This window comes from Styela clava, chromosome 8 (genome assembly GCF_964204865.1).
Source record: "Styela clava chromosome 8, kaStyClav1.hap1.2, whole genome shotgun sequence".
NCBI classification, from domain to species: domain Eukaryota; kingdom Metazoa; phylum Chordata; class Ascidiacea; order Stolidobranchia; family Styelidae; genus Styela; species Styela clava.
In genome coordinates this window covers 20,813,780-21,325,378 of record NC_135257.1, presented here as the reverse complement: position 1 = coordinate 21,325,378, position 511,599 = coordinate 20,813,780, and the positions used below count along the sequence as shown (strand labels likewise).

The following is a 511,599-nucleotide window of genomic DNA, read 5'->3' as shown; positions in this document are numbered from 1 at the left end:
TAACATAGAATTTTATCCAAATTCAACTATAAGAGAATCTGTAGTGCAACAGTTTGTTTTAAATTTAAAAATCGATTGAAAAAGTGTTCATTTATGATTGAGTCAAATTATGTTTTAGTATGAAAATCGTTTTAGCGTGGAATTTCAAATTTGAATCAGTCAAGCGACAAATCTTAGGTCACAATGGTCACATGGTTGTTGCGTTGCATCTTGATTGCGGTTAGTCTCAGTCCCGCACTGCATTGTCCAGTCTTCAAAAACTCACAGATAGAATGGAAACACGCAAGTCAAGTACTTTAGATATGTCATCGCAATAAATACTTTGTGATTTTATTTATTGTTATTAGACGTTTGGGTAAATTCTCTGTTCAAGGTGTTCTAATATTAATAATTTTAAAATTATGCGGCTCTCACATATTTCTGTCTTGCTGCATGCGGCTCTTATACTGTAAATTTTTGCCCTACACCTGTAATTGCTAAATTTTGTGCGTTTTGTTCCGTACATTAAAAACTACCATTCAATCGAAAAAATCGCTAATCGTAAACAAAGGCTCGCACCAATAAATCATTTAAGACAATTGCCAATAACCACAATAAAATATATCAGTCAGAATCCACCGAATTGTATAGAAATTTTCTTACAGTTTAAACTTTTGTAATTTATTTTTTCGTTAAAGAAAAGATGTTGATAAAATACACCTTTTTGAAATGTCAGTGCAGGAAATTCTGTTCATAAAATCCTCTTGTATATAAGCAGTGGGTTTATTTGTAATTTTTGTGAATTCGAAAACATTTATCTCAATTTAACTTGATTTCGCTTATATATTCGTTAAATATTGAAAATATCAAATCCGAATTGAAGAAACTTGAATTAAACCTCGATTTAGCCGAAGTTTGGAAAGACTCTTAATGACAATATAAAAACATTCACAGTTATGGGAAGCAGAGTGAGAATCAGTAATAATTCAAAAGATAACATTCGTGATTTAATAAAACTAGCAAGATGATTTTATTTTCAAACAGGAAATCCCGAGTCTGGCAACCAAATTGAGGAACATTCAAATAAATTAAACAATCTATTGAGAAAAAACACGAAACAGTCTGTTGAGATCAGAGAGTTGAAAAAAGGTTGGTGTATCAGAGTGATGCTTGTGACACTGCAATTGCTGATGTTAAAATAAATGATTGACGAATACTTGAAGTCTGCACGTAACTTCAAATTCCCGCTGCCATCGTCATCAACACCAACTTTAAATACTACTCAAGCTTTCAAAGTGCAAAGTTATCTTGAATCTTTTTTCGATTTTCAATTCCCAAAGGTTTTATTAAAATAATATAAACAAACCGAGTTAATGTCTTCTCGTCTTATTTTCATGTCTCAATAACATTGTTAATACTGCAACGAACTTGCATCATGATTTACTGGATATTTTTATCTTTAGACTTGGTTGAAATGCAAGAAATGAATGAAAAGTTGGTAGAAGACAACAATAAGATGAAGAAAGGTGAAAGATATCAAATATGTCTCAATACTGTGGTTCTAGTATTCTCGAAATGTTTTAAACATTTCCTGAACTTGTTTCCCGAAACAGATCTAAAACGGAGAACAATAAAATATTCCATAATGAGCTACAAAGTATAGTAATCAATATAATTTCAACTCTTACGCTTAACAATTAAAAACGAAAAAGATTAAAAAAGATTGAAGAAACTTGGCTACAGATTTGTTGTTTTGAAAAGTGGAAAACCATGCTCTTTAACACTTATATCAACATTTAGCGATATCCCGGATTGAACAAAAACTTGCTGTTTCGGAGGAGCAGCTCTCGAATAAAACCGATAAAGAAACAAGATTAAAACCAACTCCATCTCAAGGTAAAGTTTAATGTAAATATCATCCAATATGTTGTAGGTTTTGGATATTTAACGAATAATTCGCAATAAAATGAAGCGGAATGTATTTCGCTATTCGATGGAGCCGAGTGATGCCGGTGACTGAATGTTGGTTGCAGGATATTGCATAACTGAATCTAAAAGGAGAAAGTGTTATAGGATTCAATGCATTTTATTAATTAAGTCGGCTAGTTTTATTCGGAAATACTAAAGCACAACATTGTTACTAGTGCTACTTGCCTAAAATTAGGATTTATTAAAATTTATTAACTCAATATACTTTTAAATACTGTATGCAACTGTTACATTTCAGAAAACTGTAAATTGAAGGTTGGACAGATCTGTTATTCTGCTGTGATACAAGTTGGCTCTGATGTCAACTACAACGAAGCAGATGATATTTGTAAAAAACGCAACGCAGATATTGGTTTGATTCGAGATGAAAAATCATACAATGCAATTGTGAATTACTTGAGAAGGAATATTCCAAAAGGGGAGGTGTTGATTAGAATATGGACTGGAATCCACTTTGATTCAATGGTTAGTATCTCATAGTTAAGTCAATTATATTCTTGTGTTAAAATTCAAAATAAATTTCAAAATGGGAGTTTGGGGTGGGACACGGCCAAAGATGTTTGACACAACTTGAGTTAGTCTTTTATATACAACTGTGCAGGCCATAATGACAACAATCTTTTTTCGTAGTTTAGCTGAATGTCTTGGCGTTGATGTCCACCGATATTTGAAAATGATATCAATACTCATTTTCCCTCAGGTTTACAACTTGAGCCGCAAATCCAGCGTGGTAACAAGAATCTGAAAATGGTACATGAGCAATAACAAAACGCAAAATAATGATGTGGTCATATATTTTAAGTAATATGCGTTGCCAGACTTGTCTGTGGGACGTATTTTCTGTCTAATTCCATCCAATAGTAACTTATGCCTGTGCCATTCTATGGGATGTTTTTCATGGAGTTTTCATTTGCGTGGGCAAGCCTGGGGGTATAATCACGAATTAAAAATAGATACAAACATATGAAGAAAAGAAAGTAAAATATTTTGAAGGTAAAAAATGACGTAATTTGGTTGCTATGACTTGGCTACTGTTCTATGAAAAATACAAATGTGCTGTTCTCTCCCATTTTTATGGACAATCCTGTATATTACCACTAGGCAAAACTATTGACCTGCGTTGCTTGAACTTTTCTTTGAGGTTGACATTATTTTTACACTTGCTTTGTCTGACTTGCTGCTTAGTCGGTTACTGTTATGTCGTCAAGTTCTTTGATCTTTATAATACTGCAGTGCTGTAATGGAAACTGCAGCGCCTTCGAAAACTATACTTAAATACGTAGGCAAATGAAGTTACGATTTCGCTATTTTTTGGTGTTCTATTGTTCATCAGAACGGGTTGCATTTCTACCAAATTTGACACTTTCAATTCCATGCTTTCAGAACGTCCATGCATCTTCTCAAAGTTTTAAAGAATATTGGCAATGCGTTTTTTCAATTCATGTGCATCAGAGCGCTAGCGAGATTTAAACTTGTGTCTTAAAATTACATTGGAGGTTGTTTATAGTCGTTTTACAACAACCTAACAATCTAATTCGATCCGAAGACTTGTCTTGCACCGAACTGCGTAGAGTTAAGTTATATAGGAATTGTGTAGTGCAATATACTCGTACAAATATTTGTCCAGCGCATGAAGTTTTACCTGATAACACATGAGACACAATAAATACTTGTGTTTACATTTGACCAAGCATGGATCAACAATAATATATGATATTTTGAATAATGGAACTAGATAATTGTTGATATTAAATTGAATGCCAAGCATAATGGACTCTATCTAACGACATTTTTCTTTGAAGACTCGTGACGTCACACCTGCGAATTCCTTCACCAAATGGCATCCGGATTTCTTACCATCGGGAACTAAGTATGAAGATCGCACAAATGTTTACCTTTTTGTTGATTCCGACCCGAATTATCGTTATCAAGGGATGGCGAATGCTCCTCCTACCTGGGAGTATAACGGTGTTATTTGTGAGATTCTGATCTAATGAAACGTTTGATTGGTTGTATTTCGTCACTCTGGATCTATCATCAATAAAATATAAATAATTGAATCCTAACCTGAAATTTATACAATTAGTCTTTCTATATATCAATGCAGATAATCACAGCTAAAATAGAATTTATTAAAAATGGGTGAATTTTTAAACTGAATTTCACATTATCCAAGTTAAAAATGATTCTTCATTTTTCAGTTCTGCTGACATACTATTTAAAATCATATTTTATCGAATAAAAGTCGTTTAAAATTTTCAGAAGCTTGATTTGTCAAATTTTATCGTTTCGCTGATCTAAAATTTTAGAAATGAATCAGGTTTCAAGAGTTGAATGTTTTATTTGCGTAATTTGATAGATAAAAATATTACAAACACTTTAATTCGAAATAAATTCAGTTTCCGTGTAATTTCTTCGTTGTTTCCAAGTTTCTCAAAGGGATCAGGTTGATTGGGCAGAAAGCTGAAAACGTTGCAAATCGCAAATTGTTTCAACAATGAGTGGATACATAATATAGATTGGCTCATTGCTTGGTGCGGTAATTACGTTAAAAGACAAACAGTTTCGAAATGTATAGGTGGATTGTTGTATCAGAAAATAATTTCGTCTATGGTGTCAGATCGTCTATCTAAGATTCCAGGTTAATTCAAAACGCATTGCCACTTTTACAGCAAAAATTTACCAATATTTATACTGACCCAAAAACGATGAAACCCTTTACTGGAAGTGGAAAGACTGCTGATAGGTGAGTTGCAAATTTGCTCAAAGCAAGGTCCTGGACCGTCGAATAAAAGTGAAAAGAGTACTAATATGAGAGTTGCGAGCTTGCTCAATGCAAGGTGCCCAACTCTAATTTAAAATTGGAAAGAGTTCTGATAGGAGAGTTGCAAGTTTGCTCAAAGCAAGTACTCGAGCCCTCAACTAAAAGTGGAAAGAGTATAGATGAAAGGAAAGTTGCAAACTTGATCAAAGCAAGGACCTATGCTCTCAACTAAAATTGTGAAGAGTACTGATAGAAGAGTTGCAAATTTGCTCGAATCAATATCTCGAGTCCTCAACAGCAAGTGGAGTAAGTACTGACAGAAGAATTGCAAACGACCAATAATGTGATAAAACATGTATTTAATCATAAAAATTTGATAAAGGCAAATCTGTCGAAATATGTAAAATTAGCATTCACGAATATAGTGTGAATCTAATAAATTTTAATCTTTTCACACAAAAGAATTAATTCAATATATATAGCAGATTTAAAAATATTTACTAATGTGCTGAGAAAAAATTTATTTGGTTATGCGTATTTGTTGTTTAGGAATAAGGAAGCGTCTGCTTCCTTAAATATCCAAATGCTGTAAATTTTTAGCATAAAAGCAACGCAATTTAGGGTTTTCGCCTGAAACGACGGTTTCCTAGGAAAATGTCGGGCCGAACTGGTTACCTGTCAATCAAGACAAGCTCGAGTGATATTGGCGTTTAGAGGCCATTTAGCTCGGTTTCCAGAACGCGAAATCGTTTGCCCGAGTATTGGAAATTTTTCCAAGATGTATTGGGGGTTGGGGCAGAGCCTTCTCCCCCTAAGTGGTGAGAAAACGTGTGTAAAGCCACGCCCACTTGGGTATTATTGATTTTGGACGGTTCTGAGAACATGGAATGTGATATCGGGAAAAGTGATGCTCGGTTGTTGAAGAGAATAATTAAACAAATATTTCACCATCGGCAGCTGGATAATTCCCTCTCCTCTCTGAGAGGTGTTATCAATAATCGGAGAACATGGCCATGGCTAAAAATGATTTAAAACCTTTGTAAGTGGAATTTCTTCCTCTCACCCCACAGTCACGCTCCATTGGCTTATTTTAGATCTCTGAGAGGTTTTGTTAGGAATCTGAAAAGATGAGTATGACTTAAAATATAGTTTAAATGATTTTTAAACATAGATTTTTCTTTCTTTTTCCCCCAGTCACGCTCTAGTAATTTTATAATATATCTCGAGAACTTTAATAAGTAGAGATGCCATATTTGGGTGATACAAGGTAATTGAGGTAAAGTTTTCGACAAAAACTTGTCGTCAAGGTTGAGTGATCACAGACACCAAAATTGATAAAACTCAACTTCCGTTAGAAGTGACCGGTTTATGATGTGTTATTGAAACAACTCAACGGTCAAAGGAACTCGGGGGTAGGGCGCCGTACAAATTTCCGCTATTTGTCCAGCGCAACGACCATTGTTCTTCCATCGAACACCAAATGAGCGTTCGCTTTTTACCTTGTCCAAAATTTTTTCTTACAATTCCCCTCGCTGGCAGCGACGAAGGAGCGACCACCGCTGGATAGTACCAGGTGACTGCAATATAGGCTGTTAGATTATGGCTAATACCAATACGCCCATACTCGAAAATTTTCAGATATTACCAGGAATACTCTGTATAATAGTGCGAGGTGCGAGGTAAGCAGGGAGAGTTGCGAATACTTATGAATATACTTTATATGCCAGTTAAACAAAGCTACGCTTTATCTATATAGGCTCAGTGCTACTATAAGGATATGCTGTTATAATGTTGAATAAAGATATGCTGTTAAAAAAATGTTATACCTTTCTAATGAGGCCATATTTCGAGTGGATAAGCTATGCCCTGTATAAAAAGCCTAACCCGATTCTGAAATGATTGTTTTTCAGATTTTCTTCGCCCGATTCAAAAGAATATGCCTTAACCTTGAATCGACTACACTTATTAAGATTGAACGCCTTTACAAAGCGTCAATATCTCTTATAAATTTGCAATGTTGCCTCTAAATAAGCTTTTTTTGTGTTATAAATACTACGCCCATTCTGAATTGTTACTATCGTGGCTACAAATAGCGTTGTCTTATGTAAGGTTTTTTCAAAATAGATCAAACATGCTTTGTGCCCGTTTGCCAAAACCACAATTCCTTGTAAAATACTCTTAAATTGTATTTTACATTGACATAACGGAATGAACTTTTTAATTCCAACTTGAACTTTTCTCATCCAGTTTTGACTTAACTACACTGAAACCTCGAGATGAAAATCTCAATCGTTTTCATATTAATCTTCGTCATCGCGTCATTCTGGCGTCAAGATGAAACAGTGTTTTACTGTTCACCAAGCCTGATTGTCTGATTGCACAATGTAATTCGGACAGACTAACCTTTGACATTGATGGACATACCAAAAAATATTCGATTTTATGCTAGTCCAATAGTACTGCCCTTAGCTAGCTTGATTTGGCATCTTGAAATTTTGGTATGGTTACTGTATTTACTTATTTGATTAATTTTTGTTTGAAAGTGAATTTTGCGTAGTTACCTACCGAGAAATAATTTATTTTGCTACTTCGTATGATGCAATCGAATCTAAAAAAATCTTTCATTTTTATTCTGATATCACAAATATTAGAATAGAATTGGAAAAGTTGGAAAATAAATTGGATGAAATAACGAAGAGTTTCGGGTCAGTGTACAGTATGTCGTAATCTCAATAAAATGCTAAACACAGGCCCTGTTACGTGTTATTACGCTTCATTACATTTTCTCAATCCGGCTAGTTTGATTTGAAACAAATGAAGTATTGTTTGATGGTACCGGGTGCTCCTTGCCCAAAACAAGGATTGGTCAATATTTATTACTCGATAAATTTCTACATATACAGTTATTTCATTTTAGAAAACTGCAAGTTAAACTTGGGTTAGTTCTTTAGCTACAACTTCGCAAGAGATATTTGAAATATTTTTTTTACGTTTCACCTGTTTTTGACTCCGAATCAATTTACTTAGAGGTTTTTTGGAAAATATTATGAGCCATGGTGACATTAATCTTTTTTGATACAAAGGTATAATTAGTCATTCTTACGTTCCTAGTCTCTGATCCATGTGATATATTTTACATACCGTAACAATTCATGTGTAACAAAGCGCTAGCAAGATTTGAACTTGTGTCTTAAGATTATACTAGATTTATAGTCGTTTTTCAACAACTTAACAATCTATTTCGATCCGAAGAATCGTCTTGCGTAATTGTAGTTGTGCATTGCAAGTAAGTAATTGTGCATTGTACTATATTTGGACAAATCTTTGTCCAGCGTATGAACATGAAGTTTTACATGATAACACATGTAAGACTGGAATAAACTTGCGTTTACATTTGACCAAGGATTGATGAAATAGGTAACTGTTGATATTAAATTAAATGCGTGATCCTGCACGATCCCCTGATAAACGTTATGTGATGCTTTTCTTCTTAGAATCGAGATGTCAAACCGGCAGATTCTCTTTATTAAATGGTGTCTGGTACAAAGAACGTACAAATGTTTTCCTCGACGTTATTTCCAACCCAAAGGGATGAAGAATGATGATCCTACCTGGGAGCAGCATGGAGTTATTTGTGAGATCCTGATCTAATTAAACATCTACGTGGCTGTATTTTTTCTTTATTATAATAAAAATATAAGTCATTGAATCTTAAATGAAGTTTATACGATCGGCTATCACAGATATAAAAATATATAATAAAATGGGTAACTTTTTAAACTGCATCTCGCATTATCCAAACGTAGAAATGATTAATACTTTTTTTTGAAATTTTTCAGTTCTTCAAACATTTTATTTAAAATCATATTTTGTCGAATATCAGTTGATTGAGATTTTCATAGCGTTAATTAAAAAAATTACTCCTTGTTGTTGATATTACTATACCGTGTGGCTTCTGCATAATATCTCTGTTTTTGCTTCTAATGTTCTCATAGAGATCAGGTTGATCACTGATAGGGTCGTGAAATAAGGATTATTTATCCCATGAGAACACAAGGCCTGAAATTAATTGAACAAGTAGAAAGCTGAAAACGTTTCCCGAATTGTTTAAACAATGAGTGGACACATAGGTTGTTAACATTTTTTTAAGACAAAAGTGTAAAAATGCATCATTTCGTTGGACTCGTAAATTGTTACGGTCGTGGTGTCAGATTGGCTATCCAAGTTAATTGGAAACGCGTCACCAATTTTACTGCTTGGCAAATATTCACCAAAATTTGTACTGACCTAAAAACGCTGAAACCTGTGACTCAGCTTTATTTTGAATTCCGTTTTATTCATTTACATAAAACCAGATAATATTGCATGCGACATAGTATACATAAAAGGTGATATAATAGATATCGGCAGTGCGGAAGCATCGCAGACAAAGTTAGAACCTTAAATAGCGCATGATTGCCACCAGGTATATTTATATCGATTATCGTTGATGAATAAAGCACAGCCGGTGTCAGCAAAACGATTTCATTTACCGACGTTTCGAATTTCTGATTAGAGAACTTCGTCATGGCATGATATAGAAAGGTCATGAACACCAAACCGATCACGCGCTGTACTTTCACCTGCTATCTTCAAACCACCACAATCCCGAGGAAGAAATGGAAGCGTGTGTGTTGTCTTGTGTAGACAGGGCCCGGCCGTTGAGCTGAGTCGCGCTTTTTATTTCAACTGCGCACCGTAAACTCGCGTCAAGTAACTTTTCATCTGGAGAGAAGTTCGGTACCTTTATTTCAGTACGAACACACCCCTATTTTCAAGCGTGAACCATGGGGCAGTTGTGATCGAAAGCAGTAACCAGTAGCAAGAAACAATTGTTGATTCGTTTGTGCTGTATATAACTTTCTTAAAATACAAAGAATAAAAACGCCACAGATGCATCATAACCATAGGTTCATTGGAAAGCAAAAACTATCATTCTTCAATGCATTTAAAGTAACTGAACTTGCAGAACTTTGATAAGTTTCAGGTTTCTTCGACTGCGAGGCCTTCTCGAAAATTTTGCGGTTTTTGAATCTCGCAACCTTGGACTAGGGCTGGGCATTTCGAATCGAATATTCGAATCGAATCGAATAGTGAATTATTCGAATCGGTTCATTGCTAAATTTCGAATAGCCGCCATCTTGTTTTCATCTTTCCGCTAATTGTCGAGGTGAATTCCCCAATTTTTTTTATTGGAGTCATATTTTTTCAACGAAATTCTAACATATGACTATTTTCTGTAGTGAGTTATTGATAAAACGTGTTTGTTATTCTGTGTGAACGCTCAGTAATCTATCTGGGTGATTTATTCTATGTCTTCGGTAATTCATTTGTTGAGAGGACCAATTACTATAATAAAGTCGCTTACAATTATATATTTTCAAGTATTCGAGATTCGATTCGATTCGAAAAATATTATTCGATTCGATTCTGAAATCACAAGATATTCGAAAATGCCCAGCCCTACCTTGGACCACCCTGAATTATACAATAGGTATGCAGATATATTCATAGAATAAATAGTGGATTAAATTAATTTCATGATACATCGCTATGAAAGAACATTTCCCAATCGCATTTTTGAACAACCAATGTAGGTTTTAAGAATGTGACACGATAAACTAGTTCCATACTCGCATTCAACTATGAAAGAAAGTTAGTTAGATTTTCGTTATTTAATAAAACTTAATAGATATCCAGCGACAAAAACAAAACCTCTACCACTTATACAAAAAAAGTGAGATTTAAAAAAAGACGCACACGCCATATTTTAAACTTCGAATATTAGTAATTGTATAGTTAAAGTTAATGTTGGGGTCAGAAATGATTTGAAAACTTGAATTCACAGCGGAGTATGCATTCCCGAATCTAACTGGATAATAATTATTTTTCTCATTTGAATGCTGGCGGCGGTGTTTTATTTTTTGGCGGGTGATTAGTACAAAATATCCCCCAAAACAAAATATTTTCTTTTTTGTTGTAGTTGAATAATATATGTCTGAGGAAGTATGACCAAGTTCAGACGAAACGCTACAGGAACATAATTGTGTGGTTTCATTATTTTTGCACCAACATACATTTGTACTCGGGACAATTACACGTGCATAATTTCGCATCCACGGGCAACAAGCCAAGCTTGCATTACTTTTTTTACGATGAATTTAATTACATATGTAAGTTTAAATTTTGAAGTTATTGTCAATTTGTTAAAAATAAAATATTGCAATACACTAAAATTAATTCCGTGATGTCATTGTTTATCAAATATTGAACGCAACGCTTAACCGCCAATCCGATTAAGATCTGAAACTACGTCGCGACATTTACTACTCGTATGATTCTATATATATCCGATTGCGGTAAATTTTTAGGCACATAAGCGAGGCGACGAATGCATATCAGTATAGTTTGATATCGATTGTATAAAGGCAAGTAGTTAGCTAAGTTTTCGAATTTTTTTGAAGAAAGGGTCTGAACTTCGTAATTTCTAGGCTTGGTTTAATACGCTAAGACATTTCTGAAAGTAGAATTGTTGCTGTTAATGTCATTCGGCTACTTTCGAATCTTGGAAGACTAAAATATAAGTATACGTATATTCACTATAAATAAATATATATATATATATATATATATATATATTCCTGCGTGCTTCGGTTGTACGTAGTAACGCGCACAGTTTTGCGCACTTGATTATTGAGCTATATGTTTTTGACGAGCTCTTGTGTATGATTTCATTCCATAGAATTTGTATGCTGTTCTAAAGAATACTAGTTTAAAGCTTTTTCATTCATTCAAACCGCGTGTTGAAAGTAAGTTTTGTAATATTGCGTGTTTTGTAATATTTGCGTAGTCGATATATATATATATATATATATGCTATAGCAAGAATTGTTGCTGTTCATCAACGCGATGAAACTACATCAGTTAAATTAAATGTCGTTTTTAGGAAGGAAACAGGCAAATAGAGTTTCCAAGTGTAAAAGAAAGAATCCGTCAAAGAAGTGCTTCAATATTAGTTAATAAATTTTGAAGCAGAAATCAGAAATTTTTTTTATTGAGCTAACAATGATTTAGTTTGTAATAAAGGTTCAATAACACTATAATACAATAGTAAAATTCGACGCATAGTCGAAGATAAAAGTTGACAACAGGACAATGTGTTCTTTATTTTAGTGTGCATTTAGAAACGAAAGCAGTGATTGCAAATACTTTTAAAAATGTTTTACCGGTTTTATACGCCACGTTTTTTCTAAAACTTTGCGCCATGGTAATAATGGTCATAGCCGGAATATAAAAACTGTAATTTTTTTCGAAAATGTTATATGCAAAGGATATATCACTTTTGTAAAATGCCGAGCGCTTTCTTCAATTACTATCAGGCTTCAGATTTGAATTACTAACTACTGTATATGTCCATCAAACCGGTTTAATGGGATGGATCGATTTAGAAAAGCCAAAGAAAGGGCCAGATTTAGACGATAAGGGGCTCTATTCTATGACTTTTAGGAGGCCCTGTTTAACAAGGACTTGATAGATGACTATTATGACGCCATAATAAATTTTTCTCGTTTCTGTAAACAGTATAATGAGGTCACAAATAATTGAAAATTACCTGAAATACGAAATTTCAGTTTCAGTCACGGCGTCAGTAAATGTTAGGACACAGGTTCTCAACTAGTAGGTCATGGCCCATTGCTGGGCCAAAGAAACACCTCCAGGTGGGCCACAAACCGATAAAATACTGAGTTATTGATAAATTTGTGTTATTTGTGTTGCTACAGTTAAGTTTTGATTTTAGCAGCGATGAATGATGGTGCTGTTTTCTACTTTCCATTCTAATTACCGCATTTCTCCGCGTATAATACGCACTCGTAGATAATAGGTACCCAAGTTTTATTACATTTTTAACGAGAATTTTCTCTATGCATAATACGCATATCAAAGTCCCTTCCTCTCTTGCCTTGTAGGTGTTTTTTTCTGGACGTTTCAGGCATTCTGTCTGCTTGCCTTTTGTTAACTATATATATCTAGTAATATGTTTTATGTATTTTCCTGTGAAACATCTGCCAATAATGATGTGATGTAATTTGACATTTAAGTATCTTGTACAGTTATTTGTCCCTCCCCTTTAAAAGCTGACAAGGCCCGATATCAGAACGTGTTTTCAGACGCCGCACTTCAAAGAGAAGCTGTAGGTCACTCATATGATGATTTATCAGAGTAAAGTCTTGCCGATTCGGCGACACGAGAGAAACACACCAGACATGACAGCAGTAAACGGATGTACAAGCGTGATTTTATCACTTTTATTTCACCGTTTTTTCTGCGCCTTTATCAACACTAAATTGTTGTTGAACTGCTTCTACCAAATCAAGCATGATTCGACTCTAACAGACTTTGCCACATAAAATTAGGAACTTAAGATTAATAAATGTGACAATTTTTAGCCAGTTAAAGCATAAAATGGGAATCAATATTTTTTGATATTTTCTAGACCAATGTATAATACGCACCCCCATATTTGTGTAAAAAAGTAAATGACCCACGGAATATTTGCGCAAAGAAAACGGGCCATGAAAGGAAAAAGGTTGAGAACCTCTGTGTTAGGAAGACGATATTTGGCGAACTTAGTAACAGATGACCAAGTAAATTCTGTCAATCACAATTGGGCAAATTGAGCACATATTCTTATATGAAAACAAAAACCAATTATTATCATTCTTCGTCATTATCATTCTACTGCTACACCGTCAGTTACGTTTAATATAGAGCACAGATGCTCGCTAGAATGAGATTATGGATCGTATACCGATACTATTCCAGTAGCGTACGTAAGCAATCAAATTTAACTGGACTTTGTGTGTTATTATTATAAAACAAGACCACCAATGCTCTACTAGTATTCTACAAAATTCTGCCTTATTGATTTTGTATTTAGTAACTTAAGGAAGATTAAGGCGAATTAGCGCTAAAATGAAATAGCATTTGTCTAGCGAAACCTAATTTTATGAAAGTGACAACTTCGCTTACCGTAAAAGAAGACAACGTCCGTTCTTTTCGAGCGGGCAAGGTCATCTACCTCTATAGGTAGTCCAGCAAAGATCGAGGTTAGTAGATTGAAAGATACCGTATTTCGAAAACCATAAGCATATGGCCATGAAGACCATTATCATCTATACACAAGACGCATCGGACGCAACAAGTTTATTTTACCTCTACGTGACGTCGCGTGACCATGCTTCGATTTAAACATTCAGATAAAAAATCAGCATGGCCTCTTCAGCTTGCGATTCAGTCGTAATTAGATCTCCGATGAAATTTACCTGAAATTGGAGTGTTTATGCAAAAGTCGTTACATATATATATGCAGGCATTTGCAAGATTCACTTGAAATCTAGGAATTCATTTTACATCAGCATAACCACATAAAAAACTTTAAACAATTTTCATTTAGTTACTACTTAACTACACTGAAACCTCGAGATGAAAATCTCAATCATTTTATTCTATTTAATCTACGGTGTCACTTTATCATGGTGTCAAGATGAAACAGTGTTTCACTGCTCTCCCAAGCCCGGTTGCCAGATTGCACAATGTGATCCGGTTGCTGTAGGATGGGACAGACCAGGTTTCGACATTGATGAACATCTGCATGACAAGAAATTCCCGATTACATGCAAATCTAAGAATGCCGCACAAACTCAGAACACGGTGAACCTGTTTCCGTTAGTGTCAAGAAATATTTTAGGCAAGTGATTTGTTTACTGTTCAAAATACTTAAAGACAAAGTCATCTCACTATATTAAAAACATTGTTTGTCACAGATTGAATACATGGTACTCCCGTAGCGGTACCAGGTTACGGTTAGGCCATAATTTTGTATATAATTTTGTTCCGATTTTCATTATTTTAGATTTATTATGAGTTCGGGACTGTCTGTGTTAGCCAAGTTAATATACCCCTTGTCCATAGGTTTCAGCCCCTTTACCCAACTGAATGTAAAGTAGGCGAACAAAATATGCGATAAATCAGTGGCGGCGCGTGGTCATTTTGACAACCGGGGCAAGCTACTGCGGGACCAAGTCACCCCCATCTACGGGGAAAGGATGAACGCTGTAATTTCTCCCTTCATTTTATGAGTATAAAAACCATTCCATCGGTAACAACCAATCGGCAAAAGCGACAATTTTTAACGATAAGAAAGTGTCTTTAAAATCGGTCCAAGTCAAGGGATTAATAAATATAGACATAGTTTATTTTGAAACCTCTTTTAAAAGGAAAGGCAATATTTAACCAAATAAATACAATGACATATTAACAGAAACTTCGGGAAAGCAGACAAAACCTAAAATAAGTTTTAAAACGTTACTATGAAGAAAAGAAAGGTAATGCAAAGATAAGGACATGCGTCGCTCACTCATAGATATATATGCTGCTAGACTTCGGTTCCATTACATTTGAACCCACGTACATTTGAACCCATGACAATTGCACCTGTATGCTATTGCACCTATGGATTTTTTTTTGTTTCACGGATAGTTAAACCATACTAACCTAACCCATGGGTTTTAGCACCCGAATATAGATTGAACCCGTGGATATACGCATGGGTTCAAATGTACATGGGTTTAAATGTACGGTCACCCTAGACTTCTACTGCTTGAACATATATGTAACACGCCGCGGTTTCTTGGAAGCAAAATGCTCAATAACGCGCTGATTAAAGTCATGCATCCCAGAAATAACGTCTCTGTGAATGGATAAAACAGCCAAGGAATTTAATCTATCTTGCTTCATTGTGTTTCTGAGATGCGTTTTAATACGCTTCAGCGTGCTGAATGTTCGCTCTGCGTCGGCGGAAGAAATAGGCGTCGTCAAAATGATGTCCAGAAATTTTGCAGACGCCGCAAAGGTAGTTACTAGAGTGTTATCTATGAGGAACCCATAGAGCGCGAAAGTTGATGTGATGTTCAAAAAAGTTTGATTGGTGTATATACATCGCAATTCATTTTCCAATTTACCCACGTTTATCATGGGGTAAAATTTGGAGACAGTAGCCAACAAATGGATGGGAAATTGACGTGCAAATTTTGAAAAATTTTTGGGGTTCATCAAAGAGAACGCGGCAAGGTGTTCAGTGTGCAGACGATCCCCTATTTGATTCACCAGAATGTCACAGCATTCCTTTGCAGACAAAATCAAACGCTGCGTTGTTTGCCCGCGGCGTAAAGAAGCACTCCATGTGTCGTCGTATTTTATTGTTTCCCGGATACGAGATACACCAAATATCTTGGTGTTTTCCTATCCAGTGATCTTAGAGATGATCCTGACTTGAAAAGTCAGTATAAATCAATTTATTTTATAGCCCATACAATTTTGAAAAAATTTGTCAATTTTTCCACTACTGTGAAAAAACTTTTATTTAGGACGTATTGTTGTAGCATTTATAACTGCCAGCTCTGGTTGTTTTTCAATAATTATGATTATAAAAAAGTTAAAATTTCATATAATAATGCTTATCGCGTAATTCACTGTGTCTCTAGATCTGAAAGTGTCCGTCACAAAATGGTACCTGGGAACATTCCCTCTTTTGAAGCACTCCATAGACAAAATCTGTGGTTGTTTATGACGAGATGCAGGAACTCCAATAACATTCTATTACAATCATTATTTGATTCCCAGATACTGTTTGTTACGGGGTATCTTAGATTCTATACCTCACTTTTGGTCTCTTAAATTGCTATATTATAACTCTTTTTTGAGACTTACTGTGAATCTGATTGTCATATTAGTTATTTTATGTATTTATTGCGTTATATTTGTTTTGTTTATGTTTATTTGTTATGTTGTTTTTATATGGACCACAGCGGTCTGGAGTAATAAACGAATTGAATTGAATTATAGCATTGTTAGTTATGTCTGCTCCTTATTACTCACCAGATCCAATTTAGACTGCTGCAACTCAACGTCAAATTCAGATATGATGCACGACTTGTTCTGTATTGATAACTGATATTTTTTCATAGACAGTTACGGCTTAATTTTGCTGATTTCACATTAAAGCCAATTCTGTTTTTCCTACGCCAAAGCTTCAGTTGTGTGAAATTTAGTACTTACTAACGCGTAATTCTATATGATTTTAATAGATTCGGATATTTCAATGCTCTCTCAATCATTTTTTATCGGTGATGTAATATTTTACTCAATTATTCGTGTATTTAAAACACTTGCACCGTTTCTCATTATCCGCAAGATGAATATAATAAAAGATCTTTCATATTTTTCAGATATTGGAACTTTAAAGACAAAAGTAAACAAATTGGAAGAAAACATCGATGAAAACATGAAAAATTTTGAAGAATTTAATAAGAGTATTTTAGGTCGGATCTGACTGCACCTATCCTTTTCTTACTCAGTTTATTAAACGTATTTAGATCTTATACCAAGCGAAAATCTGGCATCTGCATTTAAATATGATCTTCACCAGAGTGTAAAAGAGATTACTCTGAATTCATTTTACATTAAAGTTTTTTTTTGGAAAAATTGAACTTGACGGCTTATGAATTAATTTAAACCTAATATTTTCCACCAGCAATTCAAAACACTAACAACAAAATCAAGAAAAAGTCTGCTGAATACACCAATCTTCGTGACAAGGGACTTCAGCAATCCGAACAAATTAGTGATTTACTGATAAAGTATGCAAAGCAATCTGCTGAAATAAATGAACTTCAGAAGAAAAATGCAGGAAAATCTTCCGAGATTAAAGAGTTAAAAGAAGGTTGGTGAATAGCATAACATGATGAAGTTGTTTTATATGAAAATATCGCTGTTGATGAGAAATAAACATTTTCATCAATCAATTTACACTTTTAATGGAAGTTAAAAGGAATATTTTGAAGTCTGAACAGTGTTTAATACTCAGAAATGCCACCACCGTATTTTCTCTTCTCTTGTCGCCAACTATCACGTGTCGTGTTTTTAACTATCTTGTGCAGCGGTTCTCAACCGGGAGCCAATGTCCCATCAAGGGGCCACAAAGCAGTTGGTGGGGCAACAATGCTAGGCGCAATATTGACTTTACTTTTCACGGAAAAACATCCGTTCTTCCTAGTTTCATTGCTTGATACGGTTATTTCACGGGGTGTTTTCACTTTGTTAAGCATGATTTGTTTGAACTTAATGGCATTTTGAAATTACCAATTAAAATTACACTATACATACCACTGGAATGATAAACGGGGCCATGAGGTTTAAAAACCTCCGGAAAGGTGGCACAAAATTATTTAACTGAAGTCAGAATCTGAATTGTTTAGAAATCGGATGAAAAATGCAGTTTTCTGAGAGTCGGTTGCTGCAGTTGTAAAAACTAAAACCCACTCGACTCTGAATTGTTTGTAACTTTCAACTTTCTATTTAGAATAAAACTACATTGGCCCATGCTTCCTCCTACATAATAATTTCTTTTTTAGATTTGATTAAAGTTCAACAGACTAATATTAATTTGGCCGAAGAATTGTATGAGCGAAAGAAAACTAACGATGAAATGAAGAAAGGTAAAGTAAATTAATTAAAATTTGATTTATATAAGCCGTTTTAGCAAAATAAATAATGAAACATTTTATGTCCTCGAGTAACTACAGTGAAAATCACGATTTTAATCTGCTGTTTTAAGAAGTATTATACAAATTTTATCAAAGAAAATGATTGTTCATTTTATTTTGAGTGTCTAAATGTTATTTCTTATTAGATTTGGCCGAAGTACAAAACATAAACACTAAGTTGACAGAGGACAACCAAAATATGAAGCAAGGTAAAACATAATATATATCTACCAACAAACTTCAGAATTTTGGCTTTCGTGTTCGCCAGTAGAAAATCATTCTAATTAATGAAATTGAGAGCAATTTTCATTCATTCAAGAAATATTTTGTGCCTAAGTGGGTGGACAATATGTGCAGCTAAAAACTCGGCTCTCCAAATGTATGTGTATCAATATGAAGATAACTCATTTTGTTCGTCTATTTTACATCAAGTTGTGTAAAGGGTCTGAAACCTGTGGGCAAGGATTATATTCACTTGGCTAACACAGATAGTACCCGAACTCGTAATGGAACTAAAATAAGGAAAATCGGAATAAAATTATGGCCTAACTTGGTACACATACTACGGGAGTACGAAAAATTTTGCCAATCACTTTTATTGGGAAAATTAATGTGCCCATTATATCAAAGTAAAGTTACTGTGGTGAGACACAAGTACGCTGGAATGTGTGTTTTCGTTTCCCGAATATGCAGAAAACAGGTCAACATGTCGTTACCTTCGCGAAGCATTGTTAGAATTCTCAGGATTTTAAAATTTATGAGCTTGTCCAAAATTAATGCATGTGGCCAATAAATTTTAAAAATATCAATGAAGAACTAAAAAAGCTAAAGAATTGTAAAGAATGAAATGCGCGCTTAATCTTGTAATTTTGGCAAATAGGAGGTGACTTAAATATATATTAACATTTAGCAATATCCAAGATGGAACAAAGACTTACTGTAGTAGAGAAATCCCGGCAGCATCAAGATAGTTCCAGACAAACATCAAAGACAACAACAACACAAACAACAAAGACTCGAACAACAATGAAACCAACTATTTCTTCAGGTAAATATTACTATTTTCTCATCTAATTTGTAGATTAGGAATATTTGCCGGATAGTTCACATAAGAGTGAGTACTAAATAAAACGATAGGTATTCGATGGAAGTCATGAGTAGATGTTGTTTACGTTGCGTGGGGTCATAGCCTATTTCCCACAATTTCCATCGTCTCTATAACTCCATTTCTTAATTAATACTAAACTGATATTTCTACATCAATAGGATGCCAATGAAGAACCTTACCAAGACATCCGACCTTCTGTCGTTTCAGATTCTAGATAGTGGGTAAGCCATCCCCTTTTGCAGTGCATTCGTACTCTGATGGATATGTCGAGGATCTTGCGTGTTCGACTTAATAGGCGCGTTCATAAGATGTCATTACTACCTATATAACATCTTATTTAGGCTAAAAATATGAAATTGACACGAGAAATTAGAATGCGCGGTGAAATCTGAAGTAACTCACGTTATCAAACATTCAGAGGCCACGACAGAAAAACAACTGTCGACCACGCCCACAACAGCCAGACCTCGAAACTGTCCACAGAATCCAGATCTTTCGAAGTTCCCAAATATCGAGACACCTGCTTGCGATGTAACTGCTCCAGGCCGAAGCTGCACCTTACAATGTAAATATGGATACATTATTGAGAGTAAAACAAACACTCAAAATCTACATTGTAATTCTGATGGAGAATGGAATTTAGAACTAATCGAGGACTGCAAAGGTATAGCCAATATTATCTCTTGAAAACATACTTACATTGTCATAATGCCTTAGTCCTGAATATCGTGTTATTGGACACGTAGTGGACATAGCGATCGTTTCAATATTATGTTGTTGTTGTTCTTATTGTTGTCCTTAGTGTCCTTGTTCTTTGACACGTTTTGAAGAAATCGCTTTTCTCTTCGAATACTGGACCAGTTGCTTTGAAATTTTCAGTGATTGAAGATAAAATTTTTCTCCAGAAGGCTATTACTTTTTTTGTTGCTATGACGTCATCAAAATTATTCCCACTGGGTGGCGCTACATGTCCATATATTTGAGCATAGCTCTCTTGTATATTATAATTGTGGAATGCAAACGTAATAGAAGTTGATCAATATGAACTGTGAACCATGCGCCTATTGATTGACCATCTCACTGAAACTTGCTACACAAGTAGTACTCGCAATGATAAAACATATTTTGCAGAAATAATTTGCGAGTCTCTATCATCGTTGGATTTGAGTTATCACAACTTGTTACCAGATCAAGATTGTCAAAATTCGAGACAAGGTACCTTCTGCCAAGTAGAATGCAAACCTAATTTTATTGTGGACGCCAAAACTGAATATTATCAAATATCTTGTCAATTAAGCGACAATGGTCTGAATGCAATCTGGACTGGATACGAAATGTGCAAAGGTATGATACAAGCTAATTGCTTTATTATTATCCTCACAAATAATTAAGTTGAAAGTTGAACTACTCCCAAGAGACGATGGAAAAACCAGGATTTTATTTTGGAGGATGGTTTCGTATTTTCTGTTTCTTAAATTACCTACTAAACTTGATTAACAAAAATAGAACCGAATAAGATAATGAAAAAAGATAAAAACATATTTTCATTTTATTATGTTTTGTTTTATAAAAAATTCTTCTGATATCATTTCGTTCCTAAACAATATGATAGCCTAATATCATTATTGTAAGTGTTTTTTCATTACTTACAGAAATTACATGTCCTAGTTTACTATTTAACGGCGGATCCCGCTTTCTTGAACTTTGCGCCAACAAACCACTGAATTCGACATGTACATTGAGTTGCGCAAAAGGACATGTGCTTAGAGGAACAACAAAAACAGCAATATGTCAAAAAAATATCACGAATTCCGCTACATGGTCATCAATCGGGAATACAACATGCGTCCGTAAGTCTTCCAAAAAGAACACTGAAACGCTGAAATTAAATTATTTATATTTGCAATATAAAAGCAAATTATATTTTCCAAGAATTAACGTAAATAAAAGCTTTTAGTTTAGAAACAGCTCGTATTATATAAATTACCAAACATGTGATTAACGTTTCAGGATTTTGGCGACGTTTTATCCATAGTTGTCAGCATGCCCACGTCTTAGACATTAACGATTCAAAAAAATTCAAACAGTAATTTGTAATATTTTTATATGTATTTCTAGAGTAAAGTCAAAGACTTAAATACCCAGTAAAATAGCGATCATTTTATTAGGTTGACTCCTAATAATGCCACATTACCAAACATTTATATATTAAATACTCTAATTTGAATTTATCCGAATATAATAATTCACTAATTACGTTTCACTTTTAATTAAATAAGCTGCCTAAGTTAAAATTAAACAGCATTTTCTGAAATATAAAAAAGATAAATATAATTTTTATAAGTTCGTGTCGCACCGAGATTAGTACTTCAAATGTTAGACAAATGCAATCTTAAATTGTGAATGTAATGTACAATTACTTTTGTACATGTAAATGTAATTCACATGTACAAATGTAATTTTAATGAAAGCATCACTACTATTAAAAATCGTATTGACAATATCAAAATGTATTTTAAAATACTGTAATATTTTTTTCCAGCAGAAATAACTTGTGGGAAATATTTGTTTAATAATGGCGAGACAATGAGTTACCAATGCACACGCAAAAACGCCCTCGGATCAGTATGCACGTTACAGTGTGCGAGTGGATATAAATTTGAAGGAGATACAAACCAGGTGACATGTGAAAAGCCCGGATCAGCTTATCCAGCTCGATGGACGAGACTAAACTATGCAAGATGTGTCCGTAAGTATTTATTGTATATATTTATATAGTGATTTAATTGATCGATTTTAAATTTGTACACACGAAACAAGCTACCACAAAATATTGAGTGGTGTTTTTTAATTTTATCTGCATAGCAAACACGTTGCAAATGTGATAATGACACACTAAAATTTAGTTTAATTTTTGATGATTTATATTTATCAGAACATGAAAACTATTTTTCTTGTGATATTGTAAACAAATATTGTTTATGTCAAAACCGTATATAACTAAATTCACTTATTTTTCTTTTCTAGGTCCCATTTGTGAGCCGCTCATAATACCAGAACCACGATATGCATATTCGAAGAAACCTACATATTCGACAAGAACATGCTCAGGAAATGCTGGAACGTCGTGCGACCTTGAATGCAGTGATGGATTTGAGTTTCAAAGTGGAAAAACTTCCAAAACTATCAGATGCCGACAAGACGGAGAAAGTGCAAGTTGGAATCCAGATATATCATCAGTTGGAAGTTGTCAAGGCAAGTCTTTATTTCTATTTTATCGTGCTTTGTTTCATTTGAATTTTGTTTTTAAATGTGCCATTTCTTTCTTAAAAATATGATAGAAGTTCCTATAATATTATAAGTGTTTCTTCATTACTTACAGAAATTACATGTCCGAGTTTGCTATTTAACGACGGATTCCGCCCTGTTGAACTTTGTGCCCACAAACCACTGAATTCGACATGTACATTGAGTTGCGCAAAAGGACATGTGCTTAGAGGAACAACAAAAACAGCAATATGCCAAAAAAATACCACGAATTCCGCTACATGGTCATCAATCGGGAATACAAAATGCGTACGTAAGTCTTCCAAAAAGAACTGAAACGCTGAAATCAAATTATTTATGTTTGCAATATAAAAGCAAATTATATTTTTCAAGAATTAACGTAAATAATAGCTTTCAGTTTGGAAACAGCTCGTATTATATAAATTACCAAACATGTGATTAACGTTTCAGGATTTTGGCGACGTTTTATCCATAGTTGTCAGCATGCCCATGTCTTAGACATTAATGAATTCAAAAATTCAGTCAACAGTATTTTGTGATATTTTTATATGTATTTCTAGAGTAAAGTCAAAGACTTAAATACCCAGTAAAATAGCGATCATGTTATTAGGTTGACTTCTAATAATGCCACATTACCAAATATTTATATATTAATACTCTTATTTGAATATATCCGAATTTAATAATTCACTAATTACGTTAAAAAAATACTTTGTACTTCAAATGTTAGACAAATGTAATCTTAAATTGTGAATGTAATGTAATTATTATGTAACAAATGTAAATGTAATTTACATGTACAAATGGAATTTTAATGAAAGCATCACTAATATTGAAAATCGTATTGACAAAATCAAAATGTATTATGAAATACTGTAATATTTTTTTCCCGCAGAAATAACTTGTGGGAAATATTTGTTTTATGATGGCGAGACAAGGAGGTACCAATGCACAAGCAACAACGCCCTCGGATCAGTATGCAAGTTACAGTGTGCGAGTGGATATAAATTTGAAGGATATAGAAACCAGGTGACATGTGAAAAGCTCGGACCAGCTTATCCAGCTCGATGGACGAGACCAATCTATGGAAGATGTGTCCGTAAGTATTTTTAATATATATTTATATGGTGATTTAATCGACCAATATTAAATCTGTAGACACAAAACAACCTAACACAAAATATTGAGTGGTATTTTAAAATTTTATCTGCATACCGTACAAGTTGCAAAAGTGATAATGACACACTAATATTTTGTTTTGCTTTTTGATGATTTATATTTTTTATAACATGAAAACTGATTTTCTAGTGATATTGTTAATAAAAACTATCGTCTGTGTCAAAACCGTATATAAACAAATTCAGGTATTTCCCTTTTCTAGGTATCCTTTGTGAGCCGCTCATAAGCGGACATATCCGAATATAATAATTCACTAATTACGTTTAAAAAAATACATTTTCAATTAAATAAGCTGCCTAAGTTAAAATTAAACAGCATTTTCTGAAATATAAACGAGAATATCGGTTGGAAACCGAAAACTTATCGATCGATAAATAGGGGATCCCCCAAAACAGAAACTACAGTTTCGATTCATCCGCTCTTGTAACTTGCGCACCGGGCATCGCACACACACACTCGGCGGGTCTCAAAATTCTCTCGCTTTACTAAAATCTAGATCACTTTATCAATAATTGATTGATAACTCGCTAATTATACGACATAATTCGCCCAAAATTAAGATGAATGCACATGCAAAACCTGGAGCAGATTCAATCTCGTATTCGTGAGATATCGCGTGCATTCAACAGACACACAGACAGACAAATACCTATCAACATACTTACCGATTAAAGTCGATAAGTAATAAGATAAATATAATTTTTATATTTTCTTGTCGCACCGAGATTTGTACTTCAAATGTTAGACAAATGTAATCTTAAATTGTAAGTGTAATGTAAATTTAATGTAACAAATGTAAATGTAATATACATGTACAAATGTAATTTTATTGAAAGCATCACTAATATTATAAATCATCAAAAGTGATAATGACACACTAAAATTTCGTTTTGATTTTTGATGATTTATATGTATCATAACATTAAAACTAATTTTCAAGTGATATTGTTAATAAAAACTATTGTCTATGTCAAAACCGTATATAAACGAATTCAGGTATTTCTCTTTTCTAGCTATCACTTGTGAGCCGCTCATAATACCAGACCCACAATATAAATATTTGAAGAAACCTACATATTCGACAAGAACATGCTCAGGAAATGCTGGAACGTCGTGCGACCTTGAATGCAGTGATGGATTTGAGTTTCAAAGTGGAAAAACTTCCAAAACTATCAGATGCCGACAAGACGGAGAAAGTGCAAGTTGGAATCCAGATATATCATCAGTTGGAAGTTGTCAAGGCAAGTCTTTATTTCTATTTTATCGTGCTTTGTTTCATTTGAATTTTGTTTTTAAATGTGCCATTTCTTTCTTAAAAATATGATAGAAGTTCCTATATTATTATAAGTGTTTTTTCATTACTTACAGAAATTACATGTTCTAGTTTGCTATTTAACGACGGATTCCGCCTTCTTGAACTTTGTGCCCACAAACCACTGAATTCGACATGTACATTGAGTTGCGCAAAAGGACATGTGCTTAGAGGAACAACAAAAACAGCAATATGCCAAAAAAATACCACGAATTCCGCTACATGGTCATCAATCGGGAATACAAAATGCGTCCGTAAGTCTTCCAAATAGAACTGAAACGCTGAAATCAAATTATTTATATTTGCAATATAAAAGCAAATTATATTTTTTCAAGAATTAACGTAAATAATAGCTTTCACTTTGGAAACAGCTCGTATTATGAAAATTATCAAACATATAATTACCGTTACATGATTTTGGCGACGTTTTATCCATAGTTGTCAGCATGCCCATGTCTTAGACATTAATGAATTCAAAAATTCAGTCAACAGTATTTTGTGATATTTTTATATGTATTTCTAGAGTAAAGTCAAAGACTTAAATACCCAGTAAAATAGCGATCATTTTATTAGGTTGACTTCTAATAATGCCACATTACCAAACATTTATATATTAAATACTCTAACTTGAATTTATCCGAATATAATAATTCACTAATTACGTTTCACTTTTAATTAAATAAGCTGCCTAAGTTAAAATTAAACGGCATTTTCTGAAATATAAAAAAGATAAATATAATTTTTATAATTTCTTGTCGCACCGAGATTTGTACTTCAAATGTTAGACAAATGCAATCTTAAATTGTGAATGTAATGTACAATTACTTTTGTACATGTAAATGTAATTCACATGTACAAATGTAATTTTAATGAAAGCATCTCTAATATTAAAAGTCGTTTTGACAATATCAAAATGTATTATTAAATACTGTAATATTTTTTTTCAGCAGAAATAACTTGTGGGAAATATTTGTTTAATAATGGCGAGACAATGAGTTACCAATGCACACGCAACAACGCCCTCGGATCAGTATGCACGTTACAGTGTGCGAGTGGATATAAATTTGAAGGAGATACAAACCAGGTGACATGTGAAAAGCCCGGATCAGCTTATCCAGCTCGATGGACGAGACTAAACTATGCAAGATGTGTCCGTAAGTATTTATTGTATATATTTATATAGTGATTTAATTGATCAATTTTAAATTTGTACACACGAAACAAGCTACCACAAAATATTGAGTGGTGTTTTTAAATTTTATCTGCATAGCAAACACGTTGCAAAAGTGATAATGACACACTAAAATTTTGTTTAATTTTTGATGATTTATATTTATCAGAACATGAAAACTATTCTTCTTGTGATATTGTTAACAAATATTGTTTATGTCAAAACCGTATATAACTGAATTCAATTATTTTTCTTTTCTAGGTATCATTTGTGAGCCGCTCATAATACCAGACCCACAATATGCATATACGAAGAAACCTACATATTCGAAAAGTAAATGCTCAAGAAATGCTGGAACGTCGTGCGACCTTGAATGCAGTGATGGATTTGAGTTTCAAAGTGGAAGAACTTCCAAAACTATCAGATGCCGACAAGACGGAGAAAATGCAAGTTGGAGTCCTGATATTTCATCAGTTGGAAGTTGTCAACGCAAGTCTTTTATTCTGTTTTAGCATGCTTTTTTCATATCATTTTTTTAAAAATATGCTATTTCTTGCTTAAAAATATGATAGAAGTTCCTATATTATTATAAGTGTTTTTTCATTGCTAACAGAAATTACATGTCCTAGTTTGCTATTTAACGACGGATCCCGCCCTGTTGAACTTTGTGCCAACAAACCACTGAATTCGAAATGTACATTGAGTTGCGCAGAAGGATATGAACTCAAAGGAACAACAAAAGTAGCAACATGCCGAAAAACTACCACGAATTCCGCTACATGGTCATCAATCGGAAATACAAAATGCGTTCGTAAGTCTTCCAAAACGAAGTGAAAGATATACCTTGCCGACAACGCTCGAATCAAAATAATCATATTTGAAGTATATATATTTACCTATAAACATTAAAAGCAAATTACATTTGCAAAAAACTAACGTAAATAAAATCTATATTTCAAACTGCGTTACCCTAAGGTTGTATCGCGCTAAAAAAGCCCGAGATGTAGGATCAGGACAGCTCCACAGTGAATGAAGGGGAATTGTGGGCAATTGCGGGGAATTATGGGAAATGAGTTATGACGTCACGCAGCCTAAACAACATGATTTACTACTATCATTTTGGACATTTGACATTTTTTCTGGATAAATCAAGGCAGATAGTTATGAGCATTGCATGATAGGCCTCGTTGCATGTCTCAACACCGTGAGAGTATATTGAAATGTTTGGGAAGGTTTGTTGCCTAAAGCAATGATTTATTGAAAGTTATTACTCGATATTTTTTAAAATATGCAGGTATTACATTTCAGAAAATTGCAAATTGAAAATTGGTAACATCTGTTATTTTTCTGTGATCGGAGTTGTGAACTACAATAAAGCTGTTGATATTTGTAAGATACTCAACGCAGATGTTGGTTTGATTCGAGATGAAGAATCTTACATTGTGATTATGAATTACTTGGAAAGCAATATTCCAAAGGGAGAGTCGTGGATTGAAATATGGACAGGAATCCACTTCAATCCGATGGTCAGTGTCCTATGGCTACATTATTTATACTAATGTGAAAAAGTAAATATAATGGGTAGAGTGTGTGGTCAGACATGGCCAAATATTGCCGAGGACGTAGGGATGTAAGTTCCAGAATTTCTATTCAAGCGATAAAAAAAAAAATAACTTGACTCTATTTAAAATAATATCAATTCAGACAACACGAGGCGATTGCACGACGCGGCGTCGTTGTCTCGGCATCGACCAAAAGCGTTTATTTCACTTACGTTTGCAGTGATTTATTTTCGTTTAACAACAACCAAATCAACTATTTTAATTTGAATGTAGTATAATAGTACTTAGCGCATGAATGTGAAGTTTTACTTGATATCACATGAGACTAGAAAGTCTTGCGTTTACAATTGGCCAAGCATTGATGATCTGTTGAAATATCTATCGAATTATGGAGATTAATTAAAAAAACTTAAATATAAATTACATGCTTGATCATGCATGATTCAATAATAAAACCACATAATCATTCTTTTTTTCCCAGACTCATGACGTTACACCTGCAAATTCATTCATTAAATGGCGTTCAGGTTATCCTCACACGGGAATTGATTACAAAGTTTTTACAAATGTTTACCTTGTTGCTGATTCCAGCCCGAATTATCAACGGATGGCGCATACTTATCCGAGCGATAATCTCGATGGAGTTCTTTGTGAGATCCTGATCTAATGAAATGTCTGCCTAGTTGTATCTTGTTCCTCTGGATTCCTTTACCATATATTATAAGCTATCGATTCCTAATTTGAAATTGCTGTCGAAAATTTACTGAGAGTTTGAATAAAATTAGCAAACATTCTATAACAGTATAGTTCACCTGTTTACATGATTGTATATGTGAGATTGTTTCGTTTCACCAGGCTGATTACTTTGCTTTATTAAAATATGGTTGTGAAATTCAGAGATTTTGATGTTATATTTACAAACTATTAATTATTAAGAACTTTTCCCATCAATTCGAAATAAATTTAGCTTTCAAGTGATATTTTTTACTGATGGGATGGGGAATTCTCAACCTATCCGGAAGTTTAGTGGAGTTATTTGTGAAATCCTGATCTAATGAAACGTCTGCTTGGTTACATTTCGTTCCTCTAGATCAGGGTGGTCCAAAGATGTCGGTCTCGCGGGCCACAATCGTGCCGAGTATAGGTGAACAGTGCAATAAAAAACGAACACTTTTATTGTCCAAACACATTCATCATCATTGGTCATTTATCAAGCTATAACTTGCCAAAACCACCAAAAACTCACTAAAGCGTGAAAAAATCTTCATAACGGAGAAAGTGCCATGAGAAGAAAGTTCCGTTTTAGAATGTCCCCGACACAACTTACAGACATATTAAGCAAGCATTGTGGTATTTCCCCTCCCATATCCAGTCAAACATCTGTTTGAATTCGTCAGCTTTCTTTTCAAACTCATGTGTACAAAATAACTGCAGATTGATTGATTATCAAATTTGAGATAGAGGAGGATAATTACTAAATTTTCTGACATATAGGCAGCAATTTTTGTAGTACTGCTTAGGCTAGCAGGAATTATATTGCTTGACCCTTGCAATAATATTTAGTTAGCATAGGCTAATAGATGATTCCTCTAATTTTTAGTTTTTTATGAAGCCCATTTTATTATGAATATATTCGTGATGAAAAAATAGAAAACCAGTTAACAATTTAGACTAGCCAAACACATTATTCAACTTCGCTAGTTGCCTAGCCTTAACACTAGCCGATTCAGTGACGTTTATTAGTTATGTAAAGATATGTCAAAAGACTTTTCTGGTTATTTATACAACGGAACAACACCAAATGCGATTTTTTATACCCTTGCTCAAATGCGACGCGGGCCATAGATAATGAAGCGGCGGGCCACATGTGGTCCGCGGGCCTGGGTTTGGACCACCCTGCTCTAGATCTATCATCAGTAAAATATAAATCAATAAGTCTTAATTCGAAATTTGTACAATTGGCAATTTCTTCTAATTACATTATACAGCACTAGTCGTGACTAATCCTTTCAATACAGCAATAATTTGAGTTTAATTAAAATAGAGAGAATTCCCAAACTTGCGTATAACATTAATCAAAATCAAAAATGATTCTCAATTTTATCCTGATTTTTTGGTTTCGATTTGCTGATTTAACTATTCCGAGTGGTTAAATGTTTAAATTTTATTTAAGCTTGATGGTTAAAGTACTTGATTTACGTAATTTTAGAATTTAATAGATGAAAATCTTCAACTAGAAATAAATTAGGTTCTGTGTAATATCTTTTTTGTTACTGACACTGTTTCTCAGAGGGATCAGGTTGATCACAAAATAGTTTTATGAAAGTAAGACGATTTTATTTTGAGCGTACGACCGGAAATAGTTTGATAGGAACAAAGCTGAAAACGTTCCCTAAACTGTATCAACAACGAATAAGTGAATAAAATGGGTTAAAACATCTTCAGTGGGTTCGTCGATGCTTGATATAAATCCGTGACTAATCAAAACGTTGTACTGCCATACGATTGCTCTATCTTTTTGGTTAGGTATAGGCCATAGGGTGACACAAGGAATACTTCTTTTGGAATAGTTAACCAGATGGGACGTTTTTGTTGGTACAAGGATAACAACCCCAATATGTAAATCTTTAATGTGAATAAAGTTTAGATATTTATCCCACCCTGCGTCGGCTAAAACAGGGGTATTCAACCTTTATTACAGAAGGGTCTGGTACAAATAACAGTATCAAACCGCGGGCCGCACCTTTATTCAACATAGGCTTTCTAGTAGTTGCAGTCACAAAATGTTTGGTTATTGTTCCCATGATATACGTTGTTCGCATCACACAAGCTAGGTGTTATGCGTCAGTAGCATAGATTGTGAATTGGACTCGGGTGTATAGGCTTTGTAACGCAAAGGGATTGGAATTACTCGCACGTACCATACTATATATACTAAATTAAAAACTACACACACTATTTAAAATTGGCGCTTCTCCGCGGGCCGCAGGTTGCACACTCCTGGACTAAAGCCTTCAGCAGTATCCTATCTCAAAATCGCTCCCAATGGGATTCAAACAGGCAAACACACGCAGAATAGTTAGAGGTTGTATGGGTAATTAAAGGTTGTATTTCAAAGCCAACTGTTGGCAGCATTTCTAAAATTGCATACTGTGTATACTTTAATAATTCATAATAGAACAAAGGATCTTAATTGAATGCGTTGGTAAAAATGCATTGGTTCAGTTCCTACTTTTGTTTCTTTAACAACACCTTGCGATTTGGTGTCCATAGAAATGTGTAACCACATCGCCTCTTGGAATTTGTGCTTGACAAAACAGAAATTTTTTGCTCAAGTTCTCAACTACAAATGCGTTGGACAAGTTTATAACGAAATTTTGTGTTGTTAGCGATTCCGATTTTCGAGGATTTTGATTCCTATTTTTTGATTGGTCCATTTTGGCGACAATTGGTTTATGGATGTTGGTATTTTTGTTGTACAGCGATGCGTTACTGAGATGTCAAATAGTTTTGTGTCCACTTGAATCATATTTCTAATTTTCATTATTAGTTTAACAGTGTCCTTGTTGGAGCAATGTCATGAAAATCCAAGTTGTCCGGGGTATATTATGTATATTTTTCCGATTGGAAAGTTTGCGATTCTCTAATTAGTCTATTAGAGCGTTTCTGAAACTGTGTTTCGCGGAACACTGCTACTCCGGGGGCTTCTTCAGAGTGTTACGCAGAATAGGGATCGAAATGGCGATCTCGGCCGCCCTGAGATTCGGTTGAAAAGTTATATTGAAAGAAGACATGTCGTTGTTGTTGTTTGGCATTTATACTGAAGTTAGTATTAGAATATAGTCCTTGATTGACTTGATGATGGAGAAAGCCGTAACCGACCAGCGGCTAAGTGAACCACTCTTCGGATTGAGGAGTTTAGAAATCTTCTCGCACATGGCAGTCATATCGACTTTGTCTCCGCGTATAAATGTGAAATTCTAACCATATGATAATTATATATGAATACCAATATTGTTTCTAAAAAATATGTTCTTGTTGATCTTGTTAAATCATCAAGTTGGTAAAAAACTTACATGAGTGACATACAGAAATCGGTACTCCCGAAGTATGTGAACCAAGATGACGGACACCGAAATGTAGTATGTGTACCAGGTTAGGGTTAGGCCCTAATTTTATTCCAATATTCCTTATTTTGGTTTTATTACGAGTTCGGGGACTAGCTAAGTGACTCTTATAGTATTTGTACCTGAAATTATGGTCTAACCCCCAACCTGGTACACATACTACGTTCCGGCGTCCGCCATCTTGGTTCACATACTTCGGGAGTACCCAAAAATCTGTATCAATCTGTTGTTTTATCTTTTTTGCTTAATTACCTAGTAATATGCCCAACTCACACTCTTGCTTAGCATGAATATTTAATAGTGACGTTTAGCTCGTTCTATACTTGTTTTGGTATTCGTTTTAGTATCCAAGGTTACGTTCCATTGCTATTTTATGAACCATGACCTTGTTTTTGTAAATCTGTCTTCCAAAAAGTTTACAGTTACATTACTGTATATTGTAATATTTCTACCCTTGATTTCTATACCGGCGTGTAGAATATTATCCAGAATAAACTCGAAATAAACTCGATATTTCAGAGTACTGTGTTTACTTCATGAACCAGAAAACAATATACATTGTATACACTAGGGGCAGGCCAGAGCAAGATAATAACTGCATGAAAGGTCATGAACTCAGACACTGAATTAAATCAACATAAAATATGCAATATCACTACATATATGTGCTGTAGTTGTCATGGTTATCTACCAGTCGGCGTTCGGAGTCGTTTGGTCTTAGTGAGTCCGGAACTCTTTAAATATATATTATGCCACTGGTGATAAGAGTATTTTGCTGGTCGACTTTAGTATTAAATGTTAGATTTTTCCCTTTGATATTTTACTTTTGTATGACCTAAAGTTAGACTTTTTGTAGGTGTCGCTACTCGATAGCCAATACTGGTTTATCGCGTCCCCTTTCACCCTGAAATGCATTTTTTCTCTTTTTACCTTATTTAATATGTACGAATGTGTATTTTTAAGATGGCGATAAAATAAACTGCTGATTACAAAGTTATCGAGATTCGAAACATTTTCAAGCAAAATGTTATTATTAATTACATTTATGCGCGTTCACCCACGTTTTAATCACTCAGTCGCCTGTGGTTTCGGACGTTAAGCTACGTCGAAGTTTAATAAAACAATGAGGGTCACCGACCAGAGTTACCCAGTGACACATAGTTCACTAATATTTTATAAATAATAGTTTTGGTTCACAATATCCTAAATTCGGATTCCAAGATTATTACAAATGAATGTAAGATTCTACAGACTTTCAAATACAAAGCAAAAAATTTTTAGACTTCCCGACCTTTTTTTTCTCACATCAGATATTGTATACAAGCTGAATTTATTTTAAGTCAACAAGTTTGTGTAATTTTCTCCGAATTCGCGAACCTATGGTTATGTTCACAAATCAAACAAAATATAAAACCAACAATCAAATCTTCAGATTTCACATCTATACATTTTTCTAATAAACAGTGGTGCGAAACGAATGAAAAATATATTTCGTTGAAATCTTAATTAATCATTAACTTGTGATAAAATACCTAAAAGACACATAATACTTAAATCTCGAAACTTCAGGTAAATTTATATATTTTACGAATCAAAATATGAGCATGAGTCTGAAAATGTGTTACAAATACAAAGCAAAAATTTTTTAGACTTCCCGACCTTTTTTTTCTCACATCAGATATTGTATACAAGCTGAATTTATTTTAAGTCAACAAGTTTGTGTAATTTTCTCCGAATTCGCGAACCTATGGTTATGTTCACAAATCAAACACAATATAAAACCAACAATCAAATCTTCAGATTTCACATCTATACATTTTTCTAATAAACAGTGGTGCGAAACGAATGAAAAATATATTTCGTTGAAATCTTAATTAATCATTAACTTGTGATAAAATACCTAAAAGACACATAATACTTAAATCTCGAAACTTCAGGTAAATTTATATATTTTACGAATCAAAATATGAGCATGAGTCTGAAAATGTGTTACAAACTGTTTGCAGAAATAAAAAATTCAGATGAATTGAGAATTCTTCTGAGTTTGAATAATATTAGAAACAAGTTTTAATAGAACCTAAATTAATTTAGCCGTTTGTGAGTATTCATTGCAGCCTTATCTACTGATATTAATCGTAGAAAATTTGAATTAGGAGTCTATGATTTATACTTTATCACTGATAAATCCAGTAGCACAAAATACAAATGACAGACGTTTAATATATCTATATTTCACAAATAACTCCATGACGCTTCCAGATTGAAAACGCATTTAACATTCCTTGGTCACGATCATTCGGGTCGGAACGAACATCGAGGTAAATTTTTTTGCGATGTTTATTCACAATTCCAGTAACTGGATTGCCTGGAACCCATTTAATGAAGGAACCTTTAGGTATGACGTCAAAAGTCTAAAATTAAACGAATGAAAGAAATGATTATGTGAATATCATTTGGTCATCATTGATACGTATCCCATCTACTAACATTCTTGACTAGATTTCATAAAAAGATTCATGATTGGTATATCCTGTGTTAATAAAGCCCAACGCTTATACGCTAGGGCGGCTTGGCAACAACTTGCACTGCACCATTACTATATCACTAAACTTTTATATCATATACTTGAATTCGATTGTTGTGGAACAAATTTAATCCACCATAACATCAAAGTTTCACTTTGATCCGTGTAATTCAACTGACTGGCATACTTTCTTTGTCAGTTACACTGCATTCATATTCACATATGTCTGATAATACTTCCATTTTAGTTTAAAATTTCCCGTGCACCATTTTTGAACTCCGTTTACATAGATTGAGCCTTCGTTTGTCGCAAAATACAAACAATCAATTTGCAATTATTGAACAAACCTTTCTTGCCTCAAAACAAACACCTTTAGCCCACTCCAGTATCGATATCTATCTTTTCATAAAGCACAAATAATCATAATATACCAACCAATGGATCAAATCGATTTCCTATCCATATTTGAATCGCATTCTTTGACTTTGGTATATTCTTTATTAAGTAATTCATAATCGCATTGTAAGATTCTTCATCTCGAATCGAACCAACATCTGCGTTACGTTCCTTACATATATCAACTGCTTTGGCGTAGTTTACAACCCATTCATCTTGCATCACAGCAAAATAACAGCTACTTCCAATCCTTAAGTTGCAGTTGTTTTCTGAAATTTAACGACTGTTTATTTCAAAAGGATATCACAGCATTGTTTGAAAAGCACATGTCTGTGCTGAGATATGCAACGAAGTCCACAATATAGTGCTTATGTTATTTATAGTTTTAATTACATAAAAGAATATCTCATGGCCAACACTTGCTAACAATAATCGGTTTCTTCGAATGCAGAAATGTCTGTCGTTTTATTTTATAATTACGGCCATGAGAGTTATTCATCATATTTTTGATAATCACGCTTCGGATTTAAAATTATTTAAAAATTTACCTGGAGACGGATTTGCTGTTTGGGTAGTGTTCCGTTTTGATCTAATTTGAAGAAGTTTCTCTGTGGCAGTAAGTCTTTGTTCAATCTGAGATATCGCTAAATATAATAATATGAATGGTGAACAGTTTTTGTCTAATTGCATGAACAAACTTTAGCAAACACATTTACGATGGGGTAGGATTTACATATTTATCCCAGGAGAGAGGAAAGCCGATAATACGGCTTAATCATATGACGAACCACGGCCTCTCATCCGGTTACTAGTCTAGGTCGGGTATGAAATTAGTTATCCAGTTATTTTTTGTCGAAAGCATGAAATTGATGATACAGGAAGCCTTAATCAACCAGCGGTTACGTGAACTATCCGGCGGCGGCGAGGAGTCCAGCAATGCCCTCGCAAACAACTATCTCCAAATGGGGTTCAAACCTGCGAACCCACGCAGGTTGGTTAATCGTAATTTTTTAATTTCAAAAAATATATTGTATCCATGGAAACCCCATGGAGATGATGAGAGATTTATAAAATTCGAAGGAAAGATAATTCATTTTGAGCAACATTCCATTCGAATTTCAGAAACAACAATTCCATAAGCATTCAGTGTTATCACAAAATAGAAGATAAACAATACGTTTGTTACGTCGTTTTTGACTTGTCTTATAAGACAAGATATAAGAATGGGTATACAATGTAAAAAAAACAAAAAAAAAAAAAAAATGCGTAGAGTCTACAGATTTTTATACCTACGAAGGGGCTTCAGAAACGAATTAATTTCGTAGGTAGAGTTTCTACTGTATTTTTGTTGATGTTGCGGGGTCGCGAATATCTGTAAATGTCTCACTGGCGTAGACGACTACTTGGCATGTTTAGATTTTTACCTTTATTAATCCCATCGTTTGTTTTCTTTTGTTCTTCCAGTTCTTCTACCAACTTGTCATTCATTGCTTGCACTTTAACCAAATCTAATAAAAAAAATTATCATTTGGTTTATCCAAAGAGAATTGCTTTTGAGTTTTTTTTTTCAGTTTGTAATTTTACAAATACCTATTTCATACCTTTCTTTAGTTCATTATTTGTTTTCTTTTGTTCATTCAATTCTTCTACAAATGTTTTATTTATTTCTTGTATTTCAGCCAAATCTGAAAACAAAAAATTGTGTAAAAGAGTTCATAGTATCAGCGTGACTATCGATGTTTTTTGTTGTAATAAATTCCGAAGAGAGGGCGCTAACGATTTTGATAATATTAAAATAAATAAAATATTCGGCAAATAAGAATTCAAGCAGAATCAATTTGCATGTAGAGAGCTCCAGTATGCTTTTATTATAAAATGTTTGAAACTACTGAAACGTCGTAGAATAAACCACGTGCCACGGACCATAATGCTGTGTTTATGTTTTGTATATATTTTTCATGTTTATATGCTTACGCCTTATTCAATTCTGTTCAGTCGGATCTGAGTATTGTGGTACCATCCGAATATGCATTATTATTAGACTCCGATCACTTATTGCACGTTCGAGCGACAATGTATCTCTTGCTCTCTTCTCCAGCCGCTGGGCTGGAGGTCGGCTGCTTTTTGGGTATGTGTGCCTTTTCGTTTTAAGTGTAAATTAGCCGTATCATTAAATGACCAATCAGGAATCTTGATTCTTCTGAACTCATTATCGCAGTGAACAAAATCTATCTATGACACATGATACGCATGTGTTTTGTGTGGTAGCGTATTCAGAATTCAGTTTGGCTTATTTGTAAATCAATATTGGGTTGACATAAATTGAAAAAACGCTCACCAAAATATTGACGGTATAGTACTGTTTATTTTTCTAAAGTATAATGTGCCAGGGTTTTACTTTGATCGGCTCATGTAATAATCGTCTTCTGACATTGAAATTGAGTAAATATTGTTCATTTGAATTTTTGCATATATATATATGTATATAGGGTGTCCATGAAGTCTTAAAATTTTTTTAAAATGCAAAGGAAATATATCGATACCATATATTGTTATGGCCCTCACAGATGTATTAAATGAAGTAAAAATACTTGAACAATTACTGATTTAAAACAACGAACCTGATCAAGATATATTGAGGAACTGACTTCCCAACGAAATTGAAATTGTAAAGGGACTTCTTGGATTATATGTATTATATATATGTAAATTACGGGTTGATTAACTGCAGGTGTTCAGCTGCTTTTTTCTGCGTTAGGCGGCTGTTGGATTTGATCATGAGAAAATCATTTCATATTATTCAACCTACTTTTATTCAAATCTCTGATCTCAGTGAACTGCTGAGCAGCTTTCTTCTGCTCTTCCATTAGCTTGGTATTCATTATTCGGAGATGGTCAAAATCTGATAAATAAGATAAGCTTATTTCATTCAGACGAATCTTATCTCAAACCATGAGTAACAAAAGCGTCCATTTTATTTACACCTTTTTTCTTCATTCTGATTTGTTTACATTTTACAAGGACTAAATATTTTCTACACCTTTGACCTGTTTTCTAAAAATTTAAACTAAAAATGTATCCTTCTATGTTCTACATATTGTTTACAAAGAATTTCGGAAAATACACAATTATACACACGTCGTAATATATAGGCGAATACATCACCAACCTTTCTTCAATTTCTTTATTTCGTTCGAGTGTTCTATTGCATTCTTCTGGAGTATGCTGATTTTTTTCGATTGGTCTGGTGAAATAAAGAAATCGGTTTTTATACCACAAAATCTTTTGCCGATTGAGAAATAGTAATCTACTTTAAACAAAGTGTACATATAGAAGATTTGTAAGTACATTGCTCCCTATTAAAAAGGGAACTTAAATATACAAAATAAATGTTTTCATTTTATTATCAAAGTTCTCTTCTTGTTCTATTTGCTTTGCACAAGAATATTTTTCACGTTTCTATGTATTTTAAAAAATTAATTAGTACAACATCCTATTTGATGTTTTCGATATATCACTCAACACATAAAAGTAATTTGACTATATGCATTGTGCATTTTTAGCAATATAATCATCAGAGAATTCCAGTCATTCGCAAAACCAGAAAACTTAAATTGAAACTGACTTTAGAAATAGTGCTCAGTAACATGGACATTAATAAAACTGTCATTGAATTTGTACCGTCTACAGGCAGAAATGTTTCGAATAAGTTAACTATTGTAATTGATTTAATTGTATAATTATTTATTTGTAAATAATGTATAATATGTTAGAATAGGATCTTTAATTCGAATTGATCAATGGCGCAAAAGACCACTAACGTTATGAGCGCCATAAAACATATAACACAACACACGAGGTATGAATGGTATCGCCGGTTTAAATCAGAGATAACTCCACGGCGCCATAGTCTGTGAAAAAGGTCGATTTGAACAACTTATCCAAAACTGATTGCTCCAATTTCCCCTTCCCCAGGGTGTTAAAAGTTTCAAGTGAATAATGGATAAAAAAAAGGCACTCCCGTAGTATGTGTACCAGGTTAGGGTTAGGGCATAATTTTATTCCGTTTTCTTTATTTTAGTCCCATTACGAGTTCGGGAACTGTCTGTGTTAGACAAGTGAATATACTCCCTGCCCGTAGGTTTCAGTCCTTTTACACAACTTTGTGTAAAGTATATTTACACCCTACAGCAGGGGTGGCCAACCTTTCACATACCATGCGCCACGTTTTAAACATAATGTTTCAGATGCGCCGTAAATCTCTTGTATACCCACGCCTAACGTCCGCTTCTTGTTGAAATTATAAAATTTATAATACACACACATATATACACACGTATATGTAGTTTTTACAGTTTACAACTTCAAATGAATAGAAATTAAGCAAGGAAGTATAATAAATAAAACTGATCAATTTTTATTAAGTACCGCCTTTATGAGACTTTTCTGCTGTTTTACTTTCGCCAGTTTTTTTATTCTTGGAGTTAAGTTTGTTACTGAGAGGAGCAGTGCATTATTCAAATTTAAATCTGTAAGTCTTGACCTCGCTTTGCTTTTAATTAGTTTCATGGCAGAAAATGTTTGTTCACATCTATATGTCGTTCCGAAACGACATATAAAACCCTGGGCAAATTTTCTCAGTTATGAGCATTGCGCAATAAAGCTGTTTTTAACAACGAAGAGGAAAGGTACGATTAAGAAGTAAAGTTAGGCGGAATATTGTGACAACAGGCCTTTAGTATCAATATCTACTCTACTCTACCCTCGATTCTAATTGGCCTTTGCTAATCAGCTGTTTGGCCTAGCGTCGCGTGATTTTACTCCAGGCTTCTTCGAAATTAGTACTTGCGTCACAGCAAGCGATTTTACGCTTCGCTTTTGTTGACAACGGTCATTTGAAGTTTGGATGAAAAAGGTGGTATTTAGGGTCATTTTCAGCATGTTGTGGGTTGATTTATATTAAATTTTTTAGGCTTGGGGCAATTTAACTGGTTGTTCAATGGTTATTGGGAGATATTTGGGAAGTCTGGGCAATGGAAAATCCATGTTTCAAGCTGATAAATGACGATTTTCTATTTTTCCAGAAGTTCTGAACTTTTTACTCCAGTAGGGAAAAAATAGTAAATTTTACTAATTTTTGCTAAAAGTCTAGAATGAATGTCATAAAGTCCGTCCAAAAGCTAACGTCGATAATCGCCTGTTGTTTCTAATTCCAACAAGCCGTACCGTAAGTGGGCGACGTGGACTAAGAAGAATAGATTTTAGGTACAATCAAAAGTCACCATGTAATTCGCAAAAAACGGCTTGGCGTGGGGAAGCCAAGTGCAATTAACAATTTTGGCATAAAAAGGGTTAAAGATGCAATGCGCCACCTCTAATCATGCAATGCGCCACGTTTGGCGCATGCGCCATAGGTTGGCCACCCCTGCCCTACAGCCTACTTTACACCAACTTTGTGTAAAGTAGGCGAACAAAATTAGTTACCTTCATGTTGGTACACATACTTCAGAAACGCCAAAAAATAATGATGGAAGAATCAAAATAAAAAACTGATGTTCCGAGGGTCATCGTTTTCAGATCATTCTTAATCGATGTCAATGCCTTAGCAATCATGATTGCGTGTAATGAAAAACTGCTTGGGAAATTTCGTTTCCAAATACTAAGAATTATTAAATGAAGCAGATACTTGCCATTCATTGATACTGAATGGAGCAAGTTGGCAGATTTCTGAGATTGCGCCGCATTCTTAGATTTGCACGTAATCGGAAACACTTTGTCATGCAGATGTTGATCTATGTTGAAACCTGGTCTGTCCCAACCTACAGCAACCGGATCACATTGTGCAATCTTGCAACCAGGCTTGGATGAGCAGTGAAACACTGTTTCATCTTGACACCAAGATGAAGTGATGACGTAAAATAAGATGAAAATTATTGATATTCTCATCTCAAGGTTTTAGTTTAGTTGAGTAGTAACTATAGTAAGCTTTTGCGAGTTGGAGCCTGTAAAATGGGGTATGTATTTCAAACCGTCATTATTAATCGCATACAACAATCTGTTTTTTTAAAAGTACCGGTAAAGAGTTTTAGCCTAGTCTATCACAGTTATTTCCACACTAATTTTTGTTTAGTGCAATTAAAGTAAAACTTCCAGAAAGACCGAGTGATCATTGAAATATCTGATCTATATTTAAGTTTCGGGAAACACAACTGAAAACTAACGAATAGAGTTCAAAAGCGCGAAAACGAGGTAATGTTTACGACCACGCTTGAAAATTTGTCTGAGTGAGAAATGTGTCTGAGCGGATGCGAAAAGGTAACATTGTTACGTCACTTTTTGCATCTTGCTGATTGGCCAATGTCCCGAAGTAAACAAGGAAGTCGACACTCCGGGAAAACCATTGTCTGTCTATTGTCACTGTTACTGTTAATGCTGAATAACTTAACTGAACGAATCCAATGTACCTGAGTACTCTAACACTCCTACCAATTACTGTGACTTTTGGCAGAGTAATCTTTCAGTTTCCCTTTTTTGTATTATTTGTACGTTTGTCTCAGTTTTATTTCATGACCATCCACAGTAAGTACGGTAATGGCGCTAATCCTCGAAATATACTTCGTCTGCCTATTAAGCACCGAGTTTGTTAGCTATTAATTAAATTATATTAACATATGTTTGTATTAATTTCTTCAAGGTTTCTTACATATAACACAAGAAAAAAATCTCGGAAATAACAAAACTAAAGACTAAAGAATAAACACTAAAGAATATCACCAGACTATGTTGTATTTAAAGTTTTATGCTTTTTCCATTTTGCGGAAATACCCTCATTTTCGAAAAACCCAAATTTAAAAAGAAATAAGGTTACAGAAATACAGAAATTCTTTGCTTGTAACTAAATTATTTCCGATGGCTTCGAATTTTATTATCCTGTTATATTGTGATATAGACCTATATTTCAGACTGGTTCACTTCTTAGATGAACAAATAGCTTTAGCTACTCATATTTCTGACTTCAAATGTTATTTACAAATATTAGGCTACTTTGAGGATTTACCTACATCAACACCTTTCATCGCATATTAAATAACTTTTAGAATTTACCGATATCAAGAAATTTTAGCGCTTTGCTCTAAATATTAATAGCTTCGTAAACGTATTTTTTCTATCAAACTTGAAAACATAACAGACTGTTCTATCAACCAGTTGTCTTCATATATACCTTTTAAAATTACCTGATATATTTCAATCTCGTCCCTTATCTGCATGAAAATTTACCGCAATCGAATATATATATAGAAGCATAGGCGCAGTTATGTCGTGACGTAATTTCAGATCTTAATCGGATTAGCGGTTACGCGTGATGTTCATTATGAGATAAACAATGACATCGCCGAATTAATTTTAGTTTTTTGTAATAGTTCATTTTTAAAGAAATGACAATGAATTTCAAAATATAAGTTTGCATATGCTATTACCAATTATCAGCAAAATTACCTGTAATTCAAAATTAAACATAATCTCCCTCAGATTATATATAACTTTTGTACGAGCTGATGATGGGTACTGGAAATTGCCCAAAATTGATCAATGATGATCAATGACAATATCTACTACTTTAAAACTAGATATGTTGTCTCAATGTAGTCCAGTCGAGAATCCAACTTTTCTATTCTCGCGGACTAGAAAAACTCTTTCGTGTATTTTGGACACTTTAGGTTTTCAAGACGATTCACGGCGAATCGGAACTTGGGAAGTGTAAATGTTTGTCGGCCAAGACACCGTCTGACAATCAACACCATGATACTTGTTAAACGCCAGATTCAATAGCAGAAAACAAATCTGAAAAGCAACATAGCTTCGTTTGTTCGGTAACCAAGTGCATACGCTGGCGGAAGAAAAAATTCTCTGTGGACTGGCCAAAATACTTAATTAATGGTCCGCAAGACCAGCGGTTCCATCAAAAACCATATTTGTGGATTTAGACTAACGTTTCCCAACAGGGGGAGAACTTTGTCATTCCAGGGGAAGCTTTTCATTTGGTATTTGCTGCAGTACAATTGTTACAATAATGCTTATTTATTCATACATAAACTACCTAAACTGTAGAAAAGCGCAAGTGTGACTCGCGCATTATACTAAAATCAACAAGAGTTAATTTAAATAAAAACGCAGTTCTCATTTCAGGATTTGCCAAATTGTGTATTTTATTTGCACGACGGACTAACAAGAACGCTCAGCATTGATAAAAGTTAGCAAGCTTCATAGCATTTTATCAAAGGTACATTTAATACCGAATCTGGCTGGGATCTCCGAGCCTATTTTTAAGTCAGTTTCTATGTTTTTTTCGAATCCTTAACCATTGGGCCCTAAAGTTCATACACGACTCTTTGGAAGCGTATGCTAAAATTATATTCCGCGAGATGTCGCTGAACAAGAGTTACCTAAAAATATTAAACGCATGCGACCTAATGCGAAATTTGCCACATCAATGTGTGTCTAGTGAATGCTAATTAAACACATCTACATTCAGTCTTATTGTTTTCTTCTGTAATTTCCCAACAAAACACCACCCCAACTATTATTATAACTAAAATCCTTACCGAGAAATTCACAATTATGGTTGTAAAATTCAACACTGCACATGATATTTCGATGACGTCACTCCCTATTTATTTCTACATAAAAGCTTCTGAAAACGGCGAATGTATTAATTGTCGGCACAGTAAGTCGTAAACAACTTAATGTGTGCTGTTACAACGAATGTGACCATTACGCCATCATTACCATTATTCTTGTTTATAATATGCCTTGGTAGAGTAAAATGTTTACCATTTTGTGGTTGAATTTTCAATATGTGTAGTGAGTGTAATAAAAAATTTGTGCAAGAAGATGGGGCTTTACTATAAAAATAAATAATAAAAAAGACTTGTGGTGCCCCTGGATTTATTTATTTTTTAAAATGATATCTATAGGAATGAAAGATATTATACAGAAGCTGAATTCATTCAAAGTTGATAAGACAAATTTTCATCAACAAATTTATCAAATTAAAATTATTATATTCAAAATACTCAGATCAGAGAGACGAGATAATTTGAAAAATAAGTTGCGGTAAAAGTTTTTCCATGGGGCTTACATTTTTCTATAGAATCTTTATAAATTCACTTTCCATGCTTAACTAATGTAAGGTGCACTTTCAAAAATTATCGATATTTGATTTTTCGACACTACACAGCAAGATTGCTGCGAAATCTATTTTAATAAAAAGAAATACCAATAAATCAGGGGTGTGCAATATTTTTCGCAGGCGGGCCAAATATCAATAACTGGGTAAACCGCGGGCCGCATTTTCATCATAGACTTTCTATTAGTTGCAGGCACAAAATAGTGTATTTTTGATATTGATCTCATGTCGTCATCCTCAGGGGTCCTTGCAGAAAACGCATAAGTTTCATAAAATTGTAATTTAAATATATTGTCACACCCAATTTAAACGAATTCAGAGAGAAATTTGCTGCTGGATTCTTTTCCCGACTACTTTTATCCGAATTTGCTTAAATGGAAGTGCTAGCAATTCGATATGACGCCCATTTTAGAAAAAAATATGTAACTGAAAAGTGCCATATTTGAAGCCATGACTTTTTTCAAATGTGGAAAGTTATCTTTGTTGAGATGTTTTCAGTACAATACGACAAGATTCATTTCCAAACATATTGCTGTCAAATTTTATTCTAGATTAGATTTAAACAAAATCAACTGATAGGCTGGAACCAAAACTCATTTAGCTTTTGTATCTTTAAATATTCAATTTTTTCAAATTGCTTTCCAGTAGCCTAATCCCCAATTGCCCGTTCTTACAAATTCATTAGCGTCTGCTCCGCATTTTCCTTTCAATTGTTCGCTGCTCAGCAAGTGACAGCTTTGTGAATCGCGTTGTTCGCTTCGCTGTTATGGCGTTATGACGTCATAGGCATAGATAATAAATTGGACTCGAATATAAGCTTTGCAACGCAACGGGAACCAGATCAAACTAAATTAAAAACTAGCTTAACTGGTCGCACACCATTCAAAATTGGCACTTTTCCGCGAGCTGCACAATTTCCCCCTCACGGGCCGCATTTGGCCTGCGGGCCGCACTTTGCCCACCCCTGGTATAAATTCAAATTAGGTAATGATTTTAAATTACAAATCAATGATTTATATTATACTGCCCATTGTTAGAAATACTAATTTTACTGATGATAGATCCGGAGGAGCAAATTGTAACCAGGTAGACGTTTCATTAGTTCTGGATCTCACAAAGAACTCCATGAACCTTCCTGCTAGGAGGATTATTGAACATCGCTTGATACCCTCTATTCGACTTGGGAGTGACATAAAGATGAACATTTGTATAAGATTTATAATCACTTCCAGTCAATGGATAATATTGAAACCATTTAATAAAGGAATCTGCAGGTGTGACGACACGAGTCTGAAAAAAAGAAGAACTTTATTGGTAAATGGCGTTTATCACTGAAGTCTTGTGATATCTGAAGAATATTAGTATCTCAATTTTTCTTTCGAGGATTAACATTTTAAATTTGGTCCGATAAAAACGTTTTCAAAGCAGTTGATTTCTAGGACATCAATTTGAGTGAGAAAATAGTTTTTCTTTCCTTACACGTGTATTTAAGTTTGTTGTTATGTATTTTACGGGATTTTGTCTACGTTGCAAATTTCATAATACAAACTATTGTCTGTTTGCGATGTGGTACGCGACAAGACTTTTGAAAATTTTTGCAAGTATCCTATTAGGTTGTGCCTTACAGCAAGGCTTCCTAAACTGGGGGTCGCGACCACGCTGGCGCAACAACTTCTAGGGGCCGCAAGAATTGCGCCAAAACATTTTTTGCGATCCCTGTTACGTTGGCATTGGTAGGCAAGCGCGCCTGATTCTATTTATTTTTTCGAAATCGTGAGATTCATGTTTTTCTTTAGTGTTGAATTGTGTTTCGAATCAGAAGTCTAAAAATTTAAATTAGATATAACTTCGAGAAGCCTTTGGGTTTCTCTGTCGCGCCTGACCAGACATTCTACCCCGATATCAGATTTCTATATTCCCCATCCAAGTATAAATAGCATACCCATACGACACTAACCGTTGGATCAAAGTGTAACTTTGTCCATATTCTGATCTCTGACTTTCCCTTGGGAATATTTTTTCTCAAATAATTCACAATTACATTGTAAGATGCTTCATTTTGTATCAAAGCAACATCTGCGTTACGTTCCTTACAAAATTCAACTGCATTTTCATAGTCGACATCAGGTTGACCCAGTATCAAAGCAAAATAACATATAATTCCCATCTTTAATTTGCAGTTTTCTGAAAAGTAACGACCACCCGTGGTGATATAGATAAATTCGTCAAGCACTTTTTTTTAAAAATCTTTGATTTAGACAAAAAGCACCAAGTAACTTGGAAAAAAATTGAACTTCAATATTTTATAATCAAATTATACGGTTTAACACGCAGTGGTAGAATTGGGACGTACAACAAGTCAGGTTTATTATATAATGCCTAACGTTTATTTTGACCCTAATTTACCACAAGGAAATACTATAATCAAGTAAATAATCATATGGAATCTATCAATTTATTTCAACTTTTATGCGAAACATTTGTCAAATACTCGCAGTTTACAAATTGAATGATTCTAAATTAAATTTTACCTGGGGCAGGAGTCGGTTTCATTGTTGTCTGAGTCTTTGTTGTTGGTTTGGTGATCTGTCTTGATCTATTTAGAAGCATCTGAGGCTTCTCCGTTACAGCAAGTTTTTGTTCAATACGGGATATTGCTAAATGTTAATATAAATGCTAGAAACTACATAATTGTCTAAACAACAATCAATCTTTACAAATTTCTATTTTTTTAATTATTCCGTATTATAGTTGGAAATTTATTTGAAACGCTCTCACTAATATTAGACAAGGCAATAAATATCCACAACCATTTGAGAAGTTTGAATTTCCATTGACCATGAAATACATTTCAATTCGAAAAATACAATTTCTTAATTATTGTTACTTTTCCTTTCTAAATTTACACAGATTGTTGGAAAATCTATTCATTTGTCATTATGAAAAAGCAGTTTTTGGTTTCTAATTTTTTCATATCTTCCTAGAGTAGTTCAATGACCTACGAGGAATGTTTTTAGCCAAATATATTTATATATTGTTAACAAGAATATTATTCGAAAGATTTTATCTTTTTTCATTTTTTCGTTGTGTTCTGTCAACCTGCTAATCATGTCTTGAACTGTAGTAGAAGAATCCCATTCAGTAGCTCAGTACAGAATATTATATTTTTTCCAAATTTAATTTATATATTCTAAGTGATTCAAGAGTCTTGCTGCACACTAACACAAATATATTTCTGTAACGTTTCGTCTGACCAAGGTCAGACTTCTTCAGACATACATAGTTCAACTACTGTTTAATTTATATATATATTGTTTTTCAATAAGCAAAGAAAAGAGTCATGTTAGTTGTTACCCACGACCATAAAGAAAGGTTAAAACATTTTAATAAAATAGCATATAAGCGTTAAGGCCCAGCAGTTTAATCTCACCTCTTTTCAGTTCATTGTTGTCTTCTATCAAATTTTTATTGATTTCCTCAACTTGAGCCAATTCTAAAATTAATAATATCCGCTCATTAATCGTTCGTTCTATATCATGTTATGGACGTTATGAGTTTAAAAAATAAGCCTCATTTATTCCTTATTTAATGTTATCACAAAAAATGTTTCAGCCATAAGAAAACAATGTTACTGATCGATAACTTGAAAATGATTTAAATATAATGTTGATAGCAAAAACAGAAGGCCTTTCAAGTTACGTACAGTTCCTACCACTCTTCAAACAAGTAAATCTAAAATCAAGTTGTTACAAACCTTTCTTCAACTGTTTGATCTCAGTGAATTGTTTCATAGCTTTCTTCGATAGATTGTTTATTGCAGTTGATTGCTGGTTAATTTGTTTGCAACACTTGTCATTTTCTGTTTGGAAATGAAATGAATTTTCCCAAATAGTTTTACTAAATCACGACCAACGTTATAATCTAAATCAGGGGGGTCCAAGGTTGCGAGGTTGAAGGGCCGCAAAATCTTTTGAGGAGATCTCGCGGGCCGTGGTCGGAGAAAACCCAAAGGTTATCAAAACATTGAGAGTTTATTCTTCTCAAATATATTTAAAAATGAGACTTTATCGTTCTAATCTGTTTTTCAAGGAAACTATATAAAGTATTTAAAAAAAAACGTGGAATTTTTGGTATCATTTCTCGTGTTTGATTTTGTAATGTCGCTTGAAATTATATTCTTTCGTGACGGATATTCGTGGAAACACACCAGACGCTGTGGTTTAATGTTTTTGTGGTTAAGGAAATACGTTTCCTCTCAGTTTACTTCGGCCACTTTTTTCTACACACATTGTATGATGAATTGTTATATTTGAAAACATTTATTATTTGTAGCGTGAGCAGGCCTAGTGCTACCGTCAAAAAACAACCAAGTCCGCCTAAGTTGGGACCTCGGATCTAGATACAAAAAATGGATCGCGCGGCACTAAGTCAGCTCTGCTATTCGTCACTGCTGTCACATGGCCAACGTTTGAAAATAGAAGAGTGTTTCGAATAAAATAAAGGCACAAAACGCCTCTTCAAATGAGGAGCTCATCTCATCGGCTTGGTCCTGTCTACACAAGACAATTCATTCTCCTTTTACCGATCACAGGACGTCATTCCCATTTAGACGTTTATAGATACAATAATGAAATTCTGTGATTTTCCAAACATCAGGATTTGGAAAAGGACTATTCCCAGTTGGAATAGTTTTAAAATAAATCGAAACTGTTCTGCTAATAAATACAAATATCTGCCAATGGTTTATTAGCGTGCGATAAAACTTACTTAAAACGCATAAATTTATAAATAAAGCTGCTATTCAAATTTTCTGACTCCAGTGAGAAACAGGTTTTTTTAACATTGTTATTTTGCAACAGGATTTTGATAATTTTTGGTAATATGAAAGTGCCACTTAGGTAATGGTATAGGCTTTGACACGCAAAAAGATTGGAATAGCTCGCTCGACCAGATTAACTAAACTAAAAATTCGTTTCACGGACACACCATTGAAAATTGGCATTTCCTCGCGGGCTGCACAATTTTTCTTTGCGGACCGCATTTTGCCCGCGGGCCGCAGTTTTCACACCCGTTAATCTATTAAACCATTCGTGGACAATAGAGTCGAATTGAGATATTTTCTTACCAAATTTTAGGAATTGACAAATTCAGCGTTGCATTTTATACAAGAGTTTAATTTTCTGACAATGACGTTTCAAATTTTTCCTAAAAAAATATATCTAATTAAAAAATCAAATTATATAATCAAACCGTACGAAAAATCATTTACATTTATAAGGTTTTAATCGACAGTTCGGTTTGTTTGATTTCAATATGGCTTTTAGTCTTTTGTCATAAACGTAGATTTGGTGCATAGACCTTAGCAAACAGTCGGCTGTACGTTGTACGGAATTTTTAGGATAGAATGAAAGTTTAAAATACAATTAACAGAAATCACATTAAGCCAGAAAGTTTATTGTCACCAGCAAGTATCAACTATATTTTGAACACTGACCAACATTTTTTTTTCCAAATATGCCGATTTTTTCGTCAAACTTGTTTTCCAATTTGTTCAATCCCATTCTGATATTTGTTATATCTGAATGCAAATATTAAAGATTGGTCTTGATTAATTAGTCTGCATCATGCCAATCGCAAACACAGAATGATGGGCGCGTCAGAGGTATGTGTACGAATATGGAGGTGACTAATTTTGTTCGGCTACTTTACATCAAGTTGTGTGAAGGAACAAAACTTATGGGTATATTCACTCGGCCAACACAGACACAACACTTGCTAAGTGATCACCCACAATAAACAAGAAACGATAATTTGTTAATTGATAAATCAAATAAATTACCACTTACCCAAATTTCTGGATGCTAAATCAAGCCAGCTGAGAACAGTACTATTGGATTTGCATGAAATCGGAAATTCCATGTCACGAAGATGTTCATCAATGTTGAAACCTGGTCTGTCCCATCCTACAGCAACCGGATCACATCGTGCTATGTCACAACCAGGTTTGGGAGAGCAGTGAAACACTTTTTCATCTTGACACCATGATGTAGTGATGGCGTAGATTAGGATAATAACGACAGCGATTTTCATCTCAGCTTAGTTAAGTGCGACTGAGTAAAAAGCGTAATTTTATCTATTTTCTTATGTCGATGTAAATGAAAATTGTAAATGATCTGCAACAAATAACGGTGTTTGCGAACAGACACAAGGTGTATTTTTGATCCATTTATAAAAACTTTTACATGAATTAACATCATTTATAGTTACCGCTAATGTTGAATATTTGATTAAGACTTCTTATCTACTCGAATACTCTAAACCAGGGGTTCCCGAACCGCGGCCCGCGGGCCAAATCCGATTTAAAATGACCCGCCGAGCTTAAGTGAAATGGTGTTGTTTCTACCTGTTTGCGATCTAGATACCGCTAGTTGCAATGTCACTACCACAGTTTAAAAACGTGTTTATCGTAACAGTCACGTTAGAAAGCTTAGAGATACCAAGAAGCAAACCAAAACTAGACGCTGAAAACAGACGTTCCTTGAATAAATGTGAGCGTTTGTATTTCTGCATTCAAAGAAATCAAACTTCGGCGATTTGTCTTCTTTGCCAACGAACTATTCCATATATGAGGAAATAAGACAATAAGCGCCATTATGAGTCAAACAAACATGTTTCAAAAAAATGTCAAATGAAAGTGAATCGACAGAACCCCAGCGAAACCGTCGCAAACTTAAGGTCGCTACACTCTTCTGGCCCGCGAACTTTCTTCCGATTCTGATTTTGGCCCGCGCCCAATAAAGTTTGGGAATCGTAAACCCACCAAATTCAAATGAATTTTGACATATATATAGTTTTGTATGAATTGCAAGCTTAGGACGCAAATTCGCAGATTTCGATCTCTTTTTACCTATTGGGCTTTTGTAAGGTATTTGTTTTGACCACAGAATCAAGACAAGCATAATTAAAGTGTTGAATTTGGACAGGCGTCTCCAACTCAAAATATGTCATGGTTTTAACTAGAGCTCGACCGATATCACTTTTTGGCACCGATACCGATAACGATATATCGGCCAACTAGTGGCCGATAACCGATATCGACATACCGACATCTACAACCTGAACCCGCAGTAAATACAACTAGTAAGAAAAATTCAGTTTCAGTCAATCAAAAGTTTATGTTGAAAAGTAAAGCAGTCCTACACAGTGCTTGCATCATTGATAAAAGTTTCACAGCAAATAATAAGAACACACATTAATGCACAAAACAGAAGGCAATGTTTGAAAAAACCAAGCACAAAAGAAAAAAGGCAGTCAGTAAAGAGCTTATAGAAGTCCGTTTTGATCCATACAGTAGTAGGTGGGGAGTAGGCTTGCACGTAATTTACGGAATTACGTAATTATTTCGAGTTACAAATTACGTAAAGTCGTAATTATTGGTCGAGCGCTTTCGCGTTTGAAACGTGCTCCTTCAAAGCAGTCAATTCCGTCGATTGTAAAAATGAAAGTTTAACAAGTAGAAGGGGTTACAGTTACGGTATTCGCTTCGTTTTTCTCTCTCTTGTTACGCAGGTGGGGGAAGGCATGACGCGTTGCCACCCCGTTCGAGCGTTTGGTTTCATGGTCAAAACGATTTTATTATGAGCGTTATCACCGTAACGCAATTAACACCGACAGGCTTTTTTGTCACGATTTGGTATCTTTTTTATTCGGCGCTGATGATGATAAATAGGAATGTGTGATAGTTGATTGTAATTCCGGAAGGCGTATTTTTCTTTCTCTCCGTGAAACAGACATGAAACGAATTTTACCGCCGCTATGGGCCCTCAAATGGAGAGAAGGCTACTTTCTTTTCCCGACTCAATCACTTTTATTAATACAAATCATGGCGCATTAAAAAACAAAATAGAATTTATTAGCATTAATTTACAACGAGTTACGGGTAAGAATTCATCGCCGGCTAAATAATTAATATTTGATCTAAATTTATCGCAAATAATGTTATAACATTTAGGCCGCGAAATGATTTGATATAAAATGAAGCTTGGTAATCGGAATATCGTCAATAATTCAGCATCAATAATTATTATGAAATGCTAACTAGGTAGCAAAGTCGGACAATGTAAAAAACGTAGCAATAACAAGGCAAGCGCAGGTATAATCAAACGAGAGAATACGCTTGTCGTTGATTAATAACTTAGAAACCCGAAATTTTTATTCAATACGAAAGTCCATTTTAAAAAAGGCAACTATCGTTTAATAAATATCCGTATACCAGTGTCGGTAATGATAAAATTGATCGCGTAAAATTGGGACGGTTAATTTGCGAAGGTGATAAAGGAAAATCACAGCCAACACAAAAGATAAAAATCAGAATAAATTTAATTTGAATTCACTCCTTGGTATTTGTCTTTAACATCTGTCGCCGGCGTGTAGTACTGTCGGTAATATGAAAACCAATTTCGATGTCCCGTTCGGAAAAGAAGTGGATTCAAATGGTTTTTATGATAAGTTTAAATGTATGAAAAAATATCGCAATTACGTAATCAATTTTGCCGTAATTACAGAATTGATTTTTGTCAATTACGTGCAAGCCTAGTGGGGACGCAAGATATTCGAAGGCGAGGATTTTGCGCCGCACGAAGAGATAAAAGAGACCGAGAAATATAGAAGAGAACTCTAAAGGCAAAATGAGAGAAGCGAAAAAAAGAAAACGCTCGACCGCAGATATTTCCCGGGGAAAAATACTCATTTTTTAGAACGTGGAAAAGCGACTAACACTGATATATATCGGCCAGATATATCGGCCGATTGGGCCGATATGATATATCGGCAAACACGCAATATCGGCCCGATATATCGGTTGGCCGATATATCGGTCGAGCTCTAGTTTTAACTTTATTGACGACGCATGCCACAAATCAACAAATTAGGTACAAAAGTAAAGATAACAAAATGAATCTGAATTTATTTGTAGAAATTACACTTGAATCTTACACCAAGCTAGACATGAAACTTATTCTTCAACGTATGCCGGATGATTGGCACTGTAAGAAAGTTGATGTTTGACTTTATGCTGTGTTGGTTTGCTAGTCTTAACAGCATGCAAATGCTCGTACGTTAGTCGTGTGCCTCTGGCCACATGTTGGAGACCCTTGCATTGGAAGCTCTTGGTCGATAGGCACATTGATTCCGATTTTGTGGATGAATAAAAAAATGACTCTCAATTGCGGATTGTCTGAACCAAAATAGACAAAGTCAAATACTTGACATTGACTATTTTTGCTGACTTAATCTCAAGTTTTTTTCCTTTTTTCAATATTTTTGAGCGTTATTCTTAGCTTTGCCTTACGCTTAACCGCACCGAGTAGCATGATGTCTTTCTGCGGCGCTAGTGTTCCTTTTTTTTTAGCTCCATAAAGGCTATATCTAGGTTCAGTTACCCTTATGCCTTATAGGACGTAGGGTTTTAGAATTGAATTGAATTACTTTTCGCCAACACCTAATTCTTCTAAAGGGGGAACAACATTTTATTTTTAAAAGCGTCATGGCCTTTTGGAGGGTATATAAAACATGAATGGTTAATTTATTATGTAAAGATTCTACTCTCGTTGGCTAATGTACATCGAATACTGTACATATTTTCTTGCAATTATCAAACTTTTTCTGAATGTGTCCTGCTATATAATGAACCAAATATTCCGGTTTGGTTGCATTACTGGAATTGTCATATAACTTTATTTACGACAATTTATGATCACAAAATAGACGAACTTATAGAAAACCTAATCTACGGTATAAGAATTCCTAATATCAATAGTTATGTACGTCTATCAAATCACTATAAATAATAAAATACAAGCATTATTAAATAAACTAACTTTGAGTTGGATTTCCCGAGACTAACTCCCTATCTTTCCTCTATGCCTTTATGCTAGTGATTCCGTATACGTATAATACAAGAATGCTGTAGCTGGACTAAACATGACTATTCTAACCAATTAATGAGTCCAGCTGTACACTAACACAAATGTATATCTGTGTTAGTTTCATTTGTGTTAGTGTGCAACTGGACTCTTTTATTGGATGGAATTATCAATTACTTCTCACTTTCAAAATATGAGCATACAATCGACATTAAATTTAACTGAGGAAGTTCATCTTATGCTCAAAAATTTACCGCAATCGGATATATATAGAAGCATACGCGCAGGTATGTCATGACGCAGTTCAGATTTCAATCGGATTTGCGGTTGAGCGTGACGTTCATTATTTGATAAACAATGACATCGAAGAATTAATTTTAGTTTCTCGCAATATTCTATTTTTAGGAACTCGCAATAAATTTAAAATATAAGATTACATATGCGATTAACATCTTTCTAAATATACCAGTAATTTGATAGTAAAATATTCTGTTGAAGATTGCAACTTCGCATATGCTACTAAAAGTTAGTCGTATAATACCCCTGAAATTCCCAGTAATTCAGCTATAAGCTTGTCATTTTGCATAATTAAACCTTCTTCTGGGAATAAATAAAAAAAAGGGCGGCGCTCCAGAAATGTGTGTACCAATATGGAGGTAATTAATTTCGTTCGCCTACTTTACATCAAATTGTCTAAAGGGACTGATTACTATGGGTGGGGGTATATTCACTTGGGTAACACAAACAGTCCCCTAACTCGTAATAGAACTAAACTAAAAATAATTGAAATAAAATTATGCCCTAACCTTAATCTGGTACAATACTAGGGCAGTACCGAAAAAACATTCCCATTCCCATATGCCAACACTCTCATACTATAAGTTACTGATTACTAGACGTATATATAATCATCAAAGCGAATCCCAGCTGATTCGCAATGACTGTCATAATGTTAGATAATAATTTAGGGGTGTGCGATCTTTGATACAAGAAGGCCAGATACAACTAAATGAATGAATCCACGGGTCGCACCTTTACTTAAGCGCTTTCTAGTAATTGCAGATACAAAATTTGGTTATTGATCTTGTGACAAGCGTTGTTCGCTTTGCACAAGCAGATAAAGACATTGCAACACACAGGAATTAGAATTACTTGCACATACTAAATTAAAAACTCGTTTCGCGGGACGTACATCATTCAAATATGGCGCTTCTTCGTGGGCCGCATAAGTTTTAGTTGCGGGCCGCATATAGCCCGCTGGCCGCAGGTTGCACACCCCTGCATTTCATAAATGTTCAAACACAAGCTCAACATGCGAAATGGCTATTATAATTGATATCGAATGAATCAAAGTTAGCCTACCTATGCAAAAATAAGCCACGCCTCATAAGGCAGATAAAGTTGGTCATGATAATAGTTAACACCTACTTCAAACTGTGAATAAAAGCACCTTTACTTGAATGCGTCAATATCGCTGCTACAATCGCAATATTACGTCAAATGCTCTATCATTGATGTAACTCAGGCAGTACTCCCGTTGTGTTGGTTAGGCCATAATTTTATCATAATTTTCTTTATTTTAGTTTTATTACGAGTTCGAGGACTGTCTGTGTTAGCCAAGTGAATATACCCCCTGCCCATAGGTTTCAGACCCTTTACACAACTTGATGTAAAGTAGGCGAACAGAATTAGTTACCTCCATAATAGTACATACACTCCTGTAGTGCCGTTGAATTATATGTAATTGTATGAGGAAAACTGGTCGATAGAATAGTTCGATAGAATCTCAAGTTTAAAAGATAGAAACCGCTTATGATACTGGTAATATTGAAACGTATTTTTTATGCGCTGAAAATTCTTGATATTGTTCAAACGATATCGTTAAACAGTTTGGTGGATCCTGAAAGAAACCTGCGGTTGGCAACAGACAACAATACCAGTCAACGAAAAGCATGAACACATTCGTAAAAAAGGTCTATACCTATTTCGATATGTCTCCTTAACAGGGCCAAGGTATTTTTATATAATCTTTGTCCCTTTAAAAAATTTCTTTATAAGGAAAAAACCCTTGAAATTGACCGCTCTTTAAAAAACGTTTGTGTCTTTTCTAAAAATGTAATGTCGTCTGTGAATGGGTTTTGTCCGTGCGAAAGTGTAAGTAAGCGGAACTTTGCTATTCCTTTTAAATGCTTTCAGAAAGTTAAATAATATAATTTATTGCGATTTACTTAAAAATAGAATATTGCAAATAACTAATTATTCTGGGTTGCCAATGTTTATCCAGTAATAATGTTAGGCGATTCTTCTTATCTGATTGAGATGCGAAACTGCGTGATATAATTATTCATTATACGCTGTAAAGTCTTGATATCTTGAAATTGCCTCATCATCAGTCAATAAATTTCGTGGAAGTAGAAATCAGAGAATAAAACCTATTTGTTCACCTGAGAATTGTGGACTGAAATCATGGATCATATTACATTATACAGCAGGGGTTGACGAGGTTTTTGCAACAGGTGTCAGGTTTGTGAACAATATTTAGAGTGTTACAAAAGCAAAAGTGGAAAACAGTGAGCCTCGTGGCAAAACTAAATTTAATCGCAATCTCAATGAATTCCTTGAACTATAGTTTAGATAAACATCAAAATTTGCTTTCAGTTTGGTTGTGGCAGCATCAGGCGGGCCAGATTGAATTACCCAGCGGGCCGTATTTGGCCCACGGGCCGTAGTTTGCCCATGTCAGGTACGCAGCATTAAAGTTTGAAGTACTTGAGAAATATTTTGCAATAATCAAAATAAATCTATGTACTTACTTATTTCAATGTACTTTACCTTGCGAGAGTAGTGATGGACCCTTCTAGAAAATGTTGTGCCCACTATACGCCCGCTATCTCGCTTTAAATAATTCTACTTTACATTTATAAAGATCGAGCCCAATTTTGGAAGACCATGATTCTTTTTAAAAAAATGCTTGGCCTTTTGTTTTGTCTCTTTTGAATGGGCCATGCATCTGTTATAAAGGCTAAAGCAATGATTCTCATCCATTTTTCTGTCGTGGCCCATTTTGTTGCACAAAAATTCCGTGTCCTATTAGCACTTAGCTGAAAAAACAGTGGCATGGCCATTGCCAACTTATTAATAACAGGGGGACTAAGTCTTTTTAAAAAGCTACGTAATTGACTCTATTCACAGATTTATCGTGCTTGTCGGTAATTGTATCGTGGATCATATTTCACTTTTTAAGTCACTCCAGCATCAGCATTTGAAAGGGATTTTTTCTACAATTGACCATTCGCACATAAACTTTTTATTTTTTAATGCTGGTAGAAAGCTGATGTCGAACGCCATACAGTCCGCTCTGGATGATTAGAGAAGTGGTTTTGAAAGTTATATCGCCAAATAGAACTCTAGCATACGTTCGTAAATAGCCATGAGTGAATCTCCAGGGCCTAACAGTTACTGAAAAAAAAATTGAAATTAAGCAACCAAAATAAAAAAAAATATTTTAGTTAAAAACTGCCTTCTTTATAACTGCAAACTCTTTACAGTTATTAACGTGTTGTATCGTTGTGGTTAATTAATTTATAGATACTGTCATAATTCGCGATAATATGACGGATTGTGTGGGGATCATATTTCACTTTTTGAATCGGGACACATCCGCCAACCACGCACGTTAAAAAGAAGTGAAAAATTGCCTCCTTTATAACTGCAAACTCTTTACAATTAAGTACGTGTTGTCTCGTTGTGGTTAATTTATAGATAAAGTGACATATTCGTGATAGAATGACGTATAATATTATATTCAGCATTAGTCGTAACCATTGTAAGATCTTTGGCTATAGAATTTTTTTTTCATAGAATAGTCTTTATACATATTTGCAAGATACATCTTTTTTATCACGCTACTCTTGGAGTAACATAATAACATTTGCATACTGCAGAAGTTATTTTAGGATTGTTTGTCCGTCAAGACACACAATAATCGCACGTCTGAACCTTGGCAACGGCAAAAGTCAGGTAACAATATGCTCTATTGGGCTTGCCCAGACTCGAATAGGCGCATATAGAGTAAAGTGTGCTTCCTGTTTTCAAACACACAGCAGGCATAAAACTGATTCAAGGTAAATTTTTGAGGTATGTTATTAAATTCACTTGTCACCCCTATTGCAAACCATTGATAATTCTAATAATTTATTTGATTTCAACACAACCAAGGCATCTCAAACGCAAACCTTTTTTTCAGATTGAACTTAAATATACTGAAACCTCGAGATGAAAACATCAGTCATTTTTATCTTAATCTGTGTCATCGCTTCATCCTGGTGTCAAGGGGAAACGGTGTTTCACTGCTCCCCCAAACCGGGTTGCCAGATTGCACAATATGATCCGGTTGCTGTAGGATGAGACAGACCAGGTTTTAACATTGATGAACATCTGCATGACAAAGAGTTTCCGATTACCTGCAGATCTAAGAATGAAGCACAATTTCAAAATACTGGCAACATGTTTTCGCTAATAGCCAGAAATATTTCGGGCAAGCATTAATTTTATTATTTAATACCTCGATTCGGTCTCATTTACCCATAATCTTAATATATACAAGTTGAGTTTTCTACAATTATTGTACAATCAAACAGATTCAAAATCTGATATTATAAATTTTGATTTTATCTGCGTTGCTTTCACTCAATGGTTTCGGGCTCCGTGAAAGTGATCAGTACTGCACTGGATCACAGTGTATTGTAACTTTATGCTGATTATAAAGTGTCGAATCGTAGAATAAATATTTGACGACTCATTTTCTGTCTTTTTATTTTATTTTCACATTATGAAATCTAGATAACAGTGTAAACAAAATGTCGGGGCTTGCGAAGGTATTGACTTGCCAACACAATTCGAAGCTTAAATTATTCACTCACTGCATTTTATTCCTACAAAAATCTGGAATATTGTCTTTTCTTAAACATTGTTTTGCTGAAATAAATCTCGCTCAATGAACATGAACCTTATCTAGTGGTTCTCAAACTTTTTAAGCCGCGCCCCCTTTTAGAAGTTGTCTCGGGCATAACTACTAATAAGCTAAAATAACATATATTAAGGCAAAAGTATCTTTCATTTATCCGCAGTGAGAGAGGAATAAAGAGTAGGCCAAGTCAGGAATGCTTCAAAAAAATATTTGGAACCACTGCTTTATATTAAGATGTGCATCGTCTGTATACCACAGATATTCAAGTGGCAAATATAATACGATTTAATATGAACGCTAAGGAGCAATTTTGCATTCCACGGCAATCAAATACAACTTCAGGCACATCGAAATATAACCATGCGCACAAATCCTTCATTCTTCCGATAGACAGATAAATTGGTAATTACTGTCACTTGGCCATTAATTGTGATGTGACAATAATACGTTATTTACAGATTTTTGGGGATGTCCCAGGTTTTTAAATGTTGTCTGCACTAAAACAAAATTATTTTAAACACACAACAGTAATCAGATCTGAGGGTCCGCGATCGAGTCTGTGATCGATTTACTTACGATTTTGGTTGTCTATTTTAAAATTAAATAGCGAGTACAACTGGTGTGTAGAAAAAAGAACAGGGCATGGTTTGAAGCTAAATGTGATATTACTTGTATTGAATTTTGGGTGCTCCGGCAGTATGTGAATCAAGATGGCGGACACCGGAACGTAGTATGTGTACCAGGTTCGGGTTAGGCCATAATTTGATTCAAATTGTTCTTATTTTAGTTCTATTACGAATTCGGGGACTAGCCAAGTGACTTCCGTAGTATTTGCACCAGGAATTGGTGCTACGTTCCAGTGTTCGCCATCTTGTTTCACATACTACGGGAGTACCAAGTTTCGTCGATTATGTTACAACCAATGCTGCAGCTTAAACACCTAAGTAGAGATAATCGACATGAAAAACAACTTTAAATCATATAAAATCATGCCTTATTTTATAGAATATTAATATGTCTGTCTTGAACACTCTGTGATAATTTACATCAATTTTATCTCATTAAATCCATTACTAGTCGAACATCAGCAATAAATGTTATAAAACAGAAAATAACTTTTGCTTTGAATAATTTGATTTTCTCATTCATATATCTGATGCAATTCACAAAGTTGGGATTTGTTGGAATCCGTGAGGTTATTTTATCTGGATTATGCAGCTGTTTATTGATTTTATAGTCGAGTGTTATTTAAACTTTTTTCATCACGACCCACTTTGGTAGGGCCAATTTTTTTTGCGATTTCAGGAACTGAGATAAAAAAAAAAAGTAAAATTTAATAATACCGAAAGTATTAAATAAATAATAAAGTTGACAATACATTTAATGAGACCGATGTGCTTGCGCATTCTCACACAAAAGATAGAATCTTAGCTTTATTTCCGTGATGGGTCTCAGTACTGCTTCCACATTAAAATTGATCGATATTGCCTTTTTTTATAGAATAGTTATATTTCTGTCTTGAACACTCTGTGATAATTTACATCAATTTTATGTCATTAAATCCATTACTAGTCGAACATTAGCAACACGTTATATAAAACCGAAAATAACTTTCGCTTTGCATTATTTGATATCCTATTCATATCTGAATGCACATCACAAAGTCGTTTATTTGTTGGAATCCGAGGGTACGAAACAGAAGTTATTTATACCTGGTTTATGCATTTTTTTGTTAATTGAACACTGAGTGGACATAGAGATTGTTTAGTTATTATGTTGTTGTTGTTGTTCCTAATAATATTGCTATTTTTTCTCTTCGTATAGTTTTGAAAAAATCTATGAATCTTTATTTGAGCATCGTTCTTATGTTATATAGTACATTATTCACGATGATCATTTCATTCCAGGTTAATCTGTGGCACTAGTGAGATTTTCCTTAAAATAAGGCGACAAGCTAAATAAACTGAATAAATGATGATAACTCAATATACTACGGATACACATAAAATAAAACTATGCTATAAATTTATTTTCAAATTAGAAAGACTGGCCATCAGAGTTTTTCTCAGCGATTACTGAGGCAGTTGGAAATAGAATAGAAATATTTGAATATGCTAATAAAAAAAATCTTGGTTAGATACGAAAGATACAAAATGAGATTTAAGCCCTAAGCCGATTTGAGAGAAAGAAAGAAAATAGAATTTAAGAAGCTTCAGCTAAGAAAATAGAAATAAATAATCAACCTATACTAGAGTAAAAATAGCTACGTCCAGGAACTCCGAGGTCGAGGTCGGAACTCGGTTGATTGGTCGGAGTCTTGCCAGTGGCCAAAATATCTGGTACAGTTCATATAATGATTTAAAATATTTTTCCATTTGAACAAAAATGTTGTTTTGAATTATACGTTTAATACTGAGATTGGAAAATGGACAACGCTGTGCGAGAAGACAGAGGGGGAACAGGTATTCTTTTTTTTCTTTTTGCAATTATATGTTCGGAAACATAGTCATTCTCAAATTGACGCTCTAGTAGTATGTGAACCAAGATCGCGAACACCGGAACGTAGTATGTGTACCTTGTTGGGGTTAGAACATAATTTTATTCCAATCTGCTTTATTTTAGTTCTATTAAGAGTTCGGGGACTAGCCAAGTGACTCTCGTAGTATTTGTACCTGAAAATATGGCCTAATCCTAACCTGGCGCACATACTGCGTTCCGGTGTCCGACATCTTGGTTCACGTACTACATGACTATCCCCAAATCTTCTTAATTTCTATATCCAGAAAGTAATAGGCGTAGAAATTGGCATGTATACGTCAAACATATTTGTATGGCGGCATAAATACCCTAAAACGATAGTTGACATAGGCCTACAGGAAATCGATTGTCTATCCTCGACTTGCTTCACCTTTTCATATAATATTTTCTTACTTGAAACTGTTTTTGCAACTATAAAAATCGTTAAGTGTTCGTTATATATTTCAAGAATTCATTTGAAGTCCACTTCAAATTTGTTATATTTCACAGTATTGAGAAACAGTTGTAGGAAACATTCTATGTTGATCGTTTTACTACTTCTCATCCTTCTTGGATTGATGTTGGGATTAGTTATTCGTAAGTTGAACATTTTGAATTAAAGTAACTATACTTTCTACAATAAGTAGAAAATGATCAAATATATAGGCTATATAACTATATATAGGCTATACAAAACCGTTTTAGGTATGGGTATACCCCCCCCCCCTCCCGTCCAAAAAAAAACCGGAACCCAGTTCATTTGGAGCATATTATATGGGTTCAGTTTTTTGGGTCCCCCTGTAATATACAAGCGTTTACTTGAATAAAAATGAAACGGCAAAATTTGGGTGAAGTGGGTGGCGAATAGTATCGGGACAAAATTCCAAAAACATGAGTGAAATCAACCATCTTCAAATACTGAGAATTGGGATTTGATTGGCCCATCAGTTACAAAAAAAAAATTAGTTACAATTTCTCACAACAAAGGCAATTTTGACTTTATAAACTGTTATTATGAAGTTGGTACACTCGCCTTTAGACTGCCCTCCCCCACACAGTAAGACAATAAGAGTATTCGTGCAACTAAAAACAGGGAAGGTTTCAATATAAAGAAAATAAATAAATTAACACGTCAATATGCAGAATTCACCAAACCTACATACATGTAAAGTATGTGTCCGATACATCATTAGAGTCGCATTTGAACTGGTGATGTTGAAACCTATTTGAACATCTGGAGTTTGATGTCAAACATAGTGACAAATAGGGGAGTCTTTTCGCTCACAAAAGTTTCGACAATTTTTCCTTGGCAAAGTGTTGCTTTGTTTGTGGCTCTTCTATATGGTATACTGTGTTTATAAATAAACCAACTTCGTTTGGAGATGCACAACCGATAAGCATATATACGCAGAAAATTTTTAAGCGCAAAGGAAAGTGGGTACTCCCGAAGTATGAGAACCAATATGGCCGACCCCAGAACGTAATATGTGTACCAGGTTATGGTTAGGCCATAATTTCAAATACAAATACTATAGGAGTCACTTGGCTAGCCCCCGAACTCATAATAGAACGAAAATAAGGATAATTGGGATAAAATTATGGCCTAACCCCAACCTGGTACACATACTTCGTTCCGGTGTCCATCATTTTGATTCACATACTTCGGGAGTACCGGAAGTTGTATGTCACAAACTATGAATCAATCATATTTGTTGCTCTAGTTTCAATTAACTAATGTTCACAGCACTTGCAAGAGCTTTGTCTTTGTTAATATTTCCACAAGCTCATAGTCATTGTCACTAAACAGCAGAAAAGAAATCGATACTTATATCGATAAGTTTATTTCTTCATATTGAATAAAAGATAACTGTTAGTAGACGCCAACCGTTGGTACATACGCGAACGCGCAAAGTCAGTAAAAAACCGTCAAAAACTACTAGCTACCTTGCCAAAATTAGCAAAAACACTGTAAACCCGTTAAAAGGCATTAGAAACCTTTATAAAACGTTCAAAAACAGTGAAAAATCGTCAAAAAGCACTGGAAACCTTGTCAAAATTTGCGAAAACAGTGAAAAATCGTCAAAAACCACTAGAAAGTTTGCCAAAACGTGCAAAAACAGTAAAAAATCGTCAAAAACCACTAGAAAGAAACCTTGCCAAACGTGCAAAAACAGTGAAAATCCGACAAAAACCACTACCTCCATGTCAAAACGTGCAAAACCGTCAAAAAGCACTATAAACCTTGCCAAACGTGCAAAAACGGTGAAAACCGCCAAAAAACCATTAGAAACCTCGCCAAAACTCGCAAAAACAGTGAAAAACCGCCAAAAATCACTAGAAACTTTGCCCAAAACTTCAAAACGGTGAAAAACCGTCAAAAAGCACTAGAAACCTTTCCAAAACGTGAAAAAAAAGCGCAAAAACAGTGAAAACCCGTCAAAAACCACTAGAAACCTTGTCAAAACCTGGAAAAACCGTAATAAAACGCTAGAAACCTTGTCGAAACCTGCAAAAACAGTGAAAAACCGTCAAAAAACACTAGAAAGTTTGCCAAAACGTGCAAAGACAGTGAAAAGTCGTCAAAAACCACTAGAACCCTTGCCACCAGAACGCGAAACGAAAAATACATATGAATGGTTTTGTTATTAGGCTGTTGTTAGAATTACTCTTTTTATTGTCGTGAAAGCATTGCTTTTCTTGTTAAATACTGGACCAACTGTTTGAAATTTCCATTAGTTGTTGAAAATTGCATTTTTTGCTGGAAGGCTATTTCTTTATCTATTTCTAAAATTCCTGTGATCTCTAAGTTTTTTTGTGTTTGATGACGTCATCAAAATTAAATATTGCGCAACTTGTGTCTGTTCCGCGGGCAAAGTCGTTAAGCTGCGGTAAAAGTATTCTACTATGACATATTGCATACCGTACTACCGTTCCGTTCTCTATATAGCTTTACAGGTTCTCAACACATGACTCGACATCACCAACTTATATTATCGGTAAACATAAAAAGCACCGTTCGGTAAAACATTGAAAAAAATGTGACTACCACGTTTTACCAGGACAACCAAGGACAGATAAACTCAGGTGGCGCAATAGGGTATATTAAGTCATATCATAACAACTACTTCGTTTTGGCTTTCGTGTCCAAATAATTGAGCATTGCTCTCATGTTGGATAGTTTTGTTATTATTTAATTAATATTTTTAATTTGGTAGTACTGATATAAAATTATTTTAGTTTATTTCAGTTCACCAGACGAACACGCAAGCGATGAACAACATTCAGAGTGCATTTGATAAGGGGCAAACAAAGTTGGATGTGTTGAAAACTACTATAAATCGTATGAAATCTGTTGTGAATTCTTTTTCCACAGGTAAACTAACTTATACACGTTTGATGTTTTTGAATTAGCTTATCGTGCAGTATAATGCGTCAGCGTGCCACGGTTTGAAATTTAGATTGAACTGATTCAGAAATAGATTTTCATCATGCAATAATCGGTAGGACTCCAGAAGTGTGTGAATCAAGATGGCGGACACCGGAACGTAGTATGTGTACCCGGTTACGATTAGGCCATAATTTCGAGTACAAATACTACGGGAGTCACTTGGCTAGTCCCCTAACTCGTACTAGAACTGAAATAGGGAAAATTGAAAAAAAATTATGGCCTAAACCTAACCTGGTACACATACTACTTTCCGGTGTACGCCATCTTGGTTCACATACTTCGGGAGTAACTAATCATCAATGTAATTGTAAAGTATATAATAAAACTAACCTCATAGCAATTCATGAAAGGGTCGCGTAAAAGTCATCCAGTCAGAGACACCTTGTTTGCTTAATTCAAGTAGCAAAAATAGGGAAGAAACAATTTTATGAGAAATTAACTTAAAATACACAATTATGAGAAGAACGAAAGAATTCTTGAAAACCTAATTATTGTGTTCAACTGCTTGGTAGCGTTAAAGTTAACCTTCAAAATTGCGATGCAATGTTATTTGTTTCAAACTTATTTCTTACCTTAAGAATCATAATATGCATTATCAGGTATAAACTTAGTATGCTATATTCAAAGTTACAGAACCCAGTTTGATTCTGATCTCATATCCTCGAAAACGAAGAATTTTGTCTAAAGCAGCGTTTCCAAATCTTTTTTGTTCGCGGATTATTTTCTCACCGGCAAACCAGAAAGTACAACTTGATTTAGTACTTATTAAAAATATATTTAAATTTTAATAGTAAATTAAAACTACAATCATCGCCTTGCTTTATCACTAATTTAATTGTTATCATTTTAATCTGCGGTTGTGTTGACGAAGTAAAAGCAATACTACTCAGAAAATATCGTGACAATCCATGGACACAATCCGATTACATTTTGTTTTAATTCGTCGTTTTTGTGAATTCGACAAATCTGAGTTGTTCGTACAACACTTACGGCGCTCCAGCACTGTACGTACCAATGTGAACGCGGTAATGCAAAGAATCCTAAGGGAAAATGCCCTGGTACGTATACGTATTTCAGCACCCAAAATTTTGCGATTCGCAATGTCAAAAAAGGCGTTTTCAATCGGTCGCGTACAATCATAAAACAAAACTTATGCTATTCTCCGTTTTATGTTCCGGGTCGACCCCCCCCCCCCCCCCTTTTTGAAATGTGTAAAAATGACGACTAATAGACGCGACTTGCCACGCGCCGAATAAGCGCATAAAACGTCATGGCTCCGGATGCCGTCAAGTAGAAGCGACGTGATTGTGACTGAATAAGGCGATTTATGGACCTTTCCTCGACCTTTGACCCCCGTAAATTTCTTCCTATACTTTACCATCGCAAAATTTTCGGTGCTTATTTAAAGAGTGGTTTTGCGAGTTGGCGCCTGTAAAATGGGGTATTTTGCTTCAAGCCATTATTCTGATTCATAGCATTCAACAATCTGTTTTTCAAAAGTACCGGTGAAGAATTTTAGCCTAGTCTATTGCAGCTATTTCTACACTATTTTTTTTATTACCGCAGTTAAACTGAAACTTCTAAGAAGACAAAGTGATCATTGAATTATTTGATTTATATTTAAATATCCGAAACAGAACTAGAAATTAACGAATAGATTTCAAAAACGCGCAAAACGAGGTAATGTTTACGACGACGCCTGAAAATCAGTCTGAGCGAGGAAAGTGTCTGAGCGGATGCGAAACCACGTCACTCTTTGCATCTTGCTGATTGGCCAATGTCCCGAAGTAAACAAGGAAGTCGATGCTCGGGGAAACATCCATTCAGTCCGCAATTTACATTTGATGCCCATAGCAATTTTTAGAACATCAGTTCTCTTAGAAACTTGCGTTTTGCGGCCTCCGGCCAGACCACCTGTTGCTGTCGAACTTGGCAATCACAAATTTCGGCGCTTCGAAAGTATTCGTACCAAGATGACGCACAACCTGAACCCTAACCGGGGACACATACTATTTTCAGGTTGTGCGACATTTCGTACACACCTAAATTTCGGACACCTCCCTTTGAAAATTCCTGGCTACGCCCCTGCTGTGCAGGCTCGTGTTTTCGTCGAAAATCCGCCAAGCTGAAATCCGATCGTTTGATTAAGCGACGCGCGAGTGACCTGTCCGCCACTTGTTACCAATTTTCGAATAGTAATTTCTATTCTAATAGTAGAATATTCGAATATTTGCCCAGCACTACTCAGTAACCATTAATTATTGACTCAATTAATGATATGTGAATAAACTTGCTCTTTATGTTTTGTGTAAATTCTAACGTGAATCGTAACTTGGCTGATAGTTAAGTTTCGCAAAAACGTTTGCGGCCCGCAGTGAATTTCTGGCTCGTTGCGGACTCATTCAACCGCTCCGCGGACTCATTTGAGACCGCGGACTCGGGTTGGGAAACACTGGTCTAAAGTAATTTCAAACTATGATTACATGATTATCCATGTTTTGTATGTGCTTTATATTTTCATATTACGGGAGTGCTACATATACTGAAAGTTGTCAAATGGCATCTCGGGTTCAATACTATTGTCGACAACCTCATCTGGCCTATAATAAAAAAAATGATCTGAAAATAATATATTTTTACGTTTCTGAGTCTGCGTATGTCGAACCTTGGATCTCTTGTACAAAGCACCCGCCAAAAAAACACCCGCGCCAACGCTCAGAATAAAAAAATTTAGTAATTACTCAGTCAGGTTTTGTACATGGCCTAGTGATGGATGCATATTGCGCTGAAAATTAAAATTTTACAACCATTACTAACCCAAACACCTACTAGATATTTGCTAGTTTTTATTTTATTTTGAAGCGTTTTAATGTTTTTCTCAAATCTCACATTTTTGCATTAGTAGCGGGTGATTTTTACGTTTCTGCATCTGCGTATGTCGATTCTTTTTCAGAATGAAAGTACCATATTAACTTATTTTATTTTGTATAGAAATATACATTGCCGATGATGGAAGTATATTTGGGATTGAGATAAGTCCTGGTAGAACGATGATGTTTAACGCAACTGATGCTAAGTGTACAAAACATAATATGGTCGTTGCTAATATAAAAAACGAACAAGAATATGATGTAATTGTAAAGACTTTACGAGCAAGGATACCGAAAGGAAAGTTCAATGTATATATTTGGATTGAAACGACTATCGATTTAACGGTGTGAAATATTATTTTTTGTCATTGAGAAATTTATTTAGGTATGATTTTGGCTTCTATATGTTTGTCTATAAATCGTTCATTAAGAATGGAGGAAAATTCAGTATTACTCGGAGATGACCCTATTTAAAAAAATATTATTACATTCCTTTATTGCAGCGGTTCTCAACCGGGGGCCCTCGGCCCCCTAAGGGGGCCACAGAGGAGTTGGAGGGGGGCCACAAGGATGGGCTGAAATCTGAATTTACTTTTCACTTTAAAAGAAATCTTACAGTTTTTCCAAGTTTGCTGCTCAACAAGGTTATTTCGCAGGGTGTTTTCGCTCTCTTTTGTGCAAATTGTTTTAACATAATGGGATTTGGAATCTATCAATGAAAATAACCCTATTAATACCTCTGGAATATTAAAGTGGGGGCCATGAGTGCTAAAAGTCTCCGAAAGGGGGCCACGAGTCATAAAAGGTTGAGAACCACTGCTTTATTGGAACTCAAGTTTATATTAGAAGATTTTAATTAAATTTCAAGTGCGGCAGAATTTTCCACATTTTGTTTTGTTGTCAATTACAGTTTTTATATTGATTGACATGAAACGAACATTCAAACATCTTTGAATTTCATACGGGGTATAAAATGGACGAAACTGATTTTCATCCATAATTAATAAATATTTTTAACTCGATAACTGGCTCATAGTAGTACCATCTTGTTTCTGGGAAACTTTAAACCAGTGATCGGCAAACTTCATTTTTTAGTGGGTCTAATATACACATTTCCGAAAGCGTGCGGGCTGCTCCAGAAGTATGCGCGCCAAGATGTCGCACAACCTGAATCCTAACCGGTACACACATACTATGTTCAGGTTGTGCGCCATCTTGGTGCGCATACTTCTGGAGGTCCAATTTTCGCTTACAAACAATCGCCACATATTAACTTCAAATTGCGGCGCACTCGCTACTTCTATTCCTGCAGGAAGCATGCCACATGATGTGTTGACAACATAAATCAGTGTGCAGACGATCAATCCCTGTTTTGTGCATTAAAAGTAAAGTCGTTCGGGGGCCACAAAATATTGTTTGCAACGGGCCATAGTTTGCCGACCACTGCTGTAAACATTGAAAATTTTACAACTTAAATTTGTTCTCCTGCTACAGCGTCCTTGCATTACACGCTACGACCCCACTTCCACAAAGGCATAGAGCAAAGAAGGCAGTTAGTTAGTCTTGTGTAACCTCAACTGATAGTTATATGCTTATAGTTTTCGTTATTATTTTGCAGACAGGCGAAACTACACCAGAATACGTATTTACAAAATGGTTTGCAGATTATCCTAGAGAGTCACTGAATTCTTTTCCGTGGTCCGTCGGTAATATAGTTCTTGTTGTTGATCTTTATTCAGTAATACTGACAGGAATGCGAAATATGCCTCGTGATTCTCCGTCTGACGGCGTCTTATGCCGAAGTGGAATTACTTCTAACAATGCCTCGTAGAATTCGGATGTTTTGTACAAAGACCCCGCCAACCCTCAAAATAAGAAAATTAGTAATTATCTATTTAGGTTTTGGAATGCAGATTGCACTGGAAGTTCCAATTTTCAAATCATTTTTAACCCTAACTGAATAAATACTAATATTTATTTCGAAACGTGGCGGGTGTTAGTTTTAACATTTTTGCATTAGTGGTTGGGGCTTTGTATACGCCTATATAAAAACTGCAATGCAACTGTGCATTTTTTTAAAATTTGTATTCTCGCCTTCTTGTGGTCCTGCGCACTTTATTTTGCGTATGTTTGACTTGTATATATATATATGGCTGTATGCTCCCCAGCTTTTTATTCTCGGGGGCGGGATGTTTCCAAATTTAGGGGGTGGTGAATATTTTTCTATAATTAATAAAACTATTTGTAATCCATAAAAATGTGTCATTCGAATACAATTATATTAAAGTTTGAAATTTCATTTAAAGTGTGTTGTTACACCTCGAAATTAGGAAGATTGAAATTTTAGACGGGTTTCCTACCCCTTGGGGTGTAGTTATATCACAGATGTATGGATTCCGTCCGAGACTTTCATCTGTTGGTTTTATATATATCTACTTATATAACCTAAAATGGATGTTATTGGTGGTTTCGCTGTTAAAACCATACTGACCAATGATAACGGTGTTATAAAAACGTAATTCGAATCCATATAAATTTATTAGATATTGAATCTTGGGTGTCGCTGTGCACGATAACCAGTTTCGGTTCCTGGTGACTTCTTATCCCCAGTAAAACGTATGTTGAATTTTATTCGTTTTTTTTTTTTAATACGAACGTTATATTATTTTACTGGATGGAAAAATAAACTTGGCTATGTATATATATATATTTGCTTTTTTCATTTTTGACCGCAAAATGGCAATTCAGAGATTTCATTTTCACTTATAATTTAGAAACGTGGCCAAAGATCGCAAATTAAAAAAAAAACTACAAACGGGCGTTAAAGTTTCAAACGATGCTTGGAAATCTTTCTGTAAAATTATTGAATATCCAAGGTGATTTTAAATGCGCCGACACTGTTAACTTATCGGAACCCTTCTATTTGAAATGTGAACAATTTTTTTTTCTGTATCGTACATGCCAGTTTTCCTTTGCTTCTTAAACCATCAAGACTTGAAAACGAGCGAAAGACTTGTAAATATCGCCTTCATAAGCATTTTTGAATTATTTAGATTGCGAAATGCACCAAAGTAGCGTAGTTAAGCCTGATTTAAAAACGCATTCAGTTATAAATTCAAAGCTGTTGTTTTATTGGAAAATAGCAATGTTCTGGGATCTATTTCCGTCGCAGTTACGTACAATTAAAGTAAAGCATCTACCAGTCGGGGTTGCGTATGGCTAACTACCTTTCATTACTTATTGCCTTTGTGCAAGTGAATCCGTATGCATAGAATGCAAGAATGCTGTGGTAAGAATTATGATGTTCTATTTGATTTGAAATTACCGGAAATGCGGAAATTAATTTTACAACCAACTTTTAGTAGCGTATGCACATCCGAGCAAACTATGTTTCTTTTTAAATTACTGAATTCAGAGCACTTTGGTGTATATAACTTTAAATTGTATAATTATTAAAAAGCAACGCGAAGAAATTATATCAGAATTTTAGGTGTCAATTGTATGAAGGCGAGTCGCTGATAAAATATACCGATAGTAGTTTCAAAGTAAGAACTCCTATATAATGTTCTACAGTTTCTTTACAATTTCAATTTTGTTGTGAAGTCAATTCTCAATATATCTTAACCAGGTTTGTTATTTTTAATCAGTAATTGTTCAAGTATTTTCACTTCATCCAATACATTTGCGAGGAACAAAACAATTTTGAAATTGAATTTTTTTTAAGACTTTATGGGAACCCAATATATTCATTTATGCGCAATTGATTTATTATGCGCAAATAAGTCTCGATATTAGGAAGTCGTATACTTTAGTTATAGAAGTTGATCAGTTTTAAAATAAGGAATTATTGGAGGTAACGTTATCCAGAGTCCAGAAGTGTAAGCCAACTGAAATATAGGAACAAGAGATGAACAAGAACACAATTGTCAACAAGAGCCATGTCAGAGTGAGCTATGTTAATAGCTCATAATGTAATAATCTTATGAATGCTTGTTTTAGTTCTGGTCCAAGCAAATGTAATACAAAATTCGAATGGGGTAAGCCGAATTTGAAATCTACTTTTGCAGTGTGCAAATAACTCATAATTTTATCTTCACTTTGAACATGTTTCGTTAAAGCAGGGGTCACCAAACTTTTTTGACCGCGGGCCAGGTGTGACTCAAACTGTGTTGAAACGGGCCGGACAAATATTTTGGTCAATGTAATTCAGTTACACAACCAGTTATAATAAGATGTCGTTGACGAAAGTAATTAGCTTTAAACCTCAAGGTTTGTCATAAATATCTAAGATATTTCGTGCTCACAAGCAGAAAGCATCTGAAAGGCTATCACTAAGAAGTACACCCCAGCGTACAACATATGTGGCGATGTACTGGAATCTAATGTGTAACAGTCTTTGACAGATCCCCTAAAACAGGGGTTCGCGAACCCCCAGGGTATTTTTTAATATAATAGATGTGTCTACCAGTAGGGGTTGCGCGAGACTAACTCCCAATCATTTCTCAATGCCATTGCGCTAGTGGATCTGTATGCGTATAACATACCATAATATGCAATTCAAGAGTCCCGTTGCACACTAACACAAATACATTTCTGTCTTTTCGTTTGACCAAAATCAGATTTCTCCGGACAAGCAGTTTACAACCAATGGTCTGCAGCAGGACTCTTGAATTGCATATTATAATAAATGTGTGATTGCTTTTTATGACATTTTATTGTGTACATCAGTTATTACTCAGCAGAGAATACTTAAAAATAAGTTATCTTGTTTAGTCGCTTGTTTGAGATGGAAACAGGTTGAAGAAGGTGGAACGATAGAATGCTGACGCCCCAAAATTAGCGCTTGATTATCAATTTTAGGTGAAAAATATGTTGCAGAGTCTGAAAAATTGAATAGGATATTTATTCATAATTAGGGTTGCTCAAAGCAAGATTTCAATTTCTAACTAAAAGTGGAAATATGCTAATTTGAGAGTTTAAAACAACCCATGACGTGTGGGAATTAAATAGGTTCAAGTTAACAATGTAATGGAAACAACTGAGTGAAATAATTTAATACTTTGTCATGCGAGGAACGACCGAAATATTTCTCTCGTTTCTCATGCCGAAGTCTATTTTATTTTTAGCGGGATTTGAGTAAGCTTTTGGGCGGTTCCCAAAGGGTTTCCTATTCAATGGTAAATGCTGAAAATTTACATTAAACTAATACACTTAATTCAAGTATTGACTGCATAGACTATTAACAAGGGTTCGGAAATACCAACTCAAAGATTTACTCAATGCTTGTTACTTTAATTATCATTTGAGTGGGCCAAGGCAGTATCTAATAAATAAAACACAGATTGGAAATAAATATAAGCAAGAACAATATTTAAATCGAAAAAATGTCAAATTAAACGCTTGGTTATTAACTCAACCTGAAACTAAAACTTCAGATCGTCGGGATACGACTGATAACAAGCAAACAGCCACATTAAAACACATATATGATTTGCTCTGCCAGGTATGTCGGAGGGCCAGAGGCCTTTACAAATTATTACACATTTAGTGTTCATGTTTAATTCAAACATGGAAAATTTATTTCACCTATCTCAGAATGTTTCTAGTCCAGCACGATAACGGCTTTGCTTCAAATTTACAATTCTTATGAATTTCACTTGTTGTTCTAAAAATGTTTAGAAAGTTTGCGCGAGGGATCCTCGCCGCCCATATCAATCACATAAATAATATCAGCGCGCTTTAGCTTCAGGTACTCTATCTCAAGTTGCCAAGTATATTGAAGTGTTTTCCAATTTGGGCACACAAATTGTAGTGTCTCGCCTCTATCTGCAAGTTACTTATTTATCTCTTAAGATTTTTCCAAAGCAACACACGATATTCGCATACAATCAAACAGGTAATAACAATATATTAGAACCAGCACCATGTAGCCACACAGTCAAAGATCGGTAATGTTCTTCTGCTCCCCTTGACATGCATCCATGCGCATATATATCACTCAGGACTGAATCATCCATGCAATACATGACCATCGAATCATGAACACTACCCAAATTTTATCAAAGGAAGAAAATTTGTCTCCCAATTCAAATATTTGAAATCTTTTTGTAAAATCTGGGCTTTTTCTCTTTCGAAGCATTTATTTAAAATCTTGAAAATGTATCTCACGAAAATGTATGTGGCGTATTTAATCGTTTACCAGAATACGTGATACGCAGCGTGTAGCGGTCGTGTATGACATCGAATACACAATCTAAATATTTGCAACAGTAGGGACGAGAAAACTACGCACGCCAAAGTATTTTCTGCACTCCCCGGCACAAAATTATCTGCTGGGATAAAGTAGTGAAAATTTCTTACATCTTCAATTATCTCTGAACGTTAGTTAGGATATCTAATATGAAATGTGTAAATAATATTATTACTATTTTTCATCATCGGTTCAATAATATCAGCCACTATTGAATTCGACTTTATCATAGTAAATGGAAGAAGAAATTGCGCGTCCTCGCAAATAAAATCTCGCCCATCCTTGGTCACAGTGGCGTGCCTAGAGGGGGTATAACAACATCTATAAATTTGTTATCCACGTCATTTTTTTGAAGTTATGCATAAGGGGCATCATTATCAGAAACTCGCCCCCGGGAGCAGAAAAGTTTAACACGCCTCTGCGTCGTCACACCCATGTTTCGTAGGAAATATAAATCGAAGAGCGGGAATACATGTCTCTGGTGACAGCACATTTGAACCTACGTACATTTGAACCCGTACATCTGAACCCGTAATTTGAACCCAGGACAATTGCACCTGTATACTATTGCACCTATGGACATTTGCACCTACAGACATTTAAACCCATACATTTCCACCCATGGATTTTAGCACCCGCATATAGATTGAACCCGCGTACATTTGAACCCGTGTACGTTTGCACCCGCGTACATTTGAACCCATGTACATTTGCACCCGCGGACATTTGAACCCGTGTACGTTTGCACCCGCGTACATTTGAACCCTGGACATTTGCACCCGCGGACATTTGAACCCATGTACATTTGAACCCACGAACATTTGCACCCGCGAACATTTGAACCCATGTACATTTGCACCAGCGGACATTTGCACCCGTGTACGTTTGCACCCGCGTACATTTGAATCCATGTACATTTGCACCCGCGGACATTTGAACCCATGTACATTTGAACCCACGAACATTTGCACCCGCGGACATTTGAACCCATGTACATTTGCACCCGCGGACATTTGAACCTACATACATTTACACCCGCGTACTTTTACACCCGCGTACAATTGTACCCACAGACATTTGCACCCATGAACATCTACACCCATGGGCATTTGCATTTACGGATATTAGCGTCTTTACATATACACCCTTATCCTTCCATGCTATATACTATAGTATATAGGATTGGAAGGTACACTTAGGATTCTTTCTCCAAATGCATACGTTGCGAAAACAATCAATATTACCATGGAATTCTCGATTATATACTCGAAGGCTTTATTACAACTATTTTCTATATATTTAAATTATATTATATATTTATATTATACTCCGTCTGTCATTGTCATCGCAATTGTCGATATCATAAGACTCAATGGACAAAATGTTCCGCTGTAGAATGCGAGCCAAAATTGGGGAGTATGATTTGCGCTTTGAACGGTCGACGACTCTTGAAGAGCGCGAGCAAGGATTTTAATTGATGTGTTAGTTCGATCCCGCGCAAAGTTTTTCCTCGCATCAATGCCCTTTTTCCCTCGCAGATAGTTCGATCCCGCGCAAAGTTTTTCCTCGCACCAATGCCCTTTTTCCCTCGCAGACAATTCCAAACTGTTTCTTCAGGACATTGCAGCAGCGAAGATGACAAGTCCCTTTGCGAAAATAAGTTGGAAACATGGCGCCTACATTTTCCAAGACCACAAGTGGAAGACGAAACGACTTACTGATTTACAAAGGCCACGAATATTGTAAGCGAAATGATCGGGTTTCAGATGCTACGCATTGGCGCTGCCGTCAGTTTAGGAAATTTCGATGTAAATCGACTGTTGTTACGATCGGTGCAAATGTAATAAAAGAACTAGGATATCACAGTCATTCTGGCGACAGCATTAAGACTGAAGTTGGGATCATCCGTGCAACATTAAAAGAAGCAGCGTCAACACCATCAAATACATCGACAAGATATATTTTAGGTGAAGTATTGAATAATAGATCAACAGATGTACTAATGCGCTTGCCAGGCATGTCGACTCTGGAGGCCAATATACGCAGAGTAAGGCGATAGGCGACAGAAAAATTGTTCACGTACGAATCCTACAAGTGCAAGCTTTGATATTCCGAGCGAATATTTAGATATCATTTTGCATGACACTGGCCCGAAGGATCGTCATCGGATAATGGCCATTGGAGATCGATCACTACTTGCACATCTAGATAGTGACACATATCTGGGCGACGGTACATTTGATGTGGTGCCCGATATTTTCTTCCAGTTGTATACAATTCACTGTAAAGTGGGCGCATCCTATCCACCGTGCGTATATTTCCTATTACGAGACAAGCGACAAGAAACATACGTTCAGATGTGGGAAGTGTTGAAAATCATTTTCCCAAATGCTAACCCCACCAAAATCATTGTTGATTTTGAAATAGCAGCTATCAATGCATTGCATGCACAATTTCCTCTGGCCGATATTAAAGGATGTTATTTTCACCTGTCACAAGCTATAATTCGAAAAGTTGGTTCTATCGGATTAAAAGAGAAGTTTGAATGTTTACCCTCTTTCAATCTGAAAATTAGAAGTTTGGCAGCTCTGGCTTTTGTTCCCATTAACGAGGTTGAAAATCATTTTCCCAAATGCTAACCCCACCAAAATCATTGTTGATTTTGAAATAGCAGCTATCAATGCATTCCATGCACAATTTCCTCTGGCCGATATTAAAGGATGTTATTTTCACCTGTCACAAGCTATAATTCGAAAAGTTGGTTCTATCGGATTAAAAGAGAAGTTTGAATGTTTACCCTCTTTCAATCTGAAAATTAGAAGTTTGGCAGCTCTGGCTTTTGTTCCCATTAACGAGGTTGCCGAAGTCTTCACCTTGCTTTGCGACACCTTCGAAGATTCGCCCGAATGCAATCAACTTTTGCAATATTTTGAATCTACCTACATTCGTGAACCTCAAGTGGGTTCACGTCCAAGAGAAGCAAGATTTCCCCCTCGATTGTGGAACTATGCCAAAGAGATTGAAATGATGCCTTCGGCCCCAAGAACAACAAACGCTGTAGAAGGATTTCACAACGCCTTACAAGGAATGTTCCGATGCAAACATCCGAGTATATGGGGTTTGCTGAATGGCCTACGAAAAGACATTGCGGTCCACAAACTGACTGCGGCAAATGCTCATGTAGGAGTTACGACCCACCAAAGATCAAAGTATGTACAACTTGCTGTTAGGTTGTCAGTTAAAGTTTTTTCATATGGAACTGAAACCGACAAGCTGAGGTATCTCCATTCAATAGATCAAATGCAGTCTATTTGATTTTGACTTTGATCGTGATATCGTAAAATTTCGTTTATCGTCATTATTTTGATTTGTTGTTTAACTATTGTATCATAATTGATAAATTCCTATTTTGTAAAACGTCCTTAGCTACTCTAACTCAAAATTGATCGCCCATTCGACACAAATTTGTGAGTGATAACTTTATTGAGATATTAAAATAAATGTAATCCGTAACCTATGACGTCGTTTGTAAATTGCAATATCATATTTAACAGACCCTATATGCTGAATATGTTCGATTTACTCTAAATAGTGTAAACAGCAAAAACCATTTTTGGCCACGATAATGATTTTAAAACTTCTTCACTTTCGAATATTCAACATATTTACATGACTTACGATTTCTATGTATAGTTTTGTTCTGACATTCTAATGAAACAATACTTCAATAAAACTGGCATTTGGCTATGAACATGTTGTTACAAAAATGGCATAGTTTCATTATCTTAATTTCATATTTTCTTAGAAACGAAGAATCTGTGCGTTTATTTATTTATATACAGACAATAGTATTCAATTTATAGATTGATTTTAGGAAAAATGGCAAAACCTGATTTGAGACAACACTCATTTTCAACAGTAAAGCGTGGTCGTGTATGCATATATATAACAATTTTGTAAGCATGCTAGCAAGAAAACATGAAGTGGCCACAGAGCTCCCAAATCTCATGCTGGGCGGGATATTATAGTAGGCGTTTTCGGTGCAATAATTTCAGAACAAATTTATAAGAGTTGACCACTAAAAATATTACTGTAAAGCTAGTTTTAGTAAGACCCTCATTTGAGACTTCATTGGTCTGTGAGATATTTGTTCCGTATTAGCCCTGGTTTCAGGTATTTCAACGAAATACCGCTTTCTAGGTCATCGTCTGTTTTGGAGATCGCGGCTAACGAATGAGAAAAGGATTTACAAATGTCAATGTAAAGAAAACAGCAAAAGAAAAGACCTTGGCAGAACAATGTTGTTTATATCGTTAAGAGACGTTTATCCCTCGGACTACAATGACACTCAAAAATGCTCGCTTCGTAGAAGCGGGTAAATGCATATACACCAAAACTAACTACAAGTGAAACAGTGTTGAAATTTAGAATATTGAGCTTGCGCCTGTAACATGAAAATTATTTGCGACTGGAAATTGCCGTTGGGGCAAACATTTTTTGTGCAAATGTGCGTGGGTTCAAATGTACGCGAGTTCAAATATAATATATGTTGGTTCAAATATACGCGGGTTCAAATGTCCGTGGGTTCAAATGTACGCGGGTTCAAATATACGTGGGTTCAAATGTCTGTGAGTGGAAATATACATGGGTTCAAATGTCCGCGGGTGCAAATGTTCGTGGGTTCAAATGTACATGGGTTCAAATGTCCGCGGGTGCAAATGTCCAGGGTGCGAATGTTCGTGGGTTCAAATGTACATGGGTTCAAATGTCCGCAGGTGCAAATGTACATGGGTTCAAATGTACGCGGGTTCAAATGTCTGTGGGTGGAAATATACAAGGGTTCAAATGTCCGCGGGTGCAAATGTTCGTGGGTTCAAATGTACATGGGTTCAAATGTCCGCGGGTGCAAATGTCCAGGGTTCAAATGTACGCGGGTGCAAACGTACACGGGTTCAAATGTCCGCGGGTGCAAATGTACATGGGTTCAAATGTACGCGGGTGCAAACGTACACGGGTTCAAATGTCCGCGGGTTCAATCTATATGCGGGTGCTAAAATCCATGGGTGGAAATGTATGGGTTCAAGTGTCCGTAGGTGCAAATGTTCATAGGTGCAATAGTATACAGGTGCAATTGTTCTGGGTTCAAATTACGGGTTCAGATGTACGGGTTCAAATGTACGCGGGTTCAAAGATAATGGAACCCATGTCTCTATTTGAATGCATGTGTAATGTAATACGTATGTCTTACGTTTGTTCCTAATGCGTATACGTTAGTTCGCTCCTTCTGTCGTATGACGCTCCTTCCTACGTTGGTACGTCATTGTCCCGTATTTTCAATTGTTTGTTTATTCATTATATTCACTTCGTATATTATCTATCTGAACACTTGCAATACACAAGTGCACCGTTGGATCAATGTTAATATTTGTGATCGCTTCATTTTGTATACAGGGACTACAAAAAAGCTGAGTATTATGACAGTACAATATTCCAAAGTCAGTTCAATGGTCGTTTGTATGTTTATTTGCCTCAAATATGTAACGGTATCTGCATAATAAATAAACGGTATAAGAGAGACGGGATACATGTTCATGACCTTACTGGCCTAGGACACAGATGTGCGACATGCACCCCAACAAGTATAACTGCAGTTTAGGACTGCTGTGTTTTAGCAGGACAACAGACATGAAATATACAAATAAAACTTTTGTACAATACACAAGGCAAAGAGGTACGGCGCAACGATGATATGTACAATTGTCAGTTTATGTTTCAGCGAGGAAGACGATATTTTCTATATGTCGATCGCCGTCGCCTTTAAACCCGCTACGTTACACATGGAGTGCATTGATTTTTGCTCCCCTATATTGGAATACCTTTTTTTTCACTTGTAAATAATAAATATGATGACCGTACATTTGAACCGGTATATCCGCGGGTTTAATCTATATGCGTGTGCTAAAATCCGTGGGTTAGGGTAAGTAGGGGTTCAAATATCCGTAAAAAATAAAATTTCCACATAGTATGCAGGTGCAATTGTCGTGGGTTCAAATGTAATGGAACCCTTCAATATACAGCCCATAAGTAACTAAAAAAACGAAATACTTTCCGTAAATTGCTGGTAGACGTCTCGTGCGAGGTTGTACACTTCCATGTTATTGCGCCCCACTAATTTTGTTTGATTCAGTATATTTTTGGTCAGGCAGGTTAAAACTAACAACAAGAGTTAGATAATATTTGACAAATAAACATATGTTAGCATTGCGGGTTAGAGTAAAAGGCAACACTGCCACTTCAGAGATAAAAATAAATAGAAAACCTACGACTTACCCAATTGCAAGGACTGCATGGATGATCGATGTTGCACACTGCGTTCCTGCTGAAACTTTTTGTGCAACAGAATAATCTAATTCTACGCATTGTGCGGAGTTACATTACATCCATATTCCTTGTTTAAACGTCATCACAACGCCCAGTAGGCGGGAACCATGGTATATTCCCAACAGGTATCGCCATTAGCCCTTTTCTGGTGACTGTTATCAGAACAAGGACCAACACGGCAACACGCTTCGCCGAACAATGATTTTGATGTCATAATCGCGACATTCAAGGTTGCCACATTTATCAACCAAAATTTTTAATTCCAGAATGCGAATTTTGTGTCTATTGTTCATCAAGTCAGGGGATATCAGAGTGTAGTAGTACAGGTCACAAAAAGTTACCGAGACATCGTATCGTTCTCTGTTTATATGCGGTCCTATTTTACACTTCATCTTCTTATGCTTTTTTCGAAGCAAGTCGAGGGTGGGTGTTGTAAAAATGGCATTTTTCTGTATCATGCATATCAATTTTTGCGTAGCTTTTCAGACCCCTCAGAATCTTGAAAACCCACCAGCACCTGCTAGCTTTTACAGTTATATGGCATTTTTTTTTCACTGGAACGAGGGTCGCGTTTTCAACTCCCTGGACCCGAAAGTAGGAATTTCAATATTGATGAACGAATCAGGCTTTCTTCTAAAAAGAATTAGGTATCACCAAAAGTTCTTTCCAGTATATTAGAAGGACAGCGCTTTAGAAGTATGGCGCACAACCTGATAACCCTAACCGGGTACACATACTACGTTCAGGCTGTGCGCCATCTTGGTACACGCACTTCTGAAGCACCAGAAGGACTAGTGTACGCCACAGCTTTTGATCCTGTGCTTGGAGTCAAATTTTTACAAATGAATTTTGTTTGAGAAATCCTTTAAATTGCTGCGAATAATCAATCTACCCACAACCAAATATGAATTGAGAAGTCATGGGCATTTCATCACTTGACTGGCAAGCATACATGAAGGCTTACCAAGTGAACATTTAGTTTCTAAAATTATCTTTTTCCTGAAAAGAACTTAATTTCCTTTTAGAGGGTGATCAAGGATTTCCCGCCACATTCATAAGAAACACAGAAAGCAATAATGAACGCTCATTTCTTTTTAAAAACACAGTGTACAAATAAAAACAATTTCGAATTAAGGACAAAAGTCTGGCAGTGTCAGAGTTCCATATCATGCATTAAAAAATGTCAAAGTCACAGTAAGGGACAAATCCAGCACAAGGACTGGAAAAGATCTCAGCGCACCGATGGTGGTAAAACGAAATTAAACTAATTGAAACAACGCCAAAAAAAACAATTTAAAAACCTCGCAATAAATCATAAGTGGATTTAAAGGAGGAATACTTTAATCCAAAAACAGAAAAAAACTCTAGTTTTAGTGGACAACTTCAAAAGAATCCACCTGCTTTTCACCGGGAAAGATAACAGTATGTGGTAATTCACACTTTTATTAAAGCCTTAAAAGATATATTGAGTAGGGGATGGCTTTCCGTGGTAGCGGTGAAAGGCTAAGTTAGAATTCCGGGCCACAGTGCCATTTTGGTAATATCGCTTCAAGGCGGTTCCATCAGGTACCAATCAATTGGGTCAAGTTAACGACCAACGCAGCCATAGGCATTGGCTCATTCAGATCTTTGAGTTGAGTGAGTAGAAATATGGAGTTACCAACAAGTAAATGAAGTCTTGTACTCATCGTCTATAAACCGCCTGGTATTGCTTCCCCACCAGATTCAGAATCATTATCTGGGCTGAGATTAGAATTAGTTTTAACCGAACACTCAGCATCAGATTCATAGTTTTGATCTAATTCCTTTGGTATATCCAATGTTTCACCAGATGCTTGTTGAGACTTTGGTGGCAGTCTTTGATCAATGTCCTTATTGTCATCAAAGTTTTGCCCAGGGTTTGAAACTGAAGGGTCTAATTCCTTTGGCATATCAACCTTTTCATCCAATGCTTGCTGTGATTCTGGAAACCCTTCTGATTCGATGTCCTTGTTTTCATCTAGGTTCAGTTCTGGGTCCAGAATTGGAGGGTTGTTTTCATCGCTTGGCTCTGATTTTTCATCCTAGGAAGGAAATATATATATATTTACATTTACTTTTCCTTACTGTCAGTTATTTTCATGAGTGTTTTAACATGTTCACCAGGGGCATAGCCAAGAATTTTAAAAAAGGGTTCTAAAATGTATAATTGCAAAGTTAGATCATACCTAGCGGCCAGCAGAACCAAATTAGCTTTTGTCACATTTTTGTAACGGTTTAGTTCTGACAGCCGAACCTGAAAATGGGAATAAGACCTAAAGTCAAACCCACAACAGATAAAGCTTTGAAAAACAGACCAAAAGATATAGCTTTGAAACCAGTACCAATAGACGGCCCCTCGTCAAGAATAACAGAATACCAGGAAAGCTCATTTCTAAACTGCAAAACTTGACATAAAATATTTTAGTTTTACTATGGTGACATGTATAAAATGGAAAAATTCAGAAAGATTAGCACCCACTTCTTTGTCAGCATCATCACTTTGTGTAGGATATGAAACTGAAATATCTTTTTCATCAAAAACTTCATTTTCTTCGTCAGTCTCATCGTCTGAGCTTTCGTCCTAAAATAAAATTATAAACTTCATTGTGAAAAAGTTTTGGTAATCACTAAAATGTGATAGCTTATGTTGAATGAGGCCTGGGGTGAATTACAAAGACTTGGGGAGTACAAAGACACAATCTGTGACTCGACTATAGAGTAGGATACCATAACTTTGGACACGACAGGACCCTGAGTTGAATGACACTCGACATTCGACTCTCAAGTTGGGAGTGCAAAAAATCAACTTTTGACTTGGGTCGAAGAGTACAATAACACAACTTGGGAATTACAAGTTGCGACGCAGTATGACTCATCGGTGACTCTACTCGATCGGGAGCGCAGTCACTCGACCTGTGAGTGTAATGAATCGACTTGGGACCTGTGACATGACACTCTGGGGAGTGCAATGACTCGACTCTATCAGGAGTACAGTGCGTCAGTGACTACTTGATTGGGAGGGCAGTCACTAGACTTGTGAGTGCCATGACTAGACTTATGACTCGAGAGTACAATGGCACAAATCAGGACCCCTGACTAGACTTGGGGTGTACAATACCTTGACCTGCAACAGGACACTCTGGAGTGCAGTGACTCGACTCAAGACCCCTGGACTGCAGTGACTCGACTTGGGAGTCTAACTCTAGGATTTAATGAGACTCTGATTTGACTGGTGAACCAGTGTTTCAGAAACTTGTACCGATCACTGTTATTTATTAGTGCAGCGGTTCCCAAAATATGCGCCAGGTTGTCAAGTACGTCGCGATAATTAACAGAATTGTGCTACACATAACTAAAATATAATTGGATACTTTACATATTGTATTCGCTATAAATGTTTTATTGTTTCTTATTTTAAATGCTGTGTATATAAATCAATAAATTTATTTAACCTTTTTATGTCGTCTACTTTCTGTTACGCAGGGTCTACCTCTATTGTTACGTAAGTAACAACAGAGATAGACACTACTTGCTGCAATTCATGAGCTGCAGTTTATTCATCTGCTGAATCGAGTTTAGTGAACATGAGTGATTTTTTTAGCATTTCAAAGAGAAATGAGGAAGAAAAGTTGACTTTTTGCATTTATCTCTTAAGCTACATGTTCAAAAACTTCAAAAGTACACACATTAACGATCACAAAATTGAGTTTTACTTGAAAGCAGAATTTTTTCTGTGTAAATGCGCCGTGAGTTTTTCCCCATGATAATTTGGTGCCGCATGAACAAAAAGTTTGGAAACCGCTGCCCTGCATTAGTTCATTTCTGAAATTCTTCAGACACACCTATTAGTTACACCATACAATATTACCGAAAATTTCTGGAAAACCGTCTTAATCTTCTAAAACGCCACAAAGAAAGCATAGGATGCTAACATCTAACCATTCCAATGCCCTCGTTCTACATTAGCCCAAATATACTGAAATTACCGTTTCAAAACAAAAATGGAAGGCAAGAAACAAATATAGAATAAGTTATACCTCACTCACAGCAACATTGCAATCTTTTCCTAATTCTTCGAGTACTGTTGCCAGATATTCAGCATGTTTTGCAGTCTCCTTCAGTTCTGAAACTTCTGTTCGTAATTCCAGGATTGTTTCATCTTTTGCCCTGATTTCATCTGCAAGCTGTGAAAAAAGAGATTATCATCACTAGGAAATCCTTGAAAAAAAAATTGAATTTTTCTCATTTAATTTGTGATATATCAGAAATAGTAAACTAATCACAACCTTATTCTCTACTATATATTCTTTAAACCAAGGGTGTGCAACCTATGGCTCGCAGGAAAAAACGACACACAAGGGAAAATTGTGCGGTCCATGGACAAGTGCCAATTTTGAATTGTTTGCTGCGCACGAAAAGAGTTTTAAATGTAGTTCAATCAGGTACATGCAAATATTTCCAATCCCTTAGTGTTGCAAATCTTTTACTGGATGCTTTTACCAGATAACGTTACAATGCCCTAACCGCTGGCTTGAAAACTTTTGTGTCTGCAACTATTAGAAAGTCTATGTTAAATGGAGGTACGGCCCGCGGTTTCGCCCAGTTATTTGCATCTATCCTGCATGTATTAAAGGTTGTCTACCTCTGCTTTAAACTAATACACATTTACTACGGATACATATAATTTGTGAAATCTATATTTATAAAAAAAATATTTTTTTTCAGTATATATATACGGAATAGAGAATCATTGTTTTTCATTGTTTATGCCTATATTCAGGCACAGCGACACCTCACCAATATACATATCTGCTGAATCTTCTGACACAGTAGTACTGAGTTTACAAGTACATGAATGACCATGCAGAAATCAGAGTTAGCTTTCCCCTTATTCACTATTTTAATTATGTATAACTAATACCAAGCCTGACATGGGACTGGTAACCGGAAGAGATGCCATGGTTCGCCATATTATGCTCCTTTAGTATGCAAACCAGGATGGCGGACACCGGAACGTAGTATGTGTACCAAGTTACAGCATAATTTTATTCCAATTTTTTTCGTTTTAGTTCTATTACGAGTTCGGGAACTAGCCAAGTTGACTCCTGTAGTACTTGTACCTGAAATTATGGCCTAACCATAACGTGGTACACACACTACTTTTCAGTGTCCGCCATCTTGATTCGCATACTACCATTAATGTCAAACCTCTTTATTTTCTTTCAAAGCAGATTCCAGTCCTTTCCTTCTTTCTTCAGCTAATAATTCCCAATATTTTTCAGGAGCTTCTTCTGAACACATCATACTGAATGCATCATCTTCATTGTTAGATGTTTTCTTAAATAATGAAAAATATAAAAACTTGAAATAGCTTTCAAAATATTTCAAGCCTAATTAGAATTATTCTAAAACAGTTATTAGACATGCATTCACATGAATAAATTAAACAAAAACCTAAACTTGGAAGATTTATGCTATTTGACATTTTCTATTCGTTGGGTCTAGGGAAGTAGTTCTCAAACGGGGAAGCGTAGACAACTTTTTGAGAAATGTGAAGCAAATTAAAAATATTTGTTCGATTTGATCTTGCCCGCCTTATTTTGGATATTTAAGTTCCATTCAGTATTTCCAATGTGTTTTCTGGATAAAACATACTTTCGCCTTACTTTGTGTTATTTGTAGTTTATTGTTAGCTAGTTATTTTTGAGGTGGGATACGAGACTTGACAAATTCTAAAAATGGGGCGCGGCTTAAAAAGTTTGAGAACCACTGGTCTAGGGCAGGGGTACTCAACTGGCGGACCGCGGTGCAAATCCGGACCTTTCGAGTATTGGATTTGGACCGCACCTAATTATTTATTTTGGATCATTAGCCCCACTTTTTGAATTTCCTATTATAAAATGACTTTCATAGTTTTGAATATATACGAAAAGAACTATACCGCCATAATAAACAATTTTAATTTGCTACTAATCATTAGTCGGTCGAGGAAGTGCTCGTTTAAGGATGCTGAAATATCAGTTCTGGAAAGACCGGACCCAAATAATTTTGAAGTTTTGTTTGTGGACCTTCGATAAAAATAGTTGAGTAGCCCTGGTCTAGGGCATTGGTTCTTGAACCTGTATTTTCAGAATTCAACGATGTTTCCAAGATAATCAATTACAAATAATTTCTAAAAATCATTTTTAATCATTATAATTCATCCAGGACTTATGTTGATGCAGCGCTGCTGTTTTACCCATGCTTCGTTAGAACAATAGATTTTACCTTTTTGGTATTCTTATTATTTTCATCGAAAATGGTCATCACATTTTTAGATTTTTCTTTTAAACCTTCTTTATAATAGGTTTTTATAGATGTTTGTCTAAAAATAAAAATCATATTAACATATACCGTATTTTAAAAATAAGAATGGATTTGGGCAAAGTTTTTTAAATGAGGGAAGTCGAAAATGAATAGAACAAATTCAAAAATATTTGGTATTGAAATTATTGAATCTAATACCTCCATATGAATCTGCAAAAATCTGAAAATCAATTTATCCACTGTTTAGTTCACTCACTTTTTTGCACAACAAAATTTATATTTATTGAATATACACAGATTTCTACATGTTCCTTGTTACTTGACACCCCATATGAAAATATTTACTTAGAATATGTTTAGTATAATGGGAAAACATAAAATTCAAAAACTCTATTAAGTTTGTTGCATGAGACTTGTTATTTATCTAAGAGTTGTCTAAGTCTATGTTTTGGGTGCCGCTGCTAGATAACCAACTTTGGTTCCCCACTGCTTCCCTTCTCCAGTAAAATTATGTTCTTGAATTTTTGCTTATTTTTTGCATCATTCATTATTTTACTGGTTGGAAAAAATAAACTTGACTATGAGAGTAGTGAGTGACCAAATACCTAGATGAAAATGACATTTAGCATTTGGTTCATTGAATTCTGGGATCTGTTTGTTTTAGTATCATCCGGATCCCCAAGAGACTGAAAACCAATTCTTGGTAGATATCATTGACTGCTTGTACAGGGTCGTAGCGAACAGCATAAATGAGCGTTGTAAAATAATGGTACTAAATCATACTTTTTTATTGCTCCCTTATTGGTTGACTTTGATGAAAATAAAGATTTTGTTTTTGGCAGCATGAAGGAATCAACGGTTCGCCGTTTTGATGCATTCTCTGGGTTAGTAGATGAAAACGCTTCTTCTGAAGATCTCTAAATAGTTAGAAATTTTTGGTTATATAACTGAAAAAGGGAATAAAAATAGGGTATAGCTAAGTAAACGACGAAATGATTAAATAATGCCAAACAAAAAGGTGAAATTAAAAATAAAGCCTATATTTTTAATAGGTTTTTTGAATAAAAGTTTGTCTGGCGCGGAACAATATATTTTGCTCGGCATGAGACATATTGCACCTGATTAGTTCAATATATATGTTCATTTTAACTAAAAGTGTCTGTCAAGAATTTTATTCAGAGAAAACATAAAAATTTCATATCACAATTTTGTTTGGCGCTATTTCAGTATTTTGGTAGTTATATTGTATACTTCGCTAGACCCTAAAAATATATGAAAAAATATATATATAATAGAATATCAAACAGTACCCTGGTAATATTATAGCAGAAATGACAATATCATGATATTAGGGTTTCTACTGGCAACTGGTAGGGTATATATTATTCTGTATTCATCGATCATACGATAGATAATAAAAGTTAAGTTGATTTCGACTTGATTTCCATAATCAGCATAAAAGGCAATAAAATGATTGATGAAAACAAATAAATAAAAACGAATTATGAAATCAGGAGAGCAAACAAAACCTTGAATAAGGTTCGAAACGTACAGAATATAGGATGGAAGGTTTTGTCAAAAAGAAAAAGAAGTGGTATGAATTAGTACCAGTGTCAACCAACTCCGTAACAGTCCGACAGTCTGGCACACTATCCAAATTCCAAGAATGTTCCGTCATTTGGTTCAAAAAAACAAACACTCCATGTGTCTCACAAACGAGGGATGCCTGGCACAACGGCAGATGCGTCATGCTTGTCTCGATAATAATCTAAATTTATCCCGGCTAACCATGACCACAGCACATGACCAAAATTGCTGTTTTTTGCTAGAAACTCTCAAATGCCAGAATGCCACAGTGAAAAATTTTTCCTTTGGTAAATCGGATTATTTTTTTCCAGAGAAATTCAATGATGACGTTTTTAGATTGTGCTTCTTTGTAGTTTTTTGCGCAACTCCATTTTACTGTATTTTTACCAATATTGAGAGACAACAATTTCCAGACGTCCTCGAAAGGAGGGGCATTTGTTCAGCGGCGAAACAGGATTCTTTAAAACGAGACAATGTCTCTCGATCTGTACAGTGTGTCGTACTCACACAGTACCGGTACCGCAGTGGTATTGGACTGCAGTCTGTGCCATACCTGCATACGGTACAGGTACTGCTATACACGTACGTGCTCATGCGTTGGCACTGTAAATTTAGATCAAACTAGTCTACAACTAACTTAACTTACAGAACCCACCTTTCTCCGAGGTGACATGTTTTCTTTGGAACTCAAATTGGCAAGAATTCTTGAATGTGACGACATCATTTTGAGGCTTCAACTTCACAATAAATAAAACGTTTGTAAATAAAAATGCAACTGGCAATATTTGGAAACTAATACGTAAAAGGCAGCCAACAATAAGAGCGCAGGCCACTGAAATGAAAATCTAAAAAGAAAGGGCATATAACAAATTGAAAAGTCCGGGAAAAAGGATTGCTACAGCGAATTTTTTCTTATGGTTGAATGATTTTTATCTTTGAAGATGGGATTTGGATATTTATCCCGGGGGAGAGAAAAACCAATAAGACGGCTAACGGAATGGCGAATCACGGCTCTCGTCCGGTTACCAGTGCTGGTCGGGTATGGGATTAGTTAGTAATTTGTTTCGGAAGCATGGACTTGATGGTGGACCACCAGCGATTACGTGAACCACCTTACGGCGGCGAGGAGTCCAGCAATCCACAAGGCTGCGCCAAGAAGATCAGATAGACGAATTACATTTTTGATTCATTTACAAAAAAAGAAACAATAAACAAAAAAGAGAAAGGCGAAGAACCTTGAAAGTGAACAAAACCTAAAAAATAAGTTTATAACGTAATAAACGCGTTCACGTTCAAGGTTAAAGGTCTTTTTCTATTTTTTTCCTTGGTATTAAAAATTGCTTTTCTTATTAACTACTGGATCAATTGCTTTGAAACTTTCAGTGGTGAAAGATTGAATTTTTCGTTCGAAGGTTATTACTTTTATCTATTTAAAAACTATGTGTCCTCTTTGTGATACACTTCAAAATTGTGTGTGGCGATCTCTTCGTAATTTATAGAAATTGCTGTACTTTGATCGAAGCAATGGCTGCAATGTATTCTTTTACTGTCGTTTTGTTCTTTATTATTAAACTTAGCGCAAAAATATCCTAACAGAAACGCGATTAAAGCAAAACTCTCAAATTGTCAAATAACTTTACATCTGACAATTTCTCAATCTACAGCAGATTAGCTTATGGATTACCGATATCAAAACTAATAAACTATCATCAGCATCACATTAAATCGGTTTTAACCTCTTTTATATATGTAGAACGATTGATGCAATTATATCCTGTTTACAGATGTCGCTGTTGGGCCATCTAATACGCCATAATCATTGTTGTATCTCGCGGTTTATTCCGAATTTCATGATGTTCTTACTTTGTATGACTGACTTTAATTAGGTAAATGTCTAATATCTTATGATTATGATTATTATGGCATCCTGTATTTTTTTTTTAAACTTTGTTGTTCTTTTTTGTATGACTGAGTCTAATTAAATATAAGTATATTTTGATTTTCTCACAAAAAAATCGTACACAAAACACAAACAATGAACACACAGAAGATTGGGAAAATCGGGGAAACTAGCAAAACCTATAAAGTTTTACATGGAAATATACATGCGCCAGTTTACCCACATTCAACACACAAACATATATATATTCAAAATAAAAAATACACGAACGGGTATCGTTCGGGCGTCAAACACAAATACTCGTGGGTCCCAATTATTAAATACACTTTGATAGGATGGAATGCATGGCTATGGTATGTGTATCAAAACAGTGCTTTTCCTACAAAAATATGGAAGAAAAACACTCGTTGAAGTAAAATGGTGATGCCTTAGTTCAATTTCATTGCAAAAATAACACAGTGACAAAAAATTGTTACTAAAAAAACTTTTTTGTCACTGTGTTAAAAAAAATTGAACTACATTAAGTGAATGTTTAGGTAATGTTCCAAAGTCATTGTGGCATCTGCAGTTGGTATTCTTTTTGTTGTCCTTTTTTATATGATTGTGTAAAGTTAAGTAAATGTTTAATATTGAGTTGTTCGGTTGCTAGGCCTATTTCTGCTGCTTCAATGCAGCTACAAGGTGTCGTTGACTGGATGACTCTTCAAGTCTTTCGCGACCCCTCGTCTATTGCAACATGCCGATATTCGTTTTTGTACTCTGTTATATATGTACTTTTGATTTATTTCATATCGTATATTGGTTTTGCATGGCGAAAATGAATATATGAATCTGAATCTGCAATAGGCTATTATTATTCGTCTCCTGTTTACACGTGACATTCTATCGATTTACAATAGGTTCAAAGACTCCAGAGAACAACAATAATATTACACAGAAGCTGAATTTATTTCGATTTAATATGGCAAGTTTGTATTTATAACACTGAATGTTTCAAACTCAATTTGAATCAATTATTTAAATCTTCGAATTTAATATATTTATATTGTGCATAATTCTACACAGTTTAGTCAGCAATAGAAAACAATCTGACAAATAAAATTTGTGAAAATTAGTGTTTAATAAATTTTTGACCAGTATTGACAAGCCCATGACAAGTCATTAATTTAAATACAAATTGTATAAATTTTAAATTTAAAACCGATGATTTACATTTTACTGATTATAGATCCAGAAAAGAAAATACAAACAAGAAGATGCTTCTTTAAATCTGGATCTCACAGATAACTCCATCAAGCTTCCAGTCAGGTTCACCATTTCTCATCCCTTGATATTGATCATTTGCTCTCGCATTAACACCCAGAAAAACATTTGTGTATTCAATTGTTGGAAAACCTGGATGCCATTTTTGAAAGGAATTTGCAGGTGTGACGCGTAGAGTCTGAGAAAAAAGAGATTTGTTGAAGAATATTAGTGTAAGCTCAAGCCTGACCAATGAAATGGCCACCAAATAAAACACCATGCCCATGCTACTGACCTACTGGGAGTTGTTTGTAAAACAATGACCATAAAGTCCCTTTACAATTTCAATTTTGGTATGAAGTCAGTTCTCAATATATCTTAATCAGGTTTGTTGTTTTTTAATCAGTAATTGTTTAAGTGTTTTTACTTCATTTACTACATCTGTGAGGGCCAGAGACTTTATGGACACCCTATAAATTAAACATTCTGTTGCTCTAAAATTAAAGTAGTCACAAGTGGATTAGATATGTGAATGGTATTGAAATGACTTCCAACGTACTCGAATTCAAAAAAGGGTATAAACGTTCGTTATCATTTTGTACAAAATATGGGAAATAATTTCTACAGTTTCTTCTTGTGTATAATGTGCAAAAAAACGTAAATTACATAAATAAAAAATAAATTATGAAATAACTACTTCGTAGCTCAGAATGAAAACGATATGAAACATCAAAGCAGTGTGGAATAAAGCGGAGGTGACTTTGTAAGAAATCCACTGGCTGTTTGGAAATTGGAAGTTGATGCAGATAGGCCACTGCATCTAAGACCACGTAAGACCTAAAACTAAAAATATCGATACTCCCGCTAGTGTGTGTACTGTGTACCAGTTTAGGATTAGACCATAAATTTTCTTTATTTTAGTTCTATTATGAGTTTGGGGACTGTCTATGTTGAGTATCCCCCTACCCATAGACTTCTGTCCCTTTACACAACTGGATGTAAAATAGGCGAACAAAATTAGTTACCTCCATTTTGGTACACACACTTCTGAAGCGCCAAAATATCCTAGTCATATAAAAAGAGAAGCCATAAGTTACTACCTTTGGATTGACAAAAAGTCTTATCCATATATAAATCTCACGGCTTCCAGCTGGAACTTTCTTTCTAAAGAAATTCACAATTGCATTGTACGATTCTTCATCTTTAGGCAAACCCACGTTTGCATTACGATACTTGCAAATATCCACCGCTTCTCTGTAGGTGATTTCCAATTTATCTTGCATCCAAGCGAAATAACACATATTTCCAAACTTCACAGTGCAGTATCCTGAAAATTAACAATTGCAGATTTGAAAATGAAATTTTGGCAATGGTAGTAATTCCAATAAATGGTTAAAATCTTTGAATGTGCAAAAAACTGTGAGACTCAGAAACTGTAAAAACAACCAAAAATCTTGCAAACACGTGGGAAAACACTGAAAATCATCAAAAAAAAAAACTAATGACAACCGCAAAAAAAACACACAAAAAAAAAACAACCCACCGAAGACCTTGCGATAACGTACAAAAACACTAAAAATAGCGTGAAATACAAGATAACGCCTAAAAAAAAACGCTGAAATATTTTGAAATCAAACAAGCCGACGTAAACTTACTTAAACAATTACTGATTAAAAGACAACAAACCGGGTTAAAATATATTTAGAACGAACTTCATACCAAAATTCAACTTGTAAAGGGAATTTATGGACACAATTTTAATGTCATTAATCGTATTAATGTCGGTAACATAGAAATGAAAGATGAATGGAAATTTAGGAAAAAAATTACCTGGGGAAGGAGTTGGTCTCAATGTTGTTGGATACGTTGTCGCTGCCCTGGTGATCGGCCTTGTTGTAGGTCCAAGACGCTGGAACCTCTCCATTGCAGCATATTTTTGTTCAATTCGTGATATTGCTGAATATAATATTATTCGAATGATTTATTAGATACAACTCTATAACTACAACATAGTACAATGAATGGACTCTTCTAGAGCAGTTTGGAAGCCGCGCCTTTTTATAGAATTTGTCAAGTCTCGCGTCCCGACGCAATAATAACTAGCTATCAATAAACTACAAATAACAGAAAGTAAGGCAAAGTATGTTTTATTCAAAAAAACAAAAACAAAAAAAAAACGGGCGGTCAAGATTAAATCTAACAACTATTTTCTATTTAATTATGGTTACGCTCCTTCAAAAAATTGTCTACGCCCCCATTGTGGGGCGCGCCTCACTGTTCTAGAGCATTTCAATTCCTACGAAGATAGTAGAAAATATTATTTATGCGATGCTCTAAATTGAACTTGTCTTGCTTCGGGTGCAGAAAACTATCGATTGATTTTACCTTCGGTCATCTCATTGTTTGTTTTCATTTGTTCATCCATTTCTTTTTCCAACTGTTTATTTTTTTCTTGTATTTCAACCAAATCTAAAAATATGAATAGCATTCAGTAGTAGCTTGGAATAAAAATATTAATATCGATAGTTATTTTTCGCTTTGTACTTTAATAATGTTGTTACTGGAATACCTCAAACAAAGCATATAATTACATAGGCATGGCCAGGGGTGAGTCGAGGGGGCTGAACCATGCCTTCCTCTCCCGCAACAAAATTTTCAACATTTTTCAATGCAAATTGCGGCATTTGTATTGATACATAAATTCTTACGCCTTTTCAAACATTATTTTTCTATATTCCTAAACGATATACTGACTTTCTTTGACTTGCTAGCAATAATCCTTTTACCAAATGAACCAACTGAAATAGATAAAAATGCGCGCTTGTATACCCTGTATAACTTTGAGAGCGAAGAAAGTCTGGGAAGAGATATTGTTTAAATGTCAGTGGCTGCTTTTATCCAGCTTCGTTCGAAAGAAAAAAGAACGAGTAAACTTATTTACGTCATTATGCGAAAAATTGGGCGCATGTTCACTAAACGACATAAGTACTGCTATTTGTCGTGGCACGTATGCGTCAGTACGACCTCATAATCACATCAAAGAGCTTGTCAGAGTATCGCCCAAAATGACGTAGATGTGATGACGTAGTCGTGTGGGGTTAGGAATAACATAATATAAAAGTAGAATGGGACTAGAAGTACTTACGTCGTTTTGTAAACATGGCCCCCAAAATGTGCCCTTTCCCCAATTTGGAGCTGGCTACACACGATCATATAAAATAGCAGCAGCTAAAATTATTTGGTCTATTTTACCTATCTTTGTCTGAAAATTTATTTTCTTCTGTCCGTTCAATTCTGCTACCAACACTTTATTCATTTCTTGAACTCCGACCAAATCTAACAAAACAAATATTCAGAATGCTGAAAAAAATGCTTAAAAAACAATTCTGGCAAACTGAAATTGCAGGTTTCATCTATATAACGTTGCTTTCATAGTTTTTGTTGTATATATAGGGTGTCCATAAAGTCTTAAAATTTCTTAAAATGGCAAAGGGAATTTATCGATATGCTATATTGTTTTGGCCCTCACAGATGTATTAAATGAAGTAAAAATACTTGAACAGTTACTGAATAAAAAGCAACAAACCTGGTTAAGATGTATTGAGAACTGGTTTCATGACAAAATTGAAATTGTAAAGGGACATTACGGGCGCACTTTATATATTCATAATGTAATTTTGCAATTAAAATTAGGGAAAACAAAAACGAGAAAAATAAAATTGAACGTAGAACGTTCGGGATAATTTCAATATAAAAAGTTTCAACCCCTTCAATGACGTCGGGTTATTGTTGGTGGTGAACACCATTAAAGGTAATAATTTTACTTTCTCTATTTTAATATGTTTCAAGTTTTCACAAGATACACCATTGTCGTAATATGTCGACCAACCTTTCTTCAGTTTTTTCATTTCTTCAGACTGCTCTATCGCTTTTGTTTGAAGATTGCTAATTTCCTTTGCTTGTTCTTCAATTTTGTTGTTAGAGTTGCGACTTTCTGGTGAAAAGTTCAAGTACTTTAGTTTTTTAGATGAAATAACTCAAAATCGGGATCGGGAGATTTCCGGTCAGTTTTTTCTGTCAATAAACTCCAGTATATTTAAAAAATGTACACAAAGAATATTTACGAAGAAATTTATTACCAAGAAAATCTTGACTATATAAAAAGTCTGATTCTAACCGTCCTTTCCAAAACCGTCAATGTTTTTCATTTTATCATCGATGTTTTCTTCCAGTTCTTTCAAGTCTGATTTGATACTTCCGATATCTGAGAATGTATATAATGATTGAAGAGAGCTGTGACTAAGTCAATTCCTTTCTAGCTTTCACAAATGTTGGGCAACTCAAATCAACTGGGTAAAAAAAGGCTGAAGCCAAGGACCTCAAAGTCTTTAGTAAATATTTTAACATTTTGAAGACATTTTGAGGTCAAAATTCATTCAGCTTAGAATTATACAAAATTGAAATTAGTTATTTATATTATCAGCTAAATCCTTTTTTTCACAAATATTCTTAGTTTAAAATATTTAAAATCAAATTCGTTTAAACTAGGCAAAATTAAAACAAAATTGCCATCAACTCAATCAATTCCATTATGGTTCTTATTTTTCAAGACTGTGTGTAGAGTCTAAATTTTCTGAATTGGGATATTTCGTTTTCAAGTGTTTAGAATTATTGAATGAAGAAAATACTTGCCTAAAATATTTCTCGATACTAAAGGAAAGAGATTGACAGTATTCTGAGTTGATACCGCATTCTTAGATTTGCATGTAATCGGAAACTCTTTGTCATGCAGATGTTCATCAATGTTGAAACCTGGACTGCCCCACTCTACAGCAACCGGATCACATTGTGCAATCTCACAACCAGGCTTGGGTGAGCAGTGAAACACTGTTTCATCTTGACACCAGGATGAAGTGATGACGTAGATCAAGATAAAAATGATTGTTGTTTCCATCTCGAGGTTTCAGTGTAGTTAAGTATTAACTGAATCAAAAAAAGTTTGTTCCTATTTATTTCTATATACAAAATGCACAAATTTAAATAATTTGCAAAATATTTCTTCAAACTAATAATGGTATTGATTTTTCAAGAAAATTCCAATTTGAATTTGAGTTTATTGATTATGTTGATTTAAAATAAAATCCTAAAAATTTAAAATGGCCTGCAATAAATACGAAGCTAAATTTATATTTATTAGATTTCTAAGATCACTAAATAACTTAACGCCTAAGAACTTCTTATTATAAGGCTGATCAGCTCATATGCAATGACTTCTGTCTAAATTATCTAGCGCTATTTTCTATCAACCAGAAATCTACATACAACAAACTATACTGTTATAATTCCATCGCGTCGCTTTTACGCCTAAAAATTTACCGCAGTCGAATATTTATTTATAGAAGCGTACGCGCAGTCGCGGCGTTTATCTTTATCTGATTATTGGTTTTGCCCGACAGTAAGACGTTAATTATAGGATAATCAGTGACATCGCAGATTTAATGTTTGTTTTTGCAATATTATAGTTTTAAAAATTGGCAATTAGTTTTAGAATACAAACTTAATATCTGCTATATGTAACCTATGGTAGTAATTCTCAAACTTTTTGAGACCCCCCATCTTTTTAGAATTCGTCAAGCCTCGCGATCTCCTCAAAATAACTAACAATAAGATACAAACAAAAAATAGTTAAAGCGAAAGTATGTTTGTTCAAAAACACGTTGAAAATACGTGGATAAAACGTAAATATCCAAAAAAAAAGGAAATGTAAATATCCAAAAGAAGACGAACAAGATCAAATCTAACCAATTATTTTCAATTTTAATTGCTTCACGCCCCTTCAAAAATTGTCTACGCCCCTATTGTGTTGCGCGACCCACTGTTTGAGAACCAATGCTCTCTTTCTCTCACTCTCTCTCTCTCTCACTCTCTCTCTCTCTCTCTCTCTCTCTCTCTCTCTTACTATATATATATATATATATATGCTTAATGTGTTCGGCAAGACAACACATGCTAGTGAGGCAAGCAAATTGGAGATGATGAATCAGTAGACAAGGAGAATCTGCCAAAATAGTTTTTGCTTTTTGTGGTGTCAATCGACAAAACTTATATCGAACTTACTTATCATTTTATTCTAATTATTGGTAATTTTATATTTGGTATTGAAATGTTGCTTGATAGTAATTTTAAACGTTGAAAGTAACACAGCAAAAAGCTTGACAGCATTTGTTTTGCATAGAGCCACGCCACTATTCTAAGAACTCGTTGATGACAAACCAGAGCAGATTTCTTCTTTTAAAGTGAGAAAATAATGTTTTATGTAAAAGTTGTTTTATAGAGTTAGTACCTGATTAGTGAGTTAGTGAAATTAAACAACATTTATTATTTCTGATTTGGGTCGCTTAAAAAAAGGTTGCGCGCCCACCGTTTGAAAAACACTGCATTAGATTCAAGCTTACGGCGAGTTCATTATTGCTGTGACGGCATGCTATCTTTGCGACTTGTGTGAACAACGATGGCTAAGTGTACATCAATTTTTGTCGCTCCAGAAGTATGTGTACCAATATGGCAATATTAACTTTGTTAAGGGACTAAAATCTATGGGCAGGGGGTATATTCATTTGGCTAACACAGACAGTCCCAAACTCGTAATAGAACTAAAATAAAAAAAAATCCGAACAAAATTATGGTCTAACCTTAACCTGGTACACGTACTACGACAGTACCCAACCTTCTAATACGAGGTCGTTTCGTTAACAATATTATCAATATTCGTTAACAAACGTTATAAACTAACGTTTACAATAAATATGTGTGTCATCCACAGTTTTTTGTCATGTTCTCCCAATGCTTCATGTTTGTTTGCTGATGAAACTTTTTTTGCATTGCGTTGGGGGAAAAATCGAAGTGTAGATGTATTGCAAGTGAAATAAGACAACAGCAATCATTTATGTGGCCATGAAAGTTGTATCGCACGGTCATACGACGTTCGTACGGCGAAACACATGTCGGATAGTCCAACAAAGAGAATAATTGGTGAACCCATGGACCCATTGTGTGCAGAGGAAAACTTGAAATTAAATATATGTTGTTTTCCAAAGTTTCTGAAAAAATCACGAAATAAGAAAACGTAGAATACATAGAAGCTGAATAGCTGATAGCTGAAGCTGATAGAAGCTGAATTTATTTCAAGTCATTGGAACTCTATAATAACGCAAATGTAGCACACAGATCTCTGAATTTCACACAAAGTAATACTTTAAGAAATCAAAGTAATTAGATCAGTTATACAAAACAACATCACAAATAATTTTCACTGGTATACACCGTGTTTCCCCGAACACAAGACAGAGTCTTATTTCAATTTTCTTCCTAAAAACAACACTTGGGCCTATTTTGAGGGGATGTCTTTTATTTTCATTTATCGAAAACATAATTACAAAGTAGAGAATTAGGAGATTTCGAAAATATATAAAATATGAAAATCGATATCCATTTACTTATGAATAACACGTTTTTATTTAAAATAAGTGCTAAACATAAATTATCAATAATTTGAAACGCGTAGAAGAGATTCCTTGCCATCGACCAGGTCAAAAAAATAATGCACTGTCAATTGAGTCTTATTTTAAGAGGAGGGCTTATGATGATATCATTTCAAAATTCAGGCTAGATCTTATTTTCAGGGACACGCGGTAGTTATAAGGATGTGTCAGAATTTTTGTATTTTCAATCAATTTCTAAGAGAGTTTTTGACATCGGATAATTTATCCATTATTGCTCTTTTATTTATTTAAAGTTAGAATTCAATGATATTAGTCAATATAGAAGTCAATATTGTACTTCAGAACAGCTTGAGAGAGACCAAATGCAACAGTGAGACGTTACGTCTGGCTCTCACAAAGAACTCCATTATTCTCCCAGTCAGGCTGAACATTCCACATCCCTTGGTAAACATCATTCGGGTTGGATTGAACACTAATCAGTAATCAGTAATCAGTAATTTATTTTATCACCAAGAAATACACACTGTACATACAGAACGAGATAAGAAAAGAGAGGAAAATAATGCATTTCAGGGTGAAAGGGGACGCGATAAACCAGCATTGGTTATCGAGCAACGACACCTATGAATAGTCTAACATTGGGTTATACAAGAACAAAAATCGAACTAAATACAGTACTAAAGTGAGGAGTCGGACGCCAAAATACTAACATTGGCAGAAATATGTTCAAAAAGACCGGATATTTCCGGACTCACTAAGCAAACGACTCCGAACGCCGACTGGCAGATAACCATGACAACTACGGCACAAATACGGTAACGTCTAAGTGACTGGAGCACCATATTGCAAGCTGAGTTGGACGGTACCGGCACTGTGCTGATGCATGGTTCATAAAGGCTGGGGACGAATTTGTACACGAGGATAATATGAAGAGAGAAAAAAGAATAAAATGTATCTACAGGTTTGGGCAACGGATTAAGGGATCACTAAACCAGGTAATTGCATTGAGTTACATTACTTACAAATAGTCATTTTGTGTGGCATAAATATAACTAATTTCAGAATTTTAAATCACAACGGTTCTGAAGGACGGTTCTAAGATGAACATTTGTCCTTTCTTTATATTTATTTCCTGTAGATGGTAAATCTGGATACCATTTAATGAATGAATCCCCGGGTGTGACGTCACGGGTCTGAAAAAAGAATGAATATATGGCGTTCATCACGAGATCATGTATGGAAATCGATATAGAGAATAACCGTTCATTTTTCATTTTAATTCTAAATATATAATATTTGAGGCTTCATGCCTGGTAAATCGCATGGCAACTTTCATTCAGTCTTTCATTCGTTAGTAATTAAACTACAACTACCCATGCGGCTAGACCACGGGAGAGCCATGTTTTTACAGCGAGGGCCAAAAATTTGGCCCACCTAGATTGGCGGGCCATGTGAGTGTGATGTAAATGTTATATTTTATGAACAATATTTACAGTGTTACAAAAGCAAAGGTGAAAAACAATAAGCCTCGTGCTAAAACTAAGTTTATCAAATTCCTTGAGCTAATATTTGGCTGAAACACCAAAATTTGGTTTCACTCTGGCTGTGGCAGAATCAGGCGGGCCAAATTGAAGGACCCAACGGGTCAGATTTGGCCCGCGGGCCGTAGTTTGCCCCCTCCCCCCTGGGCTAGACCATTTGTTCGATACTATCACACTCTTCACTTACTATTTTTAAAATTTCTATTTAGTTCAGTGCTACTCTGGTATTATAATTCAAATTGACTTTTACAAAAGGACCTGCACCTTTTCTGGAGAATTCTGACACTTATTTATAACTGTTTATTATTCCAGTGTTATTTATAGTGTTATTTTATTGGTAAATTTAAAATACCATTGTGTTTAATCAATTCATGTTGAACAAAGTAAAAACAGTACACCTAGAGTAAATGTAACCAATTTAGGGTTAGGCCATAATTTCATTCCGATTTGTCCATTATTGTAGTTCTATTACCAGTCGGGGACTGTCTGTGTTAGCCAAGTGAATATACCCCCTGCCCGCAGGCTCAGTCTCTCCACACAACTTGATGTAAAGTAAGCGAACAAAATTAGTTACCTCAATATTGATACGAATACTTCTGGAGCACCGTAAAAATACCCTGTGTCCACCCGGGACTTTTCTTGTTCGGTGGAAGGTTTGTGGTCATTTTTGTGTCTAGCATTGTGGCCCACCCCCAACTGTTCGGTGGCCCTCTTGAATGGCAATGCCCCTGGTTTGGAATCGCTGATTTACAAGACACTAACCATTGGATCAAAGTGCATTCCTGTCCATATCCGAATCCATGGATCTCCCTTTGGGATTTTCGTCTTCAAAAACTTCATAATCTCATTGTAAGATTCTTCATCTCGAATCCAACCAACATCTGCGTTACGTTTTTTACAGAGCTCTACTGCTTTGTAGTAATTGACACCATTTTTACCAGGGCTCACAGCAAAATAACAAACATTTCCAATTTTCAATTCGCAGTTATCTGGAGGATAATATATGCATATTTAGGAATCAATTAATTTAAGCAGTTTATTTCTTCAATAATCACCAGGTACTTTGTAGCAATATTTCAATATTTTCAAATCAAATTATCCGACTTAACTGTCGTGTTTGGACAAAGTCTAACATATGAAGCCTATGTTGTTCCTAGTTTCAGTAATGCAGATGACTATCTTAAAACATTTATCACTCACTAACATTACTCAAATCCATCGAATGCAGAAATTGAGGCCTAAACCTAACCTGGTACACATACTACGGAAGTGCCGAAATACCTATAATCACTCTCTCGTGTCAATCATTTACAAATAGGATGATATTAAAATACAAATTCACCTTGAGAACGAGTTGGTTTCAATGTTGTTTTGGTATTTATTGTTGGTCGGGTGATCTGTCTCGATCCGGGTTGGCGTTTCTGAGGCTTCTTTGTTACAGCGAGTTTTCGTTCAATCCGTGATATTGCTTAATGAATCAAAATCGTTAGATATCATTAACACATGAAAGCTAAACGCATTTCGATGTTTGTAATATGGTAGATGTTCCTCTTTCTTTCTAATTTTAGAAATATATTGTGGATGTATAATTTGTATAAACGAACGTATAAATATGACAAGCAATTATAATTTTTAGGAAGGATAATGTCTGTTTGATGAGTTTTCTGAAATAAATCCATTCCTTCAATTTAGAGAAAATGACATGCTTATCTGAGCACTGTACATCATCATATTCGAAAAGCATGAATTAACTTAGGAATGATTTGAGCGCGGCATTGATTCATCATTCATTTTTACTTATTTCGCAAACAATAAAATAGCATGTAAGTCACGCTTCTCGTTTTCCACTTTCTCGAACTATCAAAATGTTTATACGCATTTATAAAACTGCCTTAAATCAAATTAAATAACGTAAAATACTACCCAACAGCCATTACCTTTTTTCATTTCGTCGTTGGTTTTCTTTTGTTTATCCAATTCTTCTAACAACTTGCTATTAATTTCTTGTACTTCAACCAAATCTAAATAAAAGGAATATATTTCAAATCGCCGACAGCAACACTTGAAACAAAATATAGACCGGTACACTGAAATAGCAGGTTACCTACCATAGACGTTGCTTTAAGCCTTATTTATTTAGATTTTAGATCACAAATAAAAAATTGCTCTTGAAACTAATCAGACTCTCGTTCTAATTCTGCACATGCAAACATTATAATTTTATTCATGGGCGCAGTTGTTCTTGATTGCAATTTATATGCGGGTGCTAAAATCTGCGGGTGCAAATGTATGGGTGCAATTGCTCGGGGGTGCAAATGTCCCGAGGGTGCAAAAGAGTATGCATGTACAAATGTTTATGGGTACAAATGTTTCTTGATTACAATCTGTACGTGGGAGCCACAATCTGCAGGTTCAATTGTTCTGTGTGCAAACATACTGGAACCTTTTTTTATTCACTTACCTTTCTCCAGCTTTTTGATCTCAGTAGACTGTTCTTTCGTTTCTCCCAATAGATAGGTAATTTTAGTAGATTGCTCTTTAATTTTTTGGCGAGATTCACGATTTTCTGAAAAAGGGAACAAAAAAAAATTAATTTTCACTATCTCTGAGAACACTTAAAGCTTTCGTAAAACACGGTCTAATTATAACGTACTGTAATTATAAATTTGAATTTTTATGATTTTATTATTATATAATATCGTAATATATAATACATGATGGCTTAACGAAGAAAAGTTTATAACGACATGTCCATTCACAGGACAACAATTCGAAAGTATGAAACATATGCTTGCCTAAGATATTCCCGGAAACAAGAGAATGCAGGATGGCAGTATTAGGAGTTTGCAACGCATTTTTAGGTTTGCATGTAATCGGAAATTCTTTGTTGTTCATAAGTTCATTAATATGGAAACATGGCCTGCCCTATCGTTCATCAACCGGGTCACATTGTGCAACCTGGTCTGAGAGAGCAGTGAAACACTGATTTATCTTGACCCAGGATAAAGTTATGACGTAGAATAAGATAAAAACTATCGAAATTTTCATCTCGATGTTTCAGGGTATTTGAGTAAAAATTGAATGAATGTCGGCTGTTTTTTGCCACAGGATAAAAGTTTGTAATGCAATGAACATTGCCACCAGCAAGTATCTGAAATATTGTAAACACTTGCCAAAATTTCCTTTTCCAGATAGGCCTATGTTTTCATCAAACTTGTTTTCTAATTTGTTCAGTCTCGTTCTGATATTTGTTATATCTGCATGAAAATAATAAATGCTGGTTTAAATATAGTCTGCATCATACACATATGAGATTGAAAACCGCAAACGAAGAATAATTACGGAAATACTTCATTTTTTGCTGAGCGATCACTCACAATATGCTAAAAATCTGGTTCGTAGACAGAAATTTTCAAAAGGGGGGTTCTGAAAATTTCTATTTGCCATGTTATATTGAAACAGCCAGCGGGTCCGGACCGGAAAACGCTTGTTTTCGTGACTCTTGAGGGTCCAAAAAAAGCTTCCAAGCTGCGAAAAATTGCTATGTATGATACATAAAGATGCGTTTATTTTTTTACATTTTGAAAAGGGGGTTTCGACCTCTGAAAACCATCTACTGGCTATGCCCCTGCTTGAAATAATAATTTGGTAAACAGTGAATCAAATAAAGTAACCACCCACCCAAATTTCGGGATGCCAAATCAAGCCAGCTGAGAACTGTACTATTAGACTTGCATGTAATCGGATATTCTTTGCTATGTTCATCAATGTTGAACTTTAGTCTTTCGGGTTTGGCTGAGCAGTGAAACACAGTTTCATCTTGACACCATGATGAAGTGATGACGTAGAATATGATAAAAATGGCTTTCATCTCGAAGTTCTAGTTAGTAAAGTTGGAAATAAAAGCAGAAAAATTTGGGCTTTAGTTTGTTTATTTCGTTAATTTAGTGTTTAATTTCTAAAAATCGCTTCAACCAATTGTTAATTTTATTTAAAAGGAAGTCAATATCCAAAAAACTTTTACAGTCCATGAATTAGGCAATTTGTTATCAAAAAACAAAATCTTGCTCTTGATACCGCTAATGCGGACTAAGCCATCGAACAAGTTCTCTATGCCAGGATAACACTCCAAGGTTGAAATGATATCACCGATAATCGAATTTTATAATGTATTTTTATAGAACAATGATTCAAATTAAAATGGCTAAAATGTTGCATCAGATGACACAGCTATGATCGATAGACAGACAAGAATGCATGGTAACTGTACTGTTTATTAATAATGCATAAATAAAGCATGGTTTCAAGTTATTCAAGTTATCTGTAAAGTCTATTAGAGTATATCAAGCGACAGAAATGTTAGCGATACCAGCTTTACTATTCGACTGCCTTTCAAGAGTGTCCGCGACGCAACGTGCTTGAAAATGACGTCTTAGCTCTTGATCAAGATATAGCGGTAGTTCCCCAACACAACAGTAACACACCGATGCCATTCGACTCTCATTGGCAGGTTGTTTGAGGCAGCCACAATAACACAAAAAAATCTTTTTATCACACTTCGCAGATTAAAATTATATCTAGCGTAGTTTATGCCTTTCTGTCCGCCTTTCTGTCCGCTTTGACGGCCATCTGCGTCGTGTAGAATACGGCTTGTATCTAGTTCGTTAAAGTAGCCCCAGGTTATATATGGATCGTGGTCTGCCTTATCCGTCTTCTGAATTTGTTTCTGAATAAATCAATCGACAAACCACCAAACCACGCAAGTGATAAAAGAAGCTTTATAAATTAAATATAAAGATTATGTATGGTAGGGTGCAACGTGCCTAGAAATGCTTATTTAAGCGAAACTTGGAGAATTTGAAAGAAATGTGACTGAGAAAAACTGCCATGTTCCGCATAGCTGACATTTTTCTCTGTCGGGTACACTGACATTAATTAAAGGAATGAGTTCCTACAGCTAGGGGCGGGCCCAACTTTTCTGCGGTCCGGGACGAGTTACTGATAATGGTGCCCCTTCTTCCTAACTTCAAAAATAGTTCGAGGCATAAACAAATCATAGATGTTATTGCACACGTGAATAAATGAATTGAAAGCCGAGCAAGAGTGAAATATTTGTAATATTATTCATTAAATCGTTAAACTAAGCAATAAGTTCACCCTATAACGTGCTGGCCGGGACAGCTGCCCTTGTGCTCTTTCCCTAGGCACGCCTATATTAGCCGAGTATGACAGATGGAAAATTGTTTGTGAGGCCGTCGGGTCCAGCTGAACTCAGTACGATATTTACGGGCGACAAGATATCCAAGGATAATGTAACTTTATAGAAATATGGTCAATACGCGCCAGAAATTGCCATAACATTTAAGAGCAACGCTACCAATAAAACATTCATGAGGTAGTTTAGCCATAGTTTTCCGACTTTAAATTTAAATATATATCAGTGGTAATGTATCAATTGATCGACAAGACTTTGGTTTTATATTATACTTTTGTTTTACAGAACGTATTTTTAAAATCAAGGAAGATATTTCAAACAAAGAAAAATTGCGTGAAAAATATTATTTTTGAAAGTATACACAATCACTACACTCGCTTGTTATTGCTTTAATTTCAGGCTGTTTCACTCCTCATATAAACAATTGCCTTACACTTTTTCTAATTTCATTATTAACAAACTCTTATTAATGAACCTATATCAATAATGATATGTCACCTTGAATATCACTACCTTGAGAATATAGCAAGCTGTTTCATTAATCAGTTGTCTTCATACTGTTATTATTAAACAATAATGTAATATGATAGTTCTATCGCGTCGCCTTTATCAGACATCACGTGACGTTTATTAAACACAGACAATGACTGGATAAACAATGACATCGCAGAATTAATTTTAATTGTTTTTGCAATATTCTATTTCTAGAGATTTCTAGATAATTTTTATATACAACTGTACAACCTTTACTAAAAATTAGCCGCAAAGCAAAGTTACTAGAACTTAGCAGTAACTTAAAAATATATGGCGATCTGTTTCATACTACTTTTCACTTGCTATGCTACTTGTACTTGTTTGTAAAATTAACCAAAATTTCGCGTAATATATCAATTCTAATCTGCCATTTCTAAACCACACATCTTTTGCGCGATGTAGGCTCAACAATAGGAGTGAATATATAAATTTTAAATGTAACAGAAGAGTCACTTAAAATGCTAGCCACATTTTTATCCCAGTTCGAAAGTAAATGTTGTTGGCATCGTCACCAGGACCGGTATTATTCTTTGGCTAGGCAGGCTGAAACATAGAGCTTCAAAATCCATAAGGCCTCGACATTGAATCTTGAACTTTCATTTTCAAATTATGAGGTCGAAACACAACTTATTTTTCTGGTGCCAGCACGTTTTCTTATAGGTTATCTTATTACGCAATATCCTTGCGTGGTGGGATTAGGCGGCTTGTCTGTCAAGCAAACCTCTTGAACATATTTAAACTCTTCTTGATTCAAACATACAGGGTGTTCATCATCCTTGCGATGTCAAGCGATCTTTTAGTGTAGTATGAATATAAATATAGGGATCGTGTGCTGAAAAAATTGAAGGGAATCGACAAATATCATAGGATAGGATTTACATATTTATCCCGGGGCGAGAAAAGCCGATGAGACAGTCTAACCATAGGGCGGCCTTTTGTGCGGTTATCAGTTCAATTAAATTTTGTCTTAGGAATCTGAACTTGGTTGCGGTTCATCATAATAGGCATAAATCAGGCGAAAGTTATATTTTGTAATCAATCGATACCGCGTAAGAGCGGTCCAATTATCCAATGCCAATCCTGGGCCCTGGCTGTTGATTTTCAAACTCCTTAGAGTTAGGCAGTGGTTCTCAAAGTGGGCGTCGTTTCACTTTTTCTAGGGCGTCGAAAAAACTTTTTCTTTTTTGCGGAATTATACCTGAGAGTAGACAAAGTCAAACTTCTCGTTATTATTGTTTGAATCACACTTGAAAACTGGAGAAGATTATCGATTTAAAAGTTGTAACGATCAACGTTATTTATATGAGACCTCTCTAATGTCATGGATCAATACAGTTAATACTGTTCCCATTATTACATCACATACACACTAGGTAGGCTTGAGTCTTGCATGTCATTTATTTTTAATCCTTTTATGAACATGGACGTATAGAGCGTTGTTGAGCAACGTTCAGCACTTCGCCTGCGTGTGAACTCGAACGGATATTAATATTGACACCGCGGCAGTTTTCTTCGGCACAACTTAAATAAAACTCATTGCAAAAGAGGTCTTTTATTGAAAGATATCAAGACGTTTTTCACGGGGAGTCGCAACTTGAACATATTTTTTAAAGGGCGTCGCAATACCAAGAAGTTTGAGAACCACTGGGGTTAGGAGTCAAAGTTTTTGTAATTATCCATAGTGACGAGTTTGCAGTTAATGCTGAATGAACTGTATGAACTGATGAATTTAACATAGTGTATTGTGGTTTAGTTGAAATTGATATTTTGTACAAATGCTTCGGGATTGTCAGACACTAGATTCATAGTTTTCTAATCCGTGTGAGTTCGGAATGATTTACCTATTTTTACTTTTAAATTACTGCTAAATTCAAGTAACTTTGATGTCGGTTCCTAATAGCAGTCGTAAACTGATATTTTATAATTTATTGCGATTTCTTTAAAAATAGAATTCTGCAAAAAAATAAGATTAATTCTGCGACGTCATTGTTTATCATATAACCAACACCACGCGCGGCCGCGAATCTGATAAAGATTTGAACTCGTCTTGTATAAACTTAATACGCGTATGTCTTTGTATATTAAAGCGCGATAAATTTGTAAATTTAAAAACGACGCGATTAATTAAACCATATCAGTTATATTCAATGTTGATAGCATGTAGGCAACTAGTTGATACAATAAGTTGATATATTCTCCGAGTTTGAATGAAAAAAAAAAGTTTATATTTATAATCAGAGTGACTTATTACTAAGTCTATATATTACTTTTAAGTCTAAGTCTTAATATTATGGTTTTATTAATTTTTTTTACTTATCGTACTATAGCTTTATTATTATTCATAGATGTGTATCTTTTTATAAATGTTGCATACCCTCTTGCTTAACAAATCTCTCAAAACTTTGCTATTCATTTATAATTAACTTTTTATAACAGCAGTGTTACGCCAATAACAAATATTAATTTCAAGTTAAGCTATAAATGAAAATTATTGTCTTGTTTGCGCGAAATTGTGTATTATTGTTGTTGAACAACTTAAAATAAAAAACTCAAAATGCAGTCAACGAGTGTTTTAAAACGCAATAGTTCTATGACCATTTTTTCCAATACTTCGAATGTTTCCATAGTGGCAAAGAAAATGCTTCTGGCAATCTCAACAGATAATATGAACACTGAGCATTAGAGTTACTACAATGTGACAAAAATATACATCACCCAAACTACGTATAAAGATAAATTCTTCAAGGCATATAAGACAAAATCTATTTGATTTAGGGTGATCAGACTTGCTTGAGATTTAGACTTATTATAATTTCTTTTTATTTAACTTAATGTGTTGGATTTCTGCACTCTCTTGAAACTACAATTACCGAATATTTATGGACTAAAAAATTAAGATTCTCAGGTGTTTAATCTTCTTGTTTAATCTAGTTGACTTTGCAAAAGGTTCAATTATTTTAAATGATTAGATTGAGTTCCATGTTACTTTTTTCAACTCTTCATTAAATTATTACTCAAATACCCTGAAACCTCGAGATGAAAATTTCGATAGTTTTTATCTCAATCTTCGTCATCTCTTCATCCTGGTTTCATTATGGTGTCCAGATGAAACAGTGTTTCACTGCTATCTTTAACTGAGAATGCGCCACTGACGCAGAATACCGTCAACCTGTTTCCTTCAGTAGCTTCAAAAATATGAATTTTGTTGTCAAGTTATTTTTCATTATCAGGTAGATGTTTCCTCGCATTGAAAAAACTTATCAGCCTCAAGAGAAAAGCTACACAACACTCTAATGAAAAGAAGATATTGAAGGAAGGTCGGTGGTATATTCGTCTACATGTAACGATACAAATATCGTATTGCCCTTCTGTGCGGGGGAGGCCAGGTTTACTGGCAAATGTACCAATGATAATCTAATAAAAGCACATGTCGTACATGTTATTTTTTTATGTCGATTAAAATGCATGATCTCGTAATGAACGACACATATTCAATCTTTTTTTCAGATCCGTGGCGTGACATCAGCGGATTTATTCATTAAATGGTATCCAGGTTATCCATTCACAAGAAATAATTATAAAAAACGGACAAATGTTTATCAACCCGAATGATCTTCATCAAGGAATGCTGAATGTTCATACTGCCTGAGAGTATAACGGAGTTCTTTGTGAGATCCTGACATAACGTCTTAGTCGTTGCATTTGCTCTCTCTCGAACCGCCATAAGTAAAATATAAATCATCGATTCTTAAATTAATTTGATGTCAAAAATTCACTTATAAGTGAATAAAAATACCGGAAATTCACGCCGCCCTATACCTATATAGCCATGAAAGATATGCGATGTTGTTTCGTTCAGCTGGTCTAATTACTTTGATTTCCTAAAGTTGTACTTTATGTGGTAATATACGGAGATTTGAATACTTCAACATCGTTATGCAAATTCCAAGATGAAAAATTCTTAACTTGAAATAAATTCAGCTACTTTCTTTATGTTTCTTATGTCGTAGTGTTTTAGAATCTCCAGAAAATAACTTAAATTTGATTTCAAATTATTTTCTTGACACACTGTTCCCATTGTTTTACCAATTGAAACCTATAAGGGACTGTCCGACATGCAGTTCCGTCGTACGAGCGCCGTATGGCAAATCAAAAGTGTCGGAACGTCGAAAAATTAGCAAAACCGACAAAAAGTTCCCTTTCAAGATAGTTGTCAACAATTGTGCCCACTTACCCAAAATCCCATTTTCGTCAAAGCGTGGCAAACAAGCAGACTCAAAGATAGCTTTCAACCACAGCAATGAATCGAATGAATATAGAGCAGTGGTTCTCGAACGGTAGATTGAATCTATTTGTATTATGTACGAGAATTATGTATGATGGATTGTCGCAATTACAAGTCGGTTCGCCAATTTAGTGGTTCCCAACCTCATTTCAAGCGACCCAAGGTAAAAAAATGATTTTGTATGGTCTCGCAACACAAGAATAATTTCGACTAAACGTTCTGTAGTGTTTTATGGTCGCAAAATCAAGTACTAACTACAAAAAATCACTTTTACATAAAACATTACTTTCCCACTTCAAAAGAAATAAGCTGCGCTTGTTTGCCATTAACGAGTTTTAAGAATAGTGGCGTGTCTTCAAGCGGATTAGATACTGCCAAAGGTATACAATGTAGTACTTTCATTGTATACAATTATTATAAAGCAGCACTTCAATACTAAATATAAATAAACAATAAAATTTACTAAAAAGGAAAATCAATAACTGTTAGGTTTTTGTTGAAAGAACGCGTGACGCAAGAAGATTTTAAGGCGACCCAGTTTTCGTGCCACAACCTATAGGCTTGGAAACACTGCGCTAATCCATAGCTCGATGGTGTTAAAAATGTTGAGTTCTCTTCCGACTCAAATTCATTATATCCTTGCTAATATATTAATGTTAAGTCCGATAAGTTAATTCGATTGATACCAAAAAAAAAAATCTATTTGGCAGAATTTTCTTGTCACGAAGGGTATCGCTGATTCATCATTTGATTGACTCACAAACTTTACAGTTTTATACAGCTTGGGATTTCACTAGGATAAATCAGTGGTGAGTACATTTTGATCGCTGTGGTCAAAATAGTGCGACAAGGTAATAGGTATATTCATGAGATCAACCAATTTTCCAAGCAAAATTGCGACAACTGTCTCAAAATAAGTATAGGAATATCCAACGACAAAAGACGAATAGAATTATTCTGGGACCAACGTCTTGAAATTGTCCCCGTTTTAGAATTTGTCAAGTCTCACGCCCCACCTCAAAATAACTAGCTAACAATAACCTGCAAATAACAGGTAGTAAGGGGAATGTATTTTTATTATAAAAACACGTTGAAAAATACGTGTACATAATAAAGATATGTCAACAATAAAAAAAAGTAAATATCGGAAGAAAGCGAGCAAGATCAAATGTAAACAAATATTTTTTATTTTCAACTAGCTTCACGTTTACACTAAAAATTTTCCACGACCCCTTGTAAAACGCGCTCCATCGTTTGATAACCACTGCTATAGAAGATTTGAATAAATCAAATATATTATTTAATAAAATAAAAGCTGTGTTTCAGGCTGTGTCTTGTTGTAAAGATAACATTTAGCCGATCGTCCACGCTATGGGGACCAGTTGCACAGTGTCACAATAAGAAGAGGATTTTGCGCTCAGATCCGGGGCAATTTATTTTGCAAAGCGCCTCCTTGCGAAGGTATTCTTGTTGCCCAAACTGTCTAATAATTGAAAAGCTGTGTGGTTTTTTTATAGAGTTAAAATGGCGTCTTTGCAATCTTAGAAACAAAATTATTTATTAAAACGCATTTCATTTTTAAATATTTTAAACGGAGAATGAAAAAAGAATTAAGCTGATAAGAAATATAACTAATTTCAGTATGGAATATTGAATAATTTTAAAACGGTTAAATTCTGGTCTCAAAAAGTATTAAAAAAGTGTGAAAAATTTGACTTTACTTGAATGTTGGGGCGTTACCAAACTTTGAGGTCCGAAGCTTCAGCCTGATTTGCCCGAACCTGATGACGATACTAGTAAACATTTACTCCATAACGGGCTAAATTTTTGCAAGATTTTCCAGTGATCTCTCCATGAAAATGTTAATATCGCTTTGCATATCACAAATATTGTTAAACTGGCAAGTTAGTTTTATAGCAGTGGATTTACATAAATGAATTGCGGGAAATTTTGGGTAAATTTACGAACGTTTTTAATTAATAATTTTACAGTCAATTTTTAGTAGCATTTTCAACGTTTAAATATGAAACAGATTACGTTTATTTTTAAAGTACTGATAAAATTATTTACTTTTTTGTCAATTTTTATTTGGAATTATAACGTTGCATGTAAAAATTAGTTTCGATTTCTCTAGAAATAGAAAATTGCAAATAACTAAAATTAATTCTGAATTGTCATTGTTTATTTCAATATAAAGGTCACGCGATGTCGGATTAAGTCAACAGCGCAGCGCATAAACAAAATATCCTATCCCATTATAGTTTAGTTACAGTAGTATGAAGGCAACTGGTCGATAAAATAGTTTGTTTTGCTCTGAGTACCTGTTTACAAAGCTAGCAATATTTAGAGTAATTTAACACTATGGATATCGGTTAATTAATAACAGTTAGTTAACTATGAAATCAGCAGTTAGATAAGTTTAATTGTATATCTAAATTACTTTTGAAGTTAGACATACTCAGAAACTCGCCCCGGGCAGCAGAAAAGTTAAGCTTTTCATTCGTTTAATGTCAGTATTCTCAACAGACAAAATTGCCATATACACGAAACAAACTACCACATGGCGGTTTTCTTAGTGGAATTGCTTTCAATTTTTTCAAGTTTGGTATAAATGGGCATTTTTCGGCGCGTAGTACCCTCCCACCATATTTATTATACCCTCAGTATCTTTTATCACTTGCTTGGTTCGGCGGTTGAATTATTCAATAACAAATTCAGAAGAAGCATATAGCAGTCTAAAGGGCTTGTGGTTACTTTGGCGTGGTAGATAGATATAAGTCTTATTCTACACAGCACAGATGGTCGTGAAGCAAAGCTGGCAGAAAGGTATAGACTATAATAGATAGAATATTGGTACCCCCTACCAGTTTAAGGTTGGGGCATAGTTTTATTTCGATTTTCCTTATTTTAGTTCTATTACGAATTCTGAGACTGTCTGTGTTAGCCGAGTGAATACACCCTTTGCCCATAGGCATCTGTCCATTTACACAACGTGATATAAAGTAGGCGAATACAATTATTTAATTCCGTATTGGTACACATACTTTTGGAGAATGCCAGAATTTTAGCTGCAAGTGTGATTAAAAAGATTTTTTTGTTGTGTTTGTGTTTTTTGTGGTTGCCTCATAGAGTCGAATGGCCTTATTTGTGGTTGCCTCAGAGAGTCGAATGGCCTTGGCGTGTTACTGTTGTGTTGGCGAATTGCCGCTATATGTTGATCAAGCGGACCTTGCGGACATTCTTGAGGGGCATTCGGATAGTGTAGCTGGTCGCGCTTGCATGTTTTTCTCTAGATATACTCTAATATACTTTTCAAGTAACTTGTATAATTTGCGAGCTTGCTTTATTTATGTATTATAAATAAACAGTACAGTTACCATGCATTTGCACACTGTCTATCGATCATAGCTAATAATGCAACATTTTAGCTATTTTATTTGAATCATTGTATAATCATTGTATAAAAATATATTATAGAATTCGATGTCCGGTGATCTCACTTCAACCTTGGAGTGTTATCCTGGCATGGAGCACTCGCTCGGTGAGCCAGTCCGCATTAGCGGTATCAAAAGCAAAATTTTATGTTTCTTTGATAACAAATAGCGTAATTCATACATTATAAAAGTTTTTGTAAATATATTGGAATATTCACTGCTAATTGAAATTCACGATTGATTAAAACAATTTAAAAAAAAATCCTAAACATTAAATTAAAGAAATAAACAAACTAAGGCCTAAACTTTTCTGCAGTCAGTTATTACTTTACAACCTAGAACCTCGAGATGAAAACCATTTTTATCTTTTTCTACGTTATCGCTTCATCCTGGTGTCAAGATGAAACAGTGTTTCACTGCTCACCCAAGCGCGGTTGCCGGATTGCACAATGTGATCCGGTTGCTGTAAGTTGGGATAGACCAGGGTTTAACATTGATGAACATCTGCATGACAAAGAATTTCCGATTACATGCAAATCTAAAAATACGGCGCAAACTCCTAATACTGCCATGTTACATTCTCTTGTTTCCGGGAATATCTTAGGCAAGCATATTTTTTTCATCTTTAGATTAGAATTATTGCCCTCTGTTTGTAACATGGCGTTCTAGAGTTTTCCTAATGAAACCAATGAGATATATTATATATATTGTAATCATAAGAATTTGAATTTATAATTAAAAGTAAATTTTCTTTTATTTTGCAGAAAATCGTGAATCTCGCCAAAAAATTAAAGATCAATCTACTAAAATTACCTATCTATTGGGAAAAGCGACAGAACAGTCTGCTGAGATTGAAGAGCTGAGAAAAGGTTGGTGAATCCAATAAAGCGTCTCTTATTTTTACACCATCGGACATTTGCACCCCCCCCCCCCCCCAAAAAAAACAAAACAAAACAATTGCACCCACATACATATTGCAATTAGAAACATTTGCACCCATGAACTGTTGAACTCATGAATAAAATGATAACGTTTGCGTGTCTCGAATCAAATAATTAGATAGGGATCCAAATACTCAGTCAGAGATTATTTTCATTTCAAAGTAATTAGAAAAGCAATTTATTTAAAAAAAAAGGGACCAAACATATTCTGAATGCCGCAACAAACGTATATTACATTTTCTGTATTTCTAGATATGAATGAAGTACAAGAATTGAACAAAAACTTGAAAGAAAAAAACAAAGAGATGAAAAGGGGTGAGAGCAATCAAAAAGCGTTTACAAAAGTATATTTTGTTTAAATAATTTATTGGACGTTAGATAAGTGATCCAACAACATGAATATTTAATTGTGAGTGAAAAAAACGAGGAACAAGATTTTATCCTCCGCTTTGAATACTAAGCAATTTTTAAATGTTCTTGGCGTGTCTAGAGTTGCCATAAAGGGTTCTCATTTTTGTTAAGAAGTTTTATTGATCATGTTAAGCGCCGTTTATTATTAATATATTACAACAAAAACACTGGAAGAAATGCTAATAGTATGGTAACGGTTGGTAGTGTTATAAATTTATTAACATTTTAAGCGTCGAGTTGAATACATAAGACTAAATGCAACGTCAATTAGAGGTAACCTGATATTTCAGTTTACCGGTCCACATTTTTTTTTTCAAGTTTTTCTGTCGGTGATTTGAAATATATTTCTTTTTTTTCAGATTTGGTCAAAGTTCAGGGAATGAATGAAAAGTTGTTGAAAGAATTGAATGAACAAAAGAAAGCTAACGATGAGATGAAAGAAGGTGATAGCTAATGAGTAGTCTTCTACATCATTTAGTTTGATTTGGTTCATTATTTATGAATGGGCATGAATATTCTGAAAGGTCAAATTAAACACTCGATTAGAATATTTTCTTGCATCGGTAATTGGTTTTAAATATTCACTAATTGACTGATACAATCATAGTATCGTATTGTACCTGATCCTTGCGTGGGCCTACTAATGTACCGTGATTGTAAATTGAGAGCAGATAAACAAAAACATTGTCTTGTTAGAGTGTTTGGCAAAGACGTGGGGAAATGAGCAGTGCAGGCGCTGCTGTTGCTGTTCGTCGTTGTCCAACGACAGAGAAAACCTTCTCTCCACAAACCAACAAACAACATGTCATTGTATACTTTCTTACCTCTGAAATCTAACATTCATAAAAATGTTGTTATATTAAGCAATATCTCGGATTGAACAAAAACTTGCTATAACAGAGAAGACTCAGCAGCGTCAACCTAAATCTAGACAGATCGCCCGCCCAACAATCAATACCCAAACAACATTGAAGCCAACAAGTTCTCAAGGTAAATTTTGATTTAAATATCATTCTATTTGTAGGTTAGGATATTTGACAAATAATTCGCAAGAGAGTGACTATAGTTATTTCTGCATTCAATAGAGTTGAGTACACAGCTATCGCCATGGTTATTTATAATTTTGGCGCACGGAGTCGTTTTGGGCATACCAGGTTGACTTGACGTATTTATTGTTTTTTTCCAAACAACATATATATAGTTCTAATTTTTATTATTATTTACAGCTAAAGTCTTTTTTATGGGTGTCGCTGCTCTATAACCAATGTTGCTTCCCTCACTCTAGAATGCATTTTTAATAATTTTTTGTAATTTGAATATCTAGTGTTCTTTCAATATGATGAAAAAGATAAATTGCTGATTACTGTTAGTGAGCGTTAGATGTTTAAGGTTAATCTCCTGGATAATTGAAACCAGCAACAACATAAGCTTTAAATGTCAGGCTCTATTGCTTGTCCCAACTCGACATTTCAGTCAGATAATTTGATTTGAAAACATTGAAGTGTTGGTGCGTCTTACAAGAAACAAACTACTTAAATTAGTTGATTCTTAAACATACAGATATTACCTTACAGAAAACTGCAAATTGAAGATTGGAAATGTTTGTTATTTTGTGATCCTTGATGAAGATCATCTCATCAATTACTACAAAGCAGTTGAGCACTGTAAGAAACGTAACGCAGATGTTGATTTGATTCGAGATGAAGAATCTTACGATGCGATTATGAAGTTTTTGAAGAGAAATCTTCCAAAGAAAGAGTCATGGATTGATATATGGACGGGAAACCACTTTGATCCAATCGTTAGTATCTTATGGTTAGGCTATTTATACTCGTGTAGACAAATACAGTTTGTGTCAGTTTGGTAAACTCTAAAATGCGCAGGCAGTATCAAATAGTGGTATATAAGCCACCACAGTCGCAAAATACCCTAAACTTGCAATTTTGGGTGGGAACAATCAAAAAGCTTTTTGTGCTGTCGTTTTAGTTCATCAATGGAATTAAATAGTCTTTTTTGCTCTTATTCGTTCACCGGAGTATTTACCAGGCATGAATCCTCAATAATATTTAGAATTATTAACGATGAATGAACGTTTATTTTTTATATAGAATAACAAGCATGATCTCGTGATGAACGCCATATATTCAATCTTTTTTCAGACGCCTGACGTCACACCTGCGAATTCATTCTTCAAAGAAAATCTGGTTACGGGAATTGAATTTAAAAATTGGACAAATATTTATCTTAGTGTTCGAACCAACACGAATGATCGTTATGAAGGGTTGTGGAATAATGCTGAACCTTCCTGGTGGTTTCATGGAGTTCTTTGTGAGATCCTGACCTAACGTCTGACTCGTTGCATATGGTCTCACTCAAACTGTCAATAGTAAAATATAAGTCATTGATTCCTGGCTGGAAATAAATAACACAGCATTATGTGGATAAATTAATTTGATGTCAAGGGCTTACTTAGAAACTAAATAATAATCCTGAAAACCGTTCTATACCTACCGGGTTTTTAGAAAACAAAACCTAGTCTGAATTTTAAAAATGATTTTAAAATAAGCCCACCCCTTAAAATAGGATCTAGATCGGCGCATAGTACCTCACCAACATATTTTATATAAATTCAGTATCTTTTATCCTTTGAGGGGTTAGTCAGTTGACTTATTTAATAAAAAATTCAGAAGAAGCATGAGACATTCCATAACTCATTGTAGGCTAAAAAGCCTGGGGCTATTTCGGCGAACTAGATATAAGGCCTTTTCTACACGCCGCAGACGGTCGTGGAACAAAGCTGACAGAAATTCATAAACATTACCAGATAGAAAGGCATAAACTACAACAGATAGAAAGTCAAAATGTACACCAGATAGAAAGGCATAAACTACACCAGATAGAAAGGCATAAATCATACCAGATAGAATTTTTGTCTGCGGAGTGTGAATATAAGGTATCGTTTTTTGTGTGTGTTTTTATGATTTCATCAGACAATCTGCCAATGTGTATTACCATGCCTGTGAATGGCAACCTATATCAATCAGGGCTTATAATGCAGCATTTTAGCTTTTTTTTTCATCTGGATCTATTGTTAATGAAAATATATTATAAAATTCGATTTCCGATGATCTCACTCCGATCTTGTGTTATCATGGTATAGAAAACTCGCTCGGTGAGTTAGTCCGCATTAGCGGTATCAGAAGCAAGGTTTTTTTTATGACAAATAGCGTAATCGTGCACTGTGAAAATTGTTGAAAATAAATTTGATTATTCATTTCCTTCTAAATAAAATTCAAGTTATTTTGAATAACTAGGCATTAAATTATCGAAATAAACAAAATAAAGCTATCTGCTTTCAGCTATTATTTTACAAGCTAGAATCTCAAGATGAAAATCATCTTTATCTTGTTCTACGCCATCACTTCAACCTGTTGTCAAGATGAAACAGTGTTCCACTGCTCTCCTAGACCTGGTTGTGAGATAGCAAGATGTGACCCGGTTGCTATAGGATGGGACAAACCAGGTCTCAACATTGATGAACATCTTCGTGACAAAGAATTTCCAATAACATGCAAATCTAAGAAACCGGCACAAACCCAGAATACTGTCAACCTGTTTCATTTGGTATCAAGGAATATTTTAGGTAAGTGACTGATATTTTCAATAATTCTGATCACCTAAAAACAAAATATACTGATCCCCCCTTCTTTATGCATAATCTTATTAATGCGAGTCGTATCGATATTGCGCTGTACACAATTCTTGTTCGTTCGGAATGAAAAGCAAAATAAGAACTAATAAACGACTAGTTTTGAATTTTTGTTTCTCGTTTAGTTTCTTATCTTATTATCACTATTTTCCCCAGTAACTTGAATCCGCAAATACGTAGGTAAACACATAGGATCAATAAATATATTTTATCTTTGAATCAATCGCCTTCGAGAATTTTTTTTTTGCCAAATTTTTCCATAACGATTAGACATGACGTTATAATGAAACCAGTAACATCACTTGTAATTCATTGAATTAAGAATCAATCAATAAGTTGAATTCTCATTCAGATATCGAGAATGTTAAGTTAGATTTAAAAGAACTGGAAGAGGATCTCAATGATAAAATGAAAGACATTAACGGTTTTGGAAAGGAAATATCTGGTAAAATATGAATTTTGTTGTCAAGGTATTTTTCCTTATCAGGTTGATGTTTCCTCGCTAATATTCTATGCGTACATTTTGTTTAAAATAAAATGAAAAACATTGCCGGTTTTGGAAAGCAAATATCTGGTAAAAATATGAATTTAGTTGTCATGATACTTTTCATTATCCGGTAGAGGTTTCTTCGCAAATATTCTATGCGTACATTTTGTTTAGAATGTTTACGGAAGAAATTGAAATCATTCATATGATTTTGTGTTGTTCCAAAAAATGAAAACTAGAGTCCTTCAATTTTTAACCAGAAAATCGCAAGTATCGGAACAAAATTGAAGAACAATCGAAAGAATTTAACAATCTCAAAAGAAAAGACACACAACAATCTGATGAAATGAAGAAATTGAAGGAAGGTTGGTGATATATTCGCCTACATATAACGATAAGAGTGTAACAGCTGAACCCTTGAAACTAACTATGACGTAGAAAATAGAAAGTAGGATGATAACCACACATATTACTGCTAACAAAAGTTATAACTTCTCACGAATTGTTGGAGGTTCGGAATATTTCTATATTAAAGCATTCTTGAAGTTTCCACCTTCAATTTTATTTTTTCGATTGATTTTGCTGAATATTTTCATTGCAACATTGTTAATATATTAAAAGCCGTTTATTTTGAATATATTATGAAAAAACACTGAAAAAACGATTACCTGAATATGTTTTGTTTGGAGCTTTTCTTTCACTATTTTTAATGATGTTTCTTTCATTAGATTTGGTTGAACTACAAGAAATTAATAGCAAGTTGGTAAAAGAATTGAATAAACAAAAGAAAACTAACGATGAGATGAAAGAAGGTAATGGCTGTTGGGTAGTATTCTACGTTATTTAATTTGATTTTGTGCAGTTTTATAAATGCGTATAAATATTCGGGAAGCCCTAATTATACAGTCGCAAACGAGAAACGACGTGAAAGCTATTTCATTGTTTGCAAAATAATTAAAAGTGAATGATGAATTAATGCAGCGCTCAATTCATTACTAAGTCAATTAATGCTTCTCTAATATTTTTGAATAACCTTTTCACTAATTTGAAGAAAGGGAATTATTTCAGAAAACTGATCGAAAAGACATTATCTTGCCCCAGAAAATTATAATTTCTTGTTCTACGTTTACATATTTATAGATTTATTTACATAAATTAAATAGGCATAATATATTTTTAAAACCAAAAAGAAAGAGATTAACCGTCTTTGCAAGCACTGAAATGCGTTTGCCAAAGCTTTCTTGTGTTGGTGATATCTGGCGTTTTTGTTATATTAAAGCAATTTTTCGGATTGAACGAAAACTTGCTGTAACAGAGGATCCTCAGCAACGTCAACCTAGATCTAGACAGATCACCCGCCCAACAATAAATACTCAAACAACATTGAAACCAACTATTTCTCAAGGTGAAGATTTATTCAAATATCATCTTATTTGTAGGTTAGGATATTTGACGAGTAGTTCACAAGAGCTATAGTTATTTCTGTTAGAATTTTTTTAGGGGATTTTTCTTTACCAATGTTGCTTCCCTCACCCTGAAATGCATGTTTTATAAATTTATGTAATTTGTATATCTAGTGTTCTCTCAGAATGGTAGAAAAAAATAAACTTCTGATTAATTTTAGTGAGCGATAGACGTTTTAAGATTGAAGTATTGGTGCTTCTTGCAAGAAACGAACTACTTATATTGTTTGATTCTTAAACATACAGATATTATCTTCCAGAAATCTGCAAGTTGAAGATTGGAAATGTTTGTTATTTTGCTGTGATCTCTGGTAAAGATGGTGTCAATTACTACAAAGCAGTTGAGCTCTGCAAGGAACGTAACGCAGATGTTGGTTCGATCCGAGATGAAGAATCCTACAATACGATTATGAAATTTTTGAAGAGTAACATTCCATTGGGAGATTCATGGGTTTGGATATGGACAGGAATCCACTTTGATCCGATAGTTAGTATCTTATAGTTATGCTATTAATACTCGTGTGAACAAATATGAATGTGACAGTTTTGTTAAAGCCAGAATACGCAGACAGTATCAGTATTCTTACGATTACATTGAAGATTGTTTTTAGTCGTTAAGGCTAAATTGAACAGTGTAATAGTTTTGGACAAATCGTCTCATCGCGTGAACTTGAAGTTTTTTTCTAACACATGAAATACTAAAAAAACTACCCTACAATTTACCAGACATCCTGTATAATATTTCGAATTATGGACGATAAATATAGGGTTATTTTTGATATCGATTAGAATGCACGATAATATGATGAATGCCATATATTCAATATTTTTTCAGACTAGTGACGTCACACCTGTGGATTCATTTATTAAATGGTATCCAGGTAATCCATCCACGGGAATTGATTATAAGGATCGTACAAATGTTTATCTTAGTGTTCAATCCAATCCGAATGATCTTTATCAAGGGATGTGGAATGTTCATCCTACCTGGGAGTATCATGGAGTTATTTGTGAGATCCTGATCTAAAGTCTTACTCGTTGCATTTGCTCTCTCTTGAATCGTCATAAGTAAAATATAAATCATAGATCCAACAATTTAAATAGCTACCACAGCAATTATTCGATAACTTGATTTGATGTTAAAAACTCATTATTTGCTTGATTGAAATTTTGAAATATACTCACGCCACGTAAGCCAATGAATGATTCCCGATTTTTGTTTTAAAAATTCCAACATTGCAAATTTTTTTTTTAGAATACAGATATATTTCACTAATTACCCATGATCCAGATTTCGGTGAAAGATAATGTTGCTTATCTAACTACTTTGAGTTCATAAAATATAAGTTTATGTGAAATTTGGAGATGTGAATGCTTAATTTACGTAATTGTGAAAATTCTAGGATAAAAACATTATAAGGTTGCTCCATTCATTTGAAATAAATTCAACTTCTGTGTGTTATGTTTCTTTTTTACTAAACTGATTAGAAACTCATGTTTAAAGTAAAAACTCTCGATTTCCCTCACATCGAATGATAAATAGAAAGATTGAAACATGTTCAGAGTAAATCAGTGTTCATTTTATTATCAGAGCTGAATTATTCAGAACAATTTGAACTCTCCAATAGGCTTAAGGCCAAGCTTGAATATTTCGTATTGATAGCAAACTGGTGGCTCAATTCGAATGACTTATGTACAAGAGGGAGAACAGTACATTTTGTTGAAGGTTACTTTGCACAATTTATCATCAACACACGAATTTTCAGCATGTTTGCTCGAGCAAACAGTACAGGAGTAGTCAATGGAAATAATTTTATTCTGATTTTTGAAACAATTTTATTACTATACTTTATTACTAAATTGATGTATCTTGTTGAAGACGTCAGAATAAAAGCCAATTGCCATCCCACAAGAAAGAAACCAATTGTGTGATATATTCATCTTTTGCGTTTATTTCTAATGGTGGAGTTTAAAGCCTTATTTTCGTGAATGGATGAAATGCACGAAAATTATAACAAATAATCTGGTTTCTTCATGCGAACAAAATATTTTGTTACACGAAACGTGGAATAAGCGAGGAATTTTGTCTTTCTACTTCTCGTTCAATTTAATATTTGATTCTATCTTTCCCTAACATGTTTCTGAGTTCGAGCACCACCGAAAAGCATTGACTTGCTGGATCATTAATGCGTGGTGCTTCAGATAAACTTTCCAGTTAATAAAACTCAATCTGCAAGACTTGAATTAATTGAATACAAATTGAAACTTTTCCTAATTTATGTCTATATATATTACCGACGTACCGCAACCAAGTTTAAATTCGTTCCAACTTTTCCAGTACACGATGAAGATGGAAGTGTTTCTTGGGCGGCTAATTCTTATATTTTTATATACATACTACACTCAAAGATCGCTTGCCATGGCAAGGCTGATAAACACCCTGTATGTTTGAATCAAGAAGAGTTTTATTATGTTCAAGAGGTTTGCTTGACAACTGACCATAACTGGGTTATTCGCTAGCCCATGGCTGGTCTGTGGTTCATGTGTATCAAAATATTATCCCAGAGATGGGCAAATATACTGCCCGCGGGCTAGATCCAGCCAGTGTTCCCTCTAAGGTGTGCGCGTGTGCGCGCGCACACAGCTTCCAGAGGCTGCGCACACGCATAGATTTACTGCGCACAGACGTATTTCGATGTAATGTAACAATGTTCTTTTTTCACCCTTTATTTGAATTCAAATAAAACCATCTGTTACAATCAATTTCATTTATTATTTCCCATGTATGTTCATTGTTATCTACTGATAACATATAGTCTTCACTAAAGCATTTATAATCTATAGAAAAACTTAATAAATACCCAAAATTTTCTTAATAAGCCCACTTATTACCCGGTTAGAACGCCAAAATTTCTTCATTGGTTTTTGCACAAATATTAGTCATTTCCAAAAAAGTGCGCACACACCAAAATTTCTGCGCACACATACTACAAAAATTAGAGGGAACATTGGATCCAGCCCACCGAAGTATTTCATTCAGCCCACTTGTGTCTGCTCAAATCACGACTATAGTTCTTATGAATATAAAATTCAGTTGGAACAACGTCATAATGACCCCAATTGTTACATTGTGCTTTCTAATATTATATAAACGTTTGCCTAGCTGTTGGATAAAATGTTGTAAATAAACTGTATTTTACTAATTTTTTTTTGTATCGAGTTCCAAGCCTCCGGCCCATTAACAAGTCTATTATCTGCAACTGGCCCACTCAGGAAAGTAAATGCCCACCCCTAGAATAGCAGCTATCCTAACAGAATATAAAGATTTATATTCTCAGATTCGGACTCATACAAAGCTAAAAGCGGTCGTAAGACATTGAAGAGATCAACCAACACAAGCGTAAACGCGGAAACTGTCCCGACACAAGTGTAAAAATAGGCAACATAGAAGACGAATCAATTTTTCTGTGATATATAAGGCTGGGAAATATATAGATTATCAAAATCATTTCAAAATGATTCACAGTGGCCGGCAACAGATGAATACCTCATATATATCAGTATAGGAGCTTGAAAAAAAAAATAGAATTTATTAATTCAATTATTATAAACTGGTTACAGGTTGTGCCATGTTGTTTCATGAAGTTTTTCATTTCGGTAGCAAAGAATGGCTCAATTCAAACGTACGTCCATTAATCCCGTCAAAGGGACCAATTGGAGTGTATCACGATGAGATCCGGGACTATTCTATTGGTGGGGTCCCATCCCACTGTGGCGTACTCAGGAATACATATCATTTAATAATGATATCATATTTTGAACAACAAAAAAATACATATTGTTGTCACAGAGGATTTTCACGAATTTCATTATTCTGTCATTCTACTTGATTCTATATCTTGTAAAAAGTTTTTTTTTTCATGTCATAATAAAATTCTTAAAACCAAGCAGAATACGTACAATACCTAACGCAGGTATATTGAATGATTTACCTAAAACTTAAATAATTTGAAAGTTGCAATACAACGTCATGACATTAGATAAAGTGACGTCCTAATACTAGTTTTTGGTCGCGAAGGAGGTTATCCCAGTCCGAATTCACTGATGAATAAAATTCTTTCCATTCCAAATCCTTTCTTTAAAATAAACAGGTGGAATACAAAATATATCCTTCAATAGTAAAAAATATCCCCTAATTCATGGATTAGTTGATTTCTTCATTGACATCATGTTATCGTTTTAAAAAAATATACAGGCATTATTTGATTTTATAATCTGTTTTTATCATATTTGTAGTTTTTTGAATTTAAAACAATTCAACCAAATTCAATTTTTGAACAGAAAATTTTTGGAACAAGAGTAATTAAGTCGACTGAAATAAGTTAAACTAGTTAAATTCTAGCCTTGAAAAGTCTTTATAAATTAAAAACGATTTTGAAAAATTGATCATTCAAAATTGAAGGTTGAGGCCACTATTGAATTTGAGGCTCTGGGCTTTAGCCTGTTATGAGTAAATTTAGCCTTGGTCACACAGATATTAAACAATTACTTTAAAACTGGGATAAAAATGAAGCAGTTGTGGACATAGAATTGATTGAGAACAACAGAATATGGAAACATCAAGTGGGCCGAGTTAAAATATACAAAGGGACAGTAGTTTTTCAATGTATAGATCAGAAGGCAGGGCCTAATTTTGCAGTCTTTGTCCAAATTCCTTTTTTCGATAATATCTTTGTTTTTGAGTTGTCCCGTGACCTATTAATTGTCAAGTAATTTTTGATTTTGAAATTATTCCATTTATAGATTTAAATTGATGCCATAATAATTTTTTTTATATCTTAGGTAAAATAGTTTATGATGTCACGGAGGAATATTTGAAACAAGAGAGCTATGATCAAATATATGGACACTTAGAATGAAACGAAATGTATTATCATCACTTCACCGAAAACCATAGGGTACCCAAGGCCTTCGGTACGGTATCCTGCACAAATCTGAACAGCGAAACAGCTACATGGCTATGGTAACTGACTTACAAGTACTTGGGTACAAATAACGGTACAGGGACTGACATAGCTCTTCCATGTCCTGTGATAAAGTAAATGTTGTTTACATCAGAACTGTAACAAGAAGATGAGAGCGTAATTCACAGAGGTACCGTGCGGTACCTTACCAGTACCTGTTGCTGTACTGTAGGCCTGTTATTCGATCGTGGAACGGTTCTTCTCTGGCATATAAAAAACTCAATTCAATTTGCTTTTATCAAATTTAACATATACGGTAAGCTAGATTTGCTAGAAAACCTACATTTGACATTACTGAAATAGTAAGATCGCGAAAGGAATAAGTCAATTTCACTGTGGTACGGTAACTGAGCAGTACGTATCTGCAGGCTCGTTCACGCAACCGCTTGAAATAAGTTTAAAACAGTGTTCTGATGAGTAAAACAGCAAAATTTTGAACAAAATATCAGATCTCATAGGATTCATAAGAAATTCAGGATTAAATAAAAGTAATAGCCTTCTGAAAAAAAAAAAAATTAACCACTGAAATTTCGAAGCAATTGGTCCAGTATTCGAAGAGAAAAGCGATTTTATAATGATGATGATGTCGAAGAAAAATAACAACAACATAATATTGAAACGATCGTTATTTCCACTAAATTGTCCAATAAAACACAAAATTTTAATTACAAGGTAGCCACGTAATCCCATCACGCAAGAATAATGCGTAATAAAATGACCTGTTATATAATGTGCTGAAACCAGAAAAATAAGTTATACTAACTGTTTCGTACATAAAATTGGAAATAAAATTGAAAAAGGAAAGTTCAAGATTGAATGTCAAGGCTGTATGGATTTTGAGGCTCTATAATTCAGCCTGCCTAGCTAAAAGATAATACCGGTCCTGGTGACAGTGCCAACAACATTTACTTTCGAACTGGGCTTCAAGTGTCTCTTCTATTACATTTGAAACTTATATATTCACTCCTATTGTTGAGCCTACATTACGCAAAACGGTGTGTAGTTTAAAAATGCAAATTTAAATTAATAAATAAGTTTGGTTACATTTACAAAAAAGTACATAGCAAGTAGCAAGTAGTACATTACAAGTAGCATAGCAAGTGCCACGTAGTATGAAACAGATCACGTTTATTTTTAAATCACTGATGAGTTCAAGTAGGTTGGCTGCTGATTTTAATGAAAGTTGTTACCTTGTATATAACAATTATTCGCGATTACTCTAGAAATGGAATTTTGCAAAAAAACTAAAATTAATTCTACGATGTCATTGTTTATCCGATAACAAACGTCACGCAATGTCCGATTATGCTAACACCGCATAAACAAGTTATATATATGTGTGTCTTTCCGAATGCGTGAAATTTGTTTGCATGAAGACGACGCGACAGAATTATTCTATCGCATTATAGTTTAATAATAATAATGGTAAGAAGAGAAATCTCTGATGTGATTGAAATTCAAATAAGATTGTAATTACCGATAATTAGACATTTCAGGATCTGGCAAAGTAACCAAAAAGTTCAATTTTTTCAAAATAAAAGCGTGTTTAACATTGCTAAAATATGTCAGGAGAAAACTCTGAAGTAATTGAAATTCAAACAACATTGTAATTACCGACAATTAGACATGGGATCTGACGAAGTAACCAAAAAGTTCCCTTGTCTCTGCTCACATCGGTTACTATTCAAACTTTGATTACATGCCACGAGATGATTTCGGTTCAATCGAAATTTGTCCAGATTTAAATCTTCGACACCTAATTTGGTGCACGTGTGACGAAGTGATCTGCGCGGGCAATGCCCAACAGATTTCGAGTCTGCCGCCTTAACCACTCGGCCACGACAACGGTGACCTGAGACTAAATTCAAATCAGATTGTAATAATCAACAATTAGACATCTCAGGATCTGACGAAGTAACCAAAAAGTCCAAGAATTTGCATAGTATAAGAAAATTTTCTTCGGGGTCAAAGGTCTTTCGAATATCATGCTTACAGGTACGGTACCAGTAGTTACCAGTAGGTACCAGTAGGTTACCGTACCGCATATTCCTTTCGGGGGATAGATTATAAAATATTTTGTTTCGCTCTATTTGTCCTGATCATATATTAAATGCATCAATCATTCTAACTAAGCTGAGTGACTTACGGGCCGCACAAACATTAAACTTTCATACCAAGGCGGGGGGCCGCAAACTATTGTCCTACGGGCCGCAATTGTCCCGTGGGCCGCGAGTTTGAGACCCCTGTTTTAACGAATACAAGATTGGGCTATTTATTGTATTGGTTTGAAGTAGGCGCAATTGGTCTCAATCCGTTCCAAGCCATCAATGTGCCTCCAAAAACAAAACGGTATAATAATTCCAAAACCAGCCAGCTCCAATAAAAATATCTGATAATCGTTATGGCAAGTTTCATCTAATCTTTGCTCGATGTTGTTAATCCTGATAAATGAAATCTCAAATAACGTTGTCGGCAGGATTCGAACCTGCGCGGGCAACGCCCAAGAGATTTCGAGTCTGTCGCCTTAACCACTCGGCCACGACAACGGTGACCGGAGACTGAATTCAAATCAAAATGAAATCACCAACAAATAGACATCTCGGGATCTGGCGAAGCAACAAAAAAGTTCAATTTTCTCTGCTCACGTCGGTTACTATTCAAACTTTGATTACATTCCACGAGATGATTTCGGTATAATCGAAATTAGGTCAAGATTCAAATCATCAACACCTAATCTGGCGCACATGTGACGAGGTGGCCGAGTGGTTAAGGCGATGGACTGCTAATCCATTGTGCTCTGCACGAGTGGGTTCGAATCCCATCCTCGTCGTCCTGGGGATGTAGCTCAGTGGTAGAGCGCACGCTTCGCATGTATGAGGCCCCGGGTTCAATCTCCGGCGCCTCCATTTGAAAATTGATAATTTTTTCGAAATAAAATCGTGTTAGCATTGCTGAAATATGTCGAGAGAAAACTCTGAAGTAATTGAAATTCAAATCAGATTGTAATTACCAACAATTAGACATTTTAGGATCTGACGAAGGAACCAAAAAGTTCACTAATCAGATAAAAGTTTGTTAATTCATTGTGCTCTGCACACGTGAGTTCGAATCACATCCTCGTCGTGGTGCTAGAATGCCTATTCGATAACTTATTCTCTTATCTTTGATTTGAAATCATTATAGCTCAGTAAAAACACAGTAATTGCTACTATCCGTATAGTGTATAAGAAATTTTATTCTTTCGTTTAGCGAGGCTAAGTCATAATATTTATCGATTGACTGCGTTTCAGTCATAAACTGCGACTTACATTATAGACAAAGGTCGATATTCACCGTTTTAGGCAAGACAATGATTCGAGATCTCAGCTATATAAAGCGTTCGCATGCTGCCACGTATTGTGAATGAGCGTTACAGCAGACCATTGATTGGGATGAGAAATGGATTATGTTTTTTGTAAATGACAAACAACAATTATCTAGCTAATCTCGTAATCGGTAACGAATACAAAATTGGGCTTTTTATTGTATTTGTTTGAGCTAGGCGCAATTGGTCTCAATCCGTTCCAAGCCATCAATGTGCCTCCAAAAACAAAACGGTATAATAATTCCAAAACCAGGCAGCTCCAATAAAAATATCTGATAATCGTTTGGGCAAGTTTCATCTAATCTTTGCTCGATGTTATTAATCCTGCTAAATGAAATCTCAAATAACGTTGTCGGCTGGATTCGAACCTGCGCGGGCAACGCCCGACAGATTTCGAGTCTGTCGCCTCAACCACTCGGCCACGACAACGGTGACCGGAGACTGAATTCAAATCAAATTGAAATCACCAACAATTAGACATCTCAGGATCTGGCAAAGCAGCAAAAAAGTTCAATTTTCTCTGCTCACGTCGGTTACTATTCAAACTTTGATTACATTCCACGAGATGATTTCGGTATAATCGAAATTAGGTCAAGATTCAAATCATCAACACCTAATCTGGTGCACATGTGACGAGGTGGCCGAGTGGTTAGGGCGAGGGACTGCTAATCCATTGTACTCTGCACGCGTGGGTTCGAATCCCATCCTCGTCGTCCTGGGGATGAAGCTCAGTGGTAGAGCGCACGCTTTGCATGTGTGAGGCCCCGGGTTCAATCCCGGAATCTCCACTTCAGAATGGATAATTTTTTCGAAATAAAATCGTGTTAGCATTGCTGGAATATGTCGAGAGAAAACTCTGAAGTAATTGAAATTCAAATCAGATTGTAATTACCAACAATTAGACATTTTAGGATCGGACGAAGGAACCAAAAAGTTCACTAATCAGATAAAAGTTTGTTAATTCATTGTGCTCTGCACACGTGAGTTCGAATCACATCCTCTTCGTGGTGCTAGAATGCCTATTCGATAACTTATTCTCTTATCTTTGATTTGAAATCATTATAGCTCAGTAAAAACACAGTAATTGCTACTATCCGTATAGTGTATCAGAAATTTCTTTTTTTTGTTTAGCGAGGCTAAGTCATAAGTATTTATCGATTGACTGCGTTTCAGTCATAAACTGCGACTTACATTATAGACAAAGGTCGATATTCACCGTTATAGGCAAGACAATGATTCGAGATCTCAGCTATATAAAGCGTTCGCATGCTGCCACGTATTGTGAATGAGCGTTACAGCAGACCATTGATTGGGATGAGAAATGGATTAAGTGTTTTGCAAACAATAAACAACAATTATCTAGCTAATCTCGTTATCAGTAACGAATACAAGATTGGGCTATTTAATGTATTCGTTTGAGCTAGGCGCAATAGGTATCAATCCGTCCCAAGCCATCAATAATTCTTCAAAAACAAAACGGTAATATAATTCCAAAACCTGGCAGCTCCAATAAAAATATCTGATAATCGTTTGGGCAAGTTTCATCTAATCTTTGCTCGATGTTGTTAATCCTGCTAAATGAAATCTCAAATAACGTTGTCGGCAGGATTCGAACCTGCGCAGGCAACGCCCAACAGACTTCGAGTCTGTCGCCTTAACCACTCGGCCACGACAACGGTGACCGGAGACTGAATTCAAATCAAATTGAAATCACCAACAATTAGACATCTCAGGATCTGGCAAAGCCGCAAAAAAGTTCAATTTTCTCTGCTCACGTCGGTTACTATTCAAACTTTGATTACATTCCACGAGATGATTTCGGTATAATCGAAGTTAGGTCAAGATTCAAACCATCAACACCTAATCTGGTGCACATGTGACGAGGTGGCCGAGTGGTTAAGGCGATGGACTGCTAATCCATTGTGCTCTGCACGCGTGGGTTCGAATCCCATCCTCGTCGGCGTGGGGATGTAGCTCAGTGGTAGAGCGCACGCTTCGCATGTGTGAGGCCCCGGGTTCAATCCCCGGCATCTCCATTTTAGAATTAATAATTTTTTCGAAATAAAATCGTGTTAGCATTGCTGAAATATGTCGAGAGAAAACTCTGAAGTGATTGAAATTCAAATCAGATTGTAATTACCAACAATTAGACATTTTAGGATCTGACGAAGGAACCAAAAAGTTCACTAATCAGATAAAAGTTTGTTAATTCATTGTGCTCTGCACACGTGAGTTCGAATCACATCCTCGTCGTGGTGCTAGAATGCCTATCAGATAACTTATTCTCTTATCTTTGATTTGAAATCATTATAGCTCGGTGAAAACACAGTAATTGTTACTATCCGTATAGTGTATAAGAAATTTTATTCTTTCGTTTAGCGAGGCTAAGTCATAAGTATTTATCGATTGACTGCGTTTCAGTCATAAACTGCGACTTACATTATAGACAAAGGTCATTATTCACCGTTATAGGCAAGACATTGATTCGAGATCTCAGCTGGGTGGGTTCGAATCCCATCCTCGTCGTCCTGGGGATGTAGCTCAGTGGTAGAGCGCACGCTTTGCATGTGTGTGGCCCCGGGTTCAATCCCCGGCATCTCCATTTGAGAGTTGATAATTTTTTCGAAATAAAATCGTGTTAGCATTGCTGAAATATGTCGAGAGAAAACTCTGAAGTAATTGAAATTCAAATCAGATTGCAATTACCAACAATTAGACATTGCAGGATCTGACGAAGGAACAAAAAAGTTCACTAATCTGATAAAAGTTCGCTAATTCATTGTGCTCTGCACACGTGGGTTCGAATCACATTCTCGTCGTGGTGCTAGAATGCCTATTCGATAACTTATTCTCTTATCTTTGATTTGAAATCATTATAGCTCAGTAAAAACACAGTAATTGCTACTATACGTATAGTGTATAAGAAATTTTATTTTTTCGTTTAGCGAGGCTGAGTCATAAGTATTTATCGATTGACTGCGTTTCAGTCATAAACTGCGACTTACATTATAGACGAAGGTCGATATTCACCGTTATAGGCAAGACAATGATTCGAGATCTCAGCTATATAAAGCGTTCGCATGCTGCCACGTATTGTGAATGACCGTTACAGCAGACCATTGATTGGGATGAGAAATGGATTAAGTGTTTTGTAAACAATAAACAACAATTATCTAGCTAATCTCGTAATCAGTAACGAATACAAGATTGGGCTATTTAATGTATTCGTTTGAGCTAGGCGCAATAGGTATCAATCCGTCCCAAGCCATCAATAATTCTTCAAAAACAAAACGGTAATATAATTACAAAACCAGGCAGCTCCAATAAAAATATCTGATAATCGTTTGGGCAAGTTTCATCTAATCTTTGCTCGATGTTGTTCATCCTGCTAAATGAAATCTCAAATAACGTTGTCGGCAGGATTCGAACCTGCGCAGGCAACGCCCAACAGACTTCGAGTCTGTCGCCTTAACCACTCGGCCACGACAACGGTGACCGGAGACTGAATTCAAATCAAATTGAAATCACCAACAATTAGACATCTCAGGATCTGGCAAAGCCGCCAAAAAGTTCAATTTTCTCTGCTCACGTCGGTTACTATTCAAACTTTGATTACATTCCACGAGATGATTTCGGTATAATCGAAATTAGGTCAAGATTCAAACCATCAACACCTAATCTGGTGCACATGTGACGAGGTGGCCGAGTGGTTAAGGCGATGGACTGCTAATCCATTGTGCTCTGCACGCGTGGGTTCGAATCCCATCCTCGTCGTCCTGGGGATGTAGCTCAGTGGTAGAGCGCACGCTTTGCATGTGTGAGGCCCCGGGTTCAATCCCCGGCATCTCCATTTGAGAGTTGATGATTTTTTCGAAATAAAATCGTGTTAGCATTGCTGAAATATGTCGAGAGAAAACTCTGAAGTAATTGAAATTCAAATCAGATTGTAAATACCAACAATTAGACATTTCAGGATCTCACGAAGGAACCAAATAGTTCACTAATCTGATAAAAGTTTGCTAATTCATTGTGCTCTGCACACGTGGGTTCGAATCACATTCTCGTCGTGGTGCTAGAATGCCTATCCGATAACTTATTCTCTTATCTTTGATTTGAAATCATTATAGCTCAGTAAAATCACAGTAATTGCTACTATCTTTGTATAGTGTATAGGAAATTTTATTCTTTCGTTTAGCGAGGCTAAGTCATAAGGATTTATCGATTGACTACGTTATAGTCATCAACTGCCACTTACATTCCACGAGATGATTTCGTTATAATCGAAATTAGGTCAAGATTCAAACCATCAACACCTAATCTGGTGCACATGTGACGAGGTGGCCGAGTGGTTAAGGCGATGGACTGGTAATCCATTGTGCTCTGCAAGCGTGGGTTCGAATCCCATCCTTGTCGTCCTGGGGATGTAGCTCAGTGGTAGAGCGCACGCTTCGCATGTGTGAGGCCCCGTGTTCAATCCCCGGCATCTCTATTTTAGAATTAATAATTTTTTCGAAATGAAATCGTGTTAGCATTGCTGAAATATGTCGAGAGAAAACTCTGAAGTAATTGAAATTCAAATCAGATTGTAATTACCAACAATTAGACATTTTAGGATCTGACGAAGGAACCAAAAAGTTCACTAATCAGATAAAAGTTTGTAAATTCATTGTGCTCTGCACACGTGAGTTCGAATCACATCCTCGTCGTGGTGCTAGAATGCCTATTCGATAACTTATTCTCTTATCTTTGATTTGAAATCATTATAGCTCTGTAAAAACACAGTAATTGCTACTATCCGTATAGTGTATAAGAAATTTTATTCTTTCGTTTAGCGAGGCTAAGTCATAAGTATTTATCGATTGACTGCGTTTCAGTCATAAACTGCGACTTACATTATAGACAAAGGTCGATATTCACCTTTATAGGCAAGACAATGATTCGAGATCTCAGCTATATAAAGCGTTCGCATGCTGCCACGTATTGTGAATGAGCGTTACAGCAGACCATTGATCGGGATGAGAAATGGATTAAGTGTTTTGTAAACAATAAACAACAATTATCTAGCTAATCTCGTAATCAGTAACAAATACAAGATTGGGCTATTTAATGTATTCGTTTGAGCTAGGCGCAATAGGTATCAATCCGTCCCAATCCATCAATAATTCTTCAAAAACAAAACGGTAATATGATTCCAAAACCAGGCAGCTCCAATAAAAATATCTGATAATCGTTTGGGCAAGTTTCATCTAATCTTTGCTCGATGTTGTTAATCCTGCTAAATGAAATCTCAAATAACGTTGTCGGCAGGATTCGAACCTGCGCGGGCAACGCCCAACAGATTTCGAGTCTGTCGCCTTAACCACTCGGCCACGACAACGGTGACCGGAGACTGAATTCAAATCAAATTGAAATCATCAACAATTAGACATCTCAGGATCTGACGAAGCAGCAAAAAAGTTCAATTTTCTCTGCTCACGTCGGTTACTATTCAAACATTGATTACATTCCACGAGATGTTTTCGGTATAATCGGAATTAGGTCAAGATTCAAACCATCAACACCTAATTTGGCGCACATGTGATGAGGTGGCCGAGTGGTTAAGGCGATGGACTGCTAATCCATTGTGCTCTGCACGCGTGGGTTCGAATCCCATCCTCGTCGTCCTGGGGATGTAGCTCAGTGGTAGAGCGCACGCTTTGCATGTGCGAGGCCCCGGGTTCAATCTCCGGCATCTTCATTTGAGAGTTGATAATTTTTTCGAAATAAAATCGTGTTAGCATTGCTAAAATATGTCGAGAGAAAACTCTGAAATAATTGAAATTCAAATCAGATTGTAATTACCAACAATTAGACATTTTAGGATCTGACGAAGGAACCAAAAAGTTCACTAATCTGATAAAAGTTCGCTAATTCATTGTGCTCTGCACACGTGGGTTCGAATCCCATTCTCGTCGTGGTGCTAGAATGCCTATCCGATAACTTATTCTCTTATCTTTGATTTGAAATCATTATAGCTCAGTAAAATCACAGTAATTGCTACTATACGTATAGTGTATAAGAAATTTTATTCCTTCGTTTAGCGAGGCTAAGTCATAAGGATTTATCGATTGACTACGTTTTAGTCATAAACTGCCACTTACATTATAGACAAAGGTCGATATTCACCGTTATAGGCAAGACAATGATTCGAGATCTCAGCTATATAAAGCGTTCGCATGCTGCCACGTATTGTGAATGAGCGTTACAGCAGACCATTGATTGGGGTGAGAAATGGATTAAGTGTTTTGTAAACAATAAACAACAATTATCTATCTAATCTCGTAATCAGTAACGAATACAAGATTGGGCTATTTAATGTATTCGTTTGAGCTAGGCGCAATAGTTATCAATCCGTCCCAAGCCATCAATAAGTCTTCAAAAACAAAACGGTATGATATTTCCAAAATCAGGCAGCTTCAATAAAAATATCCGATAATCGTTTGGGCAAGTTTTATCTAATCTTTGCTCAATGTTGTAATCCTGCTAAATGAAATCTCAAATAACGTTGTCGGCAGGATTCGAACCTGCGCGGGCAACGCCCAACAGATTTCGAGTCTGTCGCCTTAACCACTCGGCCACGACAACGGTGACCGGAGACTAAATTCAAATCAAATTGAATCCACTAACAAATAGACATCTCAGGATCTGGCGAAGCAGCAAAAAAGTTCAATTTTCTCTGCTCACGTCGGTTACTATTCAAACTTTGATTACATTCCACGAGATGATTTCGGTATAATCGAAATTAGGTCAAGATTCAAACCATCAACACCTAATCTGGTGCGCATGTGACGAGGTGGCCGAGTGGTTAAGGCGATGGACTGCTAATTCATTGTGCTCTGCACGCGTGGGTTCGAATCCCATCCTCGTCGGCGTGGGGATGTAGCTCAGTGGTAGAGCGCACGCTTCGCATGTGTGAGGCCCCGGGTTCAATCCCCGGCATCTCCATTTGAGAATTAATAATTTTTTCGAAATAAAATCGTGTTAGCATTGCTGAAATATGTCGAGAGAAAACTCTGAAGTAATTGAAATTCAAATCAGATTGTAATTACCAACAATTAGACATAGCAGGATCTGACGAAGGAACTAAAAAGTTCACTAATCTGATAAAAGTTCGCTAATTCATTGTGCTCTGCACACGTGGGTTCGAATCACATTCTCGTCGTGGTGCTAGAATGCCTATCCGATAACTTATTCTCTTATCTTTGATTTGAAATCATTATAGCTCAGTAAAAACACAGTAATTGCTACTATCCGTATAGTGTATATGAAATTTTATTTTTTCGTTTAGCGAGGCTAAGTCATAAGGCTTTATCGATTGACGGCGTTTCAGTCATAAACTGCCATTTACATTATAGAAAAAGGTCGATATTCACCGTTATAGGCAAGACAATGATTCGAGATCTCAGCTATATAAAGCGTTCGCATGCTGCCAGATATTGTGAATGAGCGTTACAGCAGACCATTGATTGGGATGCGAAATGGATTAGGTGTTTTGTAAACAATGAACAACAATTATCTAGCTACTCTCGTAATCGGTAATGAATACAAGATTGGGCTTTTTATTGTATTTGTTTGAGCTAGGCGCAATTGGTCTCAATCCGTTCCAAGCCATCAATGTGCCTCCAAAACAAAACGGTATAATAATTCCAAAACCAGGCAGCTCCAATAAAAATATCTGACAATCGTTTGGGCAAGTTTTATCTAATCTTTGCTCGATGTTGTTAATCCTGCTAAATTAAATCTCAAATAACGTTTTCGGCAGGATTCGAACCTGCGCGGGCAACGCCCAAAACATTTCGAGTCTGTCGCCTTAACCACTCGGCCACGACAACGGTGACCGGAGACTGAATTCAAATCAAATTGAAATCACCAACAATTAGACATATCAGGATCTGGCGAAGCAGCAAAAAAGTTCAATTTTCTCTGCTCGCGTCGGTTACTGTTCAAACTTTGATTACATTCCACGAGATGATTTCGGTATAATCGAAATTAGGTCAAGATTCAAATCATCAACACCTAATCTGGTGCACATGTTACGAGGTGGCCGAGTGGTTAAGGCGATGGACTGCTAATCCATTGTGCTCTGCACGCGTGGGTTCGAATCCCATCCTTGTCGTCCTGGGGATGTAGCTCAGTGGTAGAGCGCATGCTTCGCATGTGTGAGGCCCCGGGTTCAATCCCCGGCATCTCCATTTGAGAATTAATAATTTTTTCGAAATAAAATCGTGTTAGCATTGCTGAAATATGTCGAGAGAAAACTCTGAAGTAATTGAAATTCAAATCAGATTGTAATTACCAACAATTAGAGACATTTTAGGATCTGACGAAGGAACCAAAAAGTTCACTAATCAGATAAAAGTTCGCTAATTCATTGTGCTCTGCACACGTGGGTTCGAATCACATTCTCGTCGTGGTGCTAGAATGCCTATCCGATAACTTATTCTCTTATCTTTGATTTGAAATCATTATAGCTCAGTAAAAACACAGTAATTGCTACTATCCGTATAGTGTATAAGAAATTTTATTCCTTCGTTTAGCGAGGCTAAGTCATAAGGATTTATCGATTGACTACGTTTTAGTCATAAACTGCCACTTACATTATAGACAAAGGTCGATATTCACCTTTATAGGCAAGACAATGATTCGAGATCTCAGCTATATAAAGCGTTCGCATGCTGCCACGTATTGTGAATGAGCGTTACAGCAGACCATTGATCGGGATGAGAAATGGATTAAGTGTTTTGTAAACAATAAACAACAATTATCTAGCTAATCTCGTAATCAGTAACAAATACAAGATTGGGCTATTTAATGTATTCGTTTGAGCTAGGCGCAATAGGTATCAATCCGTCCCAATCCATCAATAATTCTTCAAAAACAAAACGGTAATATGATTCCAAAACCAGGCAGCTCCAATAAAAATATCTGATAATCGTTTGGGCAAGTTTCATCTAATCTTTGCTCGATGTTGTTAATCCTGCTAAATGAAATCTCAAATAACGTTGTCGGCAGGATTCGAACCTGCGCGGGCAACGCCCAACAGATTTCGAGTCTGTCGCCTTAACCACTCGGCCACGACAACGGTGACCGGAGACTGAATTCAAATCAAATTGAAATCACCAACAATTAGACATCTCAGAATCTGACGAAGCAGCAAAAAAGTTCAATTTTCTCTGCTCACGTCGGTTACTATTCAAACATTGATTACATTCCACGAGATGTTTTCGGTATAATCGGAATTAGGTCAAGATTCAAACCATCAACACCTAATTTGGCGCACATGTGATGAGGTGGCCGAGTGGTTAAGGCGATGGACTGCTAATCCATTGTGCTCTGCACGCGTGGGTTCGAATCCCATCCTCGTCGTCCTGGGGATGTAGCTCAGTGGTAGAGCGCACGCTTTGCATGTGCGAGGCCCCGGGTTCAATCTCCGGCATCTTCATTTGAGAGTTGATAATTTTTTCGAAATAAAATCGTGTTAGCATTGCTAAAATATGTCGAGAGAAAACTCTGAAATAATTGAAATTCAAATCAGATTGTAATTACCAACAATTAGACATTTTAGGATCTGACGAAGGAACCAAAAAGTTCACTAATCTGATAAAAGTTCGCTAATTCATTGTGCTCTGCACACGTGGGTTCGAATCCCATTCTCGTCGTGGTGCTAGAATGCCTATCCGATAACTTATTCTCTTATCTTTGATTTGAAATCATTATAGCTCAGTAAAATCACAGTAATTGCTACTATTCGTATAGTGTATAAGAAATTTTATTCCTTCGTTTAGCGAGGCTAAGTCATAAGGATTTATCGATTGACTACGTTTTAGTCATAAACTGCCACTTACATTATAGACAAAGGTCGATATTCACCGTTATAGGCAAGGCAATGATTCGAGATCTCAGCTATATAAAGCGTTCGCATGCTGCCACGTATTGTGAATGAGCGTTACAGCAGACCATTGATTGGGGTGAGAAATGGATTAAGTGTTTTGTAAACAATAAACAACAATTATCTATCTAATCTCGTAATCAGTAACGAATACAAGATTGGGCTATTTAATGTATTCGTTTGAGCTAGGCGCAATAGTTATCAATCCGTCCCAAGCCATCAATAAGTCTTCAAAAACAAAACGGTATGATATTTCCAAAATCAGGCAGCTTCAATAAAAATATCCGATAATCGTTTGGGCATGTTTTATCTAATCTTTGCTCAATGTTGTAATCCTGCTAAATGAAATCTCAAATAACGTTGTCGGCAGGATTCGAACCTGCGCGGGCAACGCCCAACAGATTTCGAGTCTGTCGCCTTAACCACTCGGCCACGACAACGGTGACCGGAGACTAAATTCAAATCAAATTGAATCCACTAACAAATAGACATCTCAGGATCTGGCGAAGCAGCAAAAAAGTTCAATTTTCTCTGCTCACGTCGGTTACTATTCAAACTTTGATTACATTCCACGAGATGATTTCGGTATAATCGAAATTAGGTCAAGATTCAAACCATCAACACCTAATCTGGTGCACATGTGACGAGGTGGCCGAGTGGTTAAGGCGATGGACTGCTAATCCATTGTGCTCTGCACGCGTGGGTTCGAATCCCATCCTCGTCGGCGTGGGGATGTAGCTCAGTGGTAGAGCGCAGGCTTCGCATGTGTGAGGCCCCGGGTTCAATCCCCGGCATCTCCATTTGAGAATTAATAATTTTTTCGAAATAAAATCGTGTTAGCATTGCTGAAATATGTCGAGAGAAAACTCTGAAGTAATTGAAATTCAAATCAGATTGTAATTACCAACAATTAGACATAGCAGGATCTGACGAAGGAACTAAAAAGTTCACTAATCTGATAAAAGTTCGCTAATTCATTGTGCTCTGCACACGTGGGTTCGAATCACATTCTCGTCGTGGTGCTAGAATGCCTATCCGATAACTTATTCTCTTATCTTTGATTTGAAATCATTATAGCTCAGTAAAAACACAGTAATTGCTACTATCCGTATAGTGTATATGAAATTTTATTTTTTCGTTTAGCGAGGCTAAGTCATAAGGCTTTATCGATTGACGGCGTTTCAGTCATAAACTGCCATTTACATTATAGAAAAAGGTCGATATTCACCGTTATAGGCAAGACAATGATTCGAGATCTCAGCTATATAAAGCGTTCGCATGCTGCCAGATATTGTGAATGAGCGTTACAGCAGACCATTGATTGAGATGCGAAATGGATTAGGTGTTTTGTAAACAATGAACAACAATTATCTAGCTACTCTCGTAATCGGTAATGAATACAAGATTGGGCTTTTTATTGTATTTGTTTGAGCTAGGCGCAATTGGTCTCAATCCGTTCCAAGCCATCAATGTGCCTCCAAAACAAAACGGTATAATAATTCCAAAACCAGGCAGCTCCAATAAAAATATCTGACAATCGTTTGGGCAAGTTTTATCTAATCTTTGCTCGATGTTGTTAATCCTGCTAAATTAAATCTCAAATAACGTTTTCGGCAGGATTCGAACCTGCGCGGGCAACGCCCAAAACATTTCGAGTCTGTCGCCTTAACCACTCGGCCACGACAACGGTGACCGGAGACTGAATTCAAATCAAATTGAAATCACCAACAATTAGACATATCAGGATCTGGCGAAGCAGCAAAAAAGTTCAATTTTCTCTGCTCGCGTCGGTTACTGTTCAAACTTTGATTACATTCCACGAGATGATTTCGGTATAATCGAAATTAGGTCAAGATTCAAATCATCAACACCTAATCTGGTGCACATGTTACGAGGTGGCCGAGTGGTTAAGGCGATGGACTGCTAATCCATTGTGCTCTGCACGCGTGGGTTCGAATCCCATCCTTGTCGTCCTGGGGATGTAGCTCAGTGGTAGAGCGCATGCTTCGCATGTGTGAGGCCCCGGGTTCAATCCCCGGCATCTCCATTTGAGAATTAATAATTTTTTCGAAATAAAATCGTGTTAGCATTGCTGAAATATGTCGAGAGAAAACTCTGAAGTAATTGAAATTCAAATCAGATTGTAATTACCAACAATTAGAGACATTTTAGGATCTGACGAAGGAACCAAAAAGTTCACTAATCAGATAAAAGTTCGCTAATTCATTGTGCTCTGCACACGTGGGTTCGAATCACATTCTCGTCGTGGTGCTAGAATGCCTATCCGATAACTTATTCTCTTATCTTTGATTTGAAATCATTATAGCTCAGTAAAAACACAGTAATTGCTACTATCCGTATAGTGTATAAGAAATTTTATTCCTTCGTTTAGCGAGGCTAAGTCATAAGGATTTATCGATTGACTACGTTTTAGTCATAAACTGCCACTTACATTATAGACAAAGGTCGATATTCACCGTTATAGGCAAGACAATGATTCGAGATCTCAGCTATATAAAGCGTTCGCATGCTGCCACGTATTGTGAATGAGCGTTACAGCAGACCATTGATTGGGGTGAGAAATGGAGTAAGTGTTTTGTAAACAATAAACAACAATTATCTATCTAATCTCGTAATCAGTAACGAATACAAGATTGGGCTATTTAATGTATTCGTTTGAGCTAGGCGCAATAGTTATCAATCCGTCCCAAGCCATCAATAAGTCTTCAAAAACAAAACGGTATGATATTTCCAAAATCAGGCAGCTTCAATAAAAATATCCGATAATCGTTTGGGCAAGTTTTATCTAATCTTTGCTCAATGTTGTAATCCTGCTAAATGAAATCTCAAATAACGTTGTCGGCAGGATTCGAACCTGCGCGGGCAACGCCCAACAGATTTCGAGTCTGTCGCCTTAACCACTCGGCCACGACAACGGTGACCGGAGACTAAATTCAAATCAAATTGAATCCACCAACAAATAGACATCTCAGGATCTGGCGAAGCAGCAAAAAAGTTCAATTTTCTCTGCTCACGTCGGTTACTATTCAAACTTTGATTACATTCCACGAGATGATTTCGGTATAATCGAAATTAGGTCAAGATTCAAACCATCAACACCTAATCTGGTGCACATGTGACGAGGTGGCCGAGTGGTTAAGGCGATGGACTGCTAATCCATTGTGCTCTGCACGCGTGGGTTCGAATCCCATCCTCGTCGGCGTGGGGATGTAGCTCAGTGGTAGAGCGCACGCTTCGCATGTGTGAGGCCCCGGGTTCAATCCCCGGCATCTCCATTTGAGAATTAATAATTTTTTCGAAATAAAATCGTGTTAGCATTGCTGAAATATGTCGAGAGAAAACTCTGAAGTAATTGAAATTCAAATCAGATTGTAATTACCAACAATTAGACATAGCAGGATTTGACGAAGGAACTAAAAAGTTCACTAATCAGATAAAAGTTCGCTAATTCATTGTGCTCTGCACGTGTGGGTTCGAATCACATTCTCGTCGTGGTGCTAGAATGCCTATCCGATAACTTATTCTCTTATCTTTGATTTGAAATCATTATAGCTCAGTAAAAACACAGTAATTGCTACTATCCGTATAGTGTATAAGAAATTTTATTCCTTCGTTTAGCGAGGCTAAGTCATAAGGATTTATCGATTGACTACGTTTTAGTCATAAACTGCCACTTACATTATAGACAAAGGTCGATATTCACCGTTATAGGCAAGACAATGATTCGAGATCTCAGCTATATAAAGCGTTCGCATGCTGCCACGTATTGTGAATGAGCGTTACAGCAGACCATTGATTGGGGTGAGAAATGGAGTAAGTGTTTTGTAAACAATAAACAACAATTATCTATCTAATCTCGTAATCAGTAACGAATACAAGATTGGGCTATTTAATGTATTCGTTTGAGCTAGGCGCAATAGTTATCAATCCGTCCCAAGCCATCAATAAGTCTTCAAAAACAAAACGGTATGATATTTCCAAAATCAGGCAGCTTCAATAAAAATATCCGATAATCGTTTGGGCAAGTTTTATCTAATCTTTGCTCAATGTTGTAATCCTGCTAAATGAAATCTCAAATAACGTTGTCGGCAGGATTCGAACCTGCGCGGGCAACGCCCAACAGTATTCGAGTCTGTCGCCTTAACCACTCGGCCACGACAACGGTGACCGGAGACTAAATTCAAATCAAATTGAATCCACCAACAAATAGACATCTCAGGATCTGGCGAAGCAGCAAAAAAGTTCAATTTTCTCTGCTCACGTCGGTTACTATTCAAACTTTGATTACATTCCACGAGATGATTTCGGTATAATCGAAATTAGGTCAAGATTCAAACCATCAACACCTAATCTGGTGCACATGTGACGAGGTGGCCGAGTGGTTAAGGCGATGGACTGCTAATCCATTGTGCTCTGCACGCGTGGGTTCGAATCCCATCCTCGTCGGCGTGGGGATGTAGCTCAGTGGTAGAGCGCACGCTTCGCATGTGTGAGGCCCCGGGTTCAATCCCCGGCATCTCCATTTGAGAATTAATAATTTTTTCGAAATAAAATCGTGTTAGCATTGCTGAAATATGTCGAGAGAAAACTCTGAAGTAATTGAAATTCAAATCAGATTGTAATTACCAACAATTAGACATAGCAGGATTTGACGAAGGAACTAAAAAGTTCACTAATCAGATAAAAGTTCGCTAATTCATTGTGCTCTGCACGTGTGGGTTCGAATCACATTCTCGTCGTGGTGCTAGAATGCCTATTCGATAACTTATTTTCTTATCTTTGATTTGAAATCATTATAGCTCAGTAAAAACACAGTAATTGCTACTATCCGTATAGTGTATAAGAAATTTTATTCTTTCGTTTAGCGAGGCTAAGTCATAAGTATTTATCGATTGACTGCGTTTCAGTCATAAACTGCGACTTACATTATAGACAAAGGTCGATATTCACCGTTATAGGCAAGACAATGATTTGAGATCTCAGCTATATAAAGCGTTCGCATGCTGCCACATATTGTGAATGAGCGTTACAGCAGACCATTGATTGGGGTGCGAAATGGATTAGGTGTTTTGTAAACAATGAACAACAATTATCTAGCTACTCTCGTAATCGGTAATGAATACAAGATTGGGCTTTTTATTGTATTTGTTTGAGCTAGGCGCAATTGGTCTCAATCCGTTCCAAGCCATCAATGTGCCTCCAAAACAAAACGGTATAATAATTCCAAAACCAGGCAGCTCCAATAAAAATATCTGACAATCGTTTGGGCAACTTTTATCTAATCTTTGCTCGATGTTGTTAATCCTGCTAAATTAAATCTCAAATAACGTTTTCGGCAGGATTCGAACCTGCGCGGGCAACGCCCAAAACATTTCGAGTCTGTCGCCTTAACCACTCGGCCACGACAACGGTGACCGGAGACTGAATTCAAATCAAATTGAAATCACCAACAATTAGACATATCAGGATCTGGCGAAGCAGCAAAAAAGTTCAATTTTCTCTGCTCGCGTCGGTTACTGTTCAAACTTTGATTACATTCCACGAGATGATTTCGGTATAATCGAAATTAGGTCAAGATTCAAATCATCAACACCTAATCTGGTGCACATGTGACGAGGTGGCCGAGTGGTTAAGGCGATGGACTGCTAATCCATTGTGCTCTGCACGCGTGGGTTCGAATCCCATCCTTGTCGTCCTGGGGATGTAGCTCAGTGGTAGAGCGCATGCTTCGCATGTGTGAGGCCCTGGGTTCAATCCCCGGCATCTCCATTTGAGAATTAATAATTTTTTCGAAATAAAATCGTGTTAGCATTGCTGAAATATGACGAGAGAAAACTCTGAAGTAATTGAAATTCAAATCAGATTGTAATTACCAACAATTAGAGACATTTTAGGATCTGACGAAGGAACCAAAAAGTTCACTAATCTGATAAAAGTTCGCTAATTCATTGTGCTCTGCACACGTGGGTTCGAATCACATTCTCGTCGTGGTGCTAGAATGCCTATCCGATAACTTATTCTCTTATCTTTGATTTGAAATCATTATAGCTCAGTAAAAACACAGTAATTGCTACTATCCGTATAGTGTATAAGAAATTTTATTTTTTCGTTTAGCGAGGCTGAGTCATAAGTATTTATCGATTGACTGCGTTTCAGTCATAAACTGCGACTTACATTATAGACAAAGGTCGATATTCACCGTTATAGGCAAGACAATGATTCGAGATCTCAGCTATATAAAGCGTTCGCATGCTGCCACGTATTGTGAATGAGCGTTACAGCAGACCATTGATTGGGATGAGAAATGGATTAAGTGTTTTGTAAACAATAAACAACAATTATCTAGCTAATCTCGTAATCAGTAACGAATACAAGATTGGGCTATTTAATGTATTCGTTTGAGCTAGGCGCAATAGGTATCAATCCGTCCCAATCCATCAATAATTCTTCAAAAACAAAACGGTAATATGATTCCAAAACCAGGCAGCTCCAATAAAAATATCTGATAATCGTTTGAAGTTTTATCTAATCTTTGCTCGATGTTGTTAATCCTGCTAAATGAAATCTCAAATAATGTTGTCGGCAGGATTCGAACCTGCGCGGGCAACGCCAAACAGATTTCGAGTCTGTCGCCTTAACCACTCGGCCACAACAACGGTGACCGGAGACTGAATTCAAATCAAATTGAAATCACCAACAATTAGACATCTCAGGATCTGACGAAGCAGCAAAAAAGTTCAATTTTCTCTGCTCACGTCGGTTACTATTCAAACATTGATTACATTCCACGAGATGATTTCGGTATAATCGGAATTAGGTCAAGATTCAAACCATCAACACCTAATCTGGCGCACATGTGACGAGGTGGCCGAGTGGTTAAGGCGATGGACTGCTAATCCATTGTGCTCTGCACGCGTGGGTTCGAATCCCATCCTCGTCGTCCTGGGGATGTAGCTCAGTGGTAGAGCGCACGCTTTGCATGTGCGAGGCCCCGGGTTCAATCTCCGGCATCTTCATTTGAGAGTTGATAATTTTTTCGAAATAAAATCGTGTTAGCATTGCTAAAATATGTCGAGAGAAAACTCTGAAGTAATTGAAATTCAAATCAGATTGTAATTACCAACAATTAGACATTTTAGGATCTGACGAAGGAACCAAAAAGTTCACTAATCTGATAAAAGTTCGCTAATTCATTGTGCTCTGCACACGTGGGTTCGAATCCCATTCTCGTCGTGGTGCTAGAATGCCTATCCGATAACTTATTCTCTTATCTTTGATTTGAAATCATTATAGCTCAGTAAAATCACAGTAATTGCTACTATACGTATAGTGTATAAGAAATTTTATTCCTTCGTTTAGCGAGGCTAAGTCATAAGGATTTATCGATTGACTACGTTTCAGTCATAAACTGCGACTTACATTATAGACAAAGGTCGATATTCACCGTTATAGACAAGACAATGATTCGAGATCTCAGCTATATAAAGCGTTCGCATGCTGCCACGTATTGTGAATGAGCGTTACAGCAGACCATTGATTGGGATGAGAAATGGATTAAGTGTTTTGTAAACAATAAACAACAATTATCTATCTAATCTCGTAATCAGTAACGAATACAAGATTGGGCTATTTAATGTATTCGTTTGAGCTAGGCGCAATAGTTATCAATCCGTCCCAAGCCATCAATAAGTCTTCAAAAACAAAACGGTAATATAATTCCAAAATCAGGCAGCTTCAATAAAAATATCCGATAATCGTTTGGGCAAGTTTTATCTAATCTTTGCTCAATGATGTAATCCTGCTAAATGAAATCTCAAATAACGCTGTCGGCAGGATTCGAACCTGCGCGGACAACGCCAAACAGATTTCGAGTCTGTCGCCTTAACCACTCGGCCACGACAACGGTGACCGGAGACTAAATTCAAATCAAATTGAATCCACCAACAAATAGACATCTCAGGATCTGGCGAAGCAGCAAAAAAGATCAATTTTCTCTGCTCACGTCGGTTACTATTCAAACTTTGATTACATTCCCCGAGATGATTTCGGTATAATCGAAATTAGGTCAAGATTCAAATCATCAACATCTAATCTGGTGCACATGTGACGAGGTGGCCGAGTGGTTAAGGCGATGGACTGCTAATCCATTGTGCTCTGATCGCGTGGGTTCGAATCCCATCCTCGTCGTCCTGGGGATGTAGCTCAGTGGTAGAGCGCACGCTTTGCATGTGTGAGGCCCCGGGTTCAATCCCCGGCATCTCCATTTGAGAGTTGATAATTTTTTCGAAATAAAATCGTGTTAGCATTGCTGAAATAAGTCGAGAGAAAACACTGAAGTAATTGAAATTCAAATCAGATTGTAATTACCAACAATTAGACATTGCAGGATCTGACGAAGGAACCAAAAAGATCACTAATCTGATAAAAGTTCGCTAATTCATTGTGCTCTGCACACGTGGGTTCGAATCACATTCTCGTCGTGGTGCTAGAATGCCTATCCGATAACTTATTTCTTATCTTTGATTTGAAATCATTATAGCTCAGTAAAATCACAGTAATTGCTAATATCTTTGTATAGTGTTTAAGAAATTTTATTCTTTCGTTTAGCGAGGCTAAGTCATAAGGATTTATCGATTGACTACGTTTTAGTCATAAACTGCCACTTACATTATAGACAAAGGTCGATATTCACCGTTATAGGCAAGACAATGATTCGAGATTTCAGCTATATAAAGCGTTCGCATGCTGCCACGTATTATGAATGAGCGTTACAGCAGACCATTGATTGGGATGAGAAATGGATTAGGTGTTTTGTAAACAATAAACAACAATTATCTAGCTAATCTCGTAATCAGTAACGAATACAAGATTGGGCAGGCAGCTTCAATAAAAATATCCGATAATCGTTTGGGCAAGTTTTATCTAATCTTTGCTCAATGTTGTAATCCTGCTAAATGAAATCTCAAATAACGTTGTCGGCAGGATTCGAACCTGCGCGGGCAACGCCCAACAGATTTCGAGTCTGTCGCCTTAACCACTCGGCCACGACAACGGTGACCGGAGACTAAATTCAAATCAAATTGAAATCACCAACAAATAGACATCTCAGGATCTGGCGAAGCAGCAAAAAAGTTCAATTTTCTCTGTTCACGTCGGTTACTATTCAAACTTTGATTACATTCCACGAGATGATTTCGGTATAATCGAAATTAGGTCAAGATTCAAACTATCAACACCTAATCTGGTGCACATGTGACGAGGTGGCGGAGTGGTTAAGGCGATGGACTGCTAATCCATTGTGCTCTGATCGCGTGGGTTCGAATCCCATCCTCGTCGTCCTGGGGATGTAGCTCAGTGGTAGAGCGCACGCTTTGCATGTGTGAGGCCCCGGGTTCAATCCCCGGCATCTCCATTTGAGATTTGATAATTTTTTCGAAATAAAATCGTGTTAGCATTGCTGAAATATGTCGAGAGAAAACACTGAAGTAATTGAAATTCAAATCAGATTGTAATTACCAACAATTAGACATTTTAGGATCTGACGAAGGAACCAAAAAGTTCACTAATCTGATAAAAGTTCGCTAATTCATTGTGCTCTGCACACGTGGGTTCGAATCACATTCTCGTCGTGGTGCTAGAATGCCTATCCGATAACTTATTCTCTTATCTTTGATTTGAAATCATTATAGCTCAGTAAAAACACAGTAATTGCTACTATCCGTATAGTGTATATGAAATTTTATTTTTTCGTTTAGCGAGGCTAAGTCATAAGGCTTTATCGATTGACGGCGTTTCAGTCATAAACTGCCATTTACATTATAGACAAAGGTCGATATTCACCGTTATAGGCAAGACAATGATTCGAGATCTCAGCTATATAAAGCGTTCGCATGCTGCCACATATTGTGAATGAGCGTTACAGCAGACCATTGATTGGGATGCGAAATGGATTAGGTGTTTTGTAAACAATGAACAACAATTATCTAGCTACTCTCGTAATCGGTAACGAATACAAGATTGGGCTTTTTATTGTATTTGTTTGAGCTAGGCGCAATTGGTCTCAATCCGTTCCAAGCCATCAATGTGCCTCCAAAACAAAACGGTATAATAATTCCAAAACCAGGCAGCTCCAATAAAAATATCTGACAATCGTTTGGGCAAGTTTTATCTAATCTTTGCTCGATGTTGTTAATCCTGCTAAATTAAATCTCAAATAACGTTTTCGGCAGGATTCGAACCTGCGCGGGCAACGCCCAACAGATTTTGAGTCTGTCGCCTTAACCACTCGGCCACGACAACGGTGACCGGAGACTGAATTCAAATCAAATTGAAATCACCAACAATTAGACATATCAGGATCTGGCGAAGCAGCAAAAAAGTTCAATTTTCTCTGCTCGCGTCGGTTACTGTTCAAACTTTGATTACATTCCACGAGATGATTTCGGTATAATCGAAATTAGGTCAAGATTCAAATCATCAACACCTAATCTGGTGCACATGTGACGAGGTGGCCGAGTGGTTAAGGCGATGGACTGCTAATCCATTGTGCTCTGCACGCGTGGGTTCGAATCCCATCCTCGTCGTCCTGGGGATGTAGCTCAGTGGTAGAGCGCATGCTTCGCATGTGTGAGGCCCCGGGTTCAATCCCCGGCATCTCCATTTGAGAATTAATATGTTTTTCGAAATAAAATCGTGTTAGCATTGCTGAAATATGTCGAGAGAAAACTCTGAAGTAATTGAAATTCAAATCAGATTGTAATTACCAACAATTAGAGACATTTTAGGATCTGACGAAGGAACCAAAAAGTTCACTAATCAGATAAAAGTTCGCTAATTCATTGTGCTCTGCACGTGTGGGTTCGAATCACATTCTCGTCGTGGTGCTAGAATGCCTATTCGATAACTTATTTTCTTATCTTTGATTTGAAATCATTATAGCTCAGTAAAAACACAGTAATTGCTACTATCCGTATAGTGTATAAGAAATTTTATTCTTTCGTTTAGCGAGGCTAAGTCATAAGTATTTATCGATTCACTGCGTTTCAGTCATAAACTGCGACTTACATTATAGACAAAGGTCGATATTCACCGTTATAGGCAAGACAATGATTCGAGATCTCAGCTATATAAAGCGTTCGCATGCTGCCACGTATTGTGAATGAGCGTTACAGCAGACCATTGATTGGGATGCGAAATGGATTAGGTGTTTTGTAAACAATAAACAACAATTATCTAGCTAATCTCGTAATCAGTAACGAATACAAGATTGGGCTATTTAATGTATTCGTTTGAGCTAGGCGCAATAGGTATCAATCCGTCCCAAGCCATCAATAAGTCTTCAAAAACAAAACGGTATGATATTTCCAAAATCAGGCAGCTTCAATAAAAATATCCGATAATCGTTTGGGCATGTTTTATCTAATCTTTGCTCAATGTTGTAATCCTGCTAAATAAAATCTCAAATAACGTTGTCGGCAGGATTCGAACCTGCGCGGGCAACGCCCAACAGATTTCGAGCCTGTCGCCTTAACCACTCGGCCACGACAACGGTGACCGGAGACTGAATTCAAATCAAATTGAAATCACCAACAAATAGACATATCAGGATCTGACGAAGCAGCAAAAAAGTTCAATTTTCTCTGCTCACGTCGGTTACTATTCAAACATTGATTACATTCCACGAGATGATTTCGGTATAATTGGAATTAGGTCAAGATTCAAACCATCAACACCTAATCTGGCGCACATGTGACGAGGTGGCCGAGTGGTTAAGGCGATGGACTGCTAATCCATTGTGCTCTGCACGCGTGGGTTCGAATCCCATCCTCGTCGTCCTGGGGATGTAGCTCAGTGGTAGAGCGCACACTTTGCATGTGCGAGGCCCCGGGTTCAATCTCCGGAATCTTCATTTGAGAGTTGATAATTTTTTCAAAATAAAATCGTGTTAGCATTGCTAAAATATGTCGAGAGAAAACTCTGAAGTAATTGAAATTCAAATCAGATTGTAATTACCAACAATTAGACATTTTAGGATCTGACGAAGGAACCAAAAAGTTCACTAATCTGATAAAAGTTCGCTAATTCATTGTGCTCTGCACACGTGGGTTCGAATCCCATTCTCGTCGTGGTGCTAGAATGCCTATCCGATAACTTATTCTCTTATCTTTGATTTGAAATCATTATAGCTCAGTAAAATCACAGTAATTGCTACTATACGTATAGTGTATAAGAAATTTTATTCCTTCGTTTAGCGAGGCTACGTCATAAGGATTTATCGATTGACTACGTTTTAGTCATAAACTGCCACTTACATTATAGACAAAGGTCGATATTCACCGTTATAGGCAAGACAATGATTCGAGATCTCAGCTATATAAAGCGTTCGCATGCTGCCACGTATTGTGAATGAGCGTTACAGCAGACCATTGATTGGGATGAGAAATGGATTAAGTGTTTTGTAAACAATAAACAACAATTATCTATCTAATCTCGTAATCAGTAACGAATACAAGATTGGGCTATTTAATGTATTCGTTTGAGCTAGGCGCAATAGTTATCAATCCGTCCCAAGCCATCAATAAGTCTTCAAAAACAAAACGGTATGATATTTCCAAAATCAGGCAGCTTCAATAAAAATATCCGATAATCGTTTGGGCAAGTTTTATCTAATCTTTGCTCAATGTTGTAATCCTGCTAAATGAAATCTCAAATAACGTTGTCGGCAGGATTCGAACCTGCGCGGACAACGCCAAACAGATTTCGAGTCTGTCGCCTTAACCACTCGGCCACGACAACGGTGACCGGAGACTAAATTCAAATCAAATTGAATCCACCAACAAATAGACATCTCAGGATCTGGCGAAGCAGCAAAAAAGTTCAATTTTCTCTGCTCACGTCGGTTACTATTCAAACTTTGATTACATTCCACGAGATGATTTCGGTATAATCGAAATTAGGTCAAGATTCAAATCATCAACATCTAATCTGGTGCACATGTGACGAGGTGGCCGAGTGGTTAAGGTGATGGACTGCTAATCCATTGTGCTCTGATCGCGTGGGTTCGAATCCCATCCTCGTCGTCCTGGGGATGTAGCTCAGTGGTAGAGCGCACGCTTTGCATGTGTGAGGCCCCGGGTTCAATCCCCGGCATCTCCATTTGAGAGTTGATAATTTTTTCGAAATAAAATCGTGTTAGCATTGCTGAAATAAGTCGAGAGAAAACACTGAAGTAATTGAAATTCAAATCAGATTGTAATTACCAACAATTAGACATTGCAGGATCTGACGAAGGAACCAAAAAGATCACTAATCTGATAAAAGTTCGCTAATTCATTGTGCTCTGCACACGTGGGTTCGAATCACATTCTCGTCGTTGTGCTAGAATGCCTATCCGATAACTTATTCTCTTATCTTTGATTTGAAATCATTATAGCTCAGTAAAATCACAGTAATTGCTAATATCTTTGTATAGTGTTTAAGAAATTTTATTCTTTCGTTTAGCGAGGCTAAGTCATAAGGATTTATCGATTGACTACGTTTTAGTCATAAACTGCCACTTACATTATAGACAAAGGTCGATATTCACCGTTATAGGCAAGACAATGATTCGAGATTTCAGCTATATAAAGCGTTCGCATGCTGCCACGTATTATGAATGAGCGTTACAGCAGACCATTGATTGGGATGAGAAATGGATTAAGTGTTTTGTAAACAATAAACAACAATTATCTAGCTAATCTCGTAATCAGTAACGAATACAAGATTGGGCAGGCAGCTTCAATAAAAATATCCGATAATCGTTTGGGCAAGTTTTATCTAATCTTTGCTCAATGTTGTAATCCTGCTAAATGAAATCTCAAATAACGTTGTCGGCAGGATTCGAACCTGCGCGGGCAACGCCCAACAGATTTCGAGTCTGTCGCCTTAACCACTCGGCCACGACAACGGTGACCGGAGACTAAATTCAAATCAAATTGAAATCACCAACAAATAGACATCTCAGGATCTGGCGAAGCAGCAAAAAAGTTCAATTTTCTCTGTTCACGTCGGTTACTATTCAAACTTTGATTACATTCCACGAGATGATTTCGGTATAATCGAAATTAGGTCAAGATTCAAACTATCAACACCTAATCTGGTGCACATGTGACGAGGTGGCGGAGTGGTTAAGGCGATGGACTGCTAATCCATTGTGCTCTGATCGCGTGGGTTCGAATCCCATCCTCGTCGTCCTGGGGATGTAGCTCAGTGGTAGAGCGCACGCTTTGCATGTGTGAGGCCCCGGGTTCAATCCCCGGCATCTCCATTTGAGATTTGATATTTTTTTCGAAATAAAATCGTGTTAGCATTGCTGAAATATGTCGAGAGAAAACACTGAAGTAATTGAAATTCAAATCAGATTGTAATTACCAACAATTAGACATTTTAGGATCTGACGAAGGAACCAAAAAGTTCACTAATCTGATAAAAGTTCGCTAATTCATTGTGCTCTGCACACGTGGGTTCGAATCACATTCTCGTCGTGGTGCTAGAATGCCTATCCGATAACTTATTCTCTTATCTTTGATTTGAAATCATTATAGCTCAGTAAAAACACAGTAATTGCTACTATCCGTATAGTGTATATGAAATTTTATTTTTTCGTTTAGCGAGGCTAAGTCATAAGGCTTTATCGATTGACGGCGTTTCAGTCATAAACTGCCATTTACATTATAGACAAAGGTCGATATTCACCGTTATAGGCAAGACAATGATTCGAGATCTCAGCTATATAAAGCGTTCGCATGCTGCCACATATTGTGAATGAGCGTTACAGCAGACCATTGATTGGGATGCGAAATGGATTAGGTGTTTTGTAAACAATGAACAACAATTATCTAGCTACTCTCGTAATCGGTAACGAATACAAGATTGGGCTTTTTATTGTATTTGTTTGAGCTAGGCGCAATTGGTCTCAATCCGTTCCAAGCCATCAATGTGCCTCCAAAACAAAACGGTATAATAATTCCAAAACCAGACAGCTCCAATAAAAATATCTGACAATCGTTTGGGCAAGTTTTATCTAATCTTTGCTCGATTTTGTTAATCCTGCTAAATTAAATCTCAAATAACGTTTTCGGCAGGATTCGAACCTGCGCGGGCTACGCCCAACAGATTTTGAGTCTGTCGCCTTAACCACTCGGCCACGACAACGGTGACCGGAGACTGAATTCAAATCAAATTGAAATCACCAACAATTAGACATATCAGAATCTGGCGAAGCAGCAAAAAAGTTCAATTTTCTCTGCTCGCGTCGGTTACTGTTCAAACTTTGATTACATTCCACGAGATGATTTCGGTATAATCGAAATTAGGTCAAGATTCAAATCATCAACACCTAATCTGGTGCACATGTGACGAGGTGGCCGAGTGGTTAAGGCGATGGACTGCTAATCCATTGTGCTCTGCACGCGTGGGTTCGAATCCCATCCTCGTCGTCCTGGGGATGTAGCTCAGTGGTAGAGCGCATGCTTCGCATGTGTGAGGCCCCGGGTTTAATCCCCGGCATCTCCATTTGAGAATTAATATGTTTTTCGAAATAAAATCGTGTTAGCATTGCTGAAATATGTCGAGAGAAAACTCTGAAATAATTGAAATTCAAATCAGATTGTAATTACCAACAATTAGAGACATTTTAGGATCTGACGAAGGAACCAAAAAGTTCACTAATCTGATAAAAGTTCGCTAATTCATTGTGCTCTGCACGTGTGGGTTCGAATCACATTCTCGTCGTGGTGCTAGAATGCCTATTCGATAACTTATTTTCTTATCTTTGATTTGAAATCATTATAGCTCAGTAAAAACACAGTAATTGCTACTATCCGTATAGTGTATAAGAAATTTTATTCTTTCGCTTAGCGAGGCTAAGTCATAAGTATTTATCGATTGACTGCGTTTCAGTCATAAACTGCGACTTACATTATAGACAAAGGTCGATATTCACCGTTATAGGCAAGACAATGATTCGAGATCTCAGCTATATAAAGCGTTCGCATGCTGCCACGTATTGTGAATGAGCGTTACAGCAGACCATTGATTGGGATGCGAAATGGATTAGGTGTTTTGTAAACAATAAACAACAATTATCTAGCTAATCTCGTAATCAGTAACGAATACAAGATTGGGCTATTTAATGTATTCGTTTGAGCTAGGCGCAATAGGTATCAATCCGTCCCAAGCCATCAATAAGTCTTCAAAAACAAAACGGTATGATATTTCCAAAATCAGGCAGCTTCAATAAAAATATCCGATAATCGTTTGGGCATGTTTTATCTAATCTTTGCTCAATGTTGTAATCCTGCTAAATGAAATCTCAATTAACGTTGTCGGCAGGATTCGAACCTGCGCGGGCAACGCCCAACAGATTTCGAGCCTGTCGCCTTAACCACTCGGCCACGACAACGGTGACCGGAGACTAAATTCAAATCAAATTGAAATCACCAACAAATAGACATATCAGGATCTGGCGAAGCAGCAAAAAAGTTCAATTTTCTCTGCTCGCGTCGGTTACTGTTCAAACTTTGATTACATTCCACGAGATGATTTCGGTATAATCGAAATTAGGTCAAGATTCAAATCATCAACACCTAATCTGGTGCACATGTGACGAGGTGGCCGAGTGGTTAAGGCGATGGACTGCTAATCCTAAACCTTACTATCTGTTAGTTGTGGTAGAGCGTTGGTTAAAGCGCCTGTCTGTCAAACAGTATGGATTACGCGAAAGCAGGCAGTGCAACAACAGGGAGAGAAGCAACAACCCGGGACTATTCTGCGGCTGTCGCATCGAACCCACCAGTAGAAACATCACCAGGAGAAGCAAGACCAAGAACGGTTTTCCTCAAAACGGACACGGAATTCACCTTCGCCTCAATAATGGAATTACTGAAAAACAATGAAAAAACTAAGGAATATACAAACGAAATTAAGGGGTTATATGAGACCCGCAAGGGCCAATGGATTTTAACGTTTGCACCTACGGACGGTCCAAATAACAGCTGCAGGGAAAGTTTCCTGGAAGCTACACAAGGACAAATTAAAACAGCAGAAGCACAAATCGCTGTACAAATGCCGAGCGATGCACCCGTAAGGATTTCAGTGAAGGATATACCTCACGAAATATCCTATGACAAAGCCGTTCATACGATCAACCAGCTGGGTTGTGGGACAGTAAAGAGTGCTATTAAGAATTGGCACAGAGGGACTGATGTATATAACGGCTACATAGCTTTCATAATAGAGGGTTTTAAAAAGGAACGATTACCAGACTATGTAGTGTTCAAAGGCCTCAAATGTAAAACATATCTTCCGAAAGAACTATACGTTCCAAAATGTGGAAGATGTCTACAATCTGGACACACATTCATAGACTGTAATAACGAGCCTGTCTGCAGATATTGTAGACAGGCTGGACATTTACAAAAGGACTGCCAAACAAAAGCTAGAGACTTTCCAGCCATAGGAAATTACACAAAAACCTGGACTTTTCCCAAACAAAGGAGGACGCAACCGATAATTCCTACAAATTCACCTAGCAAAACAAAACAAAACAATGGAAACACCAAGCAAAACCGACCGGTAATTACACCTAATCAGGTTAATTGCCAATCAACCGAAGAAATTACACCTACCAAGAACAAACAGGAAACAACGCAAGGTGGCAAGGATAAATCCATCTCCGAATTTTCTCCGTCGGCCTCTGAACTACGTGAAATAAGTGACTGGTCGGAATGTGAAGATGTCGGAAACACAACAAGTCCGAGTCAAACCCCCCAAAAAGACGCGCAACTTGGAGAATCGCCCAAAGACGCACAACCTGGAAATACCCATCAAACACCTAAACAACCGGAACCGAGCAGAAAACTGAAACAAACTTCGACCATCGGCAATACGCCTTTCCACCCTCCACCGAAAGGGAAGGCCTATGTTAAAGTCATGGTCCATAAATATGAAGCGCACGACACAACAACGTCTTTATTTAGCGACGTTCCGGATGAAATTCTCTCTGCCCCAGCAGTTCTAGGAAATAACGAACACATAGTAGATCTGACGGACGCAAACCTGGACAACTCCGACCTGAACAATAAAAGAAATAGAGAATCGTCATCGGAATCATCCTTTTCGGCTATAACAGAAACAAAATTGACTGGAAAAAATAAAAAAGGAAAGCGTAAGTGAATGAAACTTTTAAAATTTTCAGAAACTGCTTCTTATACGTCTACTGACGTACAAACTTATAAACTATAATTCGGGATATTATTTGCTTATACCATAAATAGTAGCATACACCTTTTTACTAGGTATATATGGCTAAGGTGAAGATTGTTTCCATGAACGTAAATGGTCTACAACACCATAGATATGAATTGGACAAATTTATAGAAACGGATAAGCCGAATGTCCTTTGTATACAAGAGGCCCATAAGGTCGACAAGGCCCTCATGACCCAGTGGGCGAATGATAAAAAATATAATATATATTATAATACTCTGGATAGGAATGAAGGTTTCCATACCTCTTACAGGCAAGGCACGTTGATAATGGTTAAAGTTTGTGATACCCTATTGCCACCAACTTACACCACACATATCACACATCGGTGCGATAGTATAGAAATAGAAATGGACAAGCGGATCATCAAGATATTCAATGTTTACGCCCCGGCGAAAAACGGCCCTCATAAAACGGAGTTCTACCAAAATCTCGCCAACATTCTAAGTAATTACTGCGAATCAAATTACTTAATAATAGTCGGAGATTTCAATGCCGTCCTGGACATTCGTGACGTCACAAATGCCAACAACTTCAAAATGCGACCCCCTGAGAAAATCTTCCGAAAATTCGTCCTACAGAACAATATATTCGATACCTACCGTGCAAAATATTCAAACAAACAAATCTATACCTTCCACTTCAAATCGCAGGGACGGAGAATAGACCGGATATATAACTCGGCCAATGTAAATAGCATCATTTCGGACATAACCCATATACCCAACACTGTTTCGGATCACATACTATGCCCACAAATTACACTAGAACAAACCAAAAAGGTTCGATGGGGCAAAGGAACGTGGCGCAATAACACCGCGCTATATAAGGACCCCACGTATATCACCATCATCCAAAATACATATAAAGACGCACTCACGGATATCGAAAACTTTGATTACTTGTCGGACTGGTGGGACTATGTGAAAAAGAGGGTTAAAAAACAAACCATTGCCTACTCGAAATTCCGGACACGTGACCACAATAATAGCTTAATGCAAATTCGAAAAAGATTTGATATACTAATCAATGAGGGGAAAGCGGAAAACATGATCGAAATCAAAAGGCTAAAATCGCAGATCGAGATAATTCAAGATGAACGAAACAAAAGGGACATACTAATGGCAAAAATGAAAAACCTTGAAGAAGGGGAAAGGCCCACCAAAACCTTTTATGAAAAAATCCGGCGCAGATCTAGGCAAACAACAATAGAAGAGCTGGTGACAAATGACCAAAATGTACAGACAAATCCCGGGGAGATCATATCAATAGTAGAAAGTTTCTATAAGAACCTATGGGGCAAAGAGAATATAACGCAAGAACAATACCAAAATCGTTATCTAAACTTAATGGGCTCTTCTAAAATTGCAGATGAGGATAATATTATACTAGAAAGCTATATCTCACAAGAAGAGGTATATAGGGCAATAAAATTTATGGGAAACGATAAATCCCCAGGATTTGATGGTCTATCCAAAGAATTCTACCTGACCTTCTGGAACTCTATTAAAAAGCAATTTACTCAACTTATGAATAACATATTATATTTCGGCCAAATACCAAAATCTGCTACCATAGCGAAAGTTAAATTAGTATACAAGAAGGGAGACAAAACAAATTTAAAAAATTGGAGGCCAATCACAACGCTCAATGCAGATTATAAAATCCTATCAAGAATCCTTGTTAAACGATTAGAACCAGTACTAAACAAAATCATAAGTCCATCCCAGAAATGCGCACTCAAGCAAAGATGTATGGAAGATGTTCATTATAATATAGACGCTATAATTAGACACTGCAAAATGAAAAATATCCCCGGATCACTAATAATAATAGACAATCTTAAAGCTTTTGATAGAGTGAATCATGACTTCTTATTTAAAATTTTACATCAAATTGGACTTGGAAATAGAATCTCAAAAGCAATTAAAAGCATGTATTACGGAATTAAAAGTCAGGTAGATGTAAACGGTAGACTCACGCAGGAAATCGATATAGGGCAAGGAATTAGGCAAGGATGCCCGTTAAGTATGCTTCTCTACGCCATCAATATAGAGCCCCTAGCAAGATCGGTACAATTAAATGCCAATATACATGGTATCCAACTGGGGAGATACGAGCATAAACTCGATCAGTTTGCTGATGATATCACGTTCGCAGTTAGAGATCAATTATCTATTACAGAAATCTTTCACGAGCTAGACAATTTCCATTTAGCAACAGGACAAAAAATAAATAAAGATAAGACCGAAATTCTCTGTATTACAAAAGAATCGCATAATTTAGTGAACAATTCGCCACATGGGAACTACATAAAACGAAACACCATAATACTTGGAATACAATTTGGAAATATGGACTTAAACAATATGTGGCAGGTAATCGAAAATAAGATGATACGAACCCTAAATTACGTTAAGCTGCGAAACCTCACCTGGTATGGTAAACTGATATCAATCAACTCCATGATTATGTCTGTCATAATCTTCCATACGAGAGTAAAGAGAATCCCGAAAACGTATATAAAGAAAATCGAGAGTGCGCTGTTTAAGTTCCTCTGGCACCCGCAAAAGATAGAGGCCATTAGCAGAAAATCGCTACAAAGAATGTGGAACGATGGTGGGATCAATATGATTGATGTTGATGCAAAAATAAAGGCATGTGCAGTGGAAAAAATGAGATACATCGTGGGTAACGAACCCCTAACTCAATTTTGGCAAATAGAGGCATTATACTCTTTGGGATCCAGAGTCAAGCAAATCAACAAGGATAGATACACCAACTCAATGCCCCACAGCAATACTATTCCAGAGCAATGGGCATACATCCTCGACATCTATAAAGAATTGAATTTCTCGCAATCCACCTGGGAGGTTGCAAGACATAAAGACCTGTACATGAAATTGAAGAACAACAGAACAGCCAAAGAAAAACAACAGCTGCTGAATGTGAATTGGGAAGAAGCTCACCTATTTAACCATGATTATAAAAATAAGTTTACTAACGCGGAACGAATAATCTCGTATCGCATTATAAGAGAGGGGTACATATTCGGCGATCGCTTGAGGGGAATGTCCCTCAGGTATGATGCTCTCGGAAACTTAAAAATATTAGGCTGCAAATTTTGCAAAGGGCCTGTAGACAATACAGGACATATAATTATAAACTGTAAATCAACGAGGAAATATGCGGTAAAACTTTTAAAAATTCTTAACAGCGTACTAAGCAACTCCATCAAAATAACTCTAAAGGAAATATTCTACAATAGTTACAGGGGGCATAACCGAATAGTAGTCACCAAATGTTATGTAATATGGAAAAAGAACTTAATTGGCACCAAAATAAGACTGGATATCCAAAATAAATATTTGACCCCTATGGACGATGATATAATTTCAAAAACAATATCTCACTTTACGCAATTTTTAAACACAATGGAGAACACTTTTACTAACCTTAATTTTCTCGGAATAGTAAATAACTGGAAGGAGATCCTAAATGGATATTCAGCTACATAACGCAATCCACCATAAACAAAAGCATATCTGCCCAAGTGGACTCTGCAATTTTATCCATTTTTTATGTCGGAAATACCATCACATATTAAGCGGACGTGATGAATCGGAAGCTTCACGGTGGATGTCATGCTGTGTGCGTGTTAAGCGTCACGCAGTATGTACGGAAGCCGGGGGGCGGAAGTTGAGCTATGCTATGCATGGTGCAGACGGAAGCCCTGGGCGAAAGTTATGCTGTGACATACAGTGTATACCGAACCCCGGGGTGGAAGTTTGTGCTGTGCAATGGCGCGGCAGATACTGAAGCCTCCATAAGTTTATGACTGCTGCTTATGCAGTGGCATGCTTATGAAGCGTTATACCGATATGACACGGATATGACGTGGCATTAGACACTGATCTGTGCCTTGGAAAATTCTGATCCGCAAAATAAAAAAAAAAAAAAAAAAAAAAAAAAAAAAAAAAATAATCCATTGTGCTCTGCACGCGTGGGTTCGAATCCCATCCTCGTCGTCCTGGGGATGTAGCTCAGTGGTAGAGCGCATGCTTCGCATGTGTGAGGCCCCGGGTTCAATCCCCGGCATCTCCATTTGAGAATTAATATGTTTTTCGAAATAAAATCGTGTTAGCATTGCTGAAATATGTCGAGAGAAAACTCTGAAGTAATTGCAATTCAAATCAGATTGTAATTACCAACAATTAGACATTGCAGGATCTGACGAAGGAACCAAAAAGATCACTAATCTGATAAAAGTTCGCTAATTCATTGTGCTCTGCACACGTGGGTTCGAATCACATTTTCGTCGTGGTGCTAGAATGCCTATCCGATAACTTATTCTCTTATCTTTGATTTGAAATCATTATAGCTCAGTAAAATCACAGTAATTGCTAATATCTTTGTATAGTGTTTAAGAAATTTTATTCTTTCGTTTAGCGAGGCTAAGTCATAAGGATTTATCGATTGACTACGTTTTAGTCATAAACTGCCACTTACATTATAGACAAAGGTCGATATTCACCGTTATAGGCAAGACAATGATTCGAGATTTCAGCTATATAAAGCGTTCGCATGCTGCCACGTATTATGAATGAGCGTTACAGCAGACCATTGATTGGGATGAGAAATGGATTAAGTGTTTTGTAAACAATAAACAACAATTATCTAGCTAATCTCGTAATCAGTAACGAATACAAGATTGGGCAGGCAGCTTCAATAAAAATATCCGATAATCGTTTGGGCAAGTTTTATCTAATCTTTGCTCAATGTTGTAATCCTGCTAAATGAAATCTCAAATAACGTTGTCGGCAGGATTCGAACCTGCGCGGGCAACGCCCAACAGATTTCGAGTCTGTCGCCTTAACCACTCGGCCACGACAACGGTGACCGGAGACTAAATTCAAATCAAATTGAAATCACCAACAAATAGACATCTCAGGATCTGGCGAAGCAGCAAAAAAGTTCAATTTTCTCTGATCACGTCGGTTACTATTCAAACTTTGATTACATTCTACGAGATGATTTCGGTATAATCGAAATTAGGTCAAGATTCAAACTATCAACACCTAATCTGGTGCACATGTGACGAGGTGGCGGAGTGGTTAAGGCGATGGACTGCTAATCCATTGTGCTCTGATCGCGTGGGTTCGAATCCCATCCTCGTCGTCCTGGGGATGTAGCTCAGTGGTAGAGCGCACGCTTTGCATGTGTGAGGCCCCGGGTTCAATCCCCGGCATCTCCATTTGAGATTTGATAATTTTTTCGAAATAAAATCGTGTTAGCATTGCTGAAATATGTCGAGAGAAAACACTGAAGTAATTGAAATTCAAATCAGATTGTAATTACCAACAATTAGACATTTTAGGATCTGACGAAGGAACCAAAAAGTTCACTAATCTGATAAAAGTTCGCTAATTCATTGTGCTCTGCACACGTGGGTTCGAATCACATTCTCGTCGTGGTGCTAGCATGCCTATCCGATAACTTATTCTCTTATCTTTGATTTGAAATCATTATAGCTCAGTAAAAACACAGTAATTGCTACTATCCGTATAGTGTATATGAAATTTTATTTTTTCGTTTAGCGAGGCTAAGTCATAAGGCTTTATCGATTGACGGCGTTTCAGTCATAAACTGCCATTTACATTATAGACAAAGGTCGATATTCACCGTTATAGGCAAGACAATGATTCGAGATCTCAGCTATATAAAGCGTTCGCATGCTGCCACATATTGTGAATGAGCGTTACAGCAGACCATTGATTGGGATGCGAAATGGATTAGGTGTTTTGTAAACAATGAACAACAATTATCTAGCTACTCTCGTAATCGGTAACGAATACAAGATTGGGCTTTTTATTGTATTTGTTTGAGCTAGGCGCAATTGGTCTCAATCCGTTCCAAGCCATCAATGTGCCTCCAAAACAAAACGGTATAATAATTCCAAAACCAGGCAGCTCCAATAAAAATATCTGACAATCGTTTGGGCAAGTTTTATCTAATCTTTGCTCGATGTTGTTAATCCTGCTAAATTAAATCTCAAATAACGTTTTCGGCAGGATTCGAACCTGCGCGGGCAACGCCCAACAGATTTTGAGTCTGTCGCCTTAACCACTCGGCCACGACAACGGTGACCGGAGACTGAATTCAAATCAAATTGAAATCACCAACAATTAGACATATCAGGATCTGGCGAAGCAGCAAAAAAGTTCAATTTTCTCTGCTCGCGTCGGTTACTGTTCAAACTTTGATTACATTCCACGAGATGATTTCGGTATAATCGAAATTAGGTCAAGATTCAAATCATCAACACCTAATCTGGTGCACATGTGACGAGGTGGCCGAGTGGTTAAGGCGATGGACTGCTAATCCATTGTGCTCTGCACGCGTGGGTTCGAATCCCATCCTCGTCGTCCTGGGGATGTAGCTCAGTGGTAGAGCGCATGCTTCGCATGTGTGAGGCCCCGGGTTCAATCCCCGGCATCTCCATTTGAGAATTTAATATGTTTTTCGAAATAAAATCGTGTTAGCATTGCTGAAATATGTCGAGAGAAAACTCTGAAGTAATTGAAATTCAAATCAGATTGTAATTACCAACAATTAGAGACATTTTAGGATCTGACGAAGGAACCAAAAAGTTCACTAATCAGATAAAAGTTCGCTAATTCATTGTGCTCTGCACGTGTGGGTTCGAATCACATTCTCGTCGTGGTGCTAGAATGCCTATTCGATAACTTATTTTCTTATCTTTGATTTGAAATCATTATAGCTCAGTAAAAACACAGTAATTGCTACAATCCGTATAGTGTATAAGAAATTTTATTCTTTCGTTTAGCGAGGCTAAGTCATAAGTATTTATCGATTGACTGCGTTTCAGTCATAAACTGCGACTTACATTATAGACAAAGGTCGATATTCACCGTTATAGGCAAGACAATGATTCGAGATCTCAGCTATATAAAGCGTTCGCATGCTGCCACGTATTGTGAATGAGCGTTACAGCAGACCATTGATTGGGATGCGAAATGGATTAGGTGTTTTGTAAACAATAAACAACAATTATCTAGCTAATCTCGTAATCAGTAACGAATACAAGATTGGGCTATTTAATGTATTCGTTTGAGCTAGGCGCAATAGGTATCAATCCGTCCCAAGCCATCAATAAGTCTTCAAAAACAAAACGGTATGATATTTCCAAAATCAGGCAGCTTCAATAAAAACATCCGATAATCGTTTGGGCATGTTTTATCTAATCTTTGCTCAATGTTGTAATCCTGCTAAATGAAATCTCAAATAACGTTGTCGGCATGATTCGAACCTGCGCGGGCAACGCCCAACAGATTTCGAGTCTGTCGCCTTAACCACTCGGCCACGACAACGGTGACCGGAGACTAAATTCAAATCAAATTGAAATCACCAACAAATAGACATCTCAGGATCTGGCGAAGCAGCAAAAAAGTTCAATTTTCTCTGCTCACGTCGGTTACTATTCAAACTTTGATTACATCCCACGAGATGATTTCGGTATAATCGAAATTAGGTCAAGATTCAAGCCATCAACACCTAATCTGGTGCACATGTGACGAGGTGGCCGAGTGGTTAAGGCGATGGACTGCTAATCCATTGTGCTCTGCACGCGTGGGTTCGAATCCCATCCTCGTCGTCCTGGGGATATAGCTCAGTGGTAGAGCGCACGCTTCGCATGTGTGAGGCCCCGGGTTCAATCCCCGGCATCTCCATTTGAGAGTTGATAATTTTTTCGAAATAAAATCGTGTTAGCATTGCTGAAATATGTCGAGAGAAAACTCTGAAGTAATTGAAATTCAAATCAGATTGTAATTACCAACAATTAAACATAGCAGGATCTGACGAAGGAACCAAAAAGTTCACTAATCTGATAAAAGTTCGCTAATTCAATGTGCTCTGCACACGTGGGTTCGAATCACATTCTCGTCGTGGTGCTAGAATGCCTATCCGATAACTTATTCTCTTATCTTTGATTTGAAATCATTATAGCTCAGTAAAATCACAGTAATTGCTACTATATTTGTATAGTGTATAAGAAATTTTATTCCTTCGTTTAGCGAGGCTAAGTCATAAGGATTTATCGATTGACTACGTTTTAGTCATAAACTGCCACTTACATTATAGACAAAGGTCGATATTCACCGTTATAGGCAAGACAATGATTCGAGATCTCAGCTATATAAAGCGTTTGCATGCTGCCACGTATTGTGAATGAGCGTTACAGCAGACCATTGATTGGGATAAGAAATGGATTAAGTGTTTTGTAAACAATAAACAACAATTATCTAGCTAATCTCGTAATCAGTAACGAATACAAGATTGGGCTATTTAATGTATTCGTTTGATCTAGGCGCAATAGGTATCAATCCGTCCCAAGCCATCAATAAGTCTTCAAAAACAAAACGGTATGATATTTCCAAAATCAGGTAGCTTCAATAAAAATATCCGATAATCGTTTGGGCAAGTTTTATCTAATCTTTGCTCAATGTTGTAATCCTGCTAAATGAAATCTCAAATAACGTTGTCGGCAAGATTCGAACCTGCGCGGGCAACGCCCAACAGATTTCGAGTTTGTCGCCTTAACCACTCGGCCACGACAACGATGACCGGAGACTTAATTCAAATCAAATTGAAATCACCAACAAATAGACATCTCAGGATCTGGCGAAGCAGCAAAAAAGTTCAATTTTCTCTGCTCACGTCGGTTACTATTCAAACTTTGATTACATTCCACGAGATGATTTCGGTATAATCGAAATTAGGTCAAGAATCAAACTATCAACACCTAATCTGGTGCACATGTGACGAGGTGGCCGAGTGGTTAAGGCGATGGACTGCTGGTCCATTGTGCTCTGATCGCGTGGGTTCGAATCCCATCCTCGTCGACCTGGGGATGTAGCTCAGTGGTAGAGCGCACGCTTTGCATGTGTGAGGCCCCGGGTTCAATCCCCGGCATCTCCATTTGAGAGTTGATAATTTTTTCGAAATAAAATCCTGTTAGCATTGCTGAAATAAGTCGAGAGAAAACACTGAAATAATTGAAATTCAAATCAGATTGTAATTACCAACAATTAGACATTGCAGGATCTGACGAAGGAACCAAAAAGTTCACTAATCTGATAAAAGTTCGCTAATTCATTGTGCTCTGCACACGTGGGTTCGAATCACATTCTCGTCGTGATGCTAGAATGCCTATTCGATAACTTATTCTCTTATCTTTGATTTGAAATCATTATAGCTCAGTAAAATCACAGTAATTGCTACTATCTTTGTATAGTGTATAAGAAATTTTATTCTTTCGTTTAGCGAGGCTAAGTCATAAGGATTTATCGATTGACTACGTTTTAGTCATAAACTGCCACTTACATTATAGACAAAGGTCGATATTGACCGTTTTAGGCAAGACAATGATTCGAGATCTCAGCTATATAAAGCGTTCGCATGCTGCCACGTATTGTGAATGAGCGTTACAGCAGACCATTGATTGGGATGCGAAATGGATTAGGTGTTTTGTAAACAATAAACAACAATTATCTAGCTAATCTCGTAATCAGTAACGAATACAAGATTGGGCTATTTAATGTATTCGTTTGAGCTAGGCGCAATAGGTATCAATCCGTCCCAAGCCATCAATAAGTCTTCAAAAACAAAACGGTATGATATTTCCAAAATCAGGCAGCTCCAATAAAAATATCCGATAATCGTTTGGGCAAGTTTTATCTAATCTTTGCTCAATGTTGTAATCCTGCTAAATGAAATCTCAAATAACGTTGTCGGCAGGATTCGAACCTGCGCGGGCACCGCCCAACAGATTTCGAGTCTGTCGCCTTAACCACTCGGCCACGACAACGGCGACCGGAGACTAAATTCAAATCAAATTGAAATCACCAACAAATAGACATCTCAGGATCTGGCGAAGCAGCAAAAAAGTTCAATTTTCTCTGTTCACGTCGGTTACTATTCAAACTTTGATTACATTCCACGAGATGATTTCGGTATAATCGAAATTAGGTCAAGATTCAAACCATCAACACCTAATCTGGTGCACATGTGACGAGGTGGCCGAGTGGTTAAGGCGATGGACTGCTAATCCATTGTGCTCTGATTGCGTGGGTTCGAATCCCATCCTCGTCGTCCTGGGGATGTAGCTCAGTGGTAGAGCGCACGCTTTGCATGTGTGAGGCCCCGGGTTCAATCCCCGGCATCTCCATTTGAGAGTTGATAATTTTTTCAAAATAAAATCGTGTTAGCATTGCTGAAATATGTCGAGAGAAAACCCTGAAGTAATTGAAATTCAAATCAGATTGTAATTACCAACAATTAGACATTTTAGGATCTGACGAAGGAACCAAAAAGTTCACTAATCTGATAAAAGTTCGCTAATTCATTGTGCTCTGCAGACGTGGGTTCGAATCACATTCTCGTCGTGGTGCTAGAATGCCTATCCGATAACTTATTCTCTTATCTTTGATTTGAAATCATTATAGCTCAGTAAAAACACATCAATTGCTACTATCCGTATAGTGTATATGAAATTTTATTTTTTCGTTTAGCGAGGCTAAGTCATAAGGCTTTATCGATTGACGGCGTTTCAGTCATAAAGTGCCACTTACATTATAGACAAAGGTCGATATTCACCGTTATAGGCAAGACAATGATTCGAGATCTCAGCTATATAAAGCGTTCGCATGCTGCCACGTATTGTGAATGAGCGTTACAGCAGACCATTGATTGGGATGAGAAATGGATTATGTTTTTTGTAAACGACAAACAACAATTATCTAGCTAATCTCGTAATCGGTAACGAATACAAGATTGGGCTTTTTATTGTATTTGTTTGAGCTAGGCGCAATTGGTCTCAATCCGTTCCAAGCCATCAATGTGCCTCCAAAACAAAACGGTATAATAATTTCAAAACCAGGCAGCTCCAATAAAAGTATCTGACAGTCGTTTGGGCAAGTTTTATCTAATCTTTGCTCGATGTTGTTAATCCTGCTAAATGAAATCTCAAATAACGTTGTCGGCAGGATTCGAACCTGCGCGGGCAACGCCCAACAGATTTCGAGCCTGTCGCCTTAACCACTCGGCCACGACAACGGTGACCGGAGACTGAATTCAAATCAAATTGAAATCACCAACAATTAGACATCTCAGGATCTGGCGAAGCAGCAAAAAAGTTCAATTTTCTCTGCTCGCGTCGGTTACTATTCAAACTTTGATTACATTCCATGAGATGATTTCGGTATAATCGAAATTAGGTCAAGATTCAAATCATCAACACCTAATCTGGTGCACATGTGACGAGGTGGCCGAGTGGTTAAGGCGATGGACTGCTAATCCATTGTGCTCTGCACGCGTGGCTTCGAATCCCATCCTCGTCGTCCTGGGGATGTAGCTCAGTGGTAGAGCGCATGCTTCGCATGTGTGAGGCCCCGGGTTAAATCCCCGGCATCTCCATTTGAGAATTAATAATTTTTTCGAAATAAAATCGTGTTAGAATTGCTGAAATATGTCGAGAGAAAACTCTGAAGTAATTGAAATTCAAATCAGATTGTAATTACCAACAATTAGACATTTTAGGATCTGACGAAGGAACCAAAAAGTTCACTAATCAGATAAAAGTTTGCTAATTCATTGTGCTCTGCACGCGTGGGTTCGAATCACATTCTCGTCGTGGTGCTAGAATGCCTATTCGATAACTTATTCTCTTATCTTTGATTTGAAATCATTATAGCTCAGTAAAAACACAGTAATTGCAACTATCCGTATAGTGTATACGAAATTTTATTCTTTCGTTTAGCGAGGCTAAGTCGTAAGTATTTATCGATTGACTGCGTTTCAGTCATAAACTGCGACTTACATTATAGACAAAGGTCGATATTCACCGTTATAGGCAAGACAATTATTCGAGATCTCAGCTATATAAAGCGTTCGCATGCTGCCACGTATTGTGAATGAGCGTTACAGCAGACCATTGATTGGGATGAGAAATGGATTAAGTGTTTTGTAAACAATAAACAACAATTATCTAGCTAATCTCGTAATCAGTAACGAATACAAGATTGGGCTATTTATTGTATTCGTTTCAGCTAGGCGCAATAGGTATCAATCCGTCCCAAGCCATCAATATTTCTTCAAAAACAAAACGGTAATATAATTCCAAAACCAGGCAGCTCCAATAAAAATATCTAATAATCGTTTGGGCAAGTTTCATCTAATCTTTGCTCGATGTTGTTAATCCTGCTAAATGAAATCTCAAATAGCGTTGTCGGCAGGATTCGAACTTGCGCGGGCAACGCCCAACAGATTTCGAGTCTGTCGCCTTAACCACTCGGCCACGACAACGGTGACCGGAGGCTGAATTCAAATCAAATTGAAATCACCAACAATTAGACATCTCAGGATCTGGCGAAGCAGCAAAAAAGTTCAATTTTCTCTGCTCACGTCGGTTACTATTCAAACTTTGATTACATTCCACGAGATGATTTCGGTATAATCGAAATTAGGTCAAGATTCAAATCATCAACACCTAATCTGGTGCACATGTGACGAGGTGGCCGAGTGGTTAAGGCGATGGACTGCTAATCCATTGTGCTCTGATTGCGTGGGTTCGAATCCCATCCTCGTCGTCCTGGGGATGTAGCTCAGTGGTAGAGCGCACGCTTTGCATGTGTGAGGCCCCGGGTTCAATCTCCGGCATCTCCATTTGAGAGTTGATAATTTTTTCAAAATAAAATCGTGTTAGCATTGCTGAAATATGTCGAGAGAAAACCCTGAAGTAATTGAAATTCAAATCAGATTGTAATTACCAACAATTAGACATTTTAGGATCTGACGAAGGAACCAAAAAGTTCACTAATCTGATAAAAGTTCGCTAATTCATTGTGCTCTGCAGACGTGGGTTCGAATCACATTCTCGTCGTGGTGCTAGAATGCCTATCCGATAACTTATTCTCTTATCTTTGATTTGAAATCATTATAGCTCAATAAAAACACATCAATTGCTACTATCCGTATAGTGTATATGAAATTTTATTTTTTCGTTTAGCGAGGCTAAGTCATAAGGCTTTATCGATTGACGGCGTTTCAGTCATAAAGTGCCACTTACATTATAGAAAAAGGTCGATATTCACCGTTATAGGCAAGACAATGATTCGAGATCTTAGCTATATAAAGCGTTCGCATGCTGCCACGTATTGTGAATGAGCGTTACAGCAGACCATTGATTGGGATGAGAAATGGATTATGTTTTTTGTAAACGACAAACAACAATTATCTAGCTAATCTCGTAATCGGTAACGAATACAAGATTGGGCTTTTTATTGTATTTGTTTGAGCTAGGCGCAATTGGTCTCAATCCGTTCCAAGCCATCAATGTGCCTCCAAAACAAAACGGTATAATAATTTCAAAACCAGGCAGCTCCAATAAAAATATCTGACAGTCGTTTGGGCAAGTTTTATCTAATCTTTGCTCGATGTTGTTAATCCTGCTAAATGAAATCTCAAATAACGTTGTCGGCAGGATTCGAACCTGCGCGGGCAACGCCCAACAGATTTCGAGCCTGTCGCCTTAACCACTCGGCCACGACAACGGTGACCGGGGACTGAATTCAAATCAAATTGAAATCACCAACAATTAGACATCTCAGGATCTGGCGAAGCAGCAAAAAAGTTCAATTTTCTCTGCTCGCGTCGGTTACTATTCAAACTTTGATTACATTCCATGAGATGATTTCGGTATAATCGAAATTAGGTCAAGATTCAAATCATCAACACCTAATCTGGTGCACATGTGACGAGGTGGCCGAGTGGTTAAGGCGATGGACTGCTAATCCATTGTGCTCTGCACGCGTGGCTTCGAATCCCATCCTCGTCGTCCTGGGGATGTAGCTCAGTGGTAGAGCGCATGCTTCGCATGTGTGAGGCCCCGGGTTAAATCCCCGGCATCTCCATTTGAGAATTAATAATTTTTTCGAAATAAAATCGTGTTAGAATTGCTGAAATATGTCGAGAGAAAACTCTGAAGTAATTGAAATTCAAATCAGATTGTAATTACCAACAATTAGACATTTTAGGATCTGACGAAGGAACCAAAAAGTTCACTAATCAGATAAAAGTTTGCTAATTCATTGTGCTCTGCACGCGTGGGTTCGAATCACATTCTCGTCGTGGTGCTAGAATGCCTATTCGATAACTTATTCTCTTATCTTTGATTTGAAATCATTATAGCTCAGTAAAAACACAGTAATTGCAACTATCCGTATAGTGTATACGAAATTTTATTCTTTCGTTTAGCGAGGCTAAGTCGTAAGTATTTATCGATTGACTGCGTTTCAGTCATAAACTGCGACTTACATTATAGACAAAGGTCGATATTCACCGTTATAGGCAAGACAATTATTCGAGATCTCAGCTATATAAAGCGTTCGCATGCTGCCACGTATTGTGAATGAGCGTTACAGCAGACCATTGATTGGGATGAGAAATGGATTAAGTGTTTTGTAAACAATAAACAACAATTATCTAGCTAATCTCGTAATCAGTAACGAATACAAGATTGGGCTATTTATTGTATTCGTTTCAGCTAGGCGCAATAGGTATCAATCCGTCCCAAGCCATCAATATTTCTTCAAAAACAAAACGGTAATATAATTCCAAAACCAGGCAGCTCCAATAAAAATATCTAATAATCGTTTGGGCAAGTTTCATCTAATCTTTGCTCGATGTTGTTAATCCTGCTAAATGAAATCTCAAATAGCGTTGTCGGCAGGATTCGAACTTGCGCGGGCAACGCCCAACAGATTTCGAGTCTGTCGCCTTAACCACTCGGCCACGACAACGGTGACCAGAGGCTGAATTCAAATCAAATTGAAATCACCAACAATTAGACATCTCAGGATCTGGCGAAGCAGCAAAAAAGTTCAATTTTCTCTGCTCACGTCGGTTACTATTCAAACTTTGATTACATTCCACGAGATGATTTCGGTATAATCGAAATTAGGTCAAGATTCAAATCATCAACACCTAATCTGGTGCACATGTGACGAGGTTGCCGAGTGGTTAAGGCGATGGACTGCTAATCCATTGGGCTCTGCGCGCGTGGGTTCGAATCCCATCCTTGTCGTCCTGGGGATGTAGCTCAGTGGTAGAGCGCACGCTTCGCATGTGTGAGGCCCCGGGTTCAATCCCCGGCATCTCCATTTGAGAATTAATAATTTTTCGAAATAAAATCGTGTTAGCATTGCTGAAATATGTCGAGAGAAAACTCTGAAGTAATTGAAATTCAAATCAGATTGTAATTACCAACAATTAGACATTTTAGGATCTGACGAAGGAACCAAAAAGTTCACTAATCTGATAAAAGTTCGCTAATTCATTGTGCTCTGCAGACGTGGGTTCGAATCACATTCTCGTCGTGGTGCTAGAATGCCTATCCGATAACTTATTCTCTTATCTTTGATTTGAAATCATTATAGCTCAGTAAAAACACATCAATTGCTACTATCCGTATAGTGTATATGAAATTTTATTTTTTCGTTTAGCGAGGCTAAGTCATAAGGCTTTATCGATTGACGGCGTTTCAGTCATAAAGTGCCACTTACATTATAGACAAAGGTCGATATTCACCGTTATAGGCAAGACAATGATTCGAGATCTCAGCTATATAAAGCGTTCGCATGCTGCCACGTATTGTGAATGAGCGTTACAGCAGACCATTGATTGGGATGAGAAATGGATTATGTTTTTTGTAAACGACAAACAACAATTATCTAGCTAATCTCGTATTCGGTAACGAATACAAGATTGGGCTTTTTATTGTATTTGTTTGAGCTAGGCGCAATTGGTCTCAATCCGTTCCAAGCCATCAATGTGCCTCCAAAACAAAACGGTATAATAATTTCAAAACCAGGCAGCTCCAATAAAAATATCTGACAGTCGTTTGGGCAAGTTTTATCTAATCTTTGCTCGATGTTGTTAATCCTGCTAAATGAAATCTCAAATAACGTTGTCGGCAGGATTCGAACCTGCGCGGGCAACGCCCAACAGATTTCGAGCCTGTCGCCTTAACCACTCGGCCACGACAACGGTGACCGGAGACTGAATTCAAATCAAATTGAAATCACCAACAATTAGACATCTCAGGATCTGGCGAAGCAGCAAAAAAGTTCAATTTTCTCTGCTCGCGTCGGTTACTATTCAAACTTTGATTACATTCCATGAGATGATTTCGGTATAATCGAAATTAGGTCAAGATTCAAATCATCAACACCTAATCTGGTGCACATGTGACGAGGTGGCCGAGTGGTTAAGGCGATGGACTGCTAATCCATTGTGCTCTGCACGCGTGGCTTCGAATCCCATCCTCGTCGTCCTGGGGATGTAGCTCAGTGGTAGAGCGCATGCTTCGCATGTGTGAGGCCCCGGGTTAAATCCCCGGCATCTCCATTTGAGAATTAATAATTTTTTCGAAATAAAATCGTGTTAGAATTGCTGAAATATGTCGAGAGAAAACTCTGAAGTAATTGAAATTCAAATCAGATTGTAATTACCAACAATTAGACATTTTAGGATCTGACGAAGGAACCAAAAAGTTCACTAATCAGATAAAAGTTTGCTAATTCATTGTGCTCTGCACGCGTGGGTTCGAATCACATTCTCGTCGTGGTGCTAGAATGCCTATTCGATAACTTATTCTCTTATCTTTGATTTGAAATCATTATAGCTCAGTAAAAACACAGTAATTGCAACTATCCGTATAGTGTATACGAAATTTTATTCTTTCGTTTAGCGAGGCTAAGTCGTAAGTATTTATCGATTGACTGCGTTTCAGTCATAAACTGCGACTTACATTATAGACAAAGGTCGATATTCACCGTTATAGGCAAGACAATTATTCGAGATCTCAGCTATATAAAGCGTTCGCATGCTGCCACGTATTGTGAATGAGCGTTACAGCAGACCATTGATTGGGATGAGAAATGGATTAAGTGTTTTGTAAACAATAAACAACAATTATCTAGCTAATCTCGTAATCAGTAACGAATACAAGATTGGGCTATTTATTGTATTCGTTTCAGCTAGGCGCAATAGGTATCAATCCGTCCCAAGCCATCAATATTTCTTCAAAAACAAAACGGTAATATAATTCCAAAACCAGGCAGCTCCAATAAAAATATCTAATAATCGTTTGGGCAAGTTTCATCTAATCTTTGCTCGATGTTGTTAATCCTGCTAAATGAAATCTCAAATAGCGTTGTCGGCAGGATTCGAACTTGCGCGGGCAACGCCCAACAGATTTCGAGTCTGTCGCCTTAACCACTCGGCCACGACAACGGTGACCGGAGGCTGAATTCAAATCAAATTGAAATCACCAACAATTAGACATCTCAGGATCTGGCGAAGCAGCAAAAAAGTTCAATTTTCTCTGCTCACGTCGGTTACTATTCAAACTTTGATTACATTCCACGAGATGATTTCGGTATAATCGAAATTAGGTCAAGATTCAAATCATCAACACCTAATCTGGTGCACATGTGACGAGGTTGCCGAGTGGTTAAGGCGATGGACTGCTAATCCATTGGGCTCTGCGCGCGTGGGTTCGAATCCCATCCTCGTCGTCCTGGGGATGTAGCTCAGTGGTAGAGCGCACGCTTCGCATGTGTGAGGCCCCGGGTTCAATCCCCGGCATCTCCATTTGAGAATTAATAATTTTTCGAAATAAAATCGTGTTAGCATTGCTGAAATATGTCGAGAGAAAACTCTGAAGTAATTGAAATTCAAATCAGATTGTAATTACCAACAATTAGACATTTTAGGATCTGACGTAGGAACCAAAAAGTTCACTAATCAGATAAAAGTTTGGTAATTCATTGTGCTCTGCACACGTGAGTTCGAATCACATCCTCGTCGTGGTGCTAGAATGCCTATTCGATAACTTATTCTCTTATCTTTGATTTGAAATCATTATAGCTCAGTAAAAACACAGTAATTGCTACTATCCGTATAGTGTATAAGAAATTTTATTCTTTCGTTTAGCGAGGCTAAGTCATAAGTATTTATCGATTGACTGCGTTTCAGTCATAAACTGCGACTTAAATTATAGACAAAGGTCGATATTCACCGTTATAGGCAAGACAATGATTCGAGATCTCAGCTATATAAAGCGTTCGCATGCTGCCACGTATTGTGAATGAGCGTTACAGCAGACCATTGATTGGGATGAGAAATGGATTAAGTGTTTTGTAAACAATAAACAACAATTATCTAGCTAATCTCGTAATCAGTAACGAAGACAAAATTGGGCTATTTAATGTATTCGTTGAGCTAGGCGCAATAGCTATCAATCCGTCCCAAGCCATCAATAATTCTTCCAAAACAAAACGGTAATATAATTCCAAAACCAGGCAGCTCCAATAAAAACAGCTAATAATCGATTGGGCAAGTTTCATCTAATCTTTGCTCGATGTTGTTAATCCTTCTAAATGAAATCTCACATAACGTTGTCGGCAGGATTCGAACCTGCGCGGGCAACACCCAACAGCTTTCGAGTCTGTCGCCTTAACCACTCGGCCACGACAACGGTGACCGGAGACTGAATTCAAATCAAATTGAAATCACCAACATGTATACATCTCAGGATCTGGCGAAGCAGCAAAAAAGTTCAATTTTCTCTGCTCACGTCGGTTACTATTCAAACTTTGATTACATTCCACGAGATGATTTCGGTATAATCGAAATTAGGTCAAGATTCAAACCATCAACACCTAATCTGGTGCACATGTGACGAGGTGGCCGAGTGGTTAAGGCGATTGACTGCTAATCCATTGTGCTCTGCACGCGTGGGTTCGAATCCCATCCTCGTCGTCCTGGGGATGTAGCTCAGTGGTAGAGCGCACGGTTTGCATGTGTGAGGCCCCGGGTTCAATCCCCGGCATCTCCCTTTGAGAGTTGATAATTTTTTCAAAATAAAATCGTGTTAGCATTGCTGAAATATGTCGAGAGAAAACACTGAAGTAATTGAAATTCAAATCAGATTGTAATTACCAACAATTAGACATTTTAGGATCTGACGAAGGAACCAAAAAGTTCACTAATCTGATAAAAGTTCGCTAATTCATTGTGCTCCGCACACGTGGGTTCGAATCACATTCTCGTCGTTTGTGCTAGAATGCCTATCCGATAACTTATTCTCTTATCTTTGATTTGAAATCATTATAGCTCAGTAAAATCACAGTAATTGCTACTATCTTTGTATAGTGTATAAGAAATTTTATTCTTTCGTTTAGCGAGGCTAAGTCATAAGGATTTATCGATTGACTACGTTTTAGTCATAAACTGCCACTTACATTATAGACAAAGGTCGATATTCACCGTTATAGGCAAGACAATGATTCGAGATCTCAGCTATATAAAGCGTTCGCATGCTGCCACGTATTGTGAATGAGCGTTACAGCAGACCATTGATTGGGATGAGAAATGGATTATGTTTTTTGTAAACGTCAAACAACAATTATCTAGCTAATCTCGTAATCGGTAACGAATACAAGATTGGGCTTTTTATTGTATTTGTTTGAGCTAGGCGCAATTGGTCTCAATCCGTTCCAAGCCATCAATTTGCCTCCAAAAACAAAACGGTATAATAATTCCAAAACCAGGCAGCTCCAATAAAAATATCTGATAATCGTTTGGGCAAGTTTTATCTAATCTTTGCTCGATGTTGTTAATCCTGCTAAATGAAATCTCAAATAACGTTGTCGGCAGGATTCGAACCTGCGCGGGCAACGCCCAACAGATTTCGAGTCTGTCGCCTTAACCACTCGGCCACGACAACGGTGACCGGAGACTGAATTCAAATCAAATTGAAATCACCAACATGTAGACATCTCAGGATCTGGCGAAGCAGCAAAAAAGTTCAATTTTCTCTGCTCACGTCGGTTACTATTCAAACTTTGATTACATTCCACGAGATGATTTCGGTATAATCGAAATTAGGTCAAGATTCAAACCATCAACACCTAATCTGGTGCACATGTGACGAGGTGGCCGAGTGGTTAAGGCGATGGACTGCTAATCCATTGTGCTCTGCACGCGTGGGTTCGAATCCCATCCTCGTCGTCCTGGGGATGTAGCTCAGTGGTAGAGCGCACGCTTTGCATGTGTGAGGCCCCGGGTTCAATCCCCGGCATCTCCATTTGAAAGTTGATAATTTTTTCGAAAAAAAATCGTGTTAGCATTGCTGAAATATGTCGAGAGAAAACTCTGAAGTAATTGAAATTCAAATCAGATTGTAATTACCAACAATTAGACATTTTAGGATCTGACGTAGGAACCAAAAAGTTCACTAATCAGATAAAAGTTTGGTAATTCATTGTGCTCTGCACACGTGAGTTCGAATCACATCCTCGTCGTGGTGCTAGAATGCCTATTCGATAACTTATTCTCTTATCTTTGATTTGAAATCATTATAGCTCAGTAAAAACACAGTAATTGCTACTATCCGTATAGTGTATAAGAAATTTTATTCTTTCGTTTAGCGAGGCTAAGTCATAAGTATTTATCGATTGACTGCGTTTCAGTCATAAACTGCGACTTAAATTATAGACAAAGGTCGATATTCACCGTTATAGGCAAGACAATGATTCGAGATCTCAGCTATATAAAGCGTTCGCATGCTGCCACGTATTGTGAATGAGCGTTACAGCAGACCATTGATTGGGATGAGAAATGGATTAAGTGTTTTGTAAACAATAAACAACAATTATCTAGCTAATCTCGTAATCAGTAACGAAGACAAAATTGGGCTATTTAATGTATTCGTTGAGCTAGGCGCAATAGCTATCAATCCGTCCCAAGCCATCAATAATTCTTCCAAAACAAAACGGTAATATAATTCCAAAACCAGGCAGCTCCAATAAAAACAGCTAATAATCGATTGGGCAAGTTTCATCTAATCTTTGCTCGATGTTGTTAATCCTTCTAAATGAAATCTCACATAACGTTGTCGGCAGGATTCGAACCTGCGCGGGCAACACCCAACAGCTTTCGAGTCTGTCGCCTTAACCACTCGGCCACGACAACGGTGACCGGAGACTGAATTCAAATCAAATTGAAATCACCAACATGTATACATCTCAGGATCTGGCGAAGCAGCAAAAAAGTTCAATTTTCTCTGCTCACGTCGGTTACTATTCAAACTTTGATTACATTCCACGAGATGATTTCGGTATAATCGAAATTAGGTCAAGATTCAAACCATCAACACCTAATCTGGTGCACATGTGACGAGGTGGCCGAGTGGTTAAGGCGATTGACTGCTAATCCATTGTGCTCTGCACGCGTGGGTTCGAATCCCATCCTCGTCGTCCTGGGGATGTAGCTCAGTGGTAGAGCGCACGGTTTGCATGTGTGAGGCCCCGGGTTCAATCCCCGGCATCTCCCTTTGAGAGTTGATAATTTTTTCAAAATAAAATCGTGTTAGCATTGCTGAAATATGTCGAGAGAAAACACTGAAGTAATTGAAATTCAAATCAGATTGTAATTACCAACAATTAGACATTTTAGGATCTGACGAAGGAACCAAAAAGTTCACTAATCTGATAAAAGTTCGCTAATTCATTGTGCTCCGCACACGTGGGTTCGAATCACATTCTCGTCGTTTGTGCTAGAATGCCTATCCGATAACTTATTCTCTTATCTTTGATTTGAAATCATTATAGCTCAGTAAAATCACAGTAATTGCTACTATCTTTGTATAGTGTATAAGAAATTTTATTCTTTCGTTTAGCGAGGCTAAGTCATAAGGATTTATCGATTGACTACGTTTTAGTCATAAACTGCCACTTACATTATAGACAAAGGTCGATATTCACCGTTATAGGCAAGACAATGATTCGAGATCTCAGCTATATAAAGCGTTCGCATGCTGCCACGTATTGTGAATGAGCGTTACAGCAGACCATTGATTGGGATGAGAAATGGATTATGTTTTTTGTAAACGTCAAACAACAATTATCTAGCTAATCTCGTAATCGGTAACGAATACAAGATTGGGCTTTTTATTGTATTTGTTTGAGCTAGGCGCAACTGGTCTCAATCCGTTCCAAGCCATCAATTTGCCTCCAAAAACAAAACGGTATAATAATTCCAAAACCAGGCAGCTCCAATAAAAATATCTGATAATCGTTTGGGCAAGTTTTATCTAATCTTTGCTCGATGTTGTTAATCCTGCTAAATGAAATCTCAAATAACGTTGTCGGCAGGATTCGAACCTGCGCGGGCAACGCCCAACAGATTTCGAGTCTGTCGCCTTAACCACTCGGCCACGACAACGGTGACCGGAGACTGAATTCAAATCAAATTGAAATCACCAACATGTAGACATCTCAGGATCTGGCGAAGCAGCAAAAAAGTTCAATTTTCTCTGCTCACGTCGGTTACTATTCAAACTTTGATTACATTCCACGAGATGATTTCGGTATAATCGAAATTAGGTCAAGATTCAAACCATCAACACCTAATCTGGTGCACATGTGACGAGGTGGCCGAGTGGTTAAGGCGATGGACTGCTAATCCATTGTGCTCTGCACGCGTGGGTTCGAATCCCATCCTCGTCGTCCTGGGGATGTAGCTCAGTGGTAGAGCGCACGCTTTGCATGTGTGAGGCCCCGGGTTCAATCCCCGGCATCTCCATTTGAAAGTTGATAATTTTTTCGAAAAAAAATCGTGTTAGCATTGCTGAAATATGTCGAGAGAAAACACTGAAGTAATTGAAATTCAAATCAGATTGTAATTACCAACAATTAGACATTTTAGGATCTGACGAAGGAACCAAAAAGTTCACTAATCAGATAAAAGTTTATTAATTCATTGTGCTCTGCACACGTGAGTTCGAATCACATCCTCGTCGTGGTGCTAGAATGTCTATTCGATAACTTATTCTCTTATCTTTGATTTGAAATCATTATAGCTCAGTAAAAACACAGTAATTGCTACTATCCGTATAGTGTATAAGAAATTTTATTCTTTCGTTTAGCGAGGCTAAGTCATAAGTATTTATCGATTGACTGCGTTTCAGTCATAAACTGCGACTTAAATTATAGACAAAGGTCGATATTCACCGTTATAGGCAAGACAATGATTCGAGATCTCAGCTACTAAAAGCGTTCGCATGCTGCCACGTATTGTGAATGAGCGTTACAGCAGACCATTGATTGGGATGAGAAATGGGTTAAGTGTTTTGTAAACAATAAACAACAATTATCTAGCTAATCTCGTAATCAGTAACGAATACAAGATTGGGCTATTTAATGTATTCGTTGAGCTAGGCGCAATAGCTATCAATCCGTCCCAAGCCATCAATAATTCTTCAAAAACAAAACGGTAATATAATTCCAAAACCAGGCAGCTCCAATAAAAATATCTGATAATCGATTGGGCAAGTTTCATCTAATCTTTGCTCGATGTTGTTAATCCTTCTAAATGAAATCTCACATAACGTTGTCGGCAGGATTCGAACCTGCGCGGGCAACGCCCAACAGCTTTCGAGTCTGTCGCCTTAACCACTCGGCCACGACAACGGTGACCGGAGACTGAATTCAAATCAAATTGAAATCACCAACATGTAGACATCTCAGGATCTGGCGAAGCAGCAAAAAAGTTCAATTTTCTCTGCTCACGTCGGTTACTATTCAAACTTTGATTACATTCCACGAGATGATTTCGGTATAATCGAAATTAGGTCAAGATTCAAACCATCAACACCTAATCTGGTGCACACGTGACGAGGTGGCCGAGTGGTTAAGGCGATTGACTGCTAATCCATTGTGCTCTGCACGCGTGGGTTCGAATCCCATCCTCGTCGTCCTGGGGATGTAGCTCAGTGGTAGAGCGCACGGTTTGCATGTGTGAGGCCCCGGGTTCAATCCCCGGCATCTCCATTTGAGAGTTGATAATTTTTTCAAAATAAAATCGTGTTAGCATTGCTGAAATATGTCGAGAGAAAACACTGAAGTAATTGAAATTCAAATCAGATTGTAATTACCAACAATTAGACATTTTAGGATCTGACGAAGGAACCAAAAAGTTCACTAATCTGATAAAAGTTCGCTAATTCATTGTGCTCCGCACACGTGGGTTCGAATCACATTCTCGTCGTGGTGCTAGAATGCCTATCCGATAACTTATTCTCTTATCTTTGATTTGAAATCATTATAGCTCAGTAAAATCACAGTAATTGCTACTATCTTTGTATAGTGTATAAGAAATTTTATTCTTTCGTTTAGCGAGGCTAAGTCATAAGGATTTATCGATTGACTACGTTTTAGTCATAAACTGCCACTTACATTATAGACAAAGGTCGATATTCACCGTTATAGGCAAGACAATGATTCGAGATCTCAGCTATATAAAGCGTTCGCATGCTGCCACGTATTGTGAATGAGCGTTACAGCAGACCATTGATTGGGATGAGAAATGGATTATGTTTTTTGTAAACGTCAAACAACAATTATCTAGCTAATCTCGTAATCGGTAACGAATACAAGATTGGGCCTTTTATTGTATTTGTTTGAGCTAGGCGCAATTGGTCTCAATCTGTTCCAAGCCATCAATTTGCCTCCAAAAACAAAACGGTATAATAATTCCAAAACCAGGCAGCTCCAATAAAAATATCTGATAATCGTTTGGGCAAGTTTTATCTAATCTTTGCTCGATGTTGTTAATCCTGCTAAATGAAATCTCAAATAACGTTGTCGGCAGGATTCGAACCTGCGCGGGCAACGCCCAACAGATTTCGAGTCTGTCGCCTTAACCACTCGGCCACGACAACGGTGACCGGAGACTGAATTCAAATCAAATTGAAATCACCAACATGTAGACATCTCAGGATCTGGCGAAGCAGCAAAAAAGTTCAATTTTCTCTGCTCACGTCGGTTACTATTCAAACTTTGATTACATTCCACGAGATGATTTCGGTATAATCGAAATTAGGTCAAGATTCAAACCATCAACACCTAATCTGGTGCACATGTGACGAGGTGGCCGAGTGGTTAAGGCGATGGACTGCTAATCCATTGTGCTCTGTACGCGTGGGTTCGAATCCCATCCTCGTCGTCCTGGGGATGTAGCTCAGTGGTAGAGCGCACGCTTTGCATGTGTGAGGCCCCGGGTTCAATCCCCGGCATCTCCATTTGAGAGTTGATAATTTTTTCGGAAAAAAATCGTGTTAGCATTGCTGAAATATGTCGAGAGAAAACACTGAAGTAATTGAAATTCAAATCAGATTGTAATTACCAACAATTAGACATTTTAGGATCTGACGAAGGAACCAAAAAGTTCACTAATCAGATAAAAGTTCATTAATTCATTGTGCTCTGCACACGTGAGTTCGAATCACATCCTCGTCGTGGTGCTAGAATGTCTATTCGATAACTTATTCTCTTATCTTTGATTTGAAATCATTATAGCTCAGTAAAACACAGTAATTGCTACTATCCGTATAGTGTATAAGAAATTTTATTCTTTCGTTTAGCGAGGCTAAGTCATAAGTATTTATCGATTGACTGCGTTTCAGTCATAAACTGCGACTTAAATTATAGACAAAGGTCGATATTCACCGTTATAGGCAAGACAATGATTCGAGATCTCAGCTATATAAAGCGTTCGCATGCTGCCACGTATTGTGAATGAGCGTTACAGCAGACCATTGATTGGGATGAGAAATGGATTAAGTGTTTTGTAAACAATAAACAACAATTATCTAGCTAATCTCGTAATCAGTAACGAATACAAGATTGGGCTATTTAATGTATTCGTTGAGCTAGGCGCAATAGCTATCAATCCGTCCCAAGCCATCAATAATTCTTCAAAAACAAAACGGTAATATAATTCCAAAACCAGGCAGCTCCAATAAAAATATCTAATAATCGATTGGGCAAGTTTCATCTAATCTTTGCTCGATGTTGTTAATCCTTCTAAATGAAATCTCACATAACGTTGTCGGCAGGATTCGAACCTGCGCGGGCAACGCCCAACAGCTTTCGAGTCTGTCGCCTTAACCACTCGGCCACGACAACGGTGACCGGAGACTGAATTCAAATCAAATTGAAATCACCAACATGTATACATCTCAGGATCTGGCGAAGCAGCAAAAAAGTTCAATTTTCTCTGCTCACGTCGGTTACTATTCAAACTTTGATTACATTCCACGAGATGATTTCGGTATAATCGAAATTAGGTCAAGATTCAAACCATCAACACCTAATCTGGTGCACATGTGACGAGGTGGCCGAGTGGTTAAGGCGATTGACTGCTAATCCATTGTGCTCTGCACGCGTGGGTTCGAATCCCATCCTCGTCGTCCTGGGGATGTAGCTCAGTGGTAGAGCGCACGGTTTGCATGTGTGAGGCCCCGGGTTCAATCCCCGGCATCTCCCTTTGAGAGTTGATAATTTTTTCAAAATAAAATCGTGTTAGCATTGCTGAAATATGTCGAGAGAAAACACTGAAGTAATTGAAATTCAAATCAGATTGTAATTACCAACAATTAGACATTTTAGGATCTGACGAAGGAACCAAAAAGTTCACTAATCTGATAAAAGTTCGCTAATTCATTGTGCTCCGCACACGTGGGTTCGAATCACATTCTCGTCGTTTGTGCTAGAATGCCTATCCGATAACTTATTCTCTTATCTTTGATTTGAAATCATTATAGCTCAGTAAAATCACAGTAATTGTTACTATCTTTGTATAGTGTATAAGAAATTTTATTCTTTCGTTTAGCGAGGCTAAGTCATAAGGATTTATCGATTGACTACGTTTTAGTCATAAACTGCCACTTACATTATAGACAAAGGTCGATATTCACCGTTATAGGCAAGACAATGATTCGAGATCTCAGCTATATAAAGCGTTCGCATGCTGCCACGTATTGTGAATGAGCGTTACAGCAGACCATTGATTGGGATGAGAAATGGATTATGTTTTTTGTAAACGTCAAACAACAATTATCTAGCTAATCTCGTAATCGGTAACGAATACAAGATTGGGCTTTTTATTGTATTTGTTTGAGCTAGGCGCAATTGGTCTCAATCCGTTCCAAGCCATCAATTTGCCTCCAAAAACAAAACGGTATAATAATTCCAAAACCAGGCAGCTCCAATAAAAATATCTGATAATCGTTTGGGCAAGTTTTATCTAATCTTTGCTCGATGTTGTTAATCCTGCTAAATGAAATCTCAAATAACGTTGTCGGCAGGATTCGAACCTGCGCGGGCAACGCCCAACAGATTTCGAGTCTGTCGCCTTAACCACTCGGCCACGACAACGGTGACCGGAGACTGAATTCAAATCAAATTGAAATCACCAACATGTAGACATCTCAGGATCTGGCGAAGCAGCAAAAAAGTTCAATTTTCTCTGCTCACGTCGGTTACTATTCAAACTTTGATTACATTCCACGAGATGATTTCGGTATAATCGAAATTAGGTCAAGATTCAAACCATCAACACCTAATCTGGTGCACATGTGACGAGGTGGCCGAGTGGTTAAGGCGATGGACTGCTAATCCATTGTGCTCTGCACGCGTGGGTTCGAATCCCATCCTCGTCGTCCTGGGGATGTAGCTCAGTGGTAGAGCGCACGCTTTGCATGTGTGAGGCCCCGGGTTCAATCCCCGGCATCTCCATTTGAAAGTTGATAATTTTTTCGAAAAAAAATCGTGTTAGCATTGCTGAAATATGTCGAGAGAAAACACTGAAGTAATTGAAATTCAAATCAGATTGTAATTACCAACAATTAGACATTTTAGGATCTGACGAAGGAACCAAAAAGTTCACTAATCAGATAAAAGTTTATTAATTCATTGTGCTCTGCACACGTGAGTTCGAATCACATCCTCGTCGTGGTGCTAGAATGTCTATTCGATAACTTATTCTCTTATCTTTGATTTGAAATCATTATAGCTCAGTAAAAACACAGTAATTGCTACTATCCGTATAGTGTATAAGAAATTTTATTCTTTCGTTTAGCGAGGCTAAGTCATAAGTATTTATCGATTGACTGCGTTTCAGTCATAAACTGCGACTTAAATTATAGACAAAGGTCGATATTCACCGTTATAGGCAAGACAATGATTCGAGATCTCAGCTACTAAAAGCGTTCGCATGCTGCCACGTATTGTGAATGAGCGTTACAGCAGACCATTGATTGGGATGAGAAATGGATTAAGTGTTTTGTAAACAATAAACAACAATTATCTAGCTAATCTCGTAATCAGTAACGAATACAAGATTGGGCTATTTAATGTATTCGTTGAGCTAGGCGCAATAGCTATCAATCCGTCCCAAGCCATCAATAATTCTTCAAAAACAAAACGGTAATATAATTCCAAAACCAGGCAGCTCCAATAAAAATATCTGATAATCGATTGGGCAAGTTTCATCTAATCTTTGCTCGATGTTGTTAATCCTTCTAAATGAAATCTCACATAACGTTGTCGGCAGGATTCGAACCTGCGCGGGCAACGCCCAACAGCTTTCGAGTCTGTCGCCTTAACCACTCGGCCACGACAACGGTGACCGGAGACTGAATTCAAATCAAATTGAAATCACCAACATGTAGACATCTCAGGATCTGGCGAAGCAGCAAAAAAGTTCAATTTTCTCTGCTCACGTCGGTTACTATTCAAACTTTGATTACATTCCACGAGATGATTTCGGTATAATCGAAATTAGGTCAAGATTCAAACCATCAACACCTAATCTGGTGCACACGTGACGAGGTGGCCGAGTGGTTAAGGCGATTGACTGCTAATCCATTGTGCTCTGCACGCGTGGGTTCGAATCCCATCCTCGTCGTCCTGGGGATGTAGCTCAGTGGTAGAGCGCACGGTTTGCATGTGTGAGGCCCCGGGTTCAATCCCCGGCATCTCCATTTGAGAGTTGATAATTTTTTCAAAATAAAATCGTGTTAGCATTGCTGAAATATGTCGAGAGAAAACACTGAAGTAATTGAAATTCAAATCAGATTGTAATTACCAACAATTAGACATTTTAGGATCTGACGAAGGAACCAAAAAGTTCACTAATCTGATAAAAGTTCGCTAATTCATTGTGCTCCGCACACGTGGGTTCGAATCACATTCTCGTCGTGGTGCTAGAATGCCTATCCGATAACTTATTCTCTTATCTTTGATTTGAAATCATTATAGCTCAGTAAAATCACAGTAATTGCTACTATCTTTGTATAGTGTATAAGAAATTTTATTCTTTCGTTTAGCGAGGCTAAGTCATAAGGATTTATCGATTGACTACGTTTTAGTCATAAACTGCCACTTACATTATAGACAAAGGTCGATATTCACCGTTATAGGCAAGACAATGATTCGAGATCTCAGCTATATAAAGCGTTCGCATGCTGCCACGTATTGTGAATGAGCGTTACAGCAGACCATTGATTGGGATGAGAAATGGATTATGTTTTTTGTAAACGTCAAACAACAATTATCTAGCTAATCTCGTAATCGGTAACGAATACAAGATTGGGCCTTTTATTGTATTTGTTTGAGCTAGGCGCAATTGGTCTCAATCTGTTCCAAGCCATCAATTTGCCTCCAAAAACAAAACGGTATAATAATTCCAAAACCAGGCAGCTCCAATAAAAATATCTGATAATCGTTTGGGCAAGTTTTATCTAATCTTTGCTCGATGTTGTTAATCCTGCTAAATGAAATCTCAAATAACGTTGTCGGCAGGATTCGAACCTGCGCGGGCAACGCCCAACAGATTTCGAGTCTGTCGCCTTAACCACTCGGCCACGACAACGGTGACCGGAGACTGAATTCAAATCAAATTGAAATCACCAACATGTAGACATCTCAGGATCTGGCGAAGCAGCAAAAAAGTTCAATTTTCTCTGCTCACGTCGGTTACTATTCAAACTTTGATTACATTCCACGAGATGATTTCGGTATAATCGAAATTAGGTCAAGATTCAAACCATCAACACCTAATCTGGTGCACATGTGACGAGGTGGCCGAGTGGTTAAGGCGATGGACTGCTAATCCATTGTGCTCTGCACGCGTGGGTTCGAATCCCATCCTCGTCGTCCTGGGGATGTAGCTCAGTGGTAGAGCGCACGCTTTGCATGTGTGAGGCCCCGGGTTCAATCCCCGGCATCTCCATTTGAGAGTTGATAATTTTTTCGGAAAAAAATCGTGTTAGCATTGCTGAAATATGTCGAGAGAAAACACTGAAGTAATTGAAATTCAAATCAGATTGTAATTACCAACAATTAGACATTTTAGGATCTGACGAAGGAACCAAAAAGTTCACTAATCAGATAAAAGTTCATTAATTCATTGTGCTCTGCACACGTGAGTTCGAATCACATCCTCGTCGTGGTGCTAGAATGTCTATTCGATAACTTATTCTCTTATCTTTGATTTGAAATCATTATAGCTCAGTAAAACACAGTAATTGCTACTATCCGTATAGTGTATAAGAAATTTTATTCTTTCGTTTAGCGAGGCTAAGTCATAAGTATTTATCGATTGACTGCGTTTCAGTCATAAACTGCGACTTAAATTATAGACAAAGGTCGATATTCACCGTTATAGGCAAGACAATGATTCGAGATCTCAGCTATATAAAGCGTTCGCATGCTGCCACGTATTGTGAATGAGCGTTACAGCAGACCATTGATTGGGATGAGAAATGGATTAAGTGTTTTGTAAACAATAAACAACAATTATCTAGCTAATCTCGTAATCAGTAACGAATACAAGATTGGGCTATTTAATGTATTCGTTGAGCTAGGCGCAATAGCTATCAATCCGTCCCAAGCCATCAATAATTCTTCAAAAACAAAACGGTAATATAATTCCAAAACCAGGCAGCTCCAATAAAAATATCTAATAATCGATTGGGCAAGTTTCATCTAATCTTTGCTCGATGTTGTTAATCCTTCTAAATGAAATCTCACATAACGTTGTCGGCAGGATTCGAACCTGCGCGGGCAACGCCCAACAGCTTTCGAGTCTGTCGCCTTAACCACTCGGCCACGACAACGGTGACCGGAGACTGAATTCAAATCAAATTGAAATCACCAACATGTAGACATCTCAGGATCTGGCGAAGCAGCAAAAAAGTTCAATTTTCTCTGCTCACGTCGGTTACTATTCAAACTTTGATTACATTCCACGAGATGATTTCGGTATAATCGAAATTAGGTCAAGATTCAAACCATCAACACCTAATCTGGTGCACATGTGACGAGGTGGCCGAGTGGTTAAGGCGATTGACTGCTAATCCATTGTGCTCTGCACGCGTGGGTTCGAATCCTATCCTCGTCGTCCTGGGGGTGTAGCTCAGTGGTAGAGCGCACGGTTTGCATGTGTGAGGCCCCGGGTTCAATCCCCGGCATCTCCATTTATAAAATATATATAGTGTATAAGAAATTTTATTCTTTCGTTTAGCGAGGCTAAGTCATAAGGATTTATCGATTGACTACGTTTTAGTCATAAACTGCCACTTACATTATAGACAAAGGTCGATATTCAACGTTATAGGCAAGACAATGATTCGAGATCTCAGCTATATAAAGCGTTCGCATGCTGCCACGTATTGTGAATGAGCGTTACAGCAGACCATTGATTGGGATGAGAAATGGATTATGTTTTTTGTAAACGTCAAACAACAATTATCTAGCTAATCTCGTAATCGGTAACGAATACAAGATTGGGCTTTTTATTGTATTTGTTTGAGCTAGGCGCAATTGGTCTCAATCCGTTCCAAGCCATCAATTTGCCTCCAAAAACAAAACGGTATAATAATTCCAAAACCAGGCAGCTCCAATAAAAATATCTGATAATCGTTTGGGCAAGTTTTATCTAATCTTTGCTCGATGTTGTTAATCCTGCTAAATGAAATCTCAAATAACGTTGTCGGCAGGATTCGAACCTGCGCGGGCAACGCCCAACAGATTTCGAGTCTGTCGCCTTAACCACTCGGCCACGACAACGGTGACCGGAGACTGAATTCAAATCAAATTGAAATCACCAACATGTAGACATCTCAGGATCTGGCGAAGCAGCAAAAAAGTTCAATTTTGTCTGCTCACGTCGGTTACTATTCAAACTTTGATTACATTCCACGAGATGATTTCGGTATAATCGAAATTAGGTCAAGATTCAAATAATCAACACCTAATCTGGTGCACATGTGACGAGGTGGCCGAGTGGTTAAGGCGATGGACTGCTAATCCATTGTGCTCTGCACGCGTGGGTTCGAATCCCATCCTCGTCGTCCTGGGGATGTAGCTCAGTGGTGTAGCGCACGCTTTGCATGTGTGAGGCCCCGGGTTCAATCCCCGGCATCTCCATTTGAGAGTTGATAATTTTTTCGAAAAAAAATCGTGTTAGCATTGCTGAAATATGTCGAGAGAAAACACTGAAGTAATTGAAATTCAAATCAGATTGTAATTACCAACAATTAGACATTTTAGGATCTGACGAAGGAACCAAAAAGTTCACTAATCAGATAAAAGTTTGTTAATTCATTGTGCTCTGCACACGTGAGTTCGAATCACATCCTCGTCGTGGTGCTAGAATGTCTATTCGATAACTTATTCTCTTATCTTTGATTTGAAATCATTATAGCTCAGTAAAAACACAGTAATTGCTACTATCCGTATAGTGTATAAGAAATTTTATTCTTTCGTTTAGCGAGGCTAAGTCATAAGTATTTATCGATTGACTGCGTTTCAGTCATAAACTGCGACTTAAATTATAGACAAAGGTCGATATTCACCGTTATAGGCAAGACAATGATTCGAGATCTCAGCTATATAAAGCGTTCGCATGCTGCCACGTATTGTGAATGAGCGTTACAGCAGACCATTGATTGGGATGAGAAATGGATTAAGTGTTTTGTAAACAATAAACAACAATTATCTAGCTAATCTCGTAATCAGTAACGAATACAAGATTGGGCTATTTAATGTATTCGTTGAGCTAGGCACAATAGCTATCAATCCGTCCCAAGCCATCAATAATTCTTCAAAAACAAAACGGTAATATAATTCCAAAACCAGGCAGCTCCAATAAAAATATCTAATAATCGATTGGGCAAGTTTCATCTAATCTTTGCTCGATGTTGTTAATCCTTCTAAATGAAATCTCAAATAACGTTGTCGGCAGGATTCGAACCTGCGCGGGCAACGCCCAACAGATTTCGAGTCTGTCGCCTTAACCACTCGGCCACGACAACGGTGACCGGAGACTGAATTCAAATCAAATTGAAATCACCAACATGTAGACATCTCAGGATCTGGCGAAGCAGCAAAAAAGTTCAATTTTCTCTGCTCACGTCGGTTACTATTCAAACTTTGATTACATTCCACGAGATGATTTCGGTATAATCGAAATTAGGTCAAGATTCAAACCATCAACACCTAATCTGGTGCACATGTAACGAGGTGGCCGAGTGGTTAAGGCGATGGACTGCTAATCCATTGTGGTCTGCACGCGTGGGTTCGAATCCCATCCTCGTCGTCCTGGGGATGTAGCTCAGTGGTAGAGCGCACGCTTTGCATGTGTGAGGCTCCGGGTTCAATCCCCGGCATCTCCATTTGAGAGTTGATAATTTTTTCAAAAAAAAATCGTGTTAGCATTGCTGAAATATGTCGAGAGAAAACTCTGAAGTAATTGAAATTCAAATCAGATTGTAATTACCAAAAATTAGACATTTCAGGATCTGACGAAGGAACCAAAAAATTCACTAATCAGATAAAAGTTCGCTAATTCATTGTGCTTTGCACGCGTGGGTTCGAATCACATTCTCGTCGTGGTGCTAGAATGCCTATCCGATAACTTATTCTCTTATCTTTGATTTGAAATCATTATAGCTCAGTAAAAACACAGTAATTGCTACTATCCATATAGTGTATATGAAATTTTATTTTTTCGTTTAGCGAGGCTAAGTCATATGGCTTTATCGATTGACTGCGTTTCAGTCATAAAGTGCCACTTACATTATAGACAAAGGTCGATATTCACCGTTATAGGCAAGACAATGATTCGAGATCTCAGCTATATAAAGCATTCGCATGCTGCCACGTATTGTGAATGAGCGTTACAGCAGACCATTGATTGGGATGAGAAATGGATTATGTTTTTTTGTAAACGACAAACAACAATTATCTAGCTAATCTCGTAATCGGTAACGAATACAAGATTGGCCTTTTTATTGTATTTGTTTGAGCTAAGCGCAATTGGTCTCAATCCGTTCCAAGCCATCAATGTGCCTCCAAAACAAAACGGTATAATAATTCCAAAACCAGGCAGCTCCAATAAAAATATCTGATAATCGTTTGGGCAAGTTTTATCTAATCTTTGCTCGATGTTGTTAATCCTGCTAAATGAAATCTCAAATAACGTTGTCGGCAGGATTTAAACCTGCGCGGGCAACGCCCAACAGATTTCGAGCCTGTCGCCTTAACCACTCGGCCACGACAACGGTGACCGGAGACTGAATTCAAATCAAATTGTAATCACCAACAATTAGACATCTCAGGATCTGGCGAAGCAGCAAAAAAGTTCAATTTTCTCTGCTCGCGTCGGTTACTATTCAAACTTTGATTACATTCCATGAGATGATTTCGGTATAATCGAAATTAGGTCAAGATTCAAATCATCAACACCTAATCTGGTGCACATGTGACGAGGTGGCCGAGTGGTTAAGGCGATGGACTGCTAATCCATTGTGCTCTGCACGCGTGGCTTCGAATCTCATCCTCGTCGTCCTGGGAATGTAGCTCAGTGGTAGAGCGCATGCTTCGCATGTGTGAGGCCCCGGGTTAAATCTCCGGCATCTCCATTTGAGAATTAATAATTTTTTCGAAATAAAATCGTGTTAGCATTGCTGAAATATGTCGAGAGAAAACTCTGAAGTAATTGAAATTCAAATCAGATTGTAATTACCAACAATTAGACATTTTAGGATCTGACGAAGGAACCAAAAAGTTCACTAATCAGATAAAAGTTCGCTAATTCATTGTGCTCTGCACGCGTGGGTTCGAATCACATTCTCGTCGTGGTGCTAGAATGCCTATTCGATAACTTATTCTCTTATCTTTGATTTGAAATCATTATAGCTCAGTAAAAACACAGTAATTGCAACTATCCGTATAGTGTGTAAGGGATTTTATTCTTTCGTTTAGCGAGGCTAAGTCATAAGTATTTATCGATTGACTGCGTTTCAGTCATAAACTGCGACTTACATTATAGACAAAGGTCGATATTCACCGTTATAGGCAAGACAATGATTCGAGATCTCAGCTATATAAAGCGTTCGCATGCTGCCACGTATTGTGAATGAGCGTTACAGCAGACCATTGATTGGGATGAGAAATGGATTAAGTGTTTTGTAAACAATAAACAACAATTACCTAGCTAATCTCGTAATCAGTAACGAAGACAAGATTGGGCTATTTAATGTATTCGTTTGAGCTAGGCGCAATAGGTATCAATACGTCCCAAGCCATCAATAATTCTTCAAAAACAAAACGGTAATATAGTTCCAAAACCAGGCAGCTCCAATAAAAATATTTAATAATCGTTTGGGCAAGTTTCATCTAATCTTTGCTCGATGTTGTTAATCCTGCTAAATGAAATCTCAAATAACGTTGTCGGCAGGATTCGAACCTGCGCGGGCAACGCCCAACAGATTTCGAGTCTGTCGCCTTAACCACTCGGCCACGACAACGGTGACCGGAGACTGAATTCAAATCAAATTGAAATCACCAACAATTAGACATCTCAGGATCTGGCGAAGCAGCAAAAAAGTTCAATTTTCTCTGCTCACGTCGGTTACTATTCAAACTTTGATTACATTCCACGAGATGATTTCGGTATAATCGAAATTAGGTCAAGATTCAAACCATCAACACCTAATCTCGTGCACATGTGACGAGGTGGCCGAGTGGTTAAGGCGATGGACTGCTAATCCATTGTGCTCTGCTCGCGTGGGTTCGAATCCCATCCTCGTCGTCCTGGGGATGTAGCTCAGTGGTAGAGCGCACGCTTCGCATGTGTGAGGCCCCGGGTTCAATCCCCGGCATCTCCATTTGAGAATTAATAATTTTTCGAAATAAAATCGTGTTAACATTGCTAAAATATGTTGAGAGAAAACTCTGAAGTAATTGAAATTCAAATCAGATTGTAATTACCAACAATTAGACATTTTAGGATCTGACGTAGGAACCAAAAAGTTCACTAATCAGATAAAAGTTTGGTAATTCATTGTGCTCTTCACACGTGAGTTCGAATCACATCCTCGTCGTGGTGCTAGAATGCCTATTCGATTACTTATTCTCTTATCTTTGATTTGAAATCATTATAGCTCAGTAAAAACACAGTAATTGCTACTATCCGTATAGTGTATAAGAAATTTTATTCTTTCGTTTAGCGAGGCTAAGTCATAAGTATTTATCGATTGACTGCGTTTCAGTCATAAACTGCGACTTAAATTATAGACAAAGGTCGATATTCACCGTTATAGGCAAGACAATGATTCGAGATCTCAGCTATATAAAGCGTTCGCATGCTGCCACGTATTGTGAATGAGCGTTACAGCAGACCATTGATTGGGATGAGAAATGGATTAAGTGTTTTGTAAACAATAAACAACAATTATCTAGCTAATCTCGTAATCAGTAACGAATACAAAATTGGGCTATTTAATGTATTCGTTGAGCTAGGCGCAATAGCTATCAATCCGTCCCAAGCCATCAATAATTCTTCAAAAACAAAACGGTAATATAATTTCAAAACCAGGCAGCTCCAATAAAAATATCTAATAATCGATTGGGAAAGTTTCATCTAATCTTTGCTCGATGTTGTTAATCCTTCTAAATGAAATCTCAAATAACGTTGTCGGCAGGATTCGAACCTGCGCGGGCAACGCCCAACAGCTTTCGAGTCTGTCGCCTTAACCACTCGGCCACGACAACGGTGACCGGAGACTGAATTCAAATCAAATTGAAATCACCAACATGTAGACATCTCAGGATCTGGCGAAGCAGCAAAAAAGTTCAATTTTCTCTGCTCACGTCGGTTACTATTCAAACTTTGATTACATTCCACGAGATGATTTCGGTATAATCGAAATTAGGTCAAGATTCAAACCATCAACACCTAATCTGGTGCACATGTGATGAGGTGGCCGAGTGGTTAAGGCGATTGACTGCTAATCCATTGTGCTCTGCTCGCGTGGGTTCGAATCCCATCCTCGTCGTCCTGGGGATGTAGCTCAGTGGTAGAGCGCACGCTTTGCATGTGTGAGGCCCTGGGTTCAATCCCCGGCATCTCCATTTGAGAGTTGATAATTTTTTCAAAATAAAATCGTGTTAGCATTGCTGAAATATGTCCAGAAAAAACACTGAAGTAATTGAAATTCAAATCAGATTGTAATTACCAACAATTAGACATTTTAGGATCTGACGAAGGAACCAAAAAGTTCACTAATCTGATAAAAGTTTGCTAATTCATTCAGCTCTGCACACGTGGGTTCGAATCACATTCTCGTCGTGGTGCTAGAATGCCTATCCGATAACTTATTCTCTTATCTTTGATTTGAAATCATTATAGCTCAGTAAAATCACAGTAATTGCTACTATCTTTGTATAGTGTATAAGAAATTTTATTCTTTCGTTTAGCGAGGCTAAGTCATAAGGATTTATCGATTGACTACGTTTTAGTCATAAACTGCCACTTACATTATAGACAAAGGTCGATATTCAACGTTATAGGCAAGACAATGATTCGAGATCTCAGCTATATAAAGCGTTCGCATGCTGCCACGTATTGTGAATGAGCGTTACAGCAGACCATTGATTGGGATGAGAAATGGATTATGTTTTTTGTAAACGTCAAACAACAATTATCTAGCTAATCTCGTAATCGGTAACGAATACAAGATTGGGCTTTTTATTGTATTTGTTTGAGCTAGGCGCAATTGGTCTCAATCCGTTCCAAGCCATCAATTTGCCTCCAAAAACAAAACGGTATAATAATTCCAAAACCAGGCAGCTCCAATAAAAATATCTGATAATCGTTTGGGCAAGTTTTATCTAATCTTTGCTCGATGTTGTTAATCCTGCTAAATGAAATCTCAAATACCGTTGTCGGCAGGATTCGAACCTGCGCGGGCAACGCCCAACAGATTTCGAGTCTGTCGCCTTAACCACTCGACCACGACAACGGTGACCGGAGACTGAATTCAAATCAAATTGACATCACCAACAATTAGACATCTCAGGATCTGGCGAAGCAGCAAAAAAGTTCAATTTTCTCTGCTCGCGTCGGTTACTATTCAAATTTTGATTACATTCCACGAGATGATTTCGGTATAATCGAAATTAGGTCAAGATTCAAATCATCAACACCTAATCTGGTGCACATGTGACGAGGTGGCCGAGTGGTTAAGGCGATGGACTGCTAATCCATTGTGCTCTGCACGCGTGGGTTCGAATCCCATCCTCGTCGTCCTGGGGATGTAGCTCAGTGGTAGAGCGCACGCTTCGCATGTGTGAGGCCCCGGGTTCAATCCCCGGCATCTCCATTTGAGAATTAATAATTTTTCGAAATAAAATCGTGTTAGCATTGCTGAAATATGTCGAGAGAAAACTCTGAAGTAATTGAAATTCAAATCAGATTGTAATTACCAACAATTAGACATTTTAGGATCTGACGAAGGAACCATAAAGTTCACTAATCAGATAAAAGTTTGTTAATTCATTGTGCTCTGCACACGTGAGTTCGAATCACATCCTCGTCATGGTGCTAGAATGTCTATTCGATAACTTATTCTCTTATCTTTGATTTGAAATCATTATAGCTCAGTAAAAACACAGTAATTGCTACTATCCGTATAGTGTATAAGAAATTTTATTCTTTCGTTTAGCGAGGCTAAGTCATAAGTATTTATCGATTGACTGCGTTTCAGTCATAAACTGCGACTTAAATTATAGACAAAGGTCGATATTCACCGTTATAGGCAAGACAATGATTCGAGATCTCAGCTATATAAAGCGTTCGCATGCTGCCACGTATTGTGAATGAGCGTTACAGCAGACCATTGATTGGGATGAGAAATGGATTAAGTGTTTTGTAAACAATAAACAACAATTATCTAGCTAATCTCGTAATCAGTAACGAATACAAGATTGGGCTATTTAATGTATTCGTTGAGCTAGGCGCAATAGCTATCAATCCGTCCCAAGCCATCAATAATTCTTCAAAAACAAAACGGTAATATAATTCCAAAACCAGGCAGCTCCAATAAAAATATCTAATATTCGATTGGGCAAGTTTCATCTAATCTTTGCTCGATGTTGTTAATCCTTCTAAATGAAATCTCAAATAACGTTGTCGGCAGGATTCGAACCTGCGCGGGCAACGCCCAACAGATTTCGAGTCTGTCGCCTTAACCACTCGGCCACGACAACGGTGACCGGAGACTGAATTCAAATCAAATTGAAATCACCAACATGTAGACATCTCAGGATCTGGCGAAGCAGCAAAAAAGTTCAATTTTCTCTGCTCACGTCGGTTACTATTCAAACTTTGATTACATTCCACGAGATGATTTCGGTATAATCGAAATTAGGTCAAGATTCAAACCATCAACACCTAATCTGGTGCACATGTGACGAGGTGGCCGAGTGGTTAAGGCGATGGACTGCTAATCCATTGTGCTCTGCACGCGTGGGTTCGAATCCCATCCTCGTCGTCCTGGGGATGTAGCTCAGTGGTAGAGCGCACGCTTCGCATGTGTGAGGCCCCGGGTTCAATCCCCGGCATCTCCATTTGAGAGTTGATAATTTTTTCGAAATAAAATCGTGTTAGCATTGCTGAAATATGTCGAGAGAAAACTCTGAAGTAATTGAAATTCAAATCAGATTGTAATTACCAACAATTAGACATTTTAGGATCTGACGAAGGAACCAAAAAGTTCACTAATCAGATAAAAGTTTGTTAATTCATTGTGCTCTGCACACGTGAGTTCGAATCACATCCTCGTCGTGGTGCTAGAATGTCTATTCGATAACTTATTCTCTTATCTTTGATTTGAAATCATTATAGCTCAGTAAAAACACAGTAATTGCTACTATCCGTATAGTGTATAAGAAATTTTATTCTTTCGTTTAGCGAGGCTAAGTCATAAGTATTTATCGATTGACTGCGTTTCAGTCATAAACTGCGACTTAAATTATAGACAAAGGTCGATATTCACCGTTATAGGCAAGACAATGATTCGAGATCTCAGCTATATAAAGCGTTCGCATGCTGCCACGTATTGTGAATGAGCGTTACAGCAGACCATTGATTGGAATGAGAAATGGATTAAGTGTTTTGTAAACAATAAACAACAATTATCTAGCTAATCTCGTAATCAGTAACGAATACAAGATTGGGCTATTTAATGTATTCGTTGAGCTAGGCGCAATAGCTATCAATCCGTCCCAAGCCATCAATAATTCTTCAAAAACAAAACGGTAATATAATTCCAAAACCAGGCAGCTCCAATAAAAATATCTAATAATCGATTGGGCAAGTTTCATCTAATCTTTGCTCGATGTTGTTAATCCTTCTAAATGAAATCTCAAATAACGTTGTCGGCAGGATTCGAACCTGCGCGGGCAACGCCCAACAGATTTCGAGTCTGTCGCCTTAACCACTCGGCCACGACAACGGTGACCGGAGACTGAATTCAAATCAAATTGAAATCACCTACATGTAGACATCTCAGGATCTGGCGAAGCAGCAAAAAAGTTCAATTTTCTCTGCTCACGTCGGTTACTATTCAAACTTTGATTACATTCCACGAGATGATTTCGGTATAATCGAAATTAGGTCAAGATTCAAACCATCAACACCTAATCTGGTGCACATGTGACGAGGTGGCCGAGTGGTTAAGGCGATGGACTGCTAATCCATTGTGCTCTGCACGCGTGGGTTCGAATCCCATCCTCGTCGTCCTGGGGATGTAGCTCAGTGGTAGAGCGCACGCTTTGCATGTGTGAGGCCCCGGGTTCAATCCCCGGAATCTCCATTTGAGAGTTGATAATTTTTTCGAAATAAAATCGTGTTAGCATTGCTGAAATATGTCGAGAGAAAACTCTGAAGTAATTGAAATTCAAATCAGATTGTAATTACCAACAATTAGACATTTCTGGATCTGACGAAGGAACCAAAAAGTTCACTAATCAGATAAAAGTTCGCTAATTCATTGTGCTTTGCACGCGTGGGTTCGAATCACATTCTCGTCGTGGTGCTAGAATGCCTATCCGATAACTTATTCTCTTATCTTTGATTTGGAATCATTATAGCTCAGTAAAAACACAGTAATTGCTACTATCCATATAGTGTATATGAAATTTTATTTTTTCGTTTAGCGAGGCTAAGTCATAAGGCTTTATTGATTGACGGCGTTTCAGTCATAAAGTGCCACTTACATTATAGACAAAGGTCGATATTCACCGTTATAGGCAAGACAATGATTCGAGATCTCAGCTATATAAAGCGTTCGCATGCTGCCACATATTGTGAATGAGCGTTACAGCAGACCATTGATTGGGATGAGAAATGGATTATGTTTTTTTGTAAACGACAAACAACAATTATCTAGCTAATCTCGTAATCGGTAACGAATACAAGATTGGCCTTTTTATTGTATTTGTTTGAGCTAGGCGCAATTGGTCTCAATCCGTTCCAAGCCATCAATGTGCCTCCAAAACAAAACGGTATAATATTTCCAAAACCAGGCAGCTCCAATAAAAATATCTGATAATCGTTTGGGCAAGTTTTATCTAATCTTTGCTCGATGTTGTTAATCCTGCTAAATGAAATCTCAAATAACATTGTCGGCAGGATTCGAACCTGCGCGGGCAACGCCCAACAGATTTCGTGTCTGTCGCCTCAACCACTCGACCACGACAACGGTGACCGGAGACTGAATTCAAATCAAATTGAAATCACCAACAATTAGACATCTCAGGATCTGGCGAAGCAGCAAAAAAGTTCAATTTTTTCTGCTCGTGTCGGTTACTATTCAAACTTTGATTACATTCCACGAGATGATTTCGGTATAATCGAAATTAGGTCAAGATTCAAATCATCAACACCTAATCTGGTGCACATGTGACGAGGTGGCCGAGTGGTTAAGGCAATGGACTGCTAATCCATTGTGCTCTGCACGCGTGGGTTCGAATCCCATCCTCGTCGTCCTGGGGGGTAGCTCAGTGGTAGAGCGCACGCTTCGCATGTGTGAGGCCCCGGGTTCAAACCCCGGCATCTCCATTTGAGAATTAATAATTTTTTCGAAATAAAATCGTGTTAGCATTGCTGAAATATGTCGAGAGAAAACTCTGAAGTAATTGAAATTCAAATCAGATTGTAATTACCAACAATTAAACATTTTAGGATCTGACGAAGGAACCAAAAAGTTCACTAATCAGATAAAAGTTCGCTAATTCATTGTGCTCTGCACGCGTGGGTTCGAATCACATTCTCGTCGGGGTGCTGGAATGCCTATTCGATAACTTATTCTCTTATCTTTGATTTGAAATCATTATAGCTCAGTAAAAACACAGTAATTGCTACTATCCGTATAGTGTATAAGAAATTTTATTCTTTCGTTTAGCGAGGCTAAGTCATAAGTATTTATCGATTGACTGCGTTTCAGTCATAAACTGCGACTTACATTATAGACAAAGGTCGATATTCACCGTTATAGGCAAGACAATGATTCGAGATATCAGCTATATAAAGCGTTCGCATGCTGCCACGTATTGTGAATGAGCGTTACAGCAGACCATTGAATGGAATGAGAAATGGATTAAGTGTTTTGTAAACAATAAACAACAATTATCTAGCTAATCTCGTAATCAGTAACGAATACAAGATTGGGCTATTTAATGTATTCGTTTGAGCTAGGCGCAATAGGTATCAATCCGTCCCAAGCCATCAATAATTCTTCAAAAACAAAACGGTAATGTAATTCCAAAACCAGGCAGCTCCAATAAAAATATCTAATAATCGTTTGGGCAAGTTTCATCTAATCTTTGCTCGATGTTGTTAATCCTGCTAAATGAAATCTCAAATAACGTTGTCGGCAGGATTCGAACCTGCACGATCAACGCCCAACAGATTTCGAGTCTGTCGCCTTAACCACTCGGCCACGACAACGGTGACCGGAGACTGAATTCAAATCAAATTGAAATCACCAACAATTAGACATCTCAGGATCTGGCGAAGCAGCAAAAAAGTTCAATTTTCTCTGCTCACGTCGGTTACTATTCAAAATTTGATTACATTCCCCGAGATGATTTCGGTATAATCGAAATTAGGTCAAGATTCAAATCATCAACACCTAATCTGGTGCACATGTGACGAGGTGGCCGAGTGGTTAAGGCGTTGGACTGCTAATCCATTGTGCTCTGCACGCGTGGGTTCGAATCCCATCCTCGTCGTCCTGGGGATGTAGCTCAGTGGTAGAGCGCACGCTTCGCATGTGTGAGGCCCCGGGTTCAATCCCCGGCATCTCCATTTGAGAATTAATAATTTTTTCGAAATAAAATCGTGTTAGCATTGCTGAAATATGTCGAGAGAAAACTCTGAAGTAATTGAAATTCAAATCAGATTGTAATTACCAACAATTAGACATTTTAGGATCGGACGAAGGAACCAAAAAGTTCACTAATCAGATAAAAGTTCGCTAATTCATTGTGCTCTGCACGCGTGGGTTCGAATCACATTCTCGTCGTGGTGCTAGAATGCCTATTCGATAACTTATTCTCTTATCTTTGATTTGAAATCATTATAGCTCAGTAAAAACACAGTAATTGCTACTATCCATATAGTGTATATGAAATTTTATTCTTTCGTTTAGCGAGGCTAAGTCATAAGGCTTTATCGATTGACGGCGTTTTAGTCATAAAGTGCCACTTACATTATAGACAAAGGTCGATATTCACCGTTATAGGCAAGACAATGATTCGAGATATCAGCTATATAAAGCGTTCGCATGCTGCCACGTATTGTGAATGAGCGTTACAGCAGACCATTGATTGGAATGAGAAATGGATTAAGTGTTTTGTAAACAATAAACAACAATTATCTAGCTAATCTCGTAATCAGTAACGAATACAAGATTGGGCTATTTAATGTATTCGTTTGAGCTAGGCGCAATAGGTATCAATCCGTCCCAAGCCATCAATAATTCTTCAAAAACAAAACGGTAATATAATTCCAAAACCAGGCAGCTCCAATAAAAATAGCTAATAATCGTTTGGGCAAGTTTCATCTAATCTTTGCTCGATGTTGTTAATCCTGCTAAATGAAATCTCAAATAACGTTGTCGGCAGGATTCGAACCTGCACGGGCAACGCCCAACAGATTTCGAGTCTGTCGCCTTAACCACTCGGCCACGACAACGGTGACCGGAGACTGAATTCAAATCAAATTGAAATCACCAACAATTAGACATCTCAGGATCTGGTTCAATTTTCTCTGCTCACGTCGGTTACTATTCAAAATTTGATTACATTCCACGAGATGATTTCGGTATAATCGAAATTAGGTCAAGATTCAAATCATCAACACCTAATCTGGTGCACATGTGACGAGGTGGCCGAGTGGTTAAGGCGATGGACTGCTAATCCATTGTGCTCTGCACGCGTGGGTTCGAATCCCATCCTCGTCGTCCTGGGGATGTAGCTCAGTGGTAGAGCGCACGCTTCGCATGTGTGAGGCCCCGGGTTCAATCCCCGGCATCTCCATTTGAGAATTAATAATTTTTTCGAAATAAAATCGTGTTAGCATTGCTGAAATATGTCGAGAGAAAACTCTGAAGTAATTGAAATTCAAATCAGATTGTAATTACCAACAATTAGACATTTTAGGATCGGACGAAGGAACCAAAAAGTTCACTAATCAGATAAAAGTTCGCTAATTCATTGTGCTCTGCACGCGTGGGTTCGAATCACATTCTCGTCGTGGTGCTAGAATGCCTATTCGATAACTTATTCTCTTATCTTTGATTTGAAATCATTATAGCTCAGTAAAAACACAGTAATTGCTACTATCCATATAGTGTATATGAAATTTTATTTTTTCGTTTAGCGAGGCTAAGTCATAAGGCTTTATCGATTGACGGCGTTTTAGTCATAAAGTGCCACTTACATTATAGACAAAGGTCGATATTCACCGTTATAGGCAAGACAATGATTCGAGATCTCAGCTATATAAAGCGTTCGCATGCTGCCACGTATTGTGAATGAGCGTTACAGCAGACCATTGATTGGGATGAGAAATGGATTATGTTTTTTTGTAAACGACAAACAACGATTATCTAGCTAATCTCGTAATCGGTAACGAATACAAGATTGGGCTTTTTATTGTATTTGTTTGAGCTAGGCGCAAATTGGTCTCAATCCGTTCCAAGCCATCAATGTGCCTCCAAAACAAAACGGTATAATAATTCCAAAACCAGGCAGCTCCAATAAAAATATCTGATAATCGTTTGGGCAAGTTTTATCTAATCTTTGCTCGATGTTGTTAATCCTGCTAAATGAAATCTCAAATAACATTGTCGGCAGGATTCGAACCTGCGCGGGCAACGCCCAACAGATTTCGTGTCTGTCGCCTCAACCACTCGGCCACGACAACGGTGACCGGAGACTGAATTCAAATCAAATTGAAATCACCAACAATTAGACATCTCAGGATCTGGCGAAGCAGCAAAAAAGTTCAATTTTCTCTGCTCGCGTCGGTTACTATTCAAACTTTGATTACATTCCACGAGATGATTTCGGTATAATCGAAATTAGGTCAAGATTCAAATCATCAACACCTAATCTGGTGCACATGTGACGAGGTGGCCGAGTAGTTAAGGCGATGGACTGCTAATCCATTGTGCTCTGCACGCGTGGGTTCGAATCCCATCCTCGTCGTCCTGGGGATGTAGCTCAGTGGTAGAGCGCACGCTTCGCATGTGTGAGGCCCCGGGTTCAATCCCCGGCATCTCCATTTGAGAATTAATAATTTTTTCGAAATAAAATCGTGTTAGCATTGCTGAAATATGTCGAGAGAAAACTCTGAAATAATTGAAATTCAAATCAGATTGTAATTACCAACAATTAGACATTTTAGGATCTGACGAAGGAACCAAAAAGTTCACTAATCTGATAGAAGTTCGCTAATTCATTGTGCTCTGCACACGTGGGTTCGAATCACATTCTCGTCGTGGTGCTAGAATGCCTATCCGATAACTTATTCTCTTATCTTTGATTTGAAATCATTATAGCTCAGTAAAATCACAGTAATTGCTACTATCTTTGTATACTGTATAAGAAATTTTATTCTTTTGTTTAGCGAGGCTAAGTCATAAGGATTTATCGATTGACTACGTTTTAGTCATAAACTGCCACTTACATTATAGACAAAGGTCGATATTCACCGTTATAGGCAAGCCAATGATTCGAGATCTCAGCTATATAAAGCGTTCGCATGCTGCCACGTATTGTGAATGAGCGTTACAGCAGACCATTAATTGGGATGAGAAATGGATTATGTTTTTTGTAAACGACAAACAACAATTATCTAGCTAATCTCGTAATCGGTCACGAATACAAGATTGGTTTTTTTATTGTATTTGTTTTAGCTAGGCGCAATTGGTCTCAATCCGTTCCAAGCCATCAAAGTGCCTCCAAAAACAAAACAGTATGATATTTCCAAAATCAGGCAGCTTCTATAAAAATATCCGATAATCGTTTGGGCAAGTTTTATCTAATCTTTGCTCAATGTTGTAATGCTGCTAAATGAAATCTCAAATAACGTTGTCGGCAGGGTTCGAACCTGCGCGGGCAACGCCCAACAGATTTCGAGTCTGTCGCCTTAACCACTCGGCCACGACAACGGTGTCCTGAGAGAAAATTCAAATCAAATTGAAATCACCAACAAATAGACATCTCAGGATCTGGCGAAGCAGCAAAAAAGTTCAATTTTCTCTGCTCACGTCGGTTACTATTCAAACTTTGATTACATTCCACAAGATGATTTTGGTATAATCGAAATTAGGTCAAGATTCAAATCATCAACACCTAATCTGGTGCACATGTGACGAGGTGGCCGAGGGGTTAAGGAGATGGACTGCTAATCCATTCTGCTCTGCAGGCGTGGGTTCGAATCCCATCTTCGTCGTCCTGGGGATGTAGCTCAGTGGTAGAGCGCACGCTTCGCCTGTGTGAGGCTCCGGGTTCAATCCCCGGCATCTCCATTTGAGAAGCTCAGTGGTAGAGCGCACGCTTCGCATGTGTGAGGCCCCGGGTTCAATCCCCGGCACCTCCATTTGAGAATTAATAAATTTTTCGAAATAAAATCGTGTTAGCATTGCTGGAATATGTCGAGAGAGAACTCTGAAGTAATTGAAATTCAAATCAGATTGTAATTACCAACAATTAGACATTTTAGGATCTGACGAAGGAACCAAAAAGTTCACTAATCAGATAAAAGTTTGTTAATTCATTGTGCTCTGCACACGTGAGTTCGAATCACATCCTCGTCGTGGTGTTAGAATGCCTATTCGATAACTTATTCTCTTATCTTTGATTTGAAATCATTATAGCTCAGTAAAAACACAGTAATTGCTACTATCCGTATAGTGTATAAGAAATTTTATTCTTTCGTTTAGCGAGGCTAAGTCATAAGTATTTATCGATTGACTGCGTTTCAGTCATAAACTGCGACTTAAATTATAGACAAAGGTCGATATTCACCGTTATAGGCAAGACAATGATTCGAGATCTCAGCTATATAAAGCGTTCGCATGCTGCCACGTATTGTGAATGAGCGTTACAGCAGACCATTGATTGGGATGAGAAATGGATTAAGTGTTTTGTAAACGACAAACAACAATTATCTAGCTAATCTCGTAATCGGTCACGAATACAAGATTGGTTTTTTTATTGTATTTGTTTTAGCTAGGCGCAATTGGTCTCAATCCGTTCCAAGCCATCAATGTGCCTCCAAAAACAAAACAGTATGATATTTCCAAAATCAGGCAGCTTCTATAAAAATATCCGATAATCGTTTGGGCAAGTTTTATCTAATCTTTGCTCAATGTTGTAATGCTGCTAAATGAAATCTTAAATAACGTTGTCGGCAGGGTTCGAACCTGCGCGGGCAACGCCCAACAGATTTCGAGTCTGTCGCCTTAACCACTCGGCCACGACAACGGTGTCCGGAGAGAAAATTCAAATCAAATTGAAATCACCAACAAATAGACATCTCAGGATCTGGCGAAGCAGCAAAAAAGTTCAATTTTCTCTGCTCACGTCGGTTACTATTCAAACTTTGATTACATTCCACAAGATGATTTTGGTATAATCGAAATTAGGTCAAGATTCAAATCATCAACACCTAATCTGGTGCACATGTGACGAGGTGGCCGAGGGGTTAAGGAGATGGACTGCTAATCCATTCTGCTCTGCAGGCGTGGGTTCGAATCCCATCTTCGTCGTCCTGGGGATGTAGCTCAGTGGTAGAGCGCACGCTTCGCCTGTGTGAGGCTCCGGGTTCAATCCCCGGCATCTCTCTCCATTTGAGAAGCTCAGTGGTAGAGCGCACGCTTCGCATGTGTGAGGCCCCGGGTTCAATCCCCGGCATCTCCATTTGAGAATTAATAAATTTTTCGAAATAAAATCGTGTTAGCATTGCTGGAATATGTCGAGAGAGAACTCTGAAGTAATTGAAATTCAAATCAGATTGTAATTACCAACAATTAGACATTTTAGGATCTGACGAAGGAACCAAAAAGTTCACTAATCAGATAAAAGTTTGTTAATTCATTGTGCTCTGCACACGTGAGTTCGAATCACATCCTCGTCGTGGTGTTAGAATGCCTATTCGATAACTTATTCTCTTATCTTTGATTTGAAATCATTATAGCTCAGTAAAAACACAGTAATTGCTACTATCCGTATAGTGTATAAGAAATTTTATTCTTTCGTTTAGCGAGGCTAAGTCATAAGTATTTATCGATTGACTGCGTTTCAGTCATAAACTGCGACTTAAATTATAGACAAAGGTCGATATTCACCGTTATAGGCAAGACAATGATTCGAGATCTCAGCTATATAAAGCGTTCGCATGCTGCCACGTATTGTGAATGAGCGTTACAGCAGACCATTGATTGGGATGAGAAATGGATTAAGTGTTTTGTAAACAATAAACAACATTTATCTAGCTAATCTAGTAATCAGTAACGAATACAAGATTGGGCTATTTAATGTATTCGTTGAGCTAGGCGCAATAGCTATCAATCCGTCCCAAGCCATCAATAATTCTTCAAAAACAAAACGGTAATATAATTCCAAAACCAGGCAGCTCCAATAAAAATATCTAATAATCGATTGGGCAAGTTTCATTTAATCTTTGCCCGATGTTGTTAATCCTTCTAAATGAAATCTCAAATAACGTTGTCGGCAGGATTCGAACCTGCGCGGGCAACGCCCAACAGATTTCGAGTCTGTCGCCTTAACCACTCGGCCACGACAACGGCGACCGGAGACTGAATTCAAATCAAATTGAAATCACCAACAAGTAGACATCTCAGGATCTGGCGAAGCAGCAAAAAAGTTCAATTTTCTCTGCTCACGTCGGTTACTATTCAAACTTTGATTACATTCCACGAGATGATTTCGGTATAATCGAAATTAGGTCAAGATTCAAACCATCAACACCTAATCTGGTGCACATGTGACGAGGTGGCCGAGTGGTTAAGGCGATGGACTGCTAATCCATTGTGCTCTGCACGCGTGGGTTCGAATCCCATCCTCGTCGTCCTGGGGATGTAGCTCAGTGGTAGAGCGCACGCTTTGCGTGTGTGAGGCCCCGGGTTCAATCCCCGGCATCTCCATTTGAGAGTTGATAATTTTTTCGAAATAAAATCGTGTTAGCATTGCTGAAATATGTCGAGAGAAAACACTGAAGTAATTGAAATTCAAATCAGATTGTAATTACCAACAATTAGACATTTTAGGATCTGACGAAGGAACCAAAAAGTTCACTAATCTGATAAAAGTTCGCTAATTCATTGTGCTCTGCACACGTGGGTTCGAATCACATTCTCGTCGTGGTGCTAGAATGCCTATCCGATAACTTATTCTCTTATCTTCGATTTGAAATCATTATAGCTCAGTAAAATCACAGTAATTGCTACTATCTTTGAATACTGTATAAGAAATTTTATTCTTTCGTTTAGCGAGGCTAAGTCATAAGGATTTATCGATTGACTACGTTTTAGTCATAAACTGCCACTTACATTATAGACAAAGGTCGATATTCACCGTTATAGGCAAGCCAATGATTCGAGATCTCAGCTATATAAAGCGTTCGCATGCTGCCACGTATTGTGAATGAGCGTTACAGCAGACCATTGATTGGGATGAGAAATGAATTATGTTTTTTGTAAACGACAAACAACAATTATCTAGCTAATCTCGTAATCGGTAACGAATACAAGATTGGTTTTTTTATTGTATTTGTTTTAGCTAGGCGCAATTGGTCTCAATCCGTTCCAAGCCATCAATGTGCCTCCAAAAACAAAACGGTCTATTAATTCCAAAACCAGGCAGCTCCAATAAAAATATCTAATAATCGATTGGGCAAGTTTCATCTAATCTTTGCTCGATGTGGTTAATCCTTCTAAATAAAATCTCAAATAACGTTGTCGGCAGGATTCGAACCTGCGCGGGCAACGCCCAAGAGATTTCGAGTCTGTCGCCTCAACCACTCGGCCACGACAACGGTGACCGGAGACTGAATTCAAATCAAATTGAAATCACCAACAAGTAGACATCTGAGGATCTGGCGAAGAAGCAAAAAAGTTTAATTTTCTCTGCTCACGTCGGTTACTATTCAAACTTTGATTACATTCCACGAGATGATTTCGGTATAATCGAAATTAGGTCAAGATTCAAATCATCAACACCTAATCTGGTGCACATGTGACGAGGTGGCCGAGTGGTTAAGGCGATGGACTGCTAATCCATTGTGCTCTGCACGCGTGGGTTCGAATCCCATCCTCGTCGTCCTGGGGATGTAGCTCAGTGGTAGAGCGCACGCTTTGCATGTGTGAGGCCCCGGGTTCAATCCCCGGCATCTCCATTTGAGAGTTGATAACTTTTTCGAAACAAAATCGTGTTAGCATTGCTGAAATATGTCGAGAGAAAACACTGAAGTAATTGAAATTCAAATCAGATTGTAATAACCAACAATTAGACATTTTAGGATCTGACGAAGGAACCAAAAAGTTCACTAATCTGATAAAAGTTCGCTAATTCATTGTGCTCTGCACACGTGGGTTCGAATCACATTCTCGTCGTGGTGCTAGAATGCCTATCCGATAACTTATTCTCTTATCTTTGATTTGAAATCATTATAGCTCAGTAAAATCACAGTAATTGCTACTATCTTTGTATAGTGTATAAGAAATTTTATCATTTCGTTTAGCGAGGCTAAGTCATAAGGATTTATCGATTGACTACGTTTTAGTCATAAACTGCCACTTACATTATAGACAAAGGTCGATATTCACCGTTATAGGCAAGACAATGATTCGAGATCTCAGCTATATAAAGCGTTCGCATGCTGCCACGTATTGTGAATGAGCGTTACAGCAGACCATTGATTGGGATGAGAAATGGATTATGTTATTTGTAAACGACAAACAACAATTATCTAGCTAATCTCGTAATCGGTAATGAATACAAGATTGGGCTTTTTATTGTATTTGTTTGAGCTAGGCGCAATTGGTCTCAATCCGTTCCAAGCCATCAATGTGCCTCCAAAAACAAAACGGTATAATAATTCCAAAACCAGGCAGCTCCAATAAAAATATCTGATAATCGTTTGGGCAAGTTTCATCTAATCTTTGCTCGATGTTGTTAATCCTGCTAAATGAAATCTCAAATAACGTTGTCGGCAGGATTCGAACCTGCGCGGGCAACGCCCAACAGAGTTCGAGTCTTTCGCCTTAACCACTCGGCCACGACAACGGTGACCGGAGACTGAATTCAAATCAAATTGAAATCACCAACAATTAGACATCTCAGGATCTGGCGAAGCAGCAAAAAAGTTCAAATTTCTCTGCTCGCGTCGGTTACTATTCAAACTTTGATTACATTCCACGAGATGATTTCGGTATAATCGAAATTTGGTCAAGATTCAAATCATCAACATCTAATCTGGTGCACATGTGACGAGGTGGCCGAGTGGTTAAGGCGATGGACTGCTAATCCATTGTGCTCTGCACGCGTGGGTTCGAATCCCATCCTCGTCGTCCTGGGGATGTAGCTCAGTGGTAGAGCGCACGCTTCGCATGTGTGAGGCCCCAGGTTCAATCCCCGGCATCTCCATTTGAGAATTAATAATTTTTTCGAAATAAAATCGTGTTAGCATTGCTGAAATATGTCGAGAGAAAACTCTGAAGTAATTGAAATTCAAATCAGATTGTAATTACAAACAATTAGACATTTTAGGATCTGACGAAGGAACCAAAAAGTTCACTAATCAGATAAAAGTTCGCTAATTCATTGTGCTCTGCACGCGTGGGTTCGAATCACATTCTCGTCGTGGTGCTAGAATGCCTATTCGATAACTTATTCTCTTATCTTTGATTTGAAATCATTATAGCTCAGTAAAAACACAGTAATTGCTACTATCCGTATAGTGTATCAGAAATTTTATTCTTTCGTTTAGCGAGGCTAAGTCCTAAGTATTTATCGATTGACTGCGTTTCAGTCATAAACTGCGACTTACATTATAGACAAAGGTCGATATTCACCGTTATAGGCAAGACAATGTTTCGAGATCTCAGCTATATAAAGCATTCGCATGCTGCCACGTATTGTGAATGAGCGTTACAGCAGACCATTGATTGGGATGAGAAATGGATTAAGTGTTTTGTAAACAATAAACAACAATTATCTAGCTAATCTCGTAATCAGTAACGAATACAAGATTGGGCTATTTAATGTATTCGTTGAGCTAGACGCAATAGCTATCAATCCGTCCCAAGCCATCAATAATTCTTCAAAAACAAAACGGTAATATAATTCCAAAACCAGGCAGCTCCAATAAAAATATCTAATAATCGATTGGGCAAGTTTCATCTAATCTTTGCTCGATGTTGTTAATCCTTCTAAATAAAATCTCAAATAACGTTGTCGGCAGGATTCGAACCTGCGCGGGCAATGCCCAAGAGATTTCGAGTCTGTCGCCTCAACCACTCGGCCACGACAACGGTGACCGGAGACTGAATTCAAATCAAATTAAAATAACCAACAAGTAGACATCTGAGGATCTGGCGAAGCAGCAAAAAAGTTTAATTTTCTCTGCTCACGTCGGTTACTATTCAAACTTTGATTACATTCCACGAGATGATTTCGGTATAATCGAAATTAGGTCAAGATTCAAATCATCAACACCTAATCTGGTGCACATGTGACGAGGTGGCCGAGTGGTTAAGGCGATGGACTGCTAATCCATTGTGCTCTGCACGCGTGGGTTCGAATCCCATCCTCGTCGTCCTGGGGGTGTAGCTCAGTGGTAGAGCGCACGCTTCGCATGTGTTAGTCCCCGGGTTCAATCCCCGGCATCTCCATTTGAGAATTAATAATTTTTCGAAATAAAATCGTGTTAGCATTGCTGAAATATGTCGAGAGAAAACTCTGAAGTAATTGAAATTCAAATCAGATTGTAATTACCAACAATTAGACATTTTAGGATCTGACGAAGGAACCAAAAAGTTCACTAATCAGATAAAAGTTTGTTAATTCATTGTGCTCTGCACACGTGAGTTTGAATCACATCCTCGTCGTGGTGCTAGAATGCCTATTCGATAACTTATTCTCTTATCTTTGATTTGAAATCATTATAGCTCAGTAAAAACACAGTAATTGCTACTATCCGTATAGTGTATAAGAAATTTTATTCTTTCGTTTAGCGAGGCTAAGTCATAAGTATTTATCGATTGACTGCGTTTCAGTCATAAACTGCGACTTAAATTATAGACAAAGGTCGATATTCACCGTTATAGGCAAGACAATGATTCGAGATCTCAGCTATATAAAGCGTTCGCATGCTGCCACGTATTGTGAATGAGCGTTACAGCAGACCATTGATTGGGATGAGAAATGGATTAAGTGTTTTGTAAACAATAAACAACATTTATCTAGCTAATCTCGTAATCAGTAACGAATACAAGATTGGGCTATTTAATGTATTCGTTGAGCTAGGCACAATAGCTATCAATCCGTCCCAAGCCATTAATAATTCTTCAAAAACAAAACGGTAATATAATTCCAAAACCAGGCAGCTCCATAAAAATATCTAATAATCGATTGGGCAAGTTTCATTTAATCTTTGCTCGATGTTGTTAATCCTTCTAAGTGAAATCTCAAATAACGTTGTCGGCAGGATTCGAACCTGCGCGGGCAACGCCCAACAGATTTCGAGTCTGTCGCTTTAACCACCCGGCCACGACAACGGCGACCGGAGACTGAATTCAAATCAAATTGAAATCACCAACAAGTAGACATCTCAGGATCTGGCGAAGCAGCAAAAAAGTTCAATTTTCTCTGCTCACGTCGGTTACTATTCAAACTTTGATTACATTCCACGAGATGATTTCGGTATAATCGAAATTAGGTCAAGATTCAAACCATCAACACCTAATCTGGTGCACATGTGACGAGGTGGCCGAGTGGTTAAGGCGATGGACTGCTAATCCGTTGTGCTCTGCACGCGTGGGTTCGAATCCCATCCTCGTCGTCCTGGGGATGTAGCTCAGTGGTAGAGCGCACGCTTTGCATGTGTGAGGCCCCGGGTTCAATCCCCGGCATCTCCATTTGAGAGTTGATAATTTTTTCGAAATAAAATCGTGTTAGCATTGCTGAAATATGTCGAGAGAAAACACTGAAGTAATTGAAATTCAAATCAGATTGTAATTACCAACAATTAGACATTTTAGGATCTGACGAAGGAACCAAAAAGTTCACTAATCTGATAAAAGTTCTCTAATTCATTGTGCTCTGCACACGTGGGTTCGAATCACATTCTCGTCGTGGTGCTAGAATGCCTATCCGATAACTTATTCTCTTATCTTTGATTTGAAATCATTATAGCTCAGTAAAATCACAGTAATTGCTACTATCTTTGTATAGTGTATAAGAAATTTTATCATTTCGTTTAGCGAGGCTAAGTCATAAGGATTTATCAATTGACTACGTTTTAGTCATAAACTGCCACTTACATTATAGACAAAGGTCGATATTCACCGTTATAGGCAAGACAATGATTCGAGATCTCAGCTATATAAAGCGTTCGCATGCTGCCACGTATTGTGAATGAGCGTTACAGCAGACCATTGATTGGGATGAGAAATGGATTATGTTATTTGTAAACGACAAACAACAATTATCTAGCTAATCTCGTAATCGGTAATGAATACAAGATTGGGCTTTTTATTGTATTTGTTTGAGCTAGGCGCAATTGGTCTCAATCCGTTCCAAGCCATCAATGTGCCTCCAAAAACAAAACGGTATAATAATTCCAAAACCAGGCAGCTCCAATAAAAATATCGGATAATCGTTTGGGCAAGTTTTATCTAATCTTTGCTCGATGTTGTTAATCCTGCTAAATGAAATCTCAAATAACGTTGTCGGCGGGATTCGAACCTGCGCGGGCAACGCCCAACAGATTTCGAGTCTGTCGCCTTAACCACTCGGCCACGACAACGGTGACCGGAGACTGAATTCAAATCAAATTGAAATCACCAACAATTAGACATCTCAGGATCTGGCGAAGCAGCAAAAAAGTTCAATTTTCTCTGCTCGCGTCGGTTACTATTCAAACTTTGATTACATTCCACGAGATGATTTCGGTATAATCGAAATTTGGTCAAGATTCAAATCATCAACATCTAATCTGGTGCACATGTGACGAGGTGGCCGAGTGGTTAAGGCGATGGACTGCTAATCCATTGTGCTCTGCACGCGTGGGTTCGAATCCCATCCTCGTCGTCCTGGGGATGTAGCTCAGTGGTAGAGCGCACGCTTCGCATGTGTGAGGCCCCGGGTTCAATCCCCGGCATCTCCATTTGAGAATTAATAATTTTTTCGAAATAAAATCGTGTTAGCATTGCTGAAATATGTCGAGAGAAAACTCTGAAGTAATTGAAATTCAAATCAGATTGTAATTACAAACAATTAGACATTTTAGGATCTGACGAAGGAACCAAAAAGTTCACTAATCAGATAAAAGTTCGCTAATTCATTGTGCTCTGCACGCGTGGGTTCGAATCACATTCTCGTCGTGGTGCTAGAATGCCTATTCGATAACTTATTCTCTTATCTTTGATTTGAAATCATTATAGCTCAGTAAAAACACAGTAATTGCTACTATCCGTATAGTGTATCAGAAATTTTATTCTTTCGTTTAGCGAGGCTAAGTCCTAAGTATTTATCGATTGACTGCGTTTCAGTCATAAACTGCGACTTACATTATAGACAAAGGTCGATATTCACCGTTATAGGCAAGACAATGTTTCGAGATCTCAGCTATATAAAGCATTCGCATGCTGCCACGTATTGTGAATGAGCGTTACAGCAGACCATTGATTGGGATGAGAAATGGATTAAGTGTTTTGTAAACAATAAACAACAATTATCTAGCTAATCTCGTAATCAGTAACGAATACAAGATTGGGCTATTTAATGTATTCGTTTGAGCTAGGCGCAATAGGTATCAATCCGTCCCAAGCCATCAATAATTCTTCAAAAACAAAACGGTAATATAATTCCAAAACCAGGCAGCTCCAATAAAAATGTCTAATAATCGTTTGGGGAAGTTTCATCTAATCTTTGCTCGATGTTGTTAATCCTGCTAAATGAAATCTCAAATAACGTTGTCGGCAGGATTCGAACCTGCGCGGGCAACGCCCAACAGATTTCGAGTCTGTCGCCTTAACCACTCGGCCACGACAACGGTGACCGGAGACTGAATTCAAATCAAATTGAAATCACCAACAAGTAGACATCTGAGGATCTGGCGAAGCAGCAAAAAAGTTTAATTTTCTCTGCTCACGTCGGTTACTATTCAAACTTTGATTACATTCCACGAGATGATTTCGGTATAATCGAAATTAGGTCAAGATTCAAATCATCAACACCTAATCTGGTGCACATGTGACGAGGTGGCCGAGTGGTTAAGGCGATGGACTGCTAATCCATTGTGCTCTGCACGCGTGGGTTCGAATCCCATCCTCGTCGTCCTGGGGATGTAGCTCAGTGGTAGAGCGCACGCTTTGCATGTGTGAGGCCCCGGGTTCAATCCCCGGCATCTCCATTTGAGAGTTGATAATTTTTTCGAAATAAAATCGTGTTAGCATTGCTGAAATATGTCGAGAGAAAACACTGAAGTAATTGAAATTCAAATCAGATTGTAATTACCAACAATTAGACATTTCAGGATCTGACGAAGGAACCAAAAAGTTCACTAATCTGATAAAAGTTCGCTAATTCATTGTGCTCTGCACACGTGGGTTCGAATCACATTCTCGTCGTGGTGCTAGAATGCCTATCCGATAACTTATTCTCTTATCTTTGATTTGAAATCATTATAGCTCAGTAAAATCACAGTAATTGCTACTATCTTTGTATAGTTCATAAGAAATTTTATCATTTCGTTTAGCGAGGCTAAGTCATAAGGATTTATCGATTGACTACGTTTTAGTCATAAACTGCCACTTACATTATAGACAAAGGTCGATATTCACCGTTATAGGCAAGACAATGATTCGAGATCTCAGCTATATAAAGCGTTCGCATGCTGCCACGTATTGTGAATGAGCGCTACAGCAGACCATTGATTGGGTTGAGAAATGGATTATGTTATTTGTAAACGACAATCAACAATTATCTAGCTAATCTCGTAATTGGTAATGAATACAAGATTGGGCTTTTCATTGTATTTGTTTGAGCTAGGCGCAATTGGTCTCAATCCGTTCCAAGCCATCAATGTGCCTCCAAAAACAAAACGGTATAATAATTCCAAAACCAGGCAGCTCCAATAAAAATATCTGATAATCGTTTGGGCAAGTTTTATCTAATCTTTGCTCGATGTTGTTAATCCTGCTAAATGAAATCTCAAATAACGTTGTCGGCAGGATTCGAACCTGCGCGGGCAACGCCCAACAGATTTCGAGTCTGTCGCCTTAACCACTCGGCCACGACAACGGTGACCGGAGACTGAATTCAAATCAAATTGAAATCACCAACAATTAGACATCTCAGGATCTGGCGAAGCAGCAAAAAAAGTTCAATTTTCTCTGCTCGCGTCGGTTACTATTCAAACTTTGATTACATTCCACGAGATGATTTCGGTATAATCGAAATTTGGTCAAGATTCAAATCATCAACATCTAATCTGGTGCACATGTGACAAGGTGGCCGAGTGGTTAAGGCGATGGACTGCTAATCCATTGTGCTCTGCACGCGTGGGTTCGAATCCCATCCTCGTCGTCCTGGGGATGTAGCTCAGTGGTAGAGCGCACGCTTCGCATGTGTGAGGCCCCGGGTTCAATCCCCGGCATCTCCATTTGAGAATTAATAATTTTTTCGAAATAAAATCGTGTTAGCATTGCTGAAATATGTCGAGAAAAAACTCTGAAGTAATTGAAATTCAAATCAGATTGTAATTACAAACAATTAGACATTTTAGGATCTGACGAAGGAACCAAAAAGTTCACTAATCAGATAAAGTTCGCTAATTCATTGTGCTCTGCACACGTGGGTTCGAATCACATTCTCGTCGTGGTGCTAGAATGCCTATCCGATAACTTATTCGCTTATCTTTGATTTGAAATCATTATAGCTCAGTAAAATCACAGTAATTGCTACTATCTTTGTATAGTGTATAAGAAATTTTATTCTTTCGTTTAGCGAGGCTAAGTCATAAGGATTTATCGATTGACTACGTTTTAGTCATAAACTGCCACTTACATTATAGACAAAGGTCGATATTCACCGTTGTAGGCAAGACAATGATTCGAGATCTCAGCTATATAAAGCGTTCGCATGCTGCCAAGTATTATGAATGAGCGTTACAGCAGACCCTTGATTGGGATGAGAAATGGATTAAGTGTTTTGTAAACAATAAACAACAATTATCTAGCTAATCTCGTAATCAGTAACGAATACAAGATTGGGCAGGCAGCTTCAATAAAAATATCCGATAATCGTTTGGGCAAGTTTTATCTAATCTTTGCTCAGATTTCGAGTCTGTCGCCTTAACCACTCGGCCACGACAACGGTGACCGGAGACTGAATTCAAATCAAATTGAAATCACCAACAAATAGACATCTCAGGATCTGGCGAAGCAGCAAAAAAGTTCAATTTTCTCTGCTCACGTCGGTTACTATTCAAACTTTGATTACATTCCACGAGATGATTTCGGTATAATCGAAATTAGGTCAAGATTCAAATCATCAACACCTAATCTGGTGCACATGTGACGAGGTGGCCGAGTGGTTAAGGCGATGGACTGCTAATCCATTGTGCTCTGCACGCGTGGGTTCGAATCCCATCCTCGTCGTCCTGGTGATGTTGCTCAGTGGTAGAGCGCACGCTTCGCGTGTGTGAGTCCCCGGGTTCAATCCCCGACATCTCCATTTGAGAATTAGTAATTTTTCGAAATAAAATCGTGTTAGCATTGCTGAAATATGTCGAGAGAAAACTCTGAAGTAATTGAAATTCAAATCAGATTGTAATTACCAACAATTAGACATTTTAGGATCTGACGAAGGAACCAAAAAATTCACTAATCTGATAAAAGTTTGTTAATTCATTGTGCTCTGCACACGTGAGTTCGAATCACATCCTAGTCGTGGTGCTAGAATGCCTATTCGATAACTTATTCTCTTATCTTTGATTTGAAATCATTATAGCTCAGTAAAAACACAGTAATTGCTACTATCCGTATAGTGTATAAGAAATTTTATTCTTTCGTTTAGCGAGGCTAAGTCATAAGTATTTATCGATTGACTGCGTTTCAGTCATAAACTGCGACTTAAATTATAGACAAAGGTCGATATTCACCGTTATAGGCAAGACAATGATTCGAGATCTCAGCTATATAAAGCGTTCGCATGCTGCCACGTATTGTGAATGAGCGTTACAGCAGACCATTGATTGGGATGAGAAATGGATTAAGTGTTTTGTAAACAATAAACAACAATTATCTAGCTAATCTCGTAATCAGTAACGAATACAAGATTGGGCTTTTTAATGTATTCGTTGAGCTAGACGCAATAGCTATCAATCCGTCCCAAGCCATCAATAATTCTTCAAAAACAAAACGGTAATATAATTCCAAAACCAGGCAGCTCCAATAAAAATATCTAATAATCGATTGGGCAAGTTTCATTTAATCTTTGCCCGATGTTGTTAATCCTTCTAAGTGAAATCTCAAATAACGTTGTCGGCAGGATTCGAACCTGCGCGGGCAACGCCCAACAGATTTCGAGTCTGTCGCCTCAACCACTCGGCCACGACAACGGTGACCGGAGACTGAATTCAAATCAAATTGAAATCACCAACAAGTAGACATCTGAGGATCTGGCGAAGCAGCAAAAAAGTTCAATTTTCTCTGCTCACGTCGGTTACTATTCAAACTTTGATTACATTCCACGAGATGATTTCGGTATAATCGAAATTAGGTCAAGATTCAAATCATCAACACCTAATCTGGTGCGCATGTGACGAGGTGGCCGAGTGGTTAAGGCGATGGACTGCTAATCCATTGTGCTCTGCACGCGTGGGTTCGAATCCCATCCTCGTCGTCCTGGGGATGTAGCTCAGTGGTAGAGCGCACGCTTTGCGTGTGTGAGGCCCCGGGTTCAATCCCCGGCATCTCCATTTGAGAATTAATAATTTTTCGAAATAAAATCGTGTTAGCATTGCTGAAATATGTCGAGAGAAAACTCTGAAGTAATTGAAATTCAAATCAGATTGTAATTACCAACAATTAGACATTTTAGGATCTGACGAAGGAACCAAAAAGTTCACTAATCTGATAAAAGTTCGCTAATTCATTGTGCTCTGCACACGTGGGTTCGAATCACATTCTCGTCGTGGTGCTAGAATGCCTATTCGATAACTTATTCTCTTATCTTTGATTTGAAATCATTATAGCTCAGTAAAAACACAGTAATTGCTACTATCCGTATAGTGTATAAGAAATTTTATTCTTTCGTTTAGCGAGGCTAAGTCATAAGTATTTATCGATTGACAGCGTTTTAGTCATAAACTGCCACTTACATTATAGACAAAGGTCGATATTCACCGTTATAGGCAAGCCAATGATTCGAGATCTCAGCTATATAAAGCGTTCGCATGCTGCCACGTATTGTGAATGAGCGTTACAGCAGACCATTGATTGGGATGAGAAATGGATTATGTTTTTTGTAAACGACAAACAACAATTATCTAGCTAATCTCGTAATCGGTAACGAATACAAGATTGGTTTTTTTATTGTATTTGTTTTAGCTAGGCGCAATTGGTCTCAATCCGTTCCAAGCCATCAATGTGCCTCCAAAAACAAAACAGTATGATATTTCCAAAATCAGGCAGCTTCAATAAAAATATCCGATAATCGTTTGGGCAAGTTTTATCTAAACTTTGCTCAATGTTGTAATGCTGCTAAATGAAATCTCAAATAACGTTGTCGGCAGGGTTCAAACCTGCGCGGGCAACGCCCAACAGATTTCGAGTCTGTCGCCTTAACCACTCGGCCACGACAACGGTGTCCGGAGAGTAAATTCAAATCAAATTGAAATCACCAACAAATAGACATCTCAGGATCTGGCGAAGCAGCAAAAAAGTTCAATTTTCTCTGCTCACGTCGGTTACTATTCAAACTTTGATTACATTCCACGAGATGATTTCGGTATAATCGAAATTAGGTCAAGATTCAAATCATCAACACCTAATCTGGTGCACATGTGACGAGGTGGCCGAGTGGTTAAGGCGACGGACTGCTGATCCATTGTGCTCTGCACGCGTGGGTTCGAATTCCGTCCTCGTCGTCCTGGGGATGTAGCTCAGTGGTAGAGCGCATGCTTTGTATGTGTGAGGCCTCGGGTTCAATCCCCGGCATCTCCACTTCAGAATTGATAATTTTTTCAAAATAAAATCGTGTTAGCATTGCTGAAATATGTCGAGAGAAAACTCTGAAGTAATTGAAATTCAAATCAGATTGTAATTACCAACAATTAGACATTTTAGGATCTGACGAAGGAACCAAAAAGTTCACTAATCTGATAAAAGTTCGCTAATTCATTGTGCTCTGCACACGTGGGTTCGAATCCCATTCTCGTCGTGGTGCTAGAATGCCTATCCGATAACTTATTCTCTTATCTTTGATTTGAAATCATTATAGCTCAGTAAAAACACAGTAATTGCTACTACTCGTACAGTGTATATGAAATTTTATTTTTTCGTTTAGCGAGGCTAAGTCATAAGGCTTTATCGATTGACGGCGTTTCAGTCATAAAGTGCCACTTACATTATAGACAAAGGTCGATATTCACCGTTATAGGCAAGACAATGATTCGAGATCTCAGCTATATAAAGCGTTCGCATGCTGCCTCGTATTGTGAATGAGCGTTACAGCAGACAATTGATTGGGATGAGAAATGGATTATGTTTTTTTGTAAACGACAAACAACAATTATCTAGCTAATCTCGTAATTTGTAACGAATACAAGAATGGGCTTTTCATTGTATTTGTTTGAGCTAGGCGCAATTGGTCTCAATCCGTTCCAAGCCATAAATGTGCCTCCAAAAACAAAACGGTATAATAATTCCAAAACCAGGCAGCTCCAATAAAAATATCTGATAATCGTTTGGACAAGTTTTATCTAATCTTTGCTCGATGTTGTTAATCCTGCTAAATGAAATCACAAATACCGTTGTCGGCAGGATTCGAACCTGCGCGGGCAACGCCCAACTGATTTCGAGTCTGTCGCCTTAACCACTCGGCCACGACAACGGTGACCTGAGACTGAATTCAAATCAAATTGAAATCACCAACAATTAGACATCTCAGGATCTGGCGAAGCAGCAAAAAATTTCAATTTTCTCTGCTCACGTCGGTTACTATTCAAACTTTGATTACATTCCACGAGATGATTTCGGTATAATCGAAATTAGGTCAAGATTCAAATCATCAACACCTAATGTGGTGCACATGTGACGAGGTGGCCGAGTGGTTAAGGCAATGGACTGCTAATCCATTGTGCTCTGCACGCGTGGTTTCGAATCCCATCCTCGTCGTCCTGGGGATGTAGCTCAGTGGTAGAGCGCATGCTTCGCATGTGTGAGGCCTCGGGTTCAATCCCCGCCATCTCCACTTCAGAGTTGATAATTTTTTCGAAATAAAATCGTGTTAGCATTGCTGAAATATGTCGAGAGAAAACTCTGAAGTAATTGAAATTCAAATCAGATTGTAATTACCAACAATTAGACATTTTAGGATCTGACGAAGGAACCAAAAAGTTCACTAATCAGATAAAAGTTTGTTAATTCATTGTGCTCTGCACACGTGAGTTCGAATCACATCCTCGTCGTGGTGCTAGAATGCCTATCCGATAACTTATTCTCTTATCTTTGATTTGAAATCATTATAGCTCAGTAAAATCACAGTAATTGCTACTATCTTTGTATAGTGTATAAGAAATTTTATTCTTTCGTTTAGCGAGGCTAAGTCATAAGGATTTATCGATTGACTACGTTTTAGTCATAAACTGCCACTTACATTATAGACAAAGGTCGATATTCACCGTTATAGGCGAGACAATGATTCGAGATTTCAGCTATATAAAGCGTTCGCATGCTGCCACGTATTGTGAATGAGCATTACAGCAGACCATTGATTGGGATGAGAAATGGATTAAGTGTTTTGTAAACAATAAACAACAATTATCTAGCTAATCTCGTAATCAGTAACAAATACAAGATTGGGCTATTTAATGTATTCGTTTGAGCTTAGCGCAATATGTATCAATCCGTCCCAAGCCATCAATAAGTCTTCAAAAACAAAACGGTATGATATTTCCAAAATCAGGCAGCTTCAATAAAAATATCCGATAATCGTTTGGGCAAGTTTTATCTAATCTTTGCTCGATGTTGTTAATCCTGCTAAATGAAATCTCAAATACCGTTGTCGGCAGGATTCGAACCTGCGCGGGCAACGCCCAACAGATTTCGAGTCTGTCGCCTTAAATCTTTGAACTCTGACGGCTCTGAGCGAAGTTACTCGCTCACCCTGAAGGTTCGCGGCGCCGTATTGGTAGAACAATAAAATAAGTCTAAATACTGGCTATTTGGCATGCTTGTAACTTTTTACCAATTATAGGTAGCACGTTGTGAGACATTTCAATCGAAAGGAAATTTTATCGTGCATTCAGAATGTATTTTCCATTTTAAAATACATTTTGTCAAAATTAATAAAATTGACCTCAATCTAACAGTCATTTTTCCGCATGTATGTGAGTTTTGGATTGAAATTTTGTTAGTTTGGTACAAAATATACTGCCAATATTTGATGTTCATAAAGAGTTTTTTATAAGCTTTTTGTTGATATTCGAATTACTATTGTGGCTGCCATATAACCAATTTTATATTTAAATATTTAATTGTGTAACATTGTATCGGGTGAACAACATCGATAAGCGGCCATGACGCACTGATTACGCAGCTACGCAAACGCCGATCACGTGACTACCGTCATGAAGATGTTGATAAGTACTTTCGAAACGTATTGCGTGGCAAAATGCGCAAGATAACTTTCACGACGACGACTTAAGTTTTATCTAATCTTTGCTCGATGTTGTTAATCCTGCTAAATGAAATCTCAAATACCGTTGTCGGCAGGATTCGAACCTGCGCGGGCAACGCCCAACAGATTTCGAGTCTGTCGCCTTAAATCTTTGAACTCTGACGGCTCTGAGCGAAGTTACTCGCTCACCCTGAAGGTTCGCGGCGCCGTATTGGTAGAACAATAAAATAAGTCTAAATACTGGCTATTTGGCATGCTTGTAACTTTTTACCAATTATAGGTAGCACGTTGTGAGACATTTCAATCGAAAGGAAATTTTATCGTGCATTCAGAATGTATTTTCCATTTTAAAATACATTTTGTCAAAATTAATAAAATTGACCTCAATCTAACAGTCATTTTTCCGCATGTATGTGAGTTTTGGATTGAAATTTTGTTAGTTTGGTACAAAATATACTGCCAATATTTGATGTTCATAAAGAGTTTTTTATAAGCTTTTTGTTGATATTCGAATTACTATTGTGGCTGCCATATAACCAATTTTATATTTAAATATTTAATTGTGTAACATTGTATCGGGTGAACAACATCGATAAGCGGCCATGACGCACTGATTACGCAGCTACGCAAACGCCGATCACGTGACTACCGTCATGAAGATGTTGATAAGTACTTTCGAAACGTATTGCGTGGCAAAATGCGCAAGATAACTTTCACGACGACGTTCTCAGCGGGACATCGGTCGCCGAGTTTCGATATGATATTAACCCTGTATGGATTGAAGTACCGACGTCGAGTAATGCGTGCAGTATTAGCGAAGTGAAGTTAATATCGTCATATAAAATTTCACGTGGAAAATCATTTATTCGCCCATGAGTATTTGTTCAAATATCAACCAAAATAAGTACTTGCCTGCTCTGCAGATCAAAATATCTGATTTTAAGAATGTTAGGCGAAGCAAGTGGATGGAATAATATCTGAGAGCACTAATAATGCAGAAAGAGCAACTCTTATTCCAACAAGATCATATGCGTCGCCAGAACTAGATACCCCACCGCAAAACGCCAGTTCTAATAATAGATGCGTCGTATGCAGCAAAATTTACATTATTGCCAAAAAAACAATCCAGCTGCTAAAGACAAAGCGTTGCTGAAACGATGCGAGACAGTATATAAGTACAAATACTGTAATGAGTACCTATGTATAGGTAACGAAACCAACAACCATTGGTATAACTGGCACAACAAAGTGCAATATTGGATTTAGTCTGCCTAATATTTTCATGTTCTTCATTGTTCCGGGCACAACAAAGTGCAATATTCAATTTAAAATTTTTAGCAAGCAGTCTTTTATGTACATACATTTTTCATGGTCTTTATTGTTCCGTTATCCGCTAATAAAATCACAATCTTGTTCATATTGCGTATACGTAACCACAACTTAATGGGGCTTGAGCGGGCAGTCAAAGTCAAAGCGTAGTGCGAATTTTGAATGCGTAGCATCGGGTTAATTAATTACTTCCTGCGGACATTTAAATAATAACATCTCGACGTAACATTATTGCGGATATCGTCACGTTTAGTTGCATTTGCGTAATATGCGTAAAGTTGTGCGTGACGAGACGTTGCCTCTCTTCAAAGAGAACATCAATTTGACGCAGCGTCGCTGTTAAATCTACAGATAATCGAATATATTTGGTCATAAAATTTGAATGGCTCATCGTAAAATCGTTTTGGATACGTATATAAAAAGCTATTCAAATTCTCCACATATATTGCCGATTGAATATGTGGCTATTTAGGCAAGAAGTCGAAATTCTTTATATTAAATATTTGTTATCATACAATAATTTCATACGCACTTTCAAATTGCCAATTTTACTGAAACATCGTATATTAGAGCACCGATCATCACAATATAATTAGTCCCAATAACAAGCTTTCATGCAATATAAAATTTATTTAAATACTCATTGTGGTTCTTGAGATACGAGATCATAAAGTTGATTCCCTCCGACACGAAAAACAAGCCGGTAAACCGGCTTGCCGGGGCACAGAGCGTACTCAAACAAGCCGGTAAACCGGCTTGCCGGGTTCAAGCGGTTAACCACTCGGCCACGACAACGGTGACCGGAGACTGAATTCAAATCAAATTGAAATCACCAACAATTAGACATCTCAGGATCTGGCGAAGCAGCAAAGCAGCAAAAAAGTTCAATTTTCTCTGCTCGCGTCGATTACTATTCAAACTTTGATTACATTCCACGAGATGATTTCGGTATAATCGAAATTAGGTCAAGATTCAAATCATCAACACCTAATCTGGTGCACATGTGACGAGGTGGCCGAGTGGTTAAGGCGATGGACTGCTAATACATTGTGCTCTGCACGCGTGGGTACGAATCCCATCCTCGTCGTCCTGGGGATGTAGCTCAGTGGTAGAGCGCACGCTTTGCATGTGTGAGGCTCCGGGTTTAATCCCCGGCATCTCCATTTGAGAGTTGATAATTTTTTCGAAATGAAATCGTGTTAGCCTTGCTGAAATATGTCGAGAGAAAACACTGAAGTAATTGAAATTCAAATCAGATTGTAATTACCAACAATTAGACATTGCAGGATCTGACGAAGGAACCAAAAAGTTCACTAATCAGATAAAAGTTCGCTAATTCATTGTGCTCTGCACACGTGGGTTCGAATCACATCCTCGTCGTGGTGCTAGAATGCCTATCCGATAACTTATTCTCTTATCTTTGATTTGAAATCATTATAGCTCAGTAAAATCACAGTAATTGCTACTATCTTTGTATAGAGTATAAGAAATTTTATTCTTTCGTTTAGCGAGGATAAGTCATAAGGATTTATCGATTGACTACGTTTTAGTCATAAACTGCCACTTACATTATAGACAAAGGTCGATATTCACCGTTATAGGCAAGACAATGATTCGAGATCTCAGCTATATAAAGCGTTCGCATGCTGCCACGTATTGTGAATGAGTGTTACAGCAGACCATTGATTGGGATGAGAAATGGATTAAGTGTTTTGTAAACAATAAACAACAATTATCTAGCTAATCTCGTAATCAGTAACGAATACAAGATTGGGCTATTTAATGTATTCGTTTGAGCTTGGCGTAATAGGTATCAATCCGTTCCAAGCCATCAATGTGCCTCCAAAAACAAAACGGTATATTAATTCCAAAACAAGGCAGCTCCAATAAAAATATCTGATAATCGTTTGGGCAAGTTTTATCTAATCTTTGCTCGATGTTGTTAATCCTGCTAAATGAAATCTCAAATACCGTTGTCGGCAGGATTCGAACCTGCGCGGGCAACGCCCAACAGATTTCGAGTCTGTCGCCTTAACCACTCGGCCACGACAACGGTGACCGGAGACTGAATTCAAATCAAATTGAAATCACCAACAATTAGCCATCTCAGGATCTGGCGAAGCAGCAAAAAAGTTCAATTTTCTCTGCTCGCGTCGGTTACTATTCAAACTTTGATTACATTCAACGAGATGATTTCGGTATAATCGAAATTAGGTCAAGATTCAAATCATCAACACCTAATCTGGTGCACATGTGACGAGGTGGCCGAGTGGTTAAGGCGATGGACTGCTAATCCATTGTGGCGCCGGGTTCAATCCCCGGCATCTCCATTTGAGAATTAATAATTTTTTCGAAATAAAATCATGTTAGCATTGCTGAAATATGTCAAGAGAAAACTCTGAAGTAATTGAAATTCAAATCAGATTGTAATTACCAACAATTAGACATTTTAGGATCTGACGAAGGAACCAAAAAGTTCACTAATCAGATAAAAGTTTGTTAATTCATTGTGCTCTGCACACGTGAGTTCGAATCACATCCTCGTCGTGGTGCTAGAATGCCTATTCGATAACTTATTCTCTTATCTTTGATTTGAAATCATTATAGCTCAGTAAAAACACAGTAATTGCTACTACCCGTATAGTGTATAAGAAATTTTATTCTTTCGTTCAGCGAGGCTAAGTCATAAGTATTTATCGATTGACTGCGTTTCAGTCATAAACTGCGACTTACATTAAAGACAAAGGTCGATATTCACCGTTATAGGAAAGACAATGATTCGAGATCTCAGCTATATAAAGCGTTCGCATGCTGCCACGTATTGTGAATGAGCGTTACAGCAGACCATTGATTGGGATGAGAAATGGATTAAGTGTTTTGTAAACAATAAACAACAATTATCTAGCTAATCTCGTAATCAGTAACGAATACAAGATTGGGCTTTTTATTGTATTTGTTTGAGCTAGGCGCAATTGGTCTCAATCCGTTCCAAGCCATCAATGTGCCTCCAAAAACAAAACGGTATATTAATTCCAAAACAAGGCAGCTCCAATAAAAATATCTGATAATCGTTTGGGCAAGTTTTATCTAATCTTTGCTCGATGTTGTTAATCCTGCTAAATGAAATCTCAAATACCGTTGTCGGCAGGATTCGAACCTGCGCGGGCAACGCCCAACAGATTTCGAGTCTGTCGCCTTAACCACTCGGCCACGACAACGGTGACCGGAGACTGAATTCAAATCAAATTGAAATCACCAACAATTAGACATCTCAGGATCTGGCGAAGCAGAAAAAAAGTTCAATTTTCTCTGCTTGCGTCGGTTACTATTCAAACTTTGATTACATTCCACGAGATGATTTCGGTATAATCGAAATTAGGTCAAGATTCAAATCATCAACACCTAATCTGGTGCACATGTGACGAGGTGGCCGAGTGGTTAAGGCGATGGACTGCTAATCCATTGTGCTCTGCTCGCGTGGGTTCGAATCCCATCCTCGTCGTCCTGGGGATGTAGCTCAGTGGTAGGGCGCACGCTTTGCATGTGTGAGGCCCTGGGTTCAATCCCCGGCATCTCCATTTGAGAGTTGATAATTTTTTCGAAATAAAATCGTGTTAGCATTGCTGAAATATGTCGAGAGAAAACACTGAAGTAATTGAAATTCAAATCAGATTGTAATTACCAACAATTAGACATTGCAGGATCTGACAAAGGAACCAAAAAGTTCACTAATCAGATAAAAGTTCGCTAATTCATTGTGCTCTGCACACGTGGGTTCGAATCACATTCTCGTCGTGGTGCTAGAATGCCTATCCGATAACTTATTCTCTTATCTTTGATTTGAAATCATTATAGCTCAGTAAAATCACAGTAATTGCTACTATCTTTGTATAGTGTATAAGAAATTTTATTCTTTCGTTTAGCGAGGATAAGTCATAAGGATTTATCGATTGACTACGTTTTAGTCATAAACTGCCACTTACATTATAGACAAAGGTCGATATTCACCGTTATAGGCAAGACAATGATTCGAGATCTCAGCTATATAAAGCGTTCGCATGTTGCCACGTATTGTGAATGAGCGTTACAGCAGACCATTGATTGGGATGAGAAATGGATTAAGTGTTTTGTAAACAATAAACAACAATTATCTAGCTAATCTCGTAATCAGTAACGAATACAAGATTGGGCTATTTAATGTATTCGTTTGAGCTTGGCGCAATAGGTATCAATCCGTCCCAAGCCATCAATAAGTCTTCAAAAACAAAACGGTATGATATTTCCAAAATCAGGCAGCTTCAATAAAAATATCCGATAATCGTTTGGGCAAGTTTTATCTAATCTTTGCTCAATGTTGTAATGCTGCTAAGTTAAATCTCAAATAACGTTGTCGGCAGGATTCGAACCTGCGCGGGCAACGCCCAACAGATTTCTAGTCTGTCGCCTCAACCAATCGGCCACGACAACGGTGATCGGAGACTAAATTCAAATCAAATTGAAATCACCAACAAATAGACATCTCAGGATCTGGCGAAGCAGCAAAAAAGTTCAATTTTCTCTGCTCACGTCGGTTACTATTCAAACTTTGATTACATTCCACGAGATGATTTCGGTATAATCGAAATTAGGTCAAGATTCAAATCATCAACACCTAATCTGGTGCACATGTGACGAGGTGGCCGAGTGGTTAAGGCGATGGACTGCTAATCCATTGTGCTCTGCATGCGTGGGTTCGAATCCCATCCTCGTCGTCCTGGGGATGTAGCTCAGTGGTAGAGCGCATGCTTCGCATGTGTTCGATCCCTTCGCATCGGGTTCAATCCCCGGCATCTCCACTTCAGAATTGATAATTTTTTCGAAATAAAATCGTGTTAGCATTGCTGAAATATGTCGAGAGAAAACTCTGAAGTAATTGAAATTCAAATCAGATTGTAATTACCAACAATTAGACATTTCAGGATCTGACGAAGGAACCAAAAAGTTCACTAATCAGATAAAAGTTCGCAAATTCATTGTGCTCTGCACGCGTGGGTTCGAATCACATTCTCGTCGTGGTGCTAGAATGCCTATTCGATAACTTATTCTCTTATCTTTGATTTGAAATCATTATAGCTCAGTAAAAACACAGTAATTGCTCCTATCGGTATAGTGTATATAAAATTTTATTTTTTCGTTTAGCGAGGCTAAGTCATAAGGCTTTATCGATTGACGGCGTTTCAGTCATAAAGTGCCACTTACATTATAGACAAAGGTCGATATTCACCGTTATAGGCAAGACAATGATTCGAGATCTCAGCTATATAAAGCGTTCGCATGCTGCCACGTCTTGTGAATGAGCGTTACAGCAGACCATTGATTGGGATGAGAAATGGATTATGTTTTTTGTAAACGACAAACAACAATTATCTAGCTAATCTCGTAATCGGTAACGAATACAAGATTGGGCTTTTTATTGTATTTGTTTGAGCTAGGCGCAATTGGTCTCAATCCGTTCCAAGCCATCAATGTGCCTCCAAAAACAAAACGGTATATTAATTCCAAAACAAGGCAGCTCCAATAAAAATATCTGATAATCGTTTGGGCAAGTTTTATCTAATCTTTGCTCGATGTTGTTAATCCTGCTAAATGAAATCTCAAATAACGTTGTCGGCAGGATTCGAACCTGCGCGGGCAACGCCCAACAGATTTCGAGTCTGTCGCCTTAACCACTCGGCCACGACAACGGTGACCGGAGACTGAATTCAAATCAAATTGAAATCACCAACAATTAGACATCTCAGGATCTGGCGAAGCAGCAAAAAAGTTCAATTTTCTCTGCTCGCGTCGGTTACTATTCAAACTTTGATTACATTCCACGAGATGATTTCGGTATAATCGAAATTAGGTCAAGATTCAAATCATCAACACCTAATCTGGTGCACATGTGACGAGGTGGCCGAGTGGTTAAGGCGATGGACTGCTAATCCATTGTGCTCTGCTCGCGTGGGTTCGAATCCCATCCTCGTCGTCCTGGGGATGTAGCTCAGTGGTAGAGCGCACGCTTTGCATGTGTGAGGCCCCGGGTTCAATCCCCGGCATCTCCATTTGAGAGTTGATAATTTTTTCGAAATAAAATCGTGTTAGCATTGCTGAAATATGTCGAGAAAAAACACTGAAGTAATTGAAATTCAAATCAGATTGTAATTACCAACAATTAGACATTGCAGGATCTGACGAAGGAACCAAAAAGTTCACTAATCAGATAAAAGTTCGCTAATTCATTGTGCTCTGCACACGTGGGTTCGAATCACATTCTCGTCGTGGTGCTAGAATGCCTATCCGATAACTTATTCTCTTATCTTTGATTTGAAATCATTATAGCTCAGTAAAATCACAGTAATTGCTACTATCTTTGTATAGTGTATAAGAAATTTTATTCTTTCGTTTAGCGAGGATAAGTCATAAGGATTTATCGATTGACTACGTTTTAGTCATAAACTGCCACTTACATTATAGACAAAGGTCGATATTCACCGTTATAGGCAAGACAATGATTCGAGATCTCAGCTATATAAAGCGTTCGCATGTTGCCACGTATTGTGAATGAGCGTTACAGCAGACCATTGATTGGGATGAGAAATGGATTAAGTGTTTTGTAAACAATAAACAACAATTATCTAGCTAATCTCGTAATCAGTAACGAATACAAGATTGGGCTTTTTAATGTATTCGTTTGAGCTTGGCGCAATAGGTATCAATTCGTCCCAAGCCATCAATAAGTCTTCAAAAACAAAACGGTGTGATATTTCCAAAATCAGGCAGCTTCAATAAAAATATCCGATAATCGTTTGGGCAAGTTTTATCTAATCTTTGCTCAATGTTGTAATGCTGCTAAATAAAATCTCAAATAACGTTGTCGGCAGGATTCGAACCTGCGCGGGCAACGCCCAACAGATTTCTAGTCTGTCGCCTTAACCACTCGGCCACGACAACGGTGACCGGAGACTAAATTCAAATCAAATTGAAATCACCAACAAATAGACATCTCAGGATCTGGCGAAGCAGCAAAAAAGTTCAATTTTCTCTGCTCACGTCGATTACTATTCAAACTTTGATTACATTCCACGAGATGATTTCGGTATAATCGAAATTAGGTCAAGATTCAAATCATCAACACCTAATCTGGTGCACATGTGACGAGGTGGCCGAGTGGTTAAGGCGATGGACTGCTAATCCATTGTGCTCTGCACGCGTGGCTTCGAATCCCATCCTCGTCGTCCTGGGGATGTAGCTCAGTGGTAGAGCGCATGCTTCGCATGTGTTCGATCCCATCGCATCGGGTTCAATCCCCGGCATCTCCACTTCAGAATTGATAATTTTTTCGAAATAAAATCGTGTTAGCATTGCTGAAATATGTCGAGAGAAAACTCTGAAGTAATTGAAATTCAAATCAGATTGTAATTACCAACAATTAGACATTTCAGGATCTGACGAAGGAACTAAAAAGTTCACTAATCAGATAAAAGTTCGCTAATTCATTGTGCTCTGCACGCGTGGGTTCGAATCCCATTCTCGTCGTCCTGGGGATGTAGCTCAGTGGTAGAGCGCACGCTTTGCATGTGTGAGGCCCCGGGTTCAATCCCCGGCATCTCCATTTGAGAGTTGATAATTTTTTAGAAATAAAATCGTGTTAGCATTGCTGAAATATGTCGAGAGAAAACACTGAAGTAATTGAAATTCAAATAAGATTGTAATTACCAACAATTAGACATTGCAGGATCTGACGAAGGAACCAAAAAGTTCACTAATCAGATAAAAGTTCGTTAATTCATTGTGCTCTGCACACGTGGGTTCGAATCACATCCTCGTCGTGGTGCTAGAATGCCTATCCAATAACTTATTCTCTTATCTTTGATTTGAAATCATTATAGCTCAGTAAAATCACAGTAATTGCTACTGTCTTTGTATAGTGTATAAGAAATTTTATTCTTTCGTTTAGCGAGGATAAGTCATAAGGATTTATCGATTGACTACGTTTTAGTCATAAACTGCCCCTTACATTATAGACAAAGGTCGATATTCACCGTTATAGGCAAGACAATGATTCGAGATCTCAGCTATATAAAGCGTTCGCATGCTGCCACGTATTGTGAATGAGCGTTACAGCAGACCATTGATTGGGATGAGAAATGGATTAAGTGTTTTGTAAACAATAAACAACAATTATCTAGCTAATCTCGTAATCAGTAACGAATACAAGATTGGGCTATTTAATGTATTCGTTTGAGCTTGGCGCAATAGTTATCAATCCGTCCCAAGCCATCAATAAGTCTTCAAAAACAAAACGGTATGATATTTCCAAAATCAGGCAGCTCCAATAAAAATATCCGATAATCGTTTGGGCAAGTTTTATCTAATCTTTGCTCAATGTTGTAATGCTGCTAAATGAAATCTCAAATAACGTTGTCGGCAGGATTCGAACCTGCGCGGGCAACGCCCAACAGATTTCTAGTCTGTCGCCTTAACCACTCGGCCACGACAACGGTGACCGGAGACTAAATTCAAATCAAATTGAAATCACCAACAAATAGACATCTCAGGATCTGGCGAAGCAGCAAAAAAGTTCAATTTTCTCTGCTCACGTCGGTTACTATTCAAACTTTGATTACATTCCACGAGATGATTCCGGTATAATCGAAATTAGGTCAAGATTCAAACCATCAACACCTAATCTGGTGCACATGTGACGAGGTGGCCGAGTGGTTAAGGCGATGGACTGCTAATCCATTGTGCTCTGCACGCGTGGGTTCGAATCCCATCCTCGTCGTCCTGGGGATGTAGCTCAGTGGTAGAGCGCATGCTTCGCATGTGTGAGGCCTCGGGTTCAATCCCCGGCATCTCCACTTCAGAATTGATAATTTTTTCGAAATAAAATCGTGTTAGCATTGCTGAAATATGTCGAGAGAAAACTCTGAAGTAATTGAAATTCAAATCAGATTGTAATTACCAACAATTAGACATTTCAGGATCTGACGAAGGAACCAAAAAGTTCACTAATCAGATAAAAGTTCGCTAATTCATTGTGCTCTGCACGCGTGGGTTCGAATCCCATTCTCGTCGTCCTGGGGATGTAGCTCAGTGGTAGAGCGCACGCTTTGCATGTGTGAGGCCCCGGGTTCAATCCCCGGCATCTCCATTTGAGAGTTGATAATTTTTTCGAAATAAAATCGTGTTAGCATTGCTGAAATATGTCGAGAGAAAACACTGAAGTAATTGAAATTCAAATCAGATTGTAATTACCAACAATTAGACATTTTAGGATCTGACGAAGGAACCAAAAAGTTCACTAATCAGATAAAAGTTCGCTAATTCATTGTGCTCTGCACACGTGGGTTCGAATCACATCCTCGTCGTGGTGCTAGAATGCCTATCCGATAACTTATTCTCTTATCTTTGATTTGAAATCATTATAGCTCAGTAAAATCACAGTAATTGCTACTGTCTTTGTATAGTGTATAAGAAATTTTATTCTTTCGTTTAGCGAGGATAAGTCATAAGGATTTATCGATTGACTACGTTTTAGTCATAAACTGCCACTTACATTATAGACAAAGGTCGATATTCACCTTTATAGGCAAGACAATGATTCGAGATCTCAGCTATATAAAGCGTTCGCATGCTGCCACGTATTGTGAATGAGCGTTACAGCAGACCATTGATTGGGATGAGAAATGGATTAAGTGTTTTGTAAACAATAAACAACAATTATCTAACTAATCTCGTAATCAGTAACGAATACAAGATTGGGCTATTTAATGTATTCGTTTGAGCTAGGCGCAATAGGTATCAATCCGTCTCAAGCCATCAATAAGTCTTCAAAAACAAAACGGTATGATATTTCCAAAATCAGGCAGCTTCAATAAAAATATCCGATAATCGTTTGGGCAATTTTTATCTAATCTTTGCTCAATGTTGTAATGATGCTAAATGAAATCTCAAATAACGTTGTCGGCAGGATTCGAACCTGCGCGGGCAACGCCCAACAGATTTCGAGTCTGTCGACTTGACCACTCGGCCACGACAACGGTGACCAGAGACTGAATTCAATTCAAATTGAAATCACCAACAATTAGACATCTCAGGATCTGACGAAGCAGCAAAAAAGTTCAATTTTCTCTGCTCACGTCGGTTACTATTCAAACTTTGATTACATTCCACGAGATGATTTCGGTATAATCGAAATTAGGTCAAGATTCAAATCATCAACACCTAATCTGGTGCACATGTGACGAGGTGGCCGAGTGGTTAAGGCGATGGACTGCTAATCCATTGTGCTCTGCACGCGTGGGTTCGAATCCCATCCTCGTCGTCCTGGGGATGTAGCTCAGTGGTAGAGCGCACGCTTCGCATGTGTGAAGCCCCGGGTTCATTCCCCGGCATCTCCATTTGAGAATTAATAATTTTTTCAAAAAAAAATCTTGTTAGCATTGCTGAAATATGTCGAGAGAAAACTCTGAAGTAATTGAAATTCAAATCAGATTGTAATTACCAACAATTAGACATTTTAGGATCTGACAAAGGAACCAAAAAGTTCACTAATCAGATAGAAGTTTGTTAATTCATTGTGCTCTGCACACGTGAGTTCGAATCACATCCTCGTCGTGGTGCTAGAATGCCTATTCGATAACTTATTCTCTTATCTTTGATTTGAAATCATTATAGCTCAGTAAAAACACAGTAATTGCCACTATCCGTACAGTGTATATGAAATTTTATTTTTTCGTTTAGCGAGGCTAAGTCATAAGTATTTATCGATTGACTGCGTTTCAGTCATAAACTGCGACTTACATTATAGACAAAGGTCGATATTCACCGTTATAGGCAAGACAATGATTCGAGATCTCAGCTATATAAAGCGTTCGCATGCTGCCACGGATTGTGAATGAGCGTTACAGCAGACCATTGATTGGGATGAGAAAGGATTAAGTGTTTTGTAAACAATAAACAACAATTATCTAGCTAATCTCGTAATCAGTAACGAATACAAGATTGGGCTATTTAATGTATTCGTTTGAGCTAGGCGCAATAGGTATCAATCCGTCCCAAGCCATCAATAATTCTTCAAAAACAAAACGGTAATATAATTCCAAAACCAGGCAGCTCCAATAAAAATATCTGATAATCCTTTGGGCAAGTTTCATCTAATCTTTGCTCGATGTTGTTAATCCTGCTAAATTAAATCTCAAATAACGTTGTCGGCAGGATTCGAACCTGCGCGGGCAACGCCCAACAGATTTCGAGTCTGTCGCCTTAACCACTCGGCCACGACAACGGTGACCGGAGACTGAATTCAAATCAAATTGAAATCACCAACAATTAGACATCTCAGGATCTGGCGAAGCAGCAAAAAAGTTCAATTTTCTCACGTCGGTTACTATTCAAACTTTGATTACATTCCACGAGATGATTTCGGTATAATCGAAATTAGGTCAAGATTCAAACCATCAACACCTAATCTGGTGCACGTGTGACGAGGTGGCCGAGTGGTTAAGGCGATGGACCGCTAATCCATTGTGCTCTGCACGCGTGGGTTCGAATCCCATCCTCGTCGTCCTGGGGATGTAGCTCAGTGGTAGAGCGCACGCTTCGCATGTGTGAGCCCCCGGGTTCAATCCCCGGCATCTCCATTTGAGAATTAATAATTTTTTCGAAATAAAATCGTGTAAGCATTGCTGAAATATGTCGAGAGAAAACTCTGAAGTAATTGAAATTCAAATCAGATTGTAATTACCAACAATTAGACATTTTAGGATTTGACGAAGGATCCAAAAAGTTCACTAATCAGATAAAAGTTTGGTAATTCATTGTGCTCTGCACACGTGAGTTCGAATCACATCCTTGTCGTGGTGCTAGAATGCCTATTCGATAACTTATTCTCTTATTTTTGATTCGAAATCATTATAGCTCAGTAAAAACACAGTAATTGTTACTATCCGTAAAGTGTATAAGAAATTTTATTCTTTCGTTTAGCGAGGCTAAGTCATAAGTATTTATCGATTGACTGCGTTTCAGTCATAAACTGCAACTTACATTATAGACAAAGGTCGATATTAACCGTTATAGGCAAGACAGCTATATAAAGCGTTCGCATGCTGCCACGCATTGTGAATGAGCGTTACAGCAGACCATTGATTGGGATGAGAAATGGATTAAATGTTTGGTAAACAATAAACAACAATTATCTAGCTAATCTCGTAATCAGTAACGAATACAAGATTGGGCTATTTAATGTATTCGTTTGAGCTAGGCGCAATAGGTATCAATCCGTCCCAAGCCATCAATAATTCTTCAAAAACAAAACGGTAATATAATTCCAAATCCAGGCAGCTCCAATAAAAATATCTGATAATCGTTTGGGCAAGTTTCATCTAATCTTTGCTCGATGTTGTTAATCCTGCTAAATGAAATCTCAAATAACGTTGTCGGCAGGATTCGAACCTGCGCGGGCAACGCCCAACAGATTTCGAGTCTGTCGCCTTAACCACTCGGCCACGACAACGGTGACCGGAGACTGAATTCAAATCAAATTGAAATCACCAACAATTAGAAATCTCAGGATCTGGCGAAGCAGCAAAAAAGTTCAATTTTCTCTGCTCACGTCGGTTACTATTCAAACTTTGATTACATTCCACGAGATGATTTCGGTATAATCGAAATTAGGTCAAGATTCAAACCATCAACACCTAATCTGGTGCACATGTGACGAGGTGGCCGAGTGGTTAAGGCGATGGACTGCTAATCCATTGTGCTCTGCACGCGTGGGTTCGAATCCCATCCTCGTCGTCCTGGGGATGTAGCTCAGGCCCCGGGTTCAATCCCCGGCATCTCTATTTGAGAGTTGATAATTTTTTCGAAATAAAATCGTGTTAGCATTGCTGAAATATGTCGAGAGAAAACTCTGAAGTAATTGAAATTCAAATCAGATTGTAATTACCAACAATTAGACATTTCAGGATCTGACGAAGGAACCAAAAAGTTCACTAATCAGATAAAAGTTCGCTAATTCATTGTGCTCTGCACGCGTGGGTTCGAATCCCATTCTCGTCGTCCTGGGGATGTAGCTCAGTGGTAGAGCGCACGCTTTGCATGTGTGAGGCCCCGGGTTCAATCCCCGGCATCTCCATTTGAGAGTTGATAATTTTTTCGAAATAAAATCGTGTTAGCATTGCTGAAATATGTCGAGAGAAAACACTGAAGTAATTGAAATTCAAATCAGATTGTAATTACCAACAATTAGACATTTTAGGATCTGACGAAGGAACCAAAAAGTTCACTAATCAGATAAAAGTTCGCTAATTCATTGTGCTCTGCACACGTGGGTTCGAATCACATCCTCGTCGTGGTGCTAGAATGCCTATCCGATAACTTATTCTCTTATCTTTGATTTGAAATCATTATAGCTCAGTAAAATCACAGTAATTGCTACTGTCTTTGTATAGTGTATAAGAAATTTTATTCTTTCGTTTAGCGAGGATAAGTCATAAGGATTTATCGATTGACTACGTTTTAGTCATAAACTGCCACTTACATTATAGACAAAGGTCGATATTCACCTTTATAGGCAAGACAATGATTCGAGATCTCAGCTATATAAAGCGTTCGCATGCTGCCACGTATTGTGAATGAGCGTTACAGCAGACCATTGATTGGGATGAGAAATGGATTAAGTGTTTTGTAAACAATAAACAACAATTATCTAACTAATCTCGTAATCAGTAACGAATACAAGATTGGGCTATTTAATGTATTCGTTTGAGCTAGGCGCAATAGGTATCAATCCGTCTCAAGCCATCAATAAGTCTTCAAAAACAAAACGGTATGATATTTCCAAAATCAGGCAGCTTCAATAAAAATATCCGATAATCGTTTGGGCAATTTTTATCTAATCTTTGCTCAATGTTGTAATGATGCTAAATGAAATCTCAAATAACGTTGTCGGCAGGATTCGAACCTGCGCGGGCAACGCCCAACAGATTTCGAGTCTGTCGACTTGACCACTCGGCCACGACAACGGTGACCAGAGACTGAATTCAATTCAAATTGAAATCACCAACAATTAGACATCTCAGGATCTGACGAAGCAGCAAAAAAGTTCAATTTTCTCTGCTCACGTCGGTTACTATTCAAACTTTGATTACATTCCACGAGATGATTTCGGTATAATCGAAATTAGGTCAAGATTCAAATCATCAACACCTAATCTGGTGCACATGTGACGAGGTGGCCGAGTGGTTAAGGCGATGGACTGCTAATCCATTGTGCTCTGCACGCGTGGGTTCGAATCCCATCCTCGTCGTCCTGGGGATGTAGCTCAGTGGTAGAGCGCACGCTTCGCATGTGTGAAGCCCCGGGTTCATTCCCCGGCATCTCCATTTGAGAATTAATAATTTTTTCAAAAAAAAATCTTGTTAGCATTGCTGAAATATGTCGAGAGAAAACTCTGAAGTAATTGAAATTCAAATCAGATTGTAATTACCAACAATTAGACATTTTAGGATCTGACAAAGGAACCAAAAAGTTCACTAATCAGATAGAAGTTTGTTAATTCATTGTGCTCTGCACACGTGAGTTCGAATCACATCCTCGTCGTGGTGCTAGAATGCCTATTCGATAACTTATTCTCTTATCTTTGATTTGAAATCATTATAGCTCAGTAAAAACACAGTAATTGCCACTATCCGTACAGTGTATATGAAATTTTATTTTTTCGTTTAGCGAGGCTAAGTCATAAGTATTTATCGATTGACTGCGTTTCAGTCATAAACTGCGACTTACATTATAGACAAAGGTCGATATTCACCGTTATAGGCAAGACAATGATTCGAGATCTCAGCTATATAAAGCGTTCGCATGCTGCCACGGATTGTGAATGAGCGTTACAGCAGACCATTGATTGGGATGAGAAAGGATTAAGTGTTTTGTAAACAATAAACAACAATTATCTAGCTAATCTCGTAATCAGTAACGAATACAAGATTGGGCTATTTAATGTATTCGTTTGAGCTAGGCGCAATAGGTATCAATCCGTCCCAAGCCATCAATAATTCTTCAAAAACAAAACGGTAATATAATTCCAAAACCAGGCAGCTCCAATAAAAATATCTGATAATCCTTTGGGCAAGTTTCATCTAATCTTTGCTCGATGTTGTTAATCCTGCTAAATTAAATCTCAAATAACGTTGTCGGCAGGATTCGAACCTGCGCGGGCAACGCCCAACAGATTTCGAGTCTGTCGCCTTAACCACTCGGCCACGACAACGGTGACCGGAGACTGAATTCAAATCAAATTGAAATCACCAACAATTAGACATCTCAGGATCTGGCGAAGCAGCAAAAAAGTTCAATTTTCTCACGTCGGTTACTATTCAAACTTTGATTACATTCCACGAGATGATTTCGGTATAATCGAAATTAGGTCAAGATTCAAACCATCAACACCTAATCTGGTGCACGTGTGACGAGGTGGCCGAGTGGTTAAGGCGATGGACCGCTAATCCATTGTGCTCTGCACGCGTGGGTTCGAATCCCATCCTCGTCGTCCTGGGGATGTAGCTCAGTGGTAGAGCGCACGCTTCGCATGTGTGAGCCCCCGGGTTCAATCCCCGGCATCTCCATTTGAGAATTAATAATTTTTTCGAAATAAAATCGTGTAAGCATTGCTGAAATATGTCGAGAGAAAACTCTGAAGTAATTGAAATTCAAATCAGATTGTAATTACCAACAATTAGACATTTTAGGATTTGACGAAGGATCCAAAAAGTTCACTAATCAGATAAAAGTTTGGTAATTCATTGTGCTCTGCACACGTGAGTTCGAATCACATCCTTGTCGTGGTGCTAGAATGCCTATTCGATAACTTATTCTCTTATTTTTGATTCGAAATCATTATAGCTCAGTAAAAACACAGTAATTGTTACTATCCGTAAAGTGTATAAAAAATTTTATTCTTTCGTTTAGCGAGGCTAAGTCATAAGTATTTATCGATTGACTGCGTTTCAGTCATAAACTGCAACTTACATTATAGACAAAGGTCGATATTAACCGTTATAGGCAAGACAGCTATATAAAGCGTTCGCATGCTGCCACGCATTGTGAATGAGCGTTACAGCAGACCATTGATTGGGATGAGAAATGGATTAAATGTTTGGTAAACAATAAACAACAATTATCTAGCTAATCTCGTAATCAGTAACGAATACAAGATTGGGCTATTTAATGTATTCGTTTGAGCTAGGCGCAATAGGTATCAATCCGTCCCAAGCCATCAATAATTCTTCAAAAACAAAACGGTAATATAATTCCAAATCCAGGCAGCTCCAATAAAAATATCTGATAATCGTTTGGGCAAGTTTCATCTAATCTTTGCTCGATGTTGTTAATCCTGCTAAATGAAATCTCAAATAACGTTGTCGGCAGGATTCGAACCTGCGCGGGCAACGCCCAACAGATTTCGAGTCTGTCGCCTTAACCACTCGGCCACGACAACGGTGACCGGAGACTGAATTCAAATCAAATTGAAATCACCAACAATTAGAAATCTCAGGATCTGGCGAAGCAGCAAAAAAGTTCAATTTTCTCTGCTCACGTCGGTTACTATTCAAACTTTGATTACATTCCACGAGATGATTTCGGTATAATCGAAATTAGGTCAAGATTCAAACCATCAACACCTAATCTGGTGCACATGTGACGAGGTGGCCGAGTGGTTAAGGCGATGGACTGCTAATCCATTGTGCTCTGCACGCGTGGGTTCGAATCCCATCCTCGTCGTCCTGGGGATGTAGCTCAGGCCCCGGGTTCAATCCCCGGCATCTCTATTTGAGAGTTGATAATTTTTTCGAAATAAAATCGTGTTAGCATTGCTGAAATATGTCGAGAGAAAACTCTGAAGTAATTGAAATTCAAATCAGATTGTAATTATCAACAATTAGACATTTTAGGATCTGACGAAGGAACCAAAAAGTTAACTAATCTGATAAAAGTTCGCTAATTCATTGTGCTCTGCACACGTGGGTTCAAATCCCATTCTCGTCGTGGTGCTAGAATGCCTATCCGATAACTTATTCTCTTATCTTTGATTTGAAATCATTATAGCTCAGTAATAAAACAGTAATTGCTACTATCCGTACAGTGTATATGAAATTTTATTTTTTCGTTCAGCGAGGCTAAGTCATAAGGCTTTATCGATTGACGGCGTTTCAGTCATAAAGTCATAAAGTGCAACTTACATTATAGACAAAGGTCGATATCCACCGTTATAGGCAAGAAAATGATTCGAGATCTCAGCTATATAAAGCGTTCGCATGCTGCCACGTATTGTGAATGAGCGTTACAGCAGACCATTGATTGGGATGAGAAATGAATTATGTTTTTTGTAAACGACAAACAACAATTATCTAGCTAATCTCGTAATCGGTAACGAATACAAGATTGAGCTATTTAATGTATTCGTTTGAGCTAGGCGCAATAGGTATCAATTTGTCCCAAGCCATCAATAATTCTTCAAAAACAAAACGGTAATATAATTCCAAAACCAGGCAGCTCCAATAAAAATATCTGATAATCGTTTGGGCAAGTTCCATCTAATCTTTGCTCGATGTTGTTAATCCTGCTAAATGAAATCTCAAATAACGTTGTCGGCAGGATTCGAACCTGCGCAGGCAACGCCCAACAGGCTTCGAGTCTGTCGCCTTAACCACTCGGCCACGACAACGGTGACCGGAGACTGAATTCAAATCAAATTGAAATCACCAACAATTAGACATCTCAGGATCTGGCGAAGCAGCAAAAAAGTTCAATTTTCTCTGCTCACGTCGGTTACTATTCAAACTTTGATTACATTCCACGAGATGATTTCGGAATAATCGAAATTAGGTCAAGATTCAAACCATCAACACCTAATCTGGTGCACATGTGACGAGGTGGCCGAGTGGTTAAGGCGATGGACTGCTAATCCATTGTGCTCTGCACACGTGAGTTCGCATCACGTCCTCGTCGTGGTGCTAGAATGCCTATTCGATAACTCATTCTCTTATCTTTGATTTGAAATCATTATAGCTCAGTAAAAACACAGTAATTGCTACTATCCGTATAGTGTATAAGAAATTTTATTCTTTCGTTTAGCGAGGCTAAGTCATAAGTATTTATGACTGCGTTTCAGTCATAAAGTGCCACTTACATTATAGACAAAGGTCGATATTCACCGTTATAGGCAAGACAATGATTCGAGATCTCAGCTATATAAAGCGTTCGCATGCTGCCACGTATTGTGAATGAGCGTTACAGCAGACCATTGATTGGGATGAGAAATGGATTAAGTGTTTTGTAAACAATAAACAACAATTATATAACTAATCTCGTAATCAGTAACGAATACAAGATTGGGCTATTTAATGTTTTCGTTTGAGCTAGGCGCAATAGGTATCAATCCGTCTCAAGCCATCAATAAGTCTTCAAAAACAAAACGGTATGATATTTCCAAAATCAGGCAGCTTCAATAAAAATATCCGATAATCGTTTGGGCAATTTTTATCTAATCTTTGCTCAATGTTGTAATGATGCTAAATGAAATCTCAAATAACGTTGTCGGCAGGATTCGAACCTGCGCGGGCAACGCCCAACAGATTTCGAGTCTGTCGACTTGACCACTCGGCCACGACAACGGTGACCGGAGACTGAATTCAAATCAAATTGAAATCACCAACAATTAGACATCTCAGGATCTGACGAAGCAGCAAAAAAGTTCAATTTTCTCTGCTCACGTCGGTTACTATTCAAACTTTGATTACATTCCACGAGATGATTTCGGTATAATCGAAATTAGGTCAAGATTCAAATCATCAACACCTAATCTGGTGCACATGTGACGAGGTGGCCGAGTGGTTAAGTCGATGGACTGCTAATCCATTGTGCACGCGTGGGTTCGAATCCCATCCTCGTCGTCCTGGGGATGTAGCTCAGTGGTAGAGCGCACGCTTCGCATGTGTGAGGCCCCGGGTTAAATCCCCGGCATCTCCATTTGTGAATTAATAATTTTTTCGAAATAAAATCGTGTTAGTATTGCTGAAATATGTCGAGAGAAAACTCTGAAGTAATTGAAATTCAAATCATATTGTAATTACCAACAATTAGACATTTTAGGATCTGACGAAGGAACCAAAAAGTTCACAAATCAGATAAAAATTTGTTAATTCATTGTGCTCTGCACACGTGAGTTCGAATCACATCCTCGTCGTGGTGCTAGAATGCCTATTCGATAACTTATTCTCTTATCTTTGATTTGAAGTCATTATAGCTCAGTAAAAACACAGTAATTGTTACTATCCGTATAGTTTATAAGAAATTTTATTCTTTCGTTTAGCGAGGCTAAGTCGTAAGTATTTATCGATTGACTGCGTTTCAGTCATAAACTGCGACTTACATTATAGACAAAGGTCGATATTCACCGTTATAGGCAAGACAATGATTCGAGATCTCAGCTATATAAAGCGTTCGCATGCTGCCACGTATTGTGAATGAGCTTTACAGCAGACCATTGATTGGGATGAAAAATGGATTAAGTGTTTTGTAAACAATAAACAACAATTATCTAGCTAATCTCGTAATCAGTAACGAATACAAGATTGGGCTATTTAATGTATTCGTTTGAGCTAGGCGCAATAGGTATCAATCCGTCCCAAGCCATCAATAATTCTTCAAAAACAAAACGGTTATATAATTCCAAAAACAAGGCAGCTCCAATAAAAATATCTGATAATCGTTTGGGCAAGTTTCATCTAATCTTTGCTCGATGTTGGTAATCCTGCTAAATGAAATCTCAAATAACGTTGTCGGCAGGATTCGAACCTGCGCGGGCAACGCCCAACAGATTTCGAGTCTGTCGCCTTAACCACTCGGCCACGACAACGGTTACCGGAGACTGAATTCAAATCAAATTGAAATCACCAACAATTAGACATCTCAGGATCTGGCGAAGCAGCAAAAAAGTTCAATTTTCTCTGCTCACGTCGGTTACTATTCAAACTTTGATTACATTCCACGAGATGATTTTGGTATAATCGAAATTAGGTCAAGATTCAAACCATCAACACCTAATCTGGTGCACATGTGACGAGGTGGCCGAGTGGTTAAGGCGATGGACTGCTAATCCATTGTGCACGCGTGGGTTCGAATCCCATCCTCGTCGTCCTGGGGATGTAGCTCAGTGGTAGAGTGCACGCTTTGCATGTGTGAGGCCCCGGGTTCAATCCCCGGCATCTCCATTTCAGAGTTGATAATTTTTGCGAAATAAAATCGTGTTAGCATTGCTGAAATATGTCGAGAGAAAACACTGAAGTAATTGAAATTCAAATCAGATTGTATTTACCAACAATTAGACATTGCAGGATCTGACGAAGGAACCAAAAAGTTCACTAATCAGATAAAAGTTCGCTAATTCATTGTGCTCTGCACACGTGGGTTCGAATCACATCCTCGTCGTGGTGCTAGAATGCCTATCCGATAACTTATTCTCTTATCTTTGATTTGAAATCATTATAGCTCAGTAAAATCACAGTAATTGCTACTGTCTTTGTATAGTGTATAAGAAATTTTATTCTTTCGTTTAGCGAGGATAAGTCATAAGGATTTATCGATTGACTACGTTTTAGTCATAAACTGCCACTTACATTATAGACAAAGGTCGATATTCACCGTTATAGGCAAGACAATGATTCGAGATCTCAGCTATATAAAGCGTTCGCATGCTGCCACGTATTGTGAATGAGCGTTACAGCAGACCATTGATTGGGATGAGAAATGGATTAAGTGTTTTGTAAACAATAAACAACAATTATCTAGCTAATCTCGTAATCAGTAACGAATACAAGATTGGGCTATTTAATGTATTCGTTTGAGCTAGGCGCAATAGGTATCAATCCGTCCCAAGCCATCAATAATTCTTCAAAAACAAAACGGTAATATAATTCCAAAACCAGGCAGCTCCAATAAAAATATCTGATAATCGTTTGGGCAAGTTCCATCTAATCTTTGCTCGATGTTGTTAATCCTGCTAAATGAAATCTCAAATAACGTTGTCGGCAGGATTCGAACCTGCGCAGGCAACGCCCAACAGACTTCGAGTCTGTCGCCTTAACCACTCGGCCACGACAACGGTGACCGGAGACTGAATTCAAATCAAATTGAAATCACCAACAATTAGACATCTCAGGATCTGGCGAAGCAGCAAAAAAGTTCAATTTTCTCTGCTCACGTCGGTTACTATTCAAACTTTGATTACATTCCACGAGATGATTTCGGAATAATCGAAATAAGGTCAAGATTCAAACCATCAACACCTAATCTGGCGCACATGTGACGAGGTGGCCGAGTGGTTAAGGCGATGGACTGCTAATCCATTGTGCTCTGCACACGTGAGTTCGCATCACGTCCTCGTCGTGGTGCTAGAATGCCTATTCGATAACTCATTCTCTTATCTTTGATTTGAAATCATTATAGCTCAGTAAAAACACAGTAATTGCTACTATCCGTATAGTGTATAAGAAATTTTATTCTTTCGTTTAGCGAGGCTAAGTCATAAGTATTTATGACTGCGTTTCAGTCATAAAGTGCCACTTACATTATAGACAAAGGTCGATATTCACCGTTATAGGCAAGACAATGATTCGAGATCTCAGCTATATAAAGCGTTCGCATGCTGCCACGTATTGTGAATGAGCGTTACAGCAGACCATTGATTGGGATGAGAAATGGATTAAGTGTTTTGTAAACAATAAACAACAATTATCTAACTAATCTCGTAATCAGTAATGTATTCGTTTGAGCTAGGCGCAATAGGTATCAATCCGTCTCAAGCCATCAATAAGTCTTCAAGAACAAAACGGTATGATATTTCCAAAATCAGGCAGCTTCAATAAAAATATCCGATAATCGTTTGGGCAATTTTTATCTAATCTTTGCTCAATGTTGTAATGATGCTAAATGAAATCTCAAATAACGTTGTCGGCAGGATTCGAACCTGCGCGGGCAACGCCCAACAGATTTCGAGTCTGTCGACTTGACCACTCGGCCACGACAACGGTGACCGGAGACTGAATTCAATTCAAATTGAAATCACCAACAATTAGACATCTCAGGATCTGACGAAGCAGCAAAAAAGTTCAATTTTCTCTGCTCACGTCGGTTACTATTCAAACTTTGATTACATTCCACGAGATGATTTCGGTATAATCGAAATTAGGTCAAGATTCAAATCATCAACACCTAATCTGGTGCACATGTGACGAGGTGGCCGAGTGGTTAAGGCGATGGACTGCTAATCCATTGTGCTCTGCACGCGTGGGTTCGAATCCCATCCTCGTCGTCCTGGGGATGTAGCTCAGTGGTAGAGCGCACGCTTCGCATGTGTGAAGCCCCGGGTTCATTCCCCGGCATCTCCATTTGAGAATTAATAATTTTTTCAAAATAAAATCTTGTTAGCATTGCTGAAATATGTCGAGAGAAAACTCTGAAGTAATTGAAATTCAAATCAGATTGTAATTACCAACAATTAGACATTTTAGGATCTGACAAAGGAACCAAAAAGTTCACTAATCAGATAGAAGTTTTTTAATTCATTGTGCTCTGCACACGTGAGTTCGAATCACATCCTCGTCGTGGTGCTAGAATGCCTATTCGATAACTTATTCTCTTATCTTTGATTTGAAATCATTATAGCTTAGTAAAAACACAGTAATTGCTACTATCCGTACAGTGTATATGAAATTTAATTTTTTCGTTTAGCGAGGCTAAGTCATAAGTATTTATCGATTGACTGCGTTTCAGTCATAAACTGCGACTTACATTATAGACAAAGGTCGATATTCACCGTTATAGGCAAGACAATGATTCGAGATCTCAGCTATATAAAGCGTTCGCATGCTGCCACGTATTGTGAATGAGCGTTACAGCAGACCATTGATTGGGATGAGAAAGGATTAAGTGTTTTGTAAACAATAAACAACAATTATCTAGCTAATCTCGTAATCAGTAACGAATACAAGATTGGGCTATTTAATGTATTCGTTTGAGCTAGGCGCAATAGGTATCAATCCGTCCCAAGCCATCAATAATTCTTCAAAAACAAAACGGTAATATAATTCCAAAACCAGGCAGCTCCAATAAAAATATCTGATAATCCTTTGGGCAAGTTTCATCTAATCTTTGCTCGATGTTGTTAATCCTGCTAAATTAAATCTCAAATAACGTTGTCGGCAGGATTCGAACCTGCGCGGGCAACGCCCAACAGATTTCGAGTCTGTCGCTTTAACCACTCGGCCACGACAACGGTGACCGGAGACTGAATTCAAATCAAATTGAAATCACCAACAATTAGACATCTCAGGATCTGGCGAAGCAGCAAAAAAGTTCAATTTTCTCACGTCGGTTACTATTCAAACTTTGATTACATTCCACGAGATGATTTCGGTATAATCGAAATTAGGTCAAGATTCAAACCATCAACACCTAATCTGGTGCACATGTGACGAGGTGGCCGAGTGGTTAAGGCGATGGACTGCTAATCCATTGTGCTCTGCACGCGTGGGTTCGAATCCCATCCTCGTCGTCCTGGGGATGTAGCTCAGTGGTAGAGCGCACGCTTTGCATGTGTGAGGCCCCGGGTTCAATCCCCGGCATCTCCATTTGAGAGTTGATAATTTTTTCGAAATAAAATCGTGTTAGCATTGCTGAAATATGTCGAGAGAAAACTCTGAAGTAATTGAAATTCAAATCAGATTGTAATTACCAACAATTAGACATTTTAGGATCTGACGAAGGAACCAAAAAGTTAACTAATCTGATAAAAGTTCGCTAATTCATTGTGCTCTGCACACGTGGGTTCAAATCCCATTCTCGTCGTGGTGCTAGAATGCCTATCCGATAACTTATTCTCTTATCTTTGATTTGAAATCATTATAGCTCAGTAATAAAACAGTAATTGCTACTGTCCGTACAGTGTATATGAAATTTTATTTTTTCGTTTAGCGAGGCTAAGTCATAAGGCTTTATCGATTGACGGCGTTTCAGTCATAAAGTCATAAAGTGCCACTTACATTATAGACAAAGGTCGATATCCACCGTTATAGGCAAGATAATGATTCGAGATCTCAGCTATATAAAGCGTTCGCATGCTGCCACGTATTGTGAATGAGCGTTACAGCAGACCTTTGATTGGGATGAGAAATGAATTATGTTTTTTGTAAACGACAAACAACAATTATCTAGCTAATCTCGTAATCGGTAACGAATACAAGATTGGGCTATTTAATGTATTCGTTTGAGCTAGGCGCAATAGGTATCAATCCGTCCCAAGCCATCAATAATTCTTCAAAAACAAAACGGTAATATAATTCCAAAACCAGGCAGCTCCAATAAAAATATCTGATAATCGTTTGGGCAAGTTCCATCTAATCTTTGCTCGATGTTGTTAATCCTGCTAAATGAAATCTCAAATAACGTTGTCGGCAGGATTCGAACCTGCGCAGGCAACGCCCAACAGACTTCGAGTCTGTCGCCTTAACCACTCGGCCACGACAACGGTGACCGGAGACTGAATTCAAATCAAATTGAAATCACCAACAATTAGACATCTCAGGATCTGGCGAAGCAGCAAAAAAGTTCAATTTTCTCTGCTCACGTCGGTTACTATTCAAACTTTGATTACATTCCACGAGATGATTTCGGAATAATCGAAATTAGGTCAAGATTCAAACCATCAACACCTAATCTGGTGCACATGTGACGAGGTGGCCGAGTGGTTAAGGCAATGGACTGCTAATCAATTGTGCTCTGCACACGTGAGTTCGCATCACGTCCTCGTCGTGGTGCTAGAATGCCTATTCGATAACTCATTCTCTTATCTTTGATTTGAAATCATTATAGCTCAGTAAAAACACAGTAATTGCTACTATCCGTATAGTGTATAAGAAATTTTATTCTTTCGTTTAGCGAGGCTAAGTCATAAGTATTTATGACTGCGTTTCAGTCATAAAGTGCCACTTACATTATAGACAAAGGTCGATATTCACCGTTATAGGCAAGACAATGATTCGAGATCTCAGCTATATAAAGCGTTCGCATGCTGCCACGTATTGTGAATGAGCGTTACAGCAGACCATTGATTGGGATGAGAAATGGATTAAGTGTTTTGTAAACAATAAACAACAATTATCTAACTAATCTCGTAATCAGTAACGAATACAAGATTGGGCTATTTATGTATTCGTTTGAGCTAGGCGCAATAGGTATCAATCCGTCTCAAGCCATCAATAAGTCTTCAAAAACAAAACGGTATGAAATTTCCAAAATCAGGCAGCTTCAATAAAAATATCCGATAATCGTTTGGGCAATTTTTATCTAATCTTTGCTCAATGTTGTAATGATGCTAAATGAAATCTCAAATAACGTTGTCGGCAGGATTCGAACCTGCGCGGGCAACGCCCAACAGATTTCGAGTCTGTCGACTTGACCACTCGGCCACGACAACGGTGACCGGAGACTGAATTCAAATCAAATTGAAATCACCAACAATTAGACATCTCAGGATCTGACGAAGCAGCAAAAAAGTTCAATTTTCTCTGCTCCCGTCGGTTACTATTCAAACTTTGATTACATTCCACGAGATGATTTCGGTATAATCGAAATTAGGTCAAGATTCAAATCATCAACACCTAATCTGGTGCACATGTGACGAGGTGGCCGAGTGGTTAGGGCGATGGACTGCTAATCCATTGTGCTCTGCACGCGTGGGTTCGAATCCCATCCTCGTCGTCCTGGGGATGTAGCTCAGTGGTAGAGCGCACGCTTCGCATGTGTGAAGCCCCGGGTTCATTCCCCGGCATCTCCATTTGAGAATTAATAATTTTTTCAAAATAAAATCTTGTTAGCATTGCTGAAATATGTCGAGAGAAAACTCTGAAGTAATTGAAATTCAAATCAGATTGTAATTACCAACAATTAGACATTTCAGGATCTGACAAAGGAACCAAAAAGTTCACTAATCAGATAGAAGTTTGGTAATTCATTGTGCTCTGCACACGTGAGTTCGAATCACATCCTCGTCGTGGTGCTAGAATGCCTATTCGATAACTTATTCTCTTATCTTTGATTTGAAATCATTATAGCTCAGTAAAAACACAGTAATTGCTACTATCCGTACAGTGTATATGAAATTTTATTTTTTCGTTTAGCGAGGCTAAGTCATAAGTATTTATCGATTGACTGCGTTTCAGTCATAAACTGCGACTTACATTATAGACAAAGGTCGATATTCACCGTTATAGGCAAGACAATGATTCGAGATCTCAGCTATATAAAGCGTTCGCATGCTGCCACGTATTGTGAATGAGCGTTACAGCAGACCATTGATTGGGATGAGAAAGGATTAAGTGTTTTGTAAACAATAAACAACAATTATCTAGCTAATCTCGTAATCAGTAACGAATACAAGATTGGTCTATTTAATGTATTCGTTTGGGCTAGGCGCAATAGGTATCAATCCGTCCCAAGCCATCAATAATTCTTCAAAAACAAAACGGTAATATAATTCCAAAACCAGGCAGCTCCAATAAAAATATCTGATAATCCTTTGGGCAAGTTTCATCTAATCTTTGCTCGATGTTGTTAATCCTGCTAAATTAAATCTCAAATAACGTTGTCGGCAGGATTCGAACCTGCGCGGGCAACGCCCAACAGATTTCGAGTCTGTCGCCTTAACCACTCGGCCACGACAACGGTGACCGGAGACTGAATTCAAATCAAATTGAAATCACCAACAATTAGACATCTCAGGATCTGGCGAAGCAGCAAAAAAGTTCAATTTTCTCACGTCGGTTACTATTCAAACTTTGATTACATTCCACGAGATGATTTCGGTATAATCGAAATTAGGTCAAGATTCAAACCATCAACACCTAATCTGGTGCACGTGTGACGAGGTGGCCGAGTGGTTAAGGCGATGGACCGCTAATCCATTGTGCTCTGCACGCGTGGGTTCGAATCCCATCCTCGTCGTCCTGGGGATGTAGCTCAGTGGTAGAGCGCACGCTTCGCATGTGTGAGGCCCCGGGTTCAATACCCGGCATCTCCATTTGAGAATTAATAATTTTTTCGAAATAAAATCGTGTAAGCATTGCTGAAATATGTCGAGAGAAAACTCTGAAGTAATTGAAATTCAAATCAGATTGTAATTACCAACAATTAGACATTTTAGGATTTGACGAAGGATCCAAAAAGTTCACTAATCAGATAAAAGTTTGGTAATTCATTGTGCTCTGCACACGTGAGTTCGAATCACATCCTCGTCGTGGTGCTAGAATGCCTATTCGATAACTTATTCTCTTATCTTTGATTTGAAATCATTATAGCTCAGTAAAAACACAGTAATTGCTACTATCCGTATAGTGTATAAGAAATTTTATTCTTTCGTTTAGCGAGGCTAAGCCATAAGGATTTATCGATTGACTGCGTTTCAGTCATAAACTGCGACTTACATTATAGACAAAGGTCGATATTCACCGTTATAGGTAAGACAAGATTCTAGATCTCAGCTATATAAAGCGTTCGCATGCTGGCACGTATTGTGAATGAGCGTTACAGCAGACCATTGATTGGGATGAGAAATGGATTGAGTGTTTTGTGAACAATAAACAACAATTATCTAGCTCATCTCGTAATCATCGAAATTAGGTCAAGATTCAAATCATCAAAACCTAATCTGATGCACATGTGACGAGGTGGCCGAGTGGTTAAGGCGATGGACTGCTAATCCATTGTGCTCTGCACGCGTGGGTTCGAATCCCATCCTCGTCGTCCTGGGGATGTAGCTCAGTGGTAGAGCGCACGCTTCGCATGTGTGAGTCACCGGGTTCAATCCCCGGCATCTCTATTTCAGAATTGATAATTTTTTTGAAATGAAATCATGTTAGCATTGCTGAAATATGTCAAGAGAAAGCTCTGAAGTAATTGAAATTCAAATCAGATTGTTATTACCAACAATTAGACATTTCAGCACCTGGCGAATGAACCAAAAAGTTCACTAATCTGATAAAAGTTCGCTATTCCATTGTGCTCTGTACGTGTTGGTTCGAATCCCATCCTCGTCGTGGTGCTAGAATGCCTATCCGATAACTTATTCTCTTATGTTTGATTTGAAATCATTATAGCTCAGTAAAAACACAGTAATTGCTACTATCCGTATAGTGTATAAGGAATTTTATTCATCTGTTTAGCGAGGCTAAGTCATAAGTAATTATCGATTGATGGCGTTTCAGGCATAAAGTGCCACTTGCATTATAGACAAAGGTCGATATTCACCGTTATAGGCAAGACAATGATTCGAGATCTCAGCTATATAAAGCGTTCGCATGCTGCCACGTATTGTGAATGAGCGTTACAGCAGACCATTGATTGGGATGAGAAATGGATTAAGTGTTTTGTAAACGACATACAACAGTTATCTAGCTAATCTTGTAATCAGTAACGAATACAAGATTGGGCTAATTCATGTATTTATTTGAGCTAGGCGCAATTGGTCTCAATCCGTTCCAAGCCATCAATGTTCCTCCAAAAACAAAACATTATAATAATTCCAAAACCAGGCAGCTCCAATAAGAATATATGATAATCGTTTCGGCAAGTTTCATCTAATCTTTGCTCGATGTTGTTAATCCTGCTAATTGAAATCTCAAAAAACGTTGTCGGCAGGATTCGAACCTGCGCGGGCAACGCCCAACAGATTTCGAGTCTGTCGCCTTAACCACTCGGCCACGACAACGATGACCGGAGACGGATGAAATCTCAAATAACGTTGTCGGCAGGATTCGAACCTGCGCGGGCAACGCCCAACAGATTTCGAGTCTGTCGACTTGACCACTCGGCCACGACAACGGTGACCGGAGACTGAATTCAAATCAAATTGAAATCACCAACAATTAGACAACTCAGGATCTGACGAAGCAGCAAAAAAGTTCAATTTTCTCTGCTCACGTCGGTTACTATTCAAACTTTGATTACATTCCACGAGATGATTTCGGTATAATCGAAATTAGGTCAAGATTCAAATCATCAACACCTAATCTGGTGCACATGTGACGAGGTGGCCGAGTGGTTAGGGCGATGGACTGCTAATCCATTGTGCTCTGCACGCGTGGGTTCGAATCCCATCCTCGTCGTCCTGGGGATGTAGCTCAGTGGTAGAGCGCACGCTTCGCATGTGTGAAGCCCCGGGTTCATTCCCTGGCATCTCCATTTGAGAATTAATAATTTTTTCAAAATAAAATCTTGTTAGCATTGCTGAAATATGTCGAGAGAAAACTCTGAAGTAATTGAAATTCAAATCAGATTGTAATTACCAACAATTAGACATTTTAGGATCTGACAAAGGAACCAAAAAGTTCACTAATCAGATAGAAGTTTGGTAATTCATTGTGCTCTGCACACGTGAGTTCGAATCACATCCTCGTCGTGGTGCTAGAATGCCTATTCGATAACTTATTCTCTTATCTTTGATTTGAAATCATTATAGCTCAGTAAAAACACAGTAATTGCTACTATCCGTACAGTGTATATGAAATTTTATTTTTTCGTTTAGCGAGGCTAAGTCATAAGTATTTATCGATTGACTGCGTTTCAGTCATAAACTGCGACTTACATTATAGACAAAGGTCGATATTCACCGTTATAGGCAAGACAATGATTCGAGATCTCAGCTATATAAAGCGTTCGCATGCTGCCACGTATTGTGAATGAGCGTTACAGCAGACCATTGATTGGGATGGGAAAGGATTAAGTGTTTTGTAAACAATAAACAACAATTATCTAGCTAATCTCGTAATCAGTAACGAATACAAGATTGGGCTATTTAATGTATTCGTTTGGGCTAGGCGCAATAGGTATCAATCCGTCCCAAGCCATCAATAATTCTTCAAAAACAAAACGGTAATATAATTCCAAAACCAGGCAGCTCCAATAAAAATATCTGATAATCCTTTGGGCAAGTTTCATCTAATCTTTGCTCGATGTTGTTAATCCTGCTAAATGAAATCTCAAATAACGTTGTCGGCAGGATTCGAACCTGCGCGGGCAACGCCCAACAGATTTCGAGTCTGTCGCCTTAACCACTCGGCCACGACAACGGTGACCGGAGACTGAATTCAAATCAAATTGAAATCACCAACAATTAGAAATCTCAGGATCTGGCGAAGCAGCAAAAAAGTTCAATTTTCTCTGCTCACGTCGGTTACTATTCAAACTTTGATTACATTCCACGAGATGATTTCGGTATAATCGAAATTAGGTCAAGATTCAAACCATCAACACCTAATTTGGTGCACATGTGACGAGGTGGCCGAGTGGTTAAGGCGATGGACTGCTAATCCATTGTGCTCTGCACGCGTGGGTTCGAATCCCATCCTCGTCGTCCTGGGGATGTAGCTCAGTGGTAGAGCGCACGCTTTGCATGTGTGAGGCCCCGGGTTCAATCCCCGGCATCTCCATTTGAGAGTTGATAATTTTTTCGAAATAAAATCGTGTTAGCATTGCTGAAATATGTCGAGAGAAAACTCTGAAGTAATTGAAATTCAAATCAGATTGTAATTACCAACAATTAGACATTTTAGGATCTGACGAAGGAACCAAAAAGTTAACTAATCTGATAAAAGTTCGCTAATTCATTGTGCTCTGCACACGTGGGTTCAAATCCCATTCTCGTCGTGGTGCTAGAATGCCTATCCGATAACTTATTCTCTTATCTTTGATTTGAAATCATTATAGCTCAGTAATAAAACAGTAATTGCTACTGTCCGTACAGTGTATATGAAATTTTATTTTTTCGTTTAGCGAGGCTAAGTCATAAGGCTTTATCGATTGACAGCGTTTCAGTCATAAAGTCATAAAGTGCCACTTACATTATAGACAAAGGTCGATATCCACCGTTATAGGCAAGATAATGATTCGAGATCTCAGCTATATAAAGCGTTCGCATGCTGCCACGTATTGTGAATGAGCGTTACAGCAGACCATTGATTGGGATGAGAAATGAATTATGTTTTTTGTAAACGACAAACAACAATTATCTAGCTAATCTCGTAATCGGTAACGAATACAAGATTGGGCTATTTAATGTATTCGTTTGAGCTAGGCGCAATAGGTATCAATCCGTCCCAAGCCATCAATAATTCTTCAAAAACAAAACGGTAATATAATTCCAAAACCAGGCAGCTCCAATAAAAATATCTGATAATCGTTTGGGCAAGTTCCATCTAATCTTTGCTCGATGTTGTTAATCCTGCTAAATGAAATCTCAAATAACGTTGTCGGCAGGATTCGAACCTGCGCAGGCAACGCCCAACAGACTTCGAGTCTGTCGCCTTAACCACTCGGCCACGACAACGGTGACCGGAGACTGAATTCAAATCAAATTGAAATCACCAACAATTAGACATCTCAGGATCTGGCGAAGCAGCAAAAAAGTTCAATTTTCTCTGCTCACGTCGGTTACTATTCAAACTTTGATTACATTCCACGAGATGATTTCGGAATAATCGAAATTAGGTCAAGATTCAAACCATCAACACCTAATCTGGTGCACATGTGACGAGGTGGCCGAGTGGTTAAGGCAATGGACTGCTAATCAATTGTGCTCTGCACACGTGAGTTCGCATCACGTCCTCGTCGTGGTGCTAGAATGCCTATTCGATAACTCATTCTCTTATCTTTGATTTGAAATCATTATAGCTCAGTAAAAACACAGTAATTGCTACTATCCGTATAGTGTATAAGAAATTTTATTCTTTCGTTTAGCGAGGCTAAGTCATAAGTATTTATGACTGCGTTTCAGTCATAAAGTGCCACTTACATTATAGACAAAGGTCGATATTCACCGTTATAGGCAAGACAATGATTCGAGATCTCAGCTATATAAAGCGTTCGCATGCTGCCACGTATTGTGAATGAGCGTTACAGCAGACCATTGATTGGGATGAGAAATGGATTAAGTGTTTTGTAAACAATAAACAACAATTATCTAACTAATCTCGTAATCAGTAACGAATACAAGATTGGGCTATTTAATGTATTCGTTTGAGCTAGGCGCAATAGGTATCAATCCGTCTCAAGCCATCAATAAGTCTTCAAAAACAAAACGGTATGATATTTCCAAAATCAGGCAGCTTCAATAAAAATATCCGATAATCGTTTGGGCAATTTTTATCTAATCTTTGCTCAATGTTGTAATGATGCTAAATGAAATCTCAAATAACGTTGTCGGCAGGATTCGAACCTGCGCGGGCAACGCCCAACAGATTTCGAGTCTGTCGACTTGACCACTCGGCCACGACAACGGTGACCGGAGACTGAATTCAAATCAAATTGAAATCACCAACAATTAGACATCTCAGGATCTGACGAAGCAGCAAAAAAGTTCAATTTTCTCTGCTCACGTCGGTTACTATTCAAACTTTGATTACATTCCACGAGATGATTTCGGTATAATCGAAATTAGGTCAAGATTCAAATCATCAACACCTAATCTGGTGCACATGTGACGAGGTGGCCGAGTGGTTAGGGCGATGGACTGCTAATCCATTGTGCTCTGCACGCGTGGGTTCGAATCCCATCCTCGTCGTCCTGGGGATGTAGCTCAGTGGTAGAGCGCACGCTTCGCATGTGTGAAGCCCCGGGTTCATTCCCCGGCATCTCCATTTGAGAATTAATAATTTTTTCAAAATAAAATCTTGTTAGCATTGCTGAAATATGTCGAGAGAAAACTCTGAAGTAATTGAAATTCAAATCAGATTGTAATTACCAACAATTAGACATTTTAGGATCTGACAAAGGAACCAAAAAGTTCACTAATCAGATAGAAGTTTGGTAATTCATTGTGCTCTGCACACGTGAGTTCGAATCACATCCTCGTCGTGGTGCTAGAATGCCTATTCGATAACTTATTCTCTTATCTTTGATTTGAAATCATTATAGCTCAGTAAAAACACAGTAATTGCTACTATCCGTACAGTGTATATGAAATTTTATTTTTTCGTTTAGCGAGGCTAAGTCATAAGTATTTATCGATTGACTGCGTTTCAGTCATAAACTGCGACTTACATTATAGACAAAGGTCGATATTCACCGTTATAGGCAAGACAATGATTCGAGATCTCAGCTATATAAAGCGTTCGCATGCTGCCACGTATTGTGAATGAGCGTTACAGCAGACCATTGATTGGGATGAGAAAGGATTAAGTGTTTTGTAAACAATAAACAACAATTATCTAGCTAATCTCGTAATCAGTAACGAATACAAGATTGGGCTATTTAATGTATTCGTTTGGGCTAGGCGCAATAGGTATCAATCCGTCCCAAGCCATCAATAATTCTTCAAAAACAAAACGGTAATATAATTCCAAAACCAGGCAGCTCCAATAAAAATATCTGATAATCCTTTGGGCAAGTTTCATCTAATCTTTGCTCGATGTTGTTAATCCTGCTAAATTAAATCTCAAATAACGTTGTCGGCAGGATTCGAACCTGCGCGGGCAACGCCCAACAGATTTCGAGTCTGTCGCCTTAACCACTCGGCCACGACAACGGTGACCGGAGACTGAATTCAAATCAAATTGAAATCACCAACAATTAGACATCTCAGGATCTGGCGAAGCAGCAAAAAAGTTCAATTTTCTCACGTCGGTTACTATTCAAACTTTGATTACATTCCACGAGATGATTTCGGTATAATCGAAATTAGGTCAAGATTCAAACCATCAACACCTAATCTGGTGCACGTGTGACGAGGTGGCCGAGTGGTTAAGGCGATGGACCGCTAATCCATTGTGCTCTGCACGCGTGGGTTCGAATCCCATCCTCGTCGTCCTGGGGATGTAGCTCAGTGGTAGAGCGCACGCTTCGCATGTGTGAGGCCCCGGGTTCAATACCCGGCATCTCCATTTGAGAATTAATAATTTTTTCGAAATAAAATCGTGTAAGCATTGCTGAAATATGTCGAGAGAAAACTCTGAAGTAATTGAAATTCAAATCAGATTGTAATTACCAACAATTAGACATTTTAGGATTTGACGAAGGATCCAAAAAGTTCACTAATCAGATAAAAGTTTGGTAATTCATTGTGCTCTGCACACGTGAGTTCGAATCACATCCTCGTCGTGGTGCTAGAATGCCTATTCGATAACTTATTCTCTTATCTTTGATTTGAAATCATTATAGCTCAGTAAAAACACAGTAATTGCTACTATCCGTATAGTGTATAAGAAATTTTATTCTTTCGTTTAGCGAGGCTAAGCCATAAGGATTTATCGATTGACTGCGTTTCAGTCATAAACTGCGACTTACATTATAGACAAAGGTCGATATTCACCGTTATAGGTAAGACAAGATTCTAGATCTCAGCTATATAAAGCGTTCGCATGCTGGCACGTATTGTGAATGAGCGTTACAGCAGACCATTGATTGGGATGAGAAATGGATTGAGTGTTTTGTGAACAATAAACAACAATTATCTAGCTCATCTCGTAATCATCGAAATTAGGTCAAGATTCAAATCATCAAAACCTAATCTGGTGCACATGTGACGAGGTGGCCGAGTGGTTAAGGCGATGGACTGCTAATTCATTGTGCTCTGCACGCGTGGGTTCGAATCCCATCCTCGTCGTCCTGGGGATGTAGCTCAGTGGTAGAGCGCACGCTTTGCATGTGTGAGGCCCCGGGTTCAATCCCCGGCATCTCCATTTGAGAATTTATAATTTTTCCGAAATAAAATCGTGTTAGCATTCCTGAAATATGTCGAGAGATAACTCCGAATTAATTGAAATTCAAATCAGATTGTAATTACCAACAATTAGACATTTCAGGATCTGACGAAGAAACCAAAAAGTTCACTAATTAGATAAAAGTTTGCTAATTCATTGTGCTCTGCACACGTGAGTTCGAATCACATCCTCGTCGTGGTGCTAGAATGCCTATTCGATTACTTATTCTCTTATCTTTGATTTGAAATCATTATAGCTCAGTAAAAACACAGTAATTGCTACTATCCGTATAGTGTATAAGGAATTTTATTCTTTCGTTTAGCGAGGCTAAGTCATAAGGATTTATCTATTGACTGCGTTTCAGTCATAAACTGCCAGTTACATTATAGACAAAGGTCGATATTCACCGCTATAGGCAAGACAATGATTCGAGATCCCAGCTATATAAAGCGTTCGCATGCTGACACGTATTGTGAATGAGCGTTACAGCATACCATTGATTGGGATGAGAAATGGATTAAGTGTTTTGTGAACAATAAACAACAATTATCTAGCTAATCTTGTAATCATCGAAATTAGGTCAAGATTCAAATCATCAAAACCTAATCTGATGCACATGTGACGAGGTGGCCGAGTGGTTAAGGCGATGGGCTGCTAATCCATTGTGCTCTGCACGCGTGGGTTCGAATCCCATCCTCGTCGTCCTGGGGATGTAGCTCAGTGGTAGAGCGCACGCTTCGCATGTGTGAGTCACCGGGTTCAATCCCCGGCATCTCCATTTCAGAATTGATAATTTTTTTGAAATGAAATCATGTTAGCATTGCTGAAATATGTCAAGAGAAAGCTCTGAAGTAATTGAAATTCAAATCAGATTGTTATTACCAACAATTAGACATTTCAGCACCTGGCGAATGAACCAAAAAGTTCACTAATCTGATAAAAGTTCGCTAATCCATTGTGCTCTGTACGTGTTGGTTCGAATCCCATCCTCGTTGTGGTGCTAGAATGCCTATCCGATAACTTATTCTCTTATGTTTGATTTGAAATCATTATAGCTCAGTGAAAACACAGTAATTGCTACTATCCGTATAGTGTATAAGGAATTTTATTCATCTGTTTAGCGAGGCTAAGTCATAAGTAATTATCGATTGATGGCGTTTCAGGCATAAAGTGCCACTTGCATTATAGACAAAGGTCGATATTCACCGTTATAGGCAAGACAATGATTCGAGATCTCAGCTATATAAAGCGTTCGCATGCTGCCACGTATTGTGAATGAGCGTTACAGCAGACCATTGATTGGGATGAGAAATGGATTAAGTGTTTTGTAAACAATAAACAACAATTATCTAGTTAATCTCGTACTTTGTAACGAATACAAGATTGGGCTATTTAATGTATTCGTTTGAGCTAGGCGTAATTGGTCTCAATCCGTTCCAAGCCATCAATGTGCCTTCAAAAACAAAACGGTATAATAATTCCAAAACCAGGCAGCTCTAATAAAAATATCTGATAATCGTTTGGGCAAGTTTTATCTAATCTTTTCTCGATGTTTTAATCCTGCTGAACGAATTCGGCAGGATTCGAACCTGCGCGGGCAATGCCCAACAGATTTCAAGTCTGTCGACTTAACCACTCGGCCACGGCAACGGTGACCAGAAACGGAATTCAAATCAAATTGAAATCACCAACAAATAGACATCTCAGGATCTGGCGAAGCAGCAAAAAAGTTCAATTTTCTCAGCTCACGTCGGTTACTATTCAAACTTTGATTACATGCCCACGAGACAGTAAAAACACAATAACTGCTACTATCCGTATACTGTATATCTGATGCACACGTGACGAGGTGGCCGAGTGGTTAATCCCTTTTCCAGCTCGGGCACCCATATTTTAGAAGGTATCATCTTCTGTCAAAATCTTGTACTAAACGAGTTAATATCGGTCTTAGCTATTTATTCTCGTGTTGCCACGATAAGAGAGAAAAGAAAAACCATCCAGCTGTGACGCAGAGTGCAAATCGTATAAATACCGTCGTTTTCAAAATCGCTAGTCAGAAGTGTGAAATGCTGACATGACTCAGACAGGAAATGAATAGCACTGACTCCTTATTAATTACTTAGTATTGGTTTAGCAAGTAATTTCAGTAATACATACCATCCCTGGCGCTGTGATGTTTTGGAAAATATGATTTCGACTGCACCATACTTGGCATAGGTATGGGGATTTTTTAAACGTGACAAAAATGTAAAATTAATGGTAATTTTCACGCGTAACAGAGCTTATTAGATGGTTTACATCTGTCTGCGCACATTTCCGTAGAAAAAAGTGACATTTTATGCATTGGTGGGGGCTCTGTGCAGTAATAATTAAGGCTGTGACGTCATCAAAATTGCCAATTTGGGTCTTGAACTTGGAAATTCTGTAAATACAATTGTGAATTTCAGAGTAACCATTCTGGCTATAACAGAGGTTTTGGTATTGTTCTCTTGGAAAAAACTTCAAAAAAACGGTGAAATAAAAATTAATTAATTATAAATAATTATTAACCCTCTACTAGACGCAAAATCTCTCCAGACCAAGGTTTTTTATTGGAAATTTTCTAAATTTTGTCGCATAGAAAAAATATTATTAGAGGAGTGTGTTTTAAAGATATATCGCTGAATAGAACTATAGCACACGCTTATAAGAACCCATTAGTGAATCTTTAGGGCTTAATGGTTGACGGAAAAAATTATTTTAAAAATACCCATGCAAAATTGCCATAGAGAAGCGGCCTGAATTGTTTTTACGATTGTAGATTTATAAATGTAACAACAGGCAAAACAGCGCGACAAATATTTATTTAACTATTATAAAAAGTGAATTAGGTCTGTTTGTTACGTAATACAATTGTTTTCACTATTCTATATTTTAAAAATGGCACAGGTTGTGCAACAAAACCATAATGAGTCCATAATGAAAATTGCCCACAAATGCACTATTATAAAGGTTAAACTACGTTTGATTGTTGCGCATTTCAGTTATTTTCATGATTCTAGATTTATAAATGAAACACCGGGCAAATGAGTGCAGCGGAAATTTAAACTAATGCACTATTATAAAAAGTGACCAAAGTTTATTATATAGGGTCTTTAATTAGATAGAATTTTGATTATTAGCGTTGCACTCTATTAACCTGTGCCATATTTATCACATAAATCAGCAAAAAGGTATTATGCAATGACCAAGTCGGATTCACCCAATATAATACTGCATTTGAGAACACATCATCAGATATCACTGACTGATTATACGGGGCCGTGCTCGGAGCGAATGGAGTGAATAGGCATCGTAATAAAAAAATAACAAGACAAACACCATGGCCGAACTTTTAATTGGGAATGGTAATCTTTGCAAAAGTTAAAAATGATTAGTTTTGGAACAAATTCTCTCCCGCAGTGACAAATACTGGTTGTTCCATTCTTTTCACTGTGTTTAACATTCATGTTATTAAAAAGCAAATAGCGTTTACTACGATTGTTTCGCATTTAACTTAACGCTATTTCCCCGTGCTACATCTAGAAATCAAAATAATAAAAATGCCAAAATACCGCAGTAGCTAAACTTGATGATTTCGTTGAAATGAAAAATTCGACTACCAATCTCTTATTGTATAAAACACACTAACCCCAACTGCCTGGATTAAATCGAGATAACATTTTTGGAGATTATTTTGTGCGCTATGAGAAGTTTTTTGTTTTGTTCTGAAAACCTTGTACCTTTGTAAAAATAAATGATAATATATGTGTCCACTCAGCAGTAAAAACTGTGAAACATTTACGTTGTCGCACACACACATCATATTCAATAGGAGCCTAATCTGCACGACACTAATCTCACCCAGATTCCAAGTCTACTCACTAAAAAGTTTAAAAGTCGACAGGCAACTGATATGTAGCGAGTCCATTTACGGCGACTGGCAGCAACAAGTGATCAAACAGTGGTTTGGTCTGTGCTATATCTAAAACAAAAAATACTAAAAAAAAACGCCCACATGACGCAACACCCACACTCCATTCGCTAATTATCATTTTGTAGTTGAAAGCAGTTTATACTCTCGTAAACTGTTTGTTTAATGTCGGGCCCTATGCTATGTATAACACATGCTTAAAAATATAATATTATCATTCAGATACACTTGTTAAATCAGTTTATATGCTCATTTGTCTGTGACAAATATAACGAAAACTATATATTCATGGCTTGGATGTAGGAAAAAGATGATAGCAAACCGGTTTTAAAAATTATTATTTGAATCAGATATCACAGAGTACTATATTTGAATTTCTGTAAAAATATGCATGGATATTTACCTTCGAAACCAAAATAGTAAGTTGCCCTCTGTTCTCTTGTTCAACTTTATTCAATACCAATATATACGTGGCATATACCTTTGCCGCACGCCATTTTACTCAGCTTTATATACAAAAATTGATCAGCACAAACGCTCGCACTTCGCCTCAACCGAACTTGTTTCACCTATTTTTATAGTGCATTCGCGAGCGATTTTTCTCGCTACCATTGTTAGGCGATATCATCTTACGCTATTTAAAAAAATATATTTAAGGAGTAAAAGCGTATGCGTCACGAAACAACCAAGCTTAGTTTAACTTTGCTAAAGATGCAATTCCTAGTAATATTATTTATCGTTTAAATTTTTGTTGCACCCTATTACCCGTTACTATATTTATGAATATAGAATAGTAAAATGAATACATTTCGAAATAACAAGATTGTAAACAGAAATAGTTCTCTAGGTGCCCATAATTTTAATTACATTTAGTTACCCATCATTTTCGTAAATGCAATAATAAAATTTTTTTTTTTTTTTTTTTAATTACATCTGAAATGAGTTCCACTGATATTTGTTGTTCTAATTTTCCCATCATTACTTCTACGGCTAAATGCAAATTAAATGTTTATGCATTGTTACGTCATACTTGATTTGATATTTCAAATTCATTTACCAAATTTATTTCTTGCCATTGTTGTAAACTGCTTGTCTGAGGAAGTCTGACTCTGGTCGGACGAAACGTTACAGAAATACATTTGTGTTAGTGTGCAGCTGGACTCTTTAATTGAATAGAATAAACAACCTTATACACAGTAAAAAAAAAAAAAAAAAAGATTGTTGTAAACTGCTTGTCTGAGGAAGTCTGACTCTAGTCGGACGAAACGTTACAGAAATACATTTGTGTTAGTGTGCAGCTGGGCTCTTTATTGAATAGAATAGTCATGTTTATTCCAGCTACAGTATCCTTGCAGTATACGCATACGGATCCACTAGCATAAATCATAGAGAAAAGATAGGAAGTTAGTCTCGCGCAACCCAACTCAAATTTAAATAGTTATTAGCTGTTTAAATCATTTAAATGAACTCACGACATTTGTTATTACCGAACGGAGACCAATTCAATATAAATCAGATCTCGAGGTTAGTCGAGATCAGATGATTTCAACGTCGTGGACGTGGACTATTGGCTGAATCTTAAGGATTGTCAGACTAAAAAAGAGTGAAGAAACAATTCAGCAGTTCAGCAATATTGCAAAAAACATTCAACGAGCATATTACGTGCGGACTCCTGTGAATGGAAATCAAATTATAGCGGAGCAATTGGTAATTCAATTTAACTCAGAGCAGAGGGAAAACTAATGAGAAATACGGAAAAACTAGAGATTTCAATTCAGGTCGTCCATGTCAGTTCAATGAATGATGAGATCAGGATTTGAATAAATTCATAAAGATGCTACAAACTCGCAATCTAATTGCGAACAGAAAATTCGTTGCAAGAATTCATCAATGTTAAGTTTACTCTTGTTGTAAGGAAATACTCGATCATTATACCCTACACTAGTACTGTGATGATTAAACTTTTTCCTCGAATATTATATTTTAATTTTGGAGAATCCCATATTTAAAAACTTGTGTGGAATTAATCTTAGCTGAGTTTGAGTAGATCATAAAAATCCAATATAAATGTGTATTCAATATTATTCGCCTAAACCATTGCATGATAATATTTTTTTAATGGATGAAAAAAATAAACTTGACTCCGACTACGACTATTTCTTTTCAATTATCAATTGATTCAGCCTGCGGTCACCGTTTGTCGTGACCGAGTGGTTAGGGCGACAGACTATAAATCTGTTTGGCATTTACCATGCCGACAACGTTATTTGTGATTTTATTAAGCAGGTTTACAACTTCGAGCAAAGATTACATAAAACTTGCCCAAACGATTATCAGATACTTTTATTGAAGCTGCCTAGTTTTGGAATTATTACACCGTTTTTTTTTTCGAAGGCACATTGATGGCTTGGTACGGATTGAACCAATTGCGCCTAGCTCAAACGAATACATTAAATAGCTCAATCTTGTATTCGTTACAGAGTACGAGATTAACTAGATAATTGTTGTTTATTGTTTACAAAACACTTAATTCAATTCTCATTCCAATCATCGATAAATTCCTTATACAGTATACGGATAGTAGCAGTTATTGTGTTTTCACTGGAACTATATTGATTTCAAATCAAAGAGAATAAGTAATCGGATAGGCCTTTTTGCACCACGACGCGAGTGAGATTCGAACACACGCGTGCAGAGCACAATGGATTAGCAGTCCATCGCCTTAACCATTATAATAGTGCATTTGCGGACAATTTTGAATATAAATTTGAGTCGGGTCGCGCGAGACTAATTCCCTATCTTTTTTTGATGCCTTTATGCTAGTGGATCCGTAAGCGTATGCTGCAAGGAGGCTGTAGCTATAAAAACATGACTGTTCTATCTAAATGAAGAGTCCAGCTGTACATTAGCATAAATGTATTTCTGTAACGTTTCGTCCGGCCAGAGTCAGACTTTCTCAGACAAGCATTTTACAACAATGTTGTTGTTGTTGTTGTCGTAAATTGCTTGTCTGAGGAAGTCTGACGTTTGATTGTTGCGTAATTCAGTCAATTTCACGCTTCTAGATTTATAAATGTAAACTAGGAAAAAGAGTGCAAAAAAACATTCCGACAAATGCATTATCATAAAAAGTGAATTAAGTTTATTTGTTGCGTAATACAATCGTTTTCACTATTCTATATTATAGATATGGCACAGGTTAGAGGGGTGCAACAAAAAATTTAACTAAAAACAAAATTGCCCTCAGATGCGCTATTATAAAGGTTCACCAATGTCCAGTTCTTGCGCAATGCCATTTTCACCATTCTATGTTATAAATTTGGCAAAGTGTAATAGATGAAACAATAATTTAAACCATAAAAAATTGCTTGCAAATACTATTTTAATGGTTTAACAAAGTTTGTTATTCTAATAGCCTATTTTTAACATGTTTACTATATATTTCAGGAGGCAAAACAAAACACTACGCAAGTATATAAACTGTTTTCAACTGCACAATTACTGTATAATAACTAAATATTGTTTGAACAATGAGTCATACGGGCGTTTTTTATATCTTTAATATATGGTATACATTATCGATTTGGTTGTGATAATTATTTATCACAAAAGCTCACTTGATTTAGCGTTTTTTTCAACAGATATTTACTTCATAAGCCTTAGTTTCGTCATCTAATCTTTTCAAAACCGAACATGGACTTACTCGAAATAATTCTCATTTTCTCTCTCATCTGTGGCTTGTATGCAGAGTAAAAATTACCTGGTAAGATTTGTTTTGAGTTACAATTACTTGTTAAAATTTGCATCATTAGTTTACAAGCAATGTGTGTCTACATTCGGTACCGAAATGCTAGACCAGGGCTCTTCAACCGGGTTTACGGTATACTCAAGTGTATACCGGACCATAAGTTGGGAATACAACTGATAAAGGGTATACGAAGTATGTACAGCCAAAGTCAGGGATTATAAACTCTAATATAATAAACTATAAAATATTCAAGCGGAGACAACAATGCAAACGCGGCGCACTTGAAATATAAAATGTTATTTACGCAAAGAATCGACGTGAGCACATTGTTACATCACAAATTATATAGATAATGCGGTTACGTGGATGTGTTGGTGATTTCGGCTGCCATGCACTTCGTTTGATCTACGTTGAACATTATTCCCTTTGACGGTAGGGCCGTCAGTCAAATTTATAACTTGCGGTCACTAGCCTATTAGATTGCATGATAATATTGCAGTACAATATGTTCTTATAATTGATTGTTTATTTAGGCCTTAATAAATAAACATTGTTATTTGTAAGGTATACAAAGTTCTTGCAAATTCTAAAAGGTATACAACGATAAAAAAGGTTGAAGAACACTGTGCTAGACTATATAAAAATTTTTGAATGATTTCAAAAGACATCACAATCAATCACTCTTCTAGTAACACCTTAAAATTTTATTGCCCTTTTCAACTCATAAATATCATGTTTTATATTTGGTAGCTGAAAGCTGCGTTTCCAAGATCGTGAATGGAAAGCTGGTTCAAATTGGAGATTGCGTGGTAAACATAAAGTTCTTCTTTTCAATAGGTGTTTTCACAATCCGACTCTAAAACTAGTCAATGATATTCAACGATTTACTAGTTTTCAATATAAATCTTAATGGTTAGGCATCTTATTTTCGATGGCAAAATTAATACTAATTAGCAGCATTTTATATCTATTTCACAGAAAAACGATGGATCTGGTGAGTTTGCCCTACTTTATATTCAGCGTTCAAATATATTTAATACTGTAAGTGTTATACGGTATTTGAATGCCATATATGACATATGCCATATAGGATAAGATAATGTTACAATTGCAACAATACTGATACATGAAATGGTAAATAATCTCGTTGGTTTCCAAAACAACAAATTTATTATCCTTCACAGAAATTGCCAGACTGATCAAAAAGAGTCTTGATGAGAAGAAATCAGCTCAAAGTAAATTTAAATATGTTTTAAAATTTGTTAATTTTATCTAAAAATTGTCACGCTCACCCAGGAGTTAGAAATCTTGAAAATTGAAGGGTTAATCACACGTTGGTTTGAATCTAGATTGGATAACAAAACATTTAAAGATTGAGGCATTCTTCGTCTCATGGGAGTCAACCCAAACCCTAGTCGATTACGTTTCTTTGACTTTGTCTACCAACCATGCATCTGAAATTTTTGACTATTCTTACATTTGAAATTGTCACATTTGTCTCATACTAATATTTTGTGCCATCGGCTTTTACCCTCCTGGTAATATTACAGTACAGTATTTCTGAATAAAGTTTATTAGATGAACTAAATGAAAAATTTGATATGGAGCCATTTTCTTTATGATACTAAATGACGTGACAACGATAATGTTGTATTTAGACAAATGTGACATCACATACAATTCAAAATCCTTTCGAGTAATTGTGTATGGTACAAAGAAAGTCAGCATCAGAAACGCTATAACACTTTGAAAATCAATGAACAACGGAAAGCTTGCGAATATTTACGACAAAACGCATTACCAGTTGTTGCAAACTTGTCTACATTCAGTGGTCCCTGCTGGTCTGATTGACGGATATATTGACGTCTGGACCGGGTTGGAGTATCAAGTCAGTATGATAATTCGCAATTTGAGTAATCGTAGGAGTTTGACTAATATTTTACTAGAATCGAAGATTTCGCCCAAATCCTTTTTATAATGAAATCATTACATACTGGAATGGCGTGCGATATCCAATAATTTATTAGAGAGACTGGATATTTAGCAAGCCGAAAAACTTAATTTATGGAAATAATATGAAAAAATATTGTGACGTCACGATTGAGACGTTTAGATAACGGTTTTCATCCAGAGTTTTTCACTCAGTTCCCAACACACAAGTGGTCTGACGTAGCCTAACCAATCATACTTATAAATGTGTTTTAATTTATATATGAATTTTATATTTCTGTTAAATTGTTACAGAATGATCAGCGTGTGCTGACCGATGGAAAAACAGTCACTATGCCACCAGAAATTTGGCTACCTCCTAGTTATCCGTTATCTGATGCGTCACGCGCAAATGTCGGATTTCAGGTTCACCAAGATCCAGATCATGCAATTCAGGGAATCTACAACGTTCCTGATTGGTTTGGTTACAACGGTGTCATCTGCGAAATATAAAACCAGCAACAGATCTGACAGAACTTCATTCAACTTCACTTTATTAAAGAATTGATATGATATAATAGAAAAAAATAATTTCCTTGAATTTTAATGCAATGTATATATAGATAATGTGTACTGATCATCAGTAAATATTTCTCGCTTGCTTTATGGCCGTTGATGTATAAGCCATGGATTTATAGATGTTCAAGTTATTGTTAGCATATATCTGGATGAGCATATACTTTGCAAGGCCCATAGATTATAAATCAAAACTACTTTTTGCAACGTTTATCTTCTAATGTCTCATTTTTTCATGATATCAGACTTAATTTCGAGTCGAAAAGTTTAAGTTACATATATTTTTGTTTGGTTCGTCATTCTTTATTTTTCAAAGAAGTTGGAAAGGTGGAAGAAAATAAAAAAGACCCACAAGCCCTAAATGGTTTATTTTTAACAAAAATTCCCGACTTGAAAAAAAAATTAGAAAAAAAAGTCGCCATCGGATAGAAAATGCAGTAGGTTGTCTAAGAGACAAGCCCACTAATTGGAAAGTATTGTCGGCTAGTAATCTATCGGGAACTAAGGTGGAAATTTGACCTAATCACAAAAATGTTGTTTTGGTTTGTTGTTGTTTGTTTTGTTTTCAACATGCTAGTTAATTAACAGGAACTACCGAGGGTCGTAGCTTTCATTGGTTTTTAATAGTGAATTACCCTATTTTGGTTCATACTATCCTAATTAAGTTTACAAACGTATCAAAACTTATATCAAATTCAAAAATAAAGTTGAAGTACGATTTGCTGAAAGCACTCTATCACATCTAATTTCGGACGTTAATCAATGTCGAAATTGGGTAGTGTTTACGTGGGTGAAAAATCGAGGATATTGAGGTTTGTAGGATTGCTCATGTTTTATAATTTATTAATTAATTAACATTCCTTGTTTTGGATTACATCATCCAAACAATTTTGTTTCGGTAGATGAAGGAAAGTGGTCTGCACCGGGTTCGTATATTACTCGTATTGCTGGGAGAATATAATAATTTGCACTAATGATTAATCATTCAGGATTTCAAGACTATCCCCAAAATATAGTACCAAAAGACATTGTAAGCAAATTATTCTTTGCATTTCACTGCTCACTCCACGTGAAAAGCGCCAGATATCATCTTATCTTGGAAGCTGAACAACTTCAAGCTTTGTTATGAATTGCATTGGCGGCCGCCGGGAAATACAGAGTGTGACTCTCATGATTTCCCAGTGTATAAAATGCTCAGGTATCTAATTTATTACGTAAGATCTCTTATCAAGATTATTCCAATAATCTGAATTTCTTGCCATTCTGATCCTGCGTCCACGTCGCACCCAAAGCCCTCAATATCGTTTGATTTCGTCAAATTATAAAAGTACATAACCTAATCAGGCTTTGCTAGATAATTGTGGTTCACAGGGTTCTACCAAATTTTCCTCGTAATCATTTGTCTATTTGTAACTTTTACGTGGACATTTCGTCAAATCCTGTTCACTGAAAATTAAATAAGTCGAAATATTGCCTTGCATTTTGAGGCGATGCTGTTCTTACATAAAAGGGTCTGAGTTGTGGTATTTTTTTATTCGCTGTTTCCGCTGTTTCCAATCCGGAAAAAAAGCATGAATATATACAGATATACCGTGATCTGTATCGCTTTCATTTTATTGTTTTTCTCCCGAATGGCTAGTAATACGAATTGATTGATTGAATGAGCTTAGAAGGTTGATACAGTTAAAAAATAAACTTGACATGATTTCTATTACGATCTTGAAATTACCTAAATTCTTCCTAAATCAAGCATATAAATCCTTGACTCAAAATTCTATTGAAATCTCGTTTCATATAAAACTGCATTGTGTGAGTGAATTCTGTAGAATAAGCATCACTCATGAAAAGACTAAATTTTTTATACAATGTAAACAAAATAAAAAAAAAATTGATTAATTTACGTCGCCATTGCCTACTCAACCTATTACATACCGGGCGAGTTGGTGGCCATGGGATATGAATCACCTTAACCTGTACTAATTATCACCAAACTTAGGACGTCAGTATGAAAAACTATCCAAGATTTTGCAATGATCAGTCAAACATACACAAATTAACACACCACTTGTTTTAATTCCAACATTTACTTGATTTGTATGACTACAAATTCAAAAACTTTACTCAGTATCATTCACGCAGAAATGCCCAATTTGCAGGTAGCAAACAATATACATGTATAAATAAGGCCCCGGAGGATCCGTGGAGCTTTGGAATCGGCGTTGTATGCAAAGTTGTTTTTTTCTAACTCTCTATGATCGGACGAAATTTTGATCCGGATTAATATGAAATTCCAAATTTTTCAACGAAAGTAAAAAAAAATTATTTTACAAGAAAAGTCTGTCTGAAAAGTCTGAAAAGAAAATTGCAGATCAAAGTTTCAGAAACTAGATCTGGATTTCACAAAGAACTCCGTGGGTGTCCACTGAACATTCCTCGTTCACCAATCCTTCAGGTAATCCACCAAGTTTTGGATAAGTGACAATTCGAACATTTGTCCGGTTTTCATTTATTTTTCCTATTGTCGGATAATCTTTAAACCAATTTTTAAACGAATCCGCAGGTGTGAAAACGCCAGTCTAAAAATTAAAAAGGACACACGTACACACTTAGTCATCGTATACAGGTGCCCGGGTTTCAAAATGTCACCGAAGAGAAATGGCAACAATGTTTACACTTACTAATGGATCGAAGCGAACTCCTGTCCACATGCCTGTCCAAATGTGCCTTTCAGGTATTTGCCCCAAAAAGCTCATAATTTCATTGTACGATTCTTCGTCTCGAATCAAACCAACTATTTGGTTTTGTTTCTTAAAAATCTCCAGGGCTTCGGTGTAGTTCACATTCTGTTGAAGATGTACCACACCAGAGTAGCAAATATTTTTCACCACAAAATTGCAGTTTGCTGAAACTTTAAATTCGACATTGACATGTTTCTTCTTTATTAAATGAAGGCGATCCGTTGCAAAGAATCAAACCTGTTGCCCGGCTAGCTCTGTCGGTATATTGTAGGACAATTAATTCAACCCTCAAAGTCATTCTATCTTTTTTCTTTGTCAAACAAATCTAAAACTTCTATCTCTCGTAATATATTTTTTGTGAAAATATTGCTTTGTCGTTTTTCTAACCTCGAAACAATGCTGGGAATTTGGTCAGTTAAAAGTCTGCATTAACACATTTCGGTCATTCGTGTAGTAGGTTCTCAAGATCATTCTATTTGTACACTCAAACTGTTTCTTCGGAATAGCTTTTTTCCATTTGGTAAACGGGCGCGTGGAGCAATGGATAAAGCTTCTGACTTCGGATCAGAAGATTCCAAGTTCGAGTCCTGGCGCGCTCGTTCAAAATTTTCTGGTGTATCAATTTTAGACAGATCGTTTTAAATTCTTGTACCTTTTTTCAAACGACATTGGCATGTTCCTTCTTTATTAAATGAAGGCGATCCGTTGAAAAGAATCAAACCCGTTGCCCGACTAGTTCTGTTGGTATATTGTAGGACACTTAATCAAACCCTCAAAGTCATTCTATCTTTTGTCTTCGTCACACAAATCTAAAACTTTTATCTCTTGTACTGTATTTTTTGTGAAAATATTGCATTATCGTTTTTCTAACCTCGTAACAATGCTAGGAATTTGGTCAGGTAAAAGTCTGATTACGACATTTCCGTATTTCGTGTACTAGGTTCTCAAGATCATTTTATTTGTACACTCAAACTGTTTCTTCGGAATAGCTTTTTTCCATTTGGTAGACGGGCGCGTGGCGCAACGCATAACGCGTCTGACTACGGATCAGAAGATTCCAGGTTCGAGTCCTGGCGCGCTCGTTGAAAACTGTCTGGTGTATTAATTTTAGACAGATCGATTTAAATTCTTGCACCTTTTTTTCAAACGACATTGGCATGTTTCTTCTTTGTTAAATGAAGGAGATCCGTTGAAAAGAATCAAACCCGTTTCCCGGCTAGCTCTGTCGGTATATTGTTGGACACTTAATCCAACCCTCAAAGTCATTCTATCTTTTGTCTTTGTCAAACAAATCTAAAACTTCTATCTCTTGTAATGCGTTTTTTGTGAAAATATTGCTTTATCGTTTTTCTAACTTCGTAACAATCCTGGCAATTTGGTCAGTTAAAAGTCTGATTAACACATTTCCGTATTTCGTGTACTCGTGTTCGTGTTTCGTGTTGAGTCAGACCGACTTAAATTCTTGCAGCACCTTTTTCCAGCCGACTTCGGCAAGTTTCTCACTCATTGATTGAAAAGAATCAAACCCTTCGCCTGGATAGGTCAGTCTGTATATTGTTGGACGATTAATCTAACCCCTCTTTTATTCGTACACTCGAATTGTTATGAAAATTCTTTCATACGGACTACGGATCAGCAGATTCCAGGTTCGAATCCTGGCGTGCTCGCAGATATTTTACAAAATGTTTTATAAGTTCTCAAAGTCCTATGTTTTATTTGTCAACAAAACTACGATCTTCTATCTTTTGTCTTTGTCAAACAAATCATTTGTACACTTGAACTGTTTCTTCATAATAGCTTTTTCGTTTGGTAGACGGGCGAGTGGCGCAGTGGATAACGCGGCTGCTTTCGACTCTTAATCCTACGGCCGTGGGTTCGAGCCCCACGTTGGGCGTTCGGTAGATATTTTGAAATGCAAACTGTCATTAGATATGGGAGTTTGGTCAGTTAAAAGTCTAATTAACTCTTTTCCATATTTCGTGTACTCGGTTTTAAGGATCCTTTTATTTGTACACTCGAACTGTTTCTTCATAATAGCTTTTTCGTTTGGTAGACGGGCGCGTGTCGCAGTGGATTACACGACTGACTTCGGATAAGAAGATTCCATGCTCGAGTAATGGCGCGCTTGTTTAAAATTGTCTGGTATATTCATTTTAGTCAGAACGACTTTAATTCTTGTAGCACCTTTTTTCAACCCACTTTGACAAGTTTCTCTCTCATTGAATGAAGGCAATCCGTTGAAATGAATCAAACCGTGATCAAATGATCCGTTGTAAGAAATCAGACTCGTCGCCCGGCTAGCTCAGTCGGTAGAGCGTTGGACTCTTAATCCAACGGTCGTGGGTTCGAGCCCCACGTTGGGCGTTCGGTAGTTTTGGGAAAGGCAAACTGTCTTCAGTTAAAAGTCTAATTAACTCATTTCCATATTCCGTGTACTCGGTTCTAAAGATCCTTTTATTTGTACACTCAAACTGTTACTTCAGAATAGCCTTTTTCCATTTGCTAGACGGGCGCGTGCCGCAATGGATAACGCGTATCGACTTAAATTCTTGCATCTTTTTTCAAACGACATTGGCATGTTTATTCTTTATTAAATGAAGGCAATCCGTTGAAGAGAATCAAACCCGTTGCCCAGATAGCTTTGGCGGAATATTGTTGGACACTTAATCCAACCCTCAAAGTCATTCTATCTTTTGTCTTTGTCAAACAAATCTAAAACTTCTATCTCTTGTAATACATTTTTTGTGAAAATATTGCTTTTTCTTTTTTTTCTAACTTCGTAACAATGCTGGGAATTTGGTCAGTTAAAAGTCTGATTAACACATTTCCGTATTTCGTGTACTCGTGTTCGTGTTTCGTGTTGAGTCAGATCGACTTGAATTCTTGCAGCACCTTTTTCCAGCCGACTTCGGCAATTTTCTTCCTCATGGATTGAAAAGAATCAAACCCTTCGCCTGGCTAGGTCAGTCTGTATATTGTTGGACAATTAATCTAACCCCTCTTTTATTCGTACACTCGAATTGTTATGAAAATTCTTTCATACATATTGATTTCTCTAAATATGAAGACGGGCGCGTGGCGCAATGTATAACGCGTCTGACTACGAATCAGAAGATTCCAGGTTCGAATCCTGGCGTGCTGGCAGATATTTTACAAATTGTGTTATAAGTTCTCAAAATCTTATGTTTTATTTGTCAACAAAACTACGATCTTCTATCTTTTGTCTTTGTCAAACAAATCATTTGTACACTCGAACTGTTTCTTCATAATAACTTTTTCGTTTGGTAGACGGGCGCGTGGCGCAGTGGATAACGCGGCTGAATTCGAAAAAGAAGATTCCACGCTCGAGTCCTGGCGCGACTGTTTAAAATTGTCTGGTTTATTCATTTAAGTCAAAACGACTTTAATTTTTGTAGCACCTTTTTTCAACCCACTTTGACAAGTTTCTCTCTCCTTGAATGAAGGCACGTTGAAATGAATCAAACCGTGATCAAATAATCCGTTGTAAGAAATCGGACACGTCGCCCGGCTAGCTCAGTCGGTAGAGCGTTGGACTCCTAATCCAACGGTCGTGGGTTCGAGCGCCACGTTGGGCGTTCGGTAGATTTTTTGAAATGCAAACTGTCATTAGATATGGGAGTTTGGTCAGTTAAAAGTCTAATTAACTCTTTTCCATATTTCGTGTACTCGGTTTTAAAGATGGTTTTATTTGTACACTCAAACTGTTTCTTCAGAATAGCTTTTTTCCATTTGGTAGACGGGCGCGTGGCGCAATGGATAACGCGTCTGACTTCGGATCAGAAGATTCCAGGTTCGAGTCCTGTCGCGCTCGTTCAAAATTGTCTGGTGTAATAATTTTAGACAGATAGTCTTAAATTCTTGCATCTTTTTTCAAACGACATTGGCATGTTTCTTCTTTATTAAATGAAGGCGATCCGTTGAAAAGAATCCAACCCGTTGCCCGGCTAGCTTTGTCGGTATATTGTTGGACACTTAATCCAACCATAAAAGTCATTCTATCTTTTGTCTTTGTCAAACAAATCTAAAACTTCTATTTCTTCTAATGCATTTTTTGAGAAAATTTTGGTTTATCATTTTTCTAACTTCGTAACAATGCTGGGAATTTGGTCAGGTAAAAGTTTGATTAACACATTTCCGTATTTCGTGTACTCGTGTGTTCGTGTTCCGTGTTGAGTCAGATCGACTTAAATTCTTGCAGCACCTTTTTCCAGCCGACCTCGGCAAGTTTCTCCCTCATTCCCTAAATATGAACACGGGCGCGTGGCGCAATGGATAACGCGTCTGACTACGGATCAGAAGATTCCAGGTTCGAATCCTGGCGTGCTCGCAGATATTTTACAAATTGTTTTATAAGTTCTCAAAGACTTATGTTTTATTTGTCAACGAAACTACGATCTTCTATCTTTTGTCTTTGTCAAACAAATCATTTGTACACTCGAACTGTTTCTTCATAATAGCTTTTACGTTTGGTAGACGGGCGCGTGGCGCAGTGGATAACGCGGCTGAATTTGGATAAGAAGATTCCACGCTCGAGTCCTGGCGCGCCTGTTTAAAATTGTCTGGTATATTCATTTTAGTCAGAACGACTTTAATTCTTGTAGCACCTTTTTTCAACCCACTTTGACAAGTTTCTCCCTCATTGAATGGAGGCGATCCGTTGAAATGAATCAAACCGTGATCAAATGATCAGTTGTAAGAAATCATACTCATCGCCCAGCTTGCTCAGTCGGTAGAGCGTTGGACTCTTAATCCAACGGTCGTGGGTTCGAACCCAACGTTGGGCGTTCGGTAGTTTTGGGAAAGGCAAACTGTCTTCAGTTAAAAGTCTAATTAACTCATTTCCATATTCCGTGTACTCGGTTCTAAAGATCCTTTTATTTGTACACTCAAACTGTTACTTCAGAATAGCCTTTTTCCATTTGCTAGACGGGCCCGTGCCGTAATGGATAACGCGTATCGACTTAAATTCTTGCATCTTTTTTCAAACGACATTGGCATGTTTATTCTTTATTAAATGAAGGCAATCCGTTGAAGAGAATCAAACCCGTTGCCCAGATAGCTTTGTCGGAATATTGTTGGACACTTAATCCAACCCTCAAAGTCATTCTATCTTTTGTCTTTGTCAAACAAATCTAAAACTTCTATCTCTTGTAATACATTTTTTGTGAAAATATTGCTTTATCATTTTTCTAACTTCGTAACAGTGCTGGGAATTTGGTCAGTTAAAAGTCTGATTAACACATTCCCGTATTTCGTGTACTCGTGTTCGTGTTTCGTGTTGAGTCAGATCGACTTAAATTCTTGCAGCACCTTTTTCCAGCCGACTTCGGCAATTTTCTTCCTCATGGATTGAAAAGAATCAAACCCTTCGCCTGGCTAGGTCAGTCTGTATATTGTTGGACAATTAATCTAACCCCTCTTTTATTCGTACACTCGAATTGTTATGAAAATTCTTTCATACATATTGATTTCTCTAAATATGAAGACGGGCGCGTGGCGCAATGTATAACGCGTCTGACTACGGATCAGAAGATTCCAGGTTCGAATCCTGGCGTGCTGGCAGATATTTTACAAATTGTTTTATAAGTTCTCAAAGTCCTATGTTTTATTTGTCAACAAAACTACGATCTTCTATCTTTTGTCTTTGTCAAACAAATCATTTGTACACTCGAACTGTTTCTTCATAATAGCTTTTTCGTTTGGTAGACGGGCGCGTGGCGCAGTGGATAACGCGGCTGCCTTCGACTCTTAATCCTACGGCCGTGGGTTCGAGCCCCACGTTGGGCGTTCGGTAGATATTTTGAAATGCAAACTATCATTAGATATGGGAGTTTGGTCAGTTAAAAGTCTAAGTAACTCTTTTCCATATTTCGTGTACTCGGTTTTAAGGATCCTTTTATTTGTACACTCGAACTGTTTCTTCATAATAGCTTTTTCGTTTAGTAGACGGGCGCGTGGCGCAATGTATAACGCGTCTGACTACGGATCAGAAGATTCCAGGTTCGAATCCTGGCGTGCTGGCAGATATGTTACAAATTGTGTTATAAGTTCTCAAAATCTTATGTTTTATTTGTCAACAAAACTACGATCTTCTATCTTTTGTCTTTGTCAAACAAATCATTTGTACACTCGAACTGTTTCTTCATAATAACTTTTTCGTTTGGTAGACGGGCGCGTGGCGCAGTGGATAACGCGGCTGAATTCGAAAAAGAAGATTCCACGCTCGAGTCCTGGCGCGACTGTTTAAAATTGTCTGGTTTATTCATTTAAGTCAAAATGATTTTAATTTTTGTACCACCTTTTTTCAACCCACTTTGACAAGTTTCTCCCTCATTGAATGAGGGCGATCCGTTGAAATGAATCAAACCGTGATCAAATGATCCGTTGTAAGAAATCGGACTCGTCGCCCGGCTAGCTCAGTCGGTAGAGCGTTGGACTCTTAATCCAACGGTCGTGGGTTCGAGCCCCACGTTGGGCGTACGATAGTTTTTGGAAAGGCAAACTGTCTATAAATATGGGAGTTTGGTCAGGTAAAAGTCTAATTAACTCATTTCCATATTTCGTGTACTCGGTTCTAAAGATCCTTTTAATTGTACACTCAAACTGTTTCTTCAGAATAGCCTTTTCCATTTGGTAGACGGGCGCGTGGCGCAATGAATAACGCGCCTGACTGCGGATCAGAAGATTCCAGGTTCGAGTCCTGGCGCGCTCGTTTAACATTGTCTGGTGTATTTATTTTAGACAGATCTACTTAAATTCTTGCACCTTTTTTTAACCGACATTAGCATGTTTCTTCTTTATTACATGAAGGCGATCCGTTGAAAAGAATCAAACCCGTTGCCCGGATAACTTTGTCGGTATATGGTTGGACACTTAATCCAACCTTCAAAGTCATTCTATCTTTTGTCTTTGTCAAACAAATCTAAAACTTCTATCTCTTGTAATACATTTTTTGTGAAAATATTGCTTTATCATTTTTCTAACTTCGTAACAATGCTGGGAATTTGGTCAGTTAAAAGTCTGATTAACACATTTCCGTATTTCGTGTACTCGTGTTCGTGTTTCGTGTTGAGTCAGATCGACTTAAATTCTTGCAGCACCTTTTTCCAGCCGACTTCGGCAATTTTCTTCCTCATGGATTGAAAAGAATCAAACCCTTCGCCTGGCTAGGTCAGTCTGTATATTGTTGGACAATTAATCTAACCCCTCTTTTATTCGTACACTCGAATTGTTATGAAAATTCTTTCATACATATTGATTTCTCTAAATATGAAGACGGGCGCGTGGCGCAATGTATAACGCGTCTGACTACGGATCAGAAGATTCCAGGTTCGAATCCTGGCGTGCTGGCAGATATTTTACAAATTGTTTTATAAGTTCTCAAAGTCCTATGTTTTATTTGTCAACAAAACTACGATCTTCTATCTTTTGTCTTTGTCAAACAAATCATTTGTACACTCGAACTGTTTCTTCATAATAGCTTTTTCGTTTGGTAGACGGGCGCGTGGCGCAGTGGATAACGCGGCTGCCTTCGACTCTTAATCCTACGGCCGTGGGTTTGAGCCCCACGTTGGGCGTTCGGTAGATATTTTGAAATGCAAACTATCATTAGATATGGGAGTTTGGTCAGTTAAAAGTCTAATTAACTCTTTTCCATATTTCGTGTACTCGGTTTTAAGGATCCTTTTATTTGTACACTCGAACTGTTTCTTCATAATAGCTTTTTCGTTTAGTAGACGGGCGCGTGGCGCAATGTATAACGCGTCTGACTACGGATCAGAAGATTCCAGGTTCGAATCCTGGCGTGCTGGCAGATATTTTACAAATTGTGTTATAAGTTCTCAAAATCTTATGTTTTATTTGTCAACAAAACTACGATCTTCTATCTTTTGTCTTTGTCAAACAAATCATTTGTACACTCGAACTGTTTCTTCATAATAACTTTTTCGTTTGGTAGACGGGCGCGTGGCGCAGTGGATAACGCGGATGAATTCGAAAAAGAAGATTCCACGCTCGAGTCCTGGCGCGACTGTTTAAAATTGTCTGGTTTATTCATTTAAGTCAAAACGATTTTAATTTTTGTACCACCTTTTTTCAACCCACTTTGACAAGTTTCTCCCTCATTGAATGAGGGCGATCCGTTGAAATGAATCAAACCGTGATCAAATGATCCGTTGTAAGCAATCGAACTCGTCGCCCGGCTAGCTCAGTCGGTAGAGCGTTGGACTCTTAATCCAACGGTCGTGGGTTCGAGCCCCACGTTGGGCGTACGATAGTTTTTGGAAAGGCAAACTGTCTATAAATATGGGAGTTTGGTCAGGTAAAAGTCTAATTAACTCATTTCCATATTTCGTGTACTCGGTTCTAAAGATCCTTTTAATTGTACACTCAAACTGTTTCTTCAGAATAGCCTTTTCCATTTGGTAGACGGGCGCGTGGCGCAATGAATAACGCGCCTGACTGCGGATCAGAAGATTCCAGGTTCGAGTCCTGGCGCGCTCGTTTAACATTGTCTGGTGTATTTATTTTAGACAGATCTACTTAAATTCTTGCACCTTTTTTTAACCGACATTAGCATGTTTCTTCTTTATTACATGAAGGCGATCCGTTGAAAAGAATCAAACCCGTTGCCCGGATAACTTTGTCGGTATATGGTTGGACACTTAATCCAACCCTCAAAGTCATTCTATCTTTTGTCTTTGTCAAAAAAATCTAAAACTTCTCTCTCTTGTAATGTATTTTTTTTGTGAAAATATTGCTTCATCGTTTTTTTAACCTCGAAACAATGCTGGGAATTTGGTCATTTAAAATTCCGATAAACACATTTCCGTATTTCGTGTACTCGGTTCTCAAGATCATTTTATTTGTACACTCTAACTGTTTTTTCGGAATAGCTTTATTCCATTTGGCAGACGGGCGCGTGGCGCAATGAATAACGCGTCTGACTTCGGATCAGAAGATTCCAGGTTCGAGTCCTGGCGCGCTCGTTCAAAATTGTCTGGTGTGTTAATTTTAGACAAATCGACTTAACCTAATCCTCCCGGTCTGACGCATGCGCGACGTTTCAGACGTTTTGGTTTATTCATTTAAGTCAAAACGATTTTAATTTTTGTACCACCTTTTTTCAACCCACTTTGACAAGTTTCTCCCTCATTGAATGAGGGCGATCCGTTGAAATGAATCAAACCGTGATCAAATGATCCGTTGTAAGCAATCGAACTCGTCGCCCGGCTAGCTCAGTCGGTAGAGCGTTGGACTCTTAATCCAACGGTCGTGGGTTCGAGCCCCACGTTGGGCGTACGATAGTTTTTGGAAAGGCAAACTGTCTATAAATATGGGAGTTTGGTCAGGTAAAAGTCTAATTAACTCATTTCCATATTTCGTGTACTCGGTTCTAAAGATCCTTTTAATTGTACACTCAAACTGTTTCTTCAGAATAGCCTTTTCCATTTGGTAGACGGGCGCGTGGCGCAATGAATAACGCGCCTGACTGCGGATCAGAAGATTCCAGGTTTGAGTCCTGGCGCGCTCGTTTAACATTGTCTGGTGTATTTATTTTAGACAGATCTACTTAAATTCTTGCACCTTTTTTTAACCGACATTAGCATGTTTCTTCTTTATTACATGAAGGCGATCCGTTGAAAAGAATCAAACCCGTTGCCCGGATAACTTTGTCGGTATATGGTTGGACACTTAATCCAACCCTCAAAGTCATTCTATCTTTTGTCTTTGTCAAAAAAATCTAAAACTTCTCTCTCTTGTAATGTATTTTTTTTGTGAAAATATTGCTTTATCGTTTTTTTAACCTCGAAACAATGCTGGGAATTTGGTCATTTAAAATTCCGATAAACACATTTCCGTATTTCGTGTACTCGGTTCTCAAGATCATTTTATTTGTACACTCTAACTGTTTTTTCGGAATAGCTTTATTCCATTTGGCAGACGGGCGCGTGGCGCAATGGATAACGCGTCTGACTTCGGATCAGAAGATTCCAGGTTCGAGTCCTGGCGCGCTCGTTCAAAATTGTCTGGTGTGTTAATTTTAGACAAATCGACTTAACCTAATCCTCCCGGTCTGACGCATGCGCGACGTTTCAGACGTTTTGCAATGCTGTGTGTATACCATGAGGTCTGGAATGTTTGTTATTGTCTTGCTTGAAAGGAAATCTCATTCCCCACACAACAATATGAGAATGAACCTTATATGACATTTAGAAGTGATAAAATTTTGCTTACATATCACGCGTGTACTTCCCGCTGCGATATAAAAACGTCGCACAACAAGAAAATGATTCCATAAACCTTTGCGTTGCGCGCTAACCAATAACAAAAGCTAGTATGATAAGGTGTTATTTTGAAGGTCATTTTATATGCTACATAACATAGGAGAGTGGACATCTCACAACGTCAGGAAGTTATAAAAATATCGAGTCGTTTGATCGCAGCTGCCTCACCAAAAAAAAGTCAGGCGTTTTATCTCGCAAATTCTCCTTGTCTGACGATTATAAGCTTTTATGATTCATAATAAATGTTTTATTATGACTCACAAAAGCTTTCAACGCGTTAATTTTAGACAGATCGACTTAAATTCTTGCACCTTTTTTCAAACGACATTGGCATGTTTCTTCTTCATTAAATGAAGGCGATCCGTTGAAAAGAATCAAACCCGTTGCCCGGATAGCTCTGTCGGTATATTGTTGGACACTTAATCCAACCCTCAGAGTCATTCTATCTTTTGACTTTGCCAAACGAATCTAAAACTTCTATCTCTTGTAATGCATTTTTAGTGAAAATGTTGCTTTATCGATTTTTTAACTTCGTAACAATGCTTGGAATTTGGTCAGTTAAAAGTCTGATTAACACATTTTCGTATTTCGTGTACTCGTGTTCGTGTTTCGAGTTGAGTCAGATCGACTTAATTTTTGCAGCACCTTTTTCCAGCCGACTTCGGCAAGTTTCTCCCTGATTGATTGAAAAGAATCAAACCCTTCGCCTGGGTAGGTCAGTCTGTATATTGTTGGGCAATTAATCTAACCCCTCTTTTATTCCTACACTCGAATTGTTATGAAAATTCTTTCATAAATATTGATTTTCCTAAATATGTAGACGGGCGCGTGGCGCGATGGATAACGCGTCTGACTACGGAGCAGAAGATTCCAGGTTTGAATCCTTGCGTGCTCGCAGATATTTTACAAATTGTTTTATAAGTTCTCAAAGTCTTATGTTTTATTTGTCAACAAAACTACGATCTTCTATCTTTTGTCTTTGTCAAACAAATCATTTGTACACTCGAACTGTTTCTTCATAACAGCTTTTTCGTTTGGTAGACGGGCGCGTGGCGCAGTGGATAACGCGACTGCCTTCGACTCTTAATCCTACGGCCGTGGGTTCGAGCCCCACGTTGGGCGTTCGGTAGATATTTTGAAATGCAAACTCTAACTTTAGATATGGGACTTTGGTCAGTTGAAAGTCTAATTAACTCTTTTCCATATTTCGTGTACTCGGTTTTAAGGATCCTTTTATTTGTACACTCGAACTGTTTCTTCATAATAGCTTTTTCGTTTGGTAGACGGGCGCGTGTCGCAGTGGATAACGCGGCTGACTTCGGATAAGAAGATTCCATGCTCGAGTCCTGGCGCGCTTGTTTAAAATTGTCTGGTATATTCATTTTAGTCAGAACGACTTTAATTCTTGTAGCACCTTTTTTCAACCCACTTTGACAAGTTTCTCTCTCATTGAATGAAGGCAATCCGTTGAAATGAATCAAACCGTGATCAAATGATCCGTTGTTAGAAATCAGACTCGTCGCCCGGCTAGCTCAGTCGGTAGAGCGTTGGACTCTTAATCCAACGGTCGTGGGTTCGAGCCCCACGTTGGGCGTTCGGTAGATTTTTTGAAATGCAAACTGTCATTAGATATGGGAGTTTGGTCAGTTAAAAGTCTAATTAACTCTTTTCCATATTTGGGGTACTCGGTTTTAAAGATGGTTTTGTTTGTAATCTCAAACTGTTTCTTCAGAATAGCTTTTTCCATTTGGTAGACGGGCGCGTGGCGCAATGGATAACGCGTCTGACTTCGGAAAAGAAGATTCCAGGTTCGAGTCCTGTCGCGCTCGTTCAAAATTGTCTGGTGTATTAATTTTAGACCGATCGACTTAAATTCTTGCACCTTTTTTCAAACGACATTGGCATGTTTCTTCTTTATTAAATGAAGGCGATCCGTTGAAAAGAATCAAACCCGTTGCCCGGCTAGCTTTGTCGGTATATTGTTGGACACTTAATCCAACCATAAAAGTCATTCTATCTTTTGTCTTTGTCAAACAAATATAAAACTTCTATTTCTTCTAATGCATTTTTTGAGAAAATTTTGGTTTATCATTTTTCTAACTTCGTAACAATGCTGGGAATTTGGTCAGTTAAAAGTTTTATTAACACATTTCCGTATTTCGTGTACTCGTGTGTTCGTGTTCCGTTTCGAATCAGATCGACTTAAATTCTTGCAGCACCTTTTTCCAGCCGACCTCGGCAAGTTTCTCCCTCATTCCCTAAATATGAACACGGGCGCGTGGCGCAATGGATAACGCGTCTGACTACGGATCAGAAGATTCCAGGTTCGAATCCTGGCGTGCTCGCAGATATTTTACAAATTGTTTTATAAGTTCTCAAAGACTTATGTTTTATTTGTCAACAAAACTACGATCTTCTATCTTTTGTCTTTGTCAAACAAATCATTTGTACACACGAACTGTTTCTTTATAATAGCTTTTACGTTTGGTAGACGGGCGCGTGGCGCAGTGGATAACGCGGCTGAATTCGGATAAGAAGATTCCACGCTCGAGTCCTGGCGCGCCTGTTTAAAATTGTCTGGTATATTCATTTTAGTCAGAACGACTTTAATTCTTGTAGCACCTTTTTTCAACCCACTTTGACAAGTTTCTCCCTCATTGAATGGAGGCGATCCGTTGAAATGAATCAAACCGTGATCAAATGATCAGTTGTAAGAAATCATACTCATCGCCGAGCTTGCTCAGTCGGTAGAGCGTTGGACTCTTAATCCAACGGTCGTGGGTTTGAGCACCACGTTGGGCGTTCGGTAGTTTTGGGAGAGGCAAACTGTCTTCAGTTAAAAGTCTAATTAACTCATTTCCATATTCCGTGTACTCGGTTCTAAAGATCGTTTTATTTGTACACTCAAACTGTTCATTCAGAATAGCCTTTTTCCATTTGCTAGAAGGGCGCGTGCCGCAATGGATAACGCGTATCGACTTAAATTCTTGCATCTTTTTTCAAACGACATTGGCATGTTTATTCTTTATTAAATGAAGGCAATCCGTTGAAGAGAATCAAACCCGCTGCCCGGCTAGCTTTGTCGGTATATTGTTGGACACTTAATCCAACCATAAAAGTCATTCTATCTTTTGTCTTTGTCAAACAAATCTAAAACTTCTATTTCTTCTAATGCATTTTTTGAGAAAATTTTGGTTTATCATTTTTCTAACTTCGTAACAATGCTGGGAATTTGGTCAGGTAAAAGTTTGATTAACACATTTCCGTATTTCGTGTACTCGTGTGTTCGTGTTCCGTGTTGAGTCAGATCGACTTAAATTCTTGCAGCACCTTTTTCCAGCCGACCTCGGCAAGTTTCTCCCTCATTCCCTAAATATGAACACGGGCGCGTGGCGCAATGGATAACGCGTCTGACTACGGATCAGAAGATTCCAGGTTCGAATCCTGGCGTGCTCGCAGATATTTTACAAATTGTTTTATAAGTTCTCAAAGACTTATGTTTTATTTGTCAACGAAACTACGATCTTCTATCTTTTGTCTTTGTCAAACAAATCATTTGTACACTCGAACTGTTTCTTCATAATAGCTTTTACGTTTGGTAGACGGGCGCGTGGCGCAGTGGATAACGCGGCTGAATTTGGATAAGAAGATTCCACGCTCGAGTCCTGGCGCGCCTGTTTAAAATTGTCTGGTATATTCATTTTAGTCAGAACGACTTTAATTCTTGTAGCACCTTTTTTCAACCCACTTTGACAAGTTTCTCCCTCATTGAATGGAGGCGATCCGTTGAAATGAATCAAACCGTGATCAAATGATCAGTTGTAAGAAATCATACTCATCGCCCAGCTTGCTCAGTCGGTAGAGCGTTGGACTCTTAATCCAACGGTCGTGGGTTCGAACCCAACGTTGGGCGTTCGGTAGTTTTGGGAAAGGCAAACTGTCTTCAGTTAAAAGTCTAATTAACTCATTTCCATATTCCGTGTACTCGGTTCTAAAGATCCTTTTATTTGTACACTCAAACTGTTACTTCAGAATAGCCTTTTTCCATTTGCTAGACGGGCCCGTGCCGTAATGGATAACGCGTATCGACTTAAATTCTTGCATCTTTTTTCAAACGACATTGGCATGTTTATTCTTTATTAAATGAAGGCAATCCGTTGAAGAGAATCAAACCCGTTGCCCAGATAGCTTTGTCGGAATATTGTTGGACACTTAATCCAACCCTCAAAGTCATTCTATCTTTTGTCTTTGTCAAACAAATCTAAAACTTCTATCTCTTGTAATACATTTTTTGTGAAAATATTGCTTTATCATTTTTCTAACTTCGTAACAGTGCTGGGAATTTGGTCAGTTAAAAGTCTGATTAACACATTTCCGTATTTCGTGTACTCGTGTTCGTGTTTCGTGTTGAGTCAGATCGACTTAAATTCTTGCAGCACCTTTTTCCAGCCGACTTCGGCAATTTTCTTCCTCATGGATTGAAAAGAATCAAACCCTTCGCCTGGCTAGGTCAGTCTGTATATTGTTGGACAATTAATCTAACCCCTCTTTTATTCGTACACTCGAATTGTTATGAAAATTCTTTCATACATATTGATTTCTCTAAATATGAAGACGGGCGCGTGGCGCAATGTATAACGCGTCTGACTACGGATCAGAAGATTCCAGGTTCGAATCCTGGCGTGCTGGCAGATATTTTACAAATTGTTTTATAAGTTCTCAAAGTCCTATGTTTTATTTGTCAACAAAACTACGATCTTCTATCTTTTGTCTTTGTCAAACAAATCATTTGTACACTCGAACTGTTTCTTCATAATAGCTTTTTCGTTTGGTAGACGGGCGCGTGACGCAGTGGATAACGCGGCTGCCTTCGACTCTTAATCCTACGGCCGTGGGTTCGAGCCCCACGTTGGGCGTTCGGTAGATATTTTGAAATGCAAACTATCATTAGATATGGGAGTTTGGTCAGTTAAAAGTCTAAGTAACTCTTTTCCATATTTCGTGTACTCGGTTTTAAGGATCCTTTTATTTGTACACTCGAACTGTTTCTTCATAATAGCTTTTTCGTTTAGTAGACGGGCGCGTGGCGCAATGTATAACGCGTCTGACTACGGATCAGAAGATTCCAGGTTCGAATCCTGGCGTGCTGGCAGATATGTTACAAATTGTGTTATAAGTTCTCAAAATCTTATGTTTTATTTGTCAACAAAACTACGATCTTCTATCTTTTGTCTTTGTCAAACAAATCATTTGTACACTCGAACTGTTTCTTCATAATAACTTTTTCGTTTGGTAGACGGGCGCGTGGCGCAGTGGATAACGCGGCTGAATTCGAAAAAGAAGATTCCACGCTCGAGTCCTGGCGCGACTGTTTAAAATTGTCTGGTTTATTCATTTAAGTCAAAATGATTTTAATTTTTGTACCACCTTTTTTCAACCCACTTTGACAAGTTTCTCCCTCATTGAATGAGGGCGATCCGTTGAAATGAATCAAACCGTGATCAAATGATCCGTTGTAAGAAATCGGACTCGTCGCCCGGCTAGCTCAGTCGGTAGAGCGTTGGACTCTTAATCCAACGGTCGTGGGTTCGAGCCCCACGTTGGGCGTACGATAGTTTTTGGAAAGGCAAACTGTCTATAAATATGGGAGTTTGGTCAGGTAAAAGTCTAATTAACTCATTTCCATATTTCGTGTACTCGGTTCTAAAGATCCTTTTAATTGTACACTCAAACTGTTTCTTCAGAATAGCCTTTTCCATTTGGTAGACGGGCGCGTGGCGTAATGAATAACGCGCCTGACTGCGGATCAGAAGATTCCAGGTTCGAGTCCTGGCGCGCTCGTTTAACATTGTCTGGTGTATTTATTTTAGACAGATCTACTTAAATTCTTGCACCTTTTTTTAACCGACATTAGCATGTTTCTTCTTTATTACATGAAGGCGATCCGTTGAAAAGAATCAAACCCGTTGCCCGGATAACTTTGTCGGTATATGGTTGGACACTTAATCCAACCCTCAAAGTCATTCTATCTTTTGTCTTTGTCAAACAAATCTAAAACTTCTATCTCTTGTAATACATTTTTTGTGAAAATATTGCTTTATCATTTTTCTAACTTCGTAACAATGCTGGGAATTTGGTCAGTTAAAAGTCTGATTAACACATTTCCGTATTTCGTGTACTCGTGTTCGTGTTTCGTGTTGAGTCAGATCGACTTAAATTCTTGCAGCACCTTTTTCCAGCCGACTTCGGCAATTTTCTTCCTCATGGATTGAAAAGAATCAAACCCTTCGCCTGGCTAGGTCAGTCTGTATATTGTTGGACAATTAATCTAACCCCTCTTTTATTCGTACACTCGAATTGTTATGAAAATTCTTTCATACATATTGATTTCTCTAAATATGAAGACGGGCGCGTGGCGCAATGTATAACGCGTCTGACTACGGATCAGAAGATTCCAGGTTCGAATCCTGGCGTGCTGGCAGATATTTTACAAATTGTTTTATAAGTTCTCAAAGTCCTATGTTTTATTTGTCAACAAAACTACGATCTTCTATCTTTTGTCTTTGTCAAACAAATCATTTGTACACTCGAACTGTTTCTTCATAATAGCTTTTTCGTTTGGTAGACGGGCGCGTGGCGCAGTGGATAACGCGGCTGCCTTCGACTCTTAATCCTACGGCCGTGGGTTCGAGCCCCACGTTGGGCGTTCGGTAGATATTTTGAAATGCAAACTATCATTAGATATGGGAGTTTGGTCAGTTAAAAGTCTAATTAACTCTTTTCCATATTTCGTGTACTCGGTTTTAAGGATCCTTTTATTTGTACACTCGAACTGTTTCTTCATAATAGCTTTTTCGTTTAGTAGACGGGCGCGTGGCGCAATGTATAACGCGTCTGACTACGGATCAGAAGATTCCAGGTTCGAATCCTGGCGTGCTGGCAGATATTTTACAAATTGTGTTATAAGTTCTCAAAATCTTATGTTTTATTTGTCAACAAAACTACGATCTTCTATCTTTTGTCTTTGTCAAACAAATCATTTGTACACTCGAACTGTTTCTTCATAATAACTTTTTCGTTTGGTAGACGGGCGCGTGGCGCAGTGGATAACGCGGATGAATTCGAAAAAGAAGATTCCACGCTCGAGTCCTGGCGCGACTGTTTAAAATTGTCTGGTTTATTCATTTAAGTCAAAACGATTTTAATTTTTGTACCACCTTTTTTCAACCCACTTTGACAAGTTTCTCCCTCATTGAATGAGGGCGATCCGTTGAAATGAATCAAACCGTGATCAAATGATCCGTTGTAAGCAATCGAACTCGTCGCCCGGCTAGCTCAGTCGGTAGAGCGTTGGACTCTTAATCCAACGGTCGTGGGTTCGAGCCCCACGTTGGGCGTACGATAGTTTTTGGAAAGGCAAACTGTCTATAAATATGGGAGTTTGGTCAGGTAAAAGTCTAATTAACTCATTTCCATATTTCGTGTACTCGGTTCTAAAGATCCTTTTAATTGTACACTCAAACTGTTTCTTCAGAATAGCCTTTTCCATTTGGTAGACGGGCGCGTGGCGCAATGAATAACGCGCCTGACTGCGGATCAGAAGATTCCAGGTTCGAGTCCTGGCGCGCTCGTTTAACATTGTCTGGTGTATTTATTTTAGACAGATCTACTTAAATTCTTGCACCTTTTTTTAACCGACATTAGCATGTTTCTTCTTTATTACATGAAGGCGATCCGTTGAAAAGAATCAAACCCGTTGCCCGGATAACTTTGTCGGTATATGGTTGGACACTTAATCCAACCCTCAAAGTCATTCTATCTTTTGTCTTTGTCAAAAAAATCTAAAACTTCTCTCTCTTGTAATGTATTTTTTTTGTGAAAATATTGCTTTATCGTTTTTTTAACCTCGAAACAATGCTGGGAATTTGGTCATTTAAAATTCCGATAAACACATTTCCGTATTTCGTGTACTCGGTTCTCAAGATCATTTTATTTGTACACTCTAACTGTTTTTTCGGAATAGCTTTATTCCATTTGGCAGACGGGCGCGTGGCGCAATGGATAACGCGTCTGACTTCGGATCAGAAGATTCCAGGTTCGAGTCCTGGCGCGCTCGTTCAAAATTGTCTGGTGTGTTAATTTTAGACAAATCGACTTAACCTAATCCTCCCGGTCTGACGCATGCGCGACGTTTCAGACGTTTTGGTTTATTCATTTAAGTCAAAACGATTTTAATTTTTGTACCACCTTTTTTCAACCCACTTTGACAAGTTTCTCCCTCATTGAATGAGGGCGATCCGTTGAAATGAATCAAACCGTGATCAAATGATCCGTTGTAAGCAATCGAACTCGTCGCCCGGCTAGCTCAGTCGGTAGAGCGTTGGACTCTTAATCCAACGGTCGTGGGTTCGAGCCCCACGTTGGGCGTACGATAGTTTTTGGAAAGGCAAACTGTCTATAAATATGGGAGTTTGGTCAGGTAAAAGTCTAATTAACTCATTTCCATATTTCGTGTACTCGGTTCTAAAGATCCTTTTAATTGTACACTCAAACTGTTTCTTCAGAATAGCCTTTTCCATTTGGTAGACGGGCGCGTGGCGCAATGAATAACGCGCCTGACTGCGGATCAGAAGATTCCAGGTTTGAGTCCTGGCGCGCTCGTTTAACATTGTCTGGTGTATTTATTTTAGACAGATCTACTTAAATTCTTGCACCTTTTTTTAACCGACATTAGCATGTTTCTTCTTTATTACATGAAGGCGATCCGTTGAAAAGAATCAAACCCGTTGCCCGGATAACTTTGTCGGTATATGGTTGGACACTTAATCCAACCCTCAAAGTCATTCTATCTTTTGTCTTTGTCAAAAAAATCTAAAACTTCTCTCTCTTGTAATGTATTTTTTTTGTGAAAATATTGCTTTATCGTTTTTTTAACCTCGAAACAATGCTGGGAATTTGGTCATTTAAAATTCCGATAAACACATTTCCGTATTTCGTGTACTCGGTTCTCAAGATCATTTTATTTGTACACTCTAACTGTTTTTTCGGAATAGCTTTATTCCATTTGGCAGACGGGCGCGTGGCGCAATGGATAACGCGTCTGACTTCGGATCAGAAGATTCCAGGTTCGAGTCCTGGCGCGCTCGTTCAAAATTGTCTGGTGTGTTAATTTTAGACAAATCGACTTAACCTAATCCTCCCGGTCTGACGCATGCGCGACGTTTCAGACGTTTTGCAATGCTGTGTGTATACCATGAGGTCTGGAATGTTTGTTATCGTCTTGCTTGAAAGGAAATCTCATTCCCCACACAACAATATGAGAATGAACCTTATATGACATTTAGAAGTGATAAAATTTTGCTTACATATCACGCGTGTACTTCCCGCTGCGATATAAAAACGTCGCACAACAAGAAAATGATTCCATAAACCTTTGCGTTGCGCGCTAACCAATAACAAAAGCTAGTATGATAAGGTGTTATTTTGAAGGTCATTTTATATGCTACATAACATAGGAGAGTGGACATCTCACAACGTCAGGAAGTTATAAAAATATCGAGTCGTTTGATCGCAGCTGCCTCACCAAAAAAAAGTCAGGCGTTTTATCTCGCAAATTCTCCTTGTCTGACGATTATAAGCTTTTATGATTCATAATAAATGTTTTATTATGACTCACAAAAGCTTTCAACGCGTTAATTTTAGACAGATCGACTTAAATTCTTGCACCTTTTTTCAAACGACATTGGCATGTTTCTTCTTCATTAAATGAAGGCGATCCGTTGAAAAGAATCAAACCCGTTGCCCGGATAGCTCTGTCGGTATATTGTTGGACACTTAATCCAACCCTCAGAGTCATTCTATCTTTTGACTTTGCCAAACGAATCTAAAACTTCTATCTCTTATAATGCATTTTTAGTGAAAATGTTGCTTTATCGATTTTTTAACTTCGTAACAATGCTTGGAATTTGGTCAGTTAAAAGTCTGATTAACACATTTTCGTATTTCGTGTACTCGTGTTCGTGTTTCGAGTTGAGTCAGATCGACTTAATTTTTGCAGCACCTTTTTCCAGCCGACTTCGGCAAGTTTCTCCCTGATTGATTGAAAAGAATCAAACCCTTCGCCTGGGTAGGTCAGTCTGTATATTGTTGGGCAATTAATCTAACCCCTCTTTTATTCCTACACTCGAATTGTTATGAAAATTCTTTCATAAATATTGATTTTCCTAAATATGTAGACGGGCGCGTGGCGCGATGGATAACGCGTCTGACTACGGAGCAGAAGATTCCAGGTTCGAATCCTTGCGTGCTCGCAGATATTTTACAAATTGTTTTATAAGTTCTCAAAGTCTTATGTTTTATTTGTCAACAAAACTACGATCTTCTATCTTTTGTCTTTGTCAAACAAATCATTTGTACACTCGAACTGTTTCTTCATAACAGCTTTTTCGTTTGGTAGACGGGCGCGTGGCGCAGTGGATAACGCGACTGCCTTCGACTCTTAATCCTACGGCCGTGGGTTCGAGCCCCACGTTGGGCGTTCGGTAGATATTTTGAAATGCAAACTCTAACTTTAGATATGGGACTTTGGTCAGTTGAAAGTCTAATTAACTCTTTTCCATATTTCGTGTACTCGGTTTTAAGGATCCTTTTATTTGTACACTCGAACTGTTTCTTCATAATAGCTTTTTCGTTTGGTAGACGGGCGCGTGTCGCAGTGGATAACGCGGCTGACTTCGGATAAGAAGATTCCATGCTCGAGTCCTGGCGCGCTTGTTTAAAATTGTCTGGTATATTCATTTTAGTCAGAACGACTTTAATTCTTGTAGCACCTTTTTTCAACCCACTTTGACAAGTTTCTCTCTCATTGAATGAAGGCAATCCGTTGAAATGAATCAAACCGTGATCAAATGATCCGTTGTTAGAAATCAGACTCGTCGCCCGGCTAGCTCAGTCGGTAGAGCGTTGGACTCTTAATCCAACGGTCGTGGGTTCGAGCTCCACGTTGGGCGTTCGGTAGATTTTTTGAAATGCAAACTGTCATTAGATATGGGAGTTTGGTCAGTTAAAAGTCTAATTAACTCTTTTCCATATTTGGGGTACTCGGTTTTAAAGATGGTTTTGTTTGTAATCTCAAACTGTTTCTTCAGAATAGCTTTTTCCATTTGGTAGACGGGCGCGTGGCGCAATGGATAACGCGTCTGACTTCGGAAAAGAAGATTCCAGGTTCGAGTCCTGTCGCGCTCGTTCAAAATTGTCTGGTGTATTAATTTTAGACCGATCGACTTAAATTCTTGCACCTTTTTTCAAACGACATTGGCATGTTTCTTCTTTATTAAATGAAGGCGATCCGTTGAAAAGAATCAAACCCGTTGCCCGGCTAGCTTTGTCGGTATATTGTTGGACACTTAATCCAACCATAAAAGTCATTCTATCTTTTGTCTTTGTCAAACAAATATAAAACTTCTATTTCTTCTAATGCATTTTTTGAGAAAATTTTGGTTTATCATTTTTCTAACTTCGTAACAATGCTGGGAATTTGGTCAGTTAAAAGTTTTATTAACACATTTCCGTATTTCGTGTACTCGTGTGTTCGTGTTCCGTTTCGAATCAGATCGACTTAAATTCTTGCAGCACCTTTTTCCAGCCGACCTCGGCAAGTTTCTCCCTCATTCCCTAAATATGAACACGGGCGCGTGGCGCAATGGATAACGCGTCTGACTACGGATCAGAAGATTCCAGGTTCAAATCCTGGCGTGCTCGCAGATATTTTACAAATTGTTTTATAAGTTCTCAAAGACTTATGTTTTATTTGTCAACAAAACTACGATCTTCTATCTTTTGTCTTTGTCAAACAAATCATTTGTACACACGAACTGTTTCTTTATAATAGCTTTTACGTTTGGTAGACGGGCGCGTGGCGCAGTGGATAACGCGGCTGAATTCGGATAAGAAGATTCCACGCTCGAGTCCTGGCGCGCCTGTTTAAAATTGTCTGGTATATTCATTTTAGTCAGAACGACTTTAATTCTTGTAGCACCTTTTTTCAACCCACTTTGACAAGTTTCTCCCTCATTGAATGGAGGCGATTCGTTGAAATGAATCAAACCGTGATCAAATGATCAGTTGTAAGAAATCATACTCATCGCCGAGCTTGCTCAGTCGGTAGAGCGTTGGACTCTTAATCCAACGGTCGTGGGTTTGAGCACCACGTTGGGCGTTCGGTAGTTTTGGGAGAGGCAAACTGTCTTCAGTTAAAAGTCTAATTAACTCATTTCCATATTCCGTGTACTCGGTTCTAAAGATCGTTTTATTTGTACACTCAAACTGTTCATTCAGAATAGCCTTTTTCCATTTGCTAGAAGGGCGCGTGCCGCAATGGATAACGCGTATCGACTTAAATTCTTGCATCTTTTTTCAAACGACATTGGCATGTTTATTCTTTATTAAATGAAGGCAATCCGTTGAAGAGAATCAAACCCGCTGCCCGGCTAGCTTTGTCGGTATATTGTTGGACACTTAATCCAACCATAAAAGTCATTCTATCTTTTGTCTTTGTCAAACAAATCTAAAACTTCTATTTCTTCTAATGCATTTTTTGAGAAAATTTTGGTTTATCATTTTTCTAACTTCGTAACAATGCTGGGAATTTGGTCAGGTAAAAGTTTGATTAACACATTTCCGTATTTCGTGTACTCGTGTGTTCGTGTTCCGTGTTGAGTCAGATCGACTTAAATTCTTGCAGCACCTTTTTCCAGCCGACCTCGGCAAGTTTCTCCCTCATTCCCTAAATATGAACACGGGCGCGTGGCGCAATGGATAACGCGTCTGACTACGGATCAGAAGATTCCAGGTTCGAATCCTGGCGTGCTCGCAGATATTTTACAAATTGTTTTATAAGTTCTCAAAGACTTATGTTTTATTTGTCAACGAAACTACGATCTTCTATCTTTTGTCTTTGTCAAACAAATCATTTGTACACTCGAACTGTTTCTTCATAATAGCTTTTACGTTTGGTAGACGGGCGCGTGGCGCAGTGGATAACGCGGCTGAATTTGGATAAGAAGATTCCACGCTCGAGTCCTGGCGCGCCTGTTTAAAATTGTCTGGTATATTCATTTTAGTCAGAACGACTTTAATTCTTGTAGCACCTTTTTTCAACCCACTTTGACAAGTTTCTCCCTCATTGAATGGAGGCGATCCGTTGAAATGAATCAAACCGTGATCAAATGATCAGTTGTAAGAAATCATACTCATCGCCCAGCTTGCTCAGTCGGTAGAGCGTTGGACTCTTAATCCAACGGTCGTGGGTTCGAACCCAACGTTGGGCGTTCGGTATTTTTGGGAAAGGCAAACTGTCTTCAGTTAAAAGTCTAATTAACTCATTTCCATATTCCGTGTACTCGGTTCTAAAGATCGTTTTATTTGTACACTCAAACTGTTCATTCAGAATAGCCTTTTTCCATTTGCTAGAAGGGCGCGTGCCGCAATGGATAACGCGTATCGACTTAAATTCTTGCATCTTTTTTCAAACGACATTGGCATGTTTATTCTTTATTAAATGAAGGCAATCCGTTGAAGAGAATCAAACCCGCTGCCCAGATAGCTTTGTCGGAATATTGTTGGACACTTAATCCAACCCTCAAAGTCATTCTATCTTTTGTCTTTGTCAAACAAATCTAAAACTTCTATCTCTTGTAATACATTTTTTGTGAAAATATTGCTTTATCATTTTTCTAACTTCGTAACAATGCTGGGAATTTGGTCAGTTAAAAGTCTGATTAACACATTTCCGTATTTCGTGTACTCGTGTTCGTGTTTCGTGTTGACTCAGATCGACTTAAATTCTTGCAGCACCTTTTTCCAGCCGACTTCGGCAATTTTCTTCCTCATGAATTGAAAAGAATCAAACCCTTCGCCTGGCTAGGTCAGTCTGTATATTGTTGGACAATTAATCTAACCCCTCTTTTATTCGTACACTCGAATTGTTATGAAAATTCTTTCATACATATTGATTTCTCTAAATATGAAGACGGGCGCGTGGCGCAATGTATAACGCGTCTGCCTACGGATCAGAAGATTCCAGGTTCGAATCCTGGCGTGCTGGCAGATATTTTACAAATTGTGTTATAAGTTCTCAAAATCTTATGTTTTATTTGTCAACAAAACTACGATCTTCTATCTTTTGTCTTTGTCAAACAAATCATTTGTACACTCGAACTGTTTCTTCATAATAACTTTTTCGTTTGGTAGACGGGCGCGTGGCGCAGTGGATAACGCGGCTGAATTCGAAAAAGAAGATTCCACGCTCGAGTCCTGGCGCGACTGTTTAAAATTGTCTGGTTTATTCATTTAAGTCAAAACGACTTTAATTTTTGTAGCACCCTTTTTCAACCCACTTTGACAAGTTTCTCCCTCATTGAATGAGGGTGATCCGTTGAAATGAATCAAACCGTGATCAAATGATCCGTTGTAAGAAATCGAACTCGTCGCCCGGCTAGCTCAGTCGGTAGAGCGTTGGACTCTTAATCCAACGGTCGTGGGTTCGAGCCCCACCTTGGGCGTTCGATAGTTTTTGGAAAGGCAAACTTTCTATAAATATGGGAGTTTGGTCAGGTAAAAGTCTAATTAACTTATTTCCATATTTCTTGTACTCGGTTCTAAAGATCCTTTTAATTGTACACTCAAACTGTTTCTTCAGAATAGCCTTTTCCATTTGGTAGACGGGCGCGTGGCGCAATGAATAACGCGCCTGACTGCGGATCAGAAGATTCCAGGTTCGAGTCCTGGCACGCTCGTTTAAAATTGTCTGGTGTATTTATTTTAGACAGATCTACTTAAATTCTTGCACCTTTTTTTAAACGACATTAGCATGTTTCTTCTTTATTACATGAAGGCGATCCGTTGAAAAGAATCAAACCCGTTGCCCGGATAGGTTTGTCGGTATATTGTTGGACACTTAATCCAACCCTCAAAGTCATTCTATCTTTTGTCTTTGTCAAAAAAATCTAAAACTTCTCTCTCTTGTAATGTATTTTTTTTGTGAAAATATTGCTTTATCGTTTTTTTAACCTCGAAACATTGCTGGGAATTTGGTCAGTTAAAATTCCGATAAACACATTTCCGTATTTCGTGTACTCGGTTCTCAAGATCATTTTATTTGTACACTCTAACTGTTTTTTCGGAATAGCTTTATTCCATTTGGCAGACGGGCGCGTGGCGCAATGGATAACGCGCCTGACTTCGGATCAGAAGATTCCAGGTTCGAGTCCTGGCGCGCTCGTTCAAAATTGTCTGGTGTATTAATTTTAGACAGATCGACTTAATTCTTGCAACTTCTTTCAAACGACATTGGCATGTTTCTTCTTTATTAAATGAAGGCGATCCGTTGAAAAGAATCAAACCCGTTGCCCGGCTAGCTCTGTCGGTATATTATTGGACACTTCATCCAACCCTCAAAGTCATTCTATCTTTTGTCTTTGTCAAACAAATCTAAAACTTCTATCTCTTGTAATGTATTTTTTAAGAAAATATTGCTTTATCGTTTTTCTAACCTCGAAACAATGCTGGGAATTTGGTCAGTTAAAAGACTGATTAGTACATTTCCGTATTTCGTGTACTAGATTTTTAAGATCATTTTATTTGTATACTCAAACTGTTTCTTCGGAATATCTTTTTTCCATTTGGTAGACGGGCGCTTGGCGCAATGGATCAGATCGACTTAATTCTTGCAGCACCTTTTTCCAGCCGACCTCGGCAAGTTTCTCCCTCATTGATTGAAAAAAAATCAAACCCTTCGCCTGGGTAGGTCAGTCTGTATATTGTTGGACAATTAATCAAACCCCTCTTTTATTCGTACACTCGAATTGTTATGAAAATTCTTTCATACATATTGATTTCTCTTAATATTAAGACGGGCGCGTGGCACAATGGATAACGCGTCTGACTACGGATCAGAAGATTCCAGGTTCGAATCCTGGCGTGCTCGCAGATATTTTACAAATTGTTTTAAAAGTTCTCAAAGTCTTGTGTTTTATTTGTCAACAAAACTACGATCTTCTATCTTTTGTCTTTGTCAAACAAATCATTTGTACACCCGAACTGTTTCTTCCTAATAGGTTTTTCGTTTGGTAGACGGGCGCGTGGCGCGTGGATATCGCGGCTGACTTCGGATAAGAAAATTGCACGCTCGAGACCTGGCTCGCTTGTATAAAATTGTTTGGTATAATCATTTTAGTCAGAAGGACTTTAATTCTTGTAGCACCTTTTTTCAACCCACTTTGACAAGTTCCTCCCTCATTAAATGAAGGTGATCCGTTGAAAAGAATCAAACCGTGATCAACTGATCCGTTGTAAGAAATCAGACTCGTCGCCCGGTCAGCTCAGTCGGTAGAGCGTTGGACTCTTAATCCAACGGTCGTGGGTTCGAGCCCCACGTTGGGCGTTCGATAGAATTTTTGACATGCAAACTGTCTTTAGATATGGGAGTTTGGTCAGTTAAAAGTCTAATTAACTCATTTCCATATTTCGTGTACTCGGTTCTAATGATTCTTTTATTTCTACACTCAAACTGTTTCTTCATAATAGCCTTTTTCCATTTGGTAGACGGGCGCGTGCGCAATGGATAACGCGTATGACTTCGGATCATAAGATTCCAGGTTCGAGTCCTGGCGCGCTCGTTCAAAATTGTCTGGTGTATTAATTGTAGACAGATCGACTTAAATTCTTGCACCTTTTTTCAAACGACATTGGCATGTTTCTTTTTATTAAATGAAGGCGATCCGTTGTAAAGAATCAAACCCGTTGCCCGGCTAGCTCTGTCGGTGTATTGTTGGACCCCCAATCCAACCCTCAAAGTCATTCTATCTTTTGTCCTTGTCAAACAAATCTAAAACTTCTATCTCTTGTAATGTATTTTTTGAGAAAATATTGCTTTATCGTTTTTCTAACCTCGAAACAAGTCTGGGAATTTGGTCAGTTAAAAGTCTGATTATCAGTCATAAGTCTTTTGTCTTTGTCAAACAAATCCAAAACTTCTATCTCTTGTAATGTATTTGTTTGTGAAAATATTGCTTTAACGTTTTTCCAACCTCGAAACAATGCAGTTAAAATTCTGATAAACACATTTCCGTATTTCGTGTACTCGGTTCTAAAGATCATTTTTTTGCGCACTCAAACTGTTTCTTCGGAATAGCTTTTTTTCCATTTGGTAGACTGGCGCTTGACGCAATGGATCAGATCGACTTAAAAATTCTTGCAACACCTTTTTCCAGCCGACCTCGGCAAGTTTCTCCCTCATTGATTTAAAAGAATCAAACCCTTCGCCTGGGTAGGTCAGTCTGTATATTGTTGAACAATTAATCTAACCCCTCTTTGATTCGTACACTCGAATTGTTATGAAAATTCTTTCATACATATTGATTTCTCTACATATGGAGACGGGCGCGTGGCACAATGGATAACGCGTCTGACTACGGATCAGAAGATTCCAGGTTCGAATCCTGGCGTGCTCGCAGATATTTTACAAATTGTTTTATAAGTTCTCAAAGTCTTGTGTTTTATTTGTCAACAAAACTACGATCTTCTATCTTTTGTCTTTGTCAAACAAATCATTTGTACACTCGAACTGTTTCTTTCATAATAGCTTTTTCGTTTGGTAGACTGGCGCGTGGCGCAGTGGATAACGCGGCTGACTTCGGATAAGAAAATTCCACGCTCGGAGCCTGGCGCGCTTTTTTAAAATTGTCTGGTATATTCATTTTAGTCAGAAGGACTTTAATTCTTGTAGCACCTTTTTTCAACCCACTTTGACAAGTTTCTCCCTCATTGAATGAAGGTGATCCGTTGAAATGAATCAAACCGTGATCAAATGATCCGTTGTCTGAAATCAGACTCGTCACCCGGCTAGCTCAGTCGGTAGAGCGTTGGACTCTTAATCCAACGGTCGTTGGTTCGATAAAATTTTTGACATGCAAACTGTCTTTAGATATGGGAGTTTGGTCAGTTAAAAGTCTAATTAACTCATTTCCATATTTCGTGTACTCGGTTCTAATGATTCTTTTATTTCTACACTCAAACTGTTTCTTCATAATAGCCTTTTTCCATTTGGTAGACGGGCGCGTGCGCAATGGATAACGCGTATGACTTCGGATCAAAAGATTCCAGGTTCGAGTCCTGGCGCGCTCGTTCAAAATTGTCTGGTGTATTAATTGTAGACAGATCGACTTAAATTCTTGCACTTTTTTTCAAACGACATTGGCATGTTTCTTCTTTATTAAATGAAGGCGATCCGTTAAAAAAAATCAAACCCGTTGCCCGGCTAGCTCTGTCGGTATATTGTTAGACACTTAATCCAACCCTCGAAGTCATTCTATCCTTTGTCTTTGTCAAACACATCTAAAACTTCTATCTCTTGTAATGTATTTTTTGTGAAAATATTGCTTCATCGTTTTTCTAATCTCGTAACCATGCTGGGAATTTGGCCAGTTAAAAGACTGATTAATACATTTCCGTATTTTGTGTACAAGTTTCTCAAGATCATTTTATTTGTACACTCAAACTGTTTCTTCATAATAGCCTTTTTCCCTTTGGTAGACGGGCGCGTGCGCAATGGATAACGCGTATGACTTCGGATCATAAGATTCCAGGTTCGAGTCCTGGCGCGCTCGTTCAAAATTGTCTGGTGTATTAATTGTAGACAGATCGACTTAAATTCTTGCACCTTTTTTCAAACGACATTGGCATGTTTCTTTTTATTAAATGAAGGCGATCCGTTGTAAAGAATCAAACCCGTTGCCCGGCTAGCTCTGTCGGTGTATTGTTGGACCCCCAATCCAACCCTCAAAGTCATTCTATCTTTTGTCCTTGTCAAACAAATCTAAAACTTCTATCTCTTGTAATGTATTTTTTGAGAAAATATTGCTTTATCGTTTTTCTAACCTCGAAACAAGTCTGGGAATTTGGTCAGTTAAAAGTCTGATTATCAGTCATAAGTCTTTTGTCTTTGTCAAACAAATCCAAAACTTCTATCTCTTGTAATGTATTTGTTTGTGAAAATATTGCTTTAACGTTTTTCCAACCTCGAAACAATGCAGTTAAAATTCTGATAAACACATTTCCGTAATTCGTGTACTCGGTTCTAAAGATCATTTTTTTGCGCACTCAAACTGTTTCTTCGGAATAGCTTTTTTTCCATTTGGTAGACGGGCGCTTGACGCAATGGATCAGATCGACTTAAAAATTCTTGCAACACCTTTTTCCAGCCGACCTCGGCAAGTTTCTCCCTCATTGTTTTAAAAGAATCAAACCCTTCGCCTGGGTAGGTCAGTCTGTATATTGTTGAACAATTAATCTAACCCCTCTTTGATTCGTACACTCGAATTGTTATGAAAATTCTTTCATACATATTGATTTCTCTACATATGGAGACGGGCGCGTGGCACAATGGATAACGCGTCTGACTACGGATCAGAAGATTCCAGGTTCGAATCCTGGCGTGCTCGCAGATATTTTACAAATTGTTTTATAAGTTCTCAAAGTCTTGTGTTTTATTTGTCAACAAAACTACGATCTTCTATCTTTTGTCTTTGTCAAACAAATCATTTGTACACTCGAACTGTTTCTTTCATAATAGCTTTTTCGTTTGGTAGACTGGCGCGTGGCGCAGTGGATAACGCGGCTGACTTCGGATAAGAAAATTCCATGCTCGGAGCCTGGCGCGCTTTTTTAAAATTGTCTGGTATATTCATTTTAGTCAGAAGGACTTTAATTCTTGTAGCACCTTTTTTCAACCCACTTTGACAAGTTTCTCCCTCATTGAATGAAGGTGATCCGTTGAAATGAATCAAACCGTGATCAAATGATCCGTTGTCTGAAATCAGACTCGTCACCCGGCTAGCTCAGTCGGTAGAGCGTTGGACTCTTAATCCAACGGTCGTTGGTTCGATAAAATTTTTGACATGCAAACTGTCTTTAGATATGGGAGTTTGGTCAGTTAAAAGTCTAATTAACTCATTTCCATATTTCGTGTACTCGGTTCTAATGATTCTTTTATTTCTACACTCAAACTGTTTCTTCATAATAGCCTTTTTCCATTTGGTAGACGGGCGCGTGCGCAATGGATAACGCGTATGACTTCGGATCATAAGATTCCAGGTTCGAGTCCTGGCGCGCTCGTTCAAAATTGTCTGGTGTATTAATTGTAGACAGATCGACTTAAATTCTTGCACCTTTTTTCAAACGACATTGGCATGTTTCTTCTTTATTAAATGAAGGCGATCCGTTAAAAAAAATCAAACCCGTTGCCCGGCTAGCTCTGTCGGTATATTGTTAGACACTTAATCCAACCCTCGAAGTCATTCTATCCTTTGTCTTTGTCAAACACATCTAAAACTTCTATCTCTTGTAATGTATTTTTTGTGAAAATATTGCTTCATCGTTTTTCTAATCTCGTAACCATGCTGGGAATTTGGCCAGTTAAAAGACTGATTAATACATTTCCGTATTTTGTGTACAAGTTTCTCAAGATCATTTTATTTGTACACTCAAACTGTTTCTTGGGAATAGCTTTTTTCAATTTGGTAGGCGGGCGCGTGGCGCAATGGATAACGCGTCTGACTTCGGATCAGAAGATTCCAGGTTCGAATCCTGGCGCGCTCGTTCAAAATTGTCTGGTGTGTTAGTTTTAGACAGATCGACTTAAATTCTTGCACCTTTTTTCAAACGACATTGGCATGTTTTTTCTTTATTAAATGAAGGCGATCCGTTGAAAAGAATCAAACCTATTGCCCGGCTAGCTCTGTCGGTATATTGTTTGGCACTTAATCCAACCCTCAAAGTCATTCTATCTTTTGTCTTTATCAAACAAATCTAAAACTTCTATCTCTTGTAATGTATTTTTTAAGAATATATTGCTTTATCGTTTGGTCAGTTAAAAGTATAATTAATTCTTTTCCATATTTCGTGTACTCGGTTCTAAAGATCCTTTTATTTGTACATTCAAACTGTTTCTTCAGAATACCTTTTTTCCACTTCGTAGACGGGTGCGTGGCGCAATGGATAACGCGTCTGACTACGGATCAGAAGATTCCAGGTTTGAATCCTGGCGTGCTCGCATATATTTTACAAATTGTTTTATAAGTTCTCAAAGTCTTGTGTTTTATTTGTCAACAAAACTACGATCTTCTATCTTTTCTATCTTACACTCGAACTGTTTCTTCATAATAGCTTTTTCGTTTGGTAGACGGGCGCGTGGCGCAGTGGATAATGCGGCTGACTTCGGATAAGAAGATTCCACGCACGAGTCCTGGCGCGCTTATTTCAAATTGTCTGGTATATTCATTTTAGTCAGAACGACTTTAATTCTTGTAGAACATTTTTTCAACCCACTTTGACAATTTTCTCCCTCATTGAATGATGGCGATCCGTTGAAATGAATAAAACCGTGATCAAATGATCCGTTGTAAGATGTCAGACTCGTCGCCCGGCTAGCTCAGTCGGTAGAGCGTTGGAATTGATCGTTTGGTCAGTTAAAAGTCTAATTAATTCATTTCCATATTTCGTGTACTCGGTTCTAAAGATCCTTTTATTTGTACACTCAAACTGTTTCTTCAGAATACCTTTTTTCCATTTGGTAGACGGGCGCGTGGCTCAATGGATAACGAGTCTGACTTCCGATCAGAAAATTCCAGGTTCGAGTCCTGGCGCGCTCGTTCAAAATTGTCTGGTGTATTAATTGTAGACAGATCGACTTAAATTCTTGCACCTTTTTTCAAACGACATTGGCATGTTTCTTCTTTATTAAATGAAGGCAATCCGTTAAAAAAAATCAAACCCGTTGCCCGGCTAGCTCTGTCGGTATATTGTTAGACACTTAATCCAACCCTCGAAGTCATTCTATCCTTTGTCTTTGTCAAACACATCTAAAACTTCTATCTCTTGTAATGTATTTTTTGTGAAAATATTGCTTCATCGTTTTTCTAATCTCGTAACCATGCTGGGAATTTGGCCAGTTATAAGACTGATTAATACATTTCCGTATTTTGTGTACAAGTTTCTCAAAATCATTTTATTTGTACACTCAAACTGTTTCTTGGGAATAGCTTTTTTCAATTTGGTAGGCGGGCGCGTGGCGCAATGGATAACGCGTCTGACTTCGGATCAGAAGATTCCAGGTTCGAATCCTGGCGCGCTCGTTCAAAATTGTCTGGTGTGTTAGTTTTAGACAGATCGACTTAAATTCTTGCACCTTTTTTCAAACGACATTGGCATGTTTTTTCTTTATTAAATGAAGGCGATCCGTTGAAAAGAATCAAACCTATTGCCCGGCTAGCTCTGTCGGTATATTGTTTGGCACTTAATCCAACCCTCAAAGTCATTCTATCTTTTGTATTTATCAAAAAAATCTAAAACTTCTATCTCTTGTAATGTATTTTTTTAAGAATATATTGCTTTATCGTTTGGTCAGTTAAAAGTATAATTAATTCTTTTCCATATTTCGTGTACTCGATTCTAAAGATCCTTTTATTTGTACATTCAAACTGTTTCTTCAGAATACCTTTTTTCCACTTCGTAGACGGGTGCGTGGCGCAATGGATAACGCGTCTGACTACGGATCAGAAGATTCCAGGTTTGAATCCTGGCGTGCTCGCATATATTTTACAAATTGTTTTTTAAGTTCTCAAAGTCTTGAGTTTTATTTGTCAACAAAACTACGATCTTCTATCTTTTCTATCTTACACTCGAACTGTTTCTTCATAATAGCTTTTTCGTTTGGTAGACGGGCGCGTGGCGCAGTGGATAATGCGGCTGACTTCGGATAAGAAGATTCCACGCACGAGTCCTGGCGCGCTTATTTCAAATTGTCTGGTATATTCATTTTAGTCAGAACGACTTTAATTCTTGTAGAACATTTTTTCAACCCACTTTGACAATTTTCTCCCTCATTGAATGATGGCGATCCGTTGAAATGAATAAAACCGTGATCAAATGATCCGTTGTAAGATGTCAGACTCGTCGCCCGGCTAGCTCAGTCGGTAGAGCGTTGGAATTGATCGTTTGGTCAGTTAAAAGTCTAATTAATTCATTTCCATATTTCGTGTACTCGGTTCTAAAGATCCTTTTATTTGTACACTCAAACTGTTTCTTCAGAATACCTTTTTTCCATTTGGTAGACGGGCGCGTGGCTCAATGGATAACGAGTCTGACTTCCGATCAGAAAATTCCAGGTTCGAGTCCTGGCGCGCTCGTTCAAAATTGTCTGGTGTATTAATTTTAGACAGATCGACTTAAATTCTTGCATCTTTTTTCAAACTACATTGGCATGTTTCTTCTTTATTAAATGAAGGCGATCCGTTGAAAAGAATCAAACCCGTTGCCCGGCTAGCTTTGTCGGTATATTGTTAGACACTTAAGCCAACCCTCGAAGTCATTCTATCCTTTGTCTTTGTCAAACAAATCTAAAACTTCTATCTCTTGTAATGTATTTTTTGTGAAAATATTGCTTCATCGTTTTTCTAACCTCGTAACAATGCTGGGAATTTGGTCAGTTAAAAGACTGATTATTACATTTCCGTATTTCGTGTACTAGGTTCTAAAGATCATTTTATTTGTACACTCAAACTGTTTCTTGAGAATAGCTTTTTTCAATTTGGTAGACGGGCGCGTGGCGCAATGGATAACGCGTCTGACTTCGGATCAGAAGATTCCAGGTTGGAGTCCTGGCGCGCTCGTTAAAAATTGTCTGGTGTATTAGTTTTAGACAGATCGACTTAAATTCTTGCACCTTTTTTCAAACGACATTGGCATGTTTCTTCTTTATTAAATAAAGGCGATCGGTTGAAAAGAATCAAACCTAAACCTAATTAATTCATTTCCATATTTCGTGTACTCGGTTCTAAAGATCCTTTTATTTGTACATTCAAACTGTTTCTTCAGAATACCTTTTTTCCACTTCGTAGACGGGCGCGTGGCGCAATGGATAACGCGTCTGACTACGGGTCAGAAGATTTCAGGTTTGAAACCTGGCGTGCTCGCATATATTTTACAAATTGTTTTATAAGTTCTCAAAGTCTTGTGTTTTATTTGTCAACAAAACTACGATCTTCTATCTTTTCTATCTTACACTCGAACTGTTTCTTCATAATAGCTTTTTCGTTTGGTAGACGGGCGCGTGGCGCAGTGGATAATGCGGCTGACTTTGGATAAGAAGATTCCACGCACGAGTCCTGGCGCGCTTATTTAAAATTGTCTGGTATATTCATTTTAGTCAGAACGACTTTAATTCTTGTAGAACATTTTTTCAACCACTTTGACAAGTTTCTCCCTCATTGAATGATGGCGATCCGTTGAAATGAATAAAACCGTGATCAAATGATCCGTTGTAAGAAATCAGAATCGTCGCCCGGCTAGCTCAGTCGGTAGAGCGTTGGACTCTTAATCCACCGGTCGTGTGTTCGAGCCCAACTTTGGGCATTCGGCAGATTTCTTGAAATGCAAACTGTCTATAGATATGTGAGTTTGGTAAGTTAAAAGTCTAATTAAGTCATTTCCATAGTCCGTGTACTCGGTTCTAAAGATCCTTTTATTTGTACACTCAACCTGTTTCTTCAGAATAACTTTTTTCCATTTGGTAGACGGGCGCGTGGCTCAATGGAAAACGCGTCTGACTTCGAATCAGAAAATTCCAGGTTCGAGTCCTGGCGCGCTCGTTCAAAATTGTCTGGTGTATTAATTTTAGACAGTTCGACTTAAATTCTTTGGCATTGGCATGTTTCTTTTTTATTAAATGAAGGCGATCCGTTGTAAAGAATCAAACCCGTTGCCCGGCTAGCTCTGTCGGTATATTGTTAGACACTTAAGCCAACCCTCGATGTCATTCTATCCTTTGTCTTTGTCAAACAAATCTAAAACTTCTATCTCTTGTAATGTATTTTTTGTGAAAATATTGCTTCATCGTTTTTCTAACCTCGTAACAATGCTGGGAATTTGGTCAGTTAAAAGACTGATTATTACATTTCCGTATTTCGTGTACTAGGTTCTAAAGATCATTTTATTTGTACACTCAAACTGTTTCTTGAGAATAGCTTTTTTCAATTTGGTAGTCGGGCGCGTGGCGCAACGGATAACGCGTCTGACTTCGGATCAGAAGATTCCAGGTTGGAGTCCTGGCGCGCTCGTTAAAAATTGTCTGGTGTATTAGTTTTAGACAGATCGACTTAAATTCTTGCACCTTTTTTCAAACGACATTGGCCTGTTTCTTCTTTATAAAATAAAGGCGATCCGTTGAAAAGAATCAAACCTAAACCTAATTAATTCATTTCCATATTTCGTGTACTCGGTTCTAAAGATCCTTTTATTTGTACATTCAAACTGTTTCTTCAGAATACCTTTTTTCCACTTCGTAGACGGGCGCGTGGCGCAATGGATAACGCGTCTGACTACGGGTCAGAAGATTCCAGGTTCGAGTCCTGGCGCGCTCGTTCAAAATTGTCTGGTGTATTAGTTTTAGACAGATCCACTTAAATTCTTGCACCTTTTTTCAAACGACATTGGCATGTTTCTTCTTTATTAAATGAAGGCGATCCGTTGAAAAGAATCAAATCCGTTGCCCGGCTAGCTCTGTCGGTATATTGTTGGACACTTAATCCAACCCTCAAAGTCATTCTATCTTTTTTCTTTGTCAAACAAATCCAAAACTTCTATCTCTTGTAATGTATTTTTTGTGAAAATATTGCTTCATCGTTTTTGTAATCTCGTAACAATGCTGGGAATTTGGTCAGTTAAAAGACTGACTAATACATTTCCGTATTTCGTGTACTCGGTTCTAAAGATCCTTTTATTTGTACACTCAAACTGTTTCTTCAGAATAACTTTTTTCCATTTGGTAGACGGGCGCGTGGCGCAATGGATAACGCGTCTGACTTCGGATCAGAAGATTCCAGGTTCGAGTCCTGGCGCGCTCGTTCAAAATTGTCTGGTGTATTAGTTTTAGACAGATCGACTGAAATTCTTGCACCTTTTTTCAAACGACATTGGCATGTTTCTTCTTTATTAAATGAAGGCGATCCGTTGAAAAGAATCAAATCCGTTGCCCGGCTAGCTCTGTCGGTATATTGTTGGACACTTAATCCAACCCTCAAAGTCATTCTATCTTTTGTCTTTGTCAAACAAATCTAAAACTTCTATCTCTTGTAATGTATTTTTTGTGAAAATATTGCTTCATCGTTTTTGTAATCTCGTAACAATGCTGGGAATTTGGTCAGTTAAAAGACTGATTAATACATTTCCGTATTTCGTGTACTAGGTTCTAAAGATCATTTTATTTGTAAACTCAAACTGTTTCTTGGGAATAGCTTTTTTCAATTTGGTAGACGGGCGCGTGGAGCAATGGATAACGCGTCTGACGTCGGATCAGAAGATTCCAGGTTGGAGTCCTGGCGCGCTCGTTCAAAATTGTCTGGTGTATTAGTTTTAGACAGATCGACTTAAATTCTTGCACCTTTTTTCAAACGAAATTGACATGTTTCTTCTTTATTAAATGAAGGCGATCCGTTGGAAAGGATCAAACCTATTGCCCGGCTAGCTCTGTCGGTATATTGTTGGACACTTAATCCATACCTCAAAATCATTCTATCTTTTGTCTTTATCAAACAAATCTAAATCTTCTATCTCTTGTAATGTATTTCTTAAGAATATATTGCTTTATCGTTTTTCTAACCTCGAAACAATGCTGGGAATTTGGTCAGTTAAAAGTCTAAAAATTCATTTCCATATTTTGTGTACTCGGTTCTAAAGATCCTTTTATTTGTACACTCAAACTGTTTCTTCAGAATAACTTTTTCCCATTTAGTAGAGGGGCGCGTGGCGCAATGGATAAAGCGTCTGAATACGGATCAGAAGATTCCAGGTTCGAATCCTGGCGTGTTCGCAAATATTTTACAAATTGTTTTATAAGTTCTCAAAGTCTTGTGTTTTGTTTGTCAACAAAACTACGATCTTGTATCTTTTCTATCTTACACTCGAATTGTTTCTTAATAATAGCTTTTTCGTTTGGTAGACGGGCGCGTGGCGCAGTGGATAACGCGGCTGACTTCGGATAAAAAGATTCCACGCTCGAGTCCTGGCGTGCTTATTTAAAATTGTCTGGTATATTCGTTTTAGTCAGAACGACTTTAATTCTTGTAGCACCTTTTTTCAACCCATTTTGACAAGTTTCTCCCTCATTGAATGAAGGCGATCCGTTGAAATGAATCAAACCGTGATCAAATTATCCGTTGTGAGAAATCAGACTCGTCGCCCGGCTAGCTCAGTCGGTAGAGCGTTGGACTCCTAATCCAACGGTCGTGGGTTCGAGCCCCACTTTGGGCGTTCGAAAGATTTTTTGAAATGCAAATTGTCTATAGATATATGAGTTTGGTAAGTCAAAAGTCTACTTAACTCATTTCCATATTTCGTGTACTCGGTTCTAAAGATCCTTTCATTTGTACACTCAAACTGTTTCTTCAGAATAACTTTTTTCCATTGGTAGACGGGCGCGTGGCACAATGGATAACGCGTCTGACTTCGGATCAGAAGATTCCAGGTTTGAGTCCTGGCGCGCTCGTTCAAAATTGTCTGGTGTATTAGTTTTAGACAGATCGACTTAAATTCTTGTACCTTTTTTCAAACGACATTGGCATGTTTCTTCTTTATTAAATGAAGGCGATCCGTTGAAAAGAATCAAACCCGTTGCCCGGCTAGCTCTGTCGGTATATTGTTGGACACTTAATCCAACCCTCGAAGTCATTCTATCCTTTGTCTTTGTCAAACAAATCTAAAACTTCTATCTCTTGTAATGTATTTTTTGAGAAAATATTGCTTCATCGTTTTTCTAACCTCGTATCAATGCTGGGCATTTGGTCAGTTAAAAGACTGATTAATACATTTCCGTATTTCGTGTACAAGGATCTCAAGATCATTTTCTTTGTACACTCAAACTGTTTCTTGGGAATAGCTTTTTTCAATTTGGTAGACGGGCGCGTGGCGCAATGGATAACGCGTCTGACTTCGGATCAGAAGATTCCAGGTTTGAATCATGGCGCGCTCGTTCAAAATTGTCTGGTGTGTTAGTTTTAGACAGATCGACTTAAATTCTTGCACCTTTTTTCAAACGACATTGGCATGTTTTTTCTTTATTAAATGAAGGCGATCCGTTGAAAAGAATCAAACCTATTGCCCGGTTAGCTCTGTCGGTATATTGTTGGACACTTAATCCAACCCTCAAAGTCATTCTATCTTTTGTCTTTATCAAACAAATCTAAAACTTCTATCTCTTGTAATGTATTTTTTTAAAATATATTGCTTTATCGTTTGGTCAGTTAAAAGTCTAATTAATTCATTTCCATATTTCGTGTACTCGCTTCTAAAGATCCTTTTATTTGTACATTCAAACTGTTTCTTCAGAATACCTTTTTTCCACTTCGTAGACGGGCGCGTGGCGCAATGGATAACGCGTCTGACTACAGATCAGAAGATTCCAGGTTTGAATCCTGGCGTGCTCGCATATATTTTACAAATTGTTTTATAAGTTCTCAAAGTCTTGTGTTTTATTTGTCAACAAAACTACGATCTTCTATCTTTTCTATCTTACACCCGAACTGTTTCTTCATAATAGCTTTTTCGTTTGGTAGACGGGCGCATGGCGCAGTGGATAATGCGGCTGACCTCGGATAAGAAGATTCCACGCACGAGTCCTGGCGCGCTTATTTAAAATTGTCTGGTATATATTCATTTTATTCAGAACGACTTTAATTCTTGTAGAACCTTTTTTCAACCCACTTTGACAAGTTTCTCCCTCATTGAATGATGGCGATCCGTTGAAATGAATCAACCCGTGATCAAATGATCCGTTGTAAGAAATCAGACTCGTCGCCCGGCTATCTCAGTCGGTAGAGCGTTGGACTCTTAATCCAACGGTCGTGGGTTCGAGCCCCCCGTTGGGCATTCGACAGATTTTTTGAAATGCAAACTGTCTATAGATATTTGAGTTTGGTAAGTAAAAGTCTAATTAAGTCATTTCCATAGTTCGTGTACTCGGTTCTAAACATCCTTTTATTTGTACACTCAAACTGTTTCTTCAGAATAACTTTTTTCCATTTGGTAGACGGGCGCGTGGCGCAATGGATAACGCGTCTGACTTCGAATCAGAAGATTCTAGGTTCGAGTCCTGGCGCGCTCGTTCAAAACTGTCTAGTGTATTAATTTTAGACAGATCGACTTAAATTCTTGCATCTTTTTTCAAACGACATTGGCATGTTTCTTCTTTATTAAATGAAGGCGATCCGTTGAAAAGAATCAAACCCGTTGCCCTGCTAGCTCTGTCGGTATGTTGTTAGAAACTTAATCCAACCCTCGAAGTCATTCTATCCTTTATCTTTGTCAAACAAATCTAAAACTTCTATCTCTTGTAATGTATTTTTTGTGAAAATATTGCTTCATACTTATTCCAACCCTCAAAGTCATTCTCGGACTCGAAGATTCAAGGTTCGAATCCTGGCGTGCTCGCATATATTTTACAAATTGTTTTATAAGTTCTCAAAGTTTTGTGTTTCATTTGTCAACAAAACTACGATCTTCTATCTTTTCTATCTTACACTCGAATTGTTTCTTCATAATAGCTTTTTCGTTTGGTAGACGGGCGCGTGGCGCAGTGGATAACGCGGCTGACTTCGGATAAGAAGATTCCACGTTCTGGTATTTTCATTTTAGTCAGAACGACTTTAATTCTTGTAGAACCTTTTTTCAACCCACTTTGACAAGTTTCTCCCTCATTGAATGATGGCGATCCGTTGAAATGAATCAAACCGTGATCAAATGATCCGTTGTAAGAAATCAGACTCGTCTCCCGGCTAGCTCAGTCGGTAGAGCGTTGGACTCTTAATCCAACGGTCGTGGGTTCGAGCCCCACGTTGGGCATTCGACAGATTTTTTAAAATGCAAACTGTCTATAGATATGTGAATTTGGTAAGTAAAAGTCTAATTAACTCATTTCCATAGTTCGTGTACTCGGTTCTAAAGATCCTTTTATTTGTACACTCAAACTGTTTCTTCAGAATAACTTTTTTCCATTTGGTAGACGGGCGCGTGGCGCAATGGATAACGCGTCTGACTTCGGATCAGAAGATTCCAGGTTCGAATCCTGGCGCGCTCGTTCAAAATTGTCTGGTGTATTAATTATAGACAGATCGACCTAAATTCTTGCATCTTTTTTCAAACGACATTGGCATGTTTCTTCTTTATTAAATGAAGGCGATTCGTTGAAAAGAATCAAACCCGTTGCCCTGCTGGCTCTGTCGGTATATTGTTAGAAACTTAATCCAACACTCGAAGTCATTCTATCTTTTGTCTTTGTCAAACAAATCTAAAACTTCTATCTCTTGTAATGTATTTTTTGTGAAAATATTGCTTCATACTTCATCCAACCCTCAAGGTCATTCTCGAACTCGAAGATTCAAGGTTGGAATCCTGGCGTGCTCGCATATATTTTACAAATTGTTTTATAAGTTCTCAAAGTCTTGTGTTTTATTTGTCAACAAACCTACGATCTTCTATCTTTTCTATCTTACACTCGATTTGTTTCTTCATAATAGCTTTTTTGTTTGGTAGACGGGCGCGTGATGCAGTGGATAACGCGGCTGACTTCGGATAAAAAGATTCCACGCTCGAGTCCTGGCGTGCTTATTTAAAATTGTCTGGTATATTCGTTTTAGTCAGAACGACTTTAATTTTTGTAGCACCTTTTTCCAACCCATTTTGACAAGTTTCTCCCTCATTGAATGAAGGCGATCCGTTGAAATGAATCAAACCGTAATCAAATTATCCGTTGTAAGAAATCAGACTCGTCGCCCGGCTAGTTCAGTCGGTAGAGCGTTGGACTCTTAATCCAACGGTCTTGGGTTCGAGCCCCACGTTGGGCGTTCGAAAGATTTTTTGAAATGCAAATTGTCTATAGATATATGAGTTTGGTAAGTCTAAAGTCTAATTAACTCATTTCCATATTTCGTGTACTCGGTTCTAAAGATCCTTTCATTTGTACACTCAAACTGTTTCTTCAGAATAACTTTTTTCCATTGGTAGACGGGCGCGTGGCGCAATGGTTAACGCGTCTGACTTCGGATCAGAAGATTCCAGGTTCGAGTCCTGGCGCGCTCGTTCAAAATTGTCTGGTGTATTAGTTTTAGACAGATCGACTTAAATTCTTGCACCTTTTTTCAAACGACATTAGCATGTTTCTTCTTTATTAAATGAAGGCGATCCGTTGAAAAGAATCAAACCCGTTACCCGGCTAGCTCTGTCGGTATATTGTTGGACACTTAATCCAACCCTCGAAGTCATTCTATCCTTTGTCTTTGTCAAACAAATCTAAAACTTCTATCTCTTGTAATGTATTTTTTGAGAAAATATTGCTTCATCGTTTTCTAACCTCGTATCAATGCTGGGCATTTGGTCAGTTAAAAGACTGATTAATACATTTCGTATTTCGTGTACAAGGATCTCAAGATCATATTCTTTGTACACTCAAACTGTTTCTTGGGAATAGCTTTTTTCAATTTGGTAGACGGGCGCGTGGCGCAATGGATAACGCGTCTGACTTCGGATCAGAAGATTCCAGGTTCGAGTCCTGGCGCGCTCGTTCAAAATTGTCTGGTGTATTAATTTTAGACAGATCGACTTAAATTCTTGCATCTTTTTTCAAACGACATTGGCATGTTTCTTCTTTATTAAATGAAGGCGATCCGTTGTAAAGAATCAAACCCGTTGCCCGGCTAGCTCTGTCGGTATATTGTTGGACACCTAATCCAACCCTCGAAATCATTCTATCGTTTGTCTTTGTCAAACAAATCTAAAACTTCTATCTCTTGTAATGTATTTTTTAAGAAAATATTGCTTTATCGTTTTTCTAACCTCGAAACAATGCTGGGAATTTGGTCAGTTAAAAGTCTAATTAATTCATTTCCATATTTCGTGTACTCGGTTCCAAAGATCCTTTTATTTGTACACTCAAACTGTTTCTTCAGAATGACTTTTTTCGACTTGGTAGACGGGCGCGTGGCGCAATGGATAACGCGTCTGACTTCGGATCAGAAGATTCCAGGTTCGAGTCCTGGCGCGCTCGTTCAAAATTGTCTGGTGTATTAATTTTAGACAGATCGACTTAAATTCTAGCATCTTTTTTCAAACGACATTGGAATGTTTCTTCTTTATTAAATGAAGGCGATACGTTGAAAAGAATCAAACCCGTTGTCCGGCTAGCTCTGTCGGTATATTGTTAGACACTTAATCCAACCCTCGAAGTCATTCTATCCTTTGTCTTTGTCAAACAAATCTAAAACTTCTATCTCTTGTAATGTATTTTTTGTGAAAATATTGCTTCATCGTTTTTCTAACCTCGTAACAATGCTGGGAATTTGGTCAGTTAAAAGACTGATTAATACATTTCCGTATTTCTTGTACTAGGTTCTAAAGATCATTTTATTTGTACACTCAAACTGTTTCTTCAGAATGACTTTTTTCGACTTGGTAGACGGGCGCGTGGCGCAATGGATAACGCATCTGACTTCGGATCAGAAGATTCCAGGTTGGAGTCCTGGCGCGCTCGTTCAAAATTGTCTGGTGTATTAGTTTTAGACAGATCGACTTAAATTCTTGCACCTTTTTTCAAACGACATTGGCATGTTTCTTCTTTATTAAATGAAGGCGATCCGTTGAAAAAAATCAAACCCGTTGCCCGGCTAGCTCTGTCGGTATATTGTTGGACACCTAATCCAACCCTCAAAGTCATTCTATCTTTTGTCTTTATCAAACAAATCTAAAACTTCTATCTCTTGTAATGTATTTTTTAAGAAAATATTGCTTGCCACGTTGGGCGTTCGACAGATTTTTTGAAATTTAAACTGTCTATAGATATGTGAGTTTGGTAAGTTAAAAGTCTAATTAACTCATTTCCATATTTCGTGTACTCGGTTCTAAAGATCCTTTTATTTGTACACTCAAACTGTTTCTTCAGAATAACTTTTTTCCATTTGGTAGACGGGCGCGTGGCGCAATGGATAACGCGTCTGACTTCGGATCAGAAGATTCCAGGTTCGAGTCCTGGCGCGCTCGTTCAAAATTGTCTGGTGTATTAATTTTAGACAGATCGACTTAAATTCTTGCATCTTTTTTCAAACGACATTGGCATGTTTCTTCTTTATTAAATGAAGGCGATCCGTTGTAAAGAATCAAACCCGTTGCCCGGCTAGCTCTGTCGGTATATTGTTAGACACTTAATCCAACCCTCGAAGTCATTCTATCGTTTGTCTTTGTCAAACAAATCTAAATCTTCTATCTCTTGTAATGTATTTTTTAAGAAAATATTGCTTTATCGTTTTTCTAACCTCGAAACAATGCTGGGAATTTGGTCAGTTAAAAGTCTAATTAATTCATTTCCATATTTCGTGTACTCGGTTATAAAGATCCTTTTATTTGTACACTCAAACTGTTTCTTCAGAATAACTTTTTTCCAGTTGGTAGACGGGCGCGTGGCGCAATGGATAACGCGTCTGACTTCGGATCAGAAGATTCCAGGTTCGAGTCCTGGCGCGCTCGTTCAAAATTGTCTGGTGTATTAATTTTAGACAGATCGACTTAAATTCTAGCATCATTTTTCAAACGACATTGGAATGTTTCTTCTTTATTAAATGAAGGCGATCCGTTGAAAAGAATCAAACCCGTTGCCCGGCTAGCTCTGTCGGTATATTGTTAGACACTTAATCCAACCCTCGAAGTCATTCTATCCTTTGTCTTTGTCAAACAAATCTAAAACTTTTATCTCTTGTAATGTATTTTTTGTGAAAATATTGCTTCATCGTTTTTCTAACCTCGTAACAATGCTGGGAATTTGGTCAGTTAAAAGACTGATTAATACATTTCCGTATTTCTTGTACTAGGTTCTAAAGATCATTTTATTTGTACACTCAAACTGTTTCTTGGGAATAGCTTTTTTCAATTTGGTAGACGGGCGCGTGGCGCAATGGATAACGCATCTGACTTCGGATCAGAAGATTCCAGGTTGGAGTCCTGGCGCGCTCGTTCAAAATTGTCTGGTGTATTAGTTTTAGACAGATCGACTTAAATTCTTGCATTTTTTTTCAAACGACATTGGCATGTTTCTTCTTTATTAAATGAAGGCGATCCGTTGAAAAAAATCAAACCCGTTGCCCGGCTAGCTCTGTCGGTATATTGTTGGACACCTAATCCAACCCTCAAAGTCATTCTATCTTTTGTCTTTATCAAACAAATCTAAAACTTCTATCTCTTGTAATGTATTTTTTAAGAAAATATTGCTTGCCACGTTGGGCGTTCGACAGATTTTTTGAAATTTAAACTGTCTATAGATATGTGAGTTTGGTAAGTTAAAAGTCTAATTAACTCATTTCCATATTTCGTGTACTCGGTTCTAAAGATCCTTTTATTTGTACACTCAAACTGTTTCTTCAGAATAATTCTTTTCCATTTGGTAGACGGGCGCGTGGCGCAAAGGATAACGCATCTGACTTCGGATCAGAAGATTCCAGGTTCGAATCCTGGCGCGCTCGTTCAAAAATGTCTGGTGTATTAGTTTTAGACAGATCGACTTAAATTCTTGCACCTTTTTCAAACGACATTGGCATGTTTCTTCTTTATTAAATGAAGGCGATCCGTTGAAAAAAATCAAACCCGTTGCCCGGCTAGCTCTGTCGGTATATTGTTGGACACCTAATCCAACCCTCAAAGTCATTCTATCTTTTGTCTTTATCAAACAAATCTAAAACTTCTATCTCTTGTAATGTATTTTTTATAAGAAAATATTGCTTGCCACGTTGGGCGTTCGACAGATTTTTTGAAATTTAAACTGTCTATAGATATGTGAGTTTGGTAAGTTAAAAGTCTAATTAACTCATTTCCATATTTCGTGTACTCGGTTCTAAAGATCCTTTTATTTGTACACTCAAACTGTTTCTTCAGAATAACTTTTTTCCATTTGGTAGACGGGCGCGTGGCGCAATGGATAACGCGTCTGACTTCGGATCAGAAGATTCCAGGTTCGACTCCTGGCGCGCTCGTTCAAAATTGTCTGGTGTATTAATTTTAGACAGATCGACTTAAATTCTTGCATCTTTTTTCAAACGACATTGGCATGTTTCTTCTTTATTAAATGAAGGCGATCCGTTGTAAAGAATCAAACCCGTTGCCCGGCTAGCTCTGTCGGTATATTGTTAGACACCTAATCCAACCCTCGAAATCATTCTATCGTTTGTCTTTGTCAAACAAATCTAAAACTTCTATCTCTTGTAATGTATTTTTTAAGAAAATATTGCTTTATCGTTTTTCTAACCTCGAAACAATGCTGGGAATTTGGTCAGTTAAAAGTCTAATTAATTCATTTCCATATTTCGTGTACTCGGTTCTAAAGATCCTTTTATTTGTACACTCAAACTGTTTCTTCAGAATAACTTTTTTCCACTTGGTAGACGTGCGCGTGGCGCAATGGATAACGCGTCTGACTTCGGATCAGAAGATCCCAGGTTCGAGTCCTGGCGCGCTCGTTCAAAATTGTCTGGTGTATTAATTTTAGATAGATCGACTTAAATTCTTGCATCTTTTTTCAAACGACATTGGAATGTTTCTCCTTTATTAAATGAAGGCGATCCGTTGAAAAGAATCAAACCCGTTGCCCGGCTAGCTCTGTCGGTATATTGTTAGACACTTAATCCAACCCTCGAAGTCATTCTATCCTTTGTCTTTGTCAAACAAATCTAACACTTCTATCTCTTGTAATGTATTTTTTGTGAAAATATTGCTTCATCGTTTTTCTAACCTCGTAACAATGCTGGGAATTTGGTCAGTTAAAAGACTGATTAATACATTTCCGTATTTCTTGTACTAGGTTCTGAAGATCATTTTATTTGTACACTCAAACTGTTTCTTGGGAATAGCATTTTGCAATTTGGTAGACAGGCGCGTGGCGCAATGGATAACGCATCTGACTTCGGATCAGAAGATTCCAGGTTGGAGTCCTGGCGCGCTCGTTCAAAATTGTCTGGTGTATTAGTTTTAGACAGATCGACTTAAATTCTTGCACCTTTTTTCAAACGACATTGGCATGTTTCTTCTTTATTAAATGAAGGCGATCCGTTGAAAAAAATCAAACCCGTTGCCCGGCTAGCTCTGTCGGTATATTGTTGGACACCTAATCCAACCCTCAAAGTCATTCTATCTTTTGTCTTTATCAAACAAATCTAAAACTTCTATCTCTTGTAATGTATTTTTTAAGAAAATATTGCTTGCCACGTTGGGCGTTCGACAGATTTTTTGAAATTTAAACTGTCTATAGATATGTGAGTTTGGTAAGTTAAAAGTCTAATTAATTCATTTCCATATTTCGTGTACTCGGTTCTAAATATCCTTTTATTTGTACATTCAAACTGTTTCTTCAGAATACCTTTTTTCCACTTAGTAGACTGGCGCGTGGCGCAATGGATAACGCGTCTGACAACGGATCAGAGGATTCCAGGTTTGAATCCTGGCGTGCTCGCATATATTTTACAAATTGTTTTATAAGTTCTCAAAGTCTTGTGTTTTTTTGTCAACAAAACTACGATCTTCTATCTTTTCTATCTTACACTCGAACTGTTTCTTCATAATAGCTTTTTCGTTTGGTAGACGGGCGCGTGGCGCAGTGGATAATGCGGCTGACTTCGGATAAGAAGATTCCACGCACGAGTCCTGGCGCGCTTATTTAAAATTGTCTGGTATATTCATTTTAGTCAGAACTACTTTAATTCTTGTAGAACCTTTTTTCAACCCACTTTGACAAGTTTCTCCCTCATTGAATGATGGCGATCCGTTGAAATGAATAAAACCGTGATCAAATGATCCGTTGTAAGAAATCAGACTCGTCGCCCGGCTAGCACAGTCGGTAGAGCGTTGGAATCTTAATCCAACGGTCGTGGGTTCGAGCCCCACGTTGGGCGTTCGACAGATTTTTTGAAATGCAAACTGTCTATAGATATGTGAGTTTGGTAAGTTAAAAGTCTAATTAAGTCATTTCCATTGTCCGTGTACTCGGCTCTAAAGATCCTTTTATTTGTACACTCAAACTGTTTCTTCAGAATAACTTTTTTCCATTTGGAAGACGGGCGCGTGGCGCAATGGATAACTTGTCTGACTTCGGGTCAGAAGATTCCAGGTTCGAGTCCTGGCGCGCTCGTTCAAATTGTCTGGTGTATTAATTTTAGACAGATCGACTTAAATTCTTGCATCTTTTTTCAAACGACATTGGCATGTTCCTTTTTTATTAAATGAAGGCGATCCGTTGAAAAGAATCAAACCCGTTGCCCGGCTAGCTCTGTCGGTATATTGTTAGACACCTAATCCAACCCTCGAAATCATTCTATCCTTTGTCTTTGTCAAACAAATCTAAAACTTCTATCTCTTGTAATGTATTTTTTGTGAAAATATTGCTTCATCGTTTTTCTAACCTCGTAACAATGCTGGGAATTTGGTCAGTTAAAAGACGGATTAATACATTTCCGTATTTCGTGTACTAGGTTCTAAAGATCCTTTCATTTGTACACTCAAAATGTTTCTTTAGAATTATTTTTTTTTCATTTGGTAGACGGGCGCGTGGCGCAATGGATAACGCGTCTGACTTCGGATCAGAAGATTCCAGGTTCGAGTCCTGGCGCGCTCGTTCAAATTGTCTGGTGTATTAATTTTAGACAGATCGACTTAAATTCTTGCATCTTTTTTCAAACGACATTGGCATGTTTCTTTTTTATTAAATGAAGGCGATCCGTTGAAAAGAATCAACCCCGTTGCCCGGCTAGCTCTGTCGGTATATTGTTAGACACCTAATCCAACCCTCGAAATCATTCTATCCTTTGTCTTTGTCAAACAAATCTAAAACTTCTATCTCTTGTAATGTATTTTTTGTGAAAATATTGCTTCATCGTTTTTCTAACCTCGTAACAATGCTGGGAATTTGGTCAGTCAAAAGACGGATTAATACATTTCCGTATTTCGTGTACTAGGTTCTAAAGATCCTTTTATTTGTACACTCAAACTGTTTCTTCAGAATTACTTTTTTCCATTGGTAGACGGGCGCGTGGCGCAATGGATAACGCGTCTGACTTCGGATCAGAAGATTCCAGGTTCGAGTCCTGGCGCGCTCGTTCAAAATTGTCTGGTGTATTAGTTTTAGACAGATCGACTTAAATTCTTGCACCTTTTTTCAAACGACATTGGCATGTTTCTTCTTTATTAAATGAAGGCGATCCTTTGAAAAGAATTAAACCCGTTGCCCGGCTAGCTCTGTCGGTATATTGTTGGACACTTAATCCAACCCTCTAAGTCATTCTATCTTTTGTCTTTATCAAACAAATCTAAAACTTCTATCTCTTGTAATGTATTTTTTAAGAATATATTGCTTTATCGTTTTTCTAACCTCGAAACGATGCTGGGAATTTGGTCAGTTAAAAGTCTAATTAATTCATTTCCATATTTCGTGTACTCGGTTCCAAATATCCTTTTATTTGTACATTCAAACTGTTTCTTCAGAATAACTTTTTTCCATTTAGTAGACGGGCGCGTGGCGCAATGGATAACGCGTCTGACTACGGATCAGAAGATTCCAGGTTCGAATCCTGGCTTGCTCGTATATATTTCACAAATTGTTTTATAAGTGCTCAAAGTCTTGTGTTTTATTTGTCAACAAAACTACGATCTTCTATCTTTTCTATCTTACACTCGAACTGTTTCTTCATAATAGCTTTTTCGTTTGGTAGACGGGCGCGTGGCGCAATGGATAATGCGGCTGACTTCGGATAAGAAGATTCCACGCACGAGTCCTGCCGCGCTTATTTAAAATTGTCTGGTATATTCATTTCAGTCAGAACTACTTTAATTCTTGTAGAACCTTTTTTCAACCAACTTTGACAAGTTTCTCCCTCATTGAATGATGGCGATCCGTTGAAATGAATAAAACCGTGATCAAATGACCCGTTGTAAGAAATCATACTCGTCGCCCGGCTAGCTCAGTCGGTAGAGCGTTGGACTCTTAATCCAACGGTCGTGGGTTCGAGCCCCACGTTGGGCGTTCGACAGATTTTTTGAAATGCAAACTGTCTATAGATATGTGAGTTTGGTAAGTTAAAAGTCTAATTAAGTCATTTCCATAGTCCGTGTACTCGGCTCTAAAGATCCTTTTATTTGTAAACTCAAACTGTTTCTTCAGAATAACTTTTTTCCATTTGGTAGACGGGCGCGTGGCGCAATGGATAACGCGTCTGACTTCGGATCAGAAGATTCCAGGTTCGAGTCCTGGCGCGCTTGTTCAAAATTGTCTGGTGTATTAATTTTAGACAGATCGACTTAAATTTTTGCATCTTTTTTCAAACGACATTGGCATGTTTCTTCTTTATTAAATGAAGGCAATCCGTTGTAAAGAATCAAACCCGTTGCCCGGCTAGCTCTGTCGGTATATTGTTATACACCTAATCCAACCCTCGAAATCATTCTATCCTTTGTCTTTGTCAAACAAATCTAAAACTTCTATCTCTTGTAATGTATTTTTTGTGAAAATATTGCTTCATCGTTTTTCTAACCTCGTAACAATGCTGGGAATTTGGTCAGTTTAAAGACGGATTAATACATTTCCGTATTTCGTGTACTAGGTTCTAAAGATCCTTTCATTTGTACACTCAAAATTTTTCTTTAGAATTATTTTTTTTTCATTTGGTAGACGGGCGCGTGGCGCAATGGATAACGCGTCTGACTTCGGATCAGAAGATTCCAGGTTCGAGTCCTGGCGCGCTCGTTCAAATTGTCTGGTGTATTAATTTTAGACAGATCGACTTAAATTCTTACATCTTTTTTCAAACGACATTGGCATGTTTCTTTTTTATTAAATGAAGGCGATCCGTTGAAAAAAATCAAACCCGTTGCCCGGCTAGCTCTGTCGGTATATTGTTAGACACATAATCCAACCCTCAAAATCATTCTATCCTTTGTCTTTGTCAAACAAATCTAAAACTTCTATCTCTTGTAATGTATTTTTTGTGAAAATATTGCTTCATCGTTTTTCTAACCTCGTAACAATGCTGGGAATTTGGTCAGTCAAAAGACGGATTAATACATTTCCGTATTTCGTGTACTAGGTTCTAAAGATCCTTTTATTTGTACACTCAAAATTTTTCTTTAGAATTTTTTTTTTTTCATTTAGTAGACGGGCTCGTGGCGCAATGGATAACGCGTCTGACTTCGGATCAGAAGATTCCAGTTTCGAGTCCTGGCGCTCTCGTTCAGAATTGTCTGGTGTATTAACTTTAGACAGATCGATTTAAATTCTTGCATCATTTTACAAACGACATTGGCATGTTTCTTCTTTATTAAATGAAGGCGATCCGTTGAAACGAATCAAACCTATTGCCCGGCTAGCTCTGTCGGTATATTGTTGGACACTTAATCCAACCCTCAAAGTCATTCTATCTTTTGTCTTTGTCAAACAAATCTAAAACTTCTATCTCTTGTAATGTATTTTTTAAGAAAATATTGCTTTATCGTTTTTCTAACCTCGAAACAATGCTGGGAATTTGGTCAGTTAAAAGTCTAATTAATTCATTTCCATATTTCGTGTACTCGGTTCTAAAGATCCTTTTATTTGTACACTCAAACTGTTTCTTCAGAATTACTTTTTTCCATTGGTAGACGGGCGCATGGCGCAATGGATAACGCGTCTGACTTCGGATCAGAAGATTCCAGGTTCGAGTCCTGGCGCGCTCGTTCAAAATTGTCTGGTGTATTAGTTTTAGACAGATCGACTTAAATTCTTGCACCTTTTTTCAAACGACATTGGCATGTTTCTTCTTTATTAAATGAAGGCGATCCTTTGAAAAGAATCAAACCCGTTGCCCGGCTAGCTCTGTCGGTATATTGTTGGACACTTAATCCAACCCTCTAAGTCATTTTATCTTTTGTCTTTATCAAACAAATCTAAAACTTCTATCTCTTGTAATGTATTTTTTGTGAAAATATTGCTTCATCGTTTTTCTAACCTCGTAACAATGCTGGGAATTTGGTCAGTCAAAAGACGGATTAATACATTTCCGTATTTCGTGTACTAGGTTCTAAAGATCCTTTTATTTGTACACTCAAAATGTTTCTTTAGAATTATTTTTTTTCATTTGGTGGACGGGCTCGTGGCGCAATGGATAACGCGTCTGACTTCGGATCAGAAGATTCCAGTTTCGAGTCCTGGCGCTCTCGTTCAAAATTGTCTGGTGTATTAACTTTAGACAGATCGATTTAAATTCTTGCATCTTTTTACAAACGACATTGGCATGTTTCTTCTTTATTAAATAAAGGCGATCCGTTGAAACGAATCAAACCTATTGCCCGGCTAGCTCTGTCGGTATATTGTTGGACACTTAATCCAACCCTCAAAGTCATTCTATCTTTTGTCTTTGTCAAACAAATCTAAAACTTCTATCTCTTGTAATGTATTTTTTAAGAAAATATTGCTTTATCGTTTTTCTAACCTCGAAACAATGCTGGGAATTTGGTCAGTTAAAAGTCTAATTAATTCATTTCCATATTTCGTGTACTCGGTTCTAAAGATCCTTTTATTTGTACACTCAAACTGTTTCTTCAGAATAACTTTTTTCCACTTGGTAGACGGGCGCGTGGCGCAATGGATAACGCGTCTGACCTCGGATCAGAAGATTCCAGGTTCGAGTCCTGGCGCGCTCGTTCAAAATTGTCTGGTGTATTATTTTAGACAGATCGACTTAAATTCTAGCATCTTTTTTCAAACGACATTGGAATGTTTCTTCTTTATTAAATGAAGGCGATCCGTTGAAAAGAATCAAACCCGTTGCCCGGCTAGCTCTGTCGGTATATTGTTAGACACTTAATCCAACCCTCGAAATCATTCTATCCTTTGTCTTTGTCAAACAAATCTAAAACTTCTATCTCTTGTAATGTATTTTTTTGTGAAAATATTGCTTCATCGTTTTTCTAACCTCGTAACAATGCTGGGAATTTGGTCAGTTAAAATACAGATTAATACATTTCCGTATTTCGTGTACTAGGTTCTAAAGATCATTTTATTTGTACACTCAAACTGTTTCTTGGGAATAGCTTTTTTAGATTTGGTAGACGGGCGCGTGGAGCAATGGATAACGCGTCTGACGTCGGATTAGAAGATTCCAGGTTGGAGTCCTGGCGCGCTCGTTCAAAATGGTCTGGTGTATTAGTTTTAGACAGATCGACTTAAATTCTTGCACCTTTTTTCAAACGACATTGGCATGTTTCTTCTTTATTAAATGAAGGCGATCCGTTGAAAAGGATCAAACCTATTGCCCGGCTAGCTCTGTCGGTATATTGTTGGACACTTAATCCATATCTCAAAATCATTCTATCTTTTGTCTTTTTCAAACAAATCTAAAACTTCTATCTCTTGTAATGTATTTTTTAAGAATATATTGCTTTATCGTTTTTCTAACCTCGAAAAAATGCTGGGAATTTGGTCAGTTAAAAGTCTAAAAATTCATTTCCATATTTCGTGTACTCGGTTCTAAAGATCCTTTTATTTGTACATTCAAACTGTTTCTTCAGAATAACTTTTTCCCGTTTAGTAGAGGGGCGCGTGGCGCAATGGATAACCCGTCTGGCTACGGATCAGAAGATTCCAGGTTCGAATCCTGGCGTGCTCGCATATATTTTACAAATTGTTTTATAAGTTCTTAAAGTCTTGTGTTTTATTTGTCAACAAAACTACGATCTTCTATCTTTTCTATCTTACACTAGAACTGTTTCTTCATAATAGCTTTTTCGTTTGGTAGACGGGTGCGTGGCGCAGTGGATAATGCGGCTGACTTCGGATAAGAAGATTCCACGCACGAGTCCTGGCGCGCTTATTTAAAATTGTCTGGTATATTCATTTTAGTCAGAACGGCTTTAATTCTTGTAGAACCTTTTTTCAACCCACTTTGACAAGTTTTTCCCTCACTGAATGATGGCGATCAGTTGAAATGAATCAAACCGTGATCAAATGATCGGTTGTAGGAAATCAGACTCGTCGCCCGGCTAGCTCAGTCGGTAGAGCGTTGGACTCTTAATCCAACGGTCGTGGGTTCGAGCCCCACGTTGGGCATTCGACAGATTTTTTGAAATGCAAACTGTCTATAGATATGTGAGTTTGGTAAGTAAAAGTCTAATTAACTCATTTCCATAGTTCGTGTACTCGGTTCTAAAGATCCTTTTATTTGTACACTCAAACTGTTTCTTCAGAATAACTTTTTTCCATTTGGTAGACGGGCGCGTGGCGCAATGGATAACGCGTCTGACTTCGGATCAGAAGATTCCAGGTTCGAGTCCTGGCGCGCTCGTTCAAAATTGTCTGGTGTATTAATTTTAGACAGATCGACTTAAAATCTTGCATCTTTTTTCAAACGACAATGGCATGTTTCTTCTTTATTAAATGAAGGCGATCCGTTGAAAAGAATCAAACCCGTTGCCCTGCTAGCTCTGTCGGTATATTGTTATACACCTAATCCAACCCTCGAAGTCATTCTATCCTTTGTATTTGTCAAACAAATCTAAAACTTCTCTCTCTTGTAATGTATTTTTTGTGAAAATATTGCTTCATATTTAATCCAACACACAAAGTCATTCTCGAACTCGGAGATTCAAGGTTCGAATCCTGGCGTGCTCGCATATATTTTACAAATTGTTTTATAAGTTCTCAAAGTCTTGTGTTTTATTTGTCAACAAAACTACGATCTTCTATCTTTTCTATCTTACACTCGAATTGTTTCTTTATAATAGCTTTTTGGTTTGGTAGACGGGCGCGTGGCGCAGTGGATAACGCGGCTGACTTCGGATCAGAAGATTCCAGGTTCTAGTCCTGGCGCGCTCGTTCAGAATTGTCTGGTTTATTAATTTTAGACAGATCAACTTAAATTCTTGCATCTTTTTTCAAACGACATTGGCATGTTTCTTCTTTATTAAATGAAGGCGATCCGTTGAAAAGAATCAAACCCGTTGCCCTGCTAGCTCTGTCGGTATATTGTTAGAAATTTAATCCAACCCTCGAGGTCATTCTATCCTTTGTCTTTGGCAAACAAATCTAAAACTTCTATCTCTAGTAATGTATTTTTGTGAAAATATTGCTTCATCGTTTTTCTAACCTCGTAACAATGCTGGGAATTTGGTCAGTTAAAAGACTGATTAATACATTTCCGTATTTCGTGTACTAGGTTCTCAAGATCATTTCATTTGTACACTCAAACTATTTCTTCGGAATAGCTTTTTTCCATTTGGTATACGGACGCGTGGCGCAATGGATAACGCATCTGACTTCGGATCAGAAGATTCCAGGTTCGAGTCCTGGCGCGCTCGTTCAAAATTGTCTGGTGTATTAGTTTTAGACAGATCGACTTAAATTCTTGCACCTTTTTTCAAACGACATTGGCATGTTTCTTCTTTATTAAATGAAGGCGATCCGTTGAAAAGAATCGAACCTATTGCACGGCTAGCTCTGTCGGTATATTGTTAGAAACTTAATCCAACCCTCGAAGTCATTCTATCCTTTGTATTTGTCAAACAAATCTTAAACTTCTCTCTCTTGTAATGTATTTTTTGTGAAAATATTGCTTCATACTTAATCCAACCCTCAAAGTCATTCTCGATCTCGAAGATTCAAGGTTCGAATCCTGGCGTGCTCGCATATATTTTACAAATTGTTTTATAAGTTCTCAAAGTCTTGTGTTTTATTTGTCAACAAAACTACGATCTTCTATCTTTTCTATCTTACACGCGAATTGTTTCTTGTAATAGCTTTTTCGTTTGGTAGACGGGCGCGTGGCGCAGTGGATAACGCGGCTGACTTCGGATCAGAAGATTCCAGGTTCGAGTCCTGGCGCGCTCGTTCAGAATTGTCTGGTATATTAATTTTAGACAGATCAACTTAAATTATTGCATCTTTTTTCAAACGACATTGGCATGTTTCTTCTTTATTAAATGAAGGCGATCCGTTGAAAAGAATCAAACCCGTTGCCCTGCTAGCTCTGTCGGTATATTGTTAGAAATTTAATCCAACCCTCGAAGTCATTCTATCCTTTGTCTTTGGCAAACAAATCTAAAACTTCTATCTCTTGTAATGTATTTTTGTGAAAATATTGCTTCATCGTTTTTCTAACCTCGTAACAATGCTGGGAATTTGGTCAGTTAAAAGACTGATTAATACATTTCCGTATTTCGTGTACTAGGTTCTCAAGATCATTTCATTTGTACACTCAAACTATTTCTTCGGAATAGCTTTTTTCCATTTGGTATACGGGCGCGTGGCGCAATGGATAACGCATCTGACTTCGGATCAGAAGATTCCAGGTTCGAGTCCTGGCGCGCTCGTTCAGAATTGTCTGGTGTATTAGTTTTAGACAGATCGACTTAAATTCTTGCACCTTTTTTCAAACGACATTGGCATGTTTCTTCTTTATTAAATGAAGGCGATCCGTTGAAAAGAATCGAACCTATTGCCCGGCTAGCTCTGTCGGTATATTGTTAGAAACTTAATCCAACCCTCGAAGTCATTCTATCCTTTGTATTTGTCAAACAAATCTAAAACTTCTCTCTTTTGTAATGTAGTTTTTGTGAAAATATTGCTTCATACTTAATCCAATCCTCAAAGTCATTCTCGAACTCGAAGATTCAAGGTTCGAATCCTGGCCTGCTCGCATATATTTTACAAATTGTTTTATAAGTTCTCAAAGTCTTGTGTTTTATTTGTCAACAAAACTACGATCTTCTATCTTTTCTATCTTACCCTCGAATTGTTTCTTTATAATAGCTTTTTCGTTTGGTAGACGTGCGCGTGGCGCAGTGGATAACGCGGCTGATTTCGGATAAGAAGATTCCACGCTCGAGTACTGGCGTGCTTATTTAAAATTGTCTGGTATATTCATTTTAGTCAGAACGACTTTAATTCTTGTAGCACCTATTTTCAATCCTTTTTGACTAGTATCGCCCTCATTGAATGAAGGCGATCCGTTGAAATGAATCAAACCGTGATCAAATGATCCGTTGTAAGAAATCAGTCTCGTCGCCCGGCTAGCTCAGTCGGTAAAGCGTTGGACTCTTAATCCAACGGTCGTGGGTTCGAGCCCCACGTTGGGCGTTCGTGAGATTTTTCGAAATTCAAACTGTCATAGATATGTGAGTTTAGTAAGTTAAAAGTCTAATTAACTCATTTCCATATTTCGTGTACTCGGTTCTAAAGATCCTTTTATTTGTACACTCAAACTGTTTCTTCAGAATAACTTTTTTCCACTTGGTAGACGGGCGCGTGGCGCAATGGATAACGCATCTGACTTCGGATCAGAAGATTCCAGGTTCGAGTCCTGGCGCGCTCGTTCAAAATTGTCTGGTGTATTAGTTTTAGACAGATCGACTTAAATTCTTGCACCCTTTTTTCAAACGACATTGGCATGTTTCTTCTTTATTAAATGAAGGCGATCCGTTGAAAAGAATCAAACCTATTGCCCGGCTAGCTCTGTCGGTATATTGTTGGACACTTAATCCAACCCTCAAAGTCATTCTCGAACCCGAAGATTGAAGGTTCGAATCCTGGCGTGCTCGCATATATATTACAAATTGTTTTATAAGTTCTTAAAGTCTTGTGTTTTATTTGTCAACAAAACTACGATCTTTTATCTTTTCTATCTTACACTCGAACTGTTTCTTCATAATAGCTTTTTTGTTTGGTAGACGGGCGCGTGGCGCAGTGGATAATGCGGCTGACTTCGGATAAGAAGATTCCACGCACAAGTCCTGCCGCGCTTATTTAAAATTGTCTGGTATATTCATTTTAGTCAGAACGACTTTAATTCTTGTAGAACCTTTTTTCAACCCACTTTGACAAGTTTCTCCCTCATTGAATGATGGCGATCCGTTGAAATGAATTAAGCCGTGATCAAATGATCCGTTGTAAGAAGTCAGACTCGTCGCCCGGCTAGCTCAGTCGGTAGAGCGTTGGACTCTTAATCCAACGGTCGTGGGTTCGAGCCCCTCGTTGGGCGTTTGACAGATTTTTTGAAATGCAAACTGTCTATAGATATGCGAGTTTGGTAAGTTAAAAGTCTAATTAAGTCATTTCCATAGTCCGTGTACTCTGTTCTATAGATCCTTTTATTTGTACACTCAAACTGTTTCTTCAGAATAACTTTTTTCCATTTGGTAGACGGGCGCGTGGCGCAATGGATAACGCGTCTGACTTCGGATCAGAAGATTCCAGGTTCGAGTCCTTGCGCGCTCGTTCAAAATTGTCTGGTGTATTAATTTTAGACAGATTGACTTAAATTCTTGCATCTTTTTTCAAACGACATTGGCATGTTTCTTCTTTATTAAATGAAGGCGATCCATTGAAAAGAATCAAACCCGTTGCCCTGCTAGCTCTGTCGGTATATTGTTAGAAACTTAATCCAACCCTCGAAGTCATTCTATCCTTTGTATTTGTCAAACAAATCTAAAACTTCTCTCTCTTGTAATGTATTTTTTTGTGAAAATATTGCTTCATACTTAATCCAACCCTCAAAGTCATTCTCGAACTCGAAGATTCAAGGTTCGAATCCTGGCGTGCTCGCATATATTTTACAAATTGTTTTATAAGTTCTCAAAGTCTTGTGTTTTTAATTGTCAACAAAACTACGATCTTCTATCTTTTCTATCTTACACTCGAATTGTTTCTTCATAATAGCTTTTTCGCTTGGTAGACGGGCGCGTGGCGCAAGGGATAACGCGGCTGACTTCGGATAAGAAGATTCCACGCTCGATTCCTGGCGTGCTTATTTAAAATTGTCTGGTATATTCATTTTAGTCAGAACGACATTAATTCTTCTAGAACCTTTTTTCAACCCACTTTGACAAGTTTCTCCCTCATTAAAGGAAGGCGATCCGTTGAAATGAATCAAACCGTGATCAAATGATCCGTTGTAAAAATTAGACTCGTCGCCCGGCTAGCTAAGTCGGTTGAGCGTTGGACTCTTAATCCAACGGTCGTGGGTTCGAGCCCCACGTTGGGTGTTCGACAGATTTTTTTAAACGCAAACTGTCTATAGATATGTGAGTTTGGTAAGTTAAAAGTCTAATTAACTCATTTCCATAGTTCGTGTACTCGGTTCTAAAGATCCTTTTATTTGTACACTCAAACTGTTTCTTCAGAATAACTTTTTTCCATTTGGTAAACGGGCGCGTGGCGCAATGGATAACGCGTCTGACTTCGGATCTGAAGATTCCAGGTTCGAGTCCTGGCGCGCTCGTTCAAAATTGTCTGGTGTATTAATTTTAGACAGATCGACTTAAATTCTTGAATCTTTTTTCAAACGACATTGGCATGTTTCTTCTTTAGTAAATGAAGACGATACGTTGGAAAGAATCAAACCCGTTGCCCGGCTAGCTCTGTCGGTATATTGTTAGACACTTAATCCAACCCTCGAAGTCATTCTATCCTTTGTCTTTGTCAAACAAATCTAAAACTTCTATCTCTTGTAATGTATTTTTTGTGAAAATATTGCTTCATCGTTTTTCTAACCTCGTAACAATGTTGGGAATTTGGTCAGTTAAAAGACTGATTAATACATTTCCGTATTTCGTGAACTAGATTCTAAAGATCATTTTATTTGTACACTCAAACTGTTTCTTGGGAATAGCTTTTTTCAATTTGGTAGACGGGCGCGTGGCGCAATGGATATCGCGTCTGACTTCGGATCAGAAGATTCCAGGTTGGAGTCCTGGCGCGCTCGTTCAAAATTGTCTGGTGTATTAGTTTTAGACAGATCGACTTAAATTCTTGCATCTTTTTTCAAACGACATTGGCATGTTTCTTCTTTATCAAATAAAGACGATCCGTTGAAAAGAATCAAACCTATTGCCCGGCTAGCTCTGTCGGTATATTGTTGGACACTTAATCCAACCACCCTCAAAGTCATTCTATCTTTTGTCTTTATCAAACAAATCTAAAACTTCTATCTCTTGTAATATATTTTTTAAGAATATATTGCTTAATCGTTTTTCTAACATCGAAACAATGCTGTGAATTTGGTCAGTTAAAAGTCTAATAAATTCATTTCCATATTTCGTGTACTCGGTTCTAAAGATCCTTTTATTTGTACACTCAAACTGTTTCTTCAGAATAACTTTTTTCCACTTAGTAGACGGGCGCGTGTCGCAAGGGATAACGCGTCTGACTACGGATCAGAAGATTCCAGGTTCGAATCCTGGCGTGCTCGCATATATTTTACAAATTGTTTTATAAGTTCTCAAAATTTTGTGTTTTATTTGTCAACAAAACTACGATCTTCTATCTTTTCTATCTTACACTCGAATTGTTTCTTCATAATAGCTTTTCTGTTTGGTAGACTGGCGCGTGGCGCAGTGGATAACGCGGCTGACTTCGGATAAAAAGATTCCACGCTCGAGTCCTGGCGTGCTTTTTTTAAATTGTCTGGTATATTCGTTTGAGTCAGAACGACTTTAATTCTTGTAGCACCGTTGTAGATCCGTTGAAATGAATCAAACCGTGATCAAATGATCCGTTGTAAGAAATCAGACTCGACCCCGGCTAGCTCAGTCGGTAGAGCGTTGGACTCTTAATCCAACGGTCGTGGGTTCGAGCCCCACATTGGGCGTTCGACAGAATTTTTGAAATGCAAACTGTCTATAGATATGTGAGTTTGGTAAGTTAAAAGTCTAATTAAGTCATTTCCATAGTCAATGTACTCCGTTCTAAAGATCCTTTTATTTGTACACTCAAACTGTTTCTTCAGAATAACTTTTTTCCATTTGGTAGACGGGCGCGTGGCGCAATGGATAACGCGTCTGACTTCGGATCAGAAGATTCCAGGTTCGAGTCCTGGCGCGCTCGTTCATAATTGTCTGGTGTATTAACTTTAGACAGATCGACTTCAATTCTTACACCTTTTTTCAAACGACATTGACATGTTTCTTCTTTATTAAATAAAGGCGATCCGTTGAAAAGAATCAAACCTATTGCCCGGCTAGCTCTGTCGGTATATTGTTGACACTTAATCCAACCCTCAAAGTCATTCTATCTTTTGTCTTTATCAAACAAATCTAAAACTTCTATCTCTTGTAATGTATTTTTTAAAAATATATTGCTTTATCGTTTTCTAACCTCGAAACAATGCTGGGAATTTGGTCAGTTAAAAGTCTAATTAATTCATTTCCATATTTCGTGTACTCGGTTCTTAATATCCTTTTATTTGTACATTCAAACTGTTTCTTCAGAATACCTTTTTTCCACTTAGTAGACGGGCGCGTGGCGCAATGGATAACGCGTCTGACTACGGATCAGAAGATTCCAGGTTTGAATCCTGGCGTGCTCGCATATATTTTACAAATTGTTTTAAAAGGTTCTCAAAGTCTTGTGTTTTATTTGTCAACAAAACTACGATCTTCTATCTTTTCTATCTTACACTAGAACTGTTTCTTCATAATAGCTTTTTCGTTTGGTAGACGGGCGCGTGGCGCAGTGGATAATGCGGCTGACTTGGGATAAGAAGATTCCACGCACGAGTCCTGGCGCGCTTATTTAAAATTGTCTGGTATATTCATTTTAGTCAGAACAGCTTTAATTCTTGTAGAACCTTTTTTCAACCCACTTTGACAAGTTTTTCCCTCACTAAATGATGGCGATCCGTTGAAATGAATCAAACCGTGATCAAATGATCCGTTGTAAGAGATCAGACTCGTCGCCCGGCTAGCTCAGTCGGTAGAGCGTTGGACTCTTAATCCAACGGTCGTGGGTTCGGGCCCCACGTTGGGCATTCAACAGATTTTTTGAAATGCAAACTGTCTATAGATATGTGAGTTTGGTAAGTAAAAGTCTAATTAACTCATTTCCATAGTTCGTGTACTCGGTTCTAAAGATCCTTTTATTTGTACACTCAAACTGTTTCTTCAGAATAACTTTTTTCCATTTGGTAGACGGGCGCGTGGCGCAATGGATAACGCGTCTGACTTCGGATCAGAAGATTCCATGTTCGAGTCCTGGCGCGCTCGTTCAAAATTGTCTGGTGTATTAATTTTAGACAGATCGACTTAAATTCTTGCATCTTTTTTCAAACGACATTGGCATGTTTCTTCTTTATTAAATGAAGGCGATCCGTTGAAAAGAATCAAACCCGTTGCCCTGCTAGCTCTGTAGGTATATTGTTAGAAACTTAATCCAACCCTCGAAGTCATTCTATCCTTTGTATTTGTCAAACAAATCTAAAACTTCTCTCTCTTGTAATGTATTTTTTGTGAAAATATTGCTTCATACTTAATCCAACCCTCAAAGTCATTCTCGAACTCGAAGATTCAAGGTTCGAATCCTGGCGTGCTCGCATATATTTTACAAATTGTTTTATAAGTTCTCAAAGTCTTGTGTTTTATTTGTCAACAAAACTACGATCTTCTATCTTTTATATCTTACACTGGAATTGTTTCTTTATAATAGCTTTTTCGTTTGGTAGACGGGCGCGTGGCGCAGTGGATAACGCGGCTGACTTCGGATCAGAAGATTCCAGGTTCGAGTCCTGGCGCGCTCGTTCAGAATTGTCTGGTTTATTAATTTTAGACAGATCAACTTAAATTCTTGCATCTTTTTTCAAACGACATTGGCATGTTTCTTCTTTATTAAATGAAGGCGATCCGTTGAAAAGAATCAAACCCGTTGCCCTGCTAGCTCTGTCGGTATATTGTTAGAAATTTAATCCAACCCTCGAAGTCATTCTATCCTTTGTCTTTGGCAAACAAATCTAAAACTTCTATCTCTTGTAATGTATTTTTGTGAAAATATTGCTTCATCGTTTTTCTAACCTCGTAACAATGCTGGGAATTTGGTCAGTTAAAAGACTGATTAATACATTTCCGTATTTCGTGTACTAGGTTCTCAAGATCATTTCATTTGTACACTCAAACTGTTTCTTCGAAATAGCTTTTTTCCATTTGGTATACGGGCGCGTGGCGCAATGGATAACGCATCTGACTTCGGATCAGAAGATTCCAGGTTCGAGTCCTGGCGCGCTCGTTCAAAATTGTCTGGTGTATTAGTTTTAGACAGATCGACTTAAATTCTTGCATCTTTTTTCAAACGACATTGGCATGTTTCTTCTTTATTAAATGAAGGCGATCCGTTGAAAAGAATCGAACCTATTGCCCGGCTAGATCTGTCGGTATATTGTTAGAAACTTAATCCAACCCTCGAAGTCATTCTATCCTTTGTATTTGTCAAACAAATCTTAAACTTCTCTCTCTTGTAATGTATTTTTTGTGAAAATATTGCTTCATACTTTATCCAACCCTCAAAGTCATTCTCGATCTCGAAGATTCAAGGTTCGAATCCTGGCGTGCTCGCATATATTTTACAAATTATTTTATAAGTTCTCAAAGTCTTGTGTTTTATTTGTCAACAAAACTACGATCTTCTATCTTTTCTATCTTACACTCGAATTGTTTCTTTATAATAGCTTTTTGGTTTGGTAGACGGGCGCGTGGCGCAGTGGATAACGCGGCTGACTTCGGATCAGAAGATTCCAGGTTCGAGTCCTGGCGCGCTCGTTCAGAATTGTCTGGTTTATTAATTTTAGACAGATCAACTTAAATTCTTGCATCTTTTTTCAAACGACATTGGCATGTTTCTTCTTTATTAAATGAAGGCGATCCGTTGAAAAGAATCAAACCCGTTGCCCTGCTAGCTCTGTCGGTATATTGTTAGAAATTTAATCCAACCCTCGAAGTCATTCTATCCTTTGTCTTTGGCAAACAAATCTAAAACTTCTATCTCTTGTAATGTATTTTTGTGAAAATATTGCTTCATCGTTTTTCTAACCTCGTAACAATGCTGGGAATTTGGTCAGTTAAAAGACTGATTAAAACATTTCCGTATTTCGTGTACTAGGTTCTCAAGATCATTTCATTTGTACACTCAAACTGTTTCTTCGGAATAGCTTTTTTCCATTTGGTATACGGGCGCGTGGCGCAATGGATAACGCATCTGACTTCGGATCAGAAGATTCCAGGTTCGAGTCCTGGCGCGCTCGTTCAAAATTGTCTGGTGTATTAGTTTTAGACAGATCGACTTAAATTCTTGCACCTTTTTTCAAACGACATTGGCATGTTTCTTCTTTATTAAATGAAGGCGATCCGTTGAAAAGAATCGAACCTATTGCCCGGCTAGCTCTGTCGGTATATTGTTAGAAACTTAATCCAACCCTCGAAGTCATTCTATCCTTTGTATTTGTCAAACAAATCTAAAACTTCTCTCTCTTGTAATGTAGTTTTTGTGAAAATATTGCTTCATACTTAATCCAACCCTCAAAGTCATTCTCGAACTCGAAGATTCAAGGTTCGAATCCTGGCGTGCTCGCATATATTTTACAAATTGTTTTATAAGTTCTCAAAGTCATGTGTTTTATTTGTCAACAAAACTACGATCTTCTATCTTTTCTATCTTACACTCGAATTGTTTCTTTATAATAGCTTTTTCGTTTGGCAGACGGGCGCGTGGCGCAGTGGATAACGCGGCTGATTTCGGATAAGAAGATTCCACGCTCGAGTACTGGCGTGCTTATATAAATTGTCTGGTATATTCATTTTAGTCAGAACGACTTTAATTCTTGTAGCACCTATTTTCAACCCATTTTGACTAGTATCGCCCTCATTGAATGAAGGCGATCCGTTGAAATGAATCAAACCGTGATCAAATGATCCGTTGTAAGAAATCAGTCTCGTCGCCCGGCTAGCTCAGTCGGTAGAGCGTTGGACTCTTAATCCAACGGTCGTGGGTTCGAGACCCACGTTGGGCGTTCGTGAGATTTTTTGAAATTCAAACTGTCTATAGATATGTGAGTTTAGTAAGTTAAAAGTCTAATTAACTCATTTCCATATTTCGTGTACTCGGTTCTAAAGATCCTTCTATTTGTACACTCAAACTGTTTCTTCAGAATAACTTTTTTCCACTTGGTAGACGGGCGCGTGGCGCAATGGATAACGCGCCTGACTTCGGATCAGAAGATTCCAGGTTTGAGTCCTGGCGCGCTCGTTCAGAATTGTCTGGTGTATTAATTTTAGACAGATAAACTTAAATTCTTGCATCTTTTTTCAAACGACATTGGCATGTTTCTTCTTTATTAAATGAAGGCGATCCGTTGAAAAGAATCAAACCCGTTGCCCTGCTAGCTCTGTCGGTATATTGTTAGAAATTTAATCCAACCCTAGAAGTCATTCTATCCCTTGTCTTTGGCAAACAAATCTAAAACTTCTATCTCTTGTAATGTATTTTTGTGAAAATATTGCTTCATCGTTTTTCTAACCTCGTAACAATGCTGGGAATTTGGTCAGTTAAAAGACTGATTAATACATTTCCGTATTTCGTGTACTAGGTTCTCAAGATCATTTCATTTGTACACTCAAACTGTTTCTTCGGAATAGCTTTTTTCCTTTTGGTAGACGGGCGCGTGGCGCAATGGATAACGCATCTGACTTCGGATCAGAAGATTCCAGGTTCGAGTCCTGGCGCGCTCGTTCAAAAATGTCTGGTGTATTAGTTTTAGACAGATCGACTTAAATTCTTGCACCCTTTTTTCAAACGACATTGGCATGTTTCTTCTTTATTAAATGAAGGCGATCCGTTGAAAAGAATCAAACCTATTGCCCGGCTAGCTCTGTCTGTATATTGTTGGACACTTAATCCAACCCTCAAAGTCATTCTCGAACCCGAAGATTGAAGGTTCGAATCCTGGCGTGCTCGCATATATTTTACAAATTGTTTTATAAGTTCTCAAAGTCTTGTGTTTTATTTGTCAACAAAACTACGTTTTTTCTATCTTTTCTATCTTACACTCGAACTGTTTCTTCATAATAGCTTTTTTGTTTGGTAGACGGGCGCGTGGCGCAGTGGATAATGCGGCTGACTTCGGATAAGAAGATTCCACGCACAAGTCCTGGCGCGCTTATTTAAAATTGTCTGGTATATTCATTTTAGTCAGAACGACTTTAATTCTTGTAGAACCTTTTTTCAACCCACTTTGACAAGTTTCTCCCTCATTGAATGATGGCGATCCGTTGAAATGAATTAAGCCGTGATCAAATGATCCGTTGTAAGAAATCAGACTCGTCGCCCGGCTTGCTCAGTCGGTAGAGCGTTGGACTCTTAATCCAACGGTCGTGGGTTCGAGCCCCTCGTTGGGCGTTTGACAGATTTTTTGAAATGCAAACTGTCTATAGATATGCGAGTTTGGTAAGTTAAAAGTCTAATTAAGTCATTTCCATAGTCCGTGTACTCTGTTCTAAAGATCCTTTTATTTGTACACTCAAACTGTTTCTTCAGAATACCTTTTTTCCATTTGGTAGACGGGCGCGTGGCGCAATGGATAACGCGTCTGACTTCGGATCAGAAGATTCCAGGTTCGAGTCCTGGCGCGCTCGTTCAAAATTTTCTGGTGTATTTATTTTAGACAGATCGACTTAAATTCTTGCATCTTTTTTCAAACGACATTGGCATGTTTCTTCTTTATTAAATGAAGGCGATCCGTTGAAAAGAATTAAACCCGTTGCCCGGCTAGCTCTGTCGGTATATTGTTAGACACTTAATCCAACCCTCGTAGTCATTCTATCCTTTGTCTTTGTCAAACAAATCTAAAACTTCTATCTCTTGTAATGTATTTTTTGTGAAAATATTGCTTCATCGTTTTTCTAACCTCGTAACAATGCTGGGAATTTGGTCAGTTAAAAGACTGATTAATACATTTCCGTATTTCGTGTACTAGGTTCTAAAGATCATTTTATTTGTACACTCAAACTGTTTCTTTAGAATAGCTTTTTTCAATTTTGTAGACGGGCGCGTGGCGCAATGGATAACGCGTCTGACTTCGGATCAGAAGATTCCAGGTTGGAGTCTTTGCGCGCTCGTTAAAAATTGTCTGGTGTATTAGTTTTAGACAGATCGACTTAAATTCTTGCACCTTTTTTCAAACGACATTGACATGTTTCTTCTTTATTAAATAAAGGCGATCCGTTGAAAAGAATCAAACCTATTGCCCGGCTAGCTCTGTCGGTATATTGTTGGACACTTAATCCAACTCTCAAAGTCATTCTATCTTTTGTCTTTATCAAACAAATCTAAAACTTCTATCTCTTGTAATGTATTTTTTTAAAATATATTGCTTTATCGTTTTTCTAACCTCGAAACAATGCTGGGAATTTGGTCAGTTAAAAGTTTAATTAATTCATTTCCATATTTCGTGTACTCGGTTCTAAAGATCCTTTTATTTGTACATTCAAACTGTTTCTTCATAATACCTATTTCGTTTGGTAGACGGGCGCGTGGCGCAGTGGATAATGCGGCTGACTTCGGATAAGAAGATTCCACGCACGAGTCCTGGCGCGCTTATTTAAAATTGTCTGGTATATTCATTTTAGTCAGAACGACTTTAATTCTTGTAAAACCTTTTTTCAACCCACTTTGACAAGTTTTTCCCTCACTGAATGATGGCGATCCGTTGAAATGAATCAAACCGTGATCAAATGATCCGTTGTAAGAAACCAGACTCGTCGCCCGGCTAGCTCAGTCGGTAGAGCGTTGGACTCTTAGTCCAACGGTCGTGGGTTCGAGCCACACGTTGGGCATTCGACCGATTTTTTGAAATGTAAACTGTCTATAGATATGTGAGTTTGGTAAGTAAAAGTCGAATTAACTCATTTCCATAGTTCGTGTACTCGGTTCTAAAGATCATTATATTTGTACACTCAAACTGTTTCTTCAGAATAACTTTTTTCAATTTGGTAGACGGGCGCGTGGCGCAATGGATAACGCGTCTGACTTCGGATCAGAAGATTCCAGGTTCGAGTCCTGGCGCGTTCGTTCAAAATTGTCTGGTGTATTAATTTTAGACAGATCGACTTAAATTCTTGCATCTTTTTTCAAACGACATTGGCATGTTTCTTCTTTATTAAATGAAGGCGATCCGTTGAAAAGAATCAAACCCGTTGCCCTGCTAGCTCTGTCGGTATATTGTTAGAAACTTAATCCAACCCTCGAAGTCATTCTATCCTTTGTATTTGTCAAACAAATCTAAAACTTCTCTCTCTTGTAATGTATTTTTTGTGAAAATATTGCTTCATACTTAATCCAACCCTCAAAGTCATTCTCGAACTCGAAGATTCAAGGTTCGAATCCTGGCGTGCTCGCATATATTTTACAAATTGTTTTATAAGTTCTCAAAGTCTTGTGTTTTATTTGTCAACAAAACTACGATCTTCTATCTTTTCTATCTTACACTCGAATTGTTTCTTCATAATAGCTTTTTCGCTTGGTAGACGGGCGCGTGGCGCAGTGGATAACGCGGCTGACTTCGGATAAGAAGATTCCACGCTCTCGATTCCTGGCGTGCTTATTTAAAATTGTCTGGTATATTCATTTTAGTCAGAACGACTTTAATTCTTGTAGAACCTTTTTTCAACCCACTTTGACAAGTTTCTCCCTCATTAAAGGAAGGCGATCCGTTGAAATGAATCAAACCGTGATCAAATGATCCGTTGTAAAAATTAGACTCGTCGCCCGGCTAGCTAAGTCGGTTGAGCGTTGGACTCTTAATCCAACGGTAGTGGGTTCGAGCCCCACGTTGGGTGTTCGACAGATTTTTTTAAACGCAAACTGTCTATAGATATGTGAGTTTGGTAAGTTAAAAGTCTAATTAACTCATTTCCATAGTTCGTGTACTCGGTTCTAAAGATCCTTTTATTTGTACACTCAAACTGTTTCTTCAGAATAACTTTTTTCCATTTTGTAAACGGGCGCGTGGCGCAATGTATAACGCGTCTGACTTCGGATCTGAAGATTCCAGGTTCGAGTCCTGGCGCGCTCGTTCAAAATTGTCTGGTGTATTAATTTTAGACAGATCGACTTAAATTCTTGAATCTTTTTTCAAACGACATTGGCATGTTTCTTCTTTAGTAAATGAAGACGATAGGTTGGAAAGAATCAAACTCGTTGCCCGGCTAGCTCTGTCGGTATATTGTTAGACACTTAATCCAACCCTCGAAGTCATTCTATCCTTTGTCTTTGTCAAACAAATTTAAAACTTCTATCTCTTGTAATGTATTTTTTGTGAAAATATTGCTTCATCGTTTTTCTAACCTCGTAACAATGTTGGGAATTTGGTCAGTTAAAAGACTGATTAATACATTTCCGTATTTCGTGAACTAGGTTCTAAAGATCATTTTATTTGTACACTCAAACTGTTTCTTGGGAATAGCTTTTTTCAATTTGGTAGACGGGCGCGTGGCGCAATGGATAACGCGTCTGACTTCGGATCAGAAGATTCCAGGTTGGAGTCCTGGCGCGCTCGTTCAAAATTGTCTGGTGTATTAGTTTTAGACAGATCGACTTAAATTCTTGCATCTTTTTTCAAACGACATTGGCATGTTTCTTCTTTATCAAATTAAGGCGATCCGTTGAAAAGAATCAAACCTATTGCCCGGCTAGCTCTGTCGGTATATTGTTGGACACTTAATCCAACCACCCTCAAAGTCATTCTATCTTTTGTCTTTATCAAACAAATCTAAAACTTCTATCTCTTGTAATATATTTTTTAAGAATATAATGCTTTATCGTTTTTCTAACATCGAAACAATGCTGTGAATTTGGTCAGTTAAAAGTCTAATTAATTCATTTCCCAATTTCGTGTACTCGGTTCTAAAGATCCTTTTATTTGTACACTCAAACTGTTTCTTCAGAATAACTGTTTTCACTTAGTAGACGGGCGCGTGTCGCAAGGGATAACGCGTCTGACTACGGATCAGAAGATTCCAGGTTCAAATCCTGGCGTGCTCGCATATATTTTACAAATTGTTTTATAAGTTCTCAAAGTTTTGTGTTTTATTTGTCAACAAAACTACGATCTTCTATCTTTTCTATCTTACACTCGAATTGTTTCTCCATAATAGCTTTTTCGTTTGGTAGACTGGCGCGTGGCGCAGTGGATAACGCGGCTGACTTCGGATAAAAAGATTCCACGCTCGAGTCCTGGCGTGCTTATTTAAAATTGTCTTGTATATTCGTTTGAGTCAGAACGACTTTAATTCTTGTAGCACCGTTGTAGATCCGTTGAAATGAATCAAACCGTGATCAAATGATCCGTTGTAAGAAATCAGACTCGTCCCCCGGCTAGCTCAGTCGGTAGAGCGTTGGACTCTTAATCCAACGGTCGTGGGTTCGAGCCCCACGTTGGGCGTTCGACAGAATTTTTGAAATGCAAACTGTCTATAGATATGTGAGTTTGGTAAGTTAAAAGTCTAATTAAGTCATTTCCATAGTCAATGTACTCCGTTCTAAAGATCCTTTTATTTGTACACTCAAACTGTTTCTTCAGAATAACTTTTTTCCATTTAGTAGACGGGCGCGTGGCGCAATGGATAACGCGTCTGACTTCTGATCAGAAGATTCCAGGTTCGAGTCCTGGCGCGCTCGTTCATAATTGTCTGGTGTATCAACTTTAGACAGATCGACTTCAATTCTTGCACCTTTTTTCAAACGACATTGACATGTTTCTTCTTTATTAAATAAAGGCGATCCGTTGAAAAGAATCAAACCTATTGCCTGGCTAGCTCTGTCGGTATATTGTTGACACTTAATCCAACCCTCAAAGTCATTCTATCTTTTGTCTTTATCAAACAAATCTAAAACTTCTATCTCTTGTAATGTATTTTTTAAAAATATATTGCTTTATCGTTTTTCTAACCTCGAAACAATGCTGGGAATTTGGTCAGTTAAAAGTCTAATTAATTCATTTCCATATTTCGTGTACTCGGTTCTAAATATCCTTTTATTTGTACATTCAAACTGTTTCTTCAGAATACCTTTTTCCCACTTAGTAGACGGGAGCGTGGCGCAATGGATAACGCGTCTGACTACGGATCAGAAGATTCCAGGTTTGAATCCTGGCGTGCTCGCATATATTTTACAAATTGTTTTATAAGTTCTCAAAGTCTAGTGTTTTATTTGTCAGCAAAACTACGATCTTCTATCTTTTCTATCTTACACTCGAACTGTTTCTTCATAATAGCTTTTTCGTTTGGTAGACGGGCGCGTGGCGCAGTGGATAAAGCGGCTGAGTTCGGATAAGAATATTCCACGCTCGAGTCCTGGCGCGCTTATTTAAAATTGTCTGGTATAATCATTTTAGTCAAAACGACTTTAATTCTTGTAGAACCTTTTTTCAACCAACTTTGACAAGTTTCTCCCTCATTGAATGAATGCGATCCGTTGAAATGAATCAAACCGTGATCAAATGATCCGTTGTAAGAATTGAGACTGGTCGCCCGGCTAGCTCAGTCGGTAGTGCGTTGGACTCTTAATCCAACGGTCGTGGGTTCGAGCCCCACGTTGGGCATTCGACAGATTTTTTGAAATGCAAACTGTCTATAGATATGTGAGTTTGGTAATTTAAAAGTCTAATTAACTCATTTTCATTGTTCGTGTACTCGGTTCTAAATATCCTTTTATTTGTACACTCAAACTGTTTCTTCAGAATAACTTTTTTCCATTTGGTAGACGGGCGCGTGGCGCAATGGATAACGCGTCTGTCTTCGGATCAGAAGATTCCAGGTTTGAGTCCTGGCGCGCTCGTTCAAAATTGTCTGGTGTATCAATTTTAGACAGATCGACTTAAATTCTTGCATCTTTTTTCAAACGACATTGGCATGTTTCTTCTTTATTAAATGAAGGCGATCCGTTGAAAAGAATCAAACCCGTTGCCCAGCTAGCTCTGTCGGTATATTGTTAGAAACTTAATCCAACCCTCGAAGTCATTCTATCCTTTGTCTTTGTCAAACGAATCTAAAACTTCTATCTCTTGTAATGTATTTTTGTGAAAATATTGCTTCATCGTTTTTCTAACCTCGTAACAATTCTGGGAATTTGGTCAGTTAAAAGACTGATTAATACATTTCCGTATTTCGTGTACTAGGTTCTCAAGATCATTTTATTTGTACACTCAAACTGTTTCTTCGGAATAGCTTTTTTCCATTTTGTAGACGGGCGCGTGGCGCAGTGGATAACGCGTCTGACTTCGGGTCAGAAGATTCCAGGTTCGAGTCCTGGCGCGCTCGTTCAAAATTGTCTGGTTTATTAGTTTTAGACAGATCGACTTAAATTCTTGCACCTTTTTTCAAACGACATTGGCATGTTTCTTCTTTATTAAATGAAGGCGATCCGTTGAAAAGAATCAAACCTATTGCCCGGCTAGCTCTGTCGGTATATTGTTGGACACTTAATCCAACCCTCAAAGTCATTCTCGAACCCGAATATTCAAGGTTCGAATCCTGGCGTGCTCGCATATATTTTACAAATTGTTTTATAAGTTCTCAAAGTCTTGTGTTTTATTTGTCAACAAAACTACTATCTTCTATCTTTTATATCTTACACTCGAATTGTTTCTTCATAATAGCTTTTTCGTTTGGTAGACGGGCGCGTGGCGCAGTGGATAACGCGGCTGACTTCGGATAATAAGATTCCACGCTCGAGTCCTGGCGTGCTTATTTAAAATTGTCTGGTATATTCATTTTAGTCAGAACGACTTTAATTCTTGTAGAACCTTTTTTCAACCCACTTTGACAAGTTTCTACCTCATTGAATGAAGGCGATCCGTTGAAATGAATCAAACCATGATGAAATGATTTGTTGTAAGAAATCAGACTCGTCGCCCGGCTAGCTAAGTCGGTAGAGCGTTGGACTCTTAATCCAACGGTCGTGGGTTCGAGCCCCACGTTGGGCGTTTGACAGATTTTTTGAAATGCAAACTGTCTATAGATATGTGAGTTTGGTGAGTTAAAAGTCTAATTAACTCATTTCCATAGTTCGTGTACTCGGTTCTAAAGATCCTTTTATTTGTACACTCAAGCTGTTTCTTCAGAATAACTTTTTTCCATTTGGTAAACGGGCGCGTGGCGCAATGGATAACGCGTCTGACTTCGGATCAGAAGATTCCAGGTTTGAGTCCTGGCGCGCTCGTTCAAAATTGTCTGGTGTATTAATTTTAGACAGATCGACTTAAATTCTTGCATCTTTTTTCAAACGACATTGGCATGTTTCTTCTTTATTAAATGAAGACGATACGTTGAAAAGAATCAAACCCGTTGCCCGGCTAGCTCTGTCGGTATATTGTTAGACACTTAATCCAACCCTCGAAGTCATTCTATCCTTTGTCTTTATCAAACAAATCTAAAACTTCTATGTCTTGTAATATATTTTTTAAGAATATATTGCTTTATCGTTTTTCTAACCTCGAAACAATGCTGGGAATTTGGTCAGTTAAAAGTCTAATTAATTCATTTCCATATTTCGTGTACTCGGTTCTAAACATCCTTTTATTTGTACACTCAAACTGTTTCTTCAGAATAACTTTTTTCCACTTAGTAGACGGGCGCGTGGCGCAATAGATAACGCGTCTGACTACGGATCAGAAGATTCCAGGTTCGAATCCTGGCGTGCTCGCGTATATTTTACAAATTGTTTTATAAGTTCTCAAAGTCTTGTGTTTTATTTGTCAACAAAACTACGATCTTCTATCTTTTCTTTCTTACACTCGAATTGTTTCTTCATAATAGCTTTTTCGTTTGGTGCACGGGCGCGTGGCGCAGTGGATAACGGGGCTGACTTCGGATAAATAGATTCCACGCTCGAGTCCTGGCGTGCTTATTTAAAATTGTCTGGTATATTCGCTTTAGTCAGAACGACTTTAATTCTTGTAGCACCTATTTTCAACACATTTTGACTAGTATCGCCCTCATTGAATGAAGGCGATCCGTTGAAATGAATCAAACCGTGATCAAATGATCCGTTGTAAGAAATCAGACTCGTCGCCCGGCTAGCTCAGTCGGTAGAGCGTTGGACTCTTAATCCAACGGTCGTGGGTTCGATCCCCACGTTGGGCGTTCGACAGGTTTTTTGAAATGCAAACTGTCTATAGATATGTGAGTTTGGTAAGTTAAAAGTCTAATTAAGTCATTTCCATAGTCCGTGTACTCCGTTCTAAAGATCCTTTTATTTGTACACTCAAACTGTTTCTTGTTAATTTTTTTTTTTAATTTGGTAGACGGGCGCGTGGCGCAATGGATAACGCGTCTGACTTCGGATCAGAAGATTCCAGGTTGGAGTCCTAGCGCGCTCGTTCGAAATTGTCTGGTGTATTAGTTTTAGACAGATCGACTTAAATTCTTGCACCTTTTTTCAAACGACATTGGCATGTTTCTTCTTTATTAAATGAAGGCGATCCGTTAAAAAGAATCAAACCCGTGGCCCTGCTAGCTCTGTCGGTATATTGTTAGAAACTTAATCCAACCCTCGAAGTCATTCTATCCTTTGTCTGTGTCAAACAAATCTAAAACTTCTATCTCTTGTAATGTATTTTTTTTGAAAATATTGCTTCATCGTTTTTCTAACCTCGTAACAATGCTGGGAATTTGGTCAGTTAAAAGACTGATTAATACATTTCCGTATTTCGTGTACTAGGTTCTCAAGATCATTTTATTTGTACACTCAAACTGTTTATTCGGGATAGCTTTTTTCCACTTTGTAGACGGGCGCGTGGCGCAATGGATAACGCGTCTGACTTCGGATCAGAAGATTCCAGGTTCGAGTCCTGGCGCGCTCGTTCAAAATTGTCTGGTGTATTAGTTTTAGACAGATAAACTTAAATTCTTGCACCTTTTTTCAAATGACATTGGCATGTTTCTTCTTTATAAAATGAAGGCGATCCGTTCTCAAAGTCTTGTGTTTTATTTGTCAACAAAACTACGATCTTCTATCTTTTCTATCTTACATTCGAATTGTTTTTTCATAATAGCATTTTCGTTTGGTAGACGAGTGCGTGGCGCAGTGGATAACGCGGCTGACTTCGGATAAGAAGATTCCACGCACGAGTCCTGGCGCGCTTATTTAAAATTGTCTGGTATATTCATTTTAGTAAGAACGACTTTAATTCTTGTAGAACCTTTTTTCAACCCACTTTGACAAGTTTCTCCCTCATTGAATGATGGCGACCCGTTGAAATGAATCAAACCGTGACCAAATGATCCGTTGTAAGAGATCAGACTCGTCCCCCGGCTGGCTCAGTCGGTAGAGCGTTGGACTCTTAATCCAACGGTCGTGGGTTCGAGCCCCACGTTGGGCGTTCGACAGAATTTTTGAAATGCAAACTGTCTATAGATATGTGAGTTTGGTAAGTTAAAAGTTTAATTAAGTCATTTCCATAGTCCGTGTACTCCGTTCTAAAGATCCTTTTATTTGTACACTCAAACTGTTTCTTCAGAATAACTTTTTTCCGTTGGTAGACGGGCGCGTGGCGCAATGGATAACGCGTCTGACTTTGGATCAGAAGATTCCAGGTTCGAATCCTGGCGTGCTCGCATATATTTTACAAATTGTTTTATAAGTTCTCAAAGTCTTGTGTTTTATTTGTCAACAAAACTACGATCTTCTATCTTTTATATCTTACACTCGAATTGTTTCTTCATAATAGCTTTTTTGTTTGGTAGACGGGCGCGTGGCGCAGTGGATAACGCGTCTGACTTCGGATCAGAAGATTCCAGGTTCGAGTCCTGGCGCGCTCGTTCAAAATTGTCTGGTGTATTAGTTTTAGACAGATCAACTTAAATTCTTGCACCTTTTTTCAAATGACATTGGCATGTTTCTTTTTTATTAAATGAAGGCGATCCGTTCTCAAAGTCTTGTGTTTTATTTGTCAACAAAACTACGATCTTCTATCTTTTCTATCTTACACTCGAATTGTTTCTTCATAATACCTTTTTCGTTTGGTAGACGGGCGCGTGGCGCAGTGGATAACGCGGCTGACTTCGGATAAGAAGATTCCACGCTCTCGAGTCCTGGCATGCTTATTTAAAATTGTCTGGTATATTCATTTTAGTCAGAACGACTTTAATTCTTGTAGCACCTTTTTTCAACCCACTTTGACAAGTTTCTCCCTCATTGAATGATGGCGATCCGTTGAAAAGATTCAAACCGTGATCAAATGATCAGTTGTAAGAAATCAGACTCGTCGCCCGGCTAGCTCAGTCGGTAGAGCGTTGGACTCTTAATCCAACGGTCGTGGGTTCGAGCACCACGTTGGGCGTTCGACAGGTTTTTTGAAATGCAAACTGTCTATAGATATGTGAGTTTGGTAAGTTAAAAGTCTAATTAAGTCATTTCCATAGTCCGTGTACTCCGTTCTAAAGATCCTTTTATTTGTACACTCAAACTGTTTCTTCAGAATAACTTTTTTCCATTTGGTAGACGGGCGCGTGGCGCAATGGATAACGCGTCTGACTTCGGATCAGAAGATTTCAGGTTCGAGTCCTGGCGCGCTCTTTCAAAATTGTCTGGTGTATCAGTTTTAGACAGATCAACTTAAATTCTTGCACCTTATTTCAAATGACATTGGCATGTTTCTTTTTTATTAAATGAAGGCGATCCGTTCTTAAAGTCTTGTGTTTTATTTGTCAACAAAACTACGATCTTCTATCTTTTCTATCTTACACTCGAATTGTTTCTTCATAATAGCATTTTCGTTTGGTAGACGAGCGCGTGGCGCACTGGATAACGCGGCTGACTTCGGATAAGAAGATTCCACGCACGAGTCCTGGCGCGCTTTTTTTAAAATTGTCTGGTATATTCATTTTAGTCAGAACGACTTTAATTCTTGTAGAACCTTTTTTCAACCCACTTTGACAAGTTTCTCCCTCATTGAATGATGGCGATCCGTTGAAATGAATCAAACCGTGATCAAATGATCCGTTGTAAGAAATCAGACTCGTCGCCCGGCTAGCTCAGTCGGTAGAGCGTTGGACTCCTATTCCAACGGTCGTGGGTTCGAGCCCCACGTTGGGCGTTCGACAGGTTTTTTGAAATGCAAACTGCCTATAGATATGTGAGTTTGGTAAGTTAAAAGTCTAATTAGGTCATTTCCATAGTCCGTGTACTCCGTTCTAAAGATCCTTTTATTTGTACACTCAAACTGTTTCTTCAGAATAACTTTTTTCCATTTGGTAGACGGGCGCGTGGCGCAATGGCTAACGCGTCTGACTTCGGATCAGAAGATTCCAGGTTCGAGTCCTGGCGCGCTCGTTTAAAATTGTCTGGTGTATTAATTTTAGACAGATCGACTTAAATTCTTGCATCTTTTTTCAAACGACATTGGCATGTTTCTTCTTTATTAAATGAAGGCGATCCGTTGAAAAGAATCAAACCCGTTGCCCGGCTAGCTCTGTCGGTATATTGTTAGACACTTAATCCAACCCTCGAAGTCATTCTATCCTTTGTCTTTGTCAAACAAATCTAAAACTTCTATCTCTTGTAATGTATTTTTTTCTGAAAATATTGCTTTATCGTTTTTCTAACCTCGTAACAATGCTGGGAATTTGGTCAGTTAAAAGACTGATTAATACATTTCCGTATTTCGTGTACTAGCTCAGTCGGTTGTACACTCAAACTGTTTCTTCAGAATAACTTTTTTCCATTTGGTAGACGGGCGCGTGGCGCAATGGATAACGCGTCTGACTACGGATCAGAAGATTCCAGGTTCGAATCCTGGCGTGCTCGCATATATTTTACAAATTGTTTTATAAGTGCTCAAAGTCTTGTGTTTTATTTGTCAACAAAACTACGATCTTCTATCTTTTCTATCTTACACTCGAATTGTTTCTTCATAATACCTTTTTCGTTTGGTAGACGGGCGCGTGGCGCAGTGGATAACGCGGCTGACTTCGGATAAGAAGATTCCACGCTCTCGAATCCTGGCGTGCTTATTTAAAATTGTCTGGTGTATTCATTTTAGTCAGAACGACTTTAATTCTTGTAGCACCTTTTTTCAACCACTTTGACAAGTTTCTCCCTCATTGAATGATGGCGATCCGTTGAAATGAATCAAACCGTGATCAAATGATCCGTTGTAAGAAATCAGACTCGTCGCCCGGCTAGCTCGGTCGGTAGAGCGTTGGACTCTTAATCCAACGGTCGTGGGTTCGAGCCCCACGTTGGGCGTTCGACAGGTTTTTTGAAATGCAAACTGTCTATAGATATGTGAGTTTGGTAAGTTAAAAGTCTAATTAAGTCATTTCCATAGTCCGTGTACTCCGTTCTAAAGATCCTTTTATTTGTACACTCAAACTGTTTCTTCAGAATAACTTTTTTCCATTTGGTAGACGGGCGCGTGGCGCAATGGATAACGCGTCTGTCTTCGAATCAGAAGATTCCAGGTTCGAGTCCTGGCCCGCTCGTTCAAATTGTCTGGTGTATTAGTTTTAGACAGATCGACTTAAATTCTTGCATCTTTTTTCAAACGACATTGGCATGTTTCTTCTTTATTAAATGAAGGCGATCCGTTGAAAAGAATCAAAGCCGTTGCCCTGCTAGCTCTGTCGGTATATTGTTAGAAACTTAATTCAACCCTCGAAGTCATTCTATCTTTTGTCTGTGTCAAACAAATCTAAAACTTCTATCTCTTGTAATGTATTTTTTGTGAAAATATTGCTTCATCGTTTTTCTAACCTCGTAACAATGCTGGGAATTTGGTCAGTTAAAAGACTGATTAATACATTTCCGTATTTCGTGTACTAGGTTCTCAAGATCATTTTATTTGTACACTCAAACTGTTTCTTCGGAATAGCTTTTCTCCATTTTGTAGACGGGCGCGTGGCGCAATGGATAACGCGTCTGACTTCGGATCAGAAGATTCCAGGTTCGAGTCCTGGCGCGCTCGTTCAAAATTGTCTGGTGTATTAGTTTTAGACAGATCAACTTAAATTCTTGCACCTTTTTTCAAATGACATTGGCATGTTTCTTTTTTATTAAATGAAGGCGATCCGTTCTCAAAGTCTTGTGTTTTATTTGTCAACAAAACTACGATCTTCTATCTTTTCTATCTTACACTCGAATTGTTTCTTCATAATAGCATTTTCGTTTGGTAGACGAGCGCGTGGCGCAGTGGATAACGCGGCTGACTTCGGATAAGAAGATTCCACGCACGAGTCCTGGCGCGCTTATTTAAAATTGTCTGGTATATTCATTTTAGTCAGAACGACTTTAATTCTTGTAGAACCTTTTTTTAACCCACTTTGACAAGTTTCTCTCTCATTGAATGATGGCGATCCGTTGAAATGAATCAAACCGTGATCAAATGATCCGTTGTAAGAATTCAGACTCGTCGCCCGGCTAGCTCAGTCGGTAGAGCGTTGGACTCTTAATCCAACGGTCGTGGGTTCGAGTCCCACGTTGGGCGTTCGACAGATTTTTTGAAATGCAAACTGTCTATAGATATGTGAGTTTGGTAAGTTAAAAGTCTAATTAAGTCATTTCCATAGTCCGTGTACTCCGTTCTAAAGATCCTTTTATTTGTACACTCAAACTGTTTCTTCAGAATAACTTTTTTCCATTTAGTAGACGGGCGCGTGGCGCAATGGATAACGCGTCTGACTACGGATCAGAAGATTCCAGGTTCGAATCCTGGCGTGCTCGCATATATTTTACAAATTGTTTTATAAGTGCTCAAAGTCTTGTGTTTTATTTGTCAACAAAACTACGATCTTCTATCTTTTCTATCTTACACTCGAATTGTTTCTTCATAATAGCATTTTCGTTTGGTAGACGAGCGCGTGGCGCAGTGGATAACGCGGCTGACTTCGGATAGGAAGATTCCACGCACGAGTCCTGGCGCGCTTATTTAAAGTTGTCTGGTATATTCATTTTAGTCAGAACGACTTTAATTCTTGTAGAACCTTTTTTAACCCACTTTGACAAGTTTCTCCCTCATTGAATGATGGCGATCCGTTGAAATGAATCAAACCGTGATCAAATGATCCGTTGTAAGAATTCAGACTCGTTGCCCGGCTAGCTCAGTCGGTAGAGCGTTGGACTCTTAATCCAACGGCCGTGGGTTCGAGTCCCACGTTGGGCGTTCGACAGATTTTTTGAAATGCAAACTGTCTATAGATATGTGAGTTTGGTAAGTTAAAAGTCTAATTAAGTCATTTCCATAGTCCGTGTACTCCGTTCTAAAGATCCTTTTATTTGTACACTCAAACTGTTTCTTCAGAATAACTTTTTTCCATTTAGTAGACGGGCGCGTGGCGCAATGGATAACGCGGCTGACTTCGGATAAGAAGATTCCACGCACGAGTCCTGGCGCGCTTATTTAAAATTGTCTGGTATATTCATTTTAGTCAGAACGACTTTAATTCTTGTAGAACCTTTTTTTAACCCACTTTGACAAGTTTCTCCCTCATTGAATGATGGCGATCCGTTGAAATGAATCAAACCGTGATCAAATGATCCGTTGTAAGAATTCAGACTCGTCGCCCGGCTAGCTCAGTCGGTAGAGCGTTGGACTCTTAATCCAACGGTCGTGGGTTCGAGCCCCACGTTGGGCGTTCGACAGATTTTTTGAAATGCAAACTGTCTATAGATATGTGAGTTTGGTAAGTTAAAAGTCTAATTAAGTCATTTCCATAGTCCGTGTACTCCGTTCTAAAGATCCTTTTATTTGTACACTCAAACTGTTTCTTCAGAATAACTTTTTTCCATTTAGTAGACGGGCGCGTGGCGCAATGGATAACGCGTCTGACTACGGATCAGAAGATTCCAGGTTCGAATCCTGGCGTGCTCGCATATATTTTACAAATTGTTTTATAAGTGCTCAAAGTCTTGTGTTTTATTTGTCAACAAAACTACGATCTTCTATCTTTTCTATCTTACACTCGAATTGTTTCTTCATAATAGCATTTTCGTTTGGTAGACGAGCGCGTGGCGCAGTGGATAACGCGGCTGACTTCGGATAGGAAGATTCCACGCACGAGTCCTGGCGCGCTTATTTAAAGTTGTCTGGTATATTCATTTTAGTCAGAACGACTTTAATTCTTGTAGAACCTTTTTTAACCCACTTTGACAAGTTTCTCCCTCATTGTATGATGGCGATCCGTTGAAATGAATCAAACCGTGATCAAATGATCCGTTGTAAGAATTCAGACTCGTCGCCCGGCTAGCTCAGTCGGTAGAGCGTTGGACTCTTAATCCAACGGCCGTGGGTTCGAGTCCCACGTTGGGCGTTCGACAGATTTTTTGAAATGCAAACTGTCTATAGATATGTGAGTTTGGTAAGTTAAAAGTCTAATTAAGTCATTTCCATAGTCCGTGTACTCCGTTCTAAAGATCCTTTTATTTGTACACTCAAACTGTTTCTTCAGAATAACTTTTTTCCATTTAGTAGACGGGCGCGTGGCGCAATGGATAACGCGTCTGACTACGGATCAGAAGATTCCAGGTTCGAATCCTGGCGTGCTCGCATATATTTTACAAATTGTTTTATAAGTGCTCAAAGTCTTGTGTTTTATTTGTCAACAAAACTACGATCTTCTATCTTTTCTATCTTACACTCGAATTGTTTCTTCATAATAGCATTTTCGTTTGGTAGACGAGCGCGTGGCGCAGTGGATAACGCGGCTGACTTCGGATAGGAAGATTCCACGCACGAGTCCTGGCGCGCTTATTTAAAGTTGTCTGGTATATTCATTTTAGTCAGAACGACTTTAATTCTTGTAGAACCTTTTTTAACCCACTTTGACAAGTTTCTCCCTCATTGAATGATGGCGATCCGTTGAAATGAATCAAACCGTGATCAAATGATCCGTTGTAAGAATTCAGACTCGTCGCCCGGCTAGCTCAGTCGGTAGAGCGTTGGACTCTTAATCCAACGGCCGTGGGTTCGAGTCCCACGTTGGGCGTTCGACAGATTTTTTGAAATGCAAACTGTCTATAGATATGTGAGTTTGGTAAGTTAAAAGTCTAATTAAGTCATTTCCATAGTCCGTGTACTCCGTTCTAAAGATCCTTTTATTTGTACACTCAAACTGTTTCTTCAGAATAACTTTTTTCCATTTAGTAGACGGGCGCGTGGCGCAATGGATAACGCGGCTGACTTCGGATAAGAAGATTCCACGCACACGAGTCCTGGCGCGCTTATTTAAAATTGTCTGGTATATTCATTTTAGTCAGAACGACTTTAATTCTTGTAGAACCTTTTTTTAACCCACTTTGACAAGTTTCTCCCTCATTGAATGATGGCGATCCGTTGAAATGAATCAAACCGTGATCAAATGATCCGTTGTAAGAATTCAGACTCGTCGCCCGGCTAGCTCAGTCGGTAGAGCGTTGGACTCTTAATCCAACGGTCGTGGGTTCGAGCCCCACGTTGGGCGTTCGACAGATTTTTTGAAATGCAAACTGTCTATAGATATGTGAGTTTGGTAAGTTAAAAGTCTAATTAAGTCATTTCCATAGTCCGTGTACTCCGTTCTAAAGATCCTTTTATTTGTACACTCAAACTGTTTCTTCAGAATAACCTTTTTCCATTTGGTAGACGGGCGCGTGGCGCAATGGATAACGCGTCTGACTTCGGATCAGAAGATTGTGAAAATATTGCTTCATTGTTTTTCTAACCTCGTAACAATGCTGGGAATTTGGTCAGTTAAAAGACTGATTAATACATTTCCGTATTTCGTGTACTAGGTTCTCAAGATCATTTTATTTGTACACTCAAACTGTTTCTTCGGAATAGCTTTTCTCCATTTTGTAGACGTGCGCGTGGCGCAATGGATAACGCGTCTGACTTCGGATCAGAAGATTCCAGGTTCGAGTCCTGGCGCGCTCGTTCAAAATTGTCTGGTGTATTAGTTTTAGACAGATCAACTTAAATTCTTGCACCTTTTTTCAAATGACATTGGCATGTTTCTTTTTTATTAAATGAAGGCGATCCGTTCTCAAAGTCTTGTGTTTTATTTGTCAACAAAACTACGATCTTCTATCTTTTCTATCTTACACTCGAATTGTTTCTTCATAATAGCATTTTCGTTTGGTAGACGAGCGCGTGGCGCAGTGGATAACGCGGCTGACTTCGGATAAGAAGATTCCACGCACGAGTCCTGGCGCGCTTATTTAAAATTTTCTGGTATATTCATTTTAGACAGGTCGACTTAAATTCTTGCATATTTTTTTAACCCACTTTGACAAGTTTCTCCCTCATTGAATGATGGCGATCCGTTGAATTTAATCAAACCGTGATCAAATGATCCGTTGTAAGAATTCAGACTCGGCGCCCGGCTAGCTCAGTCGGTAGAGTGTTGGACTCTTAATCCAACGGTCGTGGGTTCGAGCCCCACGTTGGGCGTTCGACAGATTTTTTGAAATGCAAACTGTCTATAGATATGTGAGTTTGGTAAGTTAAAAGTCTAAATAAGTCATTTCCATAGTCCGTGTACTTCGTTCTAAAGATCCTTTTATTTGTACACTCAAACTGTTTCTTCAGAATAACTTTTTTCCATTTGGTAGACGGGCGCGTGGCGCAATGGATAACGCGTCTGACTTCGGATCAAAAGATTCCAGGTTCTAGTCCTGGCGCTCGTTCAAAATTGTCTGGTGTATTAATTTTAGACAGATCGACCTAAATTCTTGCATCTTTTTTCAAACGACATTGGCATGTTTCTTCTCTATTAAATGAAGGCGATCCGTTGAGAAGAATCAAACCCGTTGCCCGGCTAGCTCTGTCGGTATATTGTTAGACACTTAATCCAACCCTCGAAGTCATTCTATCCTTTGTCTTTGTCAAAGAAATCTAAAACTATTATCTCTTGTAATGTATTTTTTGTGAAAATATTGCTTCATCGTTTTTCTAACCTCGTAACAATGCTGGGAATTTGGTCAGTTAAAAGACTGATTAATACATTTCCGTATTTCGTGTACTAGGTTCTAAAGATCATTTTATTTGTACACTCAAACTGTTTCTTGGGAATAGCTTTTTTCAATCTGGTAGACGGGCGCGTGGCGCAATGGATAACGCGTCTGACTTCGGATCAGAAGATTCCAGGTTGGAGTCCTGGCGCGCTCGTTCAAAATTGTCTGGTGTATTAGTTTTAGACAGATCGACTTAAATTCTTGCACCTTTTTTCAAACGACATTGGCATGTTTCTTCTTTATTAAATGAAGGCGATCCGTTGAAAAGAATCAAACCTATTGCCCGGCTAGCTCTGTCGGTATATTGTTGGACACTTAATCCAACCCTCAAAGTCATTCTCGAACCCGAATATTCAAGGTTCGAATCCTGGCGTGCTCGCATATATTTTACAAATTGTTTTATAAGTGCTCAAAGTCTTGTGTTTTATTTGTCAACAAAACTACGATCTTCTATCTTTTCTATCTTACACTCGAATTGTTTCTTCATAATAGCTTTTTCGTTTGGTAGACGGGCGCGTGGCGCAGTGGATATCGCGGCTGACTTCGGATAAGAAGATTCCACGCTCTCGAGTCCTGGCGTGCTTATTTAAAATTGTCTGGTATATTCATTTTAGTCAGAACGACTTTAATTCTTGTAGCACCTTTTTTCAACCCACTTTGACAAGTTTCTCCCTCATTGAATAAAGGCGATCCGTTGAAATGAATCAAACCGTGATCAAATGATCCGTTGTAAGAAATCAGACTCGTCGCCCGGCTGGCTCAGTCGGTAGGGCGTTGGACTCTTAATCCAACGGTCGTGGGTTCCATCCCCACGTTGGGCGTTCGAAAATTTTTTGAAATGCAAACTGTCTAAAGATATGTGAGTTTGGTAAGTTAAAAGTCTAATTAACTCATTTCCATATTTCGTGTACTCGGTTCTAAAGATCCTTTTATTTGTACACTCAAACTGTTTCTTCAGAATAACTTTTATCCACTTGGTAGACGGGCGCGTGGCGCAGTGGATAACGCGTCTGACTTCGGATCAGAAGATTCCAGGTTCGAGTACTGGCGCGCTTGTTCAAAATTGTCTGGTGTATTAGTTTTAGACAGATCGACTTAAATTCTTGCATATATTTTTAACCCACTTTGACAAGTTTCTCCCTCATTGAATGATGGCGATCCGTTGAAATGAATCAAACCGTGATCAAATGATCCGTTGTAAGAATTCAGACTCGTCGCCCGGCTAGCTCAGTCGGTAGAGCGTTGGACTCTTAATCCAACGGTCGTGGGTTCGAGCCCCACGTTGGGCGTTCGACAGATTTTTTGAAATGCAAACTGTCTATAGCAGTGGTTCCCAACCTTTTTACCCTGGCGGACCGGTAAAATTAAATTAAATGTACTGGCGGACCGGCAAAAATTGGAATGTTCGGAACAGAAAAGAGTAACATATATGTGCCTAATATAATGCAATGTCGGGCACTCAATATGCTTTTAGACAAAAAAGGCACACTTGAAAACATTTCACACGAAGAAAAACTATCAAATATTGTGTCGGCCAAATATTGAAATAGGTGAAACATAAAATAATACCATTTATTTGCGTAATGAAATGCAGTGTTGAGCACCCATTATGCGTAAGAAAGGCATACATAAAATATCTCACATAAAAAAAAACATGTACATGCCAAATCATGTAAAAACACAATTAACTCTAGTTAGAATCTTGCTGTTGTTTCGTTTTCAATATAAAACTGCAAACGAGGCCTCAAAGAAGTTTCTGCAACACGTGGCTCTGCAGCAGCGTGTAGCCGATTTCTGTGCTCCGTTTTATTCAAGTTTTATCTTTTTCATCGGGTTCATAATATTAATCCCTCTGCAGTTGACCGACGGCTCAAACGACATGAATTTACATTACAATGTCAAAGTCGTCGGTAACTTGACAAGTTGGCACCAGGATCAATCCTACTGTGTCTGCTCAAAATACTGGAAAAGATCTCAGCGGCCCATGCTTTTTTGCGCATCTCGTGACCACCTGCAAGGTCGCACCAAGTTCATATGTTACTGGGATTTTATACTGTTTTTTTCTGTTTTCTGGTTCAAACAAAGAAATATGCATAACGTTTTATATGGATTGTCATATTAATCAGGAAAAGCATGCAGAACAGGAGAAGCACGCCTGCCGATTTTTAGGTTTCTGAATCTTGCGAGATTTGATGAAGCACATTCGCGATAAATCGCAGCCAAAAAAGCGAAAAGTGTGATTACTCGGCGCCAATATGTCGCGAAAGACGTCGCCAAGATGTCGCAATATGACGACGGAAGAGAAATTGCGCAATAAACAAACGCAACCTCGTCTTCGGTAAAGCGATTGAGACGGCATAAAAACAACAAAACAACGAAATTTCTTGCGGACCGGCAAAAAAGCTTTGCGGACCGGCACCGGTCCGCGGACCGGCCGTTGGGAACCACTGGTCTATAGATATGTGAGTTTGGTAAGTTAAAAGTCTAATTAAGTCATTTCCATAGTCCGTGTACTTCGTTCTAAAGATCCTTTTATTTGTACACTCAAACTGTTTCTTCAGAATAACTTTTTTCCATTTGGTAGACGGGCGCGTGGCGCAATGGATAACGCGTCTGACTTCGGATCAAAAGATTCCAGGTTCGAGTCCTGGCGCTCGTTCAAAATTGTCTGGTGTATTAATTTTAGACAGATCGACTTAAATTCTTGCATCTTTTTTCAAACGACATTGGCATGTTTCTTCTTTATTAAATGAAGGCGATCCGTTGAAAAGAATCAAACCCGTTGCCCGGCTAGCTCTGTCGGTATATTGTTAGACACTTAATCCAACCCTCGAAGTCATTCTATCCTTTGTCATTTTCAAAGAAATCTAAAACTATTATCTCTTGTAATGTATTTTTTGTGAAAATATTGCTTCATCGTTTTTCTAACCTCGTAACAATGCTGGGAATTTGGTCAGTTAAAAGACTGATTAATACATTTCCGTATTTCGTGTACTAGGTTCTAAAGATCATTTTATTTGTACACTCAAACTGTTTCTTGGGAATAGCTTTTTTCAATCTGGTAGACGGGCGCGTGGCGCAATGGATAACACGTCTGACTTCGGATCAGAAGATTCCAGGTTGGAGTCCTGGCGCGCTCGTTCAAAATTGTCTGGTGTATTAGTTTTAGACAGATCGACTTAAATTCTTGCACCTTTTTTCAAACGACATTGGCATGTTTCTTCTTTATTAAATGAAGGCGATCCGTTGAAAAGAATCAAACCTATTGCCCGGCTAGCTCTGTCGGTATATTGTTGGACACTTAATCCAACCCTCAAAGTCATTCTCGAACCCGAATATTCAAGGTTCGAATCCTGGCGTGCTCGCATATATTTTACAAATTGTTTTATAAGTGCTCAAAGTCTTGTGTTTTATTTGTCAACAAAACTACGATCTTCTATCTTTTCTATCTTACACTCGAATTGTTTCTTCATAATAGCTTTTTCGTTTGGTAGACGGGCGCGTGGCGCAGTGGATATCGCGGCTGACTTCGGATAAGAAGATTCCACGCTCTCGAGTCCTGGCGTGCTTATTTAAAATTGTCTGGTATATTCATTTTAGTCAGAACGACTTTAATTCTTGTAGCACCTTTTTTCAACCCACTTTAACAAGTTTTCTCCCTCATTGAATAAAGGCGATCCGTTGCAATGAATCAAACCGTGATCAAATGATCCGTTGTAAGAAATCAGACTCGTCGCCCGGCTGGCTCAGTCGGTAGAGCGTTGGACTCTTAATCCAACGGTCGTGGGTTCGATCCCCACGTTGGGCGTTCGAAAGTTTTTTGAAATGCAAACTGTCTATAGATATGTGAGTTTGGTAAGTTAAAAGTCTAATTAACTCATTTCCATATTTCGTGTACTCGGTTCTAAAGATCCTTTTATTTGTACACTCAAACTGTTTCTTGGGAATAGCTTTTTTCAATCTGGTAGACGGGCGCGTGGCTCAATGGATAACGCGTCTGACTTCGGATCAGAAGATTCCAGGTTGGAGTCCTGGCGCGCTCGTTCAAAATTGTCTGGTGTATTAGTTTTAGACAGATCGACTTAAATTCTTGCACCTTTTTTCAAACGACATTGGCATGTTTCTTCTTTATTAAATGAAGGCGATCCGTTGAAAAGAATCAAACCTATTGCCCGGCTAGCTCTGTCGGTATATTGTTGGACACTTAATCCAACCCTCAAAGTCATTCTATCTTTTGTCTTTATCAAACAAATCTAAAACTTCTATCTCTTGTAAAGTATTTTTTAAGAATATATTGCTTTATCGTTTTTCTAACCTCGAAACAATGCTGGGAATTTGGTCAGTTAAAAGTCTAATTATTTCATTTCCATATTTCGTATACTCGGTACTAAAGAACCTTTTATTTGTACACTCAAACTGTTTCTTCAGAATAACTTTTTTCCATTTAGTAGACGGGCGCGTGGCGCAATGGATAACGCGTCTGACTACGGATCAGAAGATTCCAGGTTCGAATCCTGGCGTGCTCGCATATATTTTACAAATTGTTTTATAAGTGCTCAAAGTCTTGTGTTTTATTTGTCAACAAAACTACGATCTTCTATCTTTTCTATCTTACACTCGAATTGTTTCTTCATAATAGCTTTTTCGTTTGGTAGACGGGCGCGTGGCGCAGTGGATATCGCGGCTGACTTCGGATAAGAAGATTCCACGCTCTCGAGTCCTGGCGTGCTTATTTAAAATTGTCTGGTATATTCATTTTAGTCAGAACGACTTTAATTCTTGTAGCACCTTTTTTCAACCCACTTTGACAAGTTTCTCCCTCATTGAATAAAGGCGATCCGTTGAAATGAATCAAACCGTGATCAAATGATCCGTTGTAAGAAATCAGACTCGTCGCCCGGCTAGCTCAGTCGGTAGAGCGTTGGACTCTTAATCCAACGGTCGTGGGTTCGATCCCCACGTTGGGCGTTCGAAAGTTTTTTGAAATGCAAACTGTCTATAGATATGTGAGTTTGGTAAGTTAAAAGTCTAATTAACTCATTTCCATATTTCGTGTACTCGGTTCTAAAGATCCTTTTATTTGTACACTCAAACTGTTTCTTCAGAATAACTTTTATCCACTTGGTAGACGGGCGCGTGGCACAATGGATAACGCGTCTGATTTCGGATCAGAAGATTCCAGGTTCGAGTCCTGGCGCGCTCGTTCAAAATTGTCTGGTGTATTAGTTTTAGACAGATCGACTTAAATTCTTGCACCTTTTTTCAAACGACATTGACATGTTTCTTCTTTATTAAATGAAGGCGATCCGTTGAAAAGAATCAAACCCGTTGCCCGGCTAGCTCTGTCGGTATATTGTTGGACACTTAATCCAACCCTCAAAGTCATTCTATCTTTTGTCTTTGTCAAACAAATCTAAAACTTCTACCTCTTGTAATGTATTTTTTAAAAAATTATTGCTTTATCGTTTTTCTAACCTCAAAACAATGCTGGGAATTTGGTCAGTTAAAATTCTGATAAACACATTTCCGTATTTTGTGTACTCGGTTCTCAAGATCCTTTTATTTGTACACTCAAACTGTTTCTTCAGAATAACTTTTATCCACTTGGTAGACGGGCGCGTGGCGCAGTGGATAACGCGTCTGACTTCGGATCAGAAGATTCCAGGTTCGAGTCCTGGCGCGCTTGTTCAAAATTGTCTGGTGTATTAGTTTTAGACAGATCGACTTAAATTCTTGCATATTTTTTTAACCCACTTTGACAAGTTTCTCCCTCATTGAATGATGGCGATCCGTTGAAATGAATCAAACGTGATCAAATGATCCGTTGTAAGAATTCAGACTCGTCGCCCGGCTAGCTCAGTCGGTAGAGCGTTGGACTCTTAATCCAACGGTCGTGGGTTCGAGCCCCACGTTGGGCGTTCGACAGATTTTTTGAAATGCAAACTGTCTATAGATATGTGAGTTTTGTAAGTTAAAAGTCTAATTAAGTCATTTCCATAGTCCGTGTACTTCGTTCTAAAGATCCTTTTATTTGTACACTCAAACTGTTTCTTCAGAATAACTTTTTTCCATTTGGTAGACGGGCGCGTGGCGCAATGGATAACGCGTCTGACTTCGGATCAAAAGATTCCAGGTTCGAGTCCTGGCGCTCGTTCAAAATTGTCTGGTGTATTAATTTTAGACAGATCGACTTAAATTCTTGCATCTTTTTTCAAACGACATTGGCATGTTTCTTCTTTATTAAATGAAGGCGATCCGTTGAAAAGAATCAAACCCGTTGCCCGGCTAGCTCTGTCGGTATATTGTTAGACACTTAATCCAACCCTCGAAGTCATTCTATCCTTTGTCTTTGTCAAAGAAATCTAAAACTATTATCTCTTGTAATGTATTTTTTGTGAAAATATTGCTTCATCGTTTTTCTAACCTCGTAACAATGCTGGGAATTTGGTCAGTTAAAAGACTGATTAATACATTTCCGTATTTCGTGTACTAGGTTCTAAAGATCATTTTATTTGTACACTCAAACTGTTTCTTGGGAATAGCTTTTTTCAATCTGGTAGACGGGCGCGTGGCGCAATGGATAACGCGTCTGACTTCGGATCAGAAGATTCCAGGTTGGAGTCCTGGCGCGCTCGTTCAAAATTGTCTGGTGTATTAGTTTTAGACAGATCGACTTAAATTCTTGCACCTTTTTTCAAACGACATTGGCATGTTTCTTCTTTATTAAATGAAGGCGATCCGTTGAAAAGAATCAAACCTATTGCCCGGCTAGCTCTGTCGGTATATTGTTGGACACTTAATCCAACCCTCAAAGTCATTCTATCTTTTGTCTTTATCAAACAAATCTAAAACTTCTATCTCTTGTAATGTATTTTTTAAGAATATATTGCTTTATCGTTTTTCTAACCTCGAAACAATGCTGGGAATTTGGTCAGTTAAAAGTCTAATTAATTCATTTCCATATTTCGTATACTCGGTTCTAAAGAACCTTTTATTTGTACACTCAAACTGTTTCTTCAGAATAACTTTTTTCCATTTAGTAGACGGGCGCGTGGCGCAATGGATAACGCGTCTGACTACGGATCAGAAGATTCCAGGTTCGAATCCTGGCGTGCTCGCATATATTTTACAAATTGTTTTATAAGTGCTCAAAGTCTTGTGTTTTATTTGTCAACAAAACTACGATCTTCTATCTTTTCTATCTTACACTCGAATTGTTTCTTCATAATAGCTTTTTCGTTTGGTAGACGGGCGCGTGGCGCAGTGGATATCGCGGCTGACTTCGGATAAGAAGATTCCACGCTCTCGAGTCCTGGCGTGCTTATTTAAAATTGTCTGGTATATTCATTTTAGTCAGAACGACTTTAATTCCTGTAGCACCTTTTTTCAACCCACTTTGACAAGTTTCTCCCTCATTGAATAAAGGCGATCCGTTGAAATGAATCAAACCGTGATCAAATGATCCGTTGTAAGAAATCAGACTCGTCGCCCGGCTGGCTCAGTCGGTAGAGCGTTGGACTCTTAATCCAACGGTCGTGGGTTCGATCCCCACGTTGGGCGTCCGAAAGTTTTTTGAAATGCAAACTGTCTATAGATATGTGAGTTTGGTAAGTTAAAAGTCTAATTAACTCATTTCCATATTTCGTGTACTCGGTTCTAAAGATCCTTTTATTTGTACACTCAAACTGTTTCTTCAGAATAACTTTTATCCACTTGGTAGACGGGCGCGTGGCGCAATGGATAACGCGTCTGATTTCGGATCAGAAGATTCCAGGTTCGAGTCCTGGCGCGCTCGTTCAAAATTGTCTGGTGTATTAGTTTTAGACAGATCGACTTAAATTCTTGCACCTTTTTTCAAACGACATTGACATGTTTCTTCTTTATTAAATGAAGGCGATCCGTTGAAAAGAATCAAACCCGTTGCCCGGCTAGCTCTGTCGGTATATTGTTGGACACTTAATCCAACCCTCAAAGTCATTCTATCTTTTGTCTTTGTCAAACAAATCTAAAACTTCTACCTCTTGTAATGTATTTTTTAAGAAATTATTGCTTTATCGTTTTTCTAACCTCAAAACAATGCTGGGAATTTGGTCAGTTAAAATTCTGATAAACACATTTCCTTATTTTGTGTACTCGGTTCTCAAGATCCTTTTATTTGTACACTCAAACTGTTTCTTCAGAATAACTTTTATCCACTTGGTAGACGGGCGCGTGGCGCAGTGGATAACGCGTCTGACTTCGGATCAGAAGATTCCAGGTTCGAGTCCTGGCGCGCTTGTTCAAAATTGTCTGGTGTATTAGTTTTAGACAGATCGACTTAAATTCTTGCATATTTTTTTAAACGACATTGGCATGTTTCTTCTTTATTAAATGAAGGCGATCCGTTGAAAAGAATCAAACCCGTTGCCCTGCTAGCTCTGTCGGTATATTGTTAGAAACTTAATCCAACCCTCGAAGTCATTCTATCCTTTGTCTGTGTCAAACAAATTTAAAACTTCTATCTCTTGTAATGAATTTTTTGTGAAAATATTGCTTCATCGTTTTTCTAACCTCATAACAATGCTGGGAATTTGGTCAGTTAAAAGACTGATTAATACATTTCCGTATTTCGTGTACTAGGTTCTCAAGATGATTTTATTTGTACACTCAAACTGTTTCTTCGGAATAGCTTTTCTCCATTTTGTAGACGGGCGCGTGGCGCAATGGATAACGCGTCTGACTTCGGATCAGAAGATTCCAGGTTCGAGTTCTGGCGCGCTCGTTCAAAATTGTCTGGTGTATTAGTTTTAGACAGATCAACTTAAATTCTTGCACCTTTTTTCAAATGACATTGGCATGTTTCTTTTTTATTAAATGAAGGCGATCCGTTCTCAAAGTCTTGTGTTTTATTTCTCAACAAAACTACGATCTTCTATTTTTTCTATCTTACACTCGAATTGTTTCTTCATAATAGCATTTTCGTTTGGTAGACGAGCGCGTGGCGCAGTGGATAACGCGGCTGACTTCGGATAAGAAGATTCCACACACGAGTCCTGGCGCGCTTATTTAAAATTGTCTGGTATATTCATTTTAGTCAGAACGACTTTAATTCTTGTATAACCTTTTTTTAACCCACTTTGACAAGTTTCTCCCTCATTGAATGATGGCGATCCGTTGAAATGAATCAAATCGTGATCGAATGATCCGCTGTAAGAATTCAGACTCGTCGCCCGGCTAGCTCAGTCGGTAGAGCGTTGGACTCTTAATCCAACGGTCGTGGGTTCGAGCCCCACGTTGGGCGTTCGACAGATTTTTTGAAATGCAAACTGTCTATAGATATGTGAATTTGGTAAGTTAAAAGTCTAATTAAGTCATTTCCATAGTCCGTGTACTTCGTTCTAAAGATCCTTTTATTTGTACACTCAAACTGTTTCTTCAGAATAACTTTTTTCCATTTGGTAGACGGGCGCGTGGCGCAATGGATAACGCGTCTGACTTCGGATCAGAAGATTCCAGGTTCGAGTCCTGGCGCTCGTTCAAAATTGTCTGGTGTATTAATTTTAGACAGATCGACTTAAATTCTTGCATCTTTTTTCAAACGACATTGGCATGTTTCTTCTTTATTAAATGAAGGCGATCCGTTGAAAAGAATCAAACCCGTTGCCCGGCTAGCTCTGTCGGTATATTGTTAGACACTTAATCCAACCCTCGAAGTCATTCTATCCTTTGTCTTTGTCAAAGAAATCTAAAACTTCTACCTCTTGTAATGTATTTTTTAAGAAATTATTGCTTTATCGTTTTTCTAACCTCAAAACAATGCTGGGAATTTGGTCAGTTAAAATTCTGATAAACACATTTCCGTATTTTGTGTACTCGGTTCTCAAGATCCTTTTATTTGTACACTCAAACTGTTTCTTCAGAATAACTTTTATCCACTTGGTAGACGGGCGCGTGGCGCAGTGGATAACGCGTCTGACTTCGGATCAGAAGATTCCAGGTTCGAGTCCTGGCGCGCTTGTTCGAAATTGTCTGGTGTATTAGTTTTAGACAGATCGACTTAAATTCTTGCATATTTTTTTAAACGACATTGACATGTTTCTTCTTTATTAAATGAAGGCGATCCGTTGAAAAGAATCAAACCCGTTGCCCTGCTAGCTCTGTCGGTATATTGTTAGAAACTTAATCCAACCCTCGAAATCATTCTATCCTTTGTCTGTGTCAAACAAATTTAAAACTTCTATCTCTTGTAATGTATTTTTTGTGAAAATATTGCTTCATCGTTTTTCTAACCTCATAACAATGCTGGGAATTTGGTCACTTAAAAGACTGATTAATACATTTCCGACTTTCGTGTACTAGGTTCTCAAGATCATATTATTAGTACACTCAAACTGTTTCTTCGGAATAGCTTTTTTCCATTTTGTAGACGGGCGCGTGGCGCAATGGATAACGCGTCTGACTTCGGATCAGAAGTTTCCAGGTTCGAGTCCTGGCGCGCTCGTTCAAAATTGTCTGGTTTATTAGTTTTAGACAGATCAATTTAAATTCTTGCACCTTTTTTCAAATGACATTGGCATGTTTCTTCTTTATCAAATGAAGGCGATCCGTTGAAAAGAATCAAATCCGTTGCCCTGCTAGCTCTGTCGGTATATTGTTAGAAACTTAATTCAACCCTCGAAGTCATTCTATCTTTTGTCTGTGTCAAACAAATCTAAAACTTCTATCTCTTGTAATGTATTTTTTGTGAAAATATTGCTTCATCGTTTTTCTAACCTCGTAACAATGCTGGGAATTTGGTCAGTTAAAAGACTGATTAATACATTTCCGTATTTCGTGTACTAGGTTCTCAAGATGATTTTATTTGTACACTCAAACTGTTTCTTCGGAATAGCTTTTCTCCATTTTGTAGACGGGCGCGTGGCGCAATTGATAACGCGTCTGACTTCGGACCAGAAGATTCCAGGTTCGAGTCCTGGCGCGCTCTTTCAAAATTGTCTGGTGTATTAGTTTTAGACAGATCAACTTAAATTCTTGCACCTTTTTTCAAATGACATTGGCATGTTTCTTTTTTATTAAATGAAGGCGATCCGTTCTCAAAGTCTTGTGTTTTATTTGTCAACAAAACTACGATCTTCTATCTTTTCTATCTTACACTCGAATTGTTTCTTCATAATAGCATTTTCGTTTGGTAGACGAGCGCGTGGCGCAGTGGATAACGCGGCTGACTTCGGATAAGAAGATTCCACGCACGAGTCCTGGCGCGCTTATTTAAAATTGTCTGGTATATTCATTTTAGTCAGAACGACTTTAATTCTTGTAGAACCTTTTTTTAACCCACTTTGACAAGTTTCTCCCTCATTGAATGATGGCGATCCGTTGAAATGAATCAAACCGTGATCAAATGATCCGTTGTAAGAATTCAGACTCGTCGCCCGGCTAGCTCAGTCGGTAGAGCGTTGGACTCTTAATCCAACGGTCGTGGGTTCGAGCCCCACGTTGGGCGTTCGACAGATTTTTTGAAATGCAAACTGTCTATAGATATGTGAGTTTGGTAAGTTAAAAGTCTAATTAATTCATTTCCATATTTTGTATACTCGGTTCTAAAGATCCTTTTATTTGTACACTCAAACTGTTTCTTCAGAATAACTTTTTTCCATTTAGTAGACGGGCGCGTGGCGCAATGGATAACGCGTCTGACTACGGATCAGAAGACTCCAGGTTCGAATCCTGGCGTGCTCGCATATATTTTACAAATTGTTTTATAAGTGCTCAAAGTCTTGTGTTTTATTTGTCAACAAAACTACGATCTTCTATCTTTTCTATCTTACACTCGAATTGTTTCTTCATAATACCTTTTTCGTTTGGTAGACGGGCGCGTGGCGCAGTGGATAACGCGGCTGACTTCGGATAAGAAGATTCCACGCTCTCGAGTCCTGGCGTGCTTATTTAAAATTGTCTGGTATATTCATTTTAGTCATATTCATTTTTTTAACCCACTTTGACAAGTTTCTCCCTCATTGAATGATGGCGATCCGTTGAAATGAATCAAACCGTGATCAAATGATCCGTTGTAAGAATTCAGACTCGTCGCCCGGCTAGCTCAGTCGGTAGAGCGTTGGACTCTTAATCCAACGGTCGTGGGTTCGAGCCCCACATTGGGCGTTAGACAGATTTTTTGAAATGCAAACTGTCTATAGATATGTGAGTTTGGTAAGTTAAAAGTCTAATTAATTCATTTCCATATTTTGTATACTCGGTTCTAAAGATCCTTTTATTTGTACACTCAAACTGTTTCTTCAGAATAACTTTTTTCCATTTAGTAGACGGGCGCGTGGCGCAATGGATAACGCGTCTGACTACGGATCAGAAGACTCCAGGTTCGAATCCTGGCGTGCTCGCATATATTTTACAAATTGTTTTATAAGTGCTCAAAGTCTTGTGTTTTATTTGTCAACAAAACTACGATCTTCTATCTTTTCTATCTTACACTCGAATTGTTTCTTCATAATACCTTTTTCGTTTGGTAGACGGGCGCGTGGCGCAGTGGATAACGCGGCTGACTTCGGATAAGAAGATTCCACGCTCTCGAGTCCTGGCGTGCTTATTTAAAATTGTCTGGTATATTCATTTTAGTCAGAACGACTTTAATTCTTGTAGCACCTTTTTTCAACCCACTTTGACAAGTTTCTCCCTCATTGAATGATGGCGATCCGTTAAAATGAATCAAACCGTGATCAAATGATCCGTTGTAAGAAATCAGACTCGTCGCCCGGCTAGCTCAGTCGGTAGAGCGTTGGACTCCTAATCCAACGGTCGTGGGTTCGAGCCCCACGTTGGGCGTTCGACAGGTTTTTTGAAATGCAAACTGTCTATAGATATGTGAGTTTGGTAAGTTAAAAGTCTAATTAAGTCATTTCCATAGTCCGTGTACTCCGTTCTAAAGATCCTTTTATTTGTACACTCAAACTGTTTCTTCAGAATAACTTTTTTCCATTTGGTAGACGGGCGCGTGGCGCAATGGATAACGCGTCTGTCTTCGAATCAGAAGATTCCAGGTTCGAGTCCTGGCGCGCTCGTTCAAATTGTCTGGTGTATTAGTTTTAGACAGATCGACTTAAATTCTTGCATCTTTTTCAAACGACATTGGCATGTTTCTTCTTTATTAAATGAAGGCGATCCGTTGAAAAGAATCAAAGCCGTTGCCCTGCTAGCTCTGTCGGTATATTGTTAGAAACTTAATTCAACCCTCGAAGTCATTCTATCTTTTGTCTGTGTCAAACAAATCTAAAACTTCTATCTCTTGTAATGTATTTTTTGTGAAAATATTGCTTCATCGTTTTTCTAACCTCGTAACAATGCTGGGAATTTGGTCAGTTAAAAGACTGATTAATACATTTCCGTATTTCGTGTACTAGGTTCTCAAGATCATTTTATTTGTAAACTCAAACTGTTTCTTCGGAATTGCTTTACTCCATTTTGTAGACGGGCGCGTGGCGCAATGGATAACGCGTCTGACTTCGGATCAGAAGATTCCAGGTTCGAGTTCTGGCGCGCTCGTTCAAAATTGTCTGGTGTATTAGTTTTAGACAGATCAACTTAAATTCTTGCACCTTTTTTCAAATGACATTGGCATGTTTCTTTTTTATTAAATGAAGGCGATCCGTTCTCAAAGTCTTGTGTTTTATTTGTCAACAAAACTACGATCTTCTATTTTTTCTATCTTACACTCGAATTGTTTCTTCATAATAGCATTTTCGTTTGGTAGACGAGCGCGTGGCGCAGTGGATAACGCGGCTGACTTCGGATAAGAAGATTCCACGCACGAGTCCTGGCGCGCTTATTTAAAATTGTCTGGTATATTCATTTTAGTCAGAACGACTTTAATTCTTGTAGAACCTTTTTTTAACCCACTTTGACAAGTTTCTCCCTCATTGAATGATGGCGATCCGTTGAAATTAATCAAACCGTGATCGAATGATGCGCTGTAAGAATTCAGACTCGTCGCCCGGCTAGCTCAGTCGGTAGAGCGTCGGACTCTTAATCCAACGGTCGTGGGTTCGAGCCCCACGTTGGGCGTTCGACAGATTTTTTGAAATGCAAACTGTCTATAGATATGGGAATTTGGTAAGTTAAAAGTCTAATTAAGTCATTTCCATAGTCCGTGTACTTCGTTCTAAAGATCCTTTTATTTGTACACTCAAACTGTTTCTTCAGAATAACTTTTTTCCATTTGGTAGACGGGCGCGTGGCGCAATGGATAACGCGTCTGACTTCGGATCAGAAGATTCCAGGTTCGAGTCCTGGCGCTCGTTCAAAATTGTCTGGTGTATTAATTTTAGACAAATCGACTTAAATTCTTGCATCTTTTTTCAAACTACATTGGCATGTTTCTTCTTTATTAAATGAAGGCGATCCGTTGAAAAGAATCAAACCCGTTGCCCGGCTAGCTCTGTCGGTATATTGTTAGACACTTAATCCAACCCTCGAAGTCATTCTATCCTTTGTCTTTGTCAAAGAAATCTAAAACTATTATCTCTTGTAATGTATTTTTTGTGAAAATATTGCTTCGTCGTTTTTCTAACCTCGTAACAATGCTGGGAATTTGGTCAGTTAAAAGACTGATTAATACATTTCCGTATTTCGTGTACTAGGTTCTAAAGATCATTTTATTTGTACACTCAAACTGTTTCTTGGGAGTAGCTTTTTTCAATCTGGTAGACGGGCGCGTGGCGCAATGGATAACGCGTCTGACTTCGGATCAGAAAATTCCAGGTTGGAGTCCTGGCGCGCTCGTTCAAAATTGTTTGGTGTATTAGTTTTAGACAGATCGACTTAAATTCTTGCACCTTTTTTCAAACGAAATTGGCATGTTTCTTCTTTATTAAATGAAGGCGATCCGTTGAAAAGAATCAAACCTATTGCCCGGTTAGCTCTGTCGGTATATTGTTGGACACTTAATCCAACCCTCAAAGTCATTCTATCTTTTGTCTTTATCAAACAAATCTAAAACTTCTATCTCTTGTAATGTATTTTTTAAGAATATATTGCTTTATCGTTTTTCTAACCTCGAAACAATGCTGGGAATTTGGTCAGTTAAAAGTCTAATTAATTCATTTCCATATTTCGTATACTCGGTTCTAAAGAACCTTTTATTTGTACACTCAAACTGTTTCTTCAGAATAACTTTTTTCCGTTTAGTAGACGGGCGCGTGGCGCAATGGATAACGCGTCTGACTACGGATCAGAAGATTCCAGGTTCGAATCCTGGCGTGCTCGCATATATTTTACAAATTGTTTTATAAGTGCTCAAAGTCTTGTGTTTTATTTGTCAACAAAACTACGATCTTCTATCTTTTCTATCTTACACTCGAATTGTTTCTTCATAATAGCTTTTTCGTTTGGTAGACGGGCGCGTGGCGCAGTGGATATCGCGGCTGACTTCGGATAAGAAGATTCCACGCTCTCGAGTCCTGGCGTGCTTATTTAAAATTGTCTGGTATATTCATTTTAGTCAGAACGACTTTAATTCTTGTAGCACCTTTTTTCAACCCACTTTGACAAGTTTCTCCCTCATTGAATAAAGGCGATCCGTTGAAATGAATTAAACCGTGATCAAATGATCCGTTGTAAGAAATCAGACTCGTCGCCCGGCTGGCTCAGTCGGTAGAGCGTTGGACTCTTAATCCAACGGTCGTGGGTTCGATCCCCACGTTGGGCTTTCGAAAGTTTTTTGAAATGCAAACTGTCTATAGATATGTGAGTTTGGTAAGTTAAAAGTCTAATTAACTCATTTCCATATTTCGTGTACTCGGTTCTAAAGATCCTTTTATTTGTACACTCAAACTGTTTCTTCAGAATAACTTTTATCCACTTGGTAGACGGGCGCGTGGCGCAATGGATAACGCGTCTGACTTCGGATCAGAAGATTCCAGGTTCGAGTCCTGGCGCGCTCGTTCAAAATTGTCTGGTGTATTAGTTTTAGACAGATCGACTTAAATTCTTGCACTTTTTTTCAAACGACATTGGCATGTTTCTTCTTTATTAAATGAAGGCGATCCGTTGAAAAGAATCAAACCCGTTGCCCGGCTAGCTCTGTCGGTATATTGTTGGACACTTAATCCAACCCTCAAAGTCATTCTATCTTTTGTCTTTGACATTGGCATGTTTCTTCTTTATCAAATGAAGGCGATCCGTTCTTAAAGTCTTGTGTTTTATTTGTCAACAAAACTACGATCTTCTATCTTTTCTATCTTACACTCGAATTGTTTCTTCATAATAGCATTTTCGTTTGGTAGACGAGCGCGTGGCGCAGTGGATAACGCGGCTGACTTCGGATAAGAAGATTCCACGCTCTCGGGTCCTGGCGTGCTTATTTAAAATTGTCTGGTATATTCATTTTAGTCAGAACGACTTTAATTCTTGTAGCACCTTTTTTCAACCCACTTTGACAAGTTTCTCCCTCATTGAATGATGGCGATCCGTTGAAATGAATCAAACCGTGATCAAATGATCCGTTGTAAGAAATCAGTCTTGTCGCCCGGCTAGCACAGTCGGTAGAGCGTTGGACTCTTAATCCAACGGTCGTGGGTTCGAGCCCCACGTTGGGCGTTCGACAGGTTTTTTGAAATGCAAACTGTCTATAGATATGTGAGTTTGGTAAGTTAAAAGTCTAATTAAGTCATTTCCATAGTCCGTGTACTCCGTACTGAAGATCCTTTTATTTGTACACTCAAACTGTTTCTTCAGAATAACTTTTTTCCATTTGGTAGGCGGGCGCGTGTCGCAATGGATAACGCGTCTGTCTTCGAATCAGAAGATTCCAGGTTCGAGTCCTGGCGCGCTCGTTCAAATTGTCTGGTGTATTAGTTTTAGACAGATCGACTTAAATTCTTGCATCTTTTTTCAAGCGACATTGGCATGTTTCTTCTTTATTAAATGAAGGCGATCCGTTGAAAAGAATCAAAGCCGTTGCCCTGCTAGCTCTGTCGGTATATTGTTAGAAACTTAATTCAACCCTCGAAGTCATTCTATCTTTTGTCTGTGTCAAACAAATCTAAAACTTCTATCTCTTGTAATGTATTTTTTGTGAAAATATTGCTTCATCGTTTTTCTAACCTCTTAACAATGCTGGGAATTTGGTCAGTTAAAAGACTGATTAATACATTTCCGTATTTCGTGTACTAGGTTCTCAAGATCATTTTATTTGTACACTCAAACTGTTTCTTCGGAATAGCTTTTCTCCATTTTGTAGACGGGCGCGTGGCGCAATGGATAACGCGTCTGACTTCGGATCAGAAGATTCCAGGTTCGAGTCCTGGCGCGCTCGTTCAAAATTGTCTGGTGTATTAGTTTTAGACAGATCAACTTAAATTCTTGCACCTTTTTTCAAATGACATTGGCATGTTTCTTTTTTATTAAATGAAGGCGATCCGTTCTCAAAGTCTTGTGTTTTATTTGTCAACAAAACTACGATCTTCTATCTTTTCTATCTTACACTCGAATTGTTTCTTCATAATAGCATTTTCGTTTGGTAGACGAGCGCGTGGCGCAGTGGATAACGCGGCTGACTTCGGATAAGAAGATTCCACGCACGAGTCCTGGCGCGCTTATTTAAAATTGTCTGGTATATTCATTTTAGTCAGAACGACTTTAATTCTTGTAGAACCTTTTTTTAACCCACTTTGACAAGTTTCTCCCTCATTGAATGGTGGCGATCCGTTGAAATGAATCAAACCGTGATCAAATGATCCGTTGTAAGAATTCAGACTCGTCGCCCGGCTAGCTCAGTCGGTAGAGCGTTGGACTCTTAATCCAACGGTCGTGGGTTCGAGCCCCACGTTGGGCGTTCGACAGATTTTTTGAAATGCAAACTGTCTATAGATATGTGAGTTTGGTAAGTTAAAAGTCTAATTAAATCATTTCCATAGTCCGTGTACTCCGTTCTAAAGATCCTTTTATTTGTACACTCAAACTGTTTCTTCAGAATAACTTTTTTCCATTTAGTAGACGGACGCGTGGCGCAATGGATAACGCGTCTGACTACGGATCAGAAGATTCCAGGTTCGAATCCTGGCGTGCTCGCATATATTTTACAAATTGTTTTATAAGTGCTCAAAGTCTTGTGTTTTATTTGTCAACAAAATTACGATCTTCTATCTTTTCTATCTTACACTCGAATTGTTTCTTCATAGTACCTTTTTCGTTTGGTAGACGGGCGCGTGGCGCAGTGGATAACGCGGCTGACTTCGGATAAGAAGATTCCACGCTCTCGAGTCCTGGCGTGCTTATTTAAAATTGTCTGGTATATTCATTTTAGTCAGAACGACTTTAATTCTTGTAGCACCTTTTTTCAACCCACTTTGACAAGTTTCTCCCTCATTGAATGATGGCGATCCGTTGAAATGAATCAAACAGTGATCAAATGATCCGTTGTAAGAAATCAGACTCGTCGCCCGGCTAGCTCAGTCGGTAGAGCGTTGGTTAAAGCGCCTGTCTGTCAAACAGCATGGATTACGCGAAAGCAGGCAGTGCAACAACAGGGAGAGAAGCAACAACCCGGGACTATTCTGCGGCTGTCGCATCGAACCCACCTGTAGAAACATCACCAGGAGAAGCAAGACCAAGAACGGTTTTCCTCAAAACGGACACGGAATTTACCTTCGCCTCATTAATGGAATTACTGAAAAACTATGATAAAACTAAGGAATATACAAACGAAATTAAGGGATTATATGAGACCCGCAAGGGCCAATGGATTTTAACGTTTGCACCTACGGACGGTCCAAATAACAGCTGCAGGGAAAGTTTCTTGGAAGCTACACAAGGACAAATTAAAACAGCAGAAGCACAAATCGCTGTACAAATGCCGAGCGATGCACCCGTAAGGATTTCAGTGAAGGATATACCTCACGAAATATCCTATGACAAAGCTGTTCATACGATCAACCAGCTGGGTTGTGGGACAGTAAAGAGTGCTATTAAGAATTGGCACAGAGGGACTGATGTATATAACGGCTACATAGCTTTCATAATAGAGGGTTTTAAAAAGGAACGATTACCAGACTATGTAGTGTTCAAAGGCCTCAAATGTAAAACATATCTTCCGAAAGAACTATACATTCCAAAATGTGGAAGATGTCTACAATCTGGACACACATTCATAGACTGTAATAACGAGCCTGTCTGCAGATATTGTAGACAGGCTGGACATTTACAAAAGGACTGCCAAACAAAAGCTAGAGACTTTCCAGTCATAGGAAATTACACAAAAACCTGGACTTTTCCCAAACAAAGGAGGACACAACAGATAATTCCTACAAATTCACCTAACAAAACAAAACAAAACAATGGAAACACCAAGCAAAACCGACCGGTAATTACACCTAATCAGGTTAATTGCCAATCAACCGAAGAAATTACACCTACAAAGAACAAACAGGAAACAACGCAAGGTGGCAAGGATAAATCCATCTCCGAATTTTCTCCGTCGGCCTCTGAACTACGTGAAATAAGTGACTGGTCGGAATGTGAAGATGTCGGAATCACAACAAGTCCGAGTCAAACCCCCCAAAAAGACGCGCAACTTGGAGAATCGCCCAAAGACGCACAACCTGGAAATACCCATCAAACACCTAAACAACCGGAACCGAGCAGAAAACTGAAACAAACTTCGACCATCGGCAATACGCCTTTCCACCCTCCACCAAAAGGGAAGGCCTATGTTAAAGTCATGGTCCATAAATATGAAGCGCACGACACAACAACGTCTTTATTTAGCGACGTTCCGGATGAAATTCTCTCTGCCCCAGCAGTTCTAGGAAATAACGAACACATAGTAGATCTGACGGACGCAAACCTGGACAACTCCGACATGAACAATAAAAGAAATAGAGAATCGTCATCGGAATCATCCTTTTCGGCTACAACCGAAACAAAATTGACTGGAAAAAATAAAAAAGGAAAGCGTAAGTGAATGAAACTTTTAAAATTTTCAGAAACTGCTTCTTATACGTCTACTGACGTACAAACTTATAAACTATAATTCGGGATATTATTTGCTTATACCATAAATAGTAGCATACACCTTTTTACTAGGTATATATGGCTAAGGTGAAGATTGTTTCCATGAACGTAAATGGTCTACAACACCATAGATATGAATTGGACAAATTTATAGAAACGGATAAGCCGAATGTCCTTTGTATACAAGAGGCCCATAAGGTCGACAAGGCCCTCATGACCCAGTGGGCGAATGATAAAAAATATAATATATATTATAATACTCTGGATAGGAATGAAGGTTTCCATACCTCTTACAGGCAAGGCACGTTGATAATGGTTAAAGTTTGTGATACCATATTGCCACCAACTTACACCACACATATCACACATCGGTGCGATAGTATAGAAATAGAAATGGACAAGCGGATCATCAAGATATTCAATGTTTACGCCCCGGCGAAAAACGGCCCTCATAAAACGGAGTTCTACCAAAATCTTGCCAACATTCTAAGTAATTACTGCGAATCAAATTACTTAATAATAGTCGGAGATTTCAATGCCGTCCTGGACATTCGTGACGTCACAAATGCCAACAACTTCAAAATGCGACCCCCTGAGAAAATCTTCCGAAAATTCGTCCTACAGAACAATATATTCGATACCTACCGTGCAAAATATCCAAACAAACAAATCTATACCTTCCACTTCAAATCGCAAGGACGGAGAATAGACCGGATATATAACTCGGCCAATGTAAATAGCATCATTTCGGACATAACCCATATACCCAACACTGTTTCGGATCACATACTATGCCCACAAATTACACTAGAACAAACCAAAAAGGTTCGATGGGGCAAAGGAACGTGGCGCAATAACACCGCGCTATATAAGGACCCCACGTATATCACCATCATCCAAAATACATATAAAGACGCACTCACGGATATCGAAAACTTTGATTACTTGTCGGACTGGTGGGACTATGTGAAAAAGAGGGTTAAAAAACAAACCATTGCCTACTCGAAATTCCGGACACGTGACCACAATAATAGCTTAATGCAAATTCGAAAAAGATTTGATATACTAATCAATGAGGGGAAAGCGGAAAACATGATCGAAATCAAAAGGCTAAAATCGCAGATCGAGATAATTCAAGATGAACGAAACAAAAGGGACATACTAATGGCAAAAATGAAAAACCTTGAAGAAGGGGAAAGGCCCACCAAAACCTTTTATGAAAAAATCCGGCGCAGATCTAGGCAAACAACAATAGAAGAGCTGGTGACAAATGACCAAAATGTAAAAACAAATCCCGGGGAGATCATATCAATAGTAGAAAGTTTCTATAAGAACCTATGGGGCAAAGAGAATATAACGCAAGAACAATACCAAAATCGTTATCTAAACTTAATGGGCTCTTCTAAAATTGCAGATGAGGATAATATCATACTAGAAAGCTATATCTCACAAGAAGAGGTATATAGGGCGATAAAATTTATGGGAAACGATAAATCCCCAGGATTTGATGGTCTATCCAAAGAATTCTACCTGACCTTCTGGAACTCTATTAAAAAGCAATTTACTCAACTTATGAATAACATATTATATTTCGGCCAAATACCAAAATCTGCTACCATAGCGAAAGTTAAATTAGTATACAAGAAGGGAGACAAAACAAATTTAAAAAATTGGAGGCCAATCACAACGCTCAATGCAGACTATAAAATCCTATCAAGAATCCTTGTTAAACGATTAGAACCAGTACTAAACAAAATCATAAGTCCATCCCAGAAATGCGCACTCAAGCAAAGATGTATGGAAGATGTTCATTATAATATAGACGCTATAATTAGACACTGCAAAATGAAAAATATCCCCGGATCACTAATAATAATAGACAATCTTAAAGCTTTTGATAGAGTGAATCATGACTTCTTATTTAAAATTTTACATCAAATTGGACTTGGAAATAGAATCTCAAAAGCAATTAAAAGCATGTATTACGGAATTAAAAGTCAGGTAGATGTAAACGGTAGACTCACGCAGGAAATCGATATAGGGCAAGGAATTAGGCAAGGATGCCCGTTAAGTATGCTTCTCTACGCCATCAATATAGAGCCCCTAGCAAGATCGGTACAATTAAATGCCAATATACATGGTATCCAACTGGGGAGATACGAGCATAAACTCGATCAGTTTGCTGATGATATCACGTTCGCAGTTAGAGATCAATCATCTATTACAGAAATCTTTCACGAGCTAGACACATTCCATTTAGCAACAGGACAAAAAATAAATAAAGATAAGACCGAAATTCTCTGTATTACAAAAGAATCGCATAATTTAGTGAACAATTCGCCACATGGGAACTACATAAAACAAAACACCATAATACTTGGAATACAATTTGGAAATATGGACTTAAACAATATGTGGCAGGTAATCGAAAATAAGATGATACGAACCCTAAATTACGTTAAGCTGCGAAACCTCACCTGGTATGGTAAACTGATATCAATAAACTCCATGATTATGTCTGTCATAATATTCCATACGAGAGTAAAGAGAATCCCGAAAACGTATATAAAGAAAATCGAGAGTGCGCTGTTTAAGTTCCTCTGGCACCCGCAAAAGATAGAGGCCATTAGCAGAAAATCGCTACAAAGAATGTGGAACGATGGTGGGATCAATATGATTGATGTTGATGCAAAAATAAAGGCATGTGCAGTGGAAAAAATGAGATACATCGTGGGTAACGAACCCCTAACTCAATTTTGGCAAATAGAGGCATTATACTCTTTGGGATCCAGAGTCAAGCAAATTAACAAGGATAGATACACCAACTCAATGCCCCACAGCAATACTATTCCAGAGCAATGGGCATACATCCTCGACATCTATAAAGAATTGAATTTCTCGCAATCCACCTGGGAGGTTGCAAGACATAAAGACCTGTACATGAAATTGAAGAACAACAGGACAGCCAAAGAAAAACAACAGCTGCTGAATGTGAATTGGGAAGAAGCTCACCTATTTAACCATGATTATAAAAATAAGTTTACTAACGCGGAACGAATAATCTCGTATCGCATTATAAGAGAGGGGTACATATTCGGCGATCGCTTGAGGGGAATGTCCCTCAGGTATGATGCTCTCGGAAACTTAAAAATATTAGGCTGCAAATTTTGCAAAGGGCCTGTAGACAATACAGGACATATAATTATAAACTGTAAATCAACGAGGAAATATGCGGTAAAACTTTTAAAAATTCTTAACAGCGTACTAAGCAACTCCATCAAAATAACTCCGAAGGAAATATTCTACAATAGTTACAGGGGGCATAACCGAATAGTAGTCACCAAATGTTATGTAATATGGAAAAAGAACTTAATTGGCACCAAAATAAGACTGGATATCCAAAATAAATATTTGACCCCTATGGACGATGATATAATTTCAAAAACAATATTTCACTTTACGCAATTTTTGAACACAATGGAGAACACTTTTACTAACCTTATTTTTCTCGGAATAGTAAATAACTGGAAGGAGATCCTAAATGGATATTCAGCTACATAACGCAATCCACCATAAACAAAAGCATATCTGCCCAAGTGGACTCTGCAATTTTATCCATTTTTTATGTCGGAAATACCATCACATATTAAGCGGACGTGATGAATCGGAAGCTTCACGGTGGATGTCATGCTGTGTGCGTGTTAAGCGTCACGCAGTATGTACGGAAGCCGGGGGGGCGGAAGTTGAGCTATGCTATGCATGGTGCAGACGGAAGCCCTGGGCGAAAGTTATGCTGTGACATACAGTGTATACCGAACCCCGGGGTGGAAGTTTGTGCTGTGCAATGGCGCGGCAGATACTGAAGCCTCCATAAGTTTATGACTGCTACTTATGCAGTGGCATGCTTATGAAGCGTTATACCGATATGACACGGATATGACGTGGCATTAGACACTGATCTGTGCCTTGGAAAATTCTGATCCGCAAAACAAAAAAAAAAAAAAAAAAAAAAAAAAAAAAAAAAAAAAAAAAAAAAAAAAAAAGCGTTGGACTCTTAATCCAACGGTCGTGGGTTCGAGCCCCACGTTGGGCGTTCGACAGATTTTTTGAAATGCAAACTGTCTGTAGATATGTGAGTTTGGTAAGTTAAAAGTCTAATTAAGTCATTTCCATAGTCCGTGTACTCCGTTCTAAAGATCCTTTTATTTGTACACTCAAACTGTTTCTTCAGAATAACTTTTTTCCATTTGGTAGACGGGCGCGTGGCGCAATGGATAACGCGTCTGACTTCGGATCAGAAGATTCCAGGTTGGAGTCCTGGCGCGCTCGTTCAAAATTGTCTGGTGTATTAGTTTTAGACAGATCGACTTAAATTCTTGCACCTTTTTTCAAACGACATTGGCATGTTTCTTCTTTATTAAATGAAGGCGATCCGTTGAAAAGAATCAAACCCGTTGCCCGGCTAGCTCTGTCGGTATATTGTTAGACACTTAATCCAACCCTCGAAGTCATTCTATCCTTTGTCTTTGTCAAACAAATCTAAAACTTCTATCTCTTGTAATGTATTTTTTGTGAAAATATTGCTTCATCGTTTTTCTAACCTCGTAACAATGCTGGGAATTTGGTCAGTTAAAAGACTGATTAATACATTTCCGAATTTCGTGTACTAGGTTCTTAAGATCATTTTATTTGTACACTCAAACTGTTTCTTGGGAATAGCTTTTTTCAATCTGGTAGACGGGCGCGTGGCGCAATGGATAACGCGTCTGACTTCGGATCAGAAGATTCCAGGTTGGAGTCCTGGCGCGCTCGTTCAAAATTGTCTGGTGTATTAGTTTTAGACAGATCGACTTAAATTCTTGCACATTTTTTCAAACGACATTGGCATGTTTCTTCTTTATTAAATGAAGGCGATCCGTTGAAAAGAATCAAATCTATTGCCCGGCAAGCTCTGTCGGTATATTGTTGGATACCTAATCCAACCCTCAAAGTCATTCTATCTTTTGTCTTTATCAAACAAATCTAAAACTTCTATCTCTTGTAATGTATTTTTTAAGAATATATTGCTTTATCGTTTTTCTAACCTCGAAACAATGCTGGGAATTTGGTCAGTTAAAAGTCTAATTAATTCATTTCCATATTTTGTATACTCGGTTCTAAAGATCCTTTTATTTGTACACTCAAACTGTTTCTTCAGAATAACTTTTTTCCATTTAGTAGACGGGCGCGTGGCGCAATGGATAACGCGTCTGACTACGGATCAGAAGATTCCAGGTTCGAATCCTCGCGTGCTCGCATATATTTTACAAATTGTTTTATAATTGCTCAAAGTCTTGTGTTTTATTTGTCAACAAAACTACGATCTTCTATCTTTTCTATCTTACACTCGAATTGTTTCTTCATAATACCTTTTTCGCTTGGTAGACGGGCGCGTGGCGCAGTGGATAACGCGGATGACTTCGGATAAGAAGATTCCACGCTCTCGAGTCCTGGCGTGCTTATTTGAAATTGTCTGGTATATTCATTTTAGTCATAACGACTTTAATTCTTGTAGCACCTTTTTTCAACCCACTTTGACAAGTTTCTCCCTCATTGAATGATGGCGATCCGTTGAAATGAATCAAACCGTGATCAAATGATCCGTTGTAAGAAATCAGACTCGTCGCCCGGCTAGCTCAGGCGGTAGAGCGTTGGACTCTTAATCCAACGGTCGTGGGTTCGAGCCCCACGTTGGGCGTTCGACAGGTTTTTTGAAATGCAAACTGTCTATAGATATGTGAGTTTGGTAAGTTAAAAGTCTAATTAAGTCATTTCCATAGTCCGTGTACTCCGTTCTAAAGATCGTTTTATTTGTACACTCAAACTGTTTCTTCAGAATAACTTTTTTCCATTTGGTAGACGGGCGCGTGGCGCAATGAATAACGCGTCTGACTTCGGATCAGAAGATTCCAGGTTCGAGTCCTGGCGCGCTCGTTCAAAATTGTCTGGTGTATTAATTTTAGACAGATCGACTTAAATTCTTGTAACTTTTTTCAAACGACATTGGCATGTATCTTCTTTATTAAATGAAGGCGATCCATTGAAAAGAATCAAACCCGTTGCCCGGCTAGCTCTGTCGGTATATTGTTAGACACTTAATCCAACCCTCGAAGTCATTCTATCCTTTGTCTTTGTCAAACAAATCTAAACCTTCTATCTCTTGTAATGTATTTTTTGTGAAAATATTGCTTCATCGTTTTTTTAACCTCGTAACAATGCTGGGAATTTGGTCAGTTAAAAGACTGATTAATACATTTCCGTATTTCGTGTACTAGGTTCTCAAGATCATTTTATTTGTACACTCAAACTGTTTCTTGGGAATAGCTTTTTTCAATTTGGTAGACGGGCGCGTGGCGCAATGGATAACGCGTCTGACTTCGCATCAGAAGATTCCAGGTTGGAGTCCTGGCGCGCTCGTTCAAAATTGTCTGGTGTATTAGTTTTAGACAGATCGACTTAAATTCTTGCACCTTTTTTCAAACGACATTGGCATGTTTCTTCTTTATTAAATGAAGGCGATCCGTTGAAAAGAATCAAATCTTTTGCCCGGCTAGCTCTGTCGGTATATTGTTGGACACTTAATCCAACCCTCAAAGTCATTCTATCTTTTGTCTTTATCAAACAAATCTAAAACTTCTATCTCTTGTAATGTATTTTTTAAGAATATATTGCTTTATCGTTTTTCTAACCTCGAAACAATGCTGGGAATTTGGTCAGTTAAAAGTCTAATTAATTCATTTCCATATTTCGTATACTCGGTTCTAAAGAACCTTTTATTTGTACACTCAAACTGTTTCTTCAGAATAACTTTTTTCCAATTAGTAGACGGGCGCGTGGCGCAATGGATAACGCGTCTGACTACGGATCATAAGATTCCAGGTTCGAATCCTGGCGTGCTCGCATATATTTTACAAATTGTTTTATAAGTGCTCAAAGTCTTGTGTTTTATTTGTCAACAAAACTACGATCTTCTATCTTTTCTATCTTACACTCGAATTGTTTCTTCATAATAGCTTTTTCGTTTGGTAGACGGGCGCGTGGCGCAGTGGATATCGCGGCTGACTTCGGATAAGAAGATTCCACGCTCTCGAGTCCTGGCGTGCTTATTTAAAATTGTCTGGTATATTCATTTTAGTCAGAACGACTTTAATTCTTGTAGCACCTTTTTTCAACCCACTTTGACAAGTTTCTCCCTCATTGAATAAAGGCGATCCGTTGAAATGAATCAAACCGTGATCAAATGATCCGTTGTAAGAAATCAGACTCGTCGCCCGGCTGGCTCAGTCGGTAGAGCGTTGGACTCTTAATCCAACGGTCGTGGGTTCGATCCCCACGTTGGGCTTTCGAAAGTTTTTTGAAATGCAAACTGTCTATAGATATGTGAGTTTGGTAAGTTAAAAGTCTAATTAACTCATTTCCATATTTCGTGTACTCGGTTCTAAAGATCCTTTTATTTGTACACTCAAACTGTTTCTTCAGAATAACTTTTATCCACTTGGTAGACGGGCGCGTGGCGCAATGGATAACGCGTCTGACTTCGGATCAGAAGATTCCAGGTTCGAGTCCTGGCGCGCTCGTTCAAATTGTCTGGTGTATTAGTTTTAGACAGATCGACTTAAATTCTTGCATCTTTTTTCAAACGACATTGGCATGTTTCTTCTTTATTAAATGAAGGCGATCCGTTGAAAAGAATCAAAGCCGTTGCCCTGCTAGCTCTGTCGGTATATTGTTAGAAACTTAATTCAACCCTCGAAGTCATTCTATCTTTTGTCTGTGTCAAACAAATCTAAAACTTCTATCTCTTGTAATGTATTTTTTGTGAAAATATTGCTTCATCGTTTTTCTAACCTCGTAACAATGCTGGGAATTTGGTCAGTTAAAAGACTGATTAATACATTTCCGTATTTCGTGTACTAGGTTCTCAAGATCATTTTATTTGTACACTCAAACTGTTTCTTCGGAATAGCTTTACTCCATTTTGTAGACGGGCGCGTGGCGCAATGGATCACGCGTCTGACTTCGGATCAGAAGATTCCAGGTTCGAGTTCTGGCGCGCTCGTTCAAAATTGTCTGGTGTATTAGTTTTAGACAGATCAACTTAAATTCTTGCACCTTTTTTCAAATGACATTGGCATGTTTCTTTTTTATTAAATGAACGCGATCCGTTCTCAAAGTCTTGTGTTTTATTTGTCAACAAAACTACGATCTTCTATTTTTTCTATCTTACACTCGAATTGTTTCTTCATAATAGCATTTTCGTTTGGTAGACGAGCGCGTGGCGCAGTGGATAACGCGGCTGACTTCGGATAAGAAGATTCCACGCACGAGTCCTGGCGCGCTTATTTAAAATTGTCTGGTATATTCATTTTAGTCAGAACGACTTTAATTCTTGTAGAACCTTTTTTTAACCCACTTTGACAAGTTTCTCCCTCATTGAATGATGGCGATCCGTTGAAATGAATCAAACCGTGATCGAATGATCCGCTGTAAGAATTCAGACTCGTCGCCCGGCTAGCTCAGTCGGTAGAGCGTTGGACTCTTAATCCAACGGTCGTGGGTTCGAGCCCCACGTTGGGCGTTCGACAGATTTTTTGAAATGCAAACTGTCTATAGATATGTGAATTTGGTAAGTTAAAAGTCTAATTAAGTCATTTCCATAGTCCGTGTACTTCGTTCTAAAGATCCTTTTATTTGTACACTCAAACTGTTTCTTCAGAATAACTTTTTTCCATTTGGTAGACGGGCGCGTGGCGCAATGGATAACGCGTCTGACTTCGGATCAGAAGATTCCAGGTTCGAGTCCTGGCGCTAGTTCAAAATTGTCTGGTGTATTAATTTTAGACAGATCGACTTAAATTCTTGCATATTTTTTCAAACGACATTGGCATGTTTCTTCTTTATTAAATGAAGGCGATCCGTTGAAAAGAATCAAATCTATTGCCCGGCTAGCTTTGTCGGTATATTGCTGGACACTTAATCCAACCCTCAAAGTCATTCTATCTTTTGTCTTTATCAAACAAATCTAAAACTTCTATCACTTGTAATGTATTTTTTAAGAATATATTGCTTTATCGTTTTTCTAACCTCGAAACAATGCTGGGAATTTGGTCAGTTAAAAGTCTAATTAATTCATTTCCATATTTTGTATACTCGGTTCTAAAGATCCTTTTATTTGTACACTCAAACTGTTTCTTCAGAATAACTTTTTTCCATTTAGTAGACGGGCGCGTGGTGCGATGGATAACGCGTCTGACTACGGATCAGAAGATTCCAGGTTCGAATCCTGGCGTGCTCGCATATATTTTACAAATTGTTTTATAAGTGCTCAAAGTCTTGTGTTTTATTTGTCAACAAAACTACGATCTTCTATCTTTTCTATCTTACACTCGAATTGTTTCTTCATAATACCTTTTTCGTTTGGTAGACGGGCGCGTGGCGCAGTGGATAACGCTGCTGACTTCGGATAAGAAGATTCCACGCTCTCGGGTCCTGGCGTGCTTATTTAAAATTGTCTGGTATATTCATTTTAGTCAGAACGACTTTAATTCTTGTAGCACCTTTTTTCAACCCACTTTGACAAGTTTCTCCCTCATTGAATGATGGCGATCCGTTGAAATGAATCAAACCGTGATCAAATGATCCGTTGTAAGAAATCAGTCTCGTCGCCCGGCTAGCTCAGTCGGTAGAGCGTTGGACTCTTAATCCAACGGTCGTGGGTTCGAGCCCCACGTTGGGCGTTCGACAGGTTTTTTGAAATGCAAACTGTCTATAGATATGTGAGTTTGGTAAGTTAAAAGTCTAATTAAGTCATTTCCATAGTCCGTGTACTCCGTACTAAAGATCCTTTTATTTGTACACTCAAACTGTTTCTTCAGAATAACTTTTTTCCATTTGGTAGGCGGGCGCGTGTCGCAATGGATAACGCGTCTGTCTTCGAATCAGAAGATTCCAGGTTCGAGTCCTGGCGCGCTCGTTCAAATTGTCTGGTGTATTAGTTTTAGACAGATCGACTTAAATTCTTGCATCTTTTTTCAAGCGACATTGGCATGTTTCTTCTTTATTAAATGAAGGCGATCCGTTGAAAAGAATCAAAGCCGTTGCCCTGCTAGCTCTGTCGGTATATTGTTAGAAACTTAATTCAACCCTCGAAGTCATTCTATCTTTTGTCTGTGTCAAACAAATCTAAAACTTCTATCTCTTGTAATGTATTTTTTGTGAAAATATTGCTTCATCGTTTTTCTAACCTCTTAACAATGCTGGGAATTTGGTCAGTTAAAAGACTGATTAATACATTTCCGTATTTCGTGTACTAGGTTCTCAAGATCATTTTATTTGTACACTCAAACTGTTTCTTCGGAATAGCTTTTCTCCATTTTGTAGACGGGCGCGTGGCGCAATGGATAACGCGTCTGACTTCGGATCAGAAGATTCCAGGTTCGAGTCCTGGCGCGCTCGTTCAAAATTGTCTGGTGTATTAGTTTTAGACAGATCAACTTAAATTCTTGCACCTTTTTTCAAATGACATTGGCATGTTTCTTTTTTATTAAATGAAGGCGATCCGTTCTCAAAGTCTTGTGTTTTATTTGTCAACAAAACTACGATCTTCTATCTTTTCTATCTTACACTCGAATTGTTTCTTCATAATAGCATTTTCGTTTGGTAGACGAGCGCGTGGCGCAGTGGATAACGCGGCTGACTTCGGATAAGAAGATTCCACGCACGAGTCCTGGCGCGCTTATTTAAAATTGTCTGGTATATTCATTTTAGTCAGAACGACTTTAATTCTTGTAGAACCTTTTTTTAACCCACTTTGACAAGTTTCTCCCTCATTGAATGGTGGCGATCCGTTGAAATGAATCAAACCGTGATCAAATGATCCGTTGTAAGAATTCAGACTCGTCGCCCGGCTAGCTCAGTCGGTAGAGCGTTGGACTCTTAATCCAACGGTCGTGGGTTCGAGCCCCACGTTGGGCGTTCGACAGATTTTTTGAAATGCAAACTGTCTATAGATATGTGAGTTTGGTAAGTTAAAAGTCTAATTAAATCATTTCCATAGTCCGTGTACTCCGTTCTAAAGATCCTTTTATTTGTACACTCAAACTGTTTCTTCAGAATAACTTTTTTCCATTTAGTAGACGGACGCGTGGCGCAATGGATAACGCGTCTGACTACGGATCAGAAGATTCCAGGTTCGAATCCTGGCGTGCTCGCATATATTTTACAAATTGTTTTATAAGTGCTCAAAGTCTTGTGTTTTATTTGTCAACAAAATTACGATCTTCTATCTTTTCTATCTTACACTCGAATTGTTTCTTCATAGTACCTTTTTCGTTTGGTAGACGGGCGCGTGGTGCAGTGGATAACGCGGCTGACTTCGGATAAGAAGATTCCACGCTCTCGAGTCCTGGCGTGCTTATTTAAAATTGTCTGGTATATTCATTTTAGTCAGAACGACTTTAATTCTTGTAGCACTTTTTTTCAACCCACTTTGACAAGTTTCTCCCTCATTGAATGATGGCGATCCGTTGAAATGAATCAAACAGTGATCAAATGATCCGTTGTAAGAAATCAGACTCGTCGCCCGGCTAGCTCAGTCGGTAGAGCGTTGGACTCTTAATCCAACGGTCGTGGGTTCGAGCCCCACGTTGGGCGTTCGACAGGTTTTTTGAAATGCAAACTGTCTATAGATATGTGAGTTTGGTAAGTTAAAAGTCTAATTAAGTCATTTCCATAGTCCGTGTACTCCGTTCTAAAGATCCTTTTATTTGTACACTCAAACTGTTTCTTCAGAATAACTTTTTTCCATTTGGTAGACGGGCGCGTGGCGCAATGGATAACGCGTCTGTCTTCGAATCAGAAGATTCCAGGTTCAAGTCCTGGCGCGCTCGTTCAAATTGTCTGGTGTATTAGTTTTAGACAGATCGACTTAAATTCTTGCATCTTTTTTCAAACGACATTGGCATGTTTCTTCTTTATTAAATGAAGGCGATCCGTTGAAAAGAATCAAACCTGTTGCCCTGCTAGCTCTGTCGGTATATTGTTAGAAACTTAATTCAACCCTCGAAGTCATTCTATCTTTTGTCTGTGTCAAACAAATCTAAAACTTCTATCTCTTGTAATGTATTTTTTGTGAAAATATTGCTTCATCGTTTTTCTAACCTCGTAACAATGCTGGGAATTTGGTCAGTTAAAAGACTGATTAATACATTTCCGTATTTCGTGTACTAGGTTCTCAAGATCATTTTATTTGTACACTCAAACTGTTTCTTCGGAATAGCTTTTCTCCTTTTTGTAGACGGGCGCGTGGCGCAATGGATAACGCGTCTGACTTCGGATCAGAAGATTCCAGGTTCGAGTCCTGGCGCGCTCGTTCAAAATTGTCTGGTGTATTAGTTTTAGACAGATCAACTTAAATTCTTGCACCTTTTTTCAAATGACATTGGCATGTTTCTTTTTTATTAAATGAAGGCGATCCGTTCTCAAAGTCTTGTGTTTTATTTGTCAACAAAACTACGATCTTCTATCTTTTCTATCTTACACTCGAATTGTTTCTTCATAATAGCATTTTCGTTTGGTAGACGAGCGCGTGGCGCAGTGGATAACGCGGCTGACTTCGGATAGGAAGATTCCACGCACGAGTCCTGGCGCGCCTATTTAAAATTGTCTGGTATATTCATTTTAGTCAGAACGACATCAATTCTTGTAGAACCTTTTTTTAACCCACTTTGACAAGTTTCTCCCTCATTGAATGATGGCGGTCCGTTGAAATGAATCAAACCGTGATCAAATGATCCGTTGTAAGAATTCAGACTCGTCGCCCGGCTAGCTCAGTCGGTAGAGCGTTGGACTCTTAATCCAACGGTCGTGGGTTCGAGCCCCACGTTGGGCGTTCGACAGATTTTTTGAAATGCAAACTGTCTGTAGATATGTGAGTTTGGTAAGTTAAAAGTCTAATTAAGTCATTTCCATAGTCCGTGTACTCCGTTCTAAAGATCCTTTTATTTGTACACTCAAACTGTTTCTTCAGAATAACTTTTTTCCATTTGGTAGACGGGCGCGTGGCGCAATGGATAACGCGTCTGACTTCGGATCAGAAGATTCCAGGTTGGAGTCCTGGCGCGCTCGTTCAAAATTGTCTGGTGTATTAGTTTTAGACAGATCGACTTAAATTCTTGCACCTTTTTTCAAACGACATTGGCATGTTTCTTCTTTATTAAATGAAGGCGATCCGTTGAAAAGAATCAAATCCGTTGCCCGGCTAGCTCTGTCGGTATATTGTTAGACACTTAATCCAACCCTCGAAGTCATTCTATCCTTTGTCTTTGTCAAACAAATCTAAAACTTCTATCTCTTGTAATGTATTTTTTGTGAAAATATTGCTTCATCGTTTTTCTAACCTCGTAACAATGCTGGGAATTTGGTCAGTTAAAAGACTGATTAATACATTTCCGAATTTCGTGTACTAGGTTCTTAAGATCATTTTATTTGTACACTCAAACTGTTTCTTGGGAATAGCTTTTTTCAATCTGGTAGACGGGCGCGTGGCGCAATGGATAACGCGTCTGACTTCGGATCAGAAGATTCCAGGTTGGAGTCCTGGCGCGCTCGTTCAAAATTGTCTGGTGTATTAGTTTTAGACAGATCGACTTAAATTCTTGCACATTTTTTCAAACGACATTGGCATGTTTCTTCTTTATTAAATGAAGGCGATCCGTTGAAAAGAATCAAATCTATTGCCCGGCAAGCTCTGTCGGTATATTGTTGGACACTTAATCCAACCCTCAAAGTCATTCTATCTTTTGTCTTTATCAAACAAATCTAAAACTTCTATCTCTTGTAATGTATTTTTTAAGAATATATTGCTTTATCGTTTTTCTAACCTCGAAACAATGCTGGGAATTTGGTCAGTTAAAAGTCTAATTAATTCATTTCCATATTTTGTATACTCGGTTCTAAAGATCCTTTTATTTGTACACTCAAACTGTTTCTTCAGAATAACTTTTTTCCATTTAGTAGACGGGCGCGTGGCGCAATGGATAACGCGTCTGACTACGGATCAGAAGATTCCAGGTTCGAATCCTCGCGTGCTCGCATATATTTTACAAATTGTTTTATAATTGCTCAAAGTCTTGTGTTTTATTTGTCAACAAAACTACGATCTTCTATCTTTTCTATCTTACACTCGAATTGTTTCTTCATAATACCTTTTTCGTTTGGTAGACGGGCGCGTGGCGCAGTGGATAACGCGGCTGACTTCGGATAAGAAGATTCCACGCTCTCGAGTCCTGGCGTGCTTATTTGAAATTGTCTGGTATATTCATTTTAGTCATAACGACTTTAATTCTTGTAGCACCTTTTTTCAACCCACTTTGACAAGTTTCTCCCTCATTGAATGATGGCGATCCGTTGAAATGAATCAAACCGTGATCAAATGATCCGTTGTAAGAAATCAGACTCGTCGCCCGGCTAGCTCAGGCGGTAGAGCGTTGGACTCTTAATCCAACGGTCGTGGGTTCGAGCCCCACGTTGGGCGTTCGACAGGTTTTTTGAAATGCAAACTGTCTATAGATATGTGAGTTTGGTAAGTTAAAAGTCTAATTAAGTCATTTCCATAGTCCGTGTACTCCGTTCTAAAGATCGTTTTATTTGTACACTCAAACTGTTTCTTCAGAATAACTTTTTTCCATTTGGTAGACGGGCGCGTGGCGCAATGAATAACGCGTCTGACTTCGGATCAGAAGATTCCAGGTTCGAGTCCTGGCGCGCTCGTTCAAAATTGTCTGGTGTATTAATTTTAGACAGATCGACTTAAATTCTTGTAACTTTTTTCAAACGACATTGGCATGTTTCTTCTTTATTAAATGAAGGCGATCCGTTGAAAAGAATTAAACCCGTTGCCCGGCTAGCTCTGTCGGTATATTGTTAGACACTTAATCCAACCCTCGAAGTCATTCTATCCTTTGTCTTTGTCAAACAAATCTAAACCTTCTATCTCTTGTAATGTATTTTTTGTGAAAATATTGCTTCATCGTTTTTTTAACCTCGTAACAATGCTGGGAATTTGGTCAGTTAAAAGACTGATTAATACATTTCCGTATTTCGTGTACTAGGTTCTCAAGATCATTTTATTTGTACACTCAAACTGTTTCTTGGGAATAGCTTTTTTCAATTTGGTAGACGGGCGCGTGGCGCAATGGATAACGCGTCTGACTTCGCATCAGAAGATTCCAGGTTGGAGTCCTGGCGCGCTCGTTCAAAATTGTCTGGTGTATTAGTTTTAGACAGATCGACTTAAATTCTTGCACCTTTTTTCAAACGACATTGGCATGTTTCTTCTTTATTAAATGAAGGCGATCCGTTGAAAAGAATCAAATCTTTTGCCCGGCTAGCTCTGTCGGTATATTGTTGGACACTTAATCCAACCCTCAAAGTCATTCTATCTTTTGTCTTTATCAAACAAATCTAAAACTTCTATCTTTTGTAATGTATTTTTTAAGAATATATTGCTTTATCGTTTTTCTAACCTCGAAACAATGCTGGGAATTTGGTCAGTTAAAAGTCTAATTAGTTCATTTCCATATTTTGTATACTCGGTTCTAAAGATCCTTTTATTTGTACACTCAAACTGTTTCTTCAGAATAACTTTTTTCCATTTAGTAGACGGGCGCGTGGCGCAATGGATAACGCGTCTGACTACGGATCAGAAGATTCCAGGTTCGAATCCTGGCGTGCTCGCATATATTTTACAAATTGTTTTATAAGTGCTCAAAGTCTTGTGTTTTATTTGTCAACAAAACTACGATCTTCTATCTTTTCTATCTTACACTCGAATTGTTTCTTCATAATACCTTTTTCGTTTGGTAGACGGGCGCGTGGCGCAGTGGATAACGCGGCTGACTTCGGATAAGAAGATTCCACGCTCTCGAGTCCTGGCGTGCTTATCTAAAATTGTCTGGTATATTCATTTTAGTCAGAACGACTTTAATTCTTGTAGCACCTTTTTTCAACCCACTTTGACAAGTTTCTCCCTCATTGAATGAAGGCGATCCGTTGAAATGAATCAAACCGTGATCAAATGATCCGTTGTAAGAAATCAGACTCGTCGCCCGGCTAGCTCAGTCGGTAGAGCGTTGGACTCTTAATCCAACGGTCGTGGGTTCGATCCCCACGTTGGGCGTTCGAAAGTTTTTTGAAATGCAAACTGTCTATAGATATGTGAGTTTGGTAAGTTAAAAGTCTAATTAACTCATTTCCATATTTCGTGTACTCGGTTCTAAAGATCCTTTTATTTGTACACTCAAACTGTTTCTTCAGAATAACTTTTATCCACTTGGTAGACGGGCGCGTGGCGCAATGGATAACGCGTCTGACTTCGGATCAGAAGATTCCAGGTTCGAGTCCTGGCGCGCTCGTTCAAAATTGTCTGGTGTATTAGTTTTAGACAGATCGACTTAAATTCTTGCATCTTTTCTCAAACGACATTGGCATGTTTCTTCTTTATTAAATGAAGGCGATCCGTTGAAAAGAATCAAACCAGTTGCCTGGCTAGCTCTGTCGGTATATTGTTGGACACTTAATCCAACCCTCAAAGTCATTCTATCTTTTGTCTTTGTCAAACAAATCTAAAACTTCTATCTCTTGTAATGTATTTTTTAAGAAATTATTGCTTTATCGTTTTTCTAACCTCAAAACAATGCTGGGAATTTGGTCAGTTAAAACTCTGATAAACACATTTCCGTATTTTGTGTACTCGGTTCTCAAGATCCTTTTATTTGTACACTCAAACTGTTTCTTCAGAATAACTTTTGTCCACTTGCTAGACGGGCGCGTAGCGCAATGGATAACGCGTCTGACTTCGGATCAGAAAATTCCAGGTTCGAGTCCTGGCGCGCTCGTTCAAAATTGTCTGGTGTATTAGTTTTAGACAGATCGACTTAAATTCTTGCATCTTTTTTCAAACGACATTGGCATGTTTCTTCTTTATTAAATGAAGGCGATCCGTTGAAAAGAATCAAACCCGTTGCCCTGCTAGCTCTGTCGGTATATTGTTAGAAACTTAATCCAACCTTCGAAGTCATTCTATCCTTTGTCTGTGTCAAACAAATCTAAAACTTCTATCTCTTGTAATGTATTTTTTGTGAAAATATTGCTTCATTGTTTTTCTAACCTCATAACAATGCTGGGAAGTTGGTCAGTTAAAAGACTGATTATTACATTTCCGAATTTCGTGTACTAGGTTCTCAAGATCATTTTATTTGTACACTCAAACTGTTTCTTCGGATTAGCTTTTTTCCATTTTGTAGACGGGCGCGTGGCGCAATGGATAACGCGTCTGACTTCGGATCAGAAGATTCCAGGTTCGAGTCCTGGCGCGCTCGTTCAAAATTGTCTGGTGTATTAGTTTTAGACAGATCAACTTAAATTCTTGCACCTTTTTTCAAATGACATTGGCATGTTTCTTCTTTATTAAATGAAGGCGATCCGTTGAAAAGAATCAAACCCGTTGCCCGGCTAGCTCTGTCGGTATATTGTTAGACACTTAATCCAACCCTCGAAGTCATTCTATCCTTTGTCTTTGTCAAACAAATCTAAACCTTCTATCTCTTGTAATGTATTTTTTGTGAAAATATTGCTTCATCGTTTTTTTAACCTCGTAACAATGCTGGGAATTTGGTCAGTTAAAAGACTGATTAATACATTTCCGTATTTCGTGTACTAGGTTCTCAAGATCATTTTATTTGTACACTCAAACTGTTTCTTGGGAATAGCTTTTTTCAATTTGGCATGTTTCTTCTTTATCAAATGAAGGCGATCCGTTCTTAAAGTCTTGTGTTTTATTTGTCAACAAAACTATGATCTTCTATCTTTTCTATCTTACACTCGAATTGTTTCTTCATAATAGCATTTTCGTTTGGTAGACGAGCGCGTGGCGCACTGGATAACGCGGCTGACTTCGGATAAGAAGATTCCACGCACTAGTCCTGGCGCGCTTTTTTTTAAATTGTCTGGTATATTCATTTTAGTCAGAACGACTTTAATTCTTGTAAAACCTTTTTTCAACCCACTTTGACAAGTTTCTCCCTCATTGAATGATGGCAATCCGTTTAAATGAATCAAACCGTGATCAAATGATCCGTTGTAAGAAATCAGACTCGTCGCCCGGCTAGCTCAGTCGGTAGAGCGTTGGACTCTTAATCCAACGGTCGTGGGTTCGAGCCCCACGTTGGGCGTTCGACATGTTTTTTGAAATGCAAACTGCCTATAGATATGTGAGTTTGGTAAGTTAAAAGTCTAATTAAGTCATTTCCATAGTCCGTGTACTCCGTTCTAAAGATCCTTTTGTTTGTACACTCAAACTGTTTCTTCAGAATAACTTTTTTCCATTTGGTAGACGGGCGCGTGGCGCAATGAATAACGCGTCTGACTTCGGATCAGAAGATTCCAGGTTCGAGTTCTGGCGCGCTCGTTCAAAATTGTCTGGTGTATTAATTTTAGACAGATCGACTTAAATTCTTGTAACTTTTTTCAAACGACATTGGCATGTTTCTTCTTTATTAAATGAAGGCGATCCGTTGAAAAGAATCAAACCCGTTGCCCGGCTAGCTCTGTCGGTATATTGTTAGACACTTAATCCAACCCTCGAAGTCATTCTATCCTTTGTCTTTGAAAACAAATCTAAACCTTCTATCTCTTGTAATGTATTTTTTGTGAAAATATTGCTTCGTCGTTTTTTTAACCTCGTAACAATGCTGGGAATTTGGTCAGTTAAAAGACTGATTAATACATTTCCGTATTTCGTGTACTAGGTTCTCAAGATCATTTTATTTGTACACTCAAACTGTTTCTTGGGAATAGCTTTTTTCAATTTGGTAGACGGGCGCGTGGCGCAATGGATAACGCGTCTGACTTCGCATCAGAAGATTCCAGGTTCGAGTCCTGGCGCGCTCGTTCAAAATTGTCTGGTGTATTAGTTTTAGACAGATCGACTTAAATTCTTGCATCTTTTTTCAAACGACATTGGCATGTTTCTTCTTTATTAAATGAAGGCGATCCGTTGAAAAGAATCAAACCCGTTGCCTGGCTAGCTCTGTCGGTATATTGTTGGACACTTAATCCAACCCTCAAAGTCATTCTATCTTTTGTCTTTGTCAAACAAATCTAAAACTTCTATCTCTTGTAATGTATTTTTTAGGAAATTATTGCTTTATCGTTTTTCTAACCTCAAAACAATGCTGGGAATTTGGTCAGTTAAAACTCTGATAAACACATTTCCGTATTTTGTGTACTCGGTTCTCAAGATCCTTTTATTTGTACACTCAAACTGTTTCTTCAGAATAACTTTTATCCACTTGGTAGACGGGCGCGTAGCGCAATGGATAACGCGTCTGACTTCGGATCAGAAGATTCCAGGTTCGAGTCCTGGCGCGCTCGTTTAAAATTGTCTGGTGTATTAGTTTTAGACAGATCGACTTAAATTCTTGCATCTTTTTTCAAACGACATTGGCATGTTTCTTCTTTATTAAATGAAGGCGATCCGTTGAAAAGAATCAAACCCGTTGCCCTGCTAGCTCTGTCGGTATATTGTTAGAAACTTAATCCAACCTTCGAAGACATTCTATCCTTTGTCTGTGTCAAACAAATCTAAAACTTCTATCTCTTGTAATGTATTTTTTGTGAAAATATTGCTTCATCGTTTTTCTAATCTCATAAAAATGCTGGGAATTTGGTCAGTTAAAAGACTGATTAATACATTTCCGAATTTCGTGTACTAGGTTCTCAAGATCATTTTATTTGTACACTCAAACTGTTTCTTCGGAATAGCTTTTTTCCATTTTGTAGACGGGCGCGTGGCGCAATGGATAACGCGTCTGACTTCGGATCAGAAGATTCCAGGTTCGAGTCCTGGCGCGCTCGTTCAAAATTGTCTGGTGTATTAGTTTTAGACAGATCAACTTAAATTCTTGCACCTTTTTTCAAATGACATTGGCATGTTTCTTCTTTATTAAATGAAAGCGATCCGTTGAAAGGAATCAAACCCGTTGCCCGGCTAGCTCTGTCGGTATATTGTTAGACACTTAATCCAACCCTCGAAGTCATTCTATCCTTTGTCTTTGTCAAACAAATCTAAACCTTCTATCTCTTGTAATGAATTTTTTGTGAAAATATTGCTTCATCGTTTTTTTAACCTCGTAACAATGCTGGGAATTTGGTCAGTTAAAAGACTGATTAATACATTTACGTATTTCGTGTACTAGGTTCTCAAGATCATTTTATTTGTACACTCAAACTGTTTCTTGGGAATAGCTTTTTTCAATTTGGCATGTTTCTTCTTTATCAAATGAAGGCGATCCGTTCTTAAAGTCTTGTGTTTTATTTGTCAACAAAACTACGATCTTCTATCTTTTCTATCTTACACTCGAATTGTTTCTTCATAATAGCATTTTCGTTTGGTAGACGAGCGCGTGGCGCACTGGATAACGCGGCTGACTTCGGATAAGAAGATTCCACGCACGAGTCCTGGCGCGCTTTTTTTAAAATTGTCTGGTATATTCATTTTAGTCATAACGACTTTAATTCTTGTAGCACCTTTTTTCAACCCACTTTGACAAGTTTCTCCCTCATTGAATGATGGCGATCCGTTGAAATGAATCAAACCGTGATCAAATGATCCGTTGTAAGAAATCAGACTCGTCGCCCGGCTAGCTCAGGCGGTAGAGCGTTGGACTCTTAATCCAACGGTCGTGGGTTCGAGCCCCACGTTGGGCGTTCGACAGGTTTTTTGAAATGCAAACTGTCTATAGATATGTGAGTTTGGTAAGTTAAAAGTCTAATTAAGTCATTTCCATAGTCCGTGTACTCCGTTCTAAAGATCGTTTTATTTGTACACTCAAACTGTTTCTTCAGAATAACTTTTTTCCATTTGGTAGACGGGCGCGTGGCGCAATGAATAACGCGTCTGACTTCGGATCAGAAGATTCCAGGTTCGAGTCCTGGCGCGCTCGTTCAAAATTGTCTGGTGTATTAATTTTAGACAGATCGACTTAAATTCTTGTAACTTTTTTCAAACGACATTGGCATGTTTCTTCTTTATTAAATGAAGGCGATCCGTTGAAAAGAATTAAACCCGTTGCCCGGCTAGCTCTGTCGGTATATTGTTTGGCACTTAATCCAACCCTCGAAGTCATTCTATCCTTTGTCTTTGTCAAACAAATCTAAACCTTCTATCTCTTGTAATGTATTTTTTGTGAAAATATTGCTTCATCGTTTTTTTAACCTCGTAACAATGCTGGGAATTTGGTCAGTTAAAAGACTGATTAATACATTTCCGTATTTCGTGTACTAGGTTCTCAAGATCATTTTATTTGTACACTCAAACTGTTTCTTGGGAATAGCTTTTTTCAATTTGGTAGACGGGCGCGTGGCGCAATGGATAACGCGTCTGACTTCGCATCAGAAGATTCCAGGTTGGAGTCCTGGCGCGCTCGTTCAAAATTGTCTGGTGTATTAGTTTTAGACAGATCGACTTAAATTCTTGCACCTTTTTTCAAACGACATTGGCATGTTTCTTCTTTATTAAATGAAGGCGATCCGTTGAAAAAAATCAAATCTTTTGCCCGGCTAGCTCTGTCGGTATATTGTTGGACACTTAATCCAACCCTCAAAGTCATTCTATCTTTTGTCTTTATCAAACAAATCTAAAACTTCTATCTCTTGTAATGTATTTTTTAAGAATATATTGCTTTATCGTTTTTCTAACCTCGAAACAATGCTGGGAATTTGGTCAGTTAAAAGTCTAATTAGTTCATTTCCATATTTTGTATACTCGGTTCTAAAGATCCTTTTATTTGTACACTCAAACTGTTTCTTCAGAATAACTTTTTTCCATTTAGTAGACGGGCGCGTGGCGCAATGGATAACGCGTCTGACTACGGATCAGAAGATTCCAGGTTCGAATCCTGGCGTGCTCGCATATATTTTACAAAGTGCTCAAAGTCTTGTGTTTTATTTGTCAACAAAACTACGATCTTCTATCTTTTCTATCTTACACTCGAATTGTTTCTTCATAATACCTTTTTCGTTTGGTAGACGGGCGCGTGGCGCAGTGGATAACGCGGCTGACTTCGGATAAGAAGATTCCACGCTCTCGAGTCCTGGCGTGCTTATCTAAAATTGTCTGGTATATTCATTTTAGTCAGAACGACTTTAATTCTTGTAGCACCTTTTTTCAACCCACTTTGACAAGTTTCTCCCTCATTGAATGAAGGCGATCCGTTGAAATGAATCAAACCGTGATCAAATGATCCGTTGTAAGAAATCAGACTCGTCGCCCGGCCAGCTCAGTCGGTAGAGCGTTGGACTCTTAATCCAACGGTCGTGGGTTCAATCCCCACGTTGGGCGTTCGAAAGTTTTTTGAAATGCAAACTGTCTATAGATATGTGAGTTTGGTAAGTTAAAAGTCTAATTAACTCATTTCCATATTTCGTGTACTCGGTTTTAAAGATCCTTGTATTTGTACACTCAAACTGTTTCTTCAGAATAACTTTTATCCACTTGGTAGACGGGCGCGTGGCGCAATGGATAACGCGTCTGACTTCGGATCAGAAGATTCCAGGTTTGAGTCCTGGCGCGCTCGTTCAAAATTGTCTGGTGTATTAGTTTTAGACAGATCGACTTAAATTCTTGCACCTTTTTTCAAACGACATTGGCATGTTTCTTCTTTATTAAATGAAGGCGATCCGTTGAAAAGAATCAAACCCGTTGCCCGGTTAGCTCTGTCGGTATATTGTTGGACACTCAATCCAACCCTCAAAGTCATTCTATCTTTTGTCTTTGTCAAACAAATCTAAAACTTCTACCTCTTGTAATGTATTTTTTAAGAAATTATTGCTTTATCGTTTTTCTAACCTCAAAACAATGCTGGGAATTTGGTCAGTTAAATTTCTGATAAACACATTTCCGTATTTTGTGTACTCGGTTCTCAAGATCATTTTATTTGTACACTCAAACTGTTTCTTCGGAATAGCTTTTCTCCATTTTGTAGACGGGCGCGTGGCGCAATGGATAACGCGTCTGACTTCGGATCAGAAGATTCCAGGTTCGAGTCCTGGCGAGCTCGTTCAAAATTGTCTGGTATATTAGTTTTAGACAGATCGACTTAAATTCTTGCATCTTTTTTCAAACGACATTGGCATGTTTCTTCTTTATTAAATGAAGGCGATCCGTTGAAAAGAATCAAACCCGTTGCCTGGCTAGCTCTGTCGGTATATTGTTGGACACTTAATCCAACCCTCAAAGTCATTCTATCTTTTGTCTTTGTCAAACAAATCTAAAACTTCTATCTCTTGTAATGTATTTTTTAAGAAATTATTGCCTCATCGTTTTTCTAATCTCGTAACAATGCTGGGAATTTGGTCAGTTAAAAGACTGATTAATACATTTCCGTATTTCGTGTACTAGGTTCTCAAGATCAATTTATTTGTACACTCAAACTGTTTCTTCGGAATAGCTTTTTTCCATTTTGTAGACGGGCGCGTGGTGCAATGGATAACGCGTCTGACTTCGGATCAGAAGATTCCAGGTTCGAGTCCTGGCGCGCTCGTTCAAAATTGTCTGGTGTATTAGTTTTAGACAGATCAACTTAAATTCTTGCACCTTTTTTCAAATGACATTGGCATGTTCCTTCTTTATTAAATGAAGGCGATCCGTTGAAAAGAATCAAACCCGTTGCCCTGCTAGCTCTGTCGGTATATTGTTAGAAACTTAATCCAACCCTCGAAGTCATTCTATCCTTTGTCTGTGTCAAACAAATCTAAAACTTCTATCTCTTGTAATGTATTTTTTGTGAAAATATTGCTTCATCGTATTTCTAATCTCGTAACAATGCTGGGAATTTGGTCAGTTAAAAGACTGAATAATACATTTCCGTATTTCGTGTACTAGGTTCTCAAGATCAATTTATTTGTACACTCAAACTGTTTCTTCGGAATAGCTTTTTTCCATTTTGTAGACGGGCGCGTGGTGCAATGGATAACGCGTCTGACTTCGGATCAGAAGATTCCAGGTTCGAGTCCTGGTGCGCTGGTTCAAAATTGTCTGGTGTATTAGTTTTAGACAGATCAACTTAAATTCTTGCACCTTTTTTCAAATGACATTGGCATGTTCCTTCTTTATTAAATGAAGGCGATCCGTTCTCAAAGTCTTGTGTTTTATTTGTCAACAAAACTACGATCTTCTATTTTTTCTATCTTACACTCGAAATATTTCTTCATAATAGCATTTTCGTTTGGTAGACGAGCGCGTGGCGCAGTGGATAACGCGGCTGACTTCGGATAAGAAGATTCCACGCACGAGTCCTGGCGCGCTTATTTAAAATTGTCAGGTATATTAATTTTAGTCAGAACGACTTTAATTCTTGTAGAACCTTTTTACAACCCACTTTGACAAGTTTCTCCCTCATTGAATGATGGCGATCCGTTGAAATGAATCAAACCGTGATCAAATGACCGTTGTAAGAAATCAGACTCGTCGCTCGGCTAGCTCAGTCGGTAGAGCGTTGGACTCTTAATCCAACGGTCGTGGGTTCGAGCCCCACGTTGGGCGTTCGACAGATTTTTTGAAATGCAAACTGTCTATAGATATGTGAGTTTGGTAAGTTAAAAGTCTAATTAAGTCATTTCCATAGTCCGTGTACTCCGTTCTAAAGATCCTTTTATTTGTACACTCAAACTGTTTCTTCAGAATAACTTTTATCCACTTTGTAGACAGGCGCGTGGCGCAATGGATAACGCGTCTGACTTCGGATCAGAAGATTCCAGGTTCGAGTCCTGGCGCGCTCGTTCAAAATTGTCTGGTGTACTAGTTTTAGACAGATCGACTTTAATTCTTGCATCTTTTTTCAAACGACATTGGCATGTTTCTTCTTTATTAAATGAAGGCGATCCGTTGAAAAGAATCAAACCCGTTGCCCTGCTAGCTCTGTCGGTATATTGTTAGAAACTTAATCCAACCCTCGAAGTCATTCTATCCTTTGTCTGTGTCAAACAAATCTAAAACTTCTATCTCTTGTAATGTTTTTTTTGTGAAAATATTGCTTCATCGTTTTTCTAACCTCGTAACAATGCTGGGAATTTGGTCAGTTAAAAGACTGATTAATACATTTCCGTATTTCGTGTACTAGGTTCTCAAGATCAATTTATTTGTACACTCAAACTGTTTCTTCGGAATAGCTTTTTTCCATTTTGTAGACGGGCGCGTGGTGCAATGGATAACGCGTCTGACTTCGGATCAGAAGATTCCAGGTTCGAGTCCTGGTGCGCTGGTTCAAAATTGTCTGGTGTATTAGTTTTAGACAGATCAACTTAAATTCTTGCACCTTTTTTCAAATGACATTGGCATGTTCCTTCTTTATTAAATGAAGGCGATCCGTTCTCAAAGTCTTGTGTTTTATTTGTCAACAAAACTACGATCTTCTATTTTTTCTATCTTACACTCGAAATATTTCTTCATAATAGCATTTTCGTTTGGTAGACGAGCGCGTGGCGCAGTGGATAACGCGGCTGACTTCGGATAAGAAGATTCCACGCACGAGTCCTGGCGCGCTTATTTAAAATTGTCAGGTATATTAATTTTAGTCAGAACGACTTTAATTCTTGTAGAACCTTTTTACAACCCACTTTGACAAGTTTCTCCCTCATTGAATGATGGCGATCCGTTGAAATGAATCAAACCGTGATCAAATGACCGTTGTAAGAAATCAGACTCGTCGCTCGGCTAGCTCAGTCGGTAGAGCGTTGGACTCTTAATCCAACGGTCGTGGGTTCGAGCCCCACGTTGGGCGTTCGACAGATTTTTTGAAATGCAAACTGTCTATAGATATGTGAGTTTGGTAAGTTAAAAGTCTAATTAAGTCATTTCCATAGTCCGTGTACTCCGTTCTAAAGATCCTTTTATTTGTACACTCAAACTGTTTCTTCAGAATAACTTTTATCCACTTTGTAGACAGGCGCGTGGCGCAATGGATAACGCGTCTGACTTCGGATCAGAAGATTCCAGGTTCGAGTCCTGGCGCGCTCGTTCAAAATTGTCTGGTGTACTAGTTTTAGACAGATCGACTTTAATTCTTGCATCTTTTTTCAAACGACATTGGCATGTTTCTTCTTTATTAAATGAAGGCGATCCGTTGAAAAGAATCAAACCCGTTGCCCTGCTAGCTCTGTCGGTATATTGTTAGAAACTTAATCCAACCCTCGAAGTCATTCTATCCTTTGTCTGTGTCAAACAAATCTAAAACTTCTATCTCTTGTAATGTTTTTTTTGTGAAAATATTGCTTCATCGTTTTTCTAACCTCGTAACAATGCTGGGAATTTGGTCAGTTAAAAGACTGATTAATACATTTCCGTATTTCGTGTACTAGGTTCTCAAGATCATTTTATTTGTACACTCAAACTGTTTCTTCGGAATAGCTTTTTTCCATTTTGTAGACGGGCGCGTGGCGCAATGGATAACGCGTCTGACTTCGGATCAGAAGATTCCGGGTTCGAGTCCTGGCGCGCTCGTTCAAAATTGTCTGGTGTATTAGTTTTAGACAGATCAACTTAAATTCTTGCACATTTTTCCAAATGACATTGGCATGTTTCTTCTTTATTAAATGAAGGCGATCCGTTCTCAAAGTCTTGTGTTTTATTTGTCAACAAAACTACGATCTTCTATCTTTTCTATCTTACACTCGAATTGTTTCTTCATAATAGCATTTTCGTTTGGTAGACGAGCGCGTGGCGCAGTGGATAACGCGGCTGACTTCGGATAAGAAGATTCCACGCACGAGTCCTGGCGCGCTTATTTAAAATTGTCTGGTATATTCATTTTAGTCAGAACGACTTTAATTCTTGTAGAACCTTTTTTCAACCCACTTTGACAAGTTTCTCCCTCATTGAATGATGGCGATCCGTTGAAACGAATCAAACCGTGATCAAATGATCCGTTGTAAGAAATCAGACCCGTCCCCCGGCTAGCTCAGTCGGTAGAGCGTTGGAATCTTAATCCAACGGTCGTGGGTTCGAGCCCCACGTTGGGCGTTCGACAGAATTTTTGAAATGCAAACTGTCTATAGATATGTGAGTTTGGTAAGTTAAAAGTCCAATTAAGTCATTTTCATAGTTCGTGTACTCCGTTCTAAAGATCCTTTTATTTGTACACTCAAACTGTTTCTTCAGAATAACTTTTATCCACTTGGTAGACGAGCTCGTGGCGCAGTGGATAACGCGGCTGACTTCGGATAAGAAGATTCCACGCACGAATCCTGGCGCGCTTATTTAAAATTGTCTGGTATATTCATTTTAGTCAGAACGACTTTAATTCTTGTAGAACCTTTTTTTAACCCACTTTGACAAGTTTCTCCCTCATTGAATGATGGCGATCCGTTAAAATGAATCAAACCGTGATCAAATGATCCGTTGTAAGAATTCAGACTCGTCTCCCGGCTAGCTCAGTCGGTAGAACGTTGGACTCTTAATCCAACGGTCATGGGTTCGATCCCCACGTTGGGCGTCCGAAAGTTTTTTGAAATGCAAACTGTCTATAGATATGTGAGTTTGGTAAGTTAAAAGTCTAATTACCTCATTTCCATATTTCGTGTACTCGGTTCTAAAGATCCTTTTATTTGTACACTCAAACTGTTTCTTCAGAATAACTTTTATCCACTTGGTAGACGGGCGCGTGGCGCAATGGATAACGCGTCTGACTTTGGATCAGAAGATTCCAGGTTCGAGTCCTGGCGCGCTCGTTCAAAATTGTCTGCTGTATTAGTTTTAGACAGATCGACTTAAATTCTTGCATCTTTTCTCAAACGACATTGGCATGTTTCTTCTTTATTAAATGAAGGCGATCCGTTGAAAAGAATCAAACCAGTTGCCTGGCTAGCTCTGTCGGTATATTGTTGGACACTTAATCCAACCCTCAAAGTCATTCTATCTTTTGTCTTTGTCAAACAAATCTAAAACTTCTATCTCTTGTAATGTATTTTTTAAGAAATTATTGCTTTATCGTTTTTCTAACCTCAAAACAATGCTGGGAATTTGGTCAGTTAAAACTCTGATAAACACATTTCCGTATTTTGTGTACTCGGTTCTCAAGATCCTTTTATTTGTACACTCAAACTGTTTCTTCAGAATAACTTTTTTCCATTTAGTAGACGGGCGCGTGGCGCAATGGATAACGCGTCTGACTACGGATCAGAATATTCCAGGTTCGAATCCTGGCGTGCTCGCGTATATTTTACAAATTGTTTTATAAGTGCTCAAAGTCTTGTGTTTTATTTGTCAATAAAACTACGATCTTCTATCTTTTCTATCTTACACTCGAATTGTTTCTTCATAATAGCATTTTCGTTTGGTAGACGAGCGCGTGGCGCAGTGGATAACGCGGCTGACTTCGGATAAGAAGATTCCACGCACGAGTCCTGGCGCGCTTATTTAAAATTGTCTGGTATATTCATTTTAGTCAGAACGACTTTAATTCTTGTAGAACCTTTTTTTAACCCACTTTGACAAGTTTCTCCCTCATTGAATGATGGCGATCCGTTGAAATGAATCAAACCGTGATCAAATGATCCGTTGTAAGAATTCAGACTCGTCTCCCGGCTAGCTCAGTCGGTAGAACGTTGGACTCTTAATCCAACGGTCATGGGTTCGATCCCCACGTTGGGCGTCCGAAAGTTTTTTGAAATGCAAACTGTCTATAGATATGTGAGTTTGGTAAGTTAAAAGTCTAATTACCTCATTTCCATATTTCGTGTACTCGGTTCTAGAGATCCTTTTATTTGTACACTCAAACTGTTTCTTCAGAATAACTTTTATCCACTTGGTAGACGGGCGCGTGGCGCAATGGATAACGCGTCTGACTTCGGATCAGAAGATTCCAGGTTCGAGTCCTGGCGCGCTCGTTCAAAATTGTCTGCTGTATTAGTTTTAGACAGATCGACTTAAATTCTTGCACCTTTTTTCAAACGACATTGGCATGTTTCTTCTTTATTAAATGAAGGCGATCCGTTGAAAAGAATCAAACCTATTGCCCGGCTAGCTCTGTCGGTATATTGTTGGACACTTAATCCAACCCTCAAAGTCATTCTATCTTTTGTCTTTATCAAACAAATCTAAAACTTCTATCTCTTGTAATGTATTTTTTGTGAAAATATTGCTTCATCGTTTTTCTAACCTCGTAACAATGCTGGGAATTTGGTCAGTTAAAAGACAGATTAATACATTTCCGTATTTCGTGTACTAGGTACTAAAGATCATTTTATTTGTACACTCAAACTGTTTCTTGGGAATAGCTTTTTTCAATCTGGTAGACGGGCGCGTGGCGCAATGGATAACGCGTCTGACTTCGGATCAGAAGATTCCAGGTTGGAGTCCTGGCGCGCTCGTTCAAAATTGTTTGGTGTATTAGTTTTAGACAGATCGACTTAAATTCTTGCACCTTTTTTCAAATGACATTGGCATGTTTCTTCTTTATTAAATGAAGGCGATCCGTTGAAAAGAATCAAACCTATTGCCCGGCTAGCTCTGTCGGTATATTGTTGGACACTTAATCCAACCCTCAAAGTCATTCTATCTTTTGTCTTTATCAAACAAATCTAAAACTTCTATCTCTTGTAATGTATTTTTTAAGAATATATTGCTTTATCGTTTTTCTGACCTCGAAACAATGCTGGGAATTTGGTCAGTTAAAAGTCTAATTAATTCATTTCCATATTTCGTATACTCGGTTCTAAAGAACCTTTTATTTGTACACTCAAACTGTTTCTTCAGAATAACTTTTTTCCATTTAGTAGACGGGCGCGTGGCGCAATGGATAACGCGTCTGACTACGGATCAGAAGATTCCAGGTTCGAATCCTGGCGTGCTCGCATATGTTTTACAAATTGTTTTATAAGTGCTCAAAGTCTTGTGTTTTATTTGTCAACAAAACTACGATATTCTATCTTTTCTATCTTACACTCGAATCGTTTCTTCATAATAGCTTTTTCGTTTGGTAGACGGGCGCGTGGCGCAGTGGATATCGCGGCTGACTTCGGATAAGAAGATTCCACGCTCTCGAGTCCTGGCGTGCTTATTTAAAATTGTCTGGTATATTCATTTTAGTCAGAACGACTTTAATTCTTGTAGCACCTTTTTTCAACCCACTTTGACAAGTTTCTCCCTCATTGAATAAAGGCGATCCGTTGAAATGAATCAAACCGTGATCAAATGATCCGTTGTAAGTAATCAGACTCGTCGCCCGGCTGGCTCAGTCGGTAGAGCGTTGGACTCTTAATCCAACGGTCGTGAGTTCGATCCCCACGTTGGGCGTTCGAAAGTTTTTTGAAATGCAAACTTTCTATAGATATGTGAGTTTGGTAAGTTAAAAGTCTAATTAACTCATTTCCATATTTCGTGTACTCGGTTCTAAAGATCCTTTTATTTGTACACTCAAACTGTTTCTTCAGAATAACTTTTATCCACTTGGTAGACGGGCGCGTGGCGCAATGGATAACGCGTCTGACTTCGGATCAGAAGATTCCAGGTTTGAGTCCTGGCGCGCTCGTTCAAAATTGTCTGGTGTATTAGTTTTAGACAGATCGACTTAAATTCTTGCACCTTTTTTCAAACGACATTGGCATGTTTCTTCTTTATTAAATGAAGGCGATCCGTTGAAAAGAATCAAACCCGTTGCCCGGTTAGCTCTGTCGGTATATTGTTGGACACTCAATCCAACCCTCAAAGTCATTCTATCTTTTGTCTTTGTCAAACAAATCTAAAACTTCTACCTCTTGTAATGTATTTTTTAAGAAATTATTGCTTTATCGTTTTTCTAACCTCAAAACAATGCTGGGAATTTGGTCAGTTAAATTTCTGATAAACACATTTCCGTATTTTGTGTACTCGGTTCTCAAGATCCTTTTATTTGTACACTCAAACTGTTTCTTCAGAATAACTTTTATCCACTTGGTAGACGGGCGCGTGGCGCAGTGGATAACGCGTCTGACTTCGGATCAGAAGATTCCAGGTTCGAGTCCTGGCGCGCTTGTTCAAAATTGTCTGGTGTATTAGTTTTAGACAGATCGACTTAAATTCTTGCATATTTCTTTAAACGACATTGGCATGTTTCTTCTTTATTAAATGAAGGCGATCCGTTGAAAAGAATCAAACCCGTTGCCCTGCTAGCTCTGTCGGTATATTGTTAGAAACTTAATCCAACCCTCGAAGTCATTCTATCCTTTGTCTGTGTCAAACAAATCTAAAACTTCTATCTCTTGTAATGTATTTTTTGTGAAAATATTGCTTCATCGTTTTTCTAATCTCGTAACAATGCTGGGAATTTGATCAGTTAAAAGACTGATAAACACATTTCCGTATTTTGTGTACTCGGTTCTCAAGATCCTTTTATTTGTACACTCAAACTGTTTCTTCAGAATAACTTTTATCCACTTGGTAGACGGGCGCGTGGCGCAATGGATAACGCGTCTGACTTCGGATCAGAAGATTCCAGGTTCGAGTCCTGGCGCGCTCGTTCAAATTGTCTGGTGTATTAGTTTTAGACAGATCGACTTAAATTCTTGCATCTTTTTTCAAACGACATTGGCATGTTTCTTCTTTATTAAATGAAGGCGATCCGTTGAAAAGAATCAAACCTATTGCCCGGCTAGCTCTGTCGGTATATTATTGGACACTTAATCCAACCCTCAAAGTCATTCTATCTTTTGTCTTTATCAAACAAATCTAAAACTTCTATCTCTTGTAATGTATTTTTTAAGAATATATTGCTTTATCGTTTTTCTAACCTCGAAACAATGCTGGGAATTTGGTCAGTTAAAAGTCTAATTAATTCATTTCCATATTTCGTATACTCGGTTCTAAAGAACCTTTTATTTGTACACTCAAACTGTTTCTTCAGAATAACTTTTTTCCATTTAGTAGACGGGCGTGTGGCGCAATGGATAACGCGTCTGACTACGGATCAGAAGATTCCAGGTTCGAATCCTGGCGTGCTCGCATACATTTTACAAATTGTTTTATAAGTGCTCAAAGTCTTGTGTTTTATTTGTCAACAAAACTACGATCTTCTATCTTTTCTATCTTACACTCGAATTGTTACTTCATAATAGCTTTTTCGTTTGGTAGACGGGCGCGTGGCGCAGTGGATATCGCGGCTGACTTCGGATAAGAAGATTCCACGCTCTCGAGTCCTGGCGTGCTTATTTAAAATTGTCTGGTATATTCATTTTAGTCAGAACGACTTTAATTCTTGTAGCACCTTTTTTCAACCCACTTTGACAAGTTTCTCCCTCATTGAATGAAGGCGATCCGTTGAAATGAATCAAACCGTGATCAAATGATCCGTTGTAAGAAAACAGACTCGTCGCCCGGCTGGCTCAGTCGGTAGAGCGTTGGACTCTTAATCCAACGGTCGTGGGTTCGATCCCCACGTTGGGCGTTCGAAAGTTTTTTGAAATGCAAACTGTCTATAGATATGTGAGTTTGGTAAGTTAAAAGTCTAATTAACTCATTTCCATATTTCGTGTACTCGGTTCTAAAGATCCTTTTATTTGTACACTCAAACTATTTCTTCAGAATAACTTTTATCCACTTGGTAGACGGGCGCGTGGCGCAATGGATAACGCGTCTGACTTCGGATCAGAAGATTCCAGGTTTGAGTCCTGGCGCGCTCGTTCAAAATTGTCTGGTGTATTAGTTTTAGACAGATCGACTTAAATTCTTGCACCTTTTTTCAAACGACATTGGCATGTTTCTTCTTTATTAAATGAAGGCGATTCGTTGAAAAGAATCAAACCCGTTGCCCGGCTAGCTCTGTCGGTATATTGTTAGACACTTAATCCAACCCTCGACGTCATTCTATCCTTTGTCTTTGTCAAACAAATCTAAAACCTGTATCTCTTGTAATGTATTTTTTTGTGAAAATATTGCTTCATCGTTTTTCTAACCTTGTAACAATGCTGGGAATTTGGTCAGTTAAAAGACAGATTAATACATTTCCGTATTTCGTGTACTAGGTACTAAAGATCATTTTATTTGTACACTCAAACTGTTTCTTGGGAATAGCTTTTTTCAATCTGGTAGACGGGCGCGTGGCGCAATGGATAACGCGTCTGACTTCGGATCAGAAGATTCCAGGTTGGAGTCCTGGCGCGCTCGTTCAAAATTGTTTGGTGTATTAGTTTTAGACAGATCGACTTAAATTCTTGCACCTTTTTTCAAATGACATTGGCATGTTTCTTCTTTATTAAATGAAGGCGATCCGTTGAAAAGAATCAAACCTATTGCCCGGCTAGCTCTGTCGGTATATTGTTGGACACTTAATCCAACCCTCAAAGTCATTCTATCTTTTGTCTTTATCAAACAAATCTAAAACTTCTATCTCTTGTAATGTATTTTTTAAGAAATTATTGCTTTATCGTTTTTCTAACCTCAAAACAATGCTGGGAATTTGGTCAGTTAAAACTCTGATAAACACATTTCCGTATTTTGTGTACTCCGTTCTAAAGATCCTTTTATTTGTACACTCAAACTGTTTCTTCAGAATAACTTTTATCCACTTGGTAGACGGGCGCGTAGCGCAATGGATAACGCGTCTGACTTCGGATCAGAAGATTCCAGGTTCGAGTCCTGGCGCGCTCGTTTAAAATTGTCTGGTGTATTAGTTTTAGACAGATCGACTTAAATTCTTGCATCTTTTTTCAAACGACATTGGCATGTTTCTTCTTTATTAAATGAAGGCGATCCGTTGAAAAGAATCAAACCCGTTGCCCGGCTAGCTCTGTCGGTATATTGTTAGACACTTAATCCAACCCTCGAAGTCATTCTATCCTTTGTCTTTGTCAAACAAATCTAAACCTTCTATCTCTTGTAATGATATTTTTGTGAAAATATTGCTTCATCGTTTTTTTAACCTCGTGACAATGCTGGGAATTTGGTCAGTTAAAAGACTGATTAATACATTTCCGTATTTCGTGTACTAGGTTATCAAGATCATTTTATTTGTACACTCAAACTGTTTCTTGGGAATAGCTTTTTTCAATTTGGCATGTTTCTTCTTTATCAAATGAAGGCGATCCGTTCTTAAAGTCTTGTGTTTTATTTGTCAACAAAACTACGATCTTCTATCTTTTCTATCTTACACTCGAATTGTTTCTTCATAATAGCATTTTCGTTTGGTAGACGAGCGCGTGGCGCACTGGATAACGCGGCTGACTTCGGATAAGAAGATTCCATGCACGAGTCCTGGAGCGCTTTTTTTAAAATTGTCTGGTATATTCATTTTAGTCAGAACGACTTTAATTCTTGTAGAACCTTTTTTCAACCCACTTTGACAAGTTTCTCCCTCATTGAATGATGGCGATCCGTTTAAATGAATCAAACCGTGATCAAATGATCCGTTGTAAGAAATCAGACTCGTCGCCCGGCTAGCTCAGTCGGTAGAGCGTTGGACTCTTAATCCAACGGTCGTGGGTTCGAGCCCCACGTTGGGCGTTCGACAGGTTTTTTGAAATGCAAACTTCCTATAGATATGTGAGTTTGGTAAGTTAAAAGTCTAATTGAGTCATTTCCATAGTCCGTGTACTCCGTTCTAAAGATCCTTTTATTTGTACACTCAAACTGTTTCTTCAGAATAACTTTTTTCCATTTGGTAGACGGGCGCGTGGCGCAATGAATAACGCGTCTGACTTCGGATCAGAAGATTCCAGGTTCGAGTACTGGCGCGCTCGTTCAAAATTGTCTGGTGTATTAATTTTAGACAGATCGACTTAAATTCTTGTAACTTTTTTCAAACGACATTGGCATGTTTCTTCTTTATTAAATGAAGGCGATCCGTTGAAAAGAATCAAACCCGTTGCCCGGCTAGCTCTGTCGGTATATTGTTAGACACTTAATCCAACCCTCGAAGTCATTCTATCCTTTGTTTTTGTCAAACAAATCTAAACCTTCTATCTCTTGTAATGTATTTTTGTGAAAATATTGCTTCATCGTTTTTTTAACCTCGTAACAATGCTGGGAATTTGGTCAGTTAAAAGACTGATTAAAACATTTCCGTATTTCGTGTACTAGGTTCTCAAGATCATTTTATTTGTACACTCAAACTGTTTCTTGGGAATAGCTTATTTCAATTTGGTAGACGGGCGCGTGGCGCAATGGATAACGCGTCTGACTTCGCATCAGAAGATTCCAGGTTGGAGTCCTGGCGCGCTCGTTCAAAATTGTCTGGTGTATTAGTTTTAGACAGATCGACTTAAATTCTTGCACCTTTTTTCAAACGACATTGGCATGTTTCTTCTTTATTAAATGAAGGCGATCCGTTGAAAAGAATCAAATCTTTTGCCCGGCTAGCTCTGTCGGTATATTGTTGGACACTTAATCCAACCTTCAAAGTCATTCTATCTTTTGTCTTTATCAAACAAATCTAAAACTTCTATTTCTTGTAATGTATTTTTTAAGAATATATTGCTTTATCGTTTTTCTAACCTCGAAATAATGCTGGGAATTTGGTCAGTTAAAAGTCTAATTAATTCATTTCCATATTTTGTATACTCGGTTCTAAAGATCCTTTTATTTGTACACTCAAACTGTTTCTTCAGAATAACTTTTTTCCATTTAGTAGACGGGCGCGTGGCGCAATGGATAACGCGTCTGACTACGGATCAGAAGATTCCAGTTTCGAATCCTGGCGTGCTCGCATATATTTTACAAATTGTTTTATAAGTGCTCAAAGTCTTGTGTTTTATTTGTCAACAAAACTACGATCTTCTATCTTTTCTATCTTACACTCGAATTGTTACTTCATAATACCTTTTTCGTTTGGTAGACGGGCGCGTGGCGCAGTGGATAACGCGGCTGACTTCGGATAAGAAGATTCCACGCTCTCGAGTCCTGGCGTGCATATCTAAAATTGTCTGGTATATTCATTTTAGTCAGAACGACTTTAATTCTTGTAGCACCTTTTTTCAACCCACTTTGACAAGTTTCTCCCTCATTGAATGAAGGCGATCCGTTGAAATGAATCAAACCGTGATCAAATGATCCGTTGTAAGAAATCAGACTCGTCGCCCGGCTAGCTCAGTCGGTAGAGCGTTGGACTCTTAATCCAACGGTCGTGGGTTCGATCCCCACGTTGGGCGTTCGAAAGTTTTTTGAAATGCAAACTGTCTATAGATATGTGAGTTTGGTAAGTTAAAAGTCTAATTAACTCATTTCCATATTTCGTGTACTCGGTTCTAAAGATCCTTTTATTTGTACACTCAAACTGTTTCTTCAGAATAACTTTTATCCACTTGGTAGACGGGCGCGTGGCGCAATGGATAACGCGTCTGACTTCGGATCAGAAGATTCCAGGTTCGAGTCCTGGCGCGCTCGTTCAAAATTGTCTGGTGTATTAGTTTTAGACAGATCGACTTAAATTCTTGCATCTTTTTTCAAACGACATTGGCATGTTTCTTCTTTATTAAATGAAGGCGATCCGTTGATAAGAATCAAACCCGTTGCCTGGCTAGCTCTGTCGGTATATTGTTGGACACTTAATCCAACCCTCAAAGTCATTCTATCTTTTGTCTTTGTCAAACAAATCTAAAACTCCTATCTCTTGTAATGTATTTTTTAAGAAATTATTGCTTTATCGTTTTTCTAACCTCAAAACAATGCTGGGAATTTGGTCAGTTGAAACTCTGATAAACACATTTCCGTATTTTGTGTATTCGGTTCTAAAGATCCTTTTATTTGTACACTCAAACTGTTTCTTCAGAATAACTTTTATCCACTTGGTAGACGGGCGCGTAGCGCAATGGATAACGCGTCTGACTTCGGATCAGAAGATTCCAGGTTCGAGTCCTGGCGCGCTCGTTTAAAATTGTCTGGTGTATTAGTTTTAGACAGATCGACTTAAATTCTTGCATCTTTTTTCAAACGACATTGGCATGTTTCTTCTTTATTAAATGAAGGCGATCCGTTGAAAAGAATCAAACCTGTTGCCCTGCTAGCTTTGTCGGTATATTGTTAGAAACTTAATCCAACCTTCGAAGTCATTCTATCCTTTGTCTGTGTCAAACAAATCTAAAACTTCTATCTCTTGTAATGTATTTTTTGTGAAAATATTGCTTCATCGTTTTTCTAATCTCGTAACAATGCTGGGAATTTGGTCAGTTAAAAGACTGATTAAGACATTTCCGTATTTCGTGTACTAGGTTCTCAAGATCAATTTATTTGTACACTCAAACTGTTTCTTCGGAATAGCTTTTTTCCATTTTGTAGACGGGCGCGTGGTGCAATGGATAACGCGTCTGACTTCGGATCAGAAGATTCCAGGTTCGAGTCCTGGCGCGCTGGTTCAAAATTGTCTGGTGTATTAGTTTTAGACAGATCAACTTAAATTCTTGCACCTTTTTTCAAATGACATTGGCATGTTCCTTCTTTATTAAATGAAGGCGATCCGTTCTCAAAGTCTTGTGTTTTATTTGTCAACAAAACTACGATCTTCTATTTTTTCTATCTTACACTCGAATTATTTCTTCATAATAGCATTTTCGTTTGGTAGACGAGCGCGTGGCGCAGTGGATAACGCGGCTGACTTCGGATGAGAAGATTCCACGCACGAGTCCTGGCGCGCTTATTTAAAATTGTCAGGTATATTAATTTTAGTCAGAACGACTTTAATTCTTGTAGAACCTTTTTTCAACCCACTTTGACAAGTTTCTCCCTCATTGAATGATGGCGATCCGTTGAAATGAATCAAACCGTGATCAAATGACCGTTGTAAAACCAGACTCGTCGCCCGGCTAGCTCAGTCGGTAGAGCGTTGGACTCTTAATCCAACGGTCGTGGGTTCGAGCCCCACGTTGGGCGTTCGACAGATTTTTTGAAATGCAAACTGTCTATAGATATGTGAGTTTGGTAAGTTAAAAGTCTAATTAAGTCATTTCCATAGTCCGTGTACTCCGTTCTAAAGATCCTTTTATTTGTACACTCAAACTGTTTCTTCAGAATAACTTTTATCCACTTTGTAGACGGGCGCGTGGCGCAATGGATAACGCGTCTGACTTCGGATCAGAAGATTCCAGGTTCGAGTCCTGGCGCGCTCGTTCAAAATTGTCTGGTGTACTAGTTTTAGACAGATCGACTTTAATTCTTGCATCTTTTTTCAAACGACATTGGCATGTTTCTTCTTTATTAAATGAAGGCGATCCGTTGAAAAGAATCAAACCCGTTGCCCTGCTAGCTCTGTCGGTATATTGTTAGAAACTTAATCCAACCCTCGAAGTCATTCTATCCTTTGTCTGTGTCAAACAAATCTAAAACTTCTATCTCTTGTAATGTTTTTTTTGTGAAAATATTGCTTCATCGTTTTTCTAACCTCGTAACAATGCTGGGAATTTGGTCAGTTAAAAGACTCATTAATACATTTCCGTATTTCGTGTACTAGGTTCTCAAGATCATTTTATTTGTACACTCAAACTGTTTCTTCGGAATAGCTTTTTTCCATTTTGTAGACGGGCGCGTGGCGCAATGGATAACGCGGCTGACTTCAGATAAGAAGATTCCACGCACGAGTCCTGGCGCGCTTATTTAAAATTGTCTGGTATATTCATTTTAGTCAGAACGACTTTAATTCTTGTAGAACTTTTTTTTCAACCCACTTTGACAAGTTTCTCCCTCATTGAATGATGGCGATCCGTTGAAATGAATCAAACCGTGATCAAATGATCCGTTGTAAGAAATCAGACCCGTCCCCCGGCTAGCTCAGTCGGTAGAGCGTTGGACTCTTAATCCAACGGTCGTGGGTTCGAGCCCCACGTTGGGCGTTCGACAGAATTTTTGAAATGCAAACTGACTATAGATATGTGAGTTTGGTAAGTTAAAAGTCTAATTAAGTCATTTTCATAGTCCGTGTACTCCGTTCTAAAGATCCTTTTATTTGTACACTCAAACTGTTTCTTCAGAATAACTTTTTTCCATTTGGTAGACGGGCGCGTGGCGCAATGAATAACGCGTCTGACTTCGGATCAGAAGATTCCAGGTTCAAGTCCTGGCGCGCTCGTTCAAAATTGTCTGGTGTATTAATTTTAGACAGATCGACTTAAATTCTTGCATCTTTTTTCAAACGACATTGGCATGTTTCTTCTTTATTAAATGAAGGCGATCCGTTGAAAAGAATCAAACCCGTTGCCCGGATAGCTCTGTCGGTATATTGTTGGACACTTAATCCAACCCTCAAAGTCATTCTATCTTTTGTCTTTATCAAACAAATCTAAAACTTCTATCTCTTGTAATGAATTTTTCAAGAATATATTGCTTTATCGTTTTTCTAACCTCGAAATAATGCTGGGAATTTGGTTAGTTAAAAGTCTAATTAATTCATTTCCATATTTTGTATACTCGGTTCTAAAGATCCTTTTATTTGTACACTCAAACTGTTTCTTCAGAATAACTTTTTTCCATTTAGTAGACGGGCGCGTGGCGCAATGGATAACGCGTCTGACTTCGGATCAGAAGATTCCAGGTTCGAGTCCTGGCGCGCTCGTTTAAAATTGTCTGGTGTATTAGTTTTAGACAGATCGACTTAAATTCTTGCATCTTTTTTCAAACGACATTGGCATGTTTCTTCTTTATTAAATGAAGGCGATCCGTTGAAAAGAATCAAACCCGTTGCCTGGCTAGCTCTGTCGGTATATTGTTGGACACTTAAGCCAACCCTCAAAGTCATTCTATCTTTTGTCTTTGTCAAACAAATCTAAAACTTCTATCTCTTGTAATGTATTTTTTAAGAAATTATTGATTTATCGTTTTTCTAACCTCAAAACAATGCTGGGAATTTGGTCAGTTAAAACTCTGATAAACACATTTCCGTATTTTGTGTACTCGGTTCTAAAGATCCTTTTATTCGTACACTCAAACTGTTTCTTCAGAATAACTTTTATCCACTTGGTAGACGGGCGCGTAGCGCAATGGATAACGCGTCTGACTTCGGATCAGAAGATTCCAGGTTCGAGTCCTGGCGCGCTCGTTTAAAATTGTCAGGTGTATTAGTTTTAGACAGATCGACTTAAATTCTTGCACCTTTTTTCAAACGACATTGGCATGTTTCTTCTTTATTAAATGAAGGCGATTCGTTGAAAAGAATCAAACCCGTTGCCCGGCTAGCTCTGTCGGTATATTGTTAGACACTTAATCCAACCCTCGACGTCATTCTATCCTTTGTCTTTGTCAAACAAATCTAAAACCTGTATCTCTTGTAATGTATTTTTTGTGAAAATATTGCTTCATCGTTTTTCTAACCTCGTAACAATGCTGGGAATTTGGTCAGTTAAAAGACAGATTAATACATTTCCGTATTTCGTGTACTAGGTACTAAAGATCATTTTATTTGTACACTCAAACTGTTTCTTGGGAATAGCTTTTTTCAATCTGGTAGACGGGCGCGTGGCGCAATGGATAACGCGTCTGACTTCGGATCAGAAGATTCCAGGTTGGAGTCCTGGCGCGCTCGTTCAAAATTGTTTGGTGTATTAGTTTTAGACAGATCGACTTAAATTCTTGCACCTTTTTTCAAATGACATTGGCATGTTTCTTCTTTATTAAATGAAGGCGATCCGTTGAAAAGAATCAAACCTATTGCCCGGCTAGCTCTGTCGGTATATTGTTGGACACTTAATCCAACCCTCAAAGTCATTCTATCTTTTGTCTTTATCAAACAAATCTAAAACTTCTATCTCTTGTAATGTATTTTTTAAGAATATATTGCTTTATCGTTTTTCTGACCTCGAAACAATGCTGGGAATTTGGTCAGTTAAAAGTCTAATTAATTCATTTCCATATTTCGTATACTCGGTTCTAAAGAACCTTTTATTTGTACACTCAAACTGTTTCTTCAGAATAACTTTTTTCCATTTAGTAGACGGGCGCGTGGCGCAATGGATAACGCGTCTGACTACGGATCAGAAGATTCCAGGTTCGAATCCTGGCGTGCTCGCATATGTTTTACAAATTGTTTTATAAGTGCTCAAAGTCTTGTGTTTTATTTGTCAACAAAACTACGATATTCTATCTTTTCTATCTTACACTCGAATCGTTTCTTCATAATAGCTTTTTCGTTTGGTAGACGGGCGCGTGGCGCAGTGGATATCGCGGCTGACTTCGGATAAGAAGATTCCACGCTCTCGAGTCCTGGCGTGCTTATTTAAAATTGTCTGGTATATTCATTTTAGTCAGAACGACTTTAATTCTTGTAGCACCTTTTTTCAACCCACTTTGACAAGTTTCTCCCTCATTGAATAAAGGCGATCCGTTGAAATGAATCAAACCGTGATCAAATGATCCGTTGTAAGTAATCAGACTCGTCGCCCGGCTGGCTCAGTCGGTAGAGCGTTGGACTCTTAATCCAACGGTCGTGAGTTCGATCCCCACGTTGGGCGTTCGAAAGTTTTTTGAAATGCAAACTTTCTATAGATATGTGAGTTTGGTAAGTTAAAAGTCTAATTAACTCATTTCCATATTTCGTGTACTCGGTTCTAAAGATCCTTTTATTTGTACACTCAAACTGTTTCTTCAGAATAACTTTTATCCACTTGGTAGACGGGCGCGTGGCGCAATGGATAACGCGTCTGACTTCGGATCAGAAGATTCCAGGTTTGAGTCCTGGCGCGCTCGTTCAAAATTGTCTGGTGTATTAGTTTTAGACAGATCGACTTAAATTCTTGCACCTTTTTTCAAACGACATTGGCATGTTTCTTCTTTATTAAATGAAGGCGATCCGTTGAAAAGAATCAAACCCGTTGCCCTGCTAGCTCTGTCGGTATATTGTTAGAAACTTAATCCAACCCTCGAAGTCATTCTATCCTTTGTCTGTGTCAAACAAATCTAAAACTTCTATCTCTTGTAATGTTTTTTTTGTGAAAATATTGCTTCATCGTTTTTCTAACCTCGTAACAATGCTGGGAATTTGGTCAGTTAAAAGACTCATTAATACATTTCCGTATTTCGTGTACTAGGTTCTCAAGATCATTTTATTTGTACACTCAAACTGTTTCTTCGGAATAGCTTTTTTCCATTTTGTAGACGGGCGCGTGGCGCAATGGATAACGCGGCTGACTTCAGATAAGAAGATTCCACGCACGAGTCCTGGCGCGCTTATTTAAAATTGTCTGGTATATTCATTTTAGTCAGAACGACTTTAATTCTTGTAGAACTTTTTTTTCAACCCACTTTGACAAGTTTCTCCCTCATTGAATGATGGCGATCCGTTGAAATGAATCAAACCGTGATCAAATGATCCGTTGTAAGAAATCAGACCCGTCCCCCGGCTAGCTCAGTCGGTAGAGCGTTGGACTCTTAATCCAACGGTCGTGGGTTCGAGCCCCACGTTGGGCGTTCGACAGAATTTTTGAAATGCAAACTGACTATAGATATGTGAGTTTGGTAAGTTAAAAGTCTAATTAAGTCATTTTCATAGTCCGTGTACTCCGTTCTAAAGATCCTTTTATTTGTACACTCAAACTGTTTCTTCAGAATAACTTTTTTCCATTTGGTAGACGGGCGCGTGGCGCAATGAATAACGCGTCTGACTTCGGATCAGAAGATTCCAGGTTCAAGTCCTGGCGCGCTCGTTCAAAATTGTCTGGTGTATTAATTTTAGACAGATCGACTTAAATTCTTGCATCTTTTTTCAAACGACATTGGCATGTTTCTTCTTTATTAAATGAAGGCGATCCGTTGAAAAGAATCAAACCCGTTGCCTGGCTAGCTCTGTCGGTATATTGTTGGACACTTAATCCAACCCTCAGAGTCATTCTATCTTTTGTCTTTGTCAAACAAATCTAAAACTTCTATCTCTTGTAATGTATTTTTTAAGAAATTATTGCTTTATCGTTTTTCTAACCTCAAAACAATGCTGGGAATTCGGTCAGTTAAAACTCTGATAAACACATTTCCGTATTTTGTGTATTCGGTTCTAAAGATCCTTTTATTTGTACACTCAAACTGTTTCTTCAGAATAACTTTTATCCACTTGGTAGACGGGCGCGTAGCGCAATGGATAACGCGTCTGACTTCGGATCAGAAGATTCCAGGTTCGAGTCCTGGCGCGCTCGTTTAAAATTGTCTGGTGTATTAGTTTTAGACAGATCGACTTAAATTCTTGCATCTTTTTTCAAACGACATTGGCATGTTTCTTCTTTATTAAATGAAGGCGATCCGTTGAAAAGAATCAAACCCGTTGCCCTGCTAGCTCTGTCGGTATATTGTTAGAAACTTAATCCAACCTTCGAAGTCATTCTATCCTTTGTCTGTGTCAAACAAATCTAAAACTTCTATCTCTTGTAATGTATTTTTTGTGAAAATATTGCTTCATCGTTTTTCTAATCTCGTAACAATGCTGGGAATTTGGTCAGTTAAAAGACTGATTAATACATTTCCGTATTTCGTGTACTAGGTTCTCAAGATCAATTTATTTGTACACTCAAACTGTTTCTTCGGAATAGCTTTTTTCCATTTTGTAGACGGGCGCGTGGTGCAATGGATAACGCGTCTGACTTCGGATCAGAAGATTCCAGGTTCGAGTCCTGGCGCGCTGAATCAAAATTGTCTGGTGTATTAGTTTTAGACAGATCAACGTAAATTCTTGCACCTTTTTTCAAATGACATTGGCATGTTCCTTCTTTATTAAATGAAGGCGATCCGTTCTCAAAGTCTTGTGTTTTATTTGTCAACAAAACTATGATCTTCTATTTTTTCTATCTTACACTCGAATTATTTCTTCATAATAGCATTTTCGTTTGGTAGACGAGCGCGTGGCGCAGTGGATAACGCGGCTGACTTCGGATAAGAAGATTCCACGCACGAGTCCTGGCGCGCTTATTTAAAATTGTCAGGTATATTAATTTTAGTCAGAACGACTTTAATTCTTGTAGAACCTTTTTTCAACCCACTTTGACAAGTTTCTCCCTCATTGAATGATGGCGATCCGTTGAAATGAATCAAACCGTGATCAAATGACCGTTGTAAAAATCAGACTCGTCGCCCGGCTAGCTCAGTCGGTAGAGCGTTGGACTCTTAATCCAACGGTCGTGGGTTCGAGCCCCACGTTGGGCGTTCGACAGATTTTTTGAAATGCAAACTGTCTATAGATATGTGAGTTTGGTAAGTTAAAAGTCTAATTAAGTCATTTCCATGGTCCGTGTACTCCGTTCTAAAGATCCTTTTATTTGTACACTCAAACTGTTTCTTCAGAATAACTTTTATCCACTTTGTAGACGGGCGCGAGGCGCAATGGATAACGCGTCTGACTTCGGATCAGAAGATTCCAGGTTCGAGTCCTGGCGCGCTCGTTCAAAATTGTCTGGTGTACTAGTTTTAGACAGATCGACTTTAATTCTTGCATCTTTTTTCAAACGACATTGGCATGTTTCTTCTTTATTAAATGAAGGCGATCCGTTAAAAAGAATCAAACCCGTTGCCCTGCTAGCTCTGTCGGTATATTGTTAGAAACTTAATCCAACCCTCGAAGTCATTCTATCCTTTGTCTGTGTCAAACAAATCTAAAACTTCTATCTCTTGTAATGTTTTTTTTGTGAAAATATTGCTTCATCGTTTTTCTAACCTCGTAACAATGCTGGGAATTTGGTCAGTTAAAAGACTCATTAATACATTTCCGTATTTCGTGTACTAGGTTCTCAAGATCATTTTATTTGTACACTCAAACTGTTTCTTCGGAATAGCTTTTTTCCATTTTGTAGACGGGCGCGTGGCGCAATGGATAACGCGTCTGACTTCGGATCAGAAGATTCCAGGTTCGAGTCCTGGCGCGCTCGTTCAAAATTGTCTGGTGTATTAGTTTTGGACAGATCAACTTAAATTCTTGCACATTTTTCCAAATGACATTGGCATGTTTCTTCTTTATTAAATGAAGGCGATCCGTTCTCAAAGTCTTGTGTTTTATTTGTCAACAAAACTACGATCTTCTATCTTTTCTATCTTACACTCGAATTGTTTCTTCATAATAGCATTTTCGTTTGGTAGACGAGCGCGTGGCGCAGTGGATAACGCGGCTGACTTCGGATAAGAAGATTCCACGCACGAGTCCTGGCGCGCTTATTTAAAATTATCTGGTATATTCATTTTAGTCAGAACGACTTTAATTCTTGTAGAACCTTTTTTTCAACCCACTTTGACAAGTTTCTCCCTCATTGAATGATGGCGATCCGTTGAAATGAATCAAACCGTGATCAAATGATCCGTTGTAAGAAATCAGACCCGTCCACCGGCTAGCTCAGTCGGTAGAGCGTTGGACTCTTATTCCAACGGTCGTGGGTTCGAGCCCCACGTTGGGCGTTCGACAGAATTTTTGAAATGCAAACTGTCTATAGATATGTGAGTTTGGTAAGTTAAAAGTCTAATTAAGTCATTTTCATAGTCCGTGTACTCCGTTCTTAAGATCCTTTTATTTGTACACTCAAACTGTTTCTTCAGAGTATCATTTTCTTCCATTTGGTAGACGGGCACTTGGCGCAATGGATAACGCGTCTGACTTCGGATCAGAAGATTCCAGGTTCGAGTCCTGGCGCGCTCGTTCAAAATTGTCTGGTGTATTAATTTTAGACAGATCGACTTAAATTCTTGCATCTTTTTTCAAACGACATTGGCATGTTTCTTCTTTATTAAATGAAGGCGATCCGTTGAAAACAATCAAACCCGTTGCCCGGCTAGCTCTGTCGGTATATTGTTAGACACTTAATCCAACCCTCAAAGTCATTCTATCCTTTGTCTTTGTCAAACAAATTTAAAACTTCTATCTCTTGTAATGTATTTTTTGTGAAATTATTGCTTCATCGTTTTCTAACCTCGTAACAATGCTGGGAATTTGGTCAGTTAAAAGACTGATTAATACATTTCCGTATTTTGTGTACTCGGTTCTCAAGATCCTTTTATTTGTACACTCAAACTGTTTCTTCAGAATAACTTTTATCCACTTGGTAGACGGGCGCGTGGCGCAATGGATAACGCGTCTGACTTCGGATCAGAAGATTCCAGGTTCGAGTCCTGGCGCGCTCGTTCAAAATTGTCTGGTGTATTAGTTTTAGACAGATCGACTTAAATTCTTGCACTTTTTTTCAAACGACATTGGCATGTTTCTTCTTTATTAAATGAAGGCGATCCGTTGGAAAGAATCAAACCTATTGCCCGGCTAGCTCTGTCGGTATATTGTTGGACACTTAATCCAACCCTCAAAGTCATTCTATCTTTTGTCTTTATCAAACACATCTAAAACTTCTATCTCTTGTAATGTATTTTTTAAAAATATATTGCTTTATCGTTTTTCTAACCTCGAAACAATGCTGGGAATTTGGTCAGTTAAAAGTCTAATTAATTCATTTCCATATTTCGTGTACTCGGTTCTGAAGATCCTTTTATTTGTACACTCAAACTGTTTCTTCAGAATAACTTTTTTCCATTTAGTAGACGGGCGCGTGGCGCAATGGATAACGCGTCTGACTACGGATCAGAAGATTCCAAGTTCGAATCCTGGCGTGCTCGCGTATATTTTACAAATTGTTTTATAAGTGCTCAAAGTCTTGTGTTTTATTTGTCAACAAAACTACGATCTTATATATTTTCTATCTTACACTCGAATTGTTTCTTCATAATAGCATTTTCGTTTGGTAGACGAGCGCGTGGCGCAGTGGATAACGCGGCTGACTTCGGATAAGAAGATTCCACGCACGAGTCCTGGCGCGCTTATTTAAAATTGTCTGGTATATTCATTTTAGTCAGAACGACTTTAATTCTTGTAGAACCTTTTTTTAACCCACTTTGACAAGTTTCTCCCTCATTGAATGATGGCGATCCGTTGAAATGAATCAAACCGTGATCAAATGATCCGTTGTAAGAATTCAGACTCGTCGCCCGGCTAGCTCAGTCGGTAGAACGTTGGACTCTTAATCCAACGGTCATGGGTTCGATCCCCACGTTGGGCGTCCGAAAGTTTTTTGAAATGCAAACTGTCTATAGATATGTGAGTTTGGTAAGTTAAAAGTCTAATTAACTCATTTCCATATTTCGTGTACTCGGTTCTAAAGATCCTTTTATTTGTACACTCAAACTGTTTCTTCAGAATAACTTTTATCCACTTGGTAGACGGGCGCGTGGCGCAATGGATAAAGCGTCTGACTTCGGATCAGAAGATTCCAGGTTCGAGTCCTGGCGCGCTCGTTCAAAATTGTCTGCTGTATTAGTTTTAGACAGATCGACTTAAATTCTTGCACCTTTTTTCAAACGACATTGGCATGTTTCTTCTTTATTAAATGAAGGCGATCCGTTGAAAAGAATCAAACCCGTTGCCCGGCTAGCTCTGTCGGTATATTGTTGGACACTTAATCCAACCCTCAAAGTCATTCTATCTTTTGTCTTTGTCAAACAAATCTAAAACTTCTATCTCCTGTAATGTATTTTTTAAGAAATTATTGCTTTATCGTTTTTCTAACCTCAAAACAATGCTGGGAATTTGGTCAGTTAAAATTCTGATAAACACATTTCCGTATTTTGTGTACTTGGTTCTCAAGATCCTTTTATTTGTACACTCAAACTGTTTCTTCAGAATAACTTTTATCCACTTGGTAGACGGGCGCGTGACGCAATGGATAACGCGTCTGACTTCGGATCAGAAGATTCCAGGTTCGAGTCCTGGCGCGCTCATTCAAAATTGTCTGGTGTATTAGTTTTAGACAGATCGACTTAAATTCTTGCACCTTTTTTCAAACGACATTGGCATGTTTCTTCTTTATTAAATGAAGGCGATCCGTTGAAAAGAATCAAACCTATTGCCCGGCTAGCTCTGTCGGAATATTGTTGGACACTTAATCCAACCCTCAAAGTCATTCTATCTTTTGTCTTTATCAAACACATCTAAAACTTCTATCTCTTGTAATGTATTTTTTAAAAATATATTGCTTTATCGTTTTTCTAACCTCGAAACAATGCTGGGAATTTGGTCAGTTAAAAGTCTAATTAATTCATTTCCATATTTCGTGTACTCGGTTCTGAAGATCCTTTTATTTTTACACTCAAACTGTTTCTTCAGAATAACTTTTTTCCATTTAGTAGACGGGCGCGTGGCGCAATGGATAACGCGTCTGACTACGGATCAGAAGATTCCAGGTTCGAATCCTGGCGTGCTCGCGTATATTTTACAAATTGTTTTATAAGTGCTCAAAGTCTTGTGTTTTATTTGTCAACAAAACTACGATCTTCTATATTTTCTATCTTACACTCGAATTGTTTCTTCATAATAGCATTTTCGTTTGGTAGACGAGCGCGTGGCGCAGTGGATAACGCGGCTGACTTCGGATAAGAAGATTCCACGCACGAGTCCTGGCGCGCTTATTTAAAATTTTCTGGTATATTCATTTTAGTCAGAACGACTTTAATTCTTGTAGAACCTTTTTTTAACCCACTTTAACAAGTTTCTCCCTCATTGAATGATGGCGATCCGTTGGAAAGAATCAAACCTATTGCCCGGCTAGCTCTGTCGGTATATTGTTGGACACTTAATCCAACCCTCGAAGTCATTCTATCTTTTGTCTTTATCAAACAAATCTAAAACTTCTATCTCTTGTAATGTATTTTTTAAGAATATATTGCTTTATCGTTTTTCTAACCTCGAAATAATGCTGGGAATTTGGTCAGTTAAAAGTCCAATTAATTCATTTCCATATTTTGTATACTCGGTTCTAAAGATCCTTTTATTTGTACACTCAAACTGTTTCTTCAGAATAACTTTTTTCCATTTAGTAGACGGGCGCGTGGCGCAATGGATAACGCGTCTGACTACGGATCAGAAGATTCCAGGTTCGAATCCTGGCGTGCTCGCATATATTTTACAAATTGTTTTATAAGTGCTCAAAGTCTTCTGTTTTATTTGTCAACAAAACTACGGTCTTCTATCTTTTCTATCTTACACTCGAATTGTTTCTTCATAATACCTTTTTCGTTTGGTAGACGGGCGCGTGGCGCAGTGGATAACGCGGCTGACTTCGGATAAGAAGATTCCACGCTCTCGAGTCCTGGCGTGCTTATCTAAAATTGTCTGGTATATTCATTTTAGTCAGAACGACTTTAATTCTTGTAGCACCTTTTTTCAACCCACTTTGACAAGTTTCTCCCTCATTGAATGAAGGCGATCCGTTGAAATGAATCAAACCTTGATCAAATGATCCGTTGTAAGAAATCAGACTCGTCGCCCGGCTAGCTCAGTCGGTAGAGCGTTGGACTCTTAATCCAACGGTCGTGGGTTCGATCCCCACGTTTGGCGTTCGAAAGTTTTTTGAAATGCAAACTGTCTATAGATATGTGAGTTTGGTAAGTTAAAAGTCTAATTAACTCATTTCCATATTTCGTGTACTCGGTTCTAAAGATCCTTTTATTTGTACACTCAAACTGTTTCTTCAGAATAACTTTTATCCACTTCGTAGACGGGCGCGTGGCGCATGGATAACGCGTCTGACTTCGGATCAGAAGATTCCAGGTTCGAGTCCTGGCGCGCTCGTTCAAAATTGTCTGGTGTATTAGTTTTAGACAGATCGACTTAAATTCTTGCATCTTTTTTCAAACGACATTGGCATGTTTCTTCTTTATTAGATGAAGGCGATCCGTTGAAAAGAATCAAACCCGTTGCCTGGCTAGCTCTGTCGGTATATTGTTGGACACTTAATCCAACCCTCAGAGTCATTCTATCTTTTGTCTTTGTCAAACAAATCTAAAACTTCTATCTCTTGTAATGTATTTTTTAAGAAATTATTGCTTTATCGTTTTTCTAACCTCAAAACAATGCTGGGAATTCGGTCAGTTAAAACTCTGATAAACACATTTCCGTATTTTGTGTATTCGGTTCTAAAGATCCTTTTATTTGTACACTCAAACTGTTTCTTCAGAATAACTTTTATCCACTTGGTAGACGGGCGCGTAGCGCAATGGATAACGCGTCTGACTTCGGATCAGAAGATTCCAGGTTCGAGTCCTGGCGCGCTCGTTCAAAATTGTCTGGTGTACTAGTTTTAGACAGATCGACTTTAATTCTTGCATCTTTTTTCAAACGACATTGGCATGTTTCTTCTTTATTAAATGAAGGCGATCCGTTAAAAAGAATCAAACCCGTTGCCCTGCTAGCTCTGTCGGTATATTGTTAGAAACTTAATCCAACCCTCGAAGTCATTCTATCCTTTGTCTGTGTCAAACAAATCTAAAACTTCTATCTCTTGTAATGTTTTTTTTGTGAAAATATTGCTTCATCGTTTTTCGAACCTCGTAACAATGCTGGGATTTGGTCAGTTAAAAGACTCATTAATACATTTCCGTATTTCGTGTACTAGGTTCTCAAGATCATTTTATTTGTACACTCAAACTGTTTCTTCGGAATAGCTTTTTTCCATTTTGTAGACGGGCGCGTGGCGCAATGGATAACGCGTCTGACTTCGGATCAGAAGATTCCAGGTTCGAGTCCTGGCGCGCTCGTTCAAAATTGTCTGGTGTATTAGTTTTAGACAGATCAACTTAAATTCTTGCACCTTTTTTCAAATGACATTGGCATGTTCCTTCTTTATTAAATGAAGGCGATCTGTTCTCAAAGTCTTGTGTTTATTTTTCAACAAAACTACGATCTTCTATTTTTTCTATCTTACACTCGAATTATTTCTTCATAATAGCATTTTCGTTTGGTAGACGAGCGCGTGGCGCAGTGGATAACGCGGCTGACTTCGGATAAGAAGATTCCACGCACGAGTCCTGGCGCGCTTATTTAAAATTGTCAGGTATATTAATTTTAGTCAGAACGACTTTAATTCTTGTAGAACCTTTTTTCAACCCACTTTGACAAGTTTCTCCCTCATTGAATGATGGCGATCCGTTGAAATGAATCAAACCGTGATCAAATGACCGTTGTAAAAATCAGACTCGTCGCCCGGCTAGCTCAGTCGGTAGAGCATTGGACTCTTAATCCAACGGTCGTGGGTTCGAGCCCCACGTTGGGCGTTCGACAGATTTTTTGAAATGCAAACTGTCTATAGATATGTGAGTTTGGTAAGTTAAAAGTCTAATTAAGTCATTTCCATAGTCCGTGTACTCCGTTCTAAAGATCCTTTTATTTGTACACTCAAACTGTTTCTTCAGAATAACTTTTATCCACTTTGTAGACGGGCGCGTGGCGCAATGGATAACGCGTCTGACTTCGGATCAGAAGATTCCAGGTTCGAGTCCTGGCGCGCTCGTTCAAAATTGTCTGGTGTACTAGTTTTAGACAGATCGACTTTAATTCTTGCATCTTTTTTCAAACGACATTGGCATGTTTCTTCTTTATTAAATGAAGGCGATCCGTTAAAAAGAATCAAACCCGTTGCCCTGCTAGCTCTGTCGGTATATTGTTAGAAACTTAATCCAACCCTCGAAGTCATTCTATCCTTTGTCTGTGTCAAACAAATCTAAAACTTCTATCTCTTGTAATGTTTTTTTTTGTGAAAATATTGCTTCATCGTTTTTCTAACCTCGTAACAATGCTGGGAATTTGGTCAGTTAAAAGACTCATTAATACATTTCCGTATTTCGTGTACTAGGTTCTCAAGATCATTTTATTTGTACACTCAAACTGTTTCTTCGGAATAGCTTTTTTCCATTTTGTAGACGGGCGCGTGGCGCAATGGATAACGCGTCTGACTTCGGATCAGAAGATTCCAGGTTCGAGTCCTGGCGCGCTCGTTCAAAATTGTCTGGTGTATTAGTTTTAGACAGATCAACTTAAATTCTTGCACATTTTTCCAAATGACATTGGCATGTTTCTTCTTTATTAAATGAAGGCGATCCGTTCTCAAAGTCTTGTGTTTTATTTGTCAACAAAACTACGATCTTCTATATTTTCTATCTTACACTCGAATTGTTTCTTCATAATAGCATTTTCGTTTGGTAGACGAGAGCGTGGCGCAGTGGATAACGCGGCTGACTTCGGATAAGAAGATTCCACGCACGAGTCCTGGCGCGCTTATTTAAAATTGTCTGGTATATTCATTTTAGTCAGAACGACTTTAATTCTTGTAGAACCTTTTTTTCAACCCACTTTGACAAGTTTCTCCCTCATTGAATGATGGCGATCCGTTGAAATGAATCAAACCGTGATCAAATGATCCGTTGTAAGAAATCAGACCCGTCCCCCGGCTAGCTCAGTCGGTAGAGCGTTGGACTCTTATTCCAACGGTCGTGGGTTCGAGCCCCACGTTGGGCGTTCGACAGAATTTTTGAAATGCAAACTGTCTATAGATATGTGAGTTTGGTAAGTTAAAAGTCTAATTAAGTCATTTTCATAGTCCGTGTACTCCGTTCTAAAGATCCTTTTATTTGTACACTCAAACTGTTTCTTCAGAATAACTTTTTTCCATTTGGTAGACGGGCGCTTGGCGCAATGGATAACGCGTCTGACTTCGGATCAGAAGATTCCAGGTTCGAGTCCTGGCGCGCTCGTTCAAAATTGTCTGGTGTATTAATTTTAGACAGATCGACTTAAATTCTTGCATCTTTTTTCAAACGACATTGGCATGTTTCTTCTTTATTAAATGAAGGCGATCCGTTGAAAAGAATCAAACCCGTTGCCCGGCTAGCTCTGTCGGTATATTGTTAGACACTTAATCCAACCCTCAAAGTCATTCTATCCTTTGTCTTTGTCAAACAAATCTAAAACTTCTATCTCTTGTAATGTATTTTTTGTGAAAATATTGCTTCATCGTTTTCTAACCTCGTAACAATGCTGGGAATTTGGTCAGTTAAAAGACTGATTAATACATTTCCGTATTTTGTGTACTCGGTTCTCAAGATCCTTTTATTTGTACACTCAAACTGTTTCTTCAGAATAACTTTTATCCACTTGGTAGACGGGCGCGTGGCGCAATGGATAACGCGTCTGACTTCGGATCAGAAGATTCCAGGTTCGAGTCCTGGCGCGCTCGTTCAAAATTGTCTGGTGTATTAGTTTTAGACAGATCGACTTAAATTCTTGCACTTTTTTTCAAACGACATTGGCATGTTTCTTCTTTATTAAATGAAGGCGATCCGTTGGAAAGAATCAAACCTATTGCCCGGCTAGCTCTGTCGGTATATTGTTGGACACTTAATCCAACCCTCAAAGTCATTCTATCTTTTGTCTTTATCAAACACATCTAAAACTTCTATCTCTTGTAATGTATTTTTTTTAAATATATTGCTTTATCGTTTTTCTAACCTCGAAACAATGCTGGGAATTTGGTCAGTTAAAAGTCTAATTAATTCATTTCCATATTTCGTGTACTCGGTTCTGAAGATCCTTTTATTTGTACACTCAAACTGTTTCTTCAGAATAACTTTTTTCCATTTAGTAGACGGGCGCGTGGCGCAATGGATAACGCGTCTGACTACGGATCAGAAGATTCCAGGTTCGAATCCTGGCGTGCTCGCGTATATTTTACAAATTGTTTTATAAGTGCTCAAAGTCTTGTGTTTTATTTGTCAACAAAACTACGATCTTATATATTTTCTATCTTACACTCGAATTGTTTCTTCATAATAGCATTTTCGTTTGGTAGACGAGCGCGTGGCGCAGTGGATAACGCGGCTGACTTCGGATAAGAAGATTCCACGCACGAGTCCTGGCGCGCTTATTTAAAATTGTCTGGTATATTCATTTTAGTCAGAACGACTTTAATTCTTGTAGAACCTTTTTTTAACCCACTTTGACAAGTTTCTTCCTCATTGAATGATGGCGATCCGTTGAAATGAATCAAACCGTGATCAAATGATCCGTTGTAAGAATTCAGACTCGTCGCCCGGCTAGCTCAGTCGGTAGAACGTTGGACTCTTAATCCAACGGTCATGGGTTCGATCCCCACGTTGGGCGTCCAAAAGTTTTTTGAAATGCAAACTGTCTATAGATATGTGAGTTTGGTAAGTTAAAAGTCTAATTAACTCATTTCCATATTTCGTGTACTCGGTTCTAAAGATCCTTTTATTTGTACACTCAAACTGTTTCTTCAGAATAACTTTTATCCACTTGGTAGACGGGCGCGTGGCGCAATGGATAACGCGTCTGACTTCGGATCAGAAGATTCCAGGTTCGAGTCCTGGCGCGCTCGTTCAAAATTGTCTGCTGTATTAGTTTTAGACAGATCGACTTAAATTCTTGCACCTTTTTTCAAACGACATTGGCATGTTTCTTCTTTATTAAATGAAGGCGATCTGTTGAAAAGAATCAAACCCGTTGCCCGGCTAGCTCTGTCGGTATATTGTTGGACACTTAATCCAACCCTCAAAGTCATTCTATCTTTTGTCTTTGTCAAACAAATCTAAAACTTCTATCTCCTGTAATGTATTTTTTAAGAAATTATTGCTTTATCGTTTTTCTAACCTCAAAACAATGCTGGGAATTTGGTCAGTTAAAATTATGATAAACACATTTCCGTATTTTGTGTACTCGGTTCTCAAGATCCTTTTATTTGTACACTCAAACTGTTTCTTCAGAATAACTTTTATCCACTTGGTAGACGGGCGCGTGACGCAATGGATAACGCGTCTGACTTCGGATCAGAAGATTCCAGGTTCGAGTCCTGGCGCGCTCATTCAAAATTGTCTGGTGTATTAGTTTTAGACAGATCGACTTAAATTCTTGCACCTTTTTTCAAACGACATTGGCATGTTTCTTCTTTATTAAATGAAGGCGATCCGTTGAAAAGAATCAAACCTATTGCCCGGCTAGATCTGTCGGTATATTGTTGGACACTTAATCCAACCCTCAAAGTCATTCTATCTTTTGTCTTTATCAAACACATCTAAAACTTCTATCTCTTGTAATGTATTTTTTAAAAATATATTGCTTTATCGTTTTTCTAACCTCGAAACAATGCTGGGAATTTGGTCAGTTAAAAGTCTAATTAATTCATTTCCATATTTCGTGTACTCGGTTCTGAAGATCCTTTTATTTGTACACTCAAACTGTTTCTTCAGAATAACTTTTTTCCATTTAGTAGACGGGCGCGTGGCGCAATGGATAACGCGTCTGACTACGGATCAGAAGATTTCAGGTTCGAATCCTGGCGTGCTCGCGTATATTTTACAAATTGTTTTATAAGTGCTCAAAGTCTTGTGTTTTATTTGTCAACAAAACTACGATCTTATATATTTTTTATCTTACACTCGAATTGTTTCTTCATAATAGCATTTTCGTTTGGTAGACGAGCGCGTGGCGCAGTGGATAACGCGGCTGACTTCGGATAAGAAGATTCCACGCACGAGTCCTGGCGCGCTTATTTAAAATTGTCTGGTATATTCATTTTAGTCAGAACGACTTTAATTCTTGTAGAACCTTTTTTTAACCCACTTTGACAAGTTTCTCCCTCATTGAATGATGGCGATCCGTTGAAATGAATCAAACCGTGATCAAATGATCCAATGTAAGAATTCAGACTCGTCGCCCGGCTAGCTCAGTCGGTAGAACGTTGGACTCTTAATCCAACGGTCATGGGTTCGATCCCCACGTTGGGCGTCCAAAAGTTTTTTGAAATGCAAACTGTCTATAGATATGTGAGTTTGGTAAGTTAAAAGTCTAATTAACTCATTTCCATATTTCGTGTACTCGGTTCTAAAGATCCTTTTATTTGTACACTCAAACTGTTTCTTCAGAATAACTTTTATCCACTTGGTAGACGGGCGCGTGGCGCAATGGATAACGCGTCTGACTTCGGATCAGAAGATTCCAGGTTCGAGTCCTGGCGCGCTCGTTCAAAATTGTCTGCTGTATTAGTTTTAGACAGATCGACTTAAATTCTTGCACCTTTTTTCAAACGACATTGGCATGTTTCTTCTTTATTAAATGAAGGCGATCTGTTGAAAAGAATCAAACCCGTTGCCCGGCTAGCTCTGTCGGTATATTGTTGGACACTTAATCCAACCCTCAAAGTCATTCTATCTTTTGTCTTTGTCAAACAAATCTAAAACTTCTATCTCCTGTAATGTATTTTTTAAGAAATTATTGCTTTATCGTTTTTCTAACCTCAAAACAATGCTGGGAATTTGGTCAGTTAAAATTCTGATAAACACATTTCCGTATTTTGTGTACTCGGTTCTCAAGATCCTTTTATTTGTACACTCAAACTGTTTCTTCAGAATAACTTTTATCCACTTGGTAGACGGGCGCGTGACGCAATGGATAACGCGTCTGACTTCGGATCAGAAGATTCCAGGTTCGAGTCCTGGCGCGCTCATTCAAAATTGTCTGGTGTATTAGTTTTAGACAGATCGACTTAAATTCTTGCACCTTTTTTCAAACGACATTGGCATGTTTCTTCTTTATTAAATGAAGGCGATCCGTTGAAAAGAATCAAACCTATTGCCCGGCTAGCTCTGTCGGTATATTGTTGGACACTTAATCCAACCCTCAAAGTCATTCTATCTTTTGTCTTTATTAAACACATCTAAAACTTCTATCTCTTGTAATGTATTTTTTAAAAATATATTGCTTTATCGTTTTTCTAATCTCGAAACAATGCTGGGAATTTGGTCAGTTAAAAGTCTAATTAATTCATTTCCATATTTCGTGTACTCGGTTCTGAAGATCCTTTTATTTGTACACTCAAACTGTTTCTTCAGAATAACTTTTTTCCATTTAGTAGACGGGCGCGTGGCGCAGTGGATAACGCGTCTGACTACGGATCAGAAGATTCCAGGTTCGAATCCTGGCGTGCTCGCGTATATTTTACAAATTGTTTTATAAGTGCTCAAAGTCTTGTGTTTTATTTGTCAACAAAACTACGATCTTCTATATTTTCTATCTTACACTCGAATTGTTTCTTCATAATAGCATTTTCGTTTGGTAGACGAGCGCGTGGCGCAGTGGATAACGCGGCTGACTTCGGATAAGAAGATTCCACGCACGAGTCCTGGCGCGCTTATTTAAAATTGTCTGGTATATTCATTTTAGTCAGAACGACTTTAATTCTTGTAGAACATTTTTTTAACCCACTTTGACAAGTTTCTCCCTCATTGAATGATGGCGATCCGTTGAAATGAATCAAACCGTGATCAAATGATCCGTTGTAAGAATTCAGACTCGTCTCCCGGCTAGCTCAGTCGGTAGAACGTTGGACTCTTAATCCAACGGTCATGGGTTCGATCCCCACGTTGGGCGTCCGAAAGTTTTTTGAAATGCAAACTGTCTATAGATATGTGAGTTTGGTAAGTTAAAAGTCTAATTAACTCATTTCCATATTTCGTGTACTCGGTTCTAAAGATCCTTTTATTTGTAAACTCAAACTGTTTCTTCAGAATAACTTTTATCCATTTTGTAGACGGGCGCGTGGCGCAATGGATAACGCGTCTGACTTCGGATCAGAAGATTCCAGGTTCGAGTCCTGGCGCGCTCGTTCAAAATTGTCTGGTGTATTAGTTTTAGACAGATCGACTTAAATTCTTGCACCTTTTTTCAAACGACATTGGCATGTTTCTTCTTTATTAAATGAAGGCGATCCGTTGAAAAGAATCAAACCCGTTGCCCGGCTAGCTCTGTCGGTATATTGTTGGACACTTAATCCAACCCTCAAAGTCATTCTATCTTTTGTCTTTGTCAAACAAATCTAAAACTTCTATCTCTTGTAATGTATTTTTTAAGAAATTATTGCTTTATCGTTTTTCTAACCTCAAAACAATGCTGGGAATTTGGTTAGTTAAAATTCTGATAAACACATTTCCGTATTTTGTGTACTCGGTTCTCAAGATCCTTTTATTTGTACACTCAAACTGTTTCTTCAGAATAACTTTTATCCACTTGGTAGACGGGCGCGTGGCGCAATGGATAACGCGTCTGACTTCGGATCAGAAGATTCCAGGTTCGAGTCCTGGCGCGCTCGTTCAAATTGTCTGGTGTATTAGTTTTAGACAGATCGACTTAAATTCTTGCATCTTTTTTCAAATGACATTGGCATGTTTCTTCTTTATTAAATGAAGGCGATCCGTTGAAAAGAATCAAACCCGTTGCCCTACTAGCTCTGTTGGTATATTGTTAGAAACTTAATTCAACCCTCGAAGTCATTCTATCTTTTGTCTGTATCAAACAAATCTAAAACTTCTATCTCTTGTAATGTACTTTTTGTGAAAATATTGCTTCATCGTTTTTCTAACCTCGTAACAATGCTGGGAATTTGGTCAGTTAAAAGACTGATTAATACATTTCCGTATTTCGTGTACTAGGTTCTCAAGATCATTTTATTTGTACACTCAAACTGTTTCTTCGGAATAGCTTTTTTCCATTTTGTAGACGGGCGCGTGGCGCAATGGATAACGCGTCTGACTTCGGATCAGAAGATTCCAGGTTCGAGTCCTGGCGCGCTCGTTCAAAATTGTCTGGTGTATTAGTTTTAGACAGATCAACTTAAATTCTTGCACCTTTTTTCAAATGACATTGGCATGTTTCTTTTTTATTAAATGAAGGCGATCCGTTCTCAAAGTCTTGTGTTTTATTTGTCAACAAAACTACGATCTTCTATCTTTTCTATTTTACACTCGAATTGTTTCTTCATAATAGCATTTTCGTTTGGTAGACGAGCGCGTGGCGCAGTGGATAACGCGGCTGACTTCGGATAAGAAGATTCCACGCACGAGTCCTGGCGCGCTTATTTAAAATTGTCTGGTATATTCATTTTAGTCAGAACGACTTTAATTCTTGTAGAACCTTTTTTTAACCCACTTTGACAAGTTTCTTCCTCATTGAATGATGGCGATCCGTTGAAATGAATCAAACCGTGATCAAATGATCCGTTGTAAGAATTCAGACTCGTCGCCCGGCTAGCTCAGTCGGTAGAGCGTTGGACTCTTAATGCAACGGTCGTGGGTTCGAGCCCCACGTTGGGCGTTCGACAGATTTTTTGAAATGCAAACTGTCTATAGATATGTGAGTTTGGTGAGTTAAAAGTCTAATTAAGTCATTTCCATAGTCCGTGTACTCCGTTCTAAAGATCCTTTTATTTGTACACTCAAACTGTTTCTTCAAAATAACTTTTTTCCATTTGGTAGACGGGCGCGTGGCGCAATGGATAACGCGTCTGACTTCGGATCAGAAGATTCCAGGTTCGAGTACTGGCGCTCGTTCAAAATTGTCTGGTGTATTAATTTTAGACAGATCGACTTAAATTCTTGCATCTTTTTTCAAACGACATTGGCATGTTTCTTCTTTATTAAATGAAGGCGATACGTTGAAAAGAATCAAACCCGTTGCCCGGCTAGCTCTGTCGGTATATTGTTAGACACTTAATCCAACCCTCGACGTCATTCTATCTTTTGTCTTTGTCAAACAAATCTAAAACTTCTATCTCCTGTAATGTATTTTTTAAGAAATTATTGCTTTATCGTTTTTCTAACCTCAAAACAATGCTGGGAATTTGGTCAGTTAAAATTCTGATAAACACATTTCCGTATTTTGTGTACTCGGTTCTCAAGATCCTTTTATTTGTACACTCAAACTGTTTCTTCAGAATAACTTTTATCCACTTGGTAGACGGGCGCGTGACGCAATGGATAACGCGTCTGACTTCGGATCAGAAGATTCCAGGTTCGAGTCCTGGCGCGCTCATTCAAAATTGTCTGGTGTATTAGTTTTAGACAGATCGACTTAAATTCTTGCACCTTTTTTCAAACGACATTGGCATGTTTCTTCTTTATTAAATGAAGGCGATCCGTTGAAAAGAATCAAACCTATTGCCCGGCTAGCTCTGTCGGTATATTGTTGGACACTTAATCCAACCCTCAAAGTCATTCTATCTTTTGTCTTTATTAAACACATCTAAAACTTCTATCTCTTGTAATGTATTTTTTAAAAATATATTGCTTTATCGTTTTTCTAACCTCGAAACAATGCTGGGAATTTGGTCAGTTAAAAGTCTAATTAATTCATTTCCATATTTCGTGTACTCGGTTCTGAAGATCCTTTTATTTGTACACTCAAACTGTTTCTTCAGAATAACTTTTTTCCATTCAGTAGACGGGCGCGTGGCGCAGTGGATAACGCGTCTGACTACGGATCAGAAGATTCCAGGTTCGAATCCTGGCGTGCTCGCGTATATTTTACAAATTGTTTTATAAGTGCTCAAAATCTTGTGTTTTATTTGTCAACAAAACTACGATCTTCTATATTTTCTATCTTACACTCGAATTGTCTCTTCATAATAGCATTTTCGTTTGGTAGACGAGCGCGTGGCGCAGTGGATAACGCGGCTGACTTCGGATAAGAAGATTCCACGCACGAGTCCTGGCGCGCTTATTTAAAATTGTCTGGTATATTCATTTTAGTCAGAACGACTTTAATTCTTGTAGAACATTTTTTTAACCCACTTTGACAAGTTTCTCCCTCATTGAATGATGGCGATCCGTTGAAATGAATCAAACCGTGATCAAATGATCCGTTGTAAGAATTCAGACTCGTCTCCCGGCTAGCTCAGTCGGTAGAACGTTGGACTCTTAATCCAACGGTCATGGGTTCGATCCCCACGTTGGGCGTCCGAAAGTTTTTTGAAATGCAAACTGTCTATAGATATGTGAGTTTGGTAAGTTAAAAGTCTAATTAACTCATTTCCATATTTCGTGTACTCGGTTCTAAAGATCCTTTTATTTGTAAACTCAAACTGTTTCTTCAGAATAACTTTTATCCATTTTGTAGACGGGCGCGTGGCGCAATGGATAACGCGTCTGACTTCGGATCAGAAGATTCCAGGTTCGAGTCCTGGCGCGCTCGTTCAAAATTGTCTGGTGTATTAGTTTTAGACAGATCGACTTAAATTCTTGCACCTTTTTTCAAACGACATTGGCATGTTTCTTCTTTATTAAATGAAGGCGATCCGTTGAAAAGAATCAAACCCGTTGCCCGGCTAGCTCTGTCGGTATATTGTTGGACACTTAATCCAACCCTCAAAGTCATTCTATCTTTTGTCTTTGTCAAACAAATCTAAAACTTCTATCTCTTGTAATGTATTTTTTAAGAAATTATTGCTTTATCGTTTTTCTAACCTCAAAGCAATGCTGGGAATTTGGTTAGTTAAAATTCTGATAAACACATTTCCGTATTTTGTGTACTCGGTTCTCAAGATCCTTTTATTTGTACACTCAAACTGTTTCTTCAGAATAACTTTTATCCACTTGGTAGACGGGCGCGTGGCGCAATGGATAACGCGTCTGACTTCGGATCAGAAGATTCCAGGTTCGAGTCCTGGCGCGCTCGTTCAAATTGTCTGGTGTATTAGTTTTAGACAGATCGACTTAAATTCTTGCATCTTTTTTCAAATGACATTGGCATGTTTCTTCTTTATTAAATGAAGGCGATCCGTTGAAAAGAATCAAACCCGTTGCCCTACTAGCTCTGTTGGTATATTGTTAGAAACTTAATTCAACCCTCGAAGTCATTCTATCTTTTGTCTGTATCAAACAAATCTAAAACTTCTATCTCTTGTAATGTACTTTTTGTGAAAATATTGCTTCATCGTTTTTCTAACCTCGTAACAATGCTGGGAATTTGGTCAGTTAAAAGACTGATTAATACATTTCCGTATTTCGTGTACTAGGTTCTCAAGATCATTTTATTTGTACACTCAAACTGTTTCTTCGGAATAGCTTTTTTCCATTTTGTAGACGGGCGCGTGGCGCAATGGATAACGCGTCTGACTTCGGATCAGAAGATTCCAGGTTCGAGTCCTGGCGCGCTCGTTCAAAATTGTCTGGTGTATTAGTTTTAGACAGATCAACTTAAATTCTTGCACCTTTTTTCAAATGACATTGGCATGTTTCTTTTTTATTAAATGAAGGCGATCCGTTCTCAAAGTCTTGTGTTTTATTTGTCAACAAAACTACGATCTTTTATCTTTTCTATTTTACACTCGAATTGTTTCTTCATAATAGCATTTTCGTTTGGTAGACGAGCGCGTGGCGCAGTGGATAACGCGGCTGACTTCGGATAAGAAGATTCCACGCACGAGTCCTGGCGCGCTTATTTAAAATTGTCTGGTATATTCATTTTAGTCAGAACGACTTTAATTCTTGTAGAACCTTTTTTTAACCCACTTTGACAAGTTTCTCCCTCATTGAATGATGGCGATCCGTTGAAATGAATCAAACCGTGATCAAATGATCCGTTGTAAGAATTCAGACTCGTCGCCCGGCTAGCTCAGTCGGTAGAGCGTTGGACTCTTAATGCAACGGTCGTGGGTTCGAGCCCCACGTTGGGCGTTCGACAGATTTTTTGAAATGCAAACTGTCTATAGATATGTGAGTTTGGTGAGTTAAAAGTCTAATTAAGTCATTTCCATAGTCCGTGTACTCCGTTCTAAAGATCCTTTTATTTGTACACTCAAACTGTTTCTTAAGAATAACTTTTTTCCATTTGGTAGACGGGCGCGTGGCGCAATGGATAACGCGTCTGACTTCGGATCAGAAGATTCCAGGTTCGAGTACTGGCGCTCGTTCAAAATTGTCTGGTGTATTAATTTTAGACAGATCGACTTAAATTCTTGCATCTTTTTTCAAACGACATTGGCATGTTTCTTCTTTATTAAATGAAGGCGATACGTTGAAAAGAATCAAACCCGTTGCCCGGCTAGCTCTGTCGGTATATTGTTAGACACTTAATCCAACCCTCGACGTCATTCTATCCTTTGTCTTTGTCAAACAAATCTAAAACTTCTATCTTTTGTAATGTATTTTTTGTGAAAATATTGCTTCATCGTTTTTCTAACCTCGTAACAATGCTGGGAATTTGGTCAGTTAAAAGACAGATTAATACATTTCCGTATTTCGTGTACTAGGTACTAAAGATCATTTTATTTGTACACTCAAACTGTTTCTTGGGAATAGCTTTTTTCAATCTGGTAGACGGGCGCGTGGCGCAATGGATAACGCGTCTGACTTCGGATCAGAAGATTCCAGGTTGGAGTCCTGGCGCGCTCGTTCAAGATTGTTTGGTGTATTAGTTTTAGACAGATCGACTTAAATTCTTGCACCTTTTTTCAAACGACATTGGCATGTTTCTTCTTTATTAAATGAAGGCGATCCGTTGAAAAGAATCAAACCTATTGCCCGGCTAGCTCTGTCGGTATATTGTTGGACACTTAATCCAACCCTCAAAGTCATTCTATCTTTTGTCTTTATCAAACAAATCTAAAACTTCTATCTCTTGTAATGTATTTTTTAAGAATATATTGCTTTATCGTTTTTCTAACCTCGAAACAATGCTGGGAATTTGGTCAGTTAAAAGTCTAATTAATTCATTTCCATATTTCGTATACTCGGTTCTAAAGAACCTTTTATTTGTACACTCAAACTGTTTCTTCAGAATAACTTTTTTCCATTTAGTAGACGGGCGCGTGGCGCAATGGATAACGCGTCTGACTACGGATCAGAAGATTCCAGGTTCGAATCCTGGCGTGCTCGCATATATTTTACAAATTGTTTTATAAGTGCTCAAAGTCTTGTGTTTTATTTGTCAACAAAACTACGATCTTCTATATTTTCTATCTTACACTCGAATTGTTTCTTCATAATAGCATTTTCGTTTGGTAGAAGAGCGCGTGGCGCAGTGGATAACGCGGCTGACTTCGGATAAGAAGATTCCACGCACGAGTCCTGGCGCGCTTATTTAAAATTGTCTGGTATATTCATTTTAGTCAGAACGACTTTAATTCTTGTAGAACCTTTTTTTAACCCACTTTGACAAGTTTCTCCCTCATTGAATAATGGCGATCCGTTGTAATGAATCAAACCGTGATCAAATGATCCGTTGTAAGAATTCAGACTCGTCTCACGGCTAGCTCAGTCGGTAGAACGTTGGACTCTTAATCCAACGGTCATGGGTTCGATCCCCACGTTGACGTCCGAAAGTTTTTTGAAATGCAAACTGTCTATAGATATGTGAGTTTGGTAAGTTAAAAGTCTAATTAACTCATTTCCATATTTTGTGTACTCGGTTCTAAAGATCCTTTTATTTGTACACTCAAACTGTTTCTTCAGAATAACTTTTATCCATTTTGTAGACGGGCGCGTGGCGCAATGGATAACGCGTCTGACTTCGGATCAGAAGATTCCAGGTTCGAGTCCTGGCGCGCTCGTTCAAAATTGTCTGGTGTATTAGTTTTAGACAGATCGACTTAAATTCTTGCACCTTTTTTCAAATGACATTGGCATGTTTCTTTTTTATTAAATGAAGGCGATCCGTTCTCAAAGTCTTGTGTTTTATTTGTCAACAAAACTACGATCTTTTATCTTTTCTATTTTACACTCGAATTGTTTCTTCATAATAGCATTTTCGTTTGGTAGACGAGCGCGTGGCGCAGTGGATAACGCGGCTGACTTCGGATAAGAAGATTCCACGCACGAGTCCTGGCGCGCTTATTTAAAATTGTCTGGTATATTCATTTTAGTCAGAACGACTTTAATTCTTGTAGAACTTTTTTTTAACCCACTTTGACAAGTTTCTCCCTCATTGAATGATGGCGATCCGTTGAAATGAATCAAACCGTGATCAAATGATCCGTTGTAAGAATTCAGACTCGTCGCCCGGCTAGCTCAGTCGGTAGAGCGTTGGACTCTTAATGCAACGGTCGTGGGTTCGAGCCCCACGTTGGGCGTTCGACAGATTTTTTGAAATGCAAACTGTCTATAGATATGTGAGTTTGGTGAGTTAAAAGTCTAATTAAGTCATTTCCATAGTCCGTGTACTCCGTTCTAAAGATCCTTTTATTTGTACACTCAAACTGTTTCTTAAGAATAACTTTTTTCCATTTGGTAGACGGGCGCGTGGCGCAATGGATAACGCGTCTGACTTCGGATCAGAAGATTCCAGGTTCGAGTACTGGCGCTCGTTCAAAATTGTCTGGTGTATTAATTTTAGACAGATCGACTTAAATTCTTGCATCTTTTTTCAAACGACATTGGCATGTTTCTTCTTTATTAAATGAAGGCGATACGTTGAAAAGAATCAAACCCGTTGCCCGGCTAGCTCTGTCGGTATATTGTTAGACACTTAATCCAACCCTCGACGTCATTCTATCCTTTGTCTTTGTCAAACAAATCTAAAACTTCTATCTTTTGTAATGTATTTTTTGTGAAAATATTGCTTCATCGTTTTTCTAACCTCGTAACAATGCTGGGAATTTGGTCAGTTAAAAGACAGATTAATACATTTCCGTATTTCGTGTACTAGGTACTAAAGATCATTTTATTTGTACACTCAAACTGTTTCTTGGGAATAGCTTTTTTCAATCTGGTAGACGGGCGCGTGGCGCAATGGATAACGCGTCTGACTTCGGATTAGAAGATTCCAGGTTGGAGTCCTGGCGCGCTCGTTCAAGATTGTTTGGTGTATTAGTTTTAGACAGATCGACTTAAATTCTTGCACCTTTTTTCAAACGACATTGGCATGTTTCTTCTTTATTAAATGAAGGCGATCCGTTGAAAAGAATCAAACCTATTGCCCGGCTAGCTCTGTCGGTATATTGTTGGACACTTAATCCAACCCTCAAAGTCATTCTATCTTTTGTCTTTATCAAACAAATCTAAAACTTCTATCTCTTGTAATGTATTTTTTAAGAATATATTGCTTTATCGTTTTTCTAACCTCGAAACAATGCTGGGAATTTGGTCAGTTAAAAGTCTAATTAATTCATTTCCATATTTCGTATACTCGGTTCTAAAGAACCTTTTATTTGTACACTCAAACTGTTTCTTCAGAATAACTTTTTTCCATTTAGTAGACGGGCGCGTGGCGCAATGGATAACGCGTCTGACTACGGATCAGAAGATTCCAGGTTCGAATCCTGGCGTGCTCGCATATATTTTACAAATTGTTTTATAAGTGCTCAAAGTCTTGTGTTTTATTTGTCAACAAAACTACGATCTTCTATATTTTCTATCTTACACTCGAATTGTTTCTTCATAATAGCATTTTCGTTTGGTAGAAGAGCGCGTGGCGCAGTGGATAACGCGGCTGACTTCGGATAAGAAGATTCCACGCACGAGTCCTGGCGCGCTTATTTAAAATTGTCTGGTATATTCATTTTAGTCAGAACGACTTTAATTCTTGTAGAACCTTTTTTTAACCCACTTTGACAAGTTTCTCCCTCATTGAATAATGGCGATCCGTTGTAATGAATCAAACCGTGATCAAATGATCCGTTGTAAGAATTCAGACTCGTCTCACGGCTAGCTCAGTCGGTAGAACGTTGGACTCTTAATCCAACGGTCATGGGTTCGATCCCCACGTTGACGTCCGAAAGTTTTTTGAAATGCAAACTGTCTATAGATATGTGAGTTTGGTAAGTTAAAAGTCTAATTAACTCATTTCCATATTTTGTGTACTCGGTTCTAAAGATCCTTTTATTTGTACACTCAAACTGTTTCTTCAGAATAACTTTTATCCATTTTGTAGACGGGCGCGTGGCGCAATGGATAACGCGTCTGACTTCGGATCAGAAGATTCCAGGTTCGAGTCCTGGCGCGCTCGTTCAAAATTGTCTGGTGTATTAGTTTTAGACAGATCGACTTAAATTCTTGCACCTTTTTTCAAACGACATTGGCATGTTTCTTCTTTATTAAATGAAGGCGATCCGTTGAAAAGAATCAAACCCGTTGCCCGGCTAGCTCTGTCGGTATATTGTTGGACACTTAATCCAACCCTCAAAGTCATTCTATCTTTTGTCTTTGTCAAACAAATCTAAAACTTCTATCTCTTGTAATGTATTTTTTAAGAAATTATTGCTTTATCGTTTTTCTAACCTCAAAACAATGCTGGGAATTTGGTCAGTTAAAATTCTGATAAACACATTTCCGTATTTTGTGTACTCGGTTCTCAAGATCCTTTTATTTGTACACTCAAACTGTTTCTTCAGAATAACTTTTATCCACTTGGTAGACGGGCGCGTGGCGCAATGGATAACGCGTCTGACTTCGGATCAGAAGATTCCAGGTTCGAGTACTGGCGCGCTCGTTCAAATTGTCTGGTGTATCAGTTTTAGACAGATCGACTTAAATTCTTGCATTTTTTTCAGAGGACATTGGCATGTTTCTTCTTTAATAAATGAAGGCGATCCGCTTAAAAGAATCAAACCCGTTGCCCTACTAGCTCTGTTGGTATATTGTTAGAAACTTAATTCAACCCTCGAAGTCATTCTATCTTTTGTCTGTATCAAACAAATCTAAAACTTCTATCTCTTGTAATGTACTTTTTGTGAAAATATTGCTTCATCGTTTTTCTAACCTCGTAACAATGCTGGGAATTTGGTCAGTTAAAAGACTGATTAATACATTTCCGTATTTCGTGTACTAGGTTCTCAAGATCATTTTATTTGTACACTCAAACTGTTTCTTCGGAATAGCTTTTTTCCATTTTGTAGACGGGCGCGTGGCGCAATGGATAACGCGTCTGACTTCGGATCAGAAAATTCCAGGTTCGAGTCCTGGCGCGCTTATTTAAAATTGTCTGGTATATTCATTTTAGTCAGAACGACTTTAATTCTTGTAGAACCTTTTTTTAACCCACTTTGACAAGTTTCTCCCTCATTGAATGATGGCGATCCGTTGAAATGAATCAAACCGTGATCAAATGATCCGTTGTAAGAATTCAGACTCATCGCCCGGCTAGCTCAGTCGGTAGAGCGTTGGACTCTTAATGCAACGGTCGTGGGTTCGAGCCCCACGTTGGGCGTTCGACAGATTTTTTGAAATGCAAACTGTCTATAGATATGTGAGTTTGGTGAGTTAAAAGTCTAATTAAGTCATTTCCATAGTCCGTGTACTCCGTTCTAAAGATCCTTTTATTTGTACACTCAAACTGTTTCTTAAGAATAACTTTTTTCCATTTGGCAGACGGGCGCGTGGCGCAATGGATAACGCGTCTGACTTCGGAACAGAAGATTCCAGGTTCGAGTCCTGGCGCTCGTTCAAAATTGTCTGGTGTATTAATTTTAGACAGATCGACTTAAATTCTTGCATCTTTTTTCAAACGACATTGGCATGTTTCTTCTTTATTAAATGAAGGCGATACGTTGAAAAGAATCAAACCCGTTGCCCGGCTAGCTCTGTCGGTATATTGTTAGACACTTAATCCAACCCTCGACGTCATTCTATCCTTTGTCTTTGTCAAACAAATCTAAAACTTCTATCTCTTGTAATGTATTTTTTGTGAAAATATTGCTTCATCGTTTTTCTAACCTCGTAACAATGCTGGGAATTTGGTCAGTTAAAAGACAGATTAATACATTTCCGTATTTCGTGTACTAGGTACTAAAGATCATTTTATTTGTACACTCAAACTGTTTCTTGGGAATAGCTTTTTTCAATCTGGTAGACGGGCGCGTGGCGCAATGGATAACGCGTCTGACTTCGGATCAGAAGATTCCAGGTTGGAGTCCTGGCGCGCTCGTTCAAGATTGTTTGGTGTATTAGTTTTAGACAGATCGACTTAAATTCTTGCACCTTTTTTCAAACGACATTGGCATGTTTCTTCTTTATTAAATGAAGGCGATCCGTTGAAAAGAATCAAACCTATTGCCCGGCTAGCTCTGTCGGTATATTGTTGGACACTTAATCCAACCCTCAAAGTCATTCTATCTTTTGTCTTTATCAAACAAATCTAAAACTTCTATCTCTTGTAATGTATTTTTTAAGAATATATTGCTTTATCGTTTTTCTAACCTCGAAACAATGCTGGGAATTTGGTCAGTTAAAAGTCTAATTGATTCATTTCCATATTTCGTATACTCCGTTCTAAAGAACCTTTTATTTGTACACTCAAACTGTTTCTTCAGAATAACTTTTTTCCATTTAGTAGACGGGCGCGTGGCGCAATGGATAACGCGTCTGACTACGGATCAGAAGATTCCAGGTTCGAATCCCGGCGTGCTCGCATATAGTTTACAAATTGTTTTATAAGTGCTCAAAGTCTTGTGTTTTATTTGTCAACAAAACTACGATCTTCTATCTTTTCTATCTTACACTCGAATTGTTTCTTCATAATAGCTTTTTCGTTTGGTAGACGGGCGCGTGGCGCAGTGGATATCGCGGCTGACTTCGGATAAGAAGATTCCACGCTCTCGAGTCCTGGCTTGCTTATTTAAAATTGTCTGGTATATTCATTTTAATCAGAACGACTTTAATTCTTGTAGCACCTTTTTTCAACCCACTTTGACAAGTTTCTCCCTCATTGAATAAAGGCGATCCGTTGAAATGAATCAAACCGTGATCAAATGATCCGTTGTAAGAAATCAGACTCGTCGCCCGGCTGGCTCAGTCGGTAGAGCGTTGGACTCTTAATCCAACGGTCGTGGGTTCGATCCCCACGTTGGGCGTTCGAAAGTTTTTCGAAATGCAAACTGTCTATAGATATGTGAGTTTGGTAAGTTAAAAGTCTAATTAACTCATTTCCATATTTCGTGTACTCGGTTCTAAAGATCCTTTTATTTGTACACTCAAACTGTTTCTTCAGAATAACTTTTATCCACTTGGTAGACGGGCGCGTGGCGCAATGGATAACGCGTCTGACTTCGGATCAGAAGATTCCAGGTTTGAGTCCTGGCGCGCTCGTTCAAAATTGTCTGGTGTATTAGTTTTAGACAGATCGACTTAAATTCTTGCACCTTTTTTCAAACGACATTGGCATGTTTCTTCTTTATTAAATGAAGGCAATCCGTTGAAAAGAATCAAACCCGTTGCCCGGCTAGCTCTATCGGTATATTGTTAGACACTTAATCCAACCCTCGACGTCATTCTATCCTTTGTCTTTGTCAAACAAATCTAAAACTTCTATCTCTTGTAATGTATTTTTTGTGAAAATATTGCTTCATCGTTTTTCTAACCTCGTAACAATGCTGGGAATTTGGTCAGTTAAAAGACAGATTAATACATTTCCGTATTTCGTGTACTAGGTACTAAAGATCATTTTATTTGTACACTCAAACTGTTTCTTGGGAATAGCTTTTTTCAATCTGGTAGACGGGCGCGTGGCGCAATGGATAACGCGTCTGACTTCGGATCAGAAGATTCCTGGTTGGAGTCCTGGCGCGCTCGTTCAAAATTGTTTGGTGTATTAGTTTTAGACAGATCGACTTAAATTCTTGCACCCTTTTTTCAAACGACATTGGCATGTTTCTTCTTTATTAAATGAAGGCGATCCGTTGAAAAGAATCAAACCTATTGCCCGGCTAGCTCTGTCGGTATATTGTTGGACACTTAATCCAACCCTCAAAGTCATTCTATCTTTTGTCTTTATCAAACAAATCTAAAACTTCTATCTCTTGTAATGTATTTTTTAAGAATATATTGCTTTATCGTTTTTCTAACCTCGAAACAATGCTGGGAATTTGGTTAGTTAAAAGTCTAATTAATTCATTTCCATATTTCGTATACTCGGTTCTAAAGAACCTTTTATTTGTACACTCAAACTGTTTCTTCAGAATAACTTTTTTCCATTTAGTAGACGGGCGCGTGGCGCAATGGATAACGCGTCTGGCTACGGATCAGAAGATTCCAGGTTCGAATCCTGGCGTGCTCGCATATATTTTACAAATTGTTTTATAAGTGCTCAAAGTCTTGTGTTTTATTTGTCAACAAAACTACGATCTTCTATCTTTTCTATCTTACACTCGAATTGTTTCTTCATAATAGCTTTTTCGTTTGGTAGACGGGCGCGTGGCGCAGTGGATATCGCGGCTGACTTCGGATAAGAAGATTCCACGCTCTCGAGTCCTGGCGTGCTTATTTAAAATTGTCTGGTATATTCATTTTAGTCAGAACGACTTTAATTCTTGTAGCACCTTTTTTCAACCCACTTTGACAAGTTTCTCCCTCATTGAATAAAGGCGATCCGTTGAAATGAATCAAACCGTGATCAAATGATCCGTTGTAAGAAATCAGACTCGTCGCCCGGCTGGCTCAGTCGGTAGAGCGTTGGACTCTTAATCCAACGGTCGTGGGTTCGATCCCCACGTTGGGCGTTCAAAAGTTTTTTGAAATGCAAACTGTCTATAGATATGTGAGTTTGGTAAGTTAAAAGTCTAATTAACTCATTTCCATATTTCCTGTACTCGGTTTTAAAGATCCTTTTATTTGTACACTCAAACTGTTTCTTCAGAATAACTTTTATCCACTTGGTAGACGGGCGCGTGGCGCAATGGATAACGCGTCTGACTTCGGATCAGAAGATTCCAGGTTTGAGTCCTGGCGCGCTCGTTCAAAATTGTCTTGTGTATTAGTTTTAGACAGATCGACTTAAATTCTTGCACTTTTTTTCAAACGACATTGGCATGTTTCTTCTTTATTAAATGAAGGCGATCCGTTGAAAAGAATCAAACCCGTTGCCCGGCTAGCTCTGTCGGTATATTGTTGGACACTCAATCCAACCCTCAAAGTCATTCTATCTTTTGTCTTTGTCAAACAAATCTAAAACTTCTACCTCTTGTAATGTATTTTTTAAGAAATTATTGCTTTATCGTTTTTCTAACCTCAAAAGAATGCTGGGAATTTGGTCAGTTAAAATTCTGATAAACACATTTCCGTATTTTGTGTACTCGGTTCTCAAGATCCTTTTATTTGTACCCTCAAACTGTTTCTTCACAATAACTTTTATCCACTTGGTAGACGGGCGCGTGGCGCAGTGGATAACGCGTCTGACTTCGGATCAGAAGATTCCAGGTTCGAGTCCTGGCGCGCTTGTTCAAAATTGTCTGGTGTATTAGTTTTAGACAGATCGACTTAAATTCTTGCATATTTTTTTAAACGACATTGGCATGTTTCTTCTTTATTAAATGAAGGCGATCCGTTGAAAAGAATCAAACCCGTTGCCCTGCTAGCTCTGTCGGTATATTGTTAGAAACTTAATCCAACCCTCGAAGTCATTCTATCCTTTGTCTGTGTCAAACTAATCTAAAACTTCTATCTCTTGTAATGTATTTTTTGTGAAAATATTGCTTCATCGTTTTTCTAACCTCATAACAATGCTGGGAATTTGGTCAGTTAAAAGACTGATTAAAACATTTCCGAATTTCGTGTACTAGGTTCTCAAGATCATTTTATTTGTACACTCAAACTGTTTCTTCGGAATAGCTTTTTTCCATTTTGTAGACGGGCGCGTGGCGCAATGGATAACGCGTCTGACTTCGGATCAGAAGATTCCAGGTTCGAGTCCTGGCGCGCTCGTTCAAAATTGTCTGGTGTATTAGTTTTAGACAGATCAACTTAAATTCTTGCACCTTTTTTCAAATGACATTGGCATGTTTCTTCTTTATTAAATGAAGGCGATCCGTTCTTAAAGTCTTGTGTTTTATTTGTCAACAAAACTACGATCTTCTATCTTTTCTATCTTACACTCGAATTGTTTCAGATCGACTTAAATTCTTGCACCTTTTTTCAAACGACATTGGCATGTTTCTTCTTTATTAAATGAAGGCGATCCGTTGAAAAGAATCAAACCCGTTGCCTGGCTAGCTCTGTCGGTATATTGTTGGACACTTAATCCAACCCTCAAAATCATTCTATCTTTTGTCTTTGTCAAACAAATCTAAAACTTCTATCTCTTGTAATGTATTTTTTAAGAAATTATTGCTTTATCGTTTTTCTAACCTCAAAACAATGCTGGGAATTTGGTCAGTTAAAATTCTGATAAACACATTTCCGTATTTTGTGTACTCGGTTCTCAAGATCCTTTTATTTGTACACTCAAACTGTTTCTTCAGAATACCTTTTATCCACTTGGTAGACGGGCGCGTAGCGCAATGGATAACGCGTCTGACTTCGGATCAGAAGATTCCAGGTTCGAGTCCTGGCGCGCTCGTTCAAAATTGTCTGGTGTATTAGTTTTAGACAGATCGACTTAAATTCTTGCATCTTTTTTCAAACGACATTGGCATGTTTCTTCTTTATTAAATGAAGGCGATCCGTTGAAAAGAATCAAACCCATTGCCCTGCTAGCTCTGTCGGTATATTGTTAGAAACTTAATCCAACCCTCGAAGTCATTCTATCCTTTGTCTGTGTCAAACAAATCTAAAACTTCTATTTCTTGTAATGTATTTTTGTGAAAATATTGCTTCATCGTTTTTCTAACCTCGTAACAATGCTGGGAATTTGGTCAGTTAAAAGACTGATTAATACATTTCCGTATTTTGTTTACTAGGTTCTCAAGATCATTTTATTTGTACACTCAAACTGTTTCTTCGGAATAGCTTTTTACATTTTGTAGACGGGCGCGTGGTGCAATGGATAACGCGTCTGACTTCGGATCAGAAGATTCCAGGTTCGAGTCCTGGCGCGCTGGTTCAAAATTGTCTGGTGTATTAGTTTTAGACAGATCAACTTAAATTCTTGCACCTTTTTTCAAATGACATTGGCATGTTTCTTCTTTATTAAATGAAGGCGATCCGTTCTCAAAGTCTTGTGTTTTATTTGTCAACAAAACTACGATCTTCTATCTTTTCTATCTTACACTCGAATTATTTCTTCATAATAGCATTTTCGTTTGGTAGACGAGCGCGTGGCGCAGTGGATAACGCGGCTGACTTCGGATAAGAAGATTCCACGCACGAGTCCTGGCGCGCTTATTTAAAATTGTCTGGTATATTAATTTTAGTCGGAACGACTTTAATTCTTGTAGAACCTTTTTTCAACCCACTTTGACAAGTTTCTCCCTCATTGAATGATGGCGATCCGTTGAAATGAATCAAACCGTGATCAAATGATCCGTTGTAAGAAATCAGACTCGTCCCCCGGCTAGCTCAGTCGGTAGAGCGTTGGACTCTTAATCCAACGGTCGTGGGTTCGAGCCCCACGTTGGGCGTTCGACAGAATTTTTGAAATGCAAACTGTCTATAGATATGTGAGTTTGGTAAGTTAAAAGCCTAATTAAGTCATTTCCATAGTCCGTGTACTCCGTTCTAAAGATCCTTTTATTTGTACACTCAAACTGTTTCTTCAGAATAACTTTTTTCCATTTGGTAGACGGGCGCGTGGCGCAATGGATAACGCGTCTGACTTCGGATCAGAAGATTCCAGGTTCGAGTCCTGGCGCGCTCGTTCAAAATTGTCTGGTGTATTAATTTTAGACAGATAGACTTAAATTCTTGCATCTTTTTTCAAACGACATTGGCATGTTTCTTCTTTATTAAATGAAGGCGATCCGTTGAAAAGAATCAAACCCGTTGCCCGGCTAGCTCTGTCGGTATATTGTTAGACACTTAATCCAACCCTCGAAGTCATTATATCCTTTGTCTTTGTCAAACAAATCTAAAACTTCTATCTCTTGTAATGTATTTTTTGTGAAAATATTGCTTCATCGTTTTTCTAACCTCGTAACAATGCTGGGAATTTTGTCAGTTAAAAGACTGATTAATACATTTCCGTATTTCGTGTACTAGGTTCTAAAGATCATTTTATTTGTACACTCAAACTGTTTCTTGGGAATAGCTTTTTTCAATTTGGTAGACGGGCGCGTGGCGCAATGGATAACGCGTCTGACTTCGGATCAGAAGATTCCAGGTTGGAGTCTTGGCGCGCTCGTTCAAAATTGTCTGGTGTATTAGTTTTAGACAGATCGACTTAAATTCTTGCACCTTTTTTCAAACGACATTGGCATGTTTCTTCTTTATTAAATGAAGGCGATCCGTTGAAAAGAATCAAATCTATTGCCCGGCTAGCTCTGTCGGTATATTGTTGGACACTTAATCCAACCCTCAAAGTCATTCTATCTTTTGTCTTTATCAAACAAATCTAAAACTTCTATCTCTTGTAATGTATTTTTTAAGAATATATTGCTTTATCGTTTTTCTAACCTCGAAACAATGCTGGGAATTTGGTCAGTTAAAAGTCTAATTAATTCATTTCCATATTTTGTATACTCGGTTCTAAAGATCCTTTTATTTGTACACTCAAACTGTTTCTTCAGAATAACTTTTTTCCATTTAGTAGACGGGCGCGTGGCGCAATGGATAACGCGTCTGACTACGGATCAGAAAATTCCAGGTTCGAATCCTGGCGTGCTCGCATATATTTTACAAATTGTTTTATAAGTGCTCAAAGTCTTGTGTTTTATTTGTCAACAAAACTACGATCTTCTATATTTTCTATCTTACACTCGAATTGTTTCTTCATAATACCTTTTTCGTTTGGTAGACGGGCGCGTGGCGCAGTGGATAACGCGGCTGACTTCGGATAAGAAGATTCCACGCTCTCGAGTCCTGGCGTGCTTATCTAAAATTGTCTGGTATATTCATTTAAGTCAGAACGACTTTAATTCTTGTAGCACCTTTTTTCAACCCACTTTGACAAGTTTCTCCCTCATTGAATGAAGGCGATCCGTTGAAATGAATCAAACCGTGATCAAATGATCCGTTGTAAGAAATCAGACTCGTCGCCCGGCTAGCTCAGTCGGTAGAGCGTTGGACTCTTAATCCAACGGTCGTGGGTTCGATCCCCACGTTGGGCGTTCGAAAGTTTTTTGAAATGCAAACTGTCTATAGATATGTGAGTTTGGTAAGTTAAAAGTCTAATTAACTCATTTCCATATTTCGTGTACTCGGTTCTAAAGATCCTTTTATTTGTGCACTCAAACTGTTTCTTCAGAATAACTTTTTTCCATTTGGTAGACGGGCGCGTGGCGCAATGGATAACGCGTCTGACTTCGGATCAGAAGATTCCAGGTTCGAGTCCTGGCGCGCTCGTTCAAAATTGTCTGGTGTATTAATTTTAGACAGATCGACTTAAATTCTTGCATCTTTTTTCAAACGACATTGGCATGTTTCTTCTTTATTAAATGAAGGCGATCCGTTGAAAAGAATCAAACCCGTTGCCCTGCTAGCTCTGTCGGTATATTGTTAGAAACTTAATCCAACCCTCGAAGTCATTCTATCCTTTGTCTGTGTCAAACAAATCTAAAACTTCTATCTCTTGTAATGTATTTTTTGTGAAAATATTGCTTCATCGTTTTTCTAACCTCGTAACAATGCTGGGAATTTGGTCAGTTAAAAGACTGATTAATACATTTCCGTATTTCGTGTACTAGGTTCTCAAGATCATTTTATTTGTACACTCGAACTGTTTCTTCGGAATAGCTTTTTTCCATTTTGTAGACGGGCGCGTGGCGCAATGGATAACGCGTCTGACTTCGGATCAGAAGATTCCAGGTTCGAGTCCTGGCGCGCTCGTTCAAAATTGTCTGGTGTATTAGTTTTAGACAGATCAACTTAAATTCTTGCACCTTTTTTCAAATGACATTGGCATGTTTCTTCTTTATTAAATGAAGGCGATCCGTTCTCAAAGTCTTGTGTTTTATTTGTCAACAAAACTACGATCTTCTATCTTTTCTATCTTACACTCGAATTGTTTCTTCATAATAGCATTTTCGTTTGGTAGACGAGCGCGTGGCGCAGTGGATAACGCGGCTGACTTCGGATAAGAAGATTCCACGCACGAGTCCTGGCGCGCTTATTTAAAATTGTCTGGTATATTCATTTAGTCAGAACGACTATAATTCTTGTAGAACCTTTTTTCAACCCACTTTGACAAGTTTCTCCCTCATTGAATGATGGCGATCCGTTGAAATGAATCAAACCGTGATCAAATGATCCGTTGTAAGAAATCAGTCTCGTCCCCCGGCTAGCTCAGTCGGTAGAGCGTTGGACTCTTAATCCAACGGTCGTGGGTTCGAGCCCCACGTTGGGCGTTCGACAGAATTTTTGAAATGCAAACTGTCTATAGATATGTGAGTTTGGTAAGTTAAAAGCCTAATTAAGTCATTTCCATAGTCCGTGTAATCCGTTCTAAAGATCCTTTTATTTGTACACTCAAACTGTTTCTTCAGAATAAGTTTTTTCCATTTGGTAGACGGGCGCGTGGCGCAATGGATAACGCATCTGACTTCGGATCAGAAGATTCCAGGTTCGAGTCCTGGCGCGCTCGTTCAAAATTGTCTGGTGTATTAATTTTAAACAGATCGACTTAAATTCTTGCATCTTTTTTCAAACGACATTGGCATGTTTCTTCTTTATTAAATGAAGGCGATCCGTTGAAAAGAATCAAACCCGTTGCCCGGCTAGCTCTGTCGGTATATTGTTAGACACTTAATCCAACCCTCGAAGTCATTATATCCTTTGTCTTTGTCAAACAAATCTAAAACTTCTATCTCTTGTAATGTATTTTTTGTGAAAATATTGCTTCATCGTTTTTCTAACCTCGTAACAATGCTGGGAATTTTGTCAGTTAAAAGACTGATTAATACATTCCCGTATTTCGTGTACTAGGTTCTAAAGATCATTTTATTTGTACACTCAAACGGTTTCTTGGGAATAGCTTTTTTCAATTTGGTAGACGGGCGCGTGGCGCAATGGATAACGCGTCTGACTTCGGATCAGAAGATTCCAGGTTCGAGTCCTGGCGCGCTCGTTCAAAATTGTCTGCTGTATTAGTTTTAGACAGATCGACTTAAATTCTTGCACCTTTTTTCAAACGACATTGGCATGTTTCTTCTTTATTAAATGAAGGCGATTCGTTGAAAAGAATCAAACCCGTTGCCCGGCTAGCTCTGTCGGTATATTGTTGGACACTTAATCCAACCCTCAAAGTCATTCTATCTTTTGTCTTTATCAAACACATCTAAAACTTCTATCTCTTGTAATGTATTTTTCAAAAATGTATTGCTTTATCGTTTTTCTAACCTCGAAACAATGCTGGGAATTTGGTCAGTTAAAAGTCTAATTAATTCATTTCCATATTTCGTGTACTCGGTTCTGAAGATCCTTTTATTTGTACACTCAAACTGTTTCTTCAGAATAACTTTTTTCCATTCAGTAGACGGGCGCGTGGCGCAATGGATAACGCGTCTGACTACGGATCAGAAGATTCCAGGTTCGAATCCTGGCGTGCTCGCGTATATTTTACAAATTGTTTTATAAGTGCTCAAAGTCTTGTGTTTTATTTGTCAACAAAACTACGATCTTCTATCTTTTCTATCTTACACTCGAATTGTTTCTTCATAATAGCATTTTCGTTTGGTAGACGAGCGCGTGGCGCAGTGGATAACGCGGCTGACTTCGGATAAGAAGATTCCACGCACGAGTCCTGGCGCGCTTATTTAAAATTGTCTGGTATATTCATTTTAGTCAGAACGACTTTAATTCTTGTAGAACCTTTTTTTAACCCACTTTGACAAGTTTCTCCCTCATTGAATGATGGCGATCCGTTGAAATGAATCAAACCGTGATCAAATGATTCGTTGTAAGAATTCAGACTCGTCGCCCGGCTAGCTCAGTCGGTAGAACGTTGGACTCTTAATCCCACGGTCATGGGTTCGATCCCCACGTTGGGCGTCTGAAAGTTTTTTGAAATGCAAACTGTCTACAGATATGTGAGTTTGGTAAGTTAAAAGTCTAATTAATTCATTTCCATATTTCGTGTACTCGGTTCTAAAGATCCTTTTATTTGTACACTCAAACTGTTTCTTCAGAATAACTTTTATCCACTTGGTAGACGGGCGCGTGGCGCAATGGATAACGCGTCTGACTTCGGATCAGAAGATTCCAGGTTCGAGTCCTGGCGCACTCGTTCAAAATTGTCTGCTGTATTAGATTTAGACAGATCGACTTAAATTCTTGCACCTTTTTTCAAACGACCTTGACATGTTTCTTCTTTATTAAATGAAGGCGATCCGTTGAAAAGAATCAAACCCGTTGCCCGGCTAGCTCTGTGGGTATATTGTTGGACACTTAATCCAACCCTCAAAGTCATTCTATCTTTTGTCTTTGTCAAACAAATCTAAAACTTCTATCTCTTGTAATGTATTTTTCAAGAAATTATTGCTTTATCGTTTTTCTAACCTCAAAACAATGCTGGGAATTTGGTCAGTTAAAATTCTGATAAACACATTTCCGTATTTTGTGTACTCGGTTCTCAAGATCCTTTTATTTGTACACTCAAACTGTTTCTTCAGAATAACTTTTATCCACTTGGTAGACGGGCGCGTGGCGCAATGGATAACGCGTCTGACTTCGGATCAGAAGATTCCAGGTTCGAGTCCTGGCGCGCTCGTTCAAAATTGTCTGCTGTATTAGTTTTAGACAGATCGACTTAAATTCTTGTACCTTTTTTCAAACGACATTGGCATGTTTCTTCTTTGTTAAATGAAGGCGATCCGTTGAAAAGAATCAAACCTATTGCCCGGCTAGCTCTGTCGGTATATTGTTGGACACTTAATCCAACCCTCAAAGTCATTCTATCTTTTGTCTTTATCAAACACATCTAGAACTTCTATCTCTTGTAATGTATTTTTTAAAAATATATTGCTTTATCGTTTTTCTAACCTCGAAACAATGCTGGGAATTTGGTCAGTTAAAAGTCTAATTAATTCATTTTCATATTTCGTGTACTCGGTTCTGAAGATCCTTTTATTTGTACACTCAAACTGTTTCTTCAGAATAACTTTTTTCCATTTAGTAGACGGGCGCGTGGCGCAATGGATAACGCGTCTGACTACGGATCGGAAGATTCCAGGTTCGAATCCTGGCGTGCTCGCGTATATTTTACAAATTGTTTTATAAGTGCTCAAAGTCTTGTGTTTTATTTGTCAATAAAACTACGATCTTCTATCTTTTCTATCTTACACTCGAATTGTTTCTTCATAATAGCATTTTCGTTTGGTAGACGAGCGCGTGGCGCAGTGGATAACGCGGCTGACTTCGGATAAGAAGATTCCACGCACGAGTCCTGGCGCGCTTATTTAAAATTGTCTGGTATATTCATTTTAGTCAGAACGACTTTAATTCTTGTAGAACCTTTTTTTAACCCACTTTGACAAGTTTCTCCCTCATTGAATGATGGCGATCCGTTGAAAAGAATCAAACCGTGATCAAATGATCCGTTGTAAGAATTCAGACTCGTCGCCTGGCTAGCTCAGTCGGTAGAACGTTGGACTCCTAATCCAACGGTCATGGGTTCGATCCCCACGTTGGGCGTCCGAAAGTTTTTTGAAATGCAAACTGTCTATAGATATGTGAGTTTGGTAAGTTAAAAGTCTAATTATCTCATTTCCATATTTCGTGTACTCGGTTCTAAAGATCCTTTTATTTGTACACTCAAACTGTTTCTTCAGAATAACTTTTATCCACTTTGTAGACGGGCGCGTGGCGCAATGGATAACGCGTCTGACTTCGGATCAGAAGATTCCAGGTTCCAGTCCTGGCGCGCTCGTTCAAAATTGTCTGGTGTATTAGTTTTAGACAGATCGACTTAAATTCTTGCACCTTTTTTCAAACGACATTGGCATGTTTCTTCTTTATTAAATGAAGGCGATCCGTTGAAAAGAATCAAACCCGTTGCCCGGCTAGCTCTGTCGGTATATTGTTGGACACTTAATCCAACCCTCAAAGTCATTCTATCTTTTGTCTTTGTCAAACAAATCAAAAACTTTTACCTCTTGTAATGTATTTTTTAAGAAATTATTGCTTTATCGTTTTTCTAACCTCAAAACAATGCTGGGAATTTGGTCAGTTAAAATTCTGATAAACACATTTCCGTATTTTGTGTACTCGATTCTCAAGATCCTTTTATTTGTACACTCAAACTGTTTCTTCGGAATAGTTTTTTTCCATTTGGTAGACGGGCGCTTGGCGCAATGGATCAGATCGACTTAAATTCTTGCAGCACCTTTTTCCAACAGACCTCGGCAAGTTTCTCCCTCATTGATTGAAAAGAATCAAACCCTTCGCCTGGGTAGGTCAGTCTGTATATTGTTGGACAATTAATCTAACTCCTCTTTTATTCGTACACTCGAATTGTTATGAAAATTCTTTCATACATATTGATTTCTCCAAATATGAAGACGGGCGCGTGGCGCAATGGATAACGCGTCTGACTACGGATCAGAAGATTCCAGGTTCAAATCCTGGCGTGCTCGCAGGTATTCTACAAATTGTTTTATAAGTTCTCTAAGTCTTATGTTTTATTTGTCAACAAAACTACGATCTTCTATCTTTTGTCTTTGTCAAAAAAATCATTTGTACACTCGAACTGTTTCTTCATAATAGCTTTTTCGTTTCGTTTGTTTCTTCCGTTGAAAAGAATCAAACCCGTTGCCCGGCTAGCTCTGTCGGTATATAGTTAGACACTTAATCCAACCCTCGAAGTCATTCTATCTTTTGTCTTTGTCAAACAAATCTAAAACTTCTATTTCTTGTAACGTATTTTTTTTTTGAAAATATTGCTTTATCGTTTTTCTAACCTCGTAACAATGCTGGGAATTTGGTCCGTTAAAAGACTGATTAATACATTTCCGTATTTTGTGTACTAGGTTCTCAAGATCATTTTATTTGTACACTCAAACGGTTTCTTCGGAATAGCTTTTTTACGTTTGGTAGACGGGCGCGTGGCGCAATGGATAACGCGTCTGACTTCGGATCAGAAGATTCCAGGTTCGAGTCCTGGCGCGCTCGTTCAAAATTGTCTGGTGTATTAAATTTACACAGATCGACTTAAACTCTTGCACGTTTTTCAGACGTCATTGGCATGTTTTTCTTTATTAAATGAAGGCGATCCGTTGAAAAGAATCGAACCCGTTGCCCGGCTAGCTTTATCGGTATATTGTTGAACACTTAATCCAACCCTCAAAGTCATTCTATATTTTGTCTTTGTCAAACAAATCTAAAACTTTTATCTCTTGTAATGCATTTTTTGTGAAAATATTGCTTTATCGTTTTTCTAACTTTGTAACAATGCTGGGAATTTGGTCAGTTAAAAGTCTGATTAACACATTTCCGTATTTCGTGTACTCGTGTTCGTGTTTCGTGTTGAGTCAGATCGACTTCAATTCTTACAGCACCTTTTTCCAGCCGACTTCGGCAAGTTTCTCCCTCATTGATTGAAAAGAATCAAACCCTTCGCCTGGGTAGGTCAGTCTGTATATTGTTGGACAATTAATCTAACCCCTCTTTTATTCGTACACTCGAATTGTTATGAAAATTCTTTCATACATATTGATTTCTCTAAATATAAAGACGGGCGCGTGGCGCAATGGATAACCTGGAATCTTCTGAAGTCTTATGTTTTATTTGTCAACAAAACTACGATCTTCTATCTTTTGTCTTTGTCAAACAAATCATTTGTACACTCGAACTGTTTCTTCATAATACCTTTTTCGTTCGGTAGACGGGCGCGTGGCGCAATGGATAACGCGTCTGACTTCGGATCAGAAGATTCCAGGTTCGAGTCCTGGCGCGCGTATTTAAAATTGTCTGGTATATTAGTTTTAGACAGATCGACTTAAATTCTTGCACCTTTTTTCAAACGACATTGGCAGGTTTCTTCTTTATTAAATGAAGGCGATCCGTTGAAAAGAATCAGACCTATTGCCCGGATAGCTCTGTCGGTATATTGTTGGACACTTAATCCAACCCTCAAAGTCATTCTATCTTTTGTCTTTGTCAAACAAACATGGACAATTTTAAACATATGGGATTTAAGTATACGAGAATAGATCATGAAACTCAAACAACTGGATTTTGGATGTGAAATGGAACACGCTGAATCACGGTGTGATGGACAGACTGGTGTTGACGGCCACTGATGATCAAGTCCGGCTGCAGTATGAAACAGAACATTCACAAGGTGTGAAGAAAATTAAAAAAAATTCATGGAAAGGTATTGCGGATAATGGTTTTTTAAAGAGATCAACATACAAACATTCAACGACCGTACAGGACATTCAGCTTATGCTAATTTTAAGCAGACATGTGCTGGTGATATTAAAACTGTAGACTGTCAGTCTGTAAAATAATCTGGTGTTGAGGGTCCCATTTTGTGATGATCAATAGATCATATTGTAGAAAATTTTTGAGAATTGGAAATAATATTATCCGTTAATCGAGGTTTACATTTGACGCCAAAGATCTTCGGTTCATTGCAATATCACAAAATAAACATTCAATTGACATCGTATTGCTGGCATAAACTGTACATATTGTATTGGTCACTATTACTGCAATAGCTTAGGTGTTTCAAAATAATAACAGCCCGGAAGTTCAATACATTCGAGTATCTTTTGTTTAATTATTTCTGGCCCAAGCTTCGATTTTACTAGATTTGTGTTTTTTGTAATTTATTTTTTTAAAGTTTTTGCTCGCCCTCCAGAATTCTCCATTTCAAATTTGTGTATATTGTGGAGTATTCAAATAAACTATCTATCTAAGTTTTTATACCAGAAACAAATCTTCTGTTGCTCTGGGTCACTAAAATCAAAAGGAGAACACGGTACTCGATGATCCGAGTCCCATTGATCGCGATTCTTCCAAATCATGCCTTTCGTAAATTGAGAATTAATATAGGCTGTCAATTCTTTTGTGGATGCAGCTTTAGAATTTGTTCTGATGGCTTCGAGAATACGCCTTCGACATCTCTGGAGCATTGCAAATGCATGTTCAGTCTTAAAGGTGGTTAATCACGGAACATTTTTCCGGTTGAATTTTATTCTACAAATTCTACGTACCTAACGTACTACAATACTATTATATTTTTGTATTTGCGATTTTTTAATTTTCATAACAGTTTACTATACTTTAGTATAGTATTGTACTGGTGTAGTAAGCAGTTGCACAGTGGTACCCTCGAACAGTACGGTATACTCCTAATACAGTAATATAAATTTTGAAATGTTTCAACAAAAAGGATATATATCAGTGCCTAAAAGATTCCTGTTGGTTATATTTTGTGTATGAGCAGAACTGAGATTTACCTACGATATCCATGTATTACTGTTGCGCTGTGCCCCGGTGTATGTATCTTGTCATCGGCTAATTCAAGAATTATAGAATTCGTTTCCAAGTTCCCGAAGTTGGATAAAAAAAAACAGGCAAGGAGCGAATACAAACAGAAGGTTGGCTGTCTCTCACTCGGCATATTCCCTTCATCTCTCAAAGTTGCTCGGGTAATTCCTCTTTTTAAATCTGGAAACAAAAAACATGTTTCAAATTATAGACCGATATCAATCCTTTCATCGATTGATGAAATATTTGAACGCTTGATTCATAGGAGGTTTACTAGTTTTTTCACTAAATATGATGTCATAAATAAATCTCAATTCGGTTTCCAAAACAACATTTCAACATCGCATGCCATTTTAGATACTGTATCTTTTATATATGACAAACTAGAAAAAAGGGAGTTTGTTAGTGCAACCATCTTAGATTTAAAAAAGGTCTTTGATACCGTGAATCATGACATCCTGGTTTACAAGTTGAGTCATTATGGTATTTGGGGTATAGCAAATAAACTCATTATCAGTTATTTGAGGGGCAGATCACAGTATGTTCAATTAGGTACAAATCGTTCCCTTCCCTTACCGGTGACACACGGGGTCCCACACAAAGTAGTTATTTAGGACCCCTTCTATTTTTAGTATTTATTAATGACATATCTCATTGTTCTTCATTATTTTCTAAATTGTTTGCCGATGATACCAATCTCCTCGACAGTGACAAATCTTGTGTAGCGCTTCAATTGAGAGTGAACACTGAAATTGCAAAAGTAGCAAATTGGATGAAATCTAAATAAACTACAATAAACATCGATAAATCAAAAACTATGTTAATATCACCTAATAAAAGTAAAGCTCTGAATAGTTTGGCAATCCAAATTGATGATACAAATATTGAAAATGTCAATTCATATAAATATCTTTGTTTATATATAGATAACAAAATGAAGTAGGATGTTCAAATATCAAACCAGGCTGTTAAATTAGCTTAAAGTCAGTGGAAATACTATACAAACTTCGACATTTTACATCGCTAGCCACTTTACGTATGGAATAGTGGCATGGGGCTCAGCAGATAAAACCTTATTGCATCTCATCGAAATTCTACAGAATCGAGCGATTTCTGCTATTTCAGATGTAGGATACCGCACTGGTCTAGGTCCCATTTGTCGTAGTCTTCGTATAATTAAAATGGCTGATATTCACAAAATATAAATGTTGAAATTAATGCACCAACACCACAACTAAAAACTTCCTCCAGCCTTCAGAATTTGACATTTATTGCCCATTGTTAGCTAATGGGCTTCACAATAGTATTGTTGTGATACAATCCACTAACGCCATCTCCATGGCTACCGAATCAGTGGTGTTCGGAGTTGTCTTTTCTTTTGTTGAAGCCTAAGTGACTATTATAGTCACTTTGGTTGAAGCGAGCGATTGCTGGTTACAGCAGATCGTCTCGAGATATTTTATGTATTTTTTTCCTCGATTTATTTAAACTTAGTTCGTTTTTTTGTTTTTGTTTTTTATATTATAGTGTTAGACTTATTTTATAGGTGCCGCTGCTCGATAACCAGTATTGGTTTCTCGCGTCTCCTTCACCCTGAAATATGGCCAATTTATAATTTAATTTATTGCAATTTGTATGTTTGTGCCTATTTTAAGTATGATGAGAAATAAACTACTGATTACTGATTACTTCACGATCTATTTTTCAAAGCAGAGTGATGTGCACTCATATAGAAAGAACACTGTCCTTGACCAAACACTCTTATTATGTAAATCGCTTTTCTACCAAACGCACACAAAATTCAATCAAATTTGTTGGTGTCAAACTATGAAATTCACTTCCTGATAATACCCATACAATGAATTATAATTTGTACAAACAGGCCTTAAAAAATATATATCTTGATGCTTACCAAAAAGAAGTAAAAGACTTCCTCATATTATGTCTGTACTTTCATTTTTCACTCATGTACGTTTTCGCATAGGCTTCCTCATTATGCCATTTATACTCTTCTATTTCATGACTGCAACCACTTTCATAAAAGTTATACATTGCTTACTTAGCATTCACTTGTTACATTCTTGGTAATGTCATATTCTGACTACGCATCCTGTGACATTAGCAAAATACATACCTGTTATTCATTGCGCCAGTAATTTTACTGTCTGTTGACTGCTTCCATAACGACACTCGTAGCCGGGCAGCAGCGTTATTTTTCATATTCTGTCCTATCATATTAGTCAGCAAAATCTGACTGACTAAATCAGGGGTTCCCAAACTTTTGGTGTTGCGGAGCCCTTGAAAAGGTTAACTATTATTCACGGAGCCCCAAAATAAATGTTAAAATTGTTACTTTCGGATTAATATTCCTGACTCAATTTAAATGCTGAACCTTTTTTGAAAGGGTTAATACAAGTCATAAAAAAATCTAAATTTCAAACATAAATTATATATACTAAAGCTGTAAATTTGACACTTGACAAACATGGTCGAATCTTTTCCCTTTTGACATGTTTGGAAGACTTAAAAGGCCGCTAATAATGTGCGCGATTGCATTTTGTTACAATCGCCGATTTTTCCTCAGCATGGCGTGTTTTTGAACCTTTAAACATCTTCACGCCGGTGTTTATTCTCCCTGATTCAAATTTCCCTCTGCATATACATGTATTGTTACACAATGACGACGTTAATGGCTTTTGTGTTTTCGTGGGGAATTATGAGTTCAATGTGAAAAACATGTTACCATATTATAGTCATCGGCGACGAAATGCTAAAAATAATAATTAATAAAGAGATAAATCTGCAACTCAAATTTCTTGATTAAAAAGCGGCATTCTGAAATATTAAAACTAAAACTTAAAATGGAAGATCACACGTTTGGTTTCAGCAGACTCACCTAGGATTGAAAACGCTTTTATAGACATTGCAAATCACAAAATTTGGTGTTATGTTAGGTTTTCATTGTAGTAACTGCGAAATCGAAACACAAGTACAATTGTGCGCGCGATGTAGGCCTACCTTTTTTTCCCATTTTGAAACTACCGACGGAGCCGCACGCAATCAATTGTGCGCGCGATCCGCGATGTACCTTTTTTCATTCTGAAACTACCGACGGAGCCGAATGCAATAAAATAAATTTCAATTGTTCGTATTTTGCCCACACATTGTGTTTTTTTAAAGGGCGATATCTTGCTTAAAAATAATCTCAAGTGCGAAAGAACAAATCAAGTTTGACAAATCCCAATATCGCAAAAATACGACTCCAATTTATTGATAGTTGGCAGTTTATCACATATTTTATGTTATTTCAGAATAATATTCTTTCATTTTCGTAATCCTAATAGTAATCTCGAAGGAAACTTGAGTAACTATGAGTACAATTGAATTATTACGACGAGACACGTTAAATGCTCGCATTGGTCATGGATTGAATATTTCACACAACAGAAATCTCGTTATACGTTTTTTTTAATCGCGAAGAATGTTGCGCGGTAATTTCCGATTCCAATTTTGAACGACCTCCCTCTTAAGAATCCTGACTGCGCTCCTGCTTATAAATAATGTCATTTTTTAATTCAGCCTCTTTGCCATATTGTTGTCAGATTTTATCAAAGCTGTTATTGCTTCTTTAAACAGTTAACAAAATTAGTCAGTATTTTGAAAAGTAATCGAATAGCTCGCGGAGCCCCTGGGTTCCTCTCGCGGAGCCCTGAGGCTCCGTACGGAGCACTTTGAGAACCTATGGACTAGATGACTAACCGAGTCTATCGCGACCCCTCATCAATTGCTATGAATCAATGTTTTCCGTTTTTGTTAGTTTTTTTATTTTTGTGTGCGTTTATTGCTTTACATTGATTCTTGCACGGTGAAAATAAATATTTGAATCTGAATCAAGTACGGATAAACAATGTGTTTTACTTTGGCATTCCTGCAGAGATTGGAACATTTATGTAAGTAAAGATGAGTGGCAGCGAATATGAGAGTAGTAATGATGAGGATGAGATGTATAATGCAGGTGCTGTGGGGTGTTTACAGGTTTATATACGAACCTGGGGTCTAGTATAGTTTAGTACCACAAGTACTTCCGGTTGGCGTAGCATAATGAATTTTGGATATGTTATTCCGTAATTATTTGGTGGCATAGTCAGGTGAGGGTTAGGAATGACATTTGCAAAAATTGTTGAGCCAGGCTAACTAGAAGTGCATGTGGTACTTAACTATACCATACCCCGAACCTGAATATACTGCTGAATAGTTTACTGCACTGGAAGTCAGTAGCACTGAAAAAGAACTGCAGCACGAAAGTCTGGGCAATAAGTATTGGCAGTCTCCTAGTACAGTAGTAATGGTTTGATAAAAAGTCTTACATACAGAATTATTGGAACATAACTTGAATAATCGTATTTCAACGAAGCAGTAGGGGAAGGTGGGGCACGTTGGGACATTGGGCACAGTGGAAAATCAGCTCTCACATTGATACTATATCTGCAATCCTGTCCGAGTTTCGATATTTTAATCCGCTCTTCGGTGAGTTACAACGTCCCCACGGACGGGTAGTGCGGCGCAAGCTATGAGGTGAAATTGGTTTTGGGAGGTTGAAACTAAAATTTCACCGTTCCAGTTTTTTCTTTTTCCTACTTTAGCCTTTCCAACATGACAAACCACCGTCTGATATTTTTCAGCTTTAGTCCACTGTGAAATATTCATAACGTTGGCGAATGCACGTGCCTTCCGAATTTCGCCGTGGGATGGTCTGAATATATTTGTTTTCTATGGCAACGATGGACCGGGGTTCAGTGGGACATGCCCTACAGAGCACAATTCGAGAATGTTTAATACAATAATTGCTTAGGAGACCTTGAGATGCGGTATATTTTGTGTAAGATTATGATTTCTCTTGACCCATGGCCCAATATAGAATATATTCGAGAATCAATAATATTTCCAGATTTAGATTCGAGGGAGGAAATTATCAAATTTGTTTGCAAAATTTTTTGTCAAAATATCTGAACTATTTCAATTGAACATTGATTTTAAAAATATTAAATCTTCAAATTTGAAGTCTCTATACCCCTCTATGCATTCGTCCCGCCAACTTAAGTGAATATGCAGAATTAACGGCTCAAAATATGCAAAAGAAAAAAAGTGTCCCCACTTTCCCCTACTCCATTTTATCCATGCAATTCCAATGCACTTGTTTTTGCAGGTGTTCTTGTTCACACTGCTCTTAACAACCCAATCCAGCATCATGCATTTGCTGTCATGAAGCCCCAACAGTCAAAATAGTTTTGGAACGTTTGGCTACACAGCATGGAATCTAGGTTCAATGAATTGTTGATCATCCTGGATTTGAGTCAATATGCCTTAATGTTTTTGTACTTGAAGCCACTTACTGCAGATATGCAAATATCTGAAGCAAAATCAGTGCGGGACCAAATGAGTAAGTTTAGGTTACGTTTGAATCTGTTTATCTGTCATTTCTTTGGATCTCAATGGATGTATTTTTTCAGGCGTAACCGTTAAACTTCCTACCGATCATTCGTGAAGTCGGGATGTTGGGACAGGGTGGGCAAAAAAATAAGCTTTCCACTCCCATCTTGTGTGGTTGTTGAGATAAGAAAACATTTTGAATCCCCCTCATACACAGGATTCCAACCACCCTCACTTTAGAAAAAAGTTTCTCAGCAAAATGCATGAAAAGGGCCAACTCAATATTTATAACAAGAAGTATTGAAACAATGGAGATTTTAGATAAAAAATGTATTGGCACGAATGAATTACCAGAAAATTAGAACTAAATTGATAAAAAATAGACCAAGAAGGGCGAAGGGATAAATTGCATTTAATGAACTATGGGCTGTGGAGCAGAGGGTACAAATTTCAAACTTCAATGGCCTGATTTGCAGAGATTAGTCTCTCTCAATAAAACAAAAGCTTGCATAAACCAAATTTGATTTCCTGAAAGGTTAGAGCCGAAATTGCTTGCATAATTTTTTCCGACTCCACAGCCCTAGTTGTCAATACTTGACTATTAAAACAGTTTTACAGCTGCTGTATTGCAAGCTCCTTATCTGGTCTTTCACACCTGGAAGACAAGGTCGGTAATGGTGACAGATCATTCTGGCTTGTGGTTGAACTGTCATCAACCTCTGAAATCACTTTCTGAAGCAGGACTTGCACATATTCTGTGAAAAAGATGGCGGATCACTTATACTTCTGTTTTTCAGGTTGAACCAATTAAATTTTACGGACTCACCAAAACACGACTCAGAACGTAATCCTCGAATACCGATTATATCCACACTGGCAAAAAATAGCTTTGGTTACCACCATGGATCCAACCACCTTTTCCACATCAACGGTACAAATTCCAAAGCACTTTTCACAACTAGCAAAGATTTGCAAAAGTTTATGTAGACTAACGATGTATTCCTCTTTTATAATTTTGTATGACTCTCCTTCTCTATAAATTAATTATAAGTTAAATGAAAATGTCTATAAAAATATGCCTTCAAGGATCGATACTTACCCACTGCGTGACTCATCTGAAACACTATTCAAGTCATAGCTACTGTCTGTACTTGAGTCGTCATTCATATCAGAAGTGTCAGAGTCAACAACCATCTTATGCTCCTGTGTTTTGAACAGTTGTAGCGGAGGTGCAACTATCAGATCACATTGTAAGCAGTGGTGAGCTGTAGCCGGAAGGCACTGGAACGGCGTTCCGGTTGTTGGACGTCTTATTGCATTTGCGTTCCTGTTGTTGAAATAAAATTATGGTATAAAAAGTCTAGTTTTTCTGGTAAACTTAGGTATTAATTTATGTTTTGTTACATCATACTTCGTAAATATATTTACATCACACCACGCAAATGATTAGTACAGAAGTAACATGTAATATTGTCGTTTCCCGACCTTTGACCCCATACAAATTCATTCTATAACTTTCTATTAATAACGTTTGTATTGAATTGCTATGAATATTCTTGTAATTTTACACAGAGATATATTTAGACAATTTCTTCATATTTCATTGCAGTTCTTCTTCGCCTCTATCTTAAAACAGACAAATCCTTCTGTAACGTCCGCGTCGTGTTGTAAATATTACATTTTTGCGAATTAGGTGCGTTCCGGTTGTTACGATTTTTCCAGCTCATCACTGATTGTAAGCCGACAGATCTTGTACTGGTATAAGATTGGCATGCTGCAACAGATATTGAATAATAAGAAAGAAGCAGCTCAACAATAATATAAAACCTAAAGCTGAATATACGTCTAGTTCTTAACCTTTACTGTGATTTCCACGTCTCTGTAGTGCCTGGGTGTGCTTAGACTGCTGTGTTATTTTCTGAAATGGCAAAAGTTTAACAATTTATACTCTAAAGTCTAAACTGTTTGACAACATAAACTGCAATTAATGCTTCTGACTAACCATAAGTTTATACTCTGTAACTGTTTTATTGCACGAAGTCTTTTCTGGCTCATGAGTTTGATCAATTGGTGTTTGCTAAAAAAAAATTCAGAGGAGGAATAACAATAGCCTGATCATATATTTGTTTTCTAACCTTTAGTCAATTCTCTGAAAATATTACTGCACCTGTGATAACAAAGCTTCATCATGTGTAAAGCCACTGGTGATATAAAAAAACTAACTGATAAATATGCATATATAAAAACAAGACCTGTCATTGAATAATTTCTTTCTACAAACCACCGCTCCCTCCTTTTTGTGCACCACATATCTTGTTTTTTTTTTCCAAATAAGATTCACTGCCAACTTCGGTTAAAACTCTCTGTCTGACCTCATCATAATAAGATGTCATTATCTCAACATAACTTTCTGGACTGAATGGCTTAGTGGTCTTTTGTGTGTTCGACAAGAGAAATCAGATCGGGCTAGTTTGACAAACAAACTCCCACGTCTTCGAAACGTCTCATTGAACATAACAATACACTCAACTTGATTGCATTTATTACAAGTCTTTGTTTCAAGTACACATCAGAAGAGTCGTCAATATAACTGAAGTTGTATGGTGGTTTGATCTTGGCTGTTTCTAGTATTACGGATTCTAAATTTGCCATGATTGCATTGGCGTATTTAAGTGTCATTTTGGTTCACATTGCTGTTCTGTTGATTTGGAGGCAATGTTTGTCATTATATACAAAATTGTTGTTGTTCAGAACCATATTAACTGCGTTTGTCATTGCTGTGCTCCATAGGATACTTTTCTACTGATGAAGATATTGAATACTATTCATGTAATAATCCGGCCCGCCGAGGACTTCATTTTCCCACATCTGACCCGCCGACTAAAGAAGTTGCCCACCCCTGGACTAGTCTATCGCAGCATTTGCGAGACTCATTTTTGATTACAGCAACTAAATTAATGCTCATTTGAAGACATAATGACAATCAAGATATTGAATTCGCAACTATTTTTTCGAAACACAACTGAAAACTGACAAATAACCCGCAAAACTACAAATACGAGGCAGTGTTTACTATACAACCATACTTGAGGGATGGAAGTGTCTGAGCGGCTGCAGAAATTGCAATTGTTACATCATTGTTGACTTTTTGTTGATTGGTTATGGTTATGGAAATAAACAAGGAAATTGATGCCCGGGAAAAGAGGCATAAAGGCCGTACAGCGAATACATACAGTATGGAAGATAAAGCGTTGTCGGCATATTTTAGCCAACTCAAAAGTTTAATTGTTGCAATAATTCAAAACTGCTTGCGTACCACAGGTTGAGAACCACTGTATGGACCTTTCCCCGACCTCATGTACCGTGTCGTCACCATAGTTACAATCAAACAACGCTGATTCAAGACAACGGTCTTGTTGTCTTAAACTTGAGTCGCAGTCCTGACCGCGTTAAATATACCTTAAAAACACCTTGAAACAAAATAAAAATATTTCTTAGCATATGAATGATTGTAAACATTTCTTATTTCTCACAAAACAAAAAAAACATGGCGGGTATAGAGTAAACCGAAGTGATTGAGGTAAACAAGCGTAACAAGTGCTCCCAAACACAAACTATAAATATGATTATAGATTTAACGAGTTTTTTATAATGCATTTTGGAATTCAAGTTATACCTATTTATACTTTTATTCTTCACGTTTAGTTAGCATAATTAACAGGCAAATTTCAAGTCATATTCGCGATGAGCATTCAAATATTTCGGAGGAACACGACATTTTTGTTGTAAACAAAGACCTGATTACAAACCAAACGCAGATCGAGGCTTAATTTCCAATTGGTGTTCAGTTTCATATTGGGTTTATTGAGAGTTAAAAGTCTTTGATATCATATCCAGTTGCCATTACAAATTAATGTTTTCGGCACTAGAGCTTTTGAAGTGGCATTACATCACATGGAACAGGCTGTTTTTATCAATATATCAAGTGGCATTTCATGTGTTATTTTGAGTGCTTACGCCGATCCACGTAATGTTTTCTGGTATGTTTTATTTATTAGGAAGGGAAATGCAGGATTAGGAGTTGACTTGGTTTTATATTTTTTTGTGTATTGATGTATGAGAGTCCCACAGTTTTTTTTTTATTACTGAAACGCAGTGATGAGTATGTAATGAAGGAATGGAATGAAAGAGGAATGTTAGGATACCCAATATACAAGTATTACTATTTGCATGAACCATATTAAAGTACCCAATTTACACATTGTATGTCAGTATGCAAGATCGTCGAAGGGTATCAAGGCTCATGACCATGTGGACTGTCATAATTGGTTGCAACAACCACTTATATTGTTTAAAATATGAAAGTGCAACTTTCATAAAGCTAAGAGATTGAAATTAAATAAAGTAGTTTTTATGCATAGTGAAGCAGCGGTAAAGAGTTCAAATATTATCGAGAAGAGGGGTGTAACGACAAAGGTTGAGAACCCACTGCTTCAAGCGAGCTTGAATAGAAAATTAAATCTGCTCATTTCTTTTGATGTTTCACGTAACATGGTCTTCACTACAATACAATAAAGATGAGTTAAATCTTAAAGTTTCTTTTTTTCCATTCATACCAGACATTGGAAACGTATGTTTTGAATAAAAAAAATTAAGTAAACAATATTCAACAAAATACAAAGTCAACTGGATAGTATATAAATAAATGTAAACAACATACAAACAAAAATACATACTGAAAGAACATAAAACATCGGAGTTTCAGGGAGACTACATGGAGACTCGTTAGAATGGACCAGATAGAGCAATTGCTAACTTGCCCGGTTTGTCTTGACCGTTTTAAACAACCGAAGATACTACCATGTCAGCATACATTTTGTTTGAGACCATGTTTGCAAAATTTAGTGACGGATCGCAGGTGAGTTCTCTATTACTCAGTGAAGGCGGCAATATCACCTCTCTACAGTATCTAACAGAATGAGATTATTTGGACCAGTCTTGCCTCAATGACTTGCAGTGGCAGAGTCAGAATGGCGGGCTCGAATGATTGGGCGATTGAGTTATCATTTTAATCGTTAAAACCTCCCTTCCATCCCATTTCTGTGTTCTCCATGTGGGTTGCTGGTTTGAATCGATCAGGAATAAGTATGCATGAGAGTATTGCTAGATTCCTCTTTGATTTAGGTGGTGATTTGCCAATTGGTAAGCCGTCTTATCGTTTTTTCTCTCCCCCTTGATAAATTTGAAAATAATATTATTTTTGTCTGAAAGTATTTTTATACAAAAGCGGGAGCAGAAGGGGAAAGGGGTCATAGAACATGAAAGTTTGAGGACTTCTGGCTTAGTACAATACACCAAATGAGGTTTCAAAGTTGACTATTTTTTGCAGCATTCGATGTCCAGAATGTCGTTCTACACATCTTCTGCCTCGTAATGGTATCAATGGACTTCCAAATAATTTAACCATTGTTAAGTTTCTTGATCTTCCTACCCAGAGATCTTCCCCTAAGGAAATCGTTTGCCAGGTAAGAGTGGGAAATGTCTTGTTCAGGGTAAATTTGTGAAAAAGTAAATCCTGAGTTCCTGCGGAAAATTTTTTTTGTTCAGCTGATTATGGAGTGGAAATAAACTAATTATACTTTAGACTCTAGAGTTGTTTGAAAGTCGATTTTAAACTTTTACTCTCCGGTAACTCACTATAAACATATATTAAGTGAATGCCCATGACTATAATCTAAGACGCACCAACAGAACTGTGTAATCGGCTCCAAAGACACACATAGACGCTTCACCTTTACAGTTGGTTGGTCATGATCTGTTAACTGATGACATCACTGGTCATATTCATTCAACTGGCCAAACACTAGTTGCCAGAAATACAATAAATATCAATAATATCCACTGCCCTAGTAATCGGCATGGCTTTACATCAAGATCTTCAAATTCTTCAATTTTGTTTTAGGAATGTGGCAAGAAGAGCTGTGAACCAGAGAAGTGCAATCATTGTGAAAAACTTCTTTGCGAAAATTGTTTGACGAAACATTCACATATCCTGAAGCAAGATTTAGACAGAGCAGTTTCACAGGTAAATTGTGGGTACGATGACGCAGTCGTTTTCAACCTTTCCGTCAGAGCGGAACCCCAATTGAAAATTTCATAAGCTTAAGGAAGTCCTGTATAATAGTTTATTTTTCTTATGCAGAAAATTTCATATTTAAGCGATTCTAATACTGGCAAAACAATTTGATCTTCAAAATGCTATTCAATCTTCAATTGATATGCCTAGCGTTATGCACAAATCGAATATTGGATCTCCACTCTGGGAGACCCTTATTCTCAGCCATTCTGTGTGTCTAGCTGTAGGGTCTAAACTGCTCGGTCGACCCGGTTGAAATTTCTCAAACGGTTCATGCTGTGAGTAATTCGGTTTCACCGAAAGTCCGGATTGGTGTTTCGTTCCCATTGAATCAGGGAAAAAATGCGCCGATCGTTGAGAAATAACTGTTTTTCACAATTTGTCCCCATTATCTCATAACCAGGCTCGGAAATTAAGATTTCAAGATCAAGGACACATGCAGTTACTTAAAATGAACTGGCAATTTCGGTATCCCAGTCACTGCTGTTGTAATATGTTTTGCGTGGATGGTAACGTGTTACTGAATTTCGGGCCACCTTGTGTATCAGCGGAGATCCTGTACGCCTACCGGCTTGTTTTATAAGGAGTGCATAAATATATGTTGTAAAATTACCTAATGAATATTGCATTGCACCAAGTAACAAAACTCCTCCCTGGAGAGGAATTCCTCGTCAGTTGGAAATCTGTGTCTTCGGTGGGGTGGGATTAATTTTTCTAAAGATGTTTATATGTTTCATTCCTGAACCAGTTTTCGTATCCACTGAAATATAAGGAGCTATTATGGTTCAAAAAGACCGTAATTTTCTTCCAGTTTGTCACTCAGAATAGTCACCTGAATAAACGAAATTCTCTCTACAGCCTTTTTTTCAAAAATGTAGAATTGTTGAATTTTATATACTGGTATATATTTTTTCTGTAGGTCAAAAGACTTCTCCCTAAGGTATCAGAACTCATCTCTGACCTTGAAGAAAGGCAAAAAAAGTCAAAGGAAAATGGGGAGGCAGTGAAACTAGAAATTGCGCAGGTAGTCACTTAGTTATTTAGAGTAGGTTTAAGCTGATTTTTGAATTTTTACAAAATCAGACTTCCAAGCGCAACTAATGAACTTTTGAACCACTACTGCACAGCATCTTTCATTTATGCTCCTTTCACAAGAATCTGCCAGGATAAAAAAAAAGATAATACAGGAGATACATTGCCTTGATCACCGCTTGAACATTTTCAATTTTATATTACCGTATTTTTCGGCTAGTAAGCCAAAGCAAATTTTTGCTCTGAAATGGGTATTTTTCCATATTTCTGTCCGATAAGCCGAGGCAGAAAAATCTTAGTTAAGCACCAATGCATGCTTTATTTTTATGATTCTATTTTACTCATTTTTTTGTTTCTCAGTTACGCACCAATGCGCCTCTCTCTTTAATTTGGTTGCAGTACACGTGCTAAAACTCCATGTTTCCATGATTCACACATGCTGGTATCGCTAATTTCTTTAGCTCATGATGCGGACACAAATGTGGCAACATTAAATATAATGATCACAGCGGGTATATTCCAAATTGGCGGTGTGAATCACGAAAACTAACGGAGAGCGTACATCATTGTGCCCCTTTTCCGGTGTTTTTTAGTCCAAAGCTAACAACAAAAAAAGAAGAAAGTATGGGGGGGGGGGGGGGACTTGGGAATCACTGTCTCTGTTTTTGCTGTATTTTTTCTAACAATGAGATTTTATCATTCAGTCTGTTGAACGTTGCATTTCTGAACTCCAGTCAAGAAAACAGCTATTGATGGAAGAAGTTGAGGCTTTTGTCGCCGTAGAAACAAGGTACCGGTAAATATTATTTCAGTATTATCATGGATTTCCATGGATCGATTTTGAAAATGTCGCTGGGGTTATACTGTTGTTGTTATCAGGAAAAAAATATCCCTTTTTTCTCAACCAATTTAGTATACCAGGGCATCTCAATTGGCAGTTTTAATTCATCAGACTTTTCAGTTATTCGATTTGGACCGCATCTGCTTTTTAATTTCAAAACATCGGTCCCATTAGCTTTGGGTATGTAATAAAGATGTACCGATACCACTTTTGTCGCCGATACCGATCCGATACCAGCTAAAACACCTATACTACAAAAGGCTGATATTACCGATATTCCGATACTATCCTATTTACTCGAAATTACACCTATATTGCGAATAGGCTGACTCCCTAAAAACGGCCTTGAAACGACGATTTTATGAAAAATCGCACATAAGCCGGTCCTACGAATCGTGACACGCCGGACACCTCAAGAAAAACGTAGAAAGAGAACAAAATTACTGTAACGCAAACATTTCTCACGTTTATCATCTCTGCGTGTTAGCGAGGGCCGTAGGTGGATTATTACCCGTAATTTATGTTAAATAAAGTCTATATTGCTTTTCAGTGCGTCGTGATTGTGTCGGGAGTTTAAAATAGAGTTCCTGAATCAGCATGAAACAATTTACTTTGATCGCCACAACGGCGATTAGTTTCGTTCCTTGTCCGTTTCAAGGAAAGAAATAACGCTGTATTAACACATTCTTATAAACCGCTACGAATCTTAACACGCCAGACGCCTTAAGAAAGGCGCAGAAAGAAAACAAATTTGCTGTAACACAAATATTTCTCAAGTTTATCATTTCTGTTTGTTAGCGTTGGCCGTAGATTCTTATTCGTAACTCTTACTTGTAAATTCATGTTAATAAAGTCTATATTGCTTTTCATGCGTCGTGATTTGTATTAATGGAAGGGATTGTTGTCGGGAGTTTAAGAGAGTTGCTGAGTCAGCATAAAACAATTTCCTTTGATCGTCCACAACGCGGTTAATTTCGATAAGAGTCCTTATCACCGCCCATTAACGGATATCATATCGTGAAGTTATTGAAAGTCGCGCGCCGTTAATTGCCTCCACGGGCGATAGCGCACCAAATAATAACGTTTTCACCTGCAAACAACTGACCGTAAATCGACACTGTTGCTGTTATGTAAAAGAAACAAAATTCTTTTCATTGTTGTTATATTTGACTTTTATTGAAAACGGTAAGATTAGGAACAACGAAAATAAATAACAGGAACGAAGAACGGAAATAAATAATGGAAACAAAGAACGGAAATAAAAAATGGGAACAAAATTGGAAATAAACAATGGGAACAAATAACGAAATAAATAATGGAAACGATGAACGGAAATAAACAATGGGAACAAATAACGAAATAAACAATGGGAACAAATAACGAAATAAATAATGAAAACGATGAACGGAAATGAATAATGGGAACAAATAACGGTAATAACAGTCTCAAAATCCTTCAAATTCTTCCTCACTGTCACACTCCCCAAAGAGATCATTCCATTCCTTGCTGTCAACATCCGTTTCTTCATCTGTGTCACTGTCATCCTCCTGCAATAAGGCATCGTCTTCAGTGCCATCTAAATTGTTGCTGATGCAACATTTAAGAAACGACTTTTTGATCATGTCTTCTGGTATCATTTCCCATGAGGCCTTGACCCAAGACACCACTGTAGGCAAAGGAGGGCGCTTGAAATTACCTTCGGCTGTACGCTCAGCCATGCCATCCACTGTGTCCACTGGTTTCTCATGTGTGCTTTGAAGGGTCTGTTCAGACTAACATCTAACGGCTGTAGCATTCCAGTCAACCCTCCTGGTATGACTGCCGAAACAGTATTCGACTCCTTATGAGCCCATTTTACCTTTTCTAAATTGGTCCCAGACTAACATTGAGGGTTTCATGCGAAGACCCCCATTTCTGAGCCTCCAGACCTTATTCAGCCATTTCAATACACCTTCTTCGTCCATCCATCCTTTTGGGTGCTGATGTATGACTACTCCAGAAGGAAATTTATCTTTTGGTGGTGTTTTTCTTTTAAATATTATCATTGGGGGCAACTTCGATCGCAACTGAGCACTACCGTAAAAATGGGTTTTTTCATGCCCTGTTGTTTTTATTAGAACTGTTTTTTCACCTTTTGCGTTCAATGTCCTATTACTCGGCATGTCGAAACACATTGGGGTTTCGTCCATGTTGCCCATTCTAGTCAGAGGAAAATCGTGAGTCTTTCGATTGCTTATCACGAAACGTTGAAAGTTGATGATTTTTTCTTGGAATTCCGAAGGCAGCTTTTGGGCTATTATTGTTTTTTGTCTAAGATATATTCCATTCCTCATTAAAAACCTTGTGCACCAACCCGTGGAAGCAGTGAAAGTGGAGGTGCCTTGGTAATTACCAGATTTGGCCATCCGCAATGCTTGCAATTGCACTGCAAATTGTGATACACTGTAGCCATTCTGCCTTTGGCCATTGAACCACTCAAAAAGGTCCTTATCCATTTCAGGATGTTGTCCAGTTTTGGGCCCTCTCTTGGCGCGTTTTGAACTTGGCATGGATTCCAATGAGCTATCCTTTCTCCATCTTCTAACATTACTCTCACCCACTCCAAACTTTCTTGCTGCTTCAAGGTTGCTTGACTTTTCTGCAGCCGCTACTACTTTGAGTTTAAAATAACAAGGGTAAGGCATTCTTTTTCTGATAGTGTTCGACATGATAACGGTAGTTTAAAACTGGACTGAACGATAAATGACAAGACTATTTAATAGCGCAAACACGCAAGCGAAAGCGATCAAGTGTGTGACAACCAATCACAGACTGTACAAGCGATCACGTGGGATCAGACAATCACAAGCGAGCGACAACCAACCAATCACAGACTGTACAAGCGGCATGTGCTGAACAAGCGATCAGCTGTATGATAAGACAATCACACCTGCACAAACGAGCGAAAACAAACCAATCACAGACTGTACAAGCTATCAGCTGTATGATAATACAATCCACCTTCACAAGCGATCGTGTGTGTGCGTGCACGCTTGTTATCATGAGAACTTGGTATGGTTTGAAGCTTTTGGAATTACCGGCAAGTCAGCATAATATTATCTCGTTGCGTGATCAAATTCTGATGCATGAATGAGCTGATTTTTTGGTGCAATCTGAGTTATGCGCGGATAAGACGTTCCCTCAGTTTGGCAACTCTTTTTTTTGAGTTTCAAAAATCGGCCTATTCGCGAGCATATACGGTATGTAATTTTATTTAATTAGGTGTGCTGTGTAGGGCAGACGGATTAAAACAATGGTCTTTTAGCGTTGTTTCAGATCGGAAAAAGAGATATATCACCCAATTTTGAAATTAATATCAGATGCTGTAACTGACTAAGATACATTGTACAGTGACACTAGTAATCTCGGTGTTCAATTAGAAAATTCATAAGTCGGGATGTCCAATTTGAATTTAATGTTAATATCGCGACCTTTGAATATCATTATTCGTGTTTAAAAGAATATCGAATATCATCCACACATTCTAGCGCCGCCGTCCTACGTTCAAATAAAAGCATTTTACAAATATCTTATTTTGTGGTTAATCGTAACCGTCGCCGCAATAAGTCAAAATCAACATATAATACCAACCTATAACCAAAGAATTATCAATCAGCACCGACAAGAAGACGGCCTACCTATAACCGTTGAGGATTTTTTTCTACTTTACTATTTTATAATATTTTACAATTACTATCATATATTTTGAGACAGTCTACTCTAGGCGGTCAGAAATTGTGTAGTTAAACAAAATTAAAATTAATACCTGCGTAGAGGGATAAGTGTGTCGGAATTTAGTTTATCGATGTCGACAGACTAAATGACACTCGTACTTGACGACATAGCGGTCACACTTTATAGCCGTGCCAAAAGTGCATGTGCCGTTAATAAGGACTCCAATTCCACTGTATGATTTAAAATTGGGCGCCTAGTGGCTTTTTGTTATGTGCTGTGTTGATATATTTCTTCATTATTACTATGTAATATTAAAAATGTCAATATAAAAATTTGACAGCGAAAATAGCAAAATTAGTTGAGCTAGTTTGGCTGATAAATAGCTAAAAACAGGTGAATCCTATTCCCTCGCGGGGGTGAGGACATGTATGGCTCATAGCTCACGATCTCTCCAGACAAAAAATTAATTAAGAAGTAGTATTCCAACTTGTCCTTTAAAACATTCTGGACCATATCAAAAAGGTAAATATATCGGAAATATCGGCCTCAATCTAACTGATACATGGCCGATACCGAAAAAATGGCCGATATTGCAGATACCGATCTTATGAACGCATCTTGATTAAACCACTGGTCAGGGAATTACCTTACCCGTTGCATATGTCCAATGTATTGAGTTTTTCATGAATCGTTAACCTCAAAATTAGGGGCACTGAAATACATTTATACACACTGAATATATCTTTTGTGACGATCAGACCCCTGTTTTTTTGAAGTTTTATATAGTTGAGTATCCCTGCGTTGTAGAATTTCAAGTAATTGAAGATTACTGTTATTTTATTTTCCTCCCATACCTAGTGGACCTGAAATTTTGCTGTTTGATTTTATAGAATGAGATCACTTTTTAGGAAATATGGAAAAACTTTTTTTGGCACTCTAGGAGTATGTGTACCAGGTTAGGGTTAGGCCATAATTTTATTCCGATTTTCCTTATTTTAGTGCTATTACGAGTTTGGTGACTGTCTGTGTTAGCCAAGTGAATATCCCCCTGTCCATGGGTTTCAGCCCCTTTACACAAATTGATGTAAAATAGGCGAACAAAATTAGTTACATCCATACTTCTGGAGCACTCTTTTTTCTATGGCCTTACCATGCCAATGCGTGGCTATATATTTCAGTATTGCTTCTTGTTTATTAAACACATCTAATTTCGAAGGTTTAATCCTGAACACCCCACTTCATGATCAAGTGTATCAAATTTTGTCGCCGACCAGTTTAGAATTAAGTGGTGCTTGAATTGATATAAAGCTCTTCAAAATGTTATGATGAGTCCTCTTTGACGTATTGAATTTGATGGTGTAATACAGTGGTTCTTAAACTTTTTAAGCCAGGCCCCGATTTTAGAATTTCTCAAGTCTCGCACCCCACTTGAATAATAAATAACCAACAATAAGGTACAAATAACAGATAGTGAGGCAAAAGTATTTTTTATTCATTGAACCTGTTGAATATATGTGGATGGAATAAAGCTACATGCTCAACATACTCTCTCTTTAAACAATCAAGAAATGTAAATATCCAAAATAAGACTGGAAAGATGAACTGTAACAAATAATTTTAATTAGCTTCACGTCCCCTCAAAACATTGTCCACTCCCTACTTTTAGAGCGCGCCCATCGTTTGAGAACCACTGGTGTAGTACTTTTTTCATGTTGGTCTGTGCCTCATGATAACAGTAAGGAACACGTATTTTTTATTTGCCGGATTTAACTTTGAAAAATGCCTTGTATAGCATCTACTGCAGTGGTCTCAATTTGTTAAGGCTGGTGGCCCCTTTCCAGAGACTTTGAGCACGCATGTCCCCCTGTTTATCATTGCAGTGGTATTTATAGTGTTTTTTTCATCGTTAGATTTCAAATCCTATCGTTCAAACAATTCATGCTCAACAAAGTGAAAACACCTTATCAATCAAGGAATAAGGGGGAGTTTTCTTGTAGAGGGAAATGTGAAATCAGTTCTGCAGCGCCTACCATTGTGCCCCCCAAAATCCCCCCCCCCCCCCCAACCCCTCTGTGGCCCATCCTCTAATCTAGTTGATCATTTTTTTTTCTAGTTGGTAACCTCTAATCTACTGATTCTAACAATATGTAAGAAACAGCAACCTTTTAGTTAAAAAATATAATTATTAGGTAAATGTCGGATATCATTGATGTTTATCAATACAAATTTTGGAACTTTGAAAGGACCGGAATCTTTTATTTTTATTAAAGAGGAACACCTCTTATGACAACTTTATCGAGTGTAATTGAACTGCTTGTCCATTGATCTTCTTAGCAGATTCACTGCCCCGCAGTCTCACCATATATTTGAGCTCTCTCATGTTTCTTTACAGATCTCTACAGACTGAACAAGAAAATCTACAACTAGAACTAGCAACAATGAGCAGTTTCTGTGAGAATGCCGAGAACAAGTCAAGCTCAGTTGCAGAAAATAACGGGTCAGTATGTGTTTATGTTTTTTCATGATGTTTATTATGCATTTCACCCTGAAAAAGGCACAGGCGGGTGAAGAGCTACATTATTTTGGAAATATAGGGATTTTCTCGATTCCAAATTTCCCATTCAATTTATCATATTCTAGTGAACATGGGACTGAAACCTAAAATTTTATCCATTGTACATTTAATACTTTGTTAACTGGGCTCGGCTGTTTGGCACATTTTCTATGCAGGAGGAATGCGCCACTGATTACTCTAAGTGAGTTTGCAGGTTCGATTCTAATAATTATGTTCGAGTGGACTGCTGGACTCCCCTGCCCTGTCATAGGTTCATGTAATCACTAATCGCTGGTCGTTTACAACTTTCTCCACCATCAAGTATGTGCATCTGAGACAAATAAATGGTCAACTGATTTCATACCTGACATGCCTGGTATGGTAAGCAGACAAGAAGCTGTGGTGTGTATGATTAAGCTGTCTTATCAGCTTCATTCTCCCTATGATAAATATGAAAATCCTTTCCTAAAGTCTCTTTATGCCAGGTCATCAACAATGACAGCGAAGCGTCAATTACAGACTGAAGTCCTTCAGTTGACTCGACAAAGCAAGGAGCATGTAAGAAACAACAGAACTGTAACAAATAATATTGAAGACAAAATTGGGAGATCAATAAAGGTTAGTCTGGTATAATTTAATGTTAGATTTCTACATAGACGTCGCAATATTCAGTACTGGTTTATCGCGACTCCTTTCACCTTGAACTACATTTTTTTTAATTTATTCTGTATTTAAGAAGTGTAATTTGAATATGGCGAAAAATAAACTACTGATCTGGTGCAGTATTTTTCAACATTTTTAGGCATAGCTCCCTGGATTCATGGCCCCTTACACTTCAGTAAAAAAAAATAGTTTTGTTTTAACAGGGTAACCATAGTTATTTTGTTTATCACCTGTATATACCGGTAATAGTTAAGCCAAGGGCTACATCAAAGGGCTGTATGTCACAGTTACTTTCCCCATTCGCTGTGATAGTGTCAAATTAACAGTAGCTGACATTGTTAAACAGAAAACATTAATATTATTATAACAATTCATAATTTGATATATTTGGGAATAAATCGAGTTTTGGATTGAGTTGTGAGAAATTTTCTCACCTTTCTCCTAGAGCAGGGGGCGCTTAAAATGCTATGGCTGCGGCCAGCAGGTGGTAGTTTGCTCATCCCTAGGTAAGACAAATAGGATAGGATTTACATATTTATCCAGGGGAAGAGGAAAGCTGATAATACGACTTAATTATATGCCGAACCACGGCCTCTCGTCCAGTTAACAGTCCATTTTGGGTATGGGATTAGTTAGCCAGTTATCTGTTTCAGATGCATGACGTACCGTACTTGAAATGAAAATACCAATATCATCCAATTTAATGTCTTCGTAAGTTGGAAACATCTGTGATTATCTGTACTAGCATTCAATACAGGTGTAGGAGACCTCATTTTAGTTTTTGCAAATCTTATTTTTTAGTTCCAGAGGGAAGGGGAACGCTCCTTGCTTTGCTCAATTTCTGATTTTGGCGGAATTTCGTTTCATGTTCCTTCAAAATTATCAATGACCTTCGGTAGTGACCTTGTGATCAATGATGCGGAAATACGACGTGCAATCAACAGAGAACACAGCCCGAGATTTGGACGGAGGGCAGGTAATGATCTTTTACTGGGCCTTGCTCAGAGTAAAGGTATGAAAATGCCTCATAATCATAAATTTGCAACCAGTGTTTGAACTCAGCGGGATTGTATGAATGTGTTTTTGGAATGTCATGTCAGAATAGGATTTATACACACTCACACAAATATTTTTTCTGTAACATTTCGTTCGACCAAGGTCAGAAGTACCCAAAATAAAATTCAGTGTCTCTATATTAAATGAATATTTTTGACAAGGTTTTTCATATTCACGTGTTCAAATCCACCACAAATGGTAGCTTATTTTATAAGTAATTCCAATACAGGATAATTGGGAATGTTTAGTATCAAATCTTTTACAGTACGGTACCGATATTATTTGAGGCTGTTGATGAAATCGCGGCTGTTATTATGTTTGTGTAATTTAATGTGAACGTATTTGATGGCTGATTCGTGGGTCTTGCTTAAATATGGAGCGAATCATTTCGTAGCGTTTTTTCTGAGGAAGTCTGACCTTGGTCATATGAAGCACTGCAGAAATATATTTGTGAAGTATGCAGTAAGACCCTTGAATCACGTAGAATATAGAAGTCCAACACTATATCTTCAATACATATTCGAATACTTTCTTCTTACAGATACTTTTGACATAGATCTATCATCTTATACACCGACACCGAGTCTTCTGGCCCGTCCCGAGTCACCGAACCTAAACGAGACGTCAAGAAGCAGAATCGAACCAAGTAAGTTTAACTGTTTGTTTTATGTTATATTTTTGCTCTATACGAGTAGCTGTCTATATCAGAGATTATACAGGGGTTAAATGAACAGATCTTTACTACTGATTCATAAGGATCTAGGGCAGAGGTTCCCGAACTTTATTGGCCGTAGGCCAAAATTAGAATCGAAAAGATGTTCACGGACCGGAAGAATGTAGATACACCTTCATTTGACATTTTTTTGTTTGTTCGACTCATAATGGCCATTAATGTCGTATTCCTTCAGAACTGGAATAGTTTGTTGGCGAAGAAGACAAATCGCTAAAGTTTGATTCTTTTCAATGCAGAATTTATCTAATAATTGTCTGTTTTCTAGTTTTCATTTGTTTTCTGACATCTCTGAGCTTTCTTATATGGCTGATAACTAAAGTACTGCCCTATGTAATATCCTAATACCGGTACGTACAATTGAGATACTGGTATAATTGAATTGTTACGATACACGTGCTTAATTTACACTGTGATAATGACATAACATTTAGATCAAGATCGCACACTTAACCTCGGCGGGCCCTTTTAAATGTTACGCGGGCCGGATTTGGGCCGCGGTTAGGGAACCCCTGATCTAGAGTGTAGCATATTTAATAATAGTGGCGAAACTAATTACGGTACATGATTTTATTTAAACAACTTATATTAATATAAACCAGGTGTGGGCAAGCACCCAGGCGGTGGGTGGCCATGTAAGTGTGACATACAAAGTTTAATTTTATGAACAGATTCATAATTACAGTAATACAAAAGCAAAAGTGGAAAACAATGGGCCTAGTCCAAAACTTCAACAAATTCCTCGAGCTATTTTTTAGCTAAAACATCACAATTTTAGTTTGGTTGTGGGCTTGTGGCAGCATGAGGCAGGCCAGATTGAATTACCCAACGGACTGGATTTGGTTCATAGTTAGTCCATGCCAAATATTGACTCTTGTGTTTGAATGGAAATCATCAAACCATTGCAAAATCCCGGTTGAGAAACACTATGTTAGACATACAGTGAACTCAAGATGTTTAACTTGTTACAGCAACACATATCTGCTTTAATCTCTTTTGCGATTTTTAACTGTTTTACATCTTTTTAGTTCCGTCTCTTAACCCTCGTTTCCGTGGCAACAATCGACGCCGGGGTCGTGGAGGTCGCACTTCGAATATATCTTCATATTTGACAATAGGAAATGAACGTCCATCACCCACAAGTTCTACTGGAGGGAGTCAAGAGTTTGCACCGCATGTGACTGGCGTCCGAACAACATTATGGCAGTATAGGAGCAAGGGACAAGTAAAAAAGTGAATGTCTTTGTCATAAAATATCTTTTTATGGCAAACAGTTGTGATTATAGTACGCAGAGCTGCTAAGTTAATGAAATCGTATCTTTGACAACAGGTTATAAAATATTGGGTCTCGAGCCCTCGCTTTAAACAATTCTGGGAAATTCATGGTCTCCAGCCCCCACTTTACACTCTGAGAAAATCTAAATTTAATAACTTTTGCATCCTTTTTAGGAAAACTTGATCTTCTGGCTTTTTATATTCTTTGCAAAATTTTGACTTGTTTCATCATCATAGAGTGAGGTGTGATATTCCGACTCTTTCTTGTCGGAGGAAATCTGATTGTCGAATCTAGCTAGCTCAAACTTTGACCCCAGCCCGGTTTTAGTCCAAAAAAAATTCCATGCAATGGCATTAGGGGTTAGGATTTTCATACTTACACTTGTGAGAAGCGAGTCTGTATTATGCTTAGGTGCATGGCGAATCATAGTTACTAGTCCATGTTAGAGGTGGGAACAAACAGTTTACCAATTAAAGATTCCATGCTGGGTGCGTGGCGCAACGTTCTCAACTTTGGAGTTACGCTTGTTATTGCACTTCTGATTACCTTGCGTGAGTTTGCAGATTTAAATCTTGCGAGGGATGATTGTGTGCGAGAGGCACGGCTCCTTGCCGTCATAGAGTGGTTCACTTTACCACTGGTAAGTTACGGCTATCTGAAATAAATAACTGGTTAACTAATCTCATACCTGACATGGACTGGTGACTGGTCACTATATGATTTAGATTTCTTTCAAGCTTTCTCCACTCCCTGGATGCTTATGAATATCCTATCCTGAATATGAATGTAGTGTGGGGGAGTAAGCCTTGACCGACCACAGGTTTCATATTTGTCTATGGTTCTCTATATACATGAGCAGTCTAGTTGGCTTTTCTCTCCCTCAGGATGAACATGGAAAATAATCGTAAATAAAATAAATTGCAAGACGCTAATCTTGGCTCTGTATCATATTTACAACTTATAAAAACGAACCAAAATCAGAACTTCCAACTCCTTTGCAGTCAGAATTTTATTTTTACTAGGAACAGGTTTCATTCGTGAACCTAACCACTTTGAAACTCATTTTGAATGTGGGTCAAAATCAAAATTTCCAACGGAAACTGAAAAAGTTACATATTACAAAATGGTTGAAATTTTTTTTGTGCCCCTGTGACCCCACTTTGGACTGGACTTCATTGCATCATAGAGTGGGTCACATAACCGTTTACTGGTTACTGCTCCTTCTGTCATCAACTTTCCTCTCCAGTTGAATATAAAAATCCGATCATATAAAAAAATCTTGCAACTTTTTCAGGTGTTTCGGAATGAAAGGCAGTGATATCGGATGTATGAATTGGCCGAGAGGTATTGCCGCTACACCAGATGGAAACATAGTGGTCGCTGACAGCAGTAATCATAGAATTCAGGTATTTTTGAGGGGGTATAATTTTATGTTTAAATGTTTGTGAAATGAATAAAAGTAAAAGCTTCCTAGCAAGAATACAATCTCAAACCACTGAAAATTTTGAAAGGATCGGTCCAGCAGTTAAAGAGATTTGCACAAGAAGAAGATGAATACTAATGTCGCGGACTAAAGTGTCCGTGGTTATATTGTGTGTATATATATGTTTTTAGACTGTTATGTCACTAAATGTGAGACAGAAACTGTCTTTCGAGCTCTCTTCTCCGGTCGCTGCGCTGGCGGCCGGACGTGTTTTCAGTTCTCTAGTGATGTTTTGTTCAATCTGTTTGGCTGTTATATGCTTTGGAGTTGCCGTACAATAATCAACCAATCCGAAATCTTTGAGTCTTCTGATTCATCTACAACCACGGTAGCAACATCTTCATATAATCACAACGAAGATATTCCAGATCCACAGTGTGAGAACTGTGGTTCATAAACTGACGTGGAAAGTTTGTTGTTGTCCTCTTTTTCCCCTGTTTTACTGATCCGTAGCTAATGCTATGCTGACTCCAGAACAATGAAAATAAATTAAGTCACCCAATGAGCTGACCCCAGAAAATTAGGCAAAAAATTGGGTCCAGAACACTGACTTTATTAGCCCGAAAATTAATATTTGATTAAAGTTTTTTCATCATCACTGATTATATTTACAGATTTTTGATTTGTCTGGGGCAACAATTCATACGTTTGGAAGTTACGGAACAGGCTTTGGTGAATTTGATTGTCTTGCTGGAGTCACTGTGACATCACAAGGATGGATTATTACATCAGACAGATATAATCATCGCGTTCAAATATTTGATTCTCAGGGAAGATTCATCAGGATGTTTGGAGAGGAAGGGTCTGGTGTGTTTTTTTCATTATTATTTTCGCTTTGACAATTTCTTATTCCCGATGTATAAACACCAAGGTCAATTGTCCAAAATTGTATTCTGATAACTCGGGTTCACCAGCGGTTCCCGCAGCACTTTACCAAGTGCACCCTGAAATTTACCAAAAATGTGTTAAACATAACTAATATATGATTGAATATTTGAAAATGTGTGTTCAGAGCAGTAGCCGCACACCTCTCATTAGATAAATAATTGTAAACGTTATGACGCTATGTTGTTTTGTTGACATTGCCTTCATTCTTGAGACCTACATCAGGGTGGTCCAAACCCAGGCCCGTGGGCCACATGTGGCCCGGCGCTTCATTTTTTGTTGGCCGCGTCGCATTTGCGCAAGGGTAAACAAAAAATCGCATTTGGTGTTGTTTCATCAAAAAAATGACCAGAAAAATCTTCTGACATATTGTTACATCACTAATGTAATCACATTGAATTGACTGGTGTTATGACTAGCTGAGGCAACTGCATAGAACACTAAAAATCGAATGAGGAAGCTATTAGCCTAGGTTTGCTATACCTGATAACTAAATATTAATGTAATGGCCAACCAATATAATTCCTGCCGGGTGGTTTTTTGCAAGCAACCTAAACAGTATTACAAAAAATGCTGCCTATATGTCAGAAAATTTAGTAATTACCCTCCTGTATCTCAAATTTGGTAAAAATCGGTAATCAATCAATCTGCAGTTATTTGTAAGTTATTTTGCAAACATGAGTTTGAAATAAAAGTTGACCACTTCGAACAGATTTTTGACTAGATATGGGAGAAAAAATATCACAATGCTTGCTTAATATGAAACCTAAACGGGCATTTTCTCTGTATGGCCCTTCCTTCGTTATGAAGATTTTGAAGTCTTACACTGAATGTAGATATAGTAAAACTTTTGCACTTTAAAGTGAGTTTTTTGCATGTTTTTGCTTGATAAATGACAAATAATGACCAATGTTTGGACAAAGTGTTTGTTTTGTGTTGCACTGTTTACCTATTCTTAGCACGCAATATTGTGGCTCGCGAACAAAACAAAAATTATAGTGTGGCCCGCGAGGCCGACAACTTTGGACCACCCTGACCTACATGTTCACAAATTTTTTAAACATGAGCATAAAACACGATCACAAAGTTTTATTCAGAAGAAGCCTTTTTTTTCGTGTAAGTGTGTCGTGTGTTTTCTCTGATAATTTGGCGTCGTACAAACAAAATGTTTGGGAACCGCTGAATCCACAAGGCTATATGAGGTGGAACGGCAAGCCAATTTCGGATATTTCCGCGGAAAGATTACCGCGGACCGCGGAAAGATTACTACCGGTCCGCAGAAAGGTGACACAAAAAACGTACAATGCCGTCATAGCATTGTTACCAGTATGTGAGGTCAAGTTTTCAAAATTGACAACTACAAAAACGAAATATTGTAGTAGGACGAACGTAAGAAACACTATATACCTTTGTTTATGTATTGTCAACATAACTTTTTTAGCGCATATAATTTATCACATTTGATCAGTACGTCTGTAATTTGTATAAAGGTGGTCCGCCAAAATTTTGGTCAGATTTTACCGGTCTGTCCCTGAAAAAAGGTTGCAGACCACTGGTGTAGTTGGCTTTCCTTTTTCTCAGGATGAACATTAAAAATATTTGTATTCAACATGAATTGCAAGTAACATGCGCTATTAGCACAAAATGTTTGAGTGATTGGAAATCCACATTAACTATTATGCTTGAAATTAAAAGTTGCTTGTTTTTGTCCAGGTGAGGGTGAACTGAGTTATCCTTGGGGAATAGCAACCGACAGCATGGGATTTGTCTACGTCTGCGATAAAGACAATCATAGAATTCAGGTATACTGTATACTTTGACTATAGAGCCGATTTTCTTTTCTTTGTTCTGGGGTTGGCTTTATTGCTTTGAAAAAAAAAAGAGTGCTGGTGCGTGAAAGCCTTGGATATAATAAATAAAGTGATGTCGAACTGTCGCTGTTTATTGCGACCGCCATTATGACAGTCGCTCACTTCATTACGTCGCTATTATGAAGTCGCCACTATGACAGTTGCTATTTGGAACCCGAGACTCCTAGGATCCAGTACAGTCCAATTGTTGCGCAAGTTTGCATTCAAATCCAAGAGTCTAAAGACTCCTTGTTATAACTATTGAGTTTGCCAGTATTAGGCTAGCCTTATATAAATTTATAGTTTTTTTGCACAAGACAATTAACTCACTATTAGACAGGGGTTTTGCTCCACCAACATGGGTAAAAACCTGTAAGCTATTACTTCACTCGATCTGGGCTGGTACCCATACAAGAGTCCATGAATAATTCATCTCATCCCTTTTCTCTCTCAGTTAAAATGTTTATCTTTTGTTATATTTCAACAGGTTTTTACTCTTGATGGAACGTTCATTCGCAAATTCGGTCGAGTTGGTTCGCAGGATACCCAATTTGACAGCCCGCAATATCTTTCAATAACACAGGATAGTAAGGCAAGTGTTTTTTATTGCTTTGATGTACTTTTGAAAATAATGCTGATACATTTGCCAGTAACCCCAACCCACTGTGCTGGGTCCAAAAACTGTATTTATAAAATAAATACACATTATACTTAACCTAAGAATAGAACATGTCAAAATATAATACGGCAATTAAAAGAAACAGGTACAGGTAGTATAACTAAGTCAGCATTTCAAAAAATATATAAGTTGAATTGCATAGAATTAAATACTGTTGCGACAAAAAAATGACTATTTTTATAGAGGCTTAGCGGCATTGCGCTGAGTGTCAAGAATACTCACGCCATCATCTCTAATTGAGCTTTGCAAGTTTGCAATGTAGAATCAGGATAATTATGTGCAAGAGGATTGCTATACTCCTCGCCGCCATAGGGTGGGGGTTCATGTAACCGCTGGTCAGTCACAGCTTCCTTCCACCATCAAATCCACGTATATGAAACAAATATCTCGATAACTAATCCCATACTAGACATGAACTGTTAACCAGAAAAGAGGTCATGGCCATATTAACCATCAAATCGCTCCTCTTCCTCGCCCAAAATCCTGATATCGATAAATTAGACACCTGCGTACTGAAAAGATTCTGGTCTTTTTAAATATAGTCCTTCATTAGCTCAGTGAGAAAGGCATATTAATCGTTAATTACAAAAATCATTTCTTCACCACAGGTTGTTGTTGGAGACAGTGGAAATCATCGAATTCAAGTCTTCGATAAATATGGAAGGTTTCTGTACAAATTTGGGTCAGAAGGTACCAGTGATGGACAGTTCAAATATCCAAGAGGTGTCGCTACAGATCAACATGGGAATATCATCGTTGGGGACAGCGGAAATAATCGAATTCAGGTAAGTTTTTCTCTGTAAAGTTTTCCTATGAATGCACTCATATTGAACGAAATGGAGTATGCACTCATATTGGGATACAGAGTGCGCATTCACATTTCCAACCCATTTCTTGTATTTTATCATATTTCTGTGGTTGTATGTAGCTGAATTGATTTATACTTTTGGGGGAGTGAACATGCACCACTTATTTATGGCAAAACCCTCTAAATTGAATTAAATAGTCCATTATGCTGATTGCTGACTATGGAGTCAAAATAAATCATTTTATACTAAATTTTGTTCTTATTGGAAGATACCAAGTTACCTTTATCTGCAATCCATCCCAAATTATCAGAACTCAACGACGGATGAATTCACTAGTAGACAATTACTCTCATTTTTTTTAATTTATGGGAACATTTTTTTTATGGTGTATGACAGTTTTTTTTTACCCTAAGGTTCTGTGAGTACAGTCCAGGGGTTTCAAGAGTTTCCGTTCGAAACCGAGTGTCTATATTGATATATGTATATTGTTTAAATAGAATCAAATACCCTATCAGGTTTGTCACTATTATTAAACTAGCTACACTTTGAAAAAGATGTAAGTATTAGGTTTGCTTTTATATATATTAGTACAGTGGTTCTCAACCGGGGGCCAGTGGCTCCCCAAGGGGCCACAAAGCAGTTCAAAGGGGGCCACGACACAAGGCTAATAATTTATTATAAAGCGACTTCGTTTGCATACTTTTCATTTAAATAAATCCCCGTTCACATCAGTTTTATTATCTCAGTTACAAGGTGTATTTACTTGTGAGTGCGAATTGTTTGATCACAATGGAATTTTGAATCTACTAATCAGAATAGTTTGCTGGTAGGCCATCTAACCTGCAGACGGGCAGTTTCGCTAGACTGCGAGATAACCGTCGATATCCTATTAAATAGAGCATTGTCTCTCTTGTTATATTTCAGATATTTCGCAATGATGGAAGCTTTTTGTCCAGTTTTGGCAGCTGGGGTTCTGAGCCTGGACAAATGAAAGGGCTGGAGGGGGTCGCAATTCTACGAAATGGAGACATTGCAGTCAGTGATAGAGAGAATCACAGAATACAAATATTCTAACTTTCCAAATGAGATCGGTTTGCTTAACAGTTGAGCATTGTGTGCTCAAATTTCACTGCATTTGATCGAGTCTGAGATATTGTTAGATTCCGCGTCATTCGCATAATAGGGTGTCTGGTTCGGGTCTGTTACAAGTTTCTGGTTTTCGTGGTCTCAAATCCGGATATTTTCTGTTTTTGCTAGTTCATGTTCTTCCGAAATGATGTGTGTACTTTCTTATTATGTATCACAAAATGAAAAAAGGTTCTTGAGACTTTGTATTTATATCTCGCTTTCAATTTTTTTCATAATAATAGTTTCAATGAGTGCATTTTTGGACCGTATTTTCTTGGTGAAATTGTATTTAATTAAAATGTCTTTGAGAATTTTAAATGAACACTAATGCTAAAGCTACATTGCTAAATTAATTGGTATGAGTTCAGTTACTACAACTCATATTATCACTTGGTTCCGAACGCCGCCTTCACTATTTACTGCCTGTGTACAAATTTATGAATGCGTGGCGCGATTTCGGAAGACATCAAGTAGTACTGAAAACTTGATATTGATTTAAAATAAACGGCTTTCGGATTACAAGAAGTGCTCCAACACTCAGTTTTGAACTTCGGGTAAACCCAGGTCAGACACCCAAGTGCCACATTGGCGATAATACCTCATGTATATTCTTGAAATCATTCCGTTTCCCAAGTGCCATTCCTTTGTATTCGATATTTTTGTTATTTGTGGAATGTACAAACATGCGAATCATGTTTAATATAATTTAGTTCATTTTATAATCATCATTATTATGAGATCACTGTGGATGCATTATTACATCGTAACCTATTGCACTATTATGTCTTGTTCACTGTCATTGTAATAAATTTTATCAGGAATAGTGAATAATTTTTGATGATGCATCAATTCTGACTTGAAATTTTTTTTTAAGGTTTTAAAATTTCGGGTTCGAGCCATCATGGCCTAATCAATATTTCATCAAGTCTTGTCTGCTAAAAGCTGTTTTCTCTGTTCCAATATTTGTTTCCACTGAATAGGTGGTTCAGGTACCTGCTGGTCGGTTCTGGCTTCCTCCACCATACAAGTGCGGTAGGATTTACGAATTTATACCGGGGGAGAGGAAAGCCGTTAAAACTAATATGGCTAATGATTGACGAAAAAATAAATCTTTCTCTATCTAACCACGGACTCTCGTCCGGTTATCGTGCCAGTTCATGTCAGGTGTGGGTAGGCTTAGCACAATCCGCAACACCGCCGAGCCATACCCTACATGGACTGGTACAAAAACCGTGCTAGCGGGCTTCTTCTTCCCGGGGATAGATATGTAAATCCTACGGCCTGTCGGTGGAGTACCGGTATCCATCCTCCCACACATGATTCCACCACGGTAATCAGCGGTACGGTGGCGAGCATTTTCCCAACGTTTAGCATGATTTTCCACACGGTCGAATTGAAAAAAGGTCTTAATTTTGAAGTAGTGAAAAGAGTTCTTCGTATTCAATCGTTTTTATTGAAGCATTGCCAATCCAGAGAAATGTCTTCCAAATCCGCAGAAAAACCCACCGCCGTAGCTTTTTTTTGCGTGGTCGTTAGATGACAGAAGAGGGTCGCAGCTAAACTTTGTTCTTATGCGATGATCACTCTGCGAGTTTCGCGTGTGAGTGGTTTTTAATCAGTAGTTTATTTTCTCACCATACTTAAAGCACACTTGATATGCAAATTGCAATAAATAATTAAAAACCATTTCAGGGTGAGGGGATCCGCAAAAAAACAATTTTGGTTATCCAGCAGCGGCACCCATAAGCAAGTCCAACAAGAAAATAATAACAAAAAGTCGAACTGTATATATACAGTAACATATATGTTATATTGAAAAAACAAATACGTCAATGCATGTCAACCTGGTATGCTCAGTAATCTCGCTCTTCAACAACAAACAAAAAACGACTCCGTGCACCAACAATCTGAGCAGCCATGACGACCGCTGGGTTAGGGCGAAGTCAAAACTGTACCATCAAAGGCGACTGTGGTCGTGTATAGAACATTGTATGTTGATTGTGTAAAACTGAGTTTTGCCCCTGCACTCCGGTTAGTCAGGCGCTTACTTGCAAGTTGGTGAATATAATATGCGGCTCAATGTGGTTACAGGGAGTCCTCGACTTACGACGTTGTTCCGTTCTTGAGACGCGGTGTTGAGGATGATTGATGGTTATTGGACACGTTTAGTGGCCATAACGATCGTTTCAATATTATGTTGTTGTTGTTCTTGTTCTTTGACACGTTTTTGAAAAATCGCTTTTCTCTTCGAATACTGGACCAATTGCTTTGAAATTTTCAGTGGTTAAAGATTAATTTCTTCGCTAGAAGGCTATTACTTTTATTATTTCAAAATTTTGCGTGAATTCTATGAAATTTGATATTTCGTCTAAAATTTTGCTGTATTATTTTTTATCCATAGGAACACGGATTTTAGTCAGTGTCATGACTGGCTGTACGTTTTGATTCTGCAAAATTCTTGCTACTGGAAATTCAGAACTTTTTTGAGGGTACCGGTAGCGTCAAAGGTACCGGTAAAGACTGATTCGCTCTGGTCTAACGTGTCCATATATTTGTGCGTAGCTTTCTTGTCTTTTTTATTCTCATCTATTAATTCTGCTAGGTGACGACATGGAGTCAATTACCTTTTTTCTGTATAAAAAAGCATGGTTCAAGTGTTGTCACATATTGCCTTTCTTGTGTACATATTGCGAATGCGATGTAAATGTCACTGCACATTGGCATTTGCATATTATCTCACCTATTTAGGATTGTGTTAGGTATAGGCTAATGATCTACTTTGATGACTCTTATTCCATTGAGATATTAATTTGTAATTGCAGTTTAGGGCCCTATCTTAATTGTCACTTTGTGCATATTGTGGCAACATGTTATTGCGATTCATCAGTGTTTGGTGAAGGAGCGTGATTTTTTATGCTGTAGCCTTAATGTTAACTTATATGGAAATTAGGATTGTATTTTATGCAGAGATGTGTAAGGATAGGGATTAGTCATTAGGTTTATACTTGTTTGTTTTATTGTGCATTTAGTTACATCTGTGTATCTAATCAATTAGAGTTTGGAAGCATTGTAGTCCAAACTATTTTAAATCACTTAACCTCACACGAGTGGCCACAATAGCACTTTATGTTGAGTGAAAAATAAAGCAAGTTCGTTTCGGAACTGTGTCTAGTTTTGTGCATGAGAAATTCAGCGGCTGTCAGGTTCAGTGCGTCCAAACCCGGAAGGCAAGTCCCCCATTAGTGATTCATCAGAAGAATTCTTGACGCCACAAATACTTGCTGATTGGAGTCAGGATGTGTACATAGATCTGCTTGTCATCCCAATCACGCGGTGTAACCCGAATTTCAATTTAAGTCGGAACAACCAAAATGGCGTACAGTCTCACTGAAACTGTGTACCACGTGACTGAAGCTCAGTGATTATTCGTTCATAATCGTAATAGTTCACAATCGTAAATGATGAAAACCAATGAGCCCAAAGAACTGATTTTCTTGATCACAATGATCCAGTTTAGATATTACAGTACAGTATTATCTTTTATATTTTTATGGAGTGCGTTTGTAATCTTGAAACAGCGTTATGGAGTGCGCGTTCGTAACCTAGAAACAGCGTAAGTCGCGACCGTCGTAACCCGAGGACTCCCTGTATTCGATTCGTGGTATAGGTCGACAACACTGAATTGTTGTGGCACTTTCATCTATCCGTGTGGCCCACGAGTCAGTAATCATTAGTTTATTTCATCACCATATTGGAATGTGAGTTGCCATTCCCCGCACGTCTATTGCCACGGGTTATACTTACGTTTAACGGGGAACCTGGTGTGAAGATTTAACCACCAAATATGAATGACATTATGGGCTTTTGTTGGAATTTCATTAACAACGACTTGGCGAAAGATAATTGTGATGAATACCAACCTGTACGCAACTCAGCAAGATGTTTAGCATGAGTTCAGCACTAGGGCAAACTGTGAATGTGAATTGGTTTCTAAGATTATAGGATTAGCTTTGGTTGGAAGATTAGTTTTCTTGGATAAGAAAACCCCAAACGTTGACGAAAAAAAATATGGAAATTATTGATTCCTTATTGTTACTGCTCCATATTCGAAATTATATCATAATGTCGCTGGTCTGGCTCAAATACTTTGGTAGAAGAGAGGGCTAGTCAGAGAGTCACCGACCCGACTAGGAAGCTAATTATGATCGGAAACCAAATAGCCTGTCCAATGGACCTTTCCCCGACCTTTGAACCCCCAAAAAATTCTTCTATACTTCACCATTGCAAAATTTTCGGGGCTATTTTAAAAGTGCTTTTGCGAGTTGGCGCCTGTAAAATGGGGTATGTGTTACAAACCAATATTATGATTCATTGCATACAACATTCTGTTTTTTAAAAGTACCACAACAGAAAACTAACGAATAGAGTTCAAAAACGAGGTAATGTTTACGACCACGCTTGAAAATCTGTCTGAGTGAGAAAAGTGTCTGAGCGGATGCGAAAAGGGAGCATTGTTACGTCACTTTTTGCATCTTGCTGTTTGGCCAATGTCACGAAGTAAACAAGGAAGTCGATGCTCCGGGAAAGGTTCATACTATGCATCCCCATGATTTGACCCTCCTGTATATTCAACACAAACTTTGAGAAAATGCTGCAAACTTTAATAAAATAAATCAGGAAGGCATGTAAAGGATAAATGAAAAAAAGACTCATTAGTGTAGTGTACAGGGACAGGCAAAATTGAAAATAAATTATAATGATAATCATTATTAATGATATATAATAATGAAATAGTAAATAACGTAAAGCAACAAAATGAGTAATCTGAAGTTAACAGTGATTACAGAATGACACACTAGAAGCAGTTATCAAGATGTAAACCTGGTTTGCTTTTGCATGTATCACAGTAGAAGGACGAGTCTTTTCGTTTTCCTTCAATCTAAAAGCTTGGTGCAGTAGTTACATTCTTTACGACGACCAGATATCTTTTTAGGACATGAAAGGTGTTCGTCATTGATTCTTGTACAGAGATCGATGGGCTGATTAGTTTTATCGAGAGCGTGCTTTCCCTTTATGGGTGTTAATGCGCATCCCAACATTCCTGAATCTGTATAGAGTGATTTTCGTCCCTGCATTAGTGTAGTTTTGTTTTTTCAAAATAAAACCATTGTGCACTGGTATTTTCAGTATCCAGAAGGACTGCCTTTTCTACCATTTGACCAATTTGCGGGGGAATTTTAAGTAGGAAGAATATTGATTTGCAAGATCTAACACCACCTATGTACCTATAATATTGAAATGGTGATACAAATCAAAAGTGATTACAGAACGACACAGTTTTATCTCAAATACATTTTATCCCCATTTTCTCCAAATGAAATTTAGAGAAACAGTCACCAGGATGTAAACCTGGTTTGCCTTTGCATGTATCACAATAGAAAGAGTCTTTTCGTTACCTTCAATCTAAAAGCTGATGCAGTATTTGCATTCTTCACGAGGTTGCTACAGATATAACTAATAATATTAGTTATAACTAATTTTTTATTACTGCAATTAAATTAAAACTTCTAGGAAGACAGAGTAATCATTGAATTATCTTATTTATATTCGAGTTTCCGAAACACAACTGAAAACTAACGAATAGTGTTCAAAAACGAGGTAATGTTCACGACCACGCGTAAAAATCTATCTGAGTGAGAAAAGTGTCTGAGCGGATGCGAAAAGGGAGCATCGGTACGTCAATTTTTGCATCTTGCTGATTGGCCAATGTCACGAAATAAACGAGGAAGTCGATGCTCACGGAAAGGTCCATCAACACAACGCCCATGGCGCGAGTCAAGGCTGCCACGCCCTGGATACGCCACTAGCCAGAGTAAAACTTCAATGAACATATTCTATTTTACATTGCGTTTTATATCTTTTATTATGTAGTCTTCATCATGTCCAAATTATCGAAAACATTGTAATATTTGAAATTGACTTCATCCACAGGCAATGCTGGACCAACCTTTATAAATATATTCTTCTTATTGAGGCTTCTATATAACTTTTCTTTCAGTAAAGGTGCAAAAACAATTTATAAAACTCATTTCATAGCAAAAAAAGTAGACGTAACTAACAGTTGAGGTCACGTGAAACTAACTACATTTCCTTGCTCTATACCTTTGTGCAGATGGATCCGTATGCGTATAACGCAAGGATGCTATGACGAGAGTGAAAATGACTTTTCTAGATTTCTGTACCGTTTCGTCTGACCTCGGTAAATAGAATAAGAAAGTAAACAAGGACTTTGTAAATAGCGAGCAAAGTCTACCGTTCAAATGTGTTGAACTTATTGTATCATAGTTTAAATAAATAATACACAAACAGTAACAGTAGTTCTGAAAAGCGTTTCAACCTCAAAGGGAATAGAATGCATTTGAAAATAATTAAACAGTATTTACTGTAAAAATATAAGGTATGTATATATTAATAAACGTAAACCGCAGCAAATCTAAGATTTTTTTACTATCCACCAATATTTCTATCATGAACCTGTATGTTTTAAAAAAGTGAGTGATAGTATTATTTATCAGTAATTGTCCTCTTGTCGTCTGAAATCTAAAGTCTCCTCTAATAGCATGGCACTAGTAGAAAATAGAAATACTGTTAACTTGGTCTTCATTAACATGTAGGTTACATATACTACTGATTCAGTGAGCAAGAGTTAACTTTTCTTTTTAATTAAAAACTGAACAATATCTTGATCGCGAGATGGCGCTATCAAATAGTAATATGAACCGAAAATGTTGAAACTTTCTTGAAAAGTGTTTTCACGAACAAATATATTTCAAAGAAGCAAGTGCAATGGAATTGCATTCGTTTATATGAGTTAAACATATCTCTCACTATTTTAGCGACATATTCAATAACTAATTGGATTCGATTTTACAGCACAGATTGTAAAGCTACAGTCAGTCAGTAGTTTATATTATCATAGCAAAAGTACACGATGGACAAACATAATTACGAAGGATATAAATAAATACGTTTCAGCGTGAAGGGAAACGCGATAAACTAGTGATGGTTATCGAGTATCAACACTTATGAGGGAATGAGTCTAAAGTTATATCATACTGAGAAAAATAAGTCAAAGATAAGATAAGATAACAAAAGTCGTAAATAATAAGACACATTTAAGCGAGCTATATCTCGGTGGCATTCTAGTTAATAAAAGAAAGCTGCTCCAGACACCACAGGCTGGGGTAGCTATGGTAACAGCAGTTGATTGGATAACAAACGAAAAAATACGAATAAGATATGAATGCTTACATATTTGCATAACTGTGAGAAATAATATATATCGTTACAGACGTAAACAATAAGATCTTCTGCCTCCTATATCACGTACAGTCTCATAATGCTGTCAGCGGTCACACAACGTGATTGATGGATTTTCAAATACTCACGAAGCTAAAGATTCGCACTTACGTTGCAAAGAATACAAAGCTCGTTCAAGTTCGTTCGTTTTCGAGGCAAGGATACCAGCTCAAATAGAACTGGATTGGCGTATTTCACGCTAGCCAGCCTATTAGATTTCTGCGATATTCCTATATGGCTCAAAATGTAATTTCTGAAAATATGTGACCAAAATGATAAAAATCTGACAAGCTTTGGTACTATTGTCTCACTAGTCATTGTGATTTAGGGAACTAAACAATTTCAATATTCGTGTGACGCTATTTCATGTTCGGGTAAATTATAATGTAAAAATACGCAAAAAGTCTGTAAATTACGGGTTATATCGTCATTGATTGTATACAATCGATTCCATATCTAACATTACCTGGCAATGATTCCTGTTTATTATCGATTAAAACTTTATCTATAAGAGCAATGTTAAAAATGACTGGAAATTTTAAATATTTTCAGTGAAAATGTACTAACCCAGTGGTTCCCAAACTAGGGTCCGCGGACCTTTTGGGGTCCGCGAAGCACTTTCGGAAGGTCCGCGATAGAAATCTGTTTTATGCCTCATAGTGAAATAATGCAAAAATTAAGTGCTTAAATTTGCAAATTTGACGCCTTTTGAGCTCCACAATCACTGATCGTTCACTTTTTGTTTCGATCACGTTGTCCCATATTGATGTCACAAAGCAGCGGATCTATGACATCACAGACAAAGTTCAATTGCTGCCACTATAAGTTAACTAACTGCCGAGGTGTAGCTTACCCTGCCTTTGCGCGTCTGTTGGTATAGGATGTAGTTACAGTAGGTAGTTTATAAAGTATGCCAGTCCGCTTCGAAACGCTGTTTTACGCTTTTGTAGTGAACGGTAGGTAGCGTTAGCCAACTTTGGTTTTTCGCGCCACCCTTCACCGTGAAATGTCATTTCAAACTTTTTTAAATTCATGTTCACAGTAAGTGCATTTTCATTTTGGTGAATAATAAACTACTGACTGACGTTAAGTAGAGAGTAGTCAGAGAGGCACTACGTTTAGTTTTTAGCTGTCAAATTTAGTCTTCGACACATGGTAACGGTATGCATATATTTTTACGTTTTTCGCTCTGTAATATTAATTTCAAAATGTCTTTTAAAATTGTGATGTTAGTTTATTGTGATAAACACAGGTGAAGAGAAGGATTTTTACTATACCGTACGACGCATTTATTTTTTTTGTTGTGATCTTTTAATGTTTTATTTAAGTGCATAGGGCCGCGAATCATTAAAAAAATTGAAAGGGGTCCGTCGTGGAATTATTTTGAAAAAGTTTGGGAACCACTGTACTAACCTATTTGACATTACCGGGATAGACTCCTGAGATTTTTTTTTCAAAAATGTAATCGGATTTGAGGAGCTCTTACTCGAATAACAAGCCATCCCCGTTTTTTCTGATTCATTTCCAATGTTCATATCTCCAAAACAGAACTCGTTTGTATCCTTTCTTTTTTGAGGCGAGGATACCAACTTCAGATAGAAGTGAATTGGCATATTTTACACTAGCCAGCCAATTAGATTACTGCGATATTCCTATATGGCCCAAAATGTAATTTCTGAAAATATGTGACCAAAATGACAAGCTTTGGTATTATTGTCTCCCCAGTCATCGTGGTCTGGGAAAATAAACAAATTCAATATTCGTGTAACGCTATTTCATGTTCAAGTGAATTACGATGTAAAAATGCGCAAAAAGTCTGTAAATTACGGGTTATATTGACATTGATTGTTTATTATCAATTCCATATCTAGCATTACCTGGCAATGATTCCTGTTTATTATTGCTTAAAAGTTTATCTATAAGAGCAATGTTACAAAATGACTGGCAATTTTAAATATTTTCAGTTAAAATGTACTAACATATTTGACATTATCGGGGTGGGCTCCTGAGGGGGCTTCAAAATGTACTCGGATTTGAGGAGCTCTTGAATACCAAGCCATCACACATTCCCTTTTTCTGCTTCATTTCCAATGTAGTTAGGTTCATATCTCCAGCGAATGGCAATTTTTTTTTAACAAATTTCGGACCTCCTGAAGTATGCGCACCAAGATGGCGCACAAACTGAACTCAGGGTTCAGGTTATGCGACATCTCGGTGCGCATACTTCAGGAGTACCCAAATTTCGAATTGGAAGCATTTGATATACCTGCTTAAAATATTTCCTTCTTTTTGAGTGACAACACTATTTGATCATGCGGCAAACGCGTGAAAGTCTCAATGACGTAGCTTGGGCGTTTTCAAAACAAAAAAAATATGATGGATTGATTATAGAGCATATATACAGCATCCATTTGGCTTGTCTTCACTTTACCGTCGGACAATCTTCGAAGTAAAATCGCCCGTCTTGCTGAACGAGATATCTTGGAAATTTGGACGAAAATGGCAAAGCAATTTCTCTACGCATCTCTCGTTCTATCATCTATTCTACTTGTTTCGGTGTCGGCCTCTAGTAAGATGTTATTTTAATAATATTTATAAACTCAGATACAATTTATGACGATAAAATATATAGATTAACCGCGATTCATTAGATTCCATCGACTACTGCAGGCGGTAGAAATATTGAAAATTTGATAATGATATTGTTAGATCACATCCAAGCATATAAAAACATATGTTAAATGTGAAAAAACTTATGCGAGTGTTCCAAAAAACTTTTGACATTCCTAGTATATTTATGTTTTAATTGGCAGTAGCAAATGCATGTATTTCTGAAAAGACTTCGATAATATTTTCCACAATGGTATTAATTTTCGATCTCGATCGGTAAGTATGTTGATAGTTATTTGTTTGTTTGTCTGTCTGTTAGACACCGTCGTATGTTACGCGATATCTCACGAAAGCGAAGTTGAATATGCTCCAGTTTGCATGTACATTCATCATATCTCAAACCAGGAGCCTATTTTGGATGAATTATGTCGTATAATTAGCGAGTTATTTATTAATTAGTGATGGGACACGCGGTGTCGCTATTGAGTCACAGCTAGGGAATTGAAACCGCAGTTTCTGTTTTGTGGGATCCCCTAACTTTCGTCGCTGCGAACGATCGATAAGTCGGCGGTCTCCGATCGCTATCTAGTGTTTTTCACTTATTTTAGTTGGTGTGAGAAACAGGTTTCTCAACCTGTTTCTCACACTGCCCGTTATATTTTATACAAATTACAATTACTCTTGGTTTTTTATTCATATTTCGACCTCACAAATCTAATTGTATTGTTTTCAGTTGATTACGAAGAATTTGCGAAGCTCGTCACAAACTATGCCGCCATTCTCGTGGCACGGGAATTACCAGATGCTGCGAAATTATACATTGAGAATAAAGTATTGCATGATGTGGATCCGGAAGATTCTTTATTATTTGACGCCGCACTTATTAACTTAATAGCCAGCGACATCTCCCCCCGTGACAAGATTATTGCTTATTATGCGCAACATGAATTAGATTCCGGTAAATATTCGTCGTCTTCCACACTTCACTTGATTAATATGGAATTACTCAACATTGACCTCCATAGTAAATACAAGTGGGAAATGTTTAGAGATACACTGGCCTTGCAGTAAACTATATGAAACTTGTGTTTAAAATCGAATCATCTTAATTTTTATTTGCAAATATGTTGGCATAAGCTGAAAATAAATTTTTGATGGGAAAAACACTTTCGATAAAATATCTCACATTGCGCCCAAGTTATAAGGTACGTGCAATGGCGTGTCAAACTTTCCTGCTGCCCGTGGCGAGCTTTTGATTCCGCTCCCTCCTAAACCTGACCTGCAAATGTTTGCTATATTATTATTTAAACTATCAAACTAAGCAACAAACTCACCCCTATAACGTGCTGCCCAGGTACCGCTTTGGACCCCCTCTAGGCACTGGTGGAAAGCATTAAACCAGTATTGTTCGATTTTGGTTTTCTCCTTGTTGAAAACAAAATATCCATAATTAGTTAAATGCAGAGGTGAGCTTTAGCCGGAACGCACCGGAACGGCGTTCCGATTGTTGGACATTTTATTGCATTTGCGTTCCTGTTGTTAAAATAAAATTATGGTACAAAATGTCAAGTTTCTCTGGTTAAACTAGTTCAGGATGGTCCAGGGTTGTCGGCTCCGCGGGCCACAAAATTATTTTTGCTTTGTTCGCGGGCCACAATACTGTCAAGAATAGATAAACAGTGCAATACAAAACAAACACTTTTATTGTGCAAACACATTGATCGGTATCTGTCATTTGTCAAGCTAACCCATGCATAAACAACCAAAAAACCTGCAAAAGTATTTATATATCTACAATTACACATAGACCACTTTAATATTGCAAACGCTTTAAAACGGAAGAAGTGTTTCCTCAAATGTAAATGCTTTCGAACATCGATAATATTTTCAAAGCAAAATCTTAACTTTGCAAAATGCTCATTGCTCACAAGATCTTTAAATGCCGTTTAAATGTCTTTCGTCACCGACACAACATGCCGACATATCAAGCAATTTTTTCCCCCCACATCCAGTTAAAAATCTGTTTGAATTCGTCAGCTTTCTTTTCAAACTCATGTTTACAAAACAACTTACAAATAACTGCGGATTGATTATTAAATCTGAGGTACAGAAGGGTAATTACGAATATCAAATTTTCTGACATATAGGCGTCATTTTTTTTGTAATTCTGTTTAGGGTGAAAAATGCATGTTATTATCAACCCTGTTTAGGGTGGTTACAAAAAACACCCGGCATGATTTATATTGTTAGGCCATAACATTAATAATTAATGACAGATTTTTTTGAATATTTTCATGACGAAACAACACGAAATGCATTTTTATAATACTTTCCGGATGCGACGCGAGCCACAGATAATGAAGTGGCGGACCACATGTGGCCCGCGGGCCTGGGTTTGGACCACCCTGAACTAGTTATTAAATTGTGTTTTTTACATTATATTTCGTAATTCTTTTTACATCATATCGCATCACAAAGACTCAGTACAGAAGTAACGTGTAAACTAGGGGTCGGCAACCTACCGCCCGAGCACTATAATGCGCCCCGCGACGCTTCACTAAATTATAGTAACAAAACATTCGTTTTGACGAATATAATCTTTAGACTAAATTATATTGTAACCTAACAATTATATAATTCACAATTACTCGTTTAATGAGAATATAATTTATTTATAATTAAGCAAATAGCAACAAAAGGCAGAAAAGTTGATGCTGAGTGCAAAAGGTTCAATGACGCTGAAAATATTCAAATGGAATTTCATGAGATGCAATGAGAAATTAAATCTATACTCTATTCGAGAGATGTAAAACTGCTTGATCTCTATTATAAAAAGTACCATCCGTTCGGTTTTTCAACTTTCTAAAAATATGCGCGGCCCGCCAATGACTTGCAACCTCAATTTTGGCCCGCGAGCGACAAAACGTTGCAGACCCCTGGACTGTAAACTGTAATAGATATTTCCCCGACCTTTGATCCCATGGAAATTCATTCTATACCTTTCTAAAAATAACATTTGTATTGAATTGCTATAAATATTTCTTGTGATTCTACACAGACATATTTCAGATAATTTCTCCATATTTCATTGCAGTTCTTCGACTCTATCTTAGGACAGTCAAAACATTTTGTCCGCGTCGTGTTACATATATTACATTTTGCGAATAGTTCAACTGTTAAGTTCATTTCATCGTAGGGTTTTGCAGGGTGTTTGTAAAAAAGCAGGTACATTGTGGATTTGTTGTTTCCGAAGATATTATTGTAGTGATCACTTCAAAATCAATTTGAAAAACACTCATTTTGAAAATGGAAGTGTCATTGCTAGTAATTTATTTGCTACGTTGTAGAAATCGTTTGATTTCCTGAAAAATCATAAAGTTTATCAGTGTTTTCGCATGACTAAATATCAGTGATTATCAATAATTGAAGGTTAATCGAGCAAATTGACTTTTTCAAAACGGCGCATTGAACTGATAGCCCTCGGCTTAATCGGTACGCAGAAAGTAAGCCCTCGATTTTCAAAATATTTTTCCTAAAAACACAGTTTTAACACATTTTATGTCATTTTTATGGCAAAGACATGTGACCTATTTTTATTCAAAGTTCAGTTTTGGCATTTAAAATCTGGATGAATGGAAATAACGATGAAAAATATGTTTAAATACAGGTATTTTTTATAGTGCTAAACATGTTGTCTGACTATATCACGGAAATATATATTTGATTGATGCATGAGCAAATATAATTTTGTGTTTATTCGTAGTAAAATGTAGTTTTTATTTAAAGGTTAAAAGTTATGCACGACAGTTTGACGCGACAATGTTTAAATCGTGGTGAAAACTCCTCGTTAAGTTTAGTATGTCCGTGTCACGAATAAGGTACCTTGAATCAAGTCTTAGCCAGGCTCATGTACATGATATATTAGAGAAATTTAACATCGCGATTTGAATTTTTTGTCCACACGTTCAAAGTGTTGCACCAATTGCCGATATTTGTGTGTTACATGGTGAACTATTGGGTCGTTTCGATTTTCTTCAAAGGAATGTTTTTAAAACCTACGCTATGAACAAGACTCTGTACAAGAGGAATCGATACATAGATGAATATTTTGTTTTTTAAATGGCTTAACCGTTTTCAGTTTTTAAGGGACCGTAATCTTTTTAGTTTTATATACCCAAACTTGGTCAATGATAAATATAATGAATATAACATTCTGCATGTTTTAGATTAGTGCATCCGATAAAAAAAACTGGTTGAACAATAAACATTCGACGAAAATTAATAATCGTATTCTGATGTCAATCAAAATATTTGGCAAAAAGTTTTGAAGCGGTGGATAACAGATTATGTTAAAGATTACACATTCAAAACCCAATACATGACATTGATTATTGTTTATCGTTGTCTAAAACTTTCTCCGTAAACAATGTTAAAAAATCAGTATATACTACGCCATTTTCATGTAGCTTTGTGCGTCGGCCATTTCATTTACAACTCAATATTTGACGTTGTCGAGACCCATTTCTGTATTGTTGTTTATAACTTTCGCTATAGAAACACGTTTGAAAATTAGTAAATATAACGTTATTTTTCAGTAGGCCTACTTAGCTTATCAGCCTATCAACTTAGCTTATCAATTAAAAACCCATCACAATCTAAGCCATGCAAAGAGGGCGTCAAAATAATGCCGATTTTCTGCCGATTTTTAAAGCCATACTTCGTTAAATTCAACAGAATGCCCCATTGCACCTCAGAGTCTGTCCGAAATGTGCCCCACAAGTGGGTACAGTGGGACACTTGACAAACGTTTTTCAAAGCATTTTGGTGGTAAGATGTTTATCGCAAGGAAATTTCTTAGTCGCTGAATAAAAAATACATTCACCCCTTTCTGCAATAATCTTCCAAATTGAAATGAATACGCGGTTAAAAATATGCAAAAGAAAAAAAGTGTCTTAATACTCCCCTATTTGCCAGGTTCTCCCATGTCTTACACGTTACACCTACGCTGTGAACAAACATCTGTACACGGGGAGTCGATACGTAGATAAATATTCTGTTTTTCAAAGGACTGTATTTGTTTTGGTTTTCGTAGGTCCATCTGAGTGAGACGATTGCTAGTACCCAACATGATAACCAAATGCGAGAACGTCGTTTTTCATGAATGAATTTCGTTCTGCAAAGATAAATTAAGTATGAATAATGTTACTTCTGTAAGACATTTGTCGGTTTGTGCCATGTCGTAATAAGAGTGCTAGGTATGACTACTTACAAGTATTCGATTCTTATCCGATTCCTCGACATATCTTAGCGAGAAAACATATCCAACTAAGCAATACCATAGCAGTTTATACATTTATCTGAAGAACTCGACACAATATGTTTGCAGCCAACTTTTAACCCTAAGAATCGATTCCAATGCATCGAAATCGATTTTAGTCGATTTCACGAAGAATCGATTCCGCCATCCCTATTCACGACGATCAGATAGATACCCTTTTTTGAACATAAAAGATGTTCGCCATTGATTCTTGTACAGCGCACAAACATTCTTGAATCTGAACATAACCAGTTTGCATCAGTTTCGGGTTTTGCGTTTTGAATAAATTGAAAACATTGTTCACTGGAGGTTCTAGTATCCAGAAAAACAGCCTTTTCTACCATTAGACGGATTTTCGGACAATTTTATAGTAGACAGCATACTGATGTGCAACCCATGTACTTGTATGGTTCGATCATAACGAGTTTATCGACATCGTCTTCTCGAACTTTCTTGCGATTGGTGTTGTCTCTTCTGTAAAACGTTGAAGGGTCTGTGACGGTTCGTTTGTTTGTCCCGTTTTCTTTCATTGATGGTGTAAAACCTTGGTATTTAGTGTTCCTCTAAAAAAGGGGTGTGCAAACTGGCTCGAGTTCTGATATACCAAGATGTACCAAACAATGCGCGAGGCGATCGCCGAGATTGAATAGTCGCCAAAATAATAATTACTAGAATTTCCAATTTTCACTTTAATTTTTTGAGGGACTGGCCCAGTAAAAAATGCTGGAGCATTTTTTTATATGGACGAGTATATATACTCTATTGCAGGTTTGATTTATTTTTCTTGTTTAGATTAGGGTGGTCCAAACCCAGCCCCGCGGCCACGTGCGGCCCGCAGCGTCATTTTTTGTGGCCCTCGTCGCCTGTTGAAGGGTAATCAAAAATTCGCATTTGTTGTTGTTTCGTCATAAAAATAATCAGAAAAGCTTTTCGAAATTTTGTTACATCACTAATGTCATTAAATTGACTAGTGTCACGACTAGCTGAAGCAACTAGCAAAGTAATGCAAATTGCTAGCTGACTTTCTATCTATTTGGTTGGGAATATATTCCAACGATTATAATAACTAAATATTAATATTATGTCCTGAGAATATAATTCCGTCCGGTGAAGCTTTGGAACAAGCCTAAACAGTATTACGAAAAATGCGTCCAATATGTCAGAAAAATTAGTAATTACTCTCCTGTACCTTACATTTGGTATACGTAGTTTGAAAATAAATCAATTTGCAGCAAATATAATCTGAAACGGCATTTTGCTATCATGGGAGCAATGATCATTTCCGAGTTTTAAGGAATTTTTTATTTAGACACTATTGTGGCCCGCGAACAATGCAAAAATAATTTTGTGGCCCGCAAAAGCGACAACCTTGGACCACCCTGGTTTAGATTAAACATTCAGTTTATTGGCGAATGCCGTGATTTTTTAATAAAAGTGCATAAGTTCGAGAATTTTGTTATTTTTCCTGGTATCGGCTTTCCTCTCCATTGGCATAAATATGGTAATCCCATCCTATTATTTCGGTGTATTATTATGAGAGTAATTCAAACCTAAAATTATCAACACCAGCAAAACAACACCACCCTTGATTGTCAACGTGTATATCCGGTGTAAAACTTTTTTAGCAAACATCTACAGACTTTGGCTAGTCACAGTTCGAGATTCCGCATCTGCCGGATTTTGTTTCTAATTTAAATCCTAATTTGTTTAAACTATTACGATATTTCCATTAAACAATTTTTGCCTTCTCATCCAAAATGTATTTCTAATGTGTATTTACATATGAATGATTTAACAGATAAAGAATTCCAAGGATAAAATTCTTCAAGCACATCTAAAAGATAAGCAAGAAATCATATATCACATGGATTCTCACATAACGAATCTAAAATGTGAAAGAGATAAAATTTGGGCGCTCCCGTAGTATGTTCACCAAGATGGCGGACACCGGAACGTAGCATGTGCACCAGGTTAGGGTTAGGACATACTTTTATTCTAATTTACCTTATTTTAGTTCTATTACGAGTTCGGGAACTACCGTAGTATTTGTACTTGAAATTATGGCCTAACCCTAACCTGGTACACATACTACGTTCTGGTGTCCGCCATATTGGTTCACATACTACATGAGTACCGAAATTTGTTCACAGAATAAGTTGATAATATGTATTTTATACTTTTAATTTTAATAAATGGAAAATCATATTAAAATTAAATGCACTTTATATTTTCATCGGGTGGCAAATAAACATAGATTAATGAAAACTGCTCGGGCATAACTATTATAAAGTCCAGCTGACGTTGTATTCATTTTTAAATAAAGAGCAAATTTATATGGGGATAAATGCTTGATTTTTATCAATTTCATGTAATATTTTCGACACAATTATACTTATACCATTATGACAAATATTGTGAACTGTGGATTATTCTGATTATTTTTGTTAAAATGAAAAATTCTTGAAACGCATCTAAAAACAAAATGATAATACAATAATGAAAAAAATTATATATTTCATTGATTCTTACTTAAAACTAAAATAAACAAGAAATGACATTTGTTCATCGAGTTTCAACAAGGGGAATGACAATTTAAACATTTTTCCTGACAGTTTCAACTACTAAACAGTTACACAACTAAATTTGGATTTTGAAAGACTAATATTAAAAACTTCGGTATTCCCGAAGTATGTGAAACAAGATGACGGACACCGGAACGTAGTATGTGTACCAGGTTAGGGTTGGGCCATAATTTTATTCCAATTTTCCTTATTTTAGTTTTATTACGAGTTCGGAACTAGCCAAGTGGTCCCATAGTATTTGTACATGAATTTATGGCCTAACCCCAACCTGGTACACATACTACGTTCCAGTATCGGTCATCTTGATTCACTACTTCGGGAGTACCAAAGCTTCAAGTTTTTCCCAATTTTAAAGCGAAGAATAAAATTTTAGATGAGTAGAGATTGCTTCTAATTAAATTGATGAGAATTTTGTATTTATAATGGAAGGAGATGCAGACTATTGAAATATCCAATGCTAACAGTCATCAAAAAATAAATATCAAATCATCGGGCGACAAATAAACAATAGATTCTAATGAAAACTGGTTTGACATAGTTCAGATTTAGGCTTTCAAAAGGAATTGGAATGACTCGCACGTACTTGATTACAATAAATTTGAAAAAATCTTGTTTGGCGGGTCACACACCTTATAAAATTGGCACTTATCCGCGGGCTAAACATTTTTTTCCTTCTGGGCCGCAGTTTGCACACTCCTGGTTCAGGACGATCCCCGTAATGGACCTGCGAAGTAATTTCAAGCTCTATCGGTCTATTTCCTCTAGGATTGTAACGTATAGTGAAATAAACCCACCAATTCAATTATATTCCTGATGTTGTTATTATGACTGTCGAATGCCAGGCATCCGGTTCGAAGCTCAAAAAATCGTACTTCCTTCACGACAATCTTATGACGGAATTTACACTCAAGTGACACTGGATATACATTTATTCTTATTGGTAAGACAAAACCAGGTTTGCAAGATATACTGAAAAGTAAAATTAAAAATAAATTCATGAAATAATATTTGCAGTCTTACACAAGTGAACGGCTTATAAGCCATGTTTTCTTTTACCCATCACACTTAAATCAATTGTCCTCAAATGGCGGCCCTCTCAACGATTTAATATAGCCCGCCAATTTATTTACCACTTTATTATTTTAATTTTGCGTTTTAGATATCGTCACTAACTACGTCATCATCACAGTCTAGGCACGTGTATATTTGCAACAATTCAACCAGTATCTTAATTATACGTACCGGTATAGTCAGGGCCGCCATCGATAAAAACCCAAAAATAAGAAAATCAGGGAAGCATATTAATAATATAACAAATGACGAGATGTAATATTTAATTGAAGTATACTTTACCGGCATATTCGTTTTTTGCACTGATTCTCGACTAGTTCTAAAATCCAAATTTAACGCGTGCTTAATTGCCTGGGGAAAAACAGTCGCTCTGAACATTAGAAATATATTCGCTCAGTCGCTCAATGAAAATTTATTCGATTTTATGTCATGAATGCGCGTAGCAATCATTGAGGTTCTATATTATTTCTAGCAAATCAATCATTTGAATTGACTCAACTAAATACCCTATATATAAACCTCTATCCCTAAAATAAAACAAAAATGAGGACACATGTCAAAATAAGGACGTTTCATGGAAATAAAGTCAAAAATAAACTTTAAAATAGGGACAAATGTCAGAAACAAGGACGTGGACGTTATGGCAGCTTTGGGTATAGTATCATGAAGGCTTGTCCATGGGACATATTTTTCTGTCTCATTACCATTCCATAGCAATTATTCTTGTCCCATCCCATGGGATTCCCATTAGAATGAAATTCAATAACAATTGTTAAATTTAGGTTTAGCGTCAAATGAATAGGACGACATGTAAGAAGAGACATACAAAACAACAAAATGTACGGACTCTGTTAACTTTATATTCATAATTATGCAGGAAGTTCATCAGCCCCTCCACGAAGTATATTGTTAATGCTGAATATATTTTGCTCGTTATAACTAACAAGAGAGCTATACTCAAATAAATTTATGGACACGAAATTCATAACGAAATGTTTCACCATCATTTCTCCGAAAATCATACGATTTTCGTGTCTCATGGGAAATACTAATGTGTGCTGTTCCATCCCATCCCATGGACGAACCACATTTTATGATTACATACGCGAATATCCTTCCGTTTATAATTTTGGCCCCGTCATCAACTTTGGAAACCACTGTTTTAATTGGAGGTCAATGTATATTTGAGAACTAAATTGATTGACTTGTGTAGTAATTCTTAATCCAACTTTATAACATGTTGTTATAGTAGGCGTTATTTGTGAAAATGAGGTATTTGTTGACTATCATTCTAGTACAGTGTTTCCCAACGCGAGTCCGCGGTCTTAAATGAGTACGTGGAGCGTTTGAATGAGTCCGCAACGAGCCAGAAATTCTCTGCGGACTGCAAACGTTTTTGCGAAACTTAACTATCAGCCAAGTTACGATTTAAGTTAGAATTTACATAAAACATAAAAGGCAAGCTTATTCACATATATATTCGAGACAATAATTACTGGTTAATGAGTAGGACTGGGCATATATATATTCGAATACTCAACTATCAGAATAGCAATTTACTATTCGAAAATTTGGTAACAGGTGACGCGTCGCCTGATTAAACGATTGGATTTTACAACTCACTTGCGGATTTCCGACAAAAACACGAGTCTGCACACGCTTCGATAGATAGCTTGTAGTGGTGTTTCTGGCGAGTTCGAACAACGAGGAATAAAAAAATTTTCAGGTAGGTGTCAATGGTGGCAACCCAAATTTTCTAAATTGAAAAGCGGCAATACAAAATACTAAAAATAAAACGGAGAACACCATAAGTTTTGTTTTATGATGATCCGCAACCGATTGAAAACGATTTTTCAGACATTGCAAATCGCAAAATTTTTGGTGCTGCCGTATACGTACCAGGGCATTTTCTATAGGATTCCTTGCTTTACTGCCTCCACATTGGTACGTACAGTACTAGAGCGCCGTAAGTGTTGTACGAACAGCTCAGATTTGTCGAATTCACAAAAATACGAATCAAAACAAAATATAATCGGGCACTTTACCACGCGTTGCTTTTATTTCGTCAACACAACTGCAGATTGAAATCATCACAATTAAATTAATAGTGAAGCTAGGCGATGAATATGTATTTTTGATTTACTAATATATATACTTTGAATATATATTTTTTATAAGTGCTAAATTTATAGCAGATAGTAGGATTTTTCTATCGGCGATAACAAATTCGCAAGATCGCAAAAAATATGTATCAAAACTAAATATAATCGGGCAATATTATTCTCACATTATTATGTTCGCAGATTGCCGTGGCATAATGCTTTCATATTGTCGTAAGTCGACGCAACCGCGAGTTGAACACAACCGCGACCATGAACACAAGTATCCATGTCGTTGTCATGGATTGAATATTGTGCGACGAATACGGCCATTATACACTAAAAAAATCGGCTCTTTTAACGAGCGCGCAATTGCTTTAATTGCTTCTTCTCACAGAGTACGGTTGCAATACACGCACTTTGAGTCCGCAAAGTTTTTCACCGATGAGAAAATAGTCCGCGACCAAAAAAGTTGGGAAGCGCTGTTCTAGTACTTACGTGCAACTAAGCAAGTCTTCGGAACATGTACGAATTTGGGTTTTCATGTTTATTTGTGGAGGAGAGCAACTGAGTTGTGCAAATGAACGAGAGTCGGTATTAAATTGGATTGAACAGATTGAATAAATGTAAGTAAAAGTGACAGGAGGAAATATTACTTGTTAAAAAATTTAAAAATGATTGGAAAAATAAAAGAAAACGCTGGGATAAACTTGCCATAAAGATTTTGTTACAACAGCAGTGAATTGATTTTTTTAGTGTATTTTCAATGTCAACAACTTACGTTCAGTTTCGCATACAACACCGTGTAAACGGTTCTTGTTTGAAATATGTCATAAGGCCATTGTTAGGGTGCCACGGAGAATCCAACTCAAACCATATCCAAATCCCTACCTCTGTTTTCGCTTTAGCTCCAATAACCCCCGCCCACACAGAATCCGGTAAATCTGATATCGAATCATCGTAATTTGTCAACACATCACTCTGTTGTGAAATTAACATTTTTTATTCCATGGAAATGAACTTCCCTCCATTGTTTTCATACCTTCTGGCCAAAGCATTGCCTGTGCCATTATTCTCAATTTACACAAGTGAAGTTATAAATAAATGCTATGACCATTGCCCTCAAATTATGCTCAGGCCTTGCACAAAATTCATAACACGAAAAGATACGTCCAGCAGTTTATAACAACTTTAAACCAATTTAGTGTTTTTATCGATAATAATTTATTGTTGTAATGAAATACAGTTTGTTTTCTTTTTTCATTTCTCCCGCAACTGCGACAATAACGCTAT

General features: G+C 37.8%; 9 protein-coding genes, 2 long non-coding RNA genes and 612 other non-coding genes across 628 annotated transcripts in view; 522 read left to right on the top strand and 101 right to left on the bottom strand.

Annotated features, from left to right (window-relative positions):
* Positions 1-4,006, top strand: part of LOC120348428 (uncharacterized) — a 4,366-nt gene extending 360 nt beyond the window's left edge. Inside the window, exons 3-7 of the mRNA XM_078115652.1 lie at positions 1,024-1,128; positions 1,443-1,505; positions 1,780-1,875; positions 2,207-2,433; positions 3,771-4,006. Of these exons, the coding sequence (XP_077971778.1) occupies positions 1,024-1,128; positions 1,443-1,505; positions 1,780-1,875; positions 2,207-2,433; positions 3,771-3,962 (683 nt within the window). The 3' untranslated portion in view covers positions 3,963-4,006. The remainder of the gene's footprint in view (positions 1-1,023; positions 1,129-1,442; positions 1,506-1,779; positions 1,876-2,206; positions 2,434-3,770) is intronic.
* A 30,132-nt stretch (positions 4,007-34,138) lies between these two features.
* On the bottom strand, positions 34,139-38,289 carry LOC120325947 (uncharacterized). The gene is made up of 7 exons (XM_039392140.2): positions 38,212-38,289; positions 37,852-37,944; positions 36,644-36,727; positions 36,467-36,550; positions 35,591-35,686; positions 35,082-35,311; positions 34,139-34,533 (listed from the first exon to the last, which is right to left on the bottom strand). Exons 2-7 carry the CDS (start codon positions 37,922-37,924, stop codon positions 34,348-34,350), a joined length of 753 nt encoding a protein of 250 aa, XP_039248074.2. The 5' UTR covers positions 37,925-37,944; positions 38,212-38,289; the 3' UTR covers positions 34,139-34,347.
* A 9,323-nt stretch (positions 38,290-47,612) lies between these two features.
* On the bottom strand, positions 47,613-50,379 carry LOC120325799 (uncharacterized). The gene is made up of 4 exons (XM_078115651.1): positions 50,076-50,379; positions 49,724-49,807; positions 47,984-48,088; positions 47,613-47,722 (listed from the first exon to the last, which is right to left on the bottom strand). The coding sequence occupies exons 1-4, from the start codon at positions 50,317-50,319 to the stop codon at positions 47,613-47,615; spliced, it is 543 nt and encodes a 180-aa protein (XP_077971777.1). The 5' UTR covers positions 50,320-50,379.
* A 31,279-nt stretch (positions 50,380-81,658) lies between these two features.
* LOC120325497 (uncharacterized) lies at positions 81,659-89,363 on the bottom strand. Of its 3 annotated transcripts, none has more exons than XM_078115347.1 (7): positions 89,148-89,363; positions 87,698-87,831; positions 86,876-86,972; positions 85,817-85,945; positions 84,655-84,792; positions 83,088-83,189; positions 81,659-82,650 (listed from the first exon to the last, which is right to left on the bottom strand). In XM_078115347.1, the coding sequence occupies exons 1-7, from the start codon at positions 89,223-89,225 to the stop codon at positions 82,279-82,281; spliced, it is 1,050 nt and encodes a 349-aa protein (XP_077971473.1). In that variant the 5' UTR covers positions 89,226-89,363; the 3' UTR covers positions 81,659-82,278. The 3 variants fall into 3 exon arrangements, with proteins under 3 accessions (XP_077971473.1, XP_077971470.1, XP_077971472.1); XM_078115344.1 differs by having other exon boundaries at positions 84,646-84,792; positions 89,148-89,361; XM_078115346.1 differs by having other exon boundaries at positions 84,646-84,792; positions 89,157-89,358.
* A 1,934-nt stretch (positions 89,364-91,297) lies between these two features.
* LOC120329984 (uncharacterized) lies at positions 91,298-96,633 on the bottom strand. Of its 2 annotated transcripts, XM_078115563.1 has the most exons (8): positions 96,336-96,633; positions 95,821-95,907; positions 95,533-95,637; positions 94,896-94,979; positions 94,029-94,112; positions 93,474-93,599; positions 92,744-92,970; positions 91,298-91,842 (listed from the first exon to the last, which is right to left on the bottom strand). In XM_078115563.1, the coding sequence occupies exons 1-8, from the start codon at positions 96,595-96,597 to the stop codon at positions 91,666-91,668; spliced, it is 1,152 nt and encodes a 383-aa protein (XP_077971689.1). In that variant the 5' UTR covers positions 96,598-96,633; the 3' UTR covers positions 91,298-91,665. The 2 variants fall into 2 exon arrangements, with proteins under 2 accessions (XP_077971689.1, XP_077971690.1); XM_078115564.1 differs by lacking the exon at positions 94,896-94,979.
* Positions 96,634-98,815: 2,182 nt separating this feature from the next.
* LOC120325372 (uncharacterized) lies at positions 98,816-103,581 on the bottom strand. The gene is made up of 7 exons (XM_078115650.1): positions 103,482-103,581; positions 103,148-103,252; positions 102,624-102,707; positions 102,029-102,154; positions 101,449-101,675; positions 100,245-100,338; positions 98,816-99,621 (listed from the first exon to the last, which is right to left on the bottom strand). Exons 1-7 carry the CDS (start codon positions 103,579-103,581, stop codon positions 99,524-99,526), a joined length of 834 nt encoding a protein of 277 aa, XP_077971776.1. The 3' UTR covers positions 98,816-99,523.
* Positions 103,582-114,508: 10,927 nt separating this feature from the next.
* On the top strand, positions 114,509-115,949 carry LOC120329994 (uncharacterized). Its single transcript, XR_013477557.1, has 3 exons — positions 114,509-115,023; positions 115,348-115,410; positions 115,866-115,949. It is a non-coding gene; the product is annotated as an uncharacterized LOC120329994 (long non-coding RNA).
* A 221-nt stretch (positions 115,950-116,170) lies between these two features.
* LOC144425632 (uncharacterized) lies at positions 116,171-117,858 on the top strand. Its single transcript, XR_013477564.1, has 3 exons — positions 116,171-116,496; positions 117,081-117,307; positions 117,666-117,858. It is a non-coding gene; the product is annotated as an uncharacterized LOC144425632 (long non-coding RNA).
* Positions 117,859-118,330: 472 nt separating this feature from the next.
* Positions 118,331-122,622, top strand: LOC120329776 (uncharacterized). Of its 3 annotated transcripts, XM_078115431.1 has the most exons (8): positions 118,331-118,459; positions 118,866-119,149; positions 119,568-119,660; positions 119,963-120,067; positions 120,431-120,514; positions 120,982-121,107; positions 121,426-121,652; positions 122,001-122,622. In XM_078115431.1, the coding sequence occupies exons 2-8, from the start codon at positions 118,894-118,896 to the stop codon at positions 122,190-122,192; spliced, it is 1,083 nt and encodes a 360-aa protein (XP_077971557.1). In that variant the 5' UTR covers positions 118,331-118,459; positions 118,866-118,893; the 3' UTR covers positions 122,193-122,622. The 3 variants fall into 3 exon arrangements, with proteins under 3 accessions (XP_077971557.1, XP_039252504.2, XP_077971556.1); XM_078115430.1 differs by having other exon boundaries at positions 118,343-119,149; XM_039396570.2 differs by lacking the exon at positions 120,982-121,107 and having other exon boundaries at positions 118,339-119,149.
* A 6,031-nt stretch (positions 122,623-128,653) lies between these two features.
* On the bottom strand, positions 128,654-128,735 carry Trnas-cga (transfer RNA serine (anticodon CGA)). The gene has a single exon. It is a non-coding gene; the product is annotated as a tRNA-Ser (tRNA).
* A 202-nt stretch (positions 128,736-128,937) lies between these two features.
* Positions 128,938-129,019, top strand: Trnas-gcu (transfer RNA serine (anticodon GCU)). Its single transcript has one exon. It is a non-coding gene; the product is annotated as a tRNA-Ser (tRNA).
* A 4-nt stretch (positions 129,020-129,023) lies between these two features.
* Trnaa-ugc (transfer RNA alanine (anticodon UGC)) lies at positions 129,024-129,095 on the top strand. The gene has a single exon. It is a non-coding gene; the product is annotated as a tRNA-Ala (tRNA).
* An 805-nt stretch (positions 129,096-129,900) lies between these two features.
* On the bottom strand, positions 129,901-129,982 carry Trnas-cga (transfer RNA serine (anticodon CGA)). Its single transcript has one exon. It is a non-coding gene; the product is annotated as a tRNA-Ser (tRNA).
* Positions 129,983-130,184: 202 nt separating this feature from the next.
* Positions 130,185-130,266, top strand: Trnas-gcu (transfer RNA serine (anticodon GCU)). The gene has a single exon. It is a non-coding gene; the product is annotated as a tRNA-Ser (tRNA).
* Positions 130,267-131,147: 881 nt separating this feature from the next.
* On the bottom strand, positions 131,148-131,229 carry Trnas-cga (transfer RNA serine (anticodon CGA)). Its single transcript has one exon. It is a non-coding gene; the product is annotated as a tRNA-Ser (tRNA).
* Positions 131,230-131,431: 202 nt separating this feature from the next.
* On the top strand, positions 131,432-131,513 carry Trnas-gcu (transfer RNA serine (anticodon GCU)). Its single transcript has one exon. It is a non-coding gene; the product is annotated as a tRNA-Ser (tRNA).
* A 4-nt stretch (positions 131,514-131,517) lies between these two features.
* On the top strand, positions 131,518-131,589 carry Trnaa-cgc (transfer RNA alanine (anticodon CGC)). Its single transcript has one exon. It is a non-coding gene; the product is annotated as a tRNA-Ala (tRNA).
* Positions 131,590-132,083: 494 nt separating this feature from the next.
* Positions 132,084-132,155, top strand: Trnaa-ugc (transfer RNA alanine (anticodon UGC)). The gene has a single exon. It is a non-coding gene; the product is annotated as a tRNA-Ala (tRNA).
* An 806-nt stretch (positions 132,156-132,961) lies between these two features.
* On the bottom strand, positions 132,962-133,043 carry Trnas-cga (transfer RNA serine (anticodon CGA)). Its single transcript has one exon. It is a non-coding gene; the product is annotated as a tRNA-Ser (tRNA).
* Positions 133,044-133,245: 202 nt separating this feature from the next.
* Trnas-gcu (transfer RNA serine (anticodon GCU)) lies at positions 133,246-133,327 on the top strand. Its single transcript has one exon. It is a non-coding gene; the product is annotated as a tRNA-Ser (tRNA).
* Positions 133,328-133,331: 4 nt separating this feature from the next.
* On the top strand, positions 133,332-133,403 carry Trnaa-ugc (transfer RNA alanine (anticodon UGC)). The gene has a single exon. It is a non-coding gene; the product is annotated as a tRNA-Ala (tRNA).
* Positions 133,404-133,884: 481 nt separating this feature from the next.
* Trnat-ggu (transfer RNA threonine (anticodon GGU)) lies at positions 133,885-133,966 on the top strand. Its single transcript has one exon. It is a non-coding gene; the product is annotated as a tRNA-Thr (tRNA).
* A 4-nt stretch (positions 133,967-133,970) lies between these two features.
* Positions 133,971-134,042, top strand: Trnaa-cgc (transfer RNA alanine (anticodon CGC)). Its single transcript has one exon. It is a non-coding gene; the product is annotated as a tRNA-Ala (tRNA).
* Positions 134,043-134,848: 806 nt separating this feature from the next.
* Positions 134,849-134,930, bottom strand: Trnas-cga (transfer RNA serine (anticodon CGA)). The gene has a single exon. It is a non-coding gene; the product is annotated as a tRNA-Ser (tRNA).
* A 202-nt stretch (positions 134,931-135,132) lies between these two features.
* On the top strand, positions 135,133-135,214 carry Trnas-gcu (transfer RNA serine (anticodon GCU)). The gene has a single exon. It is a non-coding gene; the product is annotated as a tRNA-Ser (tRNA).
* Positions 135,215-135,218: 4 nt separating this feature from the next.
* Trnaa-ugc (transfer RNA alanine (anticodon UGC)) lies at positions 135,219-135,290 on the top strand. Its single transcript has one exon. It is a non-coding gene; the product is annotated as a tRNA-Ala (tRNA).
* An 805-nt stretch (positions 135,291-136,095) lies between these two features.
* Trnas-cga (transfer RNA serine (anticodon CGA)) lies at positions 136,096-136,177 on the bottom strand. The gene has a single exon. It is a non-coding gene; the product is annotated as a tRNA-Ser (tRNA).
* A 202-nt stretch (positions 136,178-136,379) lies between these two features.
* Trnas-gcu (transfer RNA serine (anticodon GCU)) lies at positions 136,380-136,461 on the top strand. Its single transcript has one exon. It is a non-coding gene; the product is annotated as a tRNA-Ser (tRNA).
* A 4-nt stretch (positions 136,462-136,465) lies between these two features.
* Trnaa-ugc (transfer RNA alanine (anticodon UGC)) lies at positions 136,466-136,537 on the top strand. The gene has a single exon. It is a non-coding gene; the product is annotated as a tRNA-Ala (tRNA).
* An 805-nt stretch (positions 136,538-137,342) lies between these two features.
* Positions 137,343-137,424, bottom strand: Trnas-cga (transfer RNA serine (anticodon CGA)). The gene has a single exon. It is a non-coding gene; the product is annotated as a tRNA-Ser (tRNA).
* A 202-nt stretch (positions 137,425-137,626) lies between these two features.
* Trnas-gcu (transfer RNA serine (anticodon GCU)) lies at positions 137,627-137,708 on the top strand. Its single transcript has one exon. It is a non-coding gene; the product is annotated as a tRNA-Ser (tRNA).
* A 4-nt stretch (positions 137,709-137,712) lies between these two features.
* Positions 137,713-137,784, top strand: Trnaa-cgc (transfer RNA alanine (anticodon CGC)). The gene has a single exon. It is a non-coding gene; the product is annotated as a tRNA-Ala (tRNA).
* Positions 137,785-138,592: 808 nt separating this feature from the next.
* Positions 138,593-138,674, bottom strand: Trnas-cga (transfer RNA serine (anticodon CGA)). The gene has a single exon. It is a non-coding gene; the product is annotated as a tRNA-Ser (tRNA).
* A 202-nt stretch (positions 138,675-138,876) lies between these two features.
* Positions 138,877-138,958, top strand: Trnas-gcu (transfer RNA serine (anticodon GCU)). The gene has a single exon. It is a non-coding gene; the product is annotated as a tRNA-Ser (tRNA).
* Positions 138,959-138,962: 4 nt separating this feature from the next.
* Positions 138,963-139,034, top strand: Trnaa-ugc (transfer RNA alanine (anticodon UGC)). The gene has a single exon. It is a non-coding gene; the product is annotated as a tRNA-Ala (tRNA).
* Positions 139,035-139,839: 805 nt separating this feature from the next.
* On the bottom strand, positions 139,840-139,921 carry Trnas-cga (transfer RNA serine (anticodon CGA)). Its single transcript has one exon. It is a non-coding gene; the product is annotated as a tRNA-Ser (tRNA).
* A 202-nt stretch (positions 139,922-140,123) lies between these two features.
* Trnas-gcu (transfer RNA serine (anticodon GCU)) lies at positions 140,124-140,205 on the top strand. The gene has a single exon. It is a non-coding gene; the product is annotated as a tRNA-Ser (tRNA).
* A 4-nt stretch (positions 140,206-140,209) lies between these two features.
* On the top strand, positions 140,210-140,281 carry Trnaa-cgc (transfer RNA alanine (anticodon CGC)). Its single transcript has one exon. It is a non-coding gene; the product is annotated as a tRNA-Ala (tRNA).
* Positions 140,282-141,086: 805 nt separating this feature from the next.
* Trnas-cga (transfer RNA serine (anticodon CGA)) lies at positions 141,087-141,168 on the bottom strand. The gene has a single exon. It is a non-coding gene; the product is annotated as a tRNA-Ser (tRNA).
* Positions 141,169-141,370: 202 nt separating this feature from the next.
* Positions 141,371-141,452, top strand: Trnas-gcu (transfer RNA serine (anticodon GCU)). Its single transcript has one exon. It is a non-coding gene; the product is annotated as a tRNA-Ser (tRNA).
* A 4-nt stretch (positions 141,453-141,456) lies between these two features.
* Trnaa-cgc (transfer RNA alanine (anticodon CGC)) lies at positions 141,457-141,528 on the top strand. Its single transcript has one exon. It is a non-coding gene; the product is annotated as a tRNA-Ala (tRNA).
* An 807-nt stretch (positions 141,529-142,335) lies between these two features.
* Trnas-cga (transfer RNA serine (anticodon CGA)) lies at positions 142,336-142,417 on the bottom strand. The gene has a single exon. It is a non-coding gene; the product is annotated as a tRNA-Ser (tRNA).
* Positions 142,418-142,619: 202 nt separating this feature from the next.
* Positions 142,620-142,701, top strand: Trnas-gcu (transfer RNA serine (anticodon GCU)). The gene has a single exon. It is a non-coding gene; the product is annotated as a tRNA-Ser (tRNA).
* A 4-nt stretch (positions 142,702-142,705) lies between these two features.
* Trnaa-cgc (transfer RNA alanine (anticodon CGC)) lies at positions 142,706-142,777 on the top strand. Its single transcript has one exon. It is a non-coding gene; the product is annotated as a tRNA-Ala (tRNA).
* An 805-nt stretch (positions 142,778-143,582) lies between these two features.
* On the bottom strand, positions 143,583-143,664 carry Trnas-cga (transfer RNA serine (anticodon CGA)). Its single transcript has one exon. It is a non-coding gene; the product is annotated as a tRNA-Ser (tRNA).
* A 202-nt stretch (positions 143,665-143,866) lies between these two features.
* Trnas-gcu (transfer RNA serine (anticodon GCU)) lies at positions 143,867-143,948 on the top strand. Its single transcript has one exon. It is a non-coding gene; the product is annotated as a tRNA-Ser (tRNA).
* A 4-nt stretch (positions 143,949-143,952) lies between these two features.
* On the top strand, positions 143,953-144,024 carry Trnaa-cgc (transfer RNA alanine (anticodon CGC)). The gene has a single exon. It is a non-coding gene; the product is annotated as a tRNA-Ala (tRNA).
* Positions 144,025-144,829: 805 nt separating this feature from the next.
* On the bottom strand, positions 144,830-144,911 carry Trnas-cga (transfer RNA serine (anticodon CGA)). Its single transcript has one exon. It is a non-coding gene; the product is annotated as a tRNA-Ser (tRNA).
* A 202-nt stretch (positions 144,912-145,113) lies between these two features.
* On the top strand, positions 145,114-145,195 carry Trnas-gcu (transfer RNA serine (anticodon GCU)). Its single transcript has one exon. It is a non-coding gene; the product is annotated as a tRNA-Ser (tRNA).
* Positions 145,196-145,199: 4 nt separating this feature from the next.
* Positions 145,200-145,271, top strand: Trnaa-cgc (transfer RNA alanine (anticodon CGC)). Its single transcript has one exon. It is a non-coding gene; the product is annotated as a tRNA-Ala (tRNA).
* An 805-nt stretch (positions 145,272-146,076) lies between these two features.
* Trnas-cga (transfer RNA serine (anticodon CGA)) lies at positions 146,077-146,158 on the bottom strand. The gene has a single exon. It is a non-coding gene; the product is annotated as a tRNA-Ser (tRNA).
* Positions 146,159-146,360: 202 nt separating this feature from the next.
* Positions 146,361-146,442, top strand: Trnas-gcu (transfer RNA serine (anticodon GCU)). The gene has a single exon. It is a non-coding gene; the product is annotated as a tRNA-Ser (tRNA).
* Positions 146,443-146,446: 4 nt separating this feature from the next.
* On the top strand, positions 146,447-146,518 carry Trnaa-ugc (transfer RNA alanine (anticodon UGC)). Its single transcript has one exon. It is a non-coding gene; the product is annotated as a tRNA-Ala (tRNA).
* Positions 146,519-147,323: 805 nt separating this feature from the next.
* On the bottom strand, positions 147,324-147,405 carry Trnas-cga (transfer RNA serine (anticodon CGA)). Its single transcript has one exon. It is a non-coding gene; the product is annotated as a tRNA-Ser (tRNA).
* A 202-nt stretch (positions 147,406-147,607) lies between these two features.
* On the top strand, positions 147,608-147,689 carry Trnas-gcu (transfer RNA serine (anticodon GCU)). Its single transcript has one exon. It is a non-coding gene; the product is annotated as a tRNA-Ser (tRNA).
* A 4-nt stretch (positions 147,690-147,693) lies between these two features.
* Trnaa-ugc (transfer RNA alanine (anticodon UGC)) lies at positions 147,694-147,765 on the top strand. The gene has a single exon. It is a non-coding gene; the product is annotated as a tRNA-Ala (tRNA).
* A 707-nt stretch (positions 147,766-148,472) lies between these two features.
* Positions 148,473-148,554, bottom strand: Trnas-cga (transfer RNA serine (anticodon CGA)). The gene has a single exon. It is a non-coding gene; the product is annotated as a tRNA-Ser (tRNA).
* A 202-nt stretch (positions 148,555-148,756) lies between these two features.
* Positions 148,757-148,838, top strand: Trnas-gcu (transfer RNA serine (anticodon GCU)). The gene has a single exon. It is a non-coding gene; the product is annotated as a tRNA-Ser (tRNA).
* A 4-nt stretch (positions 148,839-148,842) lies between these two features.
* Positions 148,843-148,914, top strand: Trnaa-ugc (transfer RNA alanine (anticodon UGC)). The gene has a single exon. It is a non-coding gene; the product is annotated as a tRNA-Ala (tRNA).
* Positions 148,915-149,719: 805 nt separating this feature from the next.
* On the bottom strand, positions 149,720-149,801 carry Trnal-caa (transfer RNA leucine (anticodon CAA)). Its single transcript has one exon. It is a non-coding gene; the product is annotated as a tRNA-Leu (tRNA).
* A 202-nt stretch (positions 149,802-150,003) lies between these two features.
* On the top strand, positions 150,004-150,085 carry Trnas-gcu (transfer RNA serine (anticodon GCU)). Its single transcript has one exon. It is a non-coding gene; the product is annotated as a tRNA-Ser (tRNA).
* A 4-nt stretch (positions 150,086-150,089) lies between these two features.
* Positions 150,090-150,161, top strand: Trnaa-cgc (transfer RNA alanine (anticodon CGC)). Its single transcript has one exon. It is a non-coding gene; the product is annotated as a tRNA-Ala (tRNA).
* Positions 150,162-150,968: 807 nt separating this feature from the next.
* Trnas-cga (transfer RNA serine (anticodon CGA)) lies at positions 150,969-151,050 on the bottom strand. Its single transcript has one exon. It is a non-coding gene; the product is annotated as a tRNA-Ser (tRNA).
* A 202-nt stretch (positions 151,051-151,252) lies between these two features.
* On the top strand, positions 151,253-151,334 carry Trnas-gcu (transfer RNA serine (anticodon GCU)). Its single transcript has one exon. It is a non-coding gene; the product is annotated as a tRNA-Ser (tRNA).
* An 881-nt stretch (positions 151,335-152,215) lies between these two features.
* Positions 152,216-152,297, bottom strand: Trnas-cga (transfer RNA serine (anticodon CGA)). Its single transcript has one exon. It is a non-coding gene; the product is annotated as a tRNA-Ser (tRNA).
* Positions 152,298-152,499: 202 nt separating this feature from the next.
* Trnas-gcu (transfer RNA serine (anticodon GCU)) lies at positions 152,500-152,581 on the top strand. Its single transcript has one exon. It is a non-coding gene; the product is annotated as a tRNA-Ser (tRNA).
* Positions 152,582-152,585: 4 nt separating this feature from the next.
* On the top strand, positions 152,586-152,657 carry Trnaa-ugc (transfer RNA alanine (anticodon UGC)). The gene has a single exon. It is a non-coding gene; the product is annotated as a tRNA-Ala (tRNA).
* Positions 152,658-153,365: 708 nt separating this feature from the next.
* Trnas-cga (transfer RNA serine (anticodon CGA)) lies at positions 153,366-153,447 on the bottom strand. Its single transcript has one exon. It is a non-coding gene; the product is annotated as a tRNA-Ser (tRNA).
* Positions 153,448-153,649: 202 nt separating this feature from the next.
* Positions 153,650-153,731, top strand: Trnas-gcu (transfer RNA serine (anticodon GCU)). Its single transcript has one exon. It is a non-coding gene; the product is annotated as a tRNA-Ser (tRNA).
* Positions 153,732-153,735: 4 nt separating this feature from the next.
* Trnaa-ugc (transfer RNA alanine (anticodon UGC)) lies at positions 153,736-153,807 on the top strand. Its single transcript has one exon. It is a non-coding gene; the product is annotated as a tRNA-Ala (tRNA).
* Positions 153,808-154,612: 805 nt separating this feature from the next.
* On the bottom strand, positions 154,613-154,694 carry Trnal-caa (transfer RNA leucine (anticodon CAA)). The gene has a single exon. It is a non-coding gene; the product is annotated as a tRNA-Leu (tRNA).
* A 202-nt stretch (positions 154,695-154,896) lies between these two features.
* Positions 154,897-154,978, top strand: Trnas-gcu (transfer RNA serine (anticodon GCU)). Its single transcript has one exon. It is a non-coding gene; the product is annotated as a tRNA-Ser (tRNA).
* Positions 154,979-154,982: 4 nt separating this feature from the next.
* On the top strand, positions 154,983-155,054 carry Trnaa-cgc (transfer RNA alanine (anticodon CGC)). The gene has a single exon. It is a non-coding gene; the product is annotated as a tRNA-Ala (tRNA).
* An 807-nt stretch (positions 155,055-155,861) lies between these two features.
* On the bottom strand, positions 155,862-155,943 carry Trnas-cga (transfer RNA serine (anticodon CGA)). The gene has a single exon. It is a non-coding gene; the product is annotated as a tRNA-Ser (tRNA).
* A 5,897-nt stretch (positions 155,944-161,840) lies between these two features.
* Positions 161,841-161,912, top strand: Trnaa-cgc (transfer RNA alanine (anticodon CGC)). Its single transcript has one exon. It is a non-coding gene; the product is annotated as a tRNA-Ala (tRNA).
* Positions 161,913-162,620: 708 nt separating this feature from the next.
* On the bottom strand, positions 162,621-162,702 carry Trnas-cga (transfer RNA serine (anticodon CGA)). The gene has a single exon. It is a non-coding gene; the product is annotated as a tRNA-Ser (tRNA).
* Positions 162,703-162,904: 202 nt separating this feature from the next.
* Trnas-gcu (transfer RNA serine (anticodon GCU)) lies at positions 162,905-162,986 on the top strand. Its single transcript has one exon. It is a non-coding gene; the product is annotated as a tRNA-Ser (tRNA).
* A 4-nt stretch (positions 162,987-162,990) lies between these two features.
* Positions 162,991-163,062, top strand: Trnaa-ugc (transfer RNA alanine (anticodon UGC)). The gene has a single exon. It is a non-coding gene; the product is annotated as a tRNA-Ala (tRNA).
* An 805-nt stretch (positions 163,063-163,867) lies between these two features.
* On the bottom strand, positions 163,868-163,949 carry Trnal-caa (transfer RNA leucine (anticodon CAA)). Its single transcript has one exon. It is a non-coding gene; the product is annotated as a tRNA-Leu (tRNA).
* Positions 163,950-164,151: 202 nt separating this feature from the next.
* Trnas-gcu (transfer RNA serine (anticodon GCU)) lies at positions 164,152-164,233 on the top strand. Its single transcript has one exon. It is a non-coding gene; the product is annotated as a tRNA-Ser (tRNA).
* Positions 164,234-164,237: 4 nt separating this feature from the next.
* Positions 164,238-164,309, top strand: Trnaa-cgc (transfer RNA alanine (anticodon CGC)). Its single transcript has one exon. It is a non-coding gene; the product is annotated as a tRNA-Ala (tRNA).
* Positions 164,310-165,117: 808 nt separating this feature from the next.
* Trnas-cga (transfer RNA serine (anticodon CGA)) lies at positions 165,118-165,199 on the bottom strand. Its single transcript has one exon. It is a non-coding gene; the product is annotated as a tRNA-Ser (tRNA).
* Positions 165,200-165,401: 202 nt separating this feature from the next.
* Trnas-gcu (transfer RNA serine (anticodon GCU)) lies at positions 165,402-165,483 on the top strand. The gene has a single exon. It is a non-coding gene; the product is annotated as a tRNA-Ser (tRNA).
* A 4-nt stretch (positions 165,484-165,487) lies between these two features.
* Positions 165,488-165,559, top strand: Trnaa-cgc (transfer RNA alanine (anticodon CGC)). The gene has a single exon. It is a non-coding gene; the product is annotated as a tRNA-Ala (tRNA).
* An 807-nt stretch (positions 165,560-166,366) lies between these two features.
* Positions 166,367-166,448, bottom strand: Trnas-cga (transfer RNA serine (anticodon CGA)). The gene has a single exon. It is a non-coding gene; the product is annotated as a tRNA-Ser (tRNA).
* Positions 166,449-166,650: 202 nt separating this feature from the next.
* Positions 166,651-166,732, top strand: Trnas-gcu (transfer RNA serine (anticodon GCU)). Its single transcript has one exon. It is a non-coding gene; the product is annotated as a tRNA-Ser (tRNA).
* A 4-nt stretch (positions 166,733-166,736) lies between these two features.
* Positions 166,737-166,808, top strand: Trnaa-ugc (transfer RNA alanine (anticodon UGC)). The gene has a single exon. It is a non-coding gene; the product is annotated as a tRNA-Ala (tRNA).
* An 807-nt stretch (positions 166,809-167,615) lies between these two features.
* On the bottom strand, positions 167,616-167,697 carry Trnas-cga (transfer RNA serine (anticodon CGA)). The gene has a single exon. It is a non-coding gene; the product is annotated as a tRNA-Ser (tRNA).
* Positions 167,698-167,899: 202 nt separating this feature from the next.
* Positions 167,900-167,981, top strand: Trnas-gcu (transfer RNA serine (anticodon GCU)). The gene has a single exon. It is a non-coding gene; the product is annotated as a tRNA-Ser (tRNA).
* Positions 167,982-167,985: 4 nt separating this feature from the next.
* Trnaa-ugc (transfer RNA alanine (anticodon UGC)) lies at positions 167,986-168,057 on the top strand. The gene has a single exon. It is a non-coding gene; the product is annotated as a tRNA-Ala (tRNA).
* An 805-nt stretch (positions 168,058-168,862) lies between these two features.
* On the bottom strand, positions 168,863-168,944 carry Trnas-cga (transfer RNA serine (anticodon CGA)). The gene has a single exon. It is a non-coding gene; the product is annotated as a tRNA-Ser (tRNA).
* A 202-nt stretch (positions 168,945-169,146) lies between these two features.
* Positions 169,147-169,228, top strand: Trnas-gcu (transfer RNA serine (anticodon GCU)). Its single transcript has one exon. It is a non-coding gene; the product is annotated as a tRNA-Ser (tRNA).
* Positions 169,229-169,232: 4 nt separating this feature from the next.
* Trnaa-cgc (transfer RNA alanine (anticodon CGC)) lies at positions 169,233-169,304 on the top strand. Its single transcript has one exon. It is a non-coding gene; the product is annotated as a tRNA-Ala (tRNA).
* Positions 169,305-170,110: 806 nt separating this feature from the next.
* Trnas-cga (transfer RNA serine (anticodon CGA)) lies at positions 170,111-170,192 on the bottom strand. Its single transcript has one exon. It is a non-coding gene; the product is annotated as a tRNA-Ser (tRNA).
* A 202-nt stretch (positions 170,193-170,394) lies between these two features.
* Positions 170,395-170,476, top strand: Trnas-gcu (transfer RNA serine (anticodon GCU)). Its single transcript has one exon. It is a non-coding gene; the product is annotated as a tRNA-Ser (tRNA).
* A 4-nt stretch (positions 170,477-170,480) lies between these two features.
* Trnaa-ugc (transfer RNA alanine (anticodon UGC)) lies at positions 170,481-170,552 on the top strand. Its single transcript has one exon. It is a non-coding gene; the product is annotated as a tRNA-Ala (tRNA).
* An 805-nt stretch (positions 170,553-171,357) lies between these two features.
* Trnas-cga (transfer RNA serine (anticodon CGA)) lies at positions 171,358-171,439 on the bottom strand. The gene has a single exon. It is a non-coding gene; the product is annotated as a tRNA-Ser (tRNA).
* A 202-nt stretch (positions 171,440-171,641) lies between these two features.
* On the top strand, positions 171,642-171,723 carry Trnas-gcu (transfer RNA serine (anticodon GCU)). The gene has a single exon. It is a non-coding gene; the product is annotated as a tRNA-Ser (tRNA).
* Positions 171,724-171,727: 4 nt separating this feature from the next.
* Positions 171,728-171,799, top strand: Trnaa-cgc (transfer RNA alanine (anticodon CGC)). Its single transcript has one exon. It is a non-coding gene; the product is annotated as a tRNA-Ala (tRNA).
* An 806-nt stretch (positions 171,800-172,605) lies between these two features.
* Trnas-cga (transfer RNA serine (anticodon CGA)) lies at positions 172,606-172,687 on the bottom strand. Its single transcript has one exon. It is a non-coding gene; the product is annotated as a tRNA-Ser (tRNA).
* Positions 172,688-172,889: 202 nt separating this feature from the next.
* On the top strand, positions 172,890-172,971 carry Trnas-gcu (transfer RNA serine (anticodon GCU)). The gene has a single exon. It is a non-coding gene; the product is annotated as a tRNA-Ser (tRNA).
* Positions 172,972-172,975: 4 nt separating this feature from the next.
* On the top strand, positions 172,976-173,047 carry Trnaa-cgc (transfer RNA alanine (anticodon CGC)). The gene has a single exon. It is a non-coding gene; the product is annotated as a tRNA-Ala (tRNA).
* An 804-nt stretch (positions 173,048-173,851) lies between these two features.
* Trnas-cga (transfer RNA serine (anticodon CGA)) lies at positions 173,852-173,933 on the bottom strand. Its single transcript has one exon. It is a non-coding gene; the product is annotated as a tRNA-Ser (tRNA).
* Positions 173,934-174,135: 202 nt separating this feature from the next.
* Positions 174,136-174,217, top strand: Trnas-gcu (transfer RNA serine (anticodon GCU)). Its single transcript has one exon. It is a non-coding gene; the product is annotated as a tRNA-Ser (tRNA).
* Positions 174,218-174,221: 4 nt separating this feature from the next.
* Trnaa-cgc (transfer RNA alanine (anticodon CGC)) lies at positions 174,222-174,293 on the top strand. The gene has a single exon. It is a non-coding gene; the product is annotated as a tRNA-Ala (tRNA).
* An 806-nt stretch (positions 174,294-175,099) lies between these two features.
* On the bottom strand, positions 175,100-175,181 carry Trnas-cga (transfer RNA serine (anticodon CGA)). The gene has a single exon. It is a non-coding gene; the product is annotated as a tRNA-Ser (tRNA).
* Positions 175,182-175,383: 202 nt separating this feature from the next.
* On the top strand, positions 175,384-175,465 carry Trnas-gcu (transfer RNA serine (anticodon GCU)). Its single transcript has one exon. It is a non-coding gene; the product is annotated as a tRNA-Ser (tRNA).
* A 4-nt stretch (positions 175,466-175,469) lies between these two features.
* Positions 175,470-175,541, top strand: Trnaa-cgc (transfer RNA alanine (anticodon CGC)). Its single transcript has one exon. It is a non-coding gene; the product is annotated as a tRNA-Ala (tRNA).
* Positions 175,542-176,345: 804 nt separating this feature from the next.
* Positions 176,346-176,427, bottom strand: Trnas-cga (transfer RNA serine (anticodon CGA)). Its single transcript has one exon. It is a non-coding gene; the product is annotated as a tRNA-Ser (tRNA).
* A 202-nt stretch (positions 176,428-176,629) lies between these two features.
* On the top strand, positions 176,630-176,711 carry Trnas-gcu (transfer RNA serine (anticodon GCU)). The gene has a single exon. It is a non-coding gene; the product is annotated as a tRNA-Ser (tRNA).
* A 4-nt stretch (positions 176,712-176,715) lies between these two features.
* Trnaa-ugc (transfer RNA alanine (anticodon UGC)) lies at positions 176,716-176,787 on the top strand. The gene has a single exon. It is a non-coding gene; the product is annotated as a tRNA-Ala (tRNA).
* An 809-nt stretch (positions 176,788-177,596) lies between these two features.
* On the bottom strand, positions 177,597-177,678 carry Trnas-cga (transfer RNA serine (anticodon CGA)). Its single transcript has one exon. It is a non-coding gene; the product is annotated as a tRNA-Ser (tRNA).
* A 202-nt stretch (positions 177,679-177,880) lies between these two features.
* On the top strand, positions 177,881-177,962 carry Trnas-gcu (transfer RNA serine (anticodon GCU)). Its single transcript has one exon. It is a non-coding gene; the product is annotated as a tRNA-Ser (tRNA).
* Positions 177,963-177,966: 4 nt separating this feature from the next.
* Trnaa-ugc (transfer RNA alanine (anticodon UGC)) lies at positions 177,967-178,038 on the top strand. Its single transcript has one exon. It is a non-coding gene; the product is annotated as a tRNA-Ala (tRNA).
* An 805-nt stretch (positions 178,039-178,843) lies between these two features.
* Positions 178,844-178,925, bottom strand: Trnas-cga (transfer RNA serine (anticodon CGA)). Its single transcript has one exon. It is a non-coding gene; the product is annotated as a tRNA-Ser (tRNA).
* A 202-nt stretch (positions 178,926-179,127) lies between these two features.
* Trnas-gcu (transfer RNA serine (anticodon GCU)) lies at positions 179,128-179,209 on the top strand. The gene has a single exon. It is a non-coding gene; the product is annotated as a tRNA-Ser (tRNA).
* Positions 179,210-179,213: 4 nt separating this feature from the next.
* On the top strand, positions 179,214-179,285 carry Trnaa-ugc (transfer RNA alanine (anticodon UGC)). The gene has a single exon. It is a non-coding gene; the product is annotated as a tRNA-Ala (tRNA).
* Positions 179,286-180,094: 809 nt separating this feature from the next.
* On the bottom strand, positions 180,095-180,176 carry Trnas-cga (transfer RNA serine (anticodon CGA)). The gene has a single exon. It is a non-coding gene; the product is annotated as a tRNA-Ser (tRNA).
* Positions 180,177-180,378: 202 nt separating this feature from the next.
* Trnas-gcu (transfer RNA serine (anticodon GCU)) lies at positions 180,379-180,460 on the top strand. Its single transcript has one exon. It is a non-coding gene; the product is annotated as a tRNA-Ser (tRNA).
* A 4-nt stretch (positions 180,461-180,464) lies between these two features.
* Trnaa-ugc (transfer RNA alanine (anticodon UGC)) lies at positions 180,465-180,536 on the top strand. The gene has a single exon. It is a non-coding gene; the product is annotated as a tRNA-Ala (tRNA).
* An 805-nt stretch (positions 180,537-181,341) lies between these two features.
* Trnas-cga (transfer RNA serine (anticodon CGA)) lies at positions 181,342-181,423 on the bottom strand. Its single transcript has one exon. It is a non-coding gene; the product is annotated as a tRNA-Ser (tRNA).
* Positions 181,424-181,625: 202 nt separating this feature from the next.
* Positions 181,626-181,707, top strand: Trnas-gcu (transfer RNA serine (anticodon GCU)). Its single transcript has one exon. It is a non-coding gene; the product is annotated as a tRNA-Ser (tRNA).
* A 4-nt stretch (positions 181,708-181,711) lies between these two features.
* Positions 181,712-181,783, top strand: Trnaa-ugc (transfer RNA alanine (anticodon UGC)). The gene has a single exon. It is a non-coding gene; the product is annotated as a tRNA-Ala (tRNA).
* Positions 181,784-182,591: 808 nt separating this feature from the next.
* Positions 182,592-182,673, bottom strand: Trnas-cga (transfer RNA serine (anticodon CGA)). The gene has a single exon. It is a non-coding gene; the product is annotated as a tRNA-Ser (tRNA).
* A 202-nt stretch (positions 182,674-182,875) lies between these two features.
* On the top strand, positions 182,876-182,957 carry Trnas-gcu (transfer RNA serine (anticodon GCU)). Its single transcript has one exon. It is a non-coding gene; the product is annotated as a tRNA-Ser (tRNA).
* A 4-nt stretch (positions 182,958-182,961) lies between these two features.
* Trnaa-ugc (transfer RNA alanine (anticodon UGC)) lies at positions 182,962-183,033 on the top strand. Its single transcript has one exon. It is a non-coding gene; the product is annotated as a tRNA-Ala (tRNA).
* An 804-nt stretch (positions 183,034-183,837) lies between these two features.
* Trnas-cga (transfer RNA serine (anticodon CGA)) lies at positions 183,838-183,919 on the bottom strand. Its single transcript has one exon. It is a non-coding gene; the product is annotated as a tRNA-Ser (tRNA).
* A 202-nt stretch (positions 183,920-184,121) lies between these two features.
* Trnas-gcu (transfer RNA serine (anticodon GCU)) lies at positions 184,122-184,203 on the top strand. Its single transcript has one exon. It is a non-coding gene; the product is annotated as a tRNA-Ser (tRNA).
* Positions 184,204-184,207: 4 nt separating this feature from the next.
* On the top strand, positions 184,208-184,279 carry Trnaa-ugc (transfer RNA alanine (anticodon UGC)). Its single transcript has one exon. It is a non-coding gene; the product is annotated as a tRNA-Ala (tRNA).
* Positions 184,280-185,088: 809 nt separating this feature from the next.
* Positions 185,089-185,170, bottom strand: Trnas-cga (transfer RNA serine (anticodon CGA)). The gene has a single exon. It is a non-coding gene; the product is annotated as a tRNA-Ser (tRNA).
* A 202-nt stretch (positions 185,171-185,372) lies between these two features.
* Trnas-gcu (transfer RNA serine (anticodon GCU)) lies at positions 185,373-185,454 on the top strand. Its single transcript has one exon. It is a non-coding gene; the product is annotated as a tRNA-Ser (tRNA).
* Positions 185,455-185,458: 4 nt separating this feature from the next.
* On the top strand, positions 185,459-185,530 carry Trnaa-ugc (transfer RNA alanine (anticodon UGC)). The gene has a single exon. It is a non-coding gene; the product is annotated as a tRNA-Ala (tRNA).
* An 805-nt stretch (positions 185,531-186,335) lies between these two features.
* Positions 186,336-186,417, bottom strand: Trnas-cga (transfer RNA serine (anticodon CGA)). The gene has a single exon. It is a non-coding gene; the product is annotated as a tRNA-Ser (tRNA).
* A 202-nt stretch (positions 186,418-186,619) lies between these two features.
* Trnas-gcu (transfer RNA serine (anticodon GCU)) lies at positions 186,620-186,701 on the top strand. The gene has a single exon. It is a non-coding gene; the product is annotated as a tRNA-Ser (tRNA).
* A 4-nt stretch (positions 186,702-186,705) lies between these two features.
* Trnaa-ugc (transfer RNA alanine (anticodon UGC)) lies at positions 186,706-186,777 on the top strand. The gene has a single exon. It is a non-coding gene; the product is annotated as a tRNA-Ala (tRNA).
* Positions 186,778-187,585: 808 nt separating this feature from the next.
* Positions 187,586-187,667, bottom strand: Trnas-cga (transfer RNA serine (anticodon CGA)). The gene has a single exon. It is a non-coding gene; the product is annotated as a tRNA-Ser (tRNA).
* Positions 187,668-187,869: 202 nt separating this feature from the next.
* Positions 187,870-187,951, top strand: Trnas-gcu (transfer RNA serine (anticodon GCU)). The gene has a single exon. It is a non-coding gene; the product is annotated as a tRNA-Ser (tRNA).
* A 4-nt stretch (positions 187,952-187,955) lies between these two features.
* Trnaa-ugc (transfer RNA alanine (anticodon UGC)) lies at positions 187,956-188,027 on the top strand. Its single transcript has one exon. It is a non-coding gene; the product is annotated as a tRNA-Ala (tRNA).
* Positions 188,028-188,831: 804 nt separating this feature from the next.
* On the bottom strand, positions 188,832-188,913 carry Trnas-cga (transfer RNA serine (anticodon CGA)). The gene has a single exon. It is a non-coding gene; the product is annotated as a tRNA-Ser (tRNA).
* Positions 188,914-189,115: 202 nt separating this feature from the next.
* Trnas-gcu (transfer RNA serine (anticodon GCU)) lies at positions 189,116-189,197 on the top strand. Its single transcript has one exon. It is a non-coding gene; the product is annotated as a tRNA-Ser (tRNA).
* A 4-nt stretch (positions 189,198-189,201) lies between these two features.
* On the top strand, positions 189,202-189,273 carry Trnaa-ugc (transfer RNA alanine (anticodon UGC)). The gene has a single exon. It is a non-coding gene; the product is annotated as a tRNA-Ala (tRNA).
* Positions 189,274-189,783: 510 nt separating this feature from the next.
* Positions 189,784-189,865, bottom strand: Trnas-cga (transfer RNA serine (anticodon CGA)). The gene has a single exon. It is a non-coding gene; the product is annotated as a tRNA-Ser (tRNA).
* A 202-nt stretch (positions 189,866-190,067) lies between these two features.
* Positions 190,068-190,149, top strand: Trnas-gcu (transfer RNA serine (anticodon GCU)). Its single transcript has one exon. It is a non-coding gene; the product is annotated as a tRNA-Ser (tRNA).
* A 4-nt stretch (positions 190,150-190,153) lies between these two features.
* Positions 190,154-190,225, top strand: Trnaa-ugc (transfer RNA alanine (anticodon UGC)). The gene has a single exon. It is a non-coding gene; the product is annotated as a tRNA-Ala (tRNA).
* An 805-nt stretch (positions 190,226-191,030) lies between these two features.
* Trnas-cga (transfer RNA serine (anticodon CGA)) lies at positions 191,031-191,112 on the bottom strand. The gene has a single exon. It is a non-coding gene; the product is annotated as a tRNA-Ser (tRNA).
* A 202-nt stretch (positions 191,113-191,314) lies between these two features.
* On the top strand, positions 191,315-191,396 carry Trnas-gcu (transfer RNA serine (anticodon GCU)). The gene has a single exon. It is a non-coding gene; the product is annotated as a tRNA-Ser (tRNA).
* A 4-nt stretch (positions 191,397-191,400) lies between these two features.
* On the top strand, positions 191,401-191,472 carry Trnaa-ugc (transfer RNA alanine (anticodon UGC)). Its single transcript has one exon. It is a non-coding gene; the product is annotated as a tRNA-Ala (tRNA).
* Positions 191,473-192,278: 806 nt separating this feature from the next.
* On the bottom strand, positions 192,279-192,360 carry Trnas-cga (transfer RNA serine (anticodon CGA)). The gene has a single exon. It is a non-coding gene; the product is annotated as a tRNA-Ser (tRNA).
* A 202-nt stretch (positions 192,361-192,562) lies between these two features.
* On the top strand, positions 192,563-192,644 carry Trnas-gcu (transfer RNA serine (anticodon GCU)). Its single transcript has one exon. It is a non-coding gene; the product is annotated as a tRNA-Ser (tRNA).
* A 4-nt stretch (positions 192,645-192,648) lies between these two features.
* Positions 192,649-192,720, top strand: Trnaa-cgc (transfer RNA alanine (anticodon CGC)). Its single transcript has one exon. It is a non-coding gene; the product is annotated as a tRNA-Ala (tRNA).
* Positions 192,721-193,526: 806 nt separating this feature from the next.
* Positions 193,527-193,608, bottom strand: Trnas-cga (transfer RNA serine (anticodon CGA)). Its single transcript has one exon. It is a non-coding gene; the product is annotated as a tRNA-Ser (tRNA).
* A 202-nt stretch (positions 193,609-193,810) lies between these two features.
* Positions 193,811-193,892, top strand: Trnas-gcu (transfer RNA serine (anticodon GCU)). Its single transcript has one exon. It is a non-coding gene; the product is annotated as a tRNA-Ser (tRNA).
* A 4-nt stretch (positions 193,893-193,896) lies between these two features.
* On the top strand, positions 193,897-193,968 carry Trnaa-cgc (transfer RNA alanine (anticodon CGC)). Its single transcript has one exon. It is a non-coding gene; the product is annotated as a tRNA-Ala (tRNA).
* An 804-nt stretch (positions 193,969-194,772) lies between these two features.
* Trnas-cga (transfer RNA serine (anticodon CGA)) lies at positions 194,773-194,854 on the bottom strand. Its single transcript has one exon. It is a non-coding gene; the product is annotated as a tRNA-Ser (tRNA).
* Positions 194,855-195,056: 202 nt separating this feature from the next.
* On the top strand, positions 195,057-195,138 carry Trnas-gcu (transfer RNA serine (anticodon GCU)). Its single transcript has one exon. It is a non-coding gene; the product is annotated as a tRNA-Ser (tRNA).
* A 4-nt stretch (positions 195,139-195,142) lies between these two features.
* Trnaa-ugc (transfer RNA alanine (anticodon UGC)) lies at positions 195,143-195,214 on the top strand. Its single transcript has one exon. It is a non-coding gene; the product is annotated as a tRNA-Ala (tRNA).
* An 808-nt stretch (positions 195,215-196,022) lies between these two features.
* On the bottom strand, positions 196,023-196,104 carry Trnas-cga (transfer RNA serine (anticodon CGA)). The gene has a single exon. It is a non-coding gene; the product is annotated as a tRNA-Ser (tRNA).
* A 202-nt stretch (positions 196,105-196,306) lies between these two features.
* Trnas-gcu (transfer RNA serine (anticodon GCU)) lies at positions 196,307-196,388 on the top strand. The gene has a single exon. It is a non-coding gene; the product is annotated as a tRNA-Ser (tRNA).
* A 4-nt stretch (positions 196,389-196,392) lies between these two features.
* On the top strand, positions 196,393-196,464 carry Trnaa-cgc (transfer RNA alanine (anticodon CGC)). Its single transcript has one exon. It is a non-coding gene; the product is annotated as a tRNA-Ala (tRNA).
* Positions 196,465-197,268: 804 nt separating this feature from the next.
* On the bottom strand, positions 197,269-197,350 carry Trnas-cga (transfer RNA serine (anticodon CGA)). The gene has a single exon. It is a non-coding gene; the product is annotated as a tRNA-Ser (tRNA).
* Positions 197,351-197,552: 202 nt separating this feature from the next.
* On the top strand, positions 197,553-197,634 carry Trnas-gcu (transfer RNA serine (anticodon GCU)). The gene has a single exon. It is a non-coding gene; the product is annotated as a tRNA-Ser (tRNA).
* A 4-nt stretch (positions 197,635-197,638) lies between these two features.
* On the top strand, positions 197,639-197,710 carry Trnaa-cgc (transfer RNA alanine (anticodon CGC)). Its single transcript has one exon. It is a non-coding gene; the product is annotated as a tRNA-Ala (tRNA).
* Positions 197,711-198,515: 805 nt separating this feature from the next.
* Positions 198,516-198,597, bottom strand: Trnas-cga (transfer RNA serine (anticodon CGA)). The gene has a single exon. It is a non-coding gene; the product is annotated as a tRNA-Ser (tRNA).
* A 202-nt stretch (positions 198,598-198,799) lies between these two features.
* Positions 198,800-198,881, top strand: Trnas-gcu (transfer RNA serine (anticodon GCU)). Its single transcript has one exon. It is a non-coding gene; the product is annotated as a tRNA-Ser (tRNA).
* Positions 198,882-198,885: 4 nt separating this feature from the next.
* On the top strand, positions 198,886-198,957 carry Trnaa-ugc (transfer RNA alanine (anticodon UGC)). The gene has a single exon. It is a non-coding gene; the product is annotated as a tRNA-Ala (tRNA).
* An 806-nt stretch (positions 198,958-199,763) lies between these two features.
* Positions 199,764-199,845, bottom strand: Trnas-cga (transfer RNA serine (anticodon CGA)). Its single transcript has one exon. It is a non-coding gene; the product is annotated as a tRNA-Ser (tRNA).
* Positions 199,846-200,047: 202 nt separating this feature from the next.
* Trnas-gcu (transfer RNA serine (anticodon GCU)) lies at positions 200,048-200,129 on the top strand. Its single transcript has one exon. It is a non-coding gene; the product is annotated as a tRNA-Ser (tRNA).
* A 6-nt stretch (positions 200,130-200,135) lies between these two features.
* Trnaa-cgc (transfer RNA alanine (anticodon CGC)) lies at positions 200,136-200,204 on the top strand. The gene has a single exon. It is a non-coding gene; the product is annotated as a tRNA-Ala (tRNA).
* Positions 200,205-201,010: 806 nt separating this feature from the next.
* Positions 201,011-201,092, bottom strand: Trnas-cga (transfer RNA serine (anticodon CGA)). Its single transcript has one exon. It is a non-coding gene; the product is annotated as a tRNA-Ser (tRNA).
* A 202-nt stretch (positions 201,093-201,294) lies between these two features.
* Trnas-gcu (transfer RNA serine (anticodon GCU)) lies at positions 201,295-201,376 on the top strand. Its single transcript has one exon. It is a non-coding gene; the product is annotated as a tRNA-Ser (tRNA).
* Positions 201,377-201,380: 4 nt separating this feature from the next.
* Positions 201,381-201,452, top strand: Trnaa-cgc (transfer RNA alanine (anticodon CGC)). Its single transcript has one exon. It is a non-coding gene; the product is annotated as a tRNA-Ala (tRNA).
* Positions 201,453-202,258: 806 nt separating this feature from the next.
* Trnas-cga (transfer RNA serine (anticodon CGA)) lies at positions 202,259-202,340 on the bottom strand. The gene has a single exon. It is a non-coding gene; the product is annotated as a tRNA-Ser (tRNA).
* A 186-nt stretch (positions 202,341-202,526) lies between these two features.
* Positions 202,527-202,608, top strand: Trnas-gcu (transfer RNA serine (anticodon GCU)). Its single transcript has one exon. It is a non-coding gene; the product is annotated as a tRNA-Ser (tRNA).
* A 4-nt stretch (positions 202,609-202,612) lies between these two features.
* Positions 202,613-202,684, top strand: Trnaa-cgc (transfer RNA alanine (anticodon CGC)). Its single transcript has one exon. It is a non-coding gene; the product is annotated as a tRNA-Ala (tRNA).
* Positions 202,685-203,491: 807 nt separating this feature from the next.
* Positions 203,492-203,573, bottom strand: Trnas-cga (transfer RNA serine (anticodon CGA)). Its single transcript has one exon. It is a non-coding gene; the product is annotated as a tRNA-Ser (tRNA).
* Positions 203,574-203,775: 202 nt separating this feature from the next.
* On the top strand, positions 203,776-203,857 carry Trnas-gcu (transfer RNA serine (anticodon GCU)). Its single transcript has one exon. It is a non-coding gene; the product is annotated as a tRNA-Ser (tRNA).
* A 4-nt stretch (positions 203,858-203,861) lies between these two features.
* Positions 203,862-203,933, top strand: Trnaa-cgc (transfer RNA alanine (anticodon CGC)). Its single transcript has one exon. It is a non-coding gene; the product is annotated as a tRNA-Ala (tRNA).
* Positions 203,934-204,740: 807 nt separating this feature from the next.
* Positions 204,741-204,822, bottom strand: Trnas-cga (transfer RNA serine (anticodon CGA)). The gene has a single exon. It is a non-coding gene; the product is annotated as a tRNA-Ser (tRNA).
* Positions 204,823-205,024: 202 nt separating this feature from the next.
* On the top strand, positions 205,025-205,106 carry Trnas-gcu (transfer RNA serine (anticodon GCU)). The gene has a single exon. It is a non-coding gene; the product is annotated as a tRNA-Ser (tRNA).
* A 4-nt stretch (positions 205,107-205,110) lies between these two features.
* On the top strand, positions 205,111-205,182 carry Trnaa-cgc (transfer RNA alanine (anticodon CGC)). Its single transcript has one exon. It is a non-coding gene; the product is annotated as a tRNA-Ala (tRNA).
* Positions 205,183-206,058: 876 nt separating this feature from the next.
* On the bottom strand, positions 206,059-206,140 carry Trnas-cga (transfer RNA serine (anticodon CGA)). The gene has a single exon. It is a non-coding gene; the product is annotated as a tRNA-Ser (tRNA).
* Positions 206,141-206,342: 202 nt separating this feature from the next.
* Trnas-gcu (transfer RNA serine (anticodon GCU)) lies at positions 206,343-206,424 on the top strand. The gene has a single exon. It is a non-coding gene; the product is annotated as a tRNA-Ser (tRNA).
* Positions 206,425-206,428: 4 nt separating this feature from the next.
* Trnaa-cgc (transfer RNA alanine (anticodon CGC)) lies at positions 206,429-206,500 on the top strand. The gene has a single exon. It is a non-coding gene; the product is annotated as a tRNA-Ala (tRNA).
* Positions 206,501-206,509: 9 nt separating this feature from the next.
* Positions 206,510-206,575, top strand: Trnaa-cgc (transfer RNA alanine (anticodon CGC)). The gene has a single exon. It is a non-coding gene; the product is annotated as a tRNA-Ala (tRNA).
* An 805-nt stretch (positions 206,576-207,380) lies between these two features.
* Positions 207,381-207,462, bottom strand: Trnas-cga (transfer RNA serine (anticodon CGA)). The gene has a single exon. It is a non-coding gene; the product is annotated as a tRNA-Ser (tRNA).
* A 202-nt stretch (positions 207,463-207,664) lies between these two features.
* On the top strand, positions 207,665-207,746 carry Trnas-gcu (transfer RNA serine (anticodon GCU)). The gene has a single exon. It is a non-coding gene; the product is annotated as a tRNA-Ser (tRNA).
* Positions 207,747-207,750: 4 nt separating this feature from the next.
* Positions 207,751-207,822, top strand: Trnaa-cgc (transfer RNA alanine (anticodon CGC)). Its single transcript has one exon. It is a non-coding gene; the product is annotated as a tRNA-Ala (tRNA).
* Positions 207,823-208,630: 808 nt separating this feature from the next.
* On the bottom strand, positions 208,631-208,712 carry Trnas-cga (transfer RNA serine (anticodon CGA)). Its single transcript has one exon. It is a non-coding gene; the product is annotated as a tRNA-Ser (tRNA).
* Positions 208,713-208,914: 202 nt separating this feature from the next.
* On the top strand, positions 208,915-208,996 carry Trnas-gcu (transfer RNA serine (anticodon GCU)). Its single transcript has one exon. It is a non-coding gene; the product is annotated as a tRNA-Ser (tRNA).
* A 4-nt stretch (positions 208,997-209,000) lies between these two features.
* Positions 209,001-209,072, top strand: Trnaa-ugc (transfer RNA alanine (anticodon UGC)). Its single transcript has one exon. It is a non-coding gene; the product is annotated as a tRNA-Ala (tRNA).
* An 808-nt stretch (positions 209,073-209,880) lies between these two features.
* On the bottom strand, positions 209,881-209,962 carry Trnas-cga (transfer RNA serine (anticodon CGA)). Its single transcript has one exon. It is a non-coding gene; the product is annotated as a tRNA-Ser (tRNA).
* Positions 209,963-210,164: 202 nt separating this feature from the next.
* Positions 210,165-210,246, top strand: Trnas-gcu (transfer RNA serine (anticodon GCU)). The gene has a single exon. It is a non-coding gene; the product is annotated as a tRNA-Ser (tRNA).
* A 4-nt stretch (positions 210,247-210,250) lies between these two features.
* On the top strand, positions 210,251-210,322 carry Trnaa-cgc (transfer RNA alanine (anticodon CGC)). Its single transcript has one exon. It is a non-coding gene; the product is annotated as a tRNA-Ala (tRNA).
* An 805-nt stretch (positions 210,323-211,127) lies between these two features.
* Positions 211,128-211,209, bottom strand: Trnas-cga (transfer RNA serine (anticodon CGA)). Its single transcript has one exon. It is a non-coding gene; the product is annotated as a tRNA-Ser (tRNA).
* A 202-nt stretch (positions 211,210-211,411) lies between these two features.
* Positions 211,412-211,493, top strand: Trnas-gcu (transfer RNA serine (anticodon GCU)). The gene has a single exon. It is a non-coding gene; the product is annotated as a tRNA-Ser (tRNA).
* Positions 211,494-211,497: 4 nt separating this feature from the next.
* Positions 211,498-211,569, top strand: Trnaa-cgc (transfer RNA alanine (anticodon CGC)). The gene has a single exon. It is a non-coding gene; the product is annotated as a tRNA-Ala (tRNA).
* An 803-nt stretch (positions 211,570-212,372) lies between these two features.
* Trnas-cga (transfer RNA serine (anticodon CGA)) lies at positions 212,373-212,454 on the bottom strand. The gene has a single exon. It is a non-coding gene; the product is annotated as a tRNA-Ser (tRNA).
* A 202-nt stretch (positions 212,455-212,656) lies between these two features.
* On the top strand, positions 212,657-212,738 carry Trnas-gcu (transfer RNA serine (anticodon GCU)). The gene has a single exon. It is a non-coding gene; the product is annotated as a tRNA-Ser (tRNA).
* A 4-nt stretch (positions 212,739-212,742) lies between these two features.
* Trnaa-ugc (transfer RNA alanine (anticodon UGC)) lies at positions 212,743-212,814 on the top strand. The gene has a single exon. It is a non-coding gene; the product is annotated as a tRNA-Ala (tRNA).
* An 808-nt stretch (positions 212,815-213,622) lies between these two features.
* On the bottom strand, positions 213,623-213,704 carry Trnas-cga (transfer RNA serine (anticodon CGA)). The gene has a single exon. It is a non-coding gene; the product is annotated as a tRNA-Ser (tRNA).
* A 202-nt stretch (positions 213,705-213,906) lies between these two features.
* Positions 213,907-213,988, top strand: Trnas-gcu (transfer RNA serine (anticodon GCU)). The gene has a single exon. It is a non-coding gene; the product is annotated as a tRNA-Ser (tRNA).
* Positions 213,989-213,992: 4 nt separating this feature from the next.
* On the top strand, positions 213,993-214,064 carry Trnaa-cgc (transfer RNA alanine (anticodon CGC)). Its single transcript has one exon. It is a non-coding gene; the product is annotated as a tRNA-Ala (tRNA).
* An 806-nt stretch (positions 214,065-214,870) lies between these two features.
* Trnas-cga (transfer RNA serine (anticodon CGA)) lies at positions 214,871-214,952 on the bottom strand. The gene has a single exon. It is a non-coding gene; the product is annotated as a tRNA-Ser (tRNA).
* Positions 214,953-215,154: 202 nt separating this feature from the next.
* Trnas-gcu (transfer RNA serine (anticodon GCU)) lies at positions 215,155-215,236 on the top strand. The gene has a single exon. It is a non-coding gene; the product is annotated as a tRNA-Ser (tRNA).
* Positions 215,237-215,240: 4 nt separating this feature from the next.
* Positions 215,241-215,312, top strand: Trnaa-ugc (transfer RNA alanine (anticodon UGC)). Its single transcript has one exon. It is a non-coding gene; the product is annotated as a tRNA-Ala (tRNA).
* Positions 215,313-216,120: 808 nt separating this feature from the next.
* On the bottom strand, positions 216,121-216,202 carry Trnas-cga (transfer RNA serine (anticodon CGA)). Its single transcript has one exon. It is a non-coding gene; the product is annotated as a tRNA-Ser (tRNA).
* A 203-nt stretch (positions 216,203-216,405) lies between these two features.
* On the top strand, positions 216,406-216,487 carry Trnas-gcu (transfer RNA serine (anticodon GCU)). The gene has a single exon. It is a non-coding gene; the product is annotated as a tRNA-Ser (tRNA).
* A 4-nt stretch (positions 216,488-216,491) lies between these two features.
* Positions 216,492-216,563, top strand: Trnaa-cgc (transfer RNA alanine (anticodon CGC)). Its single transcript has one exon. It is a non-coding gene; the product is annotated as a tRNA-Ala (tRNA).
* Positions 216,564-217,478: 915 nt separating this feature from the next.
* Trnas-gcu (transfer RNA serine (anticodon GCU)) lies at positions 217,479-217,560 on the top strand. Its single transcript has one exon. It is a non-coding gene; the product is annotated as a tRNA-Ser (tRNA).
* Positions 217,561-218,440: 880 nt separating this feature from the next.
* Trnas-cga (transfer RNA serine (anticodon CGA)) lies at positions 218,441-218,522 on the bottom strand. The gene has a single exon. It is a non-coding gene; the product is annotated as a tRNA-Ser (tRNA).
* Positions 218,523-218,724: 202 nt separating this feature from the next.
* On the top strand, positions 218,725-218,806 carry Trnas-gcu (transfer RNA serine (anticodon GCU)). The gene has a single exon. It is a non-coding gene; the product is annotated as a tRNA-Ser (tRNA).
* A 4-nt stretch (positions 218,807-218,810) lies between these two features.
* Trnaa-ugc (transfer RNA alanine (anticodon UGC)) lies at positions 218,811-218,882 on the top strand. Its single transcript has one exon. It is a non-coding gene; the product is annotated as a tRNA-Ala (tRNA).
* Positions 218,883-219,686: 804 nt separating this feature from the next.
* On the bottom strand, positions 219,687-219,768 carry Trnas-cga (transfer RNA serine (anticodon CGA)). Its single transcript has one exon. It is a non-coding gene; the product is annotated as a tRNA-Ser (tRNA).
* Positions 219,769-219,970: 202 nt separating this feature from the next.
* Trnas-gcu (transfer RNA serine (anticodon GCU)) lies at positions 219,971-220,052 on the top strand. Its single transcript has one exon. It is a non-coding gene; the product is annotated as a tRNA-Ser (tRNA).
* Positions 220,053-220,056: 4 nt separating this feature from the next.
* On the top strand, positions 220,057-220,128 carry Trnat-ugu (transfer RNA threonine (anticodon UGU)). The gene has a single exon. It is a non-coding gene; the product is annotated as a tRNA-Thr (tRNA).
* Positions 220,129-220,935: 807 nt separating this feature from the next.
* Trnas-cga (transfer RNA serine (anticodon CGA)) lies at positions 220,936-221,017 on the bottom strand. The gene has a single exon. It is a non-coding gene; the product is annotated as a tRNA-Ser (tRNA).
* A 202-nt stretch (positions 221,018-221,219) lies between these two features.
* Positions 221,220-221,301, top strand: Trnas-gcu (transfer RNA serine (anticodon GCU)). Its single transcript has one exon. It is a non-coding gene; the product is annotated as a tRNA-Ser (tRNA).
* A 4-nt stretch (positions 221,302-221,305) lies between these two features.
* Positions 221,306-221,377, top strand: Trnaa-cgc (transfer RNA alanine (anticodon CGC)). Its single transcript has one exon. It is a non-coding gene; the product is annotated as a tRNA-Ala (tRNA).
* A 3,762-nt stretch (positions 221,378-225,139) lies between these two features.
* Trnas-gcu (transfer RNA serine (anticodon GCU)) lies at positions 225,140-225,221 on the top strand. The gene has a single exon. It is a non-coding gene; the product is annotated as a tRNA-Ser (tRNA).
* A 4-nt stretch (positions 225,222-225,225) lies between these two features.
* Trnaa-ugc (transfer RNA alanine (anticodon UGC)) lies at positions 225,226-225,297 on the top strand. The gene has a single exon. It is a non-coding gene; the product is annotated as a tRNA-Ala (tRNA).
* An 808-nt stretch (positions 225,298-226,105) lies between these two features.
* Positions 226,106-226,187, bottom strand: Trnas-cga (transfer RNA serine (anticodon CGA)). The gene has a single exon. It is a non-coding gene; the product is annotated as a tRNA-Ser (tRNA).
* A 205-nt stretch (positions 226,188-226,392) lies between these two features.
* Positions 226,393-226,464, top strand: Trnas-gcu (transfer RNA serine (anticodon GCU)). The gene has a single exon. It is a non-coding gene; the product is annotated as a tRNA-Ser (tRNA).
* An 806-nt stretch (positions 226,465-227,270) lies between these two features.
* Trnas-cga (transfer RNA serine (anticodon CGA)) lies at positions 227,271-227,352 on the bottom strand. Its single transcript has one exon. It is a non-coding gene; the product is annotated as a tRNA-Ser (tRNA).
* Positions 227,353-227,554: 202 nt separating this feature from the next.
* On the top strand, positions 227,555-227,636 carry Trnas-gcu (transfer RNA serine (anticodon GCU)). The gene has a single exon. It is a non-coding gene; the product is annotated as a tRNA-Ser (tRNA).
* A 4-nt stretch (positions 227,637-227,640) lies between these two features.
* On the top strand, positions 227,641-227,712 carry Trnaa-ugc (transfer RNA alanine (anticodon UGC)). Its single transcript has one exon. It is a non-coding gene; the product is annotated as a tRNA-Ala (tRNA).
* An 807-nt stretch (positions 227,713-228,519) lies between these two features.
* On the bottom strand, positions 228,520-228,601 carry Trnas-aga (transfer RNA serine (anticodon AGA)). Its single transcript has one exon. It is a non-coding gene; the product is annotated as a tRNA-Ser (tRNA).
* Positions 228,602-228,803: 202 nt separating this feature from the next.
* On the top strand, positions 228,804-228,885 carry Trnas-gcu (transfer RNA serine (anticodon GCU)). Its single transcript has one exon. It is a non-coding gene; the product is annotated as a tRNA-Ser (tRNA).
* An 890-nt stretch (positions 228,886-229,775) lies between these two features.
* On the bottom strand, positions 229,776-229,857 carry Trnas-cga (transfer RNA serine (anticodon CGA)). Its single transcript has one exon. It is a non-coding gene; the product is annotated as a tRNA-Ser (tRNA).
* Positions 229,858-230,059: 202 nt separating this feature from the next.
* Trnas-gcu (transfer RNA serine (anticodon GCU)) lies at positions 230,060-230,141 on the top strand. The gene has a single exon. It is a non-coding gene; the product is annotated as a tRNA-Ser (tRNA).
* Positions 230,142-230,145: 4 nt separating this feature from the next.
* Trnaa-ugc (transfer RNA alanine (anticodon UGC)) lies at positions 230,146-230,217 on the top strand. The gene has a single exon. It is a non-coding gene; the product is annotated as a tRNA-Ala (tRNA).
* Positions 230,218-231,024: 807 nt separating this feature from the next.
* Positions 231,025-231,106, bottom strand: Trnas-aga (transfer RNA serine (anticodon AGA)). Its single transcript has one exon. It is a non-coding gene; the product is annotated as a tRNA-Ser (tRNA).
* A 202-nt stretch (positions 231,107-231,308) lies between these two features.
* On the top strand, positions 231,309-231,390 carry Trnas-gcu (transfer RNA serine (anticodon GCU)). The gene has a single exon. It is a non-coding gene; the product is annotated as a tRNA-Ser (tRNA).
* A 305-nt stretch (positions 231,391-231,695) lies between these two features.
* Positions 231,696-231,767, top strand: Trnaa-ugc (transfer RNA alanine (anticodon UGC)). Its single transcript has one exon. It is a non-coding gene; the product is annotated as a tRNA-Ala (tRNA).
* Positions 231,768-232,574: 807 nt separating this feature from the next.
* Trnas-aga (transfer RNA serine (anticodon AGA)) lies at positions 232,575-232,656 on the bottom strand. The gene has a single exon. It is a non-coding gene; the product is annotated as a tRNA-Ser (tRNA).
* Positions 232,657-232,858: 202 nt separating this feature from the next.
* On the top strand, positions 232,859-232,940 carry Trnas-gcu (transfer RNA serine (anticodon GCU)). The gene has a single exon. It is a non-coding gene; the product is annotated as a tRNA-Ser (tRNA).
* Positions 232,941-232,944: 4 nt separating this feature from the next.
* Positions 232,945-233,016, top strand: Trnaa-cgc (transfer RNA alanine (anticodon CGC)). Its single transcript has one exon. It is a non-coding gene; the product is annotated as a tRNA-Ala (tRNA).
* A 221-nt stretch (positions 233,017-233,237) lies between these two features.
* Positions 233,238-233,309, top strand: Trnaa-ugc (transfer RNA alanine (anticodon UGC)). Its single transcript has one exon. It is a non-coding gene; the product is annotated as a tRNA-Ala (tRNA).
* Positions 233,310-234,116: 807 nt separating this feature from the next.
* On the bottom strand, positions 234,117-234,198 carry Trnas-cga (transfer RNA serine (anticodon CGA)). Its single transcript has one exon. It is a non-coding gene; the product is annotated as a tRNA-Ser (tRNA).
* A 202-nt stretch (positions 234,199-234,400) lies between these two features.
* On the top strand, positions 234,401-234,482 carry Trnas-gcu (transfer RNA serine (anticodon GCU)). Its single transcript has one exon. It is a non-coding gene; the product is annotated as a tRNA-Ser (tRNA).
* Positions 234,483-234,486: 4 nt separating this feature from the next.
* Positions 234,487-234,558, top strand: Trnaa-cgc (transfer RNA alanine (anticodon CGC)). Its single transcript has one exon. It is a non-coding gene; the product is annotated as a tRNA-Ala (tRNA).
* Positions 234,559-235,363: 805 nt separating this feature from the next.
* On the bottom strand, positions 235,364-235,445 carry Trnas-cga (transfer RNA serine (anticodon CGA)). Its single transcript has one exon. It is a non-coding gene; the product is annotated as a tRNA-Ser (tRNA).
* Positions 235,446-235,642: 197 nt separating this feature from the next.
* On the top strand, positions 235,643-235,724 carry Trnas-gcu (transfer RNA serine (anticodon GCU)). The gene has a single exon. It is a non-coding gene; the product is annotated as a tRNA-Ser (tRNA).
* A 4-nt stretch (positions 235,725-235,728) lies between these two features.
* Trnaa-cgc (transfer RNA alanine (anticodon CGC)) lies at positions 235,729-235,800 on the top strand. Its single transcript has one exon. It is a non-coding gene; the product is annotated as a tRNA-Ala (tRNA).
* Positions 235,801-236,590: 790 nt separating this feature from the next.
* On the bottom strand, positions 236,591-236,672 carry Trnas-cga (transfer RNA serine (anticodon CGA)). Its single transcript has one exon. It is a non-coding gene; the product is annotated as a tRNA-Ser (tRNA).
* A 202-nt stretch (positions 236,673-236,874) lies between these two features.
* Positions 236,875-236,956, top strand: Trnas-gcu (transfer RNA serine (anticodon GCU)). Its single transcript has one exon. It is a non-coding gene; the product is annotated as a tRNA-Ser (tRNA).
* Positions 236,957-237,224: 268 nt separating this feature from the next.
* On the top strand, positions 237,225-237,296 carry Trnaa-ugc (transfer RNA alanine (anticodon UGC)). The gene has a single exon. It is a non-coding gene; the product is annotated as a tRNA-Ala (tRNA).
* Positions 237,297-238,103: 807 nt separating this feature from the next.
* Positions 238,104-238,185, bottom strand: Trnas-cga (transfer RNA serine (anticodon CGA)). Its single transcript has one exon. It is a non-coding gene; the product is annotated as a tRNA-Ser (tRNA).
* A 202-nt stretch (positions 238,186-238,387) lies between these two features.
* Positions 238,388-238,469, top strand: Trnas-gcu (transfer RNA serine (anticodon GCU)). Its single transcript has one exon. It is a non-coding gene; the product is annotated as a tRNA-Ser (tRNA).
* A 4-nt stretch (positions 238,470-238,473) lies between these two features.
* Trnaa-cgc (transfer RNA alanine (anticodon CGC)) lies at positions 238,474-238,545 on the top strand. The gene has a single exon. It is a non-coding gene; the product is annotated as a tRNA-Ala (tRNA).
* Positions 238,546-239,350: 805 nt separating this feature from the next.
* Positions 239,351-239,432, bottom strand: Trnas-cga (transfer RNA serine (anticodon CGA)). Its single transcript has one exon. It is a non-coding gene; the product is annotated as a tRNA-Ser (tRNA).
* Positions 239,433-239,629: 197 nt separating this feature from the next.
* Trnas-gcu (transfer RNA serine (anticodon GCU)) lies at positions 239,630-239,711 on the top strand. The gene has a single exon. It is a non-coding gene; the product is annotated as a tRNA-Ser (tRNA).
* Positions 239,712-239,715: 4 nt separating this feature from the next.
* Positions 239,716-239,787, top strand: Trnaa-cgc (transfer RNA alanine (anticodon CGC)). Its single transcript has one exon. It is a non-coding gene; the product is annotated as a tRNA-Ala (tRNA).
* A 790-nt stretch (positions 239,788-240,577) lies between these two features.
* Positions 240,578-240,659, bottom strand: Trnas-cga (transfer RNA serine (anticodon CGA)). The gene has a single exon. It is a non-coding gene; the product is annotated as a tRNA-Ser (tRNA).
* A 202-nt stretch (positions 240,660-240,861) lies between these two features.
* Positions 240,862-240,943, top strand: Trnas-gcu (transfer RNA serine (anticodon GCU)). The gene has a single exon. It is a non-coding gene; the product is annotated as a tRNA-Ser (tRNA).
* An 861-nt stretch (positions 240,944-241,804) lies between these two features.
* On the bottom strand, positions 241,805-241,886 carry Trnas-cga (transfer RNA serine (anticodon CGA)). Its single transcript has one exon. It is a non-coding gene; the product is annotated as a tRNA-Ser (tRNA).
* A 202-nt stretch (positions 241,887-242,088) lies between these two features.
* Positions 242,089-242,170, top strand: Trnas-gcu (transfer RNA serine (anticodon GCU)). The gene has a single exon. It is a non-coding gene; the product is annotated as a tRNA-Ser (tRNA).
* Positions 242,171-242,753: 583 nt separating this feature from the next.
* On the bottom strand, positions 242,754-242,835 carry Trnas-cga (transfer RNA serine (anticodon CGA)). The gene has a single exon. It is a non-coding gene; the product is annotated as a tRNA-Ser (tRNA).
* A 202-nt stretch (positions 242,836-243,037) lies between these two features.
* Trnas-gcu (transfer RNA serine (anticodon GCU)) lies at positions 243,038-243,114 on the top strand. Its single transcript has one exon. It is a non-coding gene; the product is annotated as a tRNA-Ser (tRNA).
* Positions 243,115-243,118: 4 nt separating this feature from the next.
* Positions 243,119-243,190, top strand: Trnaa-cgc (transfer RNA alanine (anticodon CGC)). Its single transcript has one exon. It is a non-coding gene; the product is annotated as a tRNA-Ala (tRNA).
* An 807-nt stretch (positions 243,191-243,997) lies between these two features.
* Trnas-cga (transfer RNA serine (anticodon CGA)) lies at positions 243,998-244,079 on the bottom strand. The gene has a single exon. It is a non-coding gene; the product is annotated as a tRNA-Ser (tRNA).
* A 202-nt stretch (positions 244,080-244,281) lies between these two features.
* Trnas-gcu (transfer RNA serine (anticodon GCU)) lies at positions 244,282-244,358 on the top strand. The gene has a single exon. It is a non-coding gene; the product is annotated as a tRNA-Ser (tRNA).
* A 4-nt stretch (positions 244,359-244,362) lies between these two features.
* On the top strand, positions 244,363-244,434 carry Trnaa-ugc (transfer RNA alanine (anticodon UGC)). Its single transcript has one exon. It is a non-coding gene; the product is annotated as a tRNA-Ala (tRNA).
* Positions 244,435-245,242: 808 nt separating this feature from the next.
* Trnas-cga (transfer RNA serine (anticodon CGA)) lies at positions 245,243-245,324 on the bottom strand. Its single transcript has one exon. It is a non-coding gene; the product is annotated as a tRNA-Ser (tRNA).
* A 202-nt stretch (positions 245,325-245,526) lies between these two features.
* On the top strand, positions 245,527-245,608 carry Trnas-gcu (transfer RNA serine (anticodon GCU)). The gene has a single exon. It is a non-coding gene; the product is annotated as a tRNA-Ser (tRNA).
* Positions 245,609-246,167: 559 nt separating this feature from the next.
* Trnas-cga (transfer RNA serine (anticodon CGA)) lies at positions 246,168-246,249 on the bottom strand. The gene has a single exon. It is a non-coding gene; the product is annotated as a tRNA-Ser (tRNA).
* Positions 246,250-246,451: 202 nt separating this feature from the next.
* Positions 246,452-246,533, top strand: Trnas-gcu (transfer RNA serine (anticodon GCU)). Its single transcript has one exon. It is a non-coding gene; the product is annotated as a tRNA-Ser (tRNA).
* A 4-nt stretch (positions 246,534-246,537) lies between these two features.
* Trnaa-cgc (transfer RNA alanine (anticodon CGC)) lies at positions 246,538-246,609 on the top strand. The gene has a single exon. It is a non-coding gene; the product is annotated as a tRNA-Ala (tRNA).
* An 805-nt stretch (positions 246,610-247,414) lies between these two features.
* Positions 247,415-247,496, bottom strand: Trnas-cga (transfer RNA serine (anticodon CGA)). The gene has a single exon. It is a non-coding gene; the product is annotated as a tRNA-Ser (tRNA).
* Positions 247,497-247,693: 197 nt separating this feature from the next.
* Positions 247,694-247,775, top strand: Trnas-gcu (transfer RNA serine (anticodon GCU)). Its single transcript has one exon. It is a non-coding gene; the product is annotated as a tRNA-Ser (tRNA).
* A 4-nt stretch (positions 247,776-247,779) lies between these two features.
* Positions 247,780-247,851, top strand: Trnaa-ugc (transfer RNA alanine (anticodon UGC)). Its single transcript has one exon. It is a non-coding gene; the product is annotated as a tRNA-Ala (tRNA).
* Positions 247,852-248,665: 814 nt separating this feature from the next.
* Positions 248,666-248,747, bottom strand: Trnas-cga (transfer RNA serine (anticodon CGA)). The gene has a single exon. It is a non-coding gene; the product is annotated as a tRNA-Ser (tRNA).
* Positions 248,748-249,613: 866 nt separating this feature from the next.
* On the bottom strand, positions 249,614-249,695 carry Trnas-cga (transfer RNA serine (anticodon CGA)). Its single transcript has one exon. It is a non-coding gene; the product is annotated as a tRNA-Ser (tRNA).
* Positions 249,696-249,897: 202 nt separating this feature from the next.
* Positions 249,898-249,979, top strand: Trnas-gcu (transfer RNA serine (anticodon GCU)). Its single transcript has one exon. It is a non-coding gene; the product is annotated as a tRNA-Ser (tRNA).
* Positions 249,980-249,983: 4 nt separating this feature from the next.
* Positions 249,984-250,055, top strand: Trnaa-cgc (transfer RNA alanine (anticodon CGC)). Its single transcript has one exon. It is a non-coding gene; the product is annotated as a tRNA-Ala (tRNA).
* Positions 250,056-250,860: 805 nt separating this feature from the next.
* Trnas-cga (transfer RNA serine (anticodon CGA)) lies at positions 250,861-250,942 on the bottom strand. Its single transcript has one exon. It is a non-coding gene; the product is annotated as a tRNA-Ser (tRNA).
* Positions 250,943-251,139: 197 nt separating this feature from the next.
* On the top strand, positions 251,140-251,221 carry Trnas-gcu (transfer RNA serine (anticodon GCU)). Its single transcript has one exon. It is a non-coding gene; the product is annotated as a tRNA-Ser (tRNA).
* Positions 251,222-251,225: 4 nt separating this feature from the next.
* Trnaa-cgc (transfer RNA alanine (anticodon CGC)) lies at positions 251,226-251,297 on the top strand. The gene has a single exon. It is a non-coding gene; the product is annotated as a tRNA-Ala (tRNA).
* A 640-nt stretch (positions 251,298-251,937) lies between these two features.
* Positions 251,938-252,019, top strand: Trnas-gcu (transfer RNA serine (anticodon GCU)). The gene has a single exon. It is a non-coding gene; the product is annotated as a tRNA-Ser (tRNA).
* Positions 252,020-252,023: 4 nt separating this feature from the next.
* Positions 252,024-252,095, top strand: Trnaa-cgc (transfer RNA alanine (anticodon CGC)). The gene has a single exon. It is a non-coding gene; the product is annotated as a tRNA-Ala (tRNA).
* An 806-nt stretch (positions 252,096-252,901) lies between these two features.
* Trnas-cga (transfer RNA serine (anticodon CGA)) lies at positions 252,902-252,983 on the bottom strand. The gene has a single exon. It is a non-coding gene; the product is annotated as a tRNA-Ser (tRNA).
* A 31-nt stretch (positions 252,984-253,014) lies between these two features.
* Positions 253,015-253,096, bottom strand: Trnas-cga (transfer RNA serine (anticodon CGA)). Its single transcript has one exon. It is a non-coding gene; the product is annotated as a tRNA-Ser (tRNA).
* Positions 253,097-253,298: 202 nt separating this feature from the next.
* Positions 253,299-253,380, top strand: Trnas-gcu (transfer RNA serine (anticodon GCU)). The gene has a single exon. It is a non-coding gene; the product is annotated as a tRNA-Ser (tRNA).
* A 4-nt stretch (positions 253,381-253,384) lies between these two features.
* Trnaa-cgc (transfer RNA alanine (anticodon CGC)) lies at positions 253,385-253,456 on the top strand. The gene has a single exon. It is a non-coding gene; the product is annotated as a tRNA-Ala (tRNA).
* An 805-nt stretch (positions 253,457-254,261) lies between these two features.
* Positions 254,262-254,343, bottom strand: Trnas-cga (transfer RNA serine (anticodon CGA)). The gene has a single exon. It is a non-coding gene; the product is annotated as a tRNA-Ser (tRNA).
* Positions 254,344-254,545: 202 nt separating this feature from the next.
* On the top strand, positions 254,546-254,627 carry Trnas-gcu (transfer RNA serine (anticodon GCU)). The gene has a single exon. It is a non-coding gene; the product is annotated as a tRNA-Ser (tRNA).
* Positions 254,628-254,631: 4 nt separating this feature from the next.
* Trnaa-ugc (transfer RNA alanine (anticodon UGC)) lies at positions 254,632-254,703 on the top strand. Its single transcript has one exon. It is a non-coding gene; the product is annotated as a tRNA-Ala (tRNA).
* Positions 254,704-255,517: 814 nt separating this feature from the next.
* On the bottom strand, positions 255,518-255,599 carry Trnas-cga (transfer RNA serine (anticodon CGA)). The gene has a single exon. It is a non-coding gene; the product is annotated as a tRNA-Ser (tRNA).
* An 867-nt stretch (positions 255,600-256,466) lies between these two features.
* Positions 256,467-256,548, bottom strand: Trnas-cga (transfer RNA serine (anticodon CGA)). The gene has a single exon. It is a non-coding gene; the product is annotated as a tRNA-Ser (tRNA).
* Positions 256,549-256,750: 202 nt separating this feature from the next.
* Trnas-gcu (transfer RNA serine (anticodon GCU)) lies at positions 256,751-256,832 on the top strand. Its single transcript has one exon. It is a non-coding gene; the product is annotated as a tRNA-Ser (tRNA).
* Positions 256,833-256,836: 4 nt separating this feature from the next.
* On the top strand, positions 256,837-256,908 carry Trnaa-cgc (transfer RNA alanine (anticodon CGC)). The gene has a single exon. It is a non-coding gene; the product is annotated as a tRNA-Ala (tRNA).
* Positions 256,909-257,713: 805 nt separating this feature from the next.
* Trnas-cga (transfer RNA serine (anticodon CGA)) lies at positions 257,714-257,795 on the bottom strand. The gene has a single exon. It is a non-coding gene; the product is annotated as a tRNA-Ser (tRNA).
* Positions 257,796-257,992: 197 nt separating this feature from the next.
* Positions 257,993-258,074, top strand: Trnas-gcu (transfer RNA serine (anticodon GCU)). The gene has a single exon. It is a non-coding gene; the product is annotated as a tRNA-Ser (tRNA).
* Positions 258,075-258,078: 4 nt separating this feature from the next.
* Trnaa-cgc (transfer RNA alanine (anticodon CGC)) lies at positions 258,079-258,150 on the top strand. The gene has a single exon. It is a non-coding gene; the product is annotated as a tRNA-Ala (tRNA).
* Positions 258,151-258,790: 640 nt separating this feature from the next.
* Positions 258,791-258,872, top strand: Trnas-gcu (transfer RNA serine (anticodon GCU)). Its single transcript has one exon. It is a non-coding gene; the product is annotated as a tRNA-Ser (tRNA).
* A 4-nt stretch (positions 258,873-258,876) lies between these two features.
* Trnaa-ugc (transfer RNA alanine (anticodon UGC)) lies at positions 258,877-258,948 on the top strand. Its single transcript has one exon. It is a non-coding gene; the product is annotated as a tRNA-Ala (tRNA).
* A 641-nt stretch (positions 258,949-259,589) lies between these two features.
* Trnas-gcu (transfer RNA serine (anticodon GCU)) lies at positions 259,590-259,671 on the top strand. Its single transcript has one exon. It is a non-coding gene; the product is annotated as a tRNA-Ser (tRNA).
* Positions 259,672-259,675: 4 nt separating this feature from the next.
* On the top strand, positions 259,676-259,747 carry Trnaa-cgc (transfer RNA alanine (anticodon CGC)). Its single transcript has one exon. It is a non-coding gene; the product is annotated as a tRNA-Ala (tRNA).
* A 13,174-nt stretch (positions 259,748-272,921) lies between these two features.
* Positions 272,922-272,994, top strand: Trnar-acg (transfer RNA arginine (anticodon ACG)). The gene has a single exon. It is a non-coding gene; the product is annotated as a tRNA-Arg (tRNA).
* Positions 272,995-274,203: 1,209 nt separating this feature from the next.
* Positions 274,204-274,276, top strand: Trnak-cuu (transfer RNA lysine (anticodon CUU)). The gene has a single exon. It is a non-coding gene; the product is annotated as a tRNA-Lys (tRNA).
* A 705-nt stretch (positions 274,277-274,981) lies between these two features.
* On the top strand, positions 274,982-275,056 carry Trnar-acg (transfer RNA arginine (anticodon ACG)). The gene has a single exon. It is a non-coding gene; the product is annotated as a tRNA-Arg (tRNA).
* A 379-nt stretch (positions 275,057-275,435) lies between these two features.
* Trnar-ccu (transfer RNA arginine (anticodon CCU)) lies at positions 275,436-275,508 on the top strand. The gene has a single exon. It is a non-coding gene; the product is annotated as a tRNA-Arg (tRNA).
* Positions 275,509-275,671: 163 nt separating this feature from the next.
* Positions 275,672-275,744, top strand: Trnar-ucg (transfer RNA arginine (anticodon UCG)). The gene has a single exon. It is a non-coding gene; the product is annotated as a tRNA-Arg (tRNA).
* Positions 275,745-276,187: 443 nt separating this feature from the next.
* Positions 276,188-276,260, top strand: Trnar-acg (transfer RNA arginine (anticodon ACG)). The gene has a single exon. It is a non-coding gene; the product is annotated as a tRNA-Arg (tRNA).
* Positions 276,261-276,644: 384 nt separating this feature from the next.
* On the top strand, positions 276,645-276,717 carry Trnak-cuu (transfer RNA lysine (anticodon CUU)). The gene has a single exon. It is a non-coding gene; the product is annotated as a tRNA-Lys (tRNA).
* A 1,621-nt stretch (positions 276,718-278,338) lies between these two features.
* Trnak-cuu (transfer RNA lysine (anticodon CUU)) lies at positions 278,339-278,411 on the top strand. The gene has a single exon. It is a non-coding gene; the product is annotated as a tRNA-Lys (tRNA).
* A 161-nt stretch (positions 278,412-278,572) lies between these two features.
* On the top strand, positions 278,573-278,645 carry Trnar-gcg (transfer RNA arginine (anticodon GCG)). The gene has a single exon. It is a non-coding gene; the product is annotated as a tRNA-Arg (tRNA).
* A 1,483-nt stretch (positions 278,646-280,128) lies between these two features.
* Positions 280,129-280,201, top strand: Trnak-cuu (transfer RNA lysine (anticodon CUU)). The gene has a single exon. It is a non-coding gene; the product is annotated as a tRNA-Lys (tRNA).
* Positions 280,202-280,362: 161 nt separating this feature from the next.
* On the top strand, positions 280,363-280,435 carry Trnar-gcg (transfer RNA arginine (anticodon GCG)). The gene has a single exon. It is a non-coding gene; the product is annotated as a tRNA-Arg (tRNA).
* Positions 280,436-280,847: 412 nt separating this feature from the next.
* On the top strand, positions 280,848-280,920 carry Trnar-ucg (transfer RNA arginine (anticodon UCG)). Its single transcript has one exon. It is a non-coding gene; the product is annotated as a tRNA-Arg (tRNA).
* Positions 280,921-281,158: 238 nt separating this feature from the next.
* Trnak-cuu (transfer RNA lysine (anticodon CUU)) lies at positions 281,159-281,231 on the top strand. The gene has a single exon. It is a non-coding gene; the product is annotated as a tRNA-Lys (tRNA).
* Positions 281,232-281,877: 646 nt separating this feature from the next.
* Trnar-ucg (transfer RNA arginine (anticodon UCG)) lies at positions 281,878-281,950 on the top strand. The gene has a single exon. It is a non-coding gene; the product is annotated as a tRNA-Arg (tRNA).
* Positions 281,951-283,740: 1,790 nt separating this feature from the next.
* Trnak-cuu (transfer RNA lysine (anticodon CUU)) lies at positions 283,741-283,813 on the top strand. The gene has a single exon. It is a non-coding gene; the product is annotated as a tRNA-Lys (tRNA).
* Positions 283,814-284,491: 678 nt separating this feature from the next.
* Trnar-acg (transfer RNA arginine (anticodon ACG)) lies at positions 284,492-284,564 on the top strand. The gene has a single exon. It is a non-coding gene; the product is annotated as a tRNA-Arg (tRNA).
* A 384-nt stretch (positions 284,565-284,948) lies between these two features.
* On the top strand, positions 284,949-285,021 carry Trnak-cuu (transfer RNA lysine (anticodon CUU)). Its single transcript has one exon. It is a non-coding gene; the product is annotated as a tRNA-Lys (tRNA).
* A 581-nt stretch (positions 285,022-285,602) lies between these two features.
* Trnar-acg (transfer RNA arginine (anticodon ACG)) lies at positions 285,603-285,675 on the top strand. Its single transcript has one exon. It is a non-coding gene; the product is annotated as a tRNA-Arg (tRNA).
* A 384-nt stretch (positions 285,676-286,059) lies between these two features.
* On the top strand, positions 286,060-286,132 carry Trnak-cuu (transfer RNA lysine (anticodon CUU)). The gene has a single exon. It is a non-coding gene; the product is annotated as a tRNA-Lys (tRNA).
* Positions 286,133-287,753: 1,621 nt separating this feature from the next.
* Trnak-cuu (transfer RNA lysine (anticodon CUU)) lies at positions 287,754-287,826 on the top strand. Its single transcript has one exon. It is a non-coding gene; the product is annotated as a tRNA-Lys (tRNA).
* A 161-nt stretch (positions 287,827-287,987) lies between these two features.
* Positions 287,988-288,060, top strand: Trnar-gcg (transfer RNA arginine (anticodon GCG)). Its single transcript has one exon. It is a non-coding gene; the product is annotated as a tRNA-Arg (tRNA).
* A 1,483-nt stretch (positions 288,061-289,543) lies between these two features.
* On the top strand, positions 289,544-289,616 carry Trnak-cuu (transfer RNA lysine (anticodon CUU)). Its single transcript has one exon. It is a non-coding gene; the product is annotated as a tRNA-Lys (tRNA).
* Positions 289,617-289,777: 161 nt separating this feature from the next.
* On the top strand, positions 289,778-289,850 carry Trnar-gcg (transfer RNA arginine (anticodon GCG)). Its single transcript has one exon. It is a non-coding gene; the product is annotated as a tRNA-Arg (tRNA).
* A 412-nt stretch (positions 289,851-290,262) lies between these two features.
* Trnar-ucg (transfer RNA arginine (anticodon UCG)) lies at positions 290,263-290,335 on the top strand. The gene has a single exon. It is a non-coding gene; the product is annotated as a tRNA-Arg (tRNA).
* A 238-nt stretch (positions 290,336-290,573) lies between these two features.
* On the top strand, positions 290,574-290,646 carry Trnak-cuu (transfer RNA lysine (anticodon CUU)). Its single transcript has one exon. It is a non-coding gene; the product is annotated as a tRNA-Lys (tRNA).
* A 646-nt stretch (positions 290,647-291,292) lies between these two features.
* Trnar-ucg (transfer RNA arginine (anticodon UCG)) lies at positions 291,293-291,365 on the top strand. The gene has a single exon. It is a non-coding gene; the product is annotated as a tRNA-Arg (tRNA).
* Positions 291,366-293,155: 1,790 nt separating this feature from the next.
* On the top strand, positions 293,156-293,228 carry Trnak-cuu (transfer RNA lysine (anticodon CUU)). Its single transcript has one exon. It is a non-coding gene; the product is annotated as a tRNA-Lys (tRNA).
* A 678-nt stretch (positions 293,229-293,906) lies between these two features.
* Trnar-acg (transfer RNA arginine (anticodon ACG)) lies at positions 293,907-293,979 on the top strand. Its single transcript has one exon. It is a non-coding gene; the product is annotated as a tRNA-Arg (tRNA).
* A 384-nt stretch (positions 293,980-294,363) lies between these two features.
* Trnak-cuu (transfer RNA lysine (anticodon CUU)) lies at positions 294,364-294,436 on the top strand. Its single transcript has one exon. It is a non-coding gene; the product is annotated as a tRNA-Lys (tRNA).
* Positions 294,437-295,017: 581 nt separating this feature from the next.
* Positions 295,018-295,090, top strand: Trnar-acg (transfer RNA arginine (anticodon ACG)). The gene has a single exon. It is a non-coding gene; the product is annotated as a tRNA-Arg (tRNA).
* Positions 295,091-295,474: 384 nt separating this feature from the next.
* On the top strand, positions 295,475-295,547 carry Trnak-cuu (transfer RNA lysine (anticodon CUU)). Its single transcript has one exon. It is a non-coding gene; the product is annotated as a tRNA-Lys (tRNA).
* A 1,160-nt stretch (positions 295,548-296,707) lies between these two features.
* Positions 296,708-296,780, top strand: Trnak-cuu (transfer RNA lysine (anticodon CUU)). Its single transcript has one exon. It is a non-coding gene; the product is annotated as a tRNA-Lys (tRNA).
* A 646-nt stretch (positions 296,781-297,426) lies between these two features.
* Trnar-ucg (transfer RNA arginine (anticodon UCG)) lies at positions 297,427-297,499 on the top strand. The gene has a single exon. It is a non-coding gene; the product is annotated as a tRNA-Arg (tRNA).
* A 632-nt stretch (positions 297,500-298,131) lies between these two features.
* Trnar-acg (transfer RNA arginine (anticodon ACG)) lies at positions 298,132-298,204 on the top strand. The gene has a single exon. It is a non-coding gene; the product is annotated as a tRNA-Arg (tRNA).
* A 383-nt stretch (positions 298,205-298,587) lies between these two features.
* On the top strand, positions 298,588-298,660 carry Trnak-cuu (transfer RNA lysine (anticodon CUU)). Its single transcript has one exon. It is a non-coding gene; the product is annotated as a tRNA-Lys (tRNA).
* Positions 298,661-299,656: 996 nt separating this feature from the next.
* Positions 299,657-299,729, top strand: Trnar-acg (transfer RNA arginine (anticodon ACG)). Its single transcript has one exon. It is a non-coding gene; the product is annotated as a tRNA-Arg (tRNA).
* A 1,916-nt stretch (positions 299,730-301,645) lies between these two features.
* On the top strand, positions 301,646-301,718 carry Trnar-acg (transfer RNA arginine (anticodon ACG)). Its single transcript has one exon. It is a non-coding gene; the product is annotated as a tRNA-Arg (tRNA).
* Positions 301,719-302,801: 1,083 nt separating this feature from the next.
* Positions 302,802-302,874, top strand: Trnar-ucg (transfer RNA arginine (anticodon UCG)). The gene has a single exon. It is a non-coding gene; the product is annotated as a tRNA-Arg (tRNA).
* A 381-nt stretch (positions 302,875-303,255) lies between these two features.
* On the top strand, positions 303,256-303,328 carry Trnar-ucg (transfer RNA arginine (anticodon UCG)). Its single transcript has one exon. It is a non-coding gene; the product is annotated as a tRNA-Arg (tRNA).
* Positions 303,329-304,336: 1,008 nt separating this feature from the next.
* On the top strand, positions 304,337-304,409 carry Trnar-ucg (transfer RNA arginine (anticodon UCG)). Its single transcript has one exon. It is a non-coding gene; the product is annotated as a tRNA-Arg (tRNA).
* Positions 304,410-304,791: 382 nt separating this feature from the next.
* On the top strand, positions 304,792-304,864 carry Trnar-acg (transfer RNA arginine (anticodon ACG)). Its single transcript has one exon. It is a non-coding gene; the product is annotated as a tRNA-Arg (tRNA).
* A 1,008-nt stretch (positions 304,865-305,872) lies between these two features.
* Positions 305,873-305,945, top strand: Trnar-ucg (transfer RNA arginine (anticodon UCG)). The gene has a single exon. It is a non-coding gene; the product is annotated as a tRNA-Arg (tRNA).
* A 1,676-nt stretch (positions 305,946-307,621) lies between these two features.
* On the top strand, positions 307,622-307,694 carry Trnar-acg (transfer RNA arginine (anticodon ACG)). The gene has a single exon. It is a non-coding gene; the product is annotated as a tRNA-Arg (tRNA).
* Positions 307,695-308,104: 410 nt separating this feature from the next.
* On the top strand, positions 308,105-308,177 carry Trnar-ucg (transfer RNA arginine (anticodon UCG)). The gene has a single exon. It is a non-coding gene; the product is annotated as a tRNA-Arg (tRNA).
* Positions 308,178-309,509: 1,332 nt separating this feature from the next.
* Trnar-ccu (transfer RNA arginine (anticodon CCU)) lies at positions 309,510-309,582 on the top strand. Its single transcript has one exon. It is a non-coding gene; the product is annotated as a tRNA-Arg (tRNA).
* Positions 309,583-310,681: 1,099 nt separating this feature from the next.
* Trnac-aca (transfer RNA cysteine (anticodon ACA)) lies at positions 310,682-310,754 on the top strand. Its single transcript has one exon. It is a non-coding gene; the product is annotated as a tRNA-Cys (tRNA).
* A 369-nt stretch (positions 310,755-311,123) lies between these two features.
* Trnak-cuu (transfer RNA lysine (anticodon CUU)) lies at positions 311,124-311,196 on the top strand. Its single transcript has one exon. It is a non-coding gene; the product is annotated as a tRNA-Lys (tRNA).
* Positions 311,197-311,358: 162 nt separating this feature from the next.
* Positions 311,359-311,431, top strand: Trnar-ucg (transfer RNA arginine (anticodon UCG)). Its single transcript has one exon. It is a non-coding gene; the product is annotated as a tRNA-Arg (tRNA).
* A 664-nt stretch (positions 311,432-312,095) lies between these two features.
* On the top strand, positions 312,096-312,168 carry Trnak-cuu (transfer RNA lysine (anticodon CUU)). Its single transcript has one exon. It is a non-coding gene; the product is annotated as a tRNA-Lys (tRNA).
* Positions 312,169-312,330: 162 nt separating this feature from the next.
* On the top strand, positions 312,331-312,403 carry Trnar-ucg (transfer RNA arginine (anticodon UCG)). The gene has a single exon. It is a non-coding gene; the product is annotated as a tRNA-Arg (tRNA).
* Positions 312,404-313,096: 693 nt separating this feature from the next.
* On the top strand, positions 313,097-313,169 carry Trnak-cuu (transfer RNA lysine (anticodon CUU)). The gene has a single exon. It is a non-coding gene; the product is annotated as a tRNA-Lys (tRNA).
* Positions 313,170-313,331: 162 nt separating this feature from the next.
* Positions 313,332-313,404, top strand: Trnar-ucg (transfer RNA arginine (anticodon UCG)). Its single transcript has one exon. It is a non-coding gene; the product is annotated as a tRNA-Arg (tRNA).
* Positions 313,405-313,812: 408 nt separating this feature from the next.
* On the top strand, positions 313,813-313,885 carry Trnar-ucg (transfer RNA arginine (anticodon UCG)). Its single transcript has one exon. It is a non-coding gene; the product is annotated as a tRNA-Arg (tRNA).
* Positions 313,886-314,295: 410 nt separating this feature from the next.
* On the top strand, positions 314,296-314,368 carry Trnar-ucg (transfer RNA arginine (anticodon UCG)). Its single transcript has one exon. It is a non-coding gene; the product is annotated as a tRNA-Arg (tRNA).
* A 410-nt stretch (positions 314,369-314,778) lies between these two features.
* Trnar-ucg (transfer RNA arginine (anticodon UCG)) lies at positions 314,779-314,851 on the top strand. Its single transcript has one exon. It is a non-coding gene; the product is annotated as a tRNA-Arg (tRNA).
* A 433-nt stretch (positions 314,852-315,284) lies between these two features.
* On the top strand, positions 315,285-315,357 carry Trnar-ucg (transfer RNA arginine (anticodon UCG)). The gene has a single exon. It is a non-coding gene; the product is annotated as a tRNA-Arg (tRNA).
* A 410-nt stretch (positions 315,358-315,767) lies between these two features.
* Positions 315,768-315,840, top strand: Trnar-ucg (transfer RNA arginine (anticodon UCG)). Its single transcript has one exon. It is a non-coding gene; the product is annotated as a tRNA-Arg (tRNA).
* A 410-nt stretch (positions 315,841-316,250) lies between these two features.
* Trnar-ucg (transfer RNA arginine (anticodon UCG)) lies at positions 316,251-316,323 on the top strand. Its single transcript has one exon. It is a non-coding gene; the product is annotated as a tRNA-Arg (tRNA).
* Positions 316,324-316,756: 433 nt separating this feature from the next.
* Trnar-ucg (transfer RNA arginine (anticodon UCG)) lies at positions 316,757-316,829 on the top strand. Its single transcript has one exon. It is a non-coding gene; the product is annotated as a tRNA-Arg (tRNA).
* A 434-nt stretch (positions 316,830-317,263) lies between these two features.
* On the top strand, positions 317,264-317,336 carry Trnar-ucg (transfer RNA arginine (anticodon UCG)). Its single transcript has one exon. It is a non-coding gene; the product is annotated as a tRNA-Arg (tRNA).
* A 410-nt stretch (positions 317,337-317,746) lies between these two features.
* Positions 317,747-317,819, top strand: Trnar-ucg (transfer RNA arginine (anticodon UCG)). Its single transcript has one exon. It is a non-coding gene; the product is annotated as a tRNA-Arg (tRNA).
* Positions 317,820-319,174: 1,355 nt separating this feature from the next.
* Trnak-cuu (transfer RNA lysine (anticodon CUU)) lies at positions 319,175-319,247 on the top strand. Its single transcript has one exon. It is a non-coding gene; the product is annotated as a tRNA-Lys (tRNA).
* A 646-nt stretch (positions 319,248-319,893) lies between these two features.
* Trnar-ucg (transfer RNA arginine (anticodon UCG)) lies at positions 319,894-319,966 on the top strand. Its single transcript has one exon. It is a non-coding gene; the product is annotated as a tRNA-Arg (tRNA).
* Positions 319,967-320,374: 408 nt separating this feature from the next.
* Trnar-ucg (transfer RNA arginine (anticodon UCG)) lies at positions 320,375-320,447 on the top strand. Its single transcript has one exon. It is a non-coding gene; the product is annotated as a tRNA-Arg (tRNA).
* Positions 320,448-320,857: 410 nt separating this feature from the next.
* On the top strand, positions 320,858-320,930 carry Trnar-acg (transfer RNA arginine (anticodon ACG)). The gene has a single exon. It is a non-coding gene; the product is annotated as a tRNA-Arg (tRNA).
* A 367-nt stretch (positions 320,931-321,297) lies between these two features.
* Trnak-cuu (transfer RNA lysine (anticodon CUU)) lies at positions 321,298-321,370 on the top strand. The gene has a single exon. It is a non-coding gene; the product is annotated as a tRNA-Lys (tRNA).
* Positions 321,371-321,533: 163 nt separating this feature from the next.
* Positions 321,534-321,606, top strand: Trnar-ucg (transfer RNA arginine (anticodon UCG)). The gene has a single exon. It is a non-coding gene; the product is annotated as a tRNA-Arg (tRNA).
* Positions 321,607-322,017: 411 nt separating this feature from the next.
* Positions 322,018-322,090, top strand: Trnar-ucg (transfer RNA arginine (anticodon UCG)). The gene has a single exon. It is a non-coding gene; the product is annotated as a tRNA-Arg (tRNA).
* An 892-nt stretch (positions 322,091-322,982) lies between these two features.
* Positions 322,983-323,055, top strand: Trnar-ucg (transfer RNA arginine (anticodon UCG)). The gene has a single exon. It is a non-coding gene; the product is annotated as a tRNA-Arg (tRNA).
* An 893-nt stretch (positions 323,056-323,948) lies between these two features.
* On the top strand, positions 323,949-324,021 carry Trnar-ucg (transfer RNA arginine (anticodon UCG)). Its single transcript has one exon. It is a non-coding gene; the product is annotated as a tRNA-Arg (tRNA).
* An 892-nt stretch (positions 324,022-324,913) lies between these two features.
* Trnar-acg (transfer RNA arginine (anticodon ACG)) lies at positions 324,914-324,986 on the top strand. Its single transcript has one exon. It is a non-coding gene; the product is annotated as a tRNA-Arg (tRNA).
* Positions 324,987-325,353: 367 nt separating this feature from the next.
* On the top strand, positions 325,354-325,426 carry Trnak-cuu (transfer RNA lysine (anticodon CUU)). Its single transcript has one exon. It is a non-coding gene; the product is annotated as a tRNA-Lys (tRNA).
* Positions 325,427-325,588: 162 nt separating this feature from the next.
* Trnar-ucg (transfer RNA arginine (anticodon UCG)) lies at positions 325,589-325,661 on the top strand. The gene has a single exon. It is a non-coding gene; the product is annotated as a tRNA-Arg (tRNA).
* Positions 325,662-326,600: 939 nt separating this feature from the next.
* On the top strand, positions 326,601-326,673 carry Trnar-ucg (transfer RNA arginine (anticodon UCG)). The gene has a single exon. It is a non-coding gene; the product is annotated as a tRNA-Arg (tRNA).
* Positions 326,674-327,129: 456 nt separating this feature from the next.
* On the top strand, positions 327,130-327,202 carry Trnar-ucg (transfer RNA arginine (anticodon UCG)). The gene has a single exon. It is a non-coding gene; the product is annotated as a tRNA-Arg (tRNA).
* Positions 327,203-327,611: 409 nt separating this feature from the next.
* Trnar-ucg (transfer RNA arginine (anticodon UCG)) lies at positions 327,612-327,684 on the top strand. Its single transcript has one exon. It is a non-coding gene; the product is annotated as a tRNA-Arg (tRNA).
* Positions 327,685-328,377: 693 nt separating this feature from the next.
* On the top strand, positions 328,378-328,450 carry Trnak-cuu (transfer RNA lysine (anticodon CUU)). The gene has a single exon. It is a non-coding gene; the product is annotated as a tRNA-Lys (tRNA).
* Positions 328,451-328,612: 162 nt separating this feature from the next.
* Trnar-ucg (transfer RNA arginine (anticodon UCG)) lies at positions 328,613-328,685 on the top strand. The gene has a single exon. It is a non-coding gene; the product is annotated as a tRNA-Arg (tRNA).
* Positions 328,686-329,278: 593 nt separating this feature from the next.
* On the top strand, positions 329,279-329,351 carry Trnak-cuu (transfer RNA lysine (anticodon CUU)). Its single transcript has one exon. It is a non-coding gene; the product is annotated as a tRNA-Lys (tRNA).
* A 163-nt stretch (positions 329,352-329,514) lies between these two features.
* Positions 329,515-329,587, top strand: Trnar-ucg (transfer RNA arginine (anticodon UCG)). The gene has a single exon. It is a non-coding gene; the product is annotated as a tRNA-Arg (tRNA).
* Positions 329,588-330,281: 694 nt separating this feature from the next.
* Positions 330,282-330,354, top strand: Trnak-cuu (transfer RNA lysine (anticodon CUU)). Its single transcript has one exon. It is a non-coding gene; the product is annotated as a tRNA-Lys (tRNA).
* Positions 330,355-330,517: 163 nt separating this feature from the next.
* On the top strand, positions 330,518-330,590 carry Trnar-ucg (transfer RNA arginine (anticodon UCG)). The gene has a single exon. It is a non-coding gene; the product is annotated as a tRNA-Arg (tRNA).
* An 896-nt stretch (positions 330,591-331,486) lies between these two features.
* Positions 331,487-331,559, top strand: Trnar-acg (transfer RNA arginine (anticodon ACG)). The gene has a single exon. It is a non-coding gene; the product is annotated as a tRNA-Arg (tRNA).
* Positions 331,560-331,885: 326 nt separating this feature from the next.
* Positions 331,886-331,958, top strand: Trnak-cuu (transfer RNA lysine (anticodon CUU)). Its single transcript has one exon. It is a non-coding gene; the product is annotated as a tRNA-Lys (tRNA).
* Positions 331,959-332,121: 163 nt separating this feature from the next.
* Positions 332,122-332,194, top strand: Trnar-ucg (transfer RNA arginine (anticodon UCG)). Its single transcript has one exon. It is a non-coding gene; the product is annotated as a tRNA-Arg (tRNA).
* A 408-nt stretch (positions 332,195-332,602) lies between these two features.
* Positions 332,603-332,675, top strand: Trnar-acg (transfer RNA arginine (anticodon ACG)). The gene has a single exon. It is a non-coding gene; the product is annotated as a tRNA-Arg (tRNA).
* Positions 332,676-333,043: 368 nt separating this feature from the next.
* On the top strand, positions 333,044-333,116 carry Trnak-cuu (transfer RNA lysine (anticodon CUU)). The gene has a single exon. It is a non-coding gene; the product is annotated as a tRNA-Lys (tRNA).
* Positions 333,117-333,278: 162 nt separating this feature from the next.
* On the top strand, positions 333,279-333,351 carry Trnar-ucg (transfer RNA arginine (anticodon UCG)). The gene has a single exon. It is a non-coding gene; the product is annotated as a tRNA-Arg (tRNA).
* A 457-nt stretch (positions 333,352-333,808) lies between these two features.
* Trnar-ucg (transfer RNA arginine (anticodon UCG)) lies at positions 333,809-333,881 on the top strand. The gene has a single exon. It is a non-coding gene; the product is annotated as a tRNA-Arg (tRNA).
* A 409-nt stretch (positions 333,882-334,290) lies between these two features.
* On the top strand, positions 334,291-334,363 carry Trnar-ucg (transfer RNA arginine (anticodon UCG)). The gene has a single exon. It is a non-coding gene; the product is annotated as a tRNA-Arg (tRNA).
* Positions 334,364-334,820: 457 nt separating this feature from the next.
* Trnar-ucg (transfer RNA arginine (anticodon UCG)) lies at positions 334,821-334,893 on the top strand. The gene has a single exon. It is a non-coding gene; the product is annotated as a tRNA-Arg (tRNA).
* A 409-nt stretch (positions 334,894-335,302) lies between these two features.
* Trnar-ucg (transfer RNA arginine (anticodon UCG)) lies at positions 335,303-335,375 on the top strand. The gene has a single exon. It is a non-coding gene; the product is annotated as a tRNA-Arg (tRNA).
* A 692-nt stretch (positions 335,376-336,067) lies between these two features.
* Trnak-cuu (transfer RNA lysine (anticodon CUU)) lies at positions 336,068-336,140 on the top strand. The gene has a single exon. It is a non-coding gene; the product is annotated as a tRNA-Lys (tRNA).
* Positions 336,141-336,785: 645 nt separating this feature from the next.
* Positions 336,786-336,858, top strand: Trnar-ucg (transfer RNA arginine (anticodon UCG)). The gene has a single exon. It is a non-coding gene; the product is annotated as a tRNA-Arg (tRNA).
* Positions 336,859-337,452: 594 nt separating this feature from the next.
* Trnak-cuu (transfer RNA lysine (anticodon CUU)) lies at positions 337,453-337,525 on the top strand. The gene has a single exon. It is a non-coding gene; the product is annotated as a tRNA-Lys (tRNA).
* A 163-nt stretch (positions 337,526-337,688) lies between these two features.
* Positions 337,689-337,761, top strand: Trnar-ucg (transfer RNA arginine (anticodon UCG)). Its single transcript has one exon. It is a non-coding gene; the product is annotated as a tRNA-Arg (tRNA).
* Positions 337,762-338,888: 1,127 nt separating this feature from the next.
* Positions 338,889-338,961, top strand: Trnak-cuu (transfer RNA lysine (anticodon CUU)). The gene has a single exon. It is a non-coding gene; the product is annotated as a tRNA-Lys (tRNA).
* A 162-nt stretch (positions 338,962-339,123) lies between these two features.
* On the top strand, positions 339,124-339,196 carry Trnar-ucg (transfer RNA arginine (anticodon UCG)). The gene has a single exon. It is a non-coding gene; the product is annotated as a tRNA-Arg (tRNA).
* Positions 339,197-339,890: 694 nt separating this feature from the next.
* Positions 339,891-339,963, top strand: Trnak-cuu (transfer RNA lysine (anticodon CUU)). Its single transcript has one exon. It is a non-coding gene; the product is annotated as a tRNA-Lys (tRNA).
* Positions 339,964-340,609: 646 nt separating this feature from the next.
* Trnar-ucg (transfer RNA arginine (anticodon UCG)) lies at positions 340,610-340,682 on the top strand. The gene has a single exon. It is a non-coding gene; the product is annotated as a tRNA-Arg (tRNA).
* Positions 340,683-341,094: 412 nt separating this feature from the next.
* Trnar-acg (transfer RNA arginine (anticodon ACG)) lies at positions 341,095-341,167 on the top strand. The gene has a single exon. It is a non-coding gene; the product is annotated as a tRNA-Arg (tRNA).
* A 327-nt stretch (positions 341,168-341,494) lies between these two features.
* Positions 341,495-341,567, top strand: Trnak-cuu (transfer RNA lysine (anticodon CUU)). Its single transcript has one exon. It is a non-coding gene; the product is annotated as a tRNA-Lys (tRNA).
* Positions 341,568-341,730: 163 nt separating this feature from the next.
* On the top strand, positions 341,731-341,803 carry Trnar-ucu (transfer RNA arginine (anticodon UCU)). The gene has a single exon. It is a non-coding gene; the product is annotated as a tRNA-Arg (tRNA).
* Positions 341,804-342,652: 849 nt separating this feature from the next.
* On the top strand, positions 342,653-342,725 carry Trnak-cuu (transfer RNA lysine (anticodon CUU)). Its single transcript has one exon. It is a non-coding gene; the product is annotated as a tRNA-Lys (tRNA).
* Positions 342,726-343,370: 645 nt separating this feature from the next.
* Positions 343,371-343,443, top strand: Trnar-ucg (transfer RNA arginine (anticodon UCG)). Its single transcript has one exon. It is a non-coding gene; the product is annotated as a tRNA-Arg (tRNA).
* Positions 343,444-344,035: 592 nt separating this feature from the next.
* Positions 344,036-344,108, top strand: Trnak-cuu (transfer RNA lysine (anticodon CUU)). Its single transcript has one exon. It is a non-coding gene; the product is annotated as a tRNA-Lys (tRNA).
* Positions 344,109-344,271: 163 nt separating this feature from the next.
* On the top strand, positions 344,272-344,344 carry Trnar-ucg (transfer RNA arginine (anticodon UCG)). Its single transcript has one exon. It is a non-coding gene; the product is annotated as a tRNA-Arg (tRNA).
* Positions 344,345-344,754: 410 nt separating this feature from the next.
* On the top strand, positions 344,755-344,827 carry Trnar-acg (transfer RNA arginine (anticodon ACG)). The gene has a single exon. It is a non-coding gene; the product is annotated as a tRNA-Arg (tRNA).
* A 367-nt stretch (positions 344,828-345,194) lies between these two features.
* Trnak-cuu (transfer RNA lysine (anticodon CUU)) lies at positions 345,195-345,267 on the top strand. Its single transcript has one exon. It is a non-coding gene; the product is annotated as a tRNA-Lys (tRNA).
* Positions 345,268-345,913: 646 nt separating this feature from the next.
* On the top strand, positions 345,914-345,986 carry Trnar-ucg (transfer RNA arginine (anticodon UCG)). The gene has a single exon. It is a non-coding gene; the product is annotated as a tRNA-Arg (tRNA).
* Positions 345,987-346,432: 446 nt separating this feature from the next.
* Trnak-cuu (transfer RNA lysine (anticodon CUU)) lies at positions 346,433-346,505 on the top strand. The gene has a single exon. It is a non-coding gene; the product is annotated as a tRNA-Lys (tRNA).
* Positions 346,506-346,667: 162 nt separating this feature from the next.
* On the top strand, positions 346,668-346,740 carry Trnaq-uug (transfer RNA glutamine (anticodon UUG)). The gene has a single exon. It is a non-coding gene; the product is annotated as a tRNA-Gln (tRNA).
* Positions 346,741-346,871: 131 nt separating this feature from the next.
* On the top strand, positions 346,872-346,944 carry Trnar-ucg (transfer RNA arginine (anticodon UCG)). The gene has a single exon. It is a non-coding gene; the product is annotated as a tRNA-Arg (tRNA).
* Positions 346,945-347,392: 448 nt separating this feature from the next.
* On the top strand, positions 347,393-347,465 carry Trnak-cuu (transfer RNA lysine (anticodon CUU)). The gene has a single exon. It is a non-coding gene; the product is annotated as a tRNA-Lys (tRNA).
* A 163-nt stretch (positions 347,466-347,628) lies between these two features.
* On the top strand, positions 347,629-347,701 carry Trnar-ucg (transfer RNA arginine (anticodon UCG)). Its single transcript has one exon. It is a non-coding gene; the product is annotated as a tRNA-Arg (tRNA).
* A 447-nt stretch (positions 347,702-348,148) lies between these two features.
* Positions 348,149-348,221, top strand: Trnar-ccu (transfer RNA arginine (anticodon CCU)). Its single transcript has one exon. It is a non-coding gene; the product is annotated as a tRNA-Arg (tRNA).
* A 163-nt stretch (positions 348,222-348,384) lies between these two features.
* On the top strand, positions 348,385-348,457 carry Trnar-ucg (transfer RNA arginine (anticodon UCG)). The gene has a single exon. It is a non-coding gene; the product is annotated as a tRNA-Arg (tRNA).
* A 401-nt stretch (positions 348,458-348,858) lies between these two features.
* On the top strand, positions 348,859-348,931 carry Trnar-acg (transfer RNA arginine (anticodon ACG)). Its single transcript has one exon. It is a non-coding gene; the product is annotated as a tRNA-Arg (tRNA).
* Positions 348,932-349,299: 368 nt separating this feature from the next.
* Trnak-cuu (transfer RNA lysine (anticodon CUU)) lies at positions 349,300-349,372 on the top strand. The gene has a single exon. It is a non-coding gene; the product is annotated as a tRNA-Lys (tRNA).
* A 645-nt stretch (positions 349,373-350,017) lies between these two features.
* Trnar-ucg (transfer RNA arginine (anticodon UCG)) lies at positions 350,018-350,090 on the top strand. Its single transcript has one exon. It is a non-coding gene; the product is annotated as a tRNA-Arg (tRNA).
* A 446-nt stretch (positions 350,091-350,536) lies between these two features.
* On the top strand, positions 350,537-350,609 carry Trnak-cuu (transfer RNA lysine (anticodon CUU)). The gene has a single exon. It is a non-coding gene; the product is annotated as a tRNA-Lys (tRNA).
* Positions 350,610-350,772: 163 nt separating this feature from the next.
* Positions 350,773-350,845, top strand: Trnar-acg (transfer RNA arginine (anticodon ACG)). The gene has a single exon. It is a non-coding gene; the product is annotated as a tRNA-Arg (tRNA).
* A 366-nt stretch (positions 350,846-351,211) lies between these two features.
* On the top strand, positions 351,212-351,284 carry Trnak-cuu (transfer RNA lysine (anticodon CUU)). Its single transcript has one exon. It is a non-coding gene; the product is annotated as a tRNA-Lys (tRNA).
* Positions 351,285-351,683: 399 nt separating this feature from the next.
* Positions 351,684-351,756, top strand: Trnak-cuu (transfer RNA lysine (anticodon CUU)). The gene has a single exon. It is a non-coding gene; the product is annotated as a tRNA-Lys (tRNA).
* Positions 351,757-351,919: 163 nt separating this feature from the next.
* Positions 351,920-351,992, top strand: Trnar-acg (transfer RNA arginine (anticodon ACG)). The gene has a single exon. It is a non-coding gene; the product is annotated as a tRNA-Arg (tRNA).
* Positions 351,993-352,358: 366 nt separating this feature from the next.
* On the top strand, positions 352,359-352,431 carry Trnak-cuu (transfer RNA lysine (anticodon CUU)). The gene has a single exon. It is a non-coding gene; the product is annotated as a tRNA-Lys (tRNA).
* Positions 352,432-352,594: 163 nt separating this feature from the next.
* Trnar-acg (transfer RNA arginine (anticodon ACG)) lies at positions 352,595-352,667 on the top strand. The gene has a single exon. It is a non-coding gene; the product is annotated as a tRNA-Arg (tRNA).
* A 366-nt stretch (positions 352,668-353,033) lies between these two features.
* Trnak-cuu (transfer RNA lysine (anticodon CUU)) lies at positions 353,034-353,106 on the top strand. The gene has a single exon. It is a non-coding gene; the product is annotated as a tRNA-Lys (tRNA).
* A 401-nt stretch (positions 353,107-353,507) lies between these two features.
* On the top strand, positions 353,508-353,580 carry Trnak-cuu (transfer RNA lysine (anticodon CUU)). The gene has a single exon. It is a non-coding gene; the product is annotated as a tRNA-Lys (tRNA).
* Positions 353,581-353,959: 379 nt separating this feature from the next.
* Positions 353,960-354,032, top strand: Trnar-ucg (transfer RNA arginine (anticodon UCG)). Its single transcript has one exon. It is a non-coding gene; the product is annotated as a tRNA-Arg (tRNA).
* A 443-nt stretch (positions 354,033-354,475) lies between these two features.
* Positions 354,476-354,548, top strand: Trnak-cuu (transfer RNA lysine (anticodon CUU)). Its single transcript has one exon. It is a non-coding gene; the product is annotated as a tRNA-Lys (tRNA).
* A 644-nt stretch (positions 354,549-355,192) lies between these two features.
* Trnar-ucg (transfer RNA arginine (anticodon UCG)) lies at positions 355,193-355,265 on the top strand. Its single transcript has one exon. It is a non-coding gene; the product is annotated as a tRNA-Arg (tRNA).
* A 594-nt stretch (positions 355,266-355,859) lies between these two features.
* On the top strand, positions 355,860-355,932 carry Trnak-cuu (transfer RNA lysine (anticodon CUU)). Its single transcript has one exon. It is a non-coding gene; the product is annotated as a tRNA-Lys (tRNA).
* Positions 355,933-356,327: 395 nt separating this feature from the next.
* Positions 356,328-356,400, top strand: Trnak-cuu (transfer RNA lysine (anticodon CUU)). Its single transcript has one exon. It is a non-coding gene; the product is annotated as a tRNA-Lys (tRNA).
* A 2,446-nt stretch (positions 356,401-358,846) lies between these two features.
* On the top strand, positions 358,847-358,919 carry Trnak-cuu (transfer RNA lysine (anticodon CUU)). The gene has a single exon. It is a non-coding gene; the product is annotated as a tRNA-Lys (tRNA).
* A 645-nt stretch (positions 358,920-359,564) lies between these two features.
* On the top strand, positions 359,565-359,637 carry Trnar-acg (transfer RNA arginine (anticodon ACG)). Its single transcript has one exon. It is a non-coding gene; the product is annotated as a tRNA-Arg (tRNA).
* Positions 359,638-360,006: 369 nt separating this feature from the next.
* Positions 360,007-360,079, top strand: Trnak-cuu (transfer RNA lysine (anticodon CUU)). The gene has a single exon. It is a non-coding gene; the product is annotated as a tRNA-Lys (tRNA).
* Positions 360,080-360,241: 162 nt separating this feature from the next.
* Trnar-ucg (transfer RNA arginine (anticodon UCG)) lies at positions 360,242-360,314 on the top strand. The gene has a single exon. It is a non-coding gene; the product is annotated as a tRNA-Arg (tRNA).
* A 410-nt stretch (positions 360,315-360,724) lies between these two features.
* On the top strand, positions 360,725-360,797 carry Trnar-ucg (transfer RNA arginine (anticodon UCG)). Its single transcript has one exon. It is a non-coding gene; the product is annotated as a tRNA-Arg (tRNA).
* Positions 360,798-360,956: 159 nt separating this feature from the next.
* Positions 360,957-361,029, top strand: Trnak-cuu (transfer RNA lysine (anticodon CUU)). The gene has a single exon. It is a non-coding gene; the product is annotated as a tRNA-Lys (tRNA).
* Positions 361,030-361,673: 644 nt separating this feature from the next.
* On the top strand, positions 361,674-361,746 carry Trnar-ucg (transfer RNA arginine (anticodon UCG)). The gene has a single exon. It is a non-coding gene; the product is annotated as a tRNA-Arg (tRNA).
* Positions 361,747-362,156: 410 nt separating this feature from the next.
* Positions 362,157-362,229, top strand: Trnar-acg (transfer RNA arginine (anticodon ACG)). The gene has a single exon. It is a non-coding gene; the product is annotated as a tRNA-Arg (tRNA).
* Positions 362,230-362,598: 369 nt separating this feature from the next.
* Positions 362,599-362,671, top strand: Trnak-cuu (transfer RNA lysine (anticodon CUU)). The gene has a single exon. It is a non-coding gene; the product is annotated as a tRNA-Lys (tRNA).
* A 162-nt stretch (positions 362,672-362,833) lies between these two features.
* On the top strand, positions 362,834-362,906 carry Trnar-ucg (transfer RNA arginine (anticodon UCG)). Its single transcript has one exon. It is a non-coding gene; the product is annotated as a tRNA-Arg (tRNA).
* A 410-nt stretch (positions 362,907-363,316) lies between these two features.
* Positions 363,317-363,389, top strand: Trnar-ucg (transfer RNA arginine (anticodon UCG)). Its single transcript has one exon. It is a non-coding gene; the product is annotated as a tRNA-Arg (tRNA).
* A 410-nt stretch (positions 363,390-363,799) lies between these two features.
* Positions 363,800-363,872, top strand: Trnar-ucg (transfer RNA arginine (anticodon UCG)). The gene has a single exon. It is a non-coding gene; the product is annotated as a tRNA-Arg (tRNA).
* A 446-nt stretch (positions 363,873-364,318) lies between these two features.
* On the top strand, positions 364,319-364,391 carry Trnak-cuu (transfer RNA lysine (anticodon CUU)). The gene has a single exon. It is a non-coding gene; the product is annotated as a tRNA-Lys (tRNA).
* Positions 364,392-365,035: 644 nt separating this feature from the next.
* Trnar-ucg (transfer RNA arginine (anticodon UCG)) lies at positions 365,036-365,108 on the top strand. Its single transcript has one exon. It is a non-coding gene; the product is annotated as a tRNA-Arg (tRNA).
* A 410-nt stretch (positions 365,109-365,518) lies between these two features.
* Trnar-ucg (transfer RNA arginine (anticodon UCG)) lies at positions 365,519-365,591 on the top strand. Its single transcript has one exon. It is a non-coding gene; the product is annotated as a tRNA-Arg (tRNA).
* Positions 365,592-366,520: 929 nt separating this feature from the next.
* On the top strand, positions 366,521-366,593 carry Trnak-cuu (transfer RNA lysine (anticodon CUU)). The gene has a single exon. It is a non-coding gene; the product is annotated as a tRNA-Lys (tRNA).
* A 163-nt stretch (positions 366,594-366,756) lies between these two features.
* On the top strand, positions 366,757-366,829 carry Trnar-acg (transfer RNA arginine (anticodon ACG)). Its single transcript has one exon. It is a non-coding gene; the product is annotated as a tRNA-Arg (tRNA).
* Positions 366,830-367,179: 350 nt separating this feature from the next.
* Trnak-cuu (transfer RNA lysine (anticodon CUU)) lies at positions 367,180-367,252 on the top strand. Its single transcript has one exon. It is a non-coding gene; the product is annotated as a tRNA-Lys (tRNA).
* A 163-nt stretch (positions 367,253-367,415) lies between these two features.
* Trnar-acg (transfer RNA arginine (anticodon ACG)) lies at positions 367,416-367,488 on the top strand. The gene has a single exon. It is a non-coding gene; the product is annotated as a tRNA-Arg (tRNA).
* Positions 367,489-367,857: 369 nt separating this feature from the next.
* On the top strand, positions 367,858-367,930 carry Trnar-ccu (transfer RNA arginine (anticodon CCU)). Its single transcript has one exon. It is a non-coding gene; the product is annotated as a tRNA-Arg (tRNA).
* Positions 367,931-368,093: 163 nt separating this feature from the next.
* On the top strand, positions 368,094-368,166 carry Trnar-ucg (transfer RNA arginine (anticodon UCG)). The gene has a single exon. It is a non-coding gene; the product is annotated as a tRNA-Arg (tRNA).
* A 408-nt stretch (positions 368,167-368,574) lies between these two features.
* On the top strand, positions 368,575-368,647 carry Trnar-ucg (transfer RNA arginine (anticodon UCG)). Its single transcript has one exon. It is a non-coding gene; the product is annotated as a tRNA-Arg (tRNA).
* Positions 368,648-369,093: 446 nt separating this feature from the next.
* Trnak-cuu (transfer RNA lysine (anticodon CUU)) lies at positions 369,094-369,166 on the top strand. Its single transcript has one exon. It is a non-coding gene; the product is annotated as a tRNA-Lys (tRNA).
* Positions 369,167-370,293: 1,127 nt separating this feature from the next.
* On the top strand, positions 370,294-370,366 carry Trnar-acg (transfer RNA arginine (anticodon ACG)). Its single transcript has one exon. It is a non-coding gene; the product is annotated as a tRNA-Arg (tRNA).
* Positions 370,367-370,735: 369 nt separating this feature from the next.
* Positions 370,736-370,808, top strand: Trnak-cuu (transfer RNA lysine (anticodon CUU)). Its single transcript has one exon. It is a non-coding gene; the product is annotated as a tRNA-Lys (tRNA).
* A 162-nt stretch (positions 370,809-370,970) lies between these two features.
* On the top strand, positions 370,971-371,043 carry Trnar-ucg (transfer RNA arginine (anticodon UCG)). The gene has a single exon. It is a non-coding gene; the product is annotated as a tRNA-Arg (tRNA).
* A 582-nt stretch (positions 371,044-371,625) lies between these two features.
* Trnak-cuu (transfer RNA lysine (anticodon CUU)) lies at positions 371,626-371,698 on the top strand. The gene has a single exon. It is a non-coding gene; the product is annotated as a tRNA-Lys (tRNA).
* A 645-nt stretch (positions 371,699-372,343) lies between these two features.
* Trnar-ucg (transfer RNA arginine (anticodon UCG)) lies at positions 372,344-372,416 on the top strand. The gene has a single exon. It is a non-coding gene; the product is annotated as a tRNA-Arg (tRNA).
* A 446-nt stretch (positions 372,417-372,862) lies between these two features.
* Trnak-cuu (transfer RNA lysine (anticodon CUU)) lies at positions 372,863-372,935 on the top strand. Its single transcript has one exon. It is a non-coding gene; the product is annotated as a tRNA-Lys (tRNA).
* Positions 372,936-373,098: 163 nt separating this feature from the next.
* Positions 373,099-373,171, top strand: Trnar-acg (transfer RNA arginine (anticodon ACG)). Its single transcript has one exon. It is a non-coding gene; the product is annotated as a tRNA-Arg (tRNA).
* A 6,197-nt stretch (positions 373,172-379,368) lies between these two features.
* On the top strand, positions 379,369-379,441 carry Trnar-ucg (transfer RNA arginine (anticodon UCG)). The gene has a single exon. It is a non-coding gene; the product is annotated as a tRNA-Arg (tRNA).
* A 410-nt stretch (positions 379,442-379,851) lies between these two features.
* On the top strand, positions 379,852-379,924 carry Trnar-ucg (transfer RNA arginine (anticodon UCG)). Its single transcript has one exon. It is a non-coding gene; the product is annotated as a tRNA-Arg (tRNA).
* A 410-nt stretch (positions 379,925-380,334) lies between these two features.
* Trnar-acg (transfer RNA arginine (anticodon ACG)) lies at positions 380,335-380,407 on the top strand. The gene has a single exon. It is a non-coding gene; the product is annotated as a tRNA-Arg (tRNA).
* Positions 380,408-380,776: 369 nt separating this feature from the next.
* Positions 380,777-380,849, top strand: Trnak-cuu (transfer RNA lysine (anticodon CUU)). The gene has a single exon. It is a non-coding gene; the product is annotated as a tRNA-Lys (tRNA).
* Positions 380,850-381,012: 163 nt separating this feature from the next.
* Trnar-ucg (transfer RNA arginine (anticodon UCG)) lies at positions 381,013-381,085 on the top strand. The gene has a single exon. It is a non-coding gene; the product is annotated as a tRNA-Arg (tRNA).
* An 893-nt stretch (positions 381,086-381,978) lies between these two features.
* Positions 381,979-382,051, top strand: Trnar-acg (transfer RNA arginine (anticodon ACG)). The gene has a single exon. It is a non-coding gene; the product is annotated as a tRNA-Arg (tRNA).
* Positions 382,052-382,420: 369 nt separating this feature from the next.
* Trnak-cuu (transfer RNA lysine (anticodon CUU)) lies at positions 382,421-382,493 on the top strand. Its single transcript has one exon. It is a non-coding gene; the product is annotated as a tRNA-Lys (tRNA).
* A 162-nt stretch (positions 382,494-382,655) lies between these two features.
* Trnar-ucg (transfer RNA arginine (anticodon UCG)) lies at positions 382,656-382,728 on the top strand. Its single transcript has one exon. It is a non-coding gene; the product is annotated as a tRNA-Arg (tRNA).
* A 928-nt stretch (positions 382,729-383,656) lies between these two features.
* On the top strand, positions 383,657-383,729 carry Trnak-cuu (transfer RNA lysine (anticodon CUU)). The gene has a single exon. It is a non-coding gene; the product is annotated as a tRNA-Lys (tRNA).
* A 644-nt stretch (positions 383,730-384,373) lies between these two features.
* Trnar-acg (transfer RNA arginine (anticodon ACG)) lies at positions 384,374-384,446 on the top strand. Its single transcript has one exon. It is a non-coding gene; the product is annotated as a tRNA-Arg (tRNA).
* Positions 384,447-384,815: 369 nt separating this feature from the next.
* On the top strand, positions 384,816-384,888 carry Trnak-cuu (transfer RNA lysine (anticodon CUU)). The gene has a single exon. It is a non-coding gene; the product is annotated as a tRNA-Lys (tRNA).
* A 645-nt stretch (positions 384,889-385,533) lies between these two features.
* Positions 385,534-385,606, top strand: Trnar-ucg (transfer RNA arginine (anticodon UCG)). The gene has a single exon. It is a non-coding gene; the product is annotated as a tRNA-Arg (tRNA).
* Positions 385,607-386,052: 446 nt separating this feature from the next.
* Trnak-cuu (transfer RNA lysine (anticodon CUU)) lies at positions 386,053-386,125 on the top strand. The gene has a single exon. It is a non-coding gene; the product is annotated as a tRNA-Lys (tRNA).
* A 163-nt stretch (positions 386,126-386,288) lies between these two features.
* On the top strand, positions 386,289-386,361 carry Trnar-acg (transfer RNA arginine (anticodon ACG)). Its single transcript has one exon. It is a non-coding gene; the product is annotated as a tRNA-Arg (tRNA).
* Positions 386,362-386,730: 369 nt separating this feature from the next.
* Trnak-cuu (transfer RNA lysine (anticodon CUU)) lies at positions 386,731-386,803 on the top strand. The gene has a single exon. It is a non-coding gene; the product is annotated as a tRNA-Lys (tRNA).
* A 163-nt stretch (positions 386,804-386,966) lies between these two features.
* Positions 386,967-387,039, top strand: Trnar-ucg (transfer RNA arginine (anticodon UCG)). Its single transcript has one exon. It is a non-coding gene; the product is annotated as a tRNA-Arg (tRNA).
* A 409-nt stretch (positions 387,040-387,448) lies between these two features.
* On the top strand, positions 387,449-387,521 carry Trnar-ucg (transfer RNA arginine (anticodon UCG)). The gene has a single exon. It is a non-coding gene; the product is annotated as a tRNA-Arg (tRNA).
* A 446-nt stretch (positions 387,522-387,967) lies between these two features.
* Positions 387,968-388,040, top strand: Trnak-cuu (transfer RNA lysine (anticodon CUU)). The gene has a single exon. It is a non-coding gene; the product is annotated as a tRNA-Lys (tRNA).
* Positions 388,041-388,203: 163 nt separating this feature from the next.
* On the top strand, positions 388,204-388,276 carry Trnar-ucg (transfer RNA arginine (anticodon UCG)). The gene has a single exon. It is a non-coding gene; the product is annotated as a tRNA-Arg (tRNA).
* A 410-nt stretch (positions 388,277-388,686) lies between these two features.
* On the top strand, positions 388,687-388,759 carry Trnar-ucg (transfer RNA arginine (anticodon UCG)). Its single transcript has one exon. It is a non-coding gene; the product is annotated as a tRNA-Arg (tRNA).
* A 410-nt stretch (positions 388,760-389,169) lies between these two features.
* Trnar-acg (transfer RNA arginine (anticodon ACG)) lies at positions 389,170-389,242 on the top strand. The gene has a single exon. It is a non-coding gene; the product is annotated as a tRNA-Arg (tRNA).
* Positions 389,243-389,611: 369 nt separating this feature from the next.
* On the top strand, positions 389,612-389,684 carry Trnak-cuu (transfer RNA lysine (anticodon CUU)). Its single transcript has one exon. It is a non-coding gene; the product is annotated as a tRNA-Lys (tRNA).
* A 163-nt stretch (positions 389,685-389,847) lies between these two features.
* Trnar-ucg (transfer RNA arginine (anticodon UCG)) lies at positions 389,848-389,920 on the top strand. The gene has a single exon. It is a non-coding gene; the product is annotated as a tRNA-Arg (tRNA).
* An 893-nt stretch (positions 389,921-390,813) lies between these two features.
* Trnar-acg (transfer RNA arginine (anticodon ACG)) lies at positions 390,814-390,886 on the top strand. The gene has a single exon. It is a non-coding gene; the product is annotated as a tRNA-Arg (tRNA).
* A 369-nt stretch (positions 390,887-391,255) lies between these two features.
* On the top strand, positions 391,256-391,328 carry Trnak-cuu (transfer RNA lysine (anticodon CUU)). Its single transcript has one exon. It is a non-coding gene; the product is annotated as a tRNA-Lys (tRNA).
* Positions 391,329-391,490: 162 nt separating this feature from the next.
* Positions 391,491-391,563, top strand: Trnar-ucg (transfer RNA arginine (anticodon UCG)). The gene has a single exon. It is a non-coding gene; the product is annotated as a tRNA-Arg (tRNA).
* Positions 391,564-391,973: 410 nt separating this feature from the next.
* Positions 391,974-392,046, top strand: Trnar-ucg (transfer RNA arginine (anticodon UCG)). Its single transcript has one exon. It is a non-coding gene; the product is annotated as a tRNA-Arg (tRNA).
* A 410-nt stretch (positions 392,047-392,456) lies between these two features.
* Trnar-ucg (transfer RNA arginine (anticodon UCG)) lies at positions 392,457-392,529 on the top strand. The gene has a single exon. It is a non-coding gene; the product is annotated as a tRNA-Arg (tRNA).
* A 779-nt stretch (positions 392,530-393,308) lies between these two features.
* On the top strand, positions 393,309-393,381 carry Trnak-cuu (transfer RNA lysine (anticodon CUU)). The gene has a single exon. It is a non-coding gene; the product is annotated as a tRNA-Lys (tRNA).
* A 645-nt stretch (positions 393,382-394,026) lies between these two features.
* Trnar-ucg (transfer RNA arginine (anticodon UCG)) lies at positions 394,027-394,099 on the top strand. The gene has a single exon. It is a non-coding gene; the product is annotated as a tRNA-Arg (tRNA).
* Positions 394,100-394,509: 410 nt separating this feature from the next.
* Trnar-ucg (transfer RNA arginine (anticodon UCG)) lies at positions 394,510-394,582 on the top strand. The gene has a single exon. It is a non-coding gene; the product is annotated as a tRNA-Arg (tRNA).
* A 410-nt stretch (positions 394,583-394,992) lies between these two features.
* Positions 394,993-395,065, top strand: Trnar-ucg (transfer RNA arginine (anticodon UCG)). Its single transcript has one exon. It is a non-coding gene; the product is annotated as a tRNA-Arg (tRNA).
* A 779-nt stretch (positions 395,066-395,844) lies between these two features.
* Trnak-cuu (transfer RNA lysine (anticodon CUU)) lies at positions 395,845-395,917 on the top strand. The gene has a single exon. It is a non-coding gene; the product is annotated as a tRNA-Lys (tRNA).
* Positions 395,918-396,080: 163 nt separating this feature from the next.
* Positions 396,081-396,153, top strand: Trnar-ucg (transfer RNA arginine (anticodon UCG)). Its single transcript has one exon. It is a non-coding gene; the product is annotated as a tRNA-Arg (tRNA).
* An 893-nt stretch (positions 396,154-397,046) lies between these two features.
* Trnar-acg (transfer RNA arginine (anticodon ACG)) lies at positions 397,047-397,119 on the top strand. The gene has a single exon. It is a non-coding gene; the product is annotated as a tRNA-Arg (tRNA).
* A 358-nt stretch (positions 397,120-397,477) lies between these two features.
* On the top strand, positions 397,478-397,550 carry Trnak-cuu (transfer RNA lysine (anticodon CUU)). The gene has a single exon. It is a non-coding gene; the product is annotated as a tRNA-Lys (tRNA).
* Positions 397,551-397,712: 162 nt separating this feature from the next.
* On the top strand, positions 397,713-397,785 carry Trnar-ucg (transfer RNA arginine (anticodon UCG)). The gene has a single exon. It is a non-coding gene; the product is annotated as a tRNA-Arg (tRNA).
* A 410-nt stretch (positions 397,786-398,195) lies between these two features.
* Trnar-ucg (transfer RNA arginine (anticodon UCG)) lies at positions 398,196-398,268 on the top strand. The gene has a single exon. It is a non-coding gene; the product is annotated as a tRNA-Arg (tRNA).
* Positions 398,269-398,678: 410 nt separating this feature from the next.
* Positions 398,679-398,751, top strand: Trnar-ucg (transfer RNA arginine (anticodon UCG)). Its single transcript has one exon. It is a non-coding gene; the product is annotated as a tRNA-Arg (tRNA).
* A 928-nt stretch (positions 398,752-399,679) lies between these two features.
* Trnak-cuu (transfer RNA lysine (anticodon CUU)) lies at positions 399,680-399,752 on the top strand. Its single transcript has one exon. It is a non-coding gene; the product is annotated as a tRNA-Lys (tRNA).
* A 163-nt stretch (positions 399,753-399,915) lies between these two features.
* On the top strand, positions 399,916-399,988 carry Trnar-ucg (transfer RNA arginine (anticodon UCG)). The gene has a single exon. It is a non-coding gene; the product is annotated as a tRNA-Arg (tRNA).
* Positions 399,989-400,916: 928 nt separating this feature from the next.
* On the top strand, positions 400,917-400,989 carry Trnak-cuu (transfer RNA lysine (anticodon CUU)). Its single transcript has one exon. It is a non-coding gene; the product is annotated as a tRNA-Lys (tRNA).
* A 163-nt stretch (positions 400,990-401,152) lies between these two features.
* Positions 401,153-401,225, top strand: Trnar-ucg (transfer RNA arginine (anticodon UCG)). The gene has a single exon. It is a non-coding gene; the product is annotated as a tRNA-Arg (tRNA).
* A 410-nt stretch (positions 401,226-401,635) lies between these two features.
* Positions 401,636-401,708, top strand: Trnar-ucg (transfer RNA arginine (anticodon UCG)). Its single transcript has one exon. It is a non-coding gene; the product is annotated as a tRNA-Arg (tRNA).
* A 446-nt stretch (positions 401,709-402,154) lies between these two features.
* Trnak-cuu (transfer RNA lysine (anticodon CUU)) lies at positions 402,155-402,227 on the top strand. Its single transcript has one exon. It is a non-coding gene; the product is annotated as a tRNA-Lys (tRNA).
* A 399-nt stretch (positions 402,228-402,626) lies between these two features.
* Trnak-cuu (transfer RNA lysine (anticodon CUU)) lies at positions 402,627-402,699 on the top strand. Its single transcript has one exon. It is a non-coding gene; the product is annotated as a tRNA-Lys (tRNA).
* A 162-nt stretch (positions 402,700-402,861) lies between these two features.
* Positions 402,862-402,934, top strand: Trnaq-uug (transfer RNA glutamine (anticodon UUG)). Its single transcript has one exon. It is a non-coding gene; the product is annotated as a tRNA-Gln (tRNA).
* A 410-nt stretch (positions 402,935-403,344) lies between these two features.
* On the top strand, positions 403,345-403,417 carry Trnar-acg (transfer RNA arginine (anticodon ACG)). Its single transcript has one exon. It is a non-coding gene; the product is annotated as a tRNA-Arg (tRNA).
* A 367-nt stretch (positions 403,418-403,784) lies between these two features.
* On the top strand, positions 403,785-403,857 carry Trnak-cuu (transfer RNA lysine (anticodon CUU)). The gene has a single exon. It is a non-coding gene; the product is annotated as a tRNA-Lys (tRNA).
* Positions 403,858-404,019: 162 nt separating this feature from the next.
* Trnar-ucg (transfer RNA arginine (anticodon UCG)) lies at positions 404,020-404,092 on the top strand. Its single transcript has one exon. It is a non-coding gene; the product is annotated as a tRNA-Arg (tRNA).
* A 410-nt stretch (positions 404,093-404,502) lies between these two features.
* Trnar-ucg (transfer RNA arginine (anticodon UCG)) lies at positions 404,503-404,575 on the top strand. The gene has a single exon. It is a non-coding gene; the product is annotated as a tRNA-Arg (tRNA).
* Positions 404,576-404,985: 410 nt separating this feature from the next.
* On the top strand, positions 404,986-405,058 carry Trnar-acg (transfer RNA arginine (anticodon ACG)). The gene has a single exon. It is a non-coding gene; the product is annotated as a tRNA-Arg (tRNA).
* Positions 405,059-405,427: 369 nt separating this feature from the next.
* On the top strand, positions 405,428-405,500 carry Trnak-cuu (transfer RNA lysine (anticodon CUU)). Its single transcript has one exon. It is a non-coding gene; the product is annotated as a tRNA-Lys (tRNA).
* A 162-nt stretch (positions 405,501-405,662) lies between these two features.
* Positions 405,663-405,735, top strand: Trnar-ucg (transfer RNA arginine (anticodon UCG)). The gene has a single exon. It is a non-coding gene; the product is annotated as a tRNA-Arg (tRNA).
* A 410-nt stretch (positions 405,736-406,145) lies between these two features.
* Trnar-ucg (transfer RNA arginine (anticodon UCG)) lies at positions 406,146-406,218 on the top strand. The gene has a single exon. It is a non-coding gene; the product is annotated as a tRNA-Arg (tRNA).
* Positions 406,219-406,628: 410 nt separating this feature from the next.
* On the top strand, positions 406,629-406,701 carry Trnar-ucg (transfer RNA arginine (anticodon UCG)). The gene has a single exon. It is a non-coding gene; the product is annotated as a tRNA-Arg (tRNA).
* Positions 406,702-407,110: 409 nt separating this feature from the next.
* Trnar-acg (transfer RNA arginine (anticodon ACG)) lies at positions 407,111-407,183 on the top strand. Its single transcript has one exon. It is a non-coding gene; the product is annotated as a tRNA-Arg (tRNA).
* A 369-nt stretch (positions 407,184-407,552) lies between these two features.
* Positions 407,553-407,625, top strand: Trnak-cuu (transfer RNA lysine (anticodon CUU)). Its single transcript has one exon. It is a non-coding gene; the product is annotated as a tRNA-Lys (tRNA).
* A 162-nt stretch (positions 407,626-407,787) lies between these two features.
* On the top strand, positions 407,788-407,860 carry Trnar-ucg (transfer RNA arginine (anticodon UCG)). The gene has a single exon. It is a non-coding gene; the product is annotated as a tRNA-Arg (tRNA).
* Positions 407,861-408,271: 411 nt separating this feature from the next.
* Trnar-ucg (transfer RNA arginine (anticodon UCG)) lies at positions 408,272-408,344 on the top strand. The gene has a single exon. It is a non-coding gene; the product is annotated as a tRNA-Arg (tRNA).
* Positions 408,345-408,754: 410 nt separating this feature from the next.
* Trnar-ucg (transfer RNA arginine (anticodon UCG)) lies at positions 408,755-408,827 on the top strand. Its single transcript has one exon. It is a non-coding gene; the product is annotated as a tRNA-Arg (tRNA).
* Positions 408,828-409,606: 779 nt separating this feature from the next.
* Trnak-cuu (transfer RNA lysine (anticodon CUU)) lies at positions 409,607-409,679 on the top strand. Its single transcript has one exon. It is a non-coding gene; the product is annotated as a tRNA-Lys (tRNA).
* A 1,128-nt stretch (positions 409,680-410,807) lies between these two features.
* On the top strand, positions 410,808-410,880 carry Trnar-acg (transfer RNA arginine (anticodon ACG)). Its single transcript has one exon. It is a non-coding gene; the product is annotated as a tRNA-Arg (tRNA).
* A 369-nt stretch (positions 410,881-411,249) lies between these two features.
* Trnak-cuu (transfer RNA lysine (anticodon CUU)) lies at positions 411,250-411,322 on the top strand. Its single transcript has one exon. It is a non-coding gene; the product is annotated as a tRNA-Lys (tRNA).
* Positions 411,323-411,484: 162 nt separating this feature from the next.
* On the top strand, positions 411,485-411,557 carry Trnar-ucg (transfer RNA arginine (anticodon UCG)). The gene has a single exon. It is a non-coding gene; the product is annotated as a tRNA-Arg (tRNA).
* Positions 411,558-411,967: 410 nt separating this feature from the next.
* Trnar-ucg (transfer RNA arginine (anticodon UCG)) lies at positions 411,968-412,040 on the top strand. The gene has a single exon. It is a non-coding gene; the product is annotated as a tRNA-Arg (tRNA).
* A 926-nt stretch (positions 412,041-412,966) lies between these two features.
* Trnak-cuu (transfer RNA lysine (anticodon CUU)) lies at positions 412,967-413,039 on the top strand. Its single transcript has one exon. It is a non-coding gene; the product is annotated as a tRNA-Lys (tRNA).
* A 163-nt stretch (positions 413,040-413,202) lies between these two features.
* On the top strand, positions 413,203-413,275 carry Trnar-ucg (transfer RNA arginine (anticodon UCG)). The gene has a single exon. It is a non-coding gene; the product is annotated as a tRNA-Arg (tRNA).
* A 647-nt stretch (positions 413,276-413,922) lies between these two features.
* On the top strand, positions 413,923-413,995 carry Trnak-cuu (transfer RNA lysine (anticodon CUU)). The gene has a single exon. It is a non-coding gene; the product is annotated as a tRNA-Lys (tRNA).
* A 163-nt stretch (positions 413,996-414,158) lies between these two features.
* On the top strand, positions 414,159-414,231 carry Trnar-ucg (transfer RNA arginine (anticodon UCG)). The gene has a single exon. It is a non-coding gene; the product is annotated as a tRNA-Arg (tRNA).
* Positions 414,232-414,641: 410 nt separating this feature from the next.
* Positions 414,642-414,714, top strand: Trnar-ucg (transfer RNA arginine (anticodon UCG)). The gene has a single exon. It is a non-coding gene; the product is annotated as a tRNA-Arg (tRNA).
* Positions 414,715-415,124: 410 nt separating this feature from the next.
* Trnar-ucg (transfer RNA arginine (anticodon UCG)) lies at positions 415,125-415,197 on the top strand. Its single transcript has one exon. It is a non-coding gene; the product is annotated as a tRNA-Arg (tRNA).
* A 410-nt stretch (positions 415,198-415,607) lies between these two features.
* Trnar-ucg (transfer RNA arginine (anticodon UCG)) lies at positions 415,608-415,680 on the top strand. Its single transcript has one exon. It is a non-coding gene; the product is annotated as a tRNA-Arg (tRNA).
* A 410-nt stretch (positions 415,681-416,090) lies between these two features.
* On the top strand, positions 416,091-416,163 carry Trnar-acg (transfer RNA arginine (anticodon ACG)). Its single transcript has one exon. It is a non-coding gene; the product is annotated as a tRNA-Arg (tRNA).
* Positions 416,164-416,532: 369 nt separating this feature from the next.
* On the top strand, positions 416,533-416,605 carry Trnak-cuu (transfer RNA lysine (anticodon CUU)). The gene has a single exon. It is a non-coding gene; the product is annotated as a tRNA-Lys (tRNA).
* Positions 416,606-416,767: 162 nt separating this feature from the next.
* On the top strand, positions 416,768-416,840 carry Trnar-ucg (transfer RNA arginine (anticodon UCG)). Its single transcript has one exon. It is a non-coding gene; the product is annotated as a tRNA-Arg (tRNA).
* Positions 416,841-417,487: 647 nt separating this feature from the next.
* On the top strand, positions 417,488-417,560 carry Trnak-cuu (transfer RNA lysine (anticodon CUU)). Its single transcript has one exon. It is a non-coding gene; the product is annotated as a tRNA-Lys (tRNA).
* Positions 417,561-417,723: 163 nt separating this feature from the next.
* Trnar-ucg (transfer RNA arginine (anticodon UCG)) lies at positions 417,724-417,796 on the top strand. The gene has a single exon. It is a non-coding gene; the product is annotated as a tRNA-Arg (tRNA).
* A 410-nt stretch (positions 417,797-418,206) lies between these two features.
* Trnar-ucg (transfer RNA arginine (anticodon UCG)) lies at positions 418,207-418,279 on the top strand. The gene has a single exon. It is a non-coding gene; the product is annotated as a tRNA-Arg (tRNA).
* Positions 418,280-419,206: 927 nt separating this feature from the next.
* Trnak-cuu (transfer RNA lysine (anticodon CUU)) lies at positions 419,207-419,279 on the top strand. Its single transcript has one exon. It is a non-coding gene; the product is annotated as a tRNA-Lys (tRNA).
* Positions 419,280-419,442: 163 nt separating this feature from the next.
* On the top strand, positions 419,443-419,515 carry Trnar-ucg (transfer RNA arginine (anticodon UCG)). Its single transcript has one exon. It is a non-coding gene; the product is annotated as a tRNA-Arg (tRNA).
* Positions 419,516-419,925: 410 nt separating this feature from the next.
* On the top strand, positions 419,926-419,998 carry Trnar-ucg (transfer RNA arginine (anticodon UCG)). The gene has a single exon. It is a non-coding gene; the product is annotated as a tRNA-Arg (tRNA).
* Positions 419,999-420,442: 444 nt separating this feature from the next.
* On the top strand, positions 420,443-420,518 carry Trnak-cuu (transfer RNA lysine (anticodon CUU)). Its single transcript has one exon. It is a non-coding gene; the product is annotated as a tRNA-Lys (tRNA).
* A 647-nt stretch (positions 420,519-421,165) lies between these two features.
* Trnar-ucg (transfer RNA arginine (anticodon UCG)) lies at positions 421,166-421,238 on the top strand. The gene has a single exon. It is a non-coding gene; the product is annotated as a tRNA-Arg (tRNA).
* Positions 421,239-421,648: 410 nt separating this feature from the next.
* On the top strand, positions 421,649-421,721 carry Trnar-acg (transfer RNA arginine (anticodon ACG)). Its single transcript has one exon. It is a non-coding gene; the product is annotated as a tRNA-Arg (tRNA).
* Positions 421,722-422,088: 367 nt separating this feature from the next.
* Trnak-cuu (transfer RNA lysine (anticodon CUU)) lies at positions 422,089-422,161 on the top strand. Its single transcript has one exon. It is a non-coding gene; the product is annotated as a tRNA-Lys (tRNA).
* A 162-nt stretch (positions 422,162-422,323) lies between these two features.
* On the top strand, positions 422,324-422,396 carry Trnar-ucg (transfer RNA arginine (anticodon UCG)). Its single transcript has one exon. It is a non-coding gene; the product is annotated as a tRNA-Arg (tRNA).
* Positions 422,397-422,806: 410 nt separating this feature from the next.
* Positions 422,807-422,879, top strand: Trnar-ucg (transfer RNA arginine (anticodon UCG)). The gene has a single exon. It is a non-coding gene; the product is annotated as a tRNA-Arg (tRNA).
* Positions 422,880-423,289: 410 nt separating this feature from the next.
* Trnar-acg (transfer RNA arginine (anticodon ACG)) lies at positions 423,290-423,362 on the top strand. The gene has a single exon. It is a non-coding gene; the product is annotated as a tRNA-Arg (tRNA).
* Positions 423,363-423,979: 617 nt separating this feature from the next.
* On the top strand, positions 423,980-424,052 carry Trnar-acg (transfer RNA arginine (anticodon ACG)). The gene has a single exon. It is a non-coding gene; the product is annotated as a tRNA-Arg (tRNA).
* Positions 424,053-424,421: 369 nt separating this feature from the next.
* Trnak-cuu (transfer RNA lysine (anticodon CUU)) lies at positions 424,422-424,494 on the top strand. Its single transcript has one exon. It is a non-coding gene; the product is annotated as a tRNA-Lys (tRNA).
* A 644-nt stretch (positions 424,495-425,138) lies between these two features.
* Positions 425,139-425,211, top strand: Trnar-ucg (transfer RNA arginine (anticodon UCG)). Its single transcript has one exon. It is a non-coding gene; the product is annotated as a tRNA-Arg (tRNA).
* Positions 425,212-425,620: 409 nt separating this feature from the next.
* Positions 425,621-425,693, top strand: Trnar-ucg (transfer RNA arginine (anticodon UCG)). Its single transcript has one exon. It is a non-coding gene; the product is annotated as a tRNA-Arg (tRNA).
* Positions 425,694-426,136: 443 nt separating this feature from the next.
* Trnak-cuu (transfer RNA lysine (anticodon CUU)) lies at positions 426,137-426,209 on the top strand. Its single transcript has one exon. It is a non-coding gene; the product is annotated as a tRNA-Lys (tRNA).
* A 163-nt stretch (positions 426,210-426,372) lies between these two features.
* Trnar-ucg (transfer RNA arginine (anticodon UCG)) lies at positions 426,373-426,445 on the top strand. Its single transcript has one exon. It is a non-coding gene; the product is annotated as a tRNA-Arg (tRNA).
* Positions 426,446-426,856: 411 nt separating this feature from the next.
* On the top strand, positions 426,857-426,929 carry Trnar-ucg (transfer RNA arginine (anticodon UCG)). Its single transcript has one exon. It is a non-coding gene; the product is annotated as a tRNA-Arg (tRNA).
* Positions 426,930-427,376: 447 nt separating this feature from the next.
* On the top strand, positions 427,377-427,449 carry Trnak-cuu (transfer RNA lysine (anticodon CUU)). The gene has a single exon. It is a non-coding gene; the product is annotated as a tRNA-Lys (tRNA).
* Positions 427,450-427,612: 163 nt separating this feature from the next.
* Trnar-ucg (transfer RNA arginine (anticodon UCG)) lies at positions 427,613-427,685 on the top strand. Its single transcript has one exon. It is a non-coding gene; the product is annotated as a tRNA-Arg (tRNA).
* Positions 427,686-428,094: 409 nt separating this feature from the next.
* Trnar-ucg (transfer RNA arginine (anticodon UCG)) lies at positions 428,095-428,167 on the top strand. Its single transcript has one exon. It is a non-coding gene; the product is annotated as a tRNA-Arg (tRNA).
* A 410-nt stretch (positions 428,168-428,577) lies between these two features.
* Positions 428,578-428,650, top strand: Trnar-acg (transfer RNA arginine (anticodon ACG)). The gene has a single exon. It is a non-coding gene; the product is annotated as a tRNA-Arg (tRNA).
* A 367-nt stretch (positions 428,651-429,017) lies between these two features.
* On the top strand, positions 429,018-429,090 carry Trnak-cuu (transfer RNA lysine (anticodon CUU)). The gene has a single exon. It is a non-coding gene; the product is annotated as a tRNA-Lys (tRNA).
* A 162-nt stretch (positions 429,091-429,252) lies between these two features.
* Positions 429,253-429,325, top strand: Trnar-ucg (transfer RNA arginine (anticodon UCG)). The gene has a single exon. It is a non-coding gene; the product is annotated as a tRNA-Arg (tRNA).
* Positions 429,326-429,735: 410 nt separating this feature from the next.
* Positions 429,736-429,808, top strand: Trnar-ucg (transfer RNA arginine (anticodon UCG)). Its single transcript has one exon. It is a non-coding gene; the product is annotated as a tRNA-Arg (tRNA).
* A 410-nt stretch (positions 429,809-430,218) lies between these two features.
* Trnar-acg (transfer RNA arginine (anticodon ACG)) lies at positions 430,219-430,291 on the top strand. The gene has a single exon. It is a non-coding gene; the product is annotated as a tRNA-Arg (tRNA).
* A 367-nt stretch (positions 430,292-430,658) lies between these two features.
* Positions 430,659-430,731, top strand: Trnak-cuu (transfer RNA lysine (anticodon CUU)). Its single transcript has one exon. It is a non-coding gene; the product is annotated as a tRNA-Lys (tRNA).
* A 162-nt stretch (positions 430,732-430,893) lies between these two features.
* On the top strand, positions 430,894-430,966 carry Trnar-ucg (transfer RNA arginine (anticodon UCG)). The gene has a single exon. It is a non-coding gene; the product is annotated as a tRNA-Arg (tRNA).
* Positions 430,967-431,376: 410 nt separating this feature from the next.
* Positions 431,377-431,449, top strand: Trnar-ucg (transfer RNA arginine (anticodon UCG)). The gene has a single exon. It is a non-coding gene; the product is annotated as a tRNA-Arg (tRNA).
* A 410-nt stretch (positions 431,450-431,859) lies between these two features.
* Positions 431,860-431,932, top strand: Trnar-acg (transfer RNA arginine (anticodon ACG)). The gene has a single exon. It is a non-coding gene; the product is annotated as a tRNA-Arg (tRNA).
* A 367-nt stretch (positions 431,933-432,299) lies between these two features.
* Positions 432,300-432,372, top strand: Trnak-cuu (transfer RNA lysine (anticodon CUU)). The gene has a single exon. It is a non-coding gene; the product is annotated as a tRNA-Lys (tRNA).
* Positions 432,373-432,534: 162 nt separating this feature from the next.
* Positions 432,535-432,607, top strand: Trnar-ucg (transfer RNA arginine (anticodon UCG)). Its single transcript has one exon. It is a non-coding gene; the product is annotated as a tRNA-Arg (tRNA).
* Positions 432,608-433,017: 410 nt separating this feature from the next.
* Positions 433,018-433,090, top strand: Trnar-ucg (transfer RNA arginine (anticodon UCG)). The gene has a single exon. It is a non-coding gene; the product is annotated as a tRNA-Arg (tRNA).
* A 409-nt stretch (positions 433,091-433,499) lies between these two features.
* Trnar-ucg (transfer RNA arginine (anticodon UCG)) lies at positions 433,500-433,572 on the top strand. The gene has a single exon. It is a non-coding gene; the product is annotated as a tRNA-Arg (tRNA).
* A 446-nt stretch (positions 433,573-434,018) lies between these two features.
* Positions 434,019-434,091, top strand: Trnak-cuu (transfer RNA lysine (anticodon CUU)). The gene has a single exon. It is a non-coding gene; the product is annotated as a tRNA-Lys (tRNA).
* A 644-nt stretch (positions 434,092-434,735) lies between these two features.
* On the top strand, positions 434,736-434,808 carry Trnar-ucg (transfer RNA arginine (anticodon UCG)). Its single transcript has one exon. It is a non-coding gene; the product is annotated as a tRNA-Arg (tRNA).
* A 410-nt stretch (positions 434,809-435,218) lies between these two features.
* Trnar-acg (transfer RNA arginine (anticodon ACG)) lies at positions 435,219-435,291 on the top strand. Its single transcript has one exon. It is a non-coding gene; the product is annotated as a tRNA-Arg (tRNA).
* A 367-nt stretch (positions 435,292-435,658) lies between these two features.
* Trnak-cuu (transfer RNA lysine (anticodon CUU)) lies at positions 435,659-435,731 on the top strand. The gene has a single exon. It is a non-coding gene; the product is annotated as a tRNA-Lys (tRNA).
* Positions 435,732-435,893: 162 nt separating this feature from the next.
* On the top strand, positions 435,894-435,966 carry Trnar-ucg (transfer RNA arginine (anticodon UCG)). The gene has a single exon. It is a non-coding gene; the product is annotated as a tRNA-Arg (tRNA).
* Positions 435,967-436,376: 410 nt separating this feature from the next.
* Trnar-ucg (transfer RNA arginine (anticodon UCG)) lies at positions 436,377-436,449 on the top strand. The gene has a single exon. It is a non-coding gene; the product is annotated as a tRNA-Arg (tRNA).
* A 409-nt stretch (positions 436,450-436,858) lies between these two features.
* Positions 436,859-436,931, top strand: Trnar-ucg (transfer RNA arginine (anticodon UCG)). Its single transcript has one exon. It is a non-coding gene; the product is annotated as a tRNA-Arg (tRNA).
* Positions 436,932-437,377: 446 nt separating this feature from the next.
* Trnak-cuu (transfer RNA lysine (anticodon CUU)) lies at positions 437,378-437,450 on the top strand. The gene has a single exon. It is a non-coding gene; the product is annotated as a tRNA-Lys (tRNA).
* A 644-nt stretch (positions 437,451-438,094) lies between these two features.
* Trnar-ucg (transfer RNA arginine (anticodon UCG)) lies at positions 438,095-438,167 on the top strand. The gene has a single exon. It is a non-coding gene; the product is annotated as a tRNA-Arg (tRNA).
* A 410-nt stretch (positions 438,168-438,577) lies between these two features.
* On the top strand, positions 438,578-438,650 carry Trnar-acg (transfer RNA arginine (anticodon ACG)). The gene has a single exon. It is a non-coding gene; the product is annotated as a tRNA-Arg (tRNA).
* Positions 438,651-439,013: 363 nt separating this feature from the next.
* Positions 439,014-439,090, top strand: Trnak-cuu (transfer RNA lysine (anticodon CUU)). The gene has a single exon. It is a non-coding gene; the product is annotated as a tRNA-Lys (tRNA).
* Positions 439,091-439,251: 161 nt separating this feature from the next.
* Trnar-ucg (transfer RNA arginine (anticodon UCG)) lies at positions 439,252-439,324 on the top strand. Its single transcript has one exon. It is a non-coding gene; the product is annotated as a tRNA-Arg (tRNA).
* A 446-nt stretch (positions 439,325-439,770) lies between these two features.
* On the top strand, positions 439,771-439,843 carry Trnak-cuu (transfer RNA lysine (anticodon CUU)). The gene has a single exon. It is a non-coding gene; the product is annotated as a tRNA-Lys (tRNA).
* Positions 439,844-440,970: 1,127 nt separating this feature from the next.
* Trnar-acg (transfer RNA arginine (anticodon ACG)) lies at positions 440,971-441,043 on the top strand. The gene has a single exon. It is a non-coding gene; the product is annotated as a tRNA-Arg (tRNA).
* Positions 441,044-441,406: 363 nt separating this feature from the next.
* Positions 441,407-441,483, top strand: Trnak-cuu (transfer RNA lysine (anticodon CUU)). Its single transcript has one exon. It is a non-coding gene; the product is annotated as a tRNA-Lys (tRNA).
* Positions 441,484-441,644: 161 nt separating this feature from the next.
* Positions 441,645-441,717, top strand: Trnar-ucg (transfer RNA arginine (anticodon UCG)). The gene has a single exon. It is a non-coding gene; the product is annotated as a tRNA-Arg (tRNA).
* Positions 441,718-442,127: 410 nt separating this feature from the next.
* Trnar-ucg (transfer RNA arginine (anticodon UCG)) lies at positions 442,128-442,200 on the top strand. The gene has a single exon. It is a non-coding gene; the product is annotated as a tRNA-Arg (tRNA).
* A 408-nt stretch (positions 442,201-442,608) lies between these two features.
* Positions 442,609-442,681, top strand: Trnar-ucg (transfer RNA arginine (anticodon UCG)). Its single transcript has one exon. It is a non-coding gene; the product is annotated as a tRNA-Arg (tRNA).
* Positions 442,682-442,844: 163 nt separating this feature from the next.
* Trnak-cuu (transfer RNA lysine (anticodon CUU)) lies at positions 442,845-442,917 on the top strand. Its single transcript has one exon. It is a non-coding gene; the product is annotated as a tRNA-Lys (tRNA).
* Positions 442,918-443,561: 644 nt separating this feature from the next.
* On the top strand, positions 443,562-443,634 carry Trnar-ucg (transfer RNA arginine (anticodon UCG)). The gene has a single exon. It is a non-coding gene; the product is annotated as a tRNA-Arg (tRNA).
* A 410-nt stretch (positions 443,635-444,044) lies between these two features.
* Positions 444,045-444,117, top strand: Trnar-acg (transfer RNA arginine (anticodon ACG)). The gene has a single exon. It is a non-coding gene; the product is annotated as a tRNA-Arg (tRNA).
* Positions 444,118-444,486: 369 nt separating this feature from the next.
* Trnak-cuu (transfer RNA lysine (anticodon CUU)) lies at positions 444,487-444,559 on the top strand. The gene has a single exon. It is a non-coding gene; the product is annotated as a tRNA-Lys (tRNA).
* A 162-nt stretch (positions 444,560-444,721) lies between these two features.
* Trnar-ucg (transfer RNA arginine (anticodon UCG)) lies at positions 444,722-444,794 on the top strand. The gene has a single exon. It is a non-coding gene; the product is annotated as a tRNA-Arg (tRNA).
* Positions 444,795-445,688: 894 nt separating this feature from the next.
* Positions 445,689-445,761, top strand: Trnar-acg (transfer RNA arginine (anticodon ACG)). Its single transcript has one exon. It is a non-coding gene; the product is annotated as a tRNA-Arg (tRNA).
* Positions 445,762-446,130: 369 nt separating this feature from the next.
* On the top strand, positions 446,131-446,203 carry Trnak-cuu (transfer RNA lysine (anticodon CUU)). Its single transcript has one exon. It is a non-coding gene; the product is annotated as a tRNA-Lys (tRNA).
* Positions 446,204-446,365: 162 nt separating this feature from the next.
* Positions 446,366-446,438, top strand: Trnar-ucg (transfer RNA arginine (anticodon UCG)). The gene has a single exon. It is a non-coding gene; the product is annotated as a tRNA-Arg (tRNA).
* Positions 446,439-446,848: 410 nt separating this feature from the next.
* On the top strand, positions 446,849-446,921 carry Trnar-ucg (transfer RNA arginine (anticodon UCG)). The gene has a single exon. It is a non-coding gene; the product is annotated as a tRNA-Arg (tRNA).
* Positions 446,922-447,331: 410 nt separating this feature from the next.
* Positions 447,332-447,404, top strand: Trnar-ucg (transfer RNA arginine (anticodon UCG)). Its single transcript has one exon. It is a non-coding gene; the product is annotated as a tRNA-Arg (tRNA).
* Positions 447,405-447,965: 561 nt separating this feature from the next.
* On the top strand, positions 447,966-448,038 carry Trnar-ucg (transfer RNA arginine (anticodon UCG)). The gene has a single exon. It is a non-coding gene; the product is annotated as a tRNA-Arg (tRNA).
* Positions 448,039-448,965: 927 nt separating this feature from the next.
* Trnak-cuu (transfer RNA lysine (anticodon CUU)) lies at positions 448,966-449,038 on the top strand. The gene has a single exon. It is a non-coding gene; the product is annotated as a tRNA-Lys (tRNA).
* A 163-nt stretch (positions 449,039-449,201) lies between these two features.
* On the top strand, positions 449,202-449,274 carry Trnar-ucg (transfer RNA arginine (anticodon UCG)). Its single transcript has one exon. It is a non-coding gene; the product is annotated as a tRNA-Arg (tRNA).
* Positions 449,275-450,167: 893 nt separating this feature from the next.
* Trnar-acg (transfer RNA arginine (anticodon ACG)) lies at positions 450,168-450,240 on the top strand. Its single transcript has one exon. It is a non-coding gene; the product is annotated as a tRNA-Arg (tRNA).
* Positions 450,241-450,609: 369 nt separating this feature from the next.
* Positions 450,610-450,682, top strand: Trnak-cuu (transfer RNA lysine (anticodon CUU)). The gene has a single exon. It is a non-coding gene; the product is annotated as a tRNA-Lys (tRNA).
* Positions 450,683-450,844: 162 nt separating this feature from the next.
* On the top strand, positions 450,845-450,917 carry Trnar-ucg (transfer RNA arginine (anticodon UCG)). Its single transcript has one exon. It is a non-coding gene; the product is annotated as a tRNA-Arg (tRNA).
* Positions 450,918-451,327: 410 nt separating this feature from the next.
* Trnar-ucg (transfer RNA arginine (anticodon UCG)) lies at positions 451,328-451,400 on the top strand. Its single transcript has one exon. It is a non-coding gene; the product is annotated as a tRNA-Arg (tRNA).
* Positions 451,401-451,845: 445 nt separating this feature from the next.
* Trnak-cuu (transfer RNA lysine (anticodon CUU)) lies at positions 451,846-451,918 on the top strand. The gene has a single exon. It is a non-coding gene; the product is annotated as a tRNA-Lys (tRNA).
* Positions 451,919-452,081: 163 nt separating this feature from the next.
* Positions 452,082-452,154, top strand: Trnar-ucg (transfer RNA arginine (anticodon UCG)). Its single transcript has one exon. It is a non-coding gene; the product is annotated as a tRNA-Arg (tRNA).
* Positions 452,155-452,564: 410 nt separating this feature from the next.
* On the top strand, positions 452,565-452,637 carry Trnar-ucg (transfer RNA arginine (anticodon UCG)). Its single transcript has one exon. It is a non-coding gene; the product is annotated as a tRNA-Arg (tRNA).
* A 410-nt stretch (positions 452,638-453,047) lies between these two features.
* Positions 453,048-453,120, top strand: Trnar-acg (transfer RNA arginine (anticodon ACG)). The gene has a single exon. It is a non-coding gene; the product is annotated as a tRNA-Arg (tRNA).
* A 367-nt stretch (positions 453,121-453,487) lies between these two features.
* On the top strand, positions 453,488-453,560 carry Trnak-cuu (transfer RNA lysine (anticodon CUU)). The gene has a single exon. It is a non-coding gene; the product is annotated as a tRNA-Lys (tRNA).
* Positions 453,561-453,722: 162 nt separating this feature from the next.
* Trnar-ucg (transfer RNA arginine (anticodon UCG)) lies at positions 453,723-453,795 on the top strand. The gene has a single exon. It is a non-coding gene; the product is annotated as a tRNA-Arg (tRNA).
* A 410-nt stretch (positions 453,796-454,205) lies between these two features.
* On the top strand, positions 454,206-454,278 carry Trnar-ucg (transfer RNA arginine (anticodon UCG)). The gene has a single exon. It is a non-coding gene; the product is annotated as a tRNA-Arg (tRNA).
* Positions 454,279-454,688: 410 nt separating this feature from the next.
* Positions 454,689-454,761, top strand: Trnar-acg (transfer RNA arginine (anticodon ACG)). Its single transcript has one exon. It is a non-coding gene; the product is annotated as a tRNA-Arg (tRNA).
* Positions 454,762-455,128: 367 nt separating this feature from the next.
* Trnar-ccu (transfer RNA arginine (anticodon CCU)) lies at positions 455,129-455,201 on the top strand. The gene has a single exon. It is a non-coding gene; the product is annotated as a tRNA-Arg (tRNA).
* Positions 455,202-455,363: 162 nt separating this feature from the next.
* On the top strand, positions 455,364-455,436 carry Trnar-ucg (transfer RNA arginine (anticodon UCG)). Its single transcript has one exon. It is a non-coding gene; the product is annotated as a tRNA-Arg (tRNA).
* Positions 455,437-456,069: 633 nt separating this feature from the next.
* On the top strand, positions 456,070-456,142 carry Trnar-acg (transfer RNA arginine (anticodon ACG)). The gene has a single exon. It is a non-coding gene; the product is annotated as a tRNA-Arg (tRNA).
* A 462-nt stretch (positions 456,143-456,604) lies between these two features.
* Trnar-ucg (transfer RNA arginine (anticodon UCG)) lies at positions 456,605-456,677 on the top strand. Its single transcript has one exon. It is a non-coding gene; the product is annotated as a tRNA-Arg (tRNA).
* Positions 456,678-457,391: 714 nt separating this feature from the next.
* Positions 457,392-457,464, top strand: Trnar-ucg (transfer RNA arginine (anticodon UCG)). Its single transcript has one exon. It is a non-coding gene; the product is annotated as a tRNA-Arg (tRNA).
* An 11,569-nt stretch (positions 457,465-469,033) lies between these two features.
* Positions 469,034-490,120, top strand: LOC120346764 (uncharacterized). Its single transcript, XM_039416579.2, has 16 exons — positions 469,034-469,350; positions 469,822-469,957; positions 470,395-470,517; positions 471,488-471,592; positions 472,305-472,390; positions 478,548-478,652; positions 479,195-479,327; positions 480,174-480,348; positions 480,970-481,074; positions 482,187-482,391; positions 483,729-483,840; positions 484,532-484,724; positions 486,516-486,604; positions 487,140-487,244; positions 487,940-488,116; positions 489,065-490,120. The coding sequence occupies exons 1-16, from the start codon at positions 469,223-469,225 to the stop codon at positions 489,212-489,214; spliced, it is 2,127 nt and encodes a 708-aa protein (XP_039272513.2). The 5' UTR covers positions 469,034-469,222; the 3' UTR covers positions 489,215-490,120.
* Positions 490,121-498,809: 8,689 nt separating this feature from the next.
* Positions 498,810-500,385, top strand: LOC120346772 (uncharacterized). The gene is made up of 2 exons (XM_039416593.2): positions 498,810-499,196; positions 499,971-500,385. Exons 1-2 carry the CDS (start codon positions 499,127-499,129, stop codon positions 500,306-500,308), a joined length of 408 nt encoding a protein of 135 aa, XP_039272527.2. The 5' UTR covers positions 498,810-499,126; the 3' UTR covers positions 500,309-500,385.
* The last annotated feature ends 11,214 nt before the right edge of the window (positions 500,386-511,599 follow it).

Coding starts and splice junctions, on each gene's coding strand:
- LOC120325497 (XM_078115344.1), bottom strand. CDS start 89,225: ATGATGTCGTCACATTCAAGAATTCTTGCCAATTTGAGTTCCAAAGAA. Junction 87,832..89,147: donor CTCGGAGAAAGGTGGGTTCT/GTAAGTTAAGTT, acceptor CTAACTATTTAG/AGATCTTCAGAAGAAGCGTT. Junction 82,651..83,087: donor GTGATGATGCTGACAAAGAA/GTGGGTGCTAAT, acceptor TTTCCTTCCTAG/GATGAAAAATCAGAGCCAAG.
- LOC120325947 (XM_039392140.2), bottom strand. CDS start 37,924: ATGAATACCAAGCTAATGGAAGAGCAGAAGAAAGCTGCTCAGCAGTTC. Junction 36,551..36,643: donor AAATAATGAACTAAAGAAAG/GTATGAAATAGG, acceptor TTTTTTTATTAG/ATTTGGTTAAAGTGCAAGCA. Junction 35,312..35,590: donor AACAGCAAATCCGTCTCCAG/GTAAATTTTTAA, acceptor GTTAAATTTCAG/AAAACAACTGCAACTTAAGG.
- LOC120325799 (XM_078115651.1), bottom strand. CDS start 50,319: ATGAAAATCGCTGTCGTTATTATCCTAATCTACGCCATCACTACATCA. Junction 48,089..49,723: donor ATTTGGAAAAAAAAATGTTG/GTCAGTGTTCAA, acceptor ATTTCCAAACAG/AAAATGACAAGTGTTGCAAA. Junction 47,723..47,983: donor GATCAAACAGTTGAAGAAAG/GTTTGTAACAAC, acceptor TATTAATTTTAG/AATTGGCTCAAGTTGAGGAA.
- LOC120329984 (XM_078115563.1), bottom strand. CDS start 96,597: ATGGAAACAACAATCATTTTTATCTTGATCTACGTCATCACTTCATCC. Junction 95,638..95,820: donor TGACGGTTTTGGAAAGGACG/GTTAGAATCAGA, acceptor ACTTTTCACCAG/AAAGTCGCAACTCTAACAAC. Junction 91,843..92,743: donor GACTTTTTGTCAATCCAAAG/GTAGTAACTTAT, acceptor CTTTTTTCTCAG/ACTCTACGCGTCACACCTGC.
- LOC120325372 (XM_078115650.1), bottom strand. CDS start 103,581: ATGAACAACAAAGAATTTCCGATTACATGCAAACCTAAAAATGCGTTG. Junction 103,253..103,481: donor TGTTTCCGGGAATATCTTAG/GCAAGCATATGT, acceptor TCCCTTTTTCAG/AAAATCGTGAATCTCGCCAA. Junction 102,155..102,623: donor CAACGACGAAATGAAAAAAG/GTAATGGCTGTT, acceptor TGATTCATTAAG/CAATATCACGGATTGAACGA.
- LOC120346772 (XM_039416593.2), top strand. CDS start 499,127: ATGGCAAAGCAATTTCTCTACGCATCTCTCGTTCTATCATCTATTCTA. Junction 499,197..499,970: donor TGTTTCGGTGTCGGCCTCTA/GTAAGATGTTAT, acceptor TATTGTTTTCAG/TTGATTACGAAGAATTTGCG.
- LOC120346764 (XM_039416579.2), top strand. CDS start 469,223: ATGGACCAGATAGAGCAATTGCTAACTTGCCCGGTTTGTCTTGACCGT. Junction 470,518..471,487: donor TAGACAGAGCAGTTTCACAG/GTAAATTGTGGG, acceptor TTTTTTCTGTAG/GTCAAAAGACTTCTCCCTAA. Junction 484,725..486,515: donor GTTTGGAGAGGAAGGGTCTG/GTGTGTTTTTTT, acceptor GTTTTTGTCCAG/GTGAGGGTGAACTGAGTTAT.
- LOC120329776 (XM_078115431.1), top strand. CDS start 118,894: ATGAAAATCATCTTTATCTTGTTCTACGCCATCACTTCAACCTGTTGT. Junction 120,068..120,430: donor AATGAAGAAATTGAAGGAAG/GTTGGTGATATA, acceptor TTCTTTCATTAG/ATTTGGTTGAACTACAAGAA. Junction 121,653..122,000: donor GAATCCACTTTGATCCGATA/GTTAGTATCTTA, acceptor ATATTTTTTCAG/ACTAGTGACGTCACACCTGT.